The following is a 420,000-nucleotide window of genomic DNA, read 5'->3' as shown; positions in this document are numbered from 1 at the left end:
CTCGCTGTGGTGCTCATTTGGAAGAGCTTGCTTAATATTAATCTCTTATTATATATCATTCATTTTAAAACATAACTTTAAGCAATACTAATTATAATGTGAGCTTTAAAAGCATGATGATGAACTACTATTATTCTAGGCATCTGTTACTCTCCAGCTCATGAATTAATTTTTATTGCGTAAAAAGAATTAACCAGTGAAGGATTTCTTTGTATCCTTGTGCTGAATCATTGTACTCTGATGGCAAACAAACCTAGAAAGTGCATTTTTATTTGTTTTTTATAAATTGATATACCCCAGTAGAGTATATTATTGACAAATATATATTTCAACTCTAAAACATCAATGTTTTTTTGGCCTAAAAAAGCCAGCATCACTTGGGATCCGAGCAGCGTTGACCTCAAAAAATGTACTAGAGCTGGACTAGTTGCAAGTAAAGACTTTGCACATTCATTTCCAGTTACTTTAAACTCATTTACTGGTTCTTTCTCAGATGCAATGACTCACCCAGAAACCAGACCCCTACAGCCAAGCCTCCCAAGAGTCCAACTACGCACACCGCTGCCAGTAGCCTCACCAATCTGTGAGCTAAATCAGCAGTAAGATGGGAATTAATGCCATGTGATCCCAGATATGAGCTGAGAAGAATCATTAAATGTCAGGTTTTACATATATAGAACACCAACGCCCAGCAGGAAGACGCAAGAAGAGCATAATAAGCTGTGGAGTGCACATGGACGGTACTACACCGTCTCAAACAAATCAGCATGGTGACATTTTGATTAGAAAGCACGGCTGTTTCTCTTATCGCTGCAGATGGCTTGATTAAGTGCAGAGACATAGTTAGATCTATTTGGGAAACTGTGGTTTAATTGATGATTTGAGCACTAATGAAGCAAGATTGTCTGAGGTTTGATGCTCATCAGGTGGTGCGCCACTGGAGCTTACCATGAGCTGTGGAATGAATCCTTTTTAACCAAGTGCTGCACTGCACTCCTTTGGTCTCTGCAACTCCTGCTGCTTTCTCTAAGTGAAAAGGATGACTGACAGCCGCCGGGTTCTCAATCACTGATAATGCGTCTCCATCACGACTCTGTAAGGATTATAGTTGCATGTCAGAGCTCATTTACTCCCTAGTGTTGGTGATAAAGTTTTGGTTTAGTACTCGAGACAAAAGCTACCTGCTGACCATCTGCTGCCTGACAGCATACTGTGCACCTGTCAGGCTGATTTTAATTAGGTGCAATGTAATCCTGGATATTAGCCTCAGTGGACCAGTGCAGATGTATGGTGTCAAGCTCTAGGTGTGTACAGGTGTATATGTCATATCTCCTCAGTGATTGAAGCATAATGAGCACGCTGAGGCTTGGGCATCTTGCATCACATACTCTCATCTGAGGATAAAATCTGTTTTTTAGTAGTATTTTTTATTTTAAAGATCATATATACTGTGCTCAACTCTTCAGGGAGCAGCTGCTCCTATAAGCAACATATTGAGAGAATTACAGTAATTATAATGAAGCTTTCTATAGATATACATCGCAAGCTTGGCATTACCCAATTACAGCACTAGTTCCAACTAAATAAATACCATAGCATCTGCTCCCTTTAAATTCTTGAGGGTAGCTAAACATGTAATTTTAGTCTCTGGAATAAGAGTTAAGTAATTCATTACAGCTGTACAGCATTGGGTCATAAGAACTACACCAGATATAAAACTGAAACATAAGGAAATGTGATGGAGACAAGTGTATTCCAAATTTTAGGAGAGCACTGCATGTGTAAACAGCATCTGTTGTAGACCGAGGGTGCAAGAGAAGGTGACGATGTGAGAGAGGTGCTATCAGTAATGCACGTGTCAGACAGATGGAGCAAGGTGTAGTGAATATTTCAGTGTCTTGTTTCTTACCATGTTTTCCTTGCGTACAGTCCTGAGTTAAAGGCAGCGGTGTCCGTGCTCATCTGTAGGCCTGTCCTAGAGGTAGAGGTCCGTCCTGTTCCCAGTTGATGCACCATTTAACAGAATGCAACTCTGGATTTTCCCTTCACAAAGAGACAATGAGGTCAGCAGTGGTGCAGAGAATGAGGCTGTTGTTTGTCCAGGGGGGTCATGGGGCCTGTGGAAGCAAGCTGAACCAGGTCTTTGTCGGGGGAAGCATCTCCAGAGATACCTCCAAGCTGACTATTGGTAGGACACGGGGGGTTGCTAGGTAACACTTTTACCTGTGCCAAAAGATTGTCCATTTTCGCCCTGAGACGGGTTATTACCTGACAGTTTGTAAGTTCTGGGAGAAGGTCATTATTACAGATTGTTGAAAAGTCTCATATCATGTCAATCCCTGTCATTTGCAATCCAAAGCTATCGTCTCTCAACACTCAGGAACAAAATGAAGCCTGTTCTATCCACCCACTGACAGATGAGACTTTCTCCTCTCATGCTTTTTCACTTCTTGAACCATCAGAATAGTTTTTCTGTATTTCAAATGTCATTTTTAGAGGAAGGACAGCAGAAGACGACAATCAATCTGGCTAAAAATAGTGAAAGTAATCAACAACTGAGACAAGGAACATGCAAAAATAGATCAAGGCCTGTCATTTACTTCAGTTATTCTTTAGCAGAAAAAAGAAAACTCTCTGCTTTAGTTATAATTTAGGCGAACTGAAGGAATATTTAATGGAGTGGTTCCATATGTTTGTGTCACATGTGTGATGTGGGATTAGTGAGAGTCCAGGTGATGGGAACAAGTGCCAGGAAGAAAATTCCTCCTCGTCCGACTGTCAAAGCTGAATCCAAGAAGGGGCCCACATCTATTTGGCTCATCTAACAGCTGTCATGTGGAATTATTTGGAAATCATATAATAGAGTAATGAACATTGCGGTAATGCTGTAAATTGCATGTGATGGAAAAACAGCTGAAATTCAGACCAGTGGGGCTTTGAGGTTAATAATGTTTGATAATATTAGGCTTGTGCTGAATTGTTCTTCTGCAGAAGCAAACAGAGGAGCAGTGAGCACACGTCTATTTAGTCGTTTTCACATTTGATGTCTCCCTCTTCTGGTGAAATGTGTTTTCTCACGTAGTTTTGTCTGTAAGATGTCGGAAAATAACCTTCTCTGACTAAAAATGGAATATGCACCAATTGCATAATTTCCTTGAACGTTTGAAATGTCTTCAGTTTTATTTTCTATTAGAAAATAAATGTGAGGTCATAAGCACTCCACATTTTATTCAATATCATTTATCCATGTTCTGTTTTCGTTTTTCAAAGTGAGCCCTGCTTTTCTGTCTAAAAATAATACTAATACTGTTCTGTCTGTTTTTTTGATATCTGCACTTAAGAACACACTCTTATAATCAGATTCTTACATAAAGCCTTCACCAGAGCATGCTTAAGACTTGAACAAGAAATAAAAGATTTGTCCAAGAAATCAGTCTTAAATTGGAGTTAAAATTATGCCAAAATGTCTAAAATTTAAGTGTCTGATACTAATGGCAGAGACACCACAAACTAGAGCTTCTGGAAAGACCATAAATGGAGTTCACACCTGCATGAGATTTATTCCAGGGTTGAAGACGTTCTACAAATGGCTAATCAATTTATATCATAATAACCACAGGCCAGCTGAGTCTTGGTGAGCTTACCAGGCAGTGTTAGTATTTAATTGGACTTCTGCCTCGTGCTCATCATCTGATCAGAAGTCTTAATTTCATGAGTAAATCCCTCCAACATGACAAAAACAATAACAGTCTGTTACCTTGCATGGGGGTGCCACAGAAGCCCAGTGTGGACTACATTCATTTATTTATTCATGTAGCACAGTCTGAGGCCGCACTGTGAAGAGGCTGGCTACAGCCCAGTTTGGAGCTGTGTCCATCTCCCTGTGCACCAAGGGGGTAGCACTCTCCCTGTTTGGTGTGCTGAGATTTGATCAGCTCCACTCTTATCTGAGCCATTAGTATGTGTGCTTCTTTCAGCCGCCAAACCTTGAACATCAGATGCAGTCTCTTAGTCCCTCTTCGGAAATCCCATAGTAGGTTTCTAACTGAACAGAGGAGAAGCAGGCTTCTTGTGAGGCTTGGACACAGTCTGCTTTGACGTGGTTTGCCAAAGTCCAGCCCACCAAAGCATTTAAACTGATTCATTGATGTGTGGGTTATCATGAGAGCTGGCCGTGACCTCTCGCAGAGATAGCCATTAAGGGTTGGACTAACCACAGACAGAGGCAGGGTTTACTGAAGCCTGTTAAAGGGACAATCTGTTACTGTAATGCAGTGGTTCCCAGCATTTGACATACCAATATAGTCCCGTCAGATAAGATTATGCTTCATTATCACCAGTCATGCCCTTTGTCCATTTGATCATATTTAAAAGATGAAAAGTGGATGTGTAATATATCTGCTCCTTAGAGTGTGAGTGGATGGATGGTTTTCGGCAGTTATCCATTACTTGAGGGTACTGATTTCAGCTTTTTTTTGCTTTTGATTGGATGATGCATGTTACAGTCTACTCAGGTTATAAGTGTTTTTCAACCTCCGGGTCGCCTGGAATTCCAATAGGGTCAATTGCAATTTCTAGTAATTGATAAAAATAAAAAGCATTACTAATAAAAAAATATATGGTGAGTTGAGAGAGACAATCACGATACATAAAAGACATGGCAAACTGAGGCTGAAACTGAAGCACTGTGGTACTGTTTATCTTTCAAATGTTCATTGTGGTCGGTGTAAGATGCTGCAGCTCTTTCATAATGCATAGTTTGAGTTATTGTTTGTTCAGTATTAATTGTCAGCCTTGTAAATCCAAGCTGGACTGACTGTACATATCCTGACCAAGGAAAATGAAATTCTCACTTTGTGCAGTAATGTACACCTGGCTTTTCTGCCTCCGTCCATAATGATATACATTATATAGACTAAATGTCATCTAAAATTAACATTTATTTGCAACATAGTATAGCAAACTATTACATGATCAAAAACATATTACTTTTAGCAAAAAAAAAAAGTCTATTTTGAATGTCTGGGGTCGCCAGAAATGTGTGAGCCACAGAAGTTTGAGAGCCACTGGGTTAGTAGAAGCCGTTTTGTGCATTTAGCCTAAAAGAGAATGTACTTTTATCAGTTAATGTGACAAGAAGGGAGCCTCACACAAATTAAATGGAAATGTCTTTTGTGTGTGATGTGTACATCCCAAAGTTCACATTTTCAGGTGTTAAACTGTATTTTATGCTACTTAATATTTTCCTCTTTGCCACATTTCAGCTTCCACCTCAAAATCCCACAACTCAGTTTGTCATTCTACCCTTAGATCCATACGACACTCACTCAACAAGCTCTGTAGAACAAAGGTGTGAAAAACATCTTTTCATATACAAAAACTGTTACTGGACAGTCACCGCTGTGTCTGTACTGAACTGGATTAAAAGAGTCAACCTACAGGTTTAATGTCAAGTGGCAAACTCTGCTCTTAGGTTTTTTTGAACCAAACAAATGCAATTATGCACAGCAAAATCTCTGGATCAGCACACTGATTACATTTGGACATTTGAAGATGATACTTTCAACCCACTTTACCTCAGTGTGCAACTATTTTCACTGAGTATTTTTATGTGAGCGTTCTTAATTTTGCATGTTTTGTATCTAAATGTCTCTGTATCTCGACATCACAGCAAATGAGGGAAACCTCAATGGTGGCATAAATAATAGTTTTGATTTCAAATAATGTTTGTGATTTGTTATTTAGCAATTTACTCTGAAATAAATATTTTAAAGACAAAACAGATCTGGTTATTAAACATACATCATAGAGAAAAAAAAAGTGAATGTATCAGGAAAAACAGACCATAATGTGGATGGGAATCATAGAGAATCTCACAATACACTGCCTGTGTCAACAATACAACAATACTGCAATATTTTACAAGAGAGATATCTACACTGCACCAAAATGTCTATATAACTGAGGAAAAATAAACACCCCCAAAAAGGAGAAAAGTGCGGATTTTAAAGTTAGTGCCTTTAACACACAAAGTAGTGCTTTATGAATATGTCAATATCTGGCACCGATGTATTGAGAACATTTCGCAAGAGGAAATAATAGAATATATTCCCATTTTGATATATTATTCCACTCCTCTGTAATACTGTTTTTTACTGATCTCAAAGTTGAGATTCACAATACTTGTTTTACCTCAAGCGTGCAAAGAAGTACAATAAATCCCTGTTCAGATAAACTCAGAAGACAGAAGCTGTTACATATGTCGTACACCTCAGATTTATTATGTCTAAAAACAGCTGGTTTGAGCTTAACTTGTCCTAAGGGTTCCTTGTTGTGCATGTGTGCCAATTGAAAGTTATGCAGGTCATGATGCAGCTCAGGGTGAGGCTGGAATCGCTGATCTGTGCTCCCCTCTATCACCACACTCTCTCTAACTCCACCAGGTCCTCTCCTCTGTGCTTCGGTAATTGTATTGCTCTGCTGGCACCAAACACTGTCTCTGTGGAGCAGTAAATCCTCTGCTGAATCCAGACTGCAGTGTGGGCTGTCTCAGCTCTGGTCACATACCGCCCTCTTGTGGTTGACTGTGAGACATTCAGTGCTGGATTTAGGATTCAAAGCATTCAAACAAAAATGAAAGACATGTTGAATTGTTGTGTTTTTGCGTACATAATCCACAGTCTCATGTGTTTAGATATACATTACGCTGCTGATTATTTAGAGTTGAATGCAAGATGATTTTCTTCTTCTATATGTCAAATAAGATGTCACTTAGAGGTCACACTGAGTGTAATTCTGTAGCTTAACTGTCTGAGGAAATTGGTTTGATTACAGCGCCTGCATTATACCCTATGGATTATGCAGCATTTATATTCTAATTTCAGTTTGCAGTATATTGTCTATATAAGAATTCGTCTGAGACAGATCTAAGCATGTACATGTCCTCATCATAGCCTCCAAATGGTATGCAGTTGTGTCTGTATTGAAAGTGGCAGGATGAATAAATAGCTGTCATGTATGTGTTTGTGTCTTGTCTTGTAGAGGCTAATGATATTGAGGGTGGGTAAGAGCAGAGCTGCTCCTCACCAGATGGTGGGTAATGTGGTTTGCTTTAGCTGCCCACCATGCTTATTCTAATTAAACAGAGGCGATTACATTAACACTGGCTCCCACTCAATCTGCTCCTCCACTGAGCATGGCCTTGGACTGAAGGTGGGCTGGGGATCAGGGGTTGAGGGATTATGCGTGTGATGGTAAGACATTTGACTTGATACTAATTCATGACCTAAGAAGTGCAAGTTGGAGAATATTATTCAGACAAGACTGCCGTCCCAACTGGGACAAACTAAAAGCTTTTCCCACACTTTAGCTCTCCTGTTGACTCTTAAAAAACCCTTGAGCAAGGCTTTTAACCCCCATCTGCTCCGGTTATGGGTTCAGTGGTCAACAACATCTGACACTGGATCTACTGTGGCGCTGCTGGAAAGTGGAGGAATGAGCAGCCTGAGGTGGTTATGAAGCAATTAATTAAATGAATAATGAAACAGCCTGTAGTTGAGCAATACTGAAACATTAATAAAAAGAAGAGAGAGAGAATTTACAAAATATAACGGTCCTTGTGTAAAACTAGATTCTGATGTGTGTTAAATGGATAACAGATATTTTAAATACATGTCTACAGTAATAGTAGTACAGACAGGCTGTTACAAAACCCGCCCCCTCTGAAATTGCAGTTTGATTAACCCATCAGTCCATTTCCCTTATTTTCTAGCTCCCTGTCATTTCTTATGCTGTCACATTTCATCAGTTATCACATATATTTTTGATCTTGCACATTTCTGTAACTCTGAATAAGTTAGAAATGAATCACGTCTGGGCTCTTGCTTTACTTTACTCGTCTGAAGCTTTAGTAGTTAATTTTGGAACACTTTTTCCCTCAGAGGTATTCTTAGGTCAGTCATGTGAACTGTCAGAGGTTACATTTGTTGAAGAACAGCAGGAACTTCAAGCAACTTAGAGCTGCAGCTAATGATTGTTTGCGTCGTTCATTGATCTACCAGACATTTAGATGATGAATTAAACAAACTGTCAGCAAAAAGTATAATAGCAATTAATAAACAGGAATTGAAAAGAGAGAAGTTGTAATAAGGGGGGGTAAAAGTGCATACATAGTCGAAGCACTGACATGAAGAAAAAGTAAAAGTAATATTGACTTAGGCTTCTTTACTTAAGTTAAAATGTGTAGGCTGTGAAACGTATTCCAAATATTTAAGTATAAATTAATGGGTTGAAGGGCATTTCTCCCCATTCCTGTGCAATGTTAATGTTTATTTAATAGTCAGCAGATCAGTGAAATTAAACTATTCTAATGTCAAATAAAAAAAACTCAATATAATAAGCATTGTCTTCACTAAAGTGTTTTTGTTTTTTGTTTTTTTTATTTTAACTCTCTCAGAACTTCACAAAATGTTATTCCTTTATTCTTCTGTAATCAATAATTGTGGCAGAAAGTGCAGGCATTTATGTTAAAATGTTGGGAATAAAATTAAAAAGTTGTTGGAAAAGTACAGTTCAGATGCCTGAAAACCCATGCTTTGTACTTTCCACTAATGACTACAATTTCACACTGCTTTTCTCACATCTCATCAGTCCCCCCAAAAATTATCACATTTTTAGTCTGATATATCAAAGTAAAGCTTAAAATCATCACATTTGACAAGATAACACCTGCAAAATTCTGGAACTTCTGTTGAAAAATGTTTTTACTTTGTCATAAAAACACCTGAAAATCATAAAAAAAAAATACAATTGATTAGCAAATCAACAAATTCAGCAGCAATGAAACATAAAGTGTCATCGTTTTTGCTGCTCTGACTTTATACCATACTTCTCAAACATGTTAAGTCACCTGGTCATTGAATACAACATGATGAGTTTAGCAGAGATAGTCAGATGATGTCATTTTCTGGTGCTAAAATGGAACTTACATATTCCCTGTGGCTTTAAAAAACCTAGAACACTAGAAAACTACAGTGTAATAGTTTCAGAGAAAAACAGTAAACACTGCAGGTTTGAATTTAGCTGACAGGGTTGAAGTCTTATACCTAGAAAATAGATTACACAATAAAACATTTGCAGTGCACTCAGGGGCTACTTTATGGGGAAAAAGAAGATGATGGGAGAACTAAAGGAACATATTGCATTTGTAATAACCAGTTAAATCCCAAAGGTCTGAGGTACTGAACATAAAAAAATAAATAAATAAATAAAAATTGGGGGAAATGTACAGTAAATGCTGCCAATATTGTAATTAAGCAGGTTTGATCAGTCTCAGTTGGACTGAGTTGCACAGAGAGTAGTGGCACACCTGATGTACTGATTCTTAGCTCTTTTCACATCTGGAGTAAATCTCAGGCCAGCTGTGGCTCTGGCAGAGTCCCATCAGAGGTCACCACAGAGCCTGGAGTGACTCCAGCTGTTTGCAACTCGCACAGATGACACATAAACTCTATAAACAGCTTGAGCCTGCGAAGGTTAGTGGCAGGAGCCAATAAACCGCCAATGGGATCGGTAGCATTGTCTTTGTCCAGATGATGGGCAGGGCCATAGCGATGCTGTAAAAACTTAAAAAAAAAAACAAAAAAAAAAAAACAGGAGCAGAGAGCCTGAAGGGTGCAGACTTGGACCACATGTGAACGCAGTCGTGAGAAATATGAGGCAAATGAGACAGGATGCATAAAATAGTAAACTGTTTTTATTCTTTTTTTTTAACCATGCCACCGAACACTGACGCATACAGAGTTGTGCCTGAATCCACACTGAGAAAACACTTTCACACACTGTGTTACAAAGCTGTAATGAAGAGGGATTTTACTGCACACATGGCAAGAAGAACCACCCTGATTGGATACCAGGTCGAGCTTTGATCTGGCCCTGAGGTAGACAGACATTGACATAATCTAAACAATGCTAATCACATCCTTCTAGGACACATCAAATAAAAGGACATCTGCATTATCACAACATAGAAAGATCAAAGAAAAAAACCCTTTTCAAACAAAAGTGCTCTATTTCTTTTGGTCCACCGAGGAAATCCATTTATAGTGCATGTTCATGTAGAATAGATACAGTGAATGTGTGTTTTCATGGCACTGAGTGTTGTTGGCTACTTAAAGAGGCATTGGTAATGCCCACAGATGCCAAGATTTACTTTACACACTGTTTTCATCCAAAGATCTCAGTCCATTGTCACTTTGAAGGGAACAATTTGAGACAAGCGTGTACTTTTTTTCTTTTCTTTTTTTTTTTTTTTTTTTTTTTTACATCAAAATTGCTTGGAACTTGCATCAGACTATCAGCCACTATCACAGTATGTTGCTTCCAGTTGCAATGTTCAGACAAGTGGATCTACATGGCAGTCTATCTTTAATTAAGTAACAATAAACAAACACCCAGAAACAACTACCAATAGCACAGACCCATGTACTCAAGCACATCAATGCTCTACTTATAAAAGAGGCACAAGGGAGGGATCTTAATCAAATCAGAGACTTATAAAACACACACATTAAGATGTTTCTCAAATCATACCAAATGTAAACAGATAGCAAATTACTGTAATACAAAAATACAACATGTTTAAATCTATAAGGCCTGTGTTAGGCTCACATAAGGGAATAACATACCATGACAGTTTGTACATTACAGCTACACTACAACTGACAATAACCTGCTCATAGTGATTCAATGTCAGAATTTTCTTTTCATGTTAAAAAACAACTTGTTTTCACGTTTTCTTCAAAATTTTCCTAGAAAATTCTGATTCTTGGATGTATAAGACATCTATATATAGTTAATGTTTAAAAAAAACTACACATAAAAGCCATGTTGAGGCATTTTTTTTACACACTGTTTGACCATTTAAATCAGAATGGTAGTTTTTAGGAAATTAAAAGTATCAATGAATGAACAATTTGCAGTAGGTCTAAAACAAACAGTGAAACGCGTGGAGAGGTAGAGCTCGCTCTACTAGAAATCATCTCAAGAAATGCCGACTGTGATGAAAACCAGCACATATTTGGTAACAAATAAACAACATATAAATAGCAAAAACCTATTGCATTGCAAGAAAAAAAAACACAAATTGCGAGCCAGCTAGCTCAAAACAATAACACCCACTGCAAGAGAGACAAGGCAATTAAAGAGATCAAGCTCATGAGGTCAAAACGTGGCAGCCATTCAAGTAAAACATGCAGAAAATAAACGACTCCAAAATAAAAACCCAACAGCAGAAAAACAAAATGGAAAAGTCACAGGAAATTGGGAGAGAAAATGTTGCAAAGATCAGTCAGTCAAGCCTTCATGGAATTATTTTCAGCATCTGCTGCACAATCATGAAGGTTGCTTCATGGTTTAGCAATCAATGAAAAAGCAACTGCTACACATACAGGTCAGCAGTCGCAGCCATTGTGGCATTGATTTGTACCACAGTGGATCCATTAGAGATACAGTTATATCAAAACTGTGTCTGTGTGTGGACCAGGGCTGAAACACCAAAGCAATCATCAAGTGGTTAATTGTTTAAATAGTTTCTCAAGATGTTTTTTCTTCAAGTTTCCTTTTTTCAGCTTTTCACATTGACTGGAAATTTCTTTGGACTGGACTTTGATTTGACAAAACAGTCATCAACAGTCACCTTCTGGCTCTGAGTCAATACGAAGGCAGTTTTGGAAAAATTTTAGTTTAATTGTACAATGTACTTTGAAACGAATAGTGAAACTAATGGTTTGTTGCAGCCCTAGTGATTTTTGCATGTCCCTGTCAGGTAAAAACATTGTATCTCCCCAAGTGGCAGCTTCCTCTTATGCATTTTCAGCTCATCCAAAGAGTCAGATGTTTCATTCATTTAATCCCCTAAAGAACATGTGATCTTTCAGTTTTAAAAACTAGTAAAACTGTAGGTACAAAGTTTTCACCCTGCAGTGACTCTTTGCCTGTGTGTGCATTCAGTGTGTGTGTGTGTGTGTGTGTGTGTGTAAAGTCTAAGTCCTGCTCAGACATAACAGACGTACAGGTATGTCTTTTCTATCCTCCAGTCGGCCGGCACCTCCTCTGGTTTGTGGCCCTTCATGTGCTTCTGCATGGCGGCCAGGCTCGGGCAGAAGTCCTGGCAGATGGTGCACTGGTACGGAGACGCTCCGTTGTGTGTGCGCAGGTGCTTGATCATTGCAGAGTAGTCTCTAGACCGTTGGTGACACAGCTTACACTCAAATGGCTTCTCACCTGAAAAATTCAACAATACAGCATTAACCTTGTAGACCTGGAGAGAACGGCCTGCCAGGTGAAACGTGATTCACCTCTACCTCAGTCCACTGTACTTGTTACGGGATTGTGTGGTGTGTTGGTGCTGTTGGTTTACTCATATCGGTTTGCCTTTTTTCACATTGTCATATTTTTGGCTCGACAGTATTAGTCACCACAATTACAAAATTTTTTTTTGTTTTTCTGACCTCAGTGCAAGGTCAGATGGGAATCTGTAACATTAGGTGCAAATTTAGAAAGTTTATAATGCAAATTTCAATGATTTAAAGTAATTGTTCATAATGTGTCGCTGTAATTACATTTAAGTGTGTTCTATAATCTCACATATATTACATTATAAATGCAAATGCAGATCTAGGATACAGGTTGGTAGTTAAAATGTAGAACATACTGTATTTAAGTACTTTATTTTGATAAAATACATAAATACAATAGAATACATTAACTTGTTACATTTAATGGATTTTCTGACATAAACTGTGTAGTAAAAGAAAAGTTAAGTTATATTCGACATATAAATTGTTTTTGTAAAATCACCAACATTGTCATTAGTAACTATATTAAATAACATTTTCTTAGTAACTAACAAATTAAAGATACCTTTATTTTGTAATGTAATTTTGTAACACCATCACATATACCTAGATACTTCCAAACACTGACTATTTAGAAGTATTTTCATTCTTAAACTGTGTTTATTTGTGAAAATACTATTTTTCATTCATACACAACAACCAGCAGTGTGTGTTTATCAGTGCTTTTTTATGCATTTGTGTCTGACTCAACCAGTACATCTTTTATGTTGTTTTTAATAATGAAGGTTGGCAGCGCAGATAAATAAGCTATAGCTGCGCTTGAATTTAATTTGCATTTATTTATTTAGTAGGAACAATGCTTTTGAAATTGTTCAAAGATAAGCATGAAGGCTGATGTGTTTCCACAACTTATAGCGTTTGCTAATTTTCAACCCTTGTCGCTTGGTTACACAGAAAATGTTTGTTTTTCAGCAATTTGTTGTTGTAATAAAACTATAGAATATCATAGGTCTAAAAGAGAACCCTTTGTGATGTGTGATGTACAGGTTTGTTCGACTTCTGAGCACTGACCTGTGTGCACACGGTAATGTGTCTCTAGCTGGTGTTTGAGGCTGAACCTCTTCCCGCAGCCGTTGCATTCATAAGGCTTCTCTCCTGTGTGGATGCGTTTATGGCCCCTCAGTGTGCCGTCGTCTCTGAAACAGCTCCCGCAGAATTCACACTCAAACGGGTGATCGCCTGAAAACACAGCCGTGTCACAGCAGAGGCGACAACACCAACACGGCCCATTGTCATGAGAGACAATAAAGGGCAACTTCTACCTTGGCATGCCATGGTATAGTGCCCATGTAGATGCATAAGTCAAACAGTGGCATGGCTCTTTATGCATGTGCATATTAAGCAGGAATATAGTGTGTTTTTAGATGCTGATGTTATGACATGAAGACACTCCTCTTGGCTGTCTGCTAATAGCTAATAAAAGTCCTCCAGGCATGTGCTGCTCTGTTCTCTATACTGTAGTTAATCTATTTCTCTCCTAGGCTGAGGGTTTGACTCATCTCCAATGACCTATGTGCCTCATTATCTCAGTGTCCACAGCAACAGCCAAGTCAGAGGATACATTGCTCTCCTCATTACAGGCCGATTCTCCCCAATCCCCCACCCCACTGTGGAGCAGATGACATTTACAAAATGTTACTTCCAAGCAGAATGGCATACAAACAAGATACGCTGCCATGGCCAAAACTCCCTTCACTTCTGTCTCTTCACATCAATTATGTATTTCTCCTGTCTAGACATCAAGTCGTCCTGACAGCTGGGAGTGTTATTTAAGGTAAAAGAAGAAAGGGGGACATCTTTTCAGTAAATATCTCTCCATCTCCTGCGGCACTAAGACTCACCCTCGGTAGAACACACAGACAAGTCATTTCCATTTGCTTTTCCTTCAATATTTATTTGGGTTTCCTCTATCATTTTGGGTGAACCACACTAGAACTGACAGCCGTGAATTGCAGAAGCCCAAAGGCTGTCTAAGAACCCAAAATATAAACAGGATGAAATTGCCCAAAATATGCACCGGCCATAACGGTACAGTGCTGTCATCAGAGAGGTGAGTCATCTTATAGAGAAGGAAAAAGTAGGGTGGGAGAGGATGCATACAAATCAGCTAAAACCTCAAAGCCAATAACCTAAGGAAATTAACCTACATACAAAAATAAGTAGAGCTTTCTTTGTCTTGTGTTTAGCGTATGCATGCTTTTGACACTTCATGTATGTTTCGAGATTCTTGTGACAGCATATTGCTCTACAAACAGCAATAATGGTGCAAACGATGTGTTTCTTACCCGTGTGCGAGCGCAAGTGTCTTTTCAGCGTTGTGTGGCTAGGGAAGGGGCGCTCACAGTGGCTACAGATGTAGCTGTGCATGCCTGCATGGACCTCCATGTGCTGCTGCAGGGCCTTCTGGGTCTGGAAGCGCTTTGCACACAGCAGACAGAACACCGCCATGTCAGTCCCTAGAGAACACACAAGACACAGACGCACAGTTATTTCAGTACCATACACAGACAGGGCCTTAAGTGGGGAAACTGGGTCACTTCAACTTTGTGTGAGTCCTCTGAGGGAAAAGCTTCTTTCAAAGAGCAAGTGCCTCTACCTAAACTAACTCCCCTAAAAGCCCAGAGGCACTTTCAACTGTGAGTCTTTATATGTTCTATTTTCAACCATGAAAGTCATTGTTTTCTTTAAGAATTTCCCACACAATGCACAGCATGCCAATCACACAATCAATGGCTCCTTCCTGGTGTGTTAGATGTGTAATTATTCTCTTCATTCCCCATCAGGAGTCAGCTTCAGCCTGTGAAGTCCTCTGTCTCTGTGCTCAAAGAGCGGCTGATAGTAGCTCCACCCTAAATGATGCCTACACTATGTGCTCTGTGCAGAATGTTAAGTAGTGATATCAAGCCATTAAAGGCAGGACTGCAGGAAAAAACACAATCCAGTTTAATCCTGTGTGTGACCTGGCATCTCTTTGGGGCTGCTTTCCTGTTGCACAGAGTGTGGAGAGGAATACAGATAGGGAGTTGCTGGCAGGGTAGTTTAAGTCAAAATGGCTACGTGAAGATCCATTGGCTGTCATAGTCTCAACACTTGATCTACAAGCTGTGTATGGCAGCCTTCAGATCCTGTCTGATAATCACAGTGATACAAATTCATACGTGCAGTAAGACTGTGGCACTGGTTAACCAGTTGTGCTGGACAAAACGTGCATGTCCTGGAGAGTGAGGCTTTAATGTGAGATTATGAGGTCCTTATTTCTCTGTCTGCTCAGGTTGCAGATCATTTACAATGCTAGCAGGTCCCATTGCTCCTGACTCAGATTCAATCAGACATCTCCAGCGGAGGATCATTAGTAAACAGAGGACTGTGCCAGCACTTCATTGGAATTCAAGTGGGGTTGCTGTGTCGCATTTAAAATGCAGTCTGATGAGGTCCACTAAATCAAATCATTTGTTACTGTTATTGAAGTGCCTTGAGGCAACTGGCAATTAAATTGGAATTAACGCAGGGAAAGGGATACAGCACACTCATACTAAGAGGGAAGAGTGTCAGACACTTGCTTTAGGTTCAATCAAGTTAACAGACAAGCCTGTTTAAAGTAGAAAATAAAAGAAACAAATCAAGTAAATTCACATTTTTAGGGATAAATTGAAAACATTCAGAGTATTGTTTCTTTAATCCACACATCATAATTTTCACAAACAAAGGAATATGCTTTTTTAGACTTAACATTTCAGAGTTCAGTGCAATTTAGCACAGGTGCACAAAGCCTGTTCTTTGTGCGGCTGCATTTGAGATTTTGCATCTTTTTTGTAAACCTAGTTTGAATCTTCAATCTAAAAAGCGGCACTGATAGAACTGATCATTTGTAATCATTAACAGAAAGGAGACAGGATGAAAGACATTCCCTGATCTTAACAATCCTGCAGGGAGGCGATCCGCTGGAATGAACTGCACCTGTTCAGAGGCTTTAGCCTGTGGACTTTTGCACAAAGGGCATACAATGAGGTTCAGGCCCTCATTGACCAAGCCCATTAGTCATAGGCTCCTCGTGCAACTCCTACAATCCCTGTCTTTATGTTGTCCCCTAATGACCAAGGCCTTTTCTCACCCACGGATCACAATATTTTAGGTGAAGACAAAAGACCCCCCCACACACATTCTCAACGCCTCTGCACCCTCCCCACTTCATTATCTGCTGACCATACAGGAAATCCTTTCATTCTTTAACCTGCGTTACCTTCTGCCTGAGTCATGCCAAACTAATGCCAGCTCACTATGCACTAAGTCCAGTGATGGTCTATCTGAGTATGGCCATTTAAGAACCCCGAGAGACTGTCTCTACATGACCTATGATGAGGAGCAATGGTCCACTTTAACTAAATGTCTTGTGATATTTGCTGCAGCCAGTAGGGGGAGTGCTTTCTCTAATGTGTCCAGGTTTCTTACATGCAAGGCAGAACAGAAACCTCAACCAACTGAATAACACATTATCCACGTTTGTAGATACTTCAAAGCTACTTTAATTAGCCTCTCTTCACGCTCTTTTTAATAACTATCATATATAGTAAATGACTTTCAATGCACCCTGCGCAGTTTGTTCTGTCTGCTCAGAAAGTTTACCATCTCTTTTCTTTGTGCAGGTAAACTGTTACTCCCTGACACACTTGCAGACACTCACTGATCTATATCCTGATCCTTCTGTCACCAGCAATACTGAAACTTAACTAAGGAAATATGACAAATATTCTGCCACAAGAATCTCACTCTTGATCTCACGTTGACACACGATGACAACAGCTCAGCAGTTGTTTCGATTTATTCTGCACAACTGTCGTAGAAAATAAAAATAACAATATCTTGAAGTGTAAACAAAAGTTGTGGAGGCATGGAAATGTTTGTATGTGTTAGTGATGCCATTTCGCCTCGCCGCGCTCTGTTAACTTTTCAAACAAAAAGGATTTGCAGTTGTAGAGTTTTCCAGTAAGCTTTGGTAATAAGTGCAGTGGAGCTTTTTTATGAGAGAATAAGCCCTAAAGTTGGCTGCCATTGCCCCCTGCTTTCTCACCCTTAACCAGACAATGGGGCTGGGATTTAGGTTTTAAGGCACAGGATGACCCCCTGACCCTTGGCCCTCAATGGGGTAAATACCATGTAATCAATGGTATTCCTGAAAGGCTTGAGAGTTGACGGAGCATTGTGTCTGTGGGAGGGAGTTTTAACAGTGGGAATAATGATTTACTTTCACACAAATTGCCTATGGCGCAGAAAAATAAAGATATTCTCTGTGCAGTTCTTACATTATAAAGCCACTTGTCGGATGCGCAATTAGGTTAGTAATTCAAAACGATTTGAGGTTTTTATGCTATTTCAGCATATCTGCACTGACACGATGTCTATACTCATGTGATTTAACATGCTCTGCCTTCATACATCTGCCACTTATTCAGTCCAACCGAGGTGGGAGCCAGCCAGGCTCTCACGCTGCCTAAGAAACAAAACCATGTGTCTAGGCAACCAGATAGGATCATGATCCTTGTTGGGGTGAAGTGTTCAAGCTAATCCCTTCATTCACAAATAAGCGCAGCCTGTTTCTTTTCAAGCGTCAAACAAAAGTTTTCCCACCCTGAGAATCTGGAAGTAAACCCACTGCAAATTGAACAAGAGATTGTATTCAACGACAACTGCAAATCTGTATAATTTCTTGTGTGTTAATCTTAACTTTCATGTCAGCCTCACTACCCACCAATTAAACAGATTGATGACAGAATAATTGAAATGTTACTTTGATATATACATTTTTTAATGTGGGCTTGGAGAGTTTTTAATATTACAGTATTTATTTCAGCCAGTTGTGAATGAACTAAACAAATCCAATTTGCTATTAAAAAGGATATAATTCTAGAAACAGACCATAACTCATATTGTATCATAATGACCAGTTAGAAAATGGAATGTGAAGACGCTCAGTGCATAGGTCGTGTTGTGTGTAGTGTGCACTCTGTCAGCCGGCTCACTGATATTGCACAAACATACACGGTCAGGCAGGCTGCATTACATGCAAGACCTCACATGACCCTCCATTCATATGCTACTATATGTGCTCATGCAGCTCCCTGTGGATGTGGCAGCTCTTTAAGCACACAAACACTACAGTACCTTAAACAACCCCGGGCGCTCATCAGTAGACTGCTAATCTACCCGAGTGAAGAACAACCGACTCAATAATTAATGCAACAAGAGATACATTGCTCGTGTTTAACCACCATTCCATGGACCAGTTCATTGAGGTCACACACTGATCCCCAGTTTGAGTCACCTCAATTCCTAGAATGTTTCCAGTATTTTCCTTATCAACTGTATTTCACTTTACATAAAATGACAGAACATCCTAGGGCTTTGTGTTTGTTGCAGGTCAGTGGGAACAGAATGCAAAACAGAGCAGTTTAATTCAATTTAAGGCTTGTATGAATTAGAACTGAATATTAAAGAGACGGTGCTGTATGATGACGGACATGCAGTTAAGTAAAAGGTCTGCATTGTAGGGCTACACTATAGAGCGTGCACTCTATCTGAAAGGACTATGGGACTGTTTAATTAGGGCTTGGACAGAAGGTAATATTATTCACTTGGTGAAGCAGCCTGTAATGTGTGGAAACAGTGCAGCATCTGTGAGTACATAAAAGCTGCTTTCTTTTGGCCTTTGCCTTGAAGGCAAGGTGGCAAAATGGTTAGCCAGCATGGTCTGAAGCATATACAGTCAATTTCTGTGCATTGTGTAGATAAGGTAGAGTCTTGAGTTTTCCAAAACTGAAAGCTTGGTGCCCCAGAGCCTTGACTTACTCTGATGAAACAAACCCCTTTGTTGTGAGAGCAATTCGGAGACAGATCCATTCTTTTATTTTGGGCACTGACAAGTAGGTCAGAGGAGACTATGACAGTGCTGTGGTGAGGAGTAAACAGCAGCACATGATGTTGTTTTCCTCTCAGTCCTGGCATCCAACACCAGCAGCAATCCTCTTGCCCTCAGGAAGTCCTCACATACCCCCTACCCCTGACTCTTCCCACAGTTCACTCCGCCCACAACCCCACCCCCCACTGCTTTGATCTCAAACTTCAGCAACCTACGGCCATTCACCTCTGACATATCAAAATGGCTAAAGAGACTTTTCCTGTAAACTAGTGTTGCAGCCAGTGTCACTAAAATGCTTTAAGTAAGTAGTGTTATTTTCCATCCAGAAGAGGTGGACAGGAACGTTAGAGCTGCTAAGTACTTTTATGCCAAAATTTAAAGCTATGACACACCTCCAACAGTAAAGCACCAGAACTTCTTGCATTGTAGTCATAAAGTGTGGAATATTTTCTAAAATATATATCTAAAGTATTAGCATTTCTCTTCATAAAACCTCAACACGACAGATTAAATTACCTGTAGCTCATGTGAGAGCGACAATAAGAGTCGGTAACAAGGCTCACAGCAGACCAAGCTGAGATCATGACAAAATGTGAGAGTAATGCCCTCCTGTACCCTGCTCTGGATTCACTGCCAAGCTGAAACTGAGCTCTGGATGTTTACAACGTGGGGAGATGAGGGTAGAAACTTCTGGGCATCGTTAACACCCCTCCATGTCCACATCCATTAACTATTCATACTGTGTGTGCCACCTGGAGTTACAGTTACATGCCAATGCTCCTGAGAGGGTTATCACCTTTCTCTGACAGTAGCAGAAAAGGTGTGGATTCAGACACTGTCAGGCATATGTACAACAATACAGCTGTTTTTCATGTTTGGAGAGTCGACCACTTGTTACTAACCCATACTTAATGGGATAATATTCACAGGACTATTTTATCACCTGGAATATTTCTAAAATTGTAATTTTTTTACATATAATATAGCTCTAGAAATCCCTATTGAATATTTGTGTTTTAGCTATAATTGTCAGTAAGTCATTTCAGGGATAACGTAAAAAGGTAAGCTAAACAATCCATGACAAGATGTTCTCATTAACAGTAAACAGCAAAATCTGTGTTTGCATAAACTAATAAGATGTATTTTATATTTATACTGGTGCACAGACTAACTATCACAGAGGGTCTTTATGCTTTTTTTTTAATGTGCATCTTATATAAACATTTGTACACATCTGGACAAAAACATTCACCACTACTGAAAATATATGCATAAATATTGGTTTACATTATGACAAAAACTATAATCATTGCTCAAAGCACCACAGCTGTATTAAAACCATAGAGAAATCAATAGAAAGCATTATTTAATCACTCATAAACATCGTAAAAGCTATGTCTGGCATCTATAAACCCTTAATAAGTATGATTAGAGTGTTATCATAATTAAAGCTAGAGCAAGAGTAATATTTATATACTTATATTCATTAATAATGATATACCAACTTAGAATCTGCTTGCTTTCTTGGAGATTTCTGGTTTTGATCGCATTTACTGCATGGATTAGACACTTAAATATCTTTTCCTTTTCTGTTCAATGTAAAATATTTGTAAGTGCTGTCATGTAAAGTTAGCCTGCTAACTTGATCCTTTTATACCTAAAGCTGTGACTGTGAGAGAATTGGCTTAAAACATGATAATGACTCTAGCCCCTGAGGCAGGTTGTTTCAAATTTCTAAGAGTCCAAATAACCAAATCCTAAAGTCACCACCCCAGTTTGTGCAGCTACTGAGTCGAGACTAATCTGGAGGGGACACAGTTTAAAAAACACAACAAAGAATTTAATTCATCCAAGTGCACAAAAACATTTTAATACAAATCTGATATTTACAGATTTGAGATCATAACCTGTGAGGATTGCAACAAAATGTGCTCATTATGAGTGTGAGGTGCAAAAATCTATGGCCAGACTGGAGGTGACATTTGTTTGCATTAAAAACTGTGATGCTCATTCTGTGATGCTATGGCTGTCGCAAAGTGGCATGCAGTAGGATGCCAACAGATATTAGTGGGTGACATGTGAGAGGGCCTCCCACCTCTCTGTTGATAAATTATGGAGTATCATGACAGGAACAGTTTAACCCAGCCAGCATGATAAGCAAGTTTGAATCCATAATCACAAGTACCGTAGTCATGGCTTACTTCACAGCTCAATACATGCTGGGCAGTTGAGGACAGAGGTTTACATACCACTCGGAAAAATGCATTCAGACTCAAACCATGAACTCCAAACATTTAATTTTGAATTCTAATTTCTTGTTAAGATGTGAGTAATAGTTGGGAGAATTTTTATTACATTCTCAGATGGTCAAATGTTCACTGTGGCTTTTCCAGAAAGATATATCATGACACTATAAACTTCACATTGGCTTATTTTCATTATTGGTATCAGTTCAAGGCCAGATTTAATTTAGCCAAGTTCATTTTTCAAGGTATCTTTGATCAAATTTAAGACCTTCGATTTGCAAAAATAGCAGTACAACAAACCTCACTGAACCAGTCTTAAACATGTTCAATCCAGCAAATGTTACATTTCCATTTCTCCATGACTAATGTTTAAAGCTCAATCCTGAACCCCTCCACCCATGAGTGACTGTTGGAGCCACCATTCATTTCCATCTCCATTATGTTAAAATGCTAAATACAACAAATTTGGCAAATTCTTTACCTTAGAAAATGTATCAATCATTTATTGTGTCTGTAGAAATTTTCAGACCTTCGAGCACTAGATTTAAAGAATAATTATGAATTTTAAAGATAATTTAGGCGATTTAGTCTGGTTTCTCCTTTAGACGCCTGAAGTTACTGCATTCATCTATACAAACAATAGCAAATATAACACCATGGCACCACATCACACAGTTTTTGAGTCTTTCAGGAAGAAAACATGAATTGAATCTAAGGAATTAATAGGTTTTGGCGCAACAGGTTCAAAAGAATTCCAGTACAACAGTCAAAGACAAGTGGTATTAAAATATCTACCATGCAACAATGCCATGGATGAGGAATGGCCCAAAATACTCCTGTTGAATGATACATATTGTATTTTACTCAAAATATTTGATTTGAGTCAGACAATTTAAAGGGGGAACTGTCAAATCTTAAGGTGTAGCCTATATAAACATTTAACCCCAAAATAAAATAAAAACAAGCTAAAAATTTAAATTGTGACCATTCTTCTGAAATTTCACACAATCCAAATGAACTATTGTGCTTAAGAGAGAATATATGTCAAAATAAAATATGCACAACTATGTAAAACAGCCTCTGAATACCTTTAATGCCAAGCTCTAAGTACACTTCAACCTCAACCATATGCTGGTGTAGGAGTGTTGGTGCATGCATGTTTGTAAAATACCTGTGTGTGTTTGTCTGTGGGCTTCCAGAGCATCCTCCGAAGAAAATGTTGCTCCACACTGATCACACACCAGTGCCTCTGCAGGAGCTGTAGATGAAATCAAGTACATAAGAATGTAGCTTAATCAGACAGTAAATACAAATATGTCTTTGTAATTGCAGAGAAAGTAATTTAGTAGAAAAAGTGAGGAAAAAGCAACAGGAGAGGAACAAAGGTATCCCATTTTAAAAGTCACCAAAGAGACTTGCTTGTTACACTGTTGTGCTTTTCAGGTGTTAACACAAGGAAGCAAATGCACATAGCACAATAGACCAGAGAAAAGCGCCATAAAACACAACTCAGGACAAACAAAAGCACCAGACAGGGTGCAACGGCCCTTCTCCTTGACAAAAAAGAGCGACGCTGAAGAGTTTTATTTACCGTGCCCTGTTATCAGTCTCTGAACAGTGAGCAGACTGGCTGCCTGAGAGGCCACAGAAGGACTGGGTGTTCTCTCTACAGCAGACGCTTCCTGCCTACGGCACATCCCTTTATCAAAAAAATACTTCAGAGTCAACACCCCAATCCCATCGCATACACTGTAACTACAGTTCCCAGCTCACCTTTGGAATGCCCTTGTCTATTCTGATGAAGACATGAAAGAGACAAGTATGCATACTGCTTGCAGAAATGTTCAGTCCTTGTTCTGCACTCACCTCACACCTGCACAGACAGACACACAGGACAGACAGACATACGCACACACTTTGTGTCTTGTACGCGCGCACATGCACAGCTGTTTGGATGTGGGTTGGCTCTCACAGAGATGTAAATCGGTTGCAGATCCATACTGGCCCAGGGCTCATTCACTGATCTATTTTCTGCTCAGCTGGCTTTAAATGAAGTTAAAATGACTCATTAAAACACCCACAAGCTTTGGGAACTCTGAGCGCTACAGCCTAAATGTGGTCCTCTTTCAACTCTTACGATGCCTCTATACGCAGACACTGTGCCACTGTTCCCCGTGCTGCACACAAATAACAAAAAAGCCCCAATCTGTTCATTTCTAAAAACAACAATTTTGAAAACAAACTGTTACTGTTTTGGAACGGTGCGTTTGTTACACGGAACAAAAATAAAACTTGGTTGAGAGTAGTTTTATATAGTAATAACACTACAACAGTGTGTAGATCCTGATGTTGTGTGACGCTGTCCAGTGTGGTATGTTGTGTTGTGTGAGATTGTGTGATAAGGGAAGAAGAGAACATAGTGCATTGTCTTGTGCAGTCAAAGGCACGGAGTGTGCTCTCATCCATAAACCATCAAACTGTCTCCAGACGCGGCTGCAATCGTCCTCCATCAAAACACTTTGTCTGGCATACCAAAATAAGAGCCAGCATCGAGCTGAATACCAAATCAGCCCATTAGAGCAGTGGAGCACTCGCTCCTTAGCAACCAGCGGGATCTAAGGCTGCTATACCGAAATACACAGTGACAAAGAAATGAGATCCACATCTCTTTTTTGTAGTATTATGGGTTGACACATTTGGAAGGGGAGAGTTTATGCAAAAATTCAAATTAGGTTAAAGGTGCTGCTGTTGCATGTGTCACTGGCGACTGAAAATCAAAGCATGATGCTGAGGTCTAAGAGCGATGAAAGGCGATGTGTGTGTTTAGGGTTATGCAGAGGGTATAAAGGCTGGGGCGACTCAGGTGAAGTACTTTTTAAGTCGAGTTTAAAGAAGCAGATTCCCTCTCATCTGTCAGCAGTATGTCATTTCCGAACAATCCTCAGAGAAAAGGCGGAGAGGACAGAGACCTTGCCTTGTCTATACACATATTCCAACTGAGGTTTCTGTTTCTGTTTTAGTTTCATTTTTAGTCCCTGATCTCCCCCCACCACCACCACCACCTCCTCCCCCCTCTGCTCCTCTTTCTCTATTTTGGATAAAGTAGCTGGGAGAGCAGTCAGGTCTGATTAAGTCTGCATTTGGGTACAGTGTGTTCCTGGACACACATCTGCGAGCGAGCCATCACACACGCTTCGGAACACTGGCAGAACACCCAGGCCTGCCGGCAGCTGATGATGTCATCACTCAGAAGGGGCAGAGCTGGCGAACTGCCAGAGTCTCCGAAAAAACACAGAAACGATTCAACGGAGAGACTAGAGAGACAGAGAGGAGAGGGAGGGAGAGGTACAGAGACCTAAGCATGGAAAAGAAAGCATGATCCAAGTAGTGTGTGAGCATGTGTGTGCGTCCGTCGGAGAGGGGAGGGGGATGCAGTATGGAACAGGTGCATTTGAAAGGCTGCACTATCAAGAGACTTAATAAGCAGTGAATACTCAAAGATGAGAGTGTGAGAGTTACTGAGTACCTGTATGAGACAGCATGTGCATCCTTAGTCGCATGCTGTCCTGGAAGTGTTTGCCACAGTATTCACAGCCATGGCCCTTCTCTTCGTTATGCAGCCTCCTGTGGAAAGACAAACACTAGTGTGAGCATGTTAACAAAGAAAAGAACAGAGGACACACTTGTGATAATAACAGTATCTCGTTTCTGCGGGTTTTCTTTTTTTTTTTCCTCTAAGGTCTCCCAAACCCAGAAGCATCATTGTCCTCATAACAAGAGGAGCATGTTTTAATTCCGGCAAGAATCCCTGACTGAATGCAACATCATTAGTGTAAGAGGCCCTTGGAGTTGAGAATCACAACGCATGAATGCTAAAAGAACACAGACAATAGGATATCTGGCTAATTTCAGAGTGCAGACATACGCGTGCCTCCACCCGCCAGCACTGCAAGACACTGGGCACAAACACAAAAATATACACACTAAGGACACGCACGCAAAATTACATCCAAACAAAACATGCATACGACGCACACACATATGCTATTCCTGTAACTGCAATGAAAAGGAGAAAAGATGATTCGCTGAAGGTCCGCCGGCAAAACCTATCATATCATATCACACACATCCAAGCATGCAAGGCATCTGTACTGTTATCCTTATATCACCCCGTTCACAGCAGAACAAATGGCCTAAAAAGACTCAAACCCAGTCTGTGGTCAAAATAAATGAGTCTCAGAGGTAATTTAGCCTACATGAAATCAGTGACCAACATTAACACATTAGGCTCTAAAGAGGAAACTCCACTTGAAGCAAAATGTTCAGTTTCTAAGGTTTTGCTCTTATCCTGAAACATGGAGCATCATTTCCTCATGAGCCTGTTAAATTTCTGTTCATGTTTACCCCCCCCCCCCCCCCTTCAATATTCTTAAAAATATCTCACCACTTTCCTTTAAAATAACAAAGTAATTTCTCTTGGCAAAAAACATGAATTTATTAGTGAAGGTTTGAGTATTTTATCAAACAATACTAGTCATGCATCATCTCCTAAAAATAAGCATATTTCTACTATGCAGTGATGGAGGAGGAAGCACAGTGTAAATAACAGGTTAAAAATACTGTTACAGGAAAAAATCCCTGAATTCAAAATCTCTTTTAAGTAAAAGTACAAACAGATTAAAATAAAACCATAGTTAAACAAACACAAAAACAAAAATATGTCTCCAATTTAAGAATATATTTCTGTATAATATATGTTAAACATTAATTTGTTCATCTTGTGATGGGGCTCATATGAATACTATTACTATTTTAATCTATGTATTATAATAATGCAACATAATTTATGATTTTTCTTTCTTTTTTTTTTTAATTGCATATAAATAATATAAATCTGAAAAGTAACTAGTTGCTAAATTTATCAGATAAATGTCTTGGACTGAAAAGGACAATATTTCTCTTAATAGATGAGGTAAAATAATAAAGTACCATAAAGTGGAACTTATTCTAAATCACTCCCTCAAAGTGCAGTGCATAGTGACATTCCACAGAGACAGGTCTGTTGTAATACTGAAATAGTCATGCAAATAATTGCAATTAATGATTTAATTGTCTTTTTCTGTCCATTTCCTGCCTCTAGTATAGTGTAAGAGTTGCAGTAGTTTATTTATACACATGCTGTAATGAAGAAGAAGATCTACTTATTGAACTCTGTAACACATAAATAAAAATTTTGGCATTTAGGCTTTGTAAACAAAAAATGCTCCAGGCAGCTTTTACATAAATAACTTAAAAGCCTTCAAAGCCTTTCTGATAATTACAAGTACGAATACAGGTTAAGCATGTCAAGATGGAGGGGAAAATGTTTGCAGAAATGGTGGTAGAAACATGACGTCTCTGCTTTTTATACAGATGACCAGAGATGATTATGCAAAATAATTGGAATTAGTTGCAATAATTGCAATACGATACTTATAACTGCAAAATGTAAATATGGAATGTAAGATTTTTCTTTTAGGTTTGATTATTTTTACACTGAAAACTCAGCATCAGAGCTGTTTAATTCTTTTCAACTGAGCGGTGCCAGAAAATGCTTCTTAACCAACACCAGAAAATGTCAATCTGCAGTCCAGGTGTATGCTCAGTGACCTGGTTACAGACCTACAGCAACTTCATTACATCCTCAAGCCGTGCTACCAATGCAACTCCTTCAACCTGCAGACATCGGCCTGTCTCTGTGAGTAAGCAATGCACATCACTAAATATCCCAAAGGATGCTCCGTTTCACTGAGCAGTTTTCCCTCTATTCTGGAGTGGCACAAGGCTCACGTCAGTCACAGGAGAGGATAAAGGAACACTAGAGGCCCAGGCCGTGGTGCTAATCACGGGTTAGCTGCATATAAGGACTCAAATATTGTCTTTTAATGACAAGTAATGAGCCAGACACTGCCAAAAAACATCCCAATTATTAACATCTAAAATCGAGTTAATGAGAGTTGTCACTGAGCCAGTCGGTAAGGCTTTAGGAGTTTTGTGTACAGTGACAAAATCTAAATTGTCAAGCTCATAAATAAAAAGGGGAATAAACAAAACAACACAGCAAGTTGCAAGGCAGAAGTTATCCATCATCTGGCTGAAGCGTCCAGCCTGGTCCCTGCTGAGAGGCTCCTCTGCTGATGCAAAGGAATGCATATCAAATAGCTTAGGAGACAGCCTGTTGTGCAAGGCACGCTTCTGCACAAATAATCAAACAGAATTTAGAAAATAAAGCTTTGTAAATAACAGCGTTACGTGACACCAAGGCCTCTTTATATCAAATCCCTCACAAAGACCCAATTCAAACTTCCCGAGACGTCTCACTGTCACGACATGAGCGCAGGTGTCCCTGAGAATAAATTTACATATTTTCTGTAGCTCCTTCCAGCTTTTAACTTGGATAGTATTTTAATTTGTTGGGGAAAATATCCTAAAGACCAAGAACTGGATCCATATAAGAGACTTCAGCAACAAAATCAGCTGCTTTGCCTACATTTGTCATTCTGCACAAGCACCTGCACAGCCCTCAAATCTTTAACCAGACACATTTTTATCAGTAACCTGTTGAGACAGCTCACATTTACCATTGAAAGAATTTCACAAACATCTCACAAAACCTCACCTCTTCACATCCACCGTTTTCACCGAGCTTTCACTTAAGAGTTGGGCTTTTAACAAACGACCTGTAAATGCATGTATTAGACTTCACTTAAGATTGAGAATTATTTTTAGTCTTCTCCTAGGGGATATTCAATTGTCCTTCGGCTCAAATAAAATAAAAAAATTAAATTAAAACAAGTAATTAGTACATTACTGAAACATTAGCCACGGTTGCAAGTTGAAATCTGCGTACTAAGTCAAAGCAGTTGCTCTGTGGTTGTTATTCTGCAGCTTCTTCTTTCCTCCTATCTTTTTGCAGTCCTCCTTTGCTGCCGCCTCTACCTGCCTCATTCTCTTCTTCAGCTCGTGTTTCACATGTTTCGGTCTTTCTCTGTCACAATTTTTTAAAGCCTCATTGAAAGAGAACATTTTCCAGGTTCTGGGTTTAGCACAAGAATCTAAACTCCATCAGTTCAAATCCCATTAATGTAACAAAACGCCAGTGACCTTGTGGATGTCAAAAGGGTTTAAGTACAGGTAGCACTTATTATTTATTTTGTTTTTTCAATGAACTTATTAAAATACACAGTGTACTATGCAGTGTGAGGATGCAGTGGTGTTGATGGATGTTTAGTGTGTGTTACCTGTGCTGCTCCATGGCCTGCCGGCTGTGCAGCTGAAGCCCACATTCACCACAACACTGCTGGCCCTGAGCCTGGCCCTCGTGCCTCATCCCTGCTGCAAACTGGCCCAGTCTGCTCAGGAGCTCCCTGTGGAGTAAGCCCTGGTGCAACAGGCCGCTGTAGGCCCTCGGGTCCAGCGACACACCTAGAGATGGAGCCACTGAAACAGAGACTGGCATCATTCCCTCCCCTGTGTGGTTGGCGGGCACGGAGTATATGGACGCCAGATGTTTGTCTGCAATCCCCGGGAAACAATCCAGAGAGCTCCCCACCACTTGTCCTCCATCTTCAGGGCTTGTGTGCAGCTCTCGAGCACTAGTGATCACGCTGCTTCTCAGAGGGGTCCCCGGGCCTTCGTCTCTGGGCTGGTCTGATGTGACACTTCCTTCGCCGGCGCTAGAGGACCTGCCCTCACAGCCATTGGCATCATCCACCTGCATGCTTTCTGACTTTATACTTCTGGCAGGATCGTGAGATGAGGCCTGGGATAATTCTGCACTGTGCTGCTCAGGCTGCTGAGAACTCTCCATGTCGACCTCCCTGGCCAGCTTGGAGCTCAATTCAGGAGCCGCCTCGGGCTCCGGTTCAGGAGAGCTTCTGTCTGTCATGTGGTACAGAGCCAGGTGGTGCAGAGCAGTTGGAGTGGTGCGGTTGGGTCCATCGTGTATGGAATGCTTTTTAGACATCAACATGTGTCTCCAATGCCGGGCCCGGCTGTGGTCACTGTGGTCTCCAGAGCTGTGAGTCCTCACCGACACCTCCTCGCTCTCCTCCGCCTGAATCGTCTCCAGCACCTTCAGGCACTGCTCCTCCAGGTACTCGATCTCCAGGATCTCCGCCGCATACAGGAGGTCATCTAGGTCCTCGGCTGTGGCCTGGAGCGACGCGGTGTAGGCGTACTCCAGAATCTGCTGAAAGGTCTTGGGAGACAGGAAGTCCAGGGCATAGCGCAGGCTGCTACGGTGGAACAAGATCTCGAACATTTTGCTGGTGCAGGCCAGGACGGTGCGGTGCGCCGGGAACTCCTGGCCGTCCACGGTGATGATGACATCACACAGTGTGCCGGTCAGACGCATCTGATTGGCTCGCTGCAGAAGCGTGCTGGGGTGAGTGGGATTGTGGAGCTGGAGCACACCCATGTTTGTCAGACCCGTTTCCACTCGGACCTTTGCTGAACCCACGCATGAGGTGTGGCTGTCCTGCCTGGTTCTCTTGGCTGCAGTTGGTTGTAGGTCTGTGGTTTGGGTGGAGGGGGAGGGCAGAGGATCATTAGCACCTGTCTCGGTTACAATGTGACGCAAAACACATTTAATTATACTATAGTGTACAATACACTTTACCTGATGGGAAGCCTACATGTTGATTTGTTTTAATTAAGAACCAAAAGCAGGCAACTGGTCGATAGGCAAAGCAACAGTTTCCACTGGAGCTGATTAGTCTGAGGTCTCGTTGAGAGCGGTCACGTCGCTGTAATAACGTCTGCATACTGAGAGGTGACGGTTCAATTTATCAAGCAGCTCACACACACACCCTCACACACACACACACACACACATCTCTGCACTCAACAGGTAGGCCTGCTATTACAGCCGCCCTGCAGGGCTGATTAGTTCATTTAGGCTGCGCACGTTCATGATTGGATGTGTTAAAAGACAATTAAGCCGCTCTGCCAAAATCCCTAAATAAGTTATCAAACTATCTCACTGACGAAAGAATGAAAACGAATCGCACTTGTGGATCGGAAATATGTTTTCCTCCACACAACACAGTAAAAGGAGTATTTGGGGGAATATTAGATGCAGGACTCCTGCAGCCCCTCCAGTGATGCTGACAGGCTTCATCCTCAAGTACCCGCGACATGAGAGCGCATCAGGTGCACGAGCGCAAATCCACCTTTATGATCCAAACAAACACACTGCGATAAATGGAACCTTCAACACGGGCTTATTTACTGTGTGGACGGTGTTGGTGGAAGCCCCCGCTGTACGTTCAGACCTAATTTACCCCAAAACACCGTTAACTGATCAGACTGCGATCTGAGCTCAGTCAAGTTTGTAAAATCCTAAATCCCACCGTGGCCGAACTTAGGTGGGTTTGTCCACGCGTGTTGCACAACGACAGGATAGTGACCCGCCACAAAACTGGCATTATTTAAAATATATATATATGAATAATTGAAATTAGTCTGGGACTGAAAAGTAGTTCGTGGCATCCTAATCAGCTGAGTGTAAATATCAGAGGAGCACAGAAAGGATAAAAGTGTGATCCGTGTCAGTGGGGTCTTACCTCTGTCTCCTAACGTCCTCCGATGATTATCCAGGCAACATCATGCTTACACATTTCACAGTACGCGCTCCAAACTCAGTCCTGCTCCAAGTAAGCAAATCATCACCCAGCCACGGCAGTCAACGCACCGAGGGGAAACGCACACATCCGGGTGAAACTTTCATAGTAATAAGCCCGTGTTCTGAGTGTGTAGCAGCCCACAGTGGGTGGAAAAGTGGACTGTCATTTGTCCAAAAGCGTCCAATCAGCGAAAAGACACAAACAATTAGAGTAGCTGATAGTACACTAACGGCTCTGTCTCCATCCTATAGGTTTGGTGGAAAGGGAGGAATTTTGCACACGATTAGTTTTATTTTTGGCACTTGTAAAGGTTGTATTGATTCATAAGATTGTGTCATTACATTCAATAAAAAAAAAATAATTGCAAAGTATAGTGTTGATTTGGCTGCTTAAAGACATAAATAATAGTTAAATCTAATGTGAAGGCTATGTTTTGCATATTATCACCGATTATAGGTGCACTTACAAAACCATATATTCTCTAAAATTAATGTTTTACAGTTTTAATGCATTATTTGGTAAAATAAATAAATAAAATAAATATTTTAAAAAGTTATAAAAAAATAAATAAATAAAAAAAAAACACAGATTGTGATCCTTATTGTCACATCTGTGCAAAAAGCAGGCATGTGTGTAAGTCTGTAAGTCATGATAAAGAAAATGCAGTTTCAACCTCCACTAAACACATCTGTTAGCGCCTTCTTTTTCACTTTGCAGTCAAACAAAAAACAAAGGATGAAAAACATCCGCCAACAGAACTATAGAAGTCACACAGCCTAAGTGTTTTTTCAGGTTGATGTGTGGTGGGTGTGCAAGGAATCCTGAACATGCAGGGGGAGGGGAGGCTAAGTATTCATAGACTGAATGGAGCACAATTATCCATACTCCACACAGTAAAGGCTACATACTATTCTCTCATTTATGTGTGTTTTGTTTCTAGCACTGCGCATTTTACTTGTTCAAGTTGGAAGTGTAAATTATTGTGGGTTGTAGTTGACTTTAAAACAGGATTTGCAATTTTGCAGGATTTTTCTGCACATTTCCAAGCCCTTAAAGGTGAAAGTCAGTGTATTATAGTTTGTATAGTGAAATACTAGCTCCTCCAGTGTGATCCTAATCCAGCTGTTGTGTAAATCCCCTCTCTTGCAGTACCTTTATGTTGAAGGCTGGAGCTGCTATCTTCCTGTCTCCTCCGTGCGTCCCGCCGCTGCCTTCACCGGCTGCAAATCATCCGCCGGCCCACGTCACGGCTCTGAGTGATCGCCCTCTGCTCCTCGTCTCTCCTTCAAGGCTGCAATCAGAGACATCTACAGGGCATCCGAACTACTGACAGGTTAGACCAGTGTGGTGCCCTGAAATAAAAAACTGCTTCATGTGGAGAGGAGAAAGATGAAATCAGTTTTATTTAGCAGGGCAGGGCAGAGAAAAGTGAAATGAGGTAAGAGCGTCTGAAACAGGACGCCTTGTCAGGTCAGTGCGTCTGCTGTGGTTGTTGACTCTGTTGACACGGCACCAGTTTGCAGGTTCATGTCACATTAGCGGTACCGAGGAGAGGAATGTCACCTCTGAAAATACCAAAGCCCCCCGTTCCTGCATAGTATTTTGACATCCTACACTGGAAGTATTAACTTTACTCCTGCGCAAACATGCGTTATGCAACACGTGTTTATTTACTCCCAGTCTATTGGAAAAAGTAGCCCAAGGAATTTCCAGCCTCACATAACCTGTTTGCACTGTAACCTTTCTGTAAATAGTCCTGTGCGTCCATGACATGGCGAAAACAAAGGGGATCACTAAATGGAGATCTCCTGCCATCTAGTGGTAAAAACTGTCACCTACATGCTCTGATTTTTCTTAAGAGAAGGAAAGTAATTGCAAGAGACAAAATGCGCCAGGACAAAATTAGATTTGGAAGCCATTTTTTATTTTGTAAATGGGTTAGCACCCAGACTGTACATAACAGATATTTGACCCAATAAAGAATTTGACCCAATAAAACAAAAAAAAAAGGAACGTCCAAAAGATGAGGTAGCAAGGTGGTCTGGTAACAGCCGTGGAGTACAAGGTGTGTATATCACGTCTTGTTTTGTCTTCTCAACATGACATGGATTATATAAAGCCTTTACAAAAGGTTTGCTCTACAGTTTCAGTTTGACCACCCTGCTCCCTACTGATGCTATCCAGAACTTGTCAAGCAGTCGCTCATGGTGGATGAGTTTTGTACAAAAGACAAAAAACTCCAAAAAAAGAGAAAAGAAATTAAAAGAGCACATTACAGAACACACTTGAATAACAAATGGGGAAAGAAACCATTGTGTAGTTATGTCAGAACAAGCTTCAAAGATAACACTCATTAAATCAATATGTGAACTAGTTTGCCCCAAAGAAACATGGGCATGTCTATCTGCCTTGTAATTATACGTTATCAAGTACTGATTGAATTCATGCCAAGGCTCAAAACACCCTCCTTCACTATAGCTGGCAATATATAGTGCTGTGACCAGAGACGGACAGTTTTATACACCACACGTGTTATAATAACCACATTAGTCCATTTATCATACGTTTCTTCTATTAATACAATATATTAAAAAAAAAAAGAATAGGCTAAATCTCTCACGACAAAGCTATGCAGATAGAAACTGATGACAAGACAATCTACTGACACACAGGCACAGTGCACAAGCTTGCAGGCAGGAATGGAAAAGAAATCTCTGTAGTTTTTAAATAGTACAAAAATGCTTTTTATATTTTTTTTGCTTCAAAAGCACAACTCAAAGTATGAAGCCAGACCTCTGATCTGTTTTAATGTGAAGAAGAAATGATAGCTATCATAATTGTTGCCCCAAACAAATACGTGGCATATATTTAGCTCAAAATCTTTAAGACATTCGCTTGATTCACCATTCTTCAACTCTTGGCTGGTAATCAGCAGTTAGCTGGCATTTTGTCTCCATGAACATTCCTGCTCAATGAGTTGCCTTTTTAAAAATCATTTTAGCATTTTAATTATTTTTTTAAGTAACACTGTTGTAAGGCAGTGACACACTGAATATATTTGATTGGAAAATGTGCCCAATCTGATCCAAAAATGCACATTGGAGATGTGTGGTGGGAATTTCTGTCAGTGTCTTTCCCCCTGCAGCTGGCTGTGGGTTCATCCTGCATTTTTATAACCAGAGCGAATAACGTTACAATCCAGACTTAAAACCTATGTTCAACCAAAGCCGGTAAATCTGTGAGAGATGAAACATCCCTGTAGAAGACAAAGTGTAACGATAAACCTCGTAAACAATTTTTTTTTTTTTTAACAACCACTTGCAGGTCAGACATGCAGAACAAGCTATTTAATGAGACTAGCCTACAAATGAGGCTTAAAAGAACTTAAAAAAATGCAAACATTATACATCTGAACAGTCAAACATGAAAATAAGAAAAATAATTTCTATATATATATAGTCTTTTTTTTACATTTTCCATAATAATTCGATGCTTATGTGCAACCGCAATTAAAACTATAAGCACAATAGAAAGTATAGTCTAAATTTATATATTTACCAAGCAATCATTATAATAAGAGATTGTTCTTAATCATCCTGACTGGTTAAATAAAATAAGAATAAAAAAATAAAATAAATCTCTTATGACCTACAGATAGACTCCATGGGTGTAGTAAATATTTCAGTGAAACCAGAAAATGAAAGCACAGTCAAAGTGCGCTCTAACCAATCAACAAGTGTGTGTTTTGAATATGAAGTTAAGGGCACTGGAAATCAAAACTCCTGCAGTGTTTCTCGCTGTTGCTGCTGCAAAATGTTTTGGATCGGGCTGTGGTTTCCGTGGCCCATCATGCTTTGCTGTCAGTGGTATTTGTCTGTATGACACTGTTGTGTCCTGCAGCGACCTCAGTCAGGGCGTTTGAAAACTCTGCCTCCTCCAATTTGCCTTTCTCATCAGAAAAAATCTTCCTGGAAGGAAAAAAGGAGGAAAAATACACAAATTACAAATCTGTTTGTCTTTGGTTAACACACAAATATACTCTCAGTGAACAACACTGTAGCTGAACACAAGTTTAGCCATTTATTCTCAATGACATCTTCACCCAATATGTAAGAAGACACTGATTGTGTTTCGACATCTTCTTACATATTTCTTCACCACCTTGACAGTCAGATAAAATTAAACGGACAGTAATGACATGCTATACCCCAACACTTCCTTTATAAAATACACAGTGATAAATAAATTATCAGTGTAGTTCTCAAGAGACTGTTATGGGCCAGTAGATGAGCCCAGGAGTTTATGATAATGTGATATTTTTGTACATGTTAAGGCGGTGTGTAGATCCTACCTGCAGCTGCTCTCCTCTCATTTACCTCAGAGCACAAACCACAGTATTTAACCTGTGTTTGTTGGGAGGTTTAGTAAGGATTTTAACTCATTCTCATTGCAGTTCTGTCTGACATTCGAAGAGTCTCCTTGATATTCAGGGTTTCCTGGGTTAACTGACTGACTTTTCTTTGAAGCAGAGATCATAAATTCCACAAAAGATTTTCCAACCTCCAGGTCATGGCACATCTATAAGTTGTGGCTAACTGGACAAGCTTTAGAACTTCAACATCTGCTGAAGAACCTGAAGCGAGTCCACTGCCTTAGACTTTTACTACAACATGCTGAGAAAGACATGCACAGTCCATGTTTGCATCTGCCTGCTGCTGTGTGTATGCTAAAGTGATACCACAGGGTTTCTGCAGGCTTCAACAATAAATTACATTTTAAACGCAGGTCTTTAAGGTTCAGTGTGTAATCTGCAGTGGCAGTGAAGTTGCAGATGGCAACCAGCTGAACATCACCAGTGTTTAGATTGTCTGTTCTGTTTTTTTGGTTAAGGGGATAATAGTAGGTGACGATAATGCACCTTAACATTGGATGCCGGCTGCTATAAAATGTGAAAAACAGAAATGTTCAGTTTTATTTATGTAGCACAATACAACAAATAAGAGATTCACCGCTAAGACAAGAAGGTATCTGTTCTGAGCTAGTGTAGAAACACAGAGGGAGGCTTACACCTTCTGTAAAGACTCTTATTTTTAGTTGTAATGTTCTAATGGAAACATAATTGTGTATACTATGTCCCATTTCTGCAATTACATCTCCAACAAACTTTTAGACCATTTGATACCTTTATAAGATACTTTATAAATGCAGTTGAATTATTATTAGACCTGGTTAAGTCCTCATCACAGCATTTGAAACACTAGTCTAAATGACTTGTTTGGTTTAGTTGCTAATGGCAACTTTTCATGCACAAGAACCGGATTCATTGTTGGGACTCCAGTTCACTTTCAAATACCTGTAGTGTAACATTGTACAATATCACAACATACTAGCAGAGTGTGCTCTTATCCACTCTGTGGTAATGGATATTTGATTTTATGGAGTGTTGTTAATGTAAATTCCTTTAAAATGACACAGCAATAATGTAATTTTTTTAAAGAAGTGGCATTACCTACATTATCAAATCAATTTTAAAATTATATTTAAAACATTTTACAGCCTAAAATTTGTATAATTCTTCTTCTTATTTAAACACATTCTAATGGCCTGTGGAAACCCTGTAGCACATAATGCATTTTATTTCTAAACCCAGGAGAATGTCACTACTTTAACCTAAAGTTACGTATGGCCTTAACGAATGTTAGTACCATCACAGTTATGTAAAGAGGTGCCCATCTGAAAGGGGATCTATTCTTTTGGTAAGTGTTGCAAAAGTTAAGACCCCAACATGGAGAACGTTACACACAAGCATAAAAAAACAGAACCAACACATTTCTGTAATATCGTAATCAATAACATGGCACTACTCCTAATGTCATTACCATGATTTAGCATTACATTTCATATTGTGTGGGTCAATGCAAGATGCGGTGGTGAATGAATGGGCATACAGTTGCACACACACACTCACACAAAACACAGATAAACCTCTAGAGGAGCCGTACTCATCGTTGACAGGAGGAGCGGTCTTGGCCAGAGTCTCTGATGCCTCCAGACTGGACCTGAGGGGGGAGGTCTGCTCCATCTCCATTGGGCAGAGAGGGATCAGAGGGCGGGCTGTCTAAGCTAATAAGGTCTGCAGGGGGTTGGGAGGACCCCTCTGTCCTGTTAGTCAGCTCTAACTCTATCTCTGCACTTTCCAGACCTGCACGCAGAGGTCAGCCACGTCGGGGGTTAGCAAGTCATACGTTTCGGACGGCATAGGCGAGGAAATCATTGGAGAGTGAAGCATCATGGGCAGGAGTAGTAGGCAGAGGAGAGGTGGACATCTGCAACTAGAGGGCAGGTTCGTCAGCATCCTGGGCTGTAGGAGCACTGTGGATCACTGAAGAAGAGCTAGGTGCAGTGGGAGCTTTATTTTTGGCAGTGGGGTTGTTGTCAACAGTTGGTCAGTGGGTTTATTGGTGTTGAAGGCAGTGAGGCTACTTGGACCAGGATCTGGTTTGGGAAGGGCAGTGGTTCCTAGAGTGGAGGCAGTTTGCGCTGGTGTTTCTGACTCTAAGGCTACAGTGCCTGCGGTGTGGGAGGCTGCGTGACTGGGGGTTTTCGGAGCAGGTTTCTTTGTATCCGGAGTGGGAGAAGAGGAAGGGGGAGGAGGCGGCAAGTGGAGATTACAGGGGGGCTAGCTTTAGCATTAAGGCGGCAAGTTTGGGGCCGAGTGCCTACGCTTCGGTGGTATCGGTGTCCCAGCTTTTTGAGGTGTAGTCCGTTCGGGGGTGCGGGGAGGAGTAGGAACTTTCTCCTGCTCTTCTGGGGTGCTATTTGCTCTTTGTTCTACTAACGGGGCCATTTTAGCTGTGACAGCAGAGGTGGAGAGGAGGGGAGTTGGTGGGGCTGTGTTGGACTCTGGGGTCGGGGCCGGAGCCAGGACCGGGGTGGGTGAGGGTCATTGGCCGGGGTAGACAGGCTACTGTGAGTGTAGTGGTCTCGCTAGAGGGCTGTCCTGAGCGGGGGCAATAGTTGCAGTGGCTGTGTCAGAGTTGGTGGCTACGGAGGAGAGGGTGTCCCAGTGCCAGAGCAGCAGTGTAAGCCGCCAGCCTGAGAGAGCAGGGAGAGAACAGAGACACACAGACTAGACACCAGGGTGACTGTGACAGAGGAAGGGTGGCTCGGATGCATGCAGAGGGATTAGTTGGCTTTAAAAATTCACACAAACAGACAAAGTAATAGACAAAAGCAACTTAAAGAAGCGAATATTAGGCCTAGTAAGAAAAGAAAAACAGGCGTCATGCTGTGAGTGGACATTAAAGGATACATCCCTACACAGCACCAACATGGATACACTGACTAGAAAAACTAATGCACTAAAAAAAAGTACGAGTCTTCCTGTAGAAAAACTACAGCACCACGCAGAACCACCTATAAGGGTTAAACAGTACCAGTGACAATCTTATGTGATCTACTTTTCCCACACTGCCGATATGAGTGATGGCTTGCTGTGGTTGTCAAAATGACTTCATATGAGTTGACCACACTCAAGAGGGTAAAAAGCATTTCTGTGTCTTTAACTGGTATTGCTTCAACCTTGATAATAATGAAATAAATCTCCAATGGCTTGGAGAGGAAACACAAAGTGCAGTAATTCCCTTTCAGAGGGTATAAAAACAGAATATTTTGACATAAAGCAACACACTTCAGTGCACTCCACTCAAGAATGGACTGAACTCTTCGAGATGGTTTTAAATTGAGCAGAACCTGAGGCCGAATATGTCCAGTTCTTTAAAACACTGTAATTCTTTGAAGTGGAGATGCATTGTACAACAGTTAAAACATGATTCATTAGGCTGTGTGCTGCATTTCAGCCTGTACTCACTCTGGCTCTGTGAGGGGTGTGGTTTCATTGGGTTTCTGTTGGTCCTGCTGCGTTGTGATGGGCTGTGCACTCGTCCTCTGTTCGAACTTCAACAATTGGCTCTTTGGGACTCATCTTTCCTGTAAGACACAGGTGCTCTTAAGAGTTAGAATATCTACCACAGTAAAGTGGAAGGAAACATAACACGAACCAGACAGCAATTATTTCTATAAAGACCGTCTATGGATTTGTTTTTTGTTAATCTATCTACTAAATCACAATCTGATTGTTAGTGTAGGAGTGGCTGTATTTTAGTAAAACTGCTGGTATGAAATTTAATCAAAAATCAATATCTACTACTGCTACTACTATCCTACTCACATTGATTCTAATCAGTTTACTGTAGTTTTTCATTTTTACAGCATCTAACATGTTTCCTTTAACAAGAGAGGAAATCGAATTCTTAAAACTTAATTTCTGAATCCATTTCATACTGAACGTGTTTTTTTTTTTTTCTATGTTTCTGTGGACCTAGGCTGAACAAGAATACACTGCAGGGTCCGCTCAAGCGAAAGTGAACATCAACATGAAAAAGTAAATTGGCACACATCATTTATTAGATGGGCTCATTTTTTAGCTAAAGATCTCTATTTTATGGGACTGTTATCCTTTTTAAAATACCACTTACACAGTACAGGAGAAGTTCCGAACCTTCTGCTAGGCTGCGTTAAATGAACAAAAAGACATGCAAAAAGACTGTGTATTACTTTGAGAAATTAAAATGCTGAATGATGAAGTTTGTTAATTCATACACTGGTCACATTTGAAAAGACTATCTCTGAACTGTTACCGAGAAATTACTCTTTATTTGTAACTTATCTATATCAGTATGGACCAGAACAAGTTGTAAATAACACTGTGTTAGTATTAAATACATTTAAAAAATCACTGTGATTATATCTGGCTTGTTTTAAAAAATAAGTCAACATTTTGGATGATGCATACAATGGTAGAGTCGTCCATGTGTTACTATGGCAGCCCGTCCACGTGTTACCACATTCTCATGTCAATAAAAGAGAGTTTTCAATATTTTACACCGAAATTTATTTTCAGTAGCAGTAGATGAACATAATATCTAAAATGTTTTTTTCTACTTGATATCAATTTCTGTCGAGAACCGCATGTTTTGAATGTTTGCGTAAAGCTTAAAAAATTGATGTCCGTGTCAAGTCCATGTGTTACCAAGCAGTAATTTGACATTTTTCACCTAAAAGTTTTATCTCTCCAAATTTGGTTCTACATAATATTAAAGTGCTTATAAATACCACTCAAATATGTATATATCCTGCATATAAGTTACCCGCTTACATGACAGAGACTGTTGAACATGAAATGTGTCCACGTGTTACTGCTTGATCGGACCCTGCAATAAGAAAGCCTGTTCTTGCTCATTGGAGATTTCCTTAATGAAATGCTTGTTCTCAGTCATCTCCTTCTAACGCCGCCTAAAAATACACCATGAGGCTGAAAATCCGAGAGCAGATACAAAGTAAAAGTCACTAATTAAAATAGAAGACAGGAGATGTGGATGGTGTAGGAAATTTAAACAGAAAAGACAAAAAGTTCACTTAGAATAAGTAGATCTTGGGAAACACACATCTGAATTTATTTAACATCACAACAGTGACTATTTCTTAAATGGAAGTTTTGGCAACCTGACAAATGTGAAATCAACAGTTGTTTGTTTTGTTCTTTTGTGGTCTGTAACTCCATGAAAACATCTGGCTCTTTATCTGAAAACCCTCTGAAATATTCACGTTACTCACTAACTCTGTCTGAAGATTCACATTAGTCATTACACTGACAATTGTTCTTCCTGGGATTTTGTACACTGTTCAATGCAACAAAGGTAGCATTTGTTTCTTTTCCTACTGAAAACAGCTGTAAACAGCATCTGGAAGCAACACTAAAGAAATACTGAAACAGGAAAAGTTGAGGACGAATGCCAAAAACTGATATGGTCACAGCCTGATTTCTGACAGCAGCATTTTACATATGTGGCTAGTTTTTTGTTTTGTTTTTTGACAATGTTCTAATAAAACTTCATTATGACTGGAACCTTATTTTAACCTGGCAACAAGGTGCATAGAATATTCAAGTTTTTTCCCTTATTCAGAAAGACACAAAATTCTTAATAACACTGTTTACATGGCCACTAATATTCCTACTAATTTGCAGCTGTTTATTCCACTGGTGGCAGATGTTTCACTGTGTGACTTCAGCATTCCTCTTTCATTTTCAAAAACTGTTCCAAGGTCAGATATTCTCTTTCATAATGTTCAAAAGTAGACACTTCTCCTTCTGACCAGGCATGTTGACCTTTCTTTAGAGTATCCATCTTTACAGGAGAATCTGTCTCTCTGCACCTGCTGATTATAAACATGAGGCCAGGTGATGCAACCTGTAGTAAAACCTGCAGAGGGAACGCATACTCAAAGTATGTTGTATACATGTCTAAAACTTTTTGCGAAAACCTGAATAATAACATTACGCAATATCTCACATCTTTAAGTCAGAAAAGAGCCCTTTGGAAAGAAGTCTGATTCACACAAACAGAATATGCCGTTATGTATGACGTTGTCCAATTGTGAAGAAAAGAAGAAGGCAGAAAATATTTCTTTGGAGGTAACCATACTCCGCTGATACTTACAGGAATGCAGCCTTGCGCCTCTTCTAAGTTGTGTCCTTTGGTTCCTGTGCCTGATTTGCCGCAGAGACACATGATGAGGCCACATTTGTTGACAAAGTAACAGGTGACATCCACAGCGAGCAGGAGGAGCATGAACACTACAACAAGGATCCCTGCCCAGAGCATGATGCCCATGGAGAGCACAGAGTCCTCCCCCATATCTGCCGGACAGGGAAGAGAGGGAACAGTGATCAACTGTAGTGTGACACACTTTAACAGAAACAGCCACCAACCACTACATAATGTGACTATTTACCAAGTGCTGCTACTGAAACCAAATAGTTTCATAAAACAGAGATAACTCACCTGCTATGCCTTTGATTTGACTAGACGTCTCAGCAACAAAATCAGATGCAGTGCAATATGTTTTTGTAGCCTGTTGTGTCTGGGCTGGTGTTAAATTATGTCATTTTCACTATGAGAAATGTGTATGACACTGACTGTTCTGAAAGCCATTCCAGTAAATGAACCCATTTATTTGGTATTAGAGGCAAACAAAAGCTTACAATGTGTTGCTAGTTTCCCCAAAAAATAGCAGTCTCTGATTAAAATGAGTGGAGTTTTTCCCACATATCCCAAAAGGTTGTGATGCATCTTTGCTGTTTGTCTGAAATCCATTAATTATGTCAGAATACTACATAAAAAGAACACTAATTTAAAATATCCTCGCTTTCAAATCAAAGTTATCTTTATAATTACCAACAACTACAAAATGAGATCTGCTAAACAAAAGAAAATACAATGGAGTGATGCACCATTCAGTTATAAATGTATAAAAACAGTTAGCTACTTGTAATCTGACACATCACATGCATGAGAATTATCTGGACATTGTTCATTTGTTTTAGTAAAACAAAAAAGGTTCATGATGATCACTTTGTGTACAGCATGTCAAACAGAACCAGTTACAAAGATGTCTTTCTTTGTTAGGTATTTCTGTTCTAAATAATGTAAACAATGTTAAAAATCTTTACATAGAAATGATTTTGTGAGATTAAACAGTGCTACATAATCCAATATGTCCAGTTCTTAGTCTCATTGTAAGTGCTATTGTTTTAATTCGACCTCGTATGAAATCCACTAATGTTCAGGACTGTAAACTTGCACTGTTGTCTAGTGCCGATGACTTGCTGTGCTAATACTGGGCAGGGTGACTCTGGGAGGCGGAGGATTTCCACTGCCTTTGGTTCAGTATGTCTGTCTGGTCTGTTCTGAAGCTACGCAGCATCCTTTTCTCATGCACAACAGAGATGCGTCTGTCATGGACAAAGTCTGTTTTAAGGAGTCAAAGCGTCCACATAGACAGCCAGGCCAGAGAAAGGCAAGCTCTCCTCTACAGTTATGGTTGTGAATTCCCCACAAAACTATGAGAGCAGGAACACAGTGATGAGGGACAGGATGAGTGATACCAAAGTGTATGTCACAGATGAACAGCCCCTGAGTGGCTGTGGGGGACAGCACACCCCACCCACACCAAAATGCACACAGGTCAGGACGAAAATGTTCACGTGGTCCACCACACCAATGTCCAGGAACCAGGCAGAGAGCAGGAACATTGAGAAAGAGGTAAAGAGAGAAGGAAAGAGAAGAAAGGACCGGGGAAAAATGAAGGGAAACAAAGAGGAAAAAAAGAGAAGGGTGGGGAAAACAGAGGAAGAGAGAAAGTGAAAATGTGTCAAGGTCTGAAACCAAAACAAAACCCAAAAAAAAAAAAAAAAAAAAAAACTGAATTCTTATACAGATGGAGAAAAAGATACAGAAACACATCAAAGCAACAGCGCAGCACAAAGGGGAAAACTACAACATGTTGACTAGATGGTGGTGAGTGGGAAATGCTTTAGATTGGAAAATGAATTAGGAAAAAAAGTGAGTGGAAGAAATAATGGTCTGCTACAATGTGTCAGCGAAGCACTGTGAAGTCTAGCACCTAAAAGTATCTGACAAGCAGTGTGGTTTTTGATAGGCTGCTAAAAAAACCTTCGGCTGCAGTTCAGATCAAGTTAATCAAGGTTATGAAGGTTCAGTTTTTAAGGCTGCTTCCACAAAGGAACAGACAATCCAACTGCTACTTTAACTGTAAACAAAGAGAAAGAAAGACTACAAACGTTCAGAGGAAATCACTTCATCCTTTGTGGAAAGTGCCTGTCCTAGTTCTGCTAGAGCAAACTCAAGCTCATTTAGCAAGGCCTGTCAAAACTTTAAAGTGAGAAAATTCAGCCGGAAAATCATTTCTGGCTCACCGCTGTCCAAGAAATCTATTTTTCCTGTAGATTTATTCAGTTGTCATTCACCTTTCAGTGCTAGAGTGTTAAAAATAGACCATGACGTTTTGGGTCTGAGCTTTGAGTTTGGCTCCAGAGTTTTTTTTCCAGGCTGATTAGTCTCAGTGCAGCACATGAGGGAGGGTACCTGGGATGGCAGCTGGCTCTGTGGATGTCCTGAAGGACATGGTGGCTGGCAGGGACTTGCCCTTCTCATTTTCTCTGCCACCACATAGACGTTGTACTCTGTGTCCCACTCCAGTCCCACTGAGAGTGACATGCTCACTGCCACTAGGCATCCGGATTTCGGGTTTCCACTGCAATACGTTCATCTGAAGAGGTGTAAAAACCAACATGAATCAAAGGTGGGATGGCATTAAAGGGCGCTTTTTACATTGATGATCATGCATCTAAAATTATGACAATGCAGCACTACTTAATTTGAGCAGGAACATTGGATTATTTTAGTTATCGCTTCAACTGTGACTAAAATGTTATATTAACTGCTTTTTATGTGTTAATAAAATGTCAGGACAACTTTCAGAAAAGTACCCTTCACCGTTTTCCCACAGCCCAAAGCCATTTCTTCAGATGTCACATTCTCCAACCAACAAAACAATCCAAAGATATTCAAAGAATAAAAAAAAAAAAAACAAAAAAACAAGAAACCAGGAATCTTTCTATGACAGGCAAGTACTAGATTTAACAAATGGCCTACACGATTATCTGATATCAAAGCCGCAACAGATTTTTCTGTCAATCAACTGCCTATTTCTCAGCTCTAATTGCCACACTCACTGGTTATAGCGGATTGAGATAGTGTAAGATTGGCGAGCCGCCATCGTCCTGCTTGATCCAGCTGACTCTGATGGGAGTTGCCTTTGGGTTGAAGAGTTTGCTTCAAGCTTCGGAGGATTGGGATTCCCTAAAGGCACAGAGGAATAACATAAAGGTTATGTAACTAGTTCCTTAGAGTATGAATACAATATGCAGAATATAAACGGCACTATTTTAAGCAGCAGAGCAGAGCCAAGGCTCCATATTCTGCTTGAAACATGGAAAGAAAAAAAAAAAGTTTGATTAGAAATCAAAGTGAACGTCCAAAATATGAAACTGGTCACTCTTTTTGTTGTTATCCTTTGGGTCACTTAACTTTCCTTATTTGCTCGCCTCAAGATAGCGTGTCTCCAGTCAGGCTAATTACCAAATGACACATAGGCAATAGCTTATCTGATTCAGTCTGTGAGTTGCTGAGTGACATTCAATTGGCATTAAATTGCTGACTGACATCACCCCAGAGTCACACAAAGCTCTGGGGGAGTGGGCTGTTTCTTACTGACTGAAATGCTGATGAAGGATTTGCATTTCACAGCTTAACGGACAGGTTTTCCTGCAAAGATAACCACTTCATAGGTGAAATGATATGATGCCTAAAGCCCACTTTGAGAAATTCTGATATGTTATATGAAACACTTTACATAATAATCTGCAAAAATGTGAATAGCTGTCAGTGTCTGGGAATGTGCCATAAAAATATAAAGACGGACGGAGTATGTAGTGATTAGTTTTCGGATTCACATCGCTTTGCCTTGATCCAAGTTAGTTCATTTAGCCTGTAATGCATAGGATTAAGTCAAGGTTAAACACTGTGGATGTAATGTATAAAGGTACCTATTGCTCTCAGCATGAAACCTATAAACATTTGATTGAGAACCAGAGCACAGTGCTTAAGAATGCAGTATTTTCTGGGCAGGTGAGAGGACATTGATTATGATTCTGTAGTGATAAGAGGAAACTGGTTTATTACACACTTGATTTATATTAACACATACTTTAAGGATGACAGGAAACATTTCTCAGATAGTAAGCCATCAATACCATTCAAGTAATGCTGATGTTAAACACTCCTGACAGTTATATATCATCACGAAGACAGCTCTGGTCCTCCCTCATTTATCCTGCTGAGGCAAACGTCTACGCGACTGATTAATATGAGTCAGGTTGACAATTATTACGTGGCTGCTTATAAGCACATGATGTTAATTGCTGAATTCTCCAATTATGTTAGCAGTCTCCTTTGAAAAATATTCAACATCGAGTTACCTTCCGCTGAGTGGAGGGGATCATCAGCACCATGAAAGCCATATAAACAGTCACAGTCACATTAATTGAACATGGGTGAGTGGATGAAAGAAATGAATAACAGAGAACAAAACAGACAGGCAGAGCACAACAAAAACACTGGAAGACAATCCAAACCAGAACGACACAGAAAAGCATTTAAGACGGTTTAACACAAGTCAGTTCCTTCAAAGTGAAAAGTGCAGGAGACATCTAACACATTTATCTTCTTGACTTTAGAGACTGATTAATCAATGCTGCTGAGCCTAATCCTAAGGTAAACATTCACAAATTACACCAAATAGCTGCAGCCAGAGGGGAAATGTGCAGCTTTTGAAATGCAGAGATTTGAGTGTTACATAAAACATGCAGCTGTTAAACCAATTAATTCACAAGCTCTGAATAAAGTTTCTATTAATATTCATATATGGGTAAAAACACATGTAAGAAAAAATCCTAATCTACAGGTAACTAAGGGAGTTGTACTAATGAAAAGCAACACAAGGTTACAGTTTCTACATTAAAAAATACACTTCTGGCATTTTTTTACTGAATGCATCTAATCAGTAAGAATAAGGAGGTAGGTCCTGTGGGGAATCAACGCAGCTACGGCACTAAAAACTAAATGGGTCTACTATCCTCGCTACAGAACTACCTGTGTTTGAGTGAATAAATGAAAAATGTCGTCTAGAGACAGGAAAAAACAAAAACAAGTCAAATAATCAGAATCAGTTGTCTGCACAAATGACTACCTGTATCCAGTTAATAAGGTTTCACTGAACAGAGTTAGCATGACTTATTTCTCAGACTGCACTGAAAATGTCAGGGGAAAACAAAGAGTATTATTTAATGATTGCCATATTATATGGTTATGATGAGACAGCACCAATATGAAACAAAAAGGCCCTTTATACTTAGACACTGCTTTCTAAAGTGAAATATAATAGACTCAATTACACTTCAATCCTGGTTATTCTGCCCTTTGTCTGCTGTTTGTCCTGAAGTTAGAGTACTTAAATAATGAAAGATTACAGAATGTTTAATCACAAAATAAACAAAATACACAAAATATATTTAATACTTAAATGATTAATGAAATTTTGACTTTGCAGTAAAGTAGACGATGAAATGGGCAAAATGATGCCCTAATATCAGAATGTTAGTGGAAAATGTATTAATCCTAAAAAACAAGACATCTTAATTTAACTGAGATCTCATCAAGAACATAAAAGCTCTCTGCTAATCAGCTACCTACATGAAAGGAGGGAAATTACAGAGCTAAGGCAAAAAGAGAGATTAAGCACTTACTTTTGTAAGTGTGGCCTGATGATTACAACACACAGATAAGCAAACACAATATAAAAAAAGGGGGGTGATTAAAATTGGAAAATGAGTATATGCAGAGATGATCAACATGCAGACAAACTGAATCATGTCTAAAAATGAAATGGATTAGTTTTGAATCAACAGACAGATTTAATGTGAGGCCAAGTGGGGGAGGTAGCTTCTCCAAACACATCCACACTCAGCCAACAGATGGGGCTAAAAACTATGGAATGGGTTCAGGATTCACTACAGAGCTGGCTCTTCCACAAACATACAACCTCTCTGTGCTGTGTGAATTCATGATTCATTATGATACACTGAGCTTTACATTATGAGTGGAGTGGGGTTTAACAGATCCAAGTGTGACCAAAGTGCAATTTATTGTTATACACATAAACAGTGTTAGATCTGTTGTTCTTCCAATATGAAATGATTTCCTGTCTCTGTAAAAGTGTTGCAATTGGAGAAAAAGACAAAGTTAGAAACCTCTCTAATTCTATCCACACTCACTCGACTGAAATGTGACTCTAGCAGCCAAGGCACACTATTCTAAAGGATCAAGGAACACTTTTCTTCCAATTTAAAGAGAACGATTCATGTAATAAGTTTGTAAAGACACATTTGGTCTGATGAAAGCTGTTCTACAGACCGCTGTAAACATTCACTTACGGACAGGCGCCGTCTGGAAGAACTCGGCCGGGCTGCTTTCACCTTCACCCTTCCCGTTGATGGCTGACAGTTTGACTTCATAGTTGGTCTCTGGCTTCAGGCCTTTAATAGTTACCTCACCAGCAGACCCTGTTACAATATCAGAGGCAATGCAATCCCTGTTGAGAACACCTTGATAATTCTGATGAGCCGTAAAACAAATATTCCCTGTTCCAACAATTCATGAATAATTGATTTCTTCATAGGTAAACACTGATTAGTTCAGTTCTTATTTGATTTTAACAATGTTTAAACACCGGCTAAATCTATTTAGAATGGCCAAAAACCTCGAAAAACTGACGGACAGAAACAGAAATTACTGACAGCTGTGACTCTACATGTAGGTTGAGGGTGTTAAATGTTGGTAATGTCAACAGGAGAACGTGACTATTTTCAGAACGTAACAGCTATAGACAGATGCAGGTCAAACCACCTCATATTATGCACTAAAGTTAACATGGATATTGTTCCAGGTAGTTTAACAGGTATTTTTCCCAATGCTTTCTATAAGAATTCTGCTCATATAATCTGTGTTTTACAAAATATCTCACGTAATGCAATGTAAAAATGACAAATTAGTACAAACACCTGGTAGACTTTAAACTGCAGACATGACCAATAGAGGTGTTAGTCTGTGATGAAGTTGAGCAAGAACAAGTTAAAGTAGAGTTGGTTTGTGTTGTCAAAGTGTATTTTTGTGTTATGGCGTTTTCACCACAGCCCCAGTACGTGTATAGTCTGGTCCGTCTCCCAAAGCTGTGCCAACTTCAATCTCCTGCGGGTAATTCATTACCTCCGCCAGGAGGTCTTGTGATCACTTTGCTTTGTGTTTGCGTGCATGCGTTCATGAAATTTTCAGGAAATATTGATACTGGTACAAGGAAGAAATGATTAAATTTTGGTGGTGATGGGGGGGGGGGGGGGGGGGGGGGGGGGGGGGGGGATCTGTCTTGGCGGAGGTCTGTGCTCTATGAGTGCTTTTCTTGTTTTACTTGAGATCACAATTGGGCTGAATGTGGAACCTGAACTAAAAACAAGTATGACACCTTTGACTCTAAATAACTACAGGTGTCCCATAAGTCTCCCTACATAGGAGACATAATACATTCCATACATATATGGTTCTAACATGTATTTCTTTATATTTCTTCTTTATAGTTCTTCAGCAGTGGAGGACATGCATTAAATGTGTCCCGACAAAATGGCAGTCATATAGAGCATATTATATAAATAAAATGGTTTTATGTCAAGAAACGTTATTTTCCTATGTATGGAGACTTATGGGACACCCTGTAGTACTTTTTGCACTTTCCAAAGTCATACTGTGGGACAAATTAGAACCTTATATGTACCTCCGCCAGGAGGTATTGTGATCACTTTGCTTTGTGTGTTTGCGTGCATGCGTGTTTGTTAAAGATAACTCAAAAAATTACAGACAGATTTTCATGAAATTTTCATGAAATGTTGATACTGGCACAAGGAAGAAATGATTAAATTTTGGTGGTGATGGGGGGGGGGGATCTGTCTTGGTGGATGTCTGTGCTCTCCGAGTCCTTTTCTTGTTTCCACTGCTGTAGTGTGAGTATAGACAGGTCAGTCCAGGTTTTATATGGGGGTGCATTCAGTGCCGTGCATTAGTGATGTGAAGTGGGTTACTCACGGGTCAGGTTGGGGCGGGTCAGATAATTCCACAAAAGCCCCAAGGGTTGAAAAAAACCTGACTCACGCATCGGATTGGAACATCCCTAGTCAAAATGAATCGTGAAGCTGAACATATGGCTTGCTTTACATGTAACTCACAATATCCTCAGGTTTTATAAAGCCGCCCCCCCCCCCCCCTTTTATTTTAGCTACTTATGTTTACCTCCTTGTTTGTTTGTTTGTCTGTTAGCAAGATAACTCAAAAAGTTATGGTTGGATTTAGATGAAATTATCAGGAAATGTTGATACTGGCACAAGGAAAAAATGATTGCATTTTGGTGGGGATGGGGGGGGGGTCTTGGCGGAGGTTTGCGCTCTCCAAGTGCTTTTCTAGTTTACTTATGTGTCCTGTTCATTACACAAAGTAACAACAAACATGCATTAATTGTGTTGTGATGCTGTTGTTTTCTAATATCTACATTTTTCTTGTCCACATATATACACTCAAACTAGAATCTTTGAAAATGTTCACTTTGGAATGTTTTAAAATCTCCATTTTTGTGTGGGCAAGAGGCCAAAGTGTCCAGAAAAATATCCATGTTGCTGTAAAAGGGGCGTTAATAAAACTCAATGTAAGATTCATTAGGCCAGTGGTTCTCAGTCTTTTTCTCTCAGGGCCCTTTTGGAGGACAGAAAACCTCCAGGCAATACTTTTTATTTTTCCTTACATAATTTGTTGTGCACATTAAAAATAACTTAGATTTTAGCTTGAATAATAGAAATAAACAAGACTGCTCCCTGAGACAATATTTTTCCAAATATGAATAGGAAATGCACATTTATCTTATAATGATGACAATGAAGTTACTTTTTTTAGAACAACAAACACATTTTGGTAACAAAGATCAACATTTTAACAATATCAGTGGCTGCAATGAGCCAGTTTACACTGCACATCTCAGAACATTAAAGTGCAAACTATAGAAACTGCAAAAACAGAAACATTGCACATTTTTCTTTTCCAGTAAATCCTTGTCCATTCTTCAAACCTAAACTCTTTGCCTCGTCTAGTGACAGACCACCATGGTAGTAGATTTGTTTGTTGTACATCCCTAAAATGAGTCCAAGGTGCTCCAACGCTAAAACATTAGTTCCACCAGCTACATGTCTAACCTCAAAAAAAAAAAAAAAACACCCAGGAGAGATCCCATGCCCCCCCCCCCCCCCCCCCCCCCGGCAAGCCTTTGTGCCTCCCCTGGGGGGCCTGCCCCACAGTTTGAGAAACACTGCATTAGGCAAAAAGCCATGTTAGGTTGCATATGAAACTAAGGTAACTGCGCTTCCCTTCTACTCCACTTGTATTCCTACCATCTTGGGCTTGGAAGACCATGTGCTCCCAGCTGCCCCGGCTCTGTATCCGCCACTCTGCTCTGTACTTTAGGATGGGAACACCTCCAGTGGATTCAGGCTCCTCAAACTGGATGAGTGCCGTGGTGGAGAAGGGCCTCACCTCTCCAACAGAAGGAGTGGAAGGTACCTCTGGTAAAAGGAGGAAATGCACTACAGTTACAACAAAAATGACAAGATTGCAGCATGCAGGCATTGTCATACTCGATTGTTCCACTTCGGTAACTGACTGTAAGCTCGCAGCTGCTAATAGCTCCAAAGTGCATCTAAAACCTGCTTCATGTCTGACAGAAACTGAATATTTTTGACACTAATGTTGGTTCTCTCACACTGACTACTCCATACGCTTGACATTATTTCAGAAGATAAAAATGAAGGTGGAAAATGGGCACTGTGACAGACCATTTCAATTCACAAAAAACAATGAGCAGTTTTATGACTTTCGAACAGCAAAACATTTAGAGAAGTTGGCCTTTGATAAAGCTCTGAGGCGGAAAGAAAAACATTTTGAGTATTTAAAGACCTCACAGTCAGCTAAGCATAACCTTTTTCAATAAAATATAAATATACTTAAATTACTCCTGACTGTACAAAGTCAAACAAAAAGAAAATTACTGTATTCATTTTACATCTTTTTTCCTCAATATTTGTCAAGTTTAATGAACTAAAAAGCTTCATTTTGGTCCACCTATAACTGAAATTTCTAGTTAAGTGAAAATGATATTATTTATACTGTTCAACTCAAGGAGACTGTCCTTATTTGGACTGATTAAAGTTCACTTTCTGTAGTGTGAGAACTAGTCTATACTGAATCACTTTGATGTTGGAAATGAAAAGACACACTGTAATTATTACGGTCGTGCACATTCTGCTCTGAAGTGCAGAGTGTGGTATTTTCAATTCATTTTGTGGCTAAAGAGCGGCATTATCTCTGTGCACTGCTTGATTTGTTCCATTAATGTGCTGTGAGTGTGTGGGCTATGTTATGAAATGTTACCGACTTGACCCTAAAAAATAACAATCTACATCTGTTATACATGTACTTTTAATAAGAATACACACACAGACTGAATCCATGCATAAAAGCAGGAGCAGAACAGTGTTTCTGTTTTAGCTGCAATAAGTAAAGGCTGTTTTTTCCTAAACAACTACAGGGAGGAAAGCTAAATTGTGTTGTTGGATACACTGCCTTTTCATCTAAATATATCATCCACCTTAACAAATACTCTATAATTTCACACTGTAGTGCATGTTTTTGTTGTGTGTAGAATTTTGAATATGTGTGAAAAATCTGTGGTATTTTACTGATTTTGCTAAGCTTATGATAGTGATACTAATTTATTTGACATTATACACAACCATCTAAGCCCTTATTGCAAAAATTTCCCCTAAATAAGGGCTCTGTCAATCATATAAAAAAAAACCATAACAACTGAAGAAAAATAAAACAAAATCAGGTACTTGTTCTGTGAAATTCCTTCAAAGAAAGGTTTATGACTGACCAGCCTGAATGAGCAGGAACTCCTTCGATTCTGTTCCTATCTCGTTTGAAGCAGTGCAGTTGTAGCTCCCAAAGTCATTTTCAGACTCGGGGGTTATCTACAGGAGGAAAAAAAAAGACAGCAGCAAATATGTGAAGGGCAGTGTAGCAAAACAGATGAATAAACTTGTGTGTCAAACACTCAGAAGGTGACCTTTTTGTTTGTCCATTAGAGTAGCCTATTTTTATTTGTTGCTGTGAGCTTTCCTGCTGCTGAATTATTCATTAGATTTTTTTTTCCACAATGAAGCTGAAAGAAAACCCTTCCCTTCAACTCTATGCTCATGAAATCTTGATGAACAAAGGATGTGTATGTGTGCAAGGTGCGTGCTCTATTAAGAACACTATGTCAATATGTGGACATTTAGTTTATAGAGTGTACATCGTTCATGGGATTTGTGTGCACCTGCAGGTAGCTGGTGGATGGAGACCTGAAGATTTTAATGTTAGTGGTGTTTGAGTTGGGCAGCTGCAGTCCATCCCTCAGCCACAAAATAGATACATCGCTGGGATGAGCCTTGACCTCACAACTGATATTGACAGCATTCCCCTCCCAGGTGTACACTGCCACCGCACCGTGGATCTTGGGGGCATCTACAAAATTAAAAAGAACCTTATGTGAACACAATTCAGGTTAACTGCTTCAAAGAATGGGATTCATGAAGGAAGCTGTCACTAAATATTTTTTTTCTATCTTTGATTTTCAGGACAAATACAAGGGTGTGAGAAAATCAGAGGGATACCTGCGTTACCAACAGAACATATATCAATAGTAATGAACAAAACATATACATGCATATCACATTCAGTTTGAAGTATTAAATATTTTATGATAATTATTCAGATTAGATTATAACACTCATAGGATAATATAGTCAAATAAATCCAGATTAAAGTGGGGCAGATTGGTTGTCGAAGTGCCACCTCTCCAATTATCTTCTGAATTCTCAGTTCTACTTATGAGGCCACCGCCTCCTCCTGTCCTCCTCCAGGTGTCATCATGGAGTGCTTTGCTTGGCCAGTGCATTTTTTTCTGCTTCTATTCTCAAAATCAAACCATTTTCTTTAAATTACAGTTACTGATTACCCCCTCGCTGACAGAACATTGCAAATGTTCTTCGATTTTTGTGTACTGACGCTCTTGGAGATCACGTTATGTTTATTCACAGGCTTTGATGGATTCTTCTTCTACAGTTCTTGGGTATTTGCACTGCAACAAGAACTGCCCATATATAGCATTTTGGAGGCATTACCTACAATCTCCACATGCCTCATATTTAAGATCAAGTAGGATTTATCGTTCAGCACACCTGGGTAAGAGCCGACTTGCATGGTTAGGAGTGTTCAGTGCATCTGAAGTTAACTTCTCTTATCAGAAATTTCACAGAAAATATAAGGTGAAAGTTACCAATACCAAAATAAAAATACATACGAAAAAATTTATCAGTTTAATATAACCAGAACCGGGTTAAATTGAAGACAGCTTATTTTCGATTTAAAACCTCTGACTCTTAAATGAAGAAAGAATTAAATACTTACAGCGGACCTCCAGATATGCTGGCTCATCATCTTCCCCGATGGCGCTGCGAGCTGTGCACAGGTACTGGCCAGCATCTGTATACTTGACATACTTTAGTGTGAGGGAGGACACACGAGCATCACTCCTCACCACTACATTTCCATCCAAACTCTGTAAGTGGGAGCAGAAAATGGCTTGTTTTAGGGGGGAAAAAAGTTCCTAACTAAAAACTTCCACTTCTTATTATTCATTTGCATATTTGCATGTGCAGGGGACATTTCAGCAGAATGATGTGTGACCTGAAAAGAAAGCCTGCCCTTTGAAGACTTTATATTAATGAAATAGGCACAGTCTGCTTTGTAAAGATGTGGAAACCTAAGGACACAGTTGACAGTAGAGGAAAGCTTATCAATAATGGATGACAGAAGGCACTAAAACCATGCAGAGCTTTTCACACGAAGGTCTCAGTGAGATGGGCAAATATGCTGATGCATGGCAGTGGACGCAGAGCATTACATCACCACCTTGCGCTTTAACATGGGCTCAGTGTCATTTTACTCAGGTCGATGTTTAGTAAAATTATATTTCAAGGGAATTATTTGTTGCTAAATTTAGTCTTGTAGCTTGAAATGCTCTCCAAACCCACAGTGCCAAAACATGCCAAGTCACACAGCATTTGAAATCAGCGCAATAACACACAGACAGCTGGCTAATGAGATGCGTAAATGACAGTCCTTCTCCAGAGATACCTGGTTTCATTAACTTGATATACAGAGTTAAACCATCCAACCCTAAGTGGCTTCCTGACATTCGGGGTCAATAGCTCTGTGTTCTTTTGTGTGTTGCCCGTTTGCTTGTTTTGTCATGTGACACTTGAACGATTTGGGTGTACGGTTTCAGACGGGCCTCATTTGCACTTTCAAAGATTCTCCCTCATGCTTTCCTTTTGAACTACACACAGCTAATATGAATGTTTCTTACCCATGTTAAACTGCTACGATTGCATAAATAAACTGTGATACAAATGTGGTATCTATCTTGTTTATGGATTTGGGATGTGCAAATGTTTTATTACTGTACACAGTTAGCTTTGGTGCTTTTGGGAAATGATCCTGAATATCTAAGCTCCTCCTTTGGTAGCCTGCATGGCTCTGATCCAAGCTGCAATCCAAACAATGGCACGGATGCTTTTACACATATTGAATTAGGGCCCAGCCTAGGCAGCCATGTAAGAGAAACCCTCCTTAGGTTGTATTCAAATTCAATAGACAAAGCATGTCTGGGGCATTCATTATGCATAACGGGTAGCAGGACCAGGGAGACACTTACATAACACAGCACCCTTTCATTGTGACCCCTCAGCAGAAAGCATTCTCCCTCGACCCCTGTTGTGTGGTTTCTGACTCCTGCATCTGTGCAACATGTTCCTCTACAGTATGTGAAGTGCAAAGTCCACATTACAATTAGCCACTAAGCTTTGATATAGATAACATTAAACTCCATCTTTCTCCTACTTAAAACAGAAAACAGCGGCAAAAGGTCAGTATAGGTTGGTCCACATATGAACATTTTCTCTCAGACACTCTAAAAATCATGATAATTCAAGCCTAACTGACAGCAGAGCCTTTCAACAGCTTCTTCAGCTTCACTAGCAGACAGGAGAGACATTGCTGAACATCAGAGCATAAAATTGAGAATACACTGAGGGCGTGTTAAACTCATGTCTCACCAAATCTTAACTAGCCCAGAATACAAATGTAGTCTCCTCTGAATGTACCTTCTCTTCCATGGCTTGTCAAATAAACACTCACAGTTGCCTACGTATTTGATACAGACATGCTCAGCATGCTCATACTGCTGCATGCTCACTGCACTAGAAATGGTTTAGTGTTCATAATGGAATATATTGCAGTCGCATATCACATACGAACACACTGAGTATATGGAGGGTAGTTTGATGTCATATCATTATGTCAGAAAATGAAATTATTATTGCCTGATCAATCAACCTAAAACCACAAATAGAGTATCCTGCATATGCTCTTGATGCAAATGAATAGGATTCTACTCTGATGCACACTTAGATGTTATTTATGAGGTGACAAGTAGCAGAACAGCTCTTCAGTCTCTCTGATGTGCATTCCTGTTTTACGGTAAAAGATGGCTCTAACCAAAAATTATTCATAAGTAGATGCACTGCTCAATCTTTTCAACACTGGGTCAATTTTACGACTGCTGGTCACTGATTTAAATATAGAAAATTAGTTATTTTACCCATATTTATTTAAACCTAAAGAGAAAAAAATTCCAGTGCACTATTTTGCATATTGTGGCTGCTGATCACTAATGCAATTTCTAGTGTGTAAATAATAGATTTACTTCATAATAGTCATTATTATCAACATATACTTGATGATTAAAGGTCATTGCACAACACTGTCTTTTGTCTGTATTGTTTTTGGAATTAGTACAACAATTTAAAATAATAATTTCTCACAGATTGTGAATATTATGCAAGGAAAAAAAAAACAATACTGTGAAAAATAATGAACATAATCTAAAAGGCAATGATGTGGAGTAGCATCGCTGAAAACAACTAAACAATTAGGATTGTGATTAGTGGAGTGTAGAGTATTTAGCATTTTTGTCACTGGGGTATAAAGGACTTCGGCTCTTTTCATTCACGTTTCAAGGATGTAAATGGGAAATTCATGAATGCATGTGATGTGACCATAGTTTTTATTAAATATTACAAATGGATTGTGCTGCTTTTCTTATGCAGAACTCCCCCATAAAAAAGACTATTTACAGATCTGATGTTCTATAAATACCATCTTGTCTAGTTTTGTGGGGCTCCCGATAATTAAAAATAAAATGGCCATTTATAGATGCAACGTTCTATAAATACATATCCATTTCCTGACAGCCTGTGCAAACTCAAATAACAATGGCAACCCTAATGTCTGATCTTGCAGCTCAAATGGTGATGTGAGACCATCAATGACATCCTTAAAACAGCCTTCAAATCAATACCTACTTCAGCTCAATTGTGCTTATTTAAAAGAAGAAAAAAAACAGTGAATCGGAAACAGCTTTGTCCTCAGACTCTCTACAATGGTGCCCTTAAAGCTACAATGTGGTATCTCTCACTGTTCTCTCACATATGTAAAACACACACTCACAACACACAAGCAGCACATATTCTAATAGTGAAGTAAGTTGGAACAAAGCTAATGTGGGCAGCTCTTTCTCTGCCAATTTTCACTTTCTTTCAGGAACAGCCTCTGGCTCTGATACTCCTGGCTCCTGCACAAATACATCTTAATTTTTCTCTTGTACAAACATTCACTGGCCCAGCGGATTAAAACCATAGATAACTTAGTCAAAAATACAAGTTAAAGACACGTTCATGTTTTGGCTCTAGATTGAGTGAGATCTGGAGATGTAGGTGGGAGGACAGTCAGATCTGAGAAGTGAGAGATTTATTTTTCAACAAAACCTGTTTTTGAGGGATTGCGTAACAGAATCGTGCATGAAATCTGTGAATTATCAACAAAAACAATTGCTGAAAAATCACATATGATCTAGCAAATGTCTTGTATTGGCTTGAGCCCTAGGAGGTTATATGCCTGGCGTGAACATAAGCTGAGTTAGGCTATGGCATGGTGCATGTTTTGTTGCAGAAACCAAACAAGTAAATGATAGAAAGACAGACGGACTGAACTTGTCTGTTTGATTTCTGTGGTTTTTTCTCAAGGTTTATACTCTCCCTGACCCTTATTTGATCAACAATTTTGATCTGCATCCATCCAAAATTGAATTAGACTCCCCTGACACGAAAGATGGATGGGTGTAGGAAAAAGTCATGCATTTAGAATACCTTGTGTTGCTCAGGCCGAGTCCATGATGCCTGTAGAGGACAGAGACAGAACAACAAACAAAAGGCAAAGCACTTCTTAGAAAGTATATCTTATGTAGGCAAAGCTGATGATGCACACTTCATGCAAGTAGTAAGAGCTCAGTTCATTTCAGTACAACTACACTACCTAAACTGCAAAAATGACTACAGATGCATTTAAAGGGAATCATTTGGATTTGCCTTCAGTAAGAGTTTAGAATGTGACAATATACAGCATGTGGCATTAAAGAAAACTACACTACTTTATACATCTCACTGGTAGGTAATTTTCTGTTCTGTGTGCTAGAAAAACACTGCTTCTAACCCCAAGAGAAATATGTCTATCAGCATCAAGATAACGCAAATGTTTACAGATAAGAAGGTTATTGGTTTATCAGAAAAAAGGGTGACTCCATTACACTACAAATGAGATATGGCCACCAATTTGGTAAAAGCAGTGCGGCAATTACACACTCACAATCCATTTTTGAGGAGGTTTACAGTTTTCCATGAGCTTAAAACAATAATGAGAATATAAAACCCAATTACACAAAATTTACTCTGAGATTGTTGGCTTTGCTCATGCAAATAAAAAGCTTTTCCTACATCAAGATAGAGCAGTTAGTGAGTGGTTTTAACACAAGTGACTCTGTTGCACATTTCCCTACACTCCAGTGAAATGGGGACATGTGGCCTTCAGATGGGGTTAAGCTGAATAGTAATATTTATGATATCACTTCATTTGATGATCACTAAACTACAAACCAATAACTGTATTTCTGTGTTCATAGCATTTTGTGAGGGGACTTCCACATTATTTAGTTCATACACTCTTGACAACAGGATTTTGTTCTGGGAATGCTCATTTGGACTACACTACCGACTGTTATTGATAAAACACTTTTTGTGCATCATAAATACAAATAATAATGAAAAACAAAGAAAGTCCAAGAACCACATCCTGTATCAATGTAAGTCACATTGACTCTGAAAACGCCTAAAAACTTTTTAGAAAGCATGCTTTATGAAATTCAAGATGCTAAAAGCGTGACAATGGGATGTGATGGATCACATAGTGAAAGAGTACTGAGGCATAACAAGCAAAATGATAAACAGCTATTTCATCAGGTGCAACAGCAAGAAAATGTCAAGTAAATGAAACCAATCTGGTGGAATAATTGCAGGGCAGATCGGTGAATCAAACCATCAATGGATGCACATCTAAAGTCAAGTCTATCATACTCTTATTATCACTGCAGGATGCACAATACCACCATCTACTTTGGTACGCAGGATCTTCTGCTTGTCTCTTCCAGTGCAAATAAGCAAAACAAAAGAAGACAATTCTTCAATAGTCCGATAATCATGAAGCAAATTGTATGTAAAGCTTGCTTCATGAGAATAAAACACTCTGAAGGGCATGATATATTCTCTTCCGTCATAGGGAAGCACTGTGTGTGGCGTGCATCATTACAAACAGCTCTTGGCTACATATTACCACACTGCTGAGAAGGAGCGGTAGCCCAATTAAAACAGGCAACCTAATAGTCTGGAACATCAGCACCTCATCCACACACTCATCAGCAGCACCACCTCAGCAGTAAGTGAGCTGACAAGTATCACTGGGATATCTCTGACAGGTGTTTGTTTTAAGACAAAAGCACAATGAACAACAGCAGATGCGAGTGTGCAAAACGGAAGACACCATAGCACAATCACTTCACTGAGCAAATGTACAGAACAATATGGTGACGGTTCCCTTGGGACTTATCATTTTTCCAGCCTATTGTTATTCCCTTCCACAGAAAATTATCCACCTTCTTTGTTCTGACATGAATTGTAATATCAGCTCAAGGAGGGCAACACAGAGAACTGGGGAACACAGCAACACAAATGCACTGAACACATGGATGTACAGAGGCCCAGTGGTGTTCCATTCACTGGGTGACACCTGACTGAAACCAACGATAATACAAATTGTCACCTACTGTGTCATTTTCTGCTCAGCATAGAAACTCGAGCCAATACTTCACAGAAAAATGACAAGCATTTTAGTGAAGAAGTCCTTTCATCGCAGCATGCTTAGCTAGCGAGCATGCTGCTGTAAATGAGTGGCCTTTTGTGTTTGTACAACACAATGCTCTCTCTGCATTAGCACGCAATGCTTCCAGCTCGCTTGTTTCAGACACACTGCCACACCTCAAGAATTACAAAATGACAGAATTCCTCATCAATAATATGTTGAAAAATAGTCTGTATTTTTCTTAACAGGCTTTTTTTAATTGATGATTTCAGATTCAGTTCAGTAGGTATATATTATGTTTTGAAAAAGGTTTGTTTCAAATAGATGACAGACATGAGAGGAATCCAACTTCAATGTGCTTTAAAGTTTTCTAATTAGTCCTATTTTGCGACAGTGTTCCTCTATATAGGCCAAAAATATTCTAAGATAAAAAAGTCGGTGCATTACGCGGAATGTTTAATATGTATTCATATTAGCAAAACACTCATTATGTAGATAATGTATAAAGAATGGATAAATACTTCATTTACATTTTCAGTTATTAAACGGGCACACTTATCAAGAGTGACTTGCAGTGAATATATTTAAAGGATGACTGAAATAACCAAACACCACAAATAAGGTTGATGAAAGTTTCAGAGTATGTAAACACATGACTATACCATTTAAGCACCTACTGGAAAACAGAACTCTAAGCACACAGAGTCCCACAAGTGTACAAGCTTTTCCTGAAATGTTCCCTTTATCCTGCCTTTGTTAAGTACAGCACCACTGCCTTCCCATTGTATGACATGGTAATCTCACTCAATCCCCATATTGTTCACCTTGTTACTCACACTTATCGGACAAAGCCTTTGTGTGGTGACACTGGAGATTTTGTGTTGGAGGTTATTTTAAAGAAAATTTGTTTGTACCCATGCTAACCTTTAATGCCCAAAGCCACAGCAAAAAGGGACAAAGTCAAATAAAGACAGAAAGGATTTTTAACAGGGACTGAAAAATCTTTCGTTACAGACATTGACTGCTAAAGTCTCTGCATCACAACTACTCTGTGCTGTGATGTTTAACACCACTATCTCTGTTCTTCTGAAAGAGTACCCAGTGATTTATTCTTTGGCTTAAACTTAATGTCTAATAAAAAAAAACACATCACTGATCAATGGTCAATGACATGATTGTACATATAGTATAAACATCATGATAAAAGAGGTCTGTATAAATGGAATAAAAGGCTCATTAAAGGCGCATTTAAAAGTTCATTCAGAGCCAAGCTTGACAGAAAACAGTCAAATTAAAAACTAATTGATTTCATCTTGTCCTTAATATACATGTAAAATGGGACAGTACAGATTTGTACTGGACTTATGACTAAATTAGAAACTGAGCTGAATGTGATTAAAGGGTTATTAAGAAAACTTAAGTTTGAATTAACAGCTGCACTTTCTTCCATTTACCATGTTCTCCCAAATGAATGTTGTTTCATTTGTCACACCCATCCTTGATGAAATAGAGCTGTTAAGATGATTACAGATAGCATGGCAGACAGACGGTAGATGGACAAATAGAACAAGACAATTAAACAATTAGCAGCCAATTCCTCATGCATCCATTAAAGCCCCTCCATGGAAATTATTTCCCCTGCTGATATTTAAAACTACAAAGAAACAGTCTGCTCTGCATCTATTCTTGCAACATTCTACAGTGATTCAGCAAGGCTGCTAATCATTTGAAGACGGCTGTGAAAAGACGGCCACAGATCACAACATATACTGCAGACTAAAGTGCAAAACACACTGCCACCACGGCACAGCTGTGCATCACATGACGCGCCACGTGACATGCCATGGTGCTGCACGTCATCAGGACTGCAGAGTAAAAGACGCCAAACGGGTGTGCACTGCATGTTGCAGTGGCCTGTTTTCTGAAAAGAAGCTTTAGTGGCTTGATGTTAGTCATTTTTAAATTCTTCAGCCTTCACCTGCAGAGACATTCCTCACACCTTTAGCTTACTTGACAGTGTCTTTTAAAACATTATGACAGGATTATGGGATTTACAGCTTTGAGTATTACTCTCCCCTCTGATGAATCTCTCCTCATCCATTATGGCAGTTTCAAGACCACAAAAGAATACAATGTGTCACTGACAAAAGAAGTAGTCGTGGTACAGCAGATGGTGTGTACATGTTATGCTCTGCAAAAAATTTTGCTCGTCATGGGGAACTGACACTGGATTATAAACTGTCACTGAGTGATGCGTTCCACGTGCCAGCAATGTGGTGGTAATGTGATTTACACTTGCTCCACTAAGAATATGACAAAAAGGAACACTCACATCTGCAGGCTTGACAGGTGACGGGAACATATCTGATACTTTATTGTTTTAAATGGGCCATAATTTGCCATTTTCATGAATATTATCATGTTGCAACTACCCATGATAATATCAACAGTGGGTTGCAGCACAGTTTCCTTATCTACAAGAGACCACCTCTGTTATCAGTTTATTCTAAACATCCATGTCTTTGCCAATACACAACCATGTTAAGCCTTCAGGGGGTGAGTGTTTATTACTTAAAAGATAGACTTTAGGCTGAAATTTTCATTACTGTCAATTTTCAGGTGATGGTGACATAAATGTTAGACAATCTACAGCACTATGGAGATGACAGACAGACAGACAGAGCCGGGCTTGAATCCAGGCAACCTCATGCTGTGATGAAAAGTTTGAAATGATCAGGTAACAGCGACACAGAAATGGTGTCTCCCTTTTTCTACGATATTAACTAAATTTTCATCAGATCTCATGAGACAAGCTCTACATGCTTTCTATTACAAATTTAGTGTCAGTCAAGTTTTCAGGCGAAATTTACAAAGCATGTAGCAGCTGAATCAATTTCATGAACTCTGATGAGATCACTCCTTGGGGTTTTTCAGAAACAGCTGGGAAAATTTCAATAAAAAGGGATTATTTGATTTCATTGAGGTTTTCAAGTCTGGAGGCATTTTTGCAACTTTACCCCAGTACATTTCTGTGCCACGCAGATTTCATACCTGATAGATCCTGTTTAGATGTGCCTGTAGGAAGAAAATGTAGTGCATGTAATGGACTGACTCCAGAATTCCTCCATGAATTACAGTATATCTCCGAAGCATTTCCCCCTCATTACCTCTCAACTGTAGCAAGGCACCTTGAAGAAAAAACCTTGAAGAATTGGCTGTATGAGCAACGGATGTATAAGAATACCAATCAGGTATTCACTGCTTTTGATGGTTTGTAAATGGCATATTATAAAAGACATTACCAAAGGAACAGCGTCAAGGATGTAATGACAAGTTAACAACCTAGCTCTTAACACGACAAGTACCAAAATAAATTTAACGGATGGAAGATGTAGAATGATAAATTATGCCATTTCATTATCAAAATATTTCAATCACTAGCATGAGCAAAACAATGGTAATGGTGATTGAAAATGCTAAACAAACGCTTGATCATTCAAGCGCTCATTCTAGCAAACACAATAAGCAGCAGAAAAAGTTTAATAATTGTCACAAATTTCACGCTTATTTTGAGAATGTTATAATTGGGTTTTGGAAGTTGATTTTCTTGACATTTGGGAAAACTGAGGCCAAATATGAGAGTCCACCGCAGCATTGTTCAGCTAATTACATGAAATCCACGGAGCCAGCTCAAAAGAGTAGCTCATTTAGGAGAAATAATCAGCAGGACATAAACCTTGCTGTGGGTGAATGAAACTGCACAAGTCTCTACCCAGCGCATAATCATTAAAACTCTTGAATTCAGGTTAAAGGTATTCAATGAACACCTGGTGTCCTGCGTTTTCTTGCTCCCCAGTGGTTTGGCCAATGTGACACAATTTCACATTAAATACGAATGGTGCATCACAAATGGAAAGAGAAGTTACTACAAAAATCGTGATATGCACTGAGGCACTCTGACTGCACCTTCAAAATGTAAATCTGATATCCAATAAAGAAATACTAAACATTTCAGGGAAAACTGTATTCAGCACTTCCTTAAAACAAAGTTACAGATAATACACATTATACAGGGTGTCCCAAATTTTTTTTACATAATTTCATCACCTAATAATTTGTGTGGGGTTACGTGAAAGGACTGGTCTATATCCCACCACTTCCCATATGTGTAGAGGAACTCAAGAAGAGAATCACTGAGGCTCTGGAGAATGTTATACACAACATGCTGCAGCAAGTGTGGCAGGAACTCCACTACTGACTTGATGCATGTAGCGTCCCAAGCGGCGCACACACTGAACATCTGTAATAACTTTGGAATATTATAAAATTACCATCCCCCAGAACTTTTTGTTTGAAATTTGTAGAATAAAACATTTTATGTTCAAAATAAATCCTATTAAGTATAATTTCTCCTGACCTTGTAGTCCCTCCAATACGGACACCTCAAATGATGTCAATTTTTTTTGGGGACACCCTGTATATTGTAAAATAGGACAAAGATAAACCATCATACTTAATGTTAGATGTGGTTCATTAATTTTAGGAGAAGAAATGTCTACAGGACACCAGCCTTCAAAGAACAAAACTATAGAAGGATTCAAGCATTTATCTACTTCTGTGTCTACCATACCACGTTCAACCTATATTTTACCTGCTCTCCTTCTGTGAAGACATGGTCACCATTGCTCCAGCTGATGGTGGGAGTTGGATCACCTGATGCCTCACAAGTCAGAGTCACCTGCTCCTCCATCTCTGAAGAGCTTTGGTTTTCAATGTATGTGATCTTAGGTTTGACTGTAACACACAAACAGAAAGTCTTTGTAACCCATGGTACTCAACAAGACAGCCAGGTGGTTTGGCAGTAAGCACAATAAGTGAAAGGAACAACTCTGTGGATTTGGGACGAGTTCAAAGGGAGGATGAGGATCAGCAGCTTGACAGGTGAGGGGAATTTATATGGCAGAAAAACTGTATTTAAGCTTTCCCATTCCCACTAGCGGCACGCTTTTGATAAGCATGTGTGGATCCGAATGTAATTCATGTAATCATTTATTTAGCCTCTTTCAAAGGACCTGGCTTTCATTTTTGTTTACATTTGAGAAAGCTGTCAAGTTATACCTGCGCTCACCTGAAAAGCACAGCGGGCTCCTAGAACTGTGACACAGGGAAAAAAAATATAACCAGAATTTTTACAGCTCAGGGCTGAGCGTTCCAAGTCTGAGCTTTCTCATTTCACACTATGAAGGATGAAACCACAGACTAAAAAATACATTTTAATGGTCCAAGCCTATGTAATATGATGAATAAATAGCATTAAGAGAAGTTCGTAGCTAATAAAGCTTCATTAAAAAAGGCAAACAGTGTATTGTCATTTTGTTGTTTCTAACTAAAGGACAAGCAACAGTTTATGTTTACAGGTACTGTGGTTATGTGACAAACCAACCAGCAGAAACAGAGGTAATTACCATTTTTTAAATGGAATGAAATCAGCTACATTAACCCTGGTTCATTTACAGTCCTTTATCATTAAATCACTGGAGCCACTTTCTAGAGTGTTAAGTGAACCTTAAAATTGCACAAACAGATGAACAGCAGTTTCAGTGAAAACACCGATGTGTAATATTTGAGTAAACTCCGACAAGCTTCAAGCTGATATGAACTGGAAATTGAAATGGACAAATCGACAGACAACCACATGCAGCTCCACCGACGATGATGCAGAATATAGAGTGTCTTCTTACTTCAGAAATATTCAGCTGTCCATTTACTTTTCTCTATTTAACAGATGGCTCTATCTAAAATTAAGTGGACACTCTCCAGTTATTAATATCCATTCGTGGTTTTGACAGGTTCTATGCTCAGTTTTGGAGAAGTAGACTCAGAATGGGCCAAAGGGGAGAAAAATGACATCTCAAAGTCTAAAATTTAGTGATTGGAACGTGTGACTTCAGTCTGACTGTTTTTGCACACTTACATGACAACTTTTTCAGTGTGATGTAACTGATCTTATGACTGTGTGTTACAAATTAGGCCAATGGTTACACGACAAGGTAAAGACCAAAATAACCTAGTAGGCAAAACAAAGAATAGGAGACATTTTCAACTTAACTCAGCCCACCTGACCATTGCTCTAAATCCTTAAACTCCATCCTTACATGAAACAATCACAGCCCACATTGAAACAACACCTCATCTTGTATCCCTTAGTAAAAAGACACATAACCATACTATTGTTCTTTCTCCACCTACATACCCGTATACCTCTTTCCCACTCATTTGGAATGTGAAAATATTAAACAGTCACTTCATGTATACACTGAATATAAAATGTTTGCCTTACCAAAAACTCTTAAACTGAGCTCCTGCTCAGCTTCCCCGGCTTTGTTCTTGGCAATGCAGGTGTAATCTCCCTCATCCAGCTTGGTCACATCCATTATTGTCATTTCTGAGCCATCTTCATTAAAGCTGTACTTTTCTCCCGCCTCAAGAACTACTTTGTTCCTGTAGAAAAACATGACAAACCGGCACAAATGTAGTACATCATGAATGTTATGAATAAATGCATCAATCAATTATTTCCATCATTTACATACTGCACGATATTACAATGTTCTCTTCAAAAGCAAAGATGTTTCCCGATCACGAACTAGGAACATTTTGAGGTGTATGTAAAATATATACTATATACTTTGAGGAATAATAATTTGAGTCCCTTGTCACTAAATATGCCCATGTCAAATGAGTCATCTGTGTTAGCCATGTAAAATATATTGCATTCTGCTGCTGTGAGTATTTTTTAATACAAATTTTGTACATTTTGTGTCCTTATTTAAGAGAATCCTGCTGCAGTGACATTTGTGCCTAGGTATAAAAAGAACTGAATCCAATGTGCATTAAGTAGCCCCCAGGCTGACCCCCATTTCAGGATGTCTACAAAGGTAACTGCTGTCTGAAACCAAAATGAATAGAACAAAGCAGAAGCCTATCAAAGCCTGTATTCTGATAATGGGAATAGAGTGTCTACTGATGATACGCTAGTCTTCATGTTTCACTGTTTACAAGCACCTTTGATACCCTGTGATTAAGTGTCCTATTGCAATGAATGAACCTGTTAGTGAAGTATCCCCAGTAACCAAGATAGCCTGCCCTGCAGTGCACTAACTTTGTACCCCCTAGATTAATGGTGGCACATTAAAATCACATTTGACAAATGGTAAATAGCTTGATCCCGTTTAATGTGATAACAATAGATTTGCCACATGGAATTAGACAATAAAACAATAACATGCAAGATATAAAATAATAAACTGCAGAGACTAGTGTTACCATTATTTGTGTATTATAGATTAAAATGTAGTATCAAACCAGCACTGCTTAAATGTAAAGCACAAGCATTATGTTAAAACATTTTCCTCACGTCATGGGTGGATTGTTTGCACATAATTGAAAGCTTGATATTACTGCTGAAGGTCACTGATGAAGAGTCGATTAACAGTGGTCAGCAGTCCTATAATATAGTAAACTGCCTTATAAAGCCCTATTTGCATGGGACTTCTGTAACCTGGAAACCTCTGTTGATTTAGAATTTAATCCCTCATGTCTGTGTTGGCTGCTACACTTTTAAAGAGGATAAGCAATGTCTGTGCTTTACTCAAATTCACTGAGATAGATTTCACAAATTCAGTCTTTTTGTGGAATGTGTTTCCTCTTTCTGTGACTGAGAAATAACCAGCATAAATGTGTTAAAGAACTAAAAAAAAAAAAAAAAAAAAAAAACGCCCCACAGCATAAATGTCAATTCACGTGGGATTATAACCTTATTGTAGGAGGTCTGTTTGCCAAAATAGGGTAGGCAATTTGCAGTGAAATTTTTACTTTACGATAAATCCCCACAAAATTAAGATCACTGACGGTGACAGGAGGTAACACTAGTTCCATACAAATGGAGTTTAACATAGAAAGCTAACAAGTGGAAAAAAACACTTCAAACACAATCACAAATTCTGAATTGGCAGTATGTAATTTCAGTAAATAGCTTTGATAAAATAATATCTGAAAAAATAAGAGGACACGTCATTGTACTTTAGATGACTTTGGCTGATGTGTGGCTGGTACAAATACAACCCAAATGGCTCATGGCTTATTTTTAATTAGGCTTTGCTCAACAGTCCACTGCTGCCAGGTTTAGCTCAACTGCAGTCAAACCCTAATTAAAGTACAAGCAAAGGTTAAGCATTATGAATAATTTCAAAGGTGTTATTAAAAACCCTATTACAGGCCTCCAAGAAGAAAAAAAAAAGGATTATATATATTGATCATTTCTGGGTTAGCAGAACTGGCAACAGAGCAGTAATGCAACAGTAACTCATGAGATAAAGACATCTTGTTGGCATACCTTATCTCATGTATGTCTTCAAAACACTTAGATGGTTTGGCAAAAATGAAACGATAGTTTTGCTGCTAAAACCGTCTCTCTGTTTGAAATGTAACGTTGACATACATAGTCCAAAATGTATTAACTAAACTAGGGCTGGACCTGAATATTTGAAACTGGTTATCTACCTCCCGACAAATATTAGACTAGTTAATCTTGAGACTTGAATATATAAGCTTTTTGAATGACACAACAATAAGAACAACTACAACAACAGCAGCAGCAACAATGGCCAAAGCAACTGATTCCTCACTGAAGTCTGACTATAAGTGAAACATGATCAGAACATCCTCAGAGACACACAAAGGGACCTCATGCAGGAACATTTCCATATTCGTGTCTGAACTTGCTTTTCCTTTGTCTTCCAGTATAATGAGCTTGTACAAATGCGCCATGTAAGATTCAGCAAATGCTGCAAACTTCAGAAAACTAATGTGCAACCAGCCGTGTTAAATACAATGTTAACAAATTACATGTTTTCAAATTCAAAATTGCTTTGAAGGAATAAAATTAACAAACAAATTAATTACACATAATTCCTTCAGCAACTCTGGACCACTCATAAAAAAAGAAAAACAAATGGTAAATGCAGTAAGTTCTCTCCAATTACTTGTACGTGATAAGTAATTAATTTGTTTAAAACAAGTGATTCTTAGAAGAGGCCCATTTTTTAAGATGAGAAGTTCGCCTTCAGCCAAGCAACAGTTTCTACTTGCAGTGTCAAGAATGTACGACGACATACAGGTAATTAGCACTAACATGATGAGCTGAACTGCACACGTAATAAAACATAACAGAACAAAGTCATACAACAACACTAATTTTGTCAAATGTAAAGCTAAAAATACAAATTCATATAAAGATTACCAATCAAAGCCTGAGTATTTTGCAAAGAACAAATAAGATTGAGAACAAATGATGACAAGAATGGAGTTATGATGTGAGTGAGAGCAGAGAGCTGCAGTTGTTTCCATCAGATATAAAGCATCAAAACGAGAAGTGATGTGGTGGCTAAAATATTTAAAACTACCCTACAGAAACTTGTGTGCAACTCTACAAAACTATGCTCTGTGTACTGCAGCAACTTACAGAGAGAGAGAGAAGGGGGGGGGGGGGGGGGGGGGGGGGGCATTGGCTAACCTGGAGGATTGTGTCTGACTGAGTCCTGTCCAGCCTCCAGGACAGACAGTGTGTAGTGAATTATGATTTTCATTTGTGCCAGCCCTGGTTTAAACTAGAAAGGCCCTCAGAGAGCACATACCTCCAATAGAGTCAACCAATTCAACCCAAGCCCATAAAAACAGGTTTTGTCCTGCCTCTTTTTCTACATCTACCCAAAAATTTTATAGATTAGTCCTTGGTCTGTGACCTACTCTGCCATCGACTCTCTGTGGTTTTGTGGGGTTTTTTGTGTAATTCATCTGATGACAAAGCAAACAAAGCACCAAACAGTAATGAAAATATGAACCCCATGGCAGAGACAACAATTGTGTCCATGCACTAAAACATGATGTGTTGTGGTCTGGTGCTAACACTAAAGTTATTTGTCTCTTCAGTCTGTTGCAAAGTTTTACCTTGTCCAGGTCACCATGGGTTCAGGATAGCCATCAACAGCACAAGTCAACATGGCAGAATGCCCAATATCTGCTGTAGCATTCACCTCTGTCTGCCATACCCTGATGGTTGGGAGCACTGGAAAACACAGTAAAAAAACACACACACACACAAAAAAACGCATCATAAAAAAAATAAACCATATAGATTGGCAAATACATGCATACAATACAGGCAGCAAACACACCACAGCAGTGACAAATTCAGACTACTTATTTTAGGCACACTCATTTGCTAAGCTCTAAAGTTGCAGGAAACAGACTTCATTAGCATGGAACATCTTTGATACATGGTTGCTCTGGGCAACAGTTTCTGCACTGACGCTGAGCCTTGTCGCCTCTGAGGAGCTACAGCTTATTTAAGCGTCATGGGACACCTGCCATACAAAAACATGAACACGGAAACCAAAAGGAAACGGAAAAAGTGTGAGTCAGAAAGGAGTGCTGACCATTCACAATGACCTTGATGACTCGCAGATCAATCTCGCCACGGACCATGAGGCGGCCCTCGCAGGTATACGCTCCTTCATCTGTCTTCTTTATGCCACGGATTTGAAGATGATTGTTGTTAAGTACCTTAAACCGAACTAAAAGGAACACAAGATAGACACACTGTCAGGATGGTCGCGTATCTGTTCAAAAGTTCAAAGTTCAAAATATGCACAATATTCACTTTCATCCAGTACTTGGTGAGAAACAGCAGCTATTTTCCAACCAGAAGGGTAACATGGTGATGTAATGTAACTCAAGGCACAGATATAGGCTGGTGTATTAGTGATGTTTGATTTTATCAGTGACAGGCTGAATCAGAATCGCTATAAATTACTGTATATGTTTTGAGCCTCAACTGACAGAAATTGGAAAGATTAAAAAACTACTCATAGAGAAAAATGATAATAATCCAGCTGGTCTAGATAATATGGATGATGAATATGGACAGTTACTTAAAGTTGTTTCAAATATAATATCATTTCCAGCATGACTTATTATCAACTTGAGTCTGACAGAGGGGTTATTGCCCCAGATTTGGATATCTGCCAAGGTTATACCTCCTCATAAAAACAACCGGGAGACTTTCTCAGCTGCCAATAGCAGACACATTAGTATTCTTACAGTGTTGAGCAAGTTAATGGAAAAAGCTGTTCTTTAAGAGATACACTATTTTTCACTTAATGAATTAAAGTCTGATTTCCAGCATGGCTATATAGAAAGATCAGTCTATGTGCACTGCACTAGCAAAACCTTATCTTACACTGACAAGAAAATGATACTTGGAAATCTATTCCTTTACTTTAACATTTGATACTGTGGACCATAGGTTAGTATGAATGAAACTCGCTGCATAAAGGTGTTGTCCAACGGCAATCCAACATGCCTTCAGTTTTGGATTTGGAAATGCAGCACTCTCTGCTTGCACATGGTGCAACTATTACATGACTAGATATGTGAGAACAGATTTGTTTTACATGTAGCAAAAAGCACAAGTATTATGTCCAGATATGCCACTAATGATGATAATCAGCTGTGCTGCTCACTCAGAGGTTCAGATAAATTAGTCTGGAGTCACACTCAATAATTATCTATCATGGGAGAAACAAACTGAGAATATTGTTATAAAATGTGTGATGGAATATCATGCATCATACAAGAGGCTACTCTTTTATTACCCCTGCCTCTAGAGTGCATGGGAGCAGGCACTAGTTTTAGCTCGCCTTGATTACTGCTCAGAAGTTTGGTCGTGCACAGTGAAAAAAAGCTCTAAGCTCCAAATAGCTCAGAATAAAACAAGTCTTGTACTGCCCTGTCCGTCAGGTGTGAACCAGAGTATAGAGAATACATGCCAGTTTCTCATAGCTCACAGTAGAAGAGATGTTGGCATGCAATCTAATGACTTTCTGTAGGAACATCTATTACAGTAAACAACCAAATGGTCTGTCTTCACAGGAAATTATGTGAGACACCAAAACTGAGTACATTTATATGCACACTATTATTCCACTGTAATTCAGATTTTGACAGTATCATGAAGTTGTGTCATGTAAACAGCATACTCCATTTGGATATTCTGAATAAGACCTTTTTACAAATGGAGCATTTTCTGATCAAGACGTAAGATATGCTGATATCATTCTGGGTTAATGAGGATTCCTTGAACATGTATATAACACATTTGGAAAAGGGACCAAATCTGTACATTTTACTGCAGGTTATGGCTCACTGCCCCTGTTTGCAATTAACTGGAGTAAATACAAAGATCCTAGAGACAGATGAATCTGCAGAAAAATCCACATCTGGTTGGAAGGAGAAACAAACCTACCATTAAACAACATGGCAGAGGATATCAAGTTTTCTGATATGAGCAAATGCTGAAAAGCCAACCTCTTCCACAAGATGTTTGAGGGAATAAAAGAGAGAGTTCATACAGTCACCTCTGAAACAACACTATCTTTAAAGGGGTATGCATGGCTGAATGTAAACAGGAATATTAATTTTCAATAGCTATGTAAAAAGCTTGTAAGTAATTTTGTCTTTTTCAGAATAAGGGCAAAAACCTGAATATTTTATGTGTGCTAACATGGTCACTGTCAAACTATCAGGCAGGATAGCAATTCTCTAGGTAAACAAAAACCCGGAGCAGATGCAGTGTGCAGATCTGTAATGCACAGAGCCATTGCACTGTGGGACAAGTACCCAAGTGTGATGAGTGGAGCATTCAGCAAGGCAAGTTTTAAAGGACTGTTAATAATAATAATATAAAAAACACAATAAACATAATTTGAACTGAAATATGAGGTGAATAAATTTAATCACACAGTAATTTTAAATACTACAGCCCACACATGAGCTTGTGTTATTATTTTTCACTGAAATGTACCAGTAATACATCACACATTATGATACTGTCCAAAGTCAACACTGAATAAGAGAAAGCCAAATGTATTTTCCAAATCCAAAACAAATTAATATTCTCTTTCAAGAGGATAAACCCAAGACAGAACTGAAACCAGAGGCAGGGAATAAACAATTTCACGTGTTCATTAATCTCCATATCGGTAATAAATTAGGCCTATGTGTGTGTGATTGTATTTTGACCACCTAGTGTTATAGTAAGTAATCTACTGTATGTTTATTATAGTAACACAGTGATACATACGATTTCCAGCTAATTTTGGCATTTTATCCAGACATTGTTTTAGTATTTGTTGCTGTCTTTTTTTTTTTTCTAATTTTAATCAAACATACTTTATCCCGGTGATATCATGACACTGAACTGACAAAAAGATGTGCTTTAGAAAGCCGTACACCAAGACTCAGCACATTTGGTTGTGACATATTTTTGGAGCAAGAAATCATAAAGAACTTTTAACAGTCTCTTAAATACCACTAGTAATGTGCAACACAGGGCAATGTACAACATTATGTATCTTATTTACATAATGTACCTGCTTGCACTTATTTATTATGCACAGTATTATACAAACTCCTTCAGTCAGAGTTGGAAAAAACAAACAGTGGTGTCCCAAGGCAATTGACTATGTGCAGAATTAAAAGCAATTAAACACAGATGCCTTAATATCAAGTGAGCTGGATATGTCCCCCATGTCCTCCAGGGAAATCTTACCATCTTTTTCCATCTGTATTCTTGCTCCTTTATATTTCCAGAGGACAGTGGGCGGAGGTGAACTGACAACATCACAAATAATGTTGGCATTGTCTCCTTCAGTAAACTCTTGTGGTGAGGGAGCATTTGTGAAGGTAATTTTTTCTGAGGAAGAAAAAGAAAACACAGAAAACATGTTTTTACCAAGTGGTACAACACATCTACATTAAAACAGGGATGCACCGATCCAATACGGATCCAAACAGCTGGATTAGGTATCAATGACTGTGGCTATGTAGACAGACTAATGTGTTACTAAACAATCTCCACATATAAAATAATTATCCACAGTTTAACAACTACTAATGTCACTCATTAAATTAAAAGCAGTGAACACTCAAATTATTACTAATATTCTACTAATTAAACCCTTACAAAATGTTTCTGGCAACAGAGTGTCTGCACTGCAAATGTGTTTCATACTTGTTAAGTAAATAATAGTTTTTAATACAATGAAGCAAATTACTTTTAACCTGTTCAACCCCGGGACATTTGTTTCTCAGTGGAGTAATTTCAATGCAACACAAAACAATGGAGTACCTGATAGCAGAAGCTTCATTCATATAAAACCATGTTATGATCAGAAAACAGAAAGGGAAGAAAAAAAATCAGTAATCGTCGCTTCATACAGTGACCTTTATTTTAGCCTTCGTTCAGCTTGTTTAGTGAGTCTCAGCAGTAGAGAAATAATACTTGTACTGTTGGATCTGCTTAGTGTTAGCTTAGCAGTGAAAAGTTTGTCACATTGGTCTGTTGTTTCATGAAATTACTCATGACATTAGCTAGTCTCAGTCTGCTATCTTGTTTTCAATATTTGCCCATTTAAGTCCTTGCTGTTTGACTTGTTTCCTGTTTTACTGAGCTTTTAGCTAACATTCTTCTGGTTACATGGATGTATAGCATCTATATATATATATATATATATTGCTACAAGCATCATGTAGCATTACCATAGAAACACGGGTAGAACTAGTTTAAGAGGTTATTACTGGAAGTCAGTATTGTCTGACAAAGCTTAGGAATGAGTTCCTGTATTAGACTTGGAAAAAGTTGGAACCCCTTAAAACCCCTTCCTCGGATAATTTGGCTGTTACTTAATCACACATAGATTTTTATTGAGGGTTGGGGGAACCCTTGGTTTCCTTTAGTATGTGGAAGACATACTAGTGCACAGGAGGGGGTTTGGCATTCTTCCACAAAAAAATTTGATGTTTTTCAATAAAAAAAAGTCATATAATTTCAAACCATTCTTATAGATAAGTTTCTTTCCTGAGGTAGTAACAGGTAGTAAAGGTCTGACATGTGAAATTAAACACAGAGAAGACACATAACACTGCAGCTTGACATCTCATTGTCTGTTCGTGGCAGAAGTGATAAAATTGCAGCAGCTATTTTTTTCTTTGCTTGAAGACACGACATTCCATTACATCTGTAAAATGCTGCTGGTAATTACCTTTCCAATTTGAGATGCATGTTTAACTGGTCTGAATACAGCAGTAGCTGAGTTTGTGGGTTTTTAAAATATCCTAGTTTTTACAATGTCAACCCTACCAAGATAAGCATTTTTGAAAGTCTGAAAATAAACAGCATTCTTATTTTGCCACAGACTATACATCATTTTAGATATATTGTCTACATGGATAATTACTTATAATACTAGAATGAAAGAAATACTGAACTAACAGGAAAGTTCTTTTTGGAAAACCAAAGGATTTCATCTCTGATGGACATTTGCTGATGCTTGGCATTCATGGAAAATAAAAGCCATTACTCACAAGAACTGCACAACAGACAGGATCATTAAGCAGCCCTCTAATGGTCTTCCGACCGTTTATTGAACTGATGAAAAATCCATCCTCACTTCAAAAGAAAAAGAGTAATGTGTTGCCCTTGAGCAGTCAATAAAATACTATGAGTTCAATAAACAGGATTTTTTTTCTTCTGTGTTCCTACCACTCAATAATTCTAAGTGTTTAAGGTGAGAAAAATACTTACGGAATATTTTCACTTTGACGGTTGATTCCGCTTGCTGGTCTCCACTAGTAGCGACGCACTTGTATGTCCCTGCATTTTCAGTCACTGCTCTGTACAGTGTTAAGGTGGATGATGATTCATCATTTCGGGTTACTGTTATGTCCGGTCTGTTGGGCTCTATCCTGTCACCATTTGGTCCAAACCAGTCTATGTGCTTGGCAACACCTACGACTGAAGTACAGTAAAGAGAAATACATAAGAAAACATCTCTAAAGTGTCCTTGTAAGTAAAATTCACCTTGTTGCTCATACAGAGTTAAAAAAAAAATCTGGTATGAGATGTGAATGGTTTAAAGTCTGTGAGTATGTGGGAGTGAGAATGAGTTTAATACACTTACCCTCACACATGAAGAACTTTGATTCTCCGAGACTAATCTCACCATGACTAGGGGTGATCTGCACTTCCAGTGAAACTTGAATAAAAAGAACATGACATACAAAATGTGAAAATTGTGCTTAAATTTTTAAAGAAGACATGTACAATGCAGCAACCTTTGTCATTCTTTACACTCTACTTTTAATTATTTAGAAAGAAGGGGAATGGGGGTAAAGGTAACTATATCTATATTTCCAATGTCTAACTTAAGGGTACAAAACCGAGAAAGAAAAGAATAAAAAAGATATAACGCTTCTTTTTCCTGACATCAAATTACTCAGTGTCTACAAAACTAGAGCTGAAAATCTGTGAGAAGCAATCCACATGTGCCCCAAGAAATTGTCAATACTGATTTTGGCTTTAGCAGACCTTTTACTGAAAAGATGGACATTCCCTGTTTCTCTTTTGCCCGGAGTCTCTGTCTTATAAGGGGAATAATATTGGCACAGCAGTTACTCAGCTAACATCAAGCAGTAACTAGTGTTGTGCTGCATTATGCGATTTAGCAGAAGTTATATAAAAAAAAGTTATTTAAATACTTTTTTAATAAAATCATTCTGTCTCTCTACAAAGATAAATCCAATGTCGCTGTCAGTAAAAGACTGCACTTCATCAAAGACCAGAGGAAGAAAAGCAGATTTCTGTTATTCTATAGACAGAGGCCTAACCTGAAACCATTTTGTGCTTAATTAGAAGAAAGCTTCACTTGTTTCCTGCAGAATCTCCCAGGGGGCAGTCAAAGGTTTCTGTGGTTGACTAAGAACTGTGACTAAAAAGACCCAAAATCCAGCCCTACAGTATATTATGCATGCAGAAGAATGCTAGTGTGCATGTACCATCAACTCTGGCAAAGTGCAAATACACTGGGGTTAAGGCAAGAATGGTCAGGAAGTGAAAGAACAACAACACTGTGGAGAAGTGACAGTAGCATTCTGTAATGCCAAAAAATAAAGACACAAGATGATAAACAGATCAAAACTGACATCTCCTCAGAATAAAAAAAAAAAAATTAAGACAATTTAACCTCTGTATTACAACACAAATAGTTCTTTAGAATCATTTCAGCTGCTTGTGAAATGTATGAGTCCATGTAACACACATAATTAATGCACATTTATAACACAGGGTAATTTTTTTTTAAACACAAAACTTCAGCAGAAAGTCCAAATTTGACTGAGGTTTGTGAGGTACAAACCAAGTGTAGCATAGAAAAACTACAAGAATCAATCAATGTCTCTGCTGTAAGATAATCCCCAACGCAGACACCTTTACACAAAGCCCGTACATTGTTCGATTGTTTACCTTTCTGTTAAATTCAGCCAAATAAAACCTCAGCTCTCAAACTCCTCTCATTTTATTTCAAACAAAAACAATTATATGCTAATGTTATAGACAGGACATTTTGTTTTAATTGGAGCTAGAAAATAAGCATATTTGGTGTTCATTTAGTCCAACAAGCAGGCAACTCATTTGCTAAGCAGGCCTGGTGATAATGATTATTCAAGTCAAGTGAAGTTTATTTGTACAGCCCATTATCATACTCAGTGTCTGAAATCACTTACATCAGCAGCAGTGCTTAACCTAGCTAAAGCTATCTAAGCAGGAGGGGAAAAAAACACTCTTAACATGCAGCGCACATTATAAATGGCTACAGCAATCCAATAATACAATATCCAACAGTAATGTAATAAATTCCCTGAAGTACGGCCAATAAAATATGTTAGTCTAATGAGTGCAGACCAGTTCAATATCACTTCAAGGTGCGATGGTTAATGGTGAGGGAGAAGGGTAAGACACTGGGCAGCTGATTTTACATCAGAGAGCAGGACAGACATTGTAAAGTTAATGTGAACAGTGTTCATTTAGGTTTTTTCTGGACAGCTGAGACACAGATATAATGTGTTAAAGGAATTATTTCCCTTGACATAAATCATGCTTTATTTTTCTGGGCAGAGTCACAGATGAGTACAGTGAAAAATGACGCCTAACGAGTGACAACTTTAGATTTACACTTTGTAGTGTGAGAACAAAATCCAAAGGCAGCACAGCAGCTATATATAAAATGCATGTAATAGCGTTTAGGACCAATTTAAGAGAAAAAGGTAGATTTGCATAATGTTTAATAGCTATCTGCTGCACCCAGACTTTATATATAATAATATACATATTTCATATATAAATGGGTGAACTGTAGTGTTGAGTTGAATAGAATAGAATAGAATAGAATAGAATAGAATGCTATTGTGCAAGTAGTACAAAGTAGTTGTGGTAAAAGGAACCTTTATTCAAAGGTGTTTCTACATAACTTTGTTAAATGGGGGAGGGTAAACATGGAAACTGATAAAATGCTAACCAAATGAAAAACGTTCCATTTTACTCTTATGACATCAAAAAAATCCACCTAATTGGATCCGTTGTGTGCGTTATTTTCTAGAGTACAAAAACACCTGCACCGCCTGGGATTTTCCTAAATTAAATCATTCTGTTGCCCAAACGCTAATTGGTTCACTCTGGTCGAAGGCAGAGCCATGGCTCCTCTTTGCAGATAGTTATGAACAAGACAGGGTAATTGCTCTCCAACCAACAGCTTACTTTTCATATATTAAAGAGGCTAACAAGCTACTGTAGCTCAAGTCCAGATAAGGGACACAAACTCTTTCGAAGCAGGGGGTAGTCAAATTACAAGAAGCAACTGTGTGCCCTAGAAATTTAATCTGACTGTGAAATCTCTAGCGACAATTTCCTTTTTAAACCCAAGATGGGCGTAGAGTGCAACATTATCATCATATCTGCACTATGCACAGTTGTTAAAATATCAAGATTGTGTTACTATCTGCTTTTTTGGCTTAATTAATTAGCAATTGGTTTATAAGAAACATTGTCTTGCCTGTAGCCTGAATGTTAAACAGACTGAGGTCTAGGTTTAATAACAGATAATTGTACATTTCCAAATTTCTAAGTATAGGATGTATCTGCACAAAACTAATGACAGCAAGTCCGTAAATATTGAGGATTTACCAGGACAGCTGTTGAGTCAGTAGTAAACTGTGATGTAGTGCTATTTGAAACAGTGTCCTATTGGCCCCAAATAGGTATTTGCCAAAATCTCTAAATTTTAAGTCCCAAACAAGGTTTACAAAGGAGATAATAGTAAGAATATACTACAATACTACATTTTAAACTGAGAGAAAATATACTTTAGCAAAACAAAAACACTGCTATTTCTCATTGCTAAAATTGATCATCAGTGAGCAGGACTGGTGAAGCTAACTGAAAAGATTCAAAGTATGATAATAATGTATTAAACTGGAGCAAGGACTAAAAACAGGAGAACGGAAGAGGGCCTCAAGAGCATCAGAAGGTGCTATGTATCACTAATTGGCAAACCTAACTTAAGGCTTAAAAAACTTCTGCACCAACGGATGTAACATGCCCAAACCTGTGCTTAAGATTCCTAGTTGGGAAAGCCCTCAATGCTAGACTGGTTGGACCTACAGAGAAATAAACAATTTAAATAGATAAGAGTGTCCTAGTTCTGAGAAAACATGCAGTTTCCCTGCAGTTCAACTTGACATTCCATATTAAAATGCCTTTCCAGACTAGGTCTCTTCTTCCATAGAGTCAGACCTTACAAAAACTGAGCTAAAAATCGAAATAGTTTTCTGCACAACAACGCAGAAGGCAATAAATAGCACAATATCACTGATCACATTTACTGACGTGAAAAAAAAAAGGATATATCTAATCACCATGCGAAACTGCAAAGAAATGAATACACGTCAACAAAAACAAATGCAAATCTGTGTACAAATATACAAAAATGAGGTGTGGCTCTGTTTCTGAGATGGTCTAGAATCATTTAAAATGTTGTATTTAAAGAACTACTCAAGTAAACGGGGGGAAAAACAAAGATAACTATCTTAAATAATCTCTGCCTTCATAACTACTTATGAATGCCAGTATGGTTGAAACTCCAAGAGCTCCTGCCAACAAATGGACGAAGAATGCTCCAAAGTCAAAGCAGCAAATTAAGTCTCATTTACAATTACACCATGTTTTCTGGCTGAAATTAACTTGACACATGACATGAGAGGACGATGGTCTTTCTAAATTGTACCACAATTCCAAGAGAAATACCAGGGAAATAAACAGCTATAAATGTGGTTGTTGGTTTATTTTATTGGGGGAGCAAAGGAATCTGAATGCAACACAGGCACAGTGGTCTGACATTAACAGTTCTTTTGTGATTTAACATTTACTGTAGCTGTGGGCGATGTCATATTTGGATGCAGGCTGATCATGACTATAGGAGACAGCTTGCAGTGTCAATAATTCATGTCTCTGTAGGTCATCAACAAAACCATGGTGTTTGGTGACTAAGGACTTCATTAACATTATAGTAATGTGGAGAAACCAACTATATTATTGGCTGCATATAATCAGCATCAGAGGCAGTTTTCTTGCTGCATCTTAATGCAGGTCACAATATGATGCAGCAAAATTCTACATAATTTGTAATACTTATTTCACTGTACCTGAAATTCAACAAAGCAGTGTATCCCTTCTGCACCCTTGTCCCTCTCAGTGTTTCTATTTAAGCAGCATTCATTATTTCTTCAGCACAGCCAGGAGGCATTGTACTACTTAATACCAGCTCATACACATTTGCTTACGTGTGTGTGTGTGTGTGTGTGTGTGTGAGAGAGAGAGAGAGAGAGAGAGAGAGAGAGAGAGACTATGTGGTAATGGTGGTGTAAGGGGGTTATTTCATGAATGAAAATGATGTACACTGATGTCCTAAGGCAACAGTAATCAGTGGTTGCAGATGGAGATTCTTAAATAGCCTTATTTAGCCCAAACCCTCACTTTCAAGCTCGGCTTATATCTTAAATTTAAGTTACCCACAGGAATACACTGACTTTTCCACAGTTATGTTAACAGTAACAGATAAGATATGAGGAGCAAGGAAACCATATAGAAGAGAATTTATGCAGAGGCTGCCCTCTTTCCTCTAGCCTCTGTAGTTATCTTAGAACAACACCTCCGGTGCTGCAGCCTTTGCTATTGGATGTTATAGTAAGCCTCAACCCAACCCGTGACTCGCTCTACTTGCCGTGTGGGATTAAGCTCATTATCTATTCTACTAGCGTAAAACACTGCATACACACACTTAGACTTTAAGCCTGCCAAATTGACAGTCACAGCCATCAACCCAACCTCAACTATGTGGAATCTAGTAAAATAAACACAAGATTGTCCTTCCCTGATGTGAAAAATAGGGTTAGTTAATATAGCTAAGACGTCAGTGAGCAACTCTTGACACAACAACCTTGCAATATTGGCTCACAGTGATGGTATTATCAGAGAAGAAGGAATTGTTTTCAAGGTAGTGCAAGACAAATATCCATATGTGGGAAACAGGGAACAGAAATAAATCATTTAAATGACAAAGTACAGCTAGACAGACAACTTAATGGAAAAATGAGTGTGTGCAATGTTCAATGTCAAGCTATTTATTATTAGTATGGCAAAGACACACGTATATGCTACACTGACATAAATTCCCCCACATATTCAGAACACCGGAAAAGGAGGATTATTCAGAAGAAATTAAATGAGAGAGCATTTAATTCAGGTCGAAGAACAAACATTCTGAAAGCAGTAATGTACAACCTAAGTGGTTCTATTCAGGACCTTAGTTTTAAGGAACAAGTGAGTATTTGCTTGCTGCTCATGCCTCTCAACCAGAGTTATACTCACTTCTACCAGTTGCTATGGAAACGTGTTTCCCAGCCCCCCTCTCCCCATATTTTGACATCACTGTGCTCTCTCTCCCTCCCCCTCTCTCTCTCTCTTTCTTTTCCCCCTCTCCCGCTTTCTTTTTTATTGCCGTCTGATTGGACAGAGCAATGCAGCCTCCAAGGAGTGACTATTTACATTGAAGTGGTTGTCAAAACAGAATACCCAACTTCAACTGATCACTTCGATTGTCTTTAAGAGTCTGGCCATCAGTGTTATGCCGTTCCAACATCTGTACCAACTGCCCTCATGCAATACTTTAAATAACTAAAAAATTCACACAATTATGTAATAAAATCCAGTGATATCAAATATTGTGAACAGTAAATTTTAACAACTGAACTGGTGCTTCCCATATTACAGCCCCAAACTGGAGCAATAATATCTGGCAGATTGGAGAGACTTGGAGGATTTCATCTGAGCATTACTTTTTAACCATGAAAAGACTGCATAACAGATGGCCAGCAGCTCACAGCAAATCTCTGTGCATTAGATTTAAAGAAATGCTTATATGTGCACCCAAAACAAATCATGAGTACAGTGGAGCTACACGTTTTAAGCTACATTCATTTCAGAGCTTTCACTTCAAATTACCTTTGTGGAATCTAAATCACAAAATTATAAAAGTATTTGAAATGTTCCTTCCATTCTCAATACTCAGCAGGTTTGAGGTTTAATTCATCTGTTCAGTTAAACATGATTCCTTACATCTGAAAATAAAAACATTCAGCAATCACAGTGAGTAGATAACATTATCGTTATGGCACTAGAATGTTACATGTTAGAGAATGAGGGTGTAAAATATCACTTGAAATACTGACGTAATGGTCATATTTATGGGTTATATAACAGGGCAGTGCACATTAGAATAAGAGGCCGAGGCAGCAGAAGCTGATCTGCCACAGAAGAGATGATTCACAGTCCTTTCTGTGAGTCACTGGTTGAAACATGTTTAGCTTTGATACTGAAGATTGATAGAATATGTCATATTTAGTACCACATTGCAGTTTTCATTTTGTCCTTTTATTTCATGTAAATCAGCTTGTTTCACATTACCACAGGGACTGATTTAACTGTAAAAGGTAATCTGGAAAATGTACCTTATTTTAGTATACCAGAAAAAAAAAGTCTATCCTAAGAGTGGGGGGAGGTTCAAGATGCATCATCCAAGTCTATCAAACACTACGGGGTTTGTTAATTTCAGCTGACCTTAAACACTAATGTATTGAAAAATGTCAGCTGTAATATAGGTTAAAATGAACACTTTCTAATGGGTATATGCCTTGCTGAGCTACTTTGTTGTCCTCCCTTTGTTGAAGCCGTGCCTCAATGAGCTACAGTGCACTCCAGTTCAGTAGCCAGCAGAATTCACCCTCATTCAGGCAATTTAGCCTGAGTGCCCCTCAGCATCTGCCTCAGCTGTGCACCATACAACAAAAGCCCAGGGAGGCGGAGAGCTGAACGTCTGTGGCCCATCATGCCATGCTATGTTGTCCTGTAATGAGTCAGTATTGAAAAGGCTTAAAACAAGGGCAGAGGATAATGCGGACATTGTGCTGACAGGGACATATAAAATAAAGGAAATGAATCAAAAGAGATTAATCAGTTTATTAAATTATTTTGACAGTTTCCAATTCAACACTACCATAATCTAAGGTAAACATGTTTTATCACCTATGAGAAACAGCTTTGGTTTAATGCTGTGACAAAATAATTACGCCAAAAATCCCAGTTTGATTTTCATCCAGCTCCGAGCTCCAGTAGAGCCGTACAACCTGTGCGAGGACTGAGAGGAAGCCGTCTGTCACTATGTCTAAAAAAGACATGCATAATCAGTGAAATGGAAAGATTCTTGGGAGGATGAATTCTGGGGTCTGTACAAAGATTTTTTATTTTGGGCTTGACTCCTATGTGGAAACTACATACAAGAATAGGGAGTCTGTGTGGCATGAACAATGACTGAAATGTTAACATCTCTGTGAGCACAATGAATCACCACAGACTGTCGCAAAAAACATTCATTCTTCCACATTAATCATTACAGTGGTTCTCCAGTGGCTTCCCTGTTAGTGCTAGTCACGACACACTCCCACAATACCGACAATGCAACTGGCCTCTTTGCTGCCAGCAAGAAAACTATTAAGATTTGCAGAATATAATGCACTAAGCTTTGCAAACTGAGCAGAATTACATGCATCTCTAATAATTACCGTAACAGAGGCAAAAAAAAAGGACAGGGAGGGCATTAGGGCAGGAGGGAAGAAGCCACAATGACCACTCAGCCACAAGCTGCCTGGGACTACACAGAGCCCGAAGCCTGGCACATGCACACAGCTCTCTCTGTGTGTCCATTCAGAAGGCAGACAAGCTGGGACGCGCCGGATAAGCCTGCCTGTGACTCCACCAGGAAGAGGATCAATAGGAGGGAATGCACCATTTCAGATACAGCCAGCCAGCCAGGGGCAGGGCAGAGAGGCAGAGCAGCACTTGAGTACTCATTATGTTGTGTAGGATGACACAGTGTGTGCAGCCACTTCTGGAGTAATCTATGAATGGAGGAAGACGATGCAGACCCATTAGAGATAGGGCCAGACCACACACTAATTGGATTAAAGCAGTAATGAAAATAAAAACTGGCATGAGGGTGAGCTGTAAAGATAACTGCATGAACACAGATAGGTAAAAAGACGAGTTGCCAGACATGCTTGTCTATCCTATGACTACAGAAATCTTGGACTATGCTCACCATCTCTTTTCCCTTGCATGCTGGCATGGAAACAGTTGGCTGCAGCTGAGCATTTGGACATCACCCATAAGCAGTCAATCACATACTGAAGTCCGGCCTTCCATACAAAGATTGAAAAAAACACCTGCCAAGAATCCAATGCCAGTAAAATGTGTTTCTGCCAGTAAATAAACAAGGGTCACCCACCACAGTAGATAAGATGATGATGCCTCTGCTGCTCTTTTCCTGTCTTCAAATTACGTCTCCACTGACAAATACAAACTCTTTAACCATAAGTCAGTCGGATCAAAACAAACAGAGGCTGAACTTCAAATAGGATTTAGGTTAGCTGTCAATTATTTCGATTCCCTGCTAAACTGTTAGTTCCCCATCGCCTATATGGTAATGAAATAACAGCATGGGAAAGAAAAGAGCAGTTGTTCAAAATCTGAGCCTAAACCTTCTCATCTCCTCACTAATTTTTCCCAGACTTCAGGCAGAACATGAAACAGCATTGAAAACAAGCAATGGCTCTAAAACTCAGTCTCTCCAAGAGGACTCACCATAAAGCAACACAGAAGCAATACTTTTATCTGTAGTCTGGGAAGCAAAAAGATATTTTCTTTCAGCAGTTCTGGCAAAAACACCAAAATAATAACCCAATGTTACTTGCAAAAATACACTGCTAGCATGACAAACTGACAAAACATACATTTTTGCTATAAAATGTTTGCTCCTTGGTATTAATCTACACATATCTGTAGTGACCAAAAAAGTGATTTTTTTAGTTGTATGTGCAGTGTATATCCAAAGGGAAATCATCCTATTCAGAAATAAACCCTTTTATCCTAACACAAGAGTCATCCATGATCCAAGTTCATTTGGAGTTAATTAGTTTAATTCTATTTAAATTAGTCAAATTGTCTGTGGTCCTGTGGGGAAATTCACCCCTGATGGTTATCCATCCTGAATATTAAGGCACACTGGGCAATGCAGAGGTGCCTGGTTGACACTAGATGCCGTTTTGAGAACAGTAACTATTTAATTAGCATGAATATAGTGAATTTATAGCTTTCACACTCCTAAATAGCCACAAATAACCAAAAGCATCTACTGCTTCAACTTCTGAACCACTAATCCTATCAATACATGTAAATAATTCAAATAAAATGCAGTGTGATTGTTTTTATGCTCAGTTAATAAATTTTGCTACTTAAAGTTACCTGTAGAAGCCAATAATGTAATAACAACCAATAACATAATAATGGCCAATAAGGTAATACATTTGCCATTTTTAAAATGTAATAGGTCAATACTGTAATATCTGGCAAATAACGTAATAAAAGTCCTGGACCAATAACATAATAGCTTTTGGCCCATAACATTATAACTTATTACGTTATTGGCTCAGTTATTACATTTGCAAAGAATTCTTTTTATCAGGTCAATAATGTAATAACCAGCTACTAAATAACGTTAACGGCCAAAAGTTATTATGTCATCAGTTCAGGACTTTTATTACATCATTGGCCAGATATTACGTTATTGGCTTATTACATTTAAAAATGGCAAATTTATTACGTTATCGGCCGTTATTACGTTATCAGCTGTTATTGCATTATTGGCTTCTACATCACCTTTTTCTCAGTTTTCTGTTCTGATACAATAGCCTTTGAATTTACTCTGAGCTTTTATGATCTTCTGTGATCAGTAAATGAAAGACTGAAATGAAATAAATGAAATATTGATAAATCACTAAGGAAAAATTAAATGAGAAAATTTAATTTGGACAATATAATGACGGATTAGAGACAGTTTATTCATCTCCAAATACAACCCTTTAACAAAAACTCAGGAAATGAGCACCTGTGACTTAAATATAAAATGGATGAATGTTGAAATGAACACTTAATTCAAATAAATAGATAAATGTGGATAATTGGACATAGAAGTCAAAGTAATTAACCAAATCACCTGGAACTGAAAATCAAACTAAGTGGAAAAAATGTGTTTTTGTATTTTTGTGCTTTAATTCTACCTCAAATTCAGTAATTCCAGCTGAGAGGCCTATTAGCCACTACCACAGCCATGTTCTGTCATTAACGTTTGTAAAACATCTTAATAGAACAGATTAATTGGGCTATCCCTAATCCTTTTACTCAATATGAATGTGTTTGGGGGAGGGAGGAAACTGGAGCAATAGTAGGCTTGTAATTTGTGATCAATAAAATAATTTGTTATAGAAATTTCACTTAAGCAGCTTTTCATTTTTGTATCCAGTGCCATGCTCCCAATTCCCATCAGAAACTCTAAAAAGACTTTCAATAAAGACTGTCAGACTTTCATGCCTGAGAAGTGCTTTTCGAACCCTTCTGACAAGGGCACGCTTGGTACTCCAGCAACATGTTTGCGTTATTCAAGGCCATCCGTGATGTCCCTCATTAATCCATGCCACATCTAATTGTGCTAAGCCATAACAGCAATCCATTTGCATTCTCCAGCAACAAAGCCATGCTCTTTCAAAATTCTTCCAGCAGCTGACTAATTAGGAAGCTGCTGTCTAGATGAGGATGGGTAATACAAGTCCAGACATTTTTCAGAAAACAATAAGACCTGAGGCAAGCCCTGTGAGGCAGATCAGTCATAAGATATATTTGTGAAAATCAGACTAAAGATATGGAACACTATAGACTACAGCTCAGTGTTGAACACCTCTACACTACACAATTTGTGTGCAGTTCTATATGACAAATCATGTAATCCAATCATTTACCACTTCTTGTGAGACACCAAATGCAGTTTGACGGAGCTAGCAATGACTAATAAACAATCTGTTACTACACCTGCTAAGCAAATCTGCTCTGTTTTTCTTTTAGTGATGCCAGGTGTTACTTTTTCTGTAAATGCTTCAGAGAATACACAATTAATATTATTAGATAGAACAAGCATTCATGGTAATTTCTTGTTCATAAAACATCCACAAAAACCAATGATCAAAGGAGATGCTTTCATCTGCTTAAGTCTTTGCTTTGGTTTCTTTAATAATTGTAATTGGTGAGCTAAATCCTGCACTCCCCTCACGTTCCTGATATAGCCATCAGTACAAAAGAGCAAGGAAAGCCCAAGGTTGTGTTTTGCATTCTCGGAGACAGACTGACTAGGCGTGGTCTGTCTTCACAACAGCTCCACTGAGGACGACAGATGGCACAGAGGCACCTTATGACACAACATGAGCCTCCGTACACACCTTGTTGGCCAATCAGAGGCTGGACTTTAAAAATAGACACTAGGACAGGGTTAGCCTCCAGAGAGTTGACGATTCTATTCCTTGGGGCTAGACTCTCCGGAGAAATCTGCAGAGAAGGAAGGCTATCACCATTCATCTAGACCAAGGTTATGAGGAATTAAGAGTGGATTAACGTCTTTTTCTGATTTTCTGCCTACTCATCATTTTGTGCCTATAAAAAGACTCTTAGAGGCTGCAAGTTTGATTGCACTGCACCTTGCTAATTTACCAGTAGGGTATTTTGCAAAAAAATGTATGTACTTTGAGGGTTGAAACAGGGTTACTGTCAGGTAGGGGTGTGCGATATGACAGTATTAGATTGATAAGGATTAGAACATATCGACAATCCCACAAAGAAGAGAGATCATGGAATCATCTACGATAAAATGTAGTCAGAGCCACAGAGTATTCAACGGCTCTGCATGTAGTTATATGCTGATGCACAGACGCACCATGTCAGTTCATGTCCATGTCACATATATTACATGTTGTGTTGTGGGAGTCATGGCTGGCAGCAAAATGGAAGAGTTGCTTCCTAAAAAGAACTCCACATCCATCGTATGGAATTGGTTTGGCTTTTCCCCAAACAACAAAGCGTAAACAGTAATTTGCAAAATTTGCACAGTCATGGTTCGCACGTTAGATGGCAACACTACAAACCTGTCGAATCAAGAGGGAACATGGTACATTTTGTCTAATGCCAATAAAATATCTTATCTGATCATGACTCATGTAAATATACACACCATTTTTAACTGGCGTATTATCTGTATGCATTATAACTTTCTGCGTGCATGTTCACGCTGTTATTAGCCCCCTGTCCAACCTGAATCGATGCATGCCCAAACAGTATGCTGAGAGCCAAACTGCTAGACAACAGATAGCATTAAACAAAAGCTAACAACTTTAACGTAAGCGTTTAATAAAGGCACTCTTTATGAGAAGAGTAGGAAATGGTGGGAAGATGTAACAGAAACAGTGACTTTTTACCTTGCAAAAGATATGTAAATTAATCTCAAAGATCAATGTAAAGAAATGTGATTAAATCGAGATTATGATTTTATTTTTAAAAAGTCATGGCATGATATTTTTGCCATATTGCCCACCCCTACTGTCAGGTCATATTGTGACTTTCGTCTATAAAAACATGCAACTGAAATTCAAGACAGTTTGATTAGAAAGCAAGGAAAATGCACAGATTACTTTAATTATGTGCAATGTTTAAGTATAATATAAAACTATAATTCAAGTACAAAATTAAAAATATACAAATACACACTACATCTATGCTGCGTTACAATGGACCAAAATTATCACCAAGCAATGACAATGCTATTTGATTAATTGTCTTGTTGGAACTGATATTTGTCTTAGAACGGTAACAGACACCTTATTGCACACTCAACACTGACCTAAGACATAGCTGTTTAAGTCTGGTTTGTTCTTAGTTATCAAATGCAAAATATATAACATCCATCCATCCATCGTCTGAACCACTTTAACCTCGAGAGGGTCACTGGGGTGTTGGAGAACATCCCAGCTACCTATGGGTGAAGGTGGGGTACAAACTGGACATGTAATATGTGACATTTTCATTTAAAAAAAAAAAAAAAAAAAAAAAAAATATATATATATATATATATATATATATATATATATATATATATATATATATATTTATAAATTCTAATCAAAAATACTCTCTCAATATCACTTTTGATCAGTGTGTGGTGGTGTATTTATCTGCAGAGACCCTGCCCTGTGTCTATATTTTCGATTTCCTTCCTGTTTTGCTGTGCTTGGGACATTTCTTGGCATTGACCTTTTGGGATTCTGTATCTACAGCCAGTAACAGTAAATACACATATTTCTGTAAGAAGCACCTGCTTCAACCACACTGTCACAACATATTGATTATTTAAGGTTCCAGGGATGTGAACCTTCTCTTTAAAACAGGCAATTCTCATAATGTTAATTAGCCTATGATACATATGAGCGCTCAGTGTTATTTGCAGGTTAGAGGTCAAAGGGAATGATGATGTAGTACCAAACAGGATAGATCCAAGTTAATGTAAGCCTTTTATAGGCACAGATTATGGTACAGATGGGAGTATGCTGTATTGATGGTGTTAACAACAGAAAATCTGAATACAATGTGAGCAAGACTATCACCAAATGTGGTCAGAGAGATCTAATCAAAGGCAGACAACAGGGTGTTAAAACCTTGCACCTATCTAGATCACTTACATAAAATAATTTAGAAGATGTAAGTAAAGCAATTCTTTAAAAAAATTACTTGAGTTTAACCACGTCATCCACTTCTTTTGCTGGGTGTGGTGCCTCCAGTGTTCATAATACTGAATCTGGCAACAGTGGTGAGGAAGCAAGCAGCTCTCATGTTGAAGGTAGAGAAACTACTCCTGAATCAGAATAAAAGAGAATAAGACAGGGAAAAGCAGTGGGAAAGCACCCACCCTTACAAAAGCTGTCAAACTAAGGGAAACACCAGAATCTGTTACAGCCTTTTCTGTGACAGTGTAAAACCCCTGACTAATTACTTCCTCCTCTGACTTAATGTCTAACATTGGGATTTTAGAAACCTATCTGAGGGCAGCCAGAGAGTACACTTCATGTTAACAACCCAGTGGGTGAATGGAAGTCTGCAGTTATTCCAATTGTACACAGAAACACAATCCGAGACTATCAAAAATGTTCATAAACATAAGCTGGGTGATAAAATGCTACTAATAATCATAGTTTTATATCATATTGCAACAGATTTTCATATTTCATTGTCATCATTTTAAGGGGATCAGTGTTTATTTCATTCAAATTACCAAATAAAACAAAATGTGTTATATTTGTAATGAATATAATTAGGGGTGAAACAATTCCTCGAGTTATTTGAGTACCTCGATTACAAAAAATGATCGAGGAATTTTCTCTGCCTCGAGGAATCGCTTAATTAATTGTAAAGCTCAAAGCACGGCATAAGGCACTTACGTTACTCACGTAAAGGAAGATGACGGAGGACACAGAAGTGTTCGGATGAAGCAGCGGGAAGATGGAAGAGCACAGATAGGCGAGTGAATACAGCAGTGATGACGAAAGACAAAGAAAAAACCACAATAATAAATACAGAAATGTCGGAAGTGTGGAAGTATTTCAGACTGAACAGCAAGGTGAACACCGTGACATGTATCCGTTGTAACATGGCCCTTTCCTTACCACAACAGCACATCTCCAATGTTATAGCATCTTCTCACGAGACACCCAGAATGGAGCGGAGGACCCGAGTTAAAATAAAATTAACGTAGGGCAAATGAATGAGATTAATGTTAATATACCTTACTAACATAACGTTAGCCCAGCGGAGGGCTAGGTTTCTGTTAATTATGGCTACTGTCGAATGTGTGGCTAGTTTATGATTGTGACAAGCATAGATTTAGGCAGTGAGCTGTGCACCTGTGATTTGCACTGTTAATTTCCCAAAAGCACGGCCAAAATGGTGCACGGGTTGGTGAAAGTTTTCTCTTCATTCATGGCTGAATTTTGGCAAAATCCAACTACTTTTTGCAAAAATGAAGCAAATCATCAATTAAGTGGACGTGTGTGTGTATGTGGGGGGGTTATAGGTTATGAGACAGACAGATAAGGTGGGGGGGCCATTGCTTTGATTCTCCTGAATATAACAGAAATGTGTAAAACTGGTCATGCATGGACTCGTTCCAAGTTCCCGTTCAGATGTTCTTGCCTCTAATATGCCACAACACATTCTTGTTATGTCTAAATTGTAAATTTTGAAACTTATAGCGGCCAAAGTTAAGTTGCACAACAAAAAGGCAATGTTTATGCCTTTTTTATTTATATGCCTTATATTTTTGATACTTACAAGAAATACTAAGTTGAAAGTAATTAAGTTTTATTTATTTTTATTTATGATTTATTAATTTTCATTTGTGTTTGCAATGGCCTCTCTGGAAATGTTTCTAGTCAAGAAAATACATTTTGTTGCATATGCACAATATGAATGTAAGAAATAAAACTGTTACTTATCAAAAAAAAAAGGGAAACCAATTGGTCCTTCACTATTAAGTGAAATACCTTATTTCATCTTGCGTATTTATAACTGCTCTTTAACCTAGCAAAAATAAGTTTTATCCGATTAATCACAGGAATTTTCAGTAGAATACTCAAATACTAAAATATTCGATAGCTGCAGCCCTAAATATAATACCTGAAGATGCCTGAAATGTTCAGACATGTTAAAGTCAGTTGTACAGTCGGTGACAGTTATACAGGGATGGTGATTAGGGCTGGGTAAAAAAATGGATTTGATCAGTTTTGGATTGATTTCATTTTGCATAATCGAATAATAGTGGGTGGGATCGATTTTTCAGAGCAGGACCTTGAGTAAATGACCCGGATACTGCCAATGCAGAAGCGCAGCCAGCTCTGTCTCGTGAGCCCCTTGGGAAGACAGGGTGTCTTGGGCTCGCTCGGTTCTGGTGCAAGAGGGACGCAGAGGAAGGGCGGGGAAAACCCCTCCGCGGGAGGTCCTCCCAGCCTCAAACTCGAACCCCCAATGTGGAGGAACTGCCCATGGAGGCGGGTCGCAGAAGCCAGTCATTCTAGAAATATTAACTTCGATCACCTATGGCTGAGTGCAGAATTAGAGGAATAGTAAAGCACCAATCCCGAAGCGCCGCCCACCCTCCCAGTCCAGTGAGTTTCTTGTACCAACGACCCAACGTAATTATGTTTCAGGGGGGCCAAATTGGTAGCAGTGCCCAGGGTGATTGTAATGTGCCTTAAGGCTAGAAGCACCAGCCAGAAAACAGAATAAAGATGACAAAGAAGTCCGTTCTGAGCTACTATAGAAACATGGTAATGTTTCTGTCCTGTTCATTATTTAAGTGCAGATTCAGCTATTTACTGCTGAAATGTCATATTTATTTCCTTTCTAATGTCAATATTGATTCTGTGTTGCATGGCTGCGGTAGTCAAATAATCAGGTTACAGCTCAAAATTGTACTTTGGTATTACTAAATGAATCTGAATCAATCAATTAATACTGAATCGAATCGATATCGAACAGAATCGAATCATGATTAATCAATTCAGAATCTTTTTAATCAAAATCGAACTGATTAAGGAAATTGGCCATGATACCCAGCCCTAATGGTGATACTCCTCTGGTTAAGACCCAACTGAAACTGTAGCAAAGGAACTATAGTTGCCCCAGTGCATAACATATTGGGATTGTAGAAAAACATGTCACCTTTTAATATCCAAACCCTACAGCTATACAGCACCACAACAGTGAAGCCCTCTCTTCACTGTGTGGCATGTTGCAAACATATTTCAACATTGCATTCCCCAAAGCTAAGTCTGTAATTAAGATCTCTAGGAAAATTAGCATCACAATAAGGTTGCATAGTTTGTACACCAGGATACAATAATTGAGAAAAATACTATGAATAATGAAGTCCAACTGAGACTCAAATGCTCATTTTCTGCAACGGCAATAAGACATCTGGTCCATAAGTTTAGCTGTAATGGTTTATGTTTTCATTTGTAAATACTAAACAGTAATGGAAATCGTTGTAATACCTAATGAGAGCATGCTTTTATAGTGTAAACCTGTAGGTGTGAGATTTCTTCTGTCTCTGGAGAGGGGAACATTCAGTACATTTACATATAGCAAATCGCATTATTTAATTCAAACCTCATTTGCACGCAAGAACTCTGCCAGTCACATGCTGTGGCAACATCCAGTAGCTAGAAGATGAAATTCAGACAATATGTGCAAGACCAACTTACCACCCTAAAATCACCCAATAGTGGTACTTATTTATTAGCATGTCAGTAAGACACATGACAATAAAAACACTAGCTATATAACGGATTCAGAAATACATATTGAGAAGTAAGATTTGCTTGTACAACTGTGTGTTTGTCCATGCTGCCCCCACCACCCAGACTCACACAAGTGGAAGATGATGGATGGATTGATGCTTGCACATAACCTCAAAACGCATGTCTTGATCAGAATCAATATAAGAAAATATAGTTCAACTTCACTTACAATGTAGTAAATAATTCTGTGGGTGCTGGATGAGCTGTATGACATATTTTCTAAAATGGTACCATGAGACAGACAAATGCCGTGAATGCCTCAGCATGTCAAACATCCTTAATGCCGAAGAATGGTGCGATCTGACCCTGTTCAGTCAAAATACATTTTAACTGTGTGGCACTGTAGCCATTCAGGCAGAGAAATCAGCCATGTGCTGTCATAAGGCAGGAAACCGGCACATCCTCTCTCCTCACTAATGGTGGTTGTTGTGAAGGAATCTCCAGTGGGAGTAGGTACACAAGTCACCAGTATGCCACTGAGAATACAGTGGATGATTACCGTTTGCTAACAGGATCCACATGGCAGAGTCTCTTATTTTTTCAGGTCAAAATACAGCGTAGGCTCGAGAATGTAGCTTAACAAAGAAGCTTTGAGGCATCACAGAATGAAAACACAGAAGCCTAATTCTGTATAACCAACAGTGCATAGAATGGTATACTGTTATATATTCATAAAATATACAACATAACACTGTACTGCGCATGTGATCTTACAGAATACAACCAGGAATGTCATCCTATTTGTTTTACATCAAATTAGACACATTATTTTTTTTTTTTAACAGATTATCTTAAAACTCCATCTTACAGTTCCCTCAGTGACTCACTTAATATCACTCACGCTACAGTATCTATTTTCAAAATTTTAATGGCAGCCAGACGTTCTGTCTCCACATTGGCCTGGTCACTATAACTACTAGTGATGTGAGATGGTTTCATTCGCTTGAGAGGGCCTGTCATCTGCCTTTGCACTCTATGGCATCAATGAAAAAGATGCACGATGGGGTTCATGACACATCCGGCTTCTGCTGGCAAAAGGAGCTAGACAGCCTTCAGGCAGTGAAAGTCAGTGAGTCACACTGAGTGAAGACCCTTCAGGGTGAGAGACATGGAAAAAAAGTCAAGAGAAACAAACATGCTACATACACAAAAACAGTAATGTAGAGTAAAAAAGTATAGTACTGTATTATGCATTCTCTTAAATAATGTAATTTTACTCTCCTCCTTACAAATAAATAAAACAACTCAAGTCTTCTGTTTGTCCGTTGGCACAATGGGATTAGTGATAAATAACTGAATGTATTCATGTCATGTTTAAGTCAGACTGATAACCTTTTAAGTGTCCTCTTGTCCTTCTTCTCTCTTTGAGTTTTATTGTGCTTGTTGTTACTCACATTCACAGAACAAATCCAAAGGAAATTATGAGAATTTCATCAACACAATCTAAGATATAAGACCTGTCTATTCAACCATTCATGGAATTTGTGTTACCAGTTGTCTGGAGGTGATGATTTATTTGCCAATTCATTTGCTGCCTTCTATTTTCAGTAGATTTTGGGGATTCATTAATATTATGTAAAACAAACAAAAAAAAAACTCAGCAATGTACTGTAATCCATGATAATCAGAAATGCTTTGCGAGGATAACTATGTGATGTGACTGTGTAGCTATATTATAACATTATAATAATGCCAAACAAATACTACAGAACTGTTTCACAACAAAATGTGATCATTCCAGACTTGTGCATCAAAATATAAACTGCCTAATTACTATGTTAATTGCTTTCTTGAGACATCAAATAGTACAATGGCCTGTGTCTAATTCATACCCGTAACAATCAAATGTTTATTTAATTTAATGTTATCTTTTTGTAATAATCTGTTGAAAATAGTTAGCACAGAGATACAATTGTGAATATAGCACAGCCAAACACATACTGACAAGAAAGAAGGTACTTTCTCTGCCGCTATTTTTTTTTTTTTTTCACATAGCCAGAGAGGCCCCCAGACAATACTTTATTATTTATGGGATTCTCCAGTTAAGTCAGCCAAAGATGACGCATGGAGCTTTGCACATATAGAGCTAAAATATGAGCACGCTATGAGCACAGTGGTATAAAGATTCAAGATCAACAGAAAACACATTGCGATATTATTTGATTGTGTTTTATATATTCGGTGAATTTTCCAGTGTCATTTTTGTTTGCACTAGAGACCCTCCCACATCCAGTCACCTGGACAAAGCAACAGCCAAAAATATCTACTCATGCACTTCACACAAAGGACATAATGTGTGGGAGGTTTATGCTCGCCACAGTTACACCATCTACTAATGCAGGTACAACCCACAAAGAGTTACTGGTACACTGATTAGTATGGAAATCTTAAACAACTTTTCACCTGAAAACATGGTAAATTATCTTTATTCAAATACATAACTGAGCCAGAGGTACTGCTGCTAGGAATCCCATCTCATTTGTTGGGCCTAACTGAGGCTCTGTGCTTATAATCAGTATTCCCTGCACTTGGTAGCACTGTTACTACCACAGACTGGCTCACTGAAAATTTATGCAACTGCATGAACGGCCACAATTTAAATTTATTGTTGACTGCAATATCTGTCGATCAGAAAAGTGAATGAGTGTACAGTGTGAAAACCTGTGTTATCAATCCATGAATCCATATTAATCTTAATTGAGTCAACACTCAAAGTTGAAACGTGAAGGTTTAATAGTATATTAAAGGCTTGATATTTTGATAATGTCATAATCTCTAATGCCAAATTCACAGAGTATACATGAAAAGGGAATGGGTAGGTTCGTTTAAAAAAAAAAAAAAAAAAAAAAAGCAAAATACAGGCAATTAGACATAAATTAACTACTTTCAACAGCTTCCTTCCACTTCATTTACTCTTGATCCACCTGACATATATTTTCCATTCACAGGACATCATGAAGTTAACCGTCTATTAAGTCATTCAAATCTGGTCAACTACTCCCACAATTTGGTGAATCTGAGGCTAAAAAAACAGGTTAGAGATTCTTTTGAGCACCATGGCATTTGTTTTCAATAGCAACTAAACAGCATAATTGCAAAGGACTCAAAGAACAACCCAAACATCAGGATCGCCGGCTAGGGTTAGAAAAAGAAGCAGGAGCAAAGCAATTCTGAAATAGCTCTAATCAAGTGTAGAGACAGATCTGGCTATGCAAGGCAAAAGCAAAAGCAGTGCTCCAATCAGTTTTTTCAAGGTCTACCTATCTGTTGCCTCGTTTATTTTTTCAGCTCACCTCTTATCACTTCAAATCAGATATAATATTGGCGCGGTTTTAGTTTTTGAGACTACATTTGCCACATCTCCTCTCGTCTTCACCCAGAAAACCCATGGACTTTCTAGTAAACAGATACCATGCGCATACTCTCCTCCATCAACTGAAATCTAATCTTCATTTTACCAACCTCAGCTCAGCAGCAAATTACCCATGACTCAGACACTTGCAGGTCCAATAGTCTCTTTATAACAGTATAGTTATATTTGTTTCTTTCTTTATCACACTGATATTCATTTATGATGCAAAATGGCTTGGATTTAGCACTGAGACCTCATCACCTTTTGGATGCTGATGTAGGACACTTTTTAATTTGATGAAACTTGTTATAATGTCAAATGTTGGTTTCGCCACTTGGATTAAATCAACCTGGTTTAAACTCTGGTACTGGAATAAATCTGCAAAACTGGAAATTGACCCAATCCTCCCATCAATGATATTTTTTGCTCAACAAGTGCAACAGCAAAAAAAACATCTAAAGCCTTGAGCATTTCAGGACCATGTCATCCTGCTCCAAGCATCCTGCTTTTAAAGTAGTACCGTAAGTACTTCAGTGATCTGTCATTCAGCGATACACTCTAATCCCCATGTGTCTTGTAGCCACACTTCCTGCCAAGTGGGTGTGTCTGCTGATTTACAACACCTGCCTGTTATCCTCCACAGCTTCTTCAAAATAGTTTATATGTAGACAATACAACTGCTCCTCTCAGTCTTGTGACATATCAACAGAGACAGCTTCTGTCTCTGCTATTGTCCATCAAAACAGTATTTCCATCATAACAGGTGTCAACTAACATGAGTTTCTAGCTCCTTCCTGTTGCCTCTATACCTCTACTCTGGGTCCCTCTCTGAATAGAATTGAGAAAGTTTACTGCAAGATAAGACTTTAAATCATTACAGAGTCTACCAGACACTCTCAGCAAACTGTCACCACACATTTGGATGTATCAGGCCTGTCCAGCAGGCACCATTCCTATCTGATCCAAGCTGGTGATCTGCTCACAGCTCAAGTCCACTTTTCACCCAGATTTCCAAACATATGCACTCCATTTTAAGAGAAAAAAAGTACAAATCTATCACTTGTTTAACATATCATTTATTACATCAATTCCATTTCTATCCAGTGTTTCCCTCAGAGATGTGTTGTATCTATAGTGGGGGTGAGATGATACCCATATTCAGTATCAATCAGAGTCAGAGGCATTGCATTAGGGTTGTTTGTAGCATTACTGATGCCAGGTTGGCAAGGTGATATGATGGGCTGACAGATTGTATGACTGATGGGAAACACTAATCACTTCAGATGATTGTTTGTCTGCCATTTCTGCAATAAAATTTTAGTGCCTTAAGATTTCATGTTTAAAACATGCAAGTACTAAGAATGGTGAATACAGCATTTGTGGTTTAAGGTTTTGTTGTGCGCCACCCCCCCCCCCCCCCCCAAGATTAGACACCACCACACCAGGAGACCAATTCCACAAGAATCAATGGATGGCCATATTTAACCATGGATGCCAATTCAGTTTTGGACAGCAGTGGTTTCATCTATGTTACACACCTAAACACACTGTAGTGGTTGCATCTGATTGGTTGGGGTATCTGTATGTGCACTAGCGTCAAGTCAGTCATTTGTACAGTGACCAAAATTAACTACTGAGTCATCAGTCACAGTGACTGGTAACTGAAAACACAAAAAAGTCCACTGGCCAGGCATGTTCTTTTAACCAGAAATAAAGGACTAGCCTTTTGTACCACTAAATTTGTTTGAAATTACATACTACCGGTCAGTTGAACACAGTCTAAAAAATGGGATGCTAGACCAAACAGTGGATTTTTGTTTTAAAGGTCTGCATCGGCACATAACAGCTATTTAATTAGCCATATAGTAGGTAGCAACAAATCCTCATTGTGTTCAACAGATTCACTACTCCGCTTCTGACTGATTAGTGTTTGGTGCTTACAATTAGATGGTTAGGTTTAGAAGTAATTGTCAGGATCTGAGCCAGTCAGAGACAAAGCAGGGGTAGGCCTTTGCAGAATACTGCTGTGTGACAAACTGGCACAGCACAGCAGGAAAGACAGAAGCAGCACACACAGTACGACACAAAAATGCAGTAGAAAACAACAACAACAAACTTTTATTATATGATATTATGTGTTTTGATAATAAATATGTACTTGCCCATGTGGTGGATACCCCTTATGAGATTTTTACACCAAATGAAAAATCCACCCATATTTAGTGCTTGATGGGTGTTCATTTTTTTTGACCCTGCTGGAAAGGCAACGTGAAGCTCCATGCATGTTACAAGGCGTCATTAAAGCTACTCTTTGCAGAGTAAGAAGGGGGTCGTCATGACACCATGTGTATTGGAGATGCATTATTTTTTCCACACCTTCCCAAGTCAAGGAGTGGGAGTTAGCAGTTACATGCACAGCAGTGTGAACGGAACTGGACACTCAAAATGAAATGAAAAGGCAAAAACGTTTATGGCACAGTGGCATCTGTTACCAAGGCAACAACAGATGTATTGTTTCAATACATAAAGTGCCACAGACAGTGAAACGTCTTTCAGTCCATTAGATTGTACTGTCAAAATCCTCCTCAGTCTTAAAGATCTACCATCAGTCAGCCTCTAATGTATATGAAGAGGTGGACACCCTGTCATTTGTCAATTACAAACAATAGCAACAATAACAAATTCAACATACTATGGCAATATTTAAACATCTAGACAGTTCAATTATGAAAGTAAATGTTTTCCTTTATATGACAGCTGTGTCATAAATTTCTTAGACACTATATATTCAATAATTTTATACTACTTAGTATGAATAAGGATGAAATGAGGTTCATTCCCATCGCTGGTCATTTGCTGATTTTGCCTCTTGGTAGTTTAATAATGTTGATACCTAGATATGTGTCCAGAAAAATATAATCACCTTACACTTACTGTGACACTTAGCTAATCCTGGTAATGTATTTTTAAAAAAAGATAACAAGTGACTGAAGAGTAGATATTGTTCTGAATGTATAATACAAAAGACTAAGTCAAAAGTCTCTCCCCAGAGATATGTCATCTATATAAGATAATATCTTAATAGTTAAATTTTAATGATCAGTGCTCTACATATGGCAGACATCTGACTGACTCTTCACATGTAACATTGCTAAATGGGTCGAAACATATTTGAGTGACTGATAAAATACTTGTGCAGGCTGCCCTAGTACAGCCTATCTGTGGGAATCACTGACATCATTTCAAAGTGGAAATTGCACGTTGAATGGATCAGAAACAGCTATAGCTGCTACAGCTCCTCTAGAGATAGTCCTCCTCCGTGTGATCTAATTAGAGATTAAAAATAACAGCTTTCTGCTGAATGAGTGCTACTTCTCTACTTTAATGTTAGGAGCTTTTTGTCTTCCCATAATTTAAATTAATATATGTCATGACTTTGTGTAAAATAGAGGCCGTCTCAACTGCCATGCAATGACTAAGCCTGTATAGAAGCTTAATGTTAGAAGGAGTGACACACTATAGTGACTGCATAAAAAGAGAGCCTCAGGCATAGCAATCCAAATTTTCCCTGCTCTGTGCATAGTGTTACAGGCAATAGTGTTTCAGTAATAAATGCACCATGATGTGCATGGACGCATGAGAAGATACACACTGCTTCTCTTAACACTACATAAAAGAAGTTGAGAGCTAAATCTTACCCAACAGCATATTGCTTTATTATGGTAAGATGAAACACACATTCATTTTCTTACATCAGACATACTGTAAGCTCTCCTCTAGAAGTTAAAAGTTAAATGAGTCATTCGCAGCACTTGTATACTAGGACACTGGGCCTTCCAGCAGAGATACTGACATGGTTGTAAGCTGATTTCCTCTTTCGGAGGCCACATGGGCCGAGGCTGAATTGACTTAGTTTAGGTCAGAGGAGTCCTGTCGTTCCAAGCTTCAGTCGCTCTCAAATAAGACATGAAATGGCAAAAACAGGGCCAGGAGGTGTTCTTATCACATAACAGGTAAATCAAAAGGCAATTTCAGGCTTTTTGCAAGTGAATAGCCTTGTACGGAAAGGTGATCCATTTTTCTAAGAGCATTTACATAGCTGAATGTGACTGGTAAAACCTTAGGGGAAATGAGTATCAAAAAAGCAAATACTTGCATTGTTTGGTTCATTGTCAAGAGGAGCTGAAAGCCTGAACTGGAATCCGAAAGTGACAGGTAATCACAAATAAAGCAACCTAAGGCACTGCAATGAATTTATCAAGAAGACAGGCCAATTTCCAAAAGACACCTAGTGATTAAAAACAGAAAACAAATTCTAGAAAACACTACAGTGCGTTAGCTTCAAAAAGGAAATGTTTCACATGTAGAGAAGCCTAAAGGTTTTCCAATCTAAGGTTACATTTCACCAGGGACCCTGTGATCATAGTGCTGGCCTCTTTTTTTTTTTTTTTTTTTTTTTTTTTTTTTCTTGATGAATGACAAGGACACAGTGTTCTAATTTTCTGATAGGGCAGAAATCAGAGTACATTTTTTAATCTTGAGAGAAGTCGGCTTGGTATTGACAATAAAAGTTTTTTATTTGTATTTACAGCAGCAACAAAAACCACAATAACTTTGTATCTAAGACCTTTGTTGTATCAAGCTGGAGTTCATTTATCCATTCTTACATTAAAACTGATCATTATTCATTCCAAATATGGCATCTGTAACCTTGCAAGAATATAATAAGGACACTACCACCAGTGTCAAGTCATTGAAAAGCAACCACTAGCTGAAAATCTGTGCTTCTTCTGAAAGCAAACCATTAGGAAAAGATGCATGTTCCTCTCACAGTGCTTCACAGAGTCACGTGAATGTGTAATGTCATCTTTTTAGTGTCCTTAGGCAACGCATCTCCTCTCACCCCTCTCAGACCTGGAAATGTCTGATCCACTCCGCATCACTAAAGAGTCAAGTAGTCCTGGCTGGAACAAAACCACTGCCTCTCTTGCTTCTCCTCGCAAATAATGGATAAAAACCTTAGTATCTGTGGGATTTCCAAAAATGACATGCAAGTGAGCTTTAAAGGTAAGTTTATAGGTAAATTATAGGAAATGCAGCATTTATTTCATGATTAAGATGAGATGTACAAATCTGAAACTGACATTACTGATTACTGAAATCTCACATGCTTATCTGAGAAAAAAAAAATCCAATATGTGCAGAGATTGAGGCTTAATCATTTATATGATCTGCCTAGACTTTAGGTACTAAGAGTTGTTTAGTCTATAAAAGCATTTTTGGTTACAAGATCCAGCTAAAATCATCCTGTGCGTACTAACGGTGTACATTACAATTTGTAAGCATTGAAATAAATCACAATCTACACAAGTGTTCCCTTTTCATGTTAAAGTATAAGAAGCTGTAGCCGCACATGGCACACTAATTCAAAACCAATAATTTTGTGGTTATTGGACATTTGTTAGTCATTACTCAACTGATAAAGAAAAATGCTTCATTGAATAGTTACTTGTATACATCCAACAAAAACAATAAACACAGAATGACCTGTTATTATTGTTCAACCTGTGGTAAAACCAACCTCTGATTATATCAATAGATCTATGTCACTGAATAAACTGTGGTCACACAGATAACGAAACATAAAGTGTAATTTTTAAATGACATGCTGTGTTTTTGAGGGGGATGGTAATCTACTTCTAATCTGGTACAACGCCCCAAGAAATTCTAAATATGGCAAATGCTGTTGGCAGTGTACAATGTACACGCATGCACATGCTCCTCAGATATAACTGTTACCATGTAGGAGTTATTCAAATTATAGGCATTGTTTCGGACAGTATGGATTTTGGCCTTCCTAAAGCTAGGTCAGACGTAAAGGAGTCTGGAGCCATTGTAAGTCAGTCTGCAGGCAGCCATGGTTCCATCTTGCTTTGTAAATGAAGCACAGTGAAGCTAGGCAACGTCATCACTTCCACATGAGCTGCCTGATGATGTAACACAAGCTGAAACAATCCTACTAGAAACTAGAAATGCGTTTTGCTCTTAAAGACAGATTCATAGTACAATGCTGAGACACAACTCATTCACTTCATTCAGCAATCACACAGGCTGAAATATTTGAAATTCTTTTCTCCACCAGATTTTTACTGTCACTTACGAATGATCATTTTCCATCAGAAAGGCAGCCTTGAAAATATTCCATATTACAGTTATCAGTTTGAAGAGGATCAATTAATAATTATGCCAAGAGGCTCACCAGGCCTATTGAGCAAGCAACCAGCAGAGATGGAAGAAAACAGAGAACTGCCTAATCCCTCCACAATCTCAATTCAGTAATAAATACTTCAACTGTGCCAAATAATCATCTACAAAGAAAAGGATTTTCTTTTATTTAAAGTCAGCAGCTACTCAAGGTTCAGAGGATAACTATATAAAAGTGCTATTTTTGACACTTTGAGGCAAAATACAGACATACACCAGTAAATCAAAGAAGGAATACAAGAGACAATTTTAGCTTCAGTGATGCTGAAAGCATTCTGTTTTTGTCTATTTAAGGATATCAGCATTGATCACACAATCCTATAATTGAAGCCAAAGCTAAGTGTGTTATTTACCAGTATAAGTACAGAAAGAAAATTAATCATTTGGAGAATGTCATGCAATTTCAGATATTCCTACAAAATTACCGATAACATAACATCAAAAGATGTTCTAGCTCAAATAGCATTGGACAGGATTGTCTCAAGATGGTGTAAGTATCATGTAATACACTATTCTCATCCATACTGGAGAGTTTACATGTTAGTAGAACACACATAGTAAAGTACCCAGTCTATTGCATATATTGGATCATGGTTTCTGTCAAATCAATACATATAAGGGAAATAAAATAATATTTCTACATTAATGTGTCCAGTAAAAATGAGTGAAATTACAGGGAGGGCTCCACTGCCTCTGCACTTGCACTTGTGTGTCTGCCCGAGGAACACCCCTGCACATATCGGATTGTACATAAAGGATTAAAAGGCTATCCCACGAAAACCCTGTGCCTGAGTGTAGCTAAGAGAAGTTCTCAAACCACAAGAGGTTGACATGTAAAAATGGTGAATTTAATCAAAAAAAATGTGCGTGTTGAGGTTATTAAAAAATGTAATTTAACACTAAACTCCCTAAATTAGACTTACATAACTACACATTTTACCAACTTAGAGGATCTAATTTCAGAGCCTTTATCGTAGCATCACATTACATAACAGATGATTCAGAGTAGAAGTTGTGCTTGCTATCCATCAGAGACTAAATAAACCGACAGTGTCCCTAGAAGACTCACTGTGTATTGTGTAAACACTGTCTATCTGTCTTCCTACAGTAACATCTTCACACCTGCACACACTGACACGCCTCGGTTACAAAGTGCCATGTGTTTTATTTTGCACAACATGCATTAAACTAAGAGCCTGTGGCTTAATCCACCAGGCTGTGTTCTGTGTTTGCGTGCGCCTACACATAAAACAGAGAGCCCAGCATCAGTCCACATCAACAACAAACACGTCCCATCAGCTCCGACCACGATCAGACGAAAAAAACAAAAGGTATCGTCATGCTGCATTAGCATTAATAAATTAGCCACAGCTATAGTACATCGATTTAAGACCCCGTCCTTGAGGATCATATTTTATTTAATGTTCAGTAAAGCTAAGTCAGCGAACAGGGTGGTCATGCAGATATAGCAGCTGGTATGAACGTAGCCTATTAAGTAGTGTCCAGAGAAAACGGTATCCCATCACAGAAACAGTAAGAAGTGTGGAAGAAAAAAAAAAAAACACAAATAAGCTAGTTCGTCTGTAAGCTAATTAGCATCAGTCGCAGTAGCATCACCGTTGCACCTGCTACGCGAAGCGCCTGCGGGCGGAGGGAGAGGGAAGACCAGGAGGAGAGAGGATGCCTGCGGTCCTGACTACTGTTAAGGTGTGGGAATAGACGCCGGACACACAGTAAAACAAACAGAAAAAAAGCAATTGTAATATAGCAGGTTCGAATAAAATTATAAAGTAGTATTAAAATTCCTTACCTGTGTAGCTAACGAGAAGCAAGGCTAGAAAAATATCCCCTGACTGGACCATCGTAACTCCCGTGTAACGTGAACGTTAAACGGCGAAGCTAACGTTTGATGTGTCCCTACGTTTTTTTTCCCCCTTAGGTTTCCGCTTCTCTTAGCAACTGTTCATCCTAATCTGTATTTCTGAGGTCGTCGGAGATAATAACTGTCAGTACCAGCGTCAACGGTGTCAAGCAGCGGCCAGAGATTAGCGGTGATGAGCGCCAGTGCACTGTTCAAAGTCTGACTGACAAGCACGGCCTCATCACACACGTGGATTAATGCGCACGAGCCGAAGAATGGCCCTCTGGTTAAATAGTGCGCGTCTCTCAAGGAAAACAAGTGTCATGAGGGGAAAAAAAACAAAATAGTGATACTGATAATACTCCAAATACGTTGCATGCATACTGTGCAGACATCTTAATCCACCTTCATCTTTGTTGTTTTTTCAGGGTTGAAATGATACATATGTATTTTTCATTCTCTTTTCTTCACATGCAACAAAAATACAGGAAATACATGAAGACACACAAAAACTGAACTAAATGGGTTCTAAAGGTTAACGTGACTAGTTAGTGTGACCCCCTGACCCCATGACAAAAAGCAGCACAAACAGAAACATCTGACATGTGTTGAATGAAACCTAGTATAAAACATCAGAAAATCAATGCAAGACATCTCATATTGTCTGAATAAAGACATGTTGAGTGGAAAGGGAGGTCATACTAAATACTACTACTGTGGGTTATAGAAGCTGTTTTTTTTAAGCATTTTTTTTTGTTTTTACAGCGACGGAGTGATACTTCCCATATATTCAGACTGTATCTTGTTAATGTTGGCCCAGGAATTTTCCACAGTGCTATATATATATATATATATATATATATATATATATATATATATATATATATAATCTCAGGAAATTAAAATTTTTGGCTTTTTTTATTGTTGTCTTGATTTGAATCAGCACAATGCAACAGTTTTTTCCGATACATTTTTACTTTTATTTTATTTAGTTTTTTTGTGGAATGTACTTCACACTGCACAGCATTTTTTTTTTCTTTTTTTTTTTTTCTTTTTTTAAGTAAAGCTGTGACACTCTTGTCCCATACGGACAACAAAAATGTATTACTGGGTTTCAAGAGGATAGATATAATGTATACAATGCACATAGGCCTTTGTTATCATCTATTATATAACCTTTATTAGGTGTTTTGGCTCACAAATATGCTGTTACCAAACCTGTACAACCTGCCTGTGTAAGAGATTTATTTTTCTACCAACAGCCTCAAGGACATTAATCCTCTCTCTGTGGCAACTTCCAAATTAATTTATCTCTGTATATAACCTTTACTAAGTGTGTTTTTCTTTCCAATATTTAATTTACTGATTGTATAAATGTTCAAGTACTCTGAGTAAATTCAAAATGTTATTATATCAAAACAGAGAAACTGAGTAAAAATTACCTTTTCAGTAAAATGTATCATTTACTTGCACAAAAACATATCTACAACCACTGTCATTTGTCAAATTACTTGGCTTTTACTGGTGAATCAGTGTTGTGGAAGATGATGGTGTTTTTGCATTTACTATGAAGCCTCTGCACATCCAAATGGGTCATATCTGATGACGAAAAAGATGAGAAATTGCATTTTACTTGAGCTATTTAAATGTATTGATGGGATTTGGGGTTCAAAAGTTATTAAACATTTTAGATGCTTTTGGTCGCTGGCCAAGTACTGTAGAAAAATGTTCTCTGTCACTGAGAATATGTACAGTAACCCATAACCACTATAGATTTAGAGCATTCAAATGCACATAAATAATTTCTTTTTATAATATCACCATGGGGACTCTTTTCCAGTGGCAGATGTAGCCAACTTTATATGGGGTGGCAAAGGATGGAAAATGAGAATATACAGTATATGTAAGTGACATAAACAAAAGATTCACAAAAACACACTATTTATCATTATACAATGCTCTGTATCGCACTACTCAAGTGTTTTAATGTTAAACAAGACCAGTAGTCAAACAAAACTGCTCATCACTTAAGTATTAAAAGCTAAATTAAAATATTCCAAAACAAATAGAATTTCTGCTCTGTAACAAATGGCAGTAATTGCTTGTAAGATACTGTGGAGCAGAAAACTAAAGCATTTTTAAATGACTTTGGTCAATTTAGTGATTATTTCAATGCTTTGTGCAGGTTGTAGACACAGTGGTGGGTTGATTTGTTTTTACAAATACAGCCTGAAGAACACAAAACTTTGACAGTGGGTGGGCAGCTGAACCCTTTGCCCCCTGTAGAACTGCCCCAGCTGTTTTCCAAAATTCTACCTGGACGTGAAATAGAAGTAAAACTCATATTTGTATTTAAATACTGCAGATTATTAATTGGATGATTATTAATGTATGGGCTGTATTTCAGTGCTGTAGATGTTTATAAAGTGTTTCACCCACAGCTGAGCATCATATTTTATAATATCATCAACCATCACTGATCTGTACATAGATATTGTAACCACATACCAAGGGAAAATTCAATTAGCAGCACAGAGTATTTTGAAATCAACCTGTAACCCAGTGGTTCTCAACCGTTTTTGGCTCATGACCCCATTTTAACATCACACATTTCTGGCGATCCCAGACATTCAAAAAAGAGACCTTTTTTTTTTTGCCAAAAATGAATTTGTTTTTGATCATGTAATAGTTTGCTATAGTTGCAAATAAATGTTAATTTTAGATGATATTTGGGCTATATAATGTATATTATTATGGATGGAGGCAGAAAAGCCAGGTTGAGATTACTGCACAAAGTACTGCACAGGATATGTACAGTCAGTCCAGCTTGGATTTACAAGGCTGCAAATTAATACTGTACAAACAATAACTCAAACTATGAATTATGAAAGAGCTGCAGCATCTTAAACCGACCACAGTGAACATTTGAAAGACAAACAGTACCGCAGTGCTTCAGTTTCAGCTTTGCAGTTTGTCATGTCTTTTATGTATTGGGATTGTCTCTCTCAACTCACCATATATTTTTTATCAGTAAGTTTTTTTTTTTTTTTTTTTTTAAACAATTAACAGAAATTTCAGATGACCCATTTGAATTCCAGGCTACCCCACATTGGGTTCTGACCCCACAGTTGAAAAACACAGCTTTAACACCAACCACATAAACTCAGTATTTTTATTGATGTGAAGCGAATTACTATAAAAATCACTGTTGTCCTGAGATGTCATCGGAACTAACACTTTACAGCATTAATGTTTTTTTCCTATGCAGTTACTGAACAGATTGTTAAACTCAGAGTGCACGTCAGATGTTATACAGCGTAATTTGTCACAATTTGTGTTGCTTATCATTTTATAGCAAATTAGACATCTGCCATTTTAATCCTGATCCAATTCCTCTTCATGTTGCACAGAAATACTGTCAGTATAATCAATCTGCACAGCTGAAATACAGAAAATCAAACCTTTAAAATGCACAACAAAAGCCACAGTTCTTCCCCCTACATACTTCACTTGAGTCTAAGGTTTAAGTATTAGGTTAAGCTCCAGTCAGATATTCTCCTGACCCTCCTCACCTCACCAATGGCCAAAGAGAGACTCATGCAGTTCACTTTAATTTTGACGGCAAAGTGAATAGCACCTGAGAGATAGCAGAGATCCAAGGGAAGAGACTGTTCTTTGCTTGCACAGCAGGGAGGTATCATATTTGGCACCCTAAGAGGGTGGTTTGAACTACTGGCTAGAAGAGAGATGCAATGAGCCAAAATCTAATAATCTCAAATTAATCTGTGGGCTGGCTGAATGTGTGTTATGGTCAAATCATCCACATTTACTGTAACCATTCTTGTACAGTGTGTCTCTCCAAACATATAACCACAGGGTGTGGAGCCCCAAAAATGTTCCCAAACACACGTTCCTTGCTCAGCCTTTTAACCAAGCATCTGTTGAAAAGTAACATGGAGAAAACAAGGAGAGATGAAAAAACATAGGGGAGATGGTGATAAGTTCGGTCCGGTTTAGGGCAATGTGGGGGAAAGGATATGAGTTTGACTGGCATTTTTGCATCCACATCACAGATAGAGAAAGTATGAGTCAGCTGATGACTCATACAGAGAGTATAAATGCCCTCCAAAATACACTCTTGTGTTTTATTTAGTGTATTGAAGTTGTACAAAAGCTGATGTGGCTTGTTTTACTTTTAAGTTTTCTTGCTAGTATAACACTTTGAGGCCAATAGTCACGGTGAAAATGTACAGTGTTTTCATATTTTGTCTCTGTCTGTCTATCATCTAGTCTATCATCTAATCTATCATCTAATCTATCTATCATCTAATCTATCTATCTATCTATCTATCTATCTATCTATCTATCTATCTATCTATCTATCTATCTATCTATCTATCTATCTATCTATCTATCTATCTATCTATCTATCTATCTATCTATCTATCTATCTATCTATCTATCTATCTATCTATCTATCTATCTATCTATCTATCTATCTATCTATCTATCTATCTATCTATCTATCTATCTATCTATCTATCTATCTATCTATCTATCTATCTATCTATCTCTCTATCTATCTATCTATCTATCTATCTATCTATCTATCTATTATCTATCTATCTATCTATCTATCTATCTATCTATCTATCTATCTATCTATCTATCTATCTATCTATCTATCTATCTATCTATCTATCTACACACTCATATTTTATAGAGGAAAACACACGTGAGCATCGTGTAGAAGGTCCTGTATCTACTGTAGGTGGTTTTAAAATAGCTCTTCTTACCTCCTCCACCACTGAACAGAAGGAAGCATATTGTTATGAACATTGGTTTCTGGGTCATGGAAGAAGAGCCGAGGTCAGTTACAGAGGGAGGAGTAGTACACGTTCACGGTGCAAATGACCGTGAAAACAGGAATGCTTTAAAGCATTGTTATGAGAAGTCATTGGCCTGTGATGTCCCGTGGAGAAGCAGGCTGGTAAATAAACTGTTTTGCGGGAATCACCAACATGCTTCTTTTCCTTTTTCCTTTTCTGTACACAGCACAATTAAATAAAGACAAAACGTTCCTGTAATTAAAAAAAAACACCATCCAGTGTTCTGTGTGCTTTGGATGAATGACTTGATGAAAAGTTTGTGAGTCTGAAGCATGCATCTGTCATTCAATTATCACCACCTCGTGCAGAAAGACAGAGAATCCCATAATCTCAGGACTAAAGGGTGTATCAGTTAGCTGGAGTGGGAGATGGTGTTGTCACACAGTGGATTCATTGTCCTGAGAGTCTGTCCTGCAAGGCACACAGGGCTTCTTTGTGGAGCGCAGATATTAATCGGCGTAGGCAGTGATCTGGAGGAGTCTGACTAAGCTCACATACAACCACACAAGGACACAGACGCAGCCATATACATATTCATTATGTAATACCAAAGACCGAATCCAGTGTCCAATCCCTCCCAGTGTTTGCTATTATAAAGATTTCATTCTTTACACATGGTTTACACAATACATATGCAAACTGCAAAATTGTCGTCACCACTTTGAATACAAGGTGTCTTTGCACTGTTCCAACCAACTTTCATCATCATCGAGTACAAAGAGAGCTTAGTTCTGCTCATAGTCTGCTGTTTGACTGCCAGACCAGTGACAACACCTCTGCCTCATGAGCATAACCCCAAACACAAGACAAATACTGTGTAACCACATCCTCAGACTCAATTAACCGACACAAACAATTGAATGAAATGAATCATGTTTAAACTATTTGAAAATTAAACCGTGAAATTGACAGTGTCAACACTTGTTCATTGTGTACATATTAAAAATACGTTAGTGGGGAACTGTAAAGTTCACTAAGTTACACATTTCAGACTGAATTACATTTGTTTATGTAAATTTCATTTGATAGGGACAATACATATAGGGATTGTCATATGTAAGCATATGCAAGCTCTGCAGCGTATATAGTATTTAAAGCCATAATTTACAGATGTTGGCCCTGGTGGGTCTTATAAGAAAACAAGACAAACAAACAAAAATGACAAAATACCAACAAATAGATTAGAACAGAACAACTTCAACCTCTGGCCCTGATAAAATACATGATATAAATATAATACTTCTACATGTGAAGCTGAAGACCTGGCAGAAAGATTAACTTAACATTAGATTGCAATAATTAAGTTATCAACCTGACATCCAAAAGACTGGAAGTGAATTAAAGTAATAATGGAAAAGCAAACACAAATGGAGTCCAAAGAGTCAAGATGGGAAATGTAGCTTGAATATCTGCTGCCACCTAGTGACAGGAATCTGCTGTGCATCTAAGTAAGGTCTTAGATAAGATGGCAATATAATAATAACAATAATAAGAATAAGAATAAACCCTTACATGTAATGTGACCTGGTGGACTTGAGGGGGCAGCATATCTCTATCCCAAAAAAAAAAAAAAAAAGAACAAGCCGAACAGATTTTCTTTTTGCAGTGTAATTCATGTATGGATGGTATACAAGTGAATAAAAAATATCTAATACTGATCTTTTTTTCTTTTTTTTTTTTTGTCTATACTCTGGTTATGATTTAGGACATTGAACATAATTTTTTTCTTGATGACCCCAATCTAAATGCTGAATCTGCCCCTGACTCTCCACTTCAACAGGAGATTCATTTTTGAACTGATTATTTATTTATTTATTTAAATACTATGTTCAAGAATTTTCATTAAAAAAATCTCACCTGCACTGCTTGGCAATTTACGATAATTCATGCTGTCTTTGCATCTTTATATTTCCTCACAGGCTTTTTACACCTCTTTTTGCCCATACTTTAACTATATCTAATGCCACAGCAATGGCAGTGAAGATAAAGCTGTTTTCATTAGAGAAGCATATTTATAGGTGAGATAAAAAAAAAAAAATTACAGTTTAGTTCCAATATTTTCAGAGGCAGCTGCTCTGCGTTCAGACATTTTGCAACATGTTGCAACAGTATATCAATTTTTGTCAACTGTTATATCCATATTTACCTTCTTATGAAACCGTATGTGGTAAAAGCAACCAAAGAAAATGCAGTGAAACAGTTTCTATTCGTTCCAATGTATCAGATTTTTACCAGTAATTTCTTTAATTAATAGTAATGTGATAATCCTTGAAATTAGTATTTAAAGTCACACGTGCACAGATGCTCGCCCTCATTTAAATATTCAATAAAAGACAAATTATTACAGTTGGTCTTAAAATTATACCTAAATATAAATCCTCTAGTGATGTAACATGGCTTAACAGAGATGTTATATCTGAAGATGTGGCAAAGAGCAGTGTGTATGAAATCCATCAAAAAAAAACAAACATAAGCAAACAATTGTCTCCAAATGCATTTGTTTGCTATTTACAAAACCAGGCTGATTTTAAGACTTTCAATGCACACAAGTCAAACATCCTGTAAAACCAAACTTAGCAAACACCATCTTCTGTAATGTGCAGTGACAGTTCACATCAGATCCTCAGTCTTTCAAGAAGCCTGTCACTTTGGATTTCACTCAAGATGTTTGACGAGCTTCTAACGTACTCAAACGCTGTCTCAAACCCCTGGCTATGCAGAACACTGCTCTCAGTCATCAAACTGTGTCCCAAATGCTCTCTGCAATACTAAAAGGATGTTCAAATGAAAAAACGAGAGGTGCATGAAATACATGATTCATCAAAAGGATTACATTTTCATTTTCGGCAGAAGCATAAACAGAAATGAAAATAGCAACAATGTATAATATGTGATGAAGTATTCTTGCAGTTTGACAGGAAATTGCTGTTCAATTTGACCTGGAGAACACTGAGTCATGGTTACAACAAAAGCAACAAGTTAGTCTATTATTAGGAACCCAGCAGTAGCCTATGAATAACAGCTGGATTTATATATTCAGTCAGACTACAACAGGCTTTGAAAGTACAGTGTTTATGTGAATAATGTTTTACAAGCCTCCTGAGTCCTGCAATGCTGTTATCTTGCAAATCAATGTGGAAGTCAACTTTGCCACGGTTCGTTGGCTGCAGCTCTGCTATATATTTTGGTTGGGTTTCGAATGTGCATTTAGTAGGACGCTGAAAATAAGGTGTTTAAACCCAGGTGGACACAGACATCTGGACTCTGCTAGCCCATTGGAATTATCTTATAACCATGGGACAATTAGGCTATAAAACATACAGATCTGTCTATGATAGTAAATAGGCCCTACAGAGGCTTGTACTGTATGATTGTATTCAACACGGAGATATCAGGATTCTGTTACAGTGAATGGAATTTCAGGCAGCTATTTATTAGCAACCTAAATTATGAGAGTAAATTTTAGAACTCGCCAATGGGAAATTAACAGGTTTAATTTAAATGGATGAAAATGAAACTTTGAACTGTCTTAGAGATATATCTCATTTAAGACATTTTAAATAAAGTCTATTCCTACCCTAATTATTTTCCAGCCAAGGGAAATTGTAGCTCAAAAATACTAACGACTCTGGAAATTAAGACTCAAAAGTGGTCTGCTCATTAGTCTGATACTGTAACGTTTTTTTTTTTTCTTCTAACATTACTGTATGAAAAGCCAGAAGGGACAGAAGCGCATGGAGTTAATACAGTATTTTATTCAGGTTTTCCAAGTCAGACACCTGTTCTTTCACAATCCACAATCCAGCTATAACTAATCATTTCAATAAATGTATATACCTGTGAATTTCATTATGGCCATATATCTATATCTTATTATTCACCTGAAGGAAGAATTACTGATTGATATAATTTGTTTATATTCATGTTTATAAAGCAGAGCCTTATTCAATATGACGTCGCATTATTTTAACTCCAAGTCTAACAGAAGCAGAGGTACCTCGGGCATTACTCTCATTCTGAAGCATACTTGGACTTCAAACAGAATAAGATGGACTTTGAAGGAGGGGCATTCACTTTTTGATCCTTTTCCCTTCCATTGATTACATGAGATGATAAGAACAAAGAAATTTTGCCTGTTGCTCATTTCCTTCGACCTTCCTGACAATTCCCAGCCTCTCGTCTGAAATGTACTGAGAACCTGAACAGCTACATCTGTGGATGCAAATATTCAGTATGCAAACTACAGCATGTTATTATTATTATTATTATTATTATTATTATTATTGTTGTTGTCATTTAGGGACATAGTGAATCATCACACTGCAAAATTACTTTTAGTCATTTCAAAATATGTTGCATTGGACAAATACCATCAGTTTCCATCTTATAAATGAAACTTTTGGAACAATAATAAGCATATGCTTGAATGTTTTTGAAGTGAGTCCATAAATGTTTCATGCCATTCTTCATTAAATCCTCTGCCTTGTAATGAGATGGAGATTTTTTACAGCTACATTTCTTTTGTGCCTTAAAGTGAATGAATTATACTTTGCTATTAAACTTAACTTAAACTTATTGAATTTATATCTGAATATGACTTATAATTCAGTGCATGGGTAAGTTCCATCTATTGCCTTTTGTTTTGGTCAAAATGTAATATTGCAGTTTTTAATTCATTGTTTTCAAACTTCTACTAAAACAATTCATAAATACTTCACATTCCTGGTCTGATATGCAGTGAAAGCCAACCATAGAAAATTCACAGTTAGAAAAAAATTCCTGACATCATGGTTTTGTCCGTTTTTGACAGACTCAAAGTGGGAATGCATTGCACTGTCTGGTGGTTTTTCATGATCAAGCGTTTCCTGTCTGCATGTATCCACCTGGCTTATTACCATTCTGTTCAAGGAAGGGGACCTTTTCCTCACCAAATCCATGGTTAAAACTGTCAGAACACGCACCTCTCAATTCATGCTGATAATTCGTGAAATTCATTGCCCCAATTAAAGCACTGAATTGACTTTATAAAAATCAAAAATATTAAATGACCCCTGCAATTGCTAGTCAATACCGAGCTCTTTAACTAAGCTCATTTGATGTGCTGGATTAAAATGAGTAAGTCCCTGTCAATTACATTCTTAACAGCTATCTTAGCTTTGGTGGCGTTCATGCATGTAGCCTAGTTTCTGTCTATTTCAATTCCTCACACGGAGAAAGAAGCAAAAGCACCATTTTAGGTTATTTCTACTATTGTCACATTTGAGTCATGGTTAATGCATAATAAAACAAAGACTGATATGAAACACAAGTCCAGTGTGTCATTTATCATGACAGAACAGATCAGACGGTGGAGGAATGTTACAGCAGCTGTCAGCCTAGTAAAACACTATTGTCTTATAGAATGTCCTTTAAAGCCTTTATGATGCATTCCAAGGAAATTACATAATAATCTTTCAATAGCGGATCATTGTGGTTATCATATTAAAAAAAGTACCACACTGGATTTAACTAAGCAGATAGGTTCTATTGGATAATTACTGCAGTAGTTAATATGTTTCAGCTGCAACAAGGTCTTTAACCATGTAAGATGCAGAGAGTAATTTCTCATTTCTTAAGATAAGATAAGATAAGATAAGATAAGACTTTATTGATCCCACCATGGAGATATTTGATTGTTTATAGCAGCAATATGCAACACACCAGTGCAAAAGAAAAGAACCTTAAAGTATAAAAATTTAAGTATAAAGTTTAAAGATATCTACATATTTACATAGTGATTGCACATATGCATGATGTAATATGGGGGTGGTAAACAACCATCAGTTTGGTGGAGAGCATAAAGACTGGACTGTGTCAGTGGAAAAAGGTCATGTGGTCTGATGAGTCCAGACTGACCCTGTTACAGAGTGATGGACACTACAGGGTGACCATCAACAATGGACTGGCCACCTGAGTCCAGACCTGAACCTCTTGGAGAATTTTTGGGAGGAGACTTTATGAATTGGTCCACCTATCCCATCATTAACACAAGAGCCTGATGAAAAACTAACAAAAGTCTAGATGGAAATAAATGTCGTGATATTGACAAAATTTACTGAAATGATGCAACAGGGAATTTGCACTGTAATCAAAACTAAAGGCACTCCAAAGAAATATTAGTGTTGGACTCTTTCGGGGTGAGCTGTGTATAATAACTACAAAGATGACTAAAATAATTAAAAGGTTTTATGAGATGCAGTTGATTATTAAAGCCCAGTTGGCATTAGTAGTCAAATATAAATCACAACCCTAGATTTAAAACTAGAAAAGCATTTGTAGGCTGAAGAGAACATACAGTATTCCATTAAGAGCAAAAAATACACACAGACATCTTATCACGTCTCACCAAACAACCGAAAGTCGATAAATGTTGAACTAACAGACTATTGTGGTACGTAGGCTGAAGAAATATCTCATCTCACTACTTTATCACTCTCTGGCAGCAATTATGTGAGGACAAGTCTTACCACAGATAGACATTTGGCAGCAACTGCATACATGTAGCCGATCACATCACAGCAAGTGCACTGACTCAGTGGGTGTTTGAATCTACATTATATTGAACAGGACAAGAGAATACCATACAATCAATGAAGCACCGAAAGAAATGAATACATTGTGACATTGCATAGCTGCTTCCTGTCTACGATGACAACTGGGTTATTTTAATGAATGAATGTGTCTTATATAATCTATGCAAAGTCTGTGTTACCGGTAACACCTGCTTCACTGTCAATATTAGTCAGCTAAGTTTTCATTTAACAGAATGCTGCCAAAGTACATTCAGTGTGCTTTACCCATTACAATAACCAGAAAACTGAGCATGCATAAAGTAGAACAACAGCTTGAAAGTTGCTGTTTGTATTTAGTAGAGAATGGCCGATGAATCAGCTTGACCAATGAATCACTGCTGATAGATTGATAGAATTAAAGTTATTGGCAGCAGAAGTTGGTGCTGATAACGACTGATGTCTAGGCTTCTAAATGTGGAAATAGGGAAAATAATTCTGAAAGGATGAGTTGAGTATAATGTTCAATGATTCACATTTATTAAATTAGGTATTTATTACTTTTACTTCAGTGCAACAGCTATAATATTTCTAATAAAGTGAAAGAAGTTAATTTCAGATATGCGTAATGTGTTTTGTGTGGCACAAATAGGGGTTGCGATGTATAACATTAATTGGTTATATGCTTTAACCTGCTTCAAACTACAATTATTATATTGGCCATTAATATTCACTATTGGTCGACCTCTAGTATTTAGTCTCCAACTTTCCAAATGCACAGCAAAGGAATGTTGGTGCTTTCTATCTTGTAAGGCTTGTAGCTTTATCATTTCCCTTATCATAGATGCGTTACCTTCAGCTAAATAGAGCGAACCCTAATTAGCATAAACAAACACCATGCAACAATTTATTTTCTGCACATTTTTAGCCAATAGCCCGAGGACTTTAAGAGCTGAGAGTCGTTTTAAGTATTTATTGTTTTTATTGTTCTAAAAAAACCTCACAGTTCATGCCATAATTGTCTTTGTTATGCTTGTGCATGGGTAGTTATCAGTGCCTGGAGCCAGACAATATGACTGGCAGCGCTATGTAAGCACAGACTTCTTGTTCATAAATTTTATGATTAATACAGACTGCGTTGTAATCTGGGAAAGCATCCTGGCATGAAGGATGAGGATTATGTAGTTTTCATCTCAGAAACTAATTGAAAAGGCCTGTGATGGCGCTGTTATCACTCATGTCCCTGCTGAGTTATGGCCAGGGTGAGATATGACTGACAGAAAAAAGGGAGACTTAATGAACAGCATGTGACTGTTGAATAGGCAGGTACTAGATTGTAGACCTGGACATGTTTTAATAAAGATATCTCATATTAGTTGGGATCCAGCCTTTCAGATTAAGTGATAATACCTGCAGTCTGTACAAGAACCTTTGTAACGGATGAATGAACGGCCAAATAAAATCTTTGGATATATGAAATATATTTCCAGTTTAGATACTCTAATCTCTGAAACGGATGCAAGAAAAATAACTGTTAGATGAATTATGCTGCATAGAATCTAGGACAGTTTGTAAGTTCTGCCACTAGGGGTCTCTCATTCCAATCCCTCTCAGATGTGTAGTTTGCTAACATTGAGAAGGAGTGTGGGATCATGGGAGTTGTTTTCATCTGCAATGTTGATGAAAATACATTAGATCGACCCAGGAAGAAAGCATGTTTACAGCCAAGCTAACGCGTGAACGTTTTATTTCTAATGAAAAAGCAGCACATCAAACATTAAACAAATTAATTTTTCCCCACAGATGGGCAACCAAATGAAGCTGGCCACTACACTGGATACAGTAATGGATTTTTGATCATTGCAAAGACATAAGTGAACAAAATAAATCATTTACCAAGTGATTTTAAGATATTTTAATGCTGTAATTTTGTACCCTATTCTCTGCTCTATAGTATAATGGAGTTTTAGCTTTTTGGAAGTTCTATATCAGCACAAAACAACACAAATGAGGATTTAACTCAAACAATTGTTTCCTACATTTCTTTTAACTAAACTGTTGTAATTGAAGCAGTAATCCCCCCACCCACCTAAGCCCCTCACAGATTGAACAGTGGCCACCTACCCATTTTCCCACAAGAAAAACAGAAAATAAATGTCTATTTTGTGGAATACAAGCGTCTTTATGAGAAAGCTTACCCCATGGAGTTATCGTGCTATCTGATTGACTCTAAGTGAAATTTAGAGCAATATAGATATGTAAACTAATTTGCAGTATGAGCATGAAAAACACTTCATATCTTTAGAGATGCACTCTGGGATGATTACAAGCTACAGTATTTCTTCATCATAATGTGAGACAGTTTAGGAAAAAGTGTCATCAGACATTTTGGATACAGTGTAAATGGCTTGTGAAGTTGATTGTGCATTACCCACCCACAGGCCTATATCTTCCACTTGTTTCTCGTATCATTGATATTTATACGTTGTAGATACCTGACTTTTACGTAACTGGCATATCAATCACCCATGAACCACCACAGATGAATATATGCTTCAGCAGAGAATAAAATGAGTATGTTGGTTTCATCACCATTTCGCACAGTGACCTGTTATCTTACGCAGAGGTAATATAAAGCAGAATGCTCCCCTAGCTGAACATTCATTGATAGTGTGTGAGCCATAGTGATGGGTTTTATTAAGTTCCACTGAAGACGGAAGAGCATATTTAATTCAATTCCATTTTCTCACTTAGTGTAGATTAGAATAGGTTAGCTCATTTTCTCTTTGTCAGGCACAGAAGCAGGACCTTGTGGGACTATTGTTGGTTAATAATAGGAGAAATAAAGCTTTTGTCATATTCCAAGAACAAGAAAGAAAAGAGAAAGATACCCATGTGTGAGTGTAAACAAGAATTTATAAAAGAAATGCATGTTACATTGTTCTATTGGCAATGTGTCTCACCATTAATACACAATTTATTGGCATCGGAATTACACCAGGAGCATATTTCACACTCTACCAATAACTTCATTAAATAATTTGATGAACACAGCCAGTGATGACTGGTACACAAGCTCAAAAGACACTCTTTATATAGCACAAGTCCATTTATATCTACCAACAAGATGCACAACTTTATCTCGCCTTCAAAGCATGCCACTGGACATCCTGCTGGAAGACATCAAACCAAAGGTCAGGCTGTGGATGAGTACTGCAGTATCTGGAGGCCGGTCAGCGAATAAGAGCATAGAAGAAAAGAGAGCAAAGGCCAGTGTGGCCTTCCATGTCAGTGTAGATAAACTGCCCCCGTCTGCTTAAGATATTTTTTTAACATGTGAACATTTACATAAAAATTCTCCCGCTGAGCATGTATTTGAATGTGTTACTGTTTTGACACTGAATCAGAAACTAATGTTCAGCCGCTTGAGTGGCATAAATTAAGCTTATCATTTTAAAAGGTCTATTAATAACTATGGAGCAGACTATGACTTTCAGAAAAACTGCACTTTTATGTGCAGTAAAATGATCAAAAAATACATAATAAATATGTAAACATTTCATATTATCTTTGTATGCTATTAGAGCAGATTTCCTGAAGCCCATGATTAATTTTGTTACAGCGAAAAACAGCCATATTTGTTAGTTATATATGTTATAACACTTATACTACACAGTTGTATCATAAATCATGCACAACTCATGCGCCTGCTTTATATATATATATATATATATATATATATATATATATATATATATATATATATATATTTTTTTTTTTTTTTTTTTTTTTTTTTCAGTATAATTTTATGTGATGTTTCTATACAGTCTTTTTGCACTTTAAATGTTTGCTGCGAAACAGAAACAGAGCTGCTAAACTGATTTTCTTTGTTCATGTAACAGTGACAATGAAATTCTATTCTATTCTATTCTATTCTATTCTATTCTATTCTATTCTATTCTATTCTATTCTATTCATTTGTACATTTGTGCCCTCAGCCTTTCGATGTTTTGATTAAACATCTCCTTAAAGGTCCAGTGTGAAAGGAAGGGATTTGGTTGAATGTAATTGCAGAAATGCAGTTTTATCTTCATAATTATATGTTCATTAGTGTATAATCTAATAACAATGAGAATCATTGCATTGTAGTTTGCTTAGAATGAGCCATTTATCCATGTACAGGGGGAGCAGGTCTCTTCTGACAGCATTATGCTGCATTGCTGTGTTTCTACAGTAGCTCCAAACTGAATTCCTCTTTCATCATGTAATCGTGGGTGGTATCCAACATTAAGGTGGATGACTGTCACCTTTTATGTTTGACCATGGACCAGAGTTAATAATGCCATTGTTAAAAATCCAGGAACAGACAAAACAACAGAGGGAATACACAAAGAACATTTTTTTTCCAGCCAACATAGGGTGGTGGTGGGTGGTAGAGTTCATAGTCAGTTACATCATTACTGGTAGATGTCATTAAACAAAACCTTTAATATGCAGAACGCACATTTATAATTTTTCATGCATTTTGGAGTTGAATTTAAGAACATCTTAGCATGTATTCTGGAACTTGCATACAAAATATGTGTATGTACAGTATATAGCAATGAAAATAAGATTTATTAGTTAGACTTTTAAAATATGCTATTACTCGTATCTTCTTTACAGAACAATAATGTCTAGACAACAGGGGATTATGATCCAAATATGTGTGCACACTTTTAAAATGCTTAATTAAAGTATTCTCAGTCAAACACTGGAGCATTATCCATGTTGTTATTCCTGAGGGGGCTGAATATTTATTTTTCTGGCATGACAAACATTATGAGGCCAACATACCAGGACGGTACATGTTGCTAATGAAGTATTTTGATAATTAGGGTCACTGTGTAAACACAAGGCATCATTCTCCACTGTTTATGGGTTGAATAATACAGGGCACACATTAGTTAATGAAACCAATTGCATTTCTAGACCCACTAGATCTCATTTCTAATGTGGTGTTTTTTAAGTTTGTAATAACGTACTATCTGGTTTGTTGCAGTGTGAGTGGATAAAGGAAGATGGTGTTACTACTTCTGAAATGTCTAACTGATGCTGGGTCACTGATCCAGTTTTGTTTCACACTGGCTTTGGATTGTTACAGATCAGATAGAGCCTCACTCCTTTGTACAGTGAACTTTTTCTTACATAGTCATCACTATGAGCCCACTCACCTGTGGAAACTACCTACAGTGTACAGAATGAAACAGCAACACCGCTTTACCTTTCATCCACAATTTTGAAAGAAAATGGTAAAGGCTGACTGTGTTTGCTGGCTCACCCAGTACAGTTTACTGCTCTTACTTTAGAGTGTCTCCTTTTTTTGCCTTACACCTGCCTCCGTGCAGGACATATCAGGGCAGATGACACATAGAGGTGCTGCACTTTGCCTTTGGGATAACAACAGTAGAACATTATTTGGCTGAAAACTGCATGGCTCCAAGAATATGAACCTTTTGGCTTGTCTATTCAGACAAATGAAATCAGACAGGTTGTTGTGTTTTCTTTTAAACCATAAAAACCCAAACAGCCACCGAGGACCACAACCATCTACTGATTTAAAATGTTTAATAACTTCTGATCCACTAATCCTATCAATACATGTAAATAATTGGTGTAAAATGCAGTTTGTCATCTTTTCATGGTCATCAGATATGACTCATTTGGACATTCAGAGGCTCTGTAGTGAACGTAGAAACACCATCATCTTTTACAACATTGATTCACTAATAAAAGCCATGGAGCTGGATCAATGACAGTGGATGGACACACTTGGTTTAAGTTCAGCTAACAAGGCCGCCGCTACAGTTATACACTATACACCACGTGCACAGGGCATCAGACATCTGGGGGGGGGGGCACCAAAATACCTTGATGAAAAAATAAATAAATAAATCAAAGCCATGGTAATTATAATCTTCTTTTTTTTTTTTTTTTTTTTTTTTTTTTTTTCTGTTTTTGATATAATAATCCTCAACTTTAAATTGAGCTTTTATGAACATCTACATGATCAGTGAATTAAATATAGGAAAATACTTGATGTTCACTGAAAAAACACAAAATACAGAGGAGTATGTCATAATAAATTGTGATAAATCACTTATGAAAAGTTCAACTTAGAGAACAAAATATTTTGGAACGACACAAAACTAACAGTGGGTTTTTATGGGTTTATATGGAATGCTTCAAGCCCTGCCCCCAATAGTTGGAATCTTTTTTTTTTTTAATTAATATATTACAGTCAATTGTAAAAGATTTTTTTCTCCTTTCAAGTATTGTCAACATTTACACATATGTTAATTTATTTAAGAGGTAATTTTTCAAGTTAAGAGAGGTGCGGTTTTGTGTTAAAAGTGGAAAAATACATAAATAGAAAGACACCCAAGTCAACTGTTTCTCACCACGGTTTGTTCAGAGTTGCTGAGGATGTCTCTGCACCTTCAACATCACCTCTTTTAATACCTTTTCACCTCACTCTCGCAAATCAGGGCAAATTGTGCTGATGCTGCATTCATTTTGGTGTTGGTGATGTGCATCAGGTGCAAGGACAGATGCAGTCCATTGAGCTGCAAAACTAGATGTTTCTTTACAGTCTTTACCACAAACCATGACTTTCTTGGCTCGTAAAATGATGTATTCAGTTGGGAAACATATGTGTAAATGGCAGCGGAAGTCAAACAGGATCTAAAAATGATTTGCCTCTTACCATTGACTGATGTTCAACAACAATAAACCCTTTGTTAAAAACCAATTACAGGCGTTACACCTGTCAAGCTCTGACACTCTACATGTGACTCTATAGCATTTTCAATGTAATCATTCAGATATTCCAAAGGAAACAATCAGAAATTTCTGCACCAACAGTTTTGAACCAGCAGAGATTTACATAGAAAAGATGAGAAAAAATACCTTCACAATATAGTATTGATTTGACCATATAATTCTGTAAAGTAAAACACTAACTTGAGCTCATTTACTGCACAGTTATCAACCAAAAAGAAAGGTAAATAAGTTATTTATGTTAGTTCATTATTTGAGGCTGAATAAATATTGTACACCACAGGTTTTGTTTTATTTTTTTGCTCATAATTATGTGCTAAGTTTGCTAATGTACCTTAAATCAACTCAAATCAAATGTGTTTTTAATCATATTCATTAAAGCTAGATTATGAAAGTAGCTCTGAATAGAAATTAATTAAAATGATAAAACAAAATATTAATTCAATTCAATTCAAATTTATTTATAGAGCACATTTCATGCACAAGGCAGACTCAATGCGCTTCACAACAGGTATATAACATATTAAACTGTAGTCCTTTCTGTTTATATCCCACCAATATTTTAGAGCTATTATTCCAGATTTTTGATATTTCCTGAAGAATATCTATGTATATTTAGTTGTGTAATGTCACAATTAAACCATTAGCAAAATCTCTTCAACATTTCTCTCTTCAGATGTCTTTAAAGTGTACACAGCATATTATTTTTTCAGCTGTTTTTATCTGTGTCGATGGTCAGTCATGAATCTTACAAATTCCCAGTCAGTCTGTATGTAACATCTCACGTTTACTAAATTCAGTTGTGAATCACTTTTAACCTCAGAAAAGAAAAATTGTGATACTCTCCGCTAAACCTAAAATGTACACACTGTTGGACTTTGACATTCCTTTTTAGATTATAGAATATTTTAGATAAACACTCATAAAAATATAAATATTGAATAATGGTGTATAATGTCAGAGTCTCATTATGTGCACCTTTTGCTACATTCTATTAAAGCATGACTTTTGTGATAAAAGCAGTGATGTATGTTTCTAGCTGATAAATAGAATAAAATGATCACTGGTGACACACTAAGTGACTGTAAATGAGCTCTATTTATACACAGCTTCAGCCTTCACTTGTTCTGAAAGCTTGACCGGCTCCCTATGCCTAGTTACGGTTGCTAACGTGGGATTGGACAGTAGCTATTTTTTTGGGAGGAGCTTGATGAGGGTCAGTTGAATGTGTTAAATGTATAAATTCAGTATTTTACTGTCTATTGTGGCAAAGAACTGTGTCATAATTTAACTATGTGCTTACGCAATGTTCCAGAATGATCCAACTGGTGCAAAATCAGTACAATTATAAAACCAAAGCAATAGTTCTTCTTACTGTATACTTACATTCACTATCAGAATTATAAGTTATCTGATATTCACCCAAAATGACTGTATTATATAATGCAGAGTGACCTTTGAAGGACACAAAACTTCTTCAAAAAATAGCTATTTGTGAAAATTATGGGGTTTGGGGTTTCTCTTTGTTTTCAAGGTTAACACAACAAGAGCAAATTGTAAGGACCCAAAACTAATAAACAATAAATAATAGTCTGATAGAGGCTTTTGTGTTCACTTTCATTCTTTGGTAAATCTGTCTTTGTTCAGAGTTCAGCATTTTAAAGATAAATGCATCTAGTAGCTAACAACTACAAACTCATGAAGAATAGATTTAGAAAAGGGCTCAAAATGTTAAAAATTAGAAGAGGCTATTGAGTAAGTCTGTCTTTATCCTTTCAGTGTCTACATTCATTAATCAATGATGAAAATGCAGTATCATAGAAATTGCTTGTGCAGTGAAATAAAGGGATGAGTTGTCTTATCTTTTCAGTTGTGGTCTTTAGTGCTTTTGGGACCATGGCTCTCTAACCAAATGGGAAAGAAAATTTCATACGGAAAGACTGAAACCACAAGAATCTGAAAAACAATTAATCTGACTCAACTCTATAAAAGTTTTTTTTTTTTTTTTTTCAGCTATAGCAGAATTACACAGAGAAAGAACCAGAGAGGAGTAAAAACACCCAAACCAATTAAAACTGGCACAAAAAAAAATGCAATTCACACCTGATAAAATCTCATCTGTTTTCATAAAGGCCTTCATAACACAATTTACACTTATTTATTAGAAATAAAACTTTCTGAACACACAGAAATAGTCTGGTGAAATATTTGGGCTGCTGCTTGATGAACTGTTTGTTCACACTTAATGAATGAATAAATGAATGGCTTATTTTTGGTTTGTACAGTAATCACCACACACAGTACAACAACCACAATAAACACAAAAACCAAATAAAAGGAATGGGCCAGAAACAGACGCTTATTTTTTGCCTATCCTTTTCATCTGACACACCACTTACATTAAATTAAATGTGTACATCACTGAGCATTGTCATTATAACAGAAAAATCAATGACAAAACAAAAACACATCTACCATCTCCATTTAGTATTCCTGAATGAGCTTATACTTAAGACATTTTTTAAACTTTGTCAGAGAAGAGAACAGCTTAAATTCATCATCAAGTCCATTCCATAATTTCACACCCACAACCGAAATACATCTAGATTTCACATTTGTCCTCACTTTCATACATTCAAAAGTATAAAGACCTCTTAAATTATAATTACTCTCTTAATTTAAAGAACTCTTGAATGGTATTTGGAACAATATTATTTTTTACTTTATAAATCATCTCTAATATTTTAATATATACAATATCCGGCAATTTTAAGGTATTAGGTTGAATAAATAAATTATTAGTTGCTTCAAAATATCCTACTTTATTAATGATTCTAATAGTTTTTTTTTGGAATTTTACTAATGTATCTATACTAGTTTTTCCTGCATTCCCCCAGATTTCTGCACAATATGTTAAGTAGGGCAATGATTGAAAGAATTAACTGTATAACTGAATCATTAAGCATTATGGTTATTTCTTTATTAGTTTATAATCAATACAGATAAGCCACACAGAAGTGAGAGTTATAAAATTTGTACAGTGAAGGCACCTGTAATTCAGGCGCCATTAAAGCCTGGCTTTGTTATTTACAATTATCATAACAATGAAAATTTCCATCAACAAATAGGCCACGATAAAAACCCACTTACCAGTTTACAGGCCACTAGCTATCTAATTAAAACATCAAATTAAAGCTGGAACAATACCCCATAGCCCCACTATCACAAGTCAAACCACAGCAAAAGTACAACTTAAAAAAACAAGAGAAAGCAGCAGTGTGTGTAAAACTTTGGAGATGATGCCTGTTGCAGATCCTGTCTTGTCAGATATGTTCTCCCCATTTTAGGGTCCTTAAGGATAGATGGTCGCTCACCTTTGTCTTTAATCTTGGCAGAAAAACCTTTTAAAGTGCACTATATGGATCTGAGAGTTCAGCAATTTAACGTAATGTCATCGGGGTCAAACAGTTATTGCTTCACCATCAGTCAAAAAATCGTACAACAACAAGGATAGATACAGTGGTGGATGAGGACTCGCTAATGCACAAATAAACAAAACTCAGATACAGTCACAAAAAGGAAGATTTTAGCCAAATTTTCAAGCAGCACAAATATAACCAAGCGTTTCCTTTTAATGGCCTCATATTTGCTCACCAGGAGGTTTGCTACTGCTTAGAACATTTGTTGTCTAGTAAACTGTTTTTATATAAAATTGGTTGAAAGATATTAACTTTCTCTGTTTTTCAAAACAAAATTATTAAGGCACGATTGGGTGTTTCTAAGCCATATTATTGTCTCTTTGATTTCAGTAATTGAAAAATGAAAATATTTTGATGTGTGAAAGCACATTCTTAGAGACTAATTTGTGTAGCCAATAGGATTACAAATGATTGCTACATGCACCGTCAAGGTTAAAGCTTTTTATTGGATTTTCTGAGGTTTGATTCGAGCTCGGTTGGTCTTTGGTGTGTATTTTACTGTGTAATCATTGGAACTGAGTAGTGTTGCGTTCAGTGACACACTGACAGAGAGACCAGAGGAACATGTTGGCTCAGTGTGTTGAGTGGCAAAAAACAGCATATGCTACTTAATTTAGCTTTAAATTAATAAGAGTGGGAGGAAAAACTAGTCTCAGGGAAGATTTAGATGCTGAACAGCACCTTTGGGACTGTAGGATTTACCTCGGTGTGGCAGCCTGCTGACATGGGCTTAAAACTGTGTAGATCATGATGAGGACAAAAAGTTAGCCCTGTGTCTACAGAAGGCCATATTTATTAGTAAGTAAGTAAGTAAAGTTTATTTATAAAGCGCTTTTCACAGATAAAAAAAAAAATCACCAAGTGCTGAATATAAAATGGGTGCAATAAAACAAATTAAGAATAATTTCATAAAATAAATAAAAAGGATAAATCCATCAACCAAAAGCTTTCCTAAATAACAACATCTTGAGCTGCTTTTTAAAGTGGTCCATCTGTGATTTGTAAGATCTTTCATTAGTTTGCAAACTCCACACAGAAAGGTCCCACCCCCTGTCGACTGGTGTTGGAATCGAACCCAGGACCTTCTTGCTGTGAGGCACGTGTCTGCTTGGGTTCTCTCCGGGTACTCCGGCTTCCTTCCACCATCCAAAAAAACATGCACCAATATGTTAATTGGTTAATCTAAATTGCCCATAGGTGTGAATGTGAGAGTGATTGTTTGTCTCTATATGTCAGCCCTGCGATGAACTGGCAACTTGTCCAGGGTGTACCCCACCTTCGCCCCTATGTAGCTGGGATAGGCTCCAAGCAACCCCCGTGACCCTAGTGAGGATAAAGCAGGTTCAGAAAATGAATGAATGAATGAATTCATTAGTTTGTTGGATTTTTCTGAACATGCAAATATATATATATATATATATATATATATATATATATATATATATACAAAATACACAGTCCAAACATGTGGTGTAATTTCCAGAAAATGATTTCCTCAGGTACCTATTTTGTATATGTTGCTCACGAGATGAGTAATACCGTTAACAGCCGTATTTTTTCATTCCCGATGGGCGTGACGTCAGCATTTGGAATAACCCCTTAATGTCAGACATTGAGTCGAATCTCTTGTATAGAGTCATGTTTGACTCGTAACTTTAGGTGTGGTCAATAGCAGATAGAAAGGCAGCAAATTTGCTGCCTTTTCTTTAAAGAAAATGCCAAAATGTTTTTACCAGCTCAAAATGCCGCGACTTACGATACAACAGAAAGAACGTGCCATTGGCATGTTACTCGTAGGTCTGAGCCATGGTGAAGTTGCTCTCCATCTGCACTGTCATTGCAGTACAATCAGTCGTCTCAGTGATTGGATCCTTCAGGACAGGATCACGAGACTTATTGTAACGTAACTTGTGTTTTTCCAACCTTCTACTGGTGAAAATGTACTGGAATTGCAGTCTAACCTGTGACTTCCCACCCGTGAACTCGTACTAGATCGATGTACTCCCAGTTCCTAGCTCTGACATCACGTAGTCCATGAAACAACAATGGCGGCACACATGGATGCAGTGTTTATGCCAAATTGTTTATTTAAACAAGACATTACTCTAATGTAATTTACCTTCAAATGTTTTGCATAATCAGCAGCTACTCTAGCTGTAGAATAAGAATAAATTAATACCAAATATGTATCCAAATATACAAATAACATAACATAAAAGGTATAACAGCTTCTCTTGCCTTATATATCGTTTTTACTCCTCTATTTCCCTCAAATAAGCAAGAAGCAAATACCTCTGGGATAGAAATAATTGTAAATGAACATAAACTCCATATGGTCCGCCTTGCTGGTTTGTTTACATTTAACTACCACAATTCCTTGGCAGGCAGTTTGGCATGACTTGCCTACAACGCTACAAAGTCATGAGTCGTGGTTTGAAGTCGTGACTTACGGGCTCAAAAACCTGCCTGGAACGCAGCATTAGTTCTATGCATCGTTGCTGCCCTGCTTCTTTGGAAGCCAGAGGTGGACACACCCGATATTGAATGATGACACTTTCAGTTTCTGAGCAGAATAAACATGTTAAGTTGATCACAATTTGTTCACAATTCATTCTCTAATGACCAGTGTTTTTAATATGAAGGTAACCCCAAACCAATTAATTTAATATATCTCCAAATATACATATTATTCTGACCCGTGTGTTTTTAATGGTGCTAAGTATACTTATTGCACATTCAAAATGAAACTGAAATTACTATAAATTTGACAAAATGATCTGTAGCATTATCTTGAAACTGCCTTAGTCTGTAAGAAAGGATGATGTTGTATAGTATATAGTATGTTGTGGTGCTATGAAGTAAATCTTTTCAACCCCCCCCCCGGGCATGGTTCTGCTGCAGGATTTAATGGTTTTGTCTAAAAATGGTTCTATACATTTATGACATCAGATCTAATACACTGATTTTGCCTGTGAATCTAATGAGCAGAATTACAGACATGGTGTTCTTTATTAACAGCAGGTAGCACCAGCCATTTGGCTCCCTGCAGAAATAGTCAAGGACAGTTTGATGCTAATGGTCCAGGTCTTGCATTATGCTGTTCAGTCTACTGTATGTATTTTCAGCCCAGCACTCCAGCTGTGCTAGCAGTTCCAGTAAAGCAAGGCTTGCAATACATCACTGGATGCTATGGCACATTGCTTTGTTCTATACATTTTAAATTCCTTTATATTTGACATAGATACTCTGTACATTTTTTTCTATACCTGTGTTTATAATTGTTTCTTTCACATTATATCATATTCCCAGTTTCTGTAATCATAAGGCTGTTTCTATTACATAAGATAACACTTCACTGGTTAATATACATTTACAGTTAAAATACAACCTTGAAAATCTGGACGCGTATTTCATAGAATACACTGCTCTATAAGCTATGTAATCTAAACAGCATATACTTTATGTGACCCCTTGCAGCAAGTAAAAAGGTGAAAGTGGGTCAAAACTATTCTTTCAAGCTCTAAAAAGGTTGAAGTGACCAAAATAAGAGCAGGGTGCAAAGTGCCTGAGTCCTTCAGAGCTAAGACTAATATAAATGGCTGGACTGAAACAATATTTCTCTTTCACACACACACACACACACACACACACACACACACACACATATATATATATATATATATATATATATATATATATATATATACACAGAGAGAGAGAGAGAGACAAGAAAGAACCATCCTCAAGCCATTGTGACATATACTTCTCCCTGGCAAATTTATTGCCATTAAGTCTCTGTAAGATACCATGTGACTTATGATTTATTACAATCACCTGCTGTATATCTGTGGAGTTGGCTGGATGCAAAACTGCCTGTGCATGCAGAGGCTGATAAAGGGTGCAGCATCTTAATAGTCAGACTATTAAGTATTTACATGTTTTATGTTGGGAGAAAAGTTGAGAATAATGGAGATCATTATGATATATCATTAACACATTTATCAAGAGATGAAAACAACACGGGATCCTATCACTTCCAATGCCTAAAGTATGTGCAGGTGTGTTTGTTGGATGTATATTATTTCCTAAATCAGAGAGAAATCTGAAAAAAACCCAAATGCCCTGTTGGCTTTTAACGTCGTATTTACATCACTGGAAATACCAAAATAGAAGAAATGCAATTACCTTTGACTTTCACCTTGCAAAAAATAGCATTAATGTGATTTACGCATGAGACCTACATGTGTGCAAGTCTGACAAAAAAAGAGCAAGAAACCAATTGAGTGCACATGTTACTTCCCTCGAAGGCATAAAGAATTGATGACCTGTGGTGATATATTTGGAATATAATTTCCTGTAATAATTTGCTATGGTGGGAAAGAGATAGAAATTTGTGCTAATACTATCCTGCTTTATATGCTGTTTTGGTGAAATAAGATAAAGAAATAGTGAGAGGGTCTTTGCTTGGCAGAGCAGAGGACACACATATTCCCATGTACATGATTCCAGTCTATTATTCATTATTCGATCTTGCGCTGCTATGGTACATATCGTTCACATGGTGAGTCAATGTACATATTATTTGAGAAAATTAAATGCTACATACCTCCGCCTGTTCACTTATGTGGTCTGAGCATGAGAAAATCTGCATTTTATTTCAATAAGGCCTGTTCTTGCTCAGCCATTGGGGGTCACTTACAAGGGTCTGATTCAATTATTCTTTCTTTCACCACAGCAGGAAAACATTTTCATGGTGAATGGTTTGCCTAAATAGATTACCATCTCAAATAATTCAATTTCCGTTAATTTGATTGATTTCATACCAAGGGGAAAAGAAATCTTAATTTAAACCCATTGCATTTCTAATCAAACATTAACAGAGAAAGAGGCCTGGGCGAAAATCTTTTATTACCAGTTTCCCCACTAATTTAAATAGAAAATGCTGACGGCTGCCCTATTAAATGGCACCACTGGCATTCAATGTGTGACTAGCTCATATGCACAATCTCAAGAAGAAAAAAAAAATAGAACCATTCGGAAGTGGCATGACTGTTCTTTAAATAAAAACATGCATAGATTGATTATGCACATAAACTACTCTCTGCATCCATACCCATAGAGACAATCTATGGCCATTACTACAGAGGATCCAAATGAAGCAATTCAGTCATCTGATCTGCTCCCATCCATTATTCATCCTGCTCGGGAGACAGAGATGCTGGGCTTCTCTTCTCAGAGAGACCTAGGAACCCCATCTATTCTCATGAGCAAAGGAAATGCCATGCAGTAGTGGAGTGAATCACCGACACAGCAAAAGAGTGAGAGAGACAAGAGAGTGAAAACAAAAGCTGGGGTATTATGAGTGCACGAGAACGGAAATGAACCGTCAGATGCGCTCTGCCTCAAATTATTATTAAAAAAAAACTGGAAAAAAAAGTGAAAAACAAGGTGTGAAAATACAACTTATTAGGAATTTCTCCACCAGGTGCATGTTGCAGGCTGATGGCCACCAATGCTATGCTGTCAGAAAATAAAGCAGCCTGGCTGGGCAGTGAGGAGAAAACACCTTGTGGAGACATTGCATGAGTGGCAGGCAGAACTGGCAAGCTGCCACAGATAATAACATCTGAAATAAATTTGATGTGTGGAATTCAATCTGTAGTGATAGGAACGGCTGCAGCATTAGAGTGAACTTCTAAATGCTATCTACTCATCCATGGAATGAGGACTGACATGCAGTCTCAGAGAATAGATTGTGCAATTAGCAGCCTTTGTGCTGTTTTGACACAATGAAAAAGGGAAATGAGAGTCGGTGTCGTCATGCATGGTTCTCACTAACTCTGTGATTCCCATAAGATATTCCAAATCTACTATGTTTCAGGTGAGAAATATTTTGGTGAGGGGAAACCTGATGTAAAAGACATGGAAGAGATGGGGGAAGGAGTGTTAATAATTTGCAGTATCATTCCAACCCTACATGAGAAACGCTTGAGTCATTTGGATCATGCCACCTCTTCAACAATAGATATATGTTAGGTAATGTAATACTCTATTAAAAGACAAGGGGGCGCTCTTTGAGTAGACATTAAACGCCACGGTTTGTAAATGGGAGTTTTTTTTTTGTTTTTTTTCCTTGCAGATTTATTTCCCCTTAACAAATTTCAACTTTGTTATGTGACTGACAACCAGCAGATATTTCTATTATTCCAGCTTCCGCTTTACATTCGTGTTTTTTTTTTTTTTTGTCACAATCCTTAAATACACGTGCAAAATTGGACCTATTTTCTGTTTTCCTACTGTACAATAAACCCAAACTAACATCTCCAAACCTCTTATTTCTTACCTCAGCTGTAAAACAAAGCAGCAGTTTGATGCGTAGAGTACAGCTCTTGGTCGCACCCCCTCATGAACTAACAGACTATAACCATAAAAGAAAATGACTATAATATTCCTATAAAGTGTCTGTGGTTCACGGTGGTGGGTTTATGGTTACCTCACCGCACTCCATGGTATTTTACGCTTCCCATGGTATTCCCTGTAATATTCCCTCAACATCCCTTCTGGGATTTTACTGTCTTTGGTGTTCAGGATTACGCACAGACTCAGTTTGGACGTTTTGAGAATTCTCCTAAGGTATTACTATAGTGTTTCCATATAATTTTATAGGCCTAGATGTCATTGCAACATAATGCAGCCCAGTATGATAGTAGGCTCCCTGCTTGAGCCCTCCCTCCGCCTCTCATGTGTCTACATTTTCATCCCATGGCCGTCTCTAGGTGATTTAGCGCCGCCAGTCTCAAGCAGGTGTCCAACATGGCGATCACGGGAAGCGGATCTCTCGCTATTTCTCTCTCGGTTTTCGTGATTTCAGCGGCGTTTCTTCCGAAAGGTAAGTTTGTTTTAATGTCTCGTGTTTCTGTGATGCAGAATAACACCCGTTCAAAGCTAAAAGCCCGGGGAGTACAAGGGAGAAGTTGTGGTGCGTTTGCGCGCTAGATGCGCACAAGCTTCCCTTCCAAATCTCAGCATCACTTTCCATAGCTCTGGATCTACTGGCGCTTCGTATCGACTCTAAAACACATCCACGTCGATGATTGGGATAGTTAGAATGGTTATTTTTGAATTCTAACGCTTTCTGAAAGGGTGTTGTCTTGAGTTTTGCTGCAATACTTTACAAAATAGTGGTGTAAAAAAGTAATCTAAGTGCACGGAAGGCGAAAAAGTACCGACATTGATAATCGAGTGAAATGGTTTATACAGTATTAAGACCTTGAGCAAGTTGGAGGCAGTGGAATTAAAAAAAAAAAAAAAAAAAAAAGGTGGATGTTTTCTACCAAAGGAGAGCAATTTTCTGCTCGTAAAAAAACGCGGCTTAAACATCCATACCGCATAAAAGCTCCACAGTCCGAACTCCATCCACTGCCTCCAAATCTGCGCTTCAGGTGCGCTTTAGTGGAAAACACGCATTGCAGCTCTGGTCTCGTACAGAGTCCTTCGGCCGCACAACTGCAGCCTGTGATGCCAGTGTGTGTTCAGTCCGCAGTCTTCACTTCTCCTCCTGACACTGAGGCTGGAGATGTGAATCTGGAATATCGCTGTCGGCTTTACATCGTACAACTGCATGAACCAGGGGTGCCTCAATCTGCACTAAACCAATGCAGTCCCCCTCCGATTAATTCTCCTGTTATTCCACCGCGGTTGCATCAGCATTGCATGCACCACTATGTGTTTTTTTTCCCTGGAAAACGAACCCGCTGACAATATTGACGCATGTAAAGCGGTTAAAATGTCAGCTTGCAGCCGCTTTAAATCCCTCCCCGTGACAGGATAGACATGTTGCGTTGTCAATCTCTGGGGTTGTTAAAATGGCAAGCAACAGTTGTGATGACAGGTTTATACTTAAAGGTTACTTCTGAGTGCTTTAATTTCTGTTCCATCCACTGGTGGAAGCTTACCCATACATTACCCATCAACAGGTCTGCAGAAACTACAGCAAAGCCTGTATGCCTGTGTATGTGTGTGTGTGTGCGTGTGTGTGTGTGTGTGTGTGTGTGTGTATTGAGATTGGCAACCTGTTCCCAAAATGAGGTTAGTAGTTAAATAGAATTTTTAGACAGTGTGGTTGTTTTTTTGTTTTTTTGTTTTTTTTTTTTTTTTACAGCTCACTGCTTACGAGGCTTTCAATTCACATTTGTTGAATTTATTATAGTCTGTGTTGAATAGCAGTTGAATGACATTTACAGCATTGTCTAGCGTCTCCTTGTCACATTAATTTAATTAACCTCTCAGTCAAATAAAATAATGCATCATGAATGCGCAATAACCTCCAGCTCAACGCACCAAAAGCTTTGCAGCGTTCCGAACTGGAGGCAGTCTTTTGCTTCAGGTGAAGTCAGAAATGGTATGATCTGACCTGATGTTTTTCATTTGTTTGATTGTCTTTGTGCCAGCTGCTGGAAGCTGGAAGCTGAAAGCGCCCAGGCTCGTGCTTTTGTGAAATGCTGACTGTCCTCTTTTTGACACCCTCCAATTTTTCTTTGTTAATAATCCAAAATCTGTGGATTTAAACTTTGCTTGTAGCCAAAGAACAATCCAGCTACTGCATCTGGAGGATTCTGGACACAATAGGAATTCAGATCCTGCTGACCAAGGGAAGAAGGGTAATTACTGAAAGACAGAAGGAGAGGAAGACAAGTAATCCTTGACATCATTAAAGAAAGTTTGTTACTGCTTAACTGAAGAACTGCAGCGGCTGAGGATCCTGTTATGAAATAAGACTGCGTTTTAACAAAGAATCTGTTTAGCAGTATTTCTCTTCCGTATCTCCAGGGGCTCGGCCTGTTGTAGCATATCAGATGGTCATATTACAGAAGGTTGCATAATGCTGGGCCTACTTATTGCCGGTTTAAAATCATTCATCATCACAGACTGATGGTGAAGTGGATCAATATGAGCTGTCATGAAGCCTCAAGGAGCCACTGAAGGACAGGATCTGAGAGAAACTAAAGGAAACATACAGTTGTTGCAGCACTCTTGGTTGCCAGTTGGCATGTGACTCAGTTACTGATTGAAGATGTCCGTCTTTAGCTGCTTATGGACAGGCTTTGCTTTGAAACCGATACTGCCTCGCTCTACTCGCTGCTCCGTCCTCGATTTCTACGTCTGTGTGTGTTAGAGGGTGTTACTTTTTCCATTTCCTAAACTGACACAGAAGTGTTGATGTTTCTGTGATTTTTCTAAGTCCTCTATCAAACTGAGGGCTATAGGAAGTACATCATCATTATTATTATTACACTGTATGCAAGAAAAATGTGCCAAAGGGAGAGCATAACTACATGTATCCGCAGCCAATGGAAATGACCGTCTCTTTTTTTGTGCAGAACTCTACTTACAGTACCATGTCTCAGGATGAATTTAATACCATACTTAATGGCCCATTGATATGTGCCCGCTTGTGAAGTATTTCATCGACTGTACATTGAGATCACCACAGTACATCATTTGTAACAATAATATACTCTTCTATTTAAAGAAATTGAATTTATTGCTCATTAAATTTACATTACACTGTGCTTAATAAGCCTCACTCTAATTGCTAGATAATGCATGGCACTACTTTATGTGGTGGCAGCTAATCTTACTGTTAAAGGGAGGGGCTGCAGGAGAATTGGCAGCTAATGCTTGTTGAATTTAGGCACCAGTAGCAAAAGTAAGTCACATGGGTGAGGTTGTTATAATTAAACTCTTCGCCTCAAACCTTCTGACCTGCCACATGTGTTTTATATTTTACTTCTGCTGCCGTGCATTTGTGTCAAGGTACTGGTTTTCATCTGTAAATTGAATATGTTTAAAGCACCACTACCTTACATGAGTATTTCAGTGTGTGAATGTGTCCATGATCAAACTTCTCTCTCTTTGAGATAGCTTATAAAATAGATGTTAGTGTAGTGGGTCCTTGCAGCTCAAGCTGAATATGAGATTTCACTTAGGTATTTGTCCTTTAAAGTCAGAGGTTGTAGGAAGTCAGCCAGCTTACATAAAAAAGAAGCTGGAGGTCTGCATTTTACATTTTATTTATCCTTGCCTTTTATTCTTTTCAGTTTATGAAAGACTCCAATCTGTCCTTACAGCATCACCTCAGGTACAGGGTGCAAGAGTTTTGTCCACACACTTTATAGTCAAGACTTCAAATAACTTCGGTACCTGGTTGTTTTGTCAAGGTCACAGTGAGTGCCGCTGTAAACATCCAATGACTTTTTTCAGGTTGAAAATATGAAAAATTCCTCAGGACATTCATTCCGTGGACTGCACTGCAGTGTCAAACTGAATGACAAACTGATCAAAAATGTGTCTGTCTGTGTTGAAATGTAGTAAACAGTCAATTAGGAGAAACAGACAGATGACAGGCCCTTTCATGATTGTGGGGACAGAAGCTTCCATTCATGACTGTGCTGTGGTAATGAGGAGGAGAGCTGATGTCTCCGCTTATGAATATGACATTGTTCTCTCTGTTCCCTGGATCTGAGAGACCTCACTCTATTGGCTGTGATGCTTAGACGGTGACAATCAGGTCCACAATGAAAAAAAATGGAAATGCAATGTTTTTGTTTTGAAAGGGGCATAGAGTGCACATTAGTATGGGTGATGGAGCAATTACAAGCTACCATTAATGCTCTGTAGCAGTCGTAGCACAGTATTTCCTAAATGAAGAACTCCACTGGGCAGATTTCCTGCATAACCTGCACTCTACCGATTTTCAGCATTTTATTTATTTTTTAATTTATAAAAAAATGAAATCCAGCCTATTTATTCGAAGCTACAAAATGAAATCACCTCCTTTTCTATGTTCCCCGCTGCGATTATTTCTTTGACCGCTCATTTTGTCATTTCATATTACATTACAGGCACCAATAACTCTCTTTTTTTCACAAGCACTGGGTAAGACTCAATTCTGAAATGTGTAAACATTCTCTAAACCTCAGTATACGATATTGCTGAATAATTTAAAAATGTTGTAGAAAGACTAGAGGAAAATCAAACAGCTAAATGCTGAATTTACAATATGGTGTTTCTGCCACTACAATCTGCTGTTCCTGCTGCAAGATGATTTCACTGAAGCTTTTTTCATAAATATTTAATAAGACACTTATTAAAGTTCACAGATAAAGAAAAAAAACTTCTATTTTTTGCACATCAAAGTTAATAATTCATGTTTTCTTATAACTACAATGTGTCAAGTCACAATGTCTCACATGAAAGCTTCTGCAGAAAAGATTTATCACAGACCCCAAAACGTGGCTAAATTGCAGAGCAACAATTATTAATTGATTAGACATTTAGACAGAAAAGGAAACAAACAACAGCTCTAATAATTTACTCTTTGTTTGTTGTTTAGATTTTATTTTTTTCTGGCCAGAAAGCTTGATTTCTGTAGGATCCAGCTTCTCAAACACATTGTTTTTTTGTTTTTTGTTTTTTAAATCTAAAACATTTAATGCAGTAAACAAGAAAAAAGCAAACCCTGTAAGGACATCAGATTCTGTTGACCTTAATGTGAGATTGTGTTGGCTTAGACTTAGAATTTAACCTAAAAGACACATTGTAGGAATAAATTGTTTGTACATAACATGGATCACATTCTTGATCAGATTTTAATCAAATTAAGTTCATTCCTTCATCATTTTACATTTCAGTTTGCCTCATGGGGCTGCGCTGAGCCCAGAAACAGCTTTTCACTTGTTGGATTTGGGGAGGCATCTCACATCATCAAAAATTAAGCTGATCAGCCCAAAGGGACTCTCTGTATAAATTGTTCACTCATCCATGTGCCATATGCAATATCTCCAACCCAAATGATCTGATTCTTACAAATATTTGATAATACATCTCATCAGGACACCCTGGCATTAGAAATGATTCTGTTTGACCTAAAAGGGGATTGTAGAAAACAAGCAGAGCATATTTGGTGGGGGTTTGTTGGCATGGCAAAGACTTTAGTAATCATAGTAAAAATGATTAGTAATTAATACTGTAGGTCTGGGCGATACAGTAAAAAGTGTTAGCTTAATATAACATTTTTATATGTGATAGTTATCAGAGCAAATGTCACATCATTATTTCTTTTAATTTTTGAGTTCTGAGTGAATATTAATGAAAGCAGGCATTTATTTGTGGTTTTATTTTATTGTAAAAGCTGTAACTGAATAAAAACAGCATAAAATCTATGATGGAAAGTTATGTAAAAGACACAAGATGTATCCGACAAAAAACACTCCCACAGTCCCTGATTTGTGTTTTTTATTCTTTTCACTTATTTCGATTAATCCACAACTGTTTTTGTGCTGCATTCCAAATGAATTTCACCCTATATTTAACCATTCCTAAGTGGTTTACCACCATTTATTAAAATATTGTCCTCTGTATTTTGTATTGTTTTTCAGTGAAATGCATCTCCTGAGGCATCTAGATCCACTGTCAAACTACATGGGTTTTACTGGTGAATCAATGTTAGAGAACATGAACGTGTTTCCACGGTTACTACGGAGCTGCTGAGCATCCAAATGGAACATATCTAATCACAAAGAAAAGCTGAGAAACTGCATTTTAGCTTGATTATTTACAAGTATTGATAGGATTAATGATTCATAAGTTATTTGAACATTCTAGATCAGTACATGCTTTTGGTCACTGGCTGCTGTTTAGGTCTTTGAGGATTAAATATCATGAAAGCAGTTGTCATTCAACAACATGAAAATAATTTGCTCTTTTATATGGTCAGAACATGACAAATATTTATCAAGGATTTATTATTCATTCATTTATCATAATGTTTGGTTAACATTAAAATATATTAGAGGTAAAATTAAGCAAAACACTGAAACATTTATAATTAACTGAAAATGAAACCCTGAAGAGAAAACAAAACTAGCTTATGATGATGATAATTCTAATTGTACTATCCGGTTCTTATCTGAAATTCAGCGAAAAGAGAACCTGCAGAGATGTTGACAGTAAGACTTCACAAAGACTAAATAAGTGTTGATCAATGTGGAGGAGACAGGCCTCTTCCTGTGAGAGAAGCCAGAATCTCTAATCAATAAATTCAGTTATTGAGCACCCACTAATCCATCTCTTGCATTAGAGTGGAAAAAAAAAAGTTCAGGTACTCACATCAGTAACTTCACAGTGTTTGGCTTTACATTGACTTTTCTTTTGGATTTTTTTTTTTAACCCAAAAAAACACATCTGACCCTTGCTCCGCTCCAAACCAGTCAGCTGTTTACTCAAGCAGAAAAAATCTTCCAGGGGGCAAAAGTCTTCTATTATCAACAAACCAGACAATTATATCCCATGGTTTCATCCTTTTTGTCAGTTGGCCACTGGTTAGCTGGTGTCACTGGTGGTTACCATGGAAACACAGGCTTAAGCTCTAAAGTACTATGGGCAAAGGTATTCTAATTAAAGATGAAAGATGGCAATTTCTAGGTGTAAACATGTCATGGCCTTGGGATCTGTGAAGGGAGACCAAAGGCTGTAGTGCCTGAATGGGGTCATGTGGGAGAAATGGCTCCTATTTTGCTAAAATAGTTGGTTCTTCAACAATCAGACAACCTGTGATGATTTTTTTTAACATGTTATCTATGGACTAGTAGATTACAATGCCACCTGATTAAGTGTAGAAAGCAACAAAATAGTTGTTTTATGAGACAGGTGACAGATTTACAGCAGCTCATACATCCTTCATGTAGACGAAAACCAATGTTAGAAATAACCAGACTTGCCAAACATGTCACTAATCTCTACAACCATGACTGCGAAATCCACTCTGCTGTTGTATCATTAGTAGAAGATTGGGTAATGTCTGAGAATGGATTCCACTGGCTCACGTTGACACATGTGACCAACGCTCAGGCTAATTAGTGTCAGGTTAGCCATTCTGCTTTCATCTATGGTGAAATGGCTGAAATAGGAATCTGTCATCATCATTTAGATTCACTGTGAACCTGGACTCGTTGGAGTGTCTTCATGTTCCAAAAAGCTCTGGAAGCTCCCTTAGTTATATTCAACTCTCTCTTATATTACTAAATCTCCCCTTTTTTCTGGAAGTAATTCACATCTCTTTATTTTATTTGGGTCCCATGAAATGTTCTGTCGGTCCATTTCAATATTTTTTCTCCATTATAAAGATCTGAGGTCAAATACAGGCCAGGATGTCTGCCTAACAGGCTATGATTGACAGGTTGGTATGAAACCTTGCTCGTCTGCCAAGTCAGACTACATTGGGAGCTTCTTTATATTTAATAAAACATACTTTTTCCTGATAGACACCTCGACTGTAGTTGTGGCCAATAGGTTACACTAACAACATTGGAAAATAACCTTTAGGGCAGCACGGTGGTTCAGTGGTAAGCCCCTTTACCTCGCGGCAAGAGCGTTATAAGTTTGATTCCCAGTTGTACTGTGGATTTTCTTTGTGGAATTTACATTTTTCTCTGTGTGCTGTGTGGATTTCCTCCAGGTCCTTCAGTTTCCTCCCACTATTAAAACATGTATGCTAGGTTAATTCTCCTGTCAGTGCTGGCAAAGTTCTGGAGCTGCTCTTTGATGGGTTAAATACAGAGGTTGAATTTCCCTATGGGGACAGTAAAAATTAACCTTTCGCTCACTTTTACTTTACAGTTTAGTGTTTTACAGGCAGTAAAGACACGTTTCCACTAAAGAAGTTCCTGGTAAAATAAATGAGGGGGTAACTTTACAGGGACATCCTCTCACTCTGCCCTCTCAGTCTCTAGTGCAGTGAGACCATGGAGATTGTACCCCGGGGTCGGTTCTTGCTGTGGAGACGAGCACCAGTGGCTCCTCATAAAATTACCTGCAGTGGAAACATGGCTTGAGATAGCAGTCAGAAGGTTTACTTGATACTTAAAACCAAATTTTTGCGTTATTCTGACTAAAACTGAACTTTAAAAGTACAAGTAAATGGGTTAGCTCCACTGAAATTGAAGCTCTTATATTTGGACTAACACACCTAGATGATGAAAAGTTGAATTACTCTTGCATGTAAACAGACCAGTTCAACTGGAACTGGACCTGGCACTAGAGCTCACACCACATCCTAGCCTGGAAGTCGAACATCATGCATGTCACAAAAAAATAAAACAGACAAGAACTACACGACATACAAATGTGCAACGTTGTCCATTGTGGTGCCAGTTTACCTCTGCGGTGATGACTTGGTAGCTCACTATTGACTAATTTTGTGGTCTGTGACGCATAGGTTAACAGGCTATTGCCATGTTTCATAGTGGAGGTGACACAATTTCAACAGCAAATTGATTACAGTCCTGTGTATGTAGACCAGGACAAAGACAATAGTCCAATTCAATGGTTTAGTTGAGCTTCAGTTATAGCTCAACTAAGGGTGAAGACACACCAACCCGATTTTCAGCGGTCAGATGTTGTCGGGCCGTCTGGCGAGGTCGGTGACATTAATCCGTTGGATGTGTTCCGTGTGATCGGCCATTGTTATTGTCGTTGCCATTCTTTTCAGCCAAATCAACGTGTAATCAGCCATTACCCAGTCGTTCAGTCTGACCAATCTGATTGGAGGGAGGCCTGTGAACGAGAAGACTGGAATCTTTCGTCTTCCACGAGAAGAAGCCTGAGAGCTGACAACGCCAGTATCTTCTTATTACTAGCCATCCGTTCAATGAGTACAACAACAATTCTTCTTGTCTACTCAACACTCTCTGCTGACGACAATGACCGACCACAGCGAGCTCTGTGTTTTCGTCTAGAGAGATGTTCCGTCATTTCGTTTTGGTTTTTTTTTTGGCCACAATACAGATTAGCGCTGCATGCTGTAATGGAGACATTGTCTTGTGCAAGCACAGAACGTACGCTCAAGTCGGTAGTCGATTTAGTGTGTCTTCACCTTATGGTGTTCATGGAAACTGATTACAACTGATACAGTTGTAGGTTATTCAGCCATATTAAGTGATATGCCAAATTACATGGAGTTGAAGTGTTCAGTTCGCAAATAACTGTGAAGTGTTTTTAACAACTTCACAGTAATTCAGTTTGCAGGAAGTATGCAAGGAACATTACTAATCCCCTTAACGTTACTGTTATCTGTCATGGCAAGAGCAGAAAGAAATACTTGTTAAGGAGTAATTGGCGTTCTTCCAATTGATGTGATTATTTAAGTGGTTAAATCACCTAAAATAACTCTGCTCAGATAATGAATTAGTCAAATATTCCTACGGGCCTTCAGTGGCAACTTACTACTCCTAATGGGCAAAAGTGTTTATGCTAATTGCTAATGCTAATGCAAGGTGCTGTGTGTATTAGGATGGGTAAAATGCAGAGACTGAATTTCCAACAGGAATAATAAAGTGAGTTAAAAAGTGTTATTTCATTTTCATTATTTCAGTATTTCATTTCCGTAGTGTAAAATCTCTGCACTAGAAGTATCACATAACCAAGGTGTTATAGTGTTTTGGGTAACACACAGAAGACGTGATATCTGCATTGGTGATGCTGCAGGGTCTGAACAGATGAATTTTGTCAAGTGAAGCTCTGTTAACCGATACTCCCAGAGCAGGCGGTAGGAAGTAATTTTTACGTATGGATTGGAACACGGCCTGCCTCTGATTAACTTGGATTAGTCTAATTTTTGGAAAACAAGTCCGAACATTACAGATCAGTCTGAAGCATCTTGAGACTGGCTTCACTCCACTTGATATGTGTCCTCTGTGGTGTGATGGGAGACCATTCACTTCTGAAGATGAGAGGTTTTCATCAGCATCAGTCTGGCAGAACAGTTGCACTTTACATCTCAGACACCAGGAGAAGAGCAGCACCTTTCTGTCTGCTCTCCAGGCCTCTTTGGGGCTAGTCTGATAAAATAACCACTGTGTATCAGGAGTCCTCAGTAAGCAGCAATGCACAGTTGGATACTATGGAAAAAAAAACCCTCTACTCTCCTCAGTATCAACATAATGCAAACACTGCACTAATCTGTAGCTCTTTCAGTGCTAATATAAAGCCAATGCACTACAGATGCAGTCCTTTACTTTGAAATACAGTAAGTATAAAATTGAATCCCATTTTCCCATCTGACGCGCGTACTGTACAGTGAGTTATTAGGACAAACTTGCTTATAACCCCATTCTCAAATCAGTTTCTCAATTTCTTGTTGCCGTGCTGTTTGCAAATGCATTTATGCAGACTGAATGAAATATTATTCCCTTACACAGCAGGATATAGGTAGACTTGGGGACAACATTATAGTACCCTGGTCCTTGCACATTTCCGTGTTTCTCTTCAGCGTTGCCCTAGTGACACTCTAATGTTTCTCTAATTTTATTTGAGCAGCACACTGAGGGACGCCAGCTGGAAAGAACTAAAACGCCTCAAAGAGCCGAACCTGAATAATCTAGTCCCTAGAAAAAAAAGAGACAAACCAATATCTTCATTATTGATTAAGCTTTTGATTATTATTTAAACCACTTAGTGATTGCCTAACTGGAAAATGTCAGAAAATATTGAAAATGCCTTGTAATGATTTTTTAATGCCTAAAGTAATGTCTTCAAATTGCATGTTTTGTCTGACCAAATGGCAAAACGTGGAAAAAGAGCAATTCTGTACATTTGAGAAGCATGAAGCAAACATAAAATAACTGTTGGTAAATGTAGTTTATTGTTATTTGATGAATTAATGAATTCAGTGTCTGGAATTTGTTCTAGTGTTATTGCTACTTTAATTGTTTATGTGTTTTGAGGTGTTGGTTTTTCATAGTGAAAGATTAATTTACTAAACTGGATAAACCAGAGCAGAAAAACAACTTAGAATGCTTAATGCAATATGACAAGACTACAAACTAGAGAGTTGCACCGCACCTCACCAACATACTGGCAATTCAGTGGAAACTATGCATTTAACACAGTTATATTGATGCTTATTACACACAGTTGAGTCAGATAGCATTAAAAATATTATTTTCTGAAGAGTCTCTGGGAGAGTACAGTTTCAACGTATACTATTATTTTTCTTTGTTATTTACTCTCAGTGCCACCTAATACACTTACTGAACTGCTTGGGAGATAATTTGGCAGGAAAATAAACGCGTTCCCATTTGTACATTTTTCAGTCTCCTCAGTAGTCCTAAATAAGGCTCACACACAATGCATTGGAGGAGATTATTGCTAGGGAGTTTACAATTGATGCAGAAGTTTTTCCCTCTCTCAAAGTGAGTCATAAGACAATTTTAATGCTGGTAACACACTAGAGAGATATCTGACAGGTTGCTGCTGCCTTGGGGGCATCATGCTCTTGAGTTATCAGTGTAACGATAGACCCATCTTAATTACTCTCCGATACAGCACTATAATTTGTCATTGTCAGGCTGATCAAGACTGTGCAAACCAAGCACTAAGACTCATTCAGCCAAACCAGAAACCTATTGATTACTTCTCATACTTGAGTCATTGCGCTGCAGAGAGACATGGGAGGCAATAGAGCTAATGGAAGGGGGAAACTCAAAGTCACATTGTTTACATCTAAGATGACAGGTAAATGTATTTGAAAGGAAATATGGGCTTGATCCATTGGCTCCCAAATAGCCGTCTGTCTGTACCTAACAAGGAAAGTAAGCACAGAGCTGCCAAACCGTAAGCTGCCCTGCAGTTCACACTGTGCTTTCTGCATGGCAGCTTTTCAAAATCCAGTCCTTGTTTGTGTTTAGCAGTTACACAATGAACACTTTGATTTACTGTAAATCTTTTTTCAGAAATGTGGGCATATTCATTGATAAAAGGCTGCTGCACACCTCCGGAGCATGCATGCAAACCCACTGTGTCATGTTTCATTTGGATGGGCTTTTGTATGTTGCACAGATTAACAGTCGAGTTACCTGGATTGACACTTTTATTTTAAGAATCTGTGTCTTGAACTTTCTGCTGTCTTTCATATTAATTCATCAATTCTTTCTTATTAAAAATATTAATAGCCAGTATAATTTTGATTGCCTGGCTGTTTCCCTCAATTTGCAAAAGTGTTATTAACACCGTATCCACCAGTGATGTTGATCACACCGCAGTCCGATGCTACATCACAGATGGGTGCGGCCACAAGTACCAAAGACTACCCATTGAAGTCAGAGCAGCTTTGATATTCATCATAAAAGGATCTAGTTTGGAGTTAAGTACTCAAAGACCGGGGACATATTTTTATTGGATACAGATTTTGAGGTTATGTATAATCATCTTCAATTACAGATGTTGAGTTATACAGATGGTGAATATGTGCTTTGTATCTAACATTCACTCATATTCAGTCTGATGTACTCCATGGCTTTAAAGCATCACTGTGTTTGTGTAAACAGCTTGTAGTGTAAGAAAATGTCACCAGCTGTTTGTCCTATTGAACGCTGTGCCTATTAATTTAGGAATGATAGCAGGTTTCAGTCCGATGCTCCAATATGTATGATTGGGTTTTAAAGCCCAAAACTAGATCAAACTGAGCCCCATAACATTTAAAACTATCACTGCAAATTGTGGATCTTATGTTAAGGCAATTTTTCTATTCATTTCACTAATGGCTTGTATTTAGCTTTTGTTTATTCTCCTGTTTTGCTGGAATTGATATATATATCTTTTTCTCTCTCTTCCTTTTTTTCCCCCCACTGGTTCTAATTGGAAATTCTGTTCAGTCTTCCTTAATGAGCTATGGGCTTTAAAGGAGTCAACAGTGCAAGGTTTCCCTTTATTATTATATGCTGATGTTTTGTTTTGTTTGTTTGTTGTTTTTTTTTTTTTTTTTTTTTTTTACAGCGCAGTGTAACTTTCTTATTAAAAAGTCTTGTAAAACTTGTATATAAACTTCTATCAGCTCTGCTGCTTAAAGAACTGACTGTGGAGGGCATTAAGTGGCAAACCTTCATCAATGCTTTTCATTTGTCAAGATAAGCCGATTCCAGTTGTCAGATTTTTTTTTTCTTAAAGTTAATTCTTTTAGCTGTCGTTTCTTCTTTGTTCCACCAGTGTACAGATTTGTAGAAAATCTTGAGCAGCAGTTACTGTTGCACATACAAACACACAAAAAGAAGGGTTGTTATTTTTGGTACTTATTTACAAATCTATTCAGTCACTGCCCGTCCAACTTTTATTTTTTTTTATTCCTGTGTGTATATATACAGGGTGGGGAAGCAAAATGTACAATATTTTGAGGCAGGGATTGAAAGACAGTGTATGACCAATTAGTTTATTGAAAGTCATGAGAATTTATTTGCCACGAGAAAATTGACATAATAGAAAATGTTTTTATTCTGTGTCCTCCTTCTTTCTCAATAACTGCCTTCACACGCTTCCTGAAACTTGCGCAAGTGTTCCTCAAATATTGGGGTGACAACTTCTCCCATTCTTCTTTAATAGTATCTTCCAGACTTTCTCGTAATAGTTTTGCTCATAGTCACTCTCTTCTTTACATTATAAACAGTCTTTATGGACACTCCAACTATTTTTGAAATCTCCTTTGGTGTGACGAGTACATTCAGCAAATCACACACTCTTTGACGTTTGCTTTCCTGATTACTCATATGGGCAAAAGTTTCTGAAAAGGTATGGATAATAGTGATAGGTATGATTATGACATCAATATATGTTTGGTTTCAAAACAATTGACGTAGTGCCTGCTGAGAAAAAACAACTAAATGTTCATTGTAAATTTTGCTTCCCCACCCTGTGTGTGTGTGTATATATATATATATATATATATATATATATATATATATATATAATTTATTATTTTTTTTGCCATTTACAGAATCTAATCTAAATATAACAAGAAATGCATTCATATTACTGATTCATGCTTACTATTCACTATTAATGCAAACTAAAGATGAAGTCTCAAACTATGATATGGCTCAACAAACAGTTATTCCAAAGAAGTGACTACTTTCAGAAATCACTAGATGAGAGGATGTGTGCGAGCTAGAGGACTGCTCAACAACACAACCAGAAACTCACCCCTGCACACAAGAGGAAACACACTTCAAACAAATGACAGCTCTTGAGCAAAAGCAACCTTTGTCTTTGTGGACAGGCTTGTAATATGTGAGCAGAAATCCCAACTGAAAGCCTGAACAAAGCTCTTTCCTTTGGTTTAAGTCCCAGTCCACCTTTTGCCATCAAAGCTAATTTCATTTTTCTCTCTTCTTCATGTTGCTCTCATCCTTAGTTTATTGTCTTAACGGCTTCAGTTGGTCACTGTAAAGTCTCCGCCCTTTGTGAACGCTGTTTCTTTCGGTTTTTGTTATCCTCCGAGGCCAACAAATGTGGGCATCCATTAGCAGAAATACACACCCATCCTGTTGCATTTAATGTGCCTTTAAGTCGCTGCCACAATAATGATGTGGTTTTAGCACATAGGAGCAAACAGATAAGTGAAATTTATGGATGTGCTGGTTTAGTGCTTGTGTGTAGAGCTGAGCTTTGCTGTATGGATTTTAAAGCACAATGTTTCTGACATAAGAGCTCCCTCGTTTCTTTTGGCTGCTGTCAGCCTTTTCATTCGAAGTGTCCAGTGGCTGAATGTACAGCACTACCATTTCCTCGGAGGATGTCTGTGCCTTCTATTCATGCAGGTCCAGTGAAAGCTGGTTCATAATTAGGATCATTATTTGAATTGTTAGCTCATGCCACCATAATGTTTCATTTCCATTGAGGAACCAGTTTCACTGATGCATGTACACTATACAAACGTATTCAGGTGTTTCATTGCTAATAGAGGAGTGGGCTACAAAAGGCTAATGACGAAGATCATAATGTAATTTTATGTTGCAATAAATATTATTGCAACAGACATGAACGTGAATGTACTGCAGCTGAACTGAGTATTAAGAGGAGAATTTCAGATGATACATCCCATGTGTTTTGCTCTGACTACAACATTTACCATCAGATACAGAGTCCTTAACCTTCAAAGACCTAAACAGCTGCCAGTGACCAAAAACATCGACTGATATAAAAAGTTTAATAACTTTTGACCCACTAATCCTATCAATAAATATAAATTATTCAGGTAAAATGCAGTTTCTCAGCATCAGAAGCATCAGATGTGTCTTTTTTAGATTTTCTTTAGCATCGATTAACCAGTAAAACCCATAACCACTTAACCACCTGTGTATATGTACAGTAAATTATAAATTTTGCTAAAAATGTCACATTTGCTTCAGTTTTTTCTCTTTTGTTTTCTCTTTTATTTACATTGTCAGTAAATTAAATATAGGAAAATTCCAGATTTTCTCTGAAAAATGCAAAATGCAGAGGATAATATAATAAATCATGATAAATGAAAATAAATTTATGGATAGTTAAATGTACAGAAAAATGGAAGTTATCACAAAAATAGTCCAAGGTCTTGGATAGATAAATGTGTATAGTTTTACTTTTAGCTTTACATAGTTTTACTATGAGCAGTACTCTAATAAATTCTGACCTATATTGTCAGGATATGTTTACATACACTTACTGCTGTACTTCTAGTTTTGACTTTTAGCTTTATTTATTGATAATTAGCTTTTACTTAACAGTTGTAGGTTTATTCATTGCAGTGTTTGAAACACAAGTGAATTTCAGTATAATTTATTATATATAATTGTGTTCACACTGTCATCTGTGAGTTTAGCATTGTTAAATTTTTACCTTGGCCAGGAGGTATTGTGGTCACTTTGCTTTGTGTGTTTGTTTGTGTGTTTGTTTGTTTGTGTGTTTGTTTGTTTGTTTGTTAGCAACTTTATGAGAAGACTATTACAACCATCTTTACCAGATTTTACCCACAGATAGTCCTAGGCGAACCCATTAAATTTTGGGCCAAGTAGGCCAAAGTTCAAGGTCACAGCAAGATCACAAAATCTCAAATTCTCCTATCTCTCATCATTGAGCAATTTTTAAAAAAATCATAAAAAAATCCAAAACGACTCCAATTAGCCTCCAATTTGATACACCCGCAGCTTATAACAATATCTTGTATCTGGCATAAAATTGTCCACATCCACTGTGGAATGTGGACTCTGTGGACATTTCAATTTAACATTGAAAATCCCATTTTCCCATTGTACACATTTTTCATTATAACTCAACAAATATTGGTTGGAATTTAATATAATTTGACATACACATGACTGGTACCAAGCTTCAACTTTTTTTGATGTATGGAACAACCTTGAAATGGTTTAATTTAAAAAGAAATAGTTGATCCACACATGCACACTGTTCGGGGTGCTTGGCGGAGGTTTGCGTTCTCTGAACACTTGTTTATATTGTTTGTAACTGCAAAGTGAAAATATTTACTCATAACACAGAGGGTGTTAATATTTGCAGATGTTGAGGGTGTTGAGGGGATGAGAGGGTGAAGAAAAATGAAACAGGAGCAAAGGAAATAAAAAAAGACAAAGACAAGATTGATGGCATTGATGAAACCATTCTGACTCTGGGTGTTAAATTACCCTGGGTGGTTGTATACTGTTGGTATCCATGTGCAAATATATATATATATATATATATATATATATATATATATATGTGTGTGTATATATATATATATATATATGTGTGTGTATATATGTGTGTGTGTGTGTGTGTCTGTATATGTGCAAACACGTGGAGGTAATTTCCTGTATAACATTCAACCATATGGTCATCCTTATCATCAATAATAGTGATAATAATAACAGTAGTGACAACAATAGTAACAACGATAATAATGACAACAATAATAATAGTTAGTACTAATATCACCATCCCCAACATGAAGATAATAACAATAGAAAATAAAATAGTAGTGATATAGTATAATATGACAGTTAGGGAGATTATTATTATATTATTATTATTATTATTATTATTAGTAGTAGTAGCAGTAGTAGTAGTAGTGATGTTTTTAATTATTAATATTATCATACCTTAGATTTCTTAAAATTGTCACATTCTGACAAAGTAACTGTATGGTTTCTTCAACTCTATTTGGAAGAAAAAAACGCTGTTAAACTTGACATTGATCAAGATATTAATTGACAACTTTAGACCTGAACACATTTTTTTTAATGGTAATATATCAAATCAATGGGAATGGGAAGTCATACGAGCTGTAGGTGTGATGTATCCAATTACATAATTATTAAAACGCATTCAGTTATATTTGGTTAAAAAAATATGTGTGTAAACATGTAAAACTGAACATTTTTATTTGCAAATTAGGTTAATTTATAAATCAGGCCTCAAGAAAACAAGCTGGCCTCTGGCCTTTCAGTAGTTTAATTGCACATATGCTAAAACAACTATATTCTTTTCCTGGCTCTATGCTTGCTGCTGTTTCTCCTTCACATCTTGCGTGACTTTCCTCTTGGGACAAACTCGGCAGAGCTCTTCACACATTACCAAACTGTGCGTCATAGTGGTGGGAGCACTTTTTTTAATAGGATGAGAAGAGCTGATATGATTGGCCCTCACCAGCTCTTAACACTCTCACTCAACATGTAAAAGTTAACTTTTAATTTTGCCCTGTCTTCGAGTACACCACATGTCTGTAGCCACAAATATGCCAAAAATGCCACTCCCTTAAGAACTCTCAAGCTTGTGTGTTTGAGTTTCATGGCCATCCTCTCACTGCAGACTTTTACTGTCTAAATCCAATCTTTTTGGCTTTATTTGTGAATGTAAATGTAACCAAGCACATGCATAAGTTATTTGCTGCTAATAGACTGGAAATGGTGCATTTAACCCATAAAGACTCATAAAGACCCACACATCCACTGGTGACCAAAATCAACCACTGATGTAAGTTTTTAACACCTGTTGATCCACTAAACCTTTCAATCTATGTAAACAATTGGTGAAAAAAATGCAGTTCGTCATCTTTTCATGGCCATCAGATATGACCCATTTCAATGTTCAGAGGCTCTCTAGTTACCGTGGAAACACCATCATCTTCCTTGATTCACCAGTAAAACCCATGGAGTTGGATCAATAACAGTTGATGGACACACTTGTTTTTGGTTTATTTAATGATGGATTTTGCTGAAATAGTCACTTTTTCTGCAGTTTTTTCTGTTTTTGATAGAATAACCTTCAATTTTAATCTGAACTTCAATGAATATCTACATGACTAGAAAATTAGGAAAATACCTGATTTTTGCTGAAAAAAATGCCCAATAAAGAAGATAATATTACAATAAATGGTGATAAATCACGTAAGAAATGTTGAATATGGAGAAAAATCCATTTGGGAACTGCCACAAAAATGGCACTGGATCTTTACGGGTTAATCTCGCCAAAATGGAAATATTTTCCAAGCCTCGCTCGTAGACCTAAACCTACCAAATGTAAAGGTTTGTTTCGTCACCATAAGTAAAACTTGCACAGCAAACCTCTGAGGAAGTCCAACCCGCTCTAGTCTAAAAACAGATATCAATAAATGTAAACAGCACTGGCCTAGGGATGTCATTAAAAAGAATAGCATGTCTAGACCTCATAAAACCCAAACATATTGTTATTTGGAAGCAGCAGGAGTTATTGCCTGTGAGCACTAAGATGACATCCATCAATTTAGGGCTTTATTGGAAAATGTAGATAGGCTGCTTGGAAGATGTAAATGATTTACTTAGCATAAAGTTTTGCTTGAACGGGCAGGAAGATAGTGTAGTTAGTGAAGGCAGGGAACTATGCATGTGACAAAGGCAGTATAGGAGCAAAAGCTGATTTCCCAAGCCTGAGAGAATCGCGATCTGTGCATGAATAAATAGCCTGGACCTGGAGAACGTGGATTATTCTGGTTGAAATATCAGTAGACTTAAGGGCTGTCAAATGAAATACATGTGTAATAGGGCTGTTGTACATGATTTCATTTTGTCACTTGTGCCCAAATGTCATATCTTCTAAGGCTTTCGCTGATTGTTTCTCGCTGTGTGCACAAATTGCTATTTTATTCTCTGTGCCTTTTTATATTGTACGTTCAGGCCAATTTAACCAAACCTCTCCTCTTTTAAAGTTCTTTTCATTGAATTTCTAATGATATGATGGCAATCGAAAACTTCAGTAATGAAGGCAGTTTATACAATAGATTTCAGAGCACAGACAAATCGCTATTAACTTTTATTACTGCCTGTCAGTGCACATGACAACGTGCAGCACGACAGCAGGAAATGACAGGAAAACATTTTACATTTGGTGCATAGATTTTGTAAATTTTTACGCTGATGGTGAAACTTTAAAATGGCCACCATTTGCATGTAGTTGTGTATCATTTTGACACGTTGGCCTCATCTTTCAGTAAATCTCAAATCTACATTTATTCAAATGTGTCGAGCCCAGTGAAGGTTGACACTGCATAATCCATCAAAAATGTTCCGTTTGAAGAGAGAGGTTGAAATTATTTGAATCATCAGACAGCAGCCGTGTAGCGGCCGACTCAGATATTAGGGCGGAAGCCATTGAAGCTTTTAACACAGAACAAAAATCTATTGATACATATGCCGTGAAATCACGCTGAGTTTTTCTTTCACTCTGACCTTTTTTTCTGTCACAAAATAAGTATTATCTACTGTCTGTAGAAGTAGCAGAAAAGAGCAATAAAATCATCCTATATGATAAAAAAAATGACTATTCTGAGTCGCTTTGTGAAAGGTCACCATGAATTAGTTTGGACAGTGTGACTGCAGTGTTTGACGCAACGGCACAGTTTTTTATGACTATTAGTAGAACACATTTCACATTTTAAGTGAAAGATAAGCCTCTACAATATTATATTATCTATATATTGTTGGTTCTTCTACTGATTCATTCAAATGTGCTCAGTAAATGATTTTTAAAAAATGTCAGCATCAAAAAACGTTTACATTTGTAAGAAGCTTTTTATTTTTTTGGTACTTTTCAACACAAGTGCTTTATAACATAAAAACACGTAAAAAAAAAGAAAAAGAAAGAAAGTAAGAAAGAAAAGAAGCAAGATAAGAAAGCAACTCATGTCACCAACACTAAAAATATCCTGAAATTCATAACGACAGTGCAATTTCTGCACATACACACCTGTCAAAACAGAGTGAATGCAGAAAATGTAATCAAATACATGTAATATGTATATTAAATGCACTTGTAAAAAAATGTTCGAGTATATAAAGGAGTTTTAAGATGACTCTTAAAAATATTCAGCTTATTTTGGAGCATGAACTGAGAAGGCACAGTCGTCGCTTTAGTTTCAAGCAGTATTTTAAAATACATAAAAACCTATTCTTTGGAGGATCTGAGGTGAGTGTTTTCACCAAACAGCAACAATAATTCAGCAACATTTTGCATGGCTTTCCCTGTGAGTTCATGTAATTAATGACATTTTAACCTCAATCCAGTTGAAGTCAACCTAATATTTGTCAAAACTCTGCCAAAGTAAATGGTGCATTTATTTTATTTACTCTTTACTGATATAAATCTAATCTTTTATGGTAAAAGAGTACAAGTTTGTATTGATTTAAGTCTTACAATTCATTTTCCCATTTTCACCTTTTTTTTTTGCTTTCTGTTTTAAATTGATGTTTCATGAATAAATAAACTTACATGATACCTTGATGGTTAAATGTCATTGCTGCTAAAGAAAATCCCATTGTGTTTTCTTCCTATTATTATAGGTGTTTATAGTATTTATTTTAAGAGGTTTATTTTGTCAGGATAAACTCCTTGAGATCTAGCATCTTGATTTTGCCACAAAAATATCAAAGGAGTTACAAACTAAAGAACAACTGTTCAGAACAGAAATATAGAACCAAGACACAAACAATATGTATTATATACATTAGTAACATTGAAACATTACAGCCACAAGATGCCCAGATTTCAGATCAATAAATAATTTATAATTTACATTGATCATCTGCACACAACTATACACATAAGAGATGTACACAGTAACAAGTTCATTAATAGTGAGAACAATCAACCTTAAAGCAAGAAGACAAATATACCGATCGATCAGATAGATCTAATATCAGCAGGTAAGTTATTCCAGTCCACTGGGGCTTTAAACCTGAAAGCTCTTTCGTCAATACTTCACTTAACCTGAGGTAGAGCAGAGAAGAGTTGTGCAGAATGCAGAAGCTCATTATGTCCAACAGTGGTGTCAGAGTCATTTTAGTTCAGGGGCCACATTCAGCCCAGTGTGATCTAAAATGGGTCAGACCAGTAAAGTAAAAGCATAATAATCTGTAAATAATATAAATTCCAGACTTTTCTCTGCATTTTAATTTGAAAAAAGTCAAATTGTATTATGAAAAGGTTTACATTTACAAACTATCTTTTAAAAAAAAATATGAATAACACGAACAACCTGAAATTTCTTAAGAAAAATAGGTGCAATTTTTTACAATATTATAGCTTATCATTCACACGTGCATTTCAACTTACAGGTCACAGTGGATCTACAAATACACAAATCATTTAGTAACAGGCAGAATATTGATAAAATTGCACATATTTTTCTTAAGAAATTTCAGGTTGTTATTCACATTTTTTGTGCAAAATGAAGTTTATTATGTAATTTTGCTTTTTTCTAACCATTGTCTTTTTATTAAGTTTTTCTCACAAATAATGCAAACAATAATGACAACGAACAATACAGAACTGTGCATAATTTTACTTTTTACACCAAAAGAGAAAATTTATTACTTGTCCTTATTTATAGGTTATTATGATAGTATTTTAGTTGAGATCTTATTGTTCTGTATGTAGCCCCTGAACTAAAATGACTTTGACAACCTTTACTGGTCATATCTTCAGTGTCATTTTTGCATTTCACAAATTCATCCCACAGGCCAGACCCTTTGGCGGGCTGGTTTTGGCCCAGGGACCATATGTTTGACACCCCTGATGTACAAGATACTGTTAAAAGTATGATTGGATGACAAATAATATCCTCCTGGGATTAATAAAGTACTCTGATTCTGATTTAAATGCAAGATGAAGTCAGTGAATTTGTCCTTTTACATTAAGTGATGATCTTTAAAATCATAAAACACTGTAGAATAATGTATGAATGAATAAAGAGGGGGGCCTCCATGGACACATCTGCAGTCTGTTGCGGTGAGTCCAGGTCTGATTTAGATGCATTCTGGTCACAGTAATATAAAATAGGTTGTAAAAGTTGACTGGTAACTTCATACAAACATTTTGAGTAAAATATTGATTCTCAGGTCGACCTTACAAAGAATCAAACCATACAACAAAGGTACTTGAAGTCATCAAGCAGATGGAAACCTTGCGAACAATGAAAGATGTGAGCAAAAATAAACTGAACTGTGCAACACGATATGCAGTATTGTTCAACCGATTTATGCCCTGTCCACATTAACGCAGATATTTTTCTAAAGATATCTGCTCTTTCTCAGTGTAAAAAAAAAATATATATATCTGCCCACATGACATTTGTTTTTCACAATATCTCAACACGACAACAGAAGAATGACTATAAACTGCAGACCGTGTGGATAAAACTGGACGTAGCAGATGTAGAGGCTTTAATCTGTCATGAAGATGAACAGCAACAAGTTCAGTTACAAATGGGTGCTTTTATGAAACTGGTCCCTAAAAACAGGACAGAGGGGCTAAAAATTCAGACCAGATGAAGACTAATGTTATGAAGCAAGTTTGGAAGCACTTTGGGTCTATTTTAAAAATAAATACTGACTGAGATAAAAGAGAAACTATGTTTCAGATAAAACACATTTACATACAAAAATCTGCATGTAACACTGTAAAAAGGACATAAAAATTACACGCTACTATTTTTTTTTTTTTTTTTAAATGTCTCTTTATTCTCTCACAGATACATTTTGGGAATTGAATTAATTATTCAAGGCAGAGTGTTTCACAAAAATGACCGCTGTTGCAATTAATCATTAGTGATTTATATGTTTTTAAATGGGCAGGTTCCGCATGTAACGCAAGTGGACACAATGGGTTACATACAAAACCTGGAATGACACTGAGGATTCATGAAAAACCCACGTCTGGATTAGGAAAACCATGAGGATGCTCAAATTTAACACAGTGCCATTATTTATAGGGGTACATAAGACCATTTCAAGCCATGTTTGCCAGATCAAATGCACTGACACCTAGGCAGCTTTACATGTCCCAGTTTTGGTCCCATTTTTGGCCCCAATATTTGATAAAAAGTTCATTAATTTTGGGATGACTCAGCAAGAGTGTAATTTTTTTGCATTTATCTGAGGTCATCATTAGGTACATCCTGGGGGGGGGGGGTATATCTACATTTTTTTTTTCTATTATTAGGTCTAAAAAGATACCAAAATGAACCCAGTTTCATAGAAGCGCCCAAATGTGTTGGTCAGGGTTGTCCAAGTGAATTCTTCACAACAAGGGTGTCAAACTCATGTTAGTTCAGTGGACACACACATCCCAGTATGATCACAACATAATAACCTATAAATAATGTCAACTTTATATGTTATGAGTGAAAAAAGTAAAATTACATTATTAAAATGTTTATATCTACAAGATATCCTTTAAAAAATGTGAACATCCATCCATTCATGAAAAATCAATAATTATGATACTAATAAAATTATTGAAGGTCCCGATCCTGAAATATTTAATTAATGTAACTCGAGCTCAGAGTTTGTCTCCATGTTTCTTGTAGAATAATTTGTTATCTGACTTATTAAAAATCTGTTTAATAATTAATGTTTTACATTTTTAAATTTAGATGGATATAACTTTGTTGCTATATAAGTAACCACTGGTGCATTTTGATCAAAATAGTATTTTCCTGCTTAATAGTCCAAACACTGTTTTCATATATTTCTGTTCACAGTCACCATCCTTTAACGTCTCTTCTGTACATTTGTTTATATTATGCTGTCGTGATTTATTTCTACAGTCATTTTTGCCTCAGCTTATGTTGTCAATTATTTTGCCGTGGTTACATGAGTTTTCAAATCTAATATTGCTGAGGATAACATATCAGAAATATAGACATTTATTGCATGCTGCAGATCTATAACACATTTATGGTTCCTTTGTTAGCTTCCGCTTGTCAATACAATGTAAAATGTAAAGCTGAGATTTATATTTTTTAGATATTTACATCCTTTATATATATACAGTTTGCTGGAGTTTTAAATTAATGTTCCCTCTTCTTTTGACCATAAAATTCAGAATAATTACTCATGTCCACTCTTCATTTATCAGCCTGAAAATGTGTGTGGGATGGATATTGACATGAACAAAGAAGACATGTTTCAATAGCTGTGTTTGGAGTGACTTCAAGTCAAGGTTGCGGTTCAGTCCGGTGTATTATGTGATGCGTTCATTTATACAGCTCTCTTTGGTGCATGTGGAGGAGGGGGAGCTGTTTTTCCTGCCTCCAATCTCAAGGTTGGAATGCGTGTTTGGGGACCCATGTGTAAAAAATGAATTAAGCAGCATTTTGCAGAGCTTCAGTTAAGGTCAAAACCGTACCCTTAATCTCAGTCACAGTTCTGTTGTATTTCATAGATTAAAATGGAATTTTTGTTGATTGAATACAACTTTAGTGGCTTTGACACAGAAGAAATTACCAATTGTAACCAGTATGCTATAGGACTTTTTTCACTGTATAACCTACAAATAACCTTGCGTATTTATTATCAACAAACACAAACATTTTGAATTGTAACGTCACACCAGATCATGCAGTCTTAATAAGGCGGATAAAATGTTACGCTTCACTTTAGGCCTTCTACATCCATTTGTTTTTATTAGAGCTCACAAATGACAGATTTGCTTCAGACGGTTTTGCATTTGTACAATTTGCAATGCCTCCTGATTTGGTTAAGAATAAAACCATAAAGGAATAATTCAACAGGTGTGGAAAATATTCTCATTTTTCTTCTTGTTCTAATGCTGCACCCTTGAAGGACTCAGTTGAGAGCAGAATATGTGTATATATATATATATATATATATACTGTATGTAAAACATAAATAGTAATTATGATAAAAACTCAAGGTGAAGCAGCTGCTCTTGCTTTAACAATAACTAAATCTAAGTGTGAGTGATACAATTATTCTTTATTTTAATTTATTCTTGTAGAAAAGAAGAAACCTCAAGAAGAGCAACAGGTATTTAATAGTTACTGAGCTGCAGCCATTTATTTTAGTTTGTCTGCAATTAATTTCATTAGCAACTTATAATAAATGGCTTGAATAACTTGCATGTTTCCAGGTTATACAATCTGAATTATTTCCTCTTTTCTTTATTCCTTCTTGAGGGTAAATTGAATATTGAACATATTTGGACATCATCTGGTTTTTTTTTTCTCACTGATTTGTTTTTATTTTATACACCAAACAATTCAGCAATTAATTAAAAACTGTGAAAACGCACGTTAGTTACAGCCATAAATAGATGTAGTTGTATATCTAAGCAGAAAAATACCAAGCTTAAGAAGCAGATTCAGTTGTGCAATAATTCAGTCAAGTAGAAGTTTGAAGCATTTCTTTGTGGGGACAAAGAGATCATCACAGCAGTAACATTTACAAACAAAAAAGCGATTTGTGATTTGTTTTGACATATTTCATTTGTTTTATATCTGCAGTAAACCTCCCTCCCGCTGCATAAAGAGGTGTTGTTGTGTCTTTGACTTGATAACTTGTTGACTATTAGCACAGGTAGATGAAAAGAGAGCAGAGGGATCTTTCATGGTTACTTGGATGACACATTGAGCCCATGGCTGATGAACTGTTGACTGACAGTTGGCGGGCCCTCGGGGAAGCACCTGTCTGTCAAAGTATATCGTAAGTGTAAGTGACATTATTAGGAAAATGCTGTCACTTTGTGCTTATATTGTATGTACAGTTCGAAATGATAAATTCACAGTAAGAAAACTATTAGTGTGAAGGGTGACATGTTTTGTCCGGCGATTATGCATAATTACGTTTAATGATTCCCTCGACACACAACCATGTCAGACAAACCAAGTGCATGTTTGTTTTTGTCTCATGCCATCGCTCTTTGTGTTGAGTAGGTCACCTCTGAATATTCATCTCCTCTTATGTCATGAACACTGACGCAATTTGCGGCAAAACATCTCACTCTTCACTCCGCGGCGGGGCATTGCCAAGCTGGAGCAGCTTGGCCATCAGGCACTGACAATGGCATAATTATGGTGTATTAAACCGTCACAATGACATATCAGCCAGACAAGATATGCAAAATGCCACGAGGCCTACTTGGTTTACCCTTACTCTTGTCAGAATGGCCTGAAAAATGGAGGTTTGTTTGCTAGTGAATCATAATTACAAATGGTATTTATGACACACATCAAGACTTCAGTCAAGAGGAGGGGCATTTGAAGGTGACTCGGGGATGCATCGTGCCTAGACGCAGACATGGTGAAACAAGGCCTCCAGACAAGCTGTCTCCTCTCACAAAGCCTTTTAAATCATCATCACTCGAGCCAGCTGTATGATGGTTCACATGATATATCACCTGTTAGAGCCGCGGCGTACGCACCACCAGCAGACAGTGACAATGGGTCTGGCAGCGAGCCGTTGCTCGTTACAACAGTCTTTTGACGCTTCTGTTTCCTGTTATTAAGCTACTTCTTCCATGCTGTTGTGTTAAATGTCACTTAAACTGCCAGTTAGGTTTAGAACGTGTTTCCCGAGGCCCTTTTTTGCCCTACTTGTTGTTGCAGTGATGTGGCCAGTTGAATTTTTCATAGTATGCTTCAATCAGCTTGGAGGAGCTTGTTAGACTGAAGGTTCTGACAATGCTTGTGATTCTGCTGTCCGTCCAAATGACATTCAGCTAAAGCTCAGCTGTCTGCATTTACACAGGCTCAGAAAACTGACTAATGGTCATAGTCCAGCTAGAGGAAAGAGATCCTTCTCTTCTTCTCCTATTTATGTTTCATTGTCGGTTGCTATTGGTCAGATTGTGTGAACATTATATTTAAAATCTGTATTAAACCCATAAAGACCCAGTGCTACTTTTGTGTCAGTTCCCAAATGAAATTTTCTCTACATTTAACTTTTCTTAAGCAATTTATTTCCATTTATTATAATATTATCTTCTGTATTTTATCAGTATAAATCAGATATTTTCCTGTATTTAATTTCCTGATCATGTAGATGTTCATAAAACCTCAGATTAAAGTTGAGACTTATAATATCAAAAACAGAGAAAACTGTAGAAAAAGTGACTTTTTCCTGTCAAATATGTCATTAACTGAACATAAATTCACCTCATTCAAAAGCCAACTCAAAGCTCACCTCTTCAGCTCATCATTCGAAAACTGACTGCCTGTTCCATCTCATCCACCCTCATCTACCTTCTCTCATGTGTTTTCTTTTCTGTATCTGTCTCTACCTTTTTGCTTGAGTATTTGTTCTTTGTTTGCCCTTTAGCATTAACTCCGTATCTGTTTTACCCATTTGCTGTGTGTTCGTTCCTTGGCTGTTTATTGTAAAGCATCTTTGAGTACTTAGAAAAGCGCTATATAAAACTAATGTATTATTATTATTTTATTATTAAACCAAGCATCTCCATCCACTGTGATTTATCAAACTCCATGGGTTTTACCAGTGAATCAATGTTGTAGAAGATGACAGTGTTTCCACGGTAACTACAGAGCCTCTGAACGTCCAAATGAGTCATATCTGATGACCATGAAGAGATGAGAAACTGTATTTTTCACCAATTATTTACCTGTATTGATAGGATTAATGGATCAGCAGGTATTAAACAGTTTACATCAGCAGATACTTTTGGCTGGTGATGGATGTGTTTGTCTTTATGGGTTAATTCATCTGTCGACTGAATCAACAGGTAAGTCACACAATTCTCGTTTAAAGTGAGAACAATATAGACGGGACAGGAAATGATGCAGGTGAGAGAATAGGATGAAAAAGAATGTTGATGTTGCTTGATTACATATTTACAATTACAGTTGCTGTATTTCCATGTGTGGTTTTGCAGGAACTGGCTGTATCTTGGTATATCCTCTCATCATTCTTATTAATAAGGTAATGGTGAATGAATAATAACCCAGCCTTAAGGTGAAGCGTACATTAATTACTCAAACTGTCCCGTGTTCATTTATCCCACATCTGCAGAGCTACAATCATGTTCCACTTAGATTTATACACACATTTATCGCACAAGGATGCAATATTTTTCCATTATTATTATTATTATTATTATTATTATTATTATTAGGTTATTTTTATTTCACTCTGACTTTTTGTTTTCAAATTTTGATTTAGTGGTAATATTTGCTAGTTAAAGTTCTTTTTTTTGTTGGAAAATACTTGATTTTAGTTGAGTTTTTATGAGTTTTATTGTTAGTCTAAACTTTTCCTATGAATACGGGTTAATTTTCAAGGACGAGTTTGTAGTAGATAAATATAGTGTAACAGAAACTTGACAAAGCATCAGGCCATTTTGTAAAGTGTATTCACTCAAGGACAGATGAACAACCATTCACAGAATAAAACTATAAAAAAAAAAATCTTTGTCTGTTGGTGTACTTCAGCATGTTGCAAGCATTATATATGAAATAAATAGACAAGGACACATATTGAACATATTTTCTTTATATATGTATGTTAGTTAAAAGAAATACAATGCAGTTCCAATCAGTTGTGTTTTCTTCTTTCTACAGCCTCTGCTTTATTTTATTTTAGCCATTTAAAATATATTTTTAATACCTTTTTTTGGTCATTTTGTTAGTTTTCATTAACCTAACTCTATGTGCACATAAACAGTCTTTCAAATACAGGATTTAGGTACATTTACATTTTTTTTTTCATTTGGCAGTAAGTGTCTCAGATTATATGGTTAAACCGTGAATTCATTTAGAACCTGTCAGACAGGCCAGACGATAGGTGATGAAGCTATTAAGCAGTGTTTTGTGCATTTAACTGTTTGGCGTTTTGAAAAAGCAATTAATCTAAGCTCTATATTCAGATTCGTTTTTTTTACATGAAACTTTGTCATCCCTACACTGAATATAACTGTCGCCATTAATAAACTAGAGTATATCTGCCTACTTAGGGTGTCCTGCAATGATTTGACACCCTGCCAGTGACAAAGCCAAAAAGATATAACTGCCAGCATAGAGGAAAGGAAAATAATGATCTCAGTAGTAACACTAGATCCCAGTAGTAAGAGTAAATCACTGCAAGCTGCTACAATATTTTATTAAAAACAACACCCTGCTCCTCATAAATGACTCTTTTTTTTTTGGTTTTTACCACATTTTGGCATTTGCATATAGTGTGTATGTAAAAGCTGTTGTAATCTGTCATTAGCACACTTCTGTCCTTGATACCTCTGCTTTTTTCTTTCACCCCCTTTGTTTTCTTTGTCTCTTCTTTTTTTCAATGCCACAGCCACTTATTACTGTTAGAGGGCAGGTGTGTCTCTGGCCTCAGCTGGGCATTAACCTGGCCCAGATTGTCCTTGGACCCCCATGTCTGTCTTATACCCCGCCTGTGGCAGCCCCATATATCACCGGCTATTCTTAAAGCTTTTCTTACCACTGATTAATCCACTTTGGTCTGATTCAGAAATGATCAAAGTGAAAGCATCAGAGCATTTTATGGAGGTAATTACTCACTCATTAGCCATATGTTTGACAAGTATGCCCTCATGGCATTGGAAAGCTCACTATTAATCATAAACACAGATCTGACAAAAGGAGATGATAAAATGATGAAATATATATCCTGACTGAGAATCAGTAAGATTATATTATTGATGGATTATGGGGCAAGCTGTCATAGAATAGCACAGACTTTACTTGATATATGGCCGCCTTGAATATATTTTGGGTCAGCTTTGCCGCCACCATATTTCTTCACAGACCATGTTCCAGTCATCATTATCAGTCTGACCTGCTCTGGGAATTTTTCTCCCCATTCAAACACCCAGATGTCAACACATACAGCTTGTTATAACCAAAACAATCTAAACAAATGATCTCACTGGCCACCTAAACATGTTTTCCTCCACATAATATGAAGATGATACCAGCGTGCCCCCTCCCCCGCCCCTCAAACCAGCCACCCACTCTCCGTCTCCTGTCTTCCTGGGAGATCTCCCCAGGCTGTGAGGACAAGACAGGACAGGAGAGGATAAATTACAGCCACAGAGCCCCAGCTCTCTCTCATGCTTTCATTTGCACCAGCAATTAATCAGCCATCACTGGAGAGCTCTTGCATGTCAGGCTGAGGATTTTATTAGGGATGTCCTTTATGGGCTTTAATGAGACTTATGTCTTCCTTGAGTATTTCATTTGCTGCACATAACCTGGCTGCTTGTAACCTTGAGGTGAGGAGCTTTTCCACAACAGTCAAGCTTGGCAGGGCTTTGTTACTCGCCTCTCAATGATCTCGACTTGATTTGCTCTTTCATCCGCTGCCTCCCTCACTATTACAAATCCTCGTGCCTTGCTGTTATCTAATTTTAGATACAATTAGGCTTGATTTGTTTTGTTTATTCTGACACTCATCCTCACTTTGCAGTGAAAGGGAGCACTAACAGAGTTATTGAAAATGTGGAAAATCACATTCCATTTTGTGAAATGTCAAGACAGAGTTTGGCATCTCAAATGCTAAATTGTCATAATTCAATATAATGTATATAGAGGATGATTGTCGAACACATCACGCCGGGTGACGTGATATGTGTAGGCTGGCTCAAAGAAATGCCACGAAAGACAAAATACTCTGTTTAGCTCAATTACAAACCGATGCAATCCTTCAGACTGAGCATTTTATATTTTCTGAAGAAAATGCAAGGCAGCGACTGAAAAATTGGTTTTGCTTTTGGCGCTCATCTTGGTTTATTATCGTGTTGTTGGAGATCTCAATGCTAGCCGTACTGTCTTTTTGTGCACCCAAACTACAATCAGACAAAAATACTGGGACGGAGTGGGCGTCACCCAGTTCACCCATAACCACAGAGTCAGCCAGTAAGAGGATATGGAAGCCATCTGGTAGCATTTTTACAGTATGGTGTGGCAGTTTGCCCATGTGTGCTACAGGAGGGGTCGTATGACGGTCACCAGAAGAGAGAGCCTCTGGAAATCTCCAAGGACAGAAACATGAATATTCTCAGTCCAATTTTCTGGGTCAGACGTAGCTCAACCAAAGTACACGACCTGATCACATCTGTCACCAGGTTGTGCAGAGCGAATGATCAAACTATTTGACCTTTAAAAACTTTATTGACATTTTAGCAGTTCTTTAAGCTGCATTTGCAGTGTGTGATAAAACCTTTCAAGGAGGAGAGGATTTAGAATTAAAGTGCCTGCCCTCTTTTTTTTTTTTTTTTTCTTCCAAAGACGCCATATGTTAATAAGTAGGGCATTTCACTGGGCTTGTACAGAGTTTGGAAAGACTTGAAGGAACTTGATAAAACTAGGAGCTGAATTTCAATTCTGTATATTAATTATAAATATGAGTCATCAGCACATAAAGGTGATTTTGATTAGTATTGAATAAATGCTTTGTGCCACAAATGCAGGGACAAAACGCAGCCCCTAAGGCCACACATGTCCACACAGCTCAGCAGATGTCCATAATTGTCTAGCTTCATAAATAATATGAATATTGAAATACAGAGGAATTTGTGTCTAGTCAAACTGCCAACACACAAGCAGAGGCACACGCTGGTCTGTTACCCACTGACCACACATTGATGGCCAGCTGTGTTCCTGTTTGACAGCCAGGTGGTTCAGACTTTCGAGCACAGCAGCTTCAGTTAATTAAGGTTACCCATTTGGATCTTGTCAATGGCTAATTTGCAGATGAAAAAAAAAAAAAAAGAGTCAAAATTTTTTTTCCTTCCTTCAGAGCTGAAGCATTGTTTTCGTCTTCCCTAATGGCTAGGGCTTGTCAAGTGGAACAGGACTGGACTGTGCAGACTTCTGATGTGTAGATAGATAAAGTTTACTTTGAAAACTGCAGTAGCCAGAAATCAATATTGAACTTAGACAGGCTATTTACAGTACCTTGATAATGTTTGACAGCGGCTGATCCGGCTCTTGCTGTGGTTAGTGTGAGGAAATCACTGGACTATTCCATTTAAGCTGCATGGGATGCAATAATTATAATTCTCTGTGATTAACAATTTGGAAATATGTTTTTTTTTTTCCGAGTGATGGCCCTTTAGGGGGGAATAATGCTTAATCCGAGAAAATATGCAACCCCTCAGAGAGCAATTGAAGCAGACTTTTGTCTCTCCAGTCTGAAACTACAGAATGCAATATCATGGCAATATTAAATCGTAAATACTAAATCTGTTGCCTCACTGAGAAGTAAAATGCCTTCAAAAACACAGTAATTTTATTCTCACACAAACTTTATATACTGTGGTTGTTTTAAAACAGTTAACATACATCCTACCCTTGGAGATTTTTCCAAGATGCCCTCAAACTCAGAATATATTTCACAATTAATTACGTGTGGAGAGGAGGCATATTTCTGGTGTCTGGCGTAGAGAGAAAAATGAATCACATACATGTAAATAGACCTGGATTTGTTAAGAGTCTGTTGGGAAACTGAACAAGCTGAAAATCAAATGATGATTTTTTTAACTTTCCAGCAGTGTGCGCTTTTTGCCTGAGCAAAATCTGCAGGAAAATGAGGTGCAGCCTTTTTGCATTTTTAACCCAATTAATTTGTAGTTTGAGGTGTGACAGCGGCAAGAAGCACAAGTGGAGGAGCAGAATAATCAAATGACTCCCTCCCTGGGATTTAATAAACCAGAAAGTGCTAATTTCACCTTTGATTGCGTGCAGTATTTAATGCCTAAAGAAAGCATATCTAACTTCTCATCATGTGCCCAGTATGCCTACTGTTCAGTGCTGCATGTATTATACTACGCAGTGCCCTCAGCAGCTCAAAACAAACGAGAGTCTGAGGAGACGAACACGGTGACCCGCAATGTTCAAAGACTAATCTTTAACAAACATAGATAGAGAATCTTTGCAAACACAGAAATACAGAATGCAGCCTTAAATGTTTGCAGAGTTTAGCAATAAATGGGGATTAAGAACATAATTACATAACAAAATAAATGTGTAAAGCCTCTGTTACAACCTGTAGTAGCTTATATTCAATATGTCACATACAAGTACAGCAAAACAATGCAAACATTGCATTAGTGTATTAAATACTGTGGTTAAGTAGTGTGAGTCACTATTTCCTTAGAATATTCTCAGATATAATTCCTAAAGTATTTGCCATTATGTAAATTAATTAATTAATTTTTGTATTTGTATTTTCTTTAGTACATTTTGTAAAGTATAAAATATAAGATAAAAATGTAAAATAAAAATAAAAAAGTATATATACATTTTTTCTTTATTCTGTTTCATTGTGTCTGGTTTTTGACATTCTAAGGTATAAATTCAATAAGTCATGTTTCTAACCGTGTTTGACCCTCTTCTTATGTCTTTAACATGTGTGGAATAGCTGCACTGTTGTAAACAAATGTATTATTTATTTTATTTACTCATATTTATGATGAGAAATATGTCTAATCCTTACATCGGATAAACTCATCCTCACAACCTCTATTTTTCCTGTGAGTGTTCAATAGAGTCACCTTTGTTATTAAGCTGCAGTTCCAATAATACACAAACCAGTCAAGGAAGTCAATTAGGCAAACGATTTCTAGACGTGTACTCTGAAATGTCCTAGCTGTCCCCAAACTTGTAAACTGAATTTACATCTTGACAAACAGAGACATATAAAACTAAGTCTCGCATTCAGGGGGCAAATAAAGGCAGCAGAGTGAGTGACTCTTCAGCACAGCCACCCACCAGCTGCCAGAACATAAATAGTAATGTATCATTATGGCTGAGCTGAGGGAAAACACCCTGTGTTTTAGTTTTTTGCGGAGGTCATGTGGCAAACGGTGGGTGTGTTCATGCAGCTCTTGCCTAGAAAAACAGGCTAAATTAGACCTTTACGATGTAGCCACGTAAACCCGCTGAATCCGACAATGGCAGTTATGGAGATTTTGTTTTTGCTTCAACACTTCTTTTCCTTCTAGTTTTAAGAGAGCAGTGTTTTCAGTGCCACTGATTGCGTTGACACTACATGTTGATTGAATTGACCCTGAAATAAATTAGATTTGTCTACTTCTCATTTATGTCCCATAAATTTAACACAGGAGGTGTTTTTTTTGCCGTTTAAATGAGGTGATGGGGAGAGAAACCATCAGTGAGTCAGTCTGTTTTTGCTGCAGACTGAGCTGCAGGTTTGTCTGGTATGAGATGACTCTGGTGTGTGCCCCCACATGATGCAACACACCGCAAGTCCATATGTCTTTGAACTTCGGCTTTCATGGTACACTATCAAATATTTCTATTTTTGTTATTGTTTTGTTGACTTCCTTTTGTTCTGAAGTTTTGCAGTTGCCTCAGTTAGAAATATATATAAAAATCTATATGTTGCTATAACTTTTCTGATTAGAATCTTTTGATTTAAATGCATTTTAGTCATAAAACTTCTGGTTTAATACTCACTATCATAACACAGTCAAATACAAAACTATATATTCTTAAGATATCTCACTCTCTGCACTTTAATCTAGATCTACAAAGATCTAAGCAGCAAATACCAAAACGGTAGCAAACGATGATGATAAAATTTGACAGTGCAAAGAGAGGAAGTTGTCTTAAAAAAGGAGATAGGATGTGTGGTCGGAAGGGGATTAAGGTTTGTTTGTTTCGCTGGGTTCTTTTCTATGAATATATAACTTTCAGATACAGAATCAGCATTTGAATGATTGCATAATATGATACGCTACTGTTTCTAAGAATTGTTCTTTTTGGTTCAAGCACAGATGATCAAGAGGGTGTCCTATTTCCTTACACCTTTTTTTGGATTGCGTATTTTCTTGTGACATAGAAATATTTGGCTGCCATGTTCCTTGACAGAGTGTTGATGAATTCCTGGAATCAGTTCCATGAAGTGGCCTGTTTTCCCCAAGTGAGAGCAACTGTTAAATATGCATGGCTGCAAAATAAATGAAGCAGCCTTCTTAGGAAATGTTGATGCTGGTGTGGGACTTCCTTCTGATTTAGAAGTCTGTTTTATTTGCTAGTTTCAATTTTGATGAAGCTGTCATCTGGATTCAGAGCTGTCTCTAGGTGTATATGTTTTAGAAAATTGAAACTGCCTTTCCTGTTTGGGCCAGTTAGCTTTATTTTAGCTGACTTTGCATGTATTAAAGTGTGGGTTAGATTTAGTATACTGATGAGCCTCTGCAGGGTGGTCAGGGGTGAAGCCGTGCAGATGGTGATTTTTCTTTGCTGCCTGTCTTTTACTGAGGTAAAGGTTCAGCCGTTTACATTAGATTTCGGAGCAATTGCATTTAATGACTTGCTCTAAAAACTTTTTAAAAGCTCACTGCAGCTGTATGTATAAACCAATACCAACCCAAGCGTTCGAATGCTTCTGGGAGTGTTGGGGTTTAACACAAATGCTAACTTTATTGTTCAACTGTATAATTTTCTTTTAATGATCAAGACAGCCAATGATTAAAAACAAAAGCACCAAAGCCCACATGGGTGTTACAAGGGTAAAACACTTGCCCACTTCTTCAGAGATTCAATATCTGGCAGCGAAACCTCCCGCTTGGTTTGTATTTCAAGGCACACAAGTGTGTATTTTCTTATCGGAAAGTACGTTTAACAGAGCAGTGCAAAACCCGACCCAAACATAATCTCCTGTATTATTTTCAAAAAAACAAATAGATTAAATCTGAAATTGACTCAGGGCCAGTGAAATCTGGTCCCAAAAACCTGAGGATGATGAGATTCATTTCAGAATTACACCCACAGATCCAGACAAGTCAAGTCAGTTTTATTCATATCAACCAATATCACAAATTTGTCTCTAGAGGTTTGCAGTCTGTATAGTATGCCATCTTCTATTCCTAATAAAAGACCATTAATAAAGAAAAAGGGAAGAAACAAGACACCAGCATGATGTGCCACCAATCAATGAGCGGTTGAAAAGTAACAGCTCCTCCAGCCTGAACGACTAAATATGTTGTTTGTCCATAGCCTTTGTATAACCCATTTGAGTTTGATGGATTAGAGCTCGTAGAGACAGAAGGAGAAGGTACACAAAATATTATAAGATGCTGAAATGTTAAAACTGTAGCATTCAGCCTTTGACAGTGCAGTGGGTAAGGATAGTTTAGGTTCAAGCACAAATACAACTTGTTTTAGGTTAGAAAGGTTGGGAATCAAATAAGAATTTACATAATCATTTTTCTACAGATACAGATACAAATGAACTTTATTGATCCCCAGTGGGAAATTCACTTTTTATACCAGCTCAATCATACAAAAGAAAGAAAATGAAACAAAAACCAGCAGTAATCAGTCTATGATTCTATTAACACACAGGCCTGGTTCTGAGGTGGCATTAATATGCATCCTCAGAGGTCTGATCACATGTCGACAGCTTTAATACGAGGGATGAACACACAGAAGGCAGTGATGCCATATTCATCTCTGGTCTCTCAAAATGCCTTCTGAGGGGCTCTGTGACATATATGTCCACTCTGCCTGAACAGCAATGCAATGTGGGAGGACTGAAGGACCGCTTACTCAGCGGACATGCTCTGTATAAAAGAAATTCAGCACACCGACAGCATAATATTAAAGTGCTTTAAGCCCACAAAGATGTATAAGTTATATCTATAAATGTATGAGCCTGAATTACACTCATTTTTAACATGGTTTTCCATTACTCATGTCCTGTTGCACATTATCTGTTAGAAATTCATTGACACTTTTTTAAAGCCTTCAAAGATGCAGTGGTTGCTAAGTGTATGTATTGCAGTACAGCCAGTATAAACAAATGGAAGGGTGGAAGTTGCCATATAGTGATGCAACCGAGTGCAGTGCAAAGAGCAGACTGCTCACTGAATTACATTCTCAAGGAAACATTGCAAATCCAATGTGTTAAACCTGATGTGAAAGCTTACACCCTCCTATAGGCTACAGGTGAGGTTGTTAATGTGCCCATAGAGCGAAAAAGTGAGACACATAAGGTGATGTATGCTAGTGTGTTATACAGATACATTTAAAGCTTCCCATCTGGGATCAGATACCAAAAGTTATGGTTACAGTTTAAAAGTACAACCTTTACTTATGGTGTAAGACAGGAGACAAACACAGGTCTCCTACATATGAGATCTTGCTTGTTCTTCCTCTGCCTGACATAACAGCGACATCTGAACCATTACTTTGTCCCAATATTATGGCATCATGAGATGTTTTTTTGCGTTTTTTGTGACTTCAGAGAGGTTAATGTAGTATTTCTACTTTCAAATAATAAGAAGAATTACCCAGAATTGTCATTAGAGAGCTCTGAAGTTATATCATCATACCTCCAGTCTGATGGATTTATGTGACCACTAGAGGGAGTAGTGAGTCACTCTGCTTGGCTCCTGCGTGAAGAAAACTTGTCATGGCACCTATGAATGAAGTATCAGAAAATGAGGGTGGGATGAGAACCGCTAAGAAACAACTTTATGAGGCAAAGAAAGTGACAAAGTGACAAAAACTAGAAGCAAGGCTGTTTTCATTCCTGGAAAACAATGAAGTTTGATGATGAAATGACAGCATTTCTTCTACACAGGTGGGTTTTATTATAAGGATTATATGATGTCATTATCTTTGCTAAGTTACTGTTTATCAATCCATGGTTCAGACTAAACTGTTGATGAGACAAACTGCAGAAAACGGAGGTGATTTGTGGTTTTGCTGTAGCTTTTTTCTGTCTAAAAACGAAGCTAAGCTAACAAAGCGATAATGTAAACTATCAGCCAACACAACACTTATGATTAGAAGAGATAGTGTAATTTTGACTGGTTGAGTTTTAGTTTGAAGAAAAAAACTTGATGATACCAAAATACAGTATGTATTCAGTGAGTGATACAGTCTGTTCATATATAGTGTTGATTCCATGGTAGGCCTATGTGTGTTTTGGTATGTGACTTTCTCCTGCTTTTGAGAGTTTGGGATATCAATACAACTGAAAACCCCTTTAAAATCACAATCTGATGTAAGGCTGCATGGTTAATTGATTCTATATCAAAATCCAATTTTTTAATTAGGACGATGTTTAAAAAAGGGTAATTGCACCTCTGTGCTACTGTAGGCTCCTCCTCCTAACTGTGAGAGTGGTCTCCACAGTCTTTGGTCTCCACACACCCGTACAAAAATGGCATTTACTAAGGAGAGTGAGAAGTTTGTAGCTAAAAATAGCAACAGCAAGTCAGTTGTATGGAATTGGTATGGAACTGGTTCGAAGTTTCCAATGAAGACCAAACCATTCCTTGCTTCAAACTCTGCTTGAAAGTGGTATCTGTTAAAGACAGCAGCTCAACCAACTTATTTCAGCCCCTCAAACATCATCACATGCCAAAGTGGGAGCAGTGCGCACACAAAAACGACGTGCCGACATCTGGTATCTTTTGCAGTTTTACCCCAAAATCAAAATCAAAACTCAAGTTTTTAGAGGGAAAAAAAATCTGTATTTTTTTTTTTTTTGTTTTTGGCCAAAATTGTGCAGCCCTAATCTGATGTTTGGTCAAAGTATGGACTCACTATAGCTCATAATCAGCAGGTTGGTTAAACAGCCAACACACATGCTTTTCACAGGCTCAGGCTAGTTTATTTGACAGCAGGGGGGTTCTGGTAGGAAGTCATTGTTGTCAGTTTTGCTTCCGTAGCAGCTCTTTATACTAGATCTCTGGGGTTTGCTTGAACCTTCACATTTGTTACGCCTCCTTGATGAGGTTGCTCTTTGGCAGATTAGTAAATGCATTTGTTGCTACTTTGTGTAGGAAAGGAGAAACACGGGTGTCTAAATCCTGCCAGGCTAAAAGCTGATTAAGCTATAACAGGGACATCAGCAAAGCAAATAAGTCCTTTCATATGAAGTAAAAAAGAATAAATAATGAATATACTGAAGGAATAGTGCTAAGGGAGAGATACCAGTGTCATATTTTTAAATGTTAACATATTAAATAGACCTGATGTTTTATTTGCCTTCCATTTCTTTGTTGGTATTAAATGTTGTATTGATTCCCAGTGACAATATCACAGCATAACACTCTGACATTCTCATTTCGCAGCCAAAAAATACAGTGGTTTGGCACTGATGATGGGAAAAGGCGACACAAGGTTTTATACAAAGCTTTTCATTCACACTTTACATCGCGGTTCACAGCTGTCAGAGATTTAGACATAGTTCAAACCACCACAGTTTTTTGACATCTTCGCTGCTATAAGAATACTGAAAAGGACTTGAGATCAATTCACACTCACTTCACACCTCAACCATCATGCTGAGGGCCTACGATCATTTCAGTTGATACAATGAAAGGCATTCAGAGGTTTCACATAAATTCTTTGAAAGTAAAGTATCTGTTGTTCAAAATTTTTACATTACTACTTTTTTCTGTTTTTTTTTTTTTTTTTTTTTTTTTTTACCTCAGGGGAATTTTCAGTGTTATTTGCCGACTTCAAAAGGTGGGATTTATAGGACACACCTTTTTTCATGTGTGATCTCTGTAGAGTCTCAAGGTATCATCTGTGTGCAATATGATACTTACTGTAGTTCTTATAGTTCAACATAGAAATGGATGGGAGCACATATTATCTGCAGAGGTGTTTTTGTCCAATTTAAGAAGAAATCTGGAAATGTGCCAGTCAGGTGTGTCTTGACGTGCAATTGAAACAACTTTTTCAAAAATGGAAAAATCAATACATGCATCATGGACCTGCAGGTGTCATTATTTATCAGACATTCATTATTCTTGCATTATAATCAATTTGATGAGGTTAAATCTGTAGCCTTGTTGGTCACAGCATCTTTATGAACACAGAGATTAACATTGCAGCTGTATTGTATTGGATGTCATCGATTAATTTTACGGATTATTTTCTTAAATAATTGGTTGGCCAGCAGTGGATGAACAAAATCTGGAGTAAAACATTGCAATAATGTGGAAATGTATATATTTGTGGAGCTGGATGCACTATTTTTTCTCCTTTTTGCTTAAAATGCAAGTACAGAGTATGATGATTAAAGTGATACTAAACTTCTTTCTTTGTTCATCACCCCCCCACACCCCAAAAAAAAAAAAAGGGGGGGGGGGGGGAATGCAAGGGGTATTGTTTTTGGTTTGGTTTGCTTGTGTGTTTGCTTGTTAATACTCTAGGCGCAAAACTATTGGTTGAATTTATACCAGATTGGGTTTATAGATTGCCAGTGATGCAGAATAGATCTGATTACATTTTGGGAAAAGTAGGTCAAATGTAAAATTTTTTGTGAATTTTTAAAATCTTTTTCCTCTCCCATTTACTTGTAATGGGTGAAATTTCAAGTGTCTATAAAAGCATCAATTTTGTTTCAAATAACTTCAAACTTGGCACATATATAGAGGCAATCGATATGATGACATCAGCACACATATAGACGTGATAACATCAGCTGGATCGATGCCAAAATAAGATACAATATGTATGAGGGGCGGGGTTCATTGTTTCTTGGTTTTCGTAATACTCTAGCAGCCAAACTATTGGTTGGATTCATACCAAATTGGGTTTATAGATTGTCAGTGACCCAGAATAGATCTGATTGCATTTTGGGAACAATCAGTCAAAGTTCATATTTTTTATAAATTTTCAAAATCTTTTTTTTTCCCCATTTACTTATAATGGGTGAAATTTCAAATGTCTGTAGCAGCCAAACTATTGGTTGAATTCATACCAAATTGGGTTTATAGATTGCCAGTGACCCAGCATATATGTCATTACATTTTGGGAAAAGTAGGTCACAGTTTACATTTTTTATGAATTTTTAAAATCTTCTTTCTTCTCCCATTTACTTATAATGGGCAGAATTTCAAATGTCTATAAAAACATCAATTTTGATTCAATTTACTTCAAACTTGGCACATATATAGAGGCAATTTATGTGCTGACATCAGCACATGCATAGACATGACAACATCAGCTGGATCGATGCCAAAATAAGCTACAATACGTGCGAGGGGTGGGGTTTGTTGTGCCTGGAACCAAATGTTCTTTCTTTTTATTGAGCTGATGAAAACTCCATCTATATCTGTATCTGTAAATAGTAAAACATGTATTATGAGCTGTAAACAGACTCACTTGTCACAAAATGCATCAATGTTGGTGACAGTGCACATAAAAAACAAACAATATGTATATTTATGCAATTTATGTACAGACTTGCACATGTATATATGTTAAAAAAAATAAAAATCTGTATTTTTAGGTGAAAACAGCTCAACTTGCCACTTTTTGATTGAAAATCTCTTGCCGCCATTCCACCATCTTCATAACATAGAATTGTACCTTTAGTATTGTTTCATTATGGCTCTACGTCATGAAATTGATGTTCCACCCACTCGTCTTTTAGTCAGATTTCGCTGAATTGCTTTCATTTTCTGAGTAGTTGAATTGATGAAGCCTTGATGAACTGAAGCCTTTTTCTTTTAAACTCTGTTCAGACACTCGGACACACACTGGGGTGGTGATTTTGCCTCATAAAACCAATGCCTTGATGGGTTAATTTGTTTGTCAGTTTGAATCTGAAATAACATTAAAACAACACAGTGACACAAAGACTGCTCTTTTCATCTGGGAACTCTTGTAGGTGTAAGAGCACTTCAAGGCTTTAGTTGCCTGTGGGAAAAGGCTGTATGAGAAACAGCGGAGAAAATATTGTAAAGGTAGCATACACTTAAATGGATATTGATTTTTAGTCTGGCCTTTATTAGCTGTTACAGCTAGTACAAAGCCAGACTAGTCCTTTCAGGGCCTCATGTGGTTCTGTGTAAATGACATGTGATTCTCTGTCATATGGATGTCCCTGAACTACTCCTGGCTCACGTGCACACCTGGACATTCTCTCTGACTTTGTAGTTGTGGGTGGTAGTAGGTGAGTGGGTGGTTTTAGACTCAGAATGGGGCTAAAGTTACACTTCAATGAACAAACTGACTAATCATTTCAACTAAGATACAGAAGCAGTACTACAATGCCAATTAAATATATTCTTAACCCTGTTATATTGAACAAACGCTGCATTCAAGACCCGGAGACATAAACAAAATGTGAAGCGGGGTTTAATTCTAAAACCTTATCTAGTTGTTTTGTGAAAAACTCCAATTTATAAGATGTCTCATGACAAATTCCAGCTTCAAACTAACCCTTAATCGGCTTAACTTTTACGCCAGAGGTCAATGTGGGACCAAGGGTGCCATTTCATTAAAATGATGGGTGCCATATTTGTGCAAAACCTCTTAAGTTTTGAAGGATTTGGAGGACTTTTTTCCCCCCTTATTTGTCATTTACTATTCTATTCACGCGGAGAAACACAATATTTATACATTTTGTGTGCTGCAGGGTGATTTTATGAGTCATCTGGCAATGCATGTGTAAAAGGAAAATGGTTTAATGGTAGCAAAACATAACGCATGAAAATATCTATATGTTCAGTGAGCTCAATGTGTTAAAGAACTCAGCTGTGACAGATTTGAGCGAAATGTGTTATTTATTTAAACATGACAAGTGTGAAACATAATACTTCCATAAGAGCATTTTGTCATATTATGGTATTAGAGTTGATAAGATGTAATAAAAGATTATTGAGCCGTACCTTACATTTTACCGCTCTCATTTCATCTCACTTATTGTAGGAAGTTTTTTTTTTTTATTTCCGGTGGAAGCAGACAGTGGTCCAACAGACTCCTGTGGCTTTAAGCCCGCCTCACCCCGACTCATCTCATCTGATATTCCACCTAGTCCTCTCCCCTGGATTATGAATAAAATAATCATTGTTTGCTCAATGAAATTTCTACCCCACTTCCCTCTGCTGATGATTATCTTGTTTAAAGTATTTCAGCTGGAAAATATACTCTGTAATTTGAATGCCAATGATTCCACCAAATATGTTTGGAGAGAAACATAATATTGTGCGCCCTTATTGCTTTTTTATCTTTAGAAATGCTTTTGCAGTTTCCATTCAGAGGCTCAGGATTGTATGAAATGTGCAATTAGACATTCCTTGCACCTGTGAATATGACCTTTATAGTGTGAGAATAGGTTTGACAGTGTATGCATGTCTGATCATTGTTTCCTGTTAAACAAATGCATGTGTGGTAAAGCGAAAGAGACTGAGAATGAATGCTAGTACATAAATGTGTGTGTGTATATAGCTGTGTGTTTCATGTGAGGGAGAATGCCGCTTAGCCTTTCACTGTACTTCAGCATTGGCCTATAGGCTTTAATGAAGATGGCCAAGTGAGGGTCAGTCACCCTCCTTTCAGAGCTCATAAAAGATTTTGCCGGCCATTATGCTCCTCAAGGGCTCTATTTTGTAAACACATATTACTCAGTGAATGTGTGTAGCAGTGTGTGTGTGCGTGTACGCGTGTGGGGGTGAGGTTTTAGTTGAGGTGGGTGGTGTGACTTGAATGACTGTCAGTTTTCAGGCTCCAGCCTCTCCAGCTAATGCTTAACCATCTGGCTGTGATGCAGGAGTGAGGCATTGAACTCTATTCAAAACGTTTTCTGGAGTTTTACAGACAGGCAGGAAGGGAAAAAATGTAATGTCTGTAGGAGCAGCAAGCAGGCTTTAAATTTAAGTGCCCCTTTTTTTCTTCCTCTGAGCTCCTCGCCCATTAAAGATGAGTAGTTAAAACACTCAGCAAAATGTTCCAGCAAGTTGAGCATTCCCATCAGCGGTGTTTGGACTGATATCTCCCCTGAAGGATAATTAAGTAATATTAATATTCAATTGTGATAACTTTAAGTCTAGTTGCTGCATCAGTGCTGCAAAGATAAGCTTTACAGCCACAGTACTCTGTCTACTATTGGACCTGAAATGAATAAGCTCTCCCTGGTTCTGCTGGCGTGAATTTCTGGAGTGAGTTAGACAGATGGTTATAGCTGGGATTTCAAAGTGATGGAGGAAAACTAACGTTGCCTGCCTTCGCCAACTCTAATTCTTTCATCCTAGTGAGTTGCACTTAACGAAAGCAGTCCCTTGTTGCCTAAATGAAAGTGCACAACAAAGCGAATCTGCTGACTGTCACTACTCAGCACATCAGCCTGCTTGGGTGCCATACCATACTGAGCAGAGCAAAGTGAAGCAGCTTTCCGCACTCGACTGCTTCTTCCTTTAGGCTGGTGCAGCCCCGAGTCATGAGAGGTAAATGGATGAATGGAGACTTTATGGAGATGAGGAAGTGTAATGGTACTCTATTCTCAATCCCGGCGGCTGGAACAGTAGCTCTCTGTGTCTTTTATCAGGGACATGAAAAGAGGACAATAAGCCTCTCTGCTATCAACAATATGGTGTCATTCGAAGCAGATTATCCCTCTGTTGAAGTAGAGGAAAATAAAAGAGTACGAAACAATGGATAGAGTTAGAAGCCAAGGTTTCTCCTCCCATGAGGAAATCCTCCATTCTGCTTTGTCTTATTCCAAAAATCTAATCTGCCAAAGTGCCCACTCACTGTCATGTGTGAAAACGGTTTGTGCTGATTTTTTATATATTAATGCCAAATTCAAAAGTTGTAGCGGCGTGAGCAACTTAAAGAGCTCTCAGATGGCCCATGTCTGAATGAGTCTTAAATGGTTTTCTAGTGTCCAATTAATGTTGAGTCGAGTGTGCCTTTTTGCTTATGTCAGTAATTTTGCAGACAGTAAAGCTATTGTGGAGCTTTGTAAACAAAAAAATCCACCGGTGGAAAAGTGAAGGTATTTGGATCTTTTCTCCAAATAGAACTATGTAGCTAGTATCAGCAAAATGAACAGCAGAAGTATTTTTATTTTACTGCTCTTCATTTGCTCATTTTGATATCTTAAACTTGACATGGTTTTTATTTTATATAGCACTGGGTTTAGTTATAACAATGTGTCATATTCCAATTGATCTGTGACTCTCCAACTGACAGAGGAAAATATGTAAAAATACTAAGACAAAATGAGAATAATGAGTGTTCTCTTCAAGAGTTTATAAAGGCTGACCTTCGGGAAGCTACAGTCTGTGCGATACAGAGAGTTCAGTTGTAAAAGACCGATTGAGACAAAATTAGGTAAGAAAAGTATCAAGACTAATATGATATAATGACAGTGACATTATGTAAGAGATGTAACAAAACCAAAAACATGTAAAACATAAGATGTACATTATGTAAAAGACAAAAAAAGACAGAAAAGGAGACTTTCTGCTAGTGTTTTGACAGTGGAAGAGTGTGTAAAAATGTCAATTTATTGACGCTTGTGACGCATTTCTGTAAATTAGGTCTCAAGTAGACTATTCCTAGGTTCGGTCTCAAGCTGAAAAAGTTAAGGAATCACTGCAATATATCATCATACTGTATGTTCACAGTGAAAACACTGTGTCTCTAGAAAGTCAATTTTCATGCATTTTTCAGCTAATCCAAGAGGGTTTTGTAAACAGAACTTTCCCAGCCGCTAAAATAACACTTCATCCTTAGGTTTATCACAAACATTGAAAACCCAGAACATTTGCAGACACAGATTTTGGAGATATGACTTTCACTGGACAGGAATGATGTGAAAAATTGTAATATGAAAATAAACTAAAGCTGTCATATAACAGATGAAAATATGATGTTTACCACTTAGATGTCATAGATTACAAGTATAAAATAGCAGAAACACCTAAACTCATGTGGATTTGTGCTTAAGTATAGTTTTCAAGTAAATATAATTAGTTTCATTCCAGTTCTGTAAGAATTATACTGAATAAAATGCAAATGTTATCACATTCTGGTGCTGAATCCACAAAATGAACCCATTAAATTCACCAGTAATTAGTTTTCTGTGTTAAGATTATTTATTTGTTTTATATGTCAACACAGTTTGTGCTGAAGTGTTGCTATGTGTTTTATCTTCCTGAGGAGAATCTTACCGTGGTGTTAGAAGGTGCACATGAAACCTTGATGCAGAATTAATTTTGGCAGCAAGCTTTTCCCTTAAATTGCTTTGTGATTAAATGCATATTAGTTTTGGCCATATTTTATCCCTTACATTGCAGTGCACTTGAAGTCAATAGTAAAGTCACCAAGAACTGAATGTATTTATAGTTGTTCCTGATTTATATGCATGTGTAAACACCAGGTCAATGAAACGTTTTAAGTGGGAGAAATATGCAACCTAAAGTTTAATTACTGTGGCTATTAAATCAAGCAGCAAGTTGCCATGTTGAAGAAGGATATGATTTAACGACAGTCTAGTTTAGAGCAACTCGCTTTAAAAAGGCTTTGGAATTAAATGAAAGTAAACTCAAGAAACTGAACCTTCAGCTTGAAAAGTGAACTTTAATCTCTGCTTCTTATGAATCCCTGGATGGTCTGCTTGCACACAGTTTACATTGTGTTTGGCTTCCTTTGGGTCAGATATAAAGTTCACCCATCCATCATCCCTCTCCTCTTTCCCTAAAATCGGTGGTAGAGAGCCTGTTATGACCTCCTCCATCACTGCTTTGAAACAAGCCCAGGGCTTTGAAAAGCGGCGCTCCTTCCATCTCCAAATTGAGACTGAGTATTGTAGCTGAGTGGCAGAGTTTAGCCCCCTTTTCCACCGTTACTCATCTAGTTGTACATGTTGTTGCTTGAAGAAGTTCTGATCTAAATGAAATAAACAGCATATGGCGAAAAGTTTTTGCAATTTTGGTTCCCTCTGCTAAAATTGTTTGATGGGGACAGTAAACAGTGACGGATCCGACTGCATCTGCTGAAAAAAAAAAGTCAGTTGCCCAATTAGTCTATTCGAGCTTTTTCATGTGAAGGCAATTAATCCATCACAAATTTTGTTCATGGATGATGCATTACAAGCCTATTTCAACCATTTAAAAAGGTAAAATACTTGCACTTTTGAAGACATTAATAGTAGATGCAATGAAATGGTTTGACATTTGAAGTATGACAGTGATTATAATCAAAGTTACGTGCTGCTGAGATGATATGTGCGTGAGGAAAGTGAGTTTATGTGTTTATAGACTTGTGAAAGAGAGAGAGGCAGAGAAAGAGATGAAGACAGCAGAGAACAAATTATTGGGATCAAGCCAGATGCTTCAGGTCTCCATAGAAACTCCCCACACTCCACACTCTTCTCTATTTTCCTTCCATTTCTTTATTTATTTTGTTGTCAGCAGTTCCAGAATAACTTAATTAAAGCCAAGGCAGGCTAGCATGCTGCGTGAGATGACAGGAGGCCTGAGATGATTTGTGATGGATTACTGCATTTTATCTTCCCTTTATTTACTCTGTTGAAATGCACTGAAGCTTGCTATAATGCCAAATGAATGTGTGATAAACAGTGTTTTTGTGTTTGCTCAGAATGATTTAACAAACAAGTCTTTGCAATATGGATGAGACTTTTTTTTCTGCCTTACTTTATACATAATCCATGTTTTTGTTTTGAACTGGTGTCCTGCTGTCTGTGCAGATAAAAGTGGTGGCAGCAGATGTGGGTACCTGTAAAAAGCTCCACTGCAGAGCTTCAGTGATAAACACAACTCTTAATTGGACATCATGGGGGGAGTAAAAGCACATCATCTTCACTTGAACTGATTAACAAGCAAAGTTTGTTTTTCTGTTTATTTTCTGTTTATATAACATCATCCCAATAATCCCACGCGGTACAAGGTTACTGAGATTCTGGATACACAAATTAGCATCAGTGATAAATTCATAGTTGTGCATGATTTAACACTTGAGGGCTTTTAAAACAGTCACAGAGTGACAGTATATGTCTTAAACCTTCAAGGTTAGGTCCTCTAGGCAGAAAATATGTTTTTTCCCCCACCTACACAGCCTTCTGAAATTCAAAGTGTAGACCTAGTTTCAGTCAGACAGCGTTATCAACAAATGACTGAGCTGTCACACATTGTCACAGAACACACTGGATCAAGAGCTCTGTCAATCATACATGAGAAGTTTGTATTTCGCTATTTCAGGGCTAATCTATTGAACTTGTCTTAGATGTTGGTGATTGAAGCATCAAAATGATGTTTAGAGTGGATGCACTCTCGCCCCCTTCTTATTCAGTGTTTGTTGCCCCAGTCAGAATAACACTCCCCCTGTTGAGACGAGATTTTCTTCCCTTTAATGGCTCCTGAGTACCGTGGCAGTTAAAGGTGAGACTCTGTGCAAGCTTGGAGCTCAATAACTTGCACCTATGAGGGGCAGTGGGATGGCTAACTGGCGTGGACGTTTGTTCAAAACATCTTTGGTAATGTAGTATAAGAGCTGCCACTGCCTTCGAATTGCAGTTAAGACTGTGTAACTGGGCTTTGGCTTTGTGGTTTTCTCTTCCTGCTAATGGACTGTCCTCAGCCAGGGGTGCTATCCATCACATGCACTACCTGAAGTCTGGAGCCTCTATAAAGATTAGGACTGTTAAGAGAAGATGGATGGCCCTTGTCGCCGCCAAGCATCATCCCCAAATGCCTAAATTAAATCTAGAAATTCTCATGGGGAGTTTAGATTAGCCTAGTAATACCAGTCATGAGGCTGGGCTACATTCACTCCCACTTTCATTACAGTGGCATATCTTCAAATATTTATGAAAATTGTGAACATTACGTTTAAGAGCCGCTTTAAGGTTAGTTGGACTTTGAGGTGGGAGAAAATCTCACCTTGGTTCAATTCCCAGTGGGTTCAGTGCCATAAGACACATTCTCAACAGGGAGAGAAAAGCAGTGGAGGGTGGACAGCTAACTGGCTCTTTCCCCACTCCTGCCTCCCTCTTTCTTTTCTCTTTTGCCTCTGGGAATTAGTCAAAGAGCGAAACAATCGTTAAAGAAGTCCATATTAGATTGACCTTTGTTTCTCAGCTTACACCTCTTTTGGTCTTTTAAAAGGTTTGTTGGTCCTGTGGCCTTTTAAAGCCAGTGGTTATGGATTTGTTTCCTCTCATTGAGATGGTTGACTGAGGTGGCGTGATTTTAATTTGCCGTTGGAAGCCCTTTTGAAAAACAAGCACACCCCATTTCATAGACACAAAACTTCCTCCACTTTGTAGCAGCATTTAAGAGGAGACCAGGACATGATAGGGCTTTCATGTTGACATTGTTCTGCCGTCTAACAGCCACTAATGCACATAAGCTTCCTGTAAGTGATGAATAATCAGCAACTTTCTGGATCCATGCCGTGTTTTATGGTAGAGCTGTTTTAAGTGTTTTGAAGAGTCTTTGAGTCAAATCAAGTCTCACGCAAATTGCAAATGTGAGACTTTCTATGAATCCTAATGTGAAATTACAGAAAGTTTGAAACATTTCCTTTAAGACTATAAGTGGTCTTAAAAAAATATCTGATGCCTCGTTTCCTTCAATGTCAAGTCCTAGTCATTGATTAAATGCATGTATTCAACATCCAGGTCTGTCTTCCTGCTCTCAGCGGCTGTCGAAACTTCCATGTTCCATCTGACATCCTTCATTTTGTGACTCAAATCTGCTGTTTTCTGTGTCTTATTAATCAAATCTATCATTTTCTGCAAAAGTTAGAAGCCTGAAAGGGATGGAAGTGAGGGTATTTTAAGGTTATGTTAAACTTGGGCACAGTAAGTGTTGACAGTAATCAGAAAATAATAAATAGAAACAACTGTAAATAATTATTGGAAAAATATGTATTAAAAAAACCCTGTCAGAATGTATAACACGATGTTGAGCTTACCACAGCACCAAATAATTACAGATAGTATTTTGAGCTTGTATCAACAGCGAATTTAATATATCATTAAATAGCAGAAGTTATAAAAAAAAAAAAAGTCTCCAAAAAAGAACAGGTAATAAATTGGATTAACCTTGATAATGAAAAACCACCTCTGCCACAGTGCCACTAAATGTTTACGCTGTCACACTGCTAAATCATTTTGAGTGAAGCCACATACTGCACAGATTTGCATTGGCTTTCCATGCAAGTGAATTTTATTCCCTTTTACACAGTAAGAACTCGCTTTTGGATAACCTGGAATTATTTAATGAATGGCCATTAGTGAACACTGCAGGCACAATTGATTCAACTGATTTGGTTCAATGGCTATGCTTTCTGTAAAAACCATTATGTAGACTTTAAAAGACTACATTACTCTTCTTTTTCTGATTGCTGTTCTGACCCTCAATATGTTCAATAGCTTTTCGTGTATATAAAATATAGTACTCCAGTTCTTGTTTCATGCTAAACCCAGAGGACAGTTACTGCCAGTCATTCCCTGTTTAAAGTGTAATGAACAGCCACCAATCATTCCTCCACACTTTCTACTGTAACATTCAAATCTAGCATCAAAAACCTCATGCTGCTGTTGGTGGTAAGTGTCTCTCCTCCCCTTATGTAAATGCATCATGAAAGGTTTTTGTATTTTTTCTCTTCCTGCTCACAGTGTAAAGCCCCATGTGTATCGTGTCTGAGTGCTGCAAGGGTGGGAAAGAGTATCTTTTCTCATTTCCTCTGACTGTTTTGGAAGTGAATCACATTAGCACAGTGACAGCGAGTATGACTAGACCATAAAACATCCCGCTTTGCCTCTGTCCAAATGAGAGATGTGTCTGCTCAACACTGCAGGTGCTTGCAGGAGCTGAATGATGCAACGAGAATATTGAAAATTATTCTCTCTGGCTTTCCTTTTTAGGCCAGTCTCGTCGCAGCATCTCACTCTTGGACGGTTTGCATTTACTCACTTATCAGATTTAAAGTCATCATTACCGCGCCAAGCAGCCACTGTTTTATGGCGGTTAGACTATCAGGGGTGAGGTGCATCAACTCTTTGGGATTGCAGACAGTGTGGAGCAGGGCTAGCAAACCTGGGCAGTGCCAGTTGTGGGTAACAGGCCAAGATGTGTCAGGGGAGCAGACTGTTATTATCTGCGATGAAAATCCATGCTATCCTGACGGCTACAATTAGTGTCAGCTGGGGTATTGAGTCTTTAAAAAGGACTCCTGGCCTTTTGGCTCCCAGCCTGTCTGGCTATAGATGTCTCTAATGAGTCATTAGCCGCATGGCCTCTCCTCTCATGAGTCCACCCCATAATGGCACACCTTTCATCTATTTTACAGAGAGGCTGTCGTTGGTCATTAGTACAGCTCTGAAGTCCTATTACCTTTACGTCAATGATGAATGAATAGAATGCGGCTGCCAAGAACAATATCTCTTCGTATCCTGTGGTCAGCCATGACTCTTTTTTAATTCAATTTCTCCTTCACCATTAAGTGTAATTGATAATTGATGTGGTCCACCGTCATTGTCAGAACATGTAGAAATTTCTGCTAAATCTACAAGGTGGCTTATCATTACTGTGTGTGTTTTGCTGTCTTCAGCAAGTGCAGTTTGCTGTCACAGATGATGACTTGACACTGATGTGATCCACAGGGAGCCGCACCTCTTGGGAAGAAACCTTCTAAAATAATGAAGCTGGCTCAGTGGTTTAAAATGCTGCACAATTCCCGAACGCAGTGCCATCTTGCCTTTGCCATTCGGTATTGCTTTAAAGCCCTCGTCTCGGGTCTCTGCAAAATTATTCGTCTTTGGATTGTTGTTTTCTCTTTGTGTCTGTTTTTGACACGGGAGCAAATTGTAAGTGTGTGTTGTGGATTGACAACCCTGGGCAAACACAAAGTGTTCAGTTCAGAACTGAGGGCAGTATCGATAGGGTTCAGAGGCGTGTTTTGCATAATGCTGCCTGAGGAAAAATCCAAACAAGCACTTCTCAAACTTCAACTGAAAGCAGATCTTGACAAAAGTGTCAGTTTACTCAGATTCCTTTCTCTGGTTTCACTCATAGACATATGCCATTGATTAAACAGTGGGTGCATGTATTTAATTACAACACAAACACACAACAGTTGGTCTCACCTAAATTTATAAAGTAAACGCTGCTATGAAAAAAAAACCCTCTGATTTCTTTGTATTTTCATCAATATACATAGTGGGACAAAAAACACAGCTTTGACTATGGTACATATGGGATTTGCAGGTGGCATTGCTTCAATAACTTAAAAGCAACATTTTTGACTATCATTTTTATGACACATAATGTTGCTGATCCTAGACCTGACCAAATGAAGCAACCTCAGATCATAACACTGCCCCCACAGGATTTTACGGTAGGCACTAGGCATGGTGGGTAATCACATGCACCTCTCTTCTAACCCTGATTGCACCCATCACTTTGGAACAGGATCAGTCTGGACTCATCAGATCACATGACATTTTCCCATTAAAACACAGTCCGATCTTTATGCTCTCTAGTACACTGATGTTTTTTGTTTGTTTTGTTTTTAAATGGAGAGGCTAATCAGTTCTTACAGCTAAAACACATTAGTCACTGCAATAATTATCCAATGGAAAGCTCTCTTTGCTTGTTGCTTAGTTAAATCTAATTTTTTTTGTGACTGATGATGATGAACCTTGAATATAACTGCAAAAATAATCCCTCAGTTCAGTGAGACTGTGGGAGTAGTCACCAGTTTCAATCTGCAGATCACCTCTATCTATCCGTACTTGTGTAACTTTGTTAAAGTTGTGACCTTGGTAGGCAGCTCAGGTCCCTGTTGCAAATTCATGGCTCAGAGCTCTTTGTAAAGCTGGAAACAATCTTTGCACTTAAAACTTCTCAAGGCTGGAAAATTAGAGTGTGTCCTTCTTTTTGGTTGTTTCATCAAGGCCACTGAACAACAGTGACAGAGTCTCTTTGTGGGGTGTTGACAGCAATAAAACTATGGTTGGAAGCACTGGAATGAACACAGAAGTACACAGATAACACACTGCTGATACAATGAGATTTTTCAAGCAAAAATCACTGGATAGATAACTAATTATTTCAGGGCAAATAAAACGTGAAAAGGTGTCCTCCTCCTGAGATAGTCTGTGTGTTTTCACAGAGCTGCACAAAGCAGATGCTGGTTCTGCTGAATGGGGTAGGTGCCACCGTGGGAGACCCACTCAGATGGACAACCTTGAACTCCTTCTGACCACTGACCCACCGGTGGCTTTTGACTGATTATCAGTAGTAGACAGTGTGCTTTGGCCTTGTGTCTTGCAGTCTTTGTGTGGGCCAGTCTGTCACAGCTCAGCCAATTTAAAAAAACGAATGTGGAGCACCTGGGGTCCACAGTCCAATGGAAAAGAAGGTCGGGGCATGTTTAATGATGAACATCCACTGACTGAGTGGGCACCAGGATAACTTGACCCTGCTATGACTCATTTTTCAAAGCTAACGGGTATTTTTACTCTTATTACTTCACAATGTGTCACATATATCTCATCTTTCTGTCTATTTATACTCTGTGTTGATGGGTCTTCACTTGTTAATTCTGAATATTTTGGGCTTGTCGCTCTATCTGGATCATATCCACTCAGGGCCACAGCCAAGATTTTTGGAGATACTCAGTCGCACTCCTATAGTTGTTGGAAACCATTTAGATTTATTTTAGATGAGGCAAGCTATTCACTTACCTATATACACATTTTTAACTGAAAAGTAAATATGACAAGCTGATATTCCTCCAATAAACTTGTTTTTCACTCAGTCAGTTTTGCCAGGAACGAAACTTAGTGAAATAGTGAATATTTTAGGTGCCTTTTTAACCCTTTATCTGGCAAGTGATTAATTTTGGTCATTTCCGCACACATTACAAGACAGTGACAGCAACAGTTACAGTGAGGACAGTGAGTCAACAATTTCAGGTCTAATGTGGTCTACAGGATCTGTAAGGACCACCTCTACATGAACAGTGAGTGTACCTGCTTTGTTAGGTACCATGAAGTAATGGTACTGTAACGGTGGGTCGCTGTTGCGTCCGGTCACCGTTACGTCAGATGTTAATAACATCAGTATATTGTATAACTTATGTAAGCAAGCATGAAGAAATAGACACACATTCGGGTTAAATGTCTTTATTGGTTATTGTATTGTTTGGAGGGTGATTCGGAGGTGGAGCAGGTCCAGCGAGGGAGGGTGAGCCGTGTGTGCGGCGGTCCTCTTTTGCCGGGCGTGCGTAGGGGCCTGTGTATTACAAAGTATGTGCATGGTGAATCGTTAAAGGTGTATAACAACAGTAAATTGCTATAAAGTTAATGTATTGATACTGTTTTTTAGAATATGGTAGGGAGTAGTTGACGCCGACTTACCTGCTTGTGGGCTTCCGTTTCCGGTGCATCCGGCCAAAGGAATCCCCGGGGGGCTTGGACGCTATTTAACGGTTCCAGGAGGGGAGCGCATATGGGGTGGTTGAAGGAGGGGTGTTTTGGTGGCGGGATAAATGTAAATATGTATATATGTGTTTGTATAGTGGTGTTTGTATATTTGGTTTGTCTTAATCTTTGTAAATAGTGTATTTTATGAGTTTGTGGTGTTTTTAAAATTAGAAAGAACTGTTGTTGGTAGGTTAGGTAAATTGTGTTTCTCCTGTGGAAAATGGATTAGTCGAGTCACATGCACAGTGCCTTTTTGTATATATAGGGGTCATTTTAGTGTTGGAGGTGGTCGGTGAAGGTTGTGTTGTTTCTGAAATGCTGAAGAAAATAAAGAAAATTGATTTTTTTGCTCCAATCCTGGGTTCATGCTCCTTTTGAAATGCGCCTTGACCGCTCGGGCTATCACAGGTACTAATGTAAGGAATGATGTTCAAAGGGATAATGTATATGTTGACAGGTGTCTGGATCAGCACTTATGTTGTTCTAAAATACATGTTGTTTTCACATAACATATGTTTTTCCTGTATTTTTTCTTTTTAATTCTTGGATTTTTAAAATGTATTTATTCATTTCTTACCACTTATGGGTAAGGAACCAAATATGGTTGTTTAATTGACCTTGATTTTCTACATGACAATAACATTTTTAGAAAAATTTCACAAAAGTAGTAAAGTCATGTTACGTCCTCCAATAACGGACTGAAGTTGAAATTTTGAATTTCAAAGTATTTCTGAGTGCACTATAAAGGGTTAAGGCAAAAAATATGACCATTAGTTTATGTGAACGCTTAAACATTTTCACTAATCATATCAGGGCTTTAACTCTTTCAGATCCTGATTTTGTTTGCAACGTATACACACACACACACACACACACACACACACACACACACACACACACACACACACACACACACACAAAATATTGCATTAGTGTTATATTGCATGTTCACTCTTAGCGATGAATAATGACCACGATCCATATAGATTTTGCATTACAGTTCTGTACAAAGTCCTAGACCACCATTAGGTTTGTTCTTTTTAGTAAGTTATATGCATTTTAGTCTGTGGATCAGGAATATTTCACCAGACTAAAGTGTCAAGAATTTGATGTAAGCTCCTGTTCCATTTCCACACATTTCCACACATGTCAAATGTTTTATTGTTGCCTGGTTTTCATCATATAAAAAGAGATCACATGAAATACTTTGGCCTGTACAAGCCATTTAGATTTTTTCGATATCTCCACATATTTCTTGTATTTTGTGCTGTATGTTGCTGAATGAAAACACTTGTAGATAAATATAGGTGCAATTTATAACCTTGCAAAAACAACAAGGCTAAAGGCGGCCTATAGTTGTGTATTTATTGAAATGATACAATGATATCATGTTATTAGTAGTTCTAGTGCTGGAATCCCATGTGGTGAATATTATATTTATAAAATCAACAGGAAGCATTACAGGTTGATTGCATCATTAGGAAAGCATTCAGAACAGTCCAAATACACTTAAAAAACAATTTTCCTCTAATTTAACTTCCAACTGCATAGGCTTTTTATATCCTGTGTAAAACCTGTCACTTTTTCATTTGATATGGTGATATATATATGGAATATTCTATATAGTCTATACTCTATATGGACTGTTTATATAAGTGGAGGAGGCTGCCGTGTCATCACTGGTTTTATGATCTAGTAGCTTACTAACACTGTAAAGCCATGAGCCTCATCCAATAATTATGTAAAAAAATGTTCCTGTTATTAATCACAGTACAGTTGTTTGGAAAAACAGAACTAAAACATCATTCAACAGGTGAGGAAGCTGTAAATTACACCTATCAATCTAAGCCTTTGTCTTCAAATCTCAACAGTGGAGTAGTTTAGGGATGGAGAATTACAATATATAGCATCTAAATAAAACAAATAACACCTGGATGACTTGTTGAAAGAAGCTTAAAAAGTCAACTCGCTTTATTTTCCACGCAGGGAAATTTGGTCTCTGGTTTTTATCCAAAATACACACAGTACCAAGCATTAGCTTTAGCGTATTAGCAACAACTCCAGATCTTCATTAGTATTGTGGTGAACGGCACTGGCAGGAGAATTAACTGTCTACTTATTTTTGATGATGGGTAAAAATGGAGGACCTAGAGGAAAGCCAAGTGGTCCTGAGAGAACAAGCAAAATCAACACAGAGAGGCCCCTGTCCAACTGGGAATTAAACAAGGAACATTCTAGCTGAGAGGCTAAAGTACTAACCACTATTCCATTAAAAAATGGCAATGTCTACTGCCACAGTAGTATGGCACGAAATATCAGTTTGTCTATTGCCACAGAGCCAATCAAATGTTAGCATTTGTACTAGAGCCAGTCGTGGACACTGTTCTATGAACTCATTAGTCTCTTGTTGCCACAGTACTGTGGTGATATATGGTATATACTTCAGTGCATTCTTTTGTGTATTTTGCTAGCACAGAACTGTGGCAATTGATGGAAGAAACAACAGACTGGTGATAGTATATAGTATAGAATAGGAATTATTGTTGTAAATGCTCTATGTTGTTGTTTTATGGGGTTCTTTGCTCTGTGCACTCAGTGAGATTGAGGCTGGATGAGGTGGGTGGAGCTACATGTTAGATGCGCCAGTGCACCGTGTTACTTCTCAATTCAGTGTATTGAGTGCTGTGCTCTGAATTCTGCACTCTGACTGTTGTCCCAGTGGCTGATTTATATCAATGTCTGATTTACCTATTGGTGCTTCGGGTGCTGTGCCCCCCATTTGAAAATCTGCGGAAAAAAATGTTGCTTTGACTGGGAACTGAACCTTCCATGTTGCAGCCTGAAGTGTAACCTTCCATGGGGTCCACAACTGGTAGCGGTGCCCCAGCCTATTGAGCTAAATGTTCACTGTCCTTAGGTGTGACCTATTTGCTATCTGATTGCCTTGGTACTTTTCAGGATGTAATGTTTTGGGATGTGACAGTTACCATTCTACACATGATATAACAAGGGTGTTGATTGGCTCTGTGGTAATAGACAAACCGATATTTCGTGCCACAGTACTGTCAATAGCCACTTTGTTAAAGAATCCTTGTCTTATATTGGAAAATTCAACATCAGTTTATGGGACCTGGGGCCTCTAGCATCTAGTGGCCCTCAGTGGTACTACACTTCCACTTTTGGTTTTGCTTTCAGCCTAAAATCCTTGCCCCTTACCATTGCAAAAATTTATTAGTCAAAACCAAAAGATGCAAAAATTGCATTATTTCTTCGACCTTAACGCTGCTAAACACCAGTAGGAAAAGGCAACGTCAGCTCGCTCAATCAATTAAATATACCAGACACTTCTTTCTGAATATTTCACTTAATTTTATTCCTTTTTCAATTTTTATCTTCTTATTTTCATTTTTTTCTTGTCTTAACTCAGCACTTTACTGCCTTTCTGTTGTTTTTATTATCATATTATATTGTTCTGTGTAACTAGGCTTAAGTGTTGTTGTATTATTGATGCTATTTCATCACCAATTGCTCCTCTGGGGACAAATAAAGCTCTACTTGACTTTATATTATATTTTTAAGGCAATATGTGTAATAGATTGAATGATCAATTTTTTTGTTCTTGCCTTGCATTTGGCTGAGCTGTCTGAAAAAGTGGGTGTGTCTCAAGTGCAGTCCACTTTTGTTGATGATGTAAAATGATTGACTTGTATACATATGATCATATTAGAGTCAGAAAACAGTAATCATAGATCTGCAAAGTCTAGAATGGTTATGTCTCTTGGAGTGGATGTTGGATCTGAAACGTCTTATGCATAATAAGCATCTGTGCTTTCTTTTCCCTCTACTTTCCTGTGTCAGTAGTTTGCCGTCCTTCAGGATCCCATTCATTCCAAGTCTTCCACATAAGGCAACATGCATCTCCATTTATTTTCACTCAGTAGTCATGTGGCATCCTTCCTCCCATTGTTCATTAGTCTTGTTTGTGTGCCTGCTTGGCTTAGTTTAGGGTTGCGAGGTCCATGGACTTAAATGGATACAAATAAGCAGAGAAATGGATAAGAGAGTGTGAAGAATCAAGCTGTGTGATGTAACATCCGGGTTTGGAAGACATCCTTGTCTTTTGATCGCACCGACTGAAAACACTTTAGACAGGGCTGTGGACTGAATGCAGGCCTCAATCCCTCTCAGGCTAAAGCACAGAATCTGCCTTTTTCCTTTCATTTCTGTCCTTTGGCTCCACACTGTGAGTTTCGTACTCGCTGGAATGCAGAAAAATAAAACATCATAAGCACAATCTTTGCAAATTCTTTTTTTTTTTTTTTGGGAAAATATGTTTGGACGCACCTTTTGTTCTTGATACACTCTAATTGCTGTAGGCGAGACACATGGGTGCATCCTTCAGTATTACCGACTGTATTTAGATTGTATTTAGAACATTAGAAAATGCTGAGCACCGGAATAAATGGGATAATCTTCCCTCTCTCCATTTCAGTTGAAGCTAGAGAGGGTTAAAACTCTGTGGCAGTATACTGTGCAGAGGAGAGATTGGCTAATCTGTGAAAGCGACTCTGCTGCTCACTAGAATATTATGCTCACTGATTTAATGTCCTCTCTGTCTTTTTCTCCTAGGTAAGCACTTTCTGCTGCTGTGTTGGGGATGGGGGTCGGGTCGCTAGTCGTGGTGGCTGCCTACGAGGCCCGGGATGACTGATTGAGGTGATGTACTGCAGTATGTCCATTCACAACAGAATGGCTGGTAGCATTGATTTCTCAACACACTGACAAGTGAGGAGAGCTTGGGGGGCTAGAAATATAAAGCCCTATGAAGAACTCCACCCTCACACTCTGTTCAGCACTAACTTTGCCGTCCCTTAGGTGAAATTACTTCTGCAGGCTGTTGAAAGATGAAATGCAAACAGACTTGAACATAAAATGAATAAAACTGAAGTCATAAAACACATAAATAAGTAATAGATGCGCTCGAATCTACCATTTAAGCAAACATAAAACGCAATTTCTACAACATGAAAAAAGTTGGAGCATTAATAGCGTTCACCACCATCAGTGCTTGTTTCTCTTTATGTAATGCAGTTAATTATCATCATTTTACTTATACTTCTCTGACGTTAATGATCATGTTGTTTATTCCATTATAGCTTATGTCAGCACAGTTGTATACTTGAGCAAACTGTAAAACATATAATCGTAGAAAAAAGTTTCTGAAAAATACTAACAAATAACTTGCATTATATAATAATGACATATTATATAATACTTACAGTCTTTTCACAACCTTACCCGAGCACCTTTGTGGCCTAAGCAGAGCTGTAGTGGCAAAGTCTTTTATTTTTGCAGATAGAGTCAGTTTAGTCCATTTTACACACAGCTCACACATTGGCAGTAGTCGGTGCCTGAAGTGGCTGCAAGTTAATATCAAGGCTTCGGAACTAGAAATACTGAGATAAAATACTAGCTCAAAAGATCCAAATCATTTTTATAGTTAATGTGAAGTTTTGTTCCATGTTTCTTGATTTATCTCTCTGTTCAATGTTCAGGATTATTTATTTATTTTGTAGTTATTTATTACTTTGACTTAGGTACTCTGCTCAAGAGTTATCTGGTTCATAAAAGATGCATTTTCAGTGTCTAAATTTTCTCGAGGATGGATAGGGATGACATTGACCAATTAATCATCAAGGGTCATATCTCAGTTAATATTTTTTCTAGGGCTGGGACTTTAATGCATTAATTTTGATTAATTAATTACAGGAAAAATAACGCAATTATAAAAATAAACACATTTAATCGCATTTTATTTTTACACTCCAGACAACACGGAACATTTCTCAGTGCACGAGTTTTTAGCATACTGATTATACCGATGCACTGAACCAGCGGAAAAGGCAACGCTAGGCCAATAAATAACAGAAGATGAAAAGGATGAGACCTCGTTGCTTGGCCCAGTGGACGGGGGGTTTATATTTTAAAAATGGATGGATGGAAGCGCAGATAAAAGCACTGTTTTGTTCAAACTATTCCACAAAGAGTTTGGATACCACTGCAGTTATTCAAGCCTTTGGTTCCACCTAAATGCCAAACACATTGCAGCTATTATGAACACCGAAACGGTAACACTAGTGCTCCTATTACCACCAAGCAGAGTCACCAAACGACACTCCACCAGATAATGGGTTTGAGAGCTAAGATGAGTGAGTCCACATCTGATAAATGAACAAACTCACTGGTGACATGGATTACAGTGGACTGTAGACCACTTTAGAAGATCAGGGGTTAAAAAAGGTACTACAGATAGCGTCATCTGACCCAGTTTATGAACTGCTACTGTATGCAGAAAGACAGTTTTAACCAAAATGCATTAGCTTTATGACACTGAAAAGCCAGTAAAAGGGAAAAAGGGACTGAGGTCAGTTAAGGGACCATTTTTGTTGTCTTTTTTTTACTTTTTCTTCATCATTTTAGATGGTATGGCACTTAATATTTTATGGCACTTTAACTGTTGGTCTGTCTATTTTTGGCCAAGGATATTTAGCTATCACTTTACTACTCTTCTGGAATGTACTTGAAAATACTGTTTATTTACAAACCAAACATGTTTAGTAGATTATATGAAGTAATAAACAGGATTTGGTTGTTTAAATTTATGTATGCGTCTGTTTACCAAGTTAGTCATCTGCTGTTTGAATTGGAAAATGTTGCTTCTGTTGTTAAATATTGATATGCAATTAAAATATGATTAATTAATTACAAGGTCAGTAATTGAACAGATTATTTTTTAATGTCCCACCACAATTTTTTTTCCATTATTATATTGGGAAGATCTGTCATCCACCCCCACCAGCTCCTCCATACTGAAGAACAGCAAACAACAGGACTATTCAGTGACAAATTACATTCAGAATCCATGCAGTACATACAGATACATATCAGTCAATTGTAGAAACATACAAAGGCAACGTCTTATTCTTGTGACTGGGTTGTTTTGACATTGCTGTGTCTCCAGTTACAATCATTACAACACTCAGCTGTCTTTAAGCTAAAACAATATTCACTGATTCATGCTGACAAGCTGTCATCTCAAAGTTAACACATCTCAAATTTGAGATTCTTCACTGACTGACAGAATGTTAAAATTAAAGTTAGGTAAAATGCAGCTCAAGACAGAGGGGTGGGCTTCAAACTGCAGTTAATATTCCAGTACCCCTGCAGTATTGACACTCAGATGGAACTACTTCCACATCAGTGCAGCAGTCAGGCTGTGGTGTGGTCCACTGAGCCTCCATTATGCATGAGGCCTGACCACCCTTCACCAGCTGTCACCGAGCTGACCACTGAATCCCATCTGGACCCTGGGGGACGTCACTGTGGTCCATCAGGGAAGCTGTAAGATGAGCCCACTGACACGGAAACTCCCACTCCAGTTCCCACTTACTGCAGCCCTCCCTCTCCCCCCCGGTCAATAACCCCCTCCCTCTGAGGATGGGTTTCTCTCGTACTAGGTTCAAAGGTTAGGCTGCTGCTCTGATCTAGTATCTCCAAAGCCATTTTCTCTCTACAAGAGCTGGTTGTTTTTAGTTTGATTTGATGGAAGGCGAATCGTTTAACATGTCTTGTGAATTTTTAAGCTTCATTGTTCTTTGGAAAAAAAAAAAAAAAAAAAAAAAAAAAAGATTTGGACTTTAATCTTTCCACATCGGGTTTTAGGATGAGAATGTATAATCTTGTTTCAGGGCCAATCCTCTCAAAAAGAGTTACCGTCTCTCATCCCCATCTGTATTGATGATGTCATGGCTCTGATAATCACCGTCTGTGTTGCGCGTACAGTATTGTCTATTCAGCATGTCTAAAAGAGGCCCTTTGGAGCAGATGGTGCTGGAGGCAGGAGACCAACCCTTCTCTCACCTCAATCTGGATAGCAGGGCTCATCACTCCCAGCTTGGATGGGATGGAAAAAAAGAGTTAGCTCTAGGCAAAACAAAAGGCAGCAACCTTGTGAGCCTGGCAATAAAAACATGCTTTATGTGCTAATGTGTAAAACAGGAAAGAGGATCTCCTTTCATAACTGTTAGTTGTGGGTTCAGGACGGTTGAGGTAAAGGTCCTCCCCCTTAAAATTCTTCAGGGTGGCATATGTTTGAATAATACCCCAAGGAAGGCTATAGATTAGTGTTAATAAGCACATGCATACGGCAAATACACATTACGCACAGCCTGTCATCATTGAAACGTCTTAGGAATAATCCTTATCAGACTGCCTTTGTATTCTAACATCTGATTAAAGAAAATTGAAGGGACTCCTTTATCGCTGCAGCACTGCAGCTGTGCAGCTAATTAGAAATGTGACCAGTTCCTCCAATAAAATATCTCAATTACATTTAGAACATTTAGCAGCACTGAAGTCTTTTGTTGAGCTGTGTGTGTCAGTGTGTATGCTGTGTACATTTACAGCGTGAGTATGTGAGTTTCCTGGTGGTAAATATCTAATATGCATCTTCAAAGCTAGATAATCGATTTGTGATAAAACATTTTCAAATTGAATTGCAATATTGACTTGATCCTACTTGAGCGTTTTGTATTCTTGTAAATGGTTTTATTTCACTGCGTTTAAGAGGGATTGTGCACTTTAAATAACGCCACATTTACCCGAAGCCTGCATTTTCTTGCCATTAACCAATAAGTTTGCAGATAAGACTTTACAAGAGCTTATAAAATTTGATTCAGTGCTTCAGTTTAGACCAGTCTGCAGTGGATAGAGTGGGCTTTCTTTGAGCTGTCTGAGCTAAACCCCAGGGTTGGGTGCAGAGTCGGTGCTCAGATCAACACAGATACAGTATGCTCAGGAACAGTATACACAGCCTCATCCTGCATGTTACTTTAATGCAGATATAATTGAATTACAAAAAATCAACTTAGTGTGCTCTGCAGTATTATGCAGTATATGTGAATGTGAATGAGTATCATGACTGATTCACTTTTGTTTATCTTTGTTAAGTCACTGACACGCTCATATTTTGCAAACAGACTAACTATTAACCTACATTACTCACCCAGGAAGAGTAGAGCTGTCGGTCCAAATCAAGTGAGAGAATATGTTTCATGCCTGCCAGCTATTGAATCTGAATCCCATTCATAATTTTGTTTCTAATATTAAAGGTCACATTAGCATTTGTGTTGATAAGCAGTCCGTATACTGGGCCTATAGCACTCGTGTCTCTGCTGTTGTTGCCGGGTAGATCAAAGTCGGATTGGATAATGAGTTTCCCTGAGGAATCTGCATAATATGTTGAATTTTCTGCATTAATATACTGTTAGTGATATAAACCAGAAGCAGGAATTAAAACTATGCACGGAACAAGAATTTTTCAACATTTAGATTCACATCACATGTTTGAGATACGCAAATTCTTGTCATTATGTGAATTAATGGTCAATTAAAGGTTTTAACATATTATTCCTGCATACATTCACACATTCATTTCATACATTTAGTATTTAGTGCATTGAAGTGTCACATAACTGTTGCCTCTGTCTGCAGTAAAATCTGAATTTTAGATGCACAGGTATATTTTAGAATAAATTGTGTGCTTCAATACCTTTTTGCAAAGTTTTTTCTAGTCTATATCAGTATTTTATGGGGAGTTGGAGTGTGTCAAAGCCTATTCTGATGCATCATGTTGTTAATGCTTGCTTACTCCACACTGGATCAGAGGGCTCCGACAATACGAGCATACATTAGGCGAGATGCTTTGCACAATGTGGACAGATTGCAAGTCCGTAAATGCCTTACACAGACAATTCTTTGTACCTATAGCAATGTAGAGTCTCAATTTTGGATCAAACCAACAGAGATTCAAGTGGAACAAGAAAATGCCAGTAAGAGGAAACCCACAGCTACTCGGTGAATAGAAACCCCCAAACCATCTCTCTGTGTCTTCTAAGAAAACCATTAACCACCTCAAAGACATAACAGACGACAGGTTAAAGTGGTGCTGTACATCCATCTTTCGTCAGTCGCCACTTTATTGAAGCAGCGCTGTTGTGCAGACCTGCAGTAACGTCTTGTGTATGTATTTATTGTGTTTGCACTCAAGGTGATACAGCCGTACAGTAAAACGCAGCCTGTATGTGTGTTTATGTACATGTAAGCTCTTTATTTTGTGCCAGTGCATTAGGGTATGTGTTGTTTTTTTTTTTTCATAAATCCATTTTCGTTGGTTGTCAGCACTAACGCTACTGTCAGCAGCAGTTGATGGAGCTCCACTCTGCTGTAAGACTCTCTGATCTATCAGCTGTGACGTAATGCTCTCCTCAATCACCAGCCCAGGGAACAGTAAATCAGAGTGCTGCTGCTCTGCGTGATGCTAATGTTAGTTCCCTGCTCGATGCTCAACCACTAAGCTCATCTACAGTCCAAACAGCACGAGAACACTGGGATGAATGCTGGAGATTTTAATCACTACTAATGACCTCACTTATCAAGGCCATATTAAAAGCACTTAAAGTCAAAAGCTGATTAAACAAAATCAACATTTTACAGACACTAACATCAGTGAAACCTGTGAAACCTCATTTGATTTCCTAATGGCACTTTTAATACTTTGGGGTTCAACCCAAACAAAAAATACCACAAAAGCGAAAATTATCCTTATGTATGTTCATTATCACAAGCAAACTAAAAATCCTTATTACACCCTTGTTTGCCGATTAGTCAGAAGGTTCATTTGTGAAAGATGCAAGACAAAAGTATAGAGCTGTGAGACCATCAGATGGCGCATCAGATGTGCAATTTCTGAAGCCGTGGGCACTCGGGGTAGCACAATACAACATGCCAACTTGGAGGAGTGAACAGCCAGGTTACAGAGCAGTGTGTGAACAGGGGCAATAAGACGCAAGTCAACAGAAGGAGCTTAGCAGGACAGGTGGAACAACCAGCACCCGCTTTTGGAAAAGGTGGCCGTCCATCATAATAAGGGAAAGGCAGTACACAACAGAATGACTAAGAGTTTTGACGTGTCAAGGTTAAAGGAGCAATTATCTACAAAAAAAAATCTAAAATGCTCATGAGTGTTGGGAATAAAGAGCTCTGAAGTTACACCAAAGATGCCAATGTATTGTATTGTAAAGATATGAACTGAATATATTCATATACCTCCAGTTCTGCAGATTTTTGTGACAACTGTATTTATTTTTCATTTATTATTTATTTATTTATTTATTTATTTTGCACAACAACAAATAAAACATTAGGACAAACAAAGAAACAAATTGTGCAGGTGAAATCAGAAAATCCCATGGGGTTTATAAAAATAATCTCACCGTATTTACAGCATTACCTTAAAGAATGACAATAGAAATAAAACAATAATAAACAAAGTACAACAAAAATATGAACAGAGAATAAAAGAAAAAGAGTATGTGTAAGAGTGTGTAAGGATGGGAGAGTGTGTGTATGAGAAATATTTAAATTTGTTGAATCAGATATGTCCTAAGCCTCAACTTAAACTGAGGTAGACTGAGATGTGATTTGAATATAACTGTTCCATAGCTGAGCCCCCTGAACCTCAGACAGAACTGACCACATATAGGGAGTAGTGAGTCACTCAGTCTAACCGTGGTGAAGAAAAGGAATGCCACAATGCCTTTGACCAAAGCTTCAGAAAGGGGTGATATAGGATGAGAACAGTTCCCACTTTTAGAGTCAAAGAAAGTAACAAAGCGATAAAAGCTAGATGTACTGTTGTTGTTTTCACCACTGGACACAGCTCTAAATGAAAAGAATGGGGTTTGATGATGAAATTGTAGCTATTGTTCTATATGAGTGAATTTGATTATAATGTATTATGTGTTATTGTCTTTGCTAAGTTGCTGTATGTTGATCCACAATTCGGAATAAACTGTGACAGTTCCAACCTTGTTTGCTGGATTCCAAACAGATCTTTAGTGCAGCTATTGACAACACAAAGTGTACAGAAAACTGAGGTGATTTGTGGTGTTATTGTGTTTGTTTTCTGTGTAAAAACAGAGCCAACGCAGCACTTAAGATTACAACAGATAGGGTTATTATGATTGAGTTTTAGTTTGAAGAAGCAAACTTGATGATACCAAAATACAGTTGTGTGTAAACAGTGAGTTTTATAGTTAATTCAGTCGACGATAGTCTGTGGATACACAGTTTTGATTTTTTTGTGGTTTTGTGTGTTCTTGTATGCAGTTTCTTGCTCCTGCTACTACACATAATCCCTTTAAAACCAGACTCAATGTGTGAAATATACAGGGTGGGGAAGCAAAATTTACAATATTTTGAGGCAGGGATTGAAAGACAATGTATGACCAATTAGTTTCTTGAAACTCATGAGAATTTATTTGCCACAAGAAAATTGACATAATAGAAAATGTTTTTATTCTATGTGTCCTCCTTCTTTCTCAATAACTGCCTTCACATGCTTCCTGAAACTTGCGCAAGTGTTCCTCAAATATTCGGGTGACAACTTCTCCCATTCTTCTTTAATAGTATCTTCCAGACTTTCTCGTAATAATTTTGCTCATAGTCATTCTCTTCTTTACATTATAAACAGTCTTTATGGACACTCCAACTATTTTTGAAATCTCCTTTGGTGTGACGAGTGCATTCAGCAAATCACACACTCTTTGACGTTTGCTTTCCTGATTACTCATATGGGCAAAAGTTTCTGAAAAGGTATGGATAATAGTGTTAGGTATGATTATGACATCAATATATGTTTGGTTTCAAAACAATTGATGTAGTGCCTGCTGAGAAAAAACAACTAAATGTTCATTGTAAATTTTGCTTCCCCACCCTATAAATGACATGATGTTGTAATGTATGGAGTTAATGTCATGTTGCTGTCCATGTAGCAGATCTGACGGCAAAAGATCCATCCAGTTTGATGTGAATATAGTCAGGCATGCTGTCCTTTTTAATTTCATATTTTTGCAAATCAGTCATCAACGTCAGCAGCAGCAGTTGAAATACGATCCATTCTCTCTTTTATGTCTGTTTCATCTTGTTACGTCTTTTATGTAGTTTTTTTTTTTTTTTTTTTTTACATTGTCATGTGTGATATACACAGATGGGTAAATCCAGGGATTCTTTATGCGTTACTGTCCCCTTTATTTAGGTTGAAACATGTATTGATGTTTGGAAGGTGTGAAATAATGTGCACCTTTTGATGCATTTCCCTCGAATACATTAAAACTAAAGAAACAGCCCCTTTTAAAATGTAAGGACGAGATAGAAGGACAGATACAGAAGTAGAAATAATAAGCTGTCAGAAAAATAAATGCTCGAATAAATAACAGATACCTGACAATTCATAGTTGTATTTTCTTACTTCCTACCAGCGGAGTTACAGTTTTGTGTCTGCACTAAAGAGCTTTGCAGGACATACCTCGTTCTGAATGAAGAAAAATGAATGAACACATCCATCTTGTCACCACTATACTATTTCTTATTATGGCATTAGTGTCACTACCACCTTTTCTTTATCTTCAGGTTGCATTTCTCTCCCGTACTCTTGTATTTCCTCCCTGTTTCTCTTTCTCTCATCAAAATGCAAATAAATGTTAAAGCATTTTTATGTTTTTTTTTTGCTCAAGTTGGCAGTTCCTGCTATGCCCAGTTGTATTTCTATTAATCTTCATCTCATCTTCTCTCCATGTGATACTGTTGCACTTTTTTCCCCCCTTATTATGGTTATTTTCCTTCTTCTTTTGTCTAATGGTTGATAATTGCCTGTAATTGGTGCCAGACGCCACACCAGCCAAAAAAGCTTTATCACACTAAAAACAAACTGAAGTGCAGTTCAGTTTGACCTGCATCTGTTGAGCAACAGTACAACAGTCTCAAAATCGAAGGAGAGTGGATTTATAGACCTATAGATACAGTGCTGAGCTGACAAGCAACAGTTTGTATTAGAAGTCCAGGGAAATTATGTGTAGGAAGTGAGTGCCACCACCACTTCACCATCTGAGCATAGCTGCTGAATATAATGAAACACAATGAGTAAAGCTTAACTACAGGACTGGTACAAGAGGCAGCAATAAGTGACTGTAGAAAAAGGGACTTGTGAGCGGATGGGCAGCAGCTGAAAATGGTGAGTCCAGCAGGTCCTTGTATAGAGCGCTGGGAGAAATTAGGAAACTGTGGACAGGTAGCAGAGAGAGGAGGAAATGCAGCCACAGAGTTGACACTTAGCATCCCTGACCTCATTTGTCATGTTGCCTTTCTTTTGTCAGGTATGGCCATGTGTGATACGCAGCTGTATTCCTAAATATACAATAGAATGCCCAGAAACAGCTGAACTGAGCTGTGCACTAAGGTAACCACAATTATTTTGTTGGAAAGCCGGCACAATAGCTGTGTGATTCAGCAGCACCACACAGTGCGGACTTTTGGACTCCTTTAAATCCCAAAACATTTCATTTCAGGGCTCTTTAAAAACATTAAACTTTATAGCCAGGAGGCAACGGAGAATTATCCAATTTCAAGCCATCACATATTGTACCATAACACCCACACCACAGTCTATGGTTTGCACATGTTAGCTGATCTGTAGAGCACAGTTAATGCAATCAACCATGATTTTGGAGTAAAAATGTTATCAACGTTTCCTCAGGGCAGCAAGGTCAGATGCATCTTCACAATCCAAAAGATAAATGGATCAGGTTTCCGCGCCACATGCAGTTCAGGGTCTAGTCTGCCAGCAGCCACATAAACATAGGCTTTCGGCCTTAAACACAGGTTGCTCGGTCTAGTGACGCTTGTCAAAACACAAAATGTCTCCAAGCTAAGGGAGTGGTTTGACATGATCGATGGACACTGAAGGGGACATAACCATAGATTCACTTGAGTGACCTGCAGATTTTTTCCCTTCGTGCTTTGTGGGTCACAGTAAATGCAACATGCTTCTGCATTCGTGATTGTGGGATTAGATTAAATTGTCACCTGTGGTAGCCCTGGTTTTTGAAAGAAGCACTAGCTCCACACAGGTGCTTATGGAGAGGAAAGACCGTCTGCAGCCTCCATGTGACAAATTTGCACATCAAAGTGTGATTTTAAATGGGATACCATATACAGTGTAGCTTCATTTTCCTGCCCTGGATCTAAAAGATTGTGGCGAGTGAATACCCCTCATGTGTTTGTATCCATTTGACTTGTTGTCATTGCAACAGGTGTTACCTTAAGATAAAATGTGGAGTGAGAAATATGATTTTCAGTTGAAGGATAGACATTTCTTATCTGAGATAACCACTTTACATTTGTCATAACCTGTCTCTACCTCTGAGTTCCGCTGTTACTAAAACTGCATGCTTGTGTATATGTGTGTGTTTCTGAGACATGCATATACAGGCTGTGTGTTTGTGTGGCGTGTTCACTCAATGGGGCACAAACCAATTATTGTGTGAGGGGTGGGAAATGTTTGGTTTTGGATGGAAAATACGATTTAATCTGTTGTACTATTGGGACATAAGCACTATATCAAACCCTCACAGGCTGTCAGCACTGCGAGAAAATATGTATATTAGCATGTAATAGATTGTCACATGTTTTATATTATACTTTTAAGTCACCTCACGAATTAAAAACAAAGCCAGATGCAAATATATTCACAGTTGTTTTTCCCTTGATTGTGATGATGATTATTAGGCTGTTTTGGTTCCACCTCCAACCCTCTGTGCCCTTCACACAGTGTATTATGCCCCAAATGGTAGTAATGTTAAGATTAATGGATGTTTCTTGACTCCTACACAGGAGACAGGGCTTTGATTCCCATGAGTGTAGCACGTGCTCTTCTTTTATCACTGAAGTTGCAGTTTTATAAAATTTTACACACTAAAACTGCTTGGTTAGGGTTTTTTTTTAGTTTGTTTGTTACAAGAGGTCACCACAAAGTAATTCTACAAAGGTCGCCCAAATGGTCAGTGTCAGCTGTTTTATTATATATTTTTTAATTTTTCTTCCTTGAAATTATATCCAAATTTATTCCAAAAAAAAAAAAATAAATAACCCATTTGTTTTAATTTAGGCAAACTATCCCATATGGCATGTGGGTGTAGCAGGGTTAAACCCAGTTAAAATAATAACACTGCATAATTAATTTAGGAGTCAATATTTTTTGTATTTAATAGTGAGTAATTTGTGTTTTGTTTTTAACACCAGTTGTTTCCACCAAATGTTAGCTTTGATTACTTGCATGTGAACAGGTTACTGTTCCAAACTCTCAGCACTTCCAGTCACTGAGGCCTGGAAGAGATTTGTTCCTGAAATCTCAAAATCAAGGAGGAGCAAGCAGAACATGAAGACGAAGTAACCTCTCAGCAAGGTATTTGGAGAGGCATAATCCTACGGGCTGGTCTGTTGATGCTACTTATAGAAATATTGGCACTGGTTCCTTTCTGTTTATAAAGCTGGCGGGCCCCAGAGCATGGGGCGGAGACTGTGGAGATCTCTGATATTTGGCAAAGTCAACAGTGGTAACAGGAGGATACTTCATCATAGTCACAGTCACTGTCAGGTATCTGAGACCTTGCCAGCTTTTTCAATTTCTTCTGGCCTTATAGCAATTTGCTAAGCTGAGAGAAAGCAGTTGAATGGCAATGGGAGTGCAAAATTATTTGTATACCACAGAGGAGGGAGTGACCTAAACCGGACCGAAGGACACCCGTAGAGATATAAGCAATATTACAGTTTGAGGTGCTATTTTGCATGGCTGCCTCTGGAGAAATGTGTCTAAGTTGCTTTGAGGAGGTCACCAGATGGCATGAAAGTCACCAGCTATTACCCACGACACTCTGGGAGCCTGTTTAGTGGAACTGGTATTCACTTTCCACTGTGAAAGTGGCTGAATTATCAGGATGTTTAAAAGGGGCTTCAGTCTGGGATGTAAAGAGCCCAAGTAATGGATGAGTTCAGCGATTTTAGGTGTATTGTTTAGCTACAAAAAACATTATGCCACTTACTTCAAGTGGTATTTATGCAGATAGTTCTGGTTTTATGTGCTTCAGTTTTGAGATATATGCATTATTATGTAAATGTTCAATACAGTGCGCATTGAAAATATAATACACATATATTAGAACACATTAAAACCCTCTTAATGAATGAAAATGTAAAATATTATTCATTAACTGTTTTGATAATTGAATAAACATCTCAGTAATTTTCAGGCTAAGACGCCACTTATTTCTGCTGCGTTATAATATGCAGAATATATCTAATTAACCTTGATAGAAAAGTCTCATTATTTGATTATATCATCTTTATCTCAGGATAGTTCCACTGGGCATTTCCTCCTTTAATGATGATTAATTTATCAATCAAAAATAATCATTACATTTATCAAAACAGGAAATAATTGCTTATTTGCAGCCTTAGATCATGAAGAAAATAACAAAAAAAAAACTAAAACTTGTGTCTTCATAGTAGATATCAATAGATACTGTATATATTGTGTGTTTTTACTACATTTTATTTATTGTATTAATAACCTAGGCGCCTTCAGGTTGAATGATAGCAACTATGTACAAAGAATATGAGTGTTTGTTTGCCAGATCAACCCATCCCTCCCACATCCACCCTCCACTTTGAAAAGCCCACCCTCCCATCGACCACAAACAACCATCCCACCCACTCCTCTACCCACAAACAACCCTCTCAGGTCAGACCATTAGTTATTTCACAGTTTTTCCAGCTAGAAAAAGGAATAAAACAGAATATAAGGGAAAAATACATGAGAATACAAAGTAGGATCAGAAAAAAAAAACAAGAGAAATGAAATGTATGCATAAAGGGAATAGCTAAGAACATTATTTATTTTATTTTGTGTGAACCAGATATCTTTTAACCATTTAGTGAAGCGTTCTGACTATGTTTCCCAGTTCAGATCATACGCTTTGGTAATTCTTCACGCAGTCGCAGGACAGCTTCAGATGGCAGCGTCAGGATAAGTGCAGTTCACTCGGAGCATGTCAAACAGAGGTATCGGGATAATGGATTTCCTGTGTGTCCCTGTGGGTTGTTTCACTATCGACAGGAGAGTGGCTCAAGTCCTGCCATTCACAAACTGGGGAGCAGATAACACAGGGAATGAGAGCAGACGGTGCCAGAGTTCACCTGTCACTTGGGCTTCGCTTCCAAATTGCTGCTGTTGATTTAACTGATTGGAGACAGGCCCACTTAAACAAAACAGAGTGTGGGCTTCCCGCTGAGAGTGTTACAGAGACAAAACACGTTGGTATAGCAGACCTATTGTTTACTCTAACATGGCAGACGTGACCTTTAGTGAGCGTTTCAAATAACCGGTGGGACCTGACAGAGACTAAGTCGGGCTTAAGAGAGGAAGTTCCTGCTAGTGCTGACATTACCGGCCATCTGCTTTAACTAGACGACAGGGAGGCCCGTAATGAAACAGCCACTTAACAGATCCAGGAATTATTTATAGCTATGTAAGGTAGGTTAAAAATGTTAAGCTGTTACTTCTGTGTTCAGTTCTTCCACTTTGGTATATCATTTTAGCTTTATTTTTCAGATCTGAAGTGTCACAGATCACCACTCTAGGTTTAAGGATTATTCTCTCAATACACTTAATTATCTTTTCACTAAAATGTCTGACATATGAAATGTTCTTAAATATGTTCAGTTGACACAAAGAATATAGCCTTCAAATCCTCACTTATAAAAGCCCAAAGAGAAATAAAAGAAATACATATATGGATTATTCTATTATGAAACTAATTCCAGATAATTAAGTGCTTCATTAACAGATGAATGGGTCTGTTAATTTCAGGTTTTTCTAAAATACATTACTTTACATTTTTTTAAGTACATTTTCTGGTTATACCCTTATTATTTAGGATGTTTTTATGTTAGAGGGTGTTAAAGAATAAAGATATGTACTTGCAAAATAGTCTCATACACTGATGGAGTTTGTCAGATCCCATTTGTCTTAAATAAAATTATCTACTTTTTTACTTTAGCACTTTGGTGAATTAAAATTCATACTTTGCACTCCCCAACAACAACAAGTTGAGAATTTTGTAAGACTAACAGCAGGATGTTCTGTGATCCCTGCTGCAGTTTAAATAGCAGCAAAGTGACAGATTGCAGCTTTAAGATGTGTTTTTATCACTGCATTGGATTTTGGGGAAATTTAATTGGTCACATTTTCAGTGCTGCATTAAGCTTTTCTTACAGATGGGCACGGCTAACTCTTACTGTTTTTGTTTTGTGGCTCTGTATCTTTTATGGCTGTGTGTAATCAGACTGCTGTCCTTCTTGGGATTAATAATAGCTGTGATTTCACGAGGTGCTACTGTATCAGCATGGCTGTGCTCCAAGATGTCATTTGGCCAGAGAGCATGAACCAGCAGCAGAATGAATGACTGTATATCCCATTACCCCCGGTGCTGGGTTTGCATTTTGTCCTCGCTCATGGAGCTAAACTGAAGGGTATTTCTAGAGAAAAAATGATGAGAATTTCATTATTGCTAAAGGAAACAGTGTGAGATTTCTTTTCCCTAACACCCTACTGATTTACGTCTGGCCTTATGTTTAAATGAGAATGAAAGCGTGTGAAATGCTAGTTATTGCTGGATATGCAGCTCGCAGCAGGACTAATGTAATGACATGTTAAGAATCAGAGTGGAGAGTTCGGACCTGCAGGATAGCAGAGTGACCTCAGCCCAGCTAAGTGATGGTCTCAGCTCGGCTCCATCTGCCCATTGTGTTTGCCCTTGGCAACCCAACATAGTTGCTGGTGTTGGAGAGTTAATGAGGACTGTGGAAAGGTTAAGTAAACAGGAGGGGCCAGCCTAACAGGAAAATTACTACTGCCATCATCACCAACCGTATCTGAGCAGAGCTCGGGCTGCTCTCATCATTGTGTCATTCATCAGCTCTGATTTTAATGATGCGTGGGTAATATTGAACTGTAGATTACAGCAGCAGACCAGAAGAACATATCAGCTGCTAACATGCTTTAAATTCAGTCAGTTTCAAAGTCTGTGCTTCTGAGGATGTAAAACCTGATCCCATTTTCCTCTCTTTTGAAGAATATAACATATATGAGTGGAGAAAAGTGGACATTTTTGGCCTTGCCATCTCTCATGGTTGTGAACTGCTCCTTGGAGCTGCTCCTCAGGGCAAACACAGGCTGCCGACTCCCTACATACCATGATGGATGATGGGATTGTTATTCAGCATTCCTAGGCTCCGCTCGGCTGCCAAGCTGCTGTCTCCTCCGATGGCCATTGTTCTCCGGTCGGCTGGAAGAGTCACCTTTATCCGATTGAAATAAATGAGATATACTCAAACTGAGACATTAATTACAAAGTTTATCTCCCGGCTAAAGTACACTAATAAAGGACTCTAATAAGGCATCCATCATAGCTAGACTCTGTGGATGTGGCTAAGGGCGCTGGCCAGAGGTCACCCAGTTTGATGAATGACAGTCATGTATGATGCTACAAAAGACAGAACAAATCTCAGCCTCCCCCCTCTGATACTTGCACTACATGTACAAAATATGTGCATATACAAGCCATTTGGATCCTGTAACAAATTATTCACTCCTATTCCTTGTTATAAACTAGAAGCACTCGGAGAGCGCAGACCTCTGCCAAGGCAGATCAGTGGGCCCCTGTGGCCTCCCCACCCCCGATCACCACCAAAATGTAATCATTTGTTCCTTGTGCCAGTATCAACATTTCCTGAAATTTTAATCCAAATCCGTCTATAACTTTTTGAGTTATCTTGCACACAGACAGACAAACAGACAAACCAGTGCCAACAAAAACATAACCCCCTTGGCGGAGGTAAAAACAATTCTATCATAACCTTATTGTTGCCTTAAATTCGGCTTGTCCACTATTCCTGACTGAGATACCACACACCTCTTTGATCCCAGCCAATGTTTGCTTGTCAACACACAACTATTGTAACTACTATTTTTGTGTGTTTGCCTACAGACAATTATGACAAATGTGCAGTCTGCGCTGCCGGCACTGACTGCTGACTGCTGCCGGCAACACTGCTGGCTACAGTAAGATAAAGATAAAGTGAAAGAAATAACCAGTGCCAACAGGACCAAGAGAGTAGTTTACAATTGATTAAGCTTTGTTGTAACCTAACCCTACGGCACAGGATGACCCTTATAAAACTGTTGTGGTTTCCAGTTAGATTTAAAACCTGAATTTGGCATCTTGTCACAGAAGTACTTTTGTCCCTGTGCTCCACTGCTGTCTACAACTGGCTTTGAGCTATGTTATCTTTAGCCACATGTGACCGTAGAAGCGGCTGGGAAGGTTTGCAGAGGCTGTACCCTCTAGTTGTACATGATGCCTGCTTCATGCCAAATGATGCATTCAGTTTCTTAAGAGACCATGAGGGCAGCCCATCAAGTCACAGATGCATACGGATGTTTTCATGCCGGATTTTTATACATGTGTATCGTGCATTGAATGGGATCAAAATAGGCTGGAAATGGACATCTGTTAATGACTGTTATTTACATTCCCCCTTCATCTTTAGTGCCTATTTCTATGTAGATTCACAGCTGTTTCTTTTTGTTTTAATGTAAATTTCAGGGTGTTTGCAGTCAAGACACTTTACACTTGGATCACAGGTGAAGTTTAACATAATTACAAGTGTATCTCAAAGAACACGGAGAGAAACTCGGATTTAATAGCAGGTGCTGCAAAAAGTTTCTTGGCAGCAAAAGTTTTACAGCTGTACTTTTAAAAAGCCACTCTCAATCTTTAGGGAGATACAGGATATTTTTATGAAGTCGGATATAGATTTTTTTCAAGAGCATATACTTTATATAAGGTGTTAAAAGGGACACTTGTATGCTCTACTTAGTCTTAAGAGTTTTTTTTCTTCATGTTCAGAGAAGCAAATTGTCCATGCAGTGCAATTTTAGTGACCATATTGTGGCTTTTGGCAGTGACTCAGAATGACTGTCTGACATCTCCACTGCTGCTCTGCTCTGCTAAGATTGCACCAGCTGTCGCCCGTTTGCTTTCTAATGTCTTCTTTGTTAACATTTTATCAGCTGTCTGATAACGGCGTAACTGGAGGGCAGGCTCCCTCCAGCACTGGACTACAATGACACAGAGGATGTTTAGCAAAGATCTACTGTATGCATAAATCAAAGTATCGTAGACAAGAACTGGCGCGTTACGCAATAAAAACTAAACAAGTTATAATAAATTAAATGCAAGATGTGTAGGATATATATATATATATATATATATATATATATATATATATATATATATATATAAGAAAGCATAAATAAGTCATTAGATTTTAATGGTCAGATTAAAATTTAAAAGCCCCATCAGCACAAGTGCATATTCATATTCATATTCATATCTGATATTACGTGACGACATTTTTAGAAACAGAAACAGATGGAGCATGAACTGTTATTAGTAAACATAAGGCAGTCCCTTTGACAAGAATTAAAGCAAACTGTTTGAGGTCTTTAATAATGAAACAGGTGTCCTCTGCATGTCATGCATCATACAAACATAAAAGCTCATTCATCACTGAGAAAAATGACCAGCATACTCAAGTGTACTCCTCACAATATGCAAAACAGCAGCTTCTCCTCATATGCAAAACAGCTCTTTTTACTCCTTAAGATCTATTATTCACTTTCTTGCTTGCATATCCAATTACTAAATGAGCTTGCTTCATTCCAACGACTCTAAAAAATTCTTCATGGAAAAAAACTCCATAGAGCAATTAGTAACACCAGAGGGTAACATGGCTTGTCTCCTTGTTGCTCTCATATTGTCTGCCTTTGGTGTCACTAATCGCTAAATCTGTGCACTGATCACCCATTTTAATTTAATCGTGCCTCTATCCAAGTACAGAATAAGCTACATACACTATTTGTGAACCAACATCCTACACAAGTGACTGCTTCCTGTGCTGTATACTGTATGTAATTGGTTCATGTACTTGATAGTTAAAGGCCTCAAGTTTTAACAGAGAATCACAGGAGATAAATAGCCTATATAATGATGATATCCTGCTGTTTAGTTGCACTGTGGACATGTGGCTGATTTGAAAAGACAGCGCTTCGCTGTAAAATGAAAATAATGTTACAGGACCTTGTTCCTTCCCCTCACTGCAGCAGAAGTTCACCCCTGCAGGCTGACCAAAGCTCTGTGGTTTGCCCAGGGCAAGCTGTCTTGCTCCTGCCTCTGCGGCTCATCTGTCATTGGCCAGACCTAAAGCTGCTGGATCTTTGCCTGAAGACTTTTAAAACTCTCTGGCGAGAGGTCATACATTGAATTAGAAAGCCAGTGGGGGAAATATCTTGGTGCTGGAGCAAAAGCAAGTATTAAACTGTGTTTCTGTGGCAGCAGTGCCTCAAGCATTGCTTGCCCTGTCAGTCTGGACTTGGCCTGTCATGTGCGGCTACAGTTTATTTCCAAGGAAAATACATTAAAATATTAGGGTTGAGTTCGTACTTCTAGTATGAACTTAGCTGATATCTCAAGTTGGTGTTGATTCAGTGGTTTATTTTTTCTTCTTCTTCAGAGACAGAGGCACTTGTATTATGTAGATTATTGTGAGTTTAACAGTTTCCCAAGCTGATAGCGATCAAAATGATTCACAGAATAATAAACCGCATCATAAAACTAACAAGCAGCTAAAATGTTTGAAAGCACATGCCTCTTCCCCAGCAGCATCTCTCCACTTCAAATGCTGAAGTGTTTGTCATTCAGCTTAATAAGGTGGCCTCAATGGGGAACACCACACCATCACCCTCCGAATGGAGAGCTGGGGTTGGGGTTATGAAGGGTTTATGACGCCATTTTCCACATCTACTGTAAATTGATTTGCATAGGACTGCACATGAGTGGAGTTGTGGGAATTAGTTTGGTACAAAAGCTCTCTGCTGAAGTTTCATGAGTTTTCTTTGCAAGATGTGGTCGTATAAACAGAGATGAGTTTGGGCATTCAGAAGATTACACATGTTTTACATACTACACATAGTCAATAGAAGGGAACAGCAGATTTTGATATTCTGATAAAACACACACATAAATATAATCTTTGTGTTGTGAAAAATTGTACTTTGCTACAGGTGTAAAACATTAGGTACATTATCTTACATAAATAAATGGAAACTGCATCAAGCATTCTTATTAACCCGCCCCTCGAAGGGGAGGCAAGGGGTATTGTTTTTGGTTTGGCTTGTTTGTTTGTTAATACTTTAGCAGCAAAACTATTGGTTCAATTCATACCAAATTGGGTTTATAGATTACCAGTGACCCAGAATAGATGTCGTTACATTTTGGGCAAGGTAGATCAAAGTTCAAATTTTTAATGATTCTTTAAAATCTTCCCATTTACTTATAATGGGCAGAATATGTGTGAGGGGCGGAGTTTGTTGTGCCTGGCACCACTTGTTTTCTAAAATGTATATGATAGGGACAATGTATAATCAGTGTTAGAGTTAGATATGATATGACCAATGTAGAATTTAGGACCTCTAGTTGTAGATAATTGTGCAGACTGTGTTTATAGTTTAGACTTTCAAAAACAAGACTAATACAGTATGTATAAGAAGTGATAATGTACACACACTTTTACACAGATCAAGACAGAAAACAAATAATATTACAGTTTAGGTGAACAACAATAAACCACAACTGAACAGAATGAAAGGACAGTAAGACCAATGACAAGACGATCAACGTTTATACACGTCTTATTCTTTAATCTGCAGGTTTGCACCAGATTGAACCTTTTTAAATAAACTGAAATTTTTGCACCTTTAACTGAACAAGTGCACAGACCAAATGTATTCAGTCTCAACTCAGTGTTTCTCTTGGACTCTTATATTTTAAACTCATTCAGCTGAATATTTCTGGTACAAGGCCATTCACACACACTCTAGGATCAATATAATAGCTGTGAAATTTCTAAAAATTCTCCAAATGTAATAGGCTGTATTCTTTTCTGAGCTTTACAGAGTTAGTATTTAATCAGCTTCTCATTGAAAGAAAAATACTCATAGGATCAACTTAGAAAATGACTCTAATTACTGAAATATTTTTTTGTTAAATAAAATTCAGGATTTGGTTCAAACCATAATTTTGATTTAAGATTAACATATTCATTTATTTCAATGCATTCATTTCAAACAAAGTAAAAAAAAAAGATTATTTAAAATGAGATGTTTAACTTTATTTCAACTTAATATTTTAATTTAGCTAAATCTAATATTTATTATTTAAAAACTTAAGTTTTTACTCCAGAGTAAAGTCATTAATATTAACTGAATCTAATTTTGTAATAAGCATATTATTAATTATTACTAAGTTAAATATATGATTCACTGAAGTGTAATTTTTAACTCTGTCTGAATCTGTATTTTTCTGTGATCACAAGCTAAACTGTAGGACGATGTTTTTCTCTTTTTTACAACTTAGATTTAGCCAAAGACAAAACATAAAACACAGATAATAAACATTTAATAACATAGAGATAAATATTCATGTCAAAATGGTTTAATGTGTTTTTTGTGATTTTTTTAAAAAAGTAACTTATAGGTTGAAATGGTCTTGTTGCTTTTTGTTTCCTGTTCACAGATGGTTACACAATATAACAGATATAATAAAATCATGAAGTCATGCATATACACTACAAACACAACTTACATTGATGATCTTTGTTGATATTCTGTCTCTTCATATCAATATTTACTGTTTGAAGAGTTGTTTTGAAATATATTTCACTACAGACTACAGAATACATGACCTTGAAACACTATATCATCTCCCTGTCCTCAATAAACACCTGGTTTGTCCTATATTGCTACAACTTTAAGCCCTTTTTTTCTGCTTCTGACCCAGTGCAGCATTCACTGTTAACATTTTTTTTCAATATTGTATTAGATTTTGTTGGAAGAATTCAACAGCTTCACACATAGAAACGTCAATTTGTTCACAGTATTCAACACAACAGGCGTTGATTGATCTGCTTTACACACTCTGTGTCATCTTTATAAAAACAGATAAACAGCTGCCTCTTCATAGAATGATAATAAGACTGACTTCATATTTCATCTGAACTTTATGGCATGTGGTTTTACATTAATTTTATTAACCTTAGAAATCTAAAAATCCAAATAATACACTATAATGATGAAAATATAAATACAGGTTGTAGGACTTCACATTCCTGTTGATTTGAAATATTATGATAGAAATGTTCATGTAAATTGTCAATAACTAAACATGATAAATGGCAGTTAACAGTTACTTGTGGTTAAAAATGATTATGTTTGATTGGAATATGACACATATTTCAGAAATGTAAAGATAGATTGTTTAAAAAAAAAAAAAAAAAAAAAAAAAAAAAAAAAAATATATATATATATATATATATATATATATATATATATATATAATAAGACAAAAATCAACATTAAAGTCAATTTAAAAGAAACATAAGAATTTTCTAAGTGTAGATGACAATGTAAATCCAATTAATGCTGTACATAAAATATATTAAAAAAAAACAACTTTTTTTTACAATGCTATTCATTACAATGTAAAGTTATACAGTGACATTTATCATTATAGTTTTGAAGCCCAGCTGTCTGCTTTAAACTTCTGTCCATATATGACTTACTTTAACTGATGAGGAGTAACACAATTAAAGTAATTCTGATCACTTTGGCATTGTTTCACATTATTATCACATGCAACTGTGTGAATTAATGCATCACACAATACTGGCACCTAACCTGGGAGTCACTCTCAGTGTGTAAGGTATAAAAATAGAGATAAAAACAACCATGTTTTGTTTGCAAAAAATGAAGAAGACTCAATTCTGTTTTTTTATTCTCCACATCAAGTTTAAAACCAGTGAACACAGATGGAAATAAAGCTGTGTGAATTTACAGCTCTGCAGAAGAACATTTTGTTTTTACTTAGTGCATGATGAAGTGCATTTTTAATAAATGGCAGCAGAAAAGGTTATTTTTACCTGCTCGTGGAATGGTTTTGTTGTAAATTAAAGCAAGCAACACACAAAGAAAGGAAAAAGATTTGCCTGAAAGAGAATAAAAGTAGAAATCAACCAAAGACAAAACAAGTCAAGGTTCATTTCTGTAGCAAAGGGAAGCCACCACGTACCAGGGATTACATATTGTTGTGTTTAATTATTTATCTTAATCGTTGAATTGTAAATATGCTTGAATAAATCATTTCATAACAGCTGACAATTAATAAATAAAACTGCTGAAAGGTAATAAGGTCATTAATTATTAAAATATCTCCCCACTTATTTTTAAGGCGGGGATGTGGGGTCAGTATAGTTCATGGTTCAAACCTCCAGCTTTGTTGACTAACCCCCTGTACCGAATCGCCCGCAGTAAAACTCTAAACTTCTGAAATTAATTTTTCTCTCTGAGTTCAAAGCCATGGTTAGGGCTGTATAAGATGAATCCTGTGGGACGTATTGTTTTGCATAAGTTGTTATCTTCCAGGCTGTGGCACTGCTCTCTCATCTCTCTCACACAGTCTGTCTCATTGCTGTTTTCATTGCTATGCGACTGTTTTTGTATTATGATAATGCATTGTTTGTTTGAAAAATCATATGTGTTGCACCTCTTGCCCACATCTGTCTCACAAAAATATTGGTCTCATTAAAGGATAAATGAAAGAGTATAAAATAAGTTATAGCCCAGAGACGCTCTTAGTAACAGTAAGTTGGTAAAATGGTAATAATCGCTCTGTAGCTGTTTGATATACTTCGCTCGGTATAAACGGCCAAAAATATACAAATACCCGCATGCAAAAAGCTAAACAATGCATCCACGTGACTGTCAGCACCTCACTTAAAAACCACAAGCTTTAATTTTCTGCTATAACAGCCTCCACTGCTCCCTGGAGGCTTTCCACAACATTTTGGAACCTGGCTGCAGGGATTTGCTCCCATTTAGCTCAAGAGCATTTTGTGATGTCAGGCGCTAATGTTGGGCATCACTGCCTAACCAACCAGTATAACAACCAATTCTTTCCAAGGTGTTTAGCAGGGTTTCAGGCCAGTCCAGTTCTTCCACACTAAACTGAACACCATTACGTTTCGGAGCTCACTTTGTGCACACAGGCAGGGTCTTGTTGAAACAGTGAAAGGGCCTTCTCCTGAACACTGACTGTTGACTGCTATGTCATTCTTCTGGACTGATATAAAGTGAAACCAAGGAAAAATTCAAGTATAAACATAATTGCTTGTCTATACGTATGGGACCTCATTTAGGAAAAGAAGCAGTCGATGGGGAGAGACAATTTCTTTGTTCCTATTTCAATTGTAGCATCATATATATGTTCATTTTCTGAACCACTTAAGCTTTAAGAGGGTTGACGGGGATTCCAGAGCCTGTCCTGGTTACCAACAGGCAAAGGCTGGATGAGCTTTCACCTGTTCATACCCAAGATAGGCGCTGGTATCTGTACAACCCTCTCCAGGTCTGAGCCTATGAACATGTGAAGGCTGGACATCATATGGCTCCATTCACTCCCACATTCACACTTATGGGTTATTTAGATTCACAAATTAACATATGAATTCATAAAGACCCACTACTTCTGTGGCAGCTCTCAAATGTTTTTTTTTTTTTTCTCTATATTTAACCTGTCTTCAGTGATTTATTGCCATTTATTATTATATTATCCTCTGTATTTTTTTTTCTCAGTGAAAATCAGGTATTTTTCTATATTTAATTCACTGATCATGGAGATATTAAAAAAAGGCTCAGATTAATGTTGAGGGTTATTATATCTGACACAGAGAAAACTGAAGAAAAAGAGACTTTTCCAGCTAAGATATCAACAACTGAAGGTAAAAACAAGCGTCTCCAACCAGTAATTTGTCAAACTACATGACTTTTACTGATGTTTTCATGTTCACAGCGGAGCCTCTGAACATGCAAGTGGGTCATATCTGATGACAAACTGCATTTTATCTCAGTTATTTCAATGTATTTATAGGGTTACAGGTTCAACTGTTATTAAACATTTTAGATCAGTAGATGATTTTGGTTTCCAGTAGCTGTTTGGATCTCTGAGTGTTTAAGGGTAAATTTTTGGAGGGTGGGTGGAAGATACTTAGATTGAACCCAGGACCTTGTTGCTGTGAGGTGACAATGCTAAATTCTACACCACCGTGCCACCCTTCATATACACATATACGTAGTAGATAATTTATTTTTTTTAAACTCTTTATTTATGAAAGTTTTTTTTAACATACAGAAAAACAAAAAACAGAACAAACAGGTCGTGAGGTCAAGGGGTTACAAAGATTGTGTTGTTCAGGCAAACAACACAATTTTTACTCTTAATGGGTTATAAATTTGTCTCACAGGTTATGTAAACATGCCATTTTTTCCAACCTTTCTTCACCCAGTTCTTTCTGCAGTTGTATTGTGTAGGTCATCTGTTCTAGTAAATGGAGATGTTTTACAGTGTTGGTAAAGACAGTCATCGGTGGACATTCTGTCCTAAGCCATTATTTAGTAATGGTCTTTTTACTCCCTGCCAGCAAGACCTTGAGGAGGCAAGCGTCATTCTTACTAAGACCATCAGATTCATGGCCAAGAAAGAGGGAAGTGAATGATGTGCTGATTTTAAAACTCACAACTTTAAAGATGATTTTAGATACCGTACTTTCCGGACTATAAGCCACTACTTTTTTCTCGTTTATACAGCGATGTGCTCGAGTGTAGATTTATATAGGCCAATGGCCACCAGGGGGTGTGCTCACAGGAAGCGCAAAAGTGAGACAAGACGGGTGGAAGAGGGTGATGCGGAGAGGAGAAGTTTTAATCTTAACTTTTAACAATCATTTTGTGTGTCATGCACAAACCCTCATCATGGAAAACAGACGAAGAAATGCATATTTAGCGGCTTTTAAGTTAAAAGCAATCGATGTGTCTGTAAAGAAGGAAATAGAGCTGCAGCACAGAAGTGCCATTGAGCAACAACGGAGTAGAGACGTAGAAGGTGTGTGACAGAGTCTTTGAGGCTGTTCAACTCCAACACTGAAGAAGGCGACTGCAGTGGTTTAATGAGCAGAAGGAAGATGAAGATACAGATCAATGACTTTTCTGGGTTTTTTAACCAGCCGTGTTCCTGCTGTGTTACAGCCACTGTTTGGAAAAAAGCAGTTAAGGTATGGAAATAAATATTTAAATAATCTTTCTGTTTACCATCTTTCTGTGTAAATATCTCATGTCATAACGTGGACACCTGCGGCTTATAGTCAGGTGCAACTTAAAGTCAGCCGCGGCTTATAGTCAGGTGCGGCTTATATTCCAGTGCACCTTATAGCCCGGAAAGTACGATACTTCCTTCCAGTAAGTCTGGACAGAGTGTTATGTCCCGGCCTAGGGGTTAACCAAGAGGCACATAGTATGCTCTCTCTTGTCCCCTCCCAACTCCCAAGCACAAACGCTAGACCAAAAAAACTATATTCCGAAATATTTATTGTTAAACAGCTCAAAGAGGGTTAGGGGAGGGCTGAAACAGCAAACAAAAAGTATTCTTCAATGTTAAACCTAAATTTCCTATCCAAAACAAATTCAAGAAATAAATATAATAAACTAACCTGAACTCCCTAAACCAAAAACAGGAGAAAAGGTGAAAACAAAAGAGCCACCCTCCCCTACCAGAAAATTGGACTGATTCACAAAAAAACTATTTACAACTATATACAAATTACAAGCTATCACAGACACAATCGAACACACGATGACTGGCGACCAAACACACACAGATCTCGGTTGGGAGCTGGCAGAGAGCAGAGACACAGAGCATCAGGATCCAGGGCCAGTTTTAAAGGGCTGGGTAATCTGGCTCCACCAATCAGCAGCTTCACCTGCATGGGAAACAAAAGGGCAAAAGACAGACACAGCACCCCTACAGGACTGGGGGGAGAATACAACATGACATTAGGAAAAATATATACATAAAAACATAAAGAGACCAATTATGACCAATGGTCATATCAAGATGGGCAGGACGAGAAAACATGGGTGTGATCCACCATGGTTCCCCCACATTCTCTCCAGCAGCGCTGCTGAGTGCTGGTTTGTTTGGCCTTCTGTTTTGGAGTAATAAAAAAAATGGATCAGGTTTTTCCAACAGAAGTCCCTCCATGTCCAAGAATTAGTGAAGGACAACTGAGTTTTCCAGGCACTTAGCCATACATTGTTAGTTATTTCAATGTCCAGTTCTTTTTCAGTGTTCTCCTTATTCAGTGATATACCACGATGCAACTTAATTAAAACACCTTTGTTGCTTCTTGCCTTATGTAGAATATAGATGATAATTTGACAAATTTTGCAAAGTATCAGACTATGAAAATACATAAATACCAAAACTATACATCAGGACATTGTAGAGGTGATGTCTCTCTCCGTTGTCTCCTCACAGTCTCTAAAGTTGCACTTTCAACATGACCAAACTTTAATACTTTTTTTCATCTGTCTTGAAAAAACGAGGTGAAATATGCTGGGGCGGTTGTGACGTACATCACATGGGATGAGAGATGCAGTCCACTGAGCTGTTTAACACAAAAGTAGAGGTAACTTCTCTGTCTTTGGTATGAACTACAACTTTCTTGACTGGTAAAAATCAATTTTAAATAGAGAAACATCACACCACAGCCTGGCAAAAAAAAGTGGATTTAACTAAACAAATAGATAAGATCTGTCCATTGAGTAATTACTTCAGGGGTTTATATGTTTCAGCTGCGACATGTTCATTAACTATATGCAGTGATGCAGTGAGTAGGTTCACATTTGTTAAAAAAAAAAAGCGAAGAAAAAAAAAGCATCAGTTTACTAGAGAGCATAAAGATTGGACTGTGTTTCAATGGGAAAAGGTCATGTAGTCTGATGAGTCCAGATTGACCCTGTTCCAGAGTGATGGTGCATCAGACTGAGAAGAGAGGTGGATGAAGTGATTACCCATCATGCCTAGTGCACAAGTGCTCAGATCTGGGGTTGCTTCAGTTGATCTGGTCTAGCTTCAGCAATGTAATGTAATGGCCAAAAATAAATGTTGTTATTCTGCATTAGTTTAACCCATAAAGACCCAAACCTCCACTGTCAACCAAAAGCATATACTGATCTAAACTGTTTAATAACTGTTCATCCATTAATCCTATCAATACATGAAGGTTATTGAGGTAAAATGCAGTTTGTCATCTTTTCATTTAGACTTTCAGAGGCTGCATAGTGAATGTGGAAACATCAGGATTCATCAGTAAAATCCAGTTTAACTTTGTTTGATACATGACAGTGGTTAGAGACACTTGTTTTTATGTTCAGTTAATGATAGATTTTATTGAACAACTCACTTTTTCCTTAGTTGTTTCTGTTTTGATACAATAACCTTTGAATTTACTCTGAGCTTTGATGAACATCTACATGATCAGTGAATTAAACATAGGAAAATAGATGATTTTCACTGGAAAAATGCAAAATGCAGAGGATGATATTATAATAAATGGTGATAAATCACTTACGCAAGGTTAAGTAGAGAGAAAAAATAATAATAGGAACTGCCACAAAAGTCACACTGGATCTTTATGAGTTAAGACAATATGGTAAACGTCCACTGTAATCAAAACCAAAGGCATCTAACGTTAATATAAAGAGTGTGGGACTTTTTGTGGTCAGGCTGTGAATGTGTAACTTCTCACAAATATATTTTTGACTGCCTTTTATGTTTTTTCTGAAATGAGAGCCACCAGAAGGGACGGGGCTCCATCTCTATGTATGGTGTGGGTTTTGTGCTTTAACTTGCTAATGAGTATGTTTATGGCCACAGTGGGTAATGACTAATTTGTCCTCGAACAAATATGCATGTTTTATTTCCTTTTAATCAAATTTAGAAAGAATTAACATGTATTTTTTGAGTTTATGTGTGCCTGTGGATTAAAAATACATTAATAATAAATGTAATAAAAGTACTCTTTCAAGCTTCTATGTGGAGCCCTGAAGTAGAGCAGTGGCTGATTCTGACTAAATTTGATCAGCATTCTGTAATTATAGCTGTCAGTCATGTACTTAACCCTCCTACCTGTCTAACACCACCTGTGATTAACTCCATCTGCATCACAGAGGAGAATTTCTGCCACCTGAAAACCCCGGCAAAGAGTAAATGCAGAAATCTCATCTCTTCTCAGATCACTTGTATGATAGAACAGTATGGTGCTAAAAACCTATCAAGAACTGCAGCTTTAATATTACAAAATTAGTGTGTGTCTTTGCTTCCACGCAACCATTTTCCCCTTTTACTTTTTTTTAGTCAAATTATAAACACCCGCTCTGTTTGCCAAGCTTTGTCAAAATAGTGTCCCGTCGTTTCAAAATAATTTCTTAATATTTTAGTTCTTGGCAAAAATAATGAAATTTGGCTAATTACAGTAAAAACTGGAAACAGGGAGGAAAAAATGTGACACTGCTCATTTTGTTGGAATCTAGTGAAGCGTGCCGAGTTTATAAAAGGTTGTTTATTTTTGTTTTTATTTACTTAAAAGAAATGTTTCATTTAAATCCAGAAAAATATTTTTAATTGGTGTAAATTTGTGTTATTTTCCCCCCCTTGTATCAAATCCAAAAGTTAAAAACTGAGGCTGCATGCGTGTCTGCATATTTGGAATCTGTGTGCATCGGTATAAAAAAAAAAGCTTGTCTTTTTCTGTTAGTATTAAATAGTGGGAAATAGAAGATGCCAGGACAAATGAGCAGAGGAAACGATAAAAGGGGATGACATGCAAAAGTGGCCCTCAGCTGGATTTATCCCCAGACGGTTGTAGTTAAAGGATATCTGGCCTTCACCCTGCAGCCAACAGGACACCCTGCGAGCAGCTTTCCACACATTTGATGAGTAATACATATGAGAGTGACTTTTTGACATGAAAAATAGCATGCAGTGAAACTGGAATAGGATCACAATCATGAGGAAGGAGTTCATACTGGAGATGTTGACAAGACAAATGTTTGTTCATTGGGTTGTAATAATCTGTAATCAGAGCACAGCAAATGCGTTTTCCATCAGACTGTTTTGTAGTGCAGATAGATTTGAAAAATTGCCTTAGGACTGTGATCAAACACTGGATTCACATCATCTCAAACAGCCAGTATTAGAACATTTTGTAAACAGTGTTTATCTGTAATCGCTGTCTTTTTTCTGACATAGTAAGAAGAAAAAGACATCATCTTAACCTTTTTTTCTTGAGGGGAGGTTGGCATTTAGAGTGTGGAATGAGTCAGTGCTGCATTTTATACAAATAGTGTTGACTGGAGAAATCAGACCTTCGGGACTAAGTAGTTCCTCAAATAGCCATAGAGATGGGCAGTGTTCCCCCAGAGTGAAGGTGTGTCCTACTTTGCACAGGACTATGAGAGGCAATTTAAATTCTTTGATGTGCAATGCAGTATATCCTTTTGAGGGTTGAATTCAGATGAATAAAGTGTCTGTGAATCATGGAAAAGGAAACAAGAGCAAAAAACAAACTCATCTCTTTGGTGTCAGATGAGTTAAAAATAATAAAATTATCTAAAATAGGTATTTTTGTGCCGTTAAATATGTGGAATACTTTGAAGTACCTGAACACTATTATTTGCTCATTTATTAATACTTTTCTGACAGTGATAAATCTGGTCATGTTTTAATTATGTTGATTAATAAACATTATTCATAGTCTTTAATTCAAAATGTATATTGTGTGTGCTGTTTTGCGTTTGTAGCTCATAAACACAACTATGAGAAGGTTTTTTTTATATGGTAATAATATTTATGTTCAAAAATTCCTTTGTTATATGAGAACATTTCTGTTATTTTTCTCTTATCATGCACAACACCCTCACCCACGTTCAATTATGCAGCAGTTTGGTCATCTGCTGCGCTTTTTGCACAAAGCTACTGTTTCACATAAAGACAGCTGCTGGACTTTTGTGTTAACCTGATAATAAACACGCACATTTGTAGCTTTTTGTTCATATACATGAACATTTTAATCCATCCAAGTGCTGTGGCATGAAATCACTAAACTCCTACACATTACAGTATGAGCAGTCTTTTAACATCTGACTCAAGGCCAAGTACTAATGACTGCATTCAAGTACAGTACGCTAATAGCTCTGAACAATAGTCAAACTGCTCCCAAAGAATACCTGACGTTCCAATCTATCTCTGCTGTCGGCTATTTAATGCAGGAGCCCAGAGAGAGAGATGAAGCTGAGGGCAAACAATAAAAAGGCAATAAACATTAATAACTGAGCAGGTTTGAGTTGTGTGTCCACAGCACATCATAATTAGTGACAGAGTGATAGATAGGACACATATACGATGTTTCTGTGGTGAAAATGTGAATGAAGGATATGTTGAACCCAGAGCTCAGTTTTGTTGTTTTATGAAAGCATTTGCAAAAGGGTCAAAGCATATATAATATAGTTTCACAAAGCATTCTGCAGTACACTCACTGCCAAAGAATACAAGGGGTTCGGTGCCTTTTTAGTAATAGTATAAACACCCACTCTTAACATTGGACAGGACTCTGTATAACAGCCATTAGAGACAGCTCACAGGATGGGAAATTAGACAGATATGGAAGTAAAAATTTATATCAGTGTTTCCTATTAATGATGTCGACTCTGCTGCTGGTACTCTGGTACTGTTTTTTCCTATGACCCGAAAATATTGTAGCCAGCAGAGTCTAATAGTCCTAATAATTTAAAATAGTACTGGGATGAACTTGGAACGTGATGTTAACATTACGGCACATAGCGATGAAAATTAAACATAACCAAACCAAACCCAGAACCCACACCCTCTGAAACCAGGAGAGCCTCGGCTGCAGTGGAGAAGTCAACGCAACTCAATGAGAGGATGCATTTACAGTGGTAGACAAAAAGGTTCTGGACAGCCCATGCATTTGTGATTATATGGCATTAAGAATCACTCTTAAGTCACTGAATTCCAACTATTGGAGAATTGTCAAGAATTGTTCCATTCTCCAAAGCCACATAATCCAAACCTCAAACTGTTTTTAAAATGTTTACAAAACTTAGCAACAGAGATTTTATGCAAATTTCTGATGAGACAAAATAATGGCAGAAACACCAGGGGTGCAACCAGTGGTAATTGCAAAATCGCATATCGAAAGACCTCCATGGGGCAATCAGCGCTCTCTATAAAAGGCTCTCAAATGTGGAACACACTGCCCACAGCACTAAAATTAACACCAGATATAAAAACTTTCAACAAAAGCCTCTAAGACTGGCCAAAGCATAATCAGACATGCAAGCACAAGAATTTAACAATTCTGATTCTACTGTAATTTTATGCAACTTTGGTGTAAATATTTAACATATGCTCTATTCATATATATATATATATATATATATATATATATATATATATATATATATAATTTATTTATTTATTTTACATTTGTGATTATAGCTTGTCATTTTATGCAACCTTTTATGTTCTTTACTTTTCTCTCTTTGAATATATATATACACACACATATATATTTTACATTTGTGATTGTAGCTTATCATTTTATGCAACCTTAAATGTTCTTTACTTTTCTTTCTTTCTTTCTTTCTTTCTTTCTTTCTTTCTTTCTTTCTTTCTTTCTTTCTTTCTTTCTTTCTTTCTTTCTTTCTTTCTTTCTTTCTTTCTCTACTAAAAGCCTGACAAGGGACTGGGAAACTAGCAATAGCTATAATATAAATACATTAAATCCTACAGCATGATGTGTTAAAAGTGTCTGGAATTAATTTTTTTTTTTGTTCCTTGTACATAATAAACAATTTAAAAAAAACCAAACATTTATTTGTGATGATGCAGCCATGCCTTTTGAAACCCCCCTCCCAAAAAGACATATTTCCACAAATATTTTATGATAATCAGAATCAGAATATTTTATTAATCACAGGGGGAAATTATTTGGTGTTATACTCATTCCATTCAGCTATAACTATAGGTTTGAATATATACACACACACACACACACACACACACACACACACACACATATATGTTAACAGTGACGTTATTGTTGTTTGTTGTTTATTTGTTTACTAATTACAGTTCGTCAGTATCCAGTGGTTAGTTTTACAGTGAACGGAACAGCCCATCAGCAGCAGTTTATTAATCCAGTAGCGTGGATATTGCTCATCTTTTGAGAAATAAGAATGTTATTTCCAGACAAATCTAACATCAGATAATCAGTAAGTAATTTATGAAGCCAGCGGGTGTCTGTGTGAGTCTGTGTTTATGACAGTCACAGGAAGTGGTCCGTTGTGACTTTGCACCACAGATGCACTAGGGTTCTGTGGGAAACACTATATGCTGAATAAGGACTATTATGAGAACATACTGAGCATCCATAGCTATACGATTCAGAGGTTAAGTCATGGGTTATACAAGGGTGATCATACAGGGACACAGAAGTGATAAAAAAGAAGAAAACACAGAAGATGTTTTCCCCTTACAGTTCCTATTTTCTGAAATTCCTGTGGATGTCCTACAGAATGACAGACGTGACTTCAGATCAGCATTTTCTGATCTGATGCTGTTATCGCCAGTGTCACTGTGATTTTGTTCCTTCCAAAGTCATTACAAACTACCTTTGCAGAATGGCTTCCTGAGCTGTTTTGAGTTTAACTTTGTGGCTCTGTCACAACACAAAACAAAGTCATAATATCTTCAGCCACTGTTTTTTTTTATCACTTCACTGTACACGTATGTTGTTTTAACTGACTGATGCTGTCGTTTATTTTAGCGTCTGTATTTGATGCGAGGACAAAACAATGTTCTAAAATTAAAGCATGGAATACAACTATAATAATATGAAATATTAATGAGACAGGACTCGGTTTGTGGATTTGTTAAAAGTAAGCGTCTGCCTATTTAGACGTTCTGAAGGCGCCGGTTGATCTGCTGTAGAACTGAACCACTGGAAGTTAAATTTAGCAGCACACCGTCCTTAAAAATAGATGCACAATAAAAGGCAGTGTTTTGGCAAAAGCACAGGACTTGAACTTTAGCTTGTGTCATTTATTTATACAGCAACATGGACCCCTTTGCAAGCATACCATTTGTAGTGAAAAGAGAGTACATTACATTAATCTGACTAATGAGCTATCACATTGAATAAATAAATCTACAAGAACAATCATGTATTTTAATAAGAAATGCTAAAGGCCACGCAGATGAAAAATTACCTCTCAAAAGTCTTAGCCTATAGAATAAATCTGACTCCCCTGTTTTGTTGACATGTGGGAGCCATGTGAAGTTGATTTTAATAATTGATCACCAGAAAGTGCTGGGAGAGAGCTTTGCTGATAAGCAAAAGAATAGGTTTTTGTGTTTGAATCACAGCATCCTATCGATCCTCTTTGAATAACGCTTAGTGGAAGAGTCACAGACTTAGGGATTATTTATGGATCCTTCTTGACCTTAGCATTTCCCTTGGAGATTGTGTTTAAGGCTATGAAATTGACTGCCAAATCTGCACGCGTACAATGGATAAATCTAAAGTGACAGCAATAATCAGAGTGGAGAGATTAGCAGTTCCCAGCTTGATTTTTTTTTTTTTTTTTTATCCTACACAGACATATATCATCATCAGTAACAACTAAGGTGGAGCAGCTTCACCTGCGGGGCAGTCGCCTTTAGCTCGTAATGTTTTTTGCGACACAATTCTCATTTGTCACCTTTGATCCATCAACAGCGTTTTGCTTAAAAAGGCAACAGCACTGAAAATATAGTGAATATTTCAGAGATAGAGTTTGACTTTGTGTTATATTTGGGCCATCTCTGCCTTCACAACATACATATTATTGTGGGAGATAACGCTGGCCTTCTTTTTAGCTTCAAAGTCAGTGTGAAGCCTTTATATACAGTGAAATAAAAGAAATTATAAAGCATAATAGTTGAACTTTTTAGCGGCTTGACATAAATATTCACACATTTTCTTTTCTTGTGTTTGTCCACAAAGGAACCCATTCTGTTTTTTCTCCCTCTTTGTTGTTATGTAATTCTCTTTGCTTGCCTCACTTGTCTGTGCGCACAATCTGCTGATTTTTGGGTTAAAATGAAGATGCCCAGAGACAAAATGGTTTAAAGATTTATTTTATAGAGTGGACTGTATCTGCCCGCTGTGCCAAACTAATATGGAGCAGTTTGAGAGAGCAATCAAATGAAAATGGAAATTTGAGCAGCTTAAAGATGAAGCTCATTTTTCCCTTAAGAGCTTGCGACCGTTCTGCCAAAATGTGTGATTTTCTTTTTCACTGCAACTGTTCTGAGGGTATACTGGCTGATGTTCACAGCCTCCTTCTGTTATACATTGTTTACACTTTTGCTGTGATGCTGGAGATTACTATACATGACAATAGTGTTCTCTTATAATTTACTGTGTATCGTGTGATATTAAGTTTTTTTCACATTAAAGGAAAAATATCACCCACAAAGACATATGTTAAATACTTATTTATGCAACATCAAGCATTTATGGCTGTTTTCCTAAACTTTTAGAAAACTTCTCTTCCATTGTTAAAATAAATAAATAAAACAGTCTTTGAAGGTACAGTTCCTTCTCCGGTTTATTTAGAGGTAAGGTAGTTCGCTTTTTAAAGCTACACCTTTCAACACAACCGACTGAGGCAACAAATTCAAAGACTCTGGAGGCTGAGACAAAGAACTGAAGTGATAAAAGAATAAGACAGAGAAACAGCGACGAGAGGAAGATGCCAGCGATCAGGATAGCTGTGACTCTGAACCAGCTGCTGATCTGTAATGACACTGATGTATTCACAGGATTATCCTTGTATATGTGTAGATACTTCTTCCTCTCGTGCTGAATCGAAACCGACAAAGTAGTTACAAACTATTTATGTGAGAAATACATGCAGTTGTACATTTTGTTCAGTGCAACAGAGTTCAGTTGAATACTAATGAATCACCCATTGCCTGTGCGTATCTGTATATTCAACCAGGGGCTGGGTGTGAATGTTAATATGCCGTTGTGGGGACCGAGTATTAGCAGTGGATTACAGGTGACTAGCAGGCTTCTGAATCTCCTTCCTGTGATTCCCTTTGAATGTGTTCACTCCCTTTGAAGTGATGTCAGTTTTAAAATATCTCAGCTCTTTTATGTTTAACCACGGGTGTTTGCGTTCAAGGATCCTTCTCTTTTTTTTTAGGGAAGGAGATGAAAGCATCACAACAGTCAGCATCCATCAAAGAGCAAAAAAGTCTGGGAAAAGTCCTGCACATAACGAAGCATGACTTGTTAAAACACAACGTGAACGCCGGTTGATGCTGTTGTGTCTGCGCCGGGTGATTAGGGCGCAGCAGAGGGTTAAAAAGTTGAATGACAGGCAGATCCTGACAGTGCTCTGTCACTGAATGTGATTGACTGATGGTGTGTTTTGCAGCCGTAATGAGCTTTACAGTATGTGTGTAATGTGCCAGGAGCTGATTCGTATGCTGGATGAGCGAGCTAATTGTTCACAGTGCACATTCCTCCAGTCCCATGGCTCCTCTGATTTGGCTTCATTTAGCCTTTATTTTACCTCATTATACAAGCCTGTGTTATTGCCAGGTTGTATATGTGGTATTCTGCATTGTTGAAATTGACTGTGGTAATTTAATTTAAAAAATCAACTGCGGTAGTCCTCACCTCTCAAACACTAAACAGGTGCAATTTTCAACTGATGGTTTTTGAAAGGTGAAATATATTTGAGTATTTTTTTTATTGCAAGATGAACTCAATTGACTCAAATTGAATTTGTGTGGAAAAAAATATCCACCTGCCATTGTATTTTATTGCTTTTTTCACAACAAGCTGCCTGAAAACCCTTTTATTAATTCCTCATATTGCAGCAAAAAGCCGAATCCCAAGTTGAAGTTGCCAAATGAGCTGTGCTTCTTTTCACCTTGTAAACAAATCAAATGTTGGGAGCAGTTGCGGGGCCATTTTATTTCAAGGAGTAAAGCTGGCTCCCAGCTAAGAGTAGAAAGACTAGGAAGAGGATGTAGAGCTGCAGTTCAGTAGGTCTGTAAGCCGAGGGATGAAAATGTTCTCTGATGCTGATCCTGCGGTTGCTCTGGAGCCCAAACAGCAGCACAGAGAGCTGACAAAACAGGGTATTTACACTGGCATTCCAGTGGCAGTCTCATGTCTGCCCAAAACAAACAATACCCTATGCATAGCCCTGATCTTCCTGGAATACAAGCTCTCACCAGTGTGTTCTGTGTTCAGCAAAAAAATCTCTCAAATGTCACTCTGTGGCCATTAAATGGCTCCAACAGTCTGTCCTCCTACATTAGCAGCATACGTTGAACCCGACTGCATTTAAATTTAAAAGGAAGAAAACTCTGGAGTAGTTATTCTGAATTGAACTGCTGGGGGGGGTTTCCACCGCTGTGTCTGCATTCAGACACTCTCTAGGATTCTACCGCTTCCACCAAATTTTCCTTGTTAATCATCATTCGATTCATCCCTCTCTGTCTCTCAGCCTCTCTGTCGCTTTCTGTCTCTATGTGAGTCAACGTGCATGTGTGTAATGAGTGTGTATTTCTACTCTGCAGTTTGGCAGTTCCCATTGTGTGGGCAATGCGCCCCTGAGGCCAGTACCCCACAAAGCAAGTAATGGCACTAAGTATGCAGATAGAGGACTGATTTAGACTGAGAGGCGTCTCTAATCTTATGAGGTGTCAGTGGTGTTGCACGATAGATTAGTGGACTCTTTCTTTTTATTTCCTCTGTGATCATTACCTCTTCTGTGTTCATCACCACCCCCGGCAAGAACTGCTGTGCAACACCCTATATTCCCATTGTATTAGTATTAGTAGTTGAAGTCATTGCAGCTGGATTATTGTTGTCTTCAGTAGCATAGCAATTGTTGCATTATTGCAACCATGATCTTAATATTATTTCTAGGAGGACCAATATGTGCCAACCATCTTGCAGTGAATGTTAGCCCAGTATAGGGCTGGCTGGGTATCAAATTCATCACTTTTTGGATACTGACCATACTGTGTTTGTAACACTAAATATGAAAAACTGGCCAGTACCAAAAGCTCTCATCAGTGTCTGATCCGATGTGTCTGTTTACTCTGCACTCCGATTAGAGGGGCAGATAAGCTCAGAATTCTGCCAGCTTTTGACTGTATAGCTGCTAGCATAATGGCAGCACTGTTAGAGAACTTTAGTGTCTTTTATTAAAGAGAAAACAATGTTATCCATCACTGTACACAAGTATTAAAGCTGTATTTTAAGGGACATCTACTATTAGAATAGTGTGTGTGTGAAATGTTCTAACCCAGGCAGTTGAGGCAGTGATAGATAGACATCTTCTTGGTCTGTGCAGACAGAGATAAGAGGTCCTTGTGTGGGGTGGACATATTAGTATGTTTTCTGACTGGAAGGTATCTGTAGATGCTAGGTAGCCGAACAGATGCAATAACCTCAGATAATGAATATATGTGGTTCTGTCAGTGTGTTGGACTCGAGTTTTGCTTGGCATGTGCTTCATCGGCGAGGAGTCTTTGATGTTGTGCTGCAAGATGTGATCTGGGGCATGACAGGGATGACATTATGTGAGACTGCATCAGGGATTTGGCATAGAAAATATAGTGTAGAGACTCTGCTTCAATCCGCTGAAGGTTGTAGCTGTATGTTCCTTCTGTCCTCATTTTTTTTTTATCATACTCATATACTCTCAAAAGAAAGTGACTCATTCCCATTAGAAGAAGCTGCAGACATTATCTTTAAATTGACAGTTCATTGAATATTAATGGCTGCAGACTTGTGGTCACACGGTGTATCCCCAAAGTTGTTATAGAAGTGTCTTAGTTGTTTCACACAAAGATGCAGAAAAGCCATTACAACTTAAACTGTGTAAATTGCTGCAACCAAATGTGACCACCCTGAGTCATGTGGGTGGTACACTAACAATGTAGTCAAACTCGCCTGAAAAGGGAACACAGCCACACAAGGCTCTGCATATAAATTTATGTCTACTTTCTGCTGCATTATATTGTTTATTTATATACATTCAGTGCCAGTGGGGGCGCATGAAGATTAAAGAAGTAACTTTAACCTATACAAGCTGAAAACAGTGGTGATGGACAAATCAGACGAGAACAGACACAGGGATCCATGAAAAGGTGGGAGAGACAGCTGGGGAATGAGGATTTCGGAAACTGTTTGATTGATCTTAAAGGCGCATATACTCACCTAACAAGCATAGTGTGCAAGCTTCCAAAGCGTTCCCTTTGAACATGTTGACCAACAGTTTTTAACCCGCAGATGCAAAATAAAGACAACACAAACAGTGCAGACATTTACACAGTCTCATACTGAGAGTATGCTGAGAATTTAAGCCAAAGCCAAAAAAGCCTCTTCACTGTATGGTGGCTCCACAGTTTACTGCTGAAATTACTTTTGCAGATACAGAAGTAAGTTTGGAAAAAAATATATTCCTGTTAATTTTTTCAGACCACATTCACAAATCAAATCAAATGCTGATCTGCTTTCACTATATCATTGTGGTATATATCCTCAAATCTAGGTGCTGCATGTTCGACCGGAACTATCAAAATGACTGGAGAGTGTAAAGAAGAGATCAAATCTGCTATTTTCTCATGTATGTGATGTGACCTTTTAAGGTCTTTGAAAGTAAAATAAGTAAAATCTTATTTTCTTATTTTTGGACATCGTTGTTTGCAGTTGCAGTTACAAATTTCACACCAACTTTATAGCTGGGAATGTGGCAACAATGTTACAGACAGCTTAACGGGGTCCTGTGATTCATGTGCAACAAGCTGTGCGAAAAAAAAGTGCAGTTGAAATTCACACAGTAACAGTTTAGTAAGTTCATAAACTGAGTTTCTCACAGAAGGAGGGATTGGTATCCATATAGAGATTCTATGTTCTTCCTCTAGTCTATGAATATCCTCAGCAGGTCCTAGGATATCTAAAAACAGTCAAGCAAACAAAAATCCTTTTGATCACATGGGCTTTTGTGTGTTTCCTCCCACATTCAACAAACATACAATCACTAGTACTGGAAACTAAATTGCCCATTGCGACAAATGTGATTGTGGACCCCAGGAACGCACACAGTCAGTGAGGCTAATTGGAATCCAAATATAGAATAATAAACCTGCGCTTTGCCCACACTACTGGTCGTCATGGTTATTCCTCCTCGGGGACGGGTTTGAATGTCGACACCAGTCAGACTCATTGCAGCGCTGCTTTTTCTCTGGATGTGTTTGAGTTTGCATGTGTGTTTCTGTCCTGTCAGTGCGGCACATCAACAGCCGTAACAGGCGGTCCCTGTGGAGGGCAGACTGACAGGTAGGTAATGATCAAAGAGGCCGTTTCCTGTGTTTCATGTTGGGCTCGGAGAGAGACACATCTGTACTGCCGGTGCTTCTGCTTTTTAATGGGCTCAGGTTGCAGATAGTACTCACTCATCTAAGGCACACACCAAGTATGTGTATGCATACACATACAAGCACAAACTTTACTCATTTTCAGACTCCTCACATTAAGAGCTACTAACACATTTCACAGATTCAGCCTCACTCTCCTCTGTGCTGCACTCCCTCCTTTCTAATAAATCGCTGAACTCTTGCCGCCTGCACGCCGACTCTCAGTCATCTCAAACTGTCATCTAAACTAGATCGCACATTCATGAAATATTAACCTTAAGGGGAAACACAGACATGGCCACCCAGTCTGTCTCCAATCTGAGCACCCCCCCCCCCCCTCCCAAAGTAAGCAGGACTATCTCTCGGACTCAGGTACCAGGCCACTCAGAGATATCTTACCCTCAATCTTGTGTCCACAGTTGCCAGTGGCTGTGTGGATGGGTTGTACTCTGCTCTGCTCTGTTCAGTCTGCCAGTTTCTCTTTAATCAATTGAAGCAATTCAGATTGTGTTTGAGAGAGGCTAAATCTCATCTTAGGTTGGATGTTGTTGGGAATGAAGTGCATCCTTATGAATGTGTGTAAAAACAACTTCACTTTATCTGGGAGATTAAAACTTCAGGGTCATGGTAATCGGTCTTAATGAAACTGTCAAGTCATCTGAGATCTGTAAATGTTGTGGATCACACCAGGGTTTGGTCATACGTGTGTGGGTGTGCATTTTTACTTTATTTCTAAGTGACTGATTGGCAGACTAAAGGGTTATGTGATTGCTATGAGAGGTAAATTAACTAGCAATTAACCAATGTTACGGTAATTACATATCCAATCAAATAAAACTACTCAAAGCAGGTAAGAGAAGCATGGAGGGCTGATTTAATCATCTATAAGAACTCCTCTTTTATGCACACTTAGGTTTGATCTCTTACCCTTTCTAATGTTGCAGGAGCAGAAGGCTTTTTTATTCCATTTGCATTTGCAGAGGATATTACATTTATTTCTTGCTTATATTTGGAGTTTCTCCTGCAGTGGTCTGGCAAGACATTAGATTTTTTTCTTACCTCATACATTATTTTAATTTGGCTCCTCAAATAATGATTGACTCAAACGTCAATACAAGCCCTTCCTGTGCACTTGGATGGATTCACAATTCAATACCAATGATATATAATTTACTGCAAAACTGGATATTATGGAGGGATTTTCAAGGATATTCTCCACCAAGCAAACGGTTAAGCGTTCAGATTTGACGCAGGAAACAAGGTCACGCAGATGCTGAATTCTGCTGTTATTTCTTGACTTTTTGTGAGCATATATGCAAAATCCAAGCACATAATACCTTGGTTCATTAAATTAACCTCATCAGTGTGAAATAGCCCGATATCTTTGTCATATTTGGAAGGTGTAGGAGGTTTTCTAGCCTGTAAAATAAAAGTCCATTGGCCTGAAATGTGATTTGCTGCACAGTGTGAGTTTGTAGTAAGCGTCTCACAGGCGGCGCATTGGGATTGAAAAGGTTAGAGAGTTTAAACATACTCCTATAGCCTGTCTGGCTCAGCATGTGGTCAAGCTCATTAGGTGGATGTTTTCAAGACTAGAATCTAGTAGTGAAAAACAAGCTCAGAGGATGTCGTCGATTAATCAATATGTAACATTTCTGCATTAAACCATCTAAAAGCCTATGTCATATGCAGTATTTTGCTGACTTGTGCTTTTATACGATATCAAAATATTCCAGCAAATTCAGAAAAGCACATAATGGTATTCAGTGTAACAGCTTGTGTTGCAGAAATTACATGAACATGAATGTGCATCACTGAACATTTTCAGAGCAAAGTGAAGAAAACATTGTCATCTATGAGTCACATGAGATGAATTTTCATCAATATTAATGTGAGAAAATACTATTGTAGTGAAAAAGCCATTATTTTGATTAAGACACCCTACAGTAGCAGAAGTGTCATATTGTGTTATTAATTTTGCCTTAATGTTGTCTATGAGTACAGCTGTTAAACACTGATTTTTTATTTTTTTTTTTGTAGTTTGAAAAGACAAAATCGTTTTTTGTTTTTTGCTCAATGACTTCCCATTCACCTAAAGCAGCATTATGACAGTCAGCGCTGTGGCTTACTGTAACACGTCATGAGTCTTCCAGACAGGGCTTGTCAACAAACACCAGTGAACCCAAGGCTGACCCTTTTTTACACACCCATAGCTGGCAGCTGATCCCTCTGAAAACCAACAGAATCTCCGAGAGGGGGGAAGGGATGCGTAGCTGGCGAGCATGGAAAGCTTCAAATGATTGATAGCCATTTGTTTTGCCTGCTTAATACAACATAAACTCTCCAGCGATTCATCACCAGAGTGAGGGTTTTTCACGGTGCCTCTGCAAAGCCCACTAAAAATAATTCATTTTCTGCAAGCTACGAGCCAGGCACTAATGTTAAATATTCATGTGGGTCCAGTCTAAATGATGTGGCCATTGGCACACAGTTAGAGCACACTCTGTGGATGGGAGAAAATGTCAAGCTGTGAATAAATGAAAGCAGTGAGGCCGTATATTACCCTGCCATTGTAAATTTACTGTAGTTGCCATTTTGTACAGCCACTTCAAATAGATCTCTTTTATAATCAATATACTCTGTAAAATATTGAGCATATTGCCACGTTGGCAATAATCTGAAGTCATTGTGTTTGCTCATCCTTTATTCACTGTTTGTATGCGTTTTCTAATTTGTGCCTCATGAATGTTAAAAGAGGACTTTATGCTATTTCTGTTGTAATGCTGGTTTGTTCAGCGCAAGACTATCAAAGCGACCGAGTTGACTCTCTTCAAAGATGTCGATGCCGTGTGAGCTCCTCTTGTCACATGAGATCAATATGGCTTGTGCCTGTGCAGTTATGGTTTGATTTGTATTGACTGTGACATCAGTCAACCGCATTCATTTCTCAGATGTTTTCACAGTACGGCATGCTGATATGGAAAAGATGTTGTCATGGTTGCAAAGAAATTGTTTTGAGGCGTTATAGGTCATCTTCTATCGTTGTATCAGTAAGCACAGGAAGGAAAGGGCAAAATATAATAGAACGTACTGGGTTGAGTATCCATTTGGGGAACTCAAATAGAGAGCATAATATCTGCTGTGCATCATTTGGATGGAATGGAGAATGTTAAATGGCCTCATATTGACAGACACACTCGAGCAGAATTCATTTTTATCACACACACATACACATACATTTGTCCGCTGCACACATTCACACACATTTCCTCCTGCAGTCTGACTAATGAGGCCTAGGGCTGGAGATGGTTCCATCAAGGAACTTCCCCCTCTTTCTCTCTCTCTCTCTCTCTCTCTCTCTCTCTTTATAACACACACTCTCTTTCTCTCTCCCTCTCTCCTCTCTCAAACATGCACCTGATTGATAGCAGTGATTTGACTGAGAAAAGGGAAATGGGAAATTGAAAAATGGTGAAAGAAGATTGGAAACAACGTGCTGATTATAAACTCTGCGAGGAAACAAAAGGCCTTCCCTCTGCCTTTTCTCTTAGCACCGAGGTAGCAGGTGTGTGTCTGACAGGTGCCTGATTGAGGCGCGCAAAAGACATTACAACTGCAAACAAATGGACGTGTTTAGCGTCCCCGGTTGCAGTTAACGTTTTGGGCTGATAGATGTGATTATGAGTATATGAGCAGAGGCAGCAAGAGAATGGGCACAGGTGTTAGGCAGAGTGGCTCAGAAAAAGGGCCATGTTATTGTTGTGATGATAATAATCCATCTATACAATTAATGATATGTCATCAGTGAGGTCATCAGCATTGGGGCTGTTTTTTTAATATGTCTCATATTGTAATAATAGAGCCTCTCTGCTGGAGACAGCCACACAGGAGGCGGTGGACTACGCTGATTTATCATCATGCATAAAAAAAGATAAAATGCACGGAGTGTAATTTTTCAGAGTGTAAAAATGAGCGCAACAAGCTCAGTGTCTTAAACATCACTGATTTACAAAATAACCTCAATTACCTCCATGCCTTCGTCATTTATTTTGGTCTTTTTATGTTTATGTTCTCATGTTTCAGGAATAAAACAATAGGACTTTTATAACTGCTGCATAAATTTGTTGCTAGCACCATCTAAAAAGGCTTTGTGTATTTCATAAATGAGGGAGCATCTTGGCCAAGGCCCCAGCGGTTTAATATTCTCTGAGAGCTTCCAGACAGTGAGTGGTGGTGCAGCAGCTGTCTCTTGACCCCGCTGGACCCCCACTTACCCCTCTGACCACCTCCTCTCCACTGGGCAGACTGTGGCGATGACAAGCCTGTCAGAAGCTTCTCCTAATGTCCTAATTACCCCTCACACACACACACACATACACACACGCACACACACAAATGCACATTCAGTCTCTCTCTCATACACACACACACACACACACACACACACACACACAAAGACTTAATAGTGAGTAAGCAGATATTCTGGCAGACAACCTGGGAAGCACACACACATCGTCGCTTCTCTGAACATTGCTCATGTGAGTTCGCCTGGCAAGAGACTGTATGTAGGTGAGGCATCATAGCGTCTCCAGAATACACAAAAAAAAATCCTCCCTCAAGACACTTTGGCGGCTTTGATTCGAAACATTCAGTGTGTGTTTTGATCTGGGCAGGGCTGCGCGTTGAATCATAGGTTTGTTTTCTCTCCTGTGGTAACAAATGCACACTCCTGCTGTAACTTCCTTTAAAAAACTGAGGCCAGGGCTGAAAAGAGGTTTCACAGTGTCTGCTTCTTTCCCTCTGAGGGGAGAAACACAAAAGATGCAGCGTCACCCGAAATAGACAATCTGAATAAGATGTGATGTGCCACTTTGCCAGAGGTTAAGCTTTCCCTCGGCTTTGAGCAAGAGTCGCTTTCTGCTGCATGGTTTGGGTGCAGAGCACACTGCCGCTGCTGCACTTAAGTCCATGCTCAGTCAACCAGTCTTGTTAACATAACAGAGTGGATGATTGTGCCTCGTAGGAAAAGGAAATCTTTGTACCTCCCAGCAAACGCAGTTGGTTGGTGATTTATAGACCTGTGAGGTTACTGCATTTGTCACAATTAGGATGACTTAATAGTGTGCTACCATAATATTCTTCCTGCCTCATATTTTGTTGATTTGAAACATCCTGTCTAGTAGAATAGTCGAGTTTCATTGTGTCAAATTACCTTCCGACAGAGCTACAGCAGTCTACAGCAGTCAGGAATGTATTAGTGCTCTCTTTTGTCCTGACATAACTGTGAGAGCTTGAGCTCCACAGAGTTGGCATTAAAGCGCCTAGATGCCGTTTGCAGCTTTTTTTTTTTTTTTTTTTAACTTAAAAGACAAGTGAGATCTGACTGACAGGACCCAGCCACGTACACCACAGAGATTATACACCTTGTATGATTTTGTTTTCAAAGACTTTCCCAATGCAATTTTAGCCTTTTATGCATAAGAACATTTATCTGTTGTTATTTGTGTGCAGTTATTATTGTCCATTGCCCCTCACCATGAATCACTTTGATCAGATTCAGTGTATCTATGTTTATCTGACTGCATCTCAGAAGGATTACCTCCTAATCTTGCAAATTAAAAGATACATGTGTGTCCTTCAGATTTTAGTCTTGCAACAAAAAGGTCAAATGTTGGTCACTTACCAAGCATATCTTATAAATACTGAGCAATTAACCACCTCCATGGGGATTTTTACAGAATCTCTTTTTTTTAATGCAATTTATCAAGCAGGAGCATGCTTTGCATATCCTGTAAGCCTACCTGATTAATATGTTTCAGTCGACTGGGGAGAATTAATCAGAATATTCCCAGTAGTGTTTACAGGTGAGTGTTTTCTCATATCTGGCTGACAGGAATGGGCTGGATTAAGATGTACCTGAAAGCTGATAATAAAAGAAACAGGTCAGCTGTACAATTCAGCTTAATTAACACAGCATTAAACAATGCATCATCATGCTGCTAATTTCATTTTAATGACAAAAACAGTTTGTTTACATGATCTTCAGTATTAATTAATCATAAACAGGTCATATTGAAATAGTGACAGTTTATCAACTGTATTACAGGCGTTGCCATGAAGTAGTTATTTTTTTTATCCACAGCTCTTTAGTTGTTCTAATTCATGTTTGTGTGAATACTTATCATTTTCATAATTCTTTCCATTCATGGGCTTTTCTCCAGAGCTTTAAACTGCTGTAAAGTATACTAGCTGTATTATTCAGTTAGTTAGGATACACGACTGCAAAATTATTATTATACTGCATAATTCCTCAACCAAGAAATTGTCATATAAATATAAAATGTAACGTGTGTGCACATTAAAATGCTCGGCCTGACTTATCAGGCACACTACTGCCCCCAGTGGCCTGACTTATCAGTGCACACCAAAGCTTTTGGACAGACGGACAGAGGGACGACCAACTGATGACAATACCCTGCGGCTAGTGTGGCCGAGGGTAAGAAATATTAGTATTTTAACATATTTTATCCCTTCATCACAGAGCTAAATATACAAATCTATTAAAACACCTTTGATACAACATGACAGAAAAATGCCTGCCACTGTCACATGTACAATGGCAAGTTAAAACCAAGTAAAGACTATAACTGTCCATAATCAAATGGCTTGTTTTTTCTAACAATCTTTCAATCAGAAATTATGTATACTGTGGGGATGTAAAGATTACCGGTATAACTATAAACTGTAAAATGGTAGTGTTGCTTTTATCTGCATGTTTGTTGAATGTAAAGAAAAGCATCCTTGGTTCTTTGTTGTTTGTAAAAAAAATATATTTGGATCCCAACACTGATGAGCACCAGAAGCTAGGAAAGAAGACCAACGATACCCACACAGCACTCCAGGCTTGTGTTTTTTTGATTTATCCTTGGTTCTTATCTTCAATTTCCACAAAGTGCAGTTACCTCTTCTGGCCATAAGGTGCCATCTTTAATGCACATTTGTATGTTTGATGTTTACATGTTTAGATTTTAATGTTTCTGCCAACAGAAAGAACATTGTGCGTGTTATTATTATTATTTTTTTCAAAATTAAACTTGGTTAAATTATTTCAGTGTGTGTATAAGCACTTTTTCAACATTTTGAGCACATTTCAACAACACTGCAATAATAATAACTGTAATATGACATTTTCATTTACATCCCTAATACACTCTATAAATGGTGGAAATGAATGAAAAATCCTGTGCCAAATTTGAGTTGTAAATATTCCTGCTGTTTATGTGTATGTGTGTGTACAATTGTTTTATTATCTAATATGGATAACAAATTATGAGACTTTGTGCTTGTACATTTTTTCCCCAAAACTCTTTGATAAATTTGGTTTCTGAGAATCCTGACCTCAAAGTCGCCAGTGTTTATTGGGTCCACGCGGCGGGAGCTCATTTCTTCATGCGATTTCCTTGAAGAGAAAAGTTTGAAGCCCACCTCTGATCCATCTAATTAAATGAAAACGCAGTGGGCTACACACAGTGAGACAAGTCTGCTCAACACACATACACACACAAAGGTACCCAATGTGGATCTCTATGGGGAACTGCACAGAACACAAGCATCCAGCTCTGTTGTGTCCCCTTATGCAGTGCGATCACACACTACGTTGACGCGCAACATGCTGCAGATCATGAGCATAAATAAGCACGGGAATGTTTTACCTTAAAGGAAGAACATTAATTCAAAGGCATCACGCTAGTACTGAGAATAAAATGTTGCCTCATTAGTGTTACCCCACTGCTTTTACTGAGCAGTAGCAATAGAGAGAGAAGGGGTGGGGGTAGGGGTATGTGCCACTCTTACCACACAGACATTCAGTCTCCTGAGATACTAGTTTGCCTCAGTGACTGGAAAAATTCAGATTATTATGGTTTCATTGTGGTGGCAGTGGGTTGAACAAAGATGCCTGAATACTAGCACTCAGAGCCTCACATCTTTTAGAAAACATAATGCGGTGCAAAAATTTCATATGTTCAAAATGAATGTTTTGAGCAGGAAATGTGAAATTACTGTAGACTTCACTTTTTTTCTCTCTGAACATTACGCCACTCAGAGCAGGAAGATGGGATTTGGATGAAAAGGAGAAGAGGTGAGGAGACAAGGACAGACATTATTAGGAGGACGGTTGGCCTGCCTGCTCTCATCCTGTGTGATTGACAGATTGGTGCAATGGCTGCATTCACACGAATGCCATCACAAGCATTTCCCCAGAAATCTGTCTATCAGCACTGTCTAAGCAGAGCGACAGCCATGACATCTAATCACAGGCGAGCTGGCACCTCATAACTTCTACCTAATGTGCTGCAGGTACAGAGGAGAGAAGGGGAGCACAGCAGACACACCAACGCTATTTATAGCCCCGTCAGAGGCCACCAGCAGGAAGTGGATCATACTGAAGGGTTAGGGAAGATGTCACTACACTGTATCACCCGTCTCTCTGTTTAGATATAGGTCTCTGTTGACAAGATTAAACACTAAGATGCCCTGGTATCAGGGTGACACATTTTTCTGGGTTGCACTGGGTTTTTCCTGACAAGTAACATGAAATGAGGCCAGATATACTACGTATGCACGTACAAGATGATAATGAGTCATTTACATAATGTTGCTACAACACTATAATTACCTGGCAATTAAAGCAGCTCAAAAGCCTCATTATAGGCTGTCCTGAGGGCTGGTTGGACTGGGACACATACGGTGTGCTCATTCAAGCTTGAGTTTCACTCCGGATATCAACCTCTATCACTTGGTGCTTGTTCAAATAAAGCACAACTAAAATTATTTTGGAGAAGCTGCAGTGAGTTTAATTATCATGTAATAGAGATAAGATTTGATTGACACTTAAAGTCCTAAAGAAGCCAAGGAGATGTTGTCACAGGCTCCTGGACAATGTTCAGAATTTGTTCCCCATCATGTATGATTTGTCACTCACACTTTTTGTCCTGGGGGAATTGCTGACACATTGAAAATGCACAAAAGAGTATACAAGGACATGTGTCATACCTTACACCCTTATTACGCCGGCAATGACAAGTGAGACAAGCAGTCACTTCAACATGCGCTCAGCACTGAGGCGCACATTGCTCACAGCGAAAGTAAAGAAACCCAAAGTCTGTCTGAAATGTCAATATAATAAAAGATGGTGTGTGAAATATAAAAATGTAGATATGGATGTGCGGCGCAGAAGCGGAGGAGGAGAAGGTGGAGGAGGAGGCGGCGTCTGTGCGTGCGAGAGGGCTTGTTTATGAATAGCAGACAATGAATGATGGAAGCTCTCCCGAGGGTACAGGCCCTGAGCACTGCTGTGGGGACTTGGGAACACGCCAGTCTCCCATGCCCTGTGAGATGCCAGTTTGGGTGGGCACCGTTCCGAATGGGTGCTCTCTTCTCCAGGATACACGGTGGGTCCCAGGGGAGCGTCTCCAGGCAGTGGCTGCTCCAGAGCAGGGCTGGCTGGAATCTCAATAAGGGACATGGAGGGTGAAAACAAAGTCCACATATTCCCTCTGTTCCACTGTATTAATATCACTCTCATGGAAACGGGAAAAGAGGGGAAAATGCCTCATTATGTCAGGGCTGTATACACCTGTGGAAAACTGGGTAAATGACTCATGATGATTCCTTTTGTATTTTCCTTAATTACCAGAAAATTGCATATGGAGCTTAATGAATTTGAACGCTCAAATGATATTTTGTATTTGTTAACTGTCAAATATGGCTCTGTGCTTGCATCCTGTCTGCTCACAACCTGTCTGTTTTCTTCTCTTTTTCTCTTGTCCATGCCTGCGCTGCAAAAGGAGCTGCTGAAACCGTGACAGGTACTCTTTCTTCTTCTACCTGCTGTTCATTTGGAAGTGCTTGCTTCTGTCTGTTTCTGTTGATTTGCTGTCCATCCTACTCTGTTCATCTGTGCATATTTACATGAATGCCTGGTTGTCTTGGTATTGCATTTGAGAAAGGAGGAGAGAGTTGCACACCAGTAGCACAGAAGCAGTCTTTTCTATTTAGAATTTTATAAATCAACAATCTTGTACATATTGCCTTCTGCCTAAAGTTGAATTATGTGTGTGTTCAACTGTCTGCTACTGCCTTTCATGCCAAGTGACACTTCAGTGTAATTTGTGTATTTCTCTTCAGCTATCCCTCAATCCTTTATCACTATTGCACTGCAAGTAAAAAAAAAAACAAAAAAAACAACAACACATTACCCTTTCTAATAAGTGTTTAGTGGGCAAAACACAGTTATTTTCTTCTCCATGTGTTTGCAATTTCTATTTCTCAGGGTCTAGTCACACTTCTAACCTTAAATGTTTTCACTTTTCTGCAAAAAAAAAAAACCCAAAACAAACAATTTGTCAGGAACATTAATCTGTATTGACTTAAACTAGAGTTTTAAAATTTGAATACATCCTTGAATTTTTATTTTTTACCTTGTCTTTCAGTTTTGTTTTGTTTTTTATTCCATTTTAGTTTTTGTTAGTTCTGAATTATGGAACGCAAAACCAGTTTATTCTTGTACACCGTGCACTTTTGACATTGTGGGAAAATGAAAACAAAGCTGATTTTGCCAGCAATTCTGTTTAATTTTAGTTAGTGTCACATTGTTTTACATAGCCTTTCTTTCTTTCTTTCTTTCTTTCTTTCTTTCTTTCTTTCTTTCTTTTTTTCTTTCTTTCTTTCTTTCTTTCTCTCTCTGTAATCTACGTTTTTCTCTGTCTGTTAAAATATTAGATTTTTATTACACTTTACACTTTCATTTCACTATATTAACCCTGGGTCAAACTCCTTTAAAACAGATTACAACTAAAGGCCAATTAATGTTCAATAAAATATTTATCAATGCTTTTAGGATAATTGTACAGCATCACTTGAATTTTAATGCTTCTCGGCTGTTTAAAAAAAAAAAAAAAAAAAAAAACTTTCTTTTTGGTTTTAATCCCAATGAGAATCCAAGAGTTCATTAATAAATGTGTATTAATCTGTAATAAAATACCCTCCAGTTCAGCTGACGACCTTTTCCAAAATCTCATGCTGTCCAAAAATGAAAGGTATTTCTCACAATCTGGCAACTTACAAGGCATATTATTAATAACAGCTTATCTATAACACTTTACCTGTAAAATCTTTAGTAACCTTTAAAAATAATGGTTAATTAGAAAGTTGGTTAAAATTAGAACTGAAATTTTCCCACCACAAAAATATAAATGCAAACAGGTTGTATATTCTCATTTTTAGTTGTAACAGTATTATTTAAAAACAGAATTTCTAAGAATGCATGTCATTTACAGAATAAGAAATAATGGTGAAGTTAGAGTGTGTGAAATTTTGGAAACTTTCCCATGAAACGAATGTAGGAACACAATTAGCACTGGGCTAATTATACACTAAGAGCGAGGCCTTCTTATGCACGAACATCCTTAAAACAGCATTTCATCATGAGGATCAGGGTTTAATGACTGAAACAGGATAAAGACGCGTTGCACTAAAAAGGCAACATCAGAGAAGGAGAGGCAGAAACTTTTAGAGTTAATGACTCTCTGTAGTCCCGCTCGTTCCTAGAAAGGACACGACCATTGCAGACGGCGGTCGCAGCCACTCGGGGGAAAAGCGAGGCTGGCTGTCCTGCTCTCGCCTCCTCTTTCATGTCTTTTGATGCAAAAACAAGAGAGGAAAGTTCAAAGTGAAAACCAGCTTGACTCAAAAGGTGCCTGTCTCCTAACTTCTGATGGTGGAGTCGGTCAGATAATATTTCCTGATTTTGTCAAGTTGTGTTAAAATCGGCTCAGGTTGGTGCTGTTTTGCATTTTGAGGATGGCTGATGAGCTGTGCCTCCATGCCAGACACTCCATGCCAGATTGTACATCCCCTCAGAGAGCGCACAGACTTCTGAAGGTCTGTATTTGCCTCTGACTGTTTCATTCAGTATGTTGTGATGCAGGAACAGGAGGGCAGCCATGTGTAGAGATACAGGCACTTTACTCTTCCAGACAGCTGCTGGAATGAGTGTGAATTTATCAGCCAGTCATCTGTGCCATGCCTCTGCCCACTCCCCCTCCATACCCACCCACCACCCAGAATTAATGACTGCCTCTCCTCATTTGCACCCAATCATGACCAGGATGCTGAGGCAATTGAAAATGTTTACTCCAATTGCGAAAACCCTCCATGTTCCACAAAGTGGCCTGTTTTCACTTTGATGGGATTGCTAATCACAGCGACGTTATTTATGTGTGTTTTGAATTGGAGATGAGCCTAGGCTAGGATATTGGAGGGGTACCAACCTTGCTTGGGGCTGCTAAACCTTATGGAGAATTTATCTATTGCGTTCCCTTTCTCTCAGTCCAACAGATTGGGAGCAGAATAACCTTGCTTTGAGGATGCCCTGTGTTTCTGTTTTGACTGCCAAATATATTACTTTTACAGCATCGAAATAAAATAGACATCAAAACACCTCGCATTTCTTTTTCCTCATCTTCTTGCAGTATTTGGTACATGTACGACAGAGCTTCAGTGCACTACAAAACACCACAAAAATACAGATTTCAGCACTTTGCATGAAGTTTAGTTTGATGTGATTCATAAATCAAGTATCCCCACTTTATTTCTTATATTTCAAGTGTTAAAGAACTCATGCATTTTACCAAGTAACTAATCACACACTCTTATCATACTTTATTTTCTTAATGATTAATTCTCAGCGAGAGAACCGCAGACCAGCATGGGTTCTGTTAACAGTCACAAAATTTAAAAATTAATTTAATGAAAACTTAATAATTAACTTAATGGCTTAATTAAATAAAAATGAACTAATAGGCTTTTTGTGCAGTAATTGTATTAGTCATCATACTTTTTTCTTTGCTCCATCTTTCATCATCTCACACTACCACAGATATAACTATTTATGAATGTAGCTAAAATTGTCTCTATATATGGCATCACGAATCTAACATCACCAATTAGCTCCTCCACATGGTTGTGTCTTTTTCAACGCAAATAAATGTGAGTTACAGATCACTGGTCACCTTGTTAAATACATACTATTTAATGTTAAATTACTTCATCTCACTTGTGAGATTTGATTGCTGATGTTAAAATTGTTTTAAAGTGGAAAATAAAGCTGAAAAGTTATAAAAAAAAAAAAACAAAAAAAAACAAACATGCTGTCAAATAAGCATAACACTTCTCAACACTGATTACTGTCAAACTGTTAAGACTTTTTTAATATAACTTAATTTAGATTTGAAGTACTTCACAACAACTAAAACAAATCACAAAAATTACAATTATGTTCATTTTGTAAGTTAAACTAATGTTCACTCCTCAACATGGGTATAACTCAGTGAGTATGAGAATTTCTAAAGAGGAGATAAAGAAAATGATGAAGCGATCAGAATCACTGGTACACATCTCTTTTGCACAGCGTAACAACTCTGTTGATATTAAAGTGATAAAATCCACCCACTCATTTAATGCTCTTAATGTCCAATAAGAGATATAAGAACTATAAAAATTCTAAAAGCTCATATTATTTTTTCACAATCAAATATTATATCCATGTACATTAACCAATGACCCAAATGAAATACATTAAAATCTTGTCATGCATTAATTTTGTTTCTCCAATAGCCTGCAGTGTCTAATTTGTGTACATAATCATTGTCTGTTTTTGCTGTTACCTTCCTTTTGTCCTGAATCTAAGCCCTGGCAGCAGAGTGGAATGAAATGGGTAGTTCATTGCATCAGACAGGTCTGAGGAGCTTTCCTCCACAGGAGGTTAATTTCTTATTGCTTGCCGCATTCACAGAGTTCATTTTGAATCATGTTAGTTTGGCTGTCTATTCCCATTATCACTATCTGAAAATGCAGGTGTTTTTTTCCCTCCACTTTGTAAATGTCAGAATGCAATAGAGGTGTCTGACAACTCGGGCATGCAAATGTGCTTTTGATGTTTTCTTGGGGCTGTGGCTGAGAGTGTTGTTCCTCTGCTGGTGTGAATCTGCGGCATTAAACGCATTTCCCTTCTCCTTACGCTTTTTGACTCCTGCCAGATAAATATAGCACAAGGTGACTTTTGATTCTCTTCCTCTTTCTCTTGAAGGAGGAGGGGGGGGTGGGGGTGGATGTAAGGGGGCAAAGCAGGCTTTTTGCATTGGGGTTGGTGGTGTGAGGTGTAAGTTCCGCTGACAAGGTCGGGGTCCTGTCTGTGGCAACAAAGCAATGTACAGAGAGAGACTCAGACGCTTTACAGCACATTTATTCCTAGAAATACACAACAGAACCGCTGAGCACACTGAGTACACATTGTGTCACATGGAACCCTCAGATGGAGGGCTCTGATAAAGCTTCAACCATAAAACAGCATCCAGCTTGGCTTGTCTTCCTCTCTCTGTTTGACTCCCCCTCTCTCTTCCTCCCCTCCTCACCCCCTGCCCATATCTACTACTTGCCACTTTCTTACACTCTTTCTTTGTCTCTCTTTTGTCCTACCCTCCCTCCCTCCTTCTCCTTACCTTCGTGGGCAGCAGAGCTTACAGCCCATCTGGCACTGACTCACAGGGCCCACTCGGAGCTTGGGGAGATCAATAGTGACAAACATTGCACATGGCTCTTATATTAAAAGGATTAGACACGGCTGCAAACAGACAATCTACATGGCCTATTCACATATCTTTACACTGTGCACATGTTGCCATACTGCTCCTGTTGTAAGAAATACAGATATTTGATAGGCTGTAAATATTACTGATAGTGTCGGAGTTCAAATTTCATTTTCTTGTCTGTATTTGTCTGTTTTGTGAAGTCGAAGGTCAGAATCTGGCAACCGACAATGTGTCTGTGATCGAGGGGGAAATGGCTACCATCAGCTGCAGAGTGAAGAACAACGACGATTCTGTCATCCAGCTTCTCAACCCTAACAGACAGACCATCTACTTCAAAGATGTTCGACGTAAGTGTTGTCATATGTAATGTTAATCACATCAGCTAAATGGTTGCTTAAAATACAAACATGGATTTCTAGAGCGACTTATATTTTTAACCACAAAGGGATTATGTGAGGGTGGTGTGACTTAAGAAAATCAATTCTGACTGCCAGGCTTTTATTCCTGCCTCATACCACAAAATATTAATGTTGTGTCAAAGGGTGAGTTTTGGAATTTGTTTTTTGTTTGTTTATTCATTTTGCAGTTAGCTTACCCATTTTCATACACGTCTCTTTTATTAATGATAATGTTTTTCTTGCAGCTTCATTACTAAGAAATTCACACAGACAGCAAAACAAGCTGTGTAAAAAAATTCCTTTTATTTCTTTTTTTTTTCTCTCTTAGCCAAAGCCTTTTATGTACCTAAATCTGAACACTTTCTGACATGAAAATAACAGGTGAGGTGAACTGTGTGGCTTCACAATTAAAGTTCTTCAGTACAGAAGATATTAGCGATCACTGCATGAAATGCATAGCTTTGCATTCAATTGTCTGTGAACGTGATGCCATCTGTCCTTGACTTTTTTAGCTCTTTTACACAAGTCATTAAGCTCAGAATGTGGTAAGATTAATATGAGATAATACACAGCACTACCATAATGGGAATACTTTTGTGTCCTTGTCACTGTTCGATTTTACGATAATCTCTTAGATTAGGATATTGAACATTATGATTATGCATGAGCATATGGGCTACTTCTACTTTGAACCGAGTTTTTGTCTCTGCTTTTTTACTTGTTTGTACCTGGGATCCGAGCCAAGATTCAAGGTGAACGAGAAACACCCTTCATTTTAGTCTATATTGCATCCCAGCTGTTGTTTCACAAGTCTAGGTAGTGAGACATGTGCTTCATTTTCTCACTTACGAAGTGCATCAGGGGAGTTTGAGTACACATTTCATCATATTTGTACAAAATACCCTGAGCTAACGAGAATATGGCAGAAAAGAACGCGTCAATATGAAATGCAGGTGATGTTGTCTTATCTGCACTCGAACAGGAGCCTATGTGCATTACTGACAAGAAGACTTCAACAATAAATAATTACCTCCCCATGTAACAATCAATATTAGATCTGTAATAATGAACCATCATTCCAATAGCTGAAAATAGCCTTCTCCTCATCATGTTTACTGACTCAGACTAAAATATGTCATTTTCTTTGCCTTGATCAATGCAGAAACATTGTCAATTACTGAACACAAAAGGTTTTGTTTTACACGCAATTAGACCAGAGTTTATGTCACATTTCCGACACCAGCGAAGGTGTTATTCGACAACTGCTGTGTATTTATTTATTTATTTTTTTTTTTTTTCATGTAATGGGGTCCTGTGAACCCCATGACAGCAGTATTCTGGGCTGTGTTCCTAAAGGACTGCTGGTTCTGCGGGGACCCCCCTCAGCCCGTGGCATTGTTACCTGTCAACGGGGCCGCTCTACACAGTGGCAGATCTTTGTATACAAGGAAGAAAACAGCAGCGACATACAGACACGCTAGGAGCTTTACAAGAACAGCAGCTACAAGCAGCCACAGATATGCACATAAATAGCAAAACATAACTTTAAAGAACAAGTGAAGGCCAAATAAACAACTGTCTGCTGCAGAAAATAAAGATGAGTCATGTTCATAGAGGTAGAGGATGAAGAGTGAGACAGTCATTGTTCTAGATGTATGTGGAATGACATGTTATTTGGCAAAAAATCAGCATAATCAGTTATGGCAGACTTTTATTGGCAGTGATGTAATATTACACCATCATTAATTCACAATATCTCTCCAGAGTTGTCTAAGTTACGGTTCAGTGTTAAAAGTAAAGCCAGAAATCAGTTATTTTAGCAGTGATTGGCAACAAAGTTAAAGCTTTACTTATGCTCACATGCACCAGATGTTTTTTATATTGATTTTGTGTTGTCCTATTTAGCTGTAGTTACTTTCTGACTTTGTTCAGAGTTAAAGGTTAACCCTTAAAGACTTAAACAGCCGTTTCCAACAAAAAGCAACTAGGGATCTAAAATGTTTAATGACCTTTGATCCATTAATTCTATCAATCCATTGAAAGAATTCAGGTAAAATACAGTTTCTCAGCTTTTCATGAGCATCAAATAGGAAACGTTTGGATCTTAAGAAACTCTTTAGTGAATGTGGAAACAGTCATGTTCTGCAACAGTGAATTCATCAGTGAAACTCATGTAGTTTGACGGGGTTGTAGAAGCTTCTTTTTACTTTGCTGAAAAAATCTTGTTTCTTCCTTCAGTTTTGATATGATAACCATTGATTTCTATGAGCTTTTATTAACATGTACAGTAAATTAGATCAGTAAATTAAATCAATCCCAAAATAGCTGCTTTTTTTACCATTTATATTGTAATAAATGTTAAAAAATAAATAAATAAATAATAAATAAAAATAAATAAATAATAATAATAATAATAATTACTTAGGAATGGTTAAATGCAGAGAAAAATTCATATGGAAGTCACCACAAATGTAGGTCTAGGTCTTTAAGGGTCAGCCGACACATTTTGCATAATTTGTATCAATATAATCAAACACATTTTTTTAGATATCCCACAAAAACAAGAATTGCAGTTCATTCCTTATGTTGACATTTAGACACAAAACTTTTAGTTCATGTTAAGCCAAAGAAAGAGCCAATTCTAAAGCATTTACCATCCTTTACAAACATTATTGCAACACAAGCTGCTACCATTGAGTAAAGTTAATGAGGTACTTTTTCAGTAAATGGTTTTACATGTATTATATTATCCCTGAATCATTAGCTTAATTTTCACTTAATGTAAACTTGAAAGAACAGTTAGAACGTTTCTTAATGAAGAGAAGCATTGTTAAGTTGTGGAATGAATTACAAATGCTCAGGTAAGTAAAATAATGTCTTTGAAGAAACTAGTTGCATTTCGTCTGACTTCATCGACTTTGATGATTTATGTATTATTTTTAATTATATCTACTATTCTGGTTTTCCTCCTTAGCACAGAAGACTTTGTGTTTTGGAAAATCATTCCTTTAAACTAATTCCATAGTGTTTGATCTTTGCCCTCTCCATCCTCTTACGTAAACCAGAAAGTTATGAAATATTGTGTATAAACTGTATTGGATGTCTCACAAATGCGGGGTTTTACCTCCAGAGCAGGTGCTTTGCCTCTCCAAGTACATCTGTGTCATTGTTTCCTTTGAGGAGAGACTTCCAAAGGGCTCTCAAATTATATTAAGGATAAGGTTTCATGTTGACACTGCCCTGAGACCTTGTGTAATGATCACGATGCTAAGTGCAAAGCCTGATGGGAATAACAAACTCTCTGTGCTTTAAACAGGCGCTGAGTAGAGTTCGTTAGCCCGAAAGATACAGAGAGAGGACTTGATATAGAAGGCAGGTCATAACATCAAAAGGGCTCCCAATCAAATCAACCAAAGCTGTTTATGTAAAAGAGTGCTCAGGGATGAGGGCTGACCCAAATCAAAAGCTGAGTGAAAACTCTGAGAGATGTCTAACCTAGTTTGACGGCATTAAAAGAAAATTCAGCCGATCCATACAGGCATTAGTATACAGATTCCTGGCTACTTTTGATTTAGCGTTTCAGGCATTCAACCATCTTCGCACTGTGATTTAATTCATTATGTATGTTTGAATGCTTCTCCTTTTCCTAGAATATGTGAGTTTGATGCATCCATCCATGACCAGCCGCAGCCCATTTTAAGTTCCTAGAGTTCCTAGCTTGTTAGGAGTCCTCATGAGCACTCTTCACACTTTCCTGTCTTTGCGAGTGCTCTGTGGACTGTAAAGCTGCTTTATAAATCAACTTGTATGAATCATTTTGAAACTCACTTTTCTTTTACTCAATTAAGGAGAAAGCACACAAAGAGGCAGCGCTCCCTCCCCCACTTCTCCTGCTCTGTCTCATTTTTTTTCTCCATGTGTCTCCCTCTTCCTCTGTCTCCTCTCTCATTCTCACCTCTCTCCTCTTCCCATCTCTCCCTTCCTTTCTCCTTCTCACTCCATGTCTCACGTTTATGTCCCTGTACTCTGTACCCTCACTGTCTCTGTCTCACATGTATCCCCACAGCTCTGAAGGACAGCCGGTTCCAGCTGGTGAATTTCTCTGACAACGAACTCCGGGTGTCTCTGTCCAATGTGTCACTCTCCGATGAGGGACGCTATGTGTGCCAGCTCTACACAGATCCTCCTCAGGAAGCCTACGCAGACATCACTGTCTTGGGTAGGTGTGAGGTTGCATGTGTGAATCTCGCACACACTCACACCCATCGTCTCACACACAGTTTTATTGTATTTTGCTGGGTTATAGATAGTGAATATGAAATAATAGCAATCTTTGATCCTGTTATCTTTAGCAACTGAAACAAAATGTCAGCCAATTAGGCTCTCATGGTGCTCAACAGCATAACGAAAAGGAGCAGATGCTGAAACTGATGGCTCAGACCGCGTTGGTTTTGGCAGCTGTGTTGACTCTGTGAATCCCGGTGAATGTTGACTTGGCTGCTCCAAACGATTCCCTATTGAGAGTCAGCTGTGCCACACTTTGATGCTTTGCAGTGAAATTACTCTAGTTAAGCTTTATTATACATGCAGACATCCTGGGGGATTGAAAGGAATTAAAAGCACTTTAAAGTAATTACTCTAGTTGTACAATTGAAACCTAGCTGCAGTATTTCTGAACCAAGGGTTCGTAGTGAAGAGTCCTTGAAATAAACACCCCACTGACTTTTTGCTTTCAAGTGACTAGAGTTCAGCAAGTTTGCTGTGATGATGACTAATGCAAATCATAAGACATAACGGTGCCTTAACGCAATTTGTATAGATTTAAATTTGAGTACTGTAAGCTTATGTACTTTAGGAAAGCACAATAGTACTTTTTATGTGTGAGTGTGTGTATGTGTGTGCGTACATAAAAAAAGAATGTATAGAATTGCAGCATTTGCGATGTTGGAATCTTTCTGACTGCTGCCATTGCTGTGGGTCAGTCCCGCCAGGAAGCCCAATCATTGAGAGCCGCGAGGATGTGGTCAGCGAGGGGAACGAGACGGAGCTCACCTGCACTGCCATTGGCAGCAAGCCAGCTGCCTCCATCAGATGGATGAAAGGGGAGGAAGAACTGACAGGTCAGTAGAATAACAGCCTCCTCCAGTTTGCTTCACATGTTCCAGGCCTGTCGAGTTCTCTACGATTCCTGGTCTCTGGAGGCGCCTTCTCTGTGAACAAAATGTAGTTCTCCTCTAAAACATTAATGTGTGCTGTACTGATTATGTTGACTGGCATGTATAGGAGCTACCACTGAAAATAATCACACCTGGCACATACAGCTGAAAAAGCTGTGCTTTCGTCTTCTTTTTTCCCCTGTGTGCCAAATCCCACATCCATAAGCCTGCTCTGCTTGCTCAGCTACAGGATGTAATGATCAAACTCTGCATTTGTGGCTCCAAGAGTTGCAATCCAAGATGATGTTGTGTTTCCCATCAGTTTTACAAAACATGTGCATTAAGGTGTTTATTATTACATTTCTCAACTTTAGAGATGCTCCTTTCTGATTTAAAACTTCTTAAACATTTACTGTGCAAATTAGTTTCACCTGGAAACTGTGATGTATCGTATAAGAATAGACATCCTAATATATTCTACTTACAGTAAACCATCTATGCATGGTAAACATGGTTATGAACTCATATTTGCACATTTCATCTTCATTTCCGAGCCTTCAGCTGGCTGTAGGCTGTTTGCAGAGAGGGGTTATCTAATCTAGGAGGGTGAAAATCCTTATACCTCTCAGTTATGATTAGGGGCATCATTATTCATTACTACTTATTGTACAGCAAGGGGGATATTCATTTTAGTCGTATCATATTTATACAGTGTGGATATCTCTGGGCTTGTTGTCAAATTATATATGTATTAGAATGGAGAGGATTCATTTGGCTTGTTGAGAGATGAAATATTTAGACAAGAATGGATCTGAAGCTAAATGCCATCTGTGCCTCCAGTGTTCCCTACAGGAGTCGAAGTCAATTTCTGTTTATAAGTTGTTGAGTCTTGTGTAAGGGAGGGCGAGACAACAGGATGGTTAGATCAGCAAAATGCCACTGACACACTGAGGGGGGGTTAATCCATAGTGGCAGTGGATACATAAAAGGAGCCAGAGTGTCACGTCCTCCTATACCCCAGGAAACACAAATCACTACTCATTATGGATGTGCTAAACAATTCATTAGCTCCTGCACGTATTGAGATTAAAAGACAGCCATCACACTGGTTTTGTGGAATCTCTGTGATTGTGTTTGTCTTCTGTCGATGTGAAGCCAAGACAGCCGTAATGGCAAGAAAGAAATCTGCTGGCTAATTTAAACACACTGTCAAATCTGCCGAATTGGTTTTACAGCCATTTATCATGCTGGCAGGTATGGGACTGGAGGGTTCTGGCCAGAGCGTACTTAACACGCAAAACTGCAAAATGCTTGTTAGTGACTTGTTGAGTCATGCTCGTCTGCTGCTGTTGCTAATGTACAGAGACATTTATTCCATCATTCAAATGCTTCTTTGAAATTGGTTTGAAATTTTGCATGTAGGAGATTTTTGGAACGTTAGTAGACCTTGGTTTTTGTCTTATGCCATTACAGATATTCTGTTTTTATTTGGTTGAAAACATCATAGGGGTCAAGAAAATGATTTATATTTAGGCTCTTTTTTTAAAAGGAAAGTGCTCAGCTTGTTAAAACAACATTTTCTAAATTTTTTACACATCTAAGCAAGGAAGACTGACTTGAAGTACGGGGTCTGGTCAAAAGCTGCAGAGAAAACATGAATTTTAAGTATTTGATCACATTAGAATATCTGCTTTTAACAATACAACATGTAGAAATTAATCAGTTAAGTCAGTCACATGAAAGTAATGGATGTCAAGTTTTACTCACACATGACATTGTTTTAAAACATCAGTCGCAGCAGTATTCAGACAGCTTGATCAGTGGCTGCTGCACAGTGTGTTGGCAGGCAGAACACTTGGGTTAAAAACTGACTGAGGGAAGTGTCACCCTGAGAAGAGGCTATGCTTGATTGCGCTGGGATTGATCAGTAGTTGATGCTCACAAGAGCGTTTGATTTGACATCTCTGCTGCAACACTCAAGTCTGCTGCATTCAGATTCCAGTCCTTCTAGGACCTGATCCACAGTTGTTTTTCTCGTCTAGGTTTTGGATGACACTGATAATTGACAGGCGTTTGTTGACCTGTACAATGATTGATCCTCTAAAAATGAATCAGAACTTTCAGGAGTTTAAATTTTTCATATAAAAATGTTTTAAAATGAGAATCATGACAATGAGTAAGTGGCACAAACAAAAATGAAAAAATCTAATTAAAGAAGCTTTACTGTTGAAACCACTGCAGGCAGTGCTGTTTGCCTGACATTGAACTGTGCTTTACTTGTCCCTTTAGCATTTAGCGAAGGGCAGAAGTTCAAAGTAGGCCTCGCAGTACAACATTTTTTGAAGACAAGACAGTTTAAGGCACAGTGTTGATAAAGTGGCACAGAAAAACAAGAACCGGCTCTTTATTTGCATACATTTGATTACACTTACATAAAAAATATATTATGTGAATTTGGCTTCAGACTGAGTTTGAATTTGCATGTGAGTTTTCATGTTTTCTCTGTTTCTATACTTCCTCCCATCGTCCAAAGATACGAAACTGAATGGGTTAATTGATCAATCTAAATTACCTATAGATATGAAAGGTATGAATGTAAAAGTAAATACTTGTTTGTCTGTTTATGTCAGTTCTGTGATGAACTGGCAACATGTCCAGGGTGGACTAGGCTCTGACTGCCACCCCTCCCACACACACACACACACACACGCACACACACACACACACACACACACACACACACACACACACACACACACACACACACACACACACACAGCAGTTCAGAAAATGGATGGACAGATGGATGGGATGGCTTCAGGCTTTTAATAGCACTTAGAAATGGTTGTTAACTTAATTTGATCCTTTATCAATATGATGACTGAGTTTAATACCAATCACATAATCATAGCCTGGTCCCATCTATTATTTTCTATAATTTTAACTGAATTATTCTGAGGAATCTGTTATAAAAATCTGCCACTTTTTTTTGACAGATAGAAAAAAAATTGGCCTCATACAACAGCTTAGAATTTTTTATTAGTTTTACCTTTATATATTATGGTTGCCTTACAATATCAAAATAACTCCGCTGCTCATTTCATAAATGGCTTGCTGATGTTCAACAACATTTATTTTTAGAGAATAAAAATGGATGTTATCTTTTCATTTTAGCCGCACACTGCTGTGGCTGCCACAACAAATACTTTTATTCAAATAATTTTTGGCTGAGAGGATAATGACTAATCACCGCAGCCCTCTAATTCACCCTCCACTTCAGCTGACTGGAGCAGTGCTTCTAGCAGGCATAGTTGGAAACACCCTCTTTGACCCCACAAATGTGACCCAGTGCTGTGCTTTCCCATTTTTGATTGCAGTTAGAAAAAATAAAGGTGAGGTTAATTTCTCTTTTTTGTTTTACGCTTTGGATCAAACTTTAGTTCATTCATTTCTTTCCTGAGCAAAAATCAGTGAATTATTGTTAAAGTACAATAACAAATAATTTTTAATGCCATACTGTGAAAATTCACACTCTACTTTTACACACTGAAAAAATGTTGTTCATCAGTGGATTTATTTGATTTAAAATATGACATTTTTGCTCCAGTTGTTTTTCACCTGTTTTTTTCCACAGATAAGCAGCGTGATAATCAATGTTTTTTTTCTACCTGGTTTTTACACACTGTCATCACAGGTTCACACCTTTTATTCCTGTTGTTGTGATTCATATTCATGTTGCTATTATTACTTATTGTTACTGTGCCTTAACAACCAGTGTGCATTTCAAATAGTCTTTTCTTTACCACAGTTGAGAGACTGGTCAAATTTAATGGCCTCAAGCGCACTGACCACTTACCGATCCCAGTACTTTAAATTTTATGTAGGCAGGTCTTGGGTGGGTGGGTGTGTGTTACATGGGGTTAATATCCATCAAGAGGCCACATATGTGTGTATTGGTGATCATCAACTGTGGAACAACAGTGTTTTGCCCTCTCTGAGTCCAGCCAAGGCTCCCCTGTGACAAGGCTGAAATGGAAGTGTGCTGCAGGTCAGAGTGGGGCTGTAATTATTTCCTCACTTCATTAAGTGCGAGTAAACCATCACACTCAGCACTGCGGCTAATGCGATGCCCCTGTGGCATTGTAATGCTCTCTAAATGAATGCCCCTCTGACAGCCCAGGGCCTAGTGGGCAGCAGATTACTGCAGGGTGAGCCCCAACAATGCTCAGACCTCAAACTGCAGAAGCATTCATTATCAGGCTTATATGACCCAGCCACTCCTCACTGCTCTTGTCAGAATTGAAGTCCGCAGGCCAGTCTGGATCCTCTTAAGACTCGTTTGGGCACCATCACTGAATCATAAATGAAATGTAAATGCCACGTGAAGCCACTCCACATGGACAGGTAATGTGTTCTTAATAGCAATGACTATTTGCTCATTATAGTGACTGCGGGTTGGTGCTGCTTCAGGACCTGACGTTTGATTCCAAGCAGTTCATCGGTTAACTTTTTTCCGTCTTGTGCCTCCGATGGTTTTCCTAGGTGAAACAACAGTCGAAGAGACGTATGACAGGATGTTTACTGTCAGCAGCCGTGTAAGATTTTCTGTCACCAAAGAGGATGATGGAGTACCAGTGGACTGCATCATTGACCACCCAGCTGTAAAGGACCTCCTAGCTCAAAGACACTTGGAAGTGCTATGTGAGTGACCAAAAACTGCTTAGAGATGCAAACAAGACCGAGGAATTGTTGAGATCTTCTCCTTGTAGGACTTATGACAAATTATTTAAAATGATAAATGACAATAACGAGCTGACAGTAATACAAACAAACAAATATACTCACTTTTTACAGTTGAAAAATGGCCATATTCAGCACTGTGATAGGTTCAATACTTTAAAGGAGTGATATTTTGCTTTTTTTTTAAATGGAATTATGCATTTTAAAACATTTCCCTGTGGTCTACATAAACTGTAAATGCTATGCTCGGGTCTGAATTCTTCATTAATTAAACTACAGGCTCATGTTCAACAATATTTCTGAGTAATGACACCAGAAAGGTTGTTTTGAGCGCTGGCCCTTTAAATGCAAGTGAGCCACTTCATGCCCCACCCTCTCCAGGTTGTTGGCTGTGCTGCTCTGTCCCTGAATATTTTAGGTAATCGGCTGGAAGTTTGGACATATTTTCAGTATAGACTACAACCACTGCTGTTGACAAACACTTATGTACAAATGTCATGACGTAACTAGTTATACAATGTAACAAATTAATAAGGAATTGAAACAGTATTGATAGAAATCCACTCAATTTTAACCCGAATGAAAATTAGCTTTGCAGCACCTGGAGGGTTCAAATTTAAACTTTTTGAACTATTAGGGTCCCTAAATACACAAATAAATGTACCTAAGACCAATAAAAGTGGGTTTTGCAAAATATGACTCCTTTAAGACAATCATCTTTGGAAAATTAGGAAAGTCTTACATAAAATCAGGCATACAAACCCACATTTGCTTAAGATATCCCATCAATTTCAGTACCTTTTTTTTTTTTTTTGCTGAATCCTCATATTAAATATTTCCTGTTGTGTTTTAGACCCCTGATAGCACTATGGAGCTGGTTGTCTAAGGGTACATCTGTGCATCTGTGATGTTCGTTTCTACCAATGCCAGCACTATTCCACTGATGTAAAGGTGTACAGCAGATGTGCACCAGTGTAAGAACAATAAAAGGAAAGGAGACGATATTTACAAAATGCTAGAATTTGGCTTTGCATATGTTTAATGACAACTGAGACACACTTGTTTGTTTATTAGACTTTAAGACTATACACAGTGCATTAAAAACTGATGTCTCCCTTAACCTCAGTTTAGCTTTTATTTACAGACAATTGATGTTGATTTTGTCCACGATTCAACTTAACCATCTCAAACTGTTTTGCTGTTATTGTCCTGAAAATCTGGGAAGATATCCAAAAATAAAATATAACAGTTTAGTTTCATAGCTGATGGTGTTACCAATGTCATTTTCAGTGTGTTTGCTTTGTTTTTGTTCTTGTTTATTCCTCATTTCGTGCTAGGGAAAATATTTTTTAGTATATAAAGTAACTGTTCTATTTTCATGGTAATCATAACATTATCATCAAATTCAGTCATGGAAGAACCTTTAATGTAACACAGTGGAAGAACTTAGACCACTGCTGTTGACATGTGTTGTTATTTCGATTAGGCTGACACATTATCTTACAGATCTATAGATTATCTGTATTTATTTATATAAGTATAGATTAAGATGATCTTAGTATTAAACAGCTATAAATTCTGATTATATCTGGTTATATTTACTCATCATTGTCATGTGGTGCCAGCTGTGTGGTTTCTTTGTTTTTTTGTTTTTTTGTTTTTTTTTATTTATGATACTATAGTTCTACAAATGTACAAAATGTAAATGTCATGTTGCTATTAATAGGCAGGATTCTTTGTTCTGGTTCAGTCTGTAAGATGCTTCTCAGAACTGTGTTAAATCAGTTCATGTATAGTAGTGTGCAAACGTCTGAGGCTAACATCAGATTTGTTTAGTAAAGCTATAATGGCCACAAATATGCATTTCTCAGTCTGTGTGTTAAGGTACAATATGAGAAGTCTGTACAGCACCAAAAATAAACACTTCTATAAAATAGGTAGCATTTAGTGTGACCTCCTTTTACACTTAACATGTCTTTAGCCCTTTTGTTCAGACAATATGAGATTTATTGCATTCATTTTCTGATATTTTATACCAGCACATGTCAAATGTTTCTAACTGTGCTGCTTCTTGTCATGGGGTTAGGTGTTAAACTAAATAGTGACTTTAACCTTTAGAGCTTACTTAGTTCTGTTTATGGTGTGTCTTTAAGGCTGTGCACATATTTCCTGTATATTCTAGTTGTATGTGGAAAAAAAAAGATTGAGAAATAAATATTTATGCCCATATCAACCCTGCAAAAACAACAAAGCTGAAGGCGCCATAAGACTTTTGCACAGTAGGCTACTGTATCTACTGCCTGTTTTCTGCTACCTGAGAACATGAAGTCCTGGCATTTTAATCTTAGAGCCCTTTGCCCATGGGATACAGTCACTACAAGAGGAAAAAGTGTTTAGGTGTCAAATAGTGTTTAGGTGTTCTTTAAATAGTGCATTGATTGAACAGGTAATACAGGCTGCCTTACACTGTTAAACATCAAAGAAAGGTTAGGGTACCCTTTTGTTGTCTGTGTAGAATATTAATTTTTTTTTTTTTTTTTCAGATAGACAACTGTTTTGTTTGACCTTTCAAAGAAAAAGAGAAAGCTTGACTGGAACCGCTTGACATTTTGGTAATCTTTGGCTAGCATTGATAAGAGGAGAAAAATCATTTTTGTTGTAAGGTACTGTAGACTGACTGGGTGTCTACTGAGCATATAGAATATTCATGTTATCCTCCTTCATGGTTTATTCTCGGCTTTAGCGCTTCATTTAGACTCTGTTTCTCACAGTAGATTGCAATGATTAATTTTACTTATTGTATGTTTTGCCTTTATAATCTGTCTCCTTATGATGTGTGATACTGGAATAGTGTAAATACTCGTTTCTTCTCTTTTCAGATAAACCAGAAGTGAAGATTGTGGTGACATATCCTGAAGGTTTAACCAGAGAGGGTGACAATTTAGATTTGACATGTATCGCAGAAGGAAAACCACAGTGAGTATTCGCACAAAGACATTCCTTAGAGGAGTGGTTCCCAACCTTTTTTGCCTCGTGACCCCATTTTAACATCACAAATTTCTGGCGACCCCAGACATTCAAAACAGAGACTTTTTTTTTTGTTGCTAAAATTAATTTGTTTTTAATCATGTAATAGTTTTCTATACTTTGTTGCAAATAAATGTTCATTTTAGACGACATTTAGTCTATATAATGTATATTATTATGGACGGAGGCAGAAAAGCCAGGTGTAGATTACTGCATAAAGTGAGAATTTTATTTTCCTTGGTCAGGATATGTACAGTCAGTCCAGCTTGGATTTGCAAGGCTGACAATTAATACTGAAAAAACAATAACTCAAACTATGAATTATAAAAGAGCTGCAGCATCTTACACTGACCACAATGAACATTTGAAAGATAAACAGTACCACAGTGCTTCAGTTTCAGCTTCAGTTTGTCATGTCTTTTATGTATTGTGATTGTGTCTCGCAACTCACCATGTATTTTTTATTACTAATTTTTCATTTTTATCAATTACTAGAAATTTCAGGCGACCCCATTTGAATTCCAGGCGGCCCCACATGGGGTCCCGACCCCAAAGTTGAAAAACACTGCCTTAGAGTATCCCTCGTCTGCTGGTCTGAGCACCCCTTTAACCTTTATAGTCCATTGTACCATTTAAATGTTACCAGTTGTTAGCATGCTGTATAAAGTACATCATTAGACAGGCCCTGCCAATGGCCCTTCTCAGGCAATCTCAGTTTTGACCTTTATTTCAGATTTCTAGCGTGGATGGACAGCATCTGAGTGATACGGGTGGTATTTGTTCTCTCCAGTCCCCATCAGATCAACTGGCTGAGAGTAGACGAGGACGTGCCGCCTCATGCCGTGGTCACCGGTTCTGATCTCTACATCGAGAACCTCAATAAATCCTACAACGGCACCTATCGCTGCGTGGCTTCCAACGCTGTGGGCGAGGCTTATGACGACTACATCCTCTATGTATATGGTAGATATTCTGCTTCGCTGCATTTCACTTTAATATGGTTACCTAAGTCTGCTACACCAGGATACATACAGCTGATATAGAACAGTGTATGAACCTATTACTGCTCTGAAGTAATATACTACAATGCAACAAACAGAGTCACTTTTCAACTGTATATTGATGTAAGCATTTATTAAGAGGAAGAGAGGGCTTAAATTCACAGAAGGTGGCTGCATTTGACAAATCCACCGAGCTCAAAATTTATGTTGAAGATTTGCGCTGCTGCTGCTGCTGTACTATTAATGCACGATGAGTTTGAAGTATGCACAGTTGAAAGTAATGGATAAAGTGGCTGTTGACTTTGCACTGGCCTGTTAAAATGCCTAGAAGTGTGGGTTTAAAGATTAATAATTTCCAAGAGAGAAGCAGGAGTTGCGCAGCAGAAAAACGGTGGAGCCTGATAGACGGAAAACAGACTGCAATACCATTTAAGTTCATCCAACGGACTCAGGAAGAAGCTTGGAACTGAACTCAAAGATGGGTTACATTACACTGGAAATCAGATTTTCATTTCAGTCGCAACCAGTCTAACTCAGAAATCCAAGCATTTCATTTTTGATGCATTCGAATTCCTGTGTAGCTGAGCTGAGACTGTGGAACAATTTAGCTCTCACTGGTTGAAATCTTAAAATCCATCTTTGGACAACTGAGGCTGAACCCTGTTGGTTATTATTGTGATCCCCTATGTGGAGTTTATGTTTTCACCTGTGTCTGTTGGTTTGTTTATCTGTCGGAAAGATTAATCACAAAAAGCTACTGCACTGATTTTATTTTTGGTGCAGATTGAGACAATGGGTGGATCTTTTTTTTTTTCACTTTTGCTATTATTGTATGAGAGTTTGGTTAAATTACAGATCAATGTGGCCTGTTAAACATTCAGCAATATGTGCAAAGTGGTTTATTTGGCCCATTATAATAAAAGGACTGTATGCATTGACTTAATCAGAGTTGTCTCATTCAGGCAGATTTCACAGCTGTGCAAAAAAAGCAATTCTGTTGCATAGTTGAGAATAAAGGAATTATTATTCTGCTGATGTTTAATATTACGTTGTCAGATCCTCTGTTATGTTATAATAAAATTCTGTCTGACACATCAAAATGTAAACTAAAAAATACACACCCAGCCCAAAAAGCCTCCACTTTGATGTAATTAAGCAATAATTATCGCAGTGATATGTTTCATCGGCAACAAGTTCTTTAACCCAAACTAATGCACTGAGTAGCTTCTCATTTCATTTCAAAGATTCAACTGTGTTTCAATAGAAAAATGTCATGTGGTCTGATGAGTCTAGATTGACCCTATTCCAGAGTGATGGTACATCAGGGGGAGAGGAGCGCTGGATGAAGTGATTACCCATCATGCCTAGTACCTACAGTACAAGCCTGTGGAGGCAATGTTTTGGTGTTGATTGAGTTGGTCAGATCTAGGTTCGGCATCGTTATGTATCCAAGAAATGAGGTCGACTGAACCTGAATATACTGAGTAACTGGGTTTGAACATCAGGAGGATTTTTTTTCATTATTCCAAGACGACAGCATCAGGATTCATCAGGCTCAAATTGTGAAAAAGTGGCACAGGGAGACATAATTTTCACATTGATTGGCCACCACAGCGTCTAGACCTGAACCCCACTGAGAATCTTTGGGATGTGATGGAGAACACATTACACAATGGTTTGACTCTGCCATTATCAGTACAAAATGTTATGGTTTTAGGTTAATGCAGCTCTAGATGGAAATAAATGTGACGTCATTTGTGACATTGATTGCCTAAGTATTGTGCAGAATGAACAATGCTATGACGAATGTATCCCGTATTCAAAGGTAAAGCTTCGGTTTTCAACAAAATATTGTGTATGTGAGACTTGTTTTGGCAGGGCAATGTATATCCAACAGTGATGTAACAAGTAACATTTCATCACTGAATAGTTGTTGTTCGTTTCAAATATTTAACATATGAACATAAGAGGTTTCCTACTGTTAATAAAATACAAACAGAAATTGCAGATTGGGTCATGATTTATCTTAAACTGTCCAGAGAAACTTTTCAACTGCAAGATGTGAATATGAAAACATCTTGATAGAATCACTGTGAATCACAAAAATTACACTGAAGCAACATGAAAAAAATGCATGTAATTTAAAGTTTCTCTTCACACTGCAAAGCATTTATTTATTACTGACAGCAGAATCCTCACATCACACTTGACATGCTTTTTTATAGCTGAGTGTGGAGGAATGACGTCTGGAGAAACAGACTGGATTTACGCTGCCAGCCAACACCAAGGATTACGCAGACATGTCTCACAACATTAACTCCAGTCCACAATGACATACAATAACGTCTTAATAGTGCCATTATTGACTATTTTTGACTATTGGGTTCGACTATTAGGTTTCAAATTGGAAATTTGGCTTCATTTTCCCATGATGAAGAAGACTGGCTTCGGTTCTGTTGATCGACATTGAAGTGGGTGGAATTATAATGTGTTTTGCAGCCAACCAGTAAAGGGCAATAGAGGGACCCTTTCTCTCAGGACCTGAGTTTAAATGCCATGGACAGTTTGTTCCCTCCAGTTTGATCTTCTCTGCACTGAAGCTTCTTCTTCTTCTTCTGTTTTTTTTTTTTTTTTTTTACCTTAACAGCCCTGTCAGTTGTGGCACTTTAATCTGTTTTTTCTTTTTTCTTTTTTTTACTTTCCAAGTTATTTTCAACACATCACAACTTAGAACATACAAAATAATGAATGACACAAAACATAATGAGTAAACAGAAACAGAGAGGGAAATTCAACTACAAAACAACACAGTGAGTCAGAAAAAGCCTGAAATCCTTTTTTATGGATCTTCTCCAAAATTTAATGGGTTCATCCTTGGCTCTTGCCCTACTCTTCCACCAAGTTTTATGAAAATCACTGCAGTAGCATTTGTGTAATACTGAGAGGCAAACTTATACGAGCAATCACATAAACGCCTCAGCAGAAGCAATAAAAACTTTTATACCAGAAGGAGGGCATTGTTAGTGAATTCACTTGACAACAATCACACATAATCTGGAAAAGTTTACATGTTTTTGTGCACATAGCTCAGCTGTTTAAAGGTGAAGCAGACTTCTTTGCACTTTGAATCCCCAAGGGGGGCAGCAGGAGGTAGCTGTTTGAAGTGTTGAAAGCGAGAGGGATCTCATCATTTAGAAATCATGTAACGTAATGTCAGTGAAGTACACACTCCTTGGACCTTAATTTCCTATTTTTAGTGGCTGGCAGGGGTGATGAGGATGGAGGAAAATAAATTTGCAGAAGGTGCAGCAGCCATTGTTGGTGAGTTTAGCTGTCTCTCCTCGAAGCGTTTGCACCCTGCTGTTAAGAAAAGCGTTTTGTATTTTGCTCCCATGTTTCAATTTCTATCTTCCCGTGTGCTAAGAACATTGTCTGCCGGTGACCATACCCAACACCAGGGGGAAAAAGTGCTTTATAGACTGTCAATTACCACGCACAAAATATTCATTTCTACATCTCTAGACTGTAATTCCACATTTAAATATGTGCAATTTTATATCGAATTCGTAACCTAGTGCAGGGTTGAGTGTTAGGCTACTTGTTAAAGAAAAGATGAATTTCTAATTTGTACAACAGAAGTTAGTTTAGTTTTATTTTGAGCACATAAAATCATCAGATAACAAAGAACAATACGACACGGACAAATAAAATCTTTGACGCAGGAAAAGGAGTGGGAGGAAGTATAACTTATAGATTCCCACCCCCTTTTTACAAACTTCTAATTAAATTGATTCAGATTACTTTGCTTTGTTAATACATTTTTTTGTTTTTTCATTTTTACATTTTTACAATAGCAAAAAACTTCTATGCACACCATTCACCATACACTTTTTAGTCACCTCACACACAATCAGATTTACATAACAAGCTTTTTTATTGTAAACTATAATATTTATATGCACTTTAATTATTTACTGCAAATACAATTATTAAAACATGTGATATTACCTAATCATGGTAGTCTGTGTTAATTAAATTACAAATTAGAAAGTAAACATTTATGTGAATGTGTTTTATTTTTGGAATCCCAGAGAGCTTTTAACACCGTGTCTCAGCCTTAACCTTACAATTTCAGACTTAGTATGCTTCACAGCTCTTAGAGCAGAGAAAACCCTGAAAAAAGAAAATCTATTTCTGATGCACACAGGAGTCTTTGTTTTTTATTTATTATTTTACATAATTTGCCACAGTATTTCATGATACATATGTCCATGCAAGTTAATTTTCATTTCATACAATTTCATAAACCTTCATTAAAATTACTGGACTAAAAAAAAGACAAAGCTAAGACATAAGACATTTCAGTGTTCAGTGATAAGCACACAAAGAGGTCACATGGTCAACACATGACCTTTATAGTTTGTAACATACAGTATATGCTATGGCATATGTTCCTGTCTTCATACTCTGTGAACCTGTCAAAAGCTGGCGAATGGTAAATTGACCTGTTTTGATTGTTTTACCATTTCTTAACTACAGACACAAACTCTCTGAAGTGATAATGTGTGTACACTTAGTATTTTAAATTGTTTCACAAAGCTGTGAAGGGTCATGAAAAATTTAATGAATAACCTCTTTAATAAAACTGTGATTCACCTGAACTTGGACATTACTACCTCATTTTAGAATATCAAACCCTTGGTGCTATAAAAGAATTCCAGTATATCTCACACATCACAGATTTGGTTACTGAAGGCAACAATTGTGTGTGAGGCTAACATGTGTCCAAAGCAGTCAGATCAGATTGTTATGCTAAAAGCAAAGCTGTTGTTGAAAATGGGCTTTGTGTGAGAGCCGATTGCCAGTTCCTGACTGGTGATAGTGTTTTGATTATTACTCAATCAGTTTGTTTACGCTGTTGACAGCCATGAACTGGATGTCAACAAACAGCATTGTAACATTTTTTTTTGTCTGGCTGATGAGTAAATGTTAATGGCAGTTGTTGAAAATGTGTATTTGTGAAAATAAATGCATTTGTATCAGTTGTAACATCCATGCCATTTCAGCAATTGCAGGGCAGACAGTGAATAGGATTTTAATGGAGGGACAAGGTCCTGGGCAGAAGCAGCAAAAAATAGGGAGAAAAGAAAAATAGGGAGGGTTTTGGATGCAGTTTTTGACAATATAACCTGGGACTGAATATTTTACACATGGAAACAGAACCTTTGTGCTGGATGGTTTTGTGCATATGTGTTGTCAATTCGTCGAATATGCATGAAGATAACTGTGTGTGGTTTAAAGAATGTTTTATAAACTGGTCTTTAAACACAGTAGGGCTTCACTAATCCAAATCTCTCAGGTGCAAGCCAGCCACAGAACTTTTCTATTCCAAATATTGTCAGTTGCATCAGAAGAATGTTCCTGGGAGCCTTTAATGTATGATCATGCTCTGTTTTTGATGTCTTGGTGTCGATGATCAATAAGGTGTCTGTTCCACCGGCTGACATGTGTGACTTTGTCACTCTAACATAGGTTTGCTGTGACTCTCATAACTCTGTCGCCCCATGGTTATTCATCATTGTGCTCTGCCAGGCAGATGATGACATCTGCTTGTTCCCAAAAGGCCCATGATGATCACTCCCAAACAAAAGGACAGCATATGCCACCAAATAGCTCACTCAAGGCAGAATTATTCAAGCTATCATGACTAAATTTATAATTGTTGTATAAAGATTATTTTGCAACTGAGATTTATTTTATTCATTCATTTTTTAATCAGCAATATCTAAATAGAGAAGTCATCCTCTAATAGCCTGTTGGCGTTTCAGGAGACAGGAGACAAATTAAAGGAAAAACTGATGGGAGGATGACAAAGCCCCCATCCATAGACCAAAAGGTCTTCCTGAAAGGTTTGATAAGATTGAAAATAAGGTGAATCACACACGATGACCTTCACATCTTAACACCTATGGGAGAATTTGGACCAACAGAGAGTGTTCTCCACCTCCATCATCACAATACCTTTAGAGGGATGGCATTCATCCCTCCAGTAGAGTTCGCTTTTCAAAAAGATCTCTACTAGAAAGACAAGTATTCTTACATATTAAACATTCTTAAATAAAATCATTTCATCTTGTAGTAAGGAAAACAGTCTGTCAGTGGGGTAAACACAGTTGCTTGGCCAGATTTCTTACAATTAGAAGACCAAAATGGACCTCAATAGTAGAAAAAAAAAAGCCAAAATGTTAACAGATTGTGCTTGTTACGGGCAACAAAAACAGTTATATAGATGGACAGACTGGCATATTCTTCAGCTGAGATGTTGTGCACATCCTGCTCTTCAGATAAGAAAATCTTTCTTGTTCTTTTGCTGGGATGTTACGCAAACCCTTGTTTTAGCTAGTTACTGGTTAAATATTATGGCAAATGTCTTAATGCTACAAATCTGTCTGTCTGTCTGTCTGTCTGTCTGTCTGTCTGTCTGTCTGTCTGTCTGTCTGACCATCCATCCATCCATCCATCCACTTATGTATTTATTTTGCATGATACACAGCATGTTGAAGGTGTTCTGGAGGCACACAGTAACCCATGACCTTACTAAGCCACTCTGTTTAATTTTGTCAGCTATCAGTGCCTACTCCGTTTTAGTTCATCAATCATTTGTATGCTGCAGGCACAATAACTGAAAAGTAATGGGAAGCAAATGTTCCCTGGTCCAGAATAAAATCCTACACTTTATATGTTATCAGTGTTGGTGCCTTTGGCCATGACTTCTTCAATTAGTAACTTCCTAGCCACATACTTTACCAGTTTCCATTAAACACTTTATCTCCGGTGTACAAGCGTGGAGGCTCTATGACTTTAGTTCACTATAATGAGACACAGGAGATTGGTTAAAGGTGCTCATAACTGCAAATAATTATGTCTGTGACTCCCACTCCTCTTTTCCGGAGGATTTAGTGCCAGACAAAATCATATTGTGGTTCATATGAGGGTTTGTTGTCCCAGACTAATCATGTGCACTACAGTTGCCTAATTAGTGTGTTCCTGTACATAGATTGGTCTTAACATGATAACCTTGTGCTATATTTGTGTTGCTTTTTCACCATCCAACAGTCATCAGCTCCTGCCCACTCGTTTCAGTTCTTCATCAGGAATTAGGCTTTTTTTCTCTTATCTGGCATTTTTAGTGTTTAATTTGTAATTTGCTCTAATTAAACCCAGGGAACAGTTGCCAAACAGTTTTATTTAATGAGTTGTTTGCCGTTGATAAATATTTTCCTCCCAGAGTTATTGATAGAGGTAGGCTGAATTGGTGGATGGTTCTCTTTCATCTTGCTGCCACCCTCAGCTAGTCCTTAGAGCTCTTCCTTTTTCAAAAAGAGTAATGACCTTTCACTGTGTGACAACTTGTACAGGTGTGAGGCCAATGTAAATCCAGCTCAAATCAGGTCCTATTGTGAAGCATGCATTGCATACGGCAAGTCGAAAGGTTGAGAAAGAGGCTTGTCATGCTCGTCTTGGTGAGGGCGTGTTTGCAGCAGGATTGTTGTGAATTGTGCCCTGTGGCTGGTTTCTGATGTGGGAGCAAAGCATCAAGAGAGGCCTTTCTCTCCCATAAGTGACCGGGTGCTATAACTCACACATAGAGCCTGTTGGCAGAAGAATAGCGCTGCCTTCACAACCACTGTAACTCACAGTTTTGACATTTTGACCTATAAATCTTTGACAGGCAAAATGTCAAAGCCACGAGCATGCCGGATTTAATTTCCCCTGTCTTTAGGCTAATAGGAAGGAGACTAATTTCGACTCATTTATCATGCTGCATAGTGTGCGCCTAAATACATATTTTTACATTACATTAAATTGATCCGTTAGATGCATTTAAGTTACTTCAATAACCATTTTTTTTTTACCAATATTTTCTTTTAGGGTTTTTTTTTGTGTAAAACCTTTATAAAACCTTTAAGCCCGACAAAACAAATAGCTAAGCAAAAGAAAAATCAAAAACATCTACGCTGCTGTCGTATTTGCTGGCAGGTTTAAGCAGGCATAGATAAACAATTTCTCCTACATTGTTTCACTTTATGGTTAAATTTTCTCATATCAAATTCCTCACTGATACAAATGCTCCCTGAAAATATGGCCTCTCCAAAATACACTCATATTTCAGCCCTCATAATGTTGAGCCCAGAGTCATCCAGGCTGGAAATTGCCCATGGAGAATTCTTGTTCGCCTGGATATTATATGTGCCACATCCTATCCCGGCCTTTGAGAGGACCCTCTTCCCTGAATGGCCAATTTCCCCCTTCCAGACACTGACATTTCAGCTATCAGACTGCCTTCGGTCACAGGGAAAGAAATCTAGCCCACCCCCCTCTTCAAATACTGTCAGAGGAGAATCTCTTCCTGATACCCTGATACCCCCCTACCACCATCAGCACCACCTCCGCCATACACTCCATCCCTTGCGGCAACATTATGCTGTCCTTGATGTTTTATCATTAGTTTAGAAGTGTGTGGTCCCCCACTGCTGTCTTTTGATGGAGTGCAGACAGTAAAGGCATGGAGACAGCTAGCCAATTTCCCCTGCTGTGACTCTACCACAGCAAGGGGTCGTGCTATCTCCCCCTACACCGGAGACAGGCATATATTCCTGTGATGAGGCAGCTTTCAGCACTTTTAGCCCTATTGCATACCTAAATTGCCCTCCATTTTGTCTTTCTGATTATTTTATTTGGGGGTTAGTGACAGGACTAATCAGTACACCGTGGGGTGGGGGATGCTGCTCGGGGCTATGTTGTGCTGCAGCAGGAGACCACCAGACTGGTTTAATTTGCAGTTTGACTTAATTATTGAGAGTGACTGTGCAAAATAGCAATGCCTCTCTATGAATGCCAACATTATTATTCATAGTTAATTAGAAAATATCAAAAAATGAATGCATAAGCTTATCATGAGGCAATATAATGCATCCCTAGTACAGTGAAATGGTACTGTCTGTTTCTCTAATTGATTGGTTCACCTATTTGGTGTAGATATATCGAAGAAAATGCTGAACGGGTTTGTTCACAGATTCATTGTTCCCAATTAATGCTAGAATTTTTAATAATGATGCCCAGATCATTCATCAAGCATCATCATCAATTTCTTTATGACAAAAATGAATAACTATATCAGGCACTGCTGTACTTCAAGATACAAAAAATAAATGCTGATAAGTAATGCCATTTGATCACTCCTTAATTACTTTTCTATCAGATGTTGTAAACTGAGGGATTTCATTTGATTTGATTTGAGCACATGCAGCTAAATAAATGGAGCCTGCCTTAACATACAGACACAACACATTTATCCCACTGGCTTTGTCGACCCGCGCTGTCTGGAAATATAACAAAAGAAGGATTCATGCACAGTGGAAATGTACAAAGCAACAAAATAAATGTTCTGTTCTCTTCTGTCTTTTTTTTTTTTGCTGAAAAATCATATTTGGGTGCAACTAGAGGCGAGAGGTAGCTGAGTACAAATACTTTGTCACTGAGTGTTTAGATATCTGTAGATTACTTTATATCTGTATTAATTTTTTTCTGGGAATTTTTGTAACTAATTTGATGTTCACACAGATATCTGTACTTTCCACTTCTTATGTTTTCAAAACTTCTGTATTACTTTATTTATTTTTAAATTTTTTAAATTTATTTATTTTTCACCGTATACCCTCCTATATCAGAACTGATTTCAACCTCCATTGATAGGACAATAACAAAGAGAAAATGTTGTAATTAGAATATTTTTTATAATCTTCACCAATATGTATACGGTGTAAGATTCACTAGCTTTGCACACAAATGGCCTGTAGCAGTGTTCTTCAAAGAATTACATTTTACTTTTGTGGTCTGAAGAGCCTTTTCACTTTCACTTGAGGAGAAATTCAATAGGTACTTCTACTTCGATCTGTCTTTTCTCATACAAGTGTCTGCTTTTCTATTTGTGTTAAGGATGTCTGGATGTAACCTGTGTAACCACCCACATTCTTATTAAAAACTGTAATTAAGATTTTTTCCTTAATAAGTGTATTAATTAAAATACTTTTATTTCATAGATAAATTACACCATCACTCCCCACCACTGAATGTTAGCTTGCTAATAAACCACACAGATTTCCACTTGCTACATATCAGCATGTTAGCACTGTCATTATTTGCATGTTAGCATGCTGATAATTAGCATTTAGCTAACTGCAGTGTTAGCACCAGAAACCTATTTTGTTCTGTATGTGTAAGTATATTACTTCCTGTCAATGTCCAAGAATTTTTCATAATACTAGTGTTGAAGTAGAAGATCAAAATGAAATTTTATTAAATAAATACATGTTTTTTCTTTAGTTAACAGGATTTAATATATGATGCTAAGGAAGCAGGCTAGAAAGTTAGCTACTTTCTTTATTAATTCAATTCAGCTTTATTGTTATACACTGCAGTCAGCATATACAGCGGACTGCAGAAATAGTGGAAGTAATGATGAAATAATTAAATAAAATGGGTCACTAATTATGTCTTAGAAGCCCCGTATCTTTTAAGTTTTAACATAAGTTTGTATTTTCCACTCTGCAGCTTGCTAGCTTGCTAGCTACTGTTACGTGCTGTTAACTCATTAGCTAATGGTAGCTGGTGGAGAATATGGAAAAAAAACCAAACATAAATGTATTGATTAAATAATTAATTTAATATTTTGTAGGTACTAAAACAAAATAATGCAATTATTTTCATTGTCTTTAGATACTAGGAAATGAAGTAATTTATTAAGAGATACAAATGACAGGAAGTAGTATTCACACACATGGGTAGAACAAATTAGGTTACCGGCACTGATAAAGTAGTGCCAAGCACCGCTCTGTTTTAGTGCAGCTTCATGATGCTGCTAGTCTGGACTCTTAAAAAAAACAACACTAAAGCAAAAGAAAATATGCATGTTGTTATTGGGATTTACAGCCTCTCACCTTCAGTGGCTTTTGTCTCTTTTCTTACTCTTGTCTTGCTTTATTTCTTATACATGTTCTTTATTTTTTCACTCTTTTCATCTAGATGCTCCCACTACTATCCCTACACCCACCACCAACCCAGTCAACACGCAAGGTACTGTATGCCCCCACTACTGTCCCTCTCAGCACTCATGTGTGTGTGTGTCCGAGTGTGTGTGTGGGAGCTTGCATGCGCATATAATCAGGTGATCGGGGGAAAGAATGAAGACTTGTACCGAAGGTTAAGAGAGACTGTGGATGGCCAGCTTTAATCAGATAGCTCTGCTGATAGGTGACATTGAGGACAGGCACGGGGCTGTCAGAAACACCTGTCATAGTCCTTTGCAGTCACATGTTTGATCTGAGACAACGTGGAGACTCTGCTTTGCTGTTCCGTTATCTTATCAGCATCTGCAGCAATATCTCAACTGGCCCATCCATCATATTATAATGCCCTTTACATCTCTCCTACAAACGCCAGTCACATTTGGTCTTTGCCAGCCTGAAAACATCAATAACTATTTTCTCAAAGACATATGAAATGAATGAAAGGCAGTTCATTTGTAGTGTTTACAGCAGGGCAACCTTTTGGCTACCTCCCACTATTTTGTACTTTGATTCAGCTTGCTTACAAAAAATAAATAAGCATTTCAATTTCAATATTAACTGTTAAAGATATATTCTATTATTTCAAAAGTACCACTAATGCTAGACAGATGGCGAGACAACCTTGGGAGCTGACATTTGGATATGCCAGAATGTGACATTTCAATACAAAAAGACTCTTCTTAAAGAATAGATCAGTTTATCAATAGCTGCTTAAGAGATACAGTAGCTGTTTGTTATGATTATTCAGTGATTCATGCAGTCTCAAAAATCAGAAGCTCCAAGATAAAAATAAGTTTGAAGTCATTATACTGCAATGATTAATTTATTCATCCATTTGATTAAAGTTGGCTGCTGAATTGCTTTTGCATGTTAGTAATCACAAAAATGCACTCAGCACAGTCCATTTTGTGTTTATGGTTTTTCAAACCCACATCATGATGCACTCCTCCATATTCCTGGAAGCTGAACAGTCTAGCCTGCTTCTCTCAAATGAAGCGTCAGCACTGGTGGCAACAATCGCACTTGCATGGAAACAACATCATCTCAGCTTCTTGCCTCTCTCTGGGTGTGGCAGCCAAACAGGAAGTTGTTTCGCATAGTCGGGCATTACTCTGCATTTTTCCATAAACTCTCCTCATGTACCCATCCCCATGTTTTCTGCTATAGCATTCCAGTAATTTCCGAAAGACAGGCTTGAAAGAGGATTTACCGTGATTTATGCAGTACATGCTGGGAGGATGTAATTGAGCTTTCTTGCAGTTCACTACTCTTCTAAATACCCTGTCACAGGGGCAATGCTAAGCTGGCTTGCGGTAGATTGCTTTGCACAGCCTTAATCAGCATAACAGCACAGTATAGCATTTTCCTCTTGCCATTAAAGACGTATACAGCATGATTCCTTATTCATTCATTAAAACTAGGGTGCGAATTGAGGCAGACACCATCTGTACTGTAATCAGGGGCTACTCTGTTACCACTGTGTATGATCCTGATTTTAAAGGTCTAATCAGTGATTGTACTTATATTGAATTTACAGTTTAGTCACATATAGATTTAAAAGGAAACTGCATTAACGCCAAGACATCTCTATTTTCTGGCAGTGAGTTTGTAATTTAAAGCTTTAACTACTTAAACAATCTGAAGTGGGGGTTTTTCAGCAGACTTGAATGTTTAATTAACATTTCAGATTCTGTTACACATCATTTGCTCTGCATTTTGATAGCTCCACCCAAATCGGAGAAACTCACAGTTTGCACAAGACTTACAAACTTTCTGAATAAATATCCTAAGCTCTGAAGTTGCTGCCACTCAGTAATCCACATAAGCAGCGGATTGTCCACAGGAGCACACTATTTCTACTCTGTAGTACAAAAGACCTTCAGAGCTGTCCATGCCAACCCTCCCATCTTTTCTCTGTAGTCCATATTTCATGAAAAAATTTAATTTCCATTATGTGATAACTTTGTTTGCCAGAATTTGTTCCCTCTTTCTTTTTTAAATTCTTGCAACAGATGCACCAGTTCAAGGCTTAAATGTAGTTTTGTGCTGCGGGGGAGCAAATGCCACGATAAAGCACCAACTCTCGCGGAGTGTTTGTCTTTTATGCCGTTTCATGTTGAGAAATTTTCAGAAGAGTTCATATTGTCAGGGCTTTCAGTGTCTTAAAAGATACCATGTTAGTGTGTGTAGACCTCTTGGGAAAGATAAGTCGCCCTTTCATAAAAGTATCTCTTTTTTTGGCATTTGAAAGTTAGTTTCTTTGTGTGTGTGTTATATTTACAATAAATCAAAACACTTTTAGTTGACATCTTGTATAAAGCAAAAGTTGGAACACATGTGTAACTTTTATCCAAACACATGATCCAGGCATCCATCACTAAACACAGTAGAAGACAGCATAAATTTACAGAGTATTTTCAAGATGGACAGTAAATGGTTGCAGCATCTAAAAAAAAAAAAAGAAAAAAAAAAAAAAAGTGCTCCGCAAGTTCTTTGTCAGTGGTTGTATTTCTTTTGGGCAGAGGGTAGACTTTACCCAGAATCCACAGCTTTAAAGGAATAAAAGGGAGTCTGTGGCAATAATGCTCCAGCTCGTCAGATGCTCAGAGATGATCCAAGGCAGGGACATCATATCCTGGCTAAGCCTTCGGTAACTCCCCCTCTCCCCCCGATTGTCAAGAGGAGCCAGAGGAAAGGACATGGAACAAGGAATTATGTTGTAGCTGTGATTGAAAAGATCCTATGTTTCTGCAGATCTGCAGTCCAGGGTAAACTACTGTTTAGCATGGTAGGACCCCTGTTAAATAATACCAAGAAAAGGTATATAAAATAAAAAAAGAAACCTTGATTTAATTCAGGAACTAAACTTTAAAAAAGACTTGAAGGTGTAATGATTCAGATGGGGTTTTCTGAGGTCGCCGTGTTTCTTTATGCTGTTAATTAACTGCCAATAACAGCTTTTCAAGCAAACGCTGCACTAGACATGAACCCAAGCCTTACCTATTCACTGTACCCTTTAGACCTGATAATACTACCAACAGAATTTTTTTTTTTTTTTCATTACTTGCTTGCTTGAGCTATCAGGCGTTTGTACAGATGCACAGAATGCATACATGACTTCAGGGTTGTTCCCATTATCTTTGTTCTTACAAACAAAAGGGTATTTTTTCAAAGCAGGAAATCATGTAATTTAGTGCCAGATGGTATTTCAGGAAACCATTTCTGGCAGATTTTCATACATGTTTTGTTTGCTGATTTTTTTTTTTTTCTCTGTCAGCAGTGGTACATGTGAGGTGTTGGCAGTTTTCCACTGGATATTAGTCTCGGGACTCAAGCCTTTCTCCATGTACACTTTGACTTTAACAACTGACTGTTATGAGTGCATTTAATATTCAGCATAATTAGTCATTAAACATTTACTAGAATTGTTTTAACTCTCACATGTATCATTGCTCTTTGAAGTATTTCATTGGAAAAATTAAAGAATCATTTAGAAATGCAAATTAGTTTTTTCCCCTGTTTTGTTTATTCTGATTCCCAGTTGAAATTGTGTTTTTTTTTTTCTGACTTGAAGATTTTTTTTAATTCTCTCCTTTAAACAGTTATTAAAGAAAGAAAAATGCTGTAATGGTCCATTTTAATTGGTCTCTGGGGAATAGGTTAGTAATGCCAGCCCACCCTGAAGTTAAAAGCGTGTTTCACTGCAGTAATATTGTTTTTCATGGAGCAGTTGTAAATGATTATGAGAGCTCAGCTTAGCACATTAGAATGAATTTGCCTGTTATGTGCCAGTGAACTGCTTTAAATAGATAAACTGTCATTACGTCCCAGGTTTTTCTCTGGCATCGTTTTTAGCGGGTGATAATGTGTAGTGATAAGGTGCCACATTACTTTAAGTAACTTCAGGGAGGACAGCGGAAATTTCTATTAGTTTGTCAACCTTTTTCCTAGCCTTGATCCTCTATTGGGAAAACATGGTGAAGTGGTAGTATGAAGTGCAGATGGGTGCTGCTGGCTTTGGTAAGGTGATTTTTTTTCTTAGCTTTAAAGATAAAATAAACTGCTATTGAGGAGTTCAAGTTCACCAATTTTCTATTCATTTTCTATTTTATTAGTTGTAGTCAGACCTTCACTTATATATTAAATGTCACAGCTGTATTTGTACATTTTCAAATCATTGTTTGTGCTACAAAGGACTCAGGAAATCTATTTAGCAGACGAGCACTGGCATTGAATTCTGCTGTAGACAATATTGAACTGTGTTGATGGTCCTCTACAGCAGCAATGCAAAAACATGATGTGGTGAAGATTGCCCATATAAGCCCATCTCATTACATTCATTTCCTTTTTGAGCAGCAACAAATACAGAAGACACGGATGTTAGCAGTTCAATGTCACAAAATGGCTATTGAGTGTATTTAAGTGGATTCTGCAGTGATGCCTCATTGTCCTGTGTCTGGAAAGGGTTACTGACAGTCTATTCAGTGCGAGCAATGACTTTGCTCTATCAATGCAAGAGTCATTGTTTCAATTATACCCATGTAATTACATCTATAAATTGAAATGTGTTTGCGTGGAGGCTGGCGTACGTGTGGCTGATACGCCTCGTTAAGGGAGTAAAAAACTATTAAAAGACAAAGAAAAAGATGGTAAACCTTGTGACGAGCTCGGAGCTCTGATCTGCAGGCTGACAGGTTTTGATAATACGCTCTGTTACTGACCACAGTGGCAATTAGTCATTCCCGTGCAGAGATGGAAAGGTGTGACTGTAAAGCATGTGGGACTGGGAGTTCAGTGGAGCAGATTTCACCGGCGCGCAGACACAGGCATCAGTTGCAAATCCTCTTTATTCCCCCATAAATCCCCACGGCTGCGCACATCCTGTCAGGACGCTGGTGTGGGCATGTCAGCACTCCCCGAATCGGGCCGTAAGCAGAGCCCTGTTTGGCAGCATGGACACCATCCACATTACTGACATGATCAAATTCTACTTATTTCAAGTGTTGAGACCACAAAGGCTGCTGTAATGACACTGTCTGCCCTTTGGATTGTTATTTTCTCTTTAACACTTAGAGATCCACAACTATTTTGTAACAACTTCCAAATGTTTTGTTTTTTTTTCGTCCTGCTCCAAGTGATTTACGTTCATTTACTATAATATTGTCCTTTGCATTTTGCATTTTTCAGTGAAAATGTGGTATTTTCCTACATTTAATTTACTAATCATGCAGATGATTATTAAAGCTCAGAGTAAATTCAAAAGCTATAAGATCAAATCAGAAAAAATAGGAAATAGATGACTTAAATATATGATTAATTTAACATAAAACAAGCGTCTCCATCCACTGTCATGTGTTTAACTGCATGGGTTTTACTGGTGAATCAATATTACAGAAGGTGACAGTGTTTCCGTGTTCATTATGAAGCCTTTGAACACCCAAATGGGTCATTTCTGATGACCATGAAAAGATGACAAACTGCTTTTTACCTCATTTATTGACATGTTTTAATAGGATTAATCTATCAACAGTTATTAAACATTTCAGATCAGTACATACTTTCGGTCGACGGTGCATGTTTGTATCTTTACAGTCTCTATGGTCAGCATGTGGTGGTATCACGTATAGAAAACAGACTAAGGGCATAATGCTTTCGATTATGGATATATTGAGAGCATTGCATAATTCTACACAAAGGAACAATAACAACTGAAAATTTTCTAGGAAATGTTTCACAAAGTGGGAGTGAGTATAGCTTAACTCCCCAAATCTAGTAGGTGGAAAATATAATATGAACACCACTAAAAAGTGTGATCTAAAACACTTGAAAAGAGCAATAATAATAAACAGTTCTCTACGGCAAACAGAAAGATGGAAGAAAATACTGTAAGTTTAATACCAGTGGTGTGTATTGCATTGATATTTCATGTGAATTGCGTTGTATGCAGGGGCTGTCTTGTTTTTATGGTCCACTCTTGTAATAAATAAAGGACTGGCAGACAGGAAATCAGTGTTCAGTTTTGTACGTAATGTAAGCAACATGATATGCAACCAACCATAACACTTGATATTGTAGGTGTTTTGGGATTCTTATTTTTCTATCTGACATTTTTTGTGATAGAGTCTTGGTGCTTACTCTGAGCGAATTTTTCTACCTGTTAAATAAAACTCCCTCGGTGAGCAGAGGCGGCTGAGACCCTGCATGTTTCCTAGCGGATGTGTCAAACGGAAGACAGCGGGGAGCAAGGTGAGGGCAGGGGGAGGGGGGGGGGGGGGTGTTAGGGTGTGGGAGGGGAGGAGACAGGACTCAGCACAGGCCATTTAGTGGGTGTATGTTCATTAGCATGGAGCATGGGCCGTTCCAGCTCTTCGGGGAATGAACTGTGCTATCTGACATCCCCGATACAGTAAACAAACTGCACCCTGCACATCCCTGCTTCATAGACACCGACGCCAAGCGGTGGTTGGCTCAGTGAGGATGACTCTATTTTAAGAGGGCGCTCAACTGAAACAAAACTTTTCTCATTAATTAGTTTGATTTCAGTTTTACTTCACAGATGCCCTTGTGTAAAGTGAACACAACTTCAAACGGTTTTGTTTTGTAGGACAAGATGTGAATGTGCCACTTGTCTGGGAGCCCTCGACTTGACTTAAAGTGCCCTCGCTGGTGTTGAAAAATTCTTCGTCTTTTATCAGAATCATTCAAGTTCAGAGCATGACTACTGAGATTGATGGAAAATTGAGCTGCTCTCTCATGCAGCAAAGAACAGTGCAGCCATTCCCTCACCCGCCATTCCTCCATCAGTCCAAATGTGCACAGATATAGACTATTGATAAATGCCTCTGAACTATTCTGAGAGTGGAAATTTAGAGGCTTCAGATTTTGCCTTGTTCTTCTGTGGTGCACGGATAAATCTAGCTAAATGCTAGACAGTGATACTCTCTGACACCTGAGGCAGCCACGTATTTCTCTGCATGGGGACACCAGGCGCCAATTTATCTCCAGACTTGTGTCTATTTCTGATGATTGAGCTCTGTAACTTCCAGAAATGGCCTCTTAAATCACAATGTATTTTACAGTGTGTGAACTCTCGCTGAAATTGCAGACGGTGTCTACTGTTTCATGGTGAAATAACTGTCTTAAAACATTTTTCAGCATCAGTCACTCAAGAGGTTCAGGCAGCCAATTCAGCTATACGGCAGCGAAAACATTAATTTGCCTCGAGTTCAACAGTGTAGACAGTTCTTTGGAGATGCAACGTACTGTATGTTTCTTGATTTAATGGAGGTATTAGACATTTACTGGTTTCATTGACAAGAGGATAATAGCAATGTTAATAAATGTGGAATGAATATAAGTTAAAAAAGAAAAAAAAAAAACTTGTGTGTGTTATCAGCCTGTCTAACTTTTGTGTGTGCAGTAATTGCAGTAACTAAAGCTACATGGCTCTGTTGCCTGTTTGTGGGCTTCTCAGTCATGAATTTGGAACCATTTTCCATCCTCAGTGGATCAAGTTTGCAGCTGAATCATTTAATTTTTCTTGCCAATATAATCTAGCAATTTTTTCCCTCTCAGTGCTCAAGTCAAGCTAAAATATTTTGAGAAGAAAAAAACAAATCAGTCCGAGCCATAATGGTGGACTAATGACTTAACAGCCGTGCAGCATCTTCCAGTGTGGCCCATGTCTGCATGAACATATTGGCTTTGTGACTGGCACAGAGCATTTGCTGATCATGAAATTATTTACGGTTATTGTCCTGTTTTCAGACTCCAGAGCCGGCGAGGGGGCACCGCAGAAAATTGACCATGCTGTCATTGGAGGAGTGGTTGCCGTGGTGATGTTTGCCATCCTCTGTGCACTCATTGTTCTTGGTCGATACTTTGCCAGACACAAAGGTAAAACGCTGGCAGTGCAATCATACTTGATCATGAACACATCTCAAGAGTTCAAGTGTTTTGTGTTGCAAGTGGAGTGCAATAAGATTGAAGTGGAGGAGGGGGATGTGTGGTTAATTTGTCCGTACTTCTGTGCAGGAACTTACTTCACACACGAAGCCAAAGGGGCGGATGACGCAGCCGACGCCGACACGGCCATCATTAATGCGGAGGGAGGACACAACAACACAGATGAGAAGAAGGAGTATTATATCTAAAATGGACAGGCCAGGAGAGACGGGTGGGGGTGGTGGTGGTGGTGGTGGACGATGCTGTAGTGGCATTATGTCTAACTCTGATTGGTTACAAGAAGGCTTGGGGCGGGATTTAAAGAAATATGGAAGGCCAAGTGAAGAAAGAAAAAGATGAAAGTAAGACTGGCATGGCCAATTGGTAAGCGGCGTTGCTGAGTCTCCTATCCGACCCTTCCTGGACTGCTGGGGCCTATTCTGTACAGTTCAATTATTTTACAGACAATTTTGTGCCTTGTTCTATTTCTTTTGTTTATTTTGTTGTTTTTTTCCCTCTCATGTGCTTGTTGGATTGGATTTTCCCATGTACTCCACCTGATCCTTTGTTGCATTTGGCTTTTGGAGGAGATTAAATGGCCTGGTGTTTGTCTATGTGTGCTGCAGCTAGCTTTTAGCTCATGTTCCTGTATCTGAGAAGTGCTGTGCACTAGGAGCACATACACACACGTTTTTCTTTTCTTCGGAGGGGGTGGGATGAGGTGTCGGGGGACGGGGGGGGATAATCTCCAGAGTTCACACAGTGTCAACACATTTCTCCTGGCCAGGTCAGAGTCCAATGGCCCCAGCAAATTCAACATACATCCAATCGGATTGGTTTCAACCTATTTCACTCACCCTTTGAGTTTAGTTTATTTAACTGCATATGTAACAATTGTGAGTATTCATGCTCATGATAGAATGTATTGTTACCAGAAAATGACTTAGGAGTGCAGTTAGGTATCATTTCACACCAAACCACTACAACTGGTCTCTTGTTGGCTTCAAGAAAACATCTGACAATTAGTACATGTGCGCTTAGTTTAGTGCTTGTTTAGGATATTGTGGAGTGCCGTCTAAGACATCACGACAGCTGTAATGTGCCATGATATAGAGACAAAGTTTCTATGAAGATAATCAGAACTATTCTTTTGTATCATTTAACTGTCAGCTGAGAAGACACTAAATCAACATTTGAGGATAATATCTCTTTCAATCACCTTTTCTTTTATTAGATCTGGTTCTGATGAAAAATCTTAAACATTGGGGAATGAGTTTAATCTTTTTTTTCTGGGGGTGGATGGACCAAAAACATAGCAGAAAATGTTGCTCTCATAATTGCAAAGCTAAAAGACTTGCTGTCTGTTTGCAGGCTTTTGCATTAACTTCACCTTGTACTATCTAATAGAGCAACTGGTCCTGCTGCAATTATCATTGAATCTTTTCTAGATGTATTATTTGTTAGATGTTGCTACAGTCTGCTGTGTCTGCTTAACCTTGACTTCTTTTCATACCATTCACATGGTCGACCCTGGACCAAATATGATAAGTATGTGTGTGTTTGCATATACAGTGAAAATTATGCAGCAAACGCTGTAAAAGTCCACTCGGCAGACTGCTCCTTTTAAAAAACTGATTTTTTTGTATCATGTAATACAAATAATAGAAATCTTGAACCTTTAACAGGCAACATGACAAGGACTTCAGCTTATGGTGTTTCTCAAGGTTTCATCTTTTTATTTGACTTGTGTTAACATAGGACATTCCCATTTCAATTGAAAACTTTTCTTTCAATGTTCTGTTGAACTGTATCAAGGTGTGTCCATCTGAATACCCATAGCAAGTTGAGAAAAATTTTCTCTGCTTATTTCTTGGCTTAGAAATCCCTGCTACAGAGCTTTTTTTTTGCCCTTGCCCATATACAAGTAAAAAGACTTTCAATCACCGCAAACATGAATCAGTTATATTTCCTTGCTGTCTGTAAAGACATTTTACCTTTGGGCTGTCTTTGATAACTTGTAAGGGCTCTTGGGCTTACAAGTTATCAAAGATTTGCGTAAAGCTTTAGACTTGGTTTGGGAAAGATCATTTTCTTACTGTCATTCTACAGCCTCAAACCTTCACAGAGGAGCCATCTACTGTTACCGATTTTTTTTTTTCCACCGACACAAATCAGAAGATCCTTCGTTCATAGACAGAGCCGCAGTGTGCACACCATGCATGCTTCCTGCTTCTGTCGCAGCTACAAGAGTAATTAGTGAGTGATTTCAATGTATTGCCTGAATAAGAAACAAATCTGTAAATGTATTATGAAAAAGGATAACCACTGCCTTAAACCCACCTCTTGATACTTATTAAAGGAAAAGACTGAAGGACTTAATTTAGTGCCTTCTTAGATTTTGAGGCAAATGGTTAGTATCACACAGTATCCTCATGTACACTCTTACAGTATATCTTGTATATTTCTGTCCTTTCTAACTTACAGGGCCAATACTCATTGAAGTTGTCTGTATTCACGCACCATAGACTTGCATCACGATAATGACCAGAAACGGAAAAGGCTGAAATGAGTTTGATGTTAAAAAAAAAAAAAAGATGATTTTTAAAAAAATATTATTATTATTTTATGTTAATCTTTTTTCAGTGGGCGTGGCAGCTTCCACTGACTAGAATGTCTTATGTCAGGATGTAGTATTTATTGTCTTAATTACTTATCACAAAAGAATTTCAATTTGGTTGCCATTTTTTTCTCTGCTCACTTGTTATTTATTTGGATATCTTCAAGAACAAGGCTCACTAGTAATTTCAGAGAGGTATACAGTACTAAAAGCTATAATAAGCTACAATAAAAATCAGTTTTGTTTCTGGATTTAGAGTTTTTTGCTGTCATGGAAAAAGTTACCTGCATGACAAATTTTGTTTTGATATTTATCTTAAATGGTTTAAAGTGACTGCTGCTTTTCAATTGAAGAACATAAAACATTGACGGAAGCATCATTTAAATCCGGTTTTATTAAGTTTTTTTCTTTTCAATACTTGATATTTAGTATATTTGTGTTCACTCTCTCAGGTTCATGAGTGTTAATAGTTGTGTTTTTTTGCATCTCAGGTAGAATGCAAATGTAAGGCCCCGAGTATATACTGTAGTACCACAGTTATTCGAAAAGTGAAGAAATCACAAGATGTACATGTTTTTCTCAGTTGTACATGTTTATGTGTTCTTAATATGGTGCACTGTTACAGTAAACGTTACATATTATTTTGCATAGACCTAGTTCACAAAGAAAGAAAACTAGATTTGTTAAGCAGACAAAAATTATGTACAGTCAATGTCAACAAAATCACAATGATGTGCATAAAACTTCCACTGTAACACTTTGCTCATACAGTATGTTATTTAGTAATTAGAGGATGTGACCACGCACACACTCAATCCAAGTATCTGTTTGTTCTTTAGCAGTTAATTCATGCATTTTCCTATGAACTTTCATAGACAAAAAGGTGGTGTACTTACTGTGACATGGAGTTTTATGAATGATCTGTAACATGTCTTGGATATTTGGATGAAAATCATGTTTAAAGCCTGGGGAGATTTGATTGTTTTACTACCCCAAAATTGCTGTTTTGTTGTTGAATCCTCAAATTCTCCGTACCCAGGTGATATTTTCTTTTCTGTAGTGAAGAATGTTTGTTATGTTTCTCATATGACCATGCATATTTTGTATTGGTTCACCAACATTTTTACAAAAGAAAAAAAAAAATCAGAAGAGTACTTGTCTTAATAAAAAAGATATCAATGTTTAAAGTGCTGTGCTGTTGTGATTTGATCAAAAAACACGGTTTCACTTTGTAGTTCTGTCCTGCTCAGGAAGAACTTATTATTTCGCAAAGTCGTTGTCAAGTTCCCTGCAGGCTGCGGAAGAATGTTTTTTTTCCCTGTTAAATATGCTGAATACATTAGCTGCAATGAACCTGTTCGCACCATCCTGAGCCGTCGATACTTGTCAAACACCCGAAGATGAAGAATCTTGAGCAGAGGCAAAAATTCTGCACCGATTCAATGTGGTAGAGCAGCACCAATCTGAGCTCCCAACAGTGACTGACACATGCACTGTGGAAGAGAAAGACGAGTGCTTTAAATGACCTGATGACTGACACTGACAGGCTCGGGGCTCCTGTTAAGGTTTCCGGCTGAACACATGGATGTTAGCGATTTGACAAATTGATAGGCATTCGGAGGAACAAGACCTAATTCATAACCATAAGCTATTCTGTCATCATAATTCTGTCAGTGCTGCCATTTCCCATTACTTTAAGTGATCCATCCCAGGTAAAGGTCAATAACATTATTCAAACTTTAATGGGAATAGTTTAACCTTAGAAACCAGCCGCTTTTCTCCATGACTCATACAATTATTGAAATATAACACCTCCCTCAAGCAACATTAAATACCTGCATATTGATTTTTTTTAACCATGACAAAGCATGAGTTTTCTCTATCTCTCTTTAAAAAAAAAAAAACAAAAAAAAAAAAACTTGTTTCTGAAATTAAGCAAGAAAAGGTAAATCATTCACTGTGGGGCTCAATGAGCTGCCAGTGTATTATGAATGCATGAATGTAGAAGGGTGATGTTTCAGTTAGACGCTACTAATCCCATTTAAACGTTCAATTTTAATTTGGAATGACATGTTTAAGTGTAATTAGCACAATGGGGAAATTGAGAGTGAACGAATGTCTGAGCATGGCTTGTTTAGTTGGCTAATTGATTGATTGAGATTGATGGCATGTAGCACTTGGTTTGGCTGAGGTATAATTAAATGATGTGGGAATAAATAGTGGGTGAACAAAGGCAAATGCAACAGGCTCTATCTGCACACCTATCTGCCTCTATGTAGCTCCTGTGTACCACAAACACTCCAGGACTTGCATAAGTCCTATGATTCACTTATTGGCTGATTCTGTTACAAGAAGACAAATCCCGCTAGTATGTTGCTTGGAAATTACCTTTTTTTATTTTTTACACAGAACAGCCTGGGGGCATCTGGTTCCACTACCACTTCAGGAAATTCAGAACATTGTTGTATTAAAAGAAATAAATCTACCTGATGTTAAAAAAGCCATGACGACAGCTGACAAAAGGGGCTGTTTTTTATTTGAGAGAATTCATCATCCGGAAAGAAAAAGCATGAAAGCTATACCCTATCCATTAGAAGTAAAGCCTAAGCAAGTCAAAGAGGTTTGTGGAGAACATAATCTGACTGCTTCAGGATCTTCAAAGTGTGTACTATTTATAACTAATAGTATTAGGGGAAAAATGCCAAGTCATTTTCTATGAAATAGATGAGCTAGTTGTTTCAGAAAACGATGAAGGACAAGCACCTGAAGCCTGTGATAACCACAAACACAATTATCTCAGACTGCTACAGTATGACCCAGAGAAATCTGCATTAATTAAAGCACACACAACCAGCCTGTTAATCCTGTATGAAATGTCAGAGACAAGAGACTTGTGTTTGTGAGGTGATTAACTCCAAAACTGAAAGACGCTATGAACAGCACTATAGGCCCTAATGTCAGCGATGCTGGTGCTTGATGTCTAATACTTTGATACTTAATAAGAGATTGATGTTTACCAGAGGGAGAAAATGTGCTAGATGAAGATGTGAAAGTTTTAGGTGTGATTAATTAGAAAAAGCTATGAAAACAGGGCTCTTCTTCCCCCTTCTCTCTCCCTAAAAAAGTCAAGTGTTTCAGACAGGAAATCTGTAATTATCTGCTGAGCCTAAGCTTTAAGCAGCATCCTCTGAAGTTTGCTCAACGAAATCTCAAGGTGACCCATCTCCACAGATGCAAAAAGAAGTTTTCTTTGCTAAATTTACATTGATGTTCCGCTTCATAGCCACCACCCAGATACAATAAGCAAACATTTCCCAATCTTCTCCTCTTATCTTCTATTCTGCAACGCCTTTGCACAATCTCTCTATCATATTTAATACAGTTGGTGCATAATTAATTTTCATTTAAGGAAGTTTTTTTTTTTTTTTTTTTTTTTAATTTAAACATACAGTGCTGTTGCTGTTGCTGATTATCTTTCAGAGATACCGTGAGAGAAGGAAAGGATCTATTGTTGCATTACAAGTTTATTTACCTTCCAATACACTGCTATGCCTCCACGGATGCTTTTTCACTTATGTTTTGTGTGTGCGTTTCAGTTGTCAGTGTATGAAAGTGTTCTATTTTTGTGGGACAGCCAGTTACGGTGTAAAAAAAATGTCTGTACACAGCCTTGAAGTCAGTCACAGTGCGCTTTACTGAGATGGTGAGTTGCTGCAGGAACAATGCCACCTCAATTATTTATCAGTCTGAGTCTTTTTCCACTTATTAAATTAATTACTTAGGTAATTAAAAGTTACATGTTTTAATTAAATTGGCATTGAATTCAAACCTGAAAGGAAAGGCATCATGGGATGTAGTTCATCAGCTTGAATGAGCTTAAAGTTAAATTCAGTTCCATTTGGGAGGATGTGGGTAAGTTAAAAAATTATCTGTTTCATGCTCTGTAACCATTGCAGTCACTCTTTGCTTGAGGGAGTAGCAGAGTAACACAGCAGATTAAGAAAGCTCGGATATAAGAGTTTACAGAGGAATGTTTGGTGTTCATTTCCTTTGTTCAGCTGCGCGAAGGATTTAGTTTTCGCTTAGAAAAATGTTGCTGAGCAGAGCTGTTCATCCAGTTTGTCTGTGTGGTCATCTCTGCACATCCAGGCTGACACAAACAGTCGACATGCAGGATAGCAGCAAATAAGGCAAGGCATCATCAAAAGCATAAATCTTGTGCTATCACTCTGTATTTATTTAAGTCATAAAAGCCAGAGTCTGAGCAGGAGTACGAACCCACTGTTGGTGCACTTTCACCATGTCACTGATGTGAACAAAAGAAATTCGAGTGAGTCAAACAAAACAATAATTGTACAAAAAAAGAACAAAAGAGGCGAACAATAGCAACAAGAATAGGACACACTTGTCGGCAGCTTTAATTAGTATTCTGAGGAATGGTGGTGGTAAAAAGGATCATTTAAAACTTTGCAGCTTTTATTTATTTAATTTAATTATAACAAATTAAATAACAAACACAGGGACAAGAAATGCTCTCCGATTAGGTTAATAATTACTTTAAAACCCATAATTAAGTCCTTTATCTCTTTCAAGAAAATTTGTCACTACATAGCTATGAAGATTTGTTTTACTCTTCATACAAAAACAGAAGTAATTTCCTGTAATTCTTATAGTGTTCATGTGTGTTTTTCACTTATTGAAACAGCAACAGAAACCATTCCACATCTCCTGTATTGACTGGTATCTAGTTATATGTGGTCATAAGCTAAAGTGTGTAAAACCAGCTGACCACATATAGGATTTTTGTCATTGGAATTAAAATGTTTTACTTGGAAAGCATGAAAGATAAACAACAGATGGGGGAGGTAATGCAATCAGGCTACTTTTAACCAAATTACTCGGTACATCTGCTGGCTAAGTGGCTTAGTTGAGACTTTAAAAAGATTTCTATAAAAATATGATGCTTCCACGTTAAAACATATTTCATTTAGTCCAATTTAAAATCAGCATGTCAGGGAGGTAAATTATATTCAAGCAGGCTTTATTTTTTTCTTTTACATACAAATTAAATTCAGGTAGTAAATGCATAAATTAAATAGTTATGAAATTATAGAAGGTGGAGCCTGAAGCAACTCATTTTTTCAGTCTGCTCTGTGATTGAATTAATGTAACTAGTTTTGTGCTCCCTTTTTTTATGCCACGTCTTAATCATGCACATTATGGTATCTGACTCATCTGGCTGTATGGTCACTGCTCAGCCATAAACGAGTAAGCAGAGCATTAGTAATAATTCATCCACTGCAACCTTGTGTCAGATTGTGGCCTTTTATCTGGTAGGCAGACTAAATGCTCAGTGATCCAGATGGGTGCCTTAAACAAACATTTTTTATGGGTAATACCCGCTCTCTGCAGCCGGCAACCTGTTGAATTGTTTTGCTTTTGTTCCTATTTGCTTATTAGTAACGCCGTATGGTTTTAGATTTTACAAAATTCAAAAAAATCATCGAGCTGTATTAGTCATGCCCAAATAACAGATGTATCATTTACAAATAAATGCCCCAAATGGATTCACATGGCTAAGGCTTACTCAACTGGTGGTTACCTTTTGAACCAACTGTAATGCCTTTTATAATTACATTCTGTTTCTCTGGCTGTTATTCATCAGTTAAAGGTCAAGAGCATTATTTGCAATACAAACTGAGCCTTGCATTGTTAGGGCCAGTACAGAGTCTTCTCGTTGCTCAGTCACTTTGATATGCATGTGAATGTCAAATTAGAAAACTGAGCCCTAATACGCAGCCATTACTGCAAGTGAGGAGCCTTTGTGTAAACCTGAGGTCTAATCACTTACTCAATCACTCTGCATTGTGCCCCAGTTCGCCTCCACCTCACTACTACAGCTCCCTCTAAAAAGCAACTGATTTTCTGTTTGAAAAACCATGGATATACTTGAATAAAATATATATTTCTGCCTGTAGCCAGGGCCTAATTGGTTATCTGAAGTACTAACAATGTTTTCTTGGTTTCTCTAATTTAATTAGAATCCATTGTCATGTTAACTAGGTAATTAAGTCAGCCGTAGATGATCCGTAGGACTCTCCTGCTTTCATCCACTATATCTTAGGAGTATTAGAAGGATATAAAATATGAACTACAGCTCACCAGGCTACACAATCGGTGTGATGTTGGATCTTGGAGAGATAACAAGATTGTAACTAAAAGTAGAAACTGCCATCTACTTGTTTAACTTGTGAGAAGCTCATCTCCTAACTGTCAACACCATGGATAGTATGGCACCGCACCAGAATGGATAAGACTTTTCCTCTGAATCTGACTACAATCACCTATGTACAGGAAAGGTGGAAAAAATGATTCTTTAGCTTGTAATAAGCCAAGATACTGCTTCATATCCTCACTAAAGCATCTATTTTAAGGCAGATTTTCAGCCCATCACATGGTGCTATATACAGTGGCAGCATTTTAAAGAACACTTTTTAAACATATTCACTAGAGGGAAAAGAATCTACCCATATTTAGACTAATATGATTTCCAAAATAGGCCTCAGCAGGATTCATATCTCTTTTAGGGATTTTTTTTTTTTTTTTAACTTATTTCAATATGCTTTGCATTTCACAGTCATGATCCATCAAAGAAACAATGAGGAAGCGTGTATACATTCATAAAGTTACAATAATGTTTTGTAATGGAACATTACACTGTAATGAACAACCAAAAATGTCTCTTTATGGAGCCACTGAAGTGCTATGAACCAGAAAAAACACAGCTACTGCCATGTGCTATATTACTAATAAATATACCAACAGCAGTCACAGTAAGGACCATTAACGATGGTTTAAATAGTTTTCTGAAAGACTACAATGTAGTATTTTGTTCACAAATAACTGAAGAGTCATCTCATCAAGTGTGTAGGGCAACTGTTATCCTGCAGATCACCTGCCCCAGGAGAGGTGACAGTCCTTTCACCTTGCACCTGCTGCTGTTTGGCACAACACGCCTCACACATCTCATCTCTGCATCTGGACCATACCAGATGTTCTTGAATAATTTCTCAAAAAGGGGAAAGTTCCTTCCCTTTGCAGCTGAACTCGTATTGCTCGACATTTCTTCCAATCTAGACACATCAAGACAGGCGCAACCAATTTCTGCTCAGATTTTTCTTACTTGAAAAACCTTTGCTGCAGTGAGGGGAGACACACCAGAGAGCCTTTATCCGCTCATTTCATTTGCCCCCTGCTGAAAAATAAGTCTTTAACCTGATCCTGAAAGGTAGCATGTCTCGAATGCATCACAATGTCCAAAAAGCAGATGGCTGTCTAGCAGGACAACTCTTTCTCTGAAAAGCTGAATAATACATGCATATCTTGTTCTGATCCAGCACATTCAATAGCCTATAGAAAAGGATTGCTCTCAACGTAAACCATTTTGCTAGAGGCCGTTCTCTTTCCTCAGGTCCAGTCTCCCATAAATAATTTGCCTTCAACCTTCAAATGCATAAAAATTGCAACTTGTTGGTTATGAGAGAGAACAGTGAGGATGCACTTTGAATGCCAATGTGGCGATGAATAAACAATGGCTCACTACTCCAGGAGCAATGCAGAGCTGCCAGGAGACATTGCTTTGAGTCCACAGGCTCTCTTAATGGTTTTTGCCACAGACCAAGCCTTTCAGTCAGCTGTGAATAGGAGGCTGTTTTGATCTGGGGTGGACCACTTTAATAATTTTCAACAAAGCAACAATTCCCAAGCCACACTGGACAACCTTGGTTGATCCCTTATGATTATCCTCCAGCCACACAACTCACATTAAGCCCTGCTTTAATGGGTTTTCTATAACAACAAGCTTATGGTATATGAGTAGCCTGATACTCGCTTTCAGGGCATGTACCAAAAGGTTAGGTAGGCACCAACTAAAAGGATCTATAGAGCTCAAATAATGAGTTCTTCATGTTTTCACAGAAAATCCAAATAAACTCCCCTGAAAATTCAAAAGCAATAAAATAGTCAGGATCCTCTGCAGTGTTTCTGAGGAGATGTGAGATGTCTGTGAAGCAAATCAAAATCTGTGATCTCCCCAGAATGCAATAGGAGTGGTGTTATTTCTGCAGTGCTACAGCGCCATCTGGCGATGAGCACACAAACTTCAGATCCTCTTGCACACAGGAATCTCTTACACACTTATCTGCAGTATATACATGACACAATAATTCACCAAATATAATTAGTTATAATATATCTTTATTTTTAAGACTCTCACTAAAATAACAAATTCAACATGTCTTAACTGAATATCCTCATCTACATGTTCAGATTTGAAATAGCATCTTTAATGAATAAAACAACATCAGACTGTATGTAAAACACCACATTGTTAAAAGTTCCCTAAAAGAGGAAAAAAATGTTCATTTTGTGACAAAACCACAATGTCTTACAAAATGCATTCTCCTAACAAATGAGCATATTTTCATTTTTGTCTAGTATATTTTGTTGTGGTAGCTTCAACAGAAATCAGAACTGATTGCATTATTCAGTGTCAAAGTTAGAAATCATGAGGTTATTCACCACCCCCCCACCCCCAAAAGTGCTAATTTATATTTGAGATGATTAAAAGCGAGCTGTATTATACAGAAAAAAATAGATACTGTATATCAAGAGGCTTCATGTCCACCATGTTAAGACAATGTGTTCATACACAGTTATCCTCAAAAGTGCTTGTTGAAGTCTGAGCAGACTAGAATAGAAAACAAAATGTACAGTACATTGGCCACATGTTAGCAGTGTGTTATTTATACAAATATAATACACTTAAAATGACTGTTTTATACACATTCTTATATGTACTTTAAAACCATATTAATAAAACTGTTGTTACTTTACCTTTTCTCACTGCTTAGACACAAAATAAAATTTATCAGCCATCACTTTCTCAAAGAAGCCACTTAATGTTACTCTCAAATCTCTAAAATTAAGACAATATCTGCATGTTTTATTTGTTCCCTTTGAACTTCCTCAAATTGCAAAATATCTTACTTGCTCAGAAGCCAACAGCAGCAGCCTCTATTCACACTTCTTTAGCAGCTCATGAAGGTTAAAACAAACACACTTTCAACAGTCTGTTGGTCTGGCAGAGGATAAAGTGCGGTTCTCCTTTGGCCACAATTGGGAATTCCATTAAACCAGACATCAGAAATCACTCGTAGACCCCACCCTCTGATCTGAGCGCAGCATGATAAAAAGCCTCACGACCCAGAGCCTTGGACAGCAGTCTCTGCCCGTGTGGAGACATGCAGCCCTGGCCAGGCAAATACCCGGCCATAGCTTTACCAGATCTTGCAGGTTTAAGTCTGGGAGCTGCATAATATCCCTCCATGTGGTCATACTTTGTGGGCCTGACTTTAGTGCTCTGAGTCCTTCTGGTGGGTTGAGTGGAAAAGGATCCCAGGTGTTCGGGATCTAAGGGGGACTTGGTGTGGTAATGATGGTAGTGACGGTTTTCTCTGGTGCTCTGTGATCGCCCAGGTCTCCTGAGGATGCCAGGTTTCAAAACACCAGAGTAGCTAGTGTTGGTCAACATTAATCGATCCTGGTCGTGACCCCGTGTATGGCTTCTGTCATTGTGCTCGATGTTCTTGAGGTTGGGACAGCCCCTCTCTGGGAGTGAGGGGACTTTACGAAGCTGTGGCTGCTGCGGGGAGCTTTCTTTGATCTGGATTCGCTTGGATGGTCCTGCCTCCGCACCGGATCGGTGACCACAACGCTGCCTGGTGACTTGGGCCTCAGCCTGTTGAGACCTTGGGGAAGTCGGGGAAGAAATCACAACACCAGTTTCTGTCCTGCCAGCGGAGAGGATGCAGGCGTTTCCAGGGTCTGACTTACTCCTTGTGTGCATTATTTCTCTGCCCCTAAAGCCAGTTGGTGAGACAGGACTTTCATGAGGAGACGCAGCTGGACAGGTGTTTTTACGCCTGCTTTTACTCTCTTGCTTGCATGGTTGATATACAACTCGTTCAAAAATATCTGCATCTCTTGCTTCATAAACTACTGTGTCTCTGCTTTCTATGTAGAGCTCCCTGTTGACAGGAGGGACACAGTGTGGAGTATAGTTATAGTAATCAGATTGTCCACTTTCCCTTGAGGAATGTAAAGTATAAGACTGACTGTGTCGGATACCACTTTGCCGGCAGGGTTCTACATAATACCGGGAGTCATCAGCAGGGTTCATATCTGAATAAGGGTTGTAACGGTAGTCAGCACGTGAGCTCTCAAACTGGGGGTGAAAACCAGTCTGAATGAGCCTCTGATAGGGCGTCTCTGGGCTCGATGTCTGCTCAACATAAAACATGGTGTCAGGAGGCAAGACTTCTGTCTCTGCCAGCTCATAGTGGCTGATCTGAGGGGCATGGAAGGAGCGAGCCCTCCGGATCGCTGGGTGCCCGATTATTCTGTCTTCTGACCTCCGCCATTGACCTTGTTGCCTGTGGCAACCACTGATAAGGTGCTCATCTCTATGGTAACGCCTGGTCTGAGGTGACAAAGGGAGCCTTAAACCTAAAGTGCTGTAGTGGCTGTCAGAAGCCTGCCTGTATATGCTTTTTGGCCCTGAAAGGTGAAGTGGCAAAGCGTCAGGATGAGGGCAGTGAGGGGCAGGCATTCGTCCTGATTGAATCGGACGACTATGATGATGATGATGATGATTACTGTAGACATCATCAACCAAGCCTAAAGGTCTTTCCTCTTCTGTGCTGTAGTGATGAGCTGAGGACAGCTGTAATGGACGTGGAAGGACCTCTTCTATTGAGGCAGGCATGGAGGTCTCAGCCAGAACCGCGCGGAAATTAAAGACATTGATAGAGTCAGTGTTCACATATACGGGAGACGTCGATGGGCTGTGAGGGGAGCAGACAGGCTGGGTGGGTGTTGAGACACCGACACTCTGATAAGTGGGTTCTGCCTGGGTGTCATCATGCCTCATATCTCTAAGCTGGGGCTCTTTTTCCTCTCTGCGGTCCCTCATCTCTCCGCTGCCTTCATCCAAGCTCCCTGACCCGAGCGGGCTGACATTTGGTGTGAAATTGCACAAGCTTTCCTGTCCGTCAGTCACCTGCGACGGCTCTGAGCAGAGATGTGCAGGTAGAAAATGAACAGGGCGAGGGCCGCACTGGCTCTCAATAGCGGTATGCCCCGATGAAGACCACTGGGAGACGGAGGAGGCTTGAGGGTCATTGTACTCCTGTAAGTACACTTTAAGATCGAGCACAGAGGGTCGGGGCAGTCGGTCCTGGGCATGAGGAGCTTCAAGTCTCTGGTGAGGGTTAGAAGGGATGTTGCTGTGGGTGTTTCTCCGCTGGGAAACGCTGCTGGCCTTTTGAGCAGATTCAGCAAGAGCCAAAGCCAACTTGCGCGCCGCACTCGTCAAGGGAGGGTGAGGAGGGAGAACAGACACTGAACTCATAAGTCTATCTGTTCCTGGGGAGGGATAAGACAAACAACGCTACAGTATGACAGGACAAACAAAGCTATGGTAAGACATGATGGGACAAAAGACAAAAGCTTTCATAAGAAACTAGAGAATGCATTCTTGTTTAAATACATACTAACTATAATATGTATGACTGTTAAGTGTCAGAGTGTGGTTACTGACCTGGATCAGGCAGGTTCTGTGCAGACTGGCTGAGGTCTGTCAGGCCTGATGCCTGGCTCACTGTGCTGAGTGGGCTGCAGTGTTGATAGGACACTCTGGGCTCCTTTCCATCTGCTGCCGGAGTTTCACACTTCCCCACCAGGGGAGATGAGGAGGGCAGGGCTGACGAAGAGGCGGATGCTGCCCCTCCAAATGGTGTGGAGGCAGAAGCGGTCTGAACATCTGCTTGTGTCTTAAAGGACTTCTTCCTGAGTTTAGGGGAGAGTGGCTTTGAGGTAACCTTCTTCCCACCTTTACCAAGAACTGGACTAATGTCTGGAGACTGAGAGTAGCTAATGTTGTTGTTTGGAGAAGAAATGGGTTCTGATTCACTGGAACACCCTGCACTCTTTCTCCATTTATTTCCATTTTTCGGTTGTTGCCCAGGTGTTGCTAAAGGTGGACTGCACTGAAAAGACATCGGGTCAAAGTCCAAGGATGAGATGCCTGCTGCCGGGGGGCAAAGGTCAAGATCGTCCTCTTGGTGCGGAGATGTAATATAGGCTGCAGTACGGACAGTATGAGCTGAGAGGTCATCTTTACTTCTGCCGATGCGCAGGTCGTCTTTACTGACAGATGAAATAGCCTCACTTGTCGAACGAGGTCTGAGGGGGCGATAACTAGGAGGTTCCCCTGAGAGAGAAGAAAAGACACATATTTAGACTGAATGTTCACTAATCACATGAATACTGATAATTAAGCAGCAGGGAGTAAATTGCAACAACTCTGTGCTCAATTTAAGATTACCGTCAACATTGTGCAAGGAGGTGAGAGATTCTTCACTTTTGGTGGAGCGCAGTGTACCACTATCTCCTCTTCCACCTGCAAATGTTTTCAGAATTGTATTTTTTCTTACTCAACATTTGAATATCACCCTTTAAAAACATCAAAACTGTAAATTCTAAGGAACATTTGAATAAACTGTCAATCTCTATTTAAAAAGTACCTGTGCATAAGTGTTTTAAAGTGCAGATAAGGAAACTTGTGTGGTGTTCTAACCTGGCAGTGCAATGCTCTTTATCTCATTAGGCTCACTGGGGTGTCGCTTCAATTTTCGTTTGGACACAGAGTGGGACTTGCCCAAGTGGAAAAAGGAGAGCCAGTTCCCCACAGGAGACTTCTTGGCCTTAGTAGGTATCCGCTTGATGCTACAATAAAGAGACAAATCACTTTCACCACTTCCTGTTTCTGTTTACTAGGAGAAGAAGTTACCTTTAAAGACTCCAGGAGGTTTGTTGAGACATCCATGAATTGCGTGAGAGCTAAAATAATTCAATATAAATAATTCCACTCTACAAAACAGTGGACTAATACTCTATCTAAGCAACCATCTAACATAATTTAAAGGTATTCAGTTACCACGGACATTACAAACAGTCATTAATCTGTTATGGAATAAATTTATAAGTGCTGTTTGTTATGTAAGCTGCATCCAGCACAGAACATTAAAGGTTCAGTGTGACATGATATGAGTGGGAAAAGGGCCCTAACTGCAGAAACTCAGAACAGATCTTCCATTAGTGTAAAGTGTGTGTGTGTCTATATATATATATGTATACATATACATATGTAATGGAATACAGCTCATTCTGATGTAACAAAAACACATACACACACACACACACAGAGGCTGCCATGTTTTTACAGCAACTACAAATGGACTTACCTATTTTTCTTCTTCCCTTTTTTTCTTCCATTGTATGACACATACCTTTTTACCATTAAGATACATTATAGTGACCTTCTATCTTCATCTGCATTTTTATCCAATAAAGCCTAGAGTTAATTAACCAAACACTGGTTCTATTTTACACACATCTACCACTTCACTGCTGGATACCACTTTAGGTTCCACACCAAACCTTTAACAGCTGATAATGTATTTTACTAAGCATAAAGATAGATGTAAGATATATAAAAGTGGTGTGATTTGGAGTATTTGATATGTACCTGTCCAGTGGGAGCTCAATGACCGTATGGAACTTGCCGAGAAGAGCTCCTGGTCCTTCTCCCACCTCGATGTAGTCGCTGTGGGTTAGGCAGGGGTGGTGGCAGGGGAGCTCAGCTGGGCCTGAGTACGAGCCTGAGCCTCCTCCAAAGACAGTAATTTTGTGGATGGGGAGCAGATCAGCAGTGATTTGGGTCTGGATAAAGTGTTGTTACCTACAGAAAGACCCATAGATGCATATGACTGAGTCCTTTTGTCTCTATTTTTCTATCTTTTTCGATGTGAAGACAGATGACTAACCAGTGCTTTCCCGTATGATGGCATTAAGTTTAGGGCTGAAGAGAGCCTCTGTGTTGTTGAGGATGAACTCCACCACCACGGACTGGATACGCACCTCCATAAACGCTGCCGTGCCACTAAAGCAGGCCGACTCGATCTGTCTGGACCTGAAACACAGTTACAGTACAGCACAACCTACTTCAGTGCTCCGGACCACTGGGACATGCCCTAATTCACTGCCACAGAAAGACAGAAATGAAGCAGCAGAGCAAATGGTGCTAATTTAACCACATAGGGTTAATAATAATAATGTTAACAGGTTAAGGGTCACCTGAGGAGGTTAGGGGCCCAGACAATCGCCAGGTTTTTAGTGTGCATGTTGGTCAAGGAGCTAAAGGTGGCCAGGTGAGACAGATGTCTCATGAGGAACTCCAGAGTCCTGTACAGACAAAGTTAGTGTTAATCTCAAAACATTTCACTTTAGAAAGCTAAGAAACTGTGTCATTGAAGGTAGAGTCATGTTCCCTGCTCAGGTATTACTGGCAAAATTAGGACAAAGTTACTCTAGTTAACAAAAACTTAGACTAAAACCAAATATATCTTATAAAAAAAAAAGAAAGAAAGAAATAGCCACAAAAAACAGAGTGGGAGAGTAAGATAACTAACTACACAATATGGGACCTTTAGTGAAAATGGGTTTGAAAATTAAATGTGAAGTCATGCATGCTTTCATGCAACCATTTTCAGCTTCAGAATAAATAGTATTACTAAAATACTAAAAAAAAGAGTAAAAAAATATATAAGCATTTATCATAGAATGAAATAAACTCAAGTAAATACAAAAACCAATGGAAAAAAACAAATGAAAATTTTAAAACTGTAAAAATTCTGGTGTAGTATAAGATGAATACCATACCATACCGATTTTATTTTAAAGCACTTTAAGAACTTTACAGCTGGCCAAAGTGCAGTACACGAATCATAAAACAAGGAAATAGATAAGTAAATAAATGGCTAAAAACAGTGATAACACAGAGTGCATAAGATGGGAATAAGATGCATAACACTGATGTGATGCCCAAATGTGGGTCACGGCTTGACTTTTTTGCTTTTTTTTTTTCTTACACAAAACATTGATGTCTTTAATAAGTCAGAGGGGAGATTTTCTTTTTCATGACTGTTTAAAAACAAGGATTTTGGTGGAACATGATCTTTTTCTCATAATATAACCATCATTCCATTTGAGTCTGAACATCTCTGTCAAACACATTCATGTCCTGCCACCAGGGGGCACCAGTGAGCCTCAGACCTGACCTGTAATGTGGCGGAGGCAGCTGCTGGATGACGTTGTGGATTTTCACCAGCCTCTCCTCATCTGTGGCTGCAGATACGGCTTCCTGCGAAGACAGAGGATAAAGCACACATGACTTCCAGGCTGGTAATCGCAGCAGTGGGAGTTGCCTCAACTATCCTGCTCTCTTTTCTCTCCCTTTTATATTCAAAGCAGCCACTGTTTTAGCTTGCTTAATCTGTTCTTTGGTGCATATCCCCTGCTGTTCCTAGAAATCTGGGCGTAATGCAACGACCCAATTTTGAGCGGTTCCACTGTGTCGGTTCTTACTGAGAATCTGTCGTAGAGCTGGTAGGTGAGCAGAGGGTTGGGCAGCTCTCTGAAGTACAGTTTACATAGTGAACCCACTGAGTGGATGTCCTGTCTGAACGCATCTTTGGTCAAATCTGGAACCTGTTCAGAGTCAAACTCATGCCTAGAAAGAGACAGAAACAAGAAAAAGAGCCCATTTGATACAAGGAAAATACACAAAAGAGCATTTTCAAAATACAACATTTATGTATTCTACTGGATAACTTGCATGATGACTATAATATCCACAAAATAGTCTATTCTAAGGGAATTGTGGTTTAAATGCACTGCAGGATACAGGCATAAAGAACACTGTACATCCTTTTGTACAAACTAAGAGCAAACTTTTCAGGCTTTCCTCTAAGGTTGAACAATGAAACTAATTATTGACACAATCCCAATAAAGCTAAAGAAAGTGTCTTAACGGGAAAACTAATTTTACTTGACCAACCACGAAAATTCTGGGTACAATGGACTGAGTACTTGATTAAATTTTATTTCTAATTTTTTTCTTGAGCTAAAGGGCAGTTTCAGTTAATCTGAATGTGAATCAAGATATAATGTAAAAAGCTTGTTTGGTACAGATCTCAGCAAAAAAACATAATTAAATGCACCGGTTAATGCAGAAATTACCATTCACACTAAAAATGGCAGTTGAAATATCTGTCAAAATCATTGCCAAATGTATAATTTATATAAAAAATAGAATGAGCCCTAATTTTGTCTGCATCATCTGGGATATTTTCTTCCAATATGCAAAATGTTGTACAATAAAGTGGAGCTGCTAGGCAGGAGGTCCAGTATGTCACCATATAATTATCCCTGTCTGAGGAATGAAGAATGATGCATAGATTGATAGCATTTTAAAGTGAATCATAAATTGCAGAGGAAGCGATTGCAGCCACAGTCTGATACATTTATGCAAAGAAAAGCTCCTTTCACCAGCCTCCATTGTAGTAGTAGGTGGTGTGGATTTGCATTAATATCTTATATTCTTCAAGTTACTGTTTTCTATCAGGGATTTAAGCATTATTTTTATTATTATATCTTATCAACCAGCAAACTTTTTTTTTTTTCCTATTTAAAGAACACTACAAGTCCTTCAAGTTGTCTTCATGCTGTCACCTGCTGTGTGAACACAGAGTAGGTTGGAGTTACTGCCTTGTCAGTGTTTCATCAAAAAAAAAAAAAAAAAAACACAGCTGTAAAAACATTAGCATCGCAAACCTCAGTTTCTGGATGTTGGAGGAGATCCCAGAAAGTCTGTAAATTCCATCAACCACTCCATTTTTCTCTATGAATTCAGCACAGCTCTTGACAACCTGCGGAACTACAGGAAATAGTATAAGATACATACTGTTGAATTAACACATATGTAATTTTATTTAGGAGAATCATGTCATTTAAACACAACTCCAGTCACCACTGTAAGCCTTACTAAGTTGAATTCGGGTCAAAACTACTAAAACTGCATGGGTTTACTATTTCTTCAGACAAGTATCTGAAAATGAACAATAATACTTTCTGATTACAGGCCATTACTTGCAGACACATGGCTTTAGCTGGGATTTAGCCAACACTGATGTCTCTGTTACTGGTTGCAATCCTCATATTTTAAGACTCTTTTAAGGTTAAATTATTGATGCATTTTTTGGTGACTATAAAATGTTAAAGTAAATAATTCAATGCTACAAAACACAAGAATTACACTCACACTGCTATTTTCATAGTAGTACATCAACTGCACTGACTTTCACTGCAAAAATGTAGTGTAATGTAATTAATTGTAGCTGTGGGCCTTCTTAGACATTTACAACCTATGACAAGGTGCCAGAAGTAAACAGTGCTTTAATTTGAGGGGTCACAGGCCAAAACCACACTGAAAACCGCTTTTCTACCGTTTATGCAAACTACTTTCACCCATAAAGACCCAAACATCCACCAGCAACCAAAATCACCAACTGATCTAAAATGTTTAATATCTGTTGATCCACTAATCCTGTCAATACATGTAAATAATTGGTGTAAAATACAGTTTGTCATCTTTTCATGGTCATCAGATATGACCCATTTAGACGTTCACAGGCTCCGTAGTGAACATGGAAACGCTGTCATGGAGTTTGATAAATGACAGAAGTGATAGGTGCTTGATTTTATGTTTTTCTATGAATTTTTAAAGTTCATGGTACATTTTGCTTTAAAAGTCACTTTCTCGTATTTTTTCTGAATTGGTATAATTACCTTTGAATTTACTTTGAGCTTTTATGAACATCTACATGATCAGTAAATTAACAAGTGGTGCCAGGCACAACAAACCCCACCCCTTGCACATATTTCACCCATTATAAGTAAATGGGAAGATTTTAAAAATTCCTAAAAAATTTGAACTTTGACCTACTCTTCCCAAAATGTAATGAGATATCGTCTGGGTCACTGGCAATCTATAAAGTCAGTTTGGTATGAATTCAACCAATAATTTTGCTGCTACAGACATGTGAAATTTTACCCATTGTGGTAAATGGGGAAAAAAAAGATTTAAAAAATTCAAAAAGAATCTAAACTTTAACCTACATTTCCCAAAATGTAATGACATCTATTCTGAGTCACCGGCAATCTATAAACCAAATTGGATATGAATTCACCCAACAGTTTTGTTGCTACAGACATTTGAAATTTCGCCCATTATAAGGAAATGGGGGAAAAAAAAAAAAAAAAAGATTTTAAAAATTCATAGAAAATTGTAACTTGGACCTACTTTTCTCAAAATGTAATGAGATCTATTCTGGGTCACCTCCAGTCTGTAAACTAAATTTGGTAGGAATTCAACCAGTAGTTTTGCTGCTAGAGTGTTAACAGAGAAATAAAGAAAGCAAACCAAAAACAATACCACTTGCCTCCTCTTCAGGGGGCGGGGTAATAAAGATAGCAGAATACCTGATTTACAATGAAAAATGCAAAATACAGAGGATAATGTTATAATAAATTATGATAAATCTCTTACAAAGAGTTAACTGGAGAAAAAAAAATATTTAGAAAGTGACACAAAAGTAGCGCTGGGTCTTTATGGGTTAATTTAATAATCTGCACAAACTGACATGACTGAACAAAGTGGGGAACATAAGCAGAGCTTTACCTCTAAGAAGCATTTGAGAAAATAGAAATAAAGAAAAGCTTTTGGCAAATCTCAAAGAACTTGTTCTGAAAAACACCCTGGCGGCATACAAAGCTGTAATTCACCTTGTCGACTCGGTTTACATTAAAGTTTACAACAATGTAATCACAAATCCACTAAACTGGCAGCAAATTCACTTCTAATCCCTTTCAGAGGTGTTTAAAGTTTTACAGTTTACCATTCATTGTGAAATGCCAGCAGGTATGAGTTTAACAATGCTAGAATATAAAAGGGTAAAAAGCACGGTAGGGAAATTTCACCCTCATGTCCTGAGTTGTGGAGATGCTCCCCCAGGTCACAGCCAAACACTCTCTCTTTGAGGATACCACGTTGACGGAGCTTTTGTGGCGGAGGTCGCGACTTCATAAAAGTCCTCAGGAATGTAACCAGCTTCCCATGCTTCTTACACACTGATTAAAATGACACAGAAAGATGTGACAGACAGTTTAAATGAATCCCACTCGTATCTGAGGAGCCGGTCTTGAATAAATTATCAGGTACAGAAACAGTCTTTGAGAAGAAGATAAGAGTACCTGGCTTTGGCACTGAGCTTTGAACACTGGGGGGAATCTTGTCATTTATCAGCTCAACACAGTCGCAGGGGAAGAAACCGACCTGCCAGTGGAGAGCAGGAGATGAGTAGAGGACGGAGGGAAAAATACATGCGTGTATACAAAAGTCCAGAGTAGAAAGCTGTAGCGAACCGCGGTAGGTTGAAGATGGTGAAATAGGTCAGTAAACATAAGTGAACAAACTACCTCAGGCACAAAAATCACACTGTATGCCGTTATTACACCTATGACATCATGAATTTAACCTAGTTTTGTTGAAGTAGAAGAAATCCAACTTATATTAAGGTGAATTGGCAGTCAGCCCTAAAACTGCCAATAGGTTAAATTTACCCTTAGAAATGGTTCATTCATAGAAGCTGCTCTGGTTTAGATTAAAACTATTGTTGTTCTCAGTATACATTGTATAAGACAACTTCCTTTTACCTTTCAAATAGAAGACCTGGAAACACTGTGCATGTCAGATATTGCTATGTGTATACAAAAATACAATAAAAAGATTTATATATAAAGAGAAAAAAATTACCCATAGCTTTTTTTTTTCCCCAATTGTGCTTTATTCTATATCCCAGTTTCCAAACATTGTGTTGTATTACATTAAATTATGTTTAAAAAAATATCGGCATTATCGCTATAAAAATACATTGTTTTTCACATTGTTTACGTTCAAAGTTTCTAGACAACATTTCCTACTGTGTGAACAAACACATACGAATATCAAGTCATTTATGATAGTTTACAACGGAAAACAGTAAATAAACAGAATAAATATACCCGTTTTTACTGTCATTTTAGACTGATTTAAGACTGCTCTTAGTGTTCTCAGACATATTTGAATAATAAAACCAGAACCATAATATATGCAATGATTCCTTAATTTGTAGATTTTTTTTAATTTCTATATTTAGCGTTGGTGTCCAACAATACTGTTAGGTTATTTTTAAGTACCTGCATAACACAAAGGAATCTGAATTTCTAGTTACTCATGAATGATTTAATACAAAGGCAAAAGACATGTTTGTGGACTACAGATGGAGCACGGGTAAATTTGACCTGTTTTGCGGTTTTTAGTATATCATGACTTCTGGTAGTTCTACTGTTAAGATCATTTTATGTAAAGAGACAGATTTTTTGATGTTAGTCCGTGTAAATCATTTACCTGGAAGCCATGTTTTCCTCTCCACCAGCCAGTGTCTTCTTTAGGAGGCATGTCTATTACAGAAACTATGTCCCCGACCTACAAAAGGAAAAATATACATACACAGTTTAATTATAAGAGCAGTCTTTTTATTGTTCAATAGGCTTCAGCAAGTTACAAATAAAAACATTATATAGATTCTTACAATAGTAATCCTCATTCATCCTGTCTGACCCTGTTGTCTACCTGTATTTTCTTGTTTGTTTTGCTGCATTCCAGATGTTTCTGGATGTCAATTTTAATGCAGTGAGATTGTACCTCCAGCAGCACCAGCATGCATGGACGATTTAGCAAAACAATGAAGTGGTTTCTCTCTTCATTCAACGCTTCTCACTAATTGCACACGTCTGTCTGAGAAGGAAAACTCTGGGCAAAGCGAACACATACAAATAAACTATCACCTGTATACGGCCTCTACAACATCCCTGTAGAGTTCTGCAAAAGCCTGGCTGTGTTTACATCTGTTTTTAGAATACAATCATCATGAAAGAATCTGGAAACAATGTTTTATTTTCCTATTTCACAACTTTTTTCTTGCAATACCATGCACCTATTGTGCTTGCTTCCTTATTTGTTCAGTGGAGATACAGGTTAGAAATGTACCTACTTTGCCTTCAGGAATAAAAGTAGTGAAATTCACATACTCAAAGATGTTACCTCAAAGGTTAACTCGTCTGTGGCCTGAGCTGTGTAACGTTTTGTGACGTGGGCGGCAGCGATGGCAGGGACATTGATTGAAGCTTCCTCAGACACGAGCAGATGGTTCCCTTTGTTGTCGATCTGGAAAATAAAATGACTGATTAAACCAACAATCTCACATTTGATATGTTGTTATATATGTTCCATTTGGTTGTTGAGGTTTTAAGATGTATAGGTGTGAAGATTTTATTCTTTTGCTGTTTTCTTTCACCCACGTGCTGTATAAATATAATGGCAGGTGGTCCTGCCTATTAACCCATAAAGACCCAATGCTACTTTTGTGGCCGTTCCCGCATGATTCTCTATTTTTAACTTTTTTAAAGTTATTTATCACCATTTATTATAATATTATGCTCAGTATTTTGCATTCTGAAGAGAAAATCAGGTATTTTACTATATTGAATTTACAGCTCATGATTGACGTCCATAAAAGCTCAAATTAAAGTTGAATGTTATTTCAAAAACTGAGGAATGGAGGGAAAAGTAACTTTTTCAGTAAAATATATCATTAGCTGAACATAAAAACAAGCATCTCCATCCACTGTCATTGATCCAACTCCATGGTTTTACTGGTGGATCAATGTTGTACAAGAGGATGGTGTTTCCGCGGTAACTATGGAGCCTCTGAATGTCCAAATGGGTCATATATGATGACCATGAAAAGATGACAAACTGCATTTTACACCAGTTATTAATAGGATTAGTGGATTAACAGTTATTTAACTCTTTATATCATTAAATAATGTTGGTCACCAGTGGCTGTTTGGGTCTTTATGGGTTAAACCAACCAAATCAAATGATGAATGTAACATGTTTTTGATCAAGTTTTTGAATTGTGCCACAACGATTTGTGAAGGTAATGTATACGGTACCTTATCCTAACATTTATCATATAACTGTTATTACATGTGTTATCACTGAGCTGCTAAAAAATGCTAAGTCAAGTGCAAGACACCCTCGATCCATTTACAATCAAAAGTAACTCCACCACAAAACCTTCAACAGGGAAAAATAGAGGATGGAACTTCAGGAGGAACAGGAAGGAAAAATTTGAAAGCAAAAACTGAATTGTGAATATTAATACTATTTCTCAATTTAGTCAAGAACTAATAGCAAATATGAGGGGAAAAAAAATAACAAGAACCGATACCTCCATCCATGTTAGCACCGGGCCACAGTTGATCTTGTTGTCAGCGATGGCTGAGAAGCGGGACAGGTAGGTGGCCAACATCTTGGTTACTGACTGAAAGGAGACACAATATTAAGATTTTATGGAGTCAAATCAATCAAGATTATTTTTCCAGACAAACACTTTCATGAGAAAAGTTAGATGGGAAACTTTAGAGATAAAGCAGCTGTAGCTCTACGATACCTCAACAGTGTCCTTTATCGTGTCGTATCTTGGCAGCTCAGTGAGCTCAGAGTAACGGCGGTCATAGATACACAGATGCAGATGTTTGTCCAGCACTCGGAAATCTTCATAGGATCTTTTTACCAGCCAGTTTTTTCCCTTTGACAAAGACAAAGACGAGACACAACAGTGAGGCTCGAGAAAAACCCTCCATAACAGTTTCCTTATGTAACATAAAGACTAGTCTATGCACAAATCAATTACTGTTACCTGGCAGGTAATCTGAACCAGAAACACCAGCTCTTTGGAGTCCAAACCCGTCTTTGGTCCTTCACTCTGTCCCTCTGCAAAGGCCAACTAGAAGGGAAAAGAAGCAGATAAATAAGAGATAGAAAGAAGAACTAGTATTGGGAGAGCCCACACTCTAAATAATGCATGAGTATAATACAACAACCTCTCTGTATGTGACCTTTCATACAAAAAACATCATGTCCAACCTTGTTTTCCATTCAATAGTAAAATCCCTTAAAGCCAAGGCTTGCACTGAATGGTAAATCTGAGAAAATAAACCTTAAAAATGACAAGACCATAAACAGGTGATGGTTAAAAGGATGGAGGTGAATATGTTCTGAGAAAAATAAAAAGAACTTCCTCAGAAATGAGAGATTTAACAAAACCTTTACTTGGCAAATACATTTATTTCTCCATCACCAACACTGATGCTGTTCATGTTCTCAGCTCACTATAAATCCTGCAGTATGAAATATATAATACATAAGCTGCAAAGATATCAGCACTTGCAGGCGGTGTAGATTCAGCACAGATTTCCCCCCCTCTTCCTCTTCCTCTTCCTCACCCTCTCCCTCCTACCCAATGCTGTTTGCCCCCAAAAACAGAGAGCCTCAAAGCCATGCAGGACTTTGGGAATATACTGATAGACAAGACAGTGTAGAAGCGACTTCAAAGGCCTCCAATCCAAAGCCGAGGGAAGTTCTGGTTATTTATAACTGGTAGCAGCTCCTCCAGATACAATGTTACACAACACACAGCGACCTAGTTACTGCTCCACAGTAATACAGCAAACCAATCTGACAAAGAGTGCAGGATGAAATATTATTCTTGAATAAGTGGCAACAGAGGAGCTCTTACTCACACTGCGAGGATTTATTAAATACCAGTCTAAAGTATTCAGAGGGTCAAAAGGCCAAAAGATCATGAGAGTTGGATCACACACAGGACTACTGAAAATACAAACTTCTGTGTAAACTGTACATTTCCAGACTTTACTATGCGATCTTGGCTAACTTTATAAGCATGATTATTGATTTATATATAGGGGATATATCTCTAAATGTCATTTTTGCCTCTAACCTCTCAGACTGCATGGTAAACAAAAACTAAATAATAAAGATTTACCAAGAATATAAAGAAAAAACACAAATAAGTAGTCACATAAAACTGCTAAATTGTGTTTATGTTTTAAATCATTCCCTAATGTGCACTAAATTTTCATGTAGGGCATTATTGCACTTCCTGGATGATGCTCATACCTCAGAGACTAGTCTAGATGAACTCAAACATTGCATCACAAGCTTAAGGATTCGCCAAAAATATCCATGCATTACATTATTTTCCTCACCAGCACCTGGCACCATTAGGTAAAATAGTTAAATATTCATCCACATGCTTATGTTACCTGCCTACAGCATCTCAGACATCCGCCTGCAGCTGGAGGAAGTGGCTCTGCCTTTGTGTGCCACTGCAGTCCTGGACCTCAGTGAGCTCCTCCAACAAGCCAAATCTTGGCTAAAGGCAGCAGAGTTTAAATGCTGCTCCTCACTCGCCTATTTGCCGTCCCCTGCCGCCTTACGTAAAGCCCTCATTCACAGGGCTTTGGATCGCCACGCACTCAAGTCGCTCTATTCAAAGCAGAAAAATGTGAAAAGAGGATGCTACTGTGTCTTAGCCCCTTCCCTGCCTCCCTCTTTCCATCATTTCCCCCCTCCTCCGGCTCGCATGTTCAGCCTTCATCACCATCCTCCCTTCCCCCTCCCCCTTCCCCTCCCTTTCCCTCTCTTAACCGCTCTCCTTTCTCTGGTGACAAAGGGGTTTGGCAGTAAATGGGCTCAAACCAGCACACACACATACGAAAGCTCATCCATCATACAGAGTCGAAGCTGCATAAGACAGACGGCCCTGCTTCGTTTCAAAACAATTCTCATTCATTCCACTCTCAAGGCAAGACTGGGGCTAATCTGGAGTGGAATCAGTGATGCAGACTGCAGACAGAGCCAGACTGCTGTCCTTGTGCTATTCAGTGATTAGGATACATGAGACCTGATGAGTGCATCCTCTGTGTGTCTATATACAGAACAGCAAGCATCAACAGAGGTACCACAACAACAACACATCCTACAAGAGATTCTTAAAAATAATGAACAGAGGTTTAAAAAAAAAAAAAAAAAAAAACATATTGCAGCTGGTGCCCATTGTATGTTTGTGTGCACAGTGTAAACAGCTTTCAGTGCTACTGGAAAGCATGCCCCATATTTCTCTACCAGCTCAGCTTAGCTTTTCTTCTCCCAGTGGAGCTTTTCAAGGTCACTGAAAATGCTGTGCAGCCTCACTCCCCTTCACTCAACTGATGCGGTTGCCATGACAGTGGCAGTAACATTTCCACCGCAGAGATAGAGCACCTTGGGATTTAGGTCCCGTCCAGTCTGCTGCACAGTAGTCTATTAATGCTACATGTAGGGATTCAGCCCCTCAGCATGCATGCACTGCTCTTGCCATCTTTTGTGTTAAGCTACACTGACAGCTTCTGGTTCTAGAGAGGTGGCTACTGCCCTCTGGTGGCAGGTAAACAGAACTGCACTGAGGTTTATGGGCGGTTAATAGCTTCTTGTACACATGAATGAGCAACCACAAGGGCCTTTCTGCATCCCACTGTCACTGCAGAAGACTAATTAATTAAAGAAAAAAAAAACACTGAAGTGATTGACTAGCTAAAAAAAAAAATCATAAGAAATTAGGTGAGGACATCAGAAAAAAAGGGTTTGTAGGTTTGGAGTATGCACATAAAAGCAAATGAAAGGGTTTTCTAAATGAGAGTAACTGCAGACAGCATAAAAACAGAAAAAATATCAGCAGGTAAACTGAAAGATGGACATCATCTAAGAAGGGCAACCATCCAATTTACCAACAAATATATAAAATCACTGAAATGTTCTATGAAGATAAGATATGATTCAGATATTTCAGTGCATGACATAATTAAAAGATTCAAAGAATCTGGGGGATTTTCTGACAAGGACAAACAGAAGGAGACTACAAATGATCTCAGATAACTCAAACACCACTGCATTAAAAACAGACATTTATCTCTAAGTGGTAGAATTAATAGGCTCAGGATTAATTTGGTAGACCTATGTTCAGGCAACATGACGTCAGATTTAACCAACAGATTTGTTTTTGGCGGTGACACAGCTTGAATAATGCTCTGGAATAGACCCTCAGATCACAAAACCAAGTATATAAGAACAAAAGAGGTAAAGTCCCATCATTTACAGTGTGCCCCATGGGACCTTATTAGAGCTGCACAATATATTGTTTGAGCATCGTCATCGCAATGTACGTGTGCGCAATAGTCACATCGCAGGTCCTGCAGTGTAGGAGGTAAATGAACTCAATGTGTTCTCATCTAATTTCTGCCTGGGTAGCTGACACACACTGCATGCAGCCATCCACCAATCACAATCGTTCTTAATCAGTTTGCCGAAGCAGACCACACCCCTGTACGTGGAGTGAGTTGTTGGCAACAACACTGAAAAACTAGAAAAGCACCCAGAGAGCGCAGACCTCCGCCAAGGCAGATCAGCCCCCCCATCACCACAAAAATTTGTTCCTTGTGCCAGTATCAGCATTTCCTTATGAAAATTTCATCCAAATCCATCCATAACTTTTTGAGTTATCTTGCTAACAGACAGATGAACAAACAAAAAAAAAGAAAAGCAATGTCAGTTATCTGGAATAATTTCAGCTACAAGAAGGATGATACTGATACATGTGTTCTGTGTTGACAGTGCCTTAATGCACCCATCGACACAACGAGAGGTAATGCAACTAATTAGTGTGACCATTTACATTGGTACCACACAGCTATTATATCCTCCTGAGTAGTTTTTCATATTGCAACATATTATCGCAGGGTTTAAAAAAAACGCAACGTCAGTTTTTTCCAATATCGTGCAGCCCTAGACCTTATGGCAAAAAAATAAATAGCAGTCAGTGGCAAGAGACAAAAAAAATCTTGCTCTTGTTTGAATTGAGCTATTAAATACACATATCTTTTTAAAACATTATTTTACAAGTCATGAAAGCCACAGTTTGCAGTAATGATAGTGAGGTAACATCGACTTTTATGTGAAATGGCTCAGTGAACTGCATCTCCCATCGCTCATATTATACCTCACCAAAACCAAAATGGCTGTTACCTGAATACACTTAACCTCCATCTGTGAGAACAAGGTGAAAAAGTATTAGAAGAGTTGAAAATTACTAGACGCTTGGTCATGTTGAAGCAGCAGAGACACATTCGGCGACTCTGAACAGACGGTGGAGAGAGAACATTAGGTCGATGTCACCTCTGTGACTTTTGGGTTGTGTTGTCTTCTATTTCTGTATTTTCACAGTCTAACACTAACAGTTTTACAACAAGCTGCAACTTTCTTGGGTCATAAAGTTACATTTTAAATCAACAAACGTCATATGAGTAAATGATGAAATTTCAGTTCTGTATTATACCTACTGTATATGCACAAGAATAACGTTTTTGCTTGATCTTTGATGATCTTTTATTGATTTATAAGCCAGGGAATAGGGCAGTGTGGACTGTACAGCATAGGTTTGATGAAAGAATGCTCAACAAATAAGGCAAAAAATAATCAACGACCAAAGAATATTCAAAAAACATTTAGGAGGTTACATAATTTTTAAAAATATGGAGGTGCGTTCAGCAAAGAAGAGCTTTTGTGTTTCTGTTTGTGGGATTAAAATTATGAAACAGTATGAATGTGGAGTTAAAACAATGCCCAAATATATTTCAGTTTAAACAGAGGTCTAAAGATATGATTTTGTCAAGATAAAGGGGCCAAAATATTTAAATATCAGTGGGTTTCTCCCGTTTATTTTTATTTTGGTGTGAGGGAAAAAGGTAATAATAAGAATAATATTGTTGTCATTATTTTATTTATTTATTTTTCCGTTTTTTTCCTCTTCCTCTGGTGGGATGATCACTGTTTTGCTGAGGCTATGACTAACTATGAACTTGCAGCTTAGTAAGTAATGTTGTAAAGTTGCAATATTATAATACATGATTAGGGAAAAGGGATGGGCTTAAGTGTTTACTTTCCTCTCCTTTTCAGATAAAATTGTATTAAGTATTTCTTTTGTATGATAGGGTACTTTTTTTTTTTGTTTGTTTTGATTGTTTTCTGTTGATAATGTGCTTTAGGCATTTGCTTTGTTAGTGGTTGTATTGTGTTTTTTTTATATGTCCGAAATGAAACATTCATTCTGTTATTCAAACCATATGGCCTCAATTACAAAGAAAATGCTAATTAGGCACTGGATGACGGGGCTGTAATACCTGAAATAGCACAGAGCTCAACTAAAGTACTGCAATATGGAGTTACATCAACAAATCAAGGTTATTCTCGTTAACAAAATGACAAAAACTAGAATTGAAAAAACATTTTCGTTCACTGAAATAAATAAAAAATATAATTAAAAGAAAAAACAATAACTAACTGAAACTCTATTGTGTGCTTACAAAACTAACTAAAACATAAAAATTATGGATAAAATTCATTTTCGTCTTTGTCGGATTGATATGAAATCGAATTATTTCGCTCAAGCAATTTTAGCTGGTGGCACCATATGGCACTTCATGGTCCATCACCTCTCGTCACTTGTTGTTCAGAGTGGGCTTCTGGCAACATTGAAAAGCAGCAGAGTCCTGTATGGGATTTTTTTGACTATGACAGCGAGGAAGATAAAAGATATGAAAAACTAAAACTAATGCTAAAACTGAACTAAACTAAACTATAATGAACTAGAAAAGCACTTGGAGAGAGCAGACCTCTGCTAGGGCAGATCAGCCCCCCCCCCGCCGATAACCACCAAAATTAAATCATTTGTTCCTTGTGACAGTATCAACATTTCCTGAAAATTTAATCAAAATCCATCCATAACTTTTTGAGTTACCTTGCTAACAGACAAACAAACAGACAAACCCAATGAAAACATAACCTCCATCGTCCTTGCAGGAGGTAAAAAAAAAAAATCCAAAACTATTATAACCTTGCCACAAATCCTGGTAAAAGTTTCATTGTGTAAAAACATCTACGATGGACCATCCTGTTGTGAAAGATGCACTGTTATAATCTAGCCTCTTAAATCAAACCTGTACTCCATTTGTACTGACATGTGCCAAGTCAAAAAGCATACATATATTCTCACTGCTTTTGTTGTTTAGTCATCCTCTGTTATGAATGATCTAATCGTCATGTGCTGAAGTCAAACTAATCAGGCAAGATCAGAGCTTAGCCTGAGTCTGACACTAATATACAGCACTGTAAAGGATTACCACTCTGATGGCTTTGACGTGAATGGGACTGGTGACATGTATGAACCATACAGAAGTCATTACTAATGTATGTAAGAGGGTATACCTGGGTGAATTAATATTTCATAGCTCCACTGAATGAGCGATAGACTGACAACTTGAATGAAATATTTCAGGGTAAAAGAAAAGCAGTGCAATAATGTAGGTGGGACAGATCAGAAATACAAACAAGGCTATTGATCCAACTGTCACGTTACAGCAATTCACCAGAATGGATACTGAACTTCAGCCAAAGCCACAATTACTAAACATAGCTCTCTGCTGTAAAACTCACAGTCTAAGTATTTTAGGGCTCACCTGAACGTTGCCAAAGTCGACCGTCTCATAGTGGAAATGGGCACACTCTGCCAACCTGGGAAAGTGACCTCTGGGGAATGTCAGTCTGAAAATTACAACATAACAGCAACTAATCAGTATTCAACACACTGACACCGTGATAGAGAGAACAGCTAAGTAAAAGACACCAAAGGAGAAATGCTGAAATCAAGTGTATGCATGTGTGAGGTGAGACTCGCAGCAGGCTGACTCGTCTGTCTGTACCCAGCCCATCATTTTACAGGCCCTCATTTCACTGGCCTGGATAAGAGCCCTGGTTTACAGCCCATAATAGCAGCAACACTGTCACAGGGAGCACCTACTTCTTCATGTTCTTGACCTTCATGCTGGCCGTGCTGACGCAGGAGCGCAGGAGGGGCTCGGCTGGGTGCTCTGTGATGTCATCACTCCTCACCTGTCAAAAGGTGAAACCAGACATTGATAAGAGTCTGAGATCCAAGGATACAGACAGTGGTAATTATAGTGATCATCATGAAACAGTCGTGTAGCAGAAGTCACTGTGCACATTGGTATATGAGTCACACATCTGTGTCATGCTGTTTGGAAGATAACTGATGGTAATATAGTGTACAATAGATAGATAGATATACTTTATTGATCCCAAACTAGGAAACTGTAACACAGCAGCAGCAAAACAAACAGTAAAAATAGAATATAACAATAAAAACAGAATGCAAATGCAAACACACTGTACATAATAAATTAGAAGAATAAAAAAGAACTGTAGAAAGTCTGGACAAACAGTAAAGTGCAAAAATAAACTGTAATGTGCAAAGTAACATAATTTTTCCATAAGATGGAGGTCAGTAAAAGTAATCAGTTAAAAGAAAATAATGGTTTCACAATTTAAATGCATGTGTTCTCAAAAAATGCTAAATGAGAATATTGTCATTTACAGTTTAGCACTTAAAGGTGCAGGAGACTTTCGTGATGAATTTTTTCATCAAATGTGTAAAACCTCAGTCATAGCCTAAGTATCATGAATCTGTAAATCTTTCTGTGATTACTCACCTGAATCTCTTGCATTAGGTGAACAATTTCGAAGTGCCATCCACCATGAATAAACCCCATGTGTTTACATTCCGAACTGGCTTCACGAACCTCCCTGCAGCGGCAGCGCGAGCCTCCATTTCCCACAATGCACGTCATGACAAAAAAATTCCAAAGATGCCCGAGTTACTTCCCGGTTCGGAATGTAAACACACGGGGTTTGTTTATGGTGGATGGCACTTCGAAATTGTTCACCTAATGCAAGAGATTCAGGTGAGTAATCACAGAAAGACTTACAGATTTGTGATACTTAGGCTATGACTGAGGTTTTACAGATCTGATGAAAAATTCATCATGAAAGTCTCCTGCACCTTTAATCAGTGTAGCTAACTAATAGTTTTGACCAAAAAAAAAGTAATATTTTCATACACTTGACAAGAAAAAAGCTTACATTCATTTTTTTAACAAGATAATAAAGTTTTAATTTTATTTTCATAAAAAATTTGGATTAACAGCCCTGATTTATGATCATAGCTGTGTATGTCTTAGACTGTTTTGCTCCAGTCTGTCATTTCACTGTTGGTGCTTGGTCATTCCTGGCACATAAACGTGAGCAACTCAGCTTTGTTTGACAGCTTATGACCCTCCATCTGCCACTTGGGGTTTTCAGATGGGTTTCATGTCTTCATCTTTCCAGATTTGTTATATTACATTTGCGTTGTTCATCAGATATCAAGTAAATTTTACTTTTAATGTCCCTGTAGGGAAATTCAGCTTCTGTGTTTAACCCATCTAAGTACATGCACGATAAGGAGTAGGCTGCCCCCGAAGGTGCACAAAGACAGTACTGATAAATGGTCAAGGATACCAAACCAACCTAGCATGATTTTTAAAGCCATTTCATTTTTACCTATATTAGAGATTGCACATGGTAAAGAGAGACGGGAAGGATGAAGAGAGAAAATGACATGCAGTATTAGGAGTAAAAACCCAGGTCACTGTGATGAAGCCTTGGGTCATAATGCAGGTTTATGATAGAAGGGGAAACCTGCATAGCATGGAGAGAACATGCAAATCCCACACTGTAAGGTCAAACACATAGAGTCATGGATCACCATATTATATGATAAGGGGTTTGGCGATCTCCTCCAAGAAAGAAAGTTCTGATTCTAATGTTGATTTAAAGGACAAATTGGAGGTAACAGTTGAAGTTAAAGTACAACTGAACACAACAAAGAGTTTTAAAGAGAGGAGACACTTGAGAAAACTTCACTGAAAAGACAGCTGGTTTTGACATTACTTATCTCTAACACCTTCACCTCTGCTTTTTTTTTTTTTTTTTTTACTGTCACCCCATTCGCAACCCAGAGGTATGAAATCACAAATGCAGATCTGCACCTGTCCTCTCCTTTGTTTCACACAACAGCCATGTGACTTCACTGGCTTCATTTTATGTGGCATCATTCAGTGAATCACCTACAGCACTGACGAGGCCGTGTCATTCGTGTTGGCATGTGTCGTGTGCATGTGTTTTTTTTTTTTTAATAAGCGATGAATCAGACTGTGTGTGGGCATGTACCATGGCAGTGGAAGTCTCCTGTGGCTGCTTTTCTTCTGCAGGATTTCTATTGCCAGCTTGTGGTGAAATGTCAACTTTGTCCACGTCTGTAAATGGCAGCACATCTCTGCAGGGATAAAACAGGCCTTTATAAGGAAAAAATAAGCATACAAGAAACACTGCATGTATCAACACTGTCTTAAGACTGTAGTTTTTAAAAAAATACACCAGAGGGAGCAAGTGAGGGGGATAAATTCATAAGATGTGGCTTGGGCTCAAATCATGACATTGCACCAGCATGGCCTAAAAAACACATTGTACAAGACTGTGGTGTTTGAATGTCTAATACTGAAAGGGGAAACATTAAAACAACATGACAATATAGTAAAATATTCCCAGCAACTCAAAATGAGAACAAATACAGGAAGCACATTACACATGAACAAGGGTAGCATCTCTGAATATAGGGTCAACAAAAAAACACACTGTCTTTTGTACAACTATTCTGTGCCATAAAGGCAATCCACCCACAAGGGAGTGCTTTAGAAAACTTCCTCTTGAAATGTGACTCAGTGTATTCAGGAGTGGAGGGTGAGGTCCATTCAGCTCAACTTTTATTAGCAACAAAGAGAGGACAGTGACGGGCCTCGGATTTGTCTCAGTGATTCAGTGTGATGAGATCAGGACGTGAGGCAGTGTGATTTATTTGATCCACACAGACGTACTGTACATCAGTCAAAAACATAGTGAGGATTGATGCTGACTGAAGCTTAGACTGGACCAGTATGATCCATTTTTACTCAGAGAACAGGAACACTGCTCCTCATTTTATTAATGTAACATCAAATTCACATGCAAACACTGATGTAAATGAGCGTACATGCACATCCACTCACAGGCTGCACACACACCTTTCTTCCTCTCATCGTATAGTTTTACATAATCCTGATCACATGACGCAAGCAGAGAAAAAGAGAGTAACTCACCCCTCAAGGACGTCACTACTTCCTGGTTCTCCCTGGGGTCCTGAGGCAGCATTCTCAATCACCGCGGCAACCACACATCCAGCCTCCATGATCCTGCCTTATTGCAACAGCCCGCTGTAGAGAACGTGAGTGGGAGGGAAAGCAGAGAGTGAGAGAAGGCAGACTGGGTGGGTTAGGAGCAGAAGATGGGAGGAAGACGAAGAGTCCGATGCAATGAAGCCGGCAGACGTTAACCCACTTGAGGCTGTAGTGCCCGCGACTCTCAAGGCTAGAATCCACAGAGCCCAGACTGTAATCTGCAATGACATCATGCTAGTGCTGGGAGCTGCTTCAATGATAATGTATGTCAGGCTGCAAATTCATGACATGGTTTAGCTTTCATGACCACATCAGCCTTTGTTGAACAATAGAGCACTGACAGGTTTTAGATGGAAAACATACTCCCAAACATCTTAAAGAATTGTTGCTGTCAGGGCAGGATCTTAGGGCACATAGACCTGAGCTTTCAGCAATCCTATAAGTTTACATCAAAGCCACTCTGTGTGACATGGATATAGTAATATAGGCTATTGCATCAGGTTTGATGCATGTACATGGAAAGATGACAACACTTACAGTATCATCGGCTGCGACTATAGCTGGGTGCAGAATAGAAGTATAGCCTAAGTATTATGCATAGCAGTTTATCAAAGCATTTATAGCCTAGGCTAATTTGCATTGCCAGTAGTAATAGAACTGACTGAATGTTTACATACTACTAGCTGCATGCAGCAAGTAGGACAGCTGTTAGAGAATTATTGATGATGATACGTTGACAGATAATGTCAAGTCATAGTAAATAAGGTTATCTTATATGGTGTCAAAGTGTTTTACGACATCAAAAACTGTGGTAAAGTTCCATAGTGATGAATTATAAAACTACATAGTGAAATGAGATTTTCTATGTTATAAAACTGTGTTGAATGTGTAAAAAAGAGCTGAAAAATTAATGATTTGTACTGTAATGTAGGGTTTTCTTTTTCTTCAAATGCAACATATAGGAACTAGTGTCCAATCCAATTAATTACAGTCACATTTTGGATTAAAACCTAGCTGTAACTATTTTACTATACATGAATAAACTATCATCATCTTGGGTGATCCTTTCACATATACTGTTAAACAATAAGGCTGAACCAGAAGCAGGCCCTTGCAAAATGACATTTCATTTGTTCAGATCACAGAAAACATTTGCAGGTCAGATTATATTACTCAACTTGAAATTCTCTTAATCCACCCTCTGCTGTATGTTTTGCAGGGTTAAAATGAGCATATCCATTTATTTTTTATTCTCTTTTCCTCACATATAACAAGAAAATGAACATACATACATGCACAGCCTAAATAGGCACAGAAAAAAAAACAAACCTAAATGGGTTCTAAAGGTTGAAGTCACTATTTAGTGTGACCCCTGACCCCATGACAAAAAGTAACACAAACAGTTATAAAAATCTGATGTGTTGAATGAAACCTGGTATAAAACATCAGCAAATGAATGCAATGAATCTCATATCGTCTGAACAAAACGGTTAAAGACATGGTAAAGTGCACTAAATAACAGAGTCACATTAAATACTACCACTTTGGTTAATAGAAACTGTTTTTCCCCTGTTTTTTGTTTTTACAGTTGTACATATTTCATAAATATCCAGATTGGATCTTCATACAGAGACAGAAATGCATATGTACTGCAAATGTACAGCTCTACGTGATATGTGAAAGATAGAACCAGGACAACCACCATCAGACAACTGTTGACAACTGACTGGCATTCATGTACGAGTCAAACCTCCATTATTACTACTTTTCCCTTCTTGTTTTGTAAACAACCAGGAGGAATGTCCTAACAACGTGTAACTAGACTCTTCGTAGTGCAGTCTTCCCATAACTAGCCTTAAATGTATGCGGGTGCTTAGTGATAAATAATGTGTTCAGGCATGTGAGCACAAAAAGAGGTCTGTGCTTACACCTCAGAGGTAAATTGCAGTTCTTGAAAAATCCTTCCAATTAACACAGAGGCAGTTTTACCTCTTCTCTAAACAGGTTTGCTAACGAACATAGAGCTGTTCAGAGTAATGAGTAAATTTACTAGCCCCGGCCACTGCTGTAGTGGCAGTTTCCCCCAGCGCCTCTGGCCTGTGCTGAGTGCTGTTGACTGACTTCTACAAAGCCTCCTGACTCAGCAGAATTCAAGTCGGCAGACAGGAGCAGAGCCAGAGTGGACTCCACTCAATCCACATCTCATATCTTCTCTCTAATGGACACTGTAACCTTGCCAGAGGATAACCAATGCATTACAGGCAGCAAATTAATTTACTGTTGAGATGTGTCACATAAATACGTTTTCATATAGGTCAAACTAGGAGAAACAGCTTGGGAAAGTCATAGGAATGTGCATGTGCTTCCAATATTGTCCCAAATCAGAACTATTAGTTTCCTGTGACACCTTGCACTGTAATATAATTATGCTTCAGTGCAGCACGTGAGTTTAACACTGCATGTCATCAATGTGACAATTATCTGCTGTTTCCTAACAACATTCTAACCCAGCAGACTGCTCTGTAGAGCTTGCATGCATTCCATGATAAAACATCGCATGCCGCACAGTAGATTGCCTGACCTTGCTGACTGAACCAAACAGACTGTGAATCTTTTCAAGTGTAGGAACATACTGTACTTCACATTGTAGAGGAGGTTGGATATCTGTGTGCTCAGAGCTGCCTGCCTGCTCAAGAAGAAGAAGAAGAAGTAGTCATGGGCATTTGATTCCTCTTGACAGACCGCGTAGGAGAAAAGTTGAACATAACACAGAGCAACATTATGAACATGTGTTTTCGTAGCAAGCACCACTCGGTATTATGGCCACAACACATGAAAAGAACTTCTCCAAATAGCTTGAGCTATAAAAAGATAAGATGTTCAACTGAAGCTGTCACGACTATAAAAAAAAAAAAAAAGTCAAACTTTCAGATCCAGGCTTGGTCTGTACACGTCATTTTCCAACATAGAAGAAAACAGGGGACATTGTGCAGCATAGCAGATGAGAACAACAATACAATGTCAAAACATGTAGCACAGTTTCTCTGACACTGATCTAATGTTGGAAATCTTAGACTCAACCATGCACACAGAACTACAGTGAATCATCTGCTTAGAAAAACTCCCACAAACATAAGAATATGAAGACATCAAACTGTCACGCATAAAGAAGGAAATGGTTCTTATGTCAAGAGACTGAAACAGCACAGAACAATGTGGCCCTGGTATCTGATGGCCTACATGGCGTTTTGTGGAAAAATAGGCCAACCTACACAATTTTACATGCTGTTTATAAAACTGGTATCAGCAAGTGTGTTGACATGAAGAATGGCTGCCTACATATTTGTAGCAACAAAAACACAGCAGATGTGTCTATGTGAGTCACAGCTACTTTATCACATGTGAGAGGAGGGAGGAAGAAAGTCTAAGCAGAAGGAGGGGGATATAGAAAGTACTATTTCATCTTTTTCCCTGGATTTGACAACACAGACTTTAGCCAAGTAAAACTACAATTACAAATGCTAATGGGGATTATATATTGGCAGAAATGTTATTATCAGATGATGTTGAAAAGAAAAAAAAAATTCAAGTCATGATTTCTTTCAAGTTTAGAAGCTGATTGTTGGACCTGAATGAAAGTTAAACACACCAGATGGCCATTTGTGGATTTAAACTATTCTGAACAGAGAGCCAAGCTACAGAACACTTCAGAAACATGGACGAAACACATGACGACTGTTAATGGCATGAAAATAAACATAAACAAAACAACAAGACATGGAAATATTTTGTAAATATTTCACTGACAATGTAAAGAAAATTAATCCAAACGACAAAAGAATTATATCTATTGTAATGATGATAATTATCGTGATATAACCATAATACCTATAACTCCTCTGTACTCATTGTTATCTAAATGTCTGCACACACAACCCCTGGAAGTGGGATTAATTCTGTGATTTATTCTTTTTTCCTCATTAGGTGCTTTCTTGGAGGACTATCAGTAACTGAACTGAACAGAAAATGATCATCACCCGGCTCTAAATATGTATGGTATTTATTACTAGTTCCTATGTTTATAGAGGTTAACAGGTCATTAAGATGATGCAACAGAGAACCAAAGCCCCGCCCCCCTCCATACGCCCTATGGGACCTACTTCAGAAAAATGTGAACTGCAGACAGCGGTGAGAGAATTTACAATTCCTTTTGTATAGTGCCAACATAAACATATGATGTTCTTCAATTTAAAAGATCATTTTACAAGCCAAGAAAATTGTGATTTATGGCAATGCTTGTGAATAATAATAATAATAATAATAATAATAATAATAATAATAATAATAATAATAATAATAATAATAATAATGGATTAGATTTCTATAAAGCTTTTCAAGGCACCCAAAGCACTTTACATTACTGATCCATTATTCATTCGCTCTCACATTCACACTCTGGTGGTAAACTACATTTGGAAGTGTGGCTGCCAATTAACGCCAAACGGCCCCTCCGACACCAGTGTGAGTGACTAGGGTGAAGTGTCTTGCCCAAGGACACAATGGCACCTGACTGGGACAGAGTGGGATTTGAACCGCCAACCCTTCAGTTATTGGATGACCCACTCTTCCTTCTGAGTCATGGCCGCCCCATAAACAACTAGTCTTGTGTTGAACAGCTCCATGGACTGCATCTCTTATCACATGTGATACATGTCACCAACACCAACATGGCTGCTGCTTTAGTGCATTTACCTCAATTTTTAAGAGCGAAAGATCTGTGAAAACCACTACAAGTCTGGTGATGTTGAAGCTGTAGAGATGTTGTCAGCGACTCTGAACAGATCACATCTGTAACTTTTGGGTGTTTAATCTTTGTATTTACGTATTCTCACTGACCGATGGTTAAACAGTTTAACCACAAACTGACTTTCTTGACTTGTAAAATTATCTTTTAATTTGATAAACATCAAACGTGTAAATGATGGCATAATTCAAAGCGGATGGAAAAAGTGTGCAATTGCTTTGATTTTCGCACAAATGAATGAAACACAGCCCAAGCATGTCGAGGGAAGTGACGGGCCAATGTTTTCATCGAGGAGAAAGTTGGTTTCATGCTCTCACTCTGAGCTCTGGAATGCAGTCAACACAAGCAAGAGACGCAGTGGAGAAAGGCCTGCGGTTGCTATGGTAACCCCTCCCGTCCATCGTGACTTGATGCTCCTCCAGACTGAGGATGAGGTAGCAAGAGCAGGGGAATAAACGCCTCGGAGGAACTTTTGACCAGAGGATTTCATCCTTCATAATCATTGTCGGCATCAGCATCATCACCGTCCCTCGACCTTCTAGGATGCAGATGCAGATCGGTGTTCTCTTATTGAGACACAATGCAGTCATTTTTTTTTTTTTGTTTAAATCCCCCATCTTTACTGGAGCTTTGTCACTGCTTTACTTATTGGGGGAGGAGGAGTTGGGGGGGGTCATATGATCCTATAATCTTCTTGAAATCTACCAGAGTGAGATTAACTTTATTTCATCGCACACTGGGATGGTGGCACAGCTCAATCTTTGCCCCGATTCATTTAGAATCACAGTGATCCCAGATAAAGGGCAGAGAGCAGGGTGAACAGCAGGCCGATTAAGTTTTAGACAACAAAGACTCAAATATTTAATCAACAAGCCTCAGCCTGACAGTATGTGAAAGGCTCTACTGTTTAAGGTGTAATTTTACATCCTGATGATAAGTGAAAACCGAGACTATGGGGAAACTGAAAGGACAATCTGGAAATGTCTTAGGAATCCCACAATGATTCAACAGGATGCAGCCATGCCACTATCCTATTAGCTTACTACTACATCAATAATGAGTGTTAGAGAAAGTCCCACGCAGTCATACGAGATCTCATGCACCTGTACAGTCTAGTGCAATACAATACAACATCACTGCAACAAATACAACCTCATCTATGTCACATAGGTGTTACATAACATAGCAGTACTATCTGAGGCTTGTGATTTTGCGGTTGTATTTTATCACAAAATGCCATACACCATTCACAGATACAAGCCTGCATTTGACTACAATGATTATGTAATTTTCTATAGAGCCTTATTAATAATTTCTTTGTACACAAGCTGTTTTCAAGTGTAAGATATTAAGTTATGACATAAGCCAAGAGGATCTGTATTTTTACTGAAAAATGGAATATATGGTTATAGGTGTTTATTTCAATCAACCAGTGGAGTTTGCCTTACATTAAAATAGTACATTTTCTATGTATATATATTTTTTTCTCCTTTATTTAACCAGAAAGTCTCATTGTATTGGAAGCACAGACTTGACAATACAAAATTACACCACTATGTACAGTTTCATGAATTATGATCAGAATCAAAACAAAAATCATAATACTTAATAAAAACCATAAGCTCCACAAAGCAGGCACTTGTTGCAGAGTGGTTACCTTGTATTGCATTAGATAAGCAGGTGTCTGAGTGCCCACCCATTCACAGCATTAGTGAATCCTAGGAAAACAGACAGGGGATCCGTATGATGGATCACCTCAATTTGATTTTTTTTTTTTTTTTTTTTGTAAATACAACCGGTGATGCGTTCAAGTTCATAACAGGTCCTTAAACCCGACTGGGAAAAGTTCAGCAGTGGTGTACTCTGACCTGTTGGGCCTGACAGATCACCGGTCAGCCACACGCCGCCGTTACGCACGCGTCTTAATGAGCGCTGGCTGAATAATGCGTAAAATAGGTGTGAATGTGACCTTTATGAGGACAGAGGCAGGACAGTGAGTATATATCCAGTGCATGATAGTGGCAGTGTGTTGAAAGGGCATACCTGTATGTGTGCACGCTGCTCCACTCTGCTGCCTCCTCTATGCTGCACACAGCTCCGCGTCTCGACAAGGAAACATGTTGTCAGCATCGCACTGCTCAAACGCCGAGCTCGGACATACACGCTTCCACACACGCACACCCGCAGAAACACAAACAGCCGCTAATCTGAGGTAGATGCTTTTGGAGATAAAACTAGGCTTCGGTGCGACATCGCGGAGGCAGTGTGGGAGTCATCTGGGAGCCGCGGCTGACTGGCTGGCTGCTGAGAATCTGCACTCAGCTGCGGGGGCGCGCACAACTGATTACGTGCGCGCGCCTTGGATGTTTTTAGCCCCAGGGGTTCTCAGACCTTTTTCAATGTCAAGGACCAAGATATGAATGAGGTAAAGGTATATGCACAGAGGACATGTTTGATGCTATTGAGAAGCCAAAGTAGCTTTTTTTTTTGTTTTGTTTTAGGCAAGTTGTGTTGGTGTTAGGTAATGCTTTGTACAGAATTACATAACCATAGTGTAGGTGGGTGGTAACAGTGAGAGGAGTGAAACCTGGTGGGCAAAAGCTCATCTTATACATCATATCACTGTGTTGGTCTACTCTGAGATGAATTCAGCTTTTCATCTTATAACATCCATTTCTATTTATTGATTTGTTTTACATCAAAATCCATCTCTGCATTAGATTGAGTGCTGCAGAAACTGTACATATTTTGGTATATGCTGTTCCTTTTGGACCTTGGAAATCTTGCAAGTTATGATAAGTGCCTCATACATCACGAATGAATTTTTATGCAAAAATGCAACAGTTGCAGCCTTCATATAAAACTCCTAAGATAAATATACTAAAATAAGCCAAAAAATTTGATTCTAATTGCAGGTGGTAAACACAAACCATGCAGTGACATTTATTCGTTTGTGTGTTTGACCTGTGGATTACCTGCTCTCCTCATGTCCTCGGGTGTATGCAGATGGCAGCTCATTTGTTTGTTTCCCAACCTGCCATAGGGAATTTCAACAAAAGCACAAAGGTCATTCTGACAGACCTCATCCTCTTTCAAGTTATTTGTTTTCCTTGTCCTGCTTAAGCCGCCACATAATTCATTCCTTAACGTCTGGGTGGAGCTGGGGTCAAAATATTAATCATTGAACATGCATGTGTTTATGCACAGTTGGTAAGCAGCTTCGGGCATTTTATGTCAATGTGAAACAGCACAAAGAGAGAATATCTAAGGCTGCTGCTCCCTCTGTGTCCTGGAATTAAACATCTCTGACCTGATTAAGCTGGTCCTATTATCACAGTACCTATCCCACTCTCTGCCCAACACTTACACCCTGTGTCCAGCATATGAACTACACCTTCTTCACTAAACAGATTGTTCCAAGAGACAAAACACACACAGTAAAAACCTCTTTTGAGTTTTTTATTATATCAAAATACAAAAATTTGAGAGGAAAATTTTGTATGGGACTAAGCATTTGAAATGATATGGTGACATGAATACAACACTGCTTTCATATTCTCACAGACATGCCATAGATAGAGCATAGATCATGTGCTAGGCCCATGTCTACGTCATGAGGAGCCACCAGAAGTGAGCCTGTGCGTTTTCCCTAAAAGGCTTGGCGACTGTCACTATCCAGGCCAGTTGTTATCAGGCCCAGGAGCTTTTACATTTTTAGTTCATTCGGTTTCTGTTTATTACAAAGAAACGAGACCCATGGCAGTTGAACATGAAGAGTGAGTAAGACATGATCTCAGACGATACAGAATTCACTGGACAGCAGTGGCGAACGAGAAAAAAGTAATACAAATATTATACATAAGGCTTTGGTACAGCACCATACAGTATGAGTTAATTGCTCACAAAAAAGTTAAGTGAAGCGTAATACCTGATGTAGTGACAGAAAAGAATGACAAGTCTAAAAAAAAAATTAAAGAGAAAACATCAGGTTATTGTTTTAATAAAACAGAGAAAAGTAAAAAAATGTCTTTGCTTTGAGTTATTTACATATGAACATTGTTGAATGAAACTGAAAAAATATGGGAACATATACACAAATAAATGACAAAACAATGTACAGAATACAGAATGTAAACATGTGATGTACAGCACAGAGTTCAGTGGATGAAAATGAAATGAAATGTAGTAAATTTTCGTCCTTTAAGCACTACTTGGTTTGCTTGAGTATGAGCATTAGCTAAAACAGTCAACAATGTAGTGCTTATTGTAGCCTACGATAATAATACATTCTAGTTTCTCAGTGCTGGTACACATGAAAAAACAGAGAATATAGAAAATACTACATATTCTATTTTCCGTCCAATAACAACCAGCTCGGATGTCCATGAATGATTGCTAAATAGGCGTTTTGTATTGTCTCTACATGCAAGATTAATACAATAAAAAATCAAATCAGTTCTAAATATCATCCTATCAGCACCTAGTGATGCACTAAAAGCTGTAAGCAAGAAATTGGAAACCAAAATAAAAAACAAACAAACAAACAAAAAAAAAACAATATAAAAAAATTAAAAAGCTAACAGTACGTCCAAAGCAGCCCTCTTAAAACACTGTACATGTTTCTGTTGAATATGCAAAGAAGAGCCCGGAAGACAACATCCATTCGAAAAACCCATGGAGAGGATGTATGAGTTAACAGCTTTCCCAAATACCTTCACCGATAAGAAATACAAAGGTGGTCTGATGACTACTCATGGCTATACTGTACAGTACTAGTAGGCTCTACCTTCAGAGGGTGGTGAGATGGCGTGAGACTGTTACGCCCCTGCAGTAGTGTGCTTGAAAAACAGTGCTGTTAACCAAAGACTGTAGACTTACGGGAAGTGTATGTGTAGAAAATATCCCCTCATGACCTGACGATGCTCTCAGATTCCTTCCCATGTGTCCTATGGCGTGTACTAATCTAAATTAGATTACCAGTGGTGACAATTACGGTATGTTTCTCCTTTTAGGCTGGGTTAATATTGTCAATATCATCACAAATATACTTTAGAGAGGGTACCTTGGAAGCACAGACAGACATTGCAAACACACTATAAAAACAGGTCATCTTGAGTTCATTTGAAAGTAGCATCACAAGTGTCTATAATTTGAGGATATACTACTATTTTCCAGTATTGTCTATCACTGTCATCACACATGATACTGTTATGATAAGGACCTAGTGTCTACCAGAGCTAATTTAGTTGCTCGAACACAAAGGGCTGAAGAGTTGCTTGTGGAAAATGAACAAAACAAAACAAAACAAAACAAAACAAAAAAATCTTTAGACCTCTATTCTACAGCACCACAAAGTTAAACATAGCACCAAGTTGTAATGTTCAAAGCAACTATGCCCTAACACACTTTTCTTTATCAAACTAATGTAAACACAATTTTCTCCACAGCACGTATTGTACATGACTATAGCATGTCTGTGACTCTTAGAAAAAAGTTTCCTTCAGTTTATTTGCTTTGGACACCTGAAGGCGAAGAGATCTGGAGTGAATCTACATGTGTGCTCATGAACGGGCAAAATACAGTATTACTTGTTCCAGAAATATTATAGAGGGCAACACACTTCTGCTTCTAAAGCTTTTCCAATGGGCATTCACGAACTATACATCAGAGAAAATACTACTCAACTTGTGCAGCCAGCGGGCTATGGCAATAATACATTGTACGGTACTAACATTAAAGTTACTTTTCTTCTCAGATAAAATAATGTCTGCTAAAGTATGACAAATGAGGCACCTTAAAATGTTTTAAAAACATTATCCACTTAAAGCCGTACTGTAAGCAAATACTTTTATATATAATCTAATTTCTTTTCCTTGGGATTCTCCCATCTTTTCATACATCCTTGTACAAGAATGTTTTCCTGTAAAACATGGTTTGATTAATCTTTACAAATACAATACACACCATGTACAGTACATAACAAATATAGAGTTTTTTTTTCCTTGTATCATACATGAAACCAATTAGTTAAAGTAGAATACGCACTTTGGCGCATTCATTTCTCACTTACAGGCAATCATCACTTTCTCACTTGTCAAAAGAGATTTCATTAAGCAGACATTGAGTCGATTCATTCATGTGGATAGTAGTTGGAAAACCTCTGATTTGCTAGTAGCAGATGGAAAATTATTTGATATGTCTTTAAATGATTGAATCAGCTTTAACAACAGAATGAAAAAGAGTTGTTTCTGTAGCCGGCAGAACAAAGGGGAACTTGGCTCAGAATTGGTTTGGGCCCACCTCATACAGGAAAAACAGAGAGAAGTTGAACAATTTGGACTTCATGTGCCAACTGGTCGTCTATAAACAACGTAATGGTGTCATTCAATGTACTGTGACATCGGGACATTCATTTCCTGTACAGCAAAACATACATTCATTATCGGTTAGTGTCAAAAATTAACAAACACGCAGTAGAAGTAGCTAGCAAGTAATATACAGTTGTTAAAAGATAAACAGTCAGGGTGGCCATTATTGAAATGTTTTCCATTGCTTCTAGTATTTGACAGCAATTTTATGAAGCAATCACATTCTCCTCTAACAGCTGCTGTTAAACATTAACATCCTTTCTATAGTAGTTTGTTCTTTCTGCATGAAAACTCCTGTAGTGCTCCTGTACTTTTCCACTGCATTTCTACTTAATGATTTATTTACTGTTTTAAATCTTATGTTCAGTACAGGAAACACAAGCCAGACTTTTATTTTTACAGGCTATGTCCTATCTCTTGGATACGCACAGTTGAAGCAGGTACAGATTTAAAGTGTATATGTTAAAAAAAGAAAAGAAAAAAAGAAAAACAAGAGCTATGCATCCTCTGTATCCATTTTCTCTTATGTGTCCTTGGCAGAAAAAGAAGTAAAACACACAAAATGTTGGAGTCCCTCACACCCAAAGAGACAAATATGAGAAGGCGAAGGAAAAGGCAGTTGATTCTTATGCAAGAAAAACAAGAGAGAAAAGGCAAAAAAAGGCACCTTAAGATGTGCCACATCACAAATGATTCCTTAATAATGAAATACATACTACAGTACACTTCACAATTCATCACCCTGTTCTTCTAATCCTACAAGTCCAACCTCTGTTGAGCAGTAAAGTCCCAAATTATTTTGAGAGTTCTCATGAAGGCTATGGTCTTTGTTTTAATGCTGTGCCAGAATGATGAGTGTAAAGACACTAAGCCATCGAGCACTAAAAAATTAAGACACTGTTTTCTAATTGGCATTGGATATTAAATCAAAATGAACATATGCCAGCTATTACTGAGAATAAAAAGCTTCTAAATTAGGCAAGGTTAGGCCATATTATCTGTCTGAATGAGTGTGGCGTGTGATATAAACCTTTTTATCCATACGTTTCATATGTAAAAAGGTCAAGTACGTACAGTATACCACAAGAATTACAGCAACTCTGCGTTTACTCTGAGGTATATTTTGTGGTAAGAACCCTGTGTTAAATACTGACACTATTTGTATTGTAGGAAAGGTAGACTCATGTCCCTGTCCAAGGACGCACCAGGCTTAACAGTACACTGTATCACTGAAAAACCTAAAGATATGGACCCCTCGATGACCAGTGAGTGAAAAAATTTTAACGTGTTGTGACATACTCAACCAACACATTTTTATTACTGTAGGAGGAAGCTTAATTCCCTTGTTTTACTATTTATATACATTATATATTTTCAGAGCATTTTCAAGTGAAATTCCTCAGAGACAAGTAGTGGTGATAAATCAGAAAAGCCATTGTTCTTATCTTTAAATAAGATCTCCAACCCCAGAGTATTCAGCTTCATGTTTCCCGTCCCCCAAACAACGATGAACTTTAGAGATTATAAGAAACGTATTAGCTTGATACAGAGACCGGGGTGGAGCAGGGGGGGTTTAGGGGTGGGTTGTTTTTGGAGCGGGGAGGTCAGTTTCGTCGAGTCCAATGGCTTGGCCTGTCACTGACAGTAGTGGGCACATGGGTCAGCGTAGAGTCCCATAATTTGGGCCCTCAGAGTCTGCACTGGCCAGAATGCCTGTCTGGTCCTCCTCAGACTGCCTGCGGTGCAGGAGGGAGGTCAAATAGAGATAGGGGTTCTTCTTATTTTGCCTTTTCCTCTTTCTGTAGAAGTCGAGATCCTCTCCCTCTTGGGGTGTCTGAGATTGCTGCTGGGTCTGAGAGGGAGACACACCTGAAGGGAAGGCAGCAAGTCAACACAGTATAATGCCACAAGTACATCTACACATGGACCTAAGTATGATCAGAATGAATTTTATTTTCTTCCTTTTGAGTCAGGGGTGTCAAACATGCGGCCCACCAAAGGTTCCAATGCGGCCCGTGGGATGAATTTGCAAAGTGCAAAAATTCCGCAGTCAAGGCTGTCAAAACTCATTTTAGTTCAGGTTCTACATACAGACCAATATGATCTACAGTAAAATAATAGCATAATAACTAACAAGAAATAATGACTCCATATTTTCTTCTCGGTTTGATGTGAAAAAAATATTACATTATGTCTATAAATAATGACAACTTCAAATTTTTGTCTTTGTTTTAGTGCAAAAAATAACATTAAATTATGAAAATATTTACATTTACAAACTATCCTGTAACGATAAAATGTGAATAACCTGAACAAATACGAACTACCAGAAATGTCTATTGTCTTTCTGTGTTTAGTGTCTTTGTAGATCCGATCCATAATGCACTTGTAGAAATGAGAAGTTGAGGCATAATATTGTAAAATTGCACTTATTTTTCTTAAGAAATTTCAGTTTTTTTCAGGTTATTCACATCTTTTTTGTTTGAATAGTTTATAAAAGTAAGTATTTTCATAATTTAATGGGATTTTTTGCACTAAAACAAAAACAAAAATTTGGAGTTGTCACTATTTATAGGTTATTATGTTAGTAATATTATTACTAATATTTTACTGGTCCGGTCCACTTGAGATCAAATTGGGCTGAATGTGGCCCCTAAAAGAAAATGAGTTTAAGGTCCCTGTTTTGAGTACTAGCATTTTATGTCATTGATCCCAACCAGGGAGGCACTGCAAAAACTCAGCACTCAAAAACATCATGAAAAAATTTATGAAATCTGTGAAAAATGGTCCATCAACAGGAAAGGAAAATTTCCCTTTCTAAGATATTTAATACAAGAAAACACACCTAGTTTCAAACAACCCAAAGATAATCTTAAAGGTAGAGATGTCAGGCTTAAAAGAGGTACATTTGGAAATAAAGAAAAAATATATATTTTCTCAATATGTGAACGTATTTACATTTAGCAATTACTAACACCATTGTCTTTAAATAAGACTATAATATTCTTTATCTCCCAGACAAAAAACCAAGTTGTAAGCAACAGAAAACATTCATTGATTCTTCAAGTTCAACCTCTAAAGCAATAATATTAAATATATTATTTAAACAGGTTAACTCTGGAGGATAATCATGAATAAATTACTTAAACTGTGCTGAATTATGTTTGTAGGAATACATGGGGGTTGTGTTGTGGTGTAAATCTGAAACGTAGCCTACATACACTTTGATAAGATGTTTTCCAATTCATCTTATCAAAATATGTAAGTTATAGCACATTTTATCTCTGAAAATTAAGACTGAATTGAAGAATTACAGACCAGTGTAAGTATGTGATGCAAGTAAAATAAGTAATACAATGCTAAGCTAAATGTATAAATGATATAAACACATGGATCAACTGGAATAGTAACCCAATCATAACAGTGGATTCATGACATTTGGCAAGTATTATTAAGAATATGTACTTCATAGTTTAGTGTCTAAAAACTTTTCTTTACATCTCAGAGACTAATATTGTAATTAAATATTTTTTATTTAACAACATTGATCTGAGTGAAAAAGAGATCTCTGGGTGCCTTCAGTGGCAGCTCACTGCTCCTGATGTGCTAATGCTAATGCTATGTGCTGTGTGTGTAACAGGAGGTAAGATGCAGACCAAATTACCTTCAAGGACAAAGCAGTGTGTTAACCTTTCAACCATAACCTTCTGTTATGATTCAGTATAAAAAGACTGAACAGAAAAAGATATATCAAACTTTTTTTTTGCTCACTGCTGCTAATATGCTGAGTGGTAAAGGTTATCGCTAATGCTAATGCTAATGCTAATGCCAATGCTAATAGTACATCCTGTATAAGAGGTAAAATCCAGAGATCAAATTTACCTTCGGGGATAATCAAGACTGATAACTTTTCAACCTTTAACCTTCACCTTTTGTTATGGTTCAGAACAGCAAATGTCATTAGACTGAAAAGGTATGTCAAACTTTGTCATTAAGTAAAGATGAACTATTGTATTAATCTCAATCCTTCTCTAGCCATTGTAGAGTACTACACCACCCATACATTTCAGATCAGCCCTTTGTGTCTTTTCTTTAATCGTCTGACTAACCTGTTCTCCTTCCGGAGGTTGTGTTGTTATTATTGTTGGCAGCCACTCCCTTGGCTTTAGTAATGCAGTGGTGTAGCAGTGCTGGTAAGCTCTCAGACCCGGCAGGATCACTAGACGCACCTAGAGGTTCCCTGAGAAGAGGAGAGAGGCACAGCATACATTGTTCTGCATTAATCCAACAGTCATGTTCAATCCTGTCTCAGAGTGAAAAGACAGAATGGCTCTTTCATTGCTATTTCCAGTGGGTGCTATCAAATGATTGGATGAGCTCTTGCACTTCTACTGAGAGCCCTTTCACTATGGTGATGAATTCCACTTTCTATTTGCATTGATGGATGAAAAAAGTTAGACACAAATAAAGAAAGACAGAAAGAAGGAAGCACTGAAGTATAAAAAAAAAATCAAAGAAAGAGAAAGAAGAGTAGACAGAATGTGGCAGTGGCTTTGGTGAAAGTTTGGCTCTAAGTTGCTTCCAAACACTCATTATATTAAAGACCCGTCCAGGATTTAGACGAATCATTTTGATTCAGAGTAGACACAAGATTCATTTCACTTTAATTTCAGATTCCATTACTGTAGAACAAAACATTTTTTTTCCTAAAATGGAGACAGTCACAATATAAAAAAGACACGAATGCTTACATATAATTTTAGACAATAAATGCAATTACTTATTCAGGTATGGGCCTTTAAATAATAACTGCTTCAGAAATGCGAGCAATATTGTTTGGTTTGCTGTATAAAACTCATAAAATGAAAATAATTGCAGGAACTGTGAAATTACTGTTCCTTGATTTTATTTTCAACTCTTCCAGTAGCACCATTTTTAGTTTATATGTGAGTGCTTCTCCAGCTTCATTTATATTTACTTACGTGTATGTGTGTGTGTGGGTTTTAAATAGGAAACAAAAACAAGAAGATGTCTTTAAATTGTGAAGAACTATTTTCATTTCATGAGTGATACATGCTAAGTTGAATGAAAAATAATCAACGTTCAATCGGCAGAAAAAATCACAGGTTAATGTATCATCACTGTCACAGTAAGCAATCTGTTTCAGAAGTATTTTACCTCATACCGATTACTCTTGTTTTGTTGTCCATCTCTCATAGAAAGATGCGATAAAGTTTAATTAAGTCCAAATAACCTCATAAACATTTTACATTTAAGTTCGGGTTCATGAGGCTTTCAAAATCTGAATACAACCAGCGTCAAAGCTTGACTTAAAGCTTCATTAAGTCAAGTTGTTGTGCCAAACATGTGTTTCAAAAGGAATAGGAACACAAAGCTTTAGAGATGCTGTCCATCATTTGTCACTGTGGAGAGAGAGATTGAGAGGCATTAGCAGAGAGGGGGAGACAAATCTGAGAATTGCAACAGTCCTGGACAGATCGAGAACATTTCCATTATGACATGTACTGTGCGCAGAGGCCACAGTATGGTAAATAGAGTACATTTCCATAGACATAAACACTGTACAGCACACTTTCATAAACATGAACACTGCGTACAGAGGCTTCACCATGCTGACGGGAGGAGATGGCAGGAAGAGGAAATGGCCGTTAAAGAACAGTCACATGACAGGAGGAGGAAATGGCCATTAAAAACAGTCACATGACAGAGAAACGAAAGCACTTAGGACAACAAATGTGACAAAGAATTTAGTTTGAAAATTGTTGTTATTTGTTTGGTCATAGAGAGAAGTTTAGAGAATGCATGCATGGCATTTTGCACATGGAACAAAACTTTAAAGGGGAATACTCCAGACTATCATTCATGTGCGTCCTCTATTGATTCAAGGCTTTTTTGTGCAGGGAAACATGTCTATATTCAACAATCAAAAACCAAAATCAAATGCTTCTCCACCGTCCAAAACCCTCCTCGTGCTTGCTCACAAGCGTAATTACTGTAGCTTTCACCACAGCAGGCTTACTGTTCTTAGAACTGTATTGACAAATGTATCCTGCAGTCATTATTACCATTAGCTGTACTTCACTTGAATCCAGTACAGAGGCACAACCCAAAGCGATTCCCCTTTAAAGGAGAGAGTGATTAGAGCCCTCCCCCTGCTGACCCCTCCCCTCTCAGACATGGGTCCGACCCTTACCTATTGCGGCGTAGGGGACCGGGTCCACAACAACCGCTGCCCAGATAGCTGAGATCAATCAAAAACAAATCAGGTAAGACCCTTACCCTCTATAAAGCAGCAGCCCTATAAGCTACTTTCCTTAAAGGCCAGTGATAGTGCAGAAGCAGATCTGTGCTTCGTGACTTAAGCTACTGTATGACTGTAGCTTCTAGGGTTGTGAGGTCGGTGTGAGGGGGCGGTGTGAAGTATAGAAATACAGCAGGGCGTCAAGAATGAGTCTCAGCCACATTCTAATGTAGGTGTAAACAATGTATGTATCTGAAACACAGGGCCAATGGACAATGAACTAAAATCCGCTTAAGTGCCGAAAGAATAATTGGGAAGGAGCGCTTTCTGAACTCAAACTGAACTTATTTGAGGTGCTTTTTCAAAGGGATTCATGTGGACAAAACCTCCAGGAAAAGACACTCTCTTTTTAAACCATTAATCTGCTTTTGTTACCATGGCATGGTCATATTAAACCAGTAAAAAAAACTCTGATGTAGCATCAATTCTTCATCACAGAGTCAAAATAATGTCAAAACCCGCAGACAATTTGATCAGAGTTTTTTGTTATAATTATTGTTAATATTATTTAATATGATTTTGCCAAGGCATTAAAAGCATTTCAAGTGTTTAAAAAAAGAGAGTACTTGTAGTTGGAGCTTTTTGTCTGTTCATGCTGGCTTTGATTGCAGGATTCCCACATAAAAACTGACCTAAGGGCAGATAACATATTTTGGTTTTTATCTGTATTGTTATGTAATTTAATGAAATTTTCAAAACATATGTTTATAGCATATATGTTTAACTGTAAGGCTGAGCATAGAAATGACAATTTATTATGTTATTCCTTTTTACCAATGAAATTTGATGTCTGATTAAATTTGGTTTACATCCAGCTGTGTGTAAAATGGCTCAATTCAAAGTTTCAAATGCAGAAAAAAATTCACAGTTTTAAAAACAGTAAAGTTAATAATTAAGAAATGTCATTTAAAAGCTTATTGAAATAATTAAATTCTGTACTATTTTCATTATAAAACAATAATAAATGAGACTGAATAAGTGCTATCAAGTGATATAAAAGTATGAGTTTTCACATGCCATCCAATTGTTAGAAAACTGTCATTTTTATGAGTTGATAAATGTGTGCTAAATGCAATTACATGCCTTCTGCATATTAAAGTACAATATGCATCTTAATTATGCCTAAAAGGAAACATCAATAAATATAGAGGAAATTTGGAAAAGAGAGCAGCTGAGGAGAGAAGTCTCCTCTTTAAATTAATATGTGACTATTCTCTACTGGAATGGATCACCTACCCTGAGGCTGATATCTGGAGCTGAGAGGGCTCTGAGGGTAGCATCTCCTCCTCTGTCCTTCTCTGGGATGGCCTCTGCCCGAAAACATCCCTGCCCTCAGGAGGGGGAGAGGGAGACTGAGAGGGGTAACTGGCTGCAGTGGAGGCATAGGACATGTGGGCGTGGTAACTGGGGCTGGGTAGCTTGGCGCCCTGGCTCTGAGTGGGAGAGGCTGTCAAGGAGGACCTCCGGGAGAAACCGACAGCGGCCGAGGGCTGCAGGGTGATCTCAGGCATCTCCAGAGACCGAGAGGTGCGGAGGATGCTGGGTCGTGGAGGGGGTCGCACTAGAATATCTGGGGAACCTGGCTGGGTGCTAAGTGGGCTTTGGGAGAGTGGAGAGAGCCGGGAGGGTTGTAGGACTAGAGGGGGTAGGCTGGGGTCTGCCCGGCGCCCCACCCTCGGGCTGAGCCAGGACTGAGGGCTACTACTAGGGGCTGTGCTTGGGCTCCCTGCACGGGCTGCCGGGTCAGGGTAAGGCAACACTGGTACACCCACACCGTGGGCCGTGTGTCTGAGCTGGCCGAGACTCTGGGCCTGTTGCATAGCTAAACGCCTAACCGGTGGCCCCGGGGGCCGGTCTCTGCCTGGGGGAGCCACAGGGACCTCCAGCTGCAGGAGTCCAGGGCTTGTTGGATCCTTTAGGGGAGGAAGGTGCAGGCGACTGGGCGGGAGAGAGTGTGGGGGATATGGGGGTGGGTCGGGGAGGTCCTGGGGATGATGTAAAGTATGGTGAGGTGGGTATATGAACCGTGGACCCTCTAGACCCAGGAAGGGTAGCTCATGAGGCTGCCAGCTTTCAGGTGAATGAGGAGGAGGGCTGTGTGTGTGAGACAGAGAATGGCCAGAGGCAGTGTACTGATGGTGCTCCATCTCTCCACTCTCCTCGGGGATAGAGGGGTAACCAAAGGGCCCCTCAGCGGTGCCTGGGGGCGAGGATAGAGCAGAGCTACGCGGGCTGATGTCAGGCATGTAGAATGGTGGCGGTATCCCTGATTCACCTCGGCTGCCTAGATACCCATAGAACGGGCCCTGGGGAAAGCCCCTGTAGCGGGAGGCTGGGGCCTGCCCTGAGGCGTGAAGTGCACTGCCCTCTGCAAAGCTCATACCTTCCATGGGCCTGTGAAGGCGGGGGCTGTAGGTGGGGGGCTGCGTTGACTCCAGGCTGGAGGACGTTGGGGAGAGCTGGGGCCGCAACGTGGGCATGATGGGTGGCAGAGGCCCAGGGTCAAAATCATTCTCCTCATCAGACTGCCGGAACTCAGGGTACATGTCAGACTCCTCTGCGAAGGGGAAGCCCTGGATGCGCCGGGGTGGTGGGCTCTCCATAACGAAGCGGCCATCAGGGCCGCGGCTTATCAGTTCAATAGGCGTGGTGACCTCTGCCTCATGCTTAGACACGCTGTATTTCTTGCTGGCTATGGCACGCTTGGTTTTTTTGTAGAAGGAGAGCTCTTTTTCTTTTTCTCTCTGAGGGCTAGGCAGCTTCCTGACGTACAGGCCTGGACCGTGGGAACCCTCTGAAGAAAGAGAGCGGGGCCGAGATGGAGGGGAGCTCTCTGGACTTATCTTCCCAGATGATAATCTGATATAAAAAATGCAGACACAAGGCATTGGCTTAATTTTACAAAAACATGGGTCCCACATAAGGGAAAGGTAAAATGTAGGCTTTTGATGTTGTAAAATTAAAAGACAAAACTGCAGTTTCATTCTTAAATTAAATAAATGACATAAGACAAAGCCAAAGCACTCAAGTCAAGACAGCCATAATGAACTGCGTTATGATAATGAACAGTTTATGACAGCAGCGGATCCTGATAGAACAGCAGGTAATGAACCAAGCCAGAATGACAGGATGAGAAGAGAATCAACGACACAACCATGACAACCATGTCACCGATCTATTGAATCTACATCTTCTTGAGCAGAAGTGAGAACAGCTTCCATATGCTGCACCAAATGGTGATGTGTGGAAAGCACATGAAATCTAACCAGGCCTCATTTGCCCAGAACCAGGAGCAGCATAATCAGCTCTTTCTAGGTCACTAAATGCATCAGGTAGACATACATGTATCAAGAGTGCACATTTACTGTACTGTACTGTACATGCAACTGAGCCAATGCAGTTAGATTCCTTTATGATACAGAAACGTCCGTGCATGCAAGTAGGCTTCACTACTACAAATACTCATTGTCAGTAGATCATTCCTATACAATGCATCAACCATGCAGCCAAGCCAGTGCAATGCAGCGCACTCTGTATTTTGGTGCAGGCAGGCACTCACAGGGGGCTGGCGGGCGGGGGCAAGAAACTGCTCCTGGCAGGCTCATCCCAGCAGGGCTCTACCCCTGGCAAGGGGGTGAGAGGAGGCCTGCGATGGGAGACAAACGACATGGGCCTGGTTCATCTTTGACTATGCCAAAAGACCTTGTGGGAAGTGTGAACTCCCTGACCTGCCTGGACCATTTACTAAAAATACACAAGAGTATCTGATATTGATGATTTACCTAAAGTCTCAGGCAAACAAACATTTAATCTGGAATGGGATTTACACAGATTATTGTTACAAATGAGCTTTTTATATAAGACTGAAATGTAGTCATACATGTACACAGGTTTTACAGACAGACAGACAAATACACACATGTAGCTGATAGTGTACATTAAATGTGCAGCTAAACAAAAAACAGCATTATTAAACACTGAGAATCATGCAGAAAGCAGACAGCGTTTGAGGTTAAAGAATACAGACGGATCAAAAATCAATACAAATACTGCAGCTCGGGCACTCTGGGTAATGTGCCTAAAATGCTGACTGGACTTCTTTGAACTCTGCTTAATCTGCCTGTGATCCGCTAGAGGTTGCTACTGTCCATGTTCTTCCACATCCATGTTCTCCTAAAAAGCCTAAGCATATAATCAGTGTTTTTCGTCATCTTCTGGGCTTCTTCCTCTGTATTTTAACAAATGTCCCACTTTGTTCCCAATGCAGTTTTACAAAATGAAGTTAGCGTTTGAAGGGTTCACTATTTGTCATTATTGGTCCAATCTATGTCTTGTCACTGCAAATATGGGAGTAGAAAATTTTGTAAAAACTGTGTAAAGTACAAGAGAAGATGCACAGTAGTGGCCACCTCTGGCAGACTGCAGGGGCTCGAACACTGGCTTTACTTACGGTGACTCTATGCTTTTCCTGAAGTGTGTCACCGACAAGGGAGGATCTGAGAGGACAAAAACATTCAATTCAGTGTTTCCTCTGCTGTGGATCACACCAGTGGAAGACAGACAATTACTGCATTTAATGTTAACGGGGTGTATTAACCCCAGATGGAGACAAACCTGGTTTACGCTTGAGTTTGCGACGGTGTTGCTTGTTCACAAAGCAAGCTGCTAGAGTGCTAAACAGTACTGCTGCTGCAAGAAAACAGATAGTTGCCACAACACCAGCCACCACAGGCCGCGCCAGCCCCTCTTCAGCTACCTCTGGGTGGGGGAAGGGATCTGATGAGTCACAGGGAACAATCAAAAACCTATGGCAATTCTTTTAAGATATTTCAGATTTGGTGTGGAGTTTATAGTACTGACCTGTGCTAGACACTCCCACTACGTTGCTACTCTCACTGATCAGGTCATCCATGACAGCCATCACTCGAAACTCATACCAGGACTCCTGCCACAGAAAAACCATTTCATATACATTTTAATGTGCACAGTATACTCCAACAAGCCTAGTGATGTACCTAGTGATGTACATGTTTGTTTGTTTTTTTAAATCCATAAAGTGTCTCAGATAGCTTTTGTGTTAGTGTCTTTTATTATCATTATTATATATCTTTATTTAGGCGGGACAGTGCATATTAATGAACACATTTACATATTCCATTTCAGTATAAACATGTAAATATGCTGGAGTTAGCATCAGTGCTAATTTTCATCTGCAGTCCTCACTTAATAAATAAATAACAGTGATCCATGCAATACAAAGCAATACAGTTTTGATGCACAGTATCATTTCTGCATATTGAATAACAAAATACAGAGCCAGATCCACAGAAGGATCAAAATATAGGATATAATTCATAAAGCAGATGGAATCGGTGAAATTCACAGCAAACTGAGCTGCCAAACAAGTAGCGTCATAGTGTAGCTGTGTCATTTGCGTGGATATAAATTGGTGAATATTCATACTTTTGGTGCAAAATCAGTCCCCTTCAATGCAAATATACCTTCTTGCAAAATCTAACACAAATTATCACATACAGTTTGGATTAATGTCTGAAGAAAGCATGTATTAACTGCACACAAACTCACTCACTCTTTCCGTGTCTCTCATTTTCTCAAAATCTTTGAGTTTGTGAAGCTCAGCGATATGAGTAATGATAATCATATTTGGGACTTACCTCCGAGTTTCACACAAAAAAATAAAATGTCCTAATTTCACAAATGGAGATCAGGTTGCTTTATTGAAAACACTTCATAAACACCTCATAACCTTGGAATCTGAGTGTAATGGTTAAAGAACACACAACATTAATATAAGATCCTGACTGATCTGGTGTTAATAAGTTACTGCTGCTGTGCCGTGTGTAAATGCACACAACTTAAGAAACTTCGGAAATGCATGTTTTGTTTTGACTTCTGTGTAATGCGACCAGTGACAAGTAGACAAAATATCTGTAATAATGTTTTTGCACAATTTTAGTCATCCTTATGTGATGGCTGAGCAACATTATTTTAAGAATCCGACAATAATGGAACATTTTTCAGACCTGTTAGCATAGGTTAAAAGCTGAAGTCTATTATGACGGGCATTTCAGTAGGTTATGGTACAGACACTTACACATTAAAAAAGGAAAAGACGCTAAATACACATGCACTTTTCTGCTCATTACAGAAACAAGTTAGGGATTTTTGCACTCAGCAGTTTTCATTATGGACCAATCTGGGAACTGATATGTAAAGCATTCATGAAACACTAGACACATTTTTGCTGTTTGTAAAGTTCAGATATGAAATAAAGGCTATTTAAACACAGATTTAAAAAATCTCTATGGATGTGTCTCTGCTGACAAATCATGAGTGCAAAATCTTTCGTGACTGGATGCTTAAAATAGAGCAGAAATGTGGTCAAATTTAGACATGATTGGAGGACTTAATCCATTTTTTCTAGATTTGGTCATTAATAATGTAATATATGTGGGATAATGGGAACTGTTGTTTTTTCCACCATTACTGATGAAAAATCTGACATGAGTAAAGCAGAAATCATATTTACAGATGAGGTAATGTATTCATTTCATTCAGTGAGATAAATTCACATTATCTTATTTTGTTCTAATGAAAAAGCTGCAAAGAATGTTAGCTAATTTTATGTAACCATTGACAGGTAAGAAGAAAAGAAAGGGGACAGGCCATTGAACTTCCCTTATCACTTACAGTAGCCTATATCACTTATAACAATTACTTTAACATTGTTGGAAACATTTCACATAATGTAAGGACACACAAAAAGAGTAAGTCAAGTTTAGATTTTTTTCTTATACGGAAAAGTTTATATAAAACTACAATGTATGTGTTGTAATTTTTAACTGTCCAACTCAACAGTTGGAAAATACACTCAAATACCACAGACATGTCTGGGCTGATGTCTGTGGTAAGCTGCAAATGAATTGCCCGTACGGGATAAATAAAGTTTTCTGAATCTGAATCAAATGTAAAGCACTAAGATAATTAGTAGTAATGCCCACAAACAAACTTTAATCACATTATTAAAAGCACCGTCCTGTCAAAGCGTATCTCCAAATATGCTTAAACCTCACTGATATACAAGGGAGAGTCAAAAACTTCACAGACAAATGCAATAAAAAGTTTATTTACCAAAATAACTTTTCTACATAAGCTCCATTAGAGTCTAAACACTTCCTCAAACTATGTTTCCATGGGTAGATTCCTTCAGTGTAGTATTGCTGGGGCTGTCTTTGACACAGTCTTTGTCTTGAACGTTTGTCTGAGAACCTCTTGACTCTCCCTCATATTTCTGTATTAACTGGTCTCATTTGTCTGACCTGAACGAGGTCTCTGGCGATGAGCTCCGTCTCTGTGGATGGGATCTGGTCATCCAGGGCCTCCCACCTCTCCCCTAGACGAAACTCCATGATGTAACGGTCAATGGGGGAGGAGTGGTTGGCTGGAGGGAGCCATGTGAGGAGGACACCGTGCTGCGTGCGATTGGCTGTGAGGCACCGTGGTGGAGTAAGAAGCACCAGTGGTTCTGGGGTACCCAGAGGGGAGCCTGCACAGCAGACGAGTTGACATAAAGAGAACTACATGAGACCCGGCCCAGATAGAAACTGTCTCCTGCAGCAGATAACCTGTTTGGTATCAAACTGTATAAAAGGTGCCATGAGACCCTCTGGCCTGTCACAATGATTACTTATTGCAGTTATTGGAGCTAAGAACAGTTTGTTTACATAATTATGATAATGCAAACCTCTATATAAACACCTGGATAAAATAAGCACACATGCCATATTTCATCAGTATTCCTAGATCATTTTCTACTGTCTCAGATTGCTACTCATTGTCAGTAAGAACACTGAAGTTATTTATGTTAAATCTGCCTTCTGTACAAAACCGAATAGGAAAACAGAAAAGCAATTTTCATTTATATGTTCTAATGCTCCACATCAATAAACAGCTCCTTTTCCTCATTAGATGAAGTGTACGTGTTATAAATAACCTACTGTTAGGCTTATACTATTATTGTAGCATAAAATGAAAAGAAAAAGATAATTAAACTGACAATTAATTGTCAACAGCAATTTCATTATCATGACAACCCTACTTCAATATTCCATAACAACACTAAGTATAAATTGTGCTTCATGCCTTGGGAAAATGGCTTAGAGGCTTGGTGGTTTGGCACAGTGAAAATACAACCTCACATGAACTCTGTTTGATCCTGTATCGAGCACAAACAGATTTAACTCCCAGTACAATCCACTGTATAAATAAAGTTAGAAAGGATGGTGAGGATACCTAATGTTTATTTTCAAAACAATAGATATATACATGGTACATTACAGTATATAACAAGATAAATATCATTAGTTGTGAAAAGTATTGAACCATAGATGTTAATGTCCATCTTTATTATACTTTTAGCTCGTGTGTGTGCGTGTGTGTGTTTGTGTGAACTAGGGTCAAAACTGTACAAGACTCAATTAGCCTTTGTTGAATGAAGGTTAACAGGTTTTCTCCAACACATTATTTACTAACAGCACATGGGGTTACCCTGCATAAAACAAAGGCAATATTCTGTTGAAGTAATTGTCAATAAGTAATTAAGTTTGAGCTAATCTCCATTTACAAAATCACAGGGTTTCTTTCAGCCTCTCCGTAGCCTGAGTTTGATCAATATACGGGTCACTTAACACACCAGTTTCAATATTATTCATTCACAAAGTGATATCAACAGACTTTTTTCCAGTAGGTACCGGAATGCATCTACATGTGTCTGTTCTACATAATTCTCCTTTTAAAGTGGCTCACTGCACACACAGAGGATTTAGGGTGTGCCTTCATCTGTGTATTCTTTAATTCAAAATCTCCACTTCTTTGTCCTTTCCGCTACTACAGTAGAAAATCTGGCCATGCACTATTCTCCCCTCATAGCTTTTTTTCTGCTGAGACACTGATTTTAAATACCATACACCTTAAATTCAATTTCTGTTGGGGAAGCAGCACACAAAGACTGAATTGGCAGCGTGCCCTTGAGCCGTGACATGAGCTGAAACGCAAAATAGAAAAATCTGACTTTTTCAAGCATTACTTCAATTAAATGACCTCAATATCAAAATACAAGTGGCTAATACATACTTATTAAAAATATGTTGACTTTTGAACACATAGCAGTGTGTGCGCTTTTAGGGATGTGGTTTTGCCCATGATGGTTAACAGAACACATACATGAACTGAGCCATCACTGATATGTAAATTTTATGGCATCTTTTTGATATGGACTTTTTTGTCCTGATGGTAATGTTTTTGTTTAAGTGTAACCCTAGAAAAAAAAAAATTCCGCAAAATTGATGTTGGTGTTTTTTGGGTTTTAGGATGATAAAAAAAAAAAATCAAGGTTATATCCCTTTAAAATGCTACTAAAGTGGTTAAAAATAGAATATTTTAATAGTTATGATTAGAACTGAAGCTAATTAAAATTAGTGGAAAACATTAGTAATTTATTACATTTTTATGCCATTTTTTTTATACATGTATATGTTCATCCTTGAAGTGCTGAGTGCTAGTAATGCATTAAAACTGATGTCAAAACTGATCTCAGACTCCAAAAATCAAAACAAATTTCAACTTTGTATGAAAAATATGGAATATACTTCACTTTTGAGGTTTTTGGGTGTAAAACATCTGGGTCTTGCAGCTTTAAAATGGCACCTAAAGGGTTAAACCACCCACTCCCAAAAAGGGAATATATGATAGATATAATCACAACCAAAGATGAAAAATATTTATCTCAGCTGAAGTGAAAAATAATTGTAATTTATTACATTTTTGTAGCATCTACTTTGTTTTTGTTTAAATTGACCCTGGAAAAAAAAAAAATATATATATATGTGGCAAAACCAAAGTTGGTGCCAATTGCTGACCTGTTTCACTTAGCATGTATTATATGGAAAAAAAAATCATTTTTTGTGTTTTTGAGAGTTATATATTGGGGTTAAAATTTCCCAAAAATAATAAATCTAAAGATACATAATGATACTTATGATAAGCCCTAAGCTGATTAGAAAATTTAAGTAATTTAAAATGGGAAATAATATTAATATATACGTTTTCATAGCATCTTTTTTGACATGGATATTTTTGTCCTTAAACTCAAATGAAGTGAGGCACTTACATGCATGCAGTCTCTGCTATGGTGATTTAAATATGTCAATATTAAGAAAAGTCTCTAATTACACTTTGAAATATTGTCTGGTTCCACCCTGGTCTATGACCTGTATGCACTTTTTTTTGTTATTTTAAGACTCAGTATATTTAAGTGGAACCCCAACACAATTCATACACTCCATACAGACACAAATAAACATATTTGATTGAGGATTACAGGTTGTCTTAATTTTGTCCTTAAACAAGTTTAATTTGTTCGATTTTACAGCACAAATGGACTTAAGACAGCAAAAATAAATAAATAGATAAAAAAAAAAAAAAAATCTCTCTCTCTCTCTCTCTATATATATATATATGTATATATATATATATATATATATATGTATATATATATATATATATATATATATATATATATATATATATATATATATATATATATATAATTATGTGTGTATGTATGCAGCGTTAATCATCTCAGCTGTGTTTCATGAATATGTATTGCTGCAGTGAGGTTTGCAAGTAGAAATAATGTGTAAAGGTGTGAAACTCGCCTCTTCTTAAAACGGCTGACAAGGTGAAAATATATACATTAAGTTAGACATCACTAGAGGGCAGTATATTCCATAATGCTTCTGATGAGCATGCAAAATTAAAAATAGTCTGTCTGCAGGACAAATAAAACCGTCCCGTGAAGTAATTTAAAGATCCACTGGGTGTTGAGCAGGGTAGACTCTGAATAAAGCAGCCAGAAACAGAGAGGAAAGCTTCTGATTATGTGCAGAAGGCAGTAAGAGCAGCACCCACCTGCAGTGTTGACTGTCACAACTTCGCTGAATGGGCCAGTGCCCAGTTTGTTTTGTGCCAACACACTGAACTGGTACTCTGTCCCAGGCTCCAGCCCTGGCACCACCAACCAGGTCTGAGCACCAGAAACTGGCATCGAGTGCCAGTCATGAGGCCCGAAGTCTATTCTTTTTGACCTGAAAACAGATATGTAAAAAAAAAAAAAAAAAAAGAAAATATATATTGCATGATTTAAAGAAGAACTGTGATTTGTCACAAGATGTTGCTCAGTAAGTAGAAATTCATATTTATGTTTAGGAGACAGATATGGAACAGATTTATCTTTGTTTCAAAAAATAAAAACTAAGGTCACTAGTAAGAAACTTCCAGAAAATGTGATGGAGTGAAAGATTCAAAGTATAAACTATAACACAGCGTAAGTTAAAAGCAACCTCCATTATACCTCAGAGCCACATATGTGAAGTGCCCAATTTGTTTTATCTATTTGTTTTGCATTGTTTACATTTAGCAGCTCCACTGCAACAGCTGTAATGTATCAGGAGCTATGATGTAAATATAATACAATTAACTCCTAAGATAAGAGCTAATGGGGGCTTTAGATTCACTAACTGGTAGTTTTAATTCCAGTTTTATTCATGTACCAAACCCATGTAGAAGAATTTTGTGTTACTGTGCTTATAGCACAAAGATAATGTCAAAATCGAAGAAACACTTTGCCAAGCATTTTCTAAGTCATGAATTATGCACACACACATCCACTAAACACCTGGAGAAATACACTGTCAAAACTATTTTCCCATGAGCTGATGATTGATTTTCATAATTTATCATCATCAATAAAGAGAGCAGGAAGAAAACGAAGAAAGACTGCTCCTCCTGAGTCAAACTAGACCAATAAGCTCCAGGTAGTGTTTCCACATCCGCAGACAGCTAACATTGATTTTAAGTAAACGAAGAGCACTCACACTGGGCCATACCACACAGAGAATGTCTGTTCGAAGCCGCCATCATAACCTGGTTCCCAGGACACATTAGCAGAGGTTGTCGAGGGTAATACATGGATATTACCAGGAGCATGTGGGCTGGTGCCTGAGTAGTTTGTGGAAACAAAGGGAGAAAATTAAAAGCATGGCTACAATTTTCTTCATCTTTATTCTCCTCATCAAATACATAATTAAATACAATTATACATTATTAAACTGTAGATATCCTCTTCATATAAATATGATTATTAAGATCATGATTATCAAGTGCTAACTTAGTGAATCAGACTGAGTAACAATGATTATGCTTCTGTCAAAATAATAGAAATACAGATTATTCTCTCGTTCTTTTCATCCCTCATTATGTGTGTTCCTGCTCAGTTGATAATGTGATGCTGACTGAGGTGGTGACCAGCGTAAGGTCAAGTTCAAGAGCAGCAGAGCTGTCTGCAGCCCTGCACATGCCACCCACCTAACAGCTGTGCTGTGTGGCCTGCAGCCAGTTACTTCTGACTGGATAAAAGAGAGACCTGAGCATGGTCTGAGGCACACAGCTGTCTCCATCGCCCTGTGACACCTGTCAGCTGAGAGCTGGTCACATTAAGGCAGGCTGAACGCTGCCAGCTGTGAGACACTGACTAGACCCCATGACTGCAGGGGCAATAGGGTACTGGGGCAAACTAACACACTTCCCCACATCTCAAAGAATTAGAACACAGCAGAACATTCCTGTGCAAACATTTAACCAATCTGGTCCTACATGTACAACATAATGCATCCTTTAAAGCCAACAGGAAGGAAATCAAAAAGGTTTTTAGTTTAACCTATCACTACTTTCAAAGCCTAGTTATGCATCACCTATATAGAAGGTATTTAATTGTTTTTATAAAAGTTATAAATCTATTAAAAGACTGTGTTAAATGAGTGCCGCTTATGTACAATGACTAAAAAGTGAGGTGTAAAAAGCCTTCTGTGCCAGTCACCCTCCTCACATGTTATAAGTAATGCATAATTTTGCCTTGTATAATAATTACATAAATGAAAGGCTGTACATGTTAAAATTCTGCCAGTAGAGTTAGTAGTTTATAACTGAAAAGGACATTTTCACTTCAGAGGATTACTGCTTTAAAAGGCATCATGACAATTTAGGCAAGCAAAAGGCATAATCACTGCTACAATCACAAATCAGACTCACAAAGGCTATGTAAAAGCAGTACTTATTAAAAGCTAAACCCCACAATTTGCATTCGGTGTAAATGGAGACTTTATACAATGTTGAATTTGAGGATCTGCAGCACTTCAATGGTCTATTTTTTTAATCTAGAGACTCTTTAGTAAATACAAGACAAAAAAAAGAGTCAATGTTTGTGGACTTCATATTTGCTTTGACATAATCAGTTGCTCTGAGTCACTACATTTCCTTATACCAGTGACAGAGGAGCAGATTCCACAGCACAGATACAGGTGCTTGTGAGGATAATTATAAGATGAAATCATTTTAATAATGCCGCAGTGTCCATGTTGCATTTAGTATGTACTTTAAGGAATGAGTGTTTTTTCATGCAAACATGTCAAAACTCACTGAAAAGTGGGGAAAACAACTGGCTATAAAACCACAACAAGGTCTGTGTTTAAGGAAACTGAGCAGTTCTGACACTTTGTAGATTGTTTGTACCGATGACTAGGATACGCGTGCTGGCAGTGATGCTTGTGACCACATTAGTGGCTACACACTCCCATTCTCCATGGTCCTCCTTGCTGAGGGACAAAAACTGTAAGCTGCCACTGGGTAGGATGTTGTGCTTACTCCTGCTTGGCTTCCCCACCTTTAAAAGACGCAGAAAGCACAATAATATGGTAAAGCAGCGATTACCCAAAAGAGTACAATATCATTTTAAGACATTCCTCGTGGTGTGTGTTCGTGTAGCGTACCTTTCTCCAGGTGATAGTTGGTATATCAGGGTCTCCAGAAGCAGCACATGGGATTACTAACTCTCTCCCAGCCTCCTGACGGTACTCCCCCCCAGGCCTCACATTAAAGTAAGGGGGATCCTTGGTAAACACATGCACCATTAGAACACGCCTGCAACTGGGTGAAACATCAAGTAAATCTGGGAAATGGAGCAGTGACGACATACCTTTAGCACCAAAGTGGCATGGGGGGACTTGCCCATGGTACCCAGGGCGTTGTAAGGCACACAGGTGTAGGTGCCCAGGGAGTCTTCTGTGGCCTCTGCCACACGGATACTTCCATCTGGCATCAAGCTCCAACCAGGGTACTACAAGACATCAGGGAATATAAAATGTCTGTTTTCAGAGGTTTTCCTGAACTCTTTTTCTTTAACGCCACTCCAGAGGACAGATATGGTTCTGTGAGCTTGGAGTAATAATTACCAGAGGATCATTTTAGTTTTAAGTAAGAAATGTGCTCTTTAGTAAAATGTGCTCCATTTATGTTGAATCATTTGGTTAGATGTTGTGCTTCAGTAACATAATTTTTTTGGTGCATTGGTTTATTTGCAAAGCTAGGTAAAGAAGAATTTTATTTAACATCAATCTGTAAAAGAAACTGTAACTTTGGTTAAAAAAAAAAAAAAAAGTTTCATTACAAGTTCTGATGTCATGTAAACTGATGAGGTTTGGGCACTGTGTGTGCATGACACAAATAGATGAAACGGACAAATCCAAATGGAAATGTGTTAAATTACAAACATTAAATCAAATGTGATGTTAGGAAAATTAATTTTCTGATACAATCACTGGTTAATCAGCAACGCTATTAAAGCTATGAGGCTGACAGACCTTTTCCACTCTGAGAGGGTAGCCGTCTTTCTCCCACTTTACAGATGTCACGGGTGGGTTGGCGTCCACCGGGCAACGGATGATCCCTGGCAGTTTCCGTGGGACGTATATGACCGGGGGCATATTAATCACTCGTGCAGGGTCTAAACACAAAGCAAAGACCACTGTTAGGGATGTTGGATACATGATCAATACAATTAGTGCCTCAAGATTTGACATTATCTGATTTATGAAGAAATGTTCACAGTAGAAAATGCTCTTGTACTCCAACTGATACCAAAGACCTGAGCGATTTTAACATCAAGGATACAGGACACTAGTTTCATCATTGGCAGCAGTATTTGAGGCCAGTGATGAAATCAGTGCCCGTGGTTGCAGTGCAGTGAATCCCGCAGCTCTCTCCCGAACGGCAGCACAGTAATCAATGACTAACAGCAACTTGGGAGCAAATTAGCTCAATGCACAAGAGCTGAAACGTCATCAAATGGCCAGAAGTGGTATGTCTCTCTCATCGGTCTCTGCTGATGAACAGGAAGGTCACCATTTCATTTGAGGGGACAGAATCAAAAGAGACTGGGAAAAATGGAGTCTGAGTACGAGGCTGCCTTCATCCTCGTGCACAGGAATGAGGCTGGACTCGAAGCATACAATAATTGTGCCATTAAAAGCCTTTGAAAATGTGAAAGTGGTCGGAGGTTGGCTTAAAATGACGAAGGGGCTAAGTCTGCTCCCTGTCTGTAACATCTGACCTTGAAATCCAAGACGGTTGTTTTGCATTACAGTGGTACAGCAGTGCTGCCAAATAATACAGCAGCTTCCAACACCAGCAGCCTCCATACTGCTGCTGCTGTTCCCTCCTCACACAGCTCTCTGTACCGTCTCCTGCCCCTCCCCCCTACACTTTGTTGCCACGGTAACACTCACACTGAACAGTCAGGTAGGCTGATGCTGAGGGCGAGATACCGAGGCTGTTGCTCGGACTGCAGGTGTATTTCCCAGCATCCTCTGGCTTGACCCGGAAGATGATAAGGGTGCCATCGATGAGAATGCGCACTCTGAGCTTCAGATCACTGCAAGAAGAGACAGACGTTTTGTCACAGCGTGTTACTGAAACACACCAACAGGACAGAGTATGTCTAGGTTTTTTTTTTCTTTTTTTGCTAAGTTACATCAGGGTGCCATAAGAGAGCAGCAGAGAGTCGAACAGCAGCCGGTTCTGAGAGGCGTCCAAAGAACACCGAGTACAGAGCAGGAGATTCAAATAAATCTGCTAATTGCTGTAATCACCAAATGCTACAACCTTCATGTTTTCCCCCTTGACACCATTTAAAATTAAATACACTGATGATGACACACATATTCAGGTTTTAATGGAGCTGCTCTCACTGCATACAATAAACTAGGTGAACCTTTTATCCTGCAACAGAAATAGAACCAAAACAGAACATGTGAAACCACCTCATAGCAAAGAAAAGAAGTTGAAACATCAATCAGTGGTTTATATATCAATTATAGGTCAGTTATAAGCTATTTAGAACATCATATGGCTTGACAGACCCCTAAAATACCCAACAATCCCCAAATGACTGCGCTTCATGATAATATATATTTTTGCAGAAAACTCTTCGGAATCTTTTCTGTGTGCTTCACTGAATTGTAAAGTAAAAAAGGTCATTTATATTAAGATGCATATATTCCTCATTAGTTTTTAGTACCATAAAAGGTTTTTCTTTTGTAGTTAGAAAGCACTTATCTATTACTTGTTCTGCATGACCATAATCTACAATTTTGCTCCATAATCTTCTAATTATTCTTACAATCTTAATATGCTTTGCTCATACATATCATTATCGCAATTCATGTGCCACAATATTATGAATTTGATTGCATCTGCATCTGAACCCAGAGAGCTGACTGTTTAATGACACTGTAAATAACATACATCACATGGAATCTGATCTTTTCAGGTCTGATCTGGGTCACTTCAGCCCAAGTGTTCAATTCTGATTTACTGCTTTGCTTTGATTTGATTTGGATTCTGTTTGGCCGTTCACATGATTCTTTTAAATATGGCTGGAATAAGCTTCTGATATAAATTGGTCACAACACAGCACATGCACAAAAGCAGTGGACTTCAGATCATTTCTCTTGTAAAGTACTAATAGACACAGTGAAAATACTTTATTACTATTAAAGGTTCTGCATTCAAAACATTATCTTTAAACTAAATACTATAAGTAAGTATTAGCACTAACTAAGTCCTTGTCATTGTTTTATTACTGTGCTACAAGTACAAGTTTTGCATTCAAAACCTTTCAATTAAGTTGAAATATGTAAAAATTATCAGTATTAATTTATCAGTAATAGGATCCCTGTAAGTGTTTTACGATTATGTATGATATTTTGGATTCATTTTACTGCTGCTTTCATTTAAATTTTTTTTTTTATTGCATTTGACTTTCATGCCATGTAAGTGACGCCCTCCAGTGCAGAGTTATACTGAATCTCCATTTAAAGTGATATGAAAGTCATGTGAATTCTAGAAGTCACCAGGATCAGAACTGAAAAGATCACATTCCATGCATCTGTGAAGTTCACACTGTCACGAATATAACAGAATCACAATCAGAAACAGATCTAATCTTTTTCAACGTGACCTCAATCTGAACAGTCAAGATGAGAATTCATGCAACTTTAAATTAATTTCAAATAAGATTTGTTACATCCTTTTATTGGTGGGAATCACTCACATGGAATTCAGTTAGTTGAAATGTAACATATACACAAATGCAGCAGTAAATTAAGTCAAAAATACTACATATGGGAGCAAGACATGCATAATAAATACTGATAATACTTAGAATACATATTTTGGTTGAAAAATATGTTTTTTTAATGCGCACCTTGTAGTTAAATAGTTTTAAAAAATCTGATCTGAGCAGTAAATCAGAATTGAGGACTAGGGCTGATGGTGTAAACAAAGCCTTCTGGTCTGTGGACAAACTGCTCTACGTCCTGAACCACAACCATCAAATAATTATAGACTGTTAATGGCAATATCCTTCCAATATCTATATCAGTAAGTCTAAATATGTGCACTTAGAGACTGAATATGTTAAGACTGTTGTGTTATAATGCTTGTGTGCTTACATGGAGTTTGTGCTGTAGTGGTTTTAGGGCATTAGAGTAATTTGTTGATGCTAAATTTGACACATTTGTTGGTTGACTGTAGCTAGAGGCTAGTTAGTGTTAGCTCTGTAGAGGAGCAAATGAGACAAACTGAAGGACTTGGATCTAGATTTGCAATGAAAAACTGAATCAAGTCCTCTTTACAGAAATCAACACAGTATTATCATAAAAACGGGGAATTCAGACAATATTTATCTTAATAATGAGTCAGTTATTGTCAGCGAACACCATATAACCACACAGGCATATACTGAAACCTACTTAAAACCTGCTTTTTGCAACCCCACACATTCTCTTATTAATGGCTGTTATTGAAAATATAAAACACTATGGAGTTATTGAAATCAATTTATCGCTTACATAATTACAGATATGTTTGTAGAGCCTACCACTTCAAAAAATACAACAGTCTCTTAGCTACATCTTACCTACATCTTCCTGCAAAACTCAGGATCCTGCAAAAAGACTGATGCCATAAAATCCATTTAAATTTGATGGGACACTTCAGTGCATTTGCTCTGTGAAAGTCCCTTTGATGCTTATTTTCACTGCCAGTCAAAACCCCCATTCACTCGTTCTCCTTTCCCTGTTGTTCTGTCTGTCACTCGGTCGCTGTAAACCCCCGCAAGACTCTAAAGACCTGCTCTGGGGAACCTGCAGAGGTCTTGGCTGTACTGCGGATCATCACCGCATGAGGGGCATATGATGACACAAGGCCTGAGTCATGTGATATTGTCATCAGAGTGCACTAACTCGCCTGGCACGCTCCAGACAGACCCCTGCTAGGCCCACTCTCACTGCCTCCAGGGCCCCAGCAGGACAGGACACTGGCATGCACACACAAACACACCAAATACACAGTGACAGTCAGTCAAAATACAGCACAGCAAAAGCCTCAGAGGCACACAATGTCACTCATATCACAAAAGCTTCGGGATAAAAAGCCTTGTGCAGCATTCACAGTGGTGCTTTAAAGACTTTTAGCGAGGGGCCCTTAAGTGTTAGTGCTTAAAACGCTAACATTTTCCCCTTAAGTGACATTACAGACTTGAACTTGATCATAACTTTACTTCTTGAAGTAGACGTTGTCCTCTTCCCAAAACCAGGTGTAGGTCAGGTTGCCAGGATATGCCTCCGCTTGGCAGGTGAAGAGTGCATTCTGGGATATGTTTACAGTGACATTTTCCGGTGGTGAGACAATGTATGGAGGCCCTGAGAGGCATAAAAACAATGGTTTTAGTTTATTATGCACACAGAATAGCACAGTCTAGAGTGAAGTATTTAAAAAAAAAAATGGTAACCTTTTTTTCAGGCAGAGATCAGATTGAGAAAGAGCACATACTATGCATTATTTACAATATATCACTGGAGCCTGATGTAAAATACAGTGAGCAGGCAGCTACTGTAACCTTAATAGTAGTCAGTGCAGGAGCTTTTGCGTGCTTCACATTGTAACCTTTCCATCCTCTGAGGTACTCTAGGTTGTGCTTAACTCTCAATAAAACAGTGGAAGCCATGAAAGGTAAGCTGTCTTTTATGAGTGGGCCCAGATACAAGCCTCCTGGTTATTTTCCTCTCAGTGTGCACAGCTTTATACATCAGGTGGGACCACTGACGGCACTGTGCAAGTGTCTCGCAGAACAATTAAAAACAGATCACAGGAGTGAGAATCATGACTCCTCAGATATCTGCTTGTTATTACTCTGAGTCCTAATCATATCCTGCGTTTCATGTCTCTCGGCTTTTCCTGCCAATATTCTACCAAAGATAGCCCAAGTACTTTAATGTCAAGGTTTTCTAGGTGTTACACCTCAGTATAGATGCTTTTTTTATGGTGTTACTCTAATGTTTTGCACATTAAAAAGATTTTATGAGGCAGTGTAATGCTGTTTGTGTACATGTATATGGTGGTGAGATATAATGGTGCACTTTTACTAAATTAATTTGAGGTATATTTCTATAATAATACAAGTCTGAGGCAAATATTATACTTTTTACTGCACATTTGCTTTCATTTTACAACTCTTCGTCACTTCCTGTCCAGTAAAAACCACATATCTTCATGTGTTCCTTTATGTTCTACTTCTTACAAACCCTCATAAAGCTGACTTTTAGAGATATGTGACAATGATACTACAAACATATGTACATCTAACAGAATATTAAGCATTGCTGCAGAATAAACTGCGCAATCGTACAGAAAATGAACTCAACCTTGATCTTGAACAACATCAGACATTAATGCATAAGTAATATCAATCCTAAAACATTGAATAAAATTGTAAAACATAAACTAAGGAGAGTTTTATTCAACAATGACTACTTTTACTTTCATTTTGAGGAACATTTTTGCTAAGTAAATAACAAACTTTTACCTGAACAAAGTTCTTCTCTGTGACTGGTGTAATGTTTGTGTTACAACCATCCTTCCAATATTATTTTGATTTGATATGACAAAGGTAAAAGGGGTCATATTTTGCTAAACCCACTTTTAGTCTTAGACACATTTATTTGTGTATTTGGACCCTAATAGTTCCCAAAGTTTGAATTTGAACCCTCCAGTTGCTGCAAAGCTATCATTATATTCATTTTGGCAAAAATCAAGTGGATTTCTACAACCCCTTTTAATTCCGGCTTAATTTGTTATGTCTATAACTAGTTACGTCACAACATTTGCACATATAAGGTCAAGACTTTCGATGAATCTTTCCCCAAGTACAACATAAGTGTCTGTCAGCAGCAGCGGTTGTAGTCCATACTGAAATTATGTCCAAATTTCGAGCCGATTACCTAAAATGTTCAGTTGTTGGTTGTATTAACGAACAGAGGTGGCTGAACGGGACAGAGCAGCATAGCCAACAACCTGGAGGGGATGGGGTGTGAAGTGGCTCATTTGCATTTAAAGGGCCAGCGCTCAAAACAACCTTTCTCATGTTATTACTCAGATATAGGGTTGAAGATGGACCTGCAGAGTTGAATTAATGAAGAATTCAGACCCAAGTATAGCATTTACAGTTTATGTAGACCAAAGGGAAATGTTTTAAAATGCATAATTCTATTAAAAAAAAGCTAAATATCACTCCTTTAACTGAGATTTAATCCTGTGCCTCCCAATTAGTACTATGTGGAGTTGGAGGTTTACTATAAAATATAAATGGATCAAAAACTATTAGCCTAAAACTGGTGCCATCAAAGGTTTTACAGCGGGCTGCTTTATACTGTGAGGTTTTTACTTCTGTTTTAGCTGAATGAACATGAGGTGCATATATCTAATTGAGGTCTAACTCATGACAGGTAGGAATTGTTCATGTGAATCATCGTGGCTTCAGTATGTATCAGTGAATTCCTGCATGCTTAATGTAGTTGCACCATCTACACCACTGATTACACTGTCCACTAGGTTTCAACACAGTGCTTTTTAATGCCTGTTTACAGCGTGTGCACATAAAATGACTATACAGTAAGTAGAACAAAGAGAAATGTAATTGCTTTGCTGTTTCCACCTACTGGAGTTGAGCATTAAGACAGACCTCGTGCCAACTCTACCATGAAAGCAAGATGCTCAGTTGCTTGTTAAATACACACGGTTAACTCCCACGGCCCCGCTGCATCAGGAGGCTGAGAGAAATGGAGGCTGGTATCATAACCATCTATCTGATCTGTGTCTAGCAGAGAGCCTGGTTAATGGACCGGAGACAGACAGCTACGTTCTCACAGACAGATCCTGTTGTACACACATGGCTGTGCACACATGCACACAGAGCCCCAGACTAACCTATTGACTGACTGGTAAAGACCCACAAGGTGTGTTAGAAATATCAGAAGAGCTGCACGAGTCTGCTCCTACACTAAATACCATCGAATATGACTTCAGTCATGCAAATTAGTATTAGGCCTCATTTTGGAAGCAACATGAAAGGGTTATTATAGTGTGAAAAAACTAATTTAACAAACTTAAATAAAAAGACAGCTTAAAATATACTGAAAATAAATACAAAAAACTATATTAAGCAAATTAAAATTAAATAAATAAAAACAGCTTTGTTTTGTTGTATGTAAGTTTTCCTGCTGTCAGGTTGTAGTCTTACAAGCATTAATAAACCTCACACATCCACAACCATATACACAACAATACTGATCTTTTCTTTGTACAGTTTTTCTCTACAATTATTATAGAGTATATGACTCTCAGCAAGGTCCAAGAATGTGCTCTTTTGCATATATGCTTCTGTACTTTGTTATCACTGTTTCTACTGAGCGCTACTTTATGTTTTTGTTTATATTTTTTTTTTATACTTGTTGAATTTCTTACTTTAATCCTTACTTTTATATATTACTTTTTATATAATATGTCTATCTGTATGCTGCTGAAATATTGCAGATTTCTCTACCGTGGGACTAATAAAGGATTATGTTATATATTTACAGTTTGATCTTGTTTCAGCTATGAGAGTTGGTGACTGCAGTTGTTAAGCAATGCTAATGGTTCAGGATGTAAAGGAATAAAATGACAAGCATAACATGAGATTTTTAATAAATCAAGTACTCTCTGATGTGATGTGCTCTTTCATCTTAACTTTTACAACTTCTTTGAATCAAAAATACTTGAAAAACTAGCTCTAAAATTAAATAAAAACTGAAAAATTTAACTGAAACTGCTTGCTCAGTTGTAAAACGAACTAAAACTAAACTGAAATCAAACACACACAGAAAAAAAACACACACACAAAAAAAACCCCGTTAAACTAAACAACCATGGGCTTTTTCCATTTCAAAATGTTATGCAAATAGAATTCAGAATGCATTTTCTGATTTTGTCATTGCAAAAAAACAACTAATGCATGCATGCATACTGTACCTTGAACCAACAGACGGGTAGTGTGGAGCACTTCTCCCTGGTCACTGTAGGCTCGACATGTGTACGCCCCTCTGTCATCTCTAGTGATGCCAAGGATGGTTAGAGTGCCATCATGTACCTGTGGTTTTATGTGCAGGAGAAATAAACTAACATAAAACCTCAAATAAAGAACAGCAAAAACACTGTGGTAAACACAAGTGCTGCATGTCAGGCCTCAGGTTAACACAGATGTAGACATTAAACCCTTAAAATCATGAATATGTCATGTTTTAATTAACTCAGGTTTGAGTCTTACATGTGGTAACCTTGGAAACGTCTAAATCTGTGCTGCTGTGCGTCCTTGTGTGGAAGCGCTGATGAGAACCAATAAGTGGTGAAGAAACACATTAACCAAACCTAATAGAAATACCCTCATAAATTATGCAACAGGTTCCGAGGCTCTGTCCATTCAAGTCATACACAGCTGTAGTCTGTCCATTCATGCAGCTGAGGGCGGAATCTGCTGCGCCTGCAGAATCATTCCTGTTCATCTGTCTTTCAAATGTTTTAGTCAAGAGATGCAACAAGACCAAGCTCAATTTTACTTCTGTCAGTCTGTTGGCAAATGTGTCATCACTCCAACTGTCTGTCACAAGATTAGCACTTTATGCATCACTGCAATACTCAACATTTGAGGCCCTGCACGAGCTAGGAGTGTAAACCAAACACTCATGTATTGCGAGGAATCGATTTGAGGCTTGGAAAGCCATTTGCATTGATTTAAAAAAGTTGGAATAAATTAAAATTGATTAAAATTTTCTTTAAATTAATTACAGACTCGTATTGACGAGTCTGGCTGATTTGGCATGTTTTCTGTTCCTGTGCAACCTCCATCACATGCCAGTAACTCTTACTGATCTGCAAAGATCTGTGGTTTGATTTGCTTTTAAAACAAAGGCCATTTGTTGGCAGGTCATATGTTTGATTATGGCGAACAGAATCAGCTGTATTTCTTTTATATATACTACTATATTAAAGTGCAGTCAATAACGCCCAGATAAGCACTTTATCTACTATGATGAAAAGCCCATTTCACAGTCTGTTCATCTTGAAAGAGGGATCCCTTCTCTGTGGCCTTTTGCCCATTACAGGGTTCCTACACACCTGAAATTTCCTTATTTTTTCCAAACCCTTATTTCCAGATGTTTTGGTAAGAAAAATTCCAACCAGCCAGCCAGTCTTTCTATTTTGGATTTATGAGTGTGTGGACATCACCTGTCCGTCGAAGCAGCAGTGAAACTAGACGACACCTGGGCGGGCCTTAAAATGGGTTGGAGGAGGATAAGAGCAGAGGGCTGGGCATTCAACTTGTCAATCTGCCCAAATGTTTTCTCGGACACGTAGCTGACTGTATGTGCTCTCACACAAACATTTTAGCTGCGCTAGCAAGCACCTTTAAAAAACAGGTCAATCCATTCCTTTTTTTAGATATTCATAATTTTATGTTTTAGAAAATAGAGCAGAGGTAAGAGTCTTGGAAACATGAATATTTTTCCATACATTTGTTTCCATTTTCCATACTTTTCCAGACCTGGAAATTTATAAAAATCAAATTCCATACTTCTCCATATTTTCAATACTTGCATAGGAACCCTGCCATTACAAGTTTTTGGGTTGCTTTTTCTTTGCTCAAGTGAGGGTCAGAGGACTGATGGTGATAGTGAATATTGTATGTGTATTGTCCTGACCTAAACTGACATTCTTTTGTGACAGAGGCAGTTAGTAGAAACATCGTCCTGTATGAACTTTGTCACAGCAGACTTGTAGAAGTCTCTGTGGAGGAGTTGTGTGATGTTCTCCCTGTTGTTTAACAGTTTGCCCAGTGCCCTGTACAGAACAAACCTTCCTGATCAGTGTGTTCAGTTTTCTGGTGCCGTTCACTCTGACACTGCAGCTCCAGCAGATCGTAGGGAAGAACACTGCACTGGCTTGTAAATGGTTTGTAACATTTTATGCTGAACATATAAAAGCAACTACATTTACTGAAGAAATCTGTTCTCCCTGTACACTGAGTGTGTGTTTAAACCTAAATTTAAAACGCTGTTGAAATCATTACTCATACAGACTTCACATGCGGTAGCGGTTGGAGCTGACTTCCAAGGCAGTAACCTTAACAAGATCTGATGATATGTAATGGTCATCAGTCCACTCCAATACTTTCTGTGCCTTGGCTGAACTCAATCCAAGCTGAGTGAGAGAAGATTAAAGAAGAGGAGGAGGAGGAAGAGGAGGAGGAGGAGGAGGAGGAGGAGGAGGAGGAGGAAGTCAGCAGTTGATGAGAAAGAAAAAGGGACAGAGGGGAGAAGATAAGGTGAAGCATGAGATGAAGGCTGAATTTCAATTTCTGTCACATCCACTACACTGACTTCTGAAACAGTGGGGAGTTGCTGAGAATTCTTGTGATTTTGTTGCTTGCTCTTTTGTTCATAATTTGAGTGTTCTTTTGGGGAAGACCCTTGTAGTCCCACTTCTAGTTCTGTCCTCTCCTGCATGACTGTTTTTCTCAGTGTCTTTGGTTTAAAGCTTTTTTTTTCTCCACATGCAAATAAATGAAGTAAGAAAGTAAAGAGAGGATGATGAGGATTCTTCATCCTCTCTAACCTCGTCTGTCACATTCCTCTCTTTCTTCATGACGTTTCCATGGAGCTGAGCATGTGGGTGAGCAAATATACCCTCATGGCCGCTCACATGCACACAAACACACACATTTCTCATCTCGCCACAAGACGGAGCTTTCCCAAGTCGGAAGGTTTTGCTTGCACTCAAACTGCAAACAATAAATGAATGTGGAAAGCCGATAAATACAGCACTCTCTGTATTTTTCACTATAAACCCAGTGAAGTACAGCATTGGGCTCTCACTAGCGATTTTCATTTTTAGTGTAACATTCATATTAGGACTAATGCAATATTGATGCAGAAGAAGGAGATTAATAATGCATCAGAATGTTGTCCAATCGTTTACAGAGGGAGCGGTGTTAAAAAGAGGCGACGGTGGGGAAAGATGCTGAGGCAAAAAGGGAAAATGAAAGAGAGTGGGGAAGATGAGGGAGGCCCTTAATAGACACTCCTGTACACTCCTGTCACTTCCTCTACACTATATCGCACAGGCAGCTATTAAGAGTTGATAGTGCCTGCAGCAGACTGTTATATCAACGATGCGAGAATGTGAAGGTATACAGAAAATAAGGAGGCATCGAGCCTAAACATGTTCTTCTCATCCTAAACAATCACTAATCTGTGACGTTCTAAGCTTTACAGTGTAACAAGCACCTGCGAGTTAATGTTTTGCGAACATACCTTACTTTACCTTCACCTACCTTGTCTACATCTAATTCCTACTTTTGTCTAATGTCTGACAACCTCCAGACACCTAACAAAAAAGTGTTGCTTTCAGCTGTCACTCGCAAATGTAGGTGCAGGGAGCACTTGCGATAGTGTAGTGAGAGGATGAGATTTCCACTTGAGAAAAAGGTGATATTTGCACCTTTTTACTCAAGATGCAACATTGTGTGGTTGTGGTACATGGAAGCTTTTGGTGTCTGAGTTATGTATAATGGAACAAGTGTGTTAAGCGTCTGACTAACGCCACAAACCTGCTGTTTATTGTTGACGGTTTATGTAGCTGAAACATTTTCAGCGATCAAACCACACTGAGGCTGTGCCAGAAATATCTTGTCATAGCATCAGAGTATCTGCATTTGGGAGTTTTTCCACAGGAATAAAAAAAAAACATGCATCACCAGACAACAAAGGGAGCTACTCTAATGCTTGTACCTTTTATTAGCATAGTTTAAGTGACTCACGGTGCATTTTATTTTTACTTCAGACATTACTGAATCAGGACGAGTCGGGATGTGCTGCCTGATGTGTGGACTGACTGACAGTCCTGCTGAGTGGATCACTCATGGTTCTCCTAATTAGCTTATCAACAACTCTCTTTTTTGTGCACAGAAAACATGCAAGCAAGACATTTTCCCAAACTAGAGAATGCACTGAATGCTATATTCAAGAGATTATTTATCACGCAAAATGTAATAATCTTTGCAGCACAACAACTATATGAGGCTGAGTGAGATATAGTGCATAACATGCTTCCAGTACAGATGGACTCAGTGGATGGCACCATCTGTGCACAAAACCCCTCTACTATATTGGTACACAACCATACATCTGAATGATTGCCATAATTTTTTTTTTCCTCTTACCGAATATTTTGTGTTGGTTGCAAGCTCCTCCCCCTCCCTCAGCCAGCTGATCATTGGTTTAGGATTTCCCTGGGCAGAGCAGCTAAGAAGAGTGCTACCACCTTCTTTTGCCTCCACATACTGCGGTGGCGTCGATGTAAATGTAGGTGGGGCTGTGGAGAAAGTAAAAACAGCAGGTAGTTATTGTTTTGTCTCATGTCACATATGGCACTTTCACCTCTTCATGAATCTAAAAATATTTTTTATCAGGGGGACAATCACAATTACAGTTGGTCTGACTTAAGTTGGAAAAAAAAGGTTTTAAAAATAAGATTACAAATAAAAATGAACATTACAGACCTTTCAGTATTTTGTATGCTGCTCGAGACACACACACACAAACACACACACAAACACACACACACAGAGTTCACTGATGATGCAGATGCATGTTTTTGAAATACTTAAAATGCAAGTTTACTATGCAGCCCAAATAAAGTAGGAATGGATGATTTAAAGTAAATATACATGAATTCAAATCATGTAACAGACATTAAAAAAAAAACATAAAGGTGTAATATTTGCATTGTTGGCTTCTTATTAAATTTGTCATGTTCTTTCTTCTCTCACAGTTTAATAGACATTAAATTCTTGTGATCGCTTTAATATTTCAGTGTCACTTTTTTCAGGTTGTACTGTGAATCCAGGTATTTGAATGCCACTTTTTTTCTTCCTCTTGCAAAAAGGTGTAACATATTGAAAGGGTGTGTGAATAAACAGACTTGTATATTGGGATAGTGAACATGGACTGAACTATTTGACAAGAGCTAGGTGATGCTGCTGCGATGTTCTGGACTAGTTCTCCATCCTGGGACCAGAGTTTGAGACAATATCCTGTATACGCTGCAGTTTGGTGTTCAAAAATTGGAGAAGCAACTTAGCAGCATCGCTACATTTCCACTTGATGTTTCTGAGCTCCACTAACAGTCCCAGGGGAACTGTTCACCACCTACTGCAGACTAATAAACTGTAGTTTCCGCTGCCAGCTGCTTTCAGCAGTTCAACAAAAATATTTTGATTATAAATAGTGGCACTATTTTGGTGTTTAGTTAAAGAAAGAAAGGTGAAGCTATACAAGTGGGTCACTGCTTGCCGTTGGGAGTCTTTCCATGCTTCATACTACACACAAGCACCTGGCATGGAGTAAATGAATCGCCCAATTAGCACATTTAGACATCTGCCTGTCCATACTGCCCTCTCACTCTCTAACACTCATTACATTATATGATAGATTAATGGTGATACTAATAAAATGCATGTCTGGTTTATTTATCTCTTGCTGCTGTGGAACAGCATGTAGTTGATGGGTCAGTGGTGACATTAAACGCATCGTTATGCATGATAGTTATTAGTTGCAACTGCTATCAGTGTCTTTTATTTCACATTCATTTTATTGAAAGATTTGACCCATCCTTCTCATTTAACCACTGAGCTCATAATGTGTGTATGCATCCTCATTTTGTAACTAAGTGCTGTTATTAATTCTCATCTGATGTTCGTTAAGGGAGTTCCCATCACTAAATGGAAAATAGGTGGTATACATGGCAGTGCAAACAGCAGGTACATTTTGTCAACCTGGGAGTTCTTCTGCACCATCAGGTACAGCTCATCACAGAAAAAGTGTCAACACGACCAAGAATCCTGGGAGTTGTTCAACAGAAAAGTAAGCTGTGTGTCAAATTCTCATCCTACTTAATGCGTCTCTTCATTAATTATATACACTGAAGATGCTGAGACAGGGTCAATCTGGACTCATCAGACCACATGACCTTTATCCATGGAAACAGTCTAATCGACCAGTACTGCATAAGGTAAAGGGTTAAAGAACTTACTGCAGCTGAAATGTGTTAACTTCTAATTTGACTTCAAGCATGGAGGAAAAAGGAGAATCAAAATCAATCAATTGCTCATCCAATCAATGCAGAACATATAAATATAACCCAAACAGAAGACAACAAATATAACCTCTCTATATGCACTGTTGCCAAAAAAACTGGAATAAAATATTTTTTACCTCTTCTTATGAAATGATTCTGACAATTAGATTTATACTTGTAGTTAGTTCAGAGTCCGCAAATCTCTTTGCAACTGTTGTTGGTTGTTTGATTCAAGAATAAGGATTGAATTACAGATCACACCCTGTCCGCATTTCTCAATAAGAAATCCGTCTGGAATCACGGGGCTTGAACCTAAATATGAAGGTGGGACTAACGGGCACCGAGTTAACCAATCACAGATAACAGGAACGTGATGCTTTTGTCAAAGAAATTCAAGAATACAGGGTTTAATCTGTAATTCAATCATTATTTTGAATCAAACAACTAACAACAGATGTAAGGAGATTTGCGGACTTGGAAGTGACTTTGACTCACGACAAAAAAAAGTTGGTGTGTATGACACATTGCGAAACACCTGCCCCCAGACCACCCCCAAGACTTCTGACTTGTGACTTGCCTGGTATAAAATAGATTGGGCATAATTCACAGTGAATGGAGTAGTTCCAGACTGTTTTCTTAGTATTGAATACACTGAGAAAACCAGATGGCTGACCAGGCTAAGTGTAACTGGGACTCAATAAATAATCATTACAGCTAATGATTATAATAATGTGACTAAATAGGAATAAAAAGAGGAATATGTCTGAAAAAAAAAAGAAATTATTCCAACTAAATGGGCAACAGTGTTTTTGAAAATGAGTGGGAAGAATTGAACACTTATTTAGTTCAGCTTTGTCAAGTTCAGTCATTCATTATTCATATTCATATATAAGTATTTACAAACATATACACATACATACATACATACATACATGTGTATCCACATACATGTAACCCCCCCCCCCCACCAAAAAAAAGGAAAAGCAATAAACACCCAGTGATAATCAACCACCTTTATTTTTATATTTTTTGTTATATTATTTTGTACTCCCTTTACACTGCTTCATGTTTCAATCAAATCAGGCCTGAAAACATTATTGTTTACTGCAGCTTTCCCTTAAACTCTTAAATAAAGTCTTTTAAAGGAACTTTAAAATCACATTTCATTGCTGATGATTTTAATTTTAATGTTTTTATATTTTAACTTTCTCTCATCTTAAATGTAGTTTTATGCCTCTCCTGTGATGCTTTTATGTTTTATGTGAAGCACTTTGAATTGTCCTGTACATGAAATGTGCTATACAAATAAACTTGCCTTGCCTTATCTTGCCTTAATTTTAGTACCTGCAGTAATAATCCAGTGGAAGGATTCTAACTACTTAGATAAATCCAGGTGATGACTTTTCTTGGCCAGGGTGTGTATTTTAGTGAGAAGAAAACAAGTCCCAAACTAACGATCTTCCTTACACTCCTCCCTAATTCAATTCCATAGTCAGTTTTAGGAAAAAAAAAGAAGAATTTTGAGGAATTTTTTGTGCATTTGTGAAAAAAAGCCAAATGTGGGGTGACATTTCAGCCAGCGTATGCTATTTAGGCCAATAAACAAACAAAAATAAAGCTACTTAAATCTTTGTTGCATGGTTCCACTGGGTCTAAGGATGATTGTTCACATAAGCTCCAACGGGCCCATTAGTGGCTGACAAGAGCAGACACACATATGGATGTGATGGACAGATGAGCTGGCATTTGGGCTGTACTTGGGTCAACTAAATAAGTCACCCTATCAGTAGCCCAGTAACAGTGGCAGGGTCTGTTTCCTTTGGTGAGGAAAATGGACGACATGTGGACAGTGACTAATGCATACATAGTAAAAAAAAAACTGATAATGCATTAAAAAGATAAGAGAACAAGGCAGGACAAGAGGAGGGAGTAGGGGAAAACGGAGAGAAGATGAGAAAGGAGGGAGGGGAGGGAGAGAGAGAGTGGCCTTAGTGTCTTTTTCGGGCACAAGGCCTTGCCATCTGACACCTGCCACTGAGTGGGCATGAATTCCCTGTCCGCTTGGCAGGAAGTTAAGGCCAGCAAACAGGAACTCAAAGGAGGAGTGTATGCAAATACCAACGGCCAAAGGAAACGGGTAGTGTCTGTGTGGCAGCCAGACGAAAATGACACCTGCTTCCCTCACAAACACCCATTTAGAGGCCGACAGTACTATAATGTCTTAATATCAACTCCCCTTCTTAAATGTCTGTACTCCAAAACAGTGTCTGCTTTTTACATTTCCATGAATGTCTGTCTATTATTCGACTCCAAACCCCAGAAGAGCAAAATAAGCCTGTGTGTTGCACCAGCTGAAGTCCACTACACCCCCAAAGCTGCACACATTACCTACACTAAGTCGTGTGAAATGTCAAAATGTAACACGTTAAATATACATAGCATTTACGGATATTATTAGATCTGCAACAGCCTGAAGAGCTCAGTTTCTGTTGAAAGGCCTGACAGGAGTGGAGAACAGCACAAGAGGGAGGGAGAGAGAGAGAGAGAGAGGTTGAAGTAAAGAGTGAATACTGATTAGGCAAGCTACAGAGATGCAGTATGCCTACACAATAAGACATTCATACACCCACAGACACTCACGAACTCCAAACATCAGAAGAGTGTGCAGGTGACACTCGGCGGCGGAGTGTGACCTATTCACTCTTCAGATTCAACCATGAAACAGATCTGATTTAGCTGCATACAAACACATCCAATGAGAAGCTGTCATGTCAGTGTTGATGTAATGAGCTACACAGAGCACAGTGCACACAAAGTCGCTCTCAGTGTGTGTTGTACTGACAGACCCCGACACACAAACACACACCAAAGAAAAACGCTATGTTCTGCAGTGATAATATCCATTTATATACAGCAGCATTTTTTATTCCAAAATGATTATGCACTCCCATGGACTAGGGCTAGATGATTTTTAGATAATATTTCACGTGCAGCATGCTGTAATCATTATTCATGTACGAGAATTGCAAGCATTGTAAGACATATGCGCAATCAAATCGAATATACATGAGTTTCACACAGTGCTCATAAGTTCACACACCAAAAATAACTACTTTGCTGGCACAGACTTCTGTTAGAAGCACAGAGGATTACAGATTTCTGATGTTTAAGACCTGTGAAGCTTTCACACACAAGTCACTGCTCTGGGTTTGAACTATTCTTCTCAAACCACATGACGTAAATGACAATAATAATACCACAAAACAAGACGTGCTTTTTGAATTTACTGCAGATACTTCACTACATCTTTGCTGCACCAAAAATCTGCAAACAGCAAAGCTTTATTCAATTACATCTACTGTAAAATGTAAGAAGCAGATTCATATAATATCTGTTTAAGAGGTATTTGAGGGGAAAAAAAACACACATTCCTCATATGAAACAGATACATGGTTGAATAAAAAAAAAACAAAAAACACAAAGGCATCATTGTCTTTGTGGTCTCTGGTGCTCTGCAACAATGTGGAGACACACTTCACACAGGATTCTCAAAGCCACTGGGGCATTCCTGGGAAATGCAAAGGTGCAGATTTTTTTTCCGCCTGGTCATCACTTTGATAGCTCTCAGACTATCACAGACGATCCCTGCCGGAACCGCCTTAAACAGGACACAATCAATTTTCTTCTAGCCAGACTCTCATCCTTTTTACTCCAGGTCTATTGAAAAGTAGTTGCAAGAATTATTGAAAAATGTGTTTAACGATCACTCATTCATATTGGCCTATTAATGTAGAATCTGCAACCCTTCACAAATATGAGTCTGATTATAAAGGGGAAGTTACAGCTGTAAAACCATAAAGGCGAAGATAATAGAAATCACTTTTGATGATTATTTATTTCTACATGTTCAACATATTATTGCTGCCTGTGCATAAAAAACATGAAGCAAAACATAATAGAGAGAGGAATAAAAAAGTGGACAAGTAAAGAAAGAAAGAAAGAAAGAAAGAAAGAAGTTTGGATAACTGGGCCTTGCAAACTTTAACAATAATGTTTCCTTTTTCTTTGGATATCATTATTATACTAGTATGTGCAGGTTCGAGATGTGGTAGCTTTTATGCTGGGGAGAGCAGAGTTTTGGGAAAAGATGTTAGAGTACTAAGAGTACTGACACAAAAATTGTTTGGCTAGTAATTCTTTAAAATGTGAATGACAACTCATATATTAATACGCAAGGTGCACCTGCAGAGTGAAATTGTGAGCCTTGGAGCGCACAGACACCATGAGGGGTGAATAGTTCGTAAAATGGGGGGGATGATTTGTAAACCACCCGGGGGGAGGGGGGTCCGTGCTGTGTGTACCACATAATGAAGTGAAACTTAACCGGTGTTACTAATTCCTCTACGTCTCCTGCTGTTGTGAAGCTCGTTTACCTTTTTCGTACCTTCTGGAACCCTCCCCTCAGAACCTGCCCCATTACCGATATGTCGGGACTGTAGCTAGTAAATGTGGCATTCCTGTCTTTAACTTCATTTCCCATCATGCACTGTGCTTCCGTGATTGTAAAGCAATTGTATTCCAAAATGTCGAATATCTCCGAAAATATTGGTCGTATCAATCACTTGCTGAGATATTTAATGTGGAGATGGGACTATTCCTCAACTGTAGGTACCAAATTGGACAGTTAAAAATGTCTCATTTTGGCAGAATCATGCTTATACACACACACACACACACACACACACACAGACGCTCTGAGCCCTTCCAGTATTATGATATTGACACAAGTCAACAATAAAACAATATTATACACAATTTGAAGTTTTAGAACTAAAATGCTGGTGTGATATGCTGCTAATGTTTATATATTGACTTGCGCATTGATGTGCTGGAGAAATTTGGAGTTAACATACCTGATTTATGTAAATGAGGTAAAATGACATTTTCTGCTAGAAGGAAAATCATTGTTGACCATTGTAATAGAAGATGTGTATTTGGATTTCAGCTGTAGAAACTTTATCTGATGAAAGAATGTGTGACATCCAATTTATTCATCTCATGGTGTCAGTTTATAGACAATGTCATCCAGAAAATAGGAAATGTATAGTCTTACTTGTGAAAAATGCCAGTGCTTGCTCATTAGGAGTATGACTGACCTCTACTAGTCCAGACCACCAGATTAGTTTTAGGATGTTACTGAAATGTACAGCAGTGGAGAAGCATAACTTTGCTTCTGTTAATATAGAAAGCACTCTTAATAAACTGCACTATCCATATAAAACATGTGATCATTTCACATGTGTATCAAGTGACACTAATTCCTATGTATATATACTGTATTTATTTTCAGTGTCAAATGGAATAAATTGCTTTGTGTATATGAGAACTGAAACATTAAAATCCATCTTAGTTCTGGTATTTGACTAATGACGCTTACTGCTGGTCTTAGATTTCTGCATCTTTATGCAGGTATAATTTTTGTGTGTTAATTGGTGGTGCACATTAATGTTTGTATGTATTTGTGATGCATTTTAAGACTGTGTGCCTAAATAAGACTAACAACCACTGAAAATCCAAAAAATCACAAAAATAAAAAAAACCCTGAATACTTCTCTGCTCGGCTTTTGATCTTACAGCAGGGGTGAGGATGGTGAATGTGCAGTATTCCCTAAGACACACCCTCTTTTGATTCCCCAAATCACATCTGAAGGATTTGAGTTAAATCCCTCTTCTAACTAAACCTCTGCACCAGACTCCGTTTTCCCTCAGAAATACCTCACATGACTAAATCTTCCTCTAACGTTGTGTTTGACTGCAGGGACTGCAACATAAATTCTTCATATTTTAGTTAAATAAGACACAACACTGAATATGTATAAAAACAGTCCCTCAGCTAAGAATGGAAAGCTTGTACTTTGACCTTGAAAGGATAAAGGCATTTTATTAAAGCACTTTAACAAACACTAGGAAGCTTAACTGTAATATGTGATGCAGATTTTCCTTTTTTTTTCATCTACACCCACACACATTCATGTTCCCAGGTTAGAGAGCAGGCTCTATGGGAACATGACTCACCATTGACTGTGAGGTGTACCCAGCTGCCGTTGTGGAAGGTGTCGTACTGTTGCTCCAGCATCAGGACCCTGCACTCATACCAGCCCTGGTCTTCGGAGCGCACAGGGTCAATCTGCAGGGAGGCCTTCCCATGCAGAGAAGCTCTACCTGCACACAGAGAACCAAAAAACACACAGATTAACCATTCCATCCCTGTACTTTTGGCATTTTTACTGCTTTTAAGCCTGTCTTTTCCAGCAGAATGAACAATCCCACTGCCCCGTTCAACCTCACTAGTCAGACTGGTAACCACAAACATCCATCATAACAGTTGAGGGTTAAGTGCTTTACTTCAGGGCATTTTTTCTAAGAGCATAAAACAGATTTATGAGTTGTTGGTTTGGCCTTTTGGAGTCAGAGCAGTGCAATACTTCCAAGTGGACTAAAAATAGTTCTTATTTTGTTTTATCAACAGATTAAAAACACAAAATATATTCTCCATTCCACTAAGTGCTACATGTTAGCTTGTGCAACATAATAGAAATCTTTTCTCCTATTTTTCTTTCCTGCTGATGGTGCTCCTTCAGCTAAGACAGCTAGTTATTAACCCATAAAGCCCCTGTGCAAATTTTGTAGTAGTTTCCAAATGGATTTTTCTTTCTATTTAACTTTCCTAAACTGATTTATCATAATTTATTAGAATATTGCCCTCTGCATTTGGCCTTTTTCTCTGTAAATCCTATTTTTTTATATTTAATTGTCTATACTTAATTTAGATACTCATGAAAACTCACAGAAAATGCAAAGATTATTATATTAAAATGGAGAAAACTGAGGAAAAAGTGACTTTTTCAGCAAAGATATCAATAGCTGAATGTAAAAACAAGAATCTTCAGCCACTGTCATTTATCAAACTCAGTGGGTTTTACTGTTGAATTAATGTTTCAGAAGATGACAGCGTCCAAATGGGTCATATCTGATGACCATGAAAAGATGACAAGTTGTATTTTACACCAATTACTTACATGTATTGATAGGATTAATGGATAAACATGTATTAAACATTTTAGGTCAGTAGATGCTTTTGGTCACTAGTGGACCTTTGGGTCTGTATGGGTTAAAATACTGTAAGAACAAGTTCATTGTGATGTACAAAGTCCAACTTGGAGCAAAATGCAGTCATTCTTTAGGTGTTTTTCTTTCTCCTGGTACACCATTCACAATGTATTACTTTAAATACTACATTCTGGATAAAGTCCAAGCACGGGATGGAAGGCAGGAAAACACCCTGAGCAGTTTGCCAGTCTCTCACATGGAGCTCACAGATATATTTACAGTATCTATGGGAAATTTGGAGGCTTCAGTCAACCTGAGTTCCATGTTTACGAAGAGGAAACACAACACCTAAAAATAAGGCTAAATCTCAGTGGATTCATGACAGAAATTATATCTGTAATTAATGTTTGTGCGTAGACTGTTAACTTAATAGTTCAAATTAATGTTTTCAGTTCAGTAAACAATAGATTGGATTTTGTCTGTGTGATTTTGTATATCTTACTGTCCAATACTGTGCAACCTTCAGTGTTGGGCAAGCTACTTGGAAAATGTAGTGAGCTAAGCTACCAGTTACTCTGCCATGAAAGAAGCTTCACTACACAGAAGCTACCACCCAGTCAAATGTAGCAAGCTAAGTTACACAAACACCACAGAAGTAACTCACTACATGTGAAGCTCCTTTAAGTTGTACCTTTAGGGAGAATACATTGGGGTAAATTGTGCCGGTGATTATTGAAGTAAAACACAACATTTTAATCTCATAAACTGTAATGCTATATAAAAGCAAGACAAATGAAATACAAAAATTACTCTTTTAAGGTTTATTTAAATATCGTCACCCTATTAAACTATTGACATAAGTCATATTTTCTAGTTTTTGAGAAAACACAAAAAACTTAAATACACAATATATGGTACTTGTGAATCATTTCAGGCAAAAAGGCTTTGGCAATAGATGACCGCTGACATACATAGAATACGGTCTGTCATATTTAACATATAAGAGGCCACTTAAACACTGAATAAAACTCGGTCCCCTTCAGAAAAATGTGACTGTGCAATCGCATAATTCAACGCATAATCAAGTGCACTAATGGCTACATAGTATTTTAAACTCCATGCAGCAAAGGTTAGAGCATAAGAGAAAATCAACGCTCAAGTCACTTTACCAGCATGAAACATTTGACAATGTTTTTTCCTGCAGTGATAATTATGATCTATGAACATAAAGGCTCTAAAAGCCTGTTCTACTTAACTTTTGTGAAGCAGTAATTAACTTTTTTTTAACACTTGTGAAAGCCATGACTGTACATGACCTTTTGGAGCCATGATTTAAAAAATCACTCCCCTCCAGAAAAACACCATTATGTGATCGCATAATTCAATACCTATGTCAAGAAAATAGCACACATTATGGGGTCCACATTTTTTTCAAAAAGGGCTATAATAATTTCATGTGAACACAAAGGCTCTAATTGATCAGTCTAGATCCGGCCTACTACTTAGCATCCCACTTGTCGATGCTACAGCCCTGTATGTCTTCTGTTTATAAGTGCATGGCATGATGGGTTTTGGTCTAAAATTAAGAATGTCATATAGTTTTAGTGATAAAATGTAAGCGTACAATATACATTCATTCATTATCTGAACCTGCTTTATCTTCACTAGGGTCACAGGGGTCGCCGGAGCCTATCCCAGCTACCTATGGGAAGGTGGGGTACACCCTGGACATGTCTCCATTTCATCACAGGACTGACATATAGAGACGAACAACCAATCACACTCACATTCACACCTATGGACAGTTTAGATTAACCCATTAACCTTTCAGTGCATGTGTTTGGATGGTGGGAGGAAGCCGGAGTACCTGGAGAGAACCCACACAGACACGGGGAGAACATACAAACTCCACACATCGAATGGTGCTGGAATTGAACCCAGGACCTTCTTGCTGTGACACACGAGTGCTATCCACTGCACCACCGTTCACCATTCAATATACAATTACTATAAAATAATCTGTTGAAAATAATCATAAGCGGTGACTTGTGCTACTGGCACAACTTAACCCAGGCCCTTTGGCACAAATCACCCCAGCCCCACCATTTTGAAAAACTAGCATGATCCAGCAGTTTAGAGCTAACATCATGTGTATCACATACAGACTCATTGTGTAGCCTATTAAAGCATTACAACAAATGTGAAATGTTTTTAAACTGGTCTATAATTGTATAGACTCAAGAATCAAAAAACATTGATCTAGAAATTTTACTTTGAAAGGCAAAATAACAGTTTTTTGAGCAAAAATGTGCTTACCTCTCGTGCCATGTGTCTCTCTACTTTGTAGGATGAGTAAAATGGATGGTTCTTGGTCACATGACCAATTTCTATTTTATGGTTTTCTACAAACAAGGGGTGGCAGTACTTCCCCCCTGGCATAAATCACCCCACTCTCCCCTATTACCTACAAACTGCTCCTAATCAAGTCATGATAATTTTATAATAGTGACCAAATACTTCTGACAGATTTTTTGGAGTAAACTGAATAGAGTAGTCTTACATGTCACTGTCTCTAAAACAGGGCGTTTTTCTGGACTACTTAAAAAACAAAATGCAAAAACTGAGTGTCTACCCCTTCTCCAGGGACCACTACACCACTGACAAACTGCTTCCTTTGGTGCTTGTGTCACAGCCATGAACCACAGAAGCAGAGGGGAACTGGCTGTAGTGCTCTTTACTGTGGGTTTGGCGGCTCAGAAAAGAGCCTGTGGTGATCACCGTCCACACACCTCAGCCAACAACCATCCGATGTTCAGCAGAACACCGTTTGCTTCTGCATTGAAGTGAACGCTGTCATCTGACAGGTGCTCCAGGGTGATACCAGGTGTGTGGTGCAGGTCTCATTTCCAACTCCTCCATGGAAACTCAGCCCCACATGACGCACCTGGTCCGCTCCATCCTGTATCCACTGTCCGCTCACTGGTACTGACAGCGATGACACGGCAGGAGGTAGGGGAACATCAGTAAGGAAGTGGAGGAAAGCTCCAACACTGCCCGGATTCTGCTACGCGGTCCTTGAGCATGGGCACGGCGCTTCCAAGAATGTGCACAATGACTTTCCAGTAAACCACGCACACTCCGGGTCCCGTATAGACAAAGTGTGTGGCCCCGTTCTAAACAATCTTGAGTGCTTGTGTTGTGTATTATATAATAGCATTTTTCTAGACTACAAACTGCTTCTCCACTGTATATAACTAGAAGCACTCGGAGAGCGCAGACCTCCGCCAAGGCTGATCAGTGGCCCCCCCCGTGGGCGCCCCCACGCCAAGGAGGTTATGTTTTTGCCAGGGTTTGTTTGTTTGTTTGTTTGTCTGTCTGTCTGTCTGTCTGTCTGTTTGTCTGTCCGTTAGTGTGCAACATAACTCAAAAAGTTATGGACAGATTTTGATGAAATTTTCTGGTCTGCGCCCCCCCCGTGGGCCCCCCCACCCCCGATCACCACCAAAATTTAATCATTTCTTCCTTATCCCATTTCCAACCAACCCTGAAAATTTCATCCAAATCTGTCCATAACCTTTTGAGTTATGTTGCACACTAACGGACAGACAAACAAACAAACAAACAAACCCTGGCAAAAACATAACCTTCTTGGCGGAGGTAAAAATAGCTTCTGTGGTCATTACCACGCTATTTGATCAATAAAAGAGTTAAGCTACTGAAACATTACTTGATTCAGGAAATAGTGACGTTACCGCCAAGCTACTGAGAATTGCAGTTAGTTACTAGCTTCGCTACAAGTAGCGATGCTACTGCCCAACACTGGCAACCATAGTGTACTGATTTAAATCACTCACATAAATCTTAGAACAGGGCAAACAAACTCTAAAGAAATCTGCAAAGTCTTACCAAACTGAGTTACAGTGCCATCTCAGATCAGATTTAATCCAAATAGAAACACACAAAGAACAAAAACATAGAATAAATTCAAGTTGTATAAAATAACACAAATAACACTATGAGTAACCATAAATGTATCTAATTCATGTGACCATTAAGCCCTGAAACGTGCAGATTTATGATTAACATAATGAGACCAAAATTGATTTCAATCTTATTTATCTGTAACACACATATACAATATCTCTATAAACAAATGAAAATGCTGCTTGTTCATGTGTAAAAATGTATTTTCATTGGAGTTGACTGACAGGGACTAACAGACACATAACAGACTAGACTTAAATCTCACTCTGTACTTATTCCTGGAGCGCTGCCCACTTCAAACTATTAAGATAAGCACAGAGGAAATTAAAAATTAAAAATTATTTCTCATGTGAAATGACCAAAACTTTTGTAACTGGCAGAGAGTTGTGTGTCTGAACCCACACCTCATGGTGGATGCTGATTGAACTTTCAGAGCCTTTAAAATAAAGTATGTGGTGTCACTGTGGGAACAGACCGGCCCTCTACTACACAGAAATCATATATTTCGTATAAAACCTCTCCATGCCCACCCCTCTTTTTTCTTCAAGGCTCAGGATAAATTGGAATTCTAAAAGGAGAAAATCACAAGGGATGAGAGAAGTTCCGGAAACCAGGCATGGTGAAATCTTCAGCTGCTAAGCTGTCTGTCTTCAGGCTTCCAGCCCACTGCTCACATGGCTGCCTCTGACAGCCCAACAGACTAAAACATTCGCTTCTGCTCTGTCTGACGAGTGTTCTGAGATGGAGCATTTTTCCAAACTTTGATGTACTGTAAGTACTGTTTCCTGTTACTTCAGACTGAGTGTCAGGTAAATATACTGATGTTGAGGGTGGGCTGAATTGCTCTCCCAAGCACAATATATAAATGTAATAGATAGACGCCCCGATCCTGGGATTGCTGCCATAGTTGGGTTAGAAAACTGACGGGTTTTGTTAGCAGAAAATCGATGAAGCAAAGGGGAAGAGAAAAGAGTGGGGACTGCAGTCTTGCAGTAAAAGGGTAGACTTAAAAAGTCAGGTCTATTTTTGCCTGCCTATTGAAGTGCTGAGTGGGGTGGGTGGTGGCGTGAAGGGTAGGGATCAACCTCAACTCCCATTTGTCAAGGAGTGAGAGGGTGCTGCTGTAGACAAAGTTAACAGCACTGTACACACGTCATGACCGGGCCCCTGGGCATTCACCACTTAGACATACAGGGTTCTGTCTACTGTGAAAACAGAGGCGCTTACACCTTGTTCAGATCACATCACAGGGTCTGACAGGTAGGAAAGCTTTGAAGAGGTAATTCTAAAGATCTGATGTGACAAAGTCGGCATTGTGGTACACTGGAAAACAACCCCAATGACCCAAGAGCTGCAAATGAAAATGTACAAAAAAATCCAATAAAAATAGTATAAGGGTCAAAGCTTATGCCTCCTCTTTTGTAAGACTTTGAGAACAAACACAATGTACAGCTCACCTCAACCAACACCCAAAGGTCAAAACTACATCACATTCAAATCTTTCAACCTTGTAAAAAAAAAAATCATACTAATAAGAATAATGTACTTTCACTTCTCTGTAATTGAAAAGAGGAAAGGTTGTGCTTTATTACACCACCACAAATCCAGCTTATTACTTCATTAAAGTTGGAATGATTACCTCTGAGAGTAAAACAATTAACAAGGTTTCAATCACAATTGAGACAATCTGATAAGCACAAATATCCTTTTTAAGGCCTTCAGCCTTCTTTACCATTTTGACATTCTCACACATTCTGAAATGTAACAGCGGAGGTACAGGTATGACTAAAAATATTAACAATATCTCCATTCTCCTGACATATTTATATGGATGAAAAACTACCAGTATACTAAATAGGCTCTGGAATGAAATGGAAAAAATCAAAATAAATGCAAAAAAAAAAACCAACAACTTTATAGTGAAGTTAAATCAGGAGGAAAAAAACAGGAGCAGGATCTAAAATATTTAGTTAACTTGCTAACATTTTAGCCAGAAAACTGGAAGGACAACCAGGATGACTGATGTTTTTACTCCTGCAAAATTGTAACTATAGTATTTTTAGTGATACACTTAATGTTGTGCATACACTATAAATCTAATTTCCATGCAACATATAGAAAAAATTAAGCAAACCTTAAAGCAACTATAGGTCTGTAGCATTGTACATCACTATAGCCTGGTGTGCATATATACTAGTGAATGTCTTCCTATGACCATAAAGGATCTGATTTCCAGTTAAAGCTGGTGTTAAGAGAGATACAATTTAGTTTTACAACGGCGTGTCCCAAAGCAGGAGAATCTGACACTAAAATTTCACAAGCTGCATATTTAAATTATTGATTGCGTCTTTGCTTGAGCGTGCACAAAAATAGATATTTTTTAAATGTCTTAATTTCCATTTAACCGCAGGGCAAACAGGCAAAATGATCCAAAAAAGAACGGACTACATGCAGATATGTACCATTCCCCATTTAACAGTGAACTGGACAGGGAAAATACACAGCTGGAATGAGTAAACAAATCCTCTTGGATGTGATATACATCACTAAATTAACCCATAAAGATCCAGTGCTACTTTTGTGGTAGTTCCCAAATAAATTTCTCTCTAGATTTCATCTTTTTTAAGTGATTTTTCACCATTTATTATAATATTATTCTCTGAATTTTGCACTTTTTCAGTGAAAATCGTGTATTTTCCAATGTTTAAATTACTGATCATGTAGATGTTCATTAAAGCTCTGATTAAAGTTGATGGTTATTATATCAGAAAGAGAGAAAACTGAAGGAAAAGTGACTTTCTCTGCAAATATATCATTATGTGAACATAAACCAAATGTCTCCATCCACTGTCAAACTCTATGGGTTTTACTAGTGAATCAATTTTGTAGAAGACGAAGGTGTTTCCATGTTCATTACAGAGACTCTGAACGTCCATGATCATGAAAAGCTGTAAAACTACATTTTACACCAATTATTTACATGGACTGATAGGATTAGTGGATCAGCAGTTATTAAAATTTTATATCAGTACATGATTTTGGTCACTGATGTTTGGGTCTTAATGGGTTAATATAGTACAGTTATTTTAATGAGTAGACTGTAAACTGAACTGTGTGCAAATTTAACTCCACTGAACCCGTTTTTTGACTTATGTATCTGTAGTTCCATATGTCGATATGGTATGTGGAGTTTTCATGGATTATCTCCTCTGTTGAAGCTGGTGTGTAATAAAAATTAGAATAATTTAATAACAATTTACCCTATTCACCAATTTTCTTTATGTAGCATGATAACAATTCCTGTGAATCGCCTAAATGAGCTCTGAGACCGTATGGATCCATTAAACGTCTCAAAGCGCATTTCTAGTCCAGTGTCATTATCACACTGTCACCATGCACATGAAATCCCCAGAATACACTTTAATCTATGTAATGAGACTGGCCAGATTCATGTTGCATCTGTTCACTGGTAATTCCTCAACAGTGGACTTGACGCCACATGGCGGAGGCCCATCAGAGTCTGAGCGACCACAGTGGAGTATGATGCTGTTCTAAAAGCTCTGTTCGCCCATACCCTGCTGTTAGTCACCAGGATAAAATAAACAATGAAATGCTCCAGCAGCTACAGGATCTACTGCAGCCACTACAAAACAAAAGACGGATTCCCCCCAGACAGTGAGTCACTGCCATTAGGCTTCTTTGTAGTGATGACCCTTCTTGAAAAGCCCCACAGGGAGAAATTTCAGTGAGGTCTTCAATATTATTTACACATTTCTCACTCCCTGCTTTGTTGAAAAATTTTCAAGTGATAAATCTGTTCGTTTCATTCGCTTGTGGGAAACTCACACCAGGGAAATGAACCCCTCAGCTTTGCCTTTATTTCACAGCATATTATCAGGTCAGGAAGACTTTGTATGTGGTAAAGAGGTGGGAACAGGAAAGGATAATTCTGACCCCATTCTGACAGATAAACATCTAGTCACAGATACTGAAGCAACATGAGGAGAAGCAGTTCCCTCTTGTGAGGAGTCTCTGCAAAGGAAACTGTCAGGAAGGATGCTATTGTGGATACGCTGTGATGGTATATCTAAATATCTAGTCGCTGATATGCTGTACTTTAACCTACATTTTTACCTGGAAAGTTCATGTTGGTTATTGCTTATAGGGGTCATATTTTGCTAAATTCACTTATATTAGTCTTTGGTACATTTATTTGTGTACTTGGGGACCCCAATAGTTCAAAAAGTTTGAATTTGAACCCTCCAGCAGACATTAATACATGAGTAATATCAATCCTAAAATATCAAACAGAATTGTAAAACATAAACTAAGGACAGTTTTATTCAACAATGACTACTTTTACATTCATTTTGAGGAACATTTTTGTTAAAATAATTACAAACTTGTACCTGAACAAGGTTCTTCTCTATGACTGATGTAATGGTTGTGTTACAACCATCCTTCTGATATTTTTTTAATTTAGTATGACAGAGGTTAAAGGGGTCATATTTTGCTAAACCCACTTTTATGAGTCTTAGATACATTTATTTGTGTATTTGGACCCTAATAGTTTAAAAAGTTTGAATTTCAAACATCCAGGTGCTGCAAAGCTATCGTTATATTCATTTTGGCAAAAATCGAGTCGATTTCTACAACCTGTTTTAATTCCTGCTTAATTTGTTACGTCTATAACTAGTTACATCATGGCATTTGCACATATAAGGTCAAGACTTCCGACAAACATTTCTCTGAGTACAACATAATTGTTTGTCAGCAGCAGCGGTTGAAGTCCATACTGAAAATATGTCCAAACTTCCAGCCGATTACCTAAAATGTTCAGTTGCTGGTTGAACAGGACAGAGCAGCACAGTTAAAAGCCTGGAGGGGGTGTGGCCTGAAATGGCTCATGTGCATTTAAAGGGACAGCGCTCAAAACAACCTTTCTCATGTCATTACTCAGAAATAGGGTAGAAGATGGGTCTGTGGAGTTTGATTAATGACGAATTCAGACCCAAGCATAGCATTTACAGTTTATGTAGACCACAGGGAAATGTTTCAAAAGGCATAAGTCCATTTAAAAAAGCAAAATAACACTCCTTTAAACTCTAGATATACTTTTGTGATTTCACAAGAGCAGGACTGGCTTGATTTATTACTCCTGTTCTATATGTACGTACACTTTTTTAATATCGACTCCATAGGTGCTCTGTGCTGCATTGTCACTGGAGTGTGTTGTGCAGCATGTATGTACAATGCAGCAGCAAATTGCTGAGACACAGTTATTTCCCTCTCTGCACTCAGAGGCAGCAGGTCTGAATGCCATATTAGAAGAGGAAGAAATTCAGTCAAGAACCAGAACCACCTACAAAGACAACCAAGTCTTTCTCTTGGCAGCTTAGACAAGGTGCTGGAGCGGTCCTTACGCTTAAATCATACATTACTAAAAGGAAAACACACACTGTATTATCCTGGAATAGCAGGTCAACCTTCACACCAAAATAGACTTTTGAGTTTGATATATTTATATGGAATCTCTCAGCATTTAAGACATTTTAAGAAAATCTTGTAGACGTGAACTATTTATGATATAAAGTCATAGATATGTACAGAGAGCACAACTATTTCATCCTCTGGAGCAAAACATTATTAATATTTTCAGGGCTATGAAATCACAAAGTGGATTTATAATAGTTTGTGTTACTGACATGTTGTTTAAATCTTTGCCTGCTTTAAACCGTAAAGAAACTCTAATTATCAATTAATCATTAAGTCACCACCGTGTGTGTTGTCTTGACATCATTCATGCCCCCCAGTATCAGTATGTACTGTGAAATGCTGCTGTCAACATATCGACTCCACTGTCATTACTAGACTTCCCTGATACGTCGTGCTTCTCTCCTGCCTCCACCATTATTATTCATTTATCCATATAGTTGTGATAGTGTTTATCACATAGTTACATGGATGCTAGGGGTTTCTATTTTGTGGTACTAACAGCTCCATTAGTAGTATATCCACTATTAGTACTTGTATTTAGAGAAGCAGCGTTAGTAGTTATGGGTATTTGTACTACTTTACTGGAAACAGCAATTCTATTTTTTCACAGTTGTAGCTCAGTTTGCTGAGAATCTGCAGACCTCCAAAGCTGCTACTCCAGCTAAAACACATATTAGCAGGTCACATGCGTTTCTGCTTATGTTAAAAACTTTCTACACATTCAGAAAATGTCACACATATCTGTGTTTTGGGGTTTTGGAACAGATTAAAACATTCAAATTGTTGTGAATGTTAAAGTTTACGCAAAAGATTTTGTGTCACATTTTGGATGTATTGACGTGCTCTAAGTAATGTTACAGTCGTTTTATTAAGGGTGTGAGGACAATACAAATGATCAGAACATTTATGAAAACACATCCGCAGATATCTTACCAGTGTACTCTGGATCCACATGAGGAGGGTAGAAGCGAAAGTTGATGAAGAAGGGAATAGGCACTCCAAACTTGAACCACTCCACCACATAGGGGGGCTGCTGGCCGTCCAGGGGAGGGGACACGTCACACCCCAGGATCACGCTCTCTCCGGCGCGCGCCGTCACAAACCGGGGCTCCTCTCTCACTCCGTGGGCACCTTCAGTCAGAGGAAAAACAGGGTTTACTACGGCTGCATACTTTAATGTTTATTTCAGCTAGGCTGGAGTCTGAAATGCAAGAGAATAAAATTCACTAATGTTTGTCTGCACAGAATTCCTGCAGACTAAGCAAGAATATCTACTGTAGGTTATCCAAGACTAATTTACAAACAATAATTAGAAAGCAATTTAGGTCCATTGATGAAACTACCACATATTGGAATCACATTTTCCTCAAGGCACGTAAACCTTTCCTGGTCTAGAATCAGACAGCTGCACAGATTCTGAATCGTCACCATGTAAACCTTTTAACCTTTCATCAGCTTTCTTCATCTGTCCACGAAATGGCCAATCGTCATCTGTCACCTGCATCTGCTGGTGAGTGTTTTGTGGTTGTGCCATACTGTACTGTAAATGAGCTGCCAAAGGGTTCCATTGATCATAGTTGGCTGCAGCTCAGATGAGCTTTACTATGAGCACCACCAGTCCTGGCGTTTAGCCACGAATGTCCAGGCATGCTGCCGAGCGTTGACCTATCAGATGACTGAAAGGTCGGTATACCTGCCTCAGCAGAACACTTACTCTGGGAATGGATTTTCTCCAGCTGCCACCCCCGCTTTCATTGAACCGGCTGTATCTCCACCGTCAGTGCAAGCATGACTACCCGCCCTCGCCCAGGGGGAAAATCGCTTCAGGGATCAAGAGACATGCTGACGTTTCACTCTAGAGAAGCACCAGCTGAATAACTTAACACTTTCATTAGCAGTTTCATTTGCATTACCAGGCTAATTTTTACATGAACAATAAATACTTTGGAATGTGGAGGTATTATGGGCTCAGGATGGAAGCAGCATCAGACATACCTTCTGAAATTACCTTCTGTCTACTCTTTGAAATGTTCCAACACTACTACTTTTGTGTGACATGGAAATTTAATATGAAGTGCAAACGCTTTGCTGCAAATGCTTTTTCAGCGATGTAAGTTGGAATTAAAACCCAAATATTTTCACCCATTTGGTCTGTGTGAAAAATAATGCTTGAACTCCATCACCAAAGGCCATATGCATCCCTTAGTGATTGTGTTTACCAGTTTAATCTGCATTATCCTGTGATAGAGTTAATCCACTTTATTCGTTTCAGCCAGAGCAGATTCTGAACTGAAGCAGAGCAGATTTAATCAAATTACACTTTTTAAAGTGGAGATGTGGTCTGCCAGTTACAAGCCTTAGTTTTGGAATCTGCTTTGCCAGTGTGCCTCGTGGTAAAAAGGGAAAAATGTGGTAGCTATGCTATGCTAGCCAGAGCTCTAATAAGCAACACCAAATAAAATACATGTGCATGACTCAGTGAATGCCACATGACCATTTGACAGCCCAGTAGGTCTTTGATGAAAGCCAGGAATACAAATCCTTAGACAGAATTTGAATCAACACAGCCTTCCATGCATATTATGAGTGAAAAAGTTGACTATCCAATGTCCATCAAAACCACACATAATCATGTGGAGCATCAACAAACACATTTTTTATCAATACAATGAAACTATAACATGCATAAGGACATCTGAGAATGATTGCTGCAGAGACCATCCACAGGCATGACACTGCCCTGCAGTCTGCACAAACCATGAGCTTTTAATGCATCTGAAGTAACCTGTATAGTCATAAACATAAAAAAAATCTGATATCTCCTTATATCTCCTTAAGCAATCCTTTTAGTCTTGAAAAGAGTCTGAAATTCACACCTGAGCATGCTTCACTGCATCCTGATTTAAACACCTTTCAAAGAGATTTTAATCACCACTTTCAACACCTCATACAGGGATTATAATGAGGCATATGGCACTGATGTTTTTCCTTCTAATTCTCCTTGTTCTTTTCTTTTATGTAAAAGTAAATATCAGTTCTAGAGCTTCAAAAAATATTAAACTCAAAGCACAGTTGCTGCTTACCATGATAATGATATGATAAAGACCTCAAATGTGTTTTGTCTTGATTTACAGTTGAAAACAGTCCCTGACAAAAGCCTTGTCCTTTATCCACGTTATAGGAACAACAAATAATAACTTGACTTGTAGTTAATCAGCTGGAATCAGGAATGGCTTATATGAGAGAAAACCCATTTAGAATATTCTTATACCAAAATAAAGTTTTGTATCATTCATTGAGTTTTATCATTTAACTGGGACAGAAAGATCAGATTTTGCTTGGACAAAAAAATCTTGGCACATATAAAAATAATGTAAAAATTATACGCATACTTTGTTTTGAACACACAAACATGCTACAAGTCATGGTGCCTTGGAAAAAATAATTAATGTTGTGCATGACTCCCATGAGCTTGGAGGACTGCATCCATATGTCTCAGCAACTCAAATAAGTTATTGATGAAGTCATCTGGAATGGCAAAGAAGGCAGTCTTGCAGGACTCCCAGAGTTCATCAAGATTCTTCAGTTTCGTCTTTCAAGCCTCCTTGTTCGTCTTAGCCCAGACATGCTCAATACTGTACATGTCTGATGACTAGGGTGGCCAATCCTGGAGAACTCTGACCTTCTTTGCTTTCAGGAACTTCAATGTAGAGGCTGAATTACAAGGAGCACCATCCCGATGCAGAATTTGCCCTCTTTTGTGGTTTGGAATGTAACGGGCAGCAAAAATGTCCTGATACTTCAGGCTGTTGATGTTGCCACACACTGCAGATCTCTCACACACTCCCATACTGGTTGTAATCTCAAACCATGATTTGTCTTCCACTTAACTAAACTGTTTTCTGGGTGAATCTTGGGTCCATGCAGGTTCCAACAAGTCTTTTGCAGTATTTGCAATGACTGGGATGCAGTTCAATGGATGATTCACCAGAAAAATTAACCTTCTTTCCTCTGTCCATACTTTCCACAAGCTGTCTTTAGGCAACAAGACTTCTGTCAATGAGGAAAATCCACTGTATGCAATCACATTGTTCAGTATTATAATGACTAGTGATAAACAAACTAACCTTGCAGCTGCCACCAAACTGACACCAATTAATTTGTGGGTGGCTGATGGCTGGCTGAGGCTGCAGGCTGATTGGCCAATCAGTATGAATGCACATCCATGTATCCAGGGCACAGATAGTATAGGAGATAGGAAACCTCCATTGCAAAGCATAGTATTGATGTAAACAAGATCATCAGCTATGGGGTTCTTCATTAGTAGGACAATTATGAGACTATCAACAATTTTAACAGAACTTAAAGCTGCAGTGCTGCATAGTTTTTTGGCCTTACTGAACAGAAAAATCATAATTACGGTATGTATTACATGTGGTCTGACACGAATTAAGGATTCTACCAACTCCTGCAGACTCTATGATGCAGATATCAGATATTGCCTAATCACAGATGTTTTCAAATAGGCAAAGGGAGTAAATAGGTGACTGACAGCTGTAATTAATGACCACTCATCTCATACTTTACTGCTCTACTCTATGGCTTGACATGGAAGCTTGGACATCTTTTTCTACAGAAGCCTGAAACATTATTAATTTATTTATCTTTATATTTAGTCTTATGATTTGGACTGAGAGGAGAGAGCTACAGAAGGAAGGTATGTGTTTTCACGTTCTGGCAGTTTTCCCTCTGATTTTGGCTTCTGCAGCTCTGAATGAAGACTAACGTAGAGATAAAAAACAAAAAAGATCTGAGTGAACATAGGATTAATTTCAAAATATAAAATGCATCATGAAGTTTTTAATACATGTCCCCGGAAGAGCTGGAGGAGGTGTCTGGGGAGAGGGAAGTCTGGGCATCCCTGCTTAGACTGTTGCCCCTGTGACCTGGCCCCGGATAAGCAGAAGACAATGGATGGATGGAAGTTTTTAATATTTGATGAATATATTACAAAAAAATCAAAAACTAAAACCAGCTAATTTAGCTTTCTTTTTTTGTTTTACAGCTGCTGCACACACAACCCCTAAGACCTAAACAGTCGCATCTACCAACAGCATCTACTGAACCTACTTTTGAACCACTAATGCTAGAAATAGATGCAAAATAATTCAGGAAAAATGCAATTTATCAGCATTTTAGAGTTATCAGATGTGTCTTTTTTGGACGTTCTGAGGCTTCATAGTGAACATGAACACTATCATTTTCTGCCGCATTGATTCTCGTGCAGAAAATCATGTAGTTTGACAATAGAAGAGGTGTTAGAAACTGTTTTTTATGTTCAGTTAATGAAATATTTTTGCTGAAAAAATTTGTTTTTCTTCAGATTTCTCGGATTTGATATAATAACCTTTGAATAGGAAAACACCTGGTGAAAAATGCAAAATTCAGGGGATAATATTAGAATAAATGGTGATAAATCACTCAGGAAAAGTTAAATGTGGAAGTAGAATGTAGTTCCAGGTCTTTAAAGGTTAAATGATCATTTTAACTTGCTCCTAAAAACATACTAATGTTGCAGTACAAGAGCATATTTCTTCGATGAGCAGATTTTCATCTGATGGGTCAAATGTTGAGTGTGAATGCATTACACAGGTACATTACTCCCCTTATTTGTAGTATTTTGACGTAAATATTCAGGGCACAGTGACAATGATAGTCCAGTTCTCGGTCCAGTACAGTCTACTCTGGCCATGACAAGAAACAGAGCAGACTCCCATCCATAATCAGACACACTGGAAACATTGTTTGGTTTGAGTAAGTAGAGTCACTTGACATGAAGCACAAGCTCAAACAGTGCATGCTGCTGAAATCCATTGTTTCTCTGCAGACAGCTCAGGTTGCATAAGTGTAGGCTGCAGGTTCAGGTTTCTGGATCCTGGTCGTGTGAAAAGCACATCTTGACAGTGAAGGCGATAAAGACTTGAGATAATATATGACAGAGCTAATAATTCTAAAATCTCTTTATGAGATCCTCATGAGGGGACAATCAGCACATGCTTGGTCACAGCTTTTGCCATTTTCATTTCCTTAATGGAGGCCCGCTGACCCACTGGGGTTTACGGGGGCTTATTCAGGGGAAAATATGTATGCTGTCAACAACACATAAATGTGATACGATGCTCTGTGCTTTATTTTAGCTCCGAGTTCTTCCAAAAACACCACAGTAGATGTGAAAGGGATCGATCCAGCCAAGAAATGATGGCAGATTAAGAGGGCTTTGGCACTGTAAAAGTCAACCCAACACAAGTTTGCAAAGCGAAGCTGAACTCCTCCAAATACATGAAGGTAGCGATCTGTTGAGTAAGATCTGAATTAGTCAAACAGCGAATAAATCCAGGAGACCAATATGTTTTATGTATCTATCCTCAGCTTATAGTGGATTTACTGCTATGATTGTGAATTCCTAAAGAGTAACATTTCAGTCTGCTGTCACATAAATCATCTAACTGAAGGCAGTTCATGTACAAAAGCAAAATACAGGAGGAATAATTCTTCAGTGTTTGGCAGAGGTTAAACAGAGAACGCCTCAGGAAGTTAGTCTGAGTACGTTGCTCTTGCTCACTAAGTAATTATAATAATCTTTACGGATGCCTTATTAAACAGGTGTTTTAATTCTTTACTAAAAAAATAAAGTATTATTCAGGCATAGATGAAAAATATGAACTTAATGAAGTAAGAAAACAAAATAGAAAGACAACATTAACTGACGCAAGAAACATCGTCTTCAATTGAATAAGAGGTGTTTGTTTGAAGTCAATCAGCAGCTGTTCAGATCAGCTCATGAATCACTACAATGGGGATGCGGGGGGTTAAATACATGAGAGATTCCAACTCAGAACGTGTTCAAGTGGCAGTAGCTGAAAATGGGTCTCACACAATATGTACAATACGTGTGCACTGTATTTCCAGTAACGGTCACAGATTTGTACAGTAAATAGACTCTCAAAGCAATTTTAGGCAATAATCAGGCGGAACAGAGCCTGCGAAATGTCTTGAAATAAATGAGGTTCAATAACACGCTAAATGTTGAGAGAAAATACTGAGAGAAAACATAAAAACCAAGGGAGTTCATGCAGAGTCAATTTCTTTAGAGCAATACTTAAGGTTTCTGGTCCGGAGTGCTTAAACTTGTTTCTTGACACTAGTACAAGTAAAATCTAATATTTAGCTCATGCTTAAATTCAGTTGTGTGTATGAGTGATGGTAACCATTGCTCATCATTGTGATTCTGTAATAGATACTACAGAGTTGAGAACCGGTGTTTGTCTCATTGTGAAGAGGATATGAGGGTCGCTTTATGTTGGACAGAGCTCTTGATGTAGAGGATGTAATGGAATATAGACTGGACGAAGGCTAAATCTCAAGGACGTGCAGCCACTGGGCTGGATGGGCCACTGACGGGGCGGTAATTGAATGCCAGCCTGCATGTGCTGAAGGTCACATCAGAGAATGGCCTGAGAGTGTGTGTGTGTGCGTGTGTGTATGTTGGTGTGCTGTCCGTGTGTGTATATGTATGTGCAGAGGTGATACTGGGGTGATACTTGTATGCATCTGTACATATCGCTGTTAATCTGGGTCTGTAAAATTCACATATACAACATCTCTACACCAGACTGCAAACATACTGCAAACTGACGCTGTTCTGAAATGGATACTACAGATGCACTGAACGCTAACAGATTCCAAACCTACACAGTAATTTAGAGTCACAGAATACTTTTCCAGGCACGGCAGCATACTGGTATCATAGTTTTGATCACATTTAGGATATTGGGGATAGGGCCTGATTATGAATCCACTTTAAACACATGATTCTGAAAGTTATTTGGGTGACTTATTGGAAATTGTTTTGTTTCTACCTTTAACTGGATATGGATTCAGCTTCTCTGTCTGACTGAATGATGACACAATATCCTCTTTCACAGGAGACATTTTGAGAAGTTACAATACAGAAAGCACATTTTCATGATGGCTACATTTTCTACAACTGCCTTGGTTTCATGATCATGCCATTTGTCTGAGTTCCTTTCTGTCTCACCAATACATATGAAAACAACTAATTTCAATAGTATCAAGATTAATTTACACATTTATGCATTCTGACTGTTTGATTTATTGAAAGACTGATTATTGGCAGTATCTATCTATCTATCTATCTATCTATCTATCTATCTATCTATCTATCTATCTATCTATCTATCTATCTATCTATCTATCTATCTATCTATCTATCTAATAAAAAATAATCACTCTTCGATTTGAAAAATAATCAAATGAGCTAATTGCTGATTTAAAATTCCTGATTTTTGTCATTTTACACTTAGAATTGACATGAAAAAGTATAAAAAACATCATATTTAAGACACTACAGACTGTCAAATTAGGACATTTTTACATGAGTTACACTAATATTATTAATCAAGTACAAAATGGTCATTTTATACCAAAAGGTAATTTGTCTAAATTAAAGGGGTCATATTTTGCTAAACCCACTTTTATTAGTCTTTGGTACATTTATTTGTGTATTTGGACCCTAATAGTTCAAAAAGTTTGAATTTGAACCCTCCAGGTGCTGCAAAGCTATCTTTATATTCATTTTGGCAAAAACTGAGTGGATTTCTACAACCTGTTTTAATTTCTGCTTAATTTGTTACGTCTATAACTAGTTACGTCATGACATTTGCACATATAAGGTCAAGACTTCCAACGAACATTTCTCAGAGTACGACATCATTGTTTGTCAGCGGCAGTGGCTGTAGTCCATACTGAAAATATGTCCAAACTCTGAGCCGATTACCTAAAATGTTCAGTTGTTGGTTGAATGGGACAGAGCACCACAGCTAACAACCTGGAGGGGGTGGGGTGTGAAGTAGCTCACATATATTTAGCCAGCGCTCAAAACGCACTTTCTGGTGTCATTACTCAGATATAGGGTTGAAGATGGACCTGTGGAGTTGAATTAATGAAGAATTCAGACCCAAGCAGAGCATTTACAGTTTATGTAGACCACAGGGAAATGTTTTAAAATGCATAATTCCATCTAAAAAAACAAAATATCACTCCTTTAAACTCACCAATCCACAATCAATACAACTCTTAGTAAACATAAAACCATATCTGCCCTTTCTGATTACACCTCCTTTTACATAACACACATGCATTGCTAACTGCTAAGATCGAGTGCATTACAGAACTATTTTAGACCTAGACTGCAGAACCAGAAGGTGTTCTCCCGCCCTATAAGACAATGACCTCAGTGTCCATTACTTCACTTCTGTTCATGGGCACTGCAAGATAGATGTGGTCTCTTCATTATTTAGCTCTATTTAATAGCAAAGGTCTCCTCACCCCCCTGTGATGGACAATACCAGGTCAGGGATGTAATGGACCTGTTCTCACACATACAGAAGTGAGACAGAGGTAGAAAAGGGTGGAAAGGCATGGATGAATCAGAGAAACAGGGGATCACATGCATCTATGAAATCCATCAGCTGTGTTTTTGCAAATTTTTCATCACTTACAGTCGTTTTTACACTTATATTGCACATCTACAATTATATGCACCAGGGGAATTGCTTAGACACTGTCAAAAAAACATCTGAGTGTAAAAACTTATTTAAGTCTGTAAAATGAGAACATAGCTTAAAAATAAAGCTAAAGATTTACACAGTAATTTTGTTTAGTTACAATGGGCAAAATGTATTTCAGAGCCAGTACTAAAGTCAAAGTAACGGTATTATGGTACAGTATTGATTACATCTCCTTATGATGGTGTTAAATACACCAATAAAACACCTATATGCATAAGCCCAAAAAGGTGAAATGAACTTAAAGCCATATGATAGTTACTATATTACATGCAAGCAGCTCAGCCACACACAGGCATCAGCTCTTCATATCTTTCAATCTATATATCCACTTCCACATACTGTAATTCCCATTCACTCCCTCCCTCACTCTCAAGCTTTAGTTTGACACAAGTGGGCTCAATGTGGATGCAACATTTATCCTCAGTAATATAAGTACGTCTTTGGCAGATGCATGTAAGTGTTGTTAAAAAAAATAGAGGAAAAATGTGCAATATCCAGGGTTCAGCTTTCTTTTTAGGTACATGAAAAGGCTCTCTGACTAAAGACAAAGAAAGACTGGCATGCCCAACATCATTATTCATGATATCAAATGAAAAATTACTTTGAACTCATCTCCATGTTTCCTTATTGAATATTTTTATCAGACTTTGCAACAAAAAGATTCATCTCACAGGAAAATATCTTAATTTGAGAGTCAATTGCATGACATCATCGTATCCTCACATGATATCTGTATTATTATGTGGTAATAACTGTGCATATTTTTAAAGAGATGAGGATGCAGCGTCCGGGAGAGCAGCCCATCCAACCAGACCCACATGATCAGAAAAACTGGCTTTCCCAGAATGCTGCAGGCTTTGTTTGCAAGGAGACTCCGCTGGGACTGGACTGGCTGAGGGAGGCAAGCATAGAGGGGAGGAAGAGGAGGGGGGAACAAGGGAGGGGGCATCACCAGAAAGAGCTGGCACATGCCCAGTACTGAGAGACTGCCATCCACAGCTTGAGTGCAGGCCCTTTTCTAAGCTCATTACTAAGCTTTACTCTCATGATTGTGAGCGAGTAAGTACAGCATAGCAAAAAAAAAAAAAAATTAACAGGAGAGATGAGGCTGTGCTGTATGTTTGCTGACCGAGTCAAGGGAGATAATTCAGCAAAGAAGAACTAGTGAAGTAAATATTTTAAACATTATAAATCAGTTTGGATTGGTTACACTGGAAAAAGCTGGTTACAAAGAAGATTAGAAATGTCACAAAGTAATTTCTTGCAGAGGAATTTCTCTTTTCACTGGACAAAATGAAACAGGGGTGTGAAGTAGCTAAAGGGTTTTTATAAAATTGTGCAGTTTTTCACTTACAGATGTCGGCATAACACTACGTGCAATAACAGGTATCGATGAATGAAATAGCAATGTGATAATGGTGGTATGTCAGACACAGGTCAGGTGCAGTAGAGTGAGCTTTAGTTACAATGAGGCCACACACATCATACAGTAGCAGCAATTACTGCTCTGTCACTATAGCAACACACTGTACAGTATAAGGTGTAATGCCTACACAGAAACATTAATTACATATAGTACTCTGTCACTATGCAACAAATATCAACAATCATTGCTAACAGTAGTAGTCTACTACAGAGACTTTATTTGCATTTGTCTGCTGTTTGTTTGCTTCAGTCCAACAAACAGCCACTTTGCTAATTTATATCATTTACCAACAGGGAAAACACTGAGCATTATTGACGTGGCTTCCAATTTCCTTTATAGCTTGGATGTAAACTATCCAAATATAAATGTGTTCATAGCAGGCCAGTGCAGAGAGTACAGCTCACTTAAAATCATGCACTACAGAATTTTGCCAGTGTTTTATCTACTGCCCATCATTTGGTGGAACACACTGCATTACAGCCAGGACTTGAAGCTCTCAGAGGTCAAGACTCAAACAACTTGACCTGGCCCGCCTAATAAAATTGTCTTCAATCATTTTTCTACTGAAATGTGCGTCATTTAGACAAATACACTTAACAGAAAATGAAATATCTATTCTTTTCTATTCAACTAACATAGAACCAATCAGAAAACAATGTTAAACTGCATTGAAGAAGAGGTTTAAAAAACAATGATTGTCTCCTACATGCATTACGATCTCCAAATCTGTAAAATATATATATGTAAATTATATACATTATAAGTAATGAGGAGTAGTTAGTTACTTCACAAAATGTTTTTGTGAGTTTCTGAGATAAATATATGTGGTTAAATTACTGTGCGGCACAAATAGTGATTATATATTTTTTGAAAGAAAAAAAACTTGGTTCTACAATTTGACAATCACTCTTTTTGTTTCTTTGCACCTTTTTACAATGCAGGAAAGCCTTCTTTTGGCAGATTTCTGGTCCATGTGCAAAGCCACTGGGACAAATTTGAGAGAAATAACACTGAAGACAGGATGGCTTACAAGAAGTCTCAAAGTCTAGACAGACTGAGTATATTTTACTGTATACACTAGAAATTAGCTATTTTATGACATCTGTGTAGTCAACTATTGTGATTGGGCATTTTAAAAGTTACATTACATTTTATACAAAGTAGTATTTTTTTACTAAGCCATGCAAAGCGGTCTTTCACAGTGTGCTAGACAGTTCCAGACAGCCCAGCCTATCTGACCCACAATCAGAATCTGGACTCCAGAGACAGTAGGTGGACTTGCAGACACCGCCTCAACACTACTGGGAGGCCTCAACTACGTGAGTGACAGTTCTGACACCTTCACAAATACTGTCTGCTTCCACATCTTTTCTTTGAAGGAGTGTGCTTTTAGAAGAAACCCAGCAACAAGAGCAAATGTGCCAAGACATGGTTCATGAGGGAGAATGGGATTCTGTGAAACATCAAGGAGCAAGCTCACAAGCAGGGAATTACTGATGAATACCAACTGGCCAAAAGCCAGCTAAAAAAAGAAAAAAAAGAAAAAGAAAACACACTTAAAAACAGGAGGTCCCAGGACAGGACTGAGGGGAGAGTCAGTCTGCCATCAGTGACTGAAGCTGAAAATAGTCCTTCAAATATACCACTCCCCGACACTTGCCAATGACATTTAATTACTTCTATATTGCCATCAGCATCCCTCTTGCTTCACCTTGATTTGTTGCCAAGTCACCGTTGACTTTGTTGAACTAACCTAGAGTCTCCCTGACCATATGCTGCCTCCCTGATGAACACTTGGCACAAGGAAATATCTTTGACCATCCATTCAGCGCGACTGATTGCTCATACCTGAGCTACTTTGTCTTTCACTGACTGACGTCGTTAATTGGTTCCTTTAGGGAAAAGCCCTATCAGTACAGACGTCTGAGTTTATCATTTACATTTTCTCAACAGCTAGAGAATCTTTTTAATTAACAGTGTAGTATAAAGAAAAGCAGAGGTGACCACTTGCTAGGTTTTAATTAATATTTCAGAAAGATGAGGCCTACATCACAGTTTGTGAAAGTGGTTAATACATACATGTGATTAGCCACAGCCTCCTTTAAGAGTGTCAACTTGCCCCTATTTCATGTTTAACCATTAAAGCAGTGTATGACTTTTCTCACTAGTTTTTCCTCAAATCTGTCAAACCCAAGTGATAGCCTAACTGTCACTAATCCATTCGTCTTTCCATGCTTATGCACCTAAATCACTTCCCTCATGCAGAACAACTTCAAAGATGACGCCATCACACGCAGTCCGTTTGTTTACATATCAAAGTGATGCGTCACTCGGGCCTTTTCGGAAATTTTGTCGCGAAGTGCATTGTGGGAATGGGAATTCCACACAGCTGCAGCAACAACAAGCAATGTGTCGGCTACCGGGTCAGAAGAAATGGAAGGAATCACTGTAAGTCAATTGTCATCTTATAATACAGGGTGTGATTGTGAAAAACAATACGTAGACATCAGGCTTATCATGCACACCTCGCAAATGTACATGGTATGGCCAGGCCCTCATCGCTCACTCGCTCCTTACAGTACATGTATGATAAGCCTACACAATGACATATTCCGAAAATGCCATGAAACTGATGTCTAAGTATGGTTTTTCACAATCACACACCCTGTATTATAAGATGACAGTTGACTTACAGTGATTCCGTCCATTTCTTTGGACTCAGTAGTGGACATGGTTTCATTGCTCGTTGTCTCCATGTTTGTTGCTGCGCGGAATTCCCATTCCCACAATGCACTTCCCAAGAAAATTACCAAAAAGGCCCGAGTGACGCATCAGTTTGGTATGTAAACAAACGGACCACTTGTGATGTCATCTTTGAAGTTGTTCAACGTGAAGGAAGTGATTCAGGTGTGTAAGCACAGAAAGACTAATGGATTAGTGATAATTAAGCTATCACTGGGGTTTTACAAATTTGAAGAAACATTTGTGATGAAAGTCATACGCTGCTTTAAATTATTTGATCAAACAGTAAATCTATAGGTTAACACAACAGTGCACTCAACACTTGTGTCCCCAGAAAATGTCAGCTACAGTCTGACTTTACCGTGCACAGCAGCAAAATTGTTCCATACTGGATTTTCCTCCCAAAAAGCCCACACTAAACATCCAGTACAATTATGCATTTATGAGGGCCCTCTGAGACAATGAGCTGATAATGAATAATATAATATAATTTCAGAAACAGATCCATTAATTTGAAGGCATACTGAATGTCAAACACTTCAGTTTTTTACCACTAAAGAAAGATTTAACAACTGTGAAAAGTTATAACGATTTCAACAGAAAAACATGCAATCTGCAGCTTTGTATGAAATATCAGGTTTCTTTACTTACTTACACAGATGACTAAAAATAAACATGCTATGTAGTGCAAAACCATGTAGTGTCATATCATGAATGTGACTGTGCAGCTTAGAAATGTAAACTATGTAAGTACTGTAAGCTGATGATGACAAATAAGACAGTTAGAGTTGCTCAGACTGAGTTTTGACACTACATGCGGGCACTCTGTGATATAAGAAGTAGTAGGCTGTAATTTTCGGATTACCAACAGGCTAGGACATGATTTGTGACTCATTGTTGCAGCTTGCAACCCTGTTCATAGTAAATCACCAGCGCAGCACCAATACAGACAACACCTCTGGGTCGATAATATTAAGCCGATTTCATAAAATGGAGAATTTGTGCTTTAAACAATGATACTGTGAGAGGATCTGTGCTTGTAAATCAAATTTGTGCCATTGCATGAGAGTAAAATTTCATATTGTGCTTAGTTTAGACCTAGCTGGCATCACAGAGGAGCCAGACTTGTGAGCAGACCAGTTCTGACTGGGTATGAGGGGTCATTGGGATCAGTTACCAGGCGACAGCTTGGCACATGTCTCCCTCATCTGGACATGACTGGAAAAGCAAGGTTAAGTAAGTACATGGGTCAATACAGAGCTCAGGAAAAAAATATTAAACAAAAGGGATACTGTGCACAGTTTGTTGCTCCGGGAATGATTAGTCTATAAACCACTTAGATCAGCACTAGATGCGTCTTGCAGCCTGTATGTGCACCATGCATCACATACAACACAATGACCCTTTCCACATCCAACGTGAAAATCAGTATATGAATTCCATGCATGTATCAACGTGCTATGTCATATTCAAGAGTGCATTTTATCTGACACGTGATGCATTATTTAGTTACTTTTCCATCTTGAGGGCTGAGACGGTCACACCCCTCTCTGGAGAACTCAAATGGGACTGCTTGCTATGATACGTTGCACACATTTCCCCTCAGCAGCGCTACCATTATTTCCATTCTGCTCGTCGTTTTTTTCTTTTTTTTTTCTTTTTCTTTCTTTCTTTCTTTCTTACTTTCTTTTTTTGTATTAGACAAATGAGCCTTAAATGAATCACAGTACAGGCCTTACCCACAGCCACAGCCATGTCTACACACTCACACATCTTTGTAATGGTCAACCATTGTTGGACAGTAGATTTTGGTATGTTAATTATCCCATGAGCTGGGCCATTTCAAAACAATCATTGTTGCTCTGATGTGAATTAAGCAGGGCTGAACTTTCACGTGACATATCAGATATGCAGCCATTTGTTAGAATGAAATAGCCCCACAGTCCATATGACCTAACATACAAAAAAAATGTCATGCGATTGCACAAAACAGCACCATGCGCACACGAAGACACCACAAATCATATGCTATGTGCGGCACAAGATATATTGCACTTCAACTCACCTTGAGCGGCCGTTCCTCTGGTGCTGAATACACTTGCTATCAGAGTGGCCACATACCAAATCATAGTACTATTGCCGACCAGCTATTACCACGCAAAGTGCCCCGTTCAACCAATCTCTCATATTCGACCTTGCACCACACGGTCTCTTAGCAAAATCCCTTTCTCATATCCTATTTTCTTTCCTCGTGGCGTTTCCCTTCATCCCTTCCCTCCCCCGTCCTTCCATCCGCATCCTCTCCCGAAGAGACAGAGCACCTGCACCGCCGCGTTTGTAGTAGACGGAGCCGTTTTACGAGCGCATAGTGAAACCAAGTGTGAGAATGCAGCCACAGGTCCGCCTCTTCTGTCATTGGATTGGTTGCTGATTGAGGCTTTGGGGCGTGTATTGGTTCCTCGTACGCCCCGCACCCGAATGACAGGAGAGCGTCCGTGCGCCGATTCAAGGTGAGTTGGAGCGTGCCGTAGTAGTGGAACCGCAGTATCATGCGCATTGACAGTAAGCCGTGTCCACATCTTTAAATACCTCTCTTAAACTGGCCCCACGTGCACCATCACCACCCATCATCCATTCACACGCGCATCCTTGTGCACAATAATCCCATTCGTCAAATCAATATTGGCACCTTCTGTTTACGCAGCAGGTTTATGCGTAAAAAAAGGGGGTAGGCTGGGGTAGTGTGTGTCTATATATGTATGTGTGTGTGTGTGTGTGACTCATCTGTCGCTCACCCATAGCCCCCGGCTGTTGTCATGTCGCTGTCACAGACACAAGAACGCTCTCTTTTACGCTACCGCACCGCGTCTGGGTTTATGCGAAGGGTGTGGCGACAGATACAATAACCGTTTGCATGTTTTGTTTTGTTGTTTTTTTTTCTCGACGGCCACGAGCGCAAGGATGCAGCTCTATCACGCTGCCCACTGCGCACACATGGTTCCCACTGATAAGCCTCCTCAGATTCACTCTCTGTGATTCTACATGCATGACCACAGAGGAATCAACGCCTGTGCGCCTCTGGCTGCTCCACATCAGCTCAGATCTCGTCCAAATATCACAGCTCACAGTGGCTGCTGTGTGTTACTGGAAGATAAACATATGTGTCATCTGTAAGGAATTCACTGGGCTAAAAACTAGCCTCAGTGTTTTATGAATCTTGGTCGTTTTTTGTCACAGCATGTCTGTCTCCCCCCTCCCCTCCTTCTTTTTTTTTTTGGGGGGGGGGGGGGGGGGGGGGGGATAGGCGTCTGAAATCAAGGAGTCTACATGGGTGACCGTTTTCTGTAGCCTCTTTTACCCCTGCATTAAAAAAATAACCTGTTGAGTAAATACAGTCATGACAGATTTGATTAACCAAAAGATGTGTAGTTTGGATGAGATTTCAGTTGTATCCTTACAGCCTTGAGCCAGTTTATGTGAACCCATATTAAAATATGTCAAGCTTTTTTACATTAAAAAACACATTTGACATTTGTCTGACCAGCTTTGGTGCTCCTTCACTCATTGTGCTAAGAGTAAAGAGGGTGTTATACTTACCGATGTCCTTCTGTGTGTATCTGTTTGCAACAGTAGAACTCACCAGTGAATACATCACTCTTTATTAAACTGTGCATGAGTGAATATCTGGAGTCCTGTATGATTTTCCTGAGCTTACATGAAGAAACAGTATTAGAAAACCCACTCTTTGGCCTTGTGAAGTTACATATTTAATGTCAACACTTCCCAAAAACTCAACTTTTCATGCTAACTTTTTCTTAATATTAGTTTTGTTATGAAAGGAATTACACAGTAATTTGTTGTTTCATTGTGCTGTTGTTTTAACAGATACATCAAACTTAATATTTTACTTTATATCTTAAATAAAGGTTGATTTTAATGCATTTAAGGTGTTTTTTTTAACCTAATATTACCCTTGAACACATGTGAATACATTTGAGCACACAGTTTAACTTTGCACCAATCAGGTAATTTATTAAAACAACGGTGAACCTGATAGTGCATTCATGTGTTTTTTTTTTTTTTTTTTTAATGATTAAAGACAGTCCATACCTCACAAATGTGACGTTTGCTTTCCCTGTTGGTTTTTATTTCAGTACTGAGATCACCCACTCTGGCTGCATGTGGCTGCAGCAGTAACATGCTGCTTATGTGGACACACACAAACAACACCCAGCAGTGCATCAAAGTCACTGTCATGCACAGGTTAGATACGTGTGAGTCTTTCTCCAGTGTGCAGGGCAGGGCCGTTTCAAGATATCTGGGGGCCCTAGGCAAGAAAGTAAAGTGAGGCCCCTAATACGTGAAGATATGGTGGTCGAATCACTGAAGAAGAAAAATAAAATCCAGATGCGATTTCCTGTTTTCTGGTGCATTTAGTACTAATACTACTGATGCTAAAAGGATAAACAAATAAAATTATTTAAATTATCATTATTATTATTATTATTATTATTATTATTAGGCTTATTTATTATATAATAATATGCAGTTAGTACTGATTGTGATAGATTTAATAATGATAAAAAAAAAATTCATAGACTGTGATGTTACTAATTCCATGTAGCCTGATAAATACCTTCAGCTTGTGAGGAGGTGGCATTGTCACTATCAATTGGCGCTGACAGAAATTTAAGCAAAGCACCTAAAAAAGCAAAAAAAAAAAAAAAGGCATTTGGTGAGTAGGCTTACTTTTGTCCTTATTCTAGAAGTATATGATTAAAGTGCGGAGGATTTGATAGTGCCTTTGCAGGAGAAGAACTTCACTTCCCATACTGCACCAAAATGTAATGTCAGACCTCATCAGCAAAACTACCTGAGCACATGGTGCAAAGTGTTGTGATGTGTTGATGGGCAAGTGTGGGAAATTTAGATAATTACAGAGTTTAAAATGTAGGACTGAGATTACATGGTTCACAGACATGGTTCACAGACACCGCCATTCATTTTTCTTTTTTTTTTTTGATATTGTATTTGAATATTCTGAATATTTGACGTTTTTGAAAAGTGTTGTAATTTCCTAATTATTCTAATTGTTCCTGAACGCATCATCTATTGTTTCCGTGTGCCTCCTTGAACGTGAACGGAACTCAGTTCGGCAGTGAGGGCACAGAGCTGATGTGAGGGACTGAACTAATGTTGGCTTGAAAATAAAAACTTTTGCTGCAGTCCTACTCTAGTCCTCTTCTGTGCCTAAACCAGCTGACATACAAGGAAGAGACGTACTGATGAGACGGACAAACGCAATGGAAAAGGGACATTTTTCTCCTAATGGGATGGACAGATCACCAACGGAAACTGCTAGCTAACCGAAAATGTCCATTGAACTGGATGGATTATTTGTCCAAACTGGATGGGATTCATAGGACCAGACGATTTTGTTTGGAATAAAGTTGTGTCCGTGACCGCAGCAGGAAGCAGACAACCGTCCAGAGTAAGTGAAAACACTTCAGTAGGCTTAGCTTTGGCTTTTCAGGACTAAATGCTGTTAATGCTGTCGTACTTCTGTCCTCCACATCCAAATGATTTAGCTCCAAAGAAGTTTTGGAACGCTGTACAACAGTAGAAAAGGGTGATGGAGAAGATGTGTTTATTCTCTCCTTAAATTCTTCCAACAGAACACAGTTGTGTTGTGTGTATATGATTAGTTATTGAACTGAATCCTCCCCCTCTCATGCTAACATCCATCTGTGTGTTTGGTCACTGATGTGAGGGCTTTTGTTCGCACACTTTCATACGTATCACACAGTTGTAGCCTATTTGGAAAAAACAATGGTTTACTCAATACTTACCGCTTTGTCGTTGGCGTTTTTCCTCTTCTTCTTTCTTTTTTTGTCTTTTTGCAAACCCTGAAGGGTAGGAGCGCTTCATCATTGCTGTTCTTTTAAAATGGCCGCCGCCGTGCTCAGTGTGGACAGACCGTTTGTTCCACTGACAGCAAGTGGGGGGTGTGATGGGGGGGTACGCGAGGGCGGAGGTCATTTCTACATGACCCTTATAGCGTTTGTCATTGCATAGGGGGAATCCCTCTAGTTTAGGGGGGCCCAGTCACAAAACAGTACAGGAGAGGGTTAGCGCTGCCTCACAGTAGTGGTTTGTGTACAATGGATGGTTTTTGATAAGATGTACAGATAAATGACCATGCGGCCATCGGGGGCCCTCTTCAGCGAGGGGGCCCTAGGCAGCTGCCTACCTTGCCTCTGTCATCCCGATGGCTCTGGCGCAGGGTTTGAATCCTTTCACAGGCATTTTCTTTGTGCTGTTGGGCTCTGAAATACTAAAATATAAGAACACAAAATTACAGCTAAACACCAGCATTAGACTAAACACAGACACATATTATTAGCCTAATAGCATAATTGCCTAGATCATATTTGTGGCCAAATTATATGTGCATAAAATGAAGCAGCTGTGTTAGGAGAGTAAAGTTGCCACAATTTGGCCAAAAAAAAATTACTCGGGCAATTATGCTATGAGGCTATTAATATTCAGTATATATTTTCATATAACCTATTATTTAGATTTCCACAGCATACACAACTTACTTTGTCACTACTAATCCTGTGTGAACATTCCCACAATGTAACAACCATTTATATGTTGTTTTTGATTTATGAAGTAACTTCATACAAGCCACACACATGCTTTACAAACTATATGAAATCAAAGATTTAAGCCAAAATATGTACATTTAATAAGTTTGAAAGAGCTTGTGGGCTTGTTCTGTAAACTGTTGTTCTTCAGTTTATTACTTATATTTTTCACTTTCAAACTTTTCTTAACTTAAGTAATGTCTAACATCCTAAATTAGAAGTGTTAGAAGATATTTAAGTGTCGTCCAGTGTAGGAAAAGTTAGCATGAAATGGCCCTGAAATAAACCCACAGACAGTCAAACAACAACTCACCACTTTTTAATTGTATGTGTTTTAACCCCCTGTCAAATAAATATTCAATAACAGTCTCAGATTTTTCATCTCATACATAATGTAAAATGTCTGGTATTAGATGCTGTGTACACCAGATATTATGGTCAGCCTTAAAACATAATTTGTGTCATGTTATGCTTGGGTTATGGTTTCATGTGACAAAATGAGTGCTCCTACTCCTTCAGTGTGTGATGTCAGTTCAGGACTTGTATCAAACATGTAGAAATAGTTCCATTGGGTGCTTTTAACTGCAGAGACTTCTACATACTGGAGTAGCACAGAAACAGAACAAGAGCATCCTGTGGACAATAGGCTGGCCAGATCTTAACAAATTAAATGTAGGAGAAGAGATTATGTTTATTTGGAACACGTTACCAGTTCTGAGACTCTGACTAACATTTAGATAGAATGTCTGCATTACTTAAATAAATAAATAAACAAACACATACAGTATTATTGACATTTGGAATCCTCAGATTTACTGCATTTTCTCTTGTTACTGTTTAAAAATAAAAGAAATAAAGTTTAATAACAATGAAGATAGAATTATCCTGTTGCCCGTTAAATTGGAATAGAATACCCCCCCCCCCCCCCTTCTCATGAAATGTTTGCGACGATATATTCTGTTATATAAAATATAGTTGTGATTCAGAATTTAATCACTGCTCCTGGTCAAAAGTGAATACTGATGTGTCTAAATAGGAATAAAAAACGGAATATGTCTGAAAACAAAATTATTCCAACATTATGCGAAATAGTGTAGTTTTGTTAAGTCTGACCAAAATAAACATGAAGTCAACAAAACGAACCTAAAAGATGAACAGTACCGTCCAGAAAATGAACAAAAAGCAAAATTAGAGACAAAATGATCAAAATAATGAATACAACAAACCAACAAAGTGAATTAATAAGAAATAAGCTACAAACTGAACACAGATGAACGAAATAATAAACAAAAATGAAGAAACATTAAACAAAATAAGCAACAGAACAAATAAAAATGTATAAAATTATAAAAAAGAAAAAAGAATGAATAATAGTGAACATTTTGTTCATGGGTGGATGTTCTACCAGGTGTCCAGGTGTAGGAAACACACACACACACACACACACACACACACACACACACACACACACACACACACACACAGTAACACTCAAAAGTGCAGTGAGTTAGTATCACACACAGGTGAGGCAGGCGTTCATTACAGATGAGTCTTTCACTACTGTGCAGAGTTTGCATCCTTTTGGAAACACTTCTTCCATTTTACATAAAATAATGATTCCGTCTCTTTGTACAAGATGTGACTCGGTTTATGCAGGCTGTTGTATTCTTTAAGCTCTGTACATGTATCTGCTTTTATCTGTTTAATTGTAAATACAACTGAAATTGTGACTCATAAACAATGAATCCTAATGATCGGTAATAATGTCAGTCCTGATTTTCCCAGATTCTAAACTCTGAATAAACTAACTTAAAAATACTACATGGAGGAAATGTTTACTTTCACTCATGAAGCTATTTTGATGCTGGAGAAAAGTCACAATTACTGTCAGGGGAGTTGCGTAATAGTTTCATTCGACTGCTGCTTGACAAAACAAGGTCACACTTTTTCTCCATCTCACCAGCCCTCTCCTGAAGTTACAGAAGTGTTAACAGAACATCTACACTGTCATGACTTGTGATAAGTTCATTTCCAAAGTGACACACATGACATAACATGTGGCATTTGCTTGGGGCCATAAGAGACATGGATTTCATTTTCATCCTGATGTTATTTTATTTTCCACCAAGTCAGGACAGAGAAAAAAAATCCTTTCAACTGTCACGTATGAAGTCAAATTTTGAGGTGTTAGTTGAGGATGTGGATGGAGGAAGTTTAGCTCAAGAAATCTCAGAAAGACAAAATAATATGATATCCCTTCTTGAAATGTGACACTAAACTAAATATTTGGTCGGATAAGATGTTTGAAGACTCTGTTTAAGGTTATGGGAAAGTTTTTCAATGTTTTCTGACATTTTATACATTAAACAATTAAAAATAGTTGACAAACAATGAAAATCATTAGTTACAGGTCTGTATTTTACTGACCAAATAATAAATCAACTCAAGAATAATCATCTGAAAACTTGACATAATCAAAATGCTGCAGGCATGATAATGTATAGAGGTCAGTCTATTTATTAACCCCTTACAGAGCACTCATAGAAATACTCTAAGCTTCCACATTTCAACCTTAGAATGTTATTGGGGGTCAAAACAAGACTTTATTACTTTTGTGAAATAAAAAAAAAAATATTATAATAATAATAATTCATGTAGAAAATCAAGGTTAATGAAGATACCATATTTGATTACTTGCCCATATATTGCAGGAAAAAAATCCAAGCGGTATTTATAAAAAATACATGAAAAACACATGTAAGGTGAAAGGAACATGTATTCTAGAACATTACAACAACATAAGTGCTGATCCAGACCCCTGTCCACATCCACATTATCCCTTTGAACATCATTCCTTACATTAGTACCATTACTTCATGGTACCTAACAAAGCCGGTACACTCACTGTTCATGCAGAGGTGGACCTTACAGACCCTGTAGACCACATTAGACCTGAGATTGTTGCCTCAATGTCCTCACCGTATATGTTGCTGTCACTGTCTTCTAATGTGTGTGGAAATGACCAAAAATAGTCACTTGCCCAATAAACAGTTAAACATCACTTAAAATTTTTTCAGAATAGATAAAACATGATAAAACAAAATATTGTGATGCTCATGTCTCTCAAAATTTTCTTTTCACTCCCATTATTCAATGTATCGTGGCTGAAATATTCTGTTTTGCGAGAAGGTGGTCTGTACTGTTGCAGTACTAAACCCTCAAAGGCCACCAGTGACAAAAAACATCCACTGATCTAAAATATTGAATAACTTTTGAACCATTAATAATATAAACACATTTAAGTAAGTCAGGTAAAATACAGTTTCTCATTTAAATATACATGTATTTCAATGTGACTGTCGATTCTGTATCCACTGCGCCTTCACAAACTGACTCAGAGGAATAATGTTTGTACAGTCAGATTAAAATTTACAGCATCAATAACTCGCACAAGACAGAACTTTACTGATGGTGGTAGATCATCATCTGGGTCTGGAGAGTGAAAAACTGACTGATATTTGTCTTTAAATTCGATATTTCCTTTTAAATTATTATATAGGTTTTATCAAGTATGAGTGAACATGTGAAATAACTTTTTTTTTTTTGCCACATTCTGTTGTCATCACATTATGATGAAAAAGAAAAGTATTAATCATGAGTAAATAACATAAGAAAAGACCAAATGAAAAAAATAGACAAATAAAAATATAAAATAAGATTAAGAAACTATAAACTGTAAATAAAAGAAAATGTTAAAGAGTTAACAGTAAACATGCAACATATAATGAATAATAACTTATCATGTATTTCTATATAAACTCTATAATTGAAGGCGATGGTGAGTGACTGCAATCATGTACACTTAAATACAGTTACAGAACACAATAAAACTAAGTATTCATCTATGAGTTTATTTAATCTGTTAGTTTACATAGAGATTAATCTTTGGAGTCATTCACAACTGAGATCATCATCATCGTCATCATTAGAGTTGGATTTAATCCCTTGTCGATAATATTAAACCAAAGCTGTCATTGTCTACTCATCTCCATCTTTACATTTATAGTTTTATGTGAGTGAGCAGAGACCCAAACACTCCCACAGACTCAGATACTTCAGTGACACAGACATATGGATGTGTACACTCAGTCAAGCCTGCAGCCCACAAACCTGCATGCACAGAACAAGATGTCACGCATGCCGACTCCTGGACAGATGTTCTGTTGCATGTCTGTTTAAGGTGTTAAATAAGCCCCATCAGACACCCTTTAGAAGTATGAGACATTCTTTTTTTTGTGACCAGTAGTGGTCAGCAATGTTTACCACAAGAGAAAAGCTTCACTTCAGTATAGGTTTATTCGAGTTTTAAAGCAATAAAAGAATGCAGTGTTTGCATGTGTCAGTCCATCGATAGGGCTGAGATGTATAAATACTTTGGCACCGCTATTGACAGTAAACTCACACTCAGAACCAACAGTGAAATCATCTCAAAATGTCAGCAACACCTATTGTTTTTCACCAACAAAAACTTCAGGTTCATCAGTCAGTACAGATGCTTCGTTCAGTCATCACCTTGTATGCATAGATATACATACTGTTAATACATATACATAGTGTTAATACATATTCATACTGTTAATACATATGATACTGTTCATATATATATATATATATATATATATATATATATATATATATATATATATATATATATATATATATATATATATATACATACTGTTGATATCTATGGATGCTGTTCATAGATATACATACTGTTCATAGACACTGTTCATATATATATACATACTGTTCATATGTATGCATGCTGTTCATAGATATACTTACTGTTCATAGATACTGTTCATAGATATACATACCATTTTCATAGGTAATACATACTGTTAATATTGTTAATATTGTTTGTAGATATACATACTGTGACATGCTGTTAATAATGTAAATATTGTGTCTATTCATATGTCTATTTTTCATTTTTATTCTACACAGCTCTATTCTTATCTTTCTTTTGTAAAATTTTATATTCTATTTTTTGATCTTATTTTTAGTTTTTATAATTTTATATTTACTCTATTCTTATTTTCTGAAGTACTTATGTTTTATTAATATTGTTGCACTGACTGGAGTAGCACTCCTGATTTTATTGTACACACAATAACAATAAAGGTTATTCTATTCTATTCTATTCTATTCTATTCTATTCTATTCTATTCTATTCTATTCTATTCTATTCAACCTTCAACATAACAGCTTTAGGGGCGATAACCACAACCTCAGATCATGAAAAAGATAAAATTAGTGTTTATTTATGACAGATAGAAATGGATGTTTGCAATGATGATCAGGATTGCAGCTCATATGACAGGAAGGGGACTGTTTGAGGTGTGGTCCTGCTCCTGAAATTCAGAATTCAGATTATATCCAATTGTTTGGTCCCATGAGTACCATACACCTCAAATGTGTCATAAAAAAAAAAAAAAAATCTGATTAAGTAGTATAATTATTAGCCTGGGCCTGGAGTCTATGAGCAGGATTTATTACTGAAGGGTTAAAAAGAAAGGATCAGAAACCTTGCACTTACTCCATACCTACTGCACCTACCTAATACCTACATAATAAAAATATTATGTCCAGCTTCATCTTTGTATCCACATCTATTAGACTTCTGAGCACCTGAACTAGTCTGGAGGTCTGATCCATTTTCAAGTATTAATTTATTTCTCAATAACACACTCAGTAATTACATTTTTTAATTTGTCTCTTTAGGATGCACATGTAAGTGTATATGGATGCATAACTGTAAGTGAAGGTTGTGTGCTTTTGTGGTTGCACTGATGTTTTCTTTCTAATCGATGAAGAAAGTTCTTTTAATTTGATGATGTGGAGCAAATGACATGTGGACATAATATACATAATAGCTGCTCGGTGCTTTTATACAATCAACATTCCTTTCCAGGGTAATCAACATCCTAATTTGATCTGCTAGATATTGCCAGCTGTGACAACTTGAGTGTGTGTGATTCAAACAGAGTGATGAAGCCTCATCTAATTAGAGAATGGCATTAAACACATCACATTTAACCAGCTAAAGGTCAAAGTTCAGCTGTTAATGATTTGATTTCTCTTAGTCATACTTATTAATTTAGTTATTCCTCCACTTGTACTTGTATAATTAAGTGTTTTGCCTTTAATCGAAGAAATTAAACAACCCATTTTCTCTGTGTGTTTGTGTTCTGAATAGAATGAATGACTGACACATGTGTTCCTTTGCTAGCTTTGCTTAAGGCCTCAAAGTCACTTTCATTCTCTCCACCGCTGCTTGCATGAGAATTACTTGTCATGTTCAGTGGCCATCAGCAGCGTCTGTGAGCAACCCACCAAAACTGTGGATGACTGGGATAATATGGGGCTAGTAAAGCACCACCCATCATATCTTTTTTGAATACTGATCTGCAGCAGCATCCTGGACATCTGCCTGTCTGCACACTGCAGCACAAGTGACTTTTGGATCAGATGCTGAGTTCCAATCCAATGGTTCCCAACCGTTTTTGGCTCGTGACCCCATTTTAACATCACAAATTTCTGACAACCCCAGACACCCAAAACGGAGGCATTTTTCTGCTAACATAACTTAATTTTTGATCATGTAATAGTTTGCTATACTGTGCTGCAAATAAATGTTAATTTAGGCTATATAATGTATATAAAGCACCTTTTTGGTGTCTGCTTCTCAGTTTCTCTTGGAGATGTCTTAGTGGGGCAGGCAGGTGAATAAATCTTTCCATTCTCTGTTCGAAGCATAGTAACGGATGCAGTCACATGATCGTGTCAATCAAAATATGCCCTCTCAGATATTATATCCCGCATTTCATTTGAACTTGATTTTTATTAGTAAAAGTGTGTGGTGTTTTAATTATAATGAAATATATATTGAGTCATTAAAACATATATTTTTTTAGTTTTTTTTTTTTATCAATTACTAGAAATTTCAGGTGACCCCATTTGAATTCCAGACGACCCCACATGGGGTCACAACCCCAACACTGTTCTAATCTATTACCATACCATTCCATAGTCAGTTTCTGCAGTGTTTGCTTGACTCGAGCTCTTTTCTTCACAGTGTGTTTTCACAGAGCATTTCCACTGCTAAAATGATCACTTTTAGCTTTAAGTATCACTATTACACACATTAAAACCTTACATGTGGTTTCCATGGTTTCACATATGTCTCTGCAGGTATAGTATACACATTAGAGCCAGTGTTATTCTGCACTTCCTGAAAAAGCACTGCTGTTAATGAGTGACTGGTGGTTAAAATCATCATTTAAAGCTGTTCCACATCACACTGAGATTATAAAGTTTCTTCTAACATTTTTTTTTTTTTTTCCCTGTGTATCATGCAGATCTTTCATCTTACTTGTGAGATCTATTAATACCATGGTGTTAATTGAGCTGTAGAGCTGCTGTGGCTGCTATTTCTGCACTCTTGATATGTACCTTATATATGTGATGAGATGTACTTTCCTGTGGGTGAAACTCATTTTGAGTGCATTTTGTTTAGTGGGCAAAAATATGAAATTCAAGCTGTGCTGCTAACATAGAATATGTACTATATTTATAAGCCTATATTGAAAAGAAAAAAAGAATATGAGTTAGTCATTGTTTTTTGACTTGCAATAACTTTCTGAAAGTTAATTGCAACAAATATAGAGACGTGGTGCTGTACTGATTCTGATTAATCTTGCCAAACAGCTCATGAGTACAGTTATTTCAAAATGATAAATACCATTATATTAAAAAAGGTCAGACTGTTTCTCTGAGAGATTCATCATTAGCACATTTAACACTCTCTTCAATTACAGCTAACATTTGTACTCTGCTATTATATTCATTCAACTTACTTTGTATCACAGAGCACAGAAAAGTTGGTAAATGTGAGATTAAAATGAAAGTGTCATTTTTATTTTTGGAGTGAAAAGAGTAGAAGTTCTACAATAAGTGCACAATAATGTTAGCTTCACATGATACAAAAGCTTAATAACAGTAGGTTCAATGACATGCTAAAAGGAAAGGCCATTTCATAACATACCTTTGTCAAATCACAGCTGCTGTTGTTGATGAGAATAATGCAAGTACAAGGATTTCATAGCTTCCACAAAAAAGCCATATGAGCAGGATTTAATCAGCAGTTTAGATAAGATTGTCAAATATTATTTTAAGCCTCAAGATATGAGAATACAATTATCCTCAAGGAATTTATATTAACATATGCATTTGTTCCAAAATCATGTTAAGTCAGACAAATAGTCAGATTTGTGTTAGCTGTAATATCAAATTCCAACAAAAACAGCAGATGCATCACATGTTAGAGTTACCTATTGCTCCAAAAATGAATTACATTTTGCGAAATTGAATACGTTACGTAAGTAAAAAATAACACCTAGCAGCCAGAATATTTGAAAGGAAGGAAATGTCTTTATTCAGAACCACTCTAATGATAACTAGGAGCACTATAATCTGCAAAGACTTGAGTTTTGATACTCAAAGAAGGATACGTAGAGAAATGAATAGCTGTCACCATTATGATCAATACACATCGCTATATAGAGCACATTAGCATTCTGTGAATCACATAAGATCTGAAGTGCAGTTAACTGTCCCACCTTTATATCATTTGTCTTGAGGCGTATGTGTGGTGATCATGTGTTGGAATACTTCATGAAAACAAGTGCCCATATGTGGAGGGTCTGGCTTGGTCAACTGCATAAATGTATGTTTTTTTTATTCACGCATAATGATTACAAATTTCAGGCACTTTAAGGATAAGATGTATGTAGATAACCTTCAGATCCTGTCAGTCATTCCTTTACCTGATAATCTGTCTGTTGTTGTCCAGTAAGAATCTACAAAGGGCAGCATGATTTAAGACTGAATAAATCCTCATGGTATTATTTATGAGATGGGTAGTCCATCAAATGTTAAATTTATTGAGCTTATGATATCAGTTTGGTTGATGGTTTAATTGTCAATATATTTACTTCATTTTCACATAAATTGAACTAAACCTGGTTTTAGTACATTCTTTCTTTACAGTATGAAGATGGTTACATAATCCTTATTAATTAAATACAATGATGAGTACCTTTCTAGCAGAGCTAGAACAATCTCAGCATAGTTGTGTAATTCATGAATGTGAAAATTCTATTTTCTTTTAGTGTAGATCTTGCATAATGTTGCATCTTATGTCTTTTTACACTATAGTCATTTTTACAATTACATATGATACCGTGCAAAGGTCTTAGTCCAAAATTAGGTTTGTTGGTTTTGTAAAGTTCTAATGACCACACATATGCAATTCTCAGTCTGTGTATTAACCCTTTATAGGGTGCTCATAGAAATACTCTGAAATTCAAAATTTTCAGCCTTAGTGTGTTATTGGAGGACTTAAGACTTTATTATTTTTGTGATATTTTTTTTAAAATTATTGTTATGTAGAAAATCAAGTTACCATATTTGGTTCATTACCCATAAGTGGGAAAAAAAAAACAAAATCCAAGAAGTAAATGTAAAAAAATATGATAACAAACATTTGTAAGGTGACAGGAACATGTATTCTAGAACATTACAACATCATAAGTGCTGATCCAGACCCCTGTCCACATCCACATTCTCCCTTTGAACATCATTCCTTACATTAGTACCATTACTTCATGGTACCTAACAAAGCAGGTACACTCACTGTTCATGCAGAGGTGGACCTTACAGACCCTGGAGACCACATGTGACCTCACTGTAAATGTTGCTGTCACTGTCTTCTAATGTGTGTGGAAATGACAAAAAATAGTCATTTGTCATTAAAGGGTTAAGATAAAATCTGTATATATGTGAAATATGTACGACAGCAAAAACAAAGGTTTCAGGGACAAAAACAGCTTCTATAAACAGAATGGTAGTATTTAGTGTGACCTTCCTTTGCACTTAACATGTGTTGCACCTTTTATTCAGACAATATGAGATTTACAGCATTCATTTACTGTTGTTTTATACCAGGTTTCATTCAGCACATGTCATATGTTTCTAACTGTTTGTGATACTTCTTGTCATGAGGTAAGGGGTCACACAAAATAGTGACTTGAAACTTTACAACCCATTTAGTTCAGTTTTTGTGTGTCTTTTAAGGCTGTGTACATTATTCCCTGTATTTTCTTGCTGTATGTGAAGAAAAGAGAATGTAAAATAAATATATATGCTCATTTTAACTGCAAAAACAACAAAACTGAAGCTGACCTAAGACTTTTACATAGTATTTTCTGTCATAACAATTCTTATAATGTGACCGATTCTGATAATGAGGCAGCATAGCTTGTGCACAGTTTGATCTACAACATAAGGCTTAACCCAGAAAAAAATGTTTCCCCTGCCACTGACTGGATGATACAGGATGAAACATGATTTTAAACACAAGGTCCTCGCTTCAGGAAAATCATCTTACAGATATAACATAGGTTTTCTTGTGAGACGCTGCATTTGTGAAAGAATGATAGTTCAGGTTTATGTGGTTTGTAACAAGGGGCAACCACAGGAGGCTGCAACACAGAAACAATTGCCTAGCAACATACAAGGAAAGACATGTGGCTTAGTGCTGCAGGGGTATCCAAGCATGTTACCTTTTTTTTAGTTTTTGAGGTTTTCTTCTCCTTAATTACACATTCTGAACACAATTTTTCTGTGTTTGAAATCTAGTCTTACACAGCAGTATATGATTACAAACAGTGTTAAAATGGGATATGGTGCTTGTAAGTCTTCTAATAAATCAGAGCTGATTTTCTGTAATATGAAAATAATAATGGATGATTTGACAGTTGCAGTGATATCTGGTTCTACACTGCCACCTGATGGTTATTTACAAGAACCCAAACAGCTGCTTTATCTCCACAGTGAAAACACGTAGTTACATTGAAAATAATCATAATTAATTGAATGATAAGAGGTCCAGTCCAATCTAAGACATAAAGACCTGTGATTCATAAGAAATAATGCCATCTACCTAAAAATCAAAGCAACTTTTATGTTTTAAATATGCACCATCAGGGATGTATTATGTTTATTTTGCCAGGTTTTTGGTTTGAATCTCAACTAGTTAAGAATTTGTTGGTGGAAAAAAAGGGTACAAAAAAAAAAAAAAAAAAAAAAAGCATATGAGCGCAGTGATGTGCAGGCATTTCCTGTCTGTACAGAGTCCATCTTCCGCCCTGATGCCCTTGTAGTTATTATTAAACTGATTAAGCCCATAGCCTGGTCTTTCAGGCAATATTTTTGGCACAGTTAAAATTCTACTTCCATGTTTGTTTGCTTATTTTACATGTTTTAGAATTAAGCAATTCATGATGATAATGATGGAAAGTAAAAAATCTAAAGAAAATAAAATTTTAGAATAAATTAGTAAATGGAATAAAATCGTCATATATGTCCAAAATAAAACATTGAACGAATGAATTCGTGAATGAATGAGTGAATGAATGAATGCATGAATGAATGAGCAAATGAATGAATGAGTAAATGAATGAATGAATGTTTAGTTTCAGGCATATAAAAAGCCCAATACAACCACCAACAAAAGCAAATGCCCAAAGCAAATTAAAATTGAGAGAAGGCGTGGGAAGAAGTAAATATGTCTTCCCAAATTGATAATAATGATAATAATAATCTCTGTATTACAATGCCACACACAAATTATAGCCTATCAGTCAATATAATGATCATCACACGTATAATTATATATCATAATCCACTACATAGGCCTATGTGCTAAATACAAATACAATATATGATTTGCTACAATTTATAATTACATACAATTTTCCTTATAATTTATACAATATATGATTTTATCAATTATGTTTTTTCTGTAACTGACAACTATATTAGTTTGTATAAATACATCCATAAAATATGTAATATATTCCTACATGCATTCCACTACATATTAGCCAAGTATCTGTAACTTCATTCCAACTTAATGTGCTGACCCCATATTTACCCGTGCCATTCATTCACTCATTCATTCATTCATTCATTCATTCATGCACTCCTTCATTCATTCACTCATTCAGTGCCCTTGAGTCACTTTTCATTACAGGATTCATATTAACTACTATTGATGCAACTGAAGGGAACATAACTTTAAAAAGTTTACCAGTTTAGATTAAATGGATGCAGATTGTGTTGTCACTACGAGGGCTGCATATTAATTGCTTGCATTGATTGAGACAGATCGATGTGGAATAAATCTTTGTCCACTGGTGGGCGTCCTGGACACCACCCACCGCCTGTCAGACATCTTTGAGGGCTCGAGCCTCGTCCCTCCTGTAGCTATGGAAACTCGTGGATGGCAACATCCACCAGTCCTCTGCTCCCATCCTCATACCTCACAGAGGTGCTGAGTGTGTGCAACTGTGTCGATAAATCACAAGCTGCAAGATGGCGTTTGCGCGACTCGTAGCGTGTTTTGTCCTGTACTCCAGCCTGGGTAAGTTCTTGTCGCTTGTGACTCCGCTATTGCGAAACCGTATGTTCTGAACTACTGAGGTGCGGCTGCCGTTAAATCGCAGCTGTTTTGTGCTAACATTAGAGCGGACGATGCGCTAGCTTGACACAAACATCCAGAAAATTGTCTCAAAACCGATATGTGTAATAGTGAAACTGACTGTCGTTGGTTTTAATAGTAGCCTAGATATTTTTGCGGTCAGGCTTTCATCGCTGCTTTGCGAAATCAACCTAAACAATGACGTAGTGTTAAGGACATCCTTTACGTCTCAACCATTGGTTTTAAGTCCATGTTAACCGTTTGCTAACGCTGTGATGTGTAAACTGTTCCTATTGCCTCATGGAGTGAGTTAAATGTCGCAGCAGAAATAGTTATTTATGCCTAGACAGTAGGTGACATGCTTTGGTTGTAATTGTCGAATAAAACTGACATGAACATGCTCAGCTTTAACCTGAAGGATAACAGATTACAGACATGCAACAGCATCTGAAATAAACAGCAGGGTCTGCACTGTGTTGTCCCCGCAGAAAAAAGACCCATGCATGTATTCTAGTTCATATTTGAAGTCAATAGTAGTTCTAGTTCAGTGCTTCTGAGAGGACAGTGTTTGCACTGAGCTTCCATGATCACGTGGTGATTGATGGTAGTAAATGGAGTGGTTTTAGTGAGGCAGGTCGAAGGCATCTGCTGTAAAGTGAGCCAGAGTGGGATTGTGTGATGCTGATAGTACATGTATGCCTCCCCACGCCAGCCCAAACAGCAGGAGCTGTGGGCTGATCAATGATGCTGATGCTGGGTGATATGATGTATCCTCCCTGATGCGCTGCTTGGAGTGAGGTCATCCTGCTGTGGACTGAAAACTGGCCACGGTGTGGGGTCACTTCCAAATGGCAGATTGCATCAGTAAGTGTTGAACTCCTGACCCAGGTGTTTTCCAAGTGTGAATCAAAGATGCTGACAGGCAAAGTCATTTATTATTGTCTTAGCACATATTTTGGTTGACTGATTAGGTGGGAGATGTTCACTACAACTAGAACCAAGAGATAAAATTACCATCATGCTGAGGGTTACATGCATTTTAATAGTCTTTTAAGATGCCTCCAGGTTTTTAGAATGAATATGAATAAGTAAAAGCCTTTTTTGTAATTGGACTGATCTTAATGAAAGGAATGTCCTCTTTCTGACTTATTCATCTGCTTTCTATTTTAGAACCGTTTGGAGCTATAATCAGTCTGATCCTGTAGAAGAGACAGTGTTTTCTTTTACCAATGTTTGTAGAGCCTAGGATGCTTCAGAGAAAACAAGGGCAGAATACAATTTACATATCCTTTTCTTACATTTCCCTCCAGTATTTGAAACAGCATGTTTGTCACCGTCTAATCTCCTGAAATGATTGTTATTACACAATCAACCGCGTATGTCGTGAATCCCAGCGGTCCTTGGTCAAGATTGTGCTTGGTGTTGTTTGCAGCTAACCCTGTCCTCAGCATATTTGCAGCGACAGCATTGGAATGTCTGGGAAAAAAGCTTTTTATAGATGCACTGGATCAACAACTTTTCTTCTTGCAGAGATGGGGACAGTTGTTTTCATATTTAGCACATAAGAGGATTGCAGTATGTGGCTATTTAAGACCGCATTTCTCTCAGAAGAGGCTATAGTCCTAGTTTGTCTATGCATTACAATAACAGGGAGGAAGGGATTAAAAACGAGGCTGTGTTTGCTTTCCAACAAGCTCTGAGATTATTTTCCTAATTCAGAAATATTGTGTTCTCCTCAGCATACATCATGTCACCAGGGGACCAACCATTGTTATGAATGATTTATCCTAAGCTCATGTTAGTAATTAGTTTCCTATTGTTTAGTTAACGGACTATATGGTTATACTTTCCCACGACCTACTTTTTTTTTTGTTTGGATAGAGAATCACCTCTAACAACAATCATGTTAACACTGGGCTTCATTGTGAAGTTTGGACACTATTTTACATTTTCCCACTCTAATATACATGCATTCCACTTAACGTGTCATTGCAACAGTTATTCCTTGTTAGACGTTTCTTTTATTGCATTGTTTTAGCATAGAGAGAGGGGGGAGGGTGGCATGAAACAAAGGTCGCCTCCGAGGACCTTTATTAGTCTTACAGAGAGTTTAGGAAAACAAACAGGCAAATCTGATAATTTACTGCAAAATGAGAATATTATGTAACACTTATGCTTATTTGAATTCATTATTATGATATTTTATTGGTATTTTTTATCAGTGCAAAGTGATATGACAGATTTAACACTATATATGAAACATCTAGGCCGTACGAGGACAGCCTTTGTCTTTGCCTTCGCTGTGGACTCTCCCAGTTGTGCATGAAGCAGTCGCTGAGTAGTTTTAACAGTGAAGCGTCGAAGCTTTACTACATGCAGATGCTGAGGGAGCATTTGTTGGACGAGCTCTCCTTGTGTCTCTCAGGATGTCCAGTCACAGCTGGGGTAAAAATAGCTCCTGATGTACAGGGTGGGAAAGTCAGCAACAGAGACGGAAGCTGAGACCTGGGAGTCAGATCTCATCAGTGTCCGCAGCTGTGCTTATACGACCGGATGCTTTGGCAGGACCCATGTTTTCATCACTTTCAGGCAGAGCATCAGCTATATGCTAACTCCTTTTGACTCCTAGTCTTACTGTATTGTCTGAGGGGTCACTCGTGTGTTGACAAGACTCTGTGTAAATACCTCGGAAATGATCTGAATGCACAATGCTTCAGGCAAACAGAACAGGAGGGTACGTCTTGCTGTTTTCAAAGCCTTCTCAGATGAACACTGACTATTATTGTCTAATTCCAGCCTTCATTTGAAACCCCTCATACAGTCCTTACTGGGAGTAGAAATGCCTTCATTACTCAGTGCGCATGCTGTTAGAAACATGGTGTACCCAGTAATTATTACATTTGGAAGTGGCAGAGACACAATAGAATGAGTACAGATCCCCAGTAGAAGGCGAAAACATGCCTATTTATCCTCAGGATTTTCAAAGCAAATGCACTGTGGAATTACATGTACATTTGCAAATGTAATTTTCCCATTTTCTTAATTTGGTGTTGCACAGCTCACCTCTATATTTGCTTATTTTCTGCTTGAATTGGAATGCTCTTAGCTTATTTTTAACAAAACTTGTGAATTCTGTCTCTTGCCATTAAGATGTGACATTTACAAATAACACTGATTGCTTTAAGGAGTGCACTGAAGCAAGGGACTCCAACTTATATCCCATGTTTTGTTTGTGCCAGAGGGAAACCAGGACGGTTGATTAAATTTACTTCAAGTTTAAGCAGTGTTAAACACTATTTTCTCTGCTATTTTTATACTTGCGCTGTTATTTGTTTTATTGGGGGGATTTTCCAGGGGGATTCTAATACATAGCATATAATCTCATTTGGCTGCATGTGATTTTGTGAAGTAAAACCAAGGCCTTGCTATTGCAAAGTGTAAATTCACATCTTGCATATTTGGTTGGGCAATCTGCTGTAATGTATGACACATCTTTGACCAATTCTGGCTGCTCCTCAGAGGCATGTTGTCATCTAAATATTAGATACAACCCGGGAACTAGTGATGCAAGTTCGCATTCTGACATCAGCTTTGTTTTGGACAGGAATAAGATATGCTCCCCCACTTTGTGTCTGGAAGCTTTGTTTATATTCTTAGTTAGTTTGCCTGATAAACCAGTATTACAATTGAAAACATTTATTTCCTTGTGTTTGAAAAATATAATATTAGACTATTAGACTATATTCTGTAAACACCAGGTGGTCCTTTGAGCCGGATCCGAACCAGCGACCGAAGGACCAAGTTGATAGAAAAATTCTGTGATACACGCTGAGACAAAAGACGGAGTCACTGGATTCCGGAATCAGAAGATTTTACTTGCAAGGAGTCAAGTACATACAGCGAGATGCAGCAGTTGACCGACGAATACCAGGAAGTTTAAGATCTTATAAAAGAACATGAATATTACAACCATTGGTCCAAGTGTACAGACATAATGATGTTGATCAAGTTCACCATTGGCTTAGGTATCCAAAACACGGTGATGCATGGGTTCAGTGACCGCGTTTGTACTCTTCTCCCACCTACCCTTTGGCCTGATCTCCCCAAGGGTAGCAGGCTGCTCTGGTCCCAAACTGGATGGAAAACAAGCAGATAGCAAAGAAATGGTAGACATATCCTGAGTGGATATGTCTGGACATTCGTACAGAATATGTCATCATAACCCACCCATGACTCGTGCTCTGGACACCTGATGTTTACAGAATATAGTCTAATAGTCTAATATTATATTTTTCTAACACCATGAAAAAGGAATACTGATAGAAAATGAACCCCTGCAGTAACTACAAGAATCCTGGTTTGTCACACTTGACTATATGAAGGCCACTGAGCTTTTCTTTGCTTGCAGTTTTAATCTTGGACTGGAGTCATATCATCATTTTGTTAGCTGAAAATTACACTTGAATCTTCTTGGCTCTTCGTATCTCTGTATGTAGATCAATATCCTTCTGTGCAGTTTGTATATGTATCTGCAAAGCATGCTATAACAGGGACAAACAACCACAAACACTCGTAAAGGTAGAAGTCAGCATTTTGCTCCCAGTTTGCCGCATGTTGAATTTAAGCCAAAACAATAAAACGAGTCCCTGTAAAATTTATATATAACAATATATTCAAAGTTTGATCATGCAAATGTTTCATTTAGGTTTATTATTATATTGTAGTGTGTAGTTTAGATGTTCAATAAAATTAGACTGTTTACACAGTCATGTTCCAGGCGTTAATCTTCTTAAATAGAAAAGGGAAGTAATTAATAAGGTGTTTTTACCCTAAAACAAATCCTTGGGCTCATGCTCTCTGAGACTTTCTATATTTGTCACTCTAATTCACTGTTTTTAGATAACAGGACCAGCTGATAATGTTCGCTAATGAAAAGACTTATATGTGCTATCAGGGTTAATCAGCATTCTGGCACGCTTTTTTTCACAGGCCACATTCCATCATCACTTGGGGTAATCCTCCGAACCACGGACAAGATTGTGTGGGCAAATGAGTTTGAGCGTAAGTTGGTGGATCAGTTAAACCTATTAAGCTAAAGTAGCTTTTCTCTTCCTGATTTGGGATGCCTGTGCCTGTTTTCATGCATTCTGTTTTCCTTCACAGCCATTGAACTGACCTGTTTAATAGAGTCCATCTCAACAAACAACCCCAGGATTGAATGGAAGAAGATTAAAAACGGGGTCCCGAGTTATGTCTACTTTCAGAACAAGATAGCAGGTAAACTGCTCTGATGTCCGTTTTAGATAGAGACAGAAAACCCATCCACCCAAGCCACATCATTTCAAGGCAATGGCTCAAGGACTCAGAGCTAAGCTGAATGAATGGTACCTTTAGAGAACTTGGCAATGAATTCTGTTTCTTGAACTGTGAAGTCTTGCTGTGTATTTCAATGAGGCATTGTAACATGTTCTTTTCCTCTTTAAAGGGGACTTGGAGCACAGAGCACAGCTCAGAGAGCCAGCCAACATTCTGATCTTCAACACCACTCGGTCAGACACGGCAGAATACCGCTGTGAGGTGGCCGCCATCGACGATCAAAGGGACTTTGATGAGATACTTATTAGTCTGGCAGTAAGAGGTACGCTGAGGAATACTCTCTTGGTGCATATATAGACATCATGTAACTGGATTTATTCCTGTGGATGAGGAGGGCAAGATAAAACTACTCTGCACTTCTCTTAATCTTCATATTATGTTTTAGTGCTCTTACACTAATTTAAAGTGATTACTCCAGACTCCAGTGTCTTGTTATGGTTATTTATTAGAAGATAAACTGTTTCCTGGGTTTGTCAGAGAAATAACTTTTAAGTAGATGTGTGTCTTAGTATTTCTCAGTCATGTCCGTGTCTGTGTGCAGTGAAACCTGTTGTTCCACGTTGCTACGTGCCAGAGGCCGTCACAGTGGGAACATCCACTGAGCTGCGATGTCTGGAGAACGAGGGCTTCCCTGCGCCCCACTACCGCTGGTTCCACAATAATGAGGAGCTTCCGCAAGACCCTAAGAACAGCCCAAAGTTTGTCAACTCCTCCTACAGCATAAACCCTGACACTGGAAGCCTGGTAAGAAAGAGAGGAGCCTTATCTTTGTTCACATATTTGTGCATTTAATAATTATATTTTTAAATGAGCGTCTTGCAGCCGCTCTGTCAGTCAAATGAAGAGTCAGGAACTGGCCACTGGGAATTTCTACATTTCTACTGTCTATTTGTTGATGGGATTCTGTGGAATCTAGGATTCTTACAGCTTGTGTAAAGAGATGTGAACAGCTTAATCTGAATAAAACCATAATCGTTGTATGATTAACATCAGGATTAATCTTTACATGGAAAGATAGAAAACGTAGAAATGGGCTAAAATTGGCAATCTAGGACAATATAGCTTTTTCCCCTTAACTAAAACTATTTTCCAAATGAATTTTACTTTACATTTAATCTTTCATACATGTTTTATCACAATTTATTGTAGCATTATCCTCTTCTTAAGTGAAAATCAAGCCTTTTCCTGTATATTATTTCCTGGTGATGTAGATGTTCAAAGGTTATTATATCAGAACAGAGAAAACTGAAAAGAAACTGACATTTTCAGTAAATTATATCATTAACTGAACATAAAAACAAGTATCTACAACAACTGTCATTTGTCCAAATACATGGGTTGTATTGGTGAATCAGTGTTGCAGAAGATGACATTGTTTCCACGGTGAAAGCCTCTGACTGTCCA

The 420,000-nt window shown here is 38.1% G+C and overlaps 7 protein-coding genes and 1 long non-coding RNA gene across 12 annotated transcripts in view; 3 read left to right on the top strand and 5 right to left on the bottom strand.

Annotated features, from left to right (window-relative positions):
* tmprss5 (transmembrane serine protease 5) overlaps window positions 1–2,025 on the bottom strand; it is a 5,902-nt gene extending 3,877 nt beyond the window's left edge. The window contains exons 1-3 of the mRNA XM_030152766.1: window positions 1,910–2,025; window positions 949–1,093; window positions 508–588 (exon numbers count right to left, since the gene is read on the bottom strand). Coding sequence (XP_030008626.1) covers window positions 508–588; window positions 949–1,093; window positions 1,910–1,912 — 229 coding nt within the window. The 5' untranslated portion in view covers window positions 1,913–2,025. The remainder of the gene's footprint in view (window positions 1–507; window positions 589–948; window positions 1,094–1,909) is intronic.
* Window positions 2,026–9,732: 7,707 nt separating this feature from the next.
* Window positions 9,733–31,491, bottom strand: zbtb16b (zinc finger and BTB domain containing 16b). Its single transcript, XM_030151759.1, has 7 exons — window positions 31,181–31,491; window positions 28,856–30,128; window positions 25,102–25,199; window positions 22,747–22,833; window positions 14,702–14,872; window positions 13,428–13,595; window positions 9,733–12,282 (listed from the first exon to the last, which is right to left on the bottom strand). Exons 2-7 carry the CDS (start codon window positions 30,031–30,033, stop codon window positions 12,053–12,055), a joined length of 1,932 nt encoding a protein of 643 aa, XP_030007619.1. The 5' UTR covers window positions 30,034–30,128; window positions 31,181–31,491; the 3' UTR covers window positions 9,733–12,052.
* A 6,103-nt stretch (window positions 31,492–37,594) lies between these two features.
* ncam1b (neural cell adhesion molecule 1b) lies at window positions 37,595–105,828 on the bottom strand. The gene is given in 30 exon segments (XM_030151761.1): window positions 37,595–37,886; window positions 37,888–37,950; window positions 37,953–38,171; window positions 38,174–38,208; window positions 38,211–38,237; window positions 38,240–38,303; window positions 38,305–38,335; window positions 39,111–39,142; window positions 39,144–39,229; window positions 41,796–41,999; window positions 44,248–44,320; window positions 44,323–44,364; window positions 44,366–44,431; window positions 44,898–44,981; window positions 44,984–45,024; window positions 48,216–48,344; window positions 51,264–51,434; window positions 52,805–52,901; window positions 53,249–53,436; window positions 54,382–54,532; window positions 58,242–58,271; window positions 63,334–63,357; window positions 64,934–65,076; window positions 66,623–66,783; window positions 70,291–70,408; window positions 70,779–70,916; window positions 73,952–74,095; window positions 75,986–76,195; window positions 76,362–76,436; window positions 105,555–105,828. Coding segments are annotated over 30 exon segments (3,165 nt in total). The 5' UTR covers window positions 105,607–105,828; the 3' UTR covers window positions 37,595–37,619.
* On the top strand, window positions 38,171–43,251 carry LOC115431430 (uncharacterized). Its single transcript, XR_003937099.1, has 2 exons — window positions 38,171–39,231; window positions 41,802–43,251. It is a non-coding gene; the product is annotated as an uncharacterized LOC115431430 (long non-coding RNA).
* A 28,278-nt stretch (window positions 105,829–134,106) lies between the features above and the next one.
* On the top strand, window positions 134,107–285,076 carry cadm1b (cell adhesion molecule 1b). Of its 2 annotated transcripts, XM_030151870.1 has the most exons (11): window positions 134,107–134,229; window positions 243,075–243,095; window positions 248,078–248,224; window positions 252,342–252,494; window positions 253,258–253,395; window positions 257,974–258,132; window positions 261,051–261,147; window positions 261,989–262,161; window positions 273,285–273,335; window positions 281,096–281,224; window positions 281,363–285,076. In XM_030151870.1, the coding sequence occupies exons 1-11, from the start codon at window positions 134,154–134,156 to the stop codon at window positions 281,479–281,481; spliced, it is 1,263 nt and encodes a 420-aa protein (XP_030007730.1). In that variant the 5' UTR covers window positions 134,107–134,153; the 3' UTR covers window positions 281,482–285,076. The 2 variants fall into 2 exon arrangements, with proteins under 2 accessions (XP_030007730.1, XP_030007731.1); XM_030151871.1 differs by lacking the exon at window positions 273,285–273,335.
* A 7,052-nt stretch (window positions 285,077–292,128) lies between these two features.
* On the bottom strand, window positions 292,129–324,202 carry arhgap32a (Rho GTPase activating protein 32a). The gene is given in 23 exon segments (XM_030151932.1): window positions 292,129–295,373; window positions 295,549–296,220; window positions 296,335–296,409; window positions 296,587–296,735; window positions 297,538–297,628; window positions 297,631–297,750; window positions 297,836–297,981; window positions 298,146–298,253; window positions 299,129–299,211; window positions 299,436–299,580; window positions 300,684–300,786; window positions 302,889–303,038; window positions 303,162–303,243; window positions 304,357–304,434; window positions 305,053–305,175; window positions 306,245–306,337; window positions 306,467–306,604; window positions 306,716–306,802; window positions 313,428–313,512; window positions 313,769–313,860; window positions 316,036–316,141; window positions 317,001–317,114; window positions 323,926–324,202. Coding segments are annotated over 22 exon segments (5,091 nt in total). The 5' UTR covers window positions 317,090–317,114; window positions 323,926–324,202; the 3' UTR covers window positions 292,129–293,097.
* A 1,125-nt stretch (window positions 324,203–325,327) lies between these two features.
* igsf9ba (immunoglobulin superfamily, member 9Ba) lies at window positions 325,328–396,293 on the bottom strand. Of its 4 annotated transcripts, XM_030152442.1 has the most exons (22): window positions 396,029–396,293; window positions 381,079–381,276; window positions 369,631–369,777; window positions 361,640–361,791; window positions 357,394–357,511; window positions 353,606–353,747; window positions 350,271–350,416; window positions 349,347–349,489; window positions 348,683–348,823; window positions 348,477–348,596; window positions 348,220–348,370; window positions 346,527–346,650; window positions 345,562–345,737; window positions 341,913–342,139; window positions 339,433–339,517; window positions 339,187–339,348; window positions 339,023–339,068; window positions 338,132–338,218; window positions 335,809–337,431; window positions 334,465–334,512; window positions 332,360–332,490; window positions 325,328–330,119 (listed from the first exon to the last, which is right to left on the bottom strand). In XM_030152442.1, exons 1-22 carry the CDS (start codon window positions 396,090–396,092, stop codon window positions 329,911–329,913), a joined length of 4,440 nt encoding a protein of 1,479 aa, XP_030008302.1. In that variant the 5' UTR covers window positions 396,093–396,293; the 3' UTR covers window positions 325,328–329,910. The 4 variants fall into 4 exon arrangements, with proteins under 4 accessions (XP_030008302.1, XP_030008303.1, XP_030008304.1 ...); XM_030152443.1 differs by lacking the exon at window positions 334,465–334,512; XM_030152444.1 differs by lacking the exon at window positions 338,132–338,218.
* Window positions 396,294–412,974: 16,681 nt separating this feature from the next.
* The window catches only part of jam3a (junctional adhesion molecule 3a), an 11,468-nt gene continuing 4,442 nt past the window's right edge, over window positions 412,975–420,000 (top strand). The window contains exons 1-5 of the mRNA XM_030152951.1: window positions 412,975–413,163; window positions 418,210–418,281; window positions 418,384–418,497; window positions 418,706–418,858; window positions 419,138–419,340. Coding sequence (XP_030008811.1) covers window positions 413,115–413,163; window positions 418,210–418,281; window positions 418,384–418,497; window positions 418,706–418,858; window positions 419,138–419,340 — 591 coding nt within the window. The 5' untranslated portion in view covers window positions 412,975–413,114. The remainder of the gene's footprint in view (window positions 413,164–418,209; window positions 418,282–418,383; window positions 418,498–418,705; window positions 418,859–419,137; window positions 419,341–420,000) is intronic.

Source organism: Sphaeramia orbicularis, chromosome 13 (genome assembly GCF_902148855.1).
Source record: "Sphaeramia orbicularis chromosome 13, fSphaOr1.1, whole genome shotgun sequence".
Lineage (NCBI taxonomy): Eukaryota > Metazoa > Chordata > Actinopteri > Kurtiformes > Apogonidae > Sphaeramia > Sphaeramia orbicularis.
Note: the sequence above shows the minus strand (reverse complement) of the source record. Positions and strands in the feature narration are given on the sequence as shown.

Excerpts from the sequence above, each read along its gene's own strand:
- zbtb16b (XM_030151759.1), bottom strand. The coding sequence starts at position 30,033 with ATGGGTGTGCTCCAGCTCCACAATCCCACTCACCCCAGCACGCTTCTG. Across the intron at positions 13,596-14,701 it reads ACACTTGCGCTCGCACACGG|GCGATCACCCGTTTGAGTGT; the intron begins GTAAGAAACACA and ends CTGTGTTTTCAG. Across the intron at positions 12,283-13,427 it reads ACATTACCGTGTGCACACAG|GTGAGAAGCCATTTGAGTGT; the intron begins GTCAGTGCTCAG and ends TGAATTTTTCAG.
- cadm1b (XM_030151870.1), top strand. The coding sequence starts at position 134,154 with ATGGCGATCACGGGAAGCGGATCTCTCGCTATTTCTCTCTCGGTTTTC. Across the intron at positions 248,225-252,341 it reads CTACTTCAAAGATGTTCGAC|CTCTGAAGGACAGCCGGTTC; the intron begins GTAAGTGTTGTC and ends GTATCCCCACAG. Across the intron at positions 261,148-261,988 it reads ATCGCAGAAGGAAAACCACA|TCCCCATCAGATCAACTGGC; the intron begins GTGAGTATTCGC and ends TGTTCTCTCCAG.
- igsf9ba (XM_030152442.1), bottom strand. The coding sequence starts at position 396,092 with ATGATTTGGTATGTGGCCACTCTGATAGCAAGTGTATTCAGCACCAGA. Across the intron at positions 353,748-357,393 it reads TACCCGTCTGTTGGTTCAAG|GGCCTCCATACATTGTCTCA; the intron begins GTACAGTATGCA and ends TATGCCTCTCAG. Across the intron at positions 350,417-353,605 it reads GACAACGTCTACTTCAAGAA|TGATCTGAAGCTCAGAGTGC; the intron begins GTAAAGTTATGA and ends CTCTTCTTGCAG.